The sequence below is a fragment of the Gavia stellata genome, chromosome Z (genome assembly GCF_030936135.1).
Source record: "Gavia stellata isolate bGavSte3 chromosome Z, bGavSte3.hap2, whole genome shotgun sequence".
NCBI lineage: Eukaryota > Metazoa > Chordata > Aves > Gaviiformes > Gaviidae > Gavia > Gavia stellata.
In genome coordinates, this window is record NC_082637.1 from 27,923,832 (window position 1) to 28,480,475 (window position 556,644).

The following is a 556,644-nucleotide window of genomic DNA, read 5'->3' on the forward strand; positions in this document are numbered from 1 at the left end:
AACAAAACCAGCAAATTCAGCATACAAATAAGACATTTGTTATGTTTCATCCGTTGTCCCTCCTATCCCAAATAGAGAGAAGAAAAGAAACTAGTGTTGTGCTCATACAGCAGGGAATGCTGCAATATTTGTTAATAGAACTATTGCAGGGTTACAAAAATGGGGGTTTTTTGCTGACTATTTTCAAGGGATAAAAATTGTGGGGTTTTTTTAGAGCAGTAAGTTGTTATTTAGCAAAACTGGGAGGAAATTCCCATGACACCTTCATGTTTAAGGTCCATGTTGATGGACCTTAATGATGATGATGATGATGATGATAATGCATGGTTCAAGTTCCTCACTGCTCAGTTAATGCTGGACAAAGTGCTTCTCACTGCTTAGAAGTCAAAATTTCCCAGCTGCCAGTTACCTTCCCTCACTTTTTCCTAACCGGATTTGAGTTTCACTGTTACTGAAATCGACCTTAAGCAGTCCCTTTCTTGCCTGAAAAAGCCTCTGCCCCCTGGAATGTGTCTTGAGTTTTTCTGGTTAGTTTTGTTAAAGGACTGTATCCAACCTGTCTTTTTTGAGACATGTCCTTTGACTTCACATTTGAAAGACAGGACTGTCTGCATGAATAGAGACTGACAGGATCAAATACCTGATACGTAAATTCTTCAAGCTTTTGAAGACAGTAACACTAACTCTATGAATAAGGGTTCAATAATGTCAATACAGAGTTCACGGTCTGACACAGTATCTGCTAAACATCTCACAGGCAAATAAAAACTACAGTTTCTTGATGCCGCATTTAAAACCTAAGGTCTACAATGTGACTAGGTACAGTACAATTGTGATGGGAAAGAGTGGAAAAGGGTCAGAAAGCAAGAAGCAGAACAGAAACTGCACATCCATTGTTCGGCTATAAAAAAAAAGCTGCATTTAAATATTAATCCAGCCCCAAATAAATGAATGGATAAAATAGGAGACAAACGATGAGACAGGGCTGAGCCTTGGTGGTATCAGTTCTGCCTAGTCCCATGTCAGATGGGAAGTAATGTGTCTTGGGGCAAACCAGTGAGTATGCTGAAAGGCAAGTTCTTGAGGCACAAAGTCCTGAAGACCTACATAGATTGGAGGAATGTGCCAAGAGGAACTGTATGAATCATGAATTTCAGCAAGGACGAATGCAAATTCCTGGACTTGGGAAGGAGGAACCCCTTGCAATCATAGAGTAGAGACAGGGTCTGTCTGGCTAAGGAGTAGCTGTGCAGAAAAGGCAGCTAAGATGGTGAAGAGCATCCTGTGCTGTATCAACAGGAGTGCAACCAGTAAATCAAGGGAAGTGATTATCCCTTTATTCGGTACTTGTTGGACTGCATGTAGAAAACTGTGCCCATTGTTGGGCTCCCTAGTACATGAAAGACTTAAGTCAGCTGGAGCGAGTTCAGTGGAGAGCCACCAAGATGGTCTGGCTGCTGGAACACTTGCCCTATGAAGAGAGGCTGAGGAAACTGGGCTTGTTCAGCATGGGAGAGAGAAGGCTTCAGGCAGAGCTAATAGCATTCTTGCAACACCTACAAGAGACCAGGCCAGTCACGGTGGTGCATGCTGAGAGGATGAGAGACAGCAGATGGTAAAACAAGAGAGGTTCAGATTGGATAGAAGGGGGAAAAAAAACACTATGAGGACAGTGAAATGGAACAGGTTACCCAGACAGTCTGTGCAGTCTTCATTTTTAGTTGTCATTTCTTGCACTGTGGAGCTTTCCCCAGTACTAGAAAGACATGGATTTACTGGAGCAAGTCTACTGAAAAGCCACAAAGACTATTAAGGATCTGGAGTGTCACACGTATGAGAACAGGCTGAGAGTGCAGGGATTTCTTTACTGAGAGAGTGGTGAAACACTGGAACAGGCTGCCCAGGGAGGTAGTGGAGTCACCATCACTGGAGGTGTTCAAGGAATGTGTGGACGTGGCATTGTGGGACATGGTTTAGTGGGCATGGTGGGGGTTGATGGTTGGACTTGATGATCTTACAGGTCTTTTCCAACCTTAGTGATTCTGTGATTCTGTGATTGTTTAGCCTAGAAAATAGAAGGCTTAGGGTAATCTTATCAATGTTTATAAATATCTGATGGCAGGGTTTAAAGATGGAGCAAGACTCTTCTCAGTGGTGCCCAGTGATAGAAGAAGCAATGGGCACAAACAGAAACACAAGAAATTCCACCTGAACACAAGAAAAAACTTTTTACTGTGAGGGCAATCAAGTATGGATCAATTTGCACAGAGAGGCTGTGGACTGTTATTCCCTGGAGATACTCAAAACCCAAACGGATGTGTCCCTGAGCAACCTGCTCCACCTGATCCTGCTTTGAGCTGGGGTGGGGGTTGGACTAGGCAATCTTTAGAGGTCACTTCAAACTTAAACTGGTTTGTGATTCTGTGCAATTCTGTTGGAGGTTCTGTAGTTATGACCAGACTGGATAAATCCCTTAGCATGACTCTCTGATGCTCAAATGTAGAAACCCCATGAGTTACTGCAACACTGCAAATAATTTAATGGCACAGTCATGTCTGAACTTTCTTTTAGGTCTACTACTGTCAAAAGATAACAACCACCAAATATAAAGCATTACACTTGGATCCATGAGAAGCAACTGAGACAACTACACTTATTATCACTAGACTTCACAGCAAACTTGAGTGTAATACTACCCCCGTATGAAAAGCCGTGAAAGCTGCGGTTGAGAGAAGATGGAAAGATGATAGTAACATCTAAAGAAAAGACTACAAGAAAATTATGAGAAGTATCTTTGTGTAAGTTTTTTTTATTTGGAGAAACAGTTTGTCTGCGAGCATGAAAATGAACATCAATAAAATCTTTGTCATGTATTCCAAAAGAAAAAAAAAGAAAACTGTAATTGCTGCGTACAACCTGCGTAAAAAGGTACAAGTGGGCTAAATCTTGCTCAGTTATATACACCTGGAGTCCCGATTTTATAACATATATCTGATGATGGAAAGTATCCTGTATAAGGAAGAGCAGAAATGAGACCCATCATGATTGCCTATTCAGAAAGAGAGAGACAGACAGACGTGTGGTCATCTAGTCTAGTGAATTGTTTTGAGGTAAGGAAAACAATTGAAAAATGACAAACAAGTAAAAAGTTACCATAATGAGGGGACATTGACTGACTAACAGCTTGGCACCCAAAGAGAAACTACAATAAGAGCTGCCCTTCCTGCAAAGTGGTAGTTCTATATATAATTAAACATAAGCTTACAAGAAAACAAAGTCTGCATACCCATCTGAATGTCCACCAAATTAAAAGGGCTTTGGAGAATATATTCTAAATCCTTGTTTCAACCTTGCTAGAGAAAAAAAAGTTTTGCACAAGCTACAGGGGAGAATTAGGCCCAAACACCTCTGAAAAAAAAGCCACAAAAATGGTTTGATTCCAAACGGTACATATTGAACCCATGGCAAAACCAAAACTGGTTTTAGTTGGTTTAATGTGTCTATGTTAAGCACAGCATTATCTGTGAAGGAACAATAGAAGAGAAAGCCATTACAAGAGAAGCAATTAACTGAAAGTTAGAGACTCTCAGCATCAACAAAGAGAAGGAAATGCTGTGAAAAATTGAAGACAGAAGGAAAATATTCAAAGTATTCTTCTAAAGGTCAAGGAAAATATCAGAGAAACTACTCAATGGAAATGTCATTAACTTTAAAATCCTGAGAGTAGCAGCAAATAGAAGGACTTGTACAATATGCTTGGTTGAAAACATACCCTGAGTGGCCCTTACTACAGCTACGTTTAACTGATGTATTGTATTGCAAATACGATTTGTTTAAAAAATAAAAATAAAAAAAAATTGTCTGCCACCAACATTATTTCATGTTCCAATGAAGAATAGAGAATACCTTTCAATAGCCCAATAAGCTATACATAATAAAAGCAAAAAAATAATTGTCTCAGTGATTATACATCTCTCAGAAATTAAAAGAGTTGAAACTAGAACCACAGTACATCAGGTTTATTTCAACATTTCAAGTTAAGCCAGAAAGTTCAGATCCATTTTACTGGATAAATGTCAGCTCCTCCTACTGAATATACTTTTCGTGAACATGGGCTTAGATGTCCTCTTATAATATTGCTATAGTCGCTTTTAGAACATTTCAGTTTTTCTAGAAATACTTTTGGTTTCTACAAATCCATCTTACTTTTCAAATCATGGTAATCCTCAGCAGTCATTTATCCAGATGAATTTTCAGTTTCTGAATAGAGGAAAAATAAAGGCTAAAATTTTCCCACACTTTTCTTCCCTATTGAAATATGGACTACGTCTCATTCGGTGCAGATGAACAAAATGTCAAGAAAAAAGAACAGACAAGTGAAAGAACATATTTGCCCCTCAATACATTTTTAAACGCATTAGCACTACCACTGTGCAGGAATATATTAGATAGCATAAACAGCAGCTTCTGCATGGATTGGGAAAACTACATCCAAAAAAAAAAAAGCAAGATCGTTTTATTCAATGTATTGCTGCTATAAAGCAAAAGAATTATTTCAAAAAAAAGGACTCAATAGAAAAAAATCAATTGGTTGCAATATTGTTTTCATTATTTACAAGCTATTAGTAATATGTAATAACAATTACAATACTGTAATTCTAGCAATTCGTGATTGCATGGTTTTAAAAATTTAAAGTTAAAAAGAGATCAGAAGAGCAGGAAAATCATATTATTAAGTATTCTGGGTAACACAGTCATTAGATCCAGGGATCTCATGGTCTATCCAAAACTGAAGAACACCAAGTGTTAAAACAGAACGGAATTCTGTGTTTGCTGAAAACAGCAAAACTCATTTAACTTCAGTTGGATCAATGTTTCACCTACATAAAACTCTAATATCTTCAGTGGAAACAACTCAGTGAAAAAAAAGTTAGCATAAGCATTTTTGTTTTGTGCTCACTGGCCTATCTCTGCCTCTTATGATTTCTTTACATTTAGAAAACCAGAACCATACTCTGGACCCTTTTCCATCAGAAAACAATCTGTGTCCCATTTTTAAACTGGATTACATTGTCCCAATAAAGATTGCTTCTTTACTCTACACCTGGACCCTTCTTTATAACTTTGACTGCTCTGAGAAGAGCATGTAAGTATACTAATGAAGATACAGTCTTTGCATTATTCTCTACTCTATGGCTATTGTGGGTCAAGTGCCCAGGGAGCCTAAGCTGCTCCACAGAGAGGCAAAAAGCCGGCATTTCCCATAGCAAAAGGTCAACCGGGAAAGTTTTTTGATGTTACATGCAAACATTCATTCTACAGTAGTTCTAAAACAATGTCCTGCCCTTACTTAGAGAAGACTATGAAGTTATGATCTACCCTAAAATATGAATCAGAGATTTTAACATGCAGAAGAAAAACCTTCCCCTGGAGTCAAAAACTATCAAGTGTTTGAGAATATTGGTGTTTGGACTACATTTCATTAATAAGGCCACAATAAGGAATTGTGTACATACTTGTGGGTTTCCTTATGTATAGCTTACAAGCATACAAAACTTGATTTGTTAACCATGAATGAGTACTCTGGAATATTCCAGAATTCTGCTGCTTCAGTTTGCTGACTGACTTACCTCTTCTGTTTTCTATTCCCATTACTTACTTTCTCTGAGACTTTTCCAACAAAAAAGATCCTGCTCCTCAGCAAAAGTTGTAGAATAATTTCCTTCTATCTTCCTCCCACTTCATGGCTCAAGACCATCTGCTGGCATTTCTTCTTCAAAGTACTCTGTTTTAGTAGATACAAGAGATATTAGTGAACAAGTATCATGCTAAGATAGGTGCTGGAAAGGGAAAACAAGATGGAAAATAAAGTTGTAATGATATTTGATTTGCTCCTCCTCATCTCTTCTGCATCATAAAATGACAAGAAATGCAAGACAAGAAGGGTATTACAGATTAGAAACTACATTTTGTCTTTTATGCACTCTTCTATTGATCTCCATGAAACCAAGTGAAGGAATTGTTCCAACCTAAGAGTCAAAGGTCTGCTTTCCAACATGCGTTGTACTTGATACAGTACTGCATTGGCTCCCATGTTCTATGTAAGTACTTTAATGGGTCGGAGTACTGAGTCCTTCACTAAAGGAGGAGGTGATGTGTAAACTGTTGAAGCTGCATCAAACTCGCAAAGATATATTAAAGGTATTACAGACCTGTCACTGGGAGAATAAAATGGGACACCCATCTTTCAGCCAGATCAGAACACAGTCAGATCTTTCAAAGGAACAGCTGTTTGTGACCACTTCTGCCATGTAAGTGAATCTTTGAGACATTTTTTGTTTATATCTGAAAGAGTCAACCAAGGAAGAGATTTTCAGAATTCTACAGTGTCTACCTGATAGCCAGGTCAGTAAACAAGACAGACTATTGGTAATATGCAAAGTCTGTCAATAGTTTAATAAAAATAGTCTGTAAGTGGTTTAATATATGTGTGTTTTTGTGATTTTCACTAAATTGCTTTTTTTCTCCTGTGTCACATAAGTTTCAATGGTCATTACTAGAATTACATGTGGGGTTTATTTTAGTTGCTAGACACCTTGAAGAGAGGGAAATATGCCTGTGATCTTAGGTCAAGCCTGAACTTACAGAAACTGAGATTCAGAATATGGCCTTTTTTGACGCTTATCAGAGACTGTATGTTCCTTACATGAGGGAATGAGTAACAGTAAGTCTGGGAAAGAGTACTTATTCTACAATGCTATTTCCACAGTTCCTTGAGTCATTTTTATTATAATAACAGTGTATGACTGTAGTGCTGAATTAATGACAGACAAGTTCACATCGCTACAGAATTATTATATATAATAGTAATAACAATAATGCTTGCCCTTATGAACTAACAAGAAAAATGCACCTCTGTATTAAGAATGAAAACTCTCTGGGGCTCTACTTATTTCCTGAACAAAGTATATGTCCACACTCTTCACTGAGAAGCAGTGTGATGATAGCACATCTAACACCCAACGAGCTAGTCATGGTAGAACTACAAGCTACTGGCACCGTACTGTTTTATTCCTCAAAGCTCTTTCAAAGCTTCAGTACATTGTATTATGATGTGTACTAGAAATGTATCCATGGTGTCAGACTCTCTTATACTGCCTTGTTCATATTTTAACTACTTCTTCCTTGGTCTCACTTAGAACTAGGGATTGAATATGCCTTATTCAGTGTTGCCTTATAGTTCAGTAGAGGCAAGTCAATTTAACACTAAGGTGTGTTTTCTTCTTGTAACTTCAAACACACCATTTATCCTGAAATGTTCTATCACCTAGCATGCAATCATATTGTAGGAAATAAGAAACCTCAGACAAGTAATGCCAACGCCAACAGTGTCCCAGATATCTCGCCAAGTTTTCCTGTATGGAAGGCTAAGTGTCTCAGCAGGGCTAGTGAATGAGTTTCCAACATAACAATTCTCCACTGGAAAGTGATGATTTGAAGAAATATCAGCACTTAAAATACTGTCTATTTCTTCTCAGTTAAGTTAACATTAATTTACCAAAACATATCCTTTCACAGAAATCAGATCCTTTTCTTTTGATGCGTTCATTTTGACTGTACAATAAGCAGTTGCAAACTGCTGTTAACGGTTGTAAAGCAGCAACAAATTTTCTACCCCCAAACTAATAATACCATCAACTAAAAGCAAGAAGGAATCATCACCTGCAAAAGAAAAACATGATGTATGGCCCAGAAATCTGAACAGCTACTAATAGGAGGAAAGTATTTATGATGATTCCATTCCATGATGATGACTCATAGGTGAAACTGTGACAAAAAAACAATTAAAAACTAAGTCCTATATCTCCACTTTTTAAGAAAACATAACAATGTATTTAAAAGTTGAAAATAAAACTATACAGACAACCAGTTTATTAATTAAACTAACTGAAATATTCCTTTTGCCTCTGAAGTGATCTGTATTTGTTATAGGGATATGCAGATCTCTGAGATAACAATTTTATTCTGCAGCACTAAGTCTATTAGCTGTGGCTGAGTGAAATCCTGAGTGTCAAGTTGTCAATTTAAATTGAAAACAATTAGAAATGAAATGTTATTGTGCATCATTTTGACAAGGATAGAGTCCTAATGTGTAGAGGTCTTAACCAAACTCTTAGGAGTCCAGTAAGAAAATAAGAGCTAAAATGTTTCGTTCCCAGCATAACATGTAGTACGTAAGCATTAAAGCCAAATAAATAAGCATTGGTTGATGAGGAAAAAGGCCATGCAGACTTAAAACACACCTTGTATTAGCAAGTCCTGAACATGTGGACAAATAGGAAATGGGAGTTTGTTTTTAGAAGACCCAAAGACCACCTACTCTACAAACAAAAAGCTTAAGAAAATGATTCTAACACCTTACAACAAACTTAAGACTTGTAGAAAAACTGTAAGGTTCCAGACGAAGAGTGAAGAAGCTATTTTCAATGTCCTAGATCCCATAATTGAGAAAGTTTGGAAGAAAAACATGCTTAAATACTCCTGAAAAGTGGATCAGGTTCCATATTACAATGGGGAACAAAAATAGGCTAACGGCTGTTGCTGATAAGATGAGAGTGGAAGGAATTTCTGGCTGATCCCGAGTCTGGCAGATTAACCGTGAATGTACAAGGACCACACATCAACCAGCTATCCATAGATATCCATATCCAACTAACAACACACATATATGTATGTACACACATGCACATGCACCTTTATCTGTGATCATCTTTAATATCTGAGAGGATGACAGAAAAACATCTCCCTAAACTAAATTATGCACCAAGAAGAAAAGAAAATTTTTCTTGTTATGAGTCTTGAAGTGTGAGATTAATATAAAATAAATATTATGCACACAAAGAATAAATGGTCTTCTTATAAATCTTCTTGGATATATCATTAGAGCCAATATTCTAAAATTTTAAATGTTACTTTTTGCCCTCCAAGAACTCTGATATTCTGTCATGCAATCCTTCAGTACTTTATCAAGTATAAAATAAAAAAGAGTAAAATGAAAAAAATAATTCAAAAAGTAAAGTGGAGAATATGTGTCCTTCATGGCCAGAACAGAATGGTATCTATCAATGAGAAAACAGCAGTTATGTGCCAAATTAGAAGTTATTTTTCCCTATCCCCAGGTGGAGTGTTCATTGGTTATTGACACTTCTGACAAAGGAAAATACTGGTTGAGGTAAGAGAAAGTCACAGGGAAGTGAAAGGAGAGGACTATGGGTTGCGCTAAGGGCCATGACTACACTAAGTATACGTTTCTCAAAATTAGTCTACAAATTTACCTGTATTTCAGGTCAAGGAGATATGCCTTTCCATTATGTGGAATGGTCCTGAATTCAACAGATCTGAGTTCCTTGCAAAGCTGTGATAAACTTGAGCACAACTAGCTAACTGCTTTATTCTAGCTGATTGGTTAAGTATTATCTCTGGCCGCACCTCGAATCCTGTGTTCAGTTTTGGGCCCCTCACTACAAGAAGGACATTGAGGTGCTGGAGTGTGTCCAGAGAAGGGCGATGAAGCTGGTGAGGGGTCTGGAGCATAAGTCTTATGAGGAGCGGCTGAGGGAACTGGGGTTGTTTGTCTGGAGAAGAGGAGGCTGAGGGGAAACCTTATTGCTCTCTACAACTGCCTGAAAAGGGGTTGTAGAGAGGTGCGTGTTGGTCTCTTCTCCCAAGTGACGAGGGACAGGACAAGAGGAAATGGCCTCAAGTTGCACCAGAGGAGGTTCAGGCTGGGTATTAGGAAAAATTTCTTTACTGAGAGAGTGGTGAAACACTGGAATAAGCTGCCCAGGGAAGTGGTGGAGTCGCCATCACTGGAGGTGTTCAAGGAACATGTGGACGAGGCATTGTGGGACATGGTTTAATGGGCATGGTGGTGTTGGTTGATGGTTGGACTTGATGATCTTACAGGTCTTTTCCAGCTGTGGTGATTCTGTGATTCTGTGTGATTCTGTGGTAAGCGCATGTCTTCAATGTTTGACACAATCACATATGTTTGACACAATCATATATGTTTTCCTAGAATATATTTCCTAAAATATCCCTAAACCCAATAGCAAATACTATGCCATCGCTCTTTCTGAACTGTGGATATTCAGCTTTTGTTAGTGCCTGCCTGTTCTAGCTTTGACCACATCATTAATATTCTGTTAGATGCACTTGTAGTGACAGGCAGTGCTAGGCAAAACTGCAAGGCAGTTGTAGTGATAGGCCGCGCAAGGCAGACTAGAGAATCCAGCCAACTCTCTCCTGTTATCATCTTCTTTACACCTATATAGGTTAATACACAAGATAAAACACATATTTTAAATGTTAACATCTTAAATTCAAAATATGTGAATCAAGTCTTAGAAACTGTGATGCTGGTTTCTGTTGAATCACAGTTCAGTCAAAAATCTTTCCATTTTCCTTTTATTTTGAGTAGGCGCATAATCCAGCTATTCCATTAGAAATATATGTTTACAAAACTGAAAGCTCCAGTATAACTACTGTTGTTGAGACAGAAGTTAGTTCAGGGGATTGCAATATATAAAATGTGATTAAATAAGACAAAAGTAATATCAGTCTGGATCCACAGAAATTAGCTTTTGATTACATTATTTGATTCAAAAGGCACGTTAAGAGACCAGGCAACAAAACTACTATGCTCTCTTTTTTAAGACTTATAGATGCACTAAAGGGAAGAAAGCAATACAGTATATGACCGGTCTAATGATAACATTAATAAATACTTGACTTTTGGAATGCAGTGATTTGGGAAACTATAAGTGGAGACTGCTAACTGTTATTTTGCATGATTGCACTGTAATTGCTTTTATGTCATTGATATCAAGCTGTGCATGATTACAGGCTATTTTAATTCTAATAACAAATAATGCATCGTTGTATTGCTAAGACAAAACTGTACAAAACTAAGGTACAACAGTACTGTTGTTGTGACTAACAATCATTTTAGATAATAGTAACTAAAGTTACAAGCAAGCTACTGTGATTTAACTAGTTAACACCTATCAGTTTACATTTGCAAACTGTTCATCTGGGCACTTCCAGCCAACTGAGAGCAGAAAATTACCAGGAGAGGTCATTCAAGCCAGCTTAGCTGCCAGTGGAAGACATTAAAGCTCATTGAAATTACTTTGTGTTTCTTACAGGCTCGAAGCACCCCTCAGACAACTTCTGTGAATTGCCTGATGTACTCTGATGTATTGCCTGATGTATTACCTTGAGACTCTGTCTCATGGTAACCTGCTCATTTTTCTGAGTCCATAGCTATAGTTGAATTGTATTTCTCCATCTAAAATATAGTTTATTTTTTTAATAACCAATTTTTAGTCTGTTGCAAAGAAAATCAATCCACCTAAATTTGTCCTCGCAACAGTTCTTCCCCAAAGAAAGATTTTTACTTTAAGTTTTATAGAAGTCTTAGAAGTTATAGTAATTTCAAAATGTTCCTCTCACTAGCACTTTTGTTTACACTAGCAGTACATGTAGAATGACTTGGTCTACAAAATCCATATTTAGTTTTGCTTCTTAAATTACCTGCTGTTTTTTATGACAGGAATAGAGGGATTATTTTATTTCTGCAAAGGAATAATGGGAGGATTATAAACTTACAAACAGCTAATATGAGAGAAAGGAAGAGCTGTTCTCAAAAGCACCAGTAGAGACATTTAAAGGAAGTAATGTGCACAATAGCATAAAGGGAATTCTATTTGCACATGAACTACAAATACCAATAATTTCTCCTTTTCTCCAATTGTTTTTTAAGTTGGACCCCACAGACAGGTACTGTTTATGAGCTGATACCTTTTCCTGTTCTGTAATACTTGCCAGCTTCTCTCACTCTTGTTCTACAGGTGACAGTCCTCACGGAAGCAACAATATCTGCCAATGCATTTCTCATTTGGAGAACCCTCCTCAAGTTAGTCCCAGTTTTAATCTTCTCTTAAACTGCTTCTCTTCTGTCCCAGATCTGCCTGCAACCCATGGAGCCTAAGCTGATAGGAATCTTGGAATCAGAATAATAATGCCTGACTGACTTTGACTATGTAAATAAAAAGGAAAAATATTTAAGGCATCATTCAACGGATCATTAATTTGGAGACAAATAAAGAAATAAATAGAGAGGTTGCACAATACAACCGTATGTCCATATGCACCCCGCTGGGCACAAAGACCTATCCAGTCATCACGATACAGGTTCAATCACACAGTATTTAGATAGATAGAACATCTAAACAATTTAGCCATTTACTGCACAGACAAAGGCTCCACCTGGTCTGCTGCAGGTCTAAACTGTGCTTGCTCTTCCTTACACAGCAGAAAGGTCAAGGAGTTTGATCACTCCCTTAAAGCACAGCACCAGCAATTCTGCCTTTTCAATTCCTAGCTTCCTCAGTGTTGGGCCTCACCTAGTAATCACATTACCATTGGCACCACAGCTGGCTGTCATGTTTGATTTTACTTTGGGGGAAACAGAGTGAAGGGAGAAATTATGACATGGTCTATCAATTTCATTCTCTCTAGTTTCTGGTCTGCTTCCTTTATGCCTCTTGTTTACCAGTGAATTAAAGAAAGGGTTACATGATGCAGGGCCAATATATACCCTTCCAAGACAAACCTTACGAAGTTCTAATGTATTTTTGCTTCCTTCCAATCAAGTGTATGTTAAACAACAAAACTATAGAACAGCACAAAATCAGAGAGCATCATCACAGAGAAGCTTTTGAAAAGAAAAACATTTGCTTCTACTCTTTTAAAGATTTTAGTAATATTCAGTGATGAACTTTGCACATTTTAAATAACACCAGATGAATGTTAAATTTGATAATGGGATGGCTAATAAAATCAGGGGTGCTAGAAATAGAAAAGTAACATGTGTTTGCAGAGAAGAAATGAAGAAGAATGAATAAGCCCTCAAGAATAACCTATCCAACATACCAGCTGGGAAAAAAATGAAAAAGTGGTATCTAGTATTTACATATTTTGTTACTGTATGAGAACAGAAAACAGGCATGCTTATAGACTTAGTTTTTCAATGTAAAATAACTAAAAATTAAAAAAAAATAAAAAGCTTTGGCTAAAAATATTTTAGCCAATAAACCTTAAAGGATGTAATTGTATCTATTGTAACAATAAAATGCTAAAAACAAATGCATTCAGTGATGAGAGAGCAGGCTGAAGATTAAAAAGGGTTAATTTGGATTGATCTGAAAGTCTTACAATATTTCCATGTTGAAGAGCATTTCTCTGATCTGTCCCTGTGTCATTTCACCTTTTCCCTTCCCATTTCTTTTCTGCTTTCTTTTTTCCTTTCCTTATCTCACTGATACTTTGCAGCCTCAAAGCTAAACCAGCAGTGCCAATGCAAGATTGATCTGCCAAGAGTAACAGATCCTTGCCAACCATAAAATAAGGTCAGGTGTGCACATTAGGATGGGGGTCAGTCAATGGTTGCAACTTTATGACATTTTTACTAGTCCCGACCCTCGAAGCTGCTCTAAATTCAGCCAGCTGACTGTGATGATAGAAAATCATACCCAGGTAGCAAGTAGGAGCTCCTTACTCTGTCTCTAGACACATCAGAAATTTCTATGAGCTAGGAAAATCGTTAGATACCTATGCATAGGTTTCATCCAAACCAACAGTCTATAGCTGAAGTTGAAGTGAAAGATTTAATTTGCACATATTGTCATCTTATACAGTCTATCTTAATTTTAAGGTCTGCTCATAAGTCATCTGTAGATGGATGGCTATTTATATACTCTTCTCCTTGTAAGTGTTGTCACAATATCTGATACATGTTGAATATATTTGCGCTCAGAAATACCATGTTCCTCCAACTTAACAACTTAACATGGAAGTCCTTACAGGTAATTCCATTATTTTTTTCATAAAAATATGATTCTTCTGTAGGGTTACCTTTGTGTCCTATAATACACCAGTTAGTACACACCTATACATAGAAATGCAACCAGAATCACTACAGGTTTATGAATGGGAGGGCAGCGCAGTACCACTAACCCCACTGAAGAGAAGGTAGCCAGTGTTCTGCCCTCAAAAGCAGGGCTACCCTCATCTCATGAGTACCTCCCATCTTTTCGTAGTAACCATTATCTGCTCATTATGTTGGTTTTAGGAACAGGGTTACAACTAAAAATCATGATTGGTATCTTTAAAGTGAAAATACCCGCTATTGCTAATGGGTATTTCTAACATTCCTTCAAGCATTCCGTGCAAATTTCACACAAAAAGTTCAATGAAACTGTTGTTTTTGCACAGACGCAGACACAACATATTTTTTTCATTTCTTCTGTCTCCCCACACATAGGCAAAAGAGAGAGCAAATATCAGAACAGTGGGAAAGAAGGAATGGTAAAAATTCTCTACATTTAGAAAGATGGAGATATAGATTATGTACTTTATGAAGCCAAACGCCTGTGCTCTTCCATTTGAAGTCCTTAGCTTCTTCATGATACAGTCTATTTGGAAGTTAGAATTTCTTATTCTCTACAAAGGCATTTTTCAGGCTACTGATTTTGGTGTAGAAGTGCTGCTGAGATTCTGTAGGGTTTGGGAGGACATCTGCAGAAATAAAGCCCTGTTGGAAGCTGATTATATTTGTGATTATAAGAAAAATTTCCCTTGAGATCTTGGTAGGCGGAATTAGCAACCAAAGACAGGAAGGTTTAATTATATGTACTATTCTTCAGCTCTGTACAATGTAATCTTGACAGACAGTGCAGATTATCTGTAACATTTCTCTACTTTTTTTTTTTTTATGTATTTTCAGTATATGCATATCATCTGCCAGGAACAAAAAAGCTCCAAAGCTACAGTGCTAGAGTTAAAGATGTGGGGGAAGAAGGGAGGCGATACTGAAGTGCTCCTCTTTCTTTTGTGGTTAATTATAGGAGAGCCATTGTCTGCTTGGGGTGTAAATGCTTTTAGGAATACAATTACTGCTAAAAATCATAGCTGGTTTCTCATCTCTCCTCAAGGAGAAATGGTTTATGGTGGAAGCATATAATTCACACCCGAGTTGTGATTTTGAGAAGGTATTTCCATTGTAAGCAGAAATGTAATTCCATCACTAAGCGCCCCTGCTACGGGACTATTAGAGCCAGAGGATCCCCAGAGCATCTGCTTGAGACAGAACTTAAATGGCTTCATAATGAGAATGCATAAAGATAAAAAAAAAGTTCAACCATTCTTCTCTCATTGCTTTCACAACAAAAATAAGAAAACAGGGTACAACATTTTGTCCTTCACATTCTAGTAAAGTATGAATATCAAAGGCCATGGCACAAAACATCAGCGTACAAACCAAGGACCCATTTCAAAAGTTATTAATTACTTTCTATGTAACCCCAACAGGCATATGAAGAATCAGGTGCTTTGAGCTGCAAAACAGATCACAAAGCTACTTCTAAATAACAAAAAGGAACTCTGTGACTAACTACAGGGAGAAGGCACCAGTATACATTGCTGTATACAATACCAATTGTGCATTGCCAAGGTCCTCAAAGGCATTTAGACATGTAACTCCTGTGTAAACTCTTAAATAGTACTGAATAGACCAATATACTGTCACATACAATCCAGACAATCTGTCATGAGTTCCTAGACCATGTGTGTTTAGTTCTGTATCTAGCATCTTCTCAGCACATCACTTGTCAATGATGTCTTTCAAAAAAGAACCCACAGATTTAATTATATATTCAGAAAGTTTAGAGAACAAGAGTGTTAAGCTGGAAATTAGTTTCTGTCCTTATTTCTTTCATTTCCCACATTTACTTCAAAAATAAGAAGAAAAGAAGATGACAATAACAATGTTGGAAGACTGCACACCTCACACAACATACGGCTGACTTCTATTTTAAATAGCTTACCAATGCTAATCAATTTGTGTTCCAGTAACACAATAAATAATAAATATCCTTACATAATTTGGAATAAAGGGTGACATAACAGTATCACTGAAAGATCTTGTCTCTTTTCCTGGAAGAATTTTAGGGGGGAATCAGTGAAGCAGTGGTAAGAAAAGTGTGCGTTAAAAATATCTGACACAAACTGTGCTGAAGTACTACATGAACTTCTTCACATTCTAAAAAACCACATCAAGTTTAAACTTACCTCTTATGTACACAAGAGACAGCAAAAATACACAACATTTTTTGTTGTATCTGCTTGTTAGGTACAGAATATCATCCTATTCCCACCCCTGTTCCAGAATGAAGTATTCACAGTAGGGAGTTTTACTGGCAAAACTGTATGTTTAATTATAATATTATTCTTCAAACAATACTGGGAAACTAACCAGGGCATACAAGTCTTCCTGAAGGATGTGTCTTCAGAAACAGACATGAACACAGCACTGGGGGGGCTACAAATGAGACACGAATATGAAGCAGCCATGTGCCATGGTAAGTTGCCATAACCCTGCAATGGCTCCAATACACCAGTATGGAAGCTGACAATCATTGCAGTGTTACCCACTTTGCTTTGGCCATCAAAGCTGTACTCTTTGTCATCAAAGGAAATTTCTATATTGCAGTAGTTTGCCTGTAAATGGCTAGAGCAAATTAAGGTCTGCTGCATATCAGCAACATGTTTTTTACAGGCTCTAGGCCACAGTACTAACAGACACAAAAGGAAGTTGGACATTGAGGAATGTTCTGTCATACGAAAACACCACCAAAGTCCTCAGTCTACATCTGAAAGACACACCTGAAGGAGGACCTGTGAAATTCCTGGAATTACTTTTAACAACGCTTCTAAGTCATAGCATCCACGACACAATTTGAACTTCTGATAACAACTCACTAGCTAGCCTACGTAATTATTTTAAAAGACAAGTCAAGCTATTGATGGAAACTAAAAATGTAAGCAGGAAGTTAAATACACCCATCATATTGTCAGATATATAAGGGAAAACACCACTGTTGTTTGACTTAACAAACCAGCAAACAAAATAGCCTGGCAAATGCCCTAAATATTTAAGTATTTGTAAGGTATTGCAGAGAAGCCCATCAGAGCAGACTGCGACTACTCTCTGTACTTTCTGTACCTATAAAATATTTTTGCAAGCATAAAGAAATTGTGTAGGGGAGGTGGTTTCTTCCAACATTTCTAATTGGCATGATCAGGTCTGCAATATTTTATAGTCCAGGCTTCCAGCAATGTTTTACAGCGTAGGTTTGACATATTTTTTTTTCCTTTTCAAGCCCAGGCATGTAAATTTATCCTTGTACATATGAAGACAAAGACTAACCAAAGTGAACCTGATGAGGAAACAGGCAGAATTCTCAAATGATTGATACTTTTCATGTTCGTGAAGATGAATGAAAAACCTTTGAGATACATCCTCCTAAGAAAGCTATAGTATGGAATTCAAATGGATATTAACATAAGTGGTCCTGTACTGTGGCCATGAATATTACCAAACCCTGTCTCTCAGCTTTATAATAAATCCTAGACTAGAGTATGCAACTGAAAAGGAAAGATCAGACGTTTATACAACCATGCTTTAAGCGTTCAGTTAGATACCAAATTGCAATAATAATAATCCATAAGCTGGTACCACTTTAATAGGGAAATTATAGGTAATACCTATCATATTAAATACAATGGTGAGGTCCATTTTCATCACCATTTTCACAACCAACACTGTGTCTTCCTAGAATTGCAAAGTCCACCCAAGCGACCTCTGAGACAAGAGCTGGAAAATACTCTAGAGATCAGACAAAATGTTTTGAGGCACATTCTGCAGAACTCACATGCTCTTTGCGATAAGCACTAATACCTGACTGGTCGATTCAGAAGTTTTGAATCTTCAGTCTACCTGGTTTGAAATATTTTTTACTGCCACACAACGCATACTATATCAGGGACAGATGATTAGGTACAGATGCACTTTTGCAGTATAAAGTTCTGGATCCCCTAGGAACTTTTTCACAAAACTCCACAGTTCAGTAGTGTGTTTTCTGGTATTATCTATTTCAGAAAGACCTCCTAACTTTACTCTGCGTACTGCACAAGCATGTACAGCCATTTCAAGATAACACTTTTCTCTGCCTCCTAATCAGTCGCCACACAGTCCTTAATTTATCCCCACAGGAAAAGAGCAATTTTGAAAATAATGATCTTCTGGGACAGTCTGTAGAAATCCTTTGAATTCTGGACACTCATGGATGTGTCATGACCAATACTAAAGTGTTAGGAACAACTGCCACCTTTTTTTCAAAATTTTTACAGTCCTAAATGGTGACTCCTAGGCACAATGGTAATTAAAGTAGATAAAAATTGTGTGCAAATGTCATTTACACTTTGTGGGATGACATAAAATTTCACCTTCCCTCCATCTTTTAAGATTTCATCAGCTGATTAGTGAGTAGGAGCACCTAACACCAGGAAATAGTAAGGTAGTACACTCACAACAACAGAAATGTCGAAGGAGAAGTATCCAAACTATAAGCAGCCAGAAGCAAAGAGCAGGAAAACAATTAGCAGTCTCTGACACAGACTTATTTTTATTCGCAATACCCTTCTGGTGATCAGTGAGTTGTTATAAATTCCATGGTCCACACTATGATGAAACTATTTAGTAAAGATTCCTTCTGTCAAATGTATGAACCTCCAAATGAGCCACTGGGAGAAATCTAAGCACTGGAGATTTCTCTAGGCTTTTGTAAGAGTAAAATATTTAAATATTAGCAATTTATTTCTAGCTACTGCTTACTTAACAAAATTCTATGTAGAAAGTTTGTTTGCACTGATATCAATAAAAAAAAACCAAAACAAACCCAAAAAGATTTCCAGTGATTTCCATGTCATGAACAATATTCTCAAAATATTCAGATTGCAGTCCTTAGCTGGCGCAAACTGGTGGAGTTTTACTGAAGTCTGTTTTCCGCATCCTGTTGAAATTATTGTGCTTCACGTCCCAGAGCTTACTCCTATATGTTCTGTGGACTGGACCAAACTAGTTTCATAACCAAATGAATTTACACTTTGGAAGTGCTCATCTTAGGGCTTTTAACATATTCTCCATCACCTTAAGCAGTTTTTCCTCACAATTTTCAGAGTTTACTTCCACGTTTTTTAACCTGGTGTCTTTCCTAACATTTACAGTAGGGTGCAAATCTGCCTGTGGCTTTGCAGTCATAATAATGCTCATGGAGTTAACTGGTGAACAAACTTGATTTTTAAATAGAAGGGTGTCAAATTTGCAAACATTTCACTCCTGTATCAAATTTGAAAACATTTCATTCCTGTATCACAAAAATGATCCAGAGTATAATTTCAAAGTTTAATGAATGCTATATATAATCTGTCATTGAGTGACAAAATAAATCTGATTATGATAATATCCTAACTAACATTTATTAGATGACTTGCCTTTAAAAGTCCAAGAAAATTAATAGTTAGACATTTCAAATAGCCTCCCCTCTATTTATTGAGATACTCAGAGGAGTTAAAGGCATATTTATTGCTTCAACACCAAAAGAAATTAAAGTAATCAATGTTTTCCTGAAGAGAGACAATTACATTTAAGAAAGTAAAAAGATGTTTTCCAAGCAACTATGTTCAGCCTACATACATTGCCTATTCATAACCTCTAGCAGAGTACAGGAAATGACAGGCTGCCACTACAGGACAGAGACATGCAGAATTATGCCAATTATGCCATTTCTTTCCTGTGTTACCTTCTGCAGGAGAGAGATCAATTATATCCTACATACATTGATTAGGTTAAATAACTTCAGTAAGTTTGAAATATTAGGATGTCTCAGAGTAGTCACATAATGCAGTGAGAATGCTTCCAGGAGTATAGCCACTTACCTCTAAAACATCACTACCATCTATACGTTGGACAAACATCTCTTGCATAGCTCTCTGGGTAAAAACGGGACTGAGTTCCCCCAGAGTTTCAGAGGTAGAATTAGTATTTCAGTTTGGCCCGTCAATGTTATAATTTACAAGTCATTGTCTTGATCCTGCAATTATAGCAGATGGGCAGATTGTTGTGCCAGCATGAAACACCATTAACTTCACTGAGACTCTGCATGGGTATAACCTTCAGCCTATACACAGTAAATTACAGGACTAGGGCCTATGATTATTTTTTCTAATAAATGACAGCATCACACTTTCCCAACGATCCACCCTTGGCGACTTTCTGAATACATAACAGAATCAAGGCCTAAATGAAGTCATTAAGAATTATGTCATTAACTTCTATGACAAATTCATGAGTTTCTTTATAATCTTTACATCTAAAAGAACCATGAGATTAGGGGACATTTATTTTCAAAATCAATTTGGGAAAACAAAAAAGGAAAATCTTGAAAGATTGAAATCTGATATTGCTGCAATTTTAGCAATATGGCTGGGATAATAAGAACTGATTTCTCTGTTTCAATAATGACAAAAGTACTCGAACAAGTACTCAGGCAGCATGTATCTCACCATCAGCAGCAGACAGATACTGTAAAATAGAATTTGAAATCTTGTAAAAACATTTCATTTGACTGTATTGTATTTTTCCTCTGTTTATCCAAATAGATTCCTCTTGTCATAGACCAAAAGGAATGAAGAAATGTAAAAATAGTTGGTTTATTAGTTGGCTAATTGAAGGAAAAGAAGGCACACACTATCTTCTGTATTCCGGTAAAACCACAAAACATTAAACATGACTAAATAATCAGAAAGATATAGAAATGAGAATATCAGCATTTGCTTGTCTTTAGAACATGGACTTCATTCTCCATTTTCATCCTTTTTTTCCTCCTCCGACTGCAGAAAAACCTCTTTAGAGAGTATTTTCTTTTCCTTATTACTGCATTCATGCAAGTTTGTCCAGTCAGGAAAAACTTACCCCTCTCCAACTGCAGGAACAGAGGTATTTCCCACCTTGTTTTGTGCTAAGATCTACAGACCCCATACAGAATTCAGGCTCTGTAAATACCACTATGCAAGGATTTAGAGAAAGATCTGTTTAGAGGAGCCACAGAAGCTACATTTACCACAACACAAAATACTGTTTGCCCAGAAAATCCATTTTCTTCTGAGATGACAAGAAAAGCTGCTTTCTAGGACTCCACACAACACTGATCAGGTGCTTAGGTTGTGCATCAGGAGCAGGCATCTTCTTGCACCCATGTTCCATTTCAAATAATATACTCTGGAAGCACTTTAAATCTAGTTATCATGAATGTTGGGAATAGTGTAACAAACAACTCTTCTGGGGCCAACAGACCGAACTATGAGGATTTGCGGGGGGAAGTTCAGCTATATAAGGAAGCATTACTTTATGCTGGGCTTCTGAATTAATTGCTAATACCTAATTAATTAGTTTTACCTATTTACTAGTGATGATGTATTTCTGGAACCAGCAGAATGCATCATTTACATATACAATTGTATATACTCCATGCTTCATTTATCATACTAAAAAACTAAAAATAGTCTACAGAAGGTTAATCACTAAAAGTAGATCTGAGAAATACCTGGCTGACTTGCAAGTTTTTAATCAAGTTAGTCATTATATATCATGAAAGTGAACAACTACAGTCATTTTAATAATGGTCCTTCTCACCAAAACCAGAGGGAGGTGCCTCAAAATTTTGATGGAGCCCTTGACAAGTCAAGGAAAGTGAATGGTATTAAATGAATGATGGTGTGTTTTTTCTTACAAAGAATAGGGCTAGATCCCAGGGAGGGGAGAATGTAAAGGAAAGGCAGTGGAATCAACAGTGGTTGCATGTTCAAAGGAAAAGATGCAAATAAGCTATAAAGGATGAGAGATTAGCCATTGACCACAGGGTGCAGAAGAGGAGTTAAAATGGCTAACTTATAAGATAACAGAAACCACCAGTTCGTCATGCACAAAAAATCCTTTCACAGCTACCTGAGTTTTTCTACAATTTTTGTGATTTGCTTCTACTTCATAAATTAAATAAGTAAATAAACCATTAACATCTTCCATCTACTGCAAAAGTATTTTCCTTCCTTCTCATTAGTGGCAGTGCTTCATGGTCAGCTCCTTGTTACAGTCATTAAATACATACAATACACATACGACTCAGTCACAAAGTGGGACACAGTCCATGCCCTGGAATGCCTCATCAGCATGCCTCATGTTCAACTCCTGCATCCTTTGCAAGATAAAGTCGTTGTACAGATAGTTATGGCTACCCTGAAGAAGACAAAATGATGCTCCTCAGCAGAAATACATACAGCAGAGAGAGGATGACAAATGTTGTCCTAAACGAAGGCATTTGCATTTTTTGCTGGTTAGGTTGTGATTAGGAGCAACTAAGGAAACTCTTCTGAGGGTCGGTTCAGCCAAGACATGTTAACAGTTCCATTATGATAAGCATATGGCTAGTGTGCTTGTTTTTCTGTCACCAGTAAGTTGCCAATTAAAATGTAGTAACATAATTAATTTCTTTTAAGTATCAAAATAGGTTTAAAATAAAAAACATTGTACCTGAGTTTTTATTACAGATGAATTGCATAAAATTAAATTTCGTAGATTTGCAGAAGCGTAGTGTTAACTCATAGTGAGGCAGAGATGCAACCCCAATAGAAAACACCTGGGTAACAGCTGTTGCTATGAAATGACCAGCAGAAATTTTTTTAAAGCATTTACTTAAACAGAGGAATGATTCAGAAGGTGTAAAAAGAACCTTAAAAAAAAAAGACAGAGCAAGAGGAAACAGCAGGAAATTTGTTCATTCTGTGCTCTCATTATTATTTTTTAAGTTATTACAGATTTACTGCTCCTGAGAAAGTCTTTTATTCTAATTAGAGATGAGCTAGTGGTGTGCATCAGCAGCAGCTGTTGCAGAGTCAGTCCCCTGTCCTCAGCTATTAGCCCAGGTGGTGAACTGAAGAAACAAGTAAAACAAAAGATCCCAAAAAGTGTTCTCCTTGCTTTTCTTTTCTAAGTTTCCCAACACCATTTTTGTGGGGAAAAAAAGTTTTACTGGTGTTCAACATTAAGCTCTTCTCTCCACACTGGACCTAAGAATCAAGACAAACTGAGCATTAAGTCTTTTCAGAGCATTAAGTCTCCAGATTAGAGTCAATTTCACTTGACTTGCAGGGAATCCATTTTATTGATAGGCTCCTGAAGGCTAATAGTCCCAGATGGAGCTTGGGATTTCTCCAACATATAATGCAGACTAGAAGTTCACAGGTCTGGAAGACAGATCTAAAAATCTCGTTGTCATAGGCCATTCACTCTCAAATAGCTAAGCTTCAGAAACAACATAGATAGCAGGTGGCAGCTAAAGTTATCCTGTCTTTCCTCTTCTATATTCTCCTATTTATCTTTTCTCTTCTTTTTTTTTCTTCCTACCTTGGAGGAGTTTTGAACAATGATAGAGACTTTTACACTGAAAAATGAAGAAAAAAGAGACTTTTGTACTTTTTAAAATATCAGTGTCTTACATTAGAACTGTCTTAACTATTAACAAAAGGAAGTCCCACGGACCTGCCTTCTCAGTATCAAAGTAACAGTTCTGTAGGCTGCAACGTGCATTTTTACCTCTAACAGGCATAGATAAAGATGCAGCCTCCAAAATATCTCACGCTTAGTTCATTAATGGATATGTAGATTTAAACAAGGATATTGAGTTCAGCCCAACAGCAGATGGAGAATCTAAATCTTTCAAATATTCTGTGTGAATGGATACACTTTCTCATCATGCAAGAGATGGAAATAATTGGGTCTACCATTGTGCAGCATCCTCAGGTCAAGAAAAGCAGAACTCTTTTTTGAAAGGAAAGCCTTGGGAAAAGGCACAATCTGTAATGCCCAATCTATTTTCTGGGGCTTTTCTTCTGAAGTTCGTCAGTAAACTGATCATAACCAACCCTTTCCAGGAAAAAGCTTTCAGTCCTAATAAACGAACATTTTTGAACTAGTCACAAAACTGTACTGAGAAATTCTTGAGCAGCTTCAATTCTGAACCAGATAATAATTCTGAATAGTTTTCAGAAGTATCCACTGCCATAAGACACTCAGTCCAACACAAGCCAAACACCAAGCAGGGATGGCTCTTGTAAAGTTCAGAATGGGAAGATAAGATTTGAAGTTGCTCAGTTACAGACAAAATAATCTGAGTTAACTATGTTTCTCTGACACTTTAAAAGCAAAGACAAAGCCAGCCATGTTTCAGGTGTGAACAGAATGAGTAGGTATGTATATAAGTTAATTAAACAGTGCTAGGCAATGTTCCTGGGAACTGGAATTTGACCATCTGTTCCTTTTGGTTGTTAGAATGGTGCCTGGACCTGTGACAACTAGTACTTTCACAAATAACGACAGGTTTGTGAACTAGCACAGGCTAGAGATTTTTCCTAGTAGGTGGTTTGGATGTGACTGTCCTGGTTTGGCAGGTAAGAGAATTCAATAGCATGGACACAGGCTACTCCATGCCACTTGACATCAATGTTAAAGATTAGGGACAAGTATGTTTATTTTGCTATCACAGCGTATATGGGCTGGACTTGTAGTAAATATTCGGATAGTACTTGATGATCAATAATACTGAAGGTTGCTGATAAGTCTAACATTTAGTATGGACATTTACACTACTCCGTTGTCCTAAGTGGCTCCACAATACACAGGGTTTTATGCATTTGTTAATTTTCAGTGTGCTGAATCTGGCTTACCACTGCTTTTTACCACTTTTTACCACCTTTTACAAAAAGACAGACTAGCAGCTTTAGCTTTAGTTGTTATGAAATTTGTTAATATCAACATAGTGCCTTTTTGAAGATGCAATAAACTATTGTTGATTAAGGGGTTTGAGAACTAGTTCCCCCCCCTTTGGACAGTGTTCAGCTACTGTTTGCACCATGCCTTTAGGCTCTTGCTACTATTCAGAGGTAAACACTGGTGAGCAAAAAGGCAATGGTGTGATGTCACAGAACTTGAATGTGACAAGAATTCTGTACAGTACACCAAAAAATATGCACTGCAAGAATTTGACATTTAATTATCAAATACACACATCTCACATTAGCTTGGCCAAAACTTTAATCTCACTCAGTCTCAAAAGTGATGTGCTTCAAATTAAAACAATTTGTTCCTAAAGAACAAGATACATTTTTTACACAAATAAAACACAATCATCGGAAGGTGGAAGAAGTCAATATCATTGGTCTAGTGACTGCCATCTAGTGTTCCAGGATCAGGTGCTGGGTTTTTTTCTGAAATTAGTCTTTCAAAGCTCTTCCCTCAATTCTTACAGTGATCTCAAGTAGAATGGGCAGGCCTCTGAAATCCTCCTGTTGAAGGAATCTGATGTCCCTTGCTCTCAGTCTGCTGTTGGACAATGGGTAGTAGCCCAGACAGGTCTTTAAATGATCCACTAAAGCAATACCTCTGTTCCCACAAAAGAAAGTAAGATAATTCTATGAAAAGTTGTACAGTTTACTCCATATGCTGCTTTCTTCTGATGTCATAAATAGATAAAGCCTGGAAAAGCACTGCTGGGTTTTTTTTCTCCCTAAGTTCTATGCTCGTACTTTTGGTTTGTATGATGCTCTAATGCTCAACTCATTTCCCAAACCTCTGACATTACTACAAGACACGAGGTTTGAAAGCTCACAATAGCATAGGCTGTGACTGACTTCTGAGCATCACCTGGATGTTAAATATAAAATTCTTTGCCACTGCAGTGACCCATATTGTGAAAATGCTGTCTCTCTCTTCTGTTGGCTTCCTAAAGTGTGAGAGAGATGCGCTTCCCTTGTAAAACCAAGATCTGGAAAATCCTTCCTGTAGGATTCTAGATCACATATTGTCTTCTAATGGTTGTAAGTTAAAAAGCCTACCAAGTAATAAGGGCTACTTTTGGCCATGTTATTCATTCATCACACAAGCAGATTTCACTCTTTGTCCTCCTCAGAACACTTAATCTTGTAAAGTCCCTTCCTGATAAACAGGTAATAAAAAATAATTTGGTATATTTACAAGAAATTTTAAAAAATCCTTTAAATGATTCATACCTGCTTCTAACATAATGTCACCCACTGTATTCATAGGAAAGAAAATAAATGAGTTTGTCAGTTCTTGAGTGTCGTGGTTTAGTCCCAGCTAGCAACTAAGAACCACACAGCCTCTCACTCAGTCCCCTCAGAGTGGGATGGGGGAGAGAATCGGAAGAGTAAAAGTGAGAAAACTCGTGGGTTGAGATAAACACAGTTTAATAGGTGAAGCAAAAGCTGCACAGGCAAGCAAAACAAAACAAGGAATTCATTCACCACTTCCTGTCGGCAGGCAGGTGTTCAGCCATCTCCAGGAAAGCAGGGCTCCATCACACGTAACGGTTACTTGGGAAAACAAACGCCATCACTCCGCGTGTTCCCCCCTTCCTTCTTCTTCCCCCAGCTTTATATGCTGAGCATGATGTCATATGGTATGGAATATCCCTTTGGTCAGTTGAGGTCAGCTGTCCCGGCTGTGTCCCCTCCCAGCTTTCTGTGCACCCCCAGCCTACTCGCTGGTGGGGTGGGGTGAGAAGCAGAAAAGGCCTTGACTCTGTGTAAGCACTGCTCAGCAGTAACTAAAACATTCCTGTGCTATCAAAACTGTTTCCAGCACAAATCCAAAATGCAGCCCCATACTAGCTACTATGAAGAAAATTAACTCTACCCCAGCCAAACCCAGCACATTCTCCACCCCTTATTCCATACCATTTACGTCATGTTCAGGTCTCACACTATCCAATACATTCTTATTAACCACCCCCTCCCCTTCCCATTCTTTGATACAATACACAGATACCATTCCCTTAGTCTATGGACCACCCCTGAGAAATGTCTGTAAAATGTCCATAAATGTCCACAAAATTTCCATTGAGTTCATTTAGTCCATGACTTTGGGCTCCATCTGTTATGGTGGTCACTCAGGACAGGAGAGATGTTGTATCACCTGGAGTTATTGGGCACCAAAGCCAGCTCAGGTGGGGTCACTGCTGCACTTCCATTGCTTCTTGTAAGGCTTGTCCTCCATTGTTTCAGGCAGTTCCTGCTATAGTAATTCCTATAACACGCAACTCCAATCATGGGTTACAACAATTTAAAGGTATTTCCATTACAATCTCTACCCTGGTCCCTTTGGGCCAGGTTACAGGGTTTAACATTGCAATGAACTCCTCCCCTTGCTCCTAGCCTGGCTAGCAACAAGGTCTTCTTGCTATAGTAATTCCCATAACATGCAACTCAAATCCTGGGTTACAACAACTTAAAGGTGTTTCCATTACAATCGCCACCCCTGGTCCCTTTGGACCAGACCATAGGGTTTAACATTGCAATGAACATTGCCCCTGCTCTGGCTTGGACTTATCCACAGACTGCAGTCCCTTAGGGTTGTACCTGCTCCAAGTGGAGCCTTATCTGTGCACCACAGTCTCTTCAGGGGTATACCTGCTGCAGCATAGAGTTATCCACAGCCACAGTCGCTTTGAGGTGCACCTGTTCCAGCGTGGCCTTATCCACGGGTCACAATGCCTTCAGAGATATACCTGCTCCTGCGTGGCCTTTCCCACAGCCACAGTCCCTTCAGAAGTAAACCTGCTCCAACATGGTCTTTTCCATGGCTGCAGTCTCTCCAGGTGTACCTGCTCTGTCGTGGGCTTATCCATGGCCTCACACTTTGAGGTGCTCCAGCATGACCTCATGCACAGACACTGATGCTTCCAGGTGTACCTGCTGCAGCATGGACTTATCCACAGCCACAGGTGCTTCGAGGTGCACCTTCTCCTGCGCAGGCTTATCCTTGGGCCACAATCCCTTCAGCGGTACACCTGCTGCGGCACAGACATCACCACGGCCACAGACGCTTCGAGATGTACCTGCTCTGATGTGGACTTATTCACGGCCACAGATGCTTCGGGGTGTCCTGCTCCCATGTGGACTCATCCACAGGTCACAGTCCCTTTGACTCGAGTGCACACTGGAGTTCCAGCCTGTCCAGTACAGCAGCACAGAAACAGCAGCGATGCCCTGGCCATCTGCCAGCCCAGGCGCATGGCCATTGCTCTTATCAAAATGTTCCCAGGCACAGCAGAGCAAGATGATAAGCGGTATGGCAGTACAGCACGCAGTGAAAGCAAAAAGCAGCCACTAACGAGCACTAGACTCTAATAGACAGTAAGGCAATCAAACCCCATGGCAAGCACAGGAGCCTGCCGATTAATAGCCAAACAGCAATAACAGCAATAATAAATTCGATCTAGCACATTCCAATCAAACCTGCCGTTATCTTGAACCCTTTGAGCCCCACGTTGGGCACCAAAAAGGACTGTCGTGGTTTAGTCCCAGCCGGCAACTAAGCACCACACAGCCGCTTGTTCAGTGCCCTCAGAGTGGGATGGGGGAGAGAATTGGAAGAGTAAAAGTGAGAAAACTCGTGGGTTGAGACAAAGACAGTTTAATAGGTGAAGCAAAAGCTGCACAGGCAAGCAAAGCAAAACAAGGAATTCATTCACCACTTCCCATCGGCAGGCAGGTGTTCAGCAATCTCCAGGAAAGCAGGGCTCCATCACGCATAACAGTTACTTGGGAAGACAAACGCCATCACTCCGCGTGTTCCCCCCTTCCTTCTTCTTCCCCCTAGTTTACATGCTGAGCATGACAGCATATGGGACAGAATATCCCTTTGGTCAGTTGGGGTCAGCTGTCCCAGCTGTGTCCCGGCTCTGTCCCCTCCCAACTCCTTGTGCACCCCCAGCCTACTCGCTGGTGGGGTGGGGTGAGGAGCAGAAAAGGCCTTGACTCTGTGCAAGCCCTGCTCAGCAGTAACTAAAACATCCCTGTGTATCAACACTGTTTTCAGCACAAATCTAAAACGCAGCCCCCTACTAGCTACTATGAAGAAAATTAACTCTATGCCAGACAAAACCAGCACATTGAGGAAACCGCTATCCACAAATATCCAATTCATTAGACAAAAAGGAAAGACCTAGAAAGACAATTATCATCAGACAGTAAGACAGCAACTTCATTTTAAGCTTCCGTGGAACTGATATTTGCATACCTCACTGAAGTGAAAACACAAAGCTCAGATGAACAATGGGAACATATAGAAGGACACATGGCACAGAAAGAGAAAAGACACAAAGCCAGCAATGACAGACGCAAAATTAGAATGTTAACAACAGATATGGAACCCAAACATATTGGGTAGCAGAAATGGGATTGTCAAAAGGAAAATTACTTACTGAACTGGAATATCTACATGCTCTCCTTCATAAGAACTATTTTGATCAGATACATTCATCTGAGGGAGATCAGATGCTTTTAAGAAATATCTGAAGATGCCTCTCAAAAAACTGGTTTTGACTTGGGTTTATTCTTTAATTTATGCAATATGAAAACCATGCAAATTTGTTCACCTTTATTGGCCATGATGTTTGCTTTTTCCAGAGAAACACTTTCTTGGAAAGGTAAATTAAGGTGACCATTTCCCACCCAAAGCAAGAATGTCTAAAATGCAGCAAATTTTTTTAAGCTTTTTTAACTGCTTATTAGCGTATCTTCCTCCCTTTGGCAGCACTGCCTGTCATCACCTAGTGACTTAGACTGCCATTGTCATTAGAAACAACTTGCACTCTGTGCCACAGTTGATCATGCCAAACAGTGCCCTAAAAAGTGGTAAACACTAGCTGGCATGGTAGCTTGTGGGAAATCTTTAGAAAATTGGAAGAATTTATTGCTTTTATAGAACTAATTTCTCTCTCATTTCCCTTCTCCGTCTTGTTCTGCAAAGCTTGGAACCCAGAAAAACACTGCAGAAGTAAAACTGGAAATCACGCTGTATGACTGGCTTCATCTAAGACTGAGGGACCTCACACATGCAGAGAAAGGAACAAATTATGTACTTAAAACCTCATATTTTCATAGAAAGATTACACGTAAATAATAGGCACAAATAATGTTTTAATACATCAGCTTCCCAAGTTGTTTTTTTTTTAGTATCATGGCAGCAATGCTTTAAAGAGTGAAAGGCACTCTAATAGTTTGATGGGCTACAAAAATCAACATCCTTCTTTCAGTACTAAGCAAATACTATCTTCACAAAAATCCTACTAAAATATTAAACTTTCCAAAAACTGAAAGATTTTGACTATATCGTCTTCAGTAACTGAAAAAAAACTTCAGAGATAGCCCAGTGAAAATAGTAGCAGTTACATTTTAACAAAACCAATTTTCTGAGTGAAAATTGTGTTGACCCTGTCACAGTCATGCAAACCAGCGAAGTGGTGAGATTTATTTATAAGACAGCTACAAATATTAAATCTTACAAACATTTTCCCTAGTTTGATTTCTTCTCTAATATGCACTGGGTTTGCTTCATACAGAAGTGAATGCATAATGAGGGAAGGGATGCAAGGAGGCCTGCATGCAAGGGCTGGCTGGAAGAGAATTGGACCATATACTGTCTTGTGAGCAGGGAATCAGGACTTCTGCCATTACATGGTAACACAAGACTCAGGCACGGGTCGGGATGCTGGAATGCCAGATACAGAACACAGCGTCATCTTCAAATGCACAGTACAAGAATACTTCTCTCCCAAGAATACTCCAAAAACATAAATGTTGAAGAAATCTGTCTTTTTTATCAATGTCAACTTTCCTCTAGACACTTCATGAACACATAATAACTTGAAAAACATGATGGAGGAGGTAGTGTATTTTTAATGCTTTACCTTAATTCTCCAGTATTTTTATGGGCTAAATTAAAAGCTTATTTTCTTTGATCTTCATTATTCCCATTGCATATGCACATTTCTGAACTTAAGGGGGGTGGAGTCTTGTGACCTTTGTGACAGGGTGATCCAAATTCTGTTGTGGCAGAACTGCATTTACTTCAGATAAGTCACAGGGAGGAAGAATTTGGTTTGCTGCATCCTTTCCTCCAAGGGAAGCGGCAGCCTCAGGATTTCAAAATGCAGTTTCTCGGTTTCTCAGTTTCTCTCTCCCTGAAGGCCTGGGCCTCAGACTGACTCAGGTTAACTTGGTTTTACTCTATGTACTATAAAAACACACTTAAAATCAACACAAGTAACATGACAAAGTCAAGCAAACAATACATTTGCTTGGTAGAAAGAAAAGCAAAATACAATCTGTAATACTGTTTATAAACTGGAAAAAAATCACATCTAGACGTTGTGAAGAGGGACACATCACAGACAGGAGACATATGTACTACTAACAGAACTGGAGAACCTCATAGGATTTTATATGGCACACGGGTTTTTGTGCTGGTAGACTTGCCAACAGGTTTACAGGGTTTTTTCAGCATATTTGCTAGTATTTAGCAGCTATCCCCAATTGGTAAAGACTTATGTTTTCATGGTGATCCAGAAAAATTAGATCCTAAACATACTATTTTATTATCACTGAGGTTAGAAAGGAAGAGCTAGGAAAAAAAAATGCAGCCCAACTTTTATTCTGGACTAAATATGTAATGAACAAAAAACATCAGGAGAAGAAATCTAGACCAAACAAAAAAAAAATGTGGACCTGTTAAAACTGGAATATGTCAGGCAAATCAAGTGCAATTGGTAACACAAAGCTTAATATCAACAGATGAGCTAGGCACCAGTATAAGTTATATGATGGGAAGAGCAAGTAGTACCCACCAATAAAAAATAAAGTAGGTTTCTCCTCTTCTAGAGGAATCTTCTCTCACAACTCAGTACAAGGATCAGTTAAAAATATGACAGTTACAATACTTTTTTTTTACCTTCAAGGAAGTAATATAATTTACAGCAACATTCTTTTCCCTGTTACTCTGCAAGACAGTAAGAACTTCCCAAAGGAAAAAAAAAATTGAGAAATTCAATCAGGTGAATATTTTGGTCCTTGGGAATATTTTGGCTTTCCATGGGAAGCCGTACCCATTTTGAATATTTCAAATTTTGAGACTGTGTAAACCAATTTTTATTTTAAATATATCCTGACCAATGAGCTGATCCAGCATGTCTGAAAAATGGTTCATAAAAATTTAGAAAACAGTGAAAAAGCAAAAGAAGAGCCTGGTTTTTAGAATTTGGACATGCCAAAGAATTCACAATCTAAAGATTAAAGTTTGGGCCTAATTCTACCAAAGCTACAAATGAAGTATTTCTGAAAACTAATACATACTAATGCATCCAACTAGTCTATTACCAGTGCACCTTGGCAGGAGGCACAAAGAAGAATCCTGGGAACTGGACAACTGACGTCCATAACATCAAAGAGAGACATGTTCGAACAGGTCAGAAACAGGACCAGATAGCAGCAGAGGACCGGATGACAACAGAAGTACTTTCACAAATACATATTCTTTTTCCTACTAGGCATATCATTATGTGGATATTTTTTGGCCCTGTTACTTTTTCTTTAAAGGGGGCCTCAGGGCAAAATAAGCCCTCTGAGTGCTATAGCTCAAAAAGATTAGCTGAACAGGTAACGGCATTTTCCAAATAAGACACATTTTGTATGTGTCCGTACATATACTGCATAACCTGCAACAAATGGTACAGTTAAAAATTACATAAAAGCCATTCAAAACACGTACACTATCAAAACTAAAATGACCAAATAAGATGGCAGACATAAATGCAAGGCTCATGCTAGTCATAAACAAAGTTTGGAGTTGACAAGTTCAGAAGAGGCAGTAAAATTGTCCTAGTCTACTACTTTACCTCTATGAGAGCCCTAAAAAAATATTTACTACTGCTGCCACCACTGAGAGATGAATCAGCAACTACTTCTAGGGGAAAGATGGGAAGGAAAATGATCCCTCCCAGTAGCCATAAATACCACTTTTGAGTCTTCCTTTCCCTTGAGGAATAGCAAGCTTGACTCTCCAGGACTCCCTCTTCAATCTGCAGCCCAGTTCTGACTCTCCTCTTTCATTAAATGTACCAGCAACAGTTGAATCCTAATTTGGTTTCAGTCTTCCACCATCTGGATGGCAAAACTGGAGTCCAGGTATACCACTAAAAAGTTCTGAGCCGGACATTTCTAAACACAAACTACAGTGGAAAAATATAAACCTGGCAAAACTCTTCAGCATAGAGTCAAACGTACTCATAAAAATCTCATTTTTGAGCCACTTTGCTGAATACAAATGTAATATTTAAGTTAAATTATTGCATATTTCCAATAGTCTCAATTACCTTCACTATTTGAGCTAGAGATGATTTACTAAATAAGAGGCATCTCCTGCTATCCTTCATGTTAGTTAATGGAACACATGCAGCTTTGTACTCAAAAGGATTTGAAAATCCAACACAAACCAACTAAAAATAGTTGACTAAAATAAGGTTTTCAAGCACAGATCAATGTCATGCATAAATAAAGAAGCAGGCAAAACAAATCATGTTAGCTTCAAGTCCTACTAGCAGTTCATCTCCAGAAACAAGGGATTTTTTAAATGGATAAGATGACAAAACTTAAAATACAACCCTCCTTTTCCTGTCACATCCATATTTTCAAGTTTTTAAAATGCCTTTTGAGATACACCAGAAACCAGCAAAGTGCCAAAGCTGATACTTAATTTTAAGCATGTTAATTATCATCATTATGTATGTTATAGTATATATAGTTGTAATAATATAAATTATATTATAAAATATATTCTGATAATACAGAGTTTAAAAGTAAATAAGGATTGTTTTATTGTTCATTAATAAAACAGAAGCCAGTAAGCAGCCATTAAGAACAGACATCACTGCAAGCTCACATGACATTGAAACTGCAGCCAGTAAGTACAGTGGATGAAATGCTAGCCCGATGGAAGTCCTGGGCAGATCTCTGTATCTTCAGTAAGGACAAGGTTTCACCTAGTATAGATAGGTTTGATATCAAATAAATTCTTGAAAACAACCTCCATTGTTGCCGTTACCGGAACATTGTCTATCTTCTGTATCAGAAAAGCAAGTTACCCCAGCTTTAGCACTGCCAGAAGCCTTCTGCAATGTTTGACATTGAATCACAGCTTTGCACATACACACTTCCGAGTCCAATGTCCAATGACTTTCTGCTTGTAGACATGAGTTCCCATTATTTCACTGGCCTGAATATTGCTGGCCTGAACACTGTACATTCATGGAAAAGATCATTATGGAAAAGAATTTGCTCCATCTCTCTTGAGGAAGTATTATTTCCCTCACAAACATCGACATGCTCCCAAACACAGAGAAAATAATACACATTATTTTTTCTGCTAGAGTTATAATCATAGCGGGCTACCAACGTTTTTACTATCGCATCTTAAAATACCAAGGAAAATTTTCTTTAAGAAATGTTGGAAGCGGCAAAATTTAACTTTGATCTCAACTCTAGCAATTCCAATCATATCTGCATCCCGCTTTCAATCTGGTAACTCTCCAGTTATGTCCATAGTCCTAGATTTCTAGTATCAGATGATACTAAGTTTTTTCTTTTCATTCCAAGTTTCATACCATCTTTCACAGGTCATTTCAAAATTTCCCAGTTATCACCCAACGTATTAATTAGAGAAGCACACTGTCAAGGACTTTTAACCTGGACTGCTTTGCTTTAAATACAAGTCAAAACTAAATAAACACACTGTTGAAAAAGGCAAATGTGACAAAAATCTAACGAAGACTCCAGTCAAGGAACATCTTTAAGTACATGAATAAATCTGATCCCTATCCAGCAAAGTCCTGAGTCCTTTAAGCATATGTTTAAGTTAAACTGTCCCCAGCATGACATAAGAATTTGTTCAAATTCTTTCCAAAGTTAATGATACAAATAATTTGCATTATTATCATTTTTGCAAATTTCCATTTAAAGCAGGTGATAAAAGCAAAGGCAGAGATTAACTTGATACACACAGCATGAGATAAGTTTTTGCAAATGCAGAGACTCAGCATGTTCTTCTTCAAACTTTTCTCATTCATTCATTTAACAGATGGAAGACTGGTCACAGACAGGCATACGTGACCGTGGCAGAAAATGAACAAAAACCTTCCTAAACATTCATTTTACAATTCATTTAAATGCTTCAGCCAAGAAATCATCACTTAATTGGCTTCATACACTGCAGAAGCTGACAAAGCCAATTTTGAGAAGGCAACTGATCCTGAAGAAGTAATGCTGTTTCCAACATATGTTTACAAGAAAGACATTAGACACTGGGTTATTTCAGTCATGAAAGAAACCCATAAGTAGTACACACTTATTACAGTTCAGAGATTTAAGAAATATCACTCAGATGTCTTTGTGGAAGTAGAAATGCTGACTAAGATTTCCATAAAAGGTTTGCATATGTCAGCATTGAGAAGCAAAAATGAAACCAATATACTAATATCCTGCCAGGAATTTGGATGACAATGTCCTTCAGTTACTACTGCTATTGTTCTCAAATCCTGCCAGTCACTTTTGTATTTTAACCAATCCTGTACCTATAAAGGAAGAAGCTTCTAAGTTCATTGGTACTCTTCTCCAGTATCGGTTGAAAATGTAGCCTTCCAACCCAAGTATGGAACAAGGCTTTAAATAAAAAAGCATATTGAACTTGCACACCTATGAAATGGGCATTCAGTTCTTCATTTTATGTCCATAAATGTTGATGTCTTCTGCTAACATAACATTTTTCACTGTTACATTAATTTAAGAAGCACAGGTTTAAAAGTGGTTAAAAATGTCAGCATGGCTGTAGGTTCATGGCATAATTGGCATGTCTGCAATTTTTTATACACAACCTTTTAAGATGGAATTTTTGACATTGTCACTTGATTTGGATGCTGCCACAAGTGATATAAATCTCTAAAGTCTCATTTTGATGTTCTTCTCCAGTTTTCCCCTGATAACTGATGAGCTGACTGCTGGCACTTCTATCTCAACTTCCTCATTCTGGGCTGTCAAACAGAAAACCCCATCTCATGCACCTTTTATTAAAAAAGAAAGAACGTATGCAGCTTCTTCTCTCTGGGAAGGACCAATGACTTGCTGTATTAGAATAAATCAAATTCTATGTCAAAAATATTTTTTAGGTTTACTGAAACACAAAATCAACAGAGTATTAAAAATACTTTTTGCAGGAGCAAAAAATATTGTGTATTACAACTGAGATTAGCTCACACAGAGCTGCGGAGAACACATTGATGAAGTGAATTCCAGCCCCCATTATGTTTCAAGGTGTGCGTGCGTGTGTGTGTGTATGCATGCACATACATGCATGGAAGATTAATTTCTGAACAGGAAATGGCAGGGAGAGAAAACAGCTTTTGTTCCCTGAAGCTGGCTCCTGCTGCTGCAATCAGCTCAGGCTTTCATAACACACACAAGTATATACGCACACTGCTGGGAGAAAATCTTTCAGCATTCTGGTCCCTTCTTTTGATTTCCAAGAAAAAAAAAAAGTGAGAAGCGAGGGGGGAAATAGAGAGAGAAAGAAAGAGTGGAGGCTCAAATTAACATTTTAATTGCAATTTATACCCAATCATGTTTACCTTTACAGTTCCAAGATAAGGATGGCATATTGCCAATGAAAAACAAAACTGCTGCTTCTGACACATTTTATAGATCAGACTTTGGGGATTACACCATTAGAGAACCAAAGACCATCCTGACTGCTTATGTAGCAATCCTTGCTTACTGTAAAGTTGGCATGATTTTTCTTATGGCTTTTCCTTCAATGTGGGGGAACATAAGAGGGCATTTAACAGTCTGGCTGTCAAAAGTATACAGCTAGAAAGCTCATGTCCCTCAGTACCACAGTATTTTTCAGCTGTCAACAGCAGATCCACAGTGGCTGTCGCAGCTGGACACAACTTCGAATGGCACACTACTTCCTCAGATGGACCACAAAGTAAATGGGGACTCGGGAGGCCTGAGAGTTGAACCAGAGAGAGTGAATGTCACACGAAGTCAGCTTTCACAGATGCTCAGAATACAAACAGGAAAGCTGAATACCTGGGTCAGTATTGGTAATGCAAAAGCTTAACATTTTTATATGTGTATGCTGGTATTTCTTGACAATACAGCATAGCTCAAGTATTATACACCTGCAGTATTTCCTAATCTTAAATGGCTCTATGTTTTTATTTGTATGGTTTATGTTGTTTTGTACTTACAGTAATTATCAGAGGGTTTGCAATATGACTGAGACATTTAGATAGGTACTCTTTTGAAGGCTATATTTAGGGGGTTTCTTCACCGCACAGACTTCAACCAGCAGCATCACTTTGTGCCACACCAGAAGTGAGGTACTTAACTCTGTTGTTAGTTTCATTGTGCATAGATAAAAATCAAAATTTTCTCACTAATTTCTGTTGCATGCTTCCACACGAAAACTATTAAAAAAGTAAAAGCCTCTAAACCAAAGGACCAAGAATGGAGGTCTGTGGCGCTTATGCAAACTTGATCTGAGCATTTGTATGAAAATAATCAATTACTTTCCTATTCTCCTGTTTCTTATATGGAATACCTATCCCATTCCACACCAAGTGGCTTATACTTATTTAGCAATCACCTGTTTGACTTTATCTACATTGTTCAGTGCAAGACCCTAAATCTAATTTACACCATTCCATTCCAACATTTCTCTGATGTCCAAACCAGTATTATCTGTTCATTTCTTTCAGTATAGTAATTACTCGAATATCTAAGTGCTTTGCACAAATTAGAGTCTCAATTCAGGTGCCTAAACATAGATGTCTAGTGCTATGCTATAGAAAATATTAGCTAGCTGCACAATGCACACAGGATCTACAGAAGATTCATGCCCTTCAGAACTGGCCAAGTGCAATGGTTTACAGTATCACAAATGCCTATGTTCATGCAAACAATCTAAACTCTGTAAGGCTTATTTTCATGATATCCCACCCCCTTACTACAATCCCCATCCATATTCACTGTGAAGTTTTCAATTCATGCAATAAATGAGGCAGAATCCTACAAACCCTAGGCCTCCAACTATAACATAATGTCATCGATTATCTGGAAAAAACAGAAGGTGAATCTGTAATTAAAGACTGTAGTACAGATTATCTGCAAAGTGGCAGTCTTACTGTTTTTGTTGGGGTTTTTTTGGGATCTTATCTTTGGTATCTTTGTGAGATTTTAATAAAGAAAATACATACACAAGCTAAGTTTTAATAAAAGAAAACTGAAAATCTGAAATCCCCCATACACTCTTTTAGTGACACCGTGACACCTTTGTGAGTCACACCTATACCACTTAAACAGAGTGTCCTCAGATAGGCAGTCATTATCTTAAGTGTCTCAGTGTATTTTACAAATATCTCCTGAAAGCATAGGAATTGAATTTTTCACCACCATTTCAGAAGACAGAGCCAAGTTTTCTTCAATGGATGTATATTTTTCAACCTATTCCTCTAAATTTGGACCTTTTGCATTATTCCCTTCAACAAGTCCTTGCCGCAGTCCCAGTTTGGTTCTTATTCTCTTTGTTTAACGTGTCTGGTACTCAGGGTCCTCCTCCCAGTCCAAGTCTTCTCATCCAGGCAGACTTTTTCAACTTCACCCAAGTGCCAGAGTGCAATGTCATTTCTAGTTGCTTCTTGTCCTTGCCCTCAGTCTCCATAATTAATTAAATCTAATTCTTTCCATCCTCTCTCTCTACATTGATGCAGACCCTGACCTGCAGACCAGTTTACCAGCTTGACCATCGACCTGCCTTGTCACCATGCACTTGCCTGATGATCTGCACCCTTGGTTGAAACTGGCTATCATCTCCAGGACTTCCCTGCTCACCTCACCGGGGGCACTGGGATGGGGCCTCAGCTGGCAAGGCACTGCCCTGCCATCCCTGCTATTGCTCTTGGCTCCTCAACCCTTAGGAACCTGTCAAACTGGCACTTTCCTCTATATTGTGCAGATGCAAACACCTTGGTAAGGAAGAGGTGAGGAACATCAGTTCCAATGCCCAGCCTCAACCTGTTACAGGGCAGGCAAAAGCATCACAGGGACATTGCAGCAGACATAATTACTTATTTTAAGCACTGAGAAAAGGCACTTTTTCTCTATCTTTATTCCTAAGAATGGCTGAAAAAAAATATAACACTGAAGTAAACCACCTACAAAAAGCCTTCAGACCAAACAATTGACATTTGGGGCAATTATAAGCATCATAGGAAACACTGGACAATTTTAGTAAAAGGTAACAGTACCACTCCCAAATAACATATCAAAAACCGTGAACGAATGGGAACTTTATCATAGGAGCTAGACTCTGTTTTCCATACATGGAACATTCTACTCTGTGCCTGTCATAGTCAGTTTACTTGATGCACACAAAACACCACACAGTATTACAAGCTGATACATCTGTGTAACTCAGTTGATAGAACAAAATGTTATGCTGCTATATGGCAATGTTTTAAGAAACAGGACTTAACAGTTCAAGATTTTATTGTACTACAGCTATAATATTACTACATACATACTACAGAAATAATTAATCTTAATTGAGGTGCTTTTCAGAGCTTTACCTTTCAAAATTAATACTCCTTTAATGACATTTTTCTCTCAAATTATGCATTTTTGTTATGCACTATGTCTATTAAAGCATAAAATGAAAGTATATTTTAAAAAGGAGCTTTTATCCCCAAGATGTCAGCATTATTTATCTCTAGGACAGAAACAAACAAGAGCGTAAACTTTGTATTTGTTCTGGTATTTCTGGAACTACACATGTTAGGAAGGCTCTCTTGTGATTTGACAAAGGAATGCTACTTACGTTAAATTTCAGATAGCAGCGTCTTGAATATCCAACGTATACATATGCAGTCTTCCTTCGTTTTTTCTCTAAAATTACAAACTACAAAACTAAAAATTCAATACATATATAGTTATTGAAGGCTCATATCCAAACTAAACTAAAATCAGAAGTTCATCTCAATGGAAATTACATGAGAATCAATTTTAATCTTCAGTTGCCAGTGTTTTTTTATAGTATACATATAGATATATAGTATACATATGGATGCTACATTACCAATATATTACATATATCATACATTTCCACAGACAAAATGGTTGATCCTCATAACGTGTATATTTCACAGAATTTCCTCTTTGTTCAGGACCGAACCTCATTAATTGCAAAAGAAAATAATATTAAATACTTCACATCTATAGTAGGCTAAGACTATGCTCAGATGGCTCATGATAACACTTTAAGCTGATCTTTTGGTCACTGACCATGTCCAATCCCCTATTCATTACTCTAATATACAAGTTCAGATCATCTATCTGAATCATGTTTTCTAACAGCACACCACACCTCCCTTGGCTTTCTTAAATTACCATCCCAGCACCAATAAATGAAGCCCCCAGAACATTGTACACCTGTCACTGTGTAACACACATTTTTTTCACTCTAGATCCTTCCCATTTCACCCAAATACACACCAAGTATAGTTGGTTTCAAGTTGCTATCCAATTTCCAATTAAACAAATTTGTTATACAAAAAAGGAAGAACAGGCCAGATAATTACTACATCTGTTTCACAGTCAAAACATGCTGCAAATTAAATGCCTTGAAATCAAAGTTTACATTTAAAAGGACACTGTCAAAATATTTTCATAAAATAGACTTTTCTCTTTTGCTATAAAGAACTGAATACTGAAAACTGAAATCTATTTCTTCACCAAATTTCTGTCTTTCCTCCATGCATATACACTACATGTTTGTGTATGCTTCCTCAGGAATAATAGCTTACTAGCAGGTATTAATTCTTTTTAGAAAACACCACTAAAGCATTTAGTTTGGGAAGAAAAGAATTGGTAGATACTGCAGTTTGATTGTGCTTGTTTTTATAAGAAGAAAAATACCTATAGCAACTCCCCATACATTATCTTTAGAAGCTCCTTTCCATTCTGTGATAGCCAATACTCCTCAAGAGGGACTGCAACACTAATTCCAGGGACTCCCCTGTGCCTTGAAAGGAACAGGCTACACTGCTATGAATCCCAGCAGAATAATGCAGGAAAAGGATGCTCAGGGTGCTCTCTTGACCAGCACCTTACCATTCAGCATCAGAGCTCTCACTCTCTTGAAACTTGCTGCAATTATTTTTCCACTAAGCCTTAAGTATTTTCTCTTTAAGGTTAAGACAAGAAATTAAAGCTGGTTGTAACAACACTGCATGAATTTACTGTCCAGCAGATTCTGGAAAAGGCAGCCTACACAAAAGAACAAATATCTCAAGCCACACTGTGCAAGGTCTGGAGTTGATTATAGCTTTGTTAGGCTCGAGCCTATTAACAGCAGAACACGTTGGTATTATTTCAGCAAAACAGCTAGAGATTTGAACTGTATGTGAGTAGCCCACTGAAACCAAACTAACTTGCTCATTTCAAGTCAAACATATGAATGAGCTGGGGCTAAAATGGTCATCAGATCAACATTTCTGATGAAACTTATTCTTTCAGCATTCTTCATTTGAACAGATTTATCTTACACAGCTAAATAAAAAACAAAATACCCTAGCCTCTCTGAGGGTCTCCACAGTATACTCCACTACGCTGAGAATACTGTTAACAGTAGAAAGGGCATGGAAAAACAGTAGAAATCTACTTCGTCTGCAGCTTGCTCAACTACTATGATCAGACAGGCGGTTCAGCTGACATCCATTTTTGAGACACTTCATCCCTCTACACTGAAAACACATTGAAAATGACAAAAGGCTGCAGCTTTAATCTAATATCCTTCATTACTGTATTTATTATTTAACTTAAATCTGTCAATAAGCTTATGATCTTACACCAGATTTATGATCCACCCCACTAAAATCAATGGAGTTAAAGCTGTTCAAGCCAGGTTTGATGTAGCAGAAAAATATCAGGCCTTCAATCTACAGTGACAACCTTTTAGAACATGAACTCTGTTACCTCTGAACATGAAAGGCTGGGGTTTTTTCTGGCTTCTCTTCAGGGCGTGCAGATTAAGTTGGTGATCAAGATACGTAATACAGGAATACTTCTTTAAGATACAGTTTTGTGAAAATCTACTCCTCCAGTGTGGGGTTGGTTTTGGGGGGGCTGGGGGGTGCTTTTCTTTTTTTTAATTGGGCAGGTGTTTTTTTAATTGGGCAGGTGAAACACTTTCAAATTTTGCATGGGAATTATCATCACTCTAAAGGGAAGGCAAGCATATGTTTTGCCTGGATTGGTAAATCTTCATGACAATTTTGCAAGGCTGCTTAAAGATTTTTTTCCCCTCACACACACACAATTACAGCATCACATGTAACTGGGAATAAAGACTACAGGGAACAGAGTTTAATGGACTGTGATTACTGTTCTGGAACAGATTGAACCTCTTTATAGCCTATGAGAAGACGATGTGAACTGAATTCAAACTAAGAACGGATAATGGATTTTACCGAAAGCTACACAGTTAAAAAAGACACTCATAATTCATAGCCGTGGAAGGTATCTCAAAGCAAGAAGGGATTTAAAATAAATAAGAGATGTATTACATGTAAAACAACACTTACACATTTTATCTTTATATAGTACTCTACTTCCAAGAAAGGAAAAGTGATAATACAATTTACTTTTATTTTAAATATTTCATGAATAGTGTTATGTTCTGGCTTTTTTGCACTAACACAGTAACTGTCCCTTCTTGTTGTTCACACAGTTCTGTTCATGTTTCTATCTAACATAAGTCCCTGCTGCTACCAAAGCAAATCAGATAGACTGTACTACAACAGACACTAAAAATAGAGTATATTTCATGTCAGCCATTCTGTTTTGCTCTACTTCTTACTCCAAGTCAACCATCTAGATATTTTCTTCTTCTCCCATCAGCGAGATGAGGGAAGAGGCAATTTTTCAGCTATCCATAATGATCGTTCTTGACTTGTTCACAGCATGGGGGAGGGAAGTGCCCCATCCCTGCATAAATACCTCCCTTTGTGACTACAGACATCATTTCTGATGTGCTATCCTTGGTGGCTGTTTTCTTTAATCTGATATCTCTCCAAGTAGTGGAGGAGCAGGCTGCCTATTTCCGAGCAAACACCTTTGGAATTTTAGTCAGTAGATGAGAAAATCAATTTAAAATACATTTACTGTAGTACTCTCTGCTTCAAATTCTACCTTTCATACAAAGAGGATAACCCTGTTAGTAAAGCAGAATATGCCCTATTAAATTTCTTACCAAATGAGGCTGAAGGATTAAAACAATGCATAAAAGTTGCTGTGCTGTTATCAATAGGACTGATGAGTTAACCCATAAAAATCACCAACATTACTAATAGGCCACTTTCTGATTTCTGGAACATATTTTAAATACCATTTCACTAATGTCTGTCATAAGAACAGATCCAATATCACACCGGGCCCCAAATCTACCCACAAATAGATGAATCTTCATGGTCCTTTTTCACTGTAATAAAGAGGATTAGTTCTGCATATGAACAATCATTTCCATATCTCGAATTACATTCTACAAATATTTTTAAATGGAAATATTGGCGAGTTTGCAATAAGCAAGCTCAAGCTGAAGTTTTTCCAATAGGTATTTTTCCTCTAAATTTGAATCCTCCCACCAGACGCCCACATTCTCCTAGTCTTTTTGTACTGCCTGTGTAAAAGACATCTCCACTAGAAAAGACTCAAACAATTACCTAATGGTGCAGAACTAGCATAACAGCCCTTGCTGCTGTGCACCCCATTTCAATGAGGACATGTTTTGTATGACTCAGAATGAATCAGACTGAGGAAAGAGAACTGCAGTCCCAGAAATAATAAACAGCAGCACACAATTTGGAAGAAAGATCCTATGCTGCTTAACCTTCACTGCCCCACAGCTAGTTGCATTGCACGTTATATTGCACACCTTAATAGGATACGTGTGTGGATGTATGATCATGCTTCTAATGAGCTCCACAAATATTAATCAATGCCCTTCATTGAAAATATCATGCCCTAATCAATCATAACTGGGTATTGATATAAAGCTAGATGCATTAGCAGAAGACATTAAGACACTAAGAACTCCATTCCCATATTCATGCTTCTGTTCCCGCAAAGCAGGCTGGTGCCTACCTGTGGGAGGGCAGGCACATCACTTAGGAAGCACAAAACCACTTCTTCCAAGTATCCAGCACAAAGGCCAGGCATACTAAGTTGTGGACTCAAAGTCCTTTCACACAGTCAGTCTGAAAGCTAGCAAAATGCTTGCTGCTTTTAGAAGGTCAGCAGAAATGTCCTCCCAAGTCTCCCAAAGGAACAGTGAGATTACTACTTATTTAACAAAGCCCAGGTGCCGGGTCTTCACAGCAAAGCCACACATATATTATGACTCTCTTAACAGCTTCTGCCCTTAGCCACGTGTGTGCGGTTGGGGCACAGCCCTTGCAGAGAGCTGGGGAAAGATGCTGGCAGACCCCTACAACTGCAGTGACCTTGCATGAATCTTTCCCATGGAAGTACACAACTTCAAGACAGCATTACACCAGAATTTGGACTCTAACCTGTCATCGCAGCTGCATGCGGCTCAACACCCTCCCAAGACTGGATCAGATTCATTTTCTAGAGTGGTGATGTCAAAATCCATATTAGATGTAGATGGGCTATGTCTTACCCCAGCCAAAGCTTCTACTGAGTTCTCCTGCTGATGAGTGCTGCTCTCTCACTCATCACCACATATTGCTCAGAGCCCCACTCCCACTTCTTAAGCACAGATCTGTGGCAGCTGCTTTTAATCACAGAAAACCCTACTCTATTTCTCCATAAAAACAAAAAGGAACAATCCCTTTATTAAAACACTATCAACATATATATATCAACATTTTCTACTGAAAATATTATAGTATTTCTGAGTAGAAACTCAGAAAAGTTATCTTAGATAATACAAAACAACAATAAAATTACTGCATTCTCATACCATGTTCCTTTTTTTCCTCCCTAATCCTCCATTATTTACTTTCTGGTTTGGTTTCTCTAGCTTTTTCTTGCATATATTGATGCTTCTAAAATCAATGGCTATTCAATCTGCTTCCTTCTTACATTTATGTAGAGATCTCCTTTTATTCCATTTTTTGCATAAAGCCTCTTATTTTCATATATTTTTAGAAGAATAAATAGTTTTTGTAAATTTTAACAAGCCACCATGAAGGGCAATTAACTTCTGTAAAGTCACCAAGTCGAGTTCCTTCACTTTTAGGAAAAAGTCCAATACTTAAAATGACTGCACTCAACCAAAAGTCCTTGAGATGTCCCACACTGCACCACATCTTGTGGTCAACTGCATTTGTTTAAAAGACCTCAACTTAAAAACTACTCAAAAGAGGATTACACTCCCTGAGACAGTGTGTCAGGGGTATCATAGCCGCATAGTTTTCCTAAAAAATCATTACTTATTTGTGTTTTCAGTTCATTACCTTTGGCCATGAACAAAATGCCAGTGTCTTACATCCCATGGGCTGGAATCTCAGGAAGGGCTTCCCTGAAAGAGTTCCGCTTTCTCCACAGGACAAAAGGAAGGCATGAACGCGTTTCTTTGCCAGCTTTACTACAACACTTACTTAATGTCAACAATTTAAATGTCAGCACTTTCTTACTTCCAAAGGTGGAAAAAACTGAATATAGAGGATAAACGGTCTCAGCAGTCAGCAGTTATGCCTACTTTTGTTTTATAATCTCTTCAGCAGCTTTCTGTTCCATCAGGGATGACTGACTACTGGTTTTGGTTTCCTGTCTAGCTACTATGCTGCACTTCTTTACAAGAGAAGAGAAAAGAGCTGTGGCACCTTCCGCCAGAGTGATAATGGCTCAGAGGCCCCATATGTTATACCACTAACCTCCAAGTCATTTCCTCCCTATGGAAAATGGTTAAAAGAAAGAGGATATTGGAAGGAATTGCAGTCAGTCTACAGGCATCCTAACTTCATTTGTTCTTTTTTCTGTCTTTCACCTTCCTGTCAGGCAATCTCTGGAACACCCAAGTGCCAGCTTTATTGTACTGACTTCCAGCAGGGCAGAGAGTGGCTTGTGGAGCGCAGACATGATTTGGCCTTTTCATCTGCAGACCTCGACTGAGAGCACACTACAGCCTGCACAGCATTAGCCTGCATTCAGTGAGGCTCTCAGAAGCTCACTTAGGGAGAGAAACATTGAAGGTAGTAAGGAAATGCAGACCTGGACTGGCAGTGTGTTAATCTACTGGGCTGTCTGGACACACAGATCTCACTAGGCTTTCACAACTGAACCAGTACTTGTAGTCTGCATACCCTGTAAGCACGGTCTTGAGGACAAAGCTGAAACTGCCCTGAGAAAAGAGTGGAGACACATATGCTGAAAAAAAATCCTTATTTGTATGCTTTTCAATTAAAAAGAGCCAATTAATTTAAATCTAAATAATCCCAATTATAAGGTATTAAAGTGACCAAAGGCACAAATTAACCCTAGACTTTTATGATCCATATACCCAGTCAAATCAATACTTCTGTAGGTCCAGGCCCTGAATTTCACAATAACTAATACCAAGAGAGCAAGGTCTGTATTTCCTCTGTTCTAAACAGAAAATAGGTTTCATGACCAAAGGGGACTATTATCATCAGACATTTTGCTTAAGGCAGTTCACTGAGTCTCCCCAGTGGCTTTTGAGTTGAGCCCGGAACTTGCATTTGAATCTTTTAGAAAGATATCCAAGTAACCAGGAAAAATGGAAATACTGTCTACTATGCTGAGCAGTTAAGCCATAAAAAAGAGCTGGAGAGATGTAAAACTTAGAAACTACCTTCTGGATTGAGATTTCTGATGAAATACTGAAGAGCACTCCCCGGCTCTGGACTACAAATATTGCAGATTTCTGCAAAAATGGTGTCATCCACATTCATGCTGGATCATTTGTCACCTTAATTCCATGTGTCATTATATCAGACTATATCCGCCTGTTCATATTAGAGATTTTGTTTATTTAACAGATTAAGTATAGTTTATATTGAGAAAAATACTATGTCATTAGCTACACACAACAATGGGGAAAAGATTCATTTGTACTTTTGGAAATAAACCAAGATTAAGACTGTTGAAATCAGAAGAATTAAAATAGGAAAAACATTAACTATATATTAAAGATACTGTCACTCAGTAGATTCAATTCACAGGCAAAACCGCTGTTAAGTCAGTGATTATAATGAACAGGTTTGAAAATGCACATGCTTGAAATTATGAAAAAATATAATTCAGTGAGCCACAGTACCAAAAAAGTTTTTAAAAACTATAAAATTGCGAAAAAACACAGCTTATACAAGGCAAGCGTATATCATCTTTTGTATTTAAAAGCCGTGAAGAGAAAATCTTATTTCACTGTTTGAATCAAATCTTCACACTCTCTAAAACTCCCCTTTATGCAAAAGGTTCAGTCTAAACCTATGAGCCCAGGGCTCCACTTAAGATTAAATTAAGGGATACTTAAAGTAGTATATACACTTAATGGCCATAGAATTATGAATTTCAACAACTAAGAGAATGACATGACTTGATTAATTCTGCATGCCAGGAGTAATGTCAAAGACAATGTACCGTGGTGTTCATTGAGACACTGAAGAAGAGAACTTTTCAGAGTCTATTTGGTGGATCTTCTTAGATCAGAAGTTCTTTGGAACATGACATGCTGTTTCCTTACAGAAAAAGCCTCACCATATGGGCCTGTAGGAATTGCTCCAGTTACTGTGAGAAAGCAGATATATCTCAACATACCTAAAAAAAATCCATATGCAAATATCCCGTGACTATAAGAACAAAGTAATTCTCCTAAAAACAGAATGCTCCTGTTTTTCATTAAGATGTAGTAATGGACTATTCTAAATATGCTATCAACTAAGGATAAAATGTTCTTCCAAGGTGATGAATAATTGCCAATCCCAGAACACAATAGACTTCCTTACTCCACCGTAATGGCAATTATTAAACAAAGGCTCTATAACAGGAAACCATGTAACTGTTCTATTTCCTGATTTCACTATATATTAAAGCACACTTAAAACATCCAGGGTTACACTTCCAGGAGGCTATGTCCAGGCCTATGTCCAAGACAATATTACATTGTACTTTGGTAACAGCCAGAAGCGTTGATGGAAACCGAAAGCACCACAGTACTTGGCATATTTGTATCTCCTCTTAAGCCTTCTCTCGAATTCACCGAGTAAAAAAAGCTTCAGACTCTTAATGAGTCAGATTAGAAAGACTTTCATCAAGCTAAGGAATAGGCTAGTATCTTATTGAACTTGATGGTATCATGGCTTTGAAAAACTTCTAACTCAATTTCCATTTTCAATGTACAGACCTCCAAAATTTTAGATTATATTTGAGTTGACATCAATTTCTCATCTCTTATACTTTATACCAACTGCTTGGTCAGAAGGTACTTCTTTAGCTATGCTTTGATGGATAGTGGTTACTGTCTCCTAGTCTTTTCAACTTCTCATGTTTGCAAGGTGGTTTCATTCACCAGTTTGAGAGAGAGGGGCAAATATGTATCCTGTAGGGATGGTCTTCCGCTTTTATAGCCCAATACAGCAATGCAGAAAATAAGAATTTGAGTCTTTCTCTCTGCCTCAGGTTGTTGTGGACATAGCGTACAGTCCTCCTTTACTGAAGCTGGAGCTTATTAGCATCTAAGGTGGTGAGTATGTGCAAAACTGACTGCTGAAGAAGAATTTGCTCCCATCATAACTGTCCCAGGAGCCACAGGAAGGGAGCGCTATACAAATGTCTGCAAGTCATACCTTGAAAGAACACTTAGGAGTTACATGGGTTCAACTCCAGAGTTTCATGCATCCTTTGCCTTCTATGAGTTTCCCTTAGTAAAGAACACTTAACTTGTAATCTGCGTTTAAGATTTAGGGCCAGAGAGGACTATCATTACTGTTCATTTTCACATTATACATGTACACTGGTTATAAAACTGCACTTTGTAAGGCCTGCAGCAAGCCCCACCATTTATGACACTAATTCAGGTTTTCCTGCGAAGAATCAGCCCTCATCTTAAATATCTATCTAACATTAAAGAACCTATACAGAATTCAAAATGTGCATACTGAAATATTTTCCTACTGATTTCTGGTACACTGTCACGCTCCTAGTTCCCCAAGGTGAACTGTTTGTTACCCTTTTATTTCTTGCAAATGTTGTGATTTTCAGACTCTGTTTAAGATGTCTATAGTACTGAACTAAAAAACATCCAGAAACATCCCTGAACACTAGAACATACTTGTCTGTACAATCAAATTCTTAAAATATTTCCTAAAACAATTCTGTCATGTACCTCTCCCAAATAATTCATGAGCATGATTTGGGAGGCACAGTGTTTGTGGAACTATTCCTAAAAGGCAGTTTGTGCACAACCACCCTGTTGTTGGAGGATAAGAGAGTTTACTAACATGTGCATGGCATTATCTGCCAGTTAGCCCCAGTGCCTGGGAGGGATTTTAATTTACTAGTATAGACATAGCCTTAATTTAGATAGTAAGGAGATTCTTATATTGGTAGGTAGAGGTAGCAACTGACATTGTTCATTTGCTGGCCAACATTATTTGGGCAGCTGTTAAAAACATTATTAAGGAGTCAGATCCAGTGAGATCCTGTGTGGCACATGAAGGATACTGAATATTCTAAAATCCAACTTCAAGAAAAAAAATGCTCCCTGCAGCGTCCAAAGAGGGAGGACACGCAGGATTAGGCATGAATGTGATGATAATATTCAATAAACATTCAAATGCAGTGGTAAGAGTTCATTTTAGAGCGAACGCGGTATCAATGAATATAACAAATGTCACAAAAGCACTGGCAGCAAAAAGCTAATTGCAAACAGTCAAGCTACAGAACCATGTTCAAGGGAGGAGCTGGAGAGGTTAATGGGAAAAATAAAGAAACAAGCAGAAAGGACTCATCACACTTTTATCTGTGTTCCTCCTCCTGTTTTGTATCACGTGTGCACTACTTGTAGCAATGATCAGAAGTTTGCACCTACTCATGACACTGGAGGACATACAGTATTTTAAAATTTAGCTTTTTATAGAGCTTGTATCACTGCCTTTCAAATTGGATGGATTTTACAGCACATTTTTCCCTCCTTCCAAACTTTCAAATTGCAGATGTTCCTGCTAGAAAACAAGCATGTTTTCTATCAAAAGCATCTCTTCAGCTTTTTACATAAGAAAACTGCATTTCTTTTGGAAGCCCAAAGAGCTGAAATTATTTTTCAATTTAGTGTTATAAGAAAACTATAAAATGCTCTGTTGAATTAAAATGCTCTATTGAACACAAAATATGTGACAATCATAGCACCTTTTTCCATCATTCTTTTGTTGAGGAATCAGACTGAAACAATTAAAAAGTATCCAGCAATGACAGCAATTTAGAAGGAAAAAGAATCCCAGGTCTGAGTCTTGTCACAGACAGTTGCTATAGGTTGTCACAGTCAGATGTATGTTGCTGGCTGTTCTCACAGTCACTTGCTCCACTACAGGTATTTATATCAGCAGAGATCTGGCTCACAATCGGAGAAGCTAACGGGAACGAGGAAAACGATTAGGCTGAACACCACTAAACTAGCGAACCTTACTCCTGATGAAAAGCATTGGGATCCCTAAGAATCTTACTGACCAATCTCGGGAAGTTACAGTAGACTAGCTATTTGTTAAGCTAAAGAGTGGCTATTCTACGTGAGTGAAGGAAAGGAATAGCTTGTGACTAGTACACATTTCCAAGTATCCAATAATACTAGCTGACAAGCAAGTTCATGCGTACTGTTCAGCTCCACATGTAGTGGAGCTCCACTTGCAGCTTCTACTGCTTTTGAAAGAACCTGACTGCTCAGCACATTTGAAGAAAAACAACATGAAGTCCTATCCTCAGTGGAGGACCTTTCTATCAAATTCTTTCTTGTTTGTCTTGTAGTCAGCACTTCCAAATGGGCACATGCAAAATTAACAGCTGATTTGAAAACTGTAAGATTGCAATTCCCTACATTTCAATTTCTTAGTTTCTTAAAGCCCAGCAACAGTACCTGATGAATGATATTTAGCTACTTCACCATTAAATAATATTTGAATACCAAAGCACAATTAAGACCCATCAGTTGTAGGAATACAAGGCTAGCTCAAAACTTCCTCTCAATCAGGGCTGTATTTGTTCCACTGAATCATTTTGTGTGTATGCGATCACTTCCTTTCTTCATTCACTTTTCTCCTCTATCAAAATGTGGGACAACATGTTTTCTGGAAAAGTTCTTTTTGAAATGTCACACCTCTCCCCAGTTAAAGCTGCCTTTCTCCAAAAACATTGCCAAAGTACCTAGAAATCCTAACCACAAAATTGGTCCCAAAAGCCTAAATCAGTTGGTGTGTAAGATTATGTGAAATGAATTAGTAAACAAACAAATCATTACAGAGACTATCAAACAAAAGTAAAAAATTCTAAGCATTATTGCTCTCAGAACCACATTTTCAGATGTTTACATATTAGCTGTTTCGGGAAAGGAGACAACACAAAGCAAACCACACAAACACTCAGAGGATCTGTATTTGTGTGAACATTATGAAATCCAAAGGCGACTTCACAGTGCTATCAATTTATGCAGACAGTGGAACAGCATGACATAGTGTGAAAGTGCTAGATCTGCAACACAACTGAAATACCCATGACCAAATTTGAAGAGTTCTTAATAATAAACATTGTGTAATGGGAAGATAAGTGAGATCAGATAAAAGAATAAAAATAGTTTTCACTTCATATGAATGTTAAAAATCATGTAACCTCAAGAAAAAAAATTAAAATAGAATAATTGTAATAAGCCTGACAAGTATAACCATCACATTAGTACTGTCTACTGAGGGAAGCTGTATCAGAAAATTCTGGTGATGGTCTGGCACTATAGAAGGCTTTCCTAAATGTGAAATTAATTGTGTAAGCACTGCTCTGTTAACATAAGCTACCACCAGACATTAGTAAAAAAGGAAAAATGTACCTTTTGGAAGATTTACTATAGCAATAAATCAATTACTCAGTCAAACAATTTATAACCCTGGATCCATTCTATGGCTTTAAAAATGTAGGCTTCTGTGTGTGGTTAAAAAAGAACAGAACGGTTAATGCCTCTCAAAGACACTAATCAAGAATCTGTATACCTTGTAGTTTTCCCAGCCATGAGCAGAGATAGGCATTTGCTTGGTTTCCCTAAGCTGTCCTTTCAAATTTACCATTTCTCATTCTGTTAAGCTGCTGGTCTCATTGAGTGGTGTTCATGACCTGAATGTAGAATCAGTAAATAAAAAGACAAACAGATGAAAAAGTATGTTGGATATGATTACTCGTTATGAATAATGATTATCTAACAAATAGCCATACTTAGCTGTACGTATTAGTATATTTTCTAGCAAGATTTCAAAGTGCTTCACAAACATATTGGGACATCAAGCAACAACCCAGAACTCCTCAATGCCAATTATTTTCTCTGTCAGGAGCATTAGATCCTCCTCTTTATCAAATATTAGCATGGATAGGAAGGAGTATCTCAGGAAACCCTGATTTTCTGTACACAAAAAAAGAGAATGATGCCTGCCTAGTGTTAGAAAGGGATGTAGTCATTATGACATAGAGAAAATTGAAGAGTCCGTATCACTGAAGGGCTGGCCAAAACCCCCATCTCTGATTAAATATATAATAACATATGAACACTTTTATATTTAAAATTGTCCCTTAGGTACAAGGAATAAAATGAGCTATGGAGCTGACAGCCTGATGTCCCATCTGTATTCAGTATACAGAAATCCAAGCAGGACTCTGACAGCGTCTAGACATGATATATTCTTGCCATATAATAACAGTGATTATAATACTTAACTGTTCTGCACTGATGCAATGCTACATCCGAGTGATCAGAAAAAAAGAAGAAAAAAATATTTTTTGCATAACTATGTGAGTTTTCTTAGGGGTTGCCAAGGCCACCAGCTAGTTAGAGTCTTTATGCAATCTACTTAATATCACATTTCAATTGCTCCCTTTAGAAGCAAAAAAAAAATGTTGTTTTCAAGACACACCAGTATCTTTGTAAGAACTAAAACTGAAATGATAAAACTGCAGCATGAGGCAATATGAAGAAGAAAATTAAGATGCAATCTTGCAAATAATGTCTTAATGACCAAAAATTAACTATTTAAGGATTGCATAACTGTGCTTCACAACTATGGCTAAGGCAATGACTTATTTCCTCAAAGTGTGTTAAAAGTCTAAACACAGATCAAAGTCTTGGCTTACTGTACACATAACTTGAGGGCTTTTTAACAAAGCTATTTAAGATCAAAATCTATTCACACATAGTATCTCGAATGTGTAAGTTTAAAGCTTTAAGTCAATTTAAATTGTCATAACATTTTAAAAACTAAAGCCTATGAACTTGATACAAACTCTAGAAATGGTTAGAAATACTGAATCATATCATAACTATGTCATCTAACTAAAGGAAAATTGATTCCAACTATTACTCAGTTATGTCTTTTATTTCCAAGGTTTTAATCAAGACTTTGTCTTTGAAGAATCTGTTCATCATAAAACTCTAGAATGCAGCACTTCACATAGTGTCTCACAGGAAATGTTCTTGGTGCATTATTAATTACCATCAGTAATGCTTATTCTACTTCCCTTTTTACTCAAGTTATAACGAATGAAACATGACCTTTCTTTCCTGAATAATGTTTCTTAATCAAGCTCCTGGTTTTAAGAAGGATTCTCCTCCATCCCTCAAGAACTACTGTAAGTTAACTGATAAAAAACTAAGACCCTTAACTGATATTTTCATTGAATCTATAGGCAAAATTTTTAAAGTTTCAATGGTAGGCATTTCAGATCTCACTGTAAATCAAAAACTTATTTATCACCTAGCTATTAACTTTGCTACTACTCTACAGCAGAAAACTGTCCTTCCTCTTCTGTGGTGCTGTACTCCTTAGAGCACATGCTGCTTACAGCACAGCAGCAGTAACAGCATACCAGCTTCAGAGTTCTTCTGCTAAACATGACACATTACCGCAGGGAAAACTGCTCAGTTTACACCAAAATCAGAATTGAAGCAATTTATTAACAACATGTAATTTACCAGCAATCAGTGAGCTGTATATTTAAGATTCAGCAATACAAGTAAACCACAATATTAGATGCATACAAAATGCTAATAAACCACAATATTAGATGCATATGAAATGTTTATAGAAAACACATACAAAAACAACCTCCTACAACAACCCCCCAAAAAAGCTCTAATCACACACACAAACACAGTTAGATGTGCGCATGTCTACCTCACAGGACCTGTGAGTAGTTACAAGCACGCACCCCTCATTTGGGAGCATTGGTTCCCCTCCTTACACATCTCCCACTAGAGGTGTGGGTGCTCTAGCTTTCTGTGTATCTGTGCCACTCCTTATAACCCGCTGAATCACACACCAGTGCGAAATCACCCCACAACTTCATATATGCACACCCCAAGTGTGGGTACAAATTGTTGCAGCCTATATTGACAGTTCACCAGCTGGATGCAGACACCTCACAGTGTCCAACCGGGAGGATGCTTCTTGCTTAGGCAGAGGTTTTGATGCCAGCAGAACAACTTCTCCCTGTGTCAAACCACATTCTGATTACCGCTGTTTCCAGTCCAAGATCTCTCCCTCCTCGTTACAAATTTCCATGCTGCTTTTATACTACTTTTCAGGCTGTCTCCTTCTTTCAAGAGTCAATACATGCAACTATGATTCTGTTAAGCTAAAGAAGCTATAGTGATCAATCTCCCAGTGTAACATTCTCATGAAAACAAGATCATGAATATTGTGTCTCCTGAACCCAAATCTGAGAAAGAAACTTTTCTCCCCACTCATCTTCCTCCTCCTGCACAACAGCACAGCAAGGGCACCCTTACACCAACAAAGAATGGAATACTTAGATTTAGATGTCTGCATCTGAACTAGTCACCTGAGTCCTGTAACAGGTTTTAGGTTTCTGCTTTAGGATGAAATAAATCACACATTAAACATGCATGTTTCTCTCCACTGATGGGAAAGGGAGTTTTGACTTCTAGCTCAGGTGTAAGTCCAAGTTGTATAACTAAATTTACACAAGCAGAATCTCATCCCACATGTTTACAATGTTTTCTAAATCGGCATGGAGCATCTCCTTTATTTTTTTTTCTTTTCTAAGTGAGAGGTTGGTTGCTTGCTTTTGCATTGGCTTCTGTCTTTGTTCAGACTAAGACAGTTACAATTTTTAAGGTTTTCTAGTCATCTGCTTCATCTCCTTCTCCACTTTTTCCTCCTGCCCCTAGCTACCACCCATCAAAGTCAACTTATATCCCAAAAAGAGACCAGCACTAACACATACCAATACTGTACTGGTCAGATACATTACTGAAACTAATTTATCTATTTCAACACAACTTACTTAACCCAAGAGCTCATCCATTTGAGGCATTCTTGAAAGGTCTGTTTCCTACAACAATCTTTCAGTCACTGATGACTATGCACACTTGACAAAGACACTTGATATGCTATTTTTTGCAGGTTGTCTGCTGAAAAACGCTTTTTTCAACGTAACTCTGAGTACTGATTAACTATGTAATGGAAAAGAAAGCTGGAGAACTTTAATGCCTACCTACAGATGAGTGGTATGTTTCCAAGTACTGCAAAAACAAATCCCACATGGCAGTATCACAATAGGCTTTAGTGAATATGAGCTTGATGTTAGAAAAATTTAGTAGCTTTAAAGGTGTTCTAAATTACTGTCTTCATATTAATAAATATATGTAATTGAATATAAGCAGTTCACCTTCAATGGAGTGCTAATTTCTTTATGTTACTTCTCACTTTCTGCATCATACCAGATGGAGAAGACTGTAGGGCAGGCAATGCTAACTACTTTTATGCTCACACATTCAAAAATTTTGTTAAAATGAAAATTATGTTGAAGAGGTGCCTTTTCCCTCTCAAGTCTCCCACACATTGCCATGACATCATCAAAGCAAACAGTTGTTTGTTTCTTTTTGCTTTCTTCTTCCAGGTCAAATTTATTACTGTGCTGTTCTTTCCTGCAAACAGAAGAGCCATCTGTATTCTTGTAACATGCTGGAAAGTGTATAATCTGCAATCCCTAAGAAGGGAAGCAGGAAAATGTGAGTGACTGCAGCACTTACCACAGATTTGGTATTACTGAGTAGATATGGTCTCCCATAAATGGAAAAGAAACATGCTGATAAAAATGGAAAATAGGAAGTGAATGTTCTTTGTTTTGGCACAACTACACTTACTGCTCATCTACAGCAAGTGGGAGATAGCACATTAAACAAAACCTAGAAAACAAAACCAAAAAGAGAAGCAAAATATGTTAATTTTGAGGAAGAAAACTAGAGAACAGCAGAGTTAAAGGTAACATATCCCTTCACCATTTTTTCTCCTATTTATCATCATCTTCACTGTTTTTCCTACAGGACAGACATATTTAACAACTTTCAACTTTTTCTTAAGCACGCTCCTGAAATGACAATAAGGACAACTGCAATTCACACACAGAATAAAAGGTATTCACTCTACCTTAAATGAAATCTGATACATTTCATATTTTTTTACCTGAAAAACATGTCAATATATATTACATACTTTTGTTGTAAATCTATTTTAATCAGTTAAATCCATTATTATTTAAAATCAGCAGTGTTTCTAACATAACTGTGATGCTAGGTCAGAACAAAGGCTAGTGATGCATCAAGCTTAGTATCCCGTCTCCAAAAGAGCACCCAAAGTAAAGAGAGAACAATATGGCACGTAGTGGGGCTTCTCCCAAACGATCTCCTAACCTCCAAAAATACGTAACATTGGGACCTCCTCAGTCAGAGATAATGTCTTTGTATTCAGTAGGTATTAGTGGATTTTCCTTCCATGAACTTGTCTACTCGTTTCCTGAACACGTGTAAAATTTGTAGAGCAAATTTGTGGAGCTTCTTGCAAAAGATATTAAAACATGATGAAGAACCAAGTTTCGTTTGCTTTGAATAAGGCTTCTCTTAGCTTCAACTGACGCTCCCCACCGTTTTTACTGGGAGAGTAAACAAGAAAACCTTAATGCACCACCTTCATACCACTTGTGGGGTTTGGCTCTCTACTGCATTACCATAGAATAGTCTTTTTTCTAGGCTGAAGAACTCTGGTTTGCCTAATTGTTCTTCCTATTGTAGTCATATCATACTTTTTACCTTTCTTTGAACTTTTTCCAGTTCGACTGTAGCTTTTTTAAAAGGAAGGGATAACAGTTGTTAAGTACCAAACACATGTTCTTATCTGTTGTAAACTGAAGACCTTGTTCCTGAGTGAAGATGGGCCACTCAAATCCAACATATTATGTGTAAAGTTGGGGGTGTTTCTAAATTAATCACAATAGATTTATCCACATTTGCCACCTCAACCTCCAACCACTGTCTCAAAGTCTTCTTGTAAAGATAATCAGAGGTAGTCTGTGAGTGCTAGGCAGTGTTTATTTTACCCTGCACTGCTAGTCTCCTTGAAATAAGAAAACTTTGCTAAGTGGCAGCTTATGGACTCCAAAAATTAATAATTAAAACCCAGTTATTCTTGCAGGAATTCCAGAACAGTAGCCTCTGACTTTGCTGATTAATCAATTAATTGTAAAGTATTCCCATACAAACCTACATTCCACCCTGTCACTGATTCTGTTTGGCTTCACCCCAATGTCAATGCTTTTGACATTCTGCCTAAAATGTTTTCACTTATCTACACATACTTTATCTTCCTCCCTCTCCTCCTTCTTCTTTCATTTAAGGCTGCAAAAATTTCCATAAGCACTTTTATTCCCTTAATTTCAGTTCATGTTCATGGATTGGATTAGATTTTGTCTATATCATTTATTTCATATATCCTTTATCTTCCCATTCTCTTTCATAATACTGTCTTCCATAAACGCCTCATTTGTCAGTTTACTTGTTATTTGCATTTTAAAGACTTCACAAATTTTTATTTAACCACAGGTACGTTTTGCTTCTTACATTTGTGGTACAAACCTCACAGAATAAGCCATTTAAACCTTTAACAAAGATTCTTCCCTTGCATTCCTTTTACTGTTTTTATTATGTTAACACAGTGGCCTGGAACAGAGTCAGACAGGCTCTACCAGATTCATCCCTCACCTGATGTAGTGGGAGTTGTGTCTACTTACTCCAAAAATGGATTAGAATTACTCAGATCAATATTTAATCCAGGCTTGCAGAATTTGGGTGCCAAACTGACAAATTCTGGGTTTTAATAATCAAACCCTCTGAGAGTCTGTAGTTTCATTTGAAGTACAATTAAATTCAAAAGATAGGAATCATCTGAGCAAATGTCTAAAATGTTGGTATCTGAACTAGTAGCTAGACTCTCTTTATAGTCACAACAGAGAGATAAGCACTACTGTGGTATGATTCATCTGACCTTTCAGAAATGTATGAGATCAGCTGAACCCTGGAGGCACTTCCTTCTGTGCTAGGACTATAAAAGACTAAAAAGACTTTTCAGATGAGGCTATCTCAGATGAATTATAAGGGGAAAACAGAATGAATAGCCCAAAAGAAGATGTCTACAATAAAAAGGCCTTAAGTTAGCAGGATGAATACCACACAAAACATTTCAGCCTGAATGTCACAGACATATACAGATAGGCAGCCTGTCCGAACACTTGTTTGAAAAGCATTTTAATAGCAACCTAAGTTTTTATTACAGTCTGCACTGGGGGTGCTGGTCCTTCAAACATTAGAAATCTTTCTTTATTAGCAGAGAAAACTTTTTTATTAACTAGACGACAGAAAATGTGAAAGAAAAAACTGTCATAATGCATAGTATTTTGCAACTTAAAATGAATGCCAACAACCCTCTCTAAAACTTAAAAAGGTACACTCTTACACCATCTAGACCATCTAATTAAATTACTTTCTTCCTTTCAGTTAATGGCGTTCCACCAGCCTTTGATAACATTAAGATAATATTATGTTACTATATTATTATATAATGATTATTATTAACATTATGATATTAAATTATATATAATACTATTCTACGCTATGCTATGCTATGCTATTCTATTCTACTATATTATACTAAACATTTAACAATACAAATTCCAGAAACAACCTGATTTCCAAAAAAAAGGAAGGGGTAGCAGAGCCAGGATATTGCTACTACATTCATGATTCTAGGAGTAATCAAGAACAGTTGCTTACATCAATATTGAGTCTTATCTTGTGACTGTCAAAAAGAGCAAAAGTTTCCACTAAGCCCCAAATCCTGGAAAATTCTACAGCTCTAAAAGGTATACAAAACACTTGGTCATATTCTATGTTGTGACCTAAGGGACAGGGACCAAATTGATTAAAGTGTCTTTAGTCGCTTTCTCATCCTGGCGAGCACAGTGGGACAACAGATGGTGGCTTTTAGACAGCTTTGTGTTTCTTAACCAAGCAAGTTTCTTAAGCAATGCAAGCTCAATCTCCAGCCTAATATATTTTCATCCTAGTACACTCTGAGTCCGGGGACATGTCTAGAGAGCTATCCTACAGCTGAATGTCACAACAACTCTTGCGAAACATCTCAAGCTGATCAGAGAGTTTTCAGAGCTCTTTAAAACGGCAAAGCTCCTTTAAAACTGAATAAAAGAGCCGGGGGGTCAGGGAGATAAGCAGTGGACAGAATACGCATATGTGAGGATTCAACACCTAAAGTTGATTTTTCCTTTCTGTGTTGCCTGAATTTTATAGACTGCTGCCTGTTTTAAGTGTTTGTTTCTTTAAATCCAGCTCACGAGCACAGCAGTATGGTATGTTGCCACCTGGCGTAGAGGTGATGTAAAAATCCTTGCTGACTCCTCTATAAGGAAAGGCTGCGTCACTGCAGAGTCACATCTCTGCGTGGACCATCCCGGCAATGCCGTTAGCTCCCTTGCTTGCTGACGCACGTCTTGGGAAGAAACTGCCCTTCAGCCTGCGATGATGCGGAGCGGGCAAGCACAGGGACTGCAGAACTTGCCTGAGAAAGAGGAGAGAGAGTGTGAGGGCTACAAGCAAAGGAGCTGGAAGCATTCAAACGGGAATGCAAATATACATTTTTACAGCTGTCAACAGAAAACGTGTTGATCCTGCCATAAAATGCTGGAGAGATGCTGAAACTTTATGACTGTTACACAATCACTTATGTAAATGGGCTACTTTTAGAGGGAGGACAAAAGTCTGCTTCACATTAATGATTTCAAGCTTTTCTAGCACATCATTTGCCAAACAGATCTCTGCTTTATAATGGAAACCTCATTCAAATAACCTGCCTAGTATTCCTCTGCGCAAAGAACCCCTTAAATGTGATAAGGCAAGCACAGTGTACAGATTTTTTAAAGACGGCAATAAACATCACAATTGTTACTTATAAAGATTGTGTTTTCCTTAGGAACAGATCGTTAATGTAATTAAGCTTGGAAAACCTTTCATTTATTTTCAGAGAAAACAGTTTAATTGCTACCAACTGCTTTCTATAGAATCCTACAAGAAATATGAATTTACCTTTCTTTAAAACCCTGTATGCTGCAGAGGAACAATTACAAAATCAAAACCAGTATTCTTTATTCAGATATTATTTTCAATAGCAGATTTATGGGCAGCCTTAATGCTAGTCTTGAAAGAAGCTGCTGCTGTGCATTTTATGGCCAATACCCTACTGCACAATGGTGTTCTACTGCCCCTGCAGCAGAATATGTCATCACAAGTACGTTGTACATGTGCACCCAGCCACTGAAAGATCTCTAGGGATGTTCATCTTTTGATTTCCTATCAGAAGAGATTTAACTGATCACCTGTTCTCTACAGTTTAAAAGGAGAAAAGTAGTATTACCACAGAAATATTCCAGGTGCTTTTTTGAAAAATGGTTGACAGATCTTTTTTGGACCAGTTCAAGAGTGTTTGTTATAGGAGGAACATACCCATGACCCCATGACTTATAATGCTGTTTTGGTTCATGTAGAGTATCCATGGCATAGTAAAATTTTATTAAGCTGCTTATAGGTTTCTTTCAATTCAGAAGATTGCAACAGAAATTATTCTTTTAACTATTAGAAATATAAACAATGCATCGCTATTAAGTACTTTACACAGATGATTATTTGACTGAAACAGTATATTCTAGTCACGGTAGAGCTCCCATTATTTTCCACAGAGTAAGAGCTGATTACTGAACTCATATATAGCCACGGATACAGAGTACAAGCAAGAATATTCAGCCTTCTTCCATTCCAATTCTTTTCAATATTAGGAACAGAACAATCATTGAAACACCTTCCTTTTAATCAACTGGTCTCCTGTTTCTCCCACTAAAGACTAAACACAGCAGAAGTTGCTCATATTTCTCTTGCTTGAGGAAAAAAATCTGCCAAAGGTAGATTAAATAATCTTTATTTAAGCATTCTCTTTAAATTTCACCCAAAGCCTACAGATCCAGTTTCATGTGTGGTATCACGCTGGAAAAAAGTTAGAGGCTTGAAAAACAGGTGAATGTATTGCTACTCAATCCAATGTAAGAGAAGCACTTTTTTCCATGTAATTGAAAATCTTTATCTAACATGCCAGTAAGTCACTGTGGTTGAGAAACCTTTCTTGCAATTCATGCAAAAACTGTTCATAATTTTAGTCATGATAGGTTGTTATGTTACTGATGGGGAAAACACTGACTGACTGATGTGAAAAAGCTTACTCAAGCGAAAAAATTCAGATGCCCTAGAAGAAACTTTTAAGTATATATGAATACATTCACTAGGCCTATAGCATGTATAGGGTCATCAACAAACACTGTTCTGTAAGTGCCTGTCAAGCTATAAACTGGTATGTCCATGAAAAAAAATGGGTGAACGTATTTTTCAGACATAGCAAAAACTAGACTCCAGACTGTTTTCGATCTCTCAATGCTAATCCCAACTCATATGTGTTCTCTGAAAAGAATATCTACTTGATATATGCACTGACCATTATATAACAGATTACATAGTCAGAACAGCATTTCTACAAGGGGAGAGTGGGATAAGATAGGGTAGAAGATAGAGCCTTTTAACCCTCAGGTCTTCCATATTCACAGGATATGATTGTTACTACTATCATCATTATCACACGGAATGAATGCCGGTAGCTTCCAAAATAGGTGGAACTGCACTGTCACGGTGCCTACATGCATTATCTTTAGCCACTTTTTGTCTAACATTAGGATTTCAATTGAGTACAAAATGCTGGTATTTTGAAAAATGTTTATTTATTTCAGTTGGAATAAAAAATTTAATTTGAATCTTGACATGGATGATGAGCCAATCAGCTATATTTATTATTTCAGTTCACATGATGGGAAAGGAATGGTCCTGGACCACGCAATTACGAAGGCCCTGCTGCACAAGGCAGTAGCCGTAACATGACACTCCTTTGAATGCAAAGCCCCAAAAGATGCAGCTCGGTGCCTTCTGCCTGGCTCTTCGCTCCAGACACTCCACACTTCTGTCTGAGGCATGTGGAGCCATGGAGAAGAGAGATTGCAAGATTATATTGTACAAGGCAGAGATCTACCTACAGGCCAGGGCGGCATCTAACACTGCGCGTGAGAGGAGACAGATGTTGTATTCACACAGTAAACAGCCATATAGTTAATCTGGTACAGTCAAACAGTAATCACTCCAGTATCCACACTTAAGTTATTACAAAGCACCTGCTTTTCCATCACAGTAATCATAATAGATACAATGGAAAAACAGAAAACAAAACACTGAAAAGGTATTTCAACAAGCTATAGAATTACAGACAATACTAAAAATTCATGAACATTTCATATAAACTAGACTATGTTTACCTTGCACTTTGAATCCAAAAACTGTTTCAAAGAACAAAGAGATGACCTTTGGTAGATGTGCTAATGCTATTAAATCAGTTCAACCTCCTTCCTCCTGCCTCCCTTCTCCCTATTTCCTTCAAAAAAGCACAGCACAGTAACAGTTCCAAAACTAATTCCTGGTCTGCACAGATGAGTGTACTTTTCCTGGCTCCAATCACTGCTACGGCATTTGCTTAGCTAGAGCAGCATATGAACATAAGTGGTCATAAAAGCATGGAAAAATCCCCTTCCCTCTGTGAAAATAATTGTACATTCTATTGTACTATAGAATCCAACATTAAAGATGACTAGTATTTTTTATATACAATCCAGAATGAGAAAGTTTCAACAGAAGGTTTTATCAGATATGCCATAAAATCCACAGTGTGGGAGTAGGGTAATTATTGTCATTTCATTGCTCTCTCTCTAACTATCTACAATTATCTCTTTATACTAGTAATCAGCTTTATACCATTTGATCTCCTTTGCTTTTTATCCATCTAATTAGAAAGTAGCAGTAGATGTTTGCATCACAAAGACTGGTTTGAGTACCCATTGCAATCTCCTTCAATTTTCAAATCTCTGCATTTTCCCCAAGATGTAAGACTGAAAACCAAACACATATTTAAAGGCTATGTCTTATGTGCCAATGGCAGCCATGTATTTAAAAAAATATTTTATGCAGAAAGCCTCATCATATTTTTTACACCAACAGTGTGCAACACAAATTAGCACAAACAGCATGATAGAAGCATATGTCATCTCTCTGTTTTGAATAATACTCTTACATTATTGGGTCTGAGACAAGGAACTTGTGCTCTGTTTCACTAACATGCACCGGACAAACATAAGCCTTGTTGAAATGTTAGATGTTGGCAAGTATTTCAAAACATTGCAGTAGTTCTACAGTCCCATGACGTTATTTCAAACACCAAACAAATGCGTAAATTTGGAGGCTGAGTTTTAGTAGTTAGAGGCATCAGAAAAGCTCACTTTGTTTCAATGATGTAAAATTGCTCATTGGAGGAACATTTCTCTCACTCTTAACTGTATTGCCTCTTAAATACTAGAGATATGGGTAGAGGAAATTCTGCGACCAGACGTCCTGCCACGCTTCATGACTACAAATGCCACTGTGCCTCCTGCCCTTTGACATGGAGGCCAACTCCCTCCAGTGAAAAACAGTATTTTTCCTCATGACGTTATTTTAGAGTTTAGGGATGGTCCAATCCTACAAATTCATGTTAGGGTACAGTAACAACCCTACTCCCTTTTCTCCAGGAATACTTGGTTTATTACAAAGTCCTCCCTCAGCTGCGACCTTGCAGAAAAGCCAGTTGTGGCAAGGAAAAATGGATTGTGTCTTGCTTTGGTGTAGGCATTGGTCATCAATATATGATTACAACTGGATGTTAGGTTCAGTTTAGCATTCAAAAAAAAGAAATAGTGCTGGGACAAGCTCTGAGGCCAGTGCTCTTCCTATTCATGCAGAGCTTACAAAATGCAGTTCCTCTTTACCCCAAATTTAACCCTAACTGGAACTGAAGACCATGCATACTTACAACCGAATCAATTAAAAAAAGATGTTTCTCTGAAACCATCTGCTTCTTCATGCTTACTACAATCCATCAGCAAATGCAGTCCCTCCATCCTACTTTTCCAGAAACTAACCTCAATAAGCATCATCACAGGCCTTATTGAAACCCAATGACTGCATGATAATGAGGAGTCGCACATGCTGGAGTTTTTGCTCACCAAATCATGCAGACCCTACAAGATGCTGTGGTTAAAAACAGCCCTCTGTTGCCACTTTCTCTAAATCCTAAATCCAAATACATCTCCAAACTATTCTTAAGCAAATTCCATAAAAAACACACAGAACAGTGACCAGCCAGTCATTTCTAAAGATAACAGCCTCCATGCCCTTCCTGGAGACCTCACAGTATCCTGGAATGAAACTTGTCTTCAAACCCTGCTGGGTTCAAAACTCAACCTAACCCCTTTCCCATTTTCAGTCATAACCAGAGTCTACTAAAGCACATGTGCAGAAAACCCAATCACATGCTTGTCACTTCTGCCAACAGAAGGTCATGCCGTAAGTCTCAGACAATAAATGCGGTTTATGACAATATAACTAAATGTTTGTGTTTAGGTTTTGGTGTTAACTTGGCTATGGCCAAGACTAAAAGCAGGGATGTTCTAAGGGCCAAGTTTTGTAAAAGGAATGGCCAAATGCCTGTTTATTGCTCAGTTCTGAATATGTACTTGGCTAAGATGGAAGCTAACACAGGCAAGGGTGAATATGCTATGTTTGGGTTTGGAACAAATATGGACTTACTGGTTAAGACTTAGGCAAGATTTAAGGTTGGGACTGGATTATTGTTTGGTAATCAAGAGCTGAAGGGTTTGGCTCATTGCAGGATCCTCAACAGACTATACTGCTGAACCCATAGTGGTATTAGCAGGTAGGGAATGATTTAAAATTAATTTTAGAAGTTGCTTATCTTGTTTTATTATAACCTAGGAAAGATTCTAGGTTTAGTTAGGGTTACAAATGTATAGAAAAATATGGGAAATTTGCCTTATTCCTTGAGCTCCTAGGCCTAAGGGGAAGTCTAATGTTGGTAAGTGCCAATTGCCAAAGCATTTAATATTAACAAAGTCAGGACCTCTTTAGCTAATGCTAAACTGAAATTGTGATTAAGTCTTTAGAAAAGAAAAATAGAATACGTCAAGTTAACAGATGGTTACTGTGTAGATTACTAGAATGGAAAATTGAGGCTGATAAGGGACAACGCTTTCTGCTAATTCTGATAGCTGTTGGTCACTTACTACAGATTGAAGTTATGACTGGGATTAAGGATAAGGTTTCAGAAAAGTAGGAATGAAGAATTCAGTTTACTGCATGAAAGCGTATGGCTAGGGTAAGGAAACAGCGTATGTTGATGCCTATACAGACATCAGCCACCTGGCTGTGATTAGGGCTGAGCCTGAGGTAAGATTTGGGCAAACAATTTTGCATCAAAAACACATAAACACATTATAAATACAACAGAGAACAATGTAACATATATAAAAATAGGGAAGTTATGAAAATGTAAAAAACATAACTGATATATGCTACGATGAAAGATTTATCTTGAAATCCCTGAAAAAAATCTGTTTTTAAAAAAAGAAAGAAGCACAAAGATCATATTTCTACCAGCCTCCTAATTTTACCAAATAAAATCTGGGATGACTTAATACTATTCATTGACCTAGAGGCTGTGGTCATCTTTTTTTTAGAGATTATCTAGAAAGTAGACATTTTTGCATTAATATAGCTTACACAGTTTGAAAAGTACTCTAAAAAAGAGGAACCGAAGTCTTGGGTTTGATAATGTTCTGTACGGCTCAGACCTAAGAGTGGGAAGCAGCAGAAGCAAAAGCGCTCCACAGTAGTAAAGCTTTGCATCAGGTAAAATTGGCAATTAAGTGGATGCTGCAACAGCCAACAGTTTCTGGAGGAAAAACCACAAACGTTGAAGTAGGCCTTTTACTGTGGAAAAAGGCTTACTTTAGGAGAACTTAATGCCTCTAAGAGAGGTGAAATTTTGTGATGGTTTCTTTACTTGTTTAACTGTGTTTCACAGATGCAAAAGATTCTAGAACAAGATACATATATTGCTGTGAACGTCTGTAAAAGGGCAAATTATAATTTTGTGGATGTTCGGATATTTTATGTCTATGATATCTTTCTCATGTTACCAGACAAAATGTTGGTCCAGTGTAATGTATATTCACGTATTATGGAGCTTGACCAGGACATTTGGCGCCCTGGTATACCAAATGGTACAGCTGTAGCCAGAGTTCAGTGCTGTAAATTATTTTGAAAAGATTTTTATATGTCACAGCTTGCATTACGAAAAGAAACAATTAAGATGGTATCAGGATAAATGAAGGGTAGCAAACAGAAGGACTCTCTACTCCTTGGTGCTTGACAGAAAATCTTTAAAATTTAAGTGTTGAATTTCTGTTTATTATAGTCCCGAGATAACAGCCATAAAAGCAACTTTCTCTAGGATCACACCCAGCAGCTTTGCGTCGGATGGGGCGTGCTACACACAGCTCTACCACAGGGTAGACCAAATTTAACAACTGAATTAGTGTTGTCTACCTAGAAAAGGTTTTATAGAACAGCTGGATGGGAGAGAAATGCTGGAAACCACGAGCCCAGAGCTCCTTCTGTAACATCACTGCAAAAATTACTTGAAACACTTACTGAGGAAGGTTTTCTAGCTTTGTAATTAGCGTAAGTGGAAACGTTTTAAGAATGAAGTAGTTCCACCAAAGAATCCTTTTTTTTTTTAGTCTTCATTCTCCACGGGAATGCCCTTCTGTAGCTGTTCTCCAACATGGAGAAGGCCAGGCTCCCCCACCTTGCCTAGCGCAAGGTTTTAGGCTAGCACGGTCCCCTACGCCACCCCCCGCCCCGCACTGACAGGGCCATTAGCCACGGCTTTGGCACTCAGTAAGGGGTGCAGGCCAGGTCCACGGAGCGACCGCAGCCTCCGTGGGGCCGCAAGCGCCAACTCAACACCTTTCAGTCACCGCCCGCCCGCAACGGTACCACAGGACCGCCCCGCGCGCACACCCGCGCGCAGCCCCTCACGCCCCCCCCAACGGCCGGCCGCGGCCCGCGCACCAGCCCCGGGAATGCTGCCGCCAATCAGCGCGCGGCAGCCGCTGACAGGCAAAAGCCGGCGGGAAGTGAAGCGGCCGTAGGCGAAAGAGGGACGGCGATGGGACGGACTGGCACGCCCCCCCCTCCCCCCCCCCGCCCCCCGCCCCCGGCTGAGCAACTTAATTGGCTATTTTGCCGTCAAACTGCCCAATCAGAGAATGCTTTGTAAAAGTACCCTGAGCCTATGAGAGAGGTGCTTCTTCTTCCGCTCTGGTAGTTTGAAACCGTCTCGCTCGGCGGCCGGGGGGCGGCTGGTCCCCGCAGGTGAGAAGGGGGTGGCGGGGGGCGGCCAGGGGTGCTGCGCCCCGAGGGACCGTGACTTCCACAGTACCTTCTCCGTAGCCCCAGTGTTGCTGCCCGACGGCTTACCCGGAGCGCCCCCACACCCGAACGTCCCACCCTCCGCTGAGGGGGCCTGTGGGCACCCCCTGCCCCCGCGTGGTTGGGCTGGTTGCCTTAAAGGCCCTGTTTAAAAAAAAAAAAAAAAAAAAAATTCTCCTGTTCAGATATGGAGTTGTACTCCTTCCTGCCTGTCCACCCGTGTGCCTACCCGGCTGTGCCTCTCAGTTGTCTGCAGCTTGTTCTTATTGTCACTAGTTGACAAGACAGCGGTGATCACTGTAGTGTCAGCTCTGCAGGTGTCAGGGGTAGTTGCAGAGATGCTGTAGTGAGAAGCTTAAAAACGTGGACTTGAGCGGTGTTGCTTTGCACGGGGGCACATTTAAGGGGAAACAGTATGTTCTGTGTGTACTGGGACAGGGAGTAGTTCTCTTTCCTAGGTGTTGAGTCCTCTGATTTGAATGCAGCATTGAATTATTTAGAAAGCATCACTTCTAGTCAAAAACAAACCCAAAAGCACAAAAACCTGAGCACAGCTCAAGCAATTAAAACTTAAGGATGAGAGCAGCCATGGTGAGTCACGCCAAAGATCTTTATAGTTTTGTCCTGTTTCTAAAAGTAGCTGTCTTAGCATTGTAGTCGTATGAGTACGGTTTGGAAGAAACTACTGCTGTTAACAGGAATCTTTCTTTAATGAAGTCAGATATATGTTTTTGCAGATGCTTGGGGAAGATTAGAAGAACACGGTAAGCATGAAGACGCTCCTCTCGCTTGTCTTTAACCATAGAATGATTTGCAGCTTAGCAATGGTATCTTAATAACCCTTGATTACTCTTTTGGAAACTTATCCAGTATTTTCTTGAACTTAGTGCTTGTTCACTGAGATCAAACCAGACAAGTTATTCTTAGCATGATACGGCAATGATGTCTGTAAACATCAGCTTAAAAGAAGTGTATTTATCTTAACATCATAGTAATTCAATCTTTTGTTCTGTACATAAGCAGATCTCTGGAATTTTAGGTTTACTGGGATTTTCACTGGAATGTTGCAGTAATCAAAATGCAAGATTAGACTCTAGACACAAACATTAGAGGTACAGACAGGCAAAACATAGAAATGTGGGGAAAGCTCAGACTTCAAGTAGTAACTTGTTAGTGGAATCTACAGTGGCATTCAAGTCAGTAAAGGCAGTCAGGTGGAGACTGGATGGACAAACACAGTGGATGGCTAGTCCACAGGTATAAAGAAAAGGGATGGGAAGAGGAGGCAAACACACTGAGCTTGAGGTGACAGCGAGTGACTCTTACAAGACAATGTCAAACAGGTAAGCCACAGTTATAGATTTGAAGAGAAGAGTGGCCTGAAGCGGAGAGGTGGCATGACTTGTGATGAAGGAATCTTTTGAGTTTTGGAAGACCCCAAACTTGAGAGTAGTTTCAGTGATAAGTAGAGAACTAGATGCACTAGACTGAGTGTTAAGGGCATGATCTCAGAAAACTGAAAATAGAAGTCAGAACAGTGGTCTTAAGTTACTGAACAGTTTTTTCAAAACTTTATTTGAAACTTTGAAACATTCATTGAACTTTTTGGAAGAAACCTTTCTCCTCCACTTCCTCGGACTCATCTATGTTCATGTGAAACTCCATTTGCCCTCCTGTTTCTCAGAAGAACTGATGGTCGTTTAGTTCTTTTTAAGTGGACTGAGAAGGGAAGAGAACAGTATTTGTAATTTCTGGCTGCAAATATGCCTTTAATTCCTGCAAGTGCTAAATAGTTGGTCCTTTGTGATCCTCCCTAATGCACATGCACACACACACAGGTGTTTGAATACCTCCAGGACTTTTAGAGTACTCGGGGACCCACAATTTGAGAAACTGTATGAGTGGGAAGGCATATGGAGTTGAAGCTCACTTTTTAAGATTACTGGAAAAGTATTTTTTGGCTACTAAAAGAATTTATTGACTAAAGGAAGGGGGAATACCAGTATAAAGTTATTTGATTAGGTCGAGAGGCCAAAACCAAAGGAACAGATAGGGAATAATTTGTGGGAGAGATGAAAGAAGAAAATTATCAGAGCAGGAGGCAATGAAAATGGAAAAGATGAGGAAGCTAGTATTTCTTCTCTCATCTGTCTAGTACTTCTTCTCTCATCTACACAGCGGTATACAGCAATACAAGTGTTTAGTAAACCTCCCCAAGACTTCATATTTCGTACTTAAAAAACATGGTTGGTATATTAGGGTATACAGCAATGAAAGTACTTACTAAACCCCCCCAAGACTTCGTATTTTGTACTTAAAAAACATGGTTGGTATATTAGGGCTCAGCAGGAAGCAGGGAGACAGTAATCATGTTTGGGCTATAGGAAATCTCAACATTTAAAATTGCCTTTATACCATTTTTAAATGTCCATCTTCAGCACAGAAAAGAACTTCCCATTCTGAAAGGTGTAGATACCTGTGGCAGAGAGAGATTTTGTGGTGCAGGAAGAATCGGCGTCTACAATAACTCAAAGAACAAAAAGACAATTAATTTTCATCTGTATTCCTATATAGAGAGCTGTAAAATTATTGCATTTTTTTGACATTTTGAAAAAAGATGATGCTGCTTAAGGAGGATATTCCTGCCAATTTAATGACAGTACAGCTAGCAATTTAAAAATAACATTTGTCAGAAATTGCATCTGTTAAAAAAACAACTGAGAATATAATAATTGATAGTTTTAAAGATCTCTCTAAAAATAAAATTTCCTTGCATGGTTCTTTGCTACACTGTACAAGCAGTCAGTTCTTGGGGTTATTTATGGTGGTCTTCTTCCCATGCTTGCTCTCTGTTGACCACTCCCTGCTCAACATCTCTGATGATTGTTTTTCATGTGCGTCAGCCACTATATCACTCTGCTATTCATTCATTAACAAATTCACCTTGTTTAATAGTCAGTTCTCACTCATTCTGTAATTCCTTTCATTCCTCCCCCATATCCTATCAAGTTTTATCACAAGAGCTTCAGTGCTTTCCCTGAGGGACTTATTCAAGGCTGCAGTAGATTAAAAGATACATATATCTTTCAGAAAGCCTTCAAGTTACTTGTCAGTTCTACGATATTGCCTGCTTCCCAAATGTTCGAAGAATATCTCACTATCTTGCTTAGAAATTGCTGGAATGATTGACATTACCTGAACCTAAGGCATTACCTGTCCTTCCATATCTGTTTGTCTTCCTGGGCCTATAAGGCAAGAAGAGTTGAGTAAGTGGAGGGAGACTGATGTTGACCACTATGTGAAGGGTTCAGGGTATTGAGCTGGAGTGTTCAGGGCATCATCTCAGCTTGGGCTGTGGGTGAGGTAGTTCAGGGGGGAAAAAAAATCGCAGTGTAGCTTAGTCATTCCTGTGTCATTCTGTAAGAATTTTGTACTGAAACAAGCTGATAAGCTCCAAAACAATACAGTGTGAATAAGAAGGAGGGATTGACACAGGAATGTATCTGTAAAGGAAGGCTTCTGTTATTCTTGATATATCTGTTTCTTTTTTTTCCTCCAGCAGTGTATTTTAGTTACCACTGATGTAAAATTTTATATTGTATATATCATGAAGCATTAGGTATTAAACTTATTCAATCAATGTAAAACAAGAGAAAACTTTTATATTGTTGCTTTTGGTTTTCCATTGTTTTCTTTTAAAGCCGATGGAAGTCTTTTCATGGTTTTGAGTATGGTTTGCATCCGGCAGTTTCCTGCCCTGCATTGTATAATGAGACTATATGATCAGTTTAGCCCACCAAATGGGCGTTGATGTAGTTTCTACAGCAGAATCTCTGTTTCTGGGGAAAATGTTGGTGAACATACAGTAAACATGTTGGAACTGAAAAATGAAGTTCAGCTTCTACTGTTTTATAGACTAACTTTGTGCAGAATGTCATCAGATGAGGAGAAATGCACAAGTCCAGTTTTGCCAAAAGACTCTGTTTGGGGCAGTTCTGTTTCTTCAGATCTTCAGGTAGGAAAGAGGCAACCTCATTTGGTTCACTGTCATGGCATTTTATTTGGCAAAGGATAATTACAAGGAAATCTAATTTTACGTGTACAGGAAAATAATAAAAGTGTTAGTGAAAAGAAGCAAATTAGACAAAAAAAAATCTGGGATTAAAATATCTTCACTTGGATTCCCTTTTATGCATTTCACAAGAAATTTCAATTTGTGGAAATTCGTATCTAAACTTAAGAGGCTGATCAATGACAGCTACAAGTAAAATAGTACAGTTTTCTTACCTTTTTTTTCTGGTGTTCATGTGTGTTAAGTCTTATGAAGAAGCATAAATTTGACACAGCAGGATAGAAACCCATTTTTTCTGAGGGATGAAGTGTAAGTATGTGTTAGGCTTCTTACATGATGTTGTAAGAAGTGATTTATTTTTTTTTAATGGATTTATTTCCCTTGGAGTAGGATTGTGGCCAAGTTGATCTCAGAAAGGAAATGCTATTATTTTTTTTCTGCATCAAATATGCCAAGATATGCTGGAACTGTCACAGTGGGGCATTTTCCTTTTCTGTGCTCAGCATTCTTTTGAGAGGATGCAAAGATACTGGATAAAGTCTTTGTCCTATTCTTTTGAAAGCAGCAGATTTTCATCCTTTAATAATTGGTTATTCCTATTTGAGTAGTGTGTAGGTTTTTTCCCTTTGATAGGATTCTACCCAAAACAGGCTAATGTTGATAAAAATAAGTTTTGCTAGTTGCCCTGTAGAAATTCATCTCCACTTTTGTCACCTGGTGGAATGGGCATGTACAGCAGAAGCATTGTTAAATTAAGGGTTTTTTTTCTTCATGTGGATTGACTTTATCCCTTTTAAGCTACCTGTTTATGGGTGATTCATTTCTGCAGTTCATGTGCTTCTGTATTTGTTTTCTTAATCTTGTTCAGCAACAGTACTTCATCTGTTTTTCCAATGCCTTTTGTAGTTGGAAAACAGGATGAACGCATTGTGCGACAAATTTTGAAAGACCAGAATTCTCTTTTATGATCTGGTTGATTATCAAGGAGGTTCTAAGGCCACTTTGTAGAAAATGATAAACTAAACTAATATTAATGAATGACTGACTGCTTTGCAACTGAGAGCACGTCTAGAATAGAATAGTTCCAGTTGGAAGACACCTACAGTGATCATCTAGTCCAACTGCCTGACCAATTCAGGGCTGACCAGAAGTTAAAGCATGTTATTAAAGGCATTGTCCAAATGCCTCTTAAACACTGACAGGCTTGGGGCATCCACCACCTCTCTAGGAAGCCCATTCCAGTGTTTGACCACCCTCTCAGTAAAGAAATGCTTCTTCATGTCCGGTCTAAACCTCCCCTGGCATAGCTTTGAACTATTCCCATGCATCCTGTCACTGGATCCCAGGCAGAAGAGATCAGCACTTCCCTTCCCTCTCCACTTCCCCTCCTCAGGAAGCTGTAGAGAACAATGAGGTCGCCCCTCAGCCACGTTTTCTCCAAACTAGACAAACCCAGAGTCCGCAGCCGCTCCTTATAGGAGTCGATTACTGTTGAAAAAGAACAACACTGGCGTCACAACTGAGCAATAGGAATATTGGCAGGGAAGTAGTCTACTCCTTTTAGATAATTTTGAAGGGTCGTTTTTGTTTTGTTTTGTTTGGGCCCTTTTGATTATTTGATGCTTTTAAATAGAGGCCAGATTATTATCTTTTCCTTATAAAAAGAATCCACTGTCTCTTAGAGAGTTTCCATTTACTTATGATTGAGTTCTGCAAGACTTTATTCATTCAAGTAATTCTTTTCGTGTTGTTCAGTAACCTTGACTACAATCCTAAGGACAAATTTGATGTAGCATCTGTAGATTTTTATAATGCTTTCAGAAGGAAGGAAAAAAAACCCCAAATCTCTGAATGCTCTTGTGCCCTTTGCTTATTGCAACACTCATTTATTTACTTCTACGAAACCAATGTAGTATTCATTAAATGAGCAAAACTCCACTGACCTTCAGGCCTTAGAACTATATTCTGGTAGTTTTATGCTCTAACAGAACTTTTGTAGTTCACATAACAGCTTGAAAGTTTTGTTTAAAGCAGAACAAAGATAATAAATAAAACAAAGATAGAGTCTTCATTTTATTTTATTATGTTTTTATTTGAAATTTATTGGTCAATATTGCATTCCAATTGCACCATCCTTGTTATGGAATACTTAAGATTGAGATAATACACTTAATCATGTAATGTTTCCATTTCTCTGTCTAACATATTCTTATTACAGTCTCCAGGATTTTTTTTTTTGTCTAAGTTTCTGGTTACAATTGGAATACTGTGCGTTTTTCATATTTACTTTCAACTTCATTCCAACAATGCAGTAATATTGTAATTTTTAAGCATTTCTTTCTAGATTTTTCACTGGATGCTGTATATTGACACTTTCTGTTGGTGCATAGGAGTGTGTATTCTTGCACACAGTAGATTCTTTGGGTTTTAATAAGAGTGTTAGAACTTCAAAGACTAGATAAATTTCTTCCCATAACTTGATAGGTATATTTTTTTTTTTAGTGCTCAGGATGTCTGTAGCAAGACAGACTGTGTGCTAGTGATTAAACTGGGTGACTCAAAGTGAGCCACCTATTTGCACCTGACATCTTACCTACAAGGTCCCTTGAACTGGATAAGGTACTCATGGAAGCAGCTGGACCAGCTCTGACTGAAAACTAACTTGTTGGGGGGGAAGAATTAGTTTTAAGTTGCTGTTTGGTCACATGATTTCTTTGAAGAAGACAGAGAAGTGATCTAACATTTTCTGCGCATTTAATTTAGATGAGTTAAGGTAGAGACTAATATATTGGCTTTTTTACTCTGCTGAAATTTTGCTACGGGGAATTTTGTATAGATTTAAATAGTTCCTGGCTGAATAACTCATCTGAAGATACCTGTTTTCTTCTTCTGACATCTGATAAAATCTAAACTGTATTTGTTTAGAAAGATATGTATATGGAAAAATTGATAACTTGTTGATTTGCAACTAACTATGCCTTTTACGTGGAATATGATACTTCATTTTGCTTTTCAAAAAGATACACTGTGTATTTGTTTGTAATTATATAGCTTCACATGCATTTATTTAGCGTTATAATTTTAACATGATAGGCTAGAATATGGGAAATGGAAATTCGAAAGGAAACTAGAATTCAGCTAAAATGTACAAAACCTAACTTCTTACAATGTTCTCTAATTAGTTGAAACCCACTTAAATATAAGGGTTATGCTGAAAGTTTTAAAACATTATCCTTTTCAGCTGGTAGATTCAAAAACATATTACATGTAATTGGTACCTTTAACTGATTGTTTCCACTCTAACTTTCCCCAGCTTGAAGAGGTGAATAATTTTTCAATTCACAATTGGTTTCTGAGGTTTGACCTCATTAGGATGCTAAACAGAATTAGTACAATAGTATTAAGTGAAGAAAAAATGACTGCTAGTGGCCTGGTTTAGTACTTTCCAAGTGGTGCTTTTTTCCAGATGTTTAATTAGTGGCTTTGATCGGTTTCACCATTTAACTGCTACTAGAATTTTTTAAATTAATGACTGGATTGTATGTTTAAGCGGTAATACAGATTGTTCACAGTTTCACATTGAACTCTAAATACTTGCATTCTGAAAATCTGTTTAACTAGGAGATCTCAAAAAATGATAATTGGCTTACTTTGGTATGTAGTATAATGCCACATACCAGTTAGATTGGTTTATAACTTTTTAACAGGAAAGCTTTTATTAGTTACGTATACACATTCCCTGTACGTATCTAATTTAAAGAATGCATAATATAAGGTAAGAATAATTATACCTAATCTAAAGAAAATACTAGATCATCAAATGTCTTGATGATTGGCTTTAGAACTCCCACCAAAAAAGTTGTAATGTTACAGAATGTGAAATGTGACTGTGTTCAGTAGCATCTTTATCGTGGCTATAAAAATATATATTTTTCTTTGCAGTAATAGTAGTGCTTAGAAATAGTTATCAGATGATTAATAGCTTACATGATCTGGAACTTTTATTTTTAGTTCATGTTTTTGTTTAAGGCGCCTATTATAGTATCCAAATTTGGCATCTAGCAAAGTCTTTCTGTGTAACTATTACAGTGCACCTAGTTGTAATTGGAACGAATGTGAACATGAAACAAACTGAGAGAAAGATAAATTATTATAATCATGGTAGGAAAACAGCTGTCTTTTGCAACTTCAAGGGAAATCCTCTTAGTTTTCACCATAATAATAATTATTATTAAAAAGGTCTCAAAAGTTATTGAAAACCATTTCCACTCCTTCCTACATATACCTAGTTTTAGAAATGTAATTGTAGTTTTATAATTATTCATCATCACTTTGTGACAGGATGAATATGAAGAGCTGCTTCGTTATGCTGTAGTGACTCCGAAGTTTGAACAGTGTGTCTCGAAGTGGTCAGAATCTGCTTCAGGACTGAGAGCAGGTGGCAGATTTTCAAGTGTAACAGATGATGCTATTCACCGTAAGACTCCAGGTAGTATGTGCACAGCTATGCCTTGAGCTTACAAGAACAATGATACAACTTTTTTGACATAAGTTTTCTAAAAGCTTCTGTTCGAAAAATATACATAGCTCATGTATAGTACATTTACATTTTGCACAACAAGAAATTTGGGAAGGCATATTCACTGAAGGGTTCTTTCTGACATTGCTTTCAGATGGTAGTATTGATGTGCTGACAGTTCTCTGGGTTTTGTGATGCAGATGTTTAAAGTGGTTCGTGTAATAATGTAAAAAGGGGTGCCCTTACTTACAGTTTACTTCGTCAAAATTTGACAGGTCACAACTGTTTTTGCTAATACCTCTGCTGCCGTGATAAATGAGTATTTAAAATATGATTATTTGGAAGTAAGAGTTACCTTAAAACGGCTTTGTGTAATGACTAATCATGTCACTACATGAATGTCATTCTTACTCTTTTAGTTCAATCACTCTATTCTAGTTTTACTTTATTGCTTGGTATTTAGGACTGTATAAACTTAGTGTCTTGTGATGCGTTAGTAACACTGGTATTTATGGTTATATATTGTTTGCTTTTGTCACTAGCATTTACATTGAAGAAGCTCTGTTAATTTTGCTTCAGAAGAAATAGTAAACAATCATACCTGCCTTCTTTCTTTACTAGGGAGTTTAACTTAATCAGGAAGAACTTACTTTTTAAACTAACTTTTATTCTTTATCATGCTATTTCATGATAAAAATATTTACCTACAGTTTTTTCTTCACTCCTCTTTTTTGTGACCCTTGAGGATGTGTTTATCTCTACTGTTTAGAGGAGCATGGGTTGCAAAATGTGTAGATAATTTTATTACTAGAAACTAAGCAGCCTTTAAGTGCTGTGTAAGTATGGTGCTAATCGTCATCTTGGAGTAAATGTTGTTCATGGCTAATGTATGCAAGAACTCTTGGCCATGCTGATCAGAGTTAAATAACTCTCTGCTAGCAGAAGTATTTACCAGTGTGGTTGCAAAGGGCAATGCAGACACTGAAAGTTGTTTATTTCATATTAGAAAAAGAACCATGGGTAAAAATAAATCTATCTTCCTAAATGGTATGTTGTTTTCACTGGAATATAAAGCAGTGTTAGTAAACTGTCAATTACCATTCAGTTAACTTATGTTAATACAATATAATAAAAAATTATCTAGAAACAGGTTCCTAAAATAAGGAATGTGATTAAAGTGGGGGTGGTAGTATTGGTTATGCTCTGTATCCTTCCACAATGAGTCTGTGCAGTGCAGTTTACGTACATTCAGACATCCAAGCCAATACCTCTCTTTCCAGTATGCCATAAGGAGAAATGTTTTATCATTTTTATAAACTAATGGAGAATCTTAGTCCTTAAGGACATCACATATATAACTTCTCTCCATGCAGAATAAGTGTGGTGGTTCTTTTGAATATCAGACTGACACAGGAAAGGTAGAAGGCATGTTTTTGGGTTCATTGAAAACGTGAGAATGGAGATTTGGAGAGAGAGAACACCTGTAATGGAAATAGATCTGGAATTAGAATGTGAATAGTGTTAGAAAAACTTCTGCCAACAGAAGAGTTTCAAGTGCAGCCTTTGCATTTTGATTTTTACATATTGAAGGTTATTAACTTGATCCAGTGTAGTTATGTCCTGTGTGGGAATTGTACCAAATTGCATAAGAAATCAGATTAATTGAAGCTGCTGGTATTTTGTACTATGGCAATTGTTCTTGAACAGTCAAACATTGTAGAAAAAATTCCACTATAGTAAGAGGTATTCTTGCAGCTCCTAGAGAGCAGTGGTTTGGGTTTAGAAAATTATGGTACAAAATACTTTGATTGGGAAGATAAAACATCCCCACCTGTTATATCAGGTCGAGGTACCAAAAATTGCAGTATAATAGATTCAGCTAAAAGTAACACCTAAACTGTCTGTGATTTCCACTGCCAAAGTACATTCTGTGGCTACTGTCAGGAGTCCAATTTTGTCTGACCAGATTGCTTTAGATACTGTACACAAGGAGGGTTTAGTCTTCTAATACCAGTATACTCATCTGAAGATATTTGCTGTTACATGGGATCTTGGTTTAGCAGAGTGATAGAGCAATACACTGAAATCGTGATGCAAGCACATGTCATGGTCTGTTTGGATTCTCAAATGTACAGGTCAGCATACTCTATAAATTAAACTTTATTTTCTGAGCTCAGCAGGAAAGAAAACAAAAACATCAAACAAGGGCTTAATCCCCTTTGTACAGACTAGTCTAACATGTGAATTCACTAATTTATCCCTTAATTCATGAGGTTTCTAACTCACAAGTTTTCCAATTCATAACTCGCAACTCATAGCTCACATTTCTATGAGTAAAATAGTTGCCTAACTACCGGAGAGAGTGCTTATCCTTACTTCTCCCTCCATCATGGTGCAGGCCTCCCTGTACCACACCAGGAAGCACAAAAGCCTCAGCAGTCTGGCTGCTGTTGGATACATTTCAAAAGCTTTTTCAGTAAGCTGACATGCTTCTACCTTCCAGCTTGGAAGTTTGGTCTATACTATTTCTGTAAGTTAGTGGATTCTGAAGGAACTGCCAGACAATCAACATGCAAGGATTATGGCTGCAGGAGACTGCAAGCTGCAGATGATACTGGTTGCATAATGACCTTTAGCCCTTCTGTCCATTATGTCCTGCCTACATGCTGCTTTTGCCTTGACCTAATGGCACTGCTCCCAGGATACACCAGGCCTTAGCATGAGCTGTGTATTAGCCAAAACCTGAGCAGGATGTGGTAAGCAGTCACAGCATGGCAGAGTAGTTGTAATATACTGTTAGATCACAGTACAAATGTGATTCCTGTTACCAGTCTCTATACACTATCATGACACTGGGCGTCCCCAGTTGCCGGGAAAGACTGTGGGTTAAAGCCAGCTCTAGCCTGTTGCTCTGTTGAAGGTTCGTTTTGCTGGTTGCTCAGTTTTTGTACTGTGTTGGGTTGAGCCTATGCTTCCCACATGCTCATCTGCCTAGCACAGAAATGCATTCACACTTCTTGATTAACTAAGGCCACTTACACAACCAGTTGAGCCACTCAACTGTTACAGCCATTTGTGAAAAACAGAGGCCACCCTCTGCCCCTCCCTGTGTTGAAGTAAGTTCAGTTTTCTTTACAGTAGCTGTGGTCACTCCCTGTATTCTTCCCTGAGCTTCACGAGCATAGTGTTCACGTCCTCTGAATCTTCTTCCATTGTAGCAGGCTGTTGATCAATCACACTAGCAGATTGCCAGGATTCAAATACACTTGCAAAACTCTTGAACTGTAGAGCAGTTCAGGTCAGCTGCTGGAAGTGTTTCTCAGCCTGAGAAGTTGTTCTTAAAAGGGGAGTAGAAAATTTCAAACTCAGCTATGTGGAATTATATCATGGAGCAAATCCCAGTTCAGGTCTTGTCCCCAGTGCTCTCTCTGCTTGGAGTTTTCACTCCCAGTTTGTGTGGAACATTGTTTTGTAAGGGAATATTTGTGATGTGTGATACTGCTGTGTATAAGAAAGAAGATCAGAATCAAAACACTAGACTTGTGCTTTTTTTTTTTGGTAGATGACTGTATACTCCATTTTCTGTCATCTTTGAAGAGAAGATTTTAGCCAGCACTGTCTGCTGTCTCTCTTTAACTCTGTGAGAGGGGTTATGCTCTTTTTTTTTTTTCCTGAGGCCAAACATGTGGCCTGTGAAGTCTTTGTTCTTTTTTACTGCCTAAAGGTGTGCAATAGAATTGAGAGGACAAATTTCCATTCCCTTGATTGCTTCTCTTGAAATATTTGAGTAGAGTTATCTTTTAATATGCTTGGTATTACCAACTAGAAATAGTCATTTGCAAGCTGTAGTTAATTGTTATGGGACAGGGGAAAGAAATGCTCTTATACTTGATGGTGATCAAAATTTTGCACAGCAGTTTTAAATAGTGCTCATTACAAGGATCCACGTATTCCCCTCAGTTATAGACACTCAGATCTTTATTATCTTTGCAAAGGGCAGCACCTTGCAAAATACAGTTTGTCTTGTACTTTCAAAATGAAAAAAATGGTTAAAAACAGTAAAGAAGGTGCTTTTGATCTTCTCAGAGACTGAGGCAAGAAGAATATTTACACAGCTCCATAATGCTTCTATTAACTGCACACTATAAATAAACTTCTGGTGCTTTGCTGCTTTATCAAAATAGGTTTGCTGTTAAAAATGTCACTATGTCCTGTCAGTCTACAAAAGAGATGTCTTGTATCTCCTTGAGACAGAGCTTGAAACAATCTAGTTGTAAGAAGAAGGTTATTTCAGCTTTTAAAAGAGTATCTGACCAAGATCTGACCAACTCTTCTATATAACCTCTTGTACTGATCGAGGATGATTGCATATTTGAGTGGTGTTTGCCACGGTGTTAATGGCCTCAGAATACTTTTTTTTTCCTGATACTAATAACAAGACTTCAGATGAACAGTAAGAAAACAGTTAAAATTCAATACTATACCTCTGATACTGATCAATAGGATAGATTAGCAGGTTATTTCTGAAGGACAGTTAATTTTTTTGTTTAGCTCCGTTCTTTTGGCATTGCTACATGTTCATACTAAAATCAGGCTCTTTGACATTTGTTCTTTCCCTGTCTGGCTCTAATGCTGTTGCTGTGTTTAAAATAACAAAATCATAAATTATTAGGGTAGTAGTCTATAACTTTGTAAAACAAAATGCATGTCTGTGCTGAGTATAGAGTTAATACCTAAAAGTTTGCTCTTCTGCAGAGTTTCTCAAGCATGCAATGTTTTTTCCCCTTCTCCATGTGATGTCGGTATTGAAACCAACATAGTTCCCAATGCCACATGATGCCTTCTGAAATGAAGTACTGTTTGTGGCGTATTCTTTGGTCTGGTGTTCTGACTTTCTCCTGGGGTTTTTGAAACTGAAGTGAACGTTTCCACTATGACAGTACAAGTCTTGATTACTGGTAATGTCTATTTATTGCAGTAAATTTAATGATACATAATATCTTCACTAAAAGCTTCCAGTCAAGTAAGAAAAATAATTGATTAGTGCAGCATGTTTTCTTCCAATTCAATGTCCAAATGCTTTTAAAATTTGAAATGTAAAACTCAGTTTCCTGTTCTCATTACCAGTTTAGTTGATTAAATTTGAAAATGACTAAGACTGAGCAGTAAATTATTCGTAGCAAAGATGTGTGATGATGACTCATACCCAAACAGTGGGAAAATTCCTTCTCTTCAGGCTACCAGTCCTCAGTATTGATCCATTAAACTTCTGAGAAGATTTTTAAAAAACTGTACATTTTAGCATTTTAAAAAACTGTACATTTAAAAAACTGTACAATTGCTACCCTCAGCTTGGGCCACTGATAGTAGATCATGTGTGAGAACAGTCTGTCAGATCTTATTTACTTAATAAAAGCAGAAAAAGTCAGATACTAGAGGAACCCAGAATAAAACCATAACCCTACTATTGGGATAACAGACATCTGGAAAAACAGCTAATTTCATTACCTCTGCTACAAACAAGAATATCGTCTAGAGTTTTGTTGGAGTAAATGCATGTGGGAATTATTTAATGAAGTACACTTTATTACTTTATCATATCCAAATGGTTCCATGTACTTGGTAACTTAGGGCATTGTAACTGAGTGTCATCATGTAATGCAGTAGAAGGAATAGAGGTGTCAGAAGGAGAGCATTAGGAATAAGAATGAAATTAATATGTATACCACTAGAAAATTACATCAATACTGGAAAGCCAAGATAAATTACATGAGATGATGATATAAACATGTAACAGATACACTCAGTGGATTCAGTGAAGGATACATCCTATGCTAAGTGAGAAAAATGGAAGCTGAGTTAGGATAATCTGTACATGGGGAGGATTAAGGTGAGGGGAGTGATGAATTTGTAATACTACAATCTTGGACTATGGCAGTTGTCAGTCTACCTTAATATCCTGGTTTTACTGGTTACATTTTGTTCTGTTTTTACTTTGTAAACATCTTGCAAACTGTGCTGTGTAAGTTGGATAACTTTGTAATCCAAGCAAATAATACAAGTTTAAAAATAAAAACAAACCTACATGCATTTTACAGCAATGTCACAACTTGAGGAAGAACACAGTGACGTGCAGGAATGGGAACAAGCGGTGAAGGACAGAACTGGGAATACTTGATAATAGTAACACTGCCAAATATTTTGTATTGTGAAAGGCCAGCCAGATTCTTCATCACTGAAATTAGATGTATTTCAAGTAGTCTGGGTCATCTGTTCAGCATGCCATATTTTTTTGAGATCTTTACAAGCAACAAATACTCAAATTCTGCCATTAGCTAAGCAATACTTCTCTCATTTGTAGGAGAAACAATGACCAAAAGCTAGAGCCTGATCTTAATATACTGGTATGATGGAGAATAATTTGTTTATGGTCTTCTGCTTATGTAATAGGGTAGGGAATTTAGTCTAGAGAAGTGGTGTGTTAGATGGGGCTCCGTTAGCTCAAGCTGTTTTTAATTTTATGATGTGTAGCTGTATATGACCTTGGGAGAAACACCAAAAAGCACTTGTAACTGCCTCTACATCACAGTTCTTCCTTATTTCCTTCTTGTTTTGGAGCATGAGTATAGTAGTTGCAATTCATCCTACTTGGTCAGGGGGAGTATTAGCCAGACAGGTTCTCTAGCTTCCTTTGGACAGGAGACGTAACAGTGACAGTAAGTATAAAAGAGAGTCAGCCATCAGGCTTGGCCTTGAATAAATTAGAAACATAAATTTCCAGTGTCCACTGAAAATACTGCTTTGTGAAAAACAGTTAAGCTTGTACCAAAAAATAGTACCCATCCACTATGAAACCAATTGTACAGACAATATTTGTTTTCAGAAGCGAAGACTAAATTGTTGGAGCTTTCCAACATTCTTTTGAAGATGTCCTGATTGTAATTAATACCAGGAATCTGCTAATTCCTCTTCTTTCCTAAATTTTTATTCAGCTGTCAACTCAAATAACAAGTTTTCTCTAAGGAATAACTAAATATTAAACAATATTTAATTTCCTCTGTTTACTTAAATACTAACTTCTTTATTCTTAGCCCATTTTTTTCTTCTCATCAGTTGGCACTCAAATGCATGCCCATTTGCTTCTGGGCATGGATTAATTTTTATTGCAGTGGTAGTTAGCCACAGTACCTGAAAGTGAGGCCTTGTTGGGTAAGGCATTATGTAAATTCATAGAAGATATTTTCTGTCTCAAAGAGTTTAAAATCTAATTAGAGAAGCAAATTAAAGGCTGTAAGGAAAATGGATGCAGGTACATACCAACATTGAAATATACCCACAGGTTGCATTGTGAATGCACAAAGGAAGGCCCCTGGCCTCAGGAGTTTGCAGTCTTAGTAAGGAAAATGACAAAAGTTTTTAGATATTTTGATCTGAGATGTTAATCGACAAGAAGTCTTTACTGAGGGAGGTGCTTTTTTTCTTCTGGCAATGGTATTTTTTTGGTACTTGCTGTGAGCATCCTCTTTAAATTACATTAAAATATTCTGTTCTTTAAGGGAGTGGTAGTTTTGATTTGACTAACATTACAATAGGACTGTTAGTTTAAATATACTTGTATCTTGGAAGCATACATTTGAATTGAGTTGTTTGTTTTACATGAGGAAAGGAGGTTTCTGATGGCATGAATATTTTGAGGTTCTGTTTCTTTTTTTTTAATGCCTGGCTTCTGACTTCCATCCAGAATGCAGACCAGTTAGCTTTTCCAGAGGATCAATCCTTATTCTTTGTTTCATTTTTAGTCATAATATCAGTGAAGGAGCCTTCTGAGGCCAACATGGAACAACTTTGCCCTGTTCTTTCGGAAGACACTTCTTCACAAGGGTCCACACATGGTCCAAGAGAAATCAATGAAACCGTAGTGACTGAATTAACTTTACCCGATGAAGAAGTAACTCAAATCGAAAACATACTTGATCTCTGGAGTGGAAGTCTTAAGGTATTTATTTTGCATGGAATCCTTAAAAATCATATACAGATGTCAGTGTGCTGTAGAATAAGCGAGAGTGCAGGAAAAGTTGCGGTGTAATTGCACCGGAAATGGTAGTTTTCTTTTCGATTGTTTTTATTGTTGTGTATTGCATATAAGCACTAGAATATCTTGTTTCAAGAATTTTGGAATAACTTTCTTTGTTAGGGAAGTTCAGTTATTATCATTCAAGAGTTCATTATGTCTGGTAATATTTATAGATATAAACAGCCTGTGTAATGAAGTCATCCTGTAAATACTCATGTCTCCTTAATTGCTAAGTGTTTTAAGAATAAAAGATTAGGGAGGAGGAAATAATTTTACTAATTACACTACTGTCATCCCTTTAACTTTTCAGACAAATGTTCTGACTGAATTGAGAAAATGGAAGCTTAGTTTGATTGAACATCACAAGCTTCAAATGAGACAAGAAAAAGAGAAACACACTGCACATGTGAGACAATTGAGCAATGAGATGGAAAACCTGAAGGAGTTGCTACATACTTATGAAATCTCTATTGGCAGAAAGGATGAGGTAGTAGTTCAATTTCATAATTCAACAGTTCCTCTCTTTTTAAAAATATCCACACTGAATTTTTGGATCCATCTCTTTGAACAAAATTCATCCTGCAGCAAGTAACATAGAAAAGTAAATAATATATTTAGATTGTATAGTAGAAAAAGAATCATTGTTGCTAATAAAGTTGTCCATATTAACAATGGAAACTTAACGTGTTGTATGTACGTATTTTGCATTGTTTGCTTCTTAAATCTATTGTTGTTTCTTACTTATTTCATGAAGATAGCAGTGACTTAGATGAGTCTATTAGCTCTTACATTTTAAAAGCCTTTAATTTTTCTGTTATTAGATTGGTTTTCTTGTATTTTAAATGGGCAGCAGTATCCTAAACGTTAAAGAGTCTCAGTTTTAGGATTCTCTAGGAACTGTACATTTGTACAAATTCTTAGAATTGTACATTTCGGGTCTCTGAGTTAAGCTTTTGTGCTATCAACAATATCAACAACTTCAAAATTAACTAGAATTGTGGAAATGGATATAAAACTTTGGCAGCGCTGCAATAACATAATGTAATTGAATCCTCTTATTGCTATCCTGAATTTTTAACCTTGTACTTGAGAACACTTAACGGAGTTTGCGTTTTTAATTCCTATTTAACTTTTTTTTTAAAAACATCCCTTGAAGGAGTTAAAATATGGAGGAAGATGATGTTCTGTGCCCATTGGGAAAACAGTAATCTTACAGACCAAGCAAATATAAATGTTGTAACATTACAGCAACAGGATTAGTATAATACCATTTAACTAGTACATATGTGCAGAGCCATAGTTACTTCAGTTCTAACATTCAAACATTTCTAATTCTGTTGGATGTCATTGTATGTCACTCATGTTAAATGCACCATAATTATCAATGATACTTTGAAAGCAGTATTTTCTTTTTCTGCTACCAAAGAAATTATTTCTTCAACCAATTTTATAGTTCTGTTTCTAAAAAAAAAAAAAAAAATTCAATAAAAAATTATTATTGCCACCATCTTGACGGTAGGTGGCAGTGCTTCCATGTATCACACCATATTTATCAAAACTGCTGTATTCTAACATGGGCATATCCCAAAGTCCATCAGCCTCACAAATATTATGAATACTGTAGATCCTTGATTTCACATTGTAAATCTCACAAATGCTTCTTGGTGGCAAAAATATACTGATTAACAAACATGGTTTTAAGCTAAGACTTATAGTGTGTATCAACAGGTATGCAGCATCAAAGTTTGTTTTATGTTAGTGTATGACACTTTTTCAACAAAAGTAATTAATTTATTATATTCATTTCCTTTTGCTTTCTATTTTCTTATTGATTTGTTGATAATTTATGCAGATTTACTTCTAATTTTGGATAAAGTCATTGTTACTTATATAGCTGAGACTATTCAGTTATTCTGAAACTGCAAAAAGTTAAAATTAGTCATATTTAAGCAGAGAGAAGTAGCTTAGACTAGATTTATTAACATACAGTATTACGAAGAACTCATTCTTAAAAATCGAGAGGTGTATCAGCTTTAAATTACTTTAAATGTATCAAATTGACCTTTTTTGTTTCTGACTTTGATATTTTGAACACCTTCAAGAAACCAAGCTTTTGCCTAGTAATATTTCATTAAACATTCTGAAGATTAACTGAAACAGTTTGTATGAAATTCTGTATTGAAAGAAAATAGGAGTTTTGTAACATTTGCTAGATAACTTTATTGATTTAAGTATAAATTTTATTTTAAGTGTAATTAATTTCCTTGATGTATGTTCAATAATTATTGCATGTAACATATGCAATGTAACTTATTAAGATATGTTAGCATACAACATCATAGAACATTGTTCTTCACAATCTTTATGCAGTAGTTAAAACAACTTTACATTATTCCCAAGAGTCCCAAGATTGGTCACTACTTGCCTATTGGAGTTGCTTAGATGTGACTGATGGCAGAATCTAGCTTAAGAAGTTAGGCAAAAATACAGAGAAATGCTCAGTGATTTGGTGTATCCACTTTGCATCATGCCTGGCCTAATTTTTAATCAGGGAACCTCAGCTGTTTCTGTATACTAATTAAAACATATTGAGAGATTGGTGGTAAAAGTCCCTATTTGCATTCTCTGTCCAGTAGGCCATCTTGCCTCTCAAATGTTTTGATTGCTATAGGCCTATATGATATCTTTCACAAGAACTTTTAAAGAGAATAACAATTCTTAATCAGATTTTGCTAGTTCTTGGCAATTCCTTAGCTTGTTTATTCTGTAAGCTTTCTGCAGATAAATAATTTCTTTACACTTCAGTTAATTAATGATGCACTAAACCAGATTTTTAATATAAATGTTCCTGATTTATCAAAATTGTCTTTGAAATAAGTGATTCTTCTGACCTTATGCTACAATAACATTTAATTAAAGGGAAGTTGCACAGAAGCCTGCAGATGAAATAACAATTCACTTGAACCTTTCCTACAACTACACAGTGAAAGTGTTTAAGTGCCATAGTCTGAGTGTTGAAGCCACAGGAATTTTACTTCTGATTTGAACTCTGATTATTGTTTCCTGCTTGATTAGAGTAAGGGGAAGATTCAGTAGAAAGCATCTGTTAAAAGCAAATGCTTTAAGTGAAAAATAACTGATGCATAAAGTACATTGACCTTACAGAGATCATAGCTATTGAAATAGTGTTAATAAATATTTTTGCAGGTGATTACTAACTTGAGCCAAGCATTAGAGAGGCAAAAGGAGAGAATAGAGTTGATGAGAAAGTTTACAATGTGGCGGATTCAGCATGTTAAATCCAAACAAGAGGTATGTGTACAAAATGAAAATGAAACCTCTGAACTCAATAGGGTCAGAGTTGCTGCAGTTCCTGTTACAGTTTGAAGAAATAACAGTGTTTCTATTTTGATGTGTTTGACAATGTCAACTAACAGTTTGAAAACATCGGTTCTAAAAAGAACACTGCTGTCGGAATACTCTCGGGGATGGGGAAAAAATCAAACCTATACTTGTCTTATATTGCTCCAATTACAGTGATCAGCTCACAGAAAATCACTGTAGTTTACCGTATCTGTATTTTGAAGTAGGTGCCCAGAGAATCTCTATCTAATTTCAAACACATTATGTTTGAACAGTGATATGATACAGTATTACATTTTGTGGGGAAGCCACTTTCATAATTAAAACATCAGCTGCCCTCTCTTCTCATGTTGCCAAAACTTGAAGTAGCTAAGAGCTAGCCTCACACAAAATGTTGGGCATTGCATCAATAAATAGTCTACTAAGTCTAAACAGCAAGTAGTCTACTAAGTGAAGTATGACAGAAGGATCCCATGTCAAGACTGCAAACCTTTCCCATTCCAGGCTGTTAAAAAGGAGAAGCTCTGTTTCGGACCTTTGTTCATTGGTACAGATTCCTGGCTAGACTCAAGTTCATTGATGCTATCCAAAACTCTGCTGATTTGCCTTTTCTCTTTTCCTTTTCTCCCATCTTAGAATTTACTAATAATCTGGAGTCTTGTTTTTACTCAGCTCTTTTTATTTTTTCTAATTAATTTCTGAAAAAATAATTTAATGCTGAAATACATTGTCTGGTGACTATTTTTAAATGGAGTAGAATAATAGAATTGTCTTACAGCACTTTTTAAAGCATCCTGAAGTCTAAATTTATTAAAAAGGTAGGGTTTTTTATGCTAATCATCTGCAGTCTTTGTGACTGCAGGCTTTATATGGTTCTTGCAGTGAATCAAAATGTGCCACATACCCACTAAATGGCTTCACACGTGCATGGTTACACCATATAGGTGAGGTTGTTGTTTAAGTGTCATTAAGCTAAGAGTAAAAGCACTGGTTTGTGTAAGCTAGGAGTTCGCAAATACGGTTTCTCATACTGGGGGCAGTAACGCTCCGTGGCATGTGTTTAGGAAGAAACATTCAACTGCTGATGCTACGTTTGTGCACCACTTCACTGCGGCATGTGTAACTCAGTTTAGGCATTCGTACTGTGGTCTATGTAGTAAGTTGTAAACCAATCATCCACACTCTTTTGAGTACTTAAACTTTTAGGAAACCTGAGCTTGCATATGATGTGGTTATATTTGTTTCCTAAGGAATACGCAAATAGAATAGCAGACAGACAATTCCGGACAGCTTTGATGAAGAAAGTATGGGCAGCGTGGCGCTCTCTTAGTGAAGAAAAATGGAAAGAAAAAGTAGCAAAAGCCTGTCAGTTAAGGGCAGAAGATGTCTGTGTTCAGCTCACCAATGATTATGAAGCCAAAATTGCGGAGGTAAAATAAGGTTTCTTTCTTTATTCTTTCTCTCCTTCACTCCCCCACCCCCCATCCCTCCAAAGTATCTCTTTCTCAGCAAACTTGAAAAACATGAGGACTCCCCAGCAGAACAGAGCTCCCAAGTATACAAGATCTAAGGAGATCTAAGATCTCTACTATGGTTTCTAGATATGACTTTTCTTTTTCTACTGTGTCTGATGTAAAATGTTGCAAATTTGCATGCACAGGTGAAGTAAACTGGCCTCTTCCTGAAATGAGACAAATCTTTATTTGCCCACCAATAGGGATGATACTTGTTTTCTAAGAGCACACTGTTAATATTGGCTATGTGTTTTGAGGTCTTACTGAAGAAGACAATGGAAATAGAAGACCATTGTTATTATGAATGATCATGATGACTACAATATTCTTTTTCCTATAATAGCTACTCTGTTAAAGGCTGAATTTAAGTTTGATTTTTGCCTTCAACTTGCCAATGAAGCTTGTTAAAGAATTTTCAGAGCGTAAGGTGAAGTTAAGTTATCAACGTGTGCATTGGTGCACAGTAAGTACATAAAGTTTTAAAATACATATTTTAAAAGCTTTATATTTTAACAAATTAAATATTGAATTCTAAGAACAGGCTCACCAAATGTGGCCTACCAGCAGAAAAACAGTAAGTAGGGAGTTACAAAGGTAACTTGGTCTGTCTTTTCTCAGCATTTTTAGTTTTTTACGGTAGCTAGAAAAGAGAGATTCCTAATGACAATTCACCCTGTGCTTAAATAGTTTTATGGGAACACTTATTTTTCTGTGAGCAAATCCATGTTCCTGTGGAAATCTAGGTTGTGCCAGATGCTTAACTTCTAAAAGACAAAAACTTGCAAGATAAATTTCTGCTTAGCTGTTAGGTAGGGTCTGACAATCCTTTCACAGAATCACAGAATCACTACAGTTGGAAAAGACATGTAAGATCACTAAGTCCAACCATCAACGCAACACCACCATGCCTATGTCCCACAATGCCATGTCCACACGTTCCTTGAACACCTCCAGGGAGGGTGATTCCACCACCTCCCTGGGCAGCCTGTTCCAGTGTTTCACCACTCTCTCAGTAAAGAAATTTTTCCTAATATCCACCCTAAACCCCACCTGGTGCAACTTGAGGCCATTTCCTCTTGTCGTGTCACTAGTCACTTGGGAGAAGAGGCCAACACCCACCTCTCTGCAACCTCCTTCCAGGTAATTGTAGAGAGCAATAAGGTCTCCCCTCAGCCTCCTCTTCTCCAGGCTGAACAACCCCAGCTCCCTCAGCCGCTCCTCATAAGACTTGTGCTCGAGACCCCTCACCAGCTTTTTCACCCTTCTCTGGACACACTCCAGCACCTCAATGTCCTTCTTGTAGAACACAGTATTTGAGGTGCGGCCTCACCAGCGCCGAGTACAGGGGTACGATCACCCTACTCCTGCTGGCCACACTACTTCTGATACAGTCCAGGATGCTGTTGGCCTTCTTGGCCACCTGGGCACACTGCTGGCTCATCTTCAGCCGGCTGTCAATCAACACCCCCAGGTCCTTTTCTGCAGGGCAGCTTTCCAGCCACTCGTCCCCAAACCTGTAGCATTGCATGGGGTTGTTGTGACCCAAGTGCAGGACCCAGCACTTGGCCTTGTTGAACCTCATGCAATTGGCCTGGGCCCATCGATCCAGCCTGTCCAGATCCCTCTGCAGAGCCTTCCGACCCTTGAGCAGATGAACGTTCCTGCCCAACTTGGTGTCATCTGCAAACTTGCTGAGGGAGCACTCAATCCCCTCATCCAGATCATCGGTAAAGATACTAAACAAGACCGGTCCCAAAACTGAGCCCTGGGGGACTCCGCTTGTGACCGGCCGCCAACTGGATTTGACTCCATTCACAACTCTCTGGGCTCGGCCATCCAGCCAGTTTTTTACCCAGCGAAGAGTGCACCTGTCTAAGCCACAAGTCGCCAGCTTCTCTAGGAGAATTCTGTGGGAGACAGTGTGGAAGGCTTTACTAAAGTCCGGGTAGACAACATCCACAGCCTTTCCCTCATCCACCTGGTGGGTCACCTGGTCATAGAAGGAGATCAGGTTGGTCAAGCAGGACCTGCCTTTCATGAACCTGTGCTGGCTGGGCTTGATCCCTTGGTTATCGTGTACATGCCCTGTGAGCGCCCTCAAGATGAACCTCTCCATAATCTTCCCCAGCACTGAGGACAGGCTGACAGGCCTGTAGTTCCCCGGATCCTCCTTCCGGCCCTTCTTGTAGATGGGCATCACATGGACAAGCCTCCAGTCTTCCAAGACCTCCCCTGTTGACCAGGACTGTTGATAAATGATGGAGAGCGGCTTGGCAAGTTCCTCCGCCAGCTCCCTCAGTACCCTTGGGTGGATGCCATCAGGCCCCATAGGCTTGTGAGTGTCCAGGTGGCACAGCAGGTTGTTAACTGCTTCTTCCTGGATCATGGGGAGTTTATTCTGCTCTCCATCCTTGTCTTTCAGCTCAGGGAACTGAATAGCCTGAGGATACCTAGTCTGGCTATTAAATGTACGCTTGTCCTTGGTATGCTCCTAGTACAAATTATGTGCTATAGCACAAAGAAATTACAAGTAGCTGTTCATCTCTGGTGAACCAGAGATTTCTGAAGTGAAAATGCGTGTCTTTGTAAACGTAGTAAGTGTCTTTTAAAGGTAATTGAGGAATATGTTTGTATTTTGTATTCAGAAGTACAAGACAGCTGTTTCCTTATTCTCTTTCATAGCTAACTGCTACTTTGGAACAAACAAAAGCTGAGATTCTGCGACTGCACAGTGAAAGAGAACAATATGAAGACACCATGAAGAAAGCCTTTATGCGTGGTGTATGTGCTTTAAATCTGGAAGCAATGACCATGTTTCAGGGCAAGGACGGTAGGACAGATCCTGGTTAGTATAAAAAGCAATTCTAATCAGCTGAGGAGGGGGGCTGTTGGATTGGTTTGTTGGCGGGTTTTTTGTTCCTTTGTTTTAAAGGATTCTCCCTTTTCTCTTTCTGTTTTTCTGTTAAATGCGGGCTTGTGGCAATACAGAGTTTATGAAACTCTTACTGCTTTAAAAAATCCTGTTGAATATGTTGAGAAATATTCTGATGCTGAACTTTGCACTGCTGTAGTTGAAAGGTGGAACATGTTCTCTTCATCCTGTCTTGCTGTGAGGGTGGTAACCTGCAACTGAAGGCAGAACAAGAAGCCAGGGATGGCAAACTTCTTAAAATACTGTGGGAGATTACCCAAAATTCTGTCAGCACCCAGGCTGGAGTGGGGAAGGGGGTATGTGTGAGGGGGAAATCCTGGAAAACCCCTCCTCTATTCTCTGGAACTTCAGTGTGCAATTAACCTGGTTTTCCCAGACAGCTCTCCCTTCGTTTTTAATCTTGCCTTTTAATGTGAAAGGGGCAAGTAAATCTCCCAGGTTCTGTATTTAGTTGGAGTTCTGTGCCAGAACAGGGAACACTGGTCTAATTATGTCAGCACCACACTCGTAAAATTTGTGCAGCTTCACAGGAAAGAGCTGCGCACCCTTACTGATACAATGAAATCACCCCCTCAAAGTGAGACAATCTATAGCAGTAGGAGCATAATCATGCTGGTGCAGCAGTCTACATCGAAGACAAAATAGCTGTGCCAGCAGGAGTGTCACAGCTTTACATGTGGCTTAACAACCAGCTGTACTGGCAGCAGTTGTTAATGGTCTTAGACAAGTAACTTCAGTTGCTTAACCTAACAGTCTTATATCAGAAGTTTCTGAACTACTTCAGAGAAATTCCTCCCCAAAAACGTAGATATGAAGAGGAAATAAAAACCTGAAGAAGGTGGAAGAGGATCCTTACCTGAGCAGCTGTCTGAGCCTGTTAAACATATACAGTATTTGTGCAGTTGCTTAGGAAACTAGAATATGACATTGGCTATGCACAGTAGCTGTGTGCTAGTAAAAACATAGGATCAATATTTGGGGAAGGTCAAGAATGAATGATTTCTTGAAGATACTGAGTCTGGGAATAAAGTTACAGGGCATTGCCCAAGTACTTTATTTTTCATTGTATTATATAAATTAAAGAACTACTCTCTCTTGAAGCTTTATCCTATATTTGTTTGTTTATTGCTTTCCAAAAACATGCAACAGACAGTGCATCTCCCAAATAATGATAGGTAACTACGTGGTGTGAAATAGGAAAGCATTTTTTCTGTAAACCTGTAAAGAAGAGGGTAAGTAGGAAGGAAATGAAGAAAACTGAGCTCTAGAGCTGCCATGGCCAACCCCTGGGACTCATGGACCAAACATTTTGCTTGATTTTTACTATGAAGCAGGAGCTGATACTCTACACAGGCACAATACCTAAAGATTTTGCTGTGCTGGACAGCACTGGGGTGTCTGTACCCAACTTTTTGGCTGTCCAGCATCGTGCTTTTTAATTTCCTGTGGTCACTGTAGTCCTCATCAGGCTTCATAACATCTCCTAGTCTCTGTTGTCCTTGGTCCCATGCCTGCCATATTCTTCCACTGCCTCTTGTACCACCTTCTCCCCTGCCCCCGGCACACTATCTCTTTCTTGCTACAGCCAGACAGTGCTTTTAATGAAATTACATAATTATTTAATATGGTTGTACAACCATTTATTTGCATTCTTCCTCATGTATAACCGAACACTGATCAGGATATCAGGGGACTTCAAACATCAGATTAGATGATTATTGTGATTTGTTCTAGTCTTGTAATCTGTGGACATGTCCATGTGCCAGAGTTGGTCAGTGATTATATATTTATATGAAAGCTACAGTGCCACCTACTGTTTTTGGAAATAAAAGCAGAACTTGGTCCCTTTACAGATTTATTATTATTAGGTTATTATAATGTAAATTTAATATACATACATTATGCAAGTAACCTACATTATAATGTGTATTATAGTATGTATGTTATTAATAGTGTGCAAGTATCACAACCTTAATGGGTCCATAACATTTGGAGTCAATGTTGATGGTCTAAAATCTATCTGGCTGATACTGATAGATGATTTTTTTTTTTTAATTATTAGTACATTAAGATTATTTTTAAGCTCTTCATGTATTTCAAGGAGCATTGAACCCATAAGAATTCATGACTTTTTACTTAAAAAAACCTTAACACTGCTTTTTTTCAGTGACATAGATCACATCTGATTGGTCTGTAACTATGTGTTGGTCCTGTGTATGCTTAAGGTTAATGTGTGTGTACATACATATATATGTACAAAATGCATATTCTGGCATACTTTCACTCTTGAAATCTTTGAGTATTGCACTGATTTGAACTACCTTCCTTATATTTTTCCGGCTCACTTCAAGAAAAAAAACAAAAAACCACAACTACTACATGGTGTCACTCTAGTCCCTGGAATGAGCAAAGTTCCCTTGTCCTGGAACTGCTGTGCTAGCGTCATCTGCTTCAGAAATAGGAGAGTAAATAAGAATACCTCTCTCTGCTTCTTTTGAGGAAGTTTGTATTCTAAAGGAAAAGGCTGAAACTGCTTTGAAAAGATGTTGGGCTTAGGTCTGCAGATCTGACCTCCCCAGGATGTCTTCATTGTGAGACAAAAGAATCCTGGCTGGATTTTGCGCATGTTCAGGCTTACCCAGCTGGTGGGGGGAGATGAGGGCTGCAGGGTGCCCAAAGAGCATTCAGGCACTACAGCCAGGATGTGGCCAGTGTCCAGACATTGTATGTGGAGACGAGATGATGCTGAGCATGATCTATGGCTCCTTGAAATTGCAGTACCTTCTCAAGAAATTTAAAATAACATTTTATTTTACTGATAGTGAGCCCCCTTAAGGATCTTACACCATTTTAGAAGTCCAGTATGGCCTTTCTGTGTTTTGCTGCTCTCTACCTGAACTGGATTTTGTCCCTTAGCGTAAGAGTAGCTCTTGCACACTGGATTTAGTATTGGCAAGCAGTATGGAGAACCTCCATTCTTTGCACTACGAGTATGTCACAAGTGCCACAGGGATGTTGAGACATAATGCAGAAACAAGCCCCTTGGAAAACATTATTTCCAAGCATCTGAAAAGAAGGGTCAAATACAGGAATGTTTTTTTTATATATATATATATATATATAAAAAAAAAAAATTTTATATATGTATATACACACACACAGCCCGCTACAAAGAACAGGCTGATCCTTTTAATTAGAATATACAGAAATCCCAAAGGAATAGTAAAATTTTTACTGTGACTTATTTCTTTTTTCCCCTTAGGGTTTGCTAGATTATGTGCTGATCCCATTACTTTGTGTTTCTAATAATAGATTTAGGAAGTAGGAGAAATGATACCGGTAGCATTGTTGCAGGAAGGCTCCCTCCTTCACAATATAATCCTCCCTCACCAGAACCTCCACCAGCAACTACTCTGCAGCTGGAAGACATGGTAAGTGTGTAGCTGGAACAGAACTGTATTCGCTAGTGACAAAAATTAACTTCCTCGGTTGGAGCTTTTTAAAGATAAATGCCATAGCCCATGAATTGAAGGAATTTGGATGCAGTCTAAGTATAAAAAGAAACCTATGGCTATGTTTAGACTGCACGGTGTAAATGAAGTGACTGGGGCACAGCTCTGTGACTTGCTATACTTTCATTAAGTTCCGTTTTTATTTTAGTGAAATGTGTTAAACTAATGAAGACAAGGTCACTATAATAAGCAAGATTTGCTCTCCAAGGTTCTTTCTGGAAAAAAGCTGTTAAGAGTTTTTTTTTCAAAAAACCTGAGCTTAATATAATCTGAAAAGAAGAAAAGCTGGCTTGACTTGAAGCTTGTTTTTTTTAAAGTGTAACATATATAGACACTGAGGGAACTCAGCTTATTGGCCTGTCATGTCAGCTTACCCAGATTATTATCCAGTAGCTTAGATGTTCCGGACCTGCCCTGGAGTCATGCTGAAGACGTCACCACTGTAAAACAATTTCACGCTAGAGTACAGGTTAGAACAGAGCAGATGTGCTTGCCTCTTTTCCTGATTTTTCATTCTAACAGTATCAATTGTTATTCACACTGTTTCCCCAATTTTTAGACAAGTATTTTTAAATTAGCCAGAAACCAGTAAAACTAGAGATAAAGTATCTGCAAAGAAGTTAAATTTTGAAGGGTAATTGGAATAGTCAAAAAACGGACTGTCTAAACACTAAAACTATATTTTCTAGAAAGTTTTACTCATTCTTTGTAAATTCTGGTTTCATTCACAGTTTTCTACCCACATGGGTCATGCAAGCACTTCTCAGACCAGGCTAGATTCTGATTCTCCAGTAATCGTCACTAGCACAGCTACAGGATCTGGTGTGCTGTCAAGTCAAAAACTGGTAATGTGCTAAAATGAACCTTTTTTTTTTTTAAGGCATAATTATAACAACTATTAGTTTGAGTAACGTTATTTCCGCATTTTTAAGAGCAACACAAGTATGTAGTTGAGGAAACTGCCATAGAGTTTACATAGTTGTGTGAAGACACTAGCTTGCAAATGCTTGTTAATGTTACAGAAACCTATTTATGTTAGGAGCAATTTAAAATTATTTTTGGAGGGGGGGAGGTGAAGTGTAACAAAATGAAGAATAGAAGAGTGCACGTACACTTAAGTGTAGTGCAACAGGAACAACTGGTGTTTCACATGATACCATTGTGTTCTGGAAAGAATATGCTTTGCTTTAGCATCCTGCTGTTTGAAATGTCTCTCTCACTCCCTTTTCTGTATTTGTTGCTAAACTGTCCTTTTTACTTTTTGCCATTGTCTTCTGCATTGCTGTCCTTTCTTTTTCCCATCTGATACAGTTTGCTACCAGCTGTCAAAGAAAGATGCAGCATTTTACTGCATGGAAGCTTTTTTGTATCTGCTATGTCACTGCTAGAAAGACTTTCCAGGGTGATGGAAGTGCCTGCAGCTGTCACTTGAGTATGCAGCCAGTGAGCAAAGTTAAACTATCCATGTTGCTTGATTTTTGTCACATTAGCCTTACTCCCTTCAGGATAGAAGTCACTTGCTCGAAATGCTATCTCAGAGTGGAAGAAGATGGAATATACCAGGTTGCAACTAGGTGGAGCAAATTCAGTCCCGTATAACATAACTGGATTACCTGTAACATCCCATGTTCCATTTAGGCACGTGGCTGATAAAACTAAGCAGACATATAGAGCATTGTAAATATTGTTTAGCATTGTTTACCAACTAATACTTAATTCATTTGTAGCCCCTGGCAAAAGTAATAACATCTGCTCAGCAGAAAGCAGGAAGAACAATCACTGCTCGAATCACAGGCCGAGCTGATATGGGACAAAAAGCCAGGATTTGTGGTAGTTTAGCAGTGATGGGAGTTGCTCCACCCATGAGTTCAGTCATTGTTGAAAAACATCATCCAGTCACTCAGGTAAGTCAGAATTCTGCTTGTAACAGTATTCTTATTAGAACACATCTGGTAGTAGTTTAAAGAAAAATGACCACCGTGAAGAGATACTAGACAAGGCTCAGACTTGAGTCCTGTTTAAAATAACAAGCGGTACTGTCTTTGAGCTGGGTAGTAGGCACTGGTGAGGAGATGAAGTAAATACTGCCACTTTAATCTATTATTTGTGTTGTTTCTGTAGTACTTATTTCACATGTATAGTAGTCTTGGCTGTTTCATTCTTGGCCAGCTCTTCCATGAGTCTTCCTCTTTATAGAAGTGGTCAGTTGGTACAGCAGTGTTTAGTGTCATCACCATGCAACCACAGTTTAAAGACAAGCCTCATGGTGTATAGCAGGAAGAGTGACTGAACTAGAGGTGGTAGAAAAATAGATTAGACTGATAGGCTGAGCGTAGCAAATTATTGGGGGGAAAAAAGTAAAACCCTTGTCTGGAGGCAATCAAATTCGTCAAGCCTGCTTCTTGTTGTATTTTCAGTCTTACCGCCCCCATTTATCCTGAAGAAAACACTGAAATAAGTGCATTAATAGGGTATGAAACCAACATAAAGGAAGACTGTAAACAGTGGCCTAAATGGTCTAGGCAATTGCTACACTTTTAGACCAATCTGAGCAAAAAAAGATTTTGACTGGAGGTGTATGAAACAGTTGAAGATGTTTTCTTATATTTTAACGAGTAAAATAGAATTCTCAGTTTCCTCTGTGCTACCTGAAAGTCCAGTTTCTCTTCAGTGATACTGCCAGAACAAGCAGAGCTACATCAGGTCCTTTAATTTGAGCTGGAGATACTGGTAACTGTCCATGTGAGGGATGTTCTGCTTTCACTCATTTCTGCAGTGAATCAGAGCCGTGTGGCAGGCTGCACACAGCTTTCAAGAATTTGGACTCCTAAGCAGAAATTAATAATTAAATTGAATGTCCTTATCATTAAGAACAATTTATGGATTCAGATTGTGTGACTAGTGTGACAAGTACCTGAACTACTGTACCAAATACTGACTTTTAAAAATGTAATAAATGTGACAGTCCCAGAGATATATTCCATATACTCTTTCTGCAAACAAATGCCTAAGTGGAAGTCAATCAGATTGAAATATTTCTCTTGAATTAATCTGACAGGGGAGAGTTAAAAGCATAATCGCTACTGTTTATTGCAAGTAAGGTGGCTAGTTTTTGGGGGAGAAAATTCATTTTTGTTAAACAAGTGCAAACCTTTTCCTTTCAGAGACCAGAGACCTTTCAGAGACTTCCTCATAGCAAATACTGAACTTCAAAAGGAATGTTGGCATGATTAAATTTAGCAAAGGAAAATTCTGAACAATTTGGTAAAAAAGCAAACAAACCAACCCTGAAGTAAGATTGAGGTGATAAAAGCTCAGGTGCCTAGTTAATTGTAAGTTTAGCACTTCATGTTCTAAAATGTATATTACAGATAAGGAAGGAAATTACTTATTCTGTTAAAGTAACCATTGTTTTTGAGAAGTGTATTTCAGTTTGCTGGATTGCAAATCTTTCTGTTTAAACTACAGCTCACTTAGAGCTATTTTAATGGTAACTTTTTTGTACTGTTAAGTGGTTTGATGTATCTGATTACTTTTCAGCAAACCATATCCCAAGCCACTGCTGCTAAATATCCTCGAACTGTGCTCCATTCTTCTGGTTCTACCACTGTGAGACCTGCAGGACAAGTTGGGCGAATGCTTCAGGGCCAAACTCATACCAGTGTTCAGTCAATAAAAGTTGTTGACTGAGTGAGTATCTTTCTCACCGGTGGGGGTTTTTATCAAGGTACAATTTAAACCTCTTCCCAGTCTTTTCAGAGTTGAAGTAGCAAGGCCTAAAGTATGTATCATGTTTCTACCCTTTTCTAAAAGAATTTTTTTTTAAAGTAAAAGTGCTTTTATGGTAAACACCTGGAGGGGAAAAAAAGAACTTGAAATGTTGTTCTACCTCCAAACTATTTGAGAACTTATTTTATTAAGATAAACACTTTTTATTTAAGGAATCTTTTGCACACTTTTAAATAAAGGATAGAGTGTGATTTTTGTCTGAATATCTTTGTTTAGTTCCAGTGTTACTAACAGCTACTTTCAAGTGAAAATTAAATTTATTTTTGTTACATAAGCAACTAAATGTAGTTGACATGCATATTAATTATATCCTATAACAGCATACTTAAATGAAGAATAACAGGGTGGTAGCTTTCACACCCACGGTGCAACTTGAGCCAGGTGAGGTACTGAGTCCATCAAATTGTTAAACATTCTCATTTTCCAAGCTAATGTTGCAGAACTTGATGCATCATCTGTCAGGATCTGAGAATTTGTGATCTTAGATCCCTAATTCCAAAACCTGAGGATTTACCAGTCTGTTTTCATATTCCTCTAATGCTCTGCAGCTGTGTCGAAATAGGTTGCACACAAGAGGGCATGCAGGCGTAAGACTTAAGACTAAGATACAGATCATCATCTTTTTAGCACAGACAATAAGATTTAGTACAAAATAATGCTAGCTATATATAGATAGACAAGGCAATTAAATTCCTCCATTACATGGTAAAACTATTGATATTTTCTTATAGAGAAGACTACGAAGATAGACATTTTACATTATTTTTCAGATGTGAAATATATTCAATAATGAGAAAACATTTAAATGTGTTCAGCAAGGCACTGCCAAATATTAATTCAAGACATGAACAAGAAATAGGTAAATAATTGCTAAATGTGTTAATTATTAAGTATCAAATCTTTTTTTGAGTATGTATACAAGGTTATGCCATGACAGAAAATTCTGCAGCCAGACACACATGGTTTTAGACATGACATGACATTTCTGTGTATTTTCACTACATAAGTGAAATGCTGAAGAAGAAAGACTTGTCCTAATCCTAGCACTAATTAAACAAGAGAAACGCTCTCTTTGGACAGGAATACTATAATCCTAGCAAGACTTCATAAAAACCTGAATCCCAAATGAGACCTATTTATTTCTGGAAGTGTTGATTTATACACATAATTTTTACTTACTAAATTTAGTTTCTTTCAGGTAGAAAACATCTCATTTACATTTCATGTCAAACACAAAATAGCTTACTTTGCACTTCCAATACAGAATGTTACGCCAGGTGTAGAAATTGTAGGGGGATGGTTCTTGCTTAGCAGTTTAGTCATAAATTACCAGCCAGCCATTCACTCTTAGATTCTTTAAGTCATTGTATAGCAAGCATATGAAAAAGAACTAACCAATATTTCAGGGAGTGCAAGTTCTTTTAGCTTGGAAAAAGTCATACAACTTCAAAATAGGGTTTTGTTTCCAGAAGAGATACTATTTCTATTTGAAAGTCACTTTCCACCTGCCATGTAATTCCATCATATATGCCATGTTTTATTGATGAAGTCATGAAATTGCACATTTTCTGGAGTCTGTGTCAGTGCTACTTGTGGCTCTGATCTTCTCTGTAAAGTAAGAGGAGAAAATGCTTGCTTAACACACTTTTTACAAGGTCAGACTACTCTAACTGAAGGATGGCCAACCACATTATAACCATGTCTGCAGGACAAAGGAGGGAAGCAAAGTTTGCACTTTTATATCTTCCTTTAGAAATCTCAAGTCTCACTTAAGCTCTCTTCCTCAAACAACCTCACCCCTCCAGCAAGGGCAAATTCCCGGAAAGGGAGCATCCCCCAGCTCTGCCACAGTCACAGCTTCCCAGCACTAGCAGGGACCTCAGCACTGCACTGCAGTCTCGCAGAGGACAGTGAAATGTGCTCTGTACACACCACAACACAACTTACCAGCTAAAGGCTGAAATCCTGCTTCCACCAGATCTTCATATATATGCTTGACAGGATTCTGATGAGCCAGCAATATACCATGTAACCAGATGAGCAACATTCTGTTTCCGTGTTCCTTATAACTTTTTTTCCCTATGAAATACACAAAGCATTTGTCTGTTCCATATGCTGCAAAAGGCGTATTTTGTGCCTTGCACTTTTAGAGTTCCAAGTTTTAAACCTACTCATTTACTCTTATTTCCTTTCTCACCTAGAAGCACAATGAAGACTGAGACTTACAAAGGTTAAAAAAATGCAACAAAAATTCTAGTTTTATCCTAAGGCTACTGTAAAGGGGGGGAAAAAGCTAATACATCTTAAAATTAATTTTTTCCTTTCATTTTTGCTCAATATGTGGAAATACACCCTGGAGTAGTAGTAAACAAGTACAATGTGCACTATAAAAATACTGTTTTCCCAGCACTTGAGATGCCTGAAACCAGAAACAGATGTTTCATGGCAGCTGAGAAGACAGAGTGTGAACAAGGTCTTCCTGTGTCATGAGGTTCCGCAGGTCCTCACTTGCAGCGTGACCTGCAAGACCCTTCCATGCTGCTCACTGGTCCTATTTTTGATTTCCAAATTATGAAGGTTCCTTCAGGCCAAGAGGGAGAACAGAAGTGGCCTGTACTTCTATAGCACTGCTTCCCAGGAACCAGGGACAAGGCTTGTATCCGTTCACTGCTCTTTTTTATAGTTCAAAGAAGAGCAGTGGGGCCAGTGTGTACCTGTGATACATAGTTTAGCAAGCAACTCTGCCTTGCATTTTTTTATAGCTTATATATATTGTCTAGCCATTACAATATTGTTACCTGTCCATTGTTCTTCAATAGCTTTAATTTGTTCATCTGTGAACTTCCAGAACAGGGCCAGTTTTTTCCATTCCTGGGGTTTTAACTGGTTGTATGCTAGATTCCACAGGGAGGAACGGATTTGCTTGGTCTGTGTACTATGATCTTGTTTGAAGGACAAGCCGAAGTCTGACCCATCATCACTATGAGCTAGACGTTCCTGAAAAAGAAAGCAGATGATAAATTTTGTAATGAAGCTGGGAACCTTTGCTTAGCGAGCAGTGAACACTGTGTCCTGTACAGCCATGTGTAGCTACTGACAGGTGATTTGCTCAGTGCAGGAAAAGGAACTATGTTTGGCTAATAGAGCTCCTTGAAAGATGTCTTAGCATGGATGGTGTTACTGCATTCTTAATAACAGAACAGAAACAAAGCCCTCCTGTGTCTATTGCTGTGTCTTATTAAGTTAAATACAAAATAAACTACTTCCTTTCTCTGGCACTTGATACAAAATAGCAAGTAACAGCAAGTACTGTGCCAGCACTGCTGTACTCCTTGGCTCTGTCGACTTCTTTGTATGTCATGTTTTGAACGTGGTTGGGTTTCAATCACAGTTATTACTCTTTCCTCTTGCTTCTCAAAGTGCTAACCTCTCCCTGAGAAGAGGGTAGGCACCGCTGGCATTGTGCTTGCTCAGGCTGTTCCTGCCTCTGCCCCATCAGCTCTGCTTGGCTGAAGGAGGGACTAACAGGTCATTTGATGGCAGCATGAGCCACTGGGTTTAGCATGCAGAGCCCATTCAGCAAGGTATCTAACCACCAATGAGCACATGCACATTGAACCTGGATCTAGTTTTACTGCCTGCATAAGCAAAGTCAGACAGATAACCAAAACCACAAGCATTTTACCGTCCAGATTAAACGTGATGTTGCTACTGTATGAATGGCTCACCTGAAACGGGAGCGATGGGATTGCTTCTTGTTTGGGCGCCTCTGCAAAAGTCATGTCTAGCAGTGATTTCAGCCCTAGCTGAGCGGTGCCCACGGAAAAGGCTCATTGCTAGTGTAGGTATACTCAAACGACTTTGATATTTCATTTTGTTTACATGCTAGTCCTGTTTCAAATCGGTCTCCAAAGTGAAAAGTGTCTTCAGGAAGTTGATAACAGGATTACAAAGCAGATACTAAGCAAAAAAATAAATGGCAGCATGCCAGATGAAATTCAGAAAAATACAACAGGATTATTTCCTAACCTTATGAGAGTCTTGCAAGGAAAAAAAAAATCTTAGTTCAATAACTAAGCATTGTCATGTATGTTTGATTCCATTTTTCTGGTGCAGACTTTATTTTATGCTTCCTGACACAGGCAAGGTGAGGTTTAGGACATGCTTCAGGCTCTCCCTAGTTCAGTGTTTCTCTTCTGAGGTTTAAAAACAAAAAGAAACACCAAACCACAAAAAACCCACAAGCAAAGAAACAAAAAAAACCCCCTTTTTTCATGCTCCCTTTGCAGCAGCACAGCTTCTCTTTGCTGCTAATTGTGTGTCTAGGCAATGGCAGGGTGGGACAGTAACAGCAGCCCTCAAATCCAGTCAAAAACAGCCTGAGCAATGATAGGGAAAGGTTGGGTAGAAGCAGTAAATAGAAAAAAGGGCAAATGGAGAGAACAAGATGCACTCACACACATTAGTATCATGCACTTTCTCACAGCAACATGACATTTCCTTTTGTAACTAATGCCTTGTCACAGATGATAAGTCAGCGCAATGTAACAAAAACACAGTTCTTTCTTACAATAATGGTTCAAAATGCTGTAGTTTCCTGTATGGTAACACCACCTGAACTACATCATATTCTGTAAGTGTAAGATACAAGCTGCTTCCAAAGGTTGTGCTCTTAGCTTCAGGTAATGCAATATAAACACTTATATTTCTATTTCCCAACATCTGTGGAGCTCTTGCAGAAAACCATCTGCTTAAACATCTTTTCTTCTCCTCAGGCAATTCAGTAAACAATGCCAAGAGCTTAGAAGTATTACAGGCTCACTGTTGTCAGACTTGTCACGTCTTCTCTGGCAACAGATTACTTCACTTCTAATTCGCCTTTAAGCCAAAAGAAACAATAATGTACCTGACAACTCCTGCAGAACTGACGCAGATCAAATATGCACAACACGGAGTTCATGGAGGTGTTTTTCATGATAATTAATCTAGATCTGTGATTTACCATGACAATGCCCTTCAACAGTGTGTGTCACGGATTTGGACACGCAGGGCTGGCATGGGGTGGTTAAAGACCAGCTGATTCATGTGCCTGCACTCGGGCAGGATCAGTATGGCTGTACCGCCCCGGGAGACACTTGGCTAACCTGGTAAAACAAATACGCCCTAGCAGGAAGCAGGAATGAGAATAAAGTTATAGATTTGTGTGGCAGCAGCAATGAGAGTGCAAGAGCTGACAGTCACAGAATCACAGAATGATAGAGGTTGGAAGTGACTTCTGGAGATCATCTAGTTGAACCCCACCGCCAGTTCACCTAGAGCAGGTTGCACAGAAATGCGTCCAGGCGGGTTTTGAATATCTCCAGAGAAAGAGACTCCACAACCCCTCTGGGCAGCCTGTTCCAGTGCTCCGCCACCCTCAAAGTAAAGAAGTTCGTCCTCATGGACGAACATTTAGATGGAACGTTTAGATGGAACTTTCTATGATCTTGGCCACAAGGGCACATTGCTGGCTCATGGTCATCCTGTTGTCCACCAGGACTCCCAGGCCCCTTTCCACAGAGCTGCTCTCCAGCAGGTCAGCCCCTAACCTGTACTGATGCATGGGGTTATTCTGCCCCAGGTGCAGTACCCTACACTTGCCTTTGTTGAATTTCATAAGGTTCCTCTTTGCCCAACTCTCCAGCCTGTCCAGGTCACGCGGAATGGCAGCGCAGCCTTCTGGTGTGTCAGCCACTCCTCCCTGTTTTGTATCATCAGCAAACTTGCTGAGGGCACATTCTATCCCTTCCTCCAGGTCATCAATTAATATATTGAACAGGACTGGACCCAGTACTGACCCCTGGGGAACATCACTTGTTACAGACCTCCAACTAGACTCTGTACCACTAATCACAACCCTCTGAGCTCTATCAGCCAGTTTTCAATCCACCCCACTGTCAGTTCATCTAACCCATACTTCCTAAGCTTGCCTATGAGGATGATGTGGGAGACGGTGTCAAAAGCCTTGCTGAAGTCAAGGTAGACAACATCCACTGCCCTCCCCTCATCTATCCATCCAGTCATGCCATCGTAGAAGGCTGTCAGATTGGTCAGACATGACTTCCCCTTGGTGAATCCATGTTGACTACTTCTCATAACCTTCTTTTCCTCCAGATGCTTTGAGATGATGCCCAGAATGAGCTGTTCCATCATCTTTCCAGGGATGGAGGTGAGGCTGACTGGCCTGTAGTTTCCTGGGTCTTCCTTCTTGCCCTTTTTGAAGACTGGAGTGACAATGGCTTTCCTCCAGTCCTCAGGCACCTCACCTGTTCTCCAGGACCTTTCAAAGATGGTGGAGAGTGGCCCAGCAATGACTTCTGCCAGCTCCCTCAGCACTCGTGGGTGCATCCCATCAGGACCCATGGACTTGTGGGAGTCCAGTTTACTTAACTGGTCTATAACTTGATCCTCCTCAACCAAGGGAAAGTCTTCCTTCCTCCAGACGTTCTCTGTTACCTCCAAAGTCTGGGACTCCTGAGGGTTGGCCGGAGCAGTAAAGACTGAAGCAAAGAAGGCATTCAGTAACTCCGCCTTCTCTGCATCATCTGTCACAATGGCACCTGTCTCATTCAACAGTGGGCCCACATTTTCTCTAGTTTTCCTTTTGCCTCCCATGTACTTGAAGAAACCCTTCCTGTTGACCTTGACATCCCTTGCCAGGTTTAATTCCAAGGGGGCCTTGGCTTTCCTTGTTTCATCCCTGCATACTCTGACGGCATTCTTGTCATCTTCCCAAGTGGTCAGTCGCTTCTTCCACGTACTGTAAACTTCCTTCTTCCACTTAAGCTTTTTCAGAAGCTCCCTGCTCAACCATGCAGGTCTCTTGCTTCCCTTGCCTGATTTCTTGCTCTTAGGGATACACTGATTCTGAGCTTGGAGGAAGTGGGACTTGAATTATCACCCAGCTCTCTTGAGCCCCCCTACCCTCTAGAGCCCTAACGCATGGGATTTCTCCAAGCATTTCTTGAGGAGATCAAAGTTAGCCCTCCTGAAATCCAAGGCTGCAATCCTACTTGTTGTTTTGTGCACACTGCACATGATCCTAAGCTCTATCTTCTCATGATCGCTACAGCCAAGGCTGCCCCCAACCTTAATGTCCTCCACCAGTCCCTCTTTGTCAGTACTAGGTCCAGTAGTACACCTCTCCTTGTTGGCTCCTCCACCACCTGACTCAAAAAGTTATCATCAGTACACTGGAGGAACCTCCTGGACTGTACGTGCCTGACTGTGTAGCCTTCCCAGCAGACATCAGGGTGACTGAAGTCCCCCATGAGAACCAAGGCCTGTGATTGTGAGGTGACCCTCAGCTCTCTGTAGAAGGCCTCATCAGCTTCCCCATCCTGATCAGGTGGCCTGTAATAAACACACACAACAGTGTCTCTCATACCAGCCCGCCCCTTAATCCTTACCCACAAGCTCTCAACTTGCTCTTCATCCACCCCCAGGGAGAACTCGATACATTCCAGTTGCTCTCTCACATAAAGAGCAACTCCACCACCTCACCTTGCTGGCCTATCTTTCCTGGAAAGAACATAGCCATCCATGACAGTGTTCCAGTCATGTGAGCTATCCCACCATGTCTCAGTAATTGCAATGGCCCTGCAACCGCACACAGATCTCTAATTCTTCCTGTTTATTCCCCATGCTGCGTGCATTGATGTATAAGCATTTCAGAGAGGCAGCTGAGCATGTAATTTTCACCCTTGAGGGGTGGTAGGCCTTTTCGTTCTCAAAAATACTAGCATGCTGCCCCACAAGTGCTGAGTTACTATACCCAGGTGCCTCTCTAGGAAGCCCAGTTACCTCCCTCAGTCAAGTGAATTCCTTTCAGTCCTTTTGCCCCAGTTTGCTAGCTTGGGTGCTCACAGAATCACTTGCTGTACATAAATAAATTGTGTTAACAACTTCCTTCTTGCAGGTTTTACAGTGGATGCTACAAGAGATGTCTTTTACTGCCTCACTAGGACCAGTTTGCGAACAAACAGTGTATTTGAGAGAGCTTGGGGATTTTAAACTGAATTGTGTCAAAACCCAGCAAATTCAATCAGTTCTTAGGGAGCCCACATAAACCTATGGCTCCAAACCAGAAAAACTGAGCAAGCCAATACAAGGCTGATTTGTGGAGCATTAATATGCCCTAAAATGAAGCTTCACCATCCTGTGAAATACCTCCCTTTCATCAAGTGTGTAGGTACAGCAGGTTCTTTGTGGCTCATTGCTGTAACTGTCATTGATGGAACAAATAAAGTTTCTCCAAATTCTAAATGGTCCCAGTTAAGACCCCATGACATGAGACATCCCGAATTTTCAAGACCTGTTTGGGCTAGGTCTGAGTTTCAAGGCACATCTCTGGGCCTCACCAGCAGCCCAGCTCCAAATACTCCTTCAATTTTAAGAGGTACTAAGCTTAGCTTTTCTTGTTCAGACACTTACCACGTATAGAACGTGTACAGATTCATAAGTGACGTGGGATAGTCAACACGGTCCAAAATAATTGTCATCTACACTTTAATACACCTGACCCTCAGCTCTTTAGGGAGGGCCATCACTAAGCAGCCTATGTGTAAATAACAACTAGGGAAAGAAGGTTAGAAATTCAGACAATCTGAGGTCAATATCTAAGCTGTGTCCTTCACACTTGTTGCCTGGTTCTTTCCCATTTAATTTATTGCATTTTATAATTAACACACATAAAACAGAAGAGGGAGCTCCTGGCAAGCAGCTGAGCCCTTACCAGCAAAGGAGTGAACGACACTTGCACTCCATTTTTCAACCACAGATTTTGCTGTACCAAAGGCCACAGGGATCATCGTGGATTCAGGTCATCCCAGCCCTGATGCTGATGGCACAGTTTGAATTTGGGTCAGAATCTCTCTCCACCCCTTTATCTCTGTGTGTAGAGCATGATGCAGGAAAACGTTAAGATCTGCCTGCAATTTTCCAGCTAGTCAGGAATAAAATCTGGATGGGGTAGTGACCTTTCCATTCCCAATCCTAACCTCAATTTACCAAGGCCAGTCTTGCAACCTGCCAAAAGGAACCACCTCAGGCAAAAGGCGCTTCAAGATTGGAATCTTCTTTTCCCTTATAGTTCTCCTCAGCGTAATGAAAGATGTCTCTTACCTCTTTCGTGGCGTAATACCTTTCTGCTTTAATGATCATATCTACAATGAGGGCATGATTGCTCCTTGATGCCACAGCTAGTGCAGTTTTTCCATGCTGAAAGCAGAGATAGTGAATCAGAACATTATCTCATATATATGAGGGTAAGTATATCATAGAAGAATGACAGGAGCTTTGTTTACAAAGCCCCATCACTTTTTTTCGAGAAAACATATTACTACAATTTTATGGCTTCAGGGTAGCTACAATCAAAGTTCTATGCTTTGCATGAGATGTATCCCCTCAGCCCAGAGATGGTCCATTTTTTCCCACACTGAACTCCCCCTAAAGAATTTCTGGTGAGGTACAGCTGCTTTCAGAAACCTCCTGCACTCAGACTGCTACATACGTCATACCAGCTTGCGCTCTTCAGTCACTGCTTCCAAGTTCATTCAAGCCCAGGCATCCACAGGCTGAAAACTGCTACAAATAGAGTTCCTTCCCATGTTATGGTTAAACTGGCATTTCAGATGGATACGCTGGCAAAGTTGGAAACCTCAACTTTAAGGGCAAACCTGCATCTTGTTTTGGATGTTAAGAGAAGCTGGCTCACAGAATGAGAGGAGGGTGTGGGAATGACTTTCTCATGACAGCTGAAGTGAGCACAACTGAAGTTGATGTTTCCTGGGTGGTACAGACAAAGGAATTAAAAGCCTTTGCTTTAATTCCAGCTGCAGAGGACTGCTCAGTATATCTGAACCCCTCTCCGCTATCAGCACTTTGACATAAAGGGATCTCAGTGGCTTTAGAGGGTTGTCTCTGCAATTGTGCAGTTCTCTCTGCAATTGTCTATTTTCAGCAGATTTGCACTGAGTGGAGCTGCCTCAGATTTAAATATTCAGGGTATTCTCCACATATCAAGTGCTAGGCATTCTAGAAATTTAAACCTAAAAGAAGCCAACCCCTTAATTAAATTACAAGGCATTTCAACTCTCCGGCTGTTATGAAGTTCCTCAATATATAACTTTTGAGTTCTAGCTCCTCACTCTGCTCAAGATCACTCTAATTAGCCTGTTTTCAGAAAAGCATCGCATTGGAAGCCAAGGCATTTACATTTCATAAAATCTTTATAGCGTAGACATACTTTATATGTGAAGAGTCCAGGGACCACAAGAGCTCCTTGGGTCCCAGCTCTGGAAAGGTGCTCTGCATTTCGCAGGGAGGCAGAAGCATGGAAAAATGAGGTGTTTCTGGCCTCCTGTGCTACTGCAGACACTGCTGGCATCCTGCGTGTACACGTAGCACAGCAGTCTTGCACACAGGGAGCACTCTCTGCATTACCTATCACAACCAACGACAATTATATCTGCAGATGGGAGGAAGGAAGAGCTTCCGAGAGAGCATTTCCTCAGCTGTAACAGCCTGCAACTTGTGCAGGTGCATAACGTGCTCTAGAGACTGAGGACTCTTGCTGCCAGGGGACAGAGGCCAGGAAAACACTCTGCAATCGAAGCAGGCTCCCCTTTTTCCTGCCTGCTGTTCAGTAAGGACAGGAACATTTTTGGCATCTCAGCACCAATTCAGTTCAAAGAGGGCTGTACTTGTGAATGTTCCCAGCGGTGGCATGGCCTCAGGCAAGGGAAAAGCTACTCTAAGAAATAAAACCAATGCAGAAAGGTGTCAAAACTTGTGCTGGCACAGAGCCATATTCTCATAACATGCCCTGAACTCTGTCAACACTGCTGTAATTCCGTGGCACCATCCAGCTGAAAGGCTTGCAGGTGCTTAAGGTCAAAGAAGGCACTACAAAGTAATCTTCTGTGCCTGCCCTTGGAATACAAATAGGTAGAGACAATTTTGCAGTGGCCAAGGCACTGTCTAAAGTAGACAAGATTTCACTCTAGGTTAGCCCGTATGAGAACTGCAGCTCTCCAGCTAGTGTAGGCATGACTCTGAATGGGAAGGCTTAACTGCAATGCAGCATCTTACCTCAGCCTCCCAAAATACAACTGTGTCACCTGCACTCAGAGCCCCAAGCCTCATGTCAGGCTAGGGAAAAAAGAGATGATCCTGGTCCATAAAACTTTACTCCTCATCAGGACAGTTTTAGGCATGAAAATTACTTTTTTAAATTACTAAAGAGCTAGATTTTGCTCATGATAAACATCATATCTGTCATAGTGGTAACAGTATAAAAAGGGAAGCTCAATCTTGCAGTAATTTAGTAAAATCTCTAAAAACTGGATTTGGTACTCTGTCCTTTCAAAAGCACTTCCCCAGAGGCTGTTCCAGCCATTACCATTCTTGCCACAGTTTTTCCAGGCTGAATATCAGCAACAGGGTCTAAGCACCCACCTGAATGGATCTGGGACGGCTTCTTGGGGACACGGCACTGTTATTTCCAGATGGCCCATAGTGCTAAAGGGCAAACTCACCATCGCTGCAATTAGTGCAGCTGGCAGTACCTGTGCCTCTCCTGGCAATGAACCTGGCTGTGGGTGCACAGTAACAACAGCCACAGGCTGTTTTCTACTCCATAAGCCTAGTCCTTCTTTCCATCAGAGGTCTCTGGCAGCAGGGTTTAGCCTTCAAACTACGGAACTTTGAAGTTTTACAGTTCTTCACTAAAACCATTTCAGATATCTGCAAGCTGCAGGTACAGCAATATTAAAAGGAGACTTCCTTTATAACAACTAACAGTGAGCTTTACCTAGGAAAGACGACTGGCAACAAGTGCTTCCTGCATCCTGGGAAGAAGGTTACAAAACAAAAAATAAAATCACATAATCCTTGCATGGGTGAGGAATGCAATCTACCTTATCCAAGGTCTTGAGATCGCAGCCTGCCTTCAGCAGCACTTCCACCAGCTCCACATTGCCAAGATCAGCTGCCAGATGTAGAGGGGTTTCCTGCCTCTGGAATTAATGGCACCAAATAAATACAATAAGCCAAACTCCCTCTCAGAAGCAGAGTGCTCACAGTCGGAATCTAAAGAAGATTCACAACAAGAGACAGCCTTGGCTAGAAAACACCGCACAGAATGAGATCATTTAACTTTTGAGTGATCTAACCGCCAGTTTTGTTTTAGGCAAATGAGAACATCTGGGATCTCCACAGGAAAACCAGGCAGGAGTTCCAGCTGGCTCAGGAGAAAGCTGCTGTCATGCCCCTCTAATGTACTGTAACCTAACGAGGTCTCTCTCTTCTCTCTTAAAACAAGGTGTTTTGGACAGAGTGCTTCATGCAACTGCCAACCCCCACTCACACTATCCTCTTGAGTAACCTTTTCCCTGCTGAAATTCATGCAAAGACAACTGGACATCCTTAATTTTCAACAGCACATTGTGCCACAGTCCACAACAGGGTTTGTTAGCCAGCCCTGCCCCAAAACAGTGATATGTAGCTGAAGTCTACCTGCTCCCTGATGGGTTCAGTGAACCTTAAACCACACGCACACAAAAAAAAAGGAGGGGAAAAAAAAAGCATTAAACAAAACCAAACCATTAACAAGAAGTACAGCTAAAGGGGCATTCAGCTTCAAGTCTAATCTTCGGGTCTGAAATGAGGCTTGTGTACTCTCTACACAGCTGCGTGTACCCAAATAAAAAGTATTTATTTCTTTATCCTTCCACAGAATATTAGAATAAGAAATTCCAAATGTCTGTGGGTGTAATGCAGCAGCAAGTAAGATACGTTTTCATTTGTGGGAACCCTGCATATCTGGACATGTCCCTTAGCATGTTTCATGTGACACAGCATCCTTTTAAGTGTCCACATGGGTGACTTCAAAACAGGAGACCTTCCCAGCTTCCCTTTGTGTGCTCCTTGATCAGGAGACCCTCTTTCTCTTTTGAGGGCACTGGACGGCAGCTCAGAAAGCATGAGCCAGGCCCCAACACAGCATTAGAAGTCACTGTGTTTCATCTGGGCAGGCAAGGCTCCCCTTTTTCAAATGGTGTACCAATTACCTGGGACTACCTGCCTGTTCAGGTGTGAAATCTGAAGATATTGGAGGCAGTAACAGCCCCAGGCACCTGCCCAACTCCTCCCACACACCCTGCCACCCAAGGATCCACCACCTCCGGGCACATTCCTGTCTGGCATTCCCAATTAGCTGTTCAACCTTATGAACAATAATCAAAATCAACTCATGACACACAGCAGTATGAACAGTCTGTTTACACAAGGATATTCAAGGAACTGAGAGGCCGTTACAAGAGGGTGGGAGAGACCTGTCCTGGAGGAGAAGGGGTAGGTGCCATTTGTTCCTCCCTCCACAAAGCATGTCTCTAAGGCGAAAAGGGGAAAGGTGTAATTGCTGATTCTCTCCATGAGATGGTTCTCTGAGTACCCAGATAGCAGCAGCGTAGGGCCTTGAGCCTACCAGATTAGGCTTAAGGCCAGTGCTTTTATCATGGCTCTCCCAGGCAAAGCAAAACAAAGTGTTACACAACACAGCCAAATGACCATGAAAATGGTCATTAACAATTATAGGAGGTTTTGTACAGCAAAAAAGGGATGAAGCAAGCCAGCACCAAAGTATATATGTTGGCACACATCACATGGCTTTCCACAGAGGGTATCCAGTACCTGAGGGGATTAGCGGTGGTGGAGGTGGTCTACAATGAACTAGCCTACAAGTAACCAGGTCTCCAAAGACCACTGGCACCAAGCAGAGGCCAAATAATCCTGGTAATGGTGGGGAAAAACAGATGCTGGCGTCCCCGGGTGGGCTTGAACCACCAACCTTTCGGTTAACAGCCGAATGCGCTAACCGATTGCGCCACAGAGACCTGTGACTTTCTTGCTTGGTGGGATGTTGTGTCCTGTGGAGCATCACTTTGGTCAGCTCTGGTCATCTGCTTGGTTGTGTGTGTCCCCCAGTTCCCTGTGCACCCCCAGTCTATTCACTGGAGGGGCAGAGTGTGAAACAGAGACAGCCTTGGTGCTGTGCAAACACTGTTCAGCAACAGCTAAAACACCGGTGCCTTACCACTGCTGTTTTGGTCACAAATCTAAAACACAGCACCATAGGGACTGCTATGAAAAAAAATTAACTCCATCCCAGCCAAGTGACAGTCTGCGCTGGCTTTCCCTCTGAGATCAATACCATTGAGACATTTCTGTCATTTATTATGCATTAACACTACAACAATAAATGAATCCAAATATTTTCTGAGTATATAGCATTTTGCTATCCTTATCTTGCACAACCAATACTAGCACAGCACGTACTAGTGACTAATACATATGTACACATACAAAAAGATAAGGAGGGAACTGCCTCTTCCTTCCTATTCTTTTGTACCCTGAGCTCGTAAGGAAAAAAAAAATATTTCAAGCAAAATCCACATAATCTCCTCTTTACCAGTGAAGTTATGTTAATTCCCAGTTTTTCTTACATGATTTAAGGAGTTTATATCATGATTGGCATCCAAGAGGCTTTTTACCACCGGTAGATGATTACTGATGACTGCTAAATGGAGAGGGGAATTCTTCTGCTGTGAAGGGAAAATGATAAACTATTATGCTTGGGTACATTATTAGAAGTTCATTCAAACAAGAAAGAGGTTCGTCTTAAAATCCACCCCTTGCAAAGGTGATATGGTCTAGCAGAGGTTCAAGATGGCAGAAAACACACCTTGAGGTGCAGAGTTATGCCAGAGATGGCAGCCTGCTCCTGCTCCTGCAACACCTACAGCAACAGGTAAACACAGTTGAGAAACCTGGAAATGTTGAGTGCACAGGGTGCGTATCAGCGTTACCCCTTAGGAATGCGGCAAGGCACTCTTCTTACATGTTCACACCTGGGATGTGCTGCTACCATTCACCAACAATAGAGGGGTTAGGGTAATGTTTCTGTTCCTCAGAAAATTGGGTCTGCCCTTAGTTGAATAGGCTGGAGACAAATCAATTCTATATTGGGTAAACAGATGTCAAAATCTGCTTTCCAGTAATAAACTCTTGTCACACAGTGCTGCTGGAAATACTCTTCATACTAAATTGACTTGCTGTCATATTTATAAAAAGCAAATCACAGCTAGAAAGAAATTAAGGTTTTTTTATTTGAGTGATTATTCATGAAAATAAGTGGGGCGGAGGTCCAACACCAGTCACAATCCAACCATTAGATTGGCAAGATCACTTTGCATGTTGAACATGTGACTCATCAGTTCCTTGTTAAATACAGCTAAAAAATAATTCCACAACAGTGTCATTCACCAGTGCCAGGCACCAGTTCATTAGTGTCTTTATAAACCACAGCCTTTTCTTCAGGGCAACAGAAAAATAAAGCAAGCTCTTAAGCAAGGCTGCACTGGAAATGTTGCCAAAACCTAAGTTACATTTTTATGAGTTACTTCTGTTACAGAAAGCCAATGAGACCAAGCAGCACAACAACTGCCTGATCTTTAAAATAAATCATTTCAAGACCATCATAAATTGTTCTTCCTTGATAAGATTACACAACAGGACAGTGATCACGGCAGATAAGTCACGAAGCCCAGACTCTATTTTCATCCTGCGCTGTAGAAGTGGAAAATAATTTTCTATTCAGAGAAAATCTCAGATGTAGCAAAAATTGTAGTATCTAAATTGAGACCAGATTTGAATATTAGGAATACCTCTTTCTTTTTAAACCCCAAAGAATGGTGGCATGCAGACTTTGAAGGCATATGCTTTGAGTGCAGAGGGTGAAAGCACTGAAGTGTTTGTTTACCTTTTATTTACCTTTATTCAAAATCAGTTACAAGTGTTATCTCTTTGCCCATGACAAGATGGAGTGGCACACAGGGATGTCTGCATTACTGCTGCTTAGTTCAAGGATTGTACTTTGCTCATCTTCTCATAATGCCCAGTCCTTGGCTTAGCCTGGCCACTTCTACACTGCACTGCACCAGTCTGTCCAGGCACTGACTGGGTTCAGCATATTGCTAACCAACATCCATAAACCACGTAATAACGTATATAGTTTAAAAAAAAAAAAAAAAAAAGGAACTAGTCAGTCTCATTCAGCTGTCTGTATTCCCAAGGAAGGATATAAAAGACAGTACATGCTGAACAACAGCAGAACAGTTATACCGATATAAACTCACCTCAGGTTTAGGGACCAGGTCAATATTCTTATCAAGAAGAAAAGTGACCAAGGACAGATATCTCTTCTGAATTGCAATCTGCAAAGCACTGCTATTGTTCTGAAAGAAATGGGATGGACAGCAAAAACTTACATTTTTGTTGCTGGAAAAACAACACTAAAGAGAGCTATCAATACTGGATAATCTTTCATTTAAATTTGTGTTCTTATCACCTCCCAAAAAACCCTTCCCTTTGATAAAAAGATATAAAATCAAGTGGATCAGCAGTTAGTGTGATGTGTTTTTGTGAATTCTGAAGGAACTTCCCATCTTTACTATATCACAACAAACATGCTAAAACTACCAGTATTCGATAGTCCTTTTCAATCTCTCTTACAGAAGAGATAAATCAGCATTGTCAGCTACCCTTCACCATCAACGATGACAAAGCCAACATGTCTCCCAGTCTGTTAGTTCAGTTTGACCTTTAACAAGCAAGTACAGTCACATTAACAAACTTCCAAAAATAAATCAACAGAAAAATTTCACTTAGTGATTCTCCTAAAACAATCTCTCAGCATGCTGGAATCATAAACTTCTCACAGCAGGCAAGCCAAGGCCATTCAACAGGTGTGAGCTGGACTGAAGTCCAGGAACCAGATGTGGAGAACAGGTTTGTCATCGGTTCAGTGATATATGCTACCAAAAAGGAGGATTTTCAATTACCCTAGCTGGTTACATATCCTAGTCATATGTTTTACTATTGGACATAGAGTACATAAAATTTGACAGTACTCTGTCAAACAGATCTATGCTATACTTCTTCCACATCAGTTTTATTCTGTTAGCACTCTCTACATTCCCAATTCTATTTTATGAATTAATTTATTTTTTTACCATTTCATAAAAATAAGCAGACTAAACACACTGTTAGTACACACAGAAAAGAGAATATAAGGTCCTTCCCACAGCCCAGGATGTCCCAGTACTGGTGTGCTGGAGGAATACTGTGTACATACTTGAGTTAAAACATCGATGTCACTCCCTGCTTCCAGTAAGAGTTCAGCACATTTTTCATGACCTCCTTCAACAGACAAGTAAAACGGAGTTTCTCCATTCTAGACAAATAGAGAAAACATCTGTTCCATTTTAAGCCACATGTGTGTGGCTGTGACACAAAACAGGTTAGCTCAATCAGACTCATCCATCTCAATAGAAAAGGGAAGATGGTCACAAGAGAACACAACCTGAATGCTCCTAAATTAATACCTAAAAGAAATGGCAACTCACCAACACTTAAGTGACAGATGACATTTATGTGGATAGATGTACGGTAAGGTTCACGATACAGATAACTATTTCATAAATATTAATCGTGCTCTTTTCAAAGAAGATTGCTTAGCAACAGGCACAAAAACAAAGACAGTGGGTAGCAATTGCTGCCATTCAACACCGCTAGTATGCTAGCACATACCACAAGTACCAATTTCCGTCAGTCCAACGCCATGGATTTTTGACGAATTCCCAACTCTAGTGCTAGTTATAAGGAGCACTTTGAGCAGAAATAATCCTGTTGCATATTTATTTCAAATCTTCTCACCCCAAAAAAGTCTCCATGTCTCCACAGAAAGTCTCTAAAATAAAGTTTCGTCAGCTGCACAATGATCTAATCCCTGCTTCTCAACTCCTAAAATACACAGAGGTTTACTGAAAGTTACTCTAGTATTTCAGCATTCACAGAAGCATCAATAAAACCTGATTTTTCTTTGCTTAACCTCCTGTCACCATTATTCTGGTAAACTTAATACAGTCTAGAGCTTTGCTCATGCTGGGGAAAAAGAGACCTCTTTATCCACAGACCAAAACATCTCCAGCTGGACAGGAAGGTCACACCATTAGCCATGGCAAGGCAGGGACACAAGCAGGACAAGTTTTGTGTGCAGAAGCAACATTGTTAGACAAGGCTTGGAAACACAAGGGCTTCACAATTCAAAGGGGCTCGTGTGCCTCAAAGCTTGCATAGCTGGAAATAACAGACAAGTTGGATAAGAGAGAACCTTCAATCCATAAATCTGTTGCTGATTAAGGAAGAGGAGAGCCTTTGCCTAGGAGTGGGTGTCCCTTACTCATTTCGCCCACTGGGCCAGCAGAACGGACTGTCAACCACATGGCAGGTTCCTGCAACGGGCATGCCGGCCCACAACACAGTGAATTAACTTCTCCAGTTTGTTCCAGCTGCCCCACAGAAGAAGCAGAAGACACAAGGACACTTTGCAAAGCAGGAATGCTGAGTTGAGTAGTTAGTGTGCATTCCCCTCCTCCACCCCTACTTTAAGCCTTAAAATTAAGCTCATGAGTGCATCAACTCAGGGATACAACCTTCACAGCTAATATGCAATTTATGAATACATTGGCTGAGCTCACCAACACTAATCCAGGAACGAAAAAGTGGATAGGCAGTGTCTGCAGCCAGTTCTGTGCAGTCAACTGAGATCAGATGAATAAGGTACAGCCCTGAGACCTCTTTGCTGAGGTACCTGCAATGGTATGTGCTGGGTATGCATGTTGAACTGGCACAGTGAATAGCCTGAAAAGCACCAGAGATGATAAAAAGAATGGGAACATGTGGCCAGAAATGTTGGAGGACAGGAACAAAGGTGGAGGTTAGGCCCTCCTCTGTTTCCTTCTACCAGTAGTTATGCAAGGGCATGCAAGATGGAGAGGAGGCCATTGTGTGAGGAACAGAGGACAGAGGAAGAGACACTGAAGGAGTTAATGGAGCTGAATTTATTGGAGGAGGAACAACAGAACAGGATGCAAAGGTACTAGAAAGGCAGCAGAACTAATGAAGTCTACTCAGTGCAACGCTTATTCCTTTAAAATGTTATTTTTGGGTTGATTTTTCAAATTTCTAACAACTTCTATTTCAGCAATTTCTGTGTCCTTACCTGATTGAGATCGTTTATTTCCTCCCACTGTTCAAGCAGAATTTCTACAACTTTGCTGTGACCATTTTTGGCTGCTAGATGCAATGCTGTGTTTCCCTCCTTGAAATTAAAATGTCACATAAGATGGTATTTTAATACCCAGAATAAAGTTGAAACATTAGGTAAAAACAACATGCAATTAAACACAAAGCCTTTGGTCTTTCCATCTCTCTCTTACATACAAGGAAAAGGAGGCAGATCCACACAGCGTGTTCCAAGATTCAGACTAATCCGAAAGGAACCTTTTCATATGTATGCAGACATGACCTTGGTCTAGTTGGTTGTCTCATATTCTGAAAACTGCAGTGTATTACCAGTGAAAAAGACATAAAATTCTAACTCCTAAAGAATGAATCAGAAGAAAATTTTGGGCACTCTTTCCTACGAGGATGGGGACATCAAGCCCCCAAAAGCACTGATTCAAAGATAAATGGCGAAAACCTAGGTAGGTATATATACTCCTGTAGTGGGTTTGATGCCAACGTCTAAATCTTCAACTCTCTTCACCATCAGTACAATTCCTCACTAGCTAATTAGGAAAAAAAAACCAGTACACCAACAAGCAAATAAAAACAAAAAGCAAGTTAGATGGCTATCAGGAAGAGCAGTAGCTTTTGAGCTAAAAGGCAATGCTGGCACAAGAACAAGTATAAAACTGGCTAGAAACAAACTGAAGCTGGAAATTAGGAGAAGGATCCTAACCCTCAGAGAAATGAGCAGAACAGCTTTTCACTCAGAGCACTGCAGAGGTGGAGGGGCAGAAAATCCAAAGACATTTTAGGAAAAGGTATATTTGTTTATTGATGCTTACAGTGTGATTGCTTTCAGTGACCCATGAGATAAGTTCCTGTCCTGGCTTCTTACCTACTTGCTCTTTAGGATCACAGCATTTGCCTCCCATCACTGCTGCTTTACATGTTCACCCTGCTAGATGTCTGGATCAACAGTGTTATTTAACTGCTGCTGATAAACTACTTAGCACATCAGAGCTTGAGGTTGCACTGAAGCTTTTTAAGTATCACCAGAATACAAAAAACAAAACAAAACAAAGCATAACTTCCTGGGTACTTGTTTACATAGTTCTATAAATGCAGTAGCTGACCATTTTACAATTTTTAATGTATTTATCCTTGCAGTGCTTCGGATGCAGAGAAACACTGACATGCTCATGAAGTAAGGAGTAAGAAAATTTAAGGGCAGACTTTGAAAGTTATTTAGACACCTTAAAATGCAGTGTCAAAAGGAAACTCAATCAGATTGAAGTGTTTAGGCACTTCTGAAAAATCTCCATGGGTGTTTATTTGCATTCTGAAGTATTTAAACAACTTTGAAAAATTAGTCATGCGGAACTTAGCAGTGACGCACAGACACAGCCAAGAGGAGAGGAAAACTGGGAAACACAATCTCCCAGTACAGTTGCTGGCACCTTAATCACCAGACCTTCCCACTTCTCCCAACAGACAGCATATGCTAGTTTTGCCTCACATGAATTATTAATGCATATGGAAAAGTCTCCTGGCAATAAGACCAGAAGTTCCACTGCCCTCCCTTGATTACTGAAAAATCATCATCCTTGCATATTTATTGGTCCAATATATATCACTGTCAGCATCGTTATATCTGCTCAGCTTATTCATATCGCTTGGGTATGTAGTAACTGCACTGAAACAAAGCAACCTTTCACAAGCACATTTTAGTTGTAGTTCTGTGGAAAAGAAAACTTTACCTTATCTTTTTCAGATGTAAACAGCTTCAGAGTAATCAAATTGTTTATCATGTCAACATGGCCTTTTTCAGATGCCAGAAGAAATGGCTTTTTACCTTTCTAGAAAACAATTATGGAAAGAAACACAGTGTTATTGAAAGCGAAAATACTTTGCTTCCAGTTACTAGATACATACGCATAGGCATACTATGTATGTTCTGCATAAAAATTTATATATCATATAACTGAGTAAATCAACAAAAGTAGATATCTACAAGAAGAGTAAGAATTTAAAAAAAGATAAAGTATTTACTTAGTGTAAAAAAACAGACTATGCATCTTGCATAACCTGAAAAAAAAATTTGACAACTGTTCAGAAATAGTAATGAGGTAGAAAATGTGCTCAAAATATTTAATTCTTAACTATTCTCAGTATGAAACTATTTACAGAAAGAACTGTTTCATTAAAAGTCTGAGGATGCTCAGAAACAGGCAGTAAAGAAGTTACAAGATTTATTTCCATGGCGTAACACGTTTGATCTGAATTCTGCAAACACAGGCCAGAACAACCATATCTCAGAAGTTTTATCCAGGAGGCCTGAATTTAGTACTGTACATTGTGGGGTTTTATGGATGGCGGTTAAATTACAAAAACTTTTCCAACTGTTTGCAACTCAACTGCAGAAAGTTATCTTGACATAAAACCATACCACTGGTCAGACAGTGAGGCCATCTAACCAGTTAGGTAGACAGCCTCACTACCTGATAGGGGCCTATATTAAATGTCTAAGAAAAAAAATGCAAGCAGCTAACAGATAATTATGAAATAACCTCAACATAAAGAAGATTCTTCTTCACCTTTCCTTTCCCAAGGCCTAAACCACAAAGGTTTGTTTTGTTAAATTAACTCTGTTTTGTGAGCCTTGTCATGTGTAGAAAGAATTCAGAATTTGCACCATTGGGACTTGAAAAAAAGGATAGGGGAGCTTTCTTCTTTTGGTGACAGATCCCACAGGAATAAATTTTCTCATGTAAAGATAAAATATCCTACTTAAGCTAAGTAAGCCTTCAAAGCAAGATCCCAACATTCTGGGTAGAAAAAATAAAAACACAGCAAACGTGATGAGGACAAGGCCCTGGCACTGTTAAAAAGTTGGTGCAGTGATGGCTGCACATATAGTTTTATGTTCTATGTTGGCGAAATATGCCTGTGTTGGCCATAACTGGCAGGTTTTGGTAAGGGCAGGGGGCTGCAGGGGTGAGCTGTGTGGGAAGAGGTCAGAGACTGCCCTGTGCTGGTCACAGCCATTTCCAGCTGGCTCCACAACAGACAAAACTGACCCAGTACGTGTCAGCACTCAACCCACCAGAGGAGCACATGATACCTCTGTGAAAACATATTTAAGAAAGGGTGGTCACTGCTATGGGGAGGATGCACAAGGGGAGATACAGGAGGAGGCATGAGAGGACGCAAGGGACAAGACACAGGAGGATGTACACCCGCAGGCTGACTGCAGTCCATGGAAGAACCCTTGCTGGAGCGGAGGAATAGAGTAAGAAACAAAGAGCGGAAAACAAAGGAAACCACTGTGGACTGACCCCAACTTCCTCTGCCTCCCATCGTCTCACCAGAGGGACTGAGCATCATGTGCAGCTAAAGTAAGGAGAGCAGGGGAGGAGAGGTGCCTGGAGTTCAGCTGAGACAGGCAAAGAGGGAGGAAAGGCATTTTCCCTGAGTGCTTGTCTGGCTGTTTGTCTTACTTGCTTCTCAATACCCAAATCAGTAATTAAAAGTTTATATAACTGGCAATAAATTAAAATTACTCAAGTCAAGATTGCTTGGCCCACAACAGATGCTTCATGACATCAAAGAAATAAACAGAAAGAAACATACTCTACCCCATCAGGCTTGTTCAAGTCATTCAGATGAAGATCTTGGAGAAAATAATCAACTATTCTAACGCTGTTGTTCTGAGCTGCAAAGTGCAGTACATTCATTCCTTCCTGAAAAACCATAAGCAACTCTGTAAGAACAAGTTTGATTTTTTTCCAATATAAACATGTTTAGAGTTGGTAAAAATTTGTCACCAACAAACCTCATTCTTAGCCTTTTGATCAGCGCCTGCTTTAACTAATTTACGCATTATATCCAGATTTCCAGTCCAAGCTGCAAGATGAATCACCGTCAGGCCATGCTTCAAATAAAATGATAAAGGCAGAAATTACCACCAAAATACCTCATCCCAAGTTTCTTTAAATCTTCTTGATTAATTCAGTGTATGAGTGGGTTCTGCTCTGCAGGGTCTTAGAAAATCAGTAATAACACCTGGCAGTGGGTGTGGGATTTATCTCACTTAAATTAAGCTAAATATCATGCATCAAGACCTAGCTAAATGTTCAGGCTGCCCCTCTTCTTGACGGAAGGTCTAGCATCTCCAGAGAAGGACTGATCCTTTTTTAAGATGGGGGTATTAAATAATACCTGGAAATGACTCCCTCTCTCCAGAAACAATGTAGATAGCTAGCACTGGGTGTGGTGGATGACATTTCAGGTGATGATATGTAATGACTGTATTTTCATGAGTCACCATAATTTTCCAGTTAGCCCTCTTTTTAAGGTTTTCCCAAGTTCTCTAAAAAGTTATTCTCTTATAGGAAAAAAAACCCCTGTTGTTAACTTCTTAGAGACAAAAGGAACAGAGATAAGGAACTTCCAGACAGTGTCTCCTGTCTTGGCCACAGATCTCTCTAGCTTTTCCACATCTCTTCCTCAATTTGTGTATACTGTGTCCAGGTGCAGCATCATAAATCATGGCTCATTGTGCTAAGTACTGTGTAAACACAAGACATTTATACTCCACCATAAAAGCAATTGGCCTAAGAGATGGAGTCAGAGAAACCTAAAAGAAGCAAGAGCGATCAAGGCAGTTCCTTAGCACTTACAACCCTTCCCCAGTTTCTCCTCTGTAAACGAGGAGTAAACAGCTTGACTCCCATTTCTAATGGAGAACAGGAACAGTTTTTATGCATGTTGGTGTAACACTTCAAACAGCAGGATGCTTGCTGTGACAGGGACTTCAGGATACTATTCGCAAACTATTCACTGAATAACAAAACAGTTCAGGCTGGAAGAGGCCTCTGGAAGTCACGCTTCTATGGCCTCCTGCTCAAAGCATCTCCCACTGGATCAGGTTGCTCAGGACCTTCTCCTGTCAAGTTCTGAATAGCCTAAAGATCGAGAGACCACAAACTCTCTGGAAAATCTGTTCCAGTGTTTGACCACTCTGACAGTGAATTTTTTTCTCCTTGTACCTAATTGGGACTTCCTGTGTTGCAATTTGTGTCCATTGCCTCTTGTTCTGTCACTGTGCACCTCTGAGAAGAGTCTATCTTGGTTTTCTCTGCATTTTCCTCTTACGTACCTGTAGACAGCCATAAGGTCTCCGCCTTACCATTCTCCTCCCAAGGCTGAGAAGATCCAGCTCTCTCAGCACCTCCTCATACACCATGTGCCCCAGTCCTAATCATCCTAGGGGCTCTGCACCGGACTCGCTCCAGCTTATCAAGTCCTTTCCTGTATTGGGGAGCCCCAAAGTGGGCAGAGCAAGCAGAAATTGCAGTGGAAAACAGTGAAGGGCAATATGGAACATGCATCTGGTGTGCAGGCTACAAGAATAAAGCTGGGCTTGGGCAAAATTTGTGACTGTGGCTCAAAAGTCTGCCCTGAAAAACCTTCCCAACTATGACCAAGGAGAAAAAGTAACCGATAGCCTCATACAATGAGAAGACTAGCCAGGTGGATGAGGGGAGAGAAGTGAATGTTTATCTCAACTTCCATAACAGTTTTGACACTGTCCCCCATGATATCGTTGTAGACAAACTGATGAAGTATAGGCGTAGACAAACAGATATACCAAGGTGTACTGAAAGCCAGCTGAACTGCCAGGCTCGAAGTGTTCTGATCAGCAGCACAAAGTACAGCTGGAGACAAATCACTAGGAATGCACGCTAGGCATTGATCCTGGGTCCAGTACTGTTTAACATCAACGACCTGAACAATGGGGCAGAGTGCACCCAGAGCAAATTTACAGATGATAGTAAATCGGGAGCAGTAGCTGATGGACCAGATTGGTGTGCTGCCACCCAGAGGGACCTTGATAAGCTGGAAAAATGGGCTGACATGAACCTCCTTAAATTCAACAAGGGGAATGCAAAGTACTGCACCTGGGGGCCAACTGTCTGGAAAGCAGCTTGGCAGAGAAGGACCTGGGGCTCCTGGTGGACACTAAGTTGAACATGAGCCAGCAACGTGCCCTTGCAGCACACAAGGCAAAGGGTATCCTGGGCTGCATAAGGAAGAGCACTGCCACCTGGTCAAGGCAGGCAATCCTTCCCCTCTACTCTCTGGTGAGACACACCTGGACTACTGTGTTGAGTTCTTCCCAGTATAGGAGAAACATGGACATACTGCAGAGAGTCCAACAAAGGACCACAAAGATAATTAAGGGACGTCCAACATACGAGGAGAGGTTGAGAGACCTGGGACTGTTCAGCCAAAGAAGACTGAGGTGGATCTTATCTTTGTGTATAAATACCTGATGGAAGGGAGAAGAAAAGATGCAGCCAGACTCTTCTCAGTGGTGTCCAGTGACAGGGAAAGAGGCAGTGGGCACACACTGAAGTACAGGAAGATTCACTTAAACGTAAGAAAAAACTTTTTTACTCTAAGGATGATTAAACACTGTAATCAATTGCCCAGAGAGGTTATGAGGTCTCCATCCTTGGAGATAATCAGAACCCTGGACTGGACACAGCTCTAAGCAACCGGCTTTTTGTGACCGTGGTATGAGCAGGAGGCTGGACTAGGTCATCTCCAGAGGTTCCCACTTGAGCCACTCAGTGTGATTCTACACATGGGCTGTTTGATAGGGAGTAGTCTGGGAAGAGAAAAGGAGGCACAAGGGTAGCAAAAAGGTGGGTTCAGGAAAAGAAAGAAAGAAAAAAAAGGCAAATAAGTTATAAAATCAGCTGGAGAACAAAAAAGGGGAGGATCTTGTGATTGTGGACTCCTGCTGATGGTGATGAAGGTGACCTGCAGACTCAAGCTCCCCCTGATACAGGAAGGGACCGCATTGGACTCTCCTGCTGGACTCTCCATCAGGTCCATGTCTGAAAGAGTTGGGATAGTAGGGTGGATAAGAAGGGATAAACTTGTACCTTGATATTAAGTGCAGAAAAACAACCGACAGAATTGCAGCTTAGTAGTATAAGATTTCTTTGCAGTAATGTAATGGTGTATCAATGCTAATACTGATAATAAGCCACAGAATTGTAACTCAGTCACTGCAACTTAGAGTGATATAATTGAGAATTAATACAACTACTACTAATAGTGTGTTTACTAGCCAATTAATGTATTATCAGTTTCTTAGAGATGTGCTGCTTAATCGAAGAATATCTTAACTATCTCCGTGAGTTATATCAAGTCTCCAATTGAAAGGCTGGAATACCACATATCTGCTGCTAAGAACACTATTGTGTGTTTTTAATCAGCTTACTTTTTGTACTGAGAAATGTTAAGAATGCTTAAGACCTTACGCTTATTAATACAATAAGTATGTCAGAAACTGAAATGGCGTAGGAGATAAAGTCATAGTATCAATGCTTAAGACCTTACGCTTACTAATGCAATAAGTACGTCAGAAACTGAAATGGAGTAAGAGATAAAGTCATAATATCTTCATTTTATTTCTTATCAATTGCAAAATCAAACTGATTGCCAGAGAGTACATGAATCACTGTCAAATACAATATGTAATGTCATAATATTTAAGCTCTCTAGGCTAATTATGACAGAGTGTTTCCAATGGTCTTTCAACAAAGATTATTAACAATATCTAAGAATTAAAGACAGCTAATAATTAAAAGGTAATCCTTAATTAGAATGAGATTCTGAGTGTTTAATAGAACCCCAACATGGGGGGAGGGTCTATATTTCCAACCTGGCTCCAACGCACAGTATCAGGGTAATTAAAGGACCCATAAAATGTTTTGAGACACCTCATTGCCTCAACAAATCTGGAAGAAAGCCACTGAAAAATAATTTGCGATAAAGAATAATTTACAATAGTTATAGAATAAAATTGTATTAACACTATACCCAGCGATAGTTTGTAAAAGCTCCAGGGATCCATTTCTTAACTGTTGCTATAGAGGGCACTACTACTTAAAGAAAACTGTCCACTTCTTGCAGAACTACCCTATTAACATTTATATCATAGACTATTAGACTACTTCATTCAGTCAATGTCTTTCAGCTTGCCAGACAAAAGGGAAACATTGCTTACAACATTGCAAGATTTGCTTAGGAGCTGATAGGGTCCGAAAAGACAGACGTATTTCTTCAAAGCGGTATGTGAGGTATTCACTGACAGGGCAGCTTGGGAGAATATTTTAGAGCAACTTAAGCAGCACTAACAAGGAGATGGCTACCTACACTGCAAGCACATGCCCAAGCCAGGAGCTGCTGGTAACTGGCACTGACAGGTCTCTCTCATCTTATTTTCATTCCAATGGGAAAAGAAGGCAGCTTTCTCCCTGCACACTCCACAACCTGGAATTTATCTTTCTTACAACTTAAAAAGTGCTGTGTATGATGGACAAGGAGAAAGAAGCGAACACGGGAAAAAAAGGTAAACGGTTCATCTATTTTCATTACTCAGTTCACTGGAAAACTCCTAGTTTGAATAGCCCGTTTATTAATAACATACCATATATTTGGTTTTAATATCTGAATCAAATCTTGCACTGCAGATCACCATCTGGCCCAAGCAAATCGGCCATACACTGCTAAACTCTTAATGTCTTGGAGGCTCCAGAGTAGCTGACAGTTTTGCATTAAGCTACTCACATAAAAATGGGAGGAAAGAACACAAGGAGTTACTTTCTGAGCTCCTAGTGATCCCCAGAGCTAATTTTCACTTTTAGTGATTGCTTTCATGTAAAGTGGCCAATGATTAATACACAACTACCACAGACAGCATATTTGCACAAGTGGCTTCAACCACCCTTGCACTCACTCAAGTATTCAACATAGCCAAAGCTCTGGGCAATGTGTTTTTCCTCTAATGGAAAAGGCCCTGGGAGGGCAGCAGAAAAGGACCTGGGGGTGTTGATTGACAGCTGGCTGAAGATGAGCCAGCAGTGTGCCCAGGTGGCCAAGAAGGCCAATGGCATCCTGGCTTGTATCAGAAATGGTGTGGCCAGCAGGAGTAGGGAGGTGATCGTGCCTCTGTACTCGGCGCTGGTGAGGCCACACCTCGAATACTGTGTTCAGTTTTGGGCCCCTCACTACAAGAAGGACATTGAGGTGCTGGAGCGTGTCCAGAGAAGGGCGACGAAGCTGGTGAGGGGTCTGGAGCACAAGTCTTATGAGGAGCGGCTGAGGGAGCTGGGGTTGTTCAGTCTGGAGAAGAGGAGGCTGAGGGGAGACCTCATTGCTCTCTACAACTACCTGAAAGGGGGTTGCAGAGAGGTGGGTGTTGGTCTCTTCTCCCAAGTGACGAGTGATAGGACAAGAGGAAATGGTCTCAAGTTGTGCCAGGGGAGGTTTGGACTGGATATTAGGAAAAATTTCTTTACTGAGAGAGTGGTGAAGCACTGGAACAGGCTGCCCAGGGAAGTGGTGGAGTCACCATCCCTGGAAGTATTTAGAAGACATGTGGATGAAGAGCTTAGGGACATGGTTTAGTGGTGGACTTAGCAGGGTTAGGTGTACGGTTGGACTTGGTGATCTTAAAGGTCTTTTCCAACCTAAATGATTCTATGATGCTATAACAATGTTTTTTCATATAAATGTGTGCAGTCTTAAGACAAACTGAAGCATTTTCAGCAAGCACTTTGTAAAACGGGGAGCATAAGGCAAATACCTACTTTTACTTTTCCCCTAAGGTGTGCCTGTACTGTGTGAATCAAAACATGTAAACCAGCTTACCTGATCTGCCATATCAAGTCTAGCTTTGTGATGGAGAAGAAAATCCACCACCGATATATGACTTCTCGCAACAGCAAAATGGAACGCGGTGCGCTTCAGCTGAAACAAGCAAAGCTTTGGTTGTCAGGTCCGTAATACAGTTCTTTTCCTTGTGCAGGTGATCAGGATTTCTGAATTCTCTGATTATTAATAAATGTATTTGTTAATATCTATAAATTTGCATATTTCTCCTTCAACAGCCACGTTTGGTCTTTATCTACATTTTTGTTCCCTTGGATAGAATTTAGGTATTGATCTTAATAGATTTCTTGTAGAACCAGAATGATTTAGTTACTCTATATAGCATCATCACTTCACTGAAATTCACTGTAATGTCAAAGTAATCATATACTGCCTAAAAGAGATGCATGCAGTACAAGAAGCATCCGTGTTTACTATTTTATTATATGGTTTGATTTGAAAAGCTGAGGACTAGATTTACACAATTAGATTTGCTTTTGGTATCCTCCTTGCTTTTGACTATATGTCTGCAATGCATGATGAGATTCCTCCCTCACTCAGTATTAGTCACCTTCCCAGACTGAGTCATTATCTATGTAAATGAAAGCTTCCACCTTGCAAACAATGAGTAATTTTACACAGGTGAATAGGCTCAATGCTTATTAGGAACACTGGATTAATTTTTCATTAAAGTAATTAATGGTGCAAATTTAGAAGGGATTGGTTAAATTTAATTAAACTTTAGTGGAGAGAGTTTTGCTTCCAGTTAAAGTGAACATAACTGGGTTTAACACAATTCACCGAGAGTTTCCACACAAGGATATATAACTGATGTAACCAATTAACTTTAAAAGTCAGTTTGGATTTGTTCTCTTATGCTTCGATGCAGATCAGCTGACTTATCCATGTATAAGTCTAAATTTACAGCTATATGCATTAAAAACATAAAAAGGCAGGATTTATGGCATGCATTTATGCCAGAAAAAGCCTCTTGCACAGAAATAGTTCTATCAACAAAACTCACCTTTTGGCAGCCCTGCTTACTTGGCTTGGGAGTACAGGGGCAGGCATGATGAACATGAACAAAAGAATGGTTTTGCCAGTACAAACTATGTCCCCACTAGGAGAATAAGTCAATGCACAACACCCACGTAGCTATGCTAGTAAATCTCCCATACTATAGGTCTGATTTAAGGATGACAGAGTAAAGATTCAAACTACTGGACTGGAAAAGTATTTAGTTTAATTTCCTGAATTCTGGAAAGCAATAAGGAAGGAAGAACTATTTTTTAAATGACTTTTTAGAGTACTATGTAATTGATGGGAACACTCTCATTGTTCAAGAGTAGTTTACTCAAAAGAAACCTTTGTCTCCCTCTCTTTTTCACAGACCAACCAAGGAATGCACCTGTACTATCTCCTCAATTCCCCAGTGCGGAAAAATGCATGTGCGCATGGGAAGCAAGTTTTTTCAGAACCCATGATTAAGTAACATTGGATGTTCATGGGGAGATTATTTCTACGTAGCCACTGAGGGCAAACTGTTCTCCACAAATCCGAGATGAATATCACAACAGCTCCAGTGCTGTTGAACTACCTCTTATGTGGAACAAAGCACTGTATTTTGTTACTGTGAAGTATACATTGTCAGATTTTAGGCCTAGAGTTGATATCAGCATTTTGAAATGCATTTTCATTTATCTAGGGTAAATCTGAATTCTGATCTCAGTCTGTAGCCAGAGGAAGTGGTAGAATGCTCCCGTGGTTCCAGACAAACCAAATGGTAACACTTCACACTTGAAATTTGTAATGCTAGCAGCATAAATTCATTCTCAAAGTGACTGTGATGTTAAGTCCTCCCACTCTGAATGATGGGCAACTCAAGAAATTAGTCACCCAAGAACACAGAGTAAATATTAGAGCAGAGACCACAATCCAGAAGTCTTTAGTTCCCAATGTGATGCACAGACTAGTGGCTAAATGCAAAGACCTGTGAGTTATGCTGCACAAATCCTACTGTCCATACTGGACGTGTGAAACGTTTCTTAATCAGATCCTAAAAGGGACTCCTGCAGCCTCACCACCTTGCAGTTGAGAGGGCTAGCGTGCTGGGGCTCCACCATGCAAGCTCGGGGAGTCACATTTCGGATCAGTGATCTGTCAGATGCTTCATACTCACAGAATCGACAGCATTTATATTAACATTCTTTTTAAGCAGCTTTTCCATGGTTTCCAAATTGTTCATTTTAGCAGCATATTGAAATTCTCTCTCATCTGGCAACACTGTGGAAAAACATGATGAAAAATTGTATTACTAAAAAAACAGCCATAACCAACTCAAGGGATGATGATACTGTTCTTACCTTCTGTTATTTGTCCTGATTTCATATCTTATGAGAGTCATTTGCTTCTCATCATAGAAGTGTTCCAGGATGACATTTTTCTCCTCTAGACACATCTGGATGATGTTTCTAGTTTCAACTTTTAAGTGCAAATAGAGGTAGACTTTTCACAGCATGGATTACCATTATTTGCACTGCTCACAGGAACTAGAGTTCATTTATGAAGCTCTCGCCTTCTAAATGGGTCCCAAAGCATTTTATAGGCATAGCAGTGAACAGTAAAAACTGCAGCATTTATTTCCTATTCTTGGAAAAGCTGCTCTGTTTTAAAACAGAACACACCACTAAAATACATAGGAATGTACAGCAGTAACCAAATGGTATGACCCAACTGAAAAAACCTACAAACAAACCAGAAGTTTTACGGGGGACAGGGGGGTGGGGGAGGGAAGCGTGTACTTAAACTTAAAATTTGGCCACAATGTGGAATTTACTATTAAATTGGGACCTTCCATTGATGTCTCAACCCAAAAATGAACATCTGTTTGGTCAACTAAAGTAGCTGCAGCATGCATTCAGACACCTAATACTCAGTAACTTTGGAAAATAAAATTCCAGTGTCTGATAACAGGTTTAGCTAACTTAAGAGGTCAGTATTTCTCATGTTTCTACCTTAACATTTAATTAACTGCTCAATAGAAATTAGTGTAGCAGTTAAATCAGTTGCAAGTAGGTATTTTTAATTTCCTAGCATATCACACTTAAAAAGTTAATCACTTAGATATCTTCCGTCTAGAATATTTTGGCCTGAAAGCCACCTGTCCAAAGAGGACAGCAGTCTCTGTTGAACTAGAAACTGCAGCAATTATCTGTTCCTTAGAGGCCTCGCATGCAAGTTCAACCTCCTGCATTACGTTTAAGTTCACTAACACCTAATGAGACTACAGCTTGAGGCAGTATGACTGCAGAGCATACTAAGGAAAATCAGTATGGCATTCACTTAATTGCATTTTACATGTTACCTATTATTATAATTGCAGCGGGAAAGAGAAAATTATGTTTCTTTACTGTATCTGCATTGGCAAGGACAGTTTTGTTGTAGTTCTGACAAAGAATTAACGGCTGATCTTTTCTCTCCTGTCCAGAAATCATGAATTGGTCGTATGCTATTAAAAAGAGTACCTTTTGCTCTGGGCCTGATGTTTCTTATTAATCTCTCTTTCTTAATACCTCTTAATTCAGGAGTTAAGAACAGTGGCAATCCAGGCGCACCACGGCACTGACTCGCTGCACAACCTTTTGCTGCTTCTGCAGAATTATTTCTTCATGCATAAAATTACAGGAGTATAGAGCTGTCAGACTACAGATATATGGAAGCTTTCTATCCAAGCTGGAGTCTCCAGGGTTTGGCACTCTTGCATTATTAGCAATCACTCTATTTTCAAGTAACAGCAGCAATCGATTATCTATTTGTGGCTGTCAATCTTTTTGGGGGGTTGTTTTCTTTGGCTTCATACAAAATGTCTGACTTATTGCCCTACAGGTTATATAATATAAATATAATTATACAGTTATGATAACTATAAAATAGTTATATTCAATTTTTCTTTTGAGCTAACTAAAAGTAGTAATTTTATCAGTTGATTTTGTTACAGGACATCTTGAAAAATAAGTGTTAAAAGCAAGTAAGAACGTCTTGGGAAACAAAGTAAGAACGTCTTGAGAAGAATGTAAAGAAGATACTTCATAACAACTGCACCTGGCATTTAGACATATTAGAGATAAAGACTGTCTTCACTAACTCTCTGATAACAAGCAATAACGATTAACACAAGGACAAATCTTAGAAAAACAGAATGGACTGCCAAAATAGTGCCCTAGCGTTAACTTGTCTCATTATAATGCTAAAGAACACACCTGCTAGCCAGAAAAGCCCCCAACCCAGTTAAGCCCCCTACTCTCTGAGCGTGCGTGGTGAATTAAAAGAGAACTATAACTTTAAGACGAAGTAAGAAAAAATACTAACCAATAGTTAATTAAGGGGTAAAACCAGTAGGCATAACTAACTTTGTTAATTGTTTTAAATACCTGTCATGATTTTAACCCGGTGTGCATGTTAGGAGGAGAAATCCCCCATGCACCCAGCGCTGCAATAAACCAATGTCGGCTTTCTAAACTAGCATTTGGTTTGGAGAGTTTTCTTCGTTACAATTTTCGGTAACAATCTCCTTCATAGAGAGCCCTGTCTGTGGTGTATTGAACATCCCAACATTTCTCCTCTCTTGGAAGGGCAAGGAAGTGAAAAGATGCAGAAAATTAAAGCGCTCTGCTGACCTGAACACAGAAAGTCTCCCTCAACAGAAACTTGAGCTTTGAGGTACGTTCCATTTTTCTTTCCTCATACTTCCATCTTATTTTAGTGGCCTCAATCTGTCTTTCAGTAATACCACAAATAAGGATAACTTCCAATGAAATAGAAAAGTGCAGCAGAGGTTTCAGTACTCATAGACAATGAAATCTTTCCACACACCCCCTGCCCCTGCCATTTTTAATTTCCTGTTGTGGTATCCACAAGGTTAAATCTGTCATTGTCTCAAAAAGCACATGTAAAAAAACCAGGAATTTGAACTGGCTGAAGAGTTCCAAGGAGGTAAAATACAAAAATAGTAACAATATTCAGGTTCAAATGACAACAAAAATTACTTTCACTCTGTTGTTTCTAAAAATTAAGTCATGTATGGAATGGTTTGGTAACATTATCAATGTTTTCTCTACATTACATTGTTTATTACCAGAAATAAAATGACTAGGGCAAAATAGTTATTCTGTTGAGTCATGAGAATCTTTTTCTAAAATAGTTGTTTTCCAATTCAAAGCAGTCATGGGAAAAACTACCTATTGAGTCCAACAGTGATATTCATTCCTTTTCTTTGTCTGCCCTCTTTGCCAGCCTGGAAGCAGGAAGCGTGGCCCAGGAGAACGGCTCCTGCCTGTCACGCTGCGATCACAGGACAGGGCTGCGGCAGCGTTTAACAATTACGGCTCAGTTTCCGCAAATAACCCGTTTTCGCTAATTGCAGCCCACACCAGGGCAGGCTGTTCTTTCGCAAACCGGTTTGCAGGATGAAAGCTGGAGACCCCCTCACGGGGAGTCGTGCCACCGAGTGCAAGGAGGCAAGAAAGCCCCCCGATTTCTGTGTGCCCCCCAAAACGGCGGCCCGGATCGGCTGTGAAACTGTTGGCAGGTGCTGAGCCCCAGGGACGTGGCTAGCGCCAGCAAACCCCCTCGGGCAGCTTCAGGGGTGAAGTTACAGCGGGGTGCTGGGCAGCTGGCAGGACCTGTCCCTTGACCCCAGCTCCCGATCCCACATCCGCCCGTCCTCGCTGATGTCTTTCACCACCTATCAAGCAGCTCACGCTTAACCTCCTCCTTTTTTCTCCCCACCGCTCATTTTGCTTTTTAGTCGAGGCAAAAAGGGGGTTCGGGTGGACCCCGCTGTCCCGGCAGCCCTGCCGGGGCCTGGCGCGCTGCTCCCGGGCAAGGCCGCCCGGGGCTGTGCCGCCCGCAGCGAGGGGCCCCGGGCCGGCGCTGCGCACCGGCTCGCCTCGCCTCCAACCCCCGCGCACTCACGGCCGTCGTGGCTGGCTGCCGCGGCTCCCTGAGCGGCATCCTCCCCGGCGCGGAGGAGGCGGCTCAGCCCCTTCATGGCTGCCCTCGGCTTCTCTTCCTCCTCGCCCGGGGGACGGCGCCCCAGGCCGGGGCGCTGAAGGAGGTGCCCTGCGCCGGCCCCGACAAACCGGTTCCCGGGGCTATGAGCTGACTCGAGCACGCCCAGCCGGGCCCTGGCTGGCAGCACCCTCCCAGACAGAGCACCTGCAGCAGCACGCGGGCGCTTGACCACATCACCCGAAGAGGGAGAGGTGCAGGGCCGCTTTAGGAGCTTCTTTCAGAAGAAACCAGGGACTGAATACACAGAATGCCTTGATACTAGGTAGGCACCAGTCCGGGTCATCCTTGCACCATCTCCCCCAGCTCTTCTCTAGCGGCTGGCCTCACGTGCAAATAGCAATTCGCACCTACAAATGCACACACAAGGCAAAACGCCAGTCCTGTTTGCTCCTCGCATGCTTCCCAAATCATCACACGAACAAGAGGCACTTTTGAAAAGCAATGCCACAAGTACACGCATACAGACGCACAGCGGCATCACCGCTCACGTGGGACCCCCAGAGCCAGCTGGCTCTGTCACCCGTTGCAGGGTAGTCATGGAGCTCTGACTGCAGGCTGAAGGCTGTTTCGGGGGGAAATTCCTCTTGGGAGTTATTCCCACTGCTGTCAACCAGTGTTCACTGGACTGGAGAGGGTGACTGCCCCTGCAAGCCTGACACAGCCTCGGGATGTGAAAGGCTGAGGTGCTTCTGATGTAAATTTGGTCAGAAATACGCAAGTGCAGTAGCAGTATTGATCCAATCACAAGACTCTAATTTTCAGGTAGACAATACTTTCCTTTGCTTTTGTTCAAGTCCAGTCAAAAGCAATACACACATCCCCAAAGGTTCAGTTGGTGTGAACTGACGTATTGAGATCCATCTAATCTACCTATTTCTCCACTTACCTTTAAGTCCACTCATACTTCAGACTACTTAAACCAGCATTGATATTTCATTTCACATAGACAATGATTTTCTGAAATAGGGCATAAAAACTGTTTAAAAGTGACCAGGTTAAATTTTACTTTAAAAACAGTCTTTGATATTGCCAACATTTCAAACTAAATACTGGAAAAATAGCTCCAAGAATGCAGGACTACCAGTATTCAGCCTCACACAACTGAAGACACATTCTTGTTCCTTCACTATAGTTTTTTCTTTGTCATTAAATTACAGTTGATTATTAACACCGTACACGTCCATGGTAAAACTGATCTGAAAGACTCAAAACAGTTTCTAAATTGAGCAAATTTGCATACAAAACTATTTGCTCTGATTCTGCTTATCATACATGAGAAGATTTCACAGTTCTTCTTTAAACACTTTTGATACAGTCAGGCTGTGATGGATAAGAATCTTTACACTTGATACACCTTGGTCTGATAAGACATTTTCATCAACTGTACTTCCGGTAGATTAATGTTATTCAGCTGAAAAAAACCTGTGAAAATAAACCCAGAGAAGAACAAGTAGCTGATTGAGCTGTAGCTGAGTCACGGAGGTTTCACTTTTCCTTGCTTCCTGCGAGTCAAATGTTCCAGCGAAACTTCTTAAGGAGAAGAGTTTTATTTCTGTATGGTGACCGGGCTAGTAATACAGACCCACTGTTTGCAACACTAATGCTCCTTTTCAAAATGAGAGACCACAGACAACTGTGGAATCATTAGGTTTGCCTACAAAGCTAGCACCAAAGGAGGAACAGATTTGCAGCCTCATACAGAGCACGAGGTAGAGTGTGAATCTTTAAGCCAGCATCATAATGTCACATACAGTCTGAAAACACCAGCTGTTAGTTTCCAGTTCTAATTACTATCATACAACACTATTTCACAGAGTATCCCTTGACTCTTAACTAACTTTGCCAGTACAACTGTACTTCATGTGCTCGAACTTTGCAAATAGCAAGTTTACCACATTCTCTAACCACTCTTTCACACGGCCCCAGCAACCTGCAGAAAAGACTGATGTGGAAACTAACAGAGATGCAGAATCCAGAACAAAGTGCAGAGCAAGGGAGTATGGGAACATCTTCCTCACCTGCCTTCACAAAGCTCTCTCTCTGCCAGGAACTCAGAGCATTTTTTTAATATTTAAAATAACGGTAGTAATAAATACATAAACAAGTAGAACCAATATAAAGAAAAAATGTAAGACAAAAGCATGTTGAATAGTGTATAAAGAAGAAAGATGAACAAGCAAAAATTACGTCCTGTAAAAGAAGGTGAGATTTGAAGATAAAGTCAAGGTAACAAGTATTATGTTTTTATTAAACTGTGTATTAATCTCTATTAAACTGTGGACTTCTACTGAAAGCGTGAAACTCTGCAGGATTCTGAATCCCGTGGTGCATGAACTGTTAGCGCATGCAACTGCAGCACGTTAGTTACCCTCATTCTTCCCCTCATCCATTATGGTTACAGCTACCTGTTGCCACTTGCCTTTGTGTGGGAGTAGTCATTAGAACTATGAAAAGGAGAGGCCCAGTGTCAACAGGTGCTCAGGTATACAAACGGCAGTCAGAAAAGACACAGCAGAGATCCCCAGAACACCAGCTGGACAACAAACTCGGGTACCTGCAGGCTGCTCCCTAGGTTCACTTGTAGGCAGAATGATTCTTGACAGCTCCAACCTTCTGCTTGGATCTGCATACTACATTGTGAGAGAGACAGGGATGTGAAAAACCATCCCAAAAATAATTCCAACATGGATCATGCTACAGGCAGAGCAATTCAAGCCCAAACTCTGTCCTGCTGCTGTTCCTCTCTGTTACTGACACTTCAAAGTGGAACTGCAGCAACTCTTGAGAACAAAACAGCATAAGCCAAAGTATTCATGTATCCTAACGGGAAAGTTTCTAGAAATAAAGATTTTGAGAAACCCAGCCCAGACAACTAATAAACAAAATTGGTCACTGTGATATCCAGCCACAGTAAGACATTCTGTTGGCAAGGTATTTCAAAACTCAGAAGTAAATTAAGATATTACTATAGATAGCAGTAAACAGATTCAATTGAAAATGCTGTTCTACAGCCTAAGTTTTTGAGTATTGAGGATTTACAAGACAAACTCAAGCAAGTCTTGTTCTTAGGAAGGCATCTCTATAGCTGTCCCACTTACGCCAAGCATCCCCCTTACAGATAAACGCTTTGTGGTCATACGTATGCTGTCCGCATTCCTTTCTTCAGAAGTGGTGGAGAAAAGAACATTAAGATCACAGAAATGTCATCCTTTTTCTCTATCATTCATAACTGAAAGATGAATTCAAGATAATATATATAGCGTATCTATATCTACCTTAAATAAGAGAGATACTTGCACTACACAAAAATTCTCATCTGCTGCCAACCTACAATCATTCACATGCTTCAGAACTATGGATATAGTAAGTGTGGAATGGCTCACACACAGGAAATAATTTATACATTAAGTTAAACACAGCTACAAAGAAATTTCCAGATGCTAATGAAAACACGCACACACAACACAGAGAAAAATGCAAAACAAAAACATTGCTTACACAGTCTTCTCCACAAGAACCGAGACAAAAAAATCATGTCACAGAAGTTTATGACAATACTTAATCATGTACTGAAGGACTTCTTCAGATAAAAACAGTAATAAATGTGGTATAAGAAATGATAAGGAATAGCAAAAAAAAAAGGCTTCTGTTTTGCATTGCAGTTACTTTACATGGAAAACATTAAAATAATCTCACCGAGCACTTTCTGTAAACATACAGAACCACCTTTCCAAAAGGTGTATTTTCACACACATCTCAAAAGACAGATATTTCTGGCTTTAGAATCATACCGTGAGTTTTATTTCCACATTAACTCTAACATACTCCACAACTTTAACTTCATGACACTCAGATGACTCTGTGACACTTTTTTTTTGAACAGATGGTAAAGACAACTTCCTAGGCTAAACCAAACTAACTTCGTTTGTTCAAGCACTTACAGTAGTTTACTTTTTGCTATGCAACACATATGTAAAAATACACATTTTAAAGAAATAGACACAATGACAATGTGATACTTAGATTCTACACTTTATTGAATCAGACAGATACAAACTAATAAAGGGACAGGTGTTCACTTCTTAAACAGCAGTGGTAGCTTAAGTCGTGTTCCCTCAGTTGCTTTTACGTCTTTCCTACCAAAAGTTTTCAGCTCCCACCTCTGTCAACAGAGCAGCTCATGCTGAATGCTCACTGACCTGATTTACAAAAAGTCAACTGAGTCAGCTTACATAGTCTGAACTAGTCCAGCTGATTTGGTTCAAAGCAGATAAGGGAGCACTGACATGAATTCAAATGACAGAGCTGTGGGTACAGTGGCATCTGGCAAACAAACAGATGACCAGGTAGAGATGGTGAAATCATTCCAGCAAGTTTGGAAACAAAAAAGCACATTCTGGACTTAGCCTGGGCATCTAAAACATACCAGGTATGCATTTAGTTGTTTAAAAAACAAGCAAACCCCAAAGTACTTCCTATACGGTTAAACAACAAAACAGATGCTTTTACAGTAGCCACTTCTTTTAAACATTTTTCAATTAAAAAGCAGTTTATATTTCATACAGGGTTTGACATTGTTTGTATACCTTGTAAGAAATATGCTGTCATCATAAATTATTTGCCTGATAAATATTTAATTATATAAAATGTCTACATTTAGGCAATTTGCTGTGAACAGAAAAAATCTAAACAGAGTATTTTAAATATTTGCACTTTACAACTTCCTCCTTCCACATATGCACTCATAAAATATCGTTCACTCAGAAATACAAAATAATTTTAAAGCAAAAGATAGGTAAACAATAAGAAGGTTCAGCATCTTACATATTTGCACATCATTCATATTATTATTGCACCATGAGACCTTTTATTTAGAATAAATTTAGTGTGAATGACTGGTAACAATTTCACAATTGTGCAGAAGATTTGAGTTCTCAGTGTCTTTGGAAAGGCCAAGGATCAAACAGCATTTTTCTGACTTTCCTGGAGGAATTCTTCTCTCATCAACAGGTTTATTAACATTTAAAAAATGTTAATAATGTTTTTAAATCAGTGAAATCATCCTGTATCTCATCACAATGAGTCCTTCAGGGCTGGTCCATCAACTCTTACTGAAGTAATTTTCAGTGATGCAATGAAAGCTTGACTGTGCTCTAATTTCTTACCTTTTTCCTTTGAAACTGCAAGACCAATCCATTTGTGTGTCCACTGGGAAGACAGATGTTCTTAAGCTGAAATCAAGCTCTTCTTTGTTATCACACAACTAATACCACAATTAAATTTGGTGTTGAATTGTCCAGGGAAGTGTCAGCCTGAGCTACCATGGCTACTATGGCCAATACAACCAACAGAGAACATGGCAGGTCAGGTGTGGGAAGAGGGCCTTCAGTAAGCACAGCCTGACACTCTAGCTAATGATACCTGCTTTCCAGGGAGCTTGCCCTACAGGCTCACTCAATGGCAGCTCTAATCTCCCTGTTCTGTTTGCTGAACAGCAGAGAATTCATGAGGCTGCTTGTGACTTTATCAAAGTCCCACACATTCAATATAAACAAAGTCGAAGTGCTAGCAAATTTTGATTTTCGGAAGCAACTGGGGAAAAAAAGTATTATTCTCAAAAAAAAAAAAGAAAGAAATACTTCAGTTGCACCTGTTCTACCTCAAACACCATGTTCTTTTTACACAGGCATGCAATGGCTCCCAAGTGACAGGCACCTGAATCCAGCCTACCATCAATGCTAAATTTAATTGCAATTATAAAACACTATGAAATACTTCATATAGAATATATTCCTACAGAGTCATTTAAAAAACATTTCAATTGTATGCTTGGAATTGCTTGACTTGGCCTTTTTTGATACTGACTGTGAAGTTGTTAGTCCAGACCTAAAAAAAAAAACACAAAACAATAAGAGGTTAAAATATACAATGCATACCTACATAACTTCTACAACACTGAATATTTGTCTCAACTTCACTATTTTAAAATGAGTTGTGTACTCAAGTTTCAAGAAAACCCTTACCTTTTTGTTCCTTGTGATGGATTTGTGCATTGCTGTCCTCTGCTTAAACCTCCTGAAAAGTAATTGGAAACAATCAAAATTAATTACTTCAATAAAGAAAGAATGCTTCAGAAATTACATACATGGGAGAACTTTTAAAAGAACAGTTTTGGGTAAAGCTTTTCTTTCCTTTTTCTTTTTTTAAAAACATAACTGAATTTAATCTGTCTTAAGGAGCAGATAACATTTTATTATCTGCAGTTTGAGTACTGTAGTATATATTAACATTTTTAAAAAAGAAAAACAAAAAGCCTTTAGTTTATTGAATTCTAAGGGATTAATTTGAACCTTGTTGTAGTTTTCAGAAATATTTCAGCATAATGTAGTTGATTTTCAATGTGGTGGTTGAAAATTTTATTTTTAATTTTTTTATCCTGCAGGGGGAAAAATGAATCTTTGCCAACAGTAAGTTTTTCATTTAAAACAAAGCCTGTTTTCACATGTAACAACAATACTGTTTATAAAATTTTCTGTGTAAAAGATTCACATTCTAAGTCTTAACTGTGTTCTGATAATTCTAACACACTAGGATTTTAATTTTCTCTTATAAACCTCCCAAACTAGATTAGCAACAAGGTACTTTAAGCAGATACTTAACTACTTGCACATGTCCTCTAATCTGGCCAAAGATTAACTCTTTGTCAAAAAGAGAAACTACTTGAGTACAGATGCTACTGGTTTGGTATGTTACAGGTGCAGTTACGTGAAACAGTCTTGCAAGTTCCTGCCTTTATGCTTTAGTTCACCACCTCTCTGTTTTTGCCAGCACATTACACAGTGAAACTTTTCTGTCAACTGTATCTCTGAAACAATCCAGGCTGAAGATGTTGTCATTGATTTTCACTTAAATCTCAGTGGCATTACAAACACCCTTCTGAACACGGTTGGGGGCTAGCAAACATGCAATTTACAGAAATGAGCAGTAATTCCTATGTCGCCGTTGTGGCAAATGAGAATGTACTGTGTAACTACCACCACATTCATAAATCTAGTTTGTCACGAAAACTGATTTGGTATTTTTTAAATAAAAATGTTCACTCTCACACAGGCCTTACTCAAATGAACTTGTTGCAAAAATCTAAAAGCCCTGAAAAGTTCAAAAGTTCATTATTTTAATTGTACAAGCAGATAATTTGAATAATCAAATATATCTTAATGCGCATACTCACCAACTCTATTTGAGTTTTCCATATTGTAAGTCTTAGTAGGAAAATCTTTTTTTTCTGTCAGCTCCTGGATAAGGCCTTTATTTAAGCAGACATCCACATGTCTGTTAAATGACACAAGACTGGTGGTTTTCTGTTCTGAATTACAAACTGGACAAACAAGAACATTGTCCTCTTTGGCTTCAAAGAAACAGGATGAACTAGTTTCTTCTGTATGTTCAGTCTTTTCAAAATGGTCTTCCTTGTCTTGTGAAATTCTTTTGGGGAAAAGACACTGTTTCATACACACGTTTCTAGCAATATCACTGAGATTGCTAGGCTGTCTTTCTCTGCGCAGTTTATCAGATATTACCTGAGTGAATTTTTCTGTGCTATTGCTAGTAGAGTTGTCAGATGTACTTGCAGACTGGTCTGTTTGTGCCAATTGATCTGTTTTATTTTTTTGACATTCATCAACGTTTTCATTTTTAAATTGTGGAAGAAAGTTAAGTGTATTTTCTCTTGAATTGTCATTCTTGGATATTTCCATGATACCTTTTACAACAGTCCCATTGAGGCATTCATCAATATGCCTGTTAAGCTCTTCCAAATTATTGCTGCTTTGCTTCTCAAAGCAAACAGGGCAGGTGAAGATCTTACACACATTAGAATTCTGTAAGTCTGTGACTTTCTTTGTTTCTTCCACAAGATTTGCTGATGATTTCCTGTCATGAAAGAGCTGCTTACCCACAGTTTCATTTGGAGAAAGATTCTCACTGTTTAGCTGCCTTGCAGCTCGCTTTTTATCAAAAAAACTCCCTCTGGGAGATGCTTCTGATTTTTTTGTGAAATATTCTTGGTGGGACTTCCCGGGCTGAAGCCTAAGAAAACCAATTTCTTCTCCTGATTTTAAGAAACTCGTAATGCTTTTTTGTTGGTACTTCTTCTCTTCTTCACTTAGAAATCCTGATACTCGTACACCTAATGATGAAAAACAAACTTATAATAGCAATTTTATGAAAACTTGATACCAATTCTTAATTAACACCTTTTGAGGTATACATCCACTCAATAAAAGTGCATTTTATCTCTAAACGGAGGCTATACCACCCGCAAATGCTAGCAATGGATCACAAGGTCCATACAATTTTATCAGACCTGAACATTTGCCCAACCATATTGTTAATTTCAATACCCATGAAGTTTTAACTGATTGCACCATAACATGAGGCTATGAACCTAATACAGTTATATAGAATTCAGTCTGAGTGTTTTGCATGAAGTTTCCCCACCACAGTATTTTCTTCTTCAGCGCATTCTAATATCATAGACAAGTAAGTTTTATGTAACACTGAATGTTCAAGCAGAATGTATAAGCACCTAAAACACATGGGTCTTAGAATCAAAACACAGAGTTTACTTTTGACAGAAATTTTCAAATTTCTTGCAGAACATAGCATCTTCAAATCTATAAGCACTTTTATTTAAAGCATTTGTTCCTAAAAAAGGTTATGGACAGAAACTACCTGTTGCTGTGATGCAAAGCATATTTAAAAGCTCTTTTCAGGCAGCAGAATTAAGCACTGCTATGCGTTAAGATTCTACTCTCGTGCCAATGTGTATATTGTTCTAGGGCTAACAGGTGGTAGGAAAAGTACAACCTCAATTAGTAAAACATTCCTGATTCACCAGTCAGCACTCCAGACCTATTTCACTGTGCAAAAACTACCAGGGTAATGGAGAAAAGATATATCCATCTCTACCAATTTTACTTTAAAGTACGGTCTATTACTTTGAAACATTGTAAGATCCAACCCTGAAAAGGAAGAATGAGTTTGAAATATTTTACCCATAAGTCTTATCCGTAAAGGGTGAGGAGCAACACTATCTATTTCTGTTCCTAACAAGTCTTTAGCAACAGCAAATATTTCCTCCTCAGTAGAAACAGAAGACAGCACAGTTGAAGCTCTTGTTTTTACTTCGAAGTTCACATTCTTTAGCTTCAAGGTAACAGTTTTACCCTAGTGGGAAAAAAAAGAAAAAAAAGAAATAAAAAAAAAAGAAAAAGCTTAAGCATGTCATATACAGCACAGAAACAATTACTATGTAGCATCTATAAGGTGTGCTTATCTGTGTACAGCAAGGGGCACTGCCCATAATTTGTCTGCAAGATTCTGCACTTGCTCCTAAACTGTTGCCAAGATCAAATTCTCTGAACTGGGTCATTTGACTGTGTTTCCCAGGAGACCATCTGCCCGCCAATGCATGTTCAATAGATTTCATGCTCTGGCTACAGTCAAAACTTCTACCCTGTCTACAAAAAATTACTGCCTCACTTGGAAACTTTCAGTGCCAGATATCTTAACTTCGCTGGGAGAAAGTAGTCTACTAAGTATACGTAAGTGATAGGACAAGAAGAAATGACCACAAGTTGTGTCAGGGGAAGTTTAGACTGGATTATTAGGAAAAATTTCTTCACTGAAAGGGTTGTCAGACACTGGAACAGGCTGCCCAGGGAGGTGGTGGAGTCACCATCCCTGAAGGTTTTTAAAAGACATGTGGATGAGGTGCTTAGGGACATGGTTTAGTGGTGGACTTAGCAGGGTTAGGTTTACGGTTGGACTTGATGATCTTAAAGGTCTCTTCCAACCTAAATGATGCTATGATATTCAATTTTCCCTCCTCCTGCATGGTGCTATCAGAGCCACACACAGCATCTGTGTTTGGTACAGATACTCCCCTGACAACACCTTCCAAACTATTTATGTGATTCAGTGTGTCCATCCAGATGTAAATAAATGGCACTCCTTTTGTTCTGGTACCTTTGTAAGCTCATCCCTTTGCCCTTTTTAGCTGCTGATTTCCCCTTCAACCTGTCATCTTTTGAGACAATCTTTTATGGCTGAAGAAGACTAATCACAGTTCTTTTAGGTCTTGAACATTATTCGTTGCTTTACGATAAATACCTCTATAGAAAATATGAACTGTTCTTTCCAAATAATAAACAGACATTTGGGGAGAAGGAATACAGGGACTGTTCCTACCATTCATACAACTGAATGGTATGAGTAACTTGTCAGCAAGTTTGGGACATGTGAACTTCTTAAACTACACTACTGGCTATTGACTGGATCCTGTATGAATACAGGAACACAGTGTTTTAAATCCATTAGTATTATACAATTGACCAAAGCACAGCTCATAGACAATCAGCTCTATTACTTGTTTATAAATATTGCTTTCAGCACAAAATGTTTATATGCTAAATAAATTGGTTGATTGGTTTAATTTTTTCCACGCATATTATTAGATAGCCACCTGAACAATATCAAAATGCTGCCTAAATCATTCTAAACATCTGCAAATTAAAGAATATAGACTTCTGAAGGTAGTTTGCAGGGTATAATGCTGCTGAAAGCATTCACACTAACACTGCATTTAATAAGTTTGAGTGCAAAGTGTTCTCTTTATGCAAGTAAACAGAGAATAATATAAATACCTTAAGTCCCTCTTTCTGTAGCTCCTGAGCAAGGTCTCTGCAGAGTTCTCGACACAAGCTGTACTGGTCTTCTGCTGCGTTTATTTCACTGAATGTTCTAAGATAAAGATACGATCTTTTTTTCAGTATGAATCCTAAAACTCGTTCAGTGGCTGCTATCCTAAAAGTATTTTTTGTACAGTTAAACAAAACTACATCAGAAGAGGGTTGTATAGGTTTGAGTGTTTACTTCAAGGAAAAAATAATATTAATATGAATATTAGAAAGATTTGTGCACATTTATGTGTTTCAGAATGTTTGCAAAGCCCTTCAAATAATGGAATAATTTGGCTTTCAATTTTTCATGCCCTATTTGAAAATGTGTAAGATTTAAGGTCATTAATGCTTAAATATTTGCAAGAGAGAATACTAACACCAACTGAATTCATGGAAGCAGCCAAGTTATTTATATTTAATCTCCTTTGTACAGTGCTGTGCAACATCAGAAGAAAGAAAGGATTAGAAAGTCAACATCAGAGCCAAGTATCAGAAATAAATAATGCAGATGCTAAGAAAAAGATGCCAGCTAGGATAATTATGTCTAGCCTCAGAGGAGGAAAAACTGTATTTCTGCCAAAAATGTTGCTAACTATCTTTGCTGGAGCTTCTTAGCAGGGGAATTACAGTGTTGTTTTTTTGTTGTGCATCTGCTTTTTAGTGATAACATGAGAGGAAAGGCAACCTTCAGTTAGTAGTGGTTTTAAGAGAAGCGGGAAGCAAAACTTACAGCTGCCAGATGCTTTTGGTAAGGTCTCACAGATCCATTGTTTCATGCCAGGCTTTATATTTACGAGCATGAAGTCCCTATAGTTACACTGGATTTCTAATCTCTAAGTTATAGTCAGGTTTACCTGATCGTATTGAAAAGTCATCCTCTATTATGATTCACATTCCCCTAAGAATGTTTGCATGCTGCCAAACTAACTATTTGGGATGACTGTTTTACTGTGGATCCCATGCCATTATCCAAGGAATAACTCATGTTATCCTGGCAATGCTGCATTGATTTACAGCATTGCAATGCTGCAGTAACTGGGAAGCTCTGAAAGTCCTAAGTTTGGAAGGGGCAGGATAGAGAGAATGCTATTTCAGGCCCATCTCTTCCCCCTATATAAACTAGTTTCATGATCTCAGCAGCCCATTGACGACTCTGGTCTACAACTATTTCCCTTAGGGAGAAAAGAAGGAAGAAAGAAAAGCAGAAAGGTACAATAGACTAGCCAGATTATGTCTGCCTGCAAACCAGTGCAAGAATAGAGCCATGAATTTCTCAGCTCTGGTGGTACCAAACCTTATGGGGGTTACTTAAGCTGCCTACAACTATTAAGTCTCAATAGGAGTAAGAATGGTTTTTTATCTTGTTTTCTAAGAAGAGACAACACATGAAGGTAGAGATAATTATTACAGTGCTCTACAGATTCTTCTTGCAGTAGTGCCTTTTTAAAAATTAACTTTTGGAAATGACATACACCATCTTCTTAATGAACTTCACTCTGGTAAAAACTTAAAAGTTGGGAAATGTAACCAATTTTAGTTAACCATGCAAAATTACTGTCTGCTTTGCAAGTCTACCTTATGCTATACTTGCTATGCATGTGACTGCACGCTACTAGACTGATAGTGACATTAAAATGGAACATATGAAAAAAATTCAACCCCTTATATATTTCCACCCTATATTATGGCTTAAAGACCACTTTAATGCATCAAAGGCATTAGGAAAATCAGATGATGAGAAAAAGAGAACACACAAACCAACAGAAGTACCTCCATAGTATTCTGAAGCAAAGAAAAAAAAGTAATGAAAGCTTGAATCTGATTTAGTAAGCTTGTTGTATATGCCGTTTTTGAACACATACAAATACACAATGAAATTATATGACTATGAAAAGTATACACTACTTGGTATTAAGTAGGTTTAGTGATTAATATAATTTTTTTCAGTATTAAAGAGGCATACCTTTCAGTGCTCATACTTTTTCTTTCTCCATCCCTTTAAAAAGAAAAACAATTTATTACACTCACTTTACCTAGAACTGTTATCTTTTCAATAAACTCTGAGTCAACCAATCATACTTCAATAACTAGCAGCAGTCTCTTCTACAAAATCTGGATGTTAACTTTTTCAACAAATCTTGTACATAAAGTTTAAGCAAGTGTGAAATGGAAAATGGTTTTTTTAACAAAACTTAAACTACTGTAGATGAAATACAAGACACAGATCAGCCACAGATGTCAATAAAAATGAACAGTTTGTAAAAAAAACCCAAAACAACAAACCAAAAAAACTCCCCTCTCATATCAGGAGTCTTATTTAAAAACCAAACTAACTACAAATCCTGTGCTGTTTCACCTAGCTGTAACTGTGAAGCACTGCTATTAAAATCCTGAACATACTATGTATATTTGGATTTGTTTATCTGAGGAATTAGTTTGCTTTCTGTGTCAACTATTGCCCACTTTAAAGGTAATGTGTTAAGGCTTTTTTTGTTTCTTTCTTTCTTTCTTTCCCATTTTAATTGAGCATCCTTTAACAACTCTCCTACATATAAGGAGTTCCTCAAAGCATTTTCTTTTTAGGTCCTTCTTCTGTTTATAAGTAATGGAAATAACAAATTTGGTATCCCCAGTTTTTCCTACAAGAAGGTAGTCAAAGACAATGACCATAAGATGAACCACTTACTGAGGACTCAGGTGTTGGTATACTAAAGGCTTGCTTTCTCCACACTAAAATCACTGAAATCAAGTTCATGCTAGTAAAAAATAATCCAAGAAATAAATTTCTTAGACAACACCATTAAAAAATGTGTTCCCCTTCACAATGATAATCTTGGCTTTTGAAATGCTCCTTTTCTTCCTTTTTTTTTTAATTTATTGGGAGATTTCCCAGACTGTACAACACCTGAACAGAGTGAATAAGGGGAGAGAGTACACTGATTATTAAAGGACCATTTGAGGTTGCATTATCTTAACAGAAACAAATATTTGGAAAATTGCATTTTATTTTTTATCAAGTCACCTTCAAAAAGTCAATCTTACTGCATATTTTGTTTCAAGTCAACATACCTCTGCAAGCACAATACTGGTCGACAATCTGCTAACTGTATATATTATGTTGTAGTCAAATGGAAAAAATGGAAGATCTATTACTGTCAGAGAAGTAACAGAAATAATATGGAATAGGTCTTTCAGAAGTACATAAGACACTTTAGAACTCCTAATGAAACCAAATCATTGTCAAGTCATTTTTAAATAGAATTTCAGCATTTTGGGAAGGATAGAAGGGTATTTAAGGAAGGAATATCTTAAAGAAAGGACTCAATCCTAAATTAAGACTCTTAAGACAGCAAAATGCTATGTTCCATGTTTGTACCTAGGACAGGCTTAGAAATGATGCATATTATTGAAAAGATATATTCACTAGTAAGACTGATTTCTCCCCTCCCAAACAGAAGGCTCAAGAGCCATTACATATGAACCTTAAAGGAACAGATACGAAGAGCGATATAAAAATCTTCAGTTCTATTACAGCAAATTCACAAGTTGATATTACAAATATGTACATAAACACAATAGGAAACACAGAAGCTTCACTTACTTTCATTAGAAGTACGACAATTTACCACCAGAGAAGATCAGATACCAATGTGATTTTCATCACAATCCGATAATAATAAAAACCAACGCATGTATATTGTTTTTATAGAAGAAACAGGACTGAATACCCCTGCTTAGGATAACCGATTTCTCTTTAGCTATTTTAGTAATTATGAGGTTATCTTAAATGATACTGACTTCATTTCTTGATGTACACTTGTGCACAACTTCTCTGACAGACTTTTTGGATTGCATATATTAGACATGGCTGTACAAACTTTTGCTTTTTAATATTTGGCTGTTGTGTGTATCTTAGCCATAAGTATAACAATAATAGGTATCAGAGATCTTTTAAAATATATTAAACAAGCCAAATGTTCATTGTATTTGTTTGTCAATAAAATATGTCTTTAAATGTACAGTATGTAATGTACACAAGCAAAAATTTAGAAAAATGTAAACGCAGGAGAAAAAAACCCCAAAACATACTTTTCCAAATGTGTGGAACCCAAACCAAGGGAAATATCCAAGAAATTACGCCAAGATGCTTCCGAAAAAAGAAGAGAAAGCAGTGCCCTCTGCTGGTAAAGTTCCGAGCAAGTCACAATTCCAAGGGCTTTTAGCATCTTCTCTGTTACTTTTCCTATACCTGGCACCTGAAAAAGAGTAAGTATCATTATGTTGGAAACTTTCCATTTGTAGATCTAATACCAAGAACAATTTACATCAAACACAACTGAGCAGATTACCAGAAAAGTTTATTTCTTCAGCAGAAATTTTGCTTTTAGAACATAAGGAACATACAAGATTGCAAAGTCAATGCCGTGGTATCTCTTACCTTCCTAATGGGCAAATCTTTTAGGAAGTCTAGCACTGCTTGTCTCTCAGGAGCAATTCTGCATTGCCCATTAGGTTTATTACGATCACTGCACATTTTTGCTAACATTGTATTCGGCGCTATTCCTTAAAAAAAAAAACAAACAAACCCCATATTTTTAAAAAATACAAGACAATGTTTAATTTCAACTGTCCAATATTAAAAAGCACAAGAGTAGCCTACACATTTGGCAAAGACTAAACAATAGCAAAAGAATGACAATAACTGATAATCAGGTTTGTTACAATTCTGCAAAAAAAAATTGTAGTAGATGTGTGAGAACATAAATACATGTGGTAGATTAAATGTAACGGATGCACCAGATGAAGTGTACCTACTATTTTAAGGTAGTCAAGGTAACACAACATGCACTAATCAGTCGTGAGGGGTTAAATACCAAGCGTTTAAAAATAACATCAGCTACATGACTGAATGATTTTATGGTGGTGATTATGGTAAGACAAAAGGAAATGCTTACAACAGCAGTTATAATGAACTCTTAACGAGCGGATATTTCTTCCTTGTATTTCAGCAAAAAGACGAAATTAATTTTGAGAAAATTTACCAAATTAAAGTCTTCTGTGGGCCACCACTGCTATGTAGTCATGTAGAAATATAAATATATTTCACTGACACTGGTAGAGATGAGGAAGGATTACTCTTTTCTATCAAAGTAACTGTTTTTAGAAATGAACTCTGGAATTGGTTTAGCAAGAAAAACAGAATTATTTTGCGCTACAGCCCTAGTGCTCTAAATTTTGATTTGCTCGCTGATACAATGTATTATTCAAGATAGTAGAAGTAATTCCATTTATTATTGATTATCCATATTTTTTCAATTAGCCTTCTAACTGTTTTTCGTTTTTGGGCTTAAAACCCCTGCACTTATAAAACCTATGTCTGTTTTCTAAACACTAACTTATCCTTAGGAAGACAAAATTTCAGTGGAACAAAATCATTGTTTTGCTACCGCTCATGAGACAACATACATGGGAGGGGGGTTTCATCCTCCTTCTTCCTACTAGCTGTTCCTTTACCTCTGCTCACATTCAACACTTCTCTGGCCTTCCACATCTGCTTCATACAGCTCAGCACTCCCTGATGCCTCACTGACCTGGTTCACAAAGCAGTTTGGATGGTATCCAAACTAAGTGGCTAGGGACATACACTTTCTTTAGTCACATAATCCGGATTATTATCAAAACAGTTGAGACTTACATGTAGGTTACCTGAAGTCAAAAACAAAACTTGAACGGTAAATATTAAAAAGCTAGTGAATAGTTTATTAACTTCAACACATGTTTACTTTTCTGAGAACTAACTTTCAAATGAATTTTGATATTGCCTTAAGCAAGGAACAGTGTGGAGAACTGTTAGAAATACTTAACAATATGGATCTGCTATTCAAATTAACAGCAATTTAGCAACCAGTGACAGGTTTCACTATGACCATTGGCTTAGGAAAACAATTTACATGAAGCACTAAACAACAACCACCAGTGCTAAGACTAGCTCCTGAGCTCACTGGTCATTCTTCCACTCTACTTATATTTCAAGAAGAAAGAAGCAAAAAGATGATGTAACTGCTTCTATGATGGGGAAAAAAAAAAAACCAAACCCAAAACCAGGAGTGGCTTTGATAGCCATAATATCTCTTGAAACACTTGAAAGTCACAGTCTTTGCAGACTTGCAAAGACAGCATATTTTTTTACAGCACAAGAATGCTGTGGCAATGCTAATTTCTTAATTAATGCCCTCTGAGACTACAGTAGAAGACATTATGGAAATACAAAGCATTATTATTACTCATATGTGTCTGAATACCTGCACTAGCAGTCAGTTGAGTTTTCTGCTCAATCCTAAAGCGAATTTCCTTTACAACTTCCTCTGCAGAAGTTCCAAAGACAATTGAATTTTCCACTGACTGATCTCTTTGTTCAGGCTGGCCATCTATCAGAGGTATGCTGTCTTCAAACAGTACCGGTGAAGAAGAGTATCCATCTTCATTAAATTTGGCAGACATATTTATACCATCTTTATCTACGTTAGACAGAAACACAAACAATTAATCCGTTAATGTAAAACATATACTTTATTGATTTCCTTCTGCAGAGGCTGAAGACAATTCATTAGCAGGTTTTTTTTTCCTGTCTGGAAAAAAATAATAATTATTTAGCCAAACCAATTGCATTGCTTTTTTGTTTGAAGAAAGGAGATTCGTAACTGTTTTGTTCTTAATAAGATTTGGGCTTGGCTGAGATTGGAAGAATTGGCTAGGAGACTGGACATAACTTCCAGAAAAGCAACAAGGTTTAACGGCCTGTTGCTGTAGCAGCAGAAAAACATCAAATTTTGGCATTATTTTTGTTTCATATCAGAGTGGAGGCCAGATGCTCCCTTTTTTGTGGAAATAAAAATCTTTGGCAGAAGTTTTTTCAATATTCTCCAAAGAAAATTAGGATTCTGGAATATCTGATTCTAGAACAATCAGCCTGATAAGCTTGTTGTTTTCAACTGCAGTAATGGCAGAACAAGTAATGTCAGCAGCCCTTTGTCTTTTACAAACTTTACTGTTACAGTTTCACATTCTGAGTGTTTGCATTTCAGAACAAAGATGTCAGAGAAGTATGAAGAGGCACATGACTACACACCAGTGATATTTATTTTGTAAAGACTATGCCAGTTTTTTTCTTTCTATTCTCTTCTATTAATGCTTTTCAGGAGTAAGGTATCCCTGATTATCCTCTTAATGGCTATTTAGATAATTTTCAAATACAGATAATATAAATATTCCAGTTTGTGCCTCAATCAATAATTTGTATGACTCCTCCTTTTTTATTATTACCAATTGGGTATACAGTTGTGGATGTGGTTCCAACTCCACCTTCTAAGGCCAAGTGAAATCCAGTCATATCTTAAGCATGACTGTAACTCCTGCAGTGCTCATTACTTTATATATTTTTAGTCCTGTAAAATAATCATGTAATTCGAGCTTACACACACAATCTTTGCAGACAATTTCTCATGCTTCCGATGTACAGGACTCACTATAGTATTTTAGGAAACATCTTTGCAAAATACAAATAACCTTTAGAACAGTATGTTTGTTTATTCTACATTGCCTGAAGTCATAAGATTATTACTACTTATTTGCAAAATTATCATGTTGAATTGCAAAGAAAAAATACACACCTAGAACACACAATTGGGTTTAATAAACCTAGTACCACTTTTCACACATTTTACTCAAGCTAAAAAAAAAAAATCCTCCAATTCCAAATCATCAGCAGCATACCTTTTATGCACGGGTGAGTAGTAGAGGAAGTTAACCTGTAAACTAACAAATCAGAGGTAGAAAGTATATGGCAGGATAACTTATGAAAGGACTTAAGTATCTACACTTTCAATGGGTGCAGCTTATCTGAAGCTTATGTTCTATGCATGTGTGACTGGTAACCCCTGCTCCTGACCCCTGGTAATGTGGTTAGCATAACTAACGCCATTTTATAAGGCAAGCAGCCATTCCCCGGGACCAAGTGCATCACGTATTCATTCCCTTTCGCCTCATTATCAGGCGCTGAAGGTCCTGTGCACCAAGCAGATGAACCAAACAGATTTCTTCCCCTCCCTACTGGCCTCAAGGTTCCTGGGCACCAGACTGATACCCCTCCCTTCCTTGCCAGGTCCCAGGCACCTGGCCAGCCCGGTGGTGTTGATGACCCTGCCACAGAACAGGGAAGTGTAACAGCACCCAGAGCACTGCCTGTAAAACCAAGCAGATACAAGTCCTAAGGGGGAACTTGGACCAGAACTGCTGCTGGACAGGGAGACTGGGACTCCCTGGTGACCAGGGACTCCTCCGCCATCGTCTGCTTCCTCCAAGGACTGAGGGAGTGACTCGTATTCTCTTACATGATTTTTGAGTCTAGATTATGATTTGTCACATTGATACAGCAAACCACGTATTAAGATTTGACCTGATCTGCAGAGGGTCCATGTGATAAGAAATCATAAGTTAAGTTGTACTATGAATTCTGTATTATGCTACTTATAGAATGTACTACATTGATTCTGCTTGCAGAAATCCTGTGCTATTCTAATCCTAAATTCTGTGCTATACTAATCCTAATTTCCTGTTAAAAAAATAAAGCTTAAATTTTAACTACAATTTAGTGCCATCAATGTTCTGCCAAGGCTCCCTAGAAGAACCTGCCTGTCCCCTCAGGGTCAGGTGACTGCATGAAAAGAGAGTAATTTGTTTACCTTTTTGTGTAGTGCTTTCTGTGTTAAAAAAGAATCTTCTCTTATCTTCAGGCCAGTTCAGTCTTTCCTCCAAGTGCTCTGTTATGTTCAGGTAGGCTTCATCTAGGCCCATAGGCATAAAATTGGAATCATATTCGGTCAGTATTTCTCTAACCTTGATAAATACATAGTGAAAGTTTAAAGCCTTGTTGCTGTAAGATCTTGACACACAATTATGAGGTGAACAAATGTACTCTGAAAGGTCAAGATGACAAATCAATATTAAAGATATTTATAGAACAAATTATTTATTTATATTGGAAAACCTTAGTACTGCTTCTCACAAGTAGCAAGATATCAATAATAAGTGAGAAATAAACAGATTTTGAACACTGTATTTTACTGCAGAGGTCATTAAGATCAGCGTATATGGACTCCACATGCACTAGGTTCACAGACACTGCAGTAACCACCTGAATAAAACTCTGGGGACCTGGGAACTCAGCAGAGCACATGAGCTGATGCACCCTTCTGTGCACTGTGTGTCAGACATCACATATGCAAACATTAAAAAAAAAAACCAAAACACCCTAAGTTTTAAGTTACATTCAAACTAAAGTTATAGGCAACGTTTTAGAGCGCTAGTTAATGCCACAGGCAAAACTTGTTAGAAAAATCTTTAGTGATAAGTGCATCTTCCCAAAAGGCAATATAATAAGTTAAATGGTCAAAATAAACCCTCTACCTTTTCTCCTCTTTCTTCCCCCTCTTTTTTTTTTTAAACAAGTAGGAAAATTTGACTGCATCATATTTTCTCTAACAGTTTTGGTCAAATTCTGAGGTATCACAAGATTTGTTCACATGCACTTCATCTTTCTGAAACTGATTAAAGATAAGATTCACTGCTCAACTTTTAATGACAAAATGAAATAAATTTAAATATTTTCAATCCAAATACCAAGAGAAAAACCGTAATTAAAAAATCAAATCTACCTGAACCTTTAATACTTTACCCCATCAAACAACAAATTAAATACATATCATGAAATCCAAGATCCTTAACGAGTTCAAACCCATTCTGAAATACTCATATTTATATATGCTTTTTTACAACAGAAGTGAGAAAAATCAAGTAAGATCAAAATTAGTAATTAGCTTTATTTATCTGAAGAGATTGAGGCTTCATAAAAACAAAAAAAATAAATCTTGGCATAATTTTGTGGAAGTCAGGAGGCTTGTGCCATGCACTAGTTTGACTTAAGACCTACAAAAGATCTTTTACTTTACTTTCTCTCTTTTTTTTAAAAACAGGATTTTGGGTATCCTAAGTATTTCTCCTGGTAAAATTACTTCGTTAAAGCAAAATGTGATTTCTTTACTCCCTAATTTTTTGCTATTTCAGGTCCCTTCTTTTAAAACAAATGAATCTGCATTTAGAACTCACTAATGCTCTTTGCTTCTCTCTGCAGTAATTAGCATTTGAAATTATGATTATGCATTGTATGAAATTATTTTCTCCATGTTTCCTATGTACTTGCAGCTTCCTAGTAATTAGATTATGCTCCATGGTTTTGAAGTTTTAAGAATAAGGCTCCCCACACAGTTTTGAAAATCTCTGTCAGCATCACTACTGACTTCATTAAAATGGCAAGATGGGTGAATGCAATGCTTTTTCATCTCCTTGCCCAAAAGCATGAATGTTTTGTTCAACTTATGTTCAAAGCCACATCACTGAAGAGTTTAATATTTAAACCACCACTTTCCACGTTATCTAGAACTGATGTATTGATAGAGTCTAAAACGAAGTACACCGACTTTTTGTTAGAGAGCACCTTCAGACTTACCTCTTTACTCACTTTGCTGTATTTCTCAAAGTTTAATGGTACTATAGTTAGATGTGGACATAGCTTTTTCGCAATAAATCCAGGCATGGCTGCACGTACACCAAATCTCCTAGCGTGGTAATTTGAAGTGGACTTAGGAGACATTAAATAAATTTAGTGTTCAGTAATCAAGTTTTTCTTGAAGTTTAGTGTTAAATAATCAAGTTCTAATCACATATTTCCACCAAGACTGACAAGGCCGAGAGTTTATACGCATTCCCCCCTGCCCCGCTTTTCAATCTGTTTACATCCTTTAAACTTTCATCAGTACACGTTTTACTGAAAAATAAAATTCAGCTTACACGGTCTAGTCTAAGAACAGATGTTTCCTCTATTATTTTTGTTATTTTTTCACAATTATAAAAATTCTTTATATAACAGTGTCATTATATTATTATTGTATGGTTTATTAGGCTAGATTCATGTAATTGATTTCTATATTAGCTTGACATTCGGCCTTACCAACATACTCATTGATCCCACTGCTATAGGCTTTTCCTTCAGCTCTGGATTGTCTCTCATTTCCACAGCTGCATAGAAGGCATCCATGTCAATGTGTACAATCGTACTGCTAAGGTTACGGCTCTGTTCCAGTTCTATCACAAGTTTGTCCACCTGAACAGAATAAACCAATAATTGAAAAACTATTAACCTGGCAGAAGTGCAACAGTACAGATGATCCTAAAAACTCAAGATGCATCTGGCATATTGTTAAAAAACCCAACAAACCTAAACCCCACCAAACCTACACCAACAAAAAAACCCCAACCAGGTTTCTGATGTCAATTCCTCTCAGAGAGGACACTGCTGCAGCAAATGATAAAAAAGACAACAAAAAAACCCAAAAAAACCTATGAAAAAACCCCCAACCCAACAAACAACAAAACCCCATCTATGTGAAAAAAAAAAGATATACCATCTGATTCAGACAGAAGCTTTGCAAGACCACTGACTATGCAGCTTTGGCTACTGTGATACAGGTTATTTAAAAAACTTGAAAATATGCTATACTCCTAAATTAAGCTACCACACTTAAGAAAATTGGCCTAGACAGTTGAAGAGAAGACCAATACCTCACAGGGCAGATCCATTTATCTTGTCTTGTCAGAAACAAGGTCTCAAACAAACAGGTTAATTTACTGCTAAGTAAGCTACTGTTAATCCCTTCATAAAATTCCTCAACATTTGCTACAGGAATCCGTATCATATAAGGCTGGATTGCTAGCAAAACTGCAAGGTGACTTTTAAAGAAAAGCCCATACATAGAAAGTGCATTTCGCTCCAAGAGCTAAAGATGTATCTAGTCCACTAGTAGACTGTGAGCAGTACTCCTGCTTCATCAGCTCCATGGTACTGTGAGGCAGAGGCCAAGCACACAGACCTCTTCATCAAATACTTTAATTGTTCTTAATTTGCTTGCATTCTTTTACCAAAAGACTTGCAGATCATGTGCTTGTTTCTGAAATATTTCCAACTATGAATAAGCGTCACCAGAAAGCATGAGCGCCTTATCTGACAGGCAATTTTTAAGGTCTACTGATTTAAATGACTGTGTTGGCAGTACCACACATCATTCTAGAAGCAAAAGAGAAAATACGTATTAAAAAAAAAAAAGAAAAGAAAAGAAATGCTATCAAACTGATTATCTAACCACACTAATGACTATGCTAACCTCTATTTATACAACCAAAGGTTGCTACTGCTAGAAAAAAAAACAACAAATAGGCGTCATAGAACTCCAGAAACGCAAGTAGTGAAAGGCACCGAAGTTTCACTTTGCTTGCAAGCACAAGGACACACAAACATATTCATGCATCAAGGTACCATTACGGAAGTGTTTCTGGCTTGATCGCAATGGATTTATGCTCCTGGAGAGGAATGTTTACCTGCAATTTGCAAGGTTATTTGAAGACAGTTTCTCTTTTTTTCCTCTCGACAGAGCTGCTTAATAAAAAACATAAAAACCTTATCCAAAACCCCATCTTTGGAGCTGAATACACTTGAACCAAGGCAAGCGGCTATGAATAACTAAATAGCTGAGTAATAATTTACAAAGCCTTTTCTCTGTTTTGCTCCAAGTTGATTTGAAGGATGAAAGGCTAGAACGGGGCCTCAAACTAGGCTATTCCATACAGAAGAGCACAGTATGCTCCCTGAGGCTGAGAAAGCTGGTTTAGACGAATTAAAAGCAAAAGGGGAAAGCCCTTCAAAACAACAATGAAAAAGTGGGGAATTTACATTATTTTCATCACACTACTAATTCAGCAAGGGTTCAAGTCACACTATAATCATGAAAAGCATCCTTATTTTAAAATATACTTTACAGATAATTTTCAGGTTACTCTCAAATTCAAATTGCTTAATTCATTAATACTGTCAATTCCTCCTCAACTTCTGTATTTCAATTTATCACATTTACAACAAACTTCTTTTTGCTTTTTCTCCCCAAATGCATTTCTAACATGATACTTACTGATCAGCTAACATACACATCTAAAGAATGAAGTAAAATTACATTAAACTAATCAGAAATACAAGAAGATAACTCTTCAGCAAAAGCAACTGATACAAGCAATATGCCAAAACAAAACACACCCAGAGATACTCAGAGAATTCTGGATGCCTATAGATGTTTCATTAGTAAGATCAGGAAAGTTATGGAATAGAACCTTAGAGGCAAGCCAGGTTCACAAGTTTTTAAAAGCTGCTTTCAATTTTCCTTTGAAGATAAAAGAGAGATACTAAGTTTTTTTTATTTCTAAGCTATATGAAAAACCCCTAAAAAGTACAAATTGTAATTAGAAGTTTAATTTTGCTTATAGTGACTTCTAGACAATTTAAACAGTAACCTCTCATTCTTTCTTATCCCATGATGCAAAATAGCAGTTTTCCATCTTAAATTGCTTTGTCAAAATAAGACAGAAAAGATTATTCAAAACCTCTTTTATATTTGTAAAAGCATCTGACAAGGCAAAGAGATAACAAACAGTGATACCATTTTAAGACAACAGTAACTATTTACAGAATAAACATCTGGGATAAAACCCACATAGATAAAAATAGCAACCATCAGTACAGCAGTTTGAAAATCTGGTAGCAACTGCATACTTTTTAAAATATTGTTAACTACTGCTGAATTTCAAGCAATTCCACTCTAGGTTGTTAGGATAATCTAACTCTGTTACAGAAAAGTTTTCAAAAAATTAATGATTACATGATACTGTACAGTATATAATTTCCCTTAAAAAGGAAAATTATTAGGAAAACTTCAAACTACCTTTCACATGTCAAATTATTTGGAAAAAAACCAAACAAAAAAAGCCAACCAACCAAAGAAATATTTGTACATGGAAACGGCAGTTTTAAGAAGATTTACAAGTACTTTCTAACCTCCAATAGTTGCAAAATCAATGGTGGTAAGTGCCCTTCTGCAAAGAAAGCCTTCTAAGAAAAACTGTAAAAATGTAAGAAATACCCTCACAAATTCCTTGGCATACAATACATGCTAGTGGTGAGAAAGACAGCATTACATTGCAGTTTCTACTTTTTATTTATATTATTGTTTCCACCATGTAACCAGGATTTCATCCAACAAATCCAGTAAGCGGGGATTTTTTTGTTTGTTTGTTTTCACATTACAGCACTTACATCAACTGCCAGCTAAGGAAGCTGTATCTGAGCCTCTAACCATCCTACAAACCAGACTTGATCTGCAGATGAGAACTTGCAGCATTCCTAGAAGTAAATATATGTATACCTTTGTAATACTGGAGTACCTCCCACTTACAAATTTTAGGAGAACAAATTCTCTCCTGGCATATCAGAAGGTAGTACTAAAAAGAAGAGTTGAAGAACACGATAGACAACAACAACAAAGAAGACATGAAAATGAGAGCTGTCTATATCTGTATCTGAAGACTTAGAGAAGCTGATTAAACAATACACAGCACATACTAAGAAAACCAAACAGGACAAACAAGACTTGAAAAGTTAAAGGTGGAGATAATGGCCTCGGGAAGAGTAGCTGGCAAGGAAGTGACAGAAGTGGGAGGCATTTAGGGTATCAGACATAGACAGATAAAGACTGGCTAGGCCAGGAGACCGGGGGCTTCAATGGGGACTCTGGGGGCATAGACAAGGACTGCTTTGGAAAGAGGACTGATGGTAATCTGGGGATGTGGGACAAGAAAAGGAAAATTCACAATAGGATAAATTAAAAGAAAGGAAAGGAGACAGCAAAAGGGTCAGAACTTGTGATGAAGAAACGAGGGCAACAACAGTCATGAACCAGAGCTTATCTGCATACAGACAATGGAACCAAAACCCAAGCAGCAAACATCTAAAATGAGCCAGCAATAAACTGTGCATGTTATCCCCCTCTAATGACAGTTCTCATGCAGTATGGCAGCTGACTTAACACTTACTCCATTGGAAATAAAGACTGCTATTTGAGCAAGAGGCATAAAGATTTCAAACATGGGGTCTGAAACTCAGTTCCCAGTAAGACTCCCATGAAAGAATTTCTCTTTTTTTAAGCTTCTTTTTTCTTCTATAGAAAGCAATTTTCATACAAAACATTAAAAGAAAATAACTTTATGTTGCAAGATCAAAGAATCAAGTTCAAAAAAAGACAGCATAAGGGTAGTCAAAGCAATTCAAATTTATTGGCTTTCCCTATATGCAGTATATATTCTTTAATTACATAACCATACAGTAATTTTATAGGATCTGTGTCGTTCACGTCATTCATTTTATAAGACTGTTCTCTGTAAAATGTAAAGTTCTGTAGTGAAGGAAGAATGGAAATGGAAGTATTTTTTCATAGTTAAATGACTTAAAAGCTACCCCAGAAAATGATGGGAAAAAAAAGAAAAGAATGGACAGGAAAAGACATAACTGATCCATGTTAAAGATTAACTAAAAACAGTTGAGACATACAGGCTTATAACAAACTTCGTAGAGGTACTCAGTAATCACAAGTATTTCTGGGCACAAATTTGAGACAGTGGCATCTAATTTACGGAAGCGATTTGCAAATCTGCAATGAACAAAAAAAGATTGTACACCAAAGGTTGGGACCTATAATCCTCACAATGGCATTCAAAATTAATGGATGTGTTTAATCTTCATGTGCTTCAGCTCCTCATCTACAAAACAAAAATATCACTCTACTTTGCTGGAGTATTGCAAGAATAATTTAAAGAATTCACACTATGTGGTGTACAACACAGAAGAGCCTATAAGGAGGTCAGTAATTCTGCATTCAAAGCTGGATTAGACTAGTGTACAACAAATAAAGCTTGGGGCCACGCACTGAACAATGAGGACAACAGTAAATATTGAGTAATTGCCCACTCAGTGAACACTGTCTGCACTGTGCACTGAATGAAGCAGGAATCCTGTTAGGGAAAAATAGCAAGAAACCATGTAATTAAAGACTGAATCACAGTACAAATTAAAATGGAAAAGAATTAAGCTTCTACAAGCAACTTTAATTCTGTTGTGCCTAAGAATGTTTAGTATGCAACCTTGGTCTGTTTTCTTTTAACAACCTTTCATACACAGTAATACTTATTATCTATCATTAGCATTTGAGAAGAGAAATAGCCTCTTCGTCTTTCTAGTTCAGGACACTTGTATTTCTTGTGACTGCTTGCCATGATGATTTTTTCATTAATTAGCATAAATAAGTAATAAATTAGATCCGGAAGAGTTGACAACTGTAATCTTCCCTCATCCCACTGCAGGCCATTGAACACAAATATACATATATTATAAAAATAGAAAGTAAACTCAAGACTGATATGATACTTATTAACAAGGTATTTAACAAAACTTTTACAGAAACCATAATGACATCCCTTTAAACTGATCAGACTTAGAAGAACAGGAATTACTTTGCTTCATTTTACTCACTTAGAAAACATTTCAGAGTAATTTTACAATCTATTCTTCTAGCAAGTTTTTATTAAGATTACCTCATCAAAACATTGTGCACTTCTACTTGCATGACTAACATCGAAACAGTAGTTAACATTGTGCTTATCACCAGAATTTAATGCAATAAACTAGAACACACCAAAATGTTTATCATTCGCCATTTACTCCAAAAAGTCTTTACAAGATTAGTACCTGCAGCTGTGCTTTCAAGAGCTGTTGTGTTGTAATTTTCTCTTTTAGCTGCATCATTTTTTCAATTCGTTGGTTAACTTGTTGATCTTTTTTAAGTTCATTTTCATAAAATCTAGAACCCTGGAAGAAAATTGCAAAAACACTAAGGTTTTTATTTGTCTTTTCCTATAAACAACCACATTTGATCTTTAAAGACAGAAAATGTATACAGTAAAGGTTTCTAATGAATATTCTGGATTTTCATATAAATGATACACAAAAGAGACCAGCGGTGCTTTACATCTCTCTCCTTAAATGACACAAATATAGTTCTCCTTCTCAGATCCCCTATACTCAGATGAGTATAAGGGACTATTTAGAGAACTTATGATGTTTACTGCTTGCTTGTTCTAACACTCGACAACAAAAATTCCAAAAGAGCAGATAAAAGTCAAACTATTCTTTGCAATACCTCCAAGATAAGGAGCATAAAACTCCAAAGAAAATGGATTTAAGCATTTAACCTACATGGAAGTAAATAATCACATTGTAAAAGTCAAATCCACTTATAACGTTGAGTATTTCATTGACCATTTAATCTTGAAGGACATTGCAGTATTAGAAGCTATCTGGAAGAGGATGATGAAAAGCAAATGGGTATAAAAAAGCCCTCTTGCTCTCAAGTATGCAATTGCTCGTTCGAGAAAAGCAATGAATAAAAGGAGATGTAATGAAAACATAAAAAGACAACTATTGTGTAAAGAACATACAATGCGACTTCCCTTCCTGACTCATAACAAAAGAAAAGAGGGCATACAAGGAAATAGAAAAGAGGAAAATTCAAAACCAGGAAATAAAATATTTTTCTTGCAATGTCTGCTTAGCTTACAAAAGAAATAACATTTGCAGAAAGAGGTAATGGCTTTTATTGAACCACCTGATAAAATCTCCAAAAGCGGACAAATTTTTACCTCAAAGCCTCTGACTACCAAACTGTCACTGGTGCCAAGAATTCAGTCATAGTCAAATAAGAATCAGGCATTTATGTAAAAAGCAAAAATATGCACTTTTATAATAATGATAAAAAGGATGAATGGCAAGACTGTAATGTGCCATGTCTCATTGCTTAGGAGAAATCTCCAATGAGAAGAAATTAGGGTGTGTCTTCTTTCAATATCAGACATGCATTTCCTCTTTTCTCCCCTCTGCAATCAAACACGACTTGTTGAGACTCACTGAAAGAAGTAAGTACCAAAATATTGGTGTGGAAAGCAACCCAATACTTAAGATTGTTATTAAGCTGTGGGGTTTTTTTACATCTCTTGCAGTATTTCGCAGTTGAAATGCTATAAAATCTTGTTGTAATACAATTGTGGGTAGTGTTTGTAGGTGTAATTTTGAAGATGAAAGAAAAGCTTAAGAAAAAGAATCAACACTTCTTTTCCGATTTCTCGAGCTGTATCTGGTATGCTTTTTTGGACAGAAATATATCTAATACATTGATGCCTGTATATCGGTTTTGAAAGCCTATTTTACAGTTCATTGTATTTCATACCAGGAAATCAAACAGTAAATGTTTCTGACGAAATAATTTATCCAAATATCGTTACTAGGAATATGTCCTTCAAAGCACTAAGTTTTCAAGGAAGAGTGAACAGCATAAGCAGAAGAAACAGCTAATCAATAAGAGGCTTGATAGCATATAAAGTATCATCAAAGTGAAAATGTAAGCAAAAAAATGTTTGCCAAATAAGAGAGAGCTGTTTGTAGTAGGTTTTCTGCTTTCCCCTCCCCGTCCCTGCAGCTTACCACAGAGCAATAGTAGTCAACACAGAACTCATGAGCAAAATATCAAGCACATAACCTAGGGCCATAGTGACACCAAATGAAATACACATTTTTGCAAGGAAAAGTAAGAAAACCCAGAGTTGTTAAAATAAATTGTTATCCCCATATAGTTCTATGTGAAGACTCTCCAATAACAACTAAAAAAACTAGTATTTCAATGCTTTGTAGATTTGTGGGGTCCTCTGTGGATCTTTGGTACAAAGTTGCACACTACTGGCCACCTCTCTCAAATACTGAGAAGACAGTCAAGAAGATAGGCAGCAAGCACAAAGAAATTCTTCTGAAAGTACTAGAAAAACCTGATTACATCATATTCATCAGTTACAGGAAGGTGACCAATAGAGGTAGATCTGCTTGGCTGATTAATGATGGGGAGAGCAAAAGGAATGGATAAGGGGAAAACAAGATGCCTAAGGAAGCTGAAACCTTCACAATTACCTCTGGACAATGCTGTGATATTTATGTACTGCTTCGGGCAAAAAGGGAGCACCTAAGGACGTACTCGGTTGTGTTCCTTCACGTCCCTGTGGATGAATCCAACAGTACCCTATGGTACCCTAAGCTACAGACCCTCCCCTTCCTCCCCACACGTGCATTTCTTCTTAGAAGCTGTCCTCCATTTACAGGCAAGGGATAAAATTTAGGGAAGGGAAGAAGAGGGCCTTCCAATACTGGACAACAGCTAAAGCACCAGGAAAAGGGTAATCCAACCAACCTTGGTAGCTTTCATGATGATTTTATTGATTTTCTCTTTATCCAGACCTTGCATTCCAGCTTTGTTATCATTGAGGCCCATTCTAAGTAGAAGTCCATCACTGCAAGAGCCGTTACCAACTTTTTTCATGTCATCCATAGTACTTCTTGAAAACCAGCACCTCTTTTAAGACTTAATGCCTGAAAAAAAGAATTTAAATCATATATTTGTTTCTAAGTTCCAGCTGAACAATACAAAACAAATATTTCATGGAATTCATTTGCTGTATTTATTGAATAAGCATTTTATTCAGAAAACAACATACTTATCACAGATATGAAGACTTTATTCCTGTGAAGTGGCTGACCTGCCATACCCACCACATAAAGCCCCTGTAACTCTAGCAGTGTTTGGAGACAGTAAGATTTTACTTTTTTATTAACTTAAAAACATACTCTTTCAAAAGCTCTCTTACAAAAATAATTGAGCACCGCCAACTTCAGGTAAAGGCTAGTATCTTACACATGCACATGAGATTTATGCCTGTATGTTATCCTGTCAGACGGATCAATACTGCCTCAAACAGAAAATACTGCTCACTAGATTATTACATTAAAATAAAAGAAATGGAATGATTTTTAAATTGCAGAAGACCTTTAGTCTTCATTCCTGCTTGAGACAAGCCATAGAATCTTTCCCAGTAATTTCTAGCTCAAATTCAAAACTTTTGTTTGTGTTAAAGCTCATCTTTTAGAAACAGATGGCTTCAATTAAAAGTTCTGAATAAAACCCTATTGTTTAATTCAGGGTAAAATTAATGCATTCTTTTTTTTCCATTAATTTGTGGAGCCATGGTATCCAACTAATAGAACTTACCAAGCCTTTACTACTCAATTACTGCCATCAGTAATTTCTTATACATGCAGGTACTTCTGATATGCGAACTTCTGACATCTTCCCTTGTTGCTTATGACAGTAATTAGCTGAATACTTCCACAGGCTCTAATTATACGGTAAATTTTCTAGTTATTAAAATTATCTTAAACAAAACAAAGAAAGCAAACTATACCCTCTGTAGCACGAACCTGTGGTCTTATTTTTGCCAGATAAGAAGAAGCAGAATCCAAGTGTGATACTGGCATAAATTACTTAACATGTATTTATTACTGGAAAAGCATACAGACACAATTTCTTCCTACCCCAAGCTGCTGACTCATAAACCACTTCAGCTTTACTCTCATGCAGGAAGCACATTCACTCCTAAACTTCCCCTTCAAGCCGCTCCCTGTGACAGGAGCCCTTCCTGCCTGGAGGAGCCACACCCTTCCAGGCACATACAGCAGCTCTATTAAACAACCACAAATTACACAAAACTTAGAGTGTTACATTTTTTCTTTAAATGCCACCTTCCCACTCCAGGACTTAAGTGGGCCTCATTAGCAACCAAACTGAAGAAGGTCATTATGTATTATTGCGTTTAGAGATGAATTTTTGCTATTAAAGAATCACATGGGTGACTTTTTAAAATTGATGGTTGCAATGTTCATATTTTCCTGAAGATCTTCTTCTGAAACATACTAGCCAACTGAAGTCAAGATATTAAAGAAAGCCATCTTTAAAAAACATTCTGACAAAAATATCCCAATTTTCATCATATTCTATTAATTCAGTTTATTATTTGTGATGTTTTCCAAAGATGCAAGATCAGGTAAGTAATGCTGCGTTTATCTCCAGCTTGTTGATTTCAAAGAACAGAAGGTGATGTATAGGCCAGAACTCTTCTCTTGACCCTTTAGGTGCATTTGAGCTACTATAATGGCAACTAGAAACGGGAGTGGCTAGACCACGATGACGAACACTTTCATAAATTTTTCACTTACAGTAGGACAATCTTTTACAGTCAACATGCACATTTACCAGAACAGGTCTGCTAGACTTCAATCAAAGGTAAAAGCACTGCATCCCACACAGCATTCCAAGTTTCGTCTCAAGCTCATAAGCACCTGCATTAGCTCCACAATAATTTCATTGTTACTGGAAATCTGTGTTAAGTAACGGGCACAATTCCCAATAAATACTTTCCTCGAGTTAAATGGCCCTCCACTATTCCCCCTGGTTCTTTTATCACTCTTTCCCTTCAAGAAGCTGGAATGAACACAAGATCGCTTCCATTTCCTATTTCAGTCTTTGCAACATTTTTTTGCTGTTCCTTATTCCTGAAAGCATCTTTATCCCTAGCATATATAAATCTTTCCCCCCTCCTCATTCAGATCACTTTTAAAGTGATCAGTTTTATAGCAGAGGCTTTAAACACTAATTCATGTCAGTCAAAAGACTTCTCTATCACACTGTTAGCTATCTAGCGAGAAAAAATTTACCACAACGATACTAGTGGTGGAAAAAACACTTCTCTTTAAAAAGTCTCATAAATGGTGGTCTCCTGTTGTGTTTTATCTCTTCAGCTTCTTGTGTGGAAAAAAATACATTGCTAGTACCAGATGATAAAGTGTATAAACATCAATACCTTAGCTGGAATTAAGAAAAAAGCATTTATTTGAGGACATGACATTAGTTCTCCACCAAAGCTTAAAGTTGTACAGAAGGGAAAACATTAACAACAACTGACACAATTTTCAGCCATTTAACATGAACAGAACCTGAATATTATCTTGGTTTCAGATTAACAGGTCTGAAAAAAAACACGTAAAGACAACAGATATAGCACTGTCAGATATAACCAGTGGATCATCTGCCATAGACAAAATGAAAATAGAAATATTTAAAGCAAACGCAGGAGAAGCACAGTTTGAAATGCTATGCAAAATGTAAACAAAATGTCAATGTAGAAACTCGTAAGGACAAGTAGTAACTGTTTCAATGGAAAATTGACCTAGAGAAAACATTTAGCTCGTGGTGACACAATCTTACAAAATTTTTGCTAAAACTACTTGGAAAAAGTGGGTAAAGGTTTGGAGTGTAATGAATCACTAACTCCAAACAGTCTAGGCAAAGAGTGACATATTTTTGGCATGCTGTCACCTCAAGAAGCTGCTGCAAGACTGAGCTGTCTCATCTAACAGAAAACATTAAATCTCTCTCAGCATCATACTGAGTAAGTAGGGTGTGAAATCAGAGAAGCCTGTGAAGGCAGTCTACAATTAAATACTATCCTATTATTCCTGTGATTTGGGATGGGGAGAAGAGAGCAGAAGAATCATCTACAAGTGGACGAGGTAACTTTCCAACTGCTACTGGAAGGACTTCTAATAGTAAAGAGGAAGACTTTGGCAGTGGATGCCAACAGTTAATGCAAAACAAAAAAGTGGAGAGGAACCACAGAATAGCATTGCTGTGTAGGAAGCTTTGGTAGTAACCTGGGATGGTTCTAAGTGGAAAAAGACCACTAATAAAACCCCAGTCAAGCTCTTCTAGGAGGAGGCACAGAAACTCAACTGAACCAGTCAGACAGGATTATATAGTATATGAAAGTATCAAGAGACTGAAACAGCAGCAAAATCAGAGCAACAATTTAATTTCAAGTACCTCTACCTTTATTCAAATTTAGCACATTTTTGGACAGATGACTAAACTAGACTGAAGGAAATGGCTTGTATTTGATACTGTGCCACTCCTCCAGCCTGTCTTCAGTAAAAATCCTCCAATTCCAGCAACAGAAACCCTGTGTGTTGTGTGAAAACCTAAATGCCTTCATATTATTATTTTTATGTAATAAAATAATACATAAGAGAGATAAAAAATATTTCTAAGAATATTCTGTTCAGTGGACTCAGTGTTATTATGCAGGTTATTAACACTTGCAAAGCATGTTAACAGTTTGCCTTTTATTGGTAGCTTTAACAATTTGTTGCGAAGAAATATTGGGACCGGAAAATGATACCAGTATGGAAAAGCTTGAAAAAGAATTTATGTACATACTGAATTATGATTTGATGCATGTAAATTATGTGCCAGTCCTCATAAATAAAATAAAATTCTGACATCTTTGCTATCACACATGTTTATGAGATGCAAAGAAGTTACTAAGATACACAACTGCCTACTTCCCCCAGAGCTCAAAAGCTAAATGTAGGAATCAAGACATATATTACAGATGTGAAGGACCATCTTTTACATCCCAATTGCCCTGAGTAATTCTACACAGTGTGTAAAAAAAATACTGATGTTGCAAATAGCAACACAATTATTAAAGACTCCTTTCCATATGTTTTTTTTAATTATTATTTTTAGGATGGCTAAAACAAGGATCTAAATTAAACAGTTTCTTTAATTCCTATAAAACTCATAAAAGCCTCCAATAACATTTCATCAAAATCTGACACCTCATTTATTGTACTATGAGCCCAAAATAAACTTTATATTTTCCCTTGATTAAAATGTTTTAGAGATTCCTTTATTTAAACTCTTCTATTCCTACTTTAGCAAGACCAAAACAAAATTGTAACAGTTAACTTCATGTGCAAATGTAGAGAATGGATGAAGGCATAGCTTCAGGAATCCTGTCATTACATAGGCTTCATCAGAAGAAAAATCAGTATTACCCTTAATTTCAATTACAAGGTCAAGATGTTAATAGGAGTTCTGCAAAAGCACTGAAAGCACAATAAAAAATTAACAAAGTTAGGACTTACTTCATCCAGTTTTGACCACAAAGAATCACTTCTCAGGCTTTGGCTAAAATCAAGCATGGTTTATTACGGATCACTCTATGTTCAAAAGATAAATGCCTCTGCAGTTAGTACTATACCAAAAACATCAAAGAGAAGAAAAAGAGAGAAAAAACTTCTTTTCAAATATCAATATATATACACATGACATCCCTGGTCTTTTATTTTTTTTATGAAAACTTTACAAATGACCCATTACCAAATACTACTGAAGTTCAGAGCACTCCGTGCAAGTGTGGGATGGAAAAATTTCTTCCATAAAACAATTATTAAAATAATCACATCCATGTAGAAGATGGTTGTGAATAATATCTAACTCCTAGAACACTCTAAGTGTTTATAAGACCCTCAAATTCAAATATGAAATATCCAGCTTTAACACATCTTCAGTAAAAGGGCAATTCAGTAGTTTAAGACTCTAAAAAAGGCAATTTCAGTTACTTAAAAAAAATACACTTGTCATAAAACTTTGCTGGGCCATCACCTCACTATACTACACACTTAAGCCAACCAAAAACCTTGTAAGCCAAGACAAGCAACACGAATGAAAACAAGCAAGCTGAATAAGTGTGTTTCCCTAGTGAGAATGCTACAAAATAGTCACTGATAACCATTCTTTGCAGTCACTTTCTTTTGTATTGAGATGGAATTCAGCTTAGTGCTATAAGCAGCTTCCTCTACCAAAACCTATAAACTAACGAGCAGTTACTGTTATAGATTTCAGACAGGACAACTCATATTCACCTATTTGCAAAAACTTCTAGTTTATATAAATGCGAAATATAAAATATACCCCCAAGAAGTCATGTAGAAAGTTATACACATACTGAATCAAAGGACAAGAAATCAAGTCCTTTAAAAAAAAAACAAAACACCAAAACAAACTAACAAAAAACCCACCCTAATGAAAATTATTTTGACAAGAGATGTGGAAAGCTGTTAAACCTCACTGTAAGTGAATGGGGATACTCCTGGGCAGAAATGAAAATCACTTGTACCAAAGACTATACTCCATGAGTAAGCATGAAATACTTTATCTACTTCATTACTTTTTGCCGAGCATTGAAGAATACTTGAAGAATAAAGAATTGAAGAGTGAATGCAGAAAAAACAAGCCAAGCAGACTGAGTCAATAGCAACTCTCAACCCCAACCTTTCAAGTGTCTCCCTTGCACTGGAAATTATTACAGCCGGAAACCACATCATAGGCCAGCCTCTGGGTACTACTGAAACAATACTGTAAGTAATAAATAAAAGAGGCTATACAAGACCTTCCCAGTAAGACCACAACTCATCGAAATCAACATTTTTAATGGTCTTTTTTTTACTCCAATTGCTAATCAGGATTGAACTGGTGGCCACGTAGCTACACCTCTTATTCCACTCACTGCACAGAAGCACCTTCATCTAGGCAACTGATTGAGTCACCATCGTTAAAGAACTAAAACCCAGCTAACCCACCTTGGCATAGAAATTCATGTACCAATAGTCAGGCCATTTGAACAATGGGTTTCCCACAAATGCATTGCTTTATTTCTTGAATTTCTAAGACAAGAACAAACACACATTCAACAAACTAGGAAAATTCAACCCCACTAGAATATTTTTAACACTTCTGATATTTAAAAGGTTACACTACAAACTCCAGTAGTGCATTTGATTTCATACTACTCGATTTATCCATTACTTGGATAAGGATTTCATCCCAAAACAGTAACATTACATTACATACTTTCTGACAAGAAGGACACCTGTCTTTTCTGAGTACTCATTTGGCAAGGAAACATTCTGGCTGACGGGATCAAATTTAACGAACTCCTTAACTCTCATTTCCTTGTAAAAACATGTTCCTCTGATAATGATTTCAGTATCAGCTGCTCTGAAGTCTCTCCTTCTCAGCAGGATAAACCACCAACAAACAAAGACACGTGCAAGCAAGCACATCAGACTGTCCTTCTGAACTACCTGCTCAATTCTTTTCAGCCACAGGGGTTTTGATATTTATTAGAGCCCTGGTTTCCGAATAGCCCCAAGAAGAGGGCTTCTGTCAGTTTTAATCCTGTAGTGATTTACAAGAAAAGAACTGGCAGGAGGAAGCGCACAACAGTGTTGTTAGCATTTAATATACACAGTGTTAACCACCTAAGTTCCCTAGTAGTGCATTCAAAACTGCTACTGTTTCACTATTCTCTCTCTCTCAATATGTAACAAAGTCCAGTTCCCTAGAAAACAGAATCTTCTAAGGAAGATGTAAGTCTTTTTACAAGTGTAATAAGCCAAGGTACATCATAAATTAATACTGAACAGAAAACCGGGCCACGACTTGCGGAAGTGAAAATTCCAAGTGCCCAAGCTGACACAGCTGAATGGGACTATTTTTCAAGTAGCAGCTGACTCAGCATTTTGCAAAAACAGATCCCATACAAGCTCCTAGAACTAGCCTTCAAAAAACAAAGCCCTAGAATTAGATCTTTTCTGAACTCACTGGCTTTAAGATACAACAAATTACAGACAATTCAATCCTTTTAAAAAGTAAATAATTCACACTGCAAAGTAAACAGATAATAGAGACTGCTTCTGACAATGCCCAAAATTAAATGTCAAAATATTTTTTTACGCCATTCATCAAACTGTTTGAATAATTCTTCGCTTTTGTGAAGAGCGACGCAAGTGAAACAAGTGGTATACTCATCCCCCATTGATTTTCTGCAGGCAAGGTGCAGTACAATTCTGTTGCAAATCCTGCTTTCACTTTCTCTGTCTAAAAAAACTCCTATCTTTAAAACATCAAAGTTTATTCAAAGGGCAAAGAACTGTGGTATCTTCTTCTGTCTCTATTCAGCATTTTACAAGACCTTTCAAACGGAAAGATTTATCTCAAGTTTCTCACCAAGTTTTGCTAGTACTTCTAGATTTCTGAAAACAAATGTTTTAGCAGGTTAATCCATAAAGAAAATAACGAAACTATATAAAGAAAATAACTGAACTATTATTAACAACATTCATCAGTAAAACTACACCAGAAGTGGAGTAGTTATCTGCAACCTCATTACTTCAGATATGTTTATTGCCAATATATTCACAAATAGAAGTACTCTTCTGTTTATTTTTTTTACTTAGAAGAAGAACTGTAACAGAGTGATTTACAGAGATCAAATTTGTTTTAGAAAAAATGGTCTGAATCATTTATATCTCAGAGCCTATACTGTTAGGCAATATGCTGTGGCATAAACAAAGCTCCTTCAAGGATCCTCTTCGGAAAAGTAGTCTTAAATTTAAGAACAAACATAACCATGAGGATGAACATACTAGAAAATGTTTATAAACTAGTGATGAATGTGTTTTAGTAACATACAATGAACACACTAAAAGAGCAGGTACAAGAGTGGAAATAAGAGATATAAAAAGGGAGAAAAAAAACCCAGATATTTATAGTTACCCACTTCATGATGTTTATGACTGATGTCTTTAGAAGTAAAATAAAAAAAAAAAGTAGTGTATCAGTAATACAGAACAACAGTATCTGTTCCACTATTCTAACAAAGGTGATGATTATTTCCAGTTAAAACAATAATTTGTAAACTTCTGGCAATCTCTAAGAGACCAGAAGAGGTACAGATTGAGTATACGGGCTTGCGATGAAAGAACAACCTGAACTCCTTCTATGACCAGGTGACCTGCCTAGTGGATGAGGGAAAGGCTGTCGACGTTGTCTACCCGGACTTCAGTAAAGCCTTCGACACTGTCTCCCACAGTATTCTCCTGGAGAAGCTGGCAACTCGTGGCTTAGACAGGTACACTCTCAGCTGGATAAAAAAACTGGCTGGATGGCCGAGCCCAGAGAGTCGTGGTGAATGGAGTCAAATCCAGTTGGTGGTCGGTCACAAGTGGAGTCCCCCAGGGCTCAGTTTTGGGACCGGTCTTGTTTAATATCTTTATCAATGATCTGGATGAGGGGATTGAGTGCTCCCTCAGCAAGTTTGCAGATGACACCAAGTTGGGAGGGAGTGTTGATCTGCTTGAGGGTAGGAAGGCTCTGCAGAGGGATCTGGACAGGCCACATCGATGGGCCCAGGCCAACTGTATGAGGTTCAACAAGGCCAAGTGCCGGGTCCTGCACTTTGGTCTTAACAACACCATGCAACACTACAGGCTTGGGGACAAGTGGCTGGAAAGCTCCCCTGCAGAAAAGGACCTGGGGGTGTTGATTGACAGCCGGCTGAAGATGAGCCAGCAGTGTGCCCAGGTGGCCAAAGAAGGCCAACAGCATCCTGGCCTGTATCAGAAATAGTGTGGCCAGCAGGAGCAGGGAGGTGATCGTGCCCCTGTACTCGGCGCTGGTGAGGCCGCACCTCGAATCCTGTGTTCAGTTTTGGGCCCCTCACTACAAGAAGGACATGGAGGTGCTGGAGCGTGTCCAGAGAAGGGCGACGAAGCTGGTGAGGGGTCTGGAGCACAAGTCTGATGAGGAGCGGCTGAGGGAACTGGGGTTGTTCAGTCTGCAGAAGAGGAGGCTGAGGGGAGACCTCATCGCTCTCTACAATTACCTGAAAGGAGGTTGCAGAGGTGGGTGTTGGCCTCTTCTCCCAAGTGACAAGTGATAGGACAAGAGGAAATGGCCTCAAGTTGCATCAGGGGAGGTTTAGGCTGGATATTAGGAAAAATTTCTTTACTGAGAGAGTGGTGAGACACTGGAATAAACTGCCCAGGGAAGTGGTGGAGTCACCATCCCTGGAGGTGTTCAAGGAACGTGTGGACGAGGCATTGTGGGACATGGTTTAATGGGCATGGTGGTGTTTGTTGGTTGATAGTTGGACTTGATGATCTTACAGGTCTTTTCCAACCTTAGTGATTCGGTAACAAACACAGCACTGAAGTGCAAAATAAAGGCCCAGTAGAAAAGGCATAGAAGGAGGTAGAGAGGCGTATAGAAGGAGGTAGAGAGGCGTGAGTGGTCTACATCAGCATATCAGTTTGATGGTCTCCATTTCCCACACTTCGGTTTGCATCCCAGATTGGTCTTGGAGCAGGCAAACCGGATTCCTTTCAAACTAAACTAATCTGGAAGACTCTGCTTTCAGAGCACACCTGACACATTACAATTGCTAATGTAGGTGCCCTTCATGGGACCAGACCAGTGCTAGTCCAAAGAAACCCCTCTTAAAGCATATATAAGATGAACTTAAGTTCCTCAGCACCAAATCTTTTCTTTACAAATCGACTCCCGCTGCACCACATTCTTGCTAACGTAGATCTAGCCTGATCTCATTAAGAGTAATAGACAGCAAGTTATATATGAAAAAGATGGTCAGAACGTCAGAAAGAGTTAATTTACATAAGGTATTCACAATCCTAATACACCTTTTGGAAGAACATAAGCTGGTGACACTGTGCAAAAAAAAAGACATATTAGGAGGATGTGGCAAATGTAAAAAAATCTTTTCGTTAGCACAGACAAAGCATTATATGAAAAGTTGAAAAGGCAAACCTTTTAGCATTCAGTATTTATTCATTTAAAGTTTGGTTATAAAATATTAGCTAGAATTAATAATTAAACAAATATTCCCTCTAACAGGGATGAATATATTTGTTAAACAACCTGAAAGAATATCTACGCATGGCATTTTTATTTTTTAACACCTGTTTGAGTTAATCTATATTCTGGAGACAAAAAAAAAAAAAAAAGAGCTACTTCTGGAACTAAGTGAGTAGTCCTAGACTGAAAGCACAACAGCGCATGGCTATGTAGTACACATCACTGCCAAAAGGATTTGCTCAGACATGTCTCTTCAGCTCCTGCTCTCGATCAGGATAGAGAAAGAAGTTCATTCAGAGTTTAACAGGGAAAACACGACTGGCTTTACAGGTGATACCACTTAACTTCATCAACATACTGCAGATAATAACTATAAATTATTCTCATACGTATCGATATATACAAAACTCAGCCACTCTGCTTGCTTAACAGATGCAGTACATTGCAACAGACAGTAAGAAAAAGTATCTTGCTTGGTTGCTTTCCAAACAGCCAGTGAATCAAAGAACATAGTTTCTCATCATTTTATATACTAGAAAATTGTCTAAAATAGCACCCATAGTAGACTCATGTAAAAATTTTTCTGTGCATTCCAGAGATTACACAAATATTAAGACGCCTGTACCTGTTCTTTATTTCTAATTGTTTAGGGCAATGATGCTACTTTACTAATCACTCTCAGTGCTGCATTCATTGTAAATATCTTTATACCAGAGATTTTGAGCTGGTACTAATATTATTTAGCTTTTAGCTGCTACTTATATAGAGAATGCATATAAATAGCTGTGTCAATGCTAAGAGTTCTTTAAAAAAAATAATAATCCCTCAACAGAAACTTTCAAGCCGCATAACATGGAATAATTACACGATTTGTCATAAGGGGGAAGTCTGAGAAAATACAATTGAACAGCATTGCTCTTGTGATATAACCAAAAGTGTGTATTCCAAAACTGAAGTTCCTCAACCAACACTATTTAACACACGTTTTCAAGAAATTACGACAAAGCAGATGAGCCAGCACAAATCTTAAGTCCTTCCCAACCCACTACACCTGTTCATAAATTGTGAAGTGACACGTTCAACTGCCTTTTTTTTCCTTTCTGCAAATATTTCTCCACCCATAAATATCGGCAAGTACACATACCTCAGACGTAAGTCTGAAGAAAAAAGATTATCGTTTCGTTCCCTAACCTGCGAAAATATTAGGCAAATAAAAGAGGACACCGCTACCTCGCAGCTGAGGCAGACCGCTGACCGCCACTTCCCGCTCTGCTCATCACACGCCTTTGGGCACGGCCGCTGAAGCAGAACGAAAGCAGGCGGCACAGAGGCGCCCCGTCGGCCGGGAAGGGGCGGGCTGCTGAGCCCACCCACGGCCGCACAGCGCGGCTACTTGGCACGCCGCGCCTAACCGCGATCGCCGCCGCCAGCGGAGCGAGGGCCTACGCGGCCTCTTCGCCCCGCGGCCCCGGGGAGCGGCGCAGGTGGCCGCCAGCCCCGCGCGAGCGGCAGACACCCCTTACCTGAGGCAGGACGACCCGCCCTCCCCTCGCGACTCAGCCGGGAGCCGGCAGCACCTCCCGCCCCTTCCTGCGGCCTCTGCGGCCACCATTTTTATCAAGGGAAAGGTTTGGCCCTCACCCCCTGAGTCCCGCCAGTTTGAGGCAGGGAAGACGAGGCCACATCTCTCACATTAGAAAGCAGGGCCGGAGAGACGCTTCATCACTAAAGAAAGAGCCCTCCCTCACCCCACAAAAAATAAAGCCAACATCGCCCCAAGCAGCACCGCTGCCCTCGCCCGGCGGCGGCGGGAGCGGAGTTCCCCACCTCATTGGGGGCACAGAGCCGAAATCCGCCGGTTACGCCAGAGAAACGACGAACTAAGATGGCGGCCACCTGCCGACGGGAGGGAGACTGCCGCCACGGCGGACTACACCTCCCAGCACGCCGTGCTGCACCAGCGAGCACCAGAAACTACTTTTCCCGAGAGGCAACGGTGGCCGGGCTTACCGCTGTCTTACCCGCTTACCGCGGGGCAAGACTACAACTCCCGTCAGGACCCGCACGGCCCGGCCGGCGCTGCTGGGAGGGAGGGCGGGGGGCGGAGCTGGTAAATAGTGGCACACAGCACCCGCCTCGCGTAAGATGGCGGCGGCAGGAGCGGCTGAACTCTGAGTCGAGTGCGCGGCAGGCGGACGCGCGCTCGCCCCTCCTCCCCTCGCCACCTCTATGTTGTGGCTCTTGCTGCGGGTGGGGGCCGCGGAGCTACGGTGAGGGGAAACCCCGAGCCTGCGTGCCTCGGCGTCGGCCGGTCGCTGGCAGGGGCGGGCGGCGCTGGTGGCACCCGCGGGCGCGGAGCGGTGCCGCTCAGGTAGAGCCCGCCGCTACCGTCCCTTCGGCAGGAGGAGGCTGAGGCTGCTGTGGGCGGGGGCCGCTTCGGCTCTTCCCTGCTCGGTGGTGGCTGTGGCTCGGGTCTCCATGTCGGACAACCAGAGCTGGAATTCCTCCGGCTCCGAGGGGGACCCCGAGACCGAGCTCGGGCTGCCTGTTGAGCTCTGCGGGGTGCTCAGCAAGGTAAGCCGCCTCTCTCCCGCCCCGTGGCCTCTCCCTTCCACTCTCCGCGCTCTGCCCGCCCCCCCGCCTTCGCCGCTGGCTGAGGGCTGTCAGCCCTGTCCGCCTGTCTCCTGCCCGCTTTGGAGGCTCAGGCCGAGACGCCCGGCGCCGGTGGAGGGGCCTGGTGGGGGGACCGGGAGGCTCCGCGGGAGGCGCTTGGCACGGCCAGGGCAGCCGCCACCTGACGGTGGGGAGCCTGCCAGGCAGCCGCTGCGGCGCCCGGCGCCAGCCGCCCGCGGGCACCGGCACATCCCCGCCGCCGGGCCGCCCGCCCCTCCCCACCCCGGGAGGAAGCCCTTTCCCCGGGGGAGAGCCGCGGGCGCGGCTCCAGCCCGGCCGGGCGGCTGGGGGAGGCGTCGTTGCCGCCCGGCCCGGTGGTCCCTGCCGCCCCCTGCCCCCGCCGCCAGCCCGGCGTGAGGTTCCGGGGAGCCGGGCCCGGGAGGAGGTGGCCGGGTGTGCCGGGGGAGGGCGTCTCCCTCGCGTCTCCGGCTCCTGGCCGGAGCCGCCGGCGGGCCCGGGTGCGGGCTGCGTGCCGCGGCACCCCGCTCGCCTCCCCGGGAGCTCCCGAAGGCAGGCGCAGCCCGTGATCGCTCCCCAGGAGTATCAAAACAGGGCAATAAGATACTCCTGCAGCAGGAGATACGGGAGGTTGGGGGGGAGCGGAGGAAAAATGGCCCTGAAGCTTGTTTCCCCTTTTAAAAATAAACATAGGGTTTTTTGTCTTTTATCACTGAAAATATGATGACTTGCAAGTATGTGTCGCGTGATACTGGGAAATTTTATTTTTAGGAGTACTTTGAAGTTGGATATTGAATTACTAAGTTTGAACGCAGATTTTTTTTTATTACAGAAAGTACCTTCAGAGTAATGTTAAAATATCCTTAGAATTAAACAACTATGTTTTTAATTTTTTTCCTGCCCTGCATGATAAGGCTGGACACAAGCCAGCGTAGGAGGCACAGGTCACAGGATACAGAGATCATAAACCGGCCCCGGATGCTGAGAAAACAGCCGTAACGGGGCCAGCGTACTGCTTTTTGTGAGGGACTCAGTGAACTCCTTCCAGCCTGAAAATGTTTCTAACTCCAGAGATGAGAGAAACCGTTATGAGAAAAGAAGGGTCTTGGCTTTCATTTGTAAGATCTTGTCATCTAATAGTGAATGGGGGAGGGACAAGATGAGAAGATGTGAGATGTTACAGCAGTTAAAATGTGAGGTTTTGGTTTAGGGTAGTTTTATTGCGTATTTTTCCACTGCAAAGTTTTCCTTTGATTTGATAACTTCTATCATTAGAAACTGTAATATTTGTGGGATGTAATTGATTTTTATGTTGGCAAATTAAATACTTTATTAAGTCCAGGTGTTGTTTCTTACTGGTGTAGCAGGTGAAGCTGTGGCTTTTGACATTCTGTAGCTTCGGTATGTGCAAACTTTTTATTTTTCTGGATTATTATGTTGAGTGTAGCTGATGCTGCCTTTCCTGTGAGAACACAGGATGTAATCCAAATAGTCAACCTGTTGCAGTGAATATGCTTGAGGGATAAGTTTACCTTTTGTTTAGTTGATGCCTCGGTAATACTTGAGACAAACTAATTAAAATTAAATGGTAGCATACTAAACTTTCTACTAAGGAAATACCTATTTTTAATAACTTACTGTGTATAATTAAATTCTAAAGCAATGAAGTAGGCTGCAGTTCTCTGTGTGCTTAGTAGAGTTTCATTGTTCTGCCCTTTGGTAAAGAGAGAAGCTTTGAAGGAAATGGAGTAATTTGGTAAGAGAAGCTTATTAGAAGTACATCCTGCTGGTGTCTCTCAATGTTTCAGAACTCTAGGCTTTTTTCTATTTTATTTCCTGCTAACAGTTTTAAGGTGGATACGAAGAAAGAACTTAAATGTGGAAGAGTCTTTCCTGAAGCTCAAGAATCTAGATGCTTGAAAAACCACTGGTCTCTTCTTTGCCAAAACCTTGTGCCTACCCAGTATACTTTAAGGAGTCTCTTAATTCGTGGCACATTTTGATTGCAACAACAAGCGTTGATTGCAACAGCAAATGCAGGACTGAATGCTATATTTGCTTCACTTAACTGTCAAAGAAGGAAAGTTGCTTTCCTCCCTGTCCCTTTTTCTTTTGCCCAAGGTAACTTTGAACTCTGCTTTTCACATCTGAGAGGAGTTGGGAACATGAGACAGGAAAAGAGGAATGCAGGAAATTATGCCTCCATGACTGCTTGTGCTACCAGTTCATGTACTGAGCACAGCTGAGACTTTCTTTAAGAAATAGTGAACTTAGCAATTTGGTGTATTAAGAAATCAAAACGGGCTTTAACTTTGGAGAGCAAATCAAGGTTAGGAATTTTTCAGCTATAGAGTTTGTTTTCCTTAGATCTTCTCTTTTTATTACTAGAGTTAACATGTAGTTATGGGACATGTATTAACTAATATGTGTAGTATAATGTGGAAATGAGCTGTTAGTTGCCTTTCCTCCCCCCCATTTTTATATTACAAAATGGTGAATAATGGTTAGACTTAAATGCTAGAAAGAGCTTATTTCTCAGAGCTTTTTGTCAAAGAACAGTTGTCATGATCAAAGAAATGCTTGCATGATAAAATTATTTTCAATGCTTTTGTTTTCATTTTTATCTAATTTGTAATTTTTGCACTGTGATTGAAGACCAAGCACTAGTGTATAGTCAGAGTTACAGAACAGTCCTGATGCTCTGTCAGTGTTCCATGATTCTACAAAGTGCAGCTGGGAAGATGTTGCAAATACAAGATAAATAACCAGAACTTCTAGGCACTTCTTACTAGATCTCTATACGATGAACCCAGGACTTGTTCCTGGAATATCAGTTTCATTCCATGTATGAATGTGGAGTCCTTAGAAAAATCTGAAAAACAAAAGGAACACTGGATGTCTGCTGATAAGCAAGTTATCATCTTAATGAAAAAGTGGTTAGGAATTAAAACCTCAAGCAGTACCTATGAGCAATATTAACTTGATAAAGAACTGATTACTCTAGTCACTACAATAGTTATATACTGTACTGTGGGGTAATGGCATTTTTGTTTTTATATGAAGAGAACTAGATACTTTAGTTAAATCATTTTTCTAGAAATTAACTTTTATATAAAATAACTTATTTCATGTTCCACTTGAGTTAGACCAAAAACCAAACTTCAGATTTTAAATCAGGTGGCCAAAGTCACCTTAGTGATTAATGTTTGATTTTCCCCCTTCCCCCTTTTCCTCAATTTGTGTCATCAGTATGTTTATTACCTTTATTTTAACTGGCCTTGGCAATGCAGTTGCAGTAAAGACATCTGTTACCTTATTGTTCATTTGAAACAACTGGCTTTTAGTACCTTTAGGAGTTTATAAAATTATTCTAGGAGCTCTGAGCAGAATAAAGTTCTCAGTTGGGAAGAATTTTTAAAAATAAGTTGCTTTTTTCTCCTGGTGCTTGAAAGCCTGAGAAATATGAGCCACACTGTCTTTTATTGTTATTTTTCTATTAGCTGATCTTTGGAATTTTTTTTACAGTGGACCAACTACATTCATGGGTGGCAGGATCGATGGGTAGTTCTGAAAAGCAACACGCTCAGTTATTACAAGTCTGAAGATGAAACGGAGTATGGCTGCAGAGGGTCTATCTGTCTGAGCAAGGCTGTAATTACGGTAAGTGCTATTTCATTATTGCCACCTTCTCATGTTTTGGAGAGTTACATATTTGTAGGCTAATGTCTGGTGAAAGTAAACATGGTGTCGTGGTTTAAACCCAGCCGGACTAATCACCACACAGCTGCTCACTCACTCCCCTTCCTCAGCTGGACAGGAGAGAGAAAATATAAGGAAAAGGCTCGTAGGTCGAGATAAGGACATAGGGAGATCACTCACCAATTACCATCATGGGCAAAATAGACTTGACTTGGGGAAATTAGTTTAATTTATTACCAATCAAAATCAGAGAGGGTAATGAGAAGTAAAAACAAATCTTAAAAAAACCCAACACCTTCCCCCCACCCCTCCCTTCTTCCCGGGCTCAACTTCACTCCTGAACCTCTTCCCACCCCAAGTGGCGCAGGGGGATGGGGAATGGGGGTTGCCGTCAGTTCATCACACGTTGTTTCTGCCACTCCTTCCTCCTCACACTCTTCCCCTGCTCCAGCGTGGGGTCCCTCCCACAGGAGACAGTTCTCCATGAACTTCTCCAACGTGGGTCCTTCCCACAGGCTGCAGTTCTTCACGACCTGCTCCAGCATGGGTCCGTTCCACGGGGTGCAGTCCTTCAGGAACAGACTGCTCCAGCGTGGGTCCCCCGCGGGATCGCAAGTCCTGCCAGCAAACCTGCTCCAGTGTGGGCTCCTCTGTCCACGGGGCCACAGGTACTGCCAGGAGCCTGCTCCAGCATGGGCTTCCCACAGGGTCACAGCCTCCTTCGGGCATCCACCTGCTCCAGCGTGGGGTCCTCCACGGGCTGCAGGTGGATATCTGCTCCACCGTGGACCTCCATGGGCTGCAGGAGGACAACCTGCTTCACCATGGTCTTCACCATGGGCTGCAGGGGAATCTCTGCTCCAGCGCTTGGGGCCTCTCCTCCCCCTCCTTCTTCACTGACCTTGGTGTCTGCAGAGTTGTGTCTCTCACATATTCTCACTCCTCTCTTCTCCGGCTGCCTCCTCCCGGTTTTTCCCCCCTTCTTAAATACGTTATCACAGAGGCGCTACCGCTGTTGCTGATTAGCTCAGCCTTAGCCAGTGGCAGATCCGTCTTGAAGTCGGCTGGCGTTGGCTCTATTAGACATAGGAGAAGCTTCTAGCAGCTTCTCACAGAAGCCACCCCTGTAGCCCCCCCTGCTACCAAAGCGCTGCCACGCAAACCCAGTACACATGGATATGGCAAATTCTATTAGGTCATCCATTATGAAAGTTAGTGGTATCAGTGGAACACTGTGGAGTAGGGCAAGGAATTCCTAATAAGAAGACAAGCTGTTCTCATTTGCAGCTGCAATAAGCAGCTTTTCATCTCTTACGTTAGGGGTTTCTGTGGGTAGGGATACAGTTTACTTCTGGAGGCTGCAAAGTTTTTCCAGGGGTTGGCCTAAGACCCCGGAGCAGCTTCCCAAAGGAAGTACCATCTGTCGCAGTCTTTACACTTGGCACTAGAGAGAGAGGGTAGTAGTTCTGTGACTGTACTTTCTGAACATGACTCTGTAGAACATCTCCAAAAGCAAATGCTGTACCACATGCTTCCTCCTCTGAACAAGTTAGTGTGTTGCTGGTTTTGTCTAATGCTAAAAGATCTGGTATTAAATCGGTAAGAATAAGGAGCCTACATATAAATGAAATCTCATAAAGGTGAATTGGCCTTAGAAGTAAAGAAAAATCTGCTTTTTGTGGCTTTCAGAATTATGATTATGTATTAATTATGACTAATGCTTATCAAAAAACAAGCTGTAGTTTTTCTGTGTTACTGTTAAATAGTCAGTCCAGTTATGTGACTTAGGGAAAAAATAGCTGGACTTCTGTGTAGCACACAAGTTTCTACAGTAGTAGTGTTAAATTTACTGGTTATGTTCTTATTTCACCTAACGTGTTTTTTTCAAACTGAATTAAGGATGACAAATGAGAAGTTTTCTTTCTTACTAATATTAAGCTCACAAATAGAATGTCATTAAACACATTTTGTTTTGAAAAAAAAGACTGGATTGATTACATCAACTGTATGCATTTTGAAAAAAACTTGTGAAGAAAAAGCAGATTTGTACACTTAAATGTCTGACAGGTATTGCAGTCATCTAAAAATTAAAACAGATCACCTATTTAATTTTAAAACTCTTTTCTAAACTGCTTAAACTTTTAAAACTTGCTCAGGATTTGACTTACCCAGGAATGTATGGTGCACAACAACAGTCTCTAGGAATTATGACTTAACTGTACTTGTGGCAGTCTGTAGTAGTACCAACCTCTGATCAGGACTTCCAAAAAGGTCTCAAGTTCGCTAGCAAGAGGCTTAACATGCCAGCCAGGCAGAGACAGGAAGGTGGTGGCAAGGAGGTAGGCCAAGGGACATCTGAAAGTATGCTGTAGAGCACATTTCAGCAGCCTGAATTCCAGTTGTGGTGGTGGACTGAGAGATTACAGTGATGCTGCTGTTGCTGCTGGAATGTTTTGGTACGCTGCACTTTGTGAAGGGAAGTTGGTGAGCTTATCTTCTGACTAGGAAGTGTGTAACACTGGAACTTCTTACAGATAGCTTTTGTCCTTCCTCTTCTATCCGGCACTTGTTACATTTGGTAACTTGGAGTTGAATCATGGCATTTTTTTCAGTTCTTGAGCTTCTTGAGTACATTGAGAAAGAAACTACAGAGTTGGAGGAAGAATAAAAAGTGAGCACAGTTCTAAAAATTAATCTGATATTTTAGTTCCATTTTCATTCAGGGTCCTGCTTTGGGTGGCATTCGACAGTTTAGTTGTTTGATTGTTGTTTGAGATGGCATCTCTGAAACCTAGTAAACTCCTGTTAATTATTTCTAGCTGCAGTTGATGTGATTGTTATGTAAGTATTAGAGGTTCGGGAATACTACTGGATCATTTCATGTCTCTAGGATATAGAAATTTACTTTTGAAACTGTCATGTGATTATTTTATATCTTGTATTTCAGAAGTTATCTAAGCTAGAGTTTTAGCATGAATGCTTCTGGTTTGATAGTTGTTTGGTAGCAAATTGAATAATTTTTTTAAACCTATGTTTTCAATAGAAAATTAATTATGCTCAAAGATAAATGTTTAAAATATTCTTCCTGGGGTACATAGTTGATCTTCACTTTAATGTCCCTGTAACATCTTACTAACTATAAGCTTACTAGCACATATTTAAATGCATAGGAGAACACCAATAGCTTATGAAATAAATGTTGAGGTGATGATGTGTGAAAACTGCTTTTGCTGTCAGTGGAACTTACTCTTTATGTCTTGTGAGTACTTTGGTAGAGAGGGGAAGTCAGGTTTCTTACTGGCTTAATGTTCAGTAGTACTGATTTGATGTAGTTAGGATCTTAATCTTGAATATTTTTCAACAGTCTTTCACTGTACTGTAAGTTTAGTTAGCCTTGATCTTGCTGATCCAGAGTTGGGCATAGTAACTATCTATCTCCTAACCTGGTGTATTTCAGTAAGTTTTCCTTTATCACAAAGCAGAATGTGAGGGATATGAGATGGTGTTCATGGCTCTAATGTTTCCTTGTAGGAAAGGGTGATTGGATTTTCATGAAACTTACTTTTAGGCACTCAGATTAGGTATTCACGTTTGGATTCAACAGGGAATGTAATGATTTTCTGCGTGTAATTGATGCTACTAGTGGTATAGAATGTCCATGTTTTGTTGATGTATAAGCATAAATTTGGAAAGCTGCTGTCTCTGAGTAGTCTTACTATACTTCCATCAATGAAGATCAGCCTAATAAGTCATAGTATTAATTGAGACATGAATAATGTATTTAGAAAGCTGCAGTCACTTCTGCTCTTCTTTCGTCATTCCTATCACATTGGGCAGAGATTGATAAACAGATAATTCTACAGGGATATATTCTAGGACACTTCTCTTCCCTCTTTATTTAATGAGAGGAAGACTTGTTAAAATAGCTTCTTCCGGTATTTCAAGTGCAGAAAGGTAATGTCATCCCTCCAAAACAGGTAGGTTCCTGTGACAATAGTCTTTAATTGAATGAAAAAGATGGCGTCTGGTTGGACTACTTTCTATATTAACCACTGGGACTGAAAAGAGCTGATTTTTCTGGAATAGAGGACTAAAGGATAAATATTTATTGTATACTTACTGGATTACATCAAGTAAGGAACTGTTAAGAACTAGCCATGTGAATTAAGTTATGGGGGAGGGCAAGGAAAGTCAATACACGATGCTAACTGAGTTGCTTTTAGCCAGAGGAGGAGAAACACCTTGAAGGTGTTTAACTGGTTTATAACAGGGTAGAGGCTTGAACTCAAGTTAAAAGTTCTGCTATGTGGTCAAGGGATGAGATGAAATTATGGTGGTTATAAAAAGTTCATATAGGCACAGATTTAAGCTTTGTTATATTAATTTAGCATGGACATTCTAAATTACTGCTGTAGTTGTTTGTCAAAGACAGATGGTGTTTATTAAAGATACCCTTCATTACTGTAAAGCTTTGTAGTTCTTTCATTCCTAAAGTCAAACTTTAAATGGGGACTTCATGTACACAATTAGGAATGGATGTTGGTGGCAGTCCTGTAGTGGTGGGTCCGTGGGATTCAGCTTTGGAGTTGGAAGGTCTAGGGTCTGTCATTAAAAGAACAAAGAGAAGTGCTCTGTAGAGCTGGAAGTCCCCCTTCCAGGCAGACTGACCTTTCAGCTTGTACTGTCTTTGCCTTGATTACTGTGTCTGTTCTGATAGTGCCATCACTGCTTTTGTACTGAGTGACTTGCACTGACTCATGCAGTCACGGCATGATACATCAAGAATAACATGGTATGCATAGAATAACTTAAGCTGGAAGGGAACTCTCGAGGTCATCAGCTGTGCCCCCCCACTTCAGGCAGTCTCATAGAAAGGCCAGCACTAATTTAATCCTGGTGGTAATTTATATTAATAGATTTTCAAACCTGTTTACAAATTCTTAACAACAAACTGTTTATCTCATGAGTTCTAGGGTTTTTCCAGAAAGGATTTGGCTGGTCAGGATAGCTTTTCTGCATGGATCCATATGGAGGATCTTGAAAAATGCTTAGAGAAATGTCATGCTTGATAAATTTTAAGAATGTTTAAACTCAGCCATGTGTGAACTTTGTATTTTTTTGTCACTAGAGATGACTACCTGTACAGGAAGACTTCCAAAAGCTTATGTTCCAACTTAACCTTCAACTTTTTCTTCAGATAGGATTCATACTTGCCATGTGGTTGATCTTCATTTTTCTTTTGTATGTATTACTGATGTAGAAAAACTTCTTGATTTCTAATTTGGTAGCTTAAACAAGATGCAATAACTGTGATGCAATTATTTCCTTGGTTTTGGTTATACTGTGATGATGCATATTCATGTCAAAATCTTAATGGAAACATGCTATTGGTTATTAGTCTTTTTTTAGAAGACTTTGTTGTTACTGCATTGTAAAGAGACATTTAGAAAGTTCTGTGGAAATGCCTGGACCAGGGCTGAGCAATAAATTCAGTTTGCATAATAGATATCTTTTCAGTAAACTAGTGTTTTTTCCAGAAACAGTAATTAGAAAGCACCATTGATTAATGAAGGCAGTAATGATGTTTTATGTTAATATACAAGCTGCAAGCTATTCTGCTTCAGAATGGAATTCTAAAAGGGTGGATCTCTTGAGTATCTATTGTGAATACCTGGAGCTCAGGACAGGCAAGAAGGTAGCAAACTGAAGTCTGCCTGAGAGAAGCTTAGTGAATTGTCTTAGCTTTTTTTCCTAAATAACAGTAAACTGCTATTGTGAAGAACTTAATAAATATTCTTGTTATAAATTAGGGCTGGTATAAACATATGGTAGTTCCAGTATATGAAAAGAACAAGAGCACTATATATGAAAGAGCTAAACTGGCAGTTTCCAATTTTAAGCTTCTCATTTCCATGTGCATAGTCTGAAGAAAGAGTGAGATGGTTCTTTCCAGTAATCAGCCACTAATAGTAAAAAACTTACCCCACTTCTTAAAGATACGGTTAGTTGAACAGCCCCCCTTCCTCACTCTAGCAGTATTTGTGGTTTAATTATAGTATGGCCCTGGCCACCATTAATAACTGGGCACTTGTGAGAGGAAGTACAAATTGACATTTTTAAAAATAGATTGACAAGTTAACAGAGGATGCTTCATGCCAATTTAGACAGATACAGGAGCTTCCTATAAGAGCTTTTTTCACAGAAACTTTAAACTCTACAAATATTTAAGTTTTAGAATAAAGGTGTGTGTTTTTAATTGAAGGAGATGTCAGTGCTAGACAAATAGTATTGTTTAAAACACTTTTAGCGTAAAGAATTACGTCTTGCAAAATAGACTTTCAAAAATTTACCTGGACATTAACCGTTCATTGATGTGTTTCTTTTAAATTTTATAAAATGTGGAATATAACTGTTTTGGATGCAGTTGGAGTGGTAGTGTATAGAAGTGGACCCACTTGGAGGACTAATGTGGGTAAACTTTGGATTTGATTTTTTCTAGCTACTCCTCTGAACTTTGATCTTGCTAAACAGACCTGCTTATGATAAAAGAATGATGTAATTGCAGCTTTTATCTACTGATAGGTTTGATTCAATCTGTTGCTGGTTAAGTTGAGTGAGAACCAATAGCTTTTAGTTGGTGAAAGCTTTTATTAAAAAAGCTAAGCTATAAATCCATGCCCTGGGCAGAAATACCGTAGCAGTAAATTCGTAATAATTGCTAATTGCATGAGAAAATACTGTTTCCAACTGCCTGAGGTTGGAAGACAATCTGTTTTAGTATGAAGTGGTGAGCAATTAATTAAATAATTAATTTTCTGTAATTTGATAAAGTGCTTCCTCAGCCTTAAGTGCTACTAAAAAGATGACCTGAGTAAGCTAAGACATAGAATACAAACCCTAACTAGATAGGGGTTTATTTAGGACACATGGCAATTAGTACTTTTAGGCTTTGGTGTGTGCCTTAAATAATCAAGTAGCTAAATCCATACTGGTGGAAAATATTGGCTAAATGGGAGAGAAATCTGAATGGATATTCTAGACAGAGACAAGTGTGGTCAGGAATGCTTACTCATATGTGAAAGGCAAGGCCCAAGGTGATTGTATTCTGGAGAGGAAAATGCCAAACAACAACAGGACAGTGAGAAAGGCAGTTGCTGCCTAGGAGATAATGACACTGGGCTGGTGCTGGAGCAGCCGGCAGAAGTTGCTTGGAACGTGGGATTCTCCTGGACAATTATTTTTAGCATTCACGTCCTCTGTACAAATTTGTATATGTTTTGTGTTATCTGAACCAGCAATGGATGGGTTGATGTTCAAAGTGAAAATATCAGAATGTTGCCCTGTATTTATCAAAGTGCTATAGAGCGCTAATATCCTTGGCACGCAAAAAGCAATTATTTGGCGGGGTGGAGAAATGGAAGATTTCTTCTGCAGTATGTATTGGGGAAATTAAGTCAGAAGTGGAAAAATACGCATCCAGATCAGCTCAGGTGAGACTCTTCTTCATATTATGATGAAGAATTCCATAGTAACTAAGATGTGAAAAAAATCAGTAATGTGTATTAACCAAATATTTTAGGATTACTTAATACTGCTGAAGAGTTCAGCTTTAGTACTTGAATATAATCATGTGTTACCACACACTTGAAATTAGCGGAATAATCCAACAGTACTTCTGTCAACTTTTTATTATCAATTAGAATATCATTCCCCCACTTGACTTTTTTATTAAGAGAATTAAGTTCTAACAGTCTTTATGATTTGACATCCACTTCAGGATCATAATTCCTACCCATGGTTTATACTGGAGCATTTTAATGCTGTGGAATATTTCTCATGGATGCTATACCAAGCCTTAAATAATTCCAGTGTTTGCATTTGGTGTTAAAGCTATGATTTTATACCTCAGCAAATTATTCTGTGGTATATGCAATCCTTATTCTTGCTCAATCTGAATTTCTATACATCTTTTTAAGATTGATTTATAGTTGATTTATAGTTCATGGATACAGTTGGTTCGTATGTCATCCCCCTCCAGGGCTGTAGTGTTGCTCAACAGTCCTGCTAGGCAACCTGCTGTTGATTGTCTGATCTGTCTTGTGATAGCCATTAATGACGTTTTTAACATCGCTATTGAGGATTTGTACAATACCAGACCTTACTTTCTGACAGGCGTTCCTAGAATGCTAAGTTAAAAGGTTGAATACTTTTTTACCTACTAATACGCAGCTGCACCAGGCTATCACCTGCTTTGCTGCCTCCTAAAGTTGCTAACTTACCAATGTTAGTTCCTGTTCATACACTCAGAATAGTTCTTCACAGATGACTACTTGAGTGTTGTTTCTGCTTCTCAGTTCATCTTTTTGCCTCCTCATTTAGGCATACATGTCAGTTGCTGCTTTTGCTATATTCCTCATGAATTCTAATCAATGTGGATGAAATCAAATATTCTGTCTGACATCAGCCACTTCTTAGTCTGTTTGGTGTATCTTTCCACTCAGTTAAGAGAAACAGTTGTAATAGAATTTGCTGCCCTGTGTCTCCAGGCGCTTGACCCAGATTGTATTGTGACTAGTGTCTAATATATTCTTAAAGCTTTTTAAGTTGCTCACTTTTAAGGAGAAGAGTTGCTCTTTTTCTTAGGCTCTCTTTTTAAGTTCTTTCACAACTAAATATGTGTGCATAGATAGATACATATGTACACAAATATAATTTTATATATAAAGGAATTAGAGAGAGCTGTGATGTTTAGACTGGCAAATCAGGTCAATTTTAAACTTTAGAGTGAAAGCTTTTAGGCTGACATTAGCAACATGACTTGTGCTTATAATTAGTTCTTACACGTTGTTAATTATCACTGTATGTTAGTTCTTACAGACTAACCATTATCATTATGTGTTCAAAGCAGTCAGTCTTGTACCTGACATATCCTAAATTAGCTGTAAGTATGCAGCACCTTGTAGTGAGTACCATGTAACTAGCCTGGTATCTTTGTTCTTGATGGTCCTAGTAGCTGAGGTCAAGGTGACCTGTCTGAAGAGCTCTTCGGTAAGGGGTGGGGGGAGGTGGATGACAGAACAGGGACAGAATTGAAGTAGGCATCTTCTGCCAACCCCCCCCCCCCCCCCCCCCCCCATTTTAGGATCTTTTATAAAATGATTGACACTCCTGGGCTACATGTGGTGTGATGCTGGGGAGGTGTCACTTTCCCAGGCTGCAGCAGGTGCCTTGCCCTGCTGCTCAGTTGTTTGGGTTTCTTCCCTTGTGTAGTTGCTGCTACTTAGAGCAAGAACAGCCTCTCCAGCTCTGGAGGTTGCACTTTTTCACTGACCAGTAACAGACCATTATCGAGTTGCTTATCGTTCTGGGGCCTCTGTGTTTAGTCTGTGTCCATATTTTCAAGACCTTTGTTATCTCATGCTTAAATTGTACGTCATAACAAGAGACACCTAGTACCAAGGTCTAGTTCACAGAGACAGTTTTCATAACAAGTTGATAAGGAGCCTTACAGATCAGCAGTGGGGCCTTGCATAGTTAGCATAAGGCCTGTTGCTAGTAATGTTGGTACTGCATTTATAGAAATGCTTATACAGTTGCACTGTATTAAGTTGCTTGTGTTTGAATTCAAACCAAGCTAATCTTAAGCCTTAGTGTGCTGCTTTCACAGGTACAGCAGGCCTCTGCTTTAGCTGCAGCTCCACTGCTTTCGTAGGATGGGAACTCTCCCCATCACTGTGAGTCTTAAGTCCAGGGTGCTTTACTCTCTTTGCTGGCTCAATGTAGTGTGCTGCAAAGCATGCCTTTTCTCTTAGGGTAGAGTATCTTTTCTGGGTGTTGCCTCATGTTTTTCTTGTGAAATCCATATTGTACTGTTGCTGCTGGTGTATGTACAGCTTTTGGGTCTTCCATGGCACGCTGCAGTACATAGTATGAGATACAACAAAGTTAGGGGTGCAGCAGTGCATGTGTGATTCCTGCTCCTATATTTGACTGTTCTATAAAAATAAACTTTTTTAGAAGTGGCACACAGGGTTTCTGCATTCTCTGAAGTGGTTATGAAGTCGCCTTACTTCCTGCCAGATTAATAGCTCTAGCTTCTTGCTGTGTGTGATGGGATTCCTAGTAAGTTTAACTTCATGATTTCAAATCAATTCTAAGCTGAGGTTTTTCCAGGTGATATAATTCTGATATTTTTTTCCATGGCTCATGCATGATGTCGGTGGATAATACAAATATTTGGCTCCTAATGGATACCTTAGAAGCATAGTGTGCATTTTTCTGCAGGCGACTCAGTTCTCTGGTTTGGTTCCCACCAAAGCGACAACATGCACACTTCCATTTCCAGTATCTCGTATCCTGGAGACATTAGCTGATAGCTCTAAAGGCAAGTTGTTGTAACTTCGATGAAGTTTAGGATTCTTCAGACTCTGTGCAAACAGAACAGGCTCATTAGTTATATCCTGATTCCTCATGGTGCGTATTTAAATCTGTTAATACCCCATCACTAATCCGTGGAGCTCTTACATGGGGTATCCACAGTCACTAGTAGATCACTTTAGGCAATGGCTGTATGCACATGCTGGTTTACAACTATTGCAGTCTCACCCTCATTTCTTCTAATAACATAGTGCCATTCCGTGTCTTTGGCCAAAGTTTAGCTGACATTTCAAGTGCAGATTTGTTATACTCTAGATCCTGCTATTACAAGTCATTGTTTTTTCAGTAGGCAATTAGGAATAGCATGTGTCAGAGGTGTGTTTACATATAAACAAATACAGAATGACTTGATACTACATAGTAATTCCACATTAGTAACAGGGAAATAATTGGATAAAATATTAATTAACAAATTGGGTACTGTTAGACTATAGGATAGTTGATTCCCCACAAAAAATCTAAAATTATTTTTATATGACCACTCCTGTATCTGAACCTCTCTGCCAAGTGTGCAGAAAACCAGATTGACCAGGTTTGCTCTTGAGAACTACAGGTTTCAAATTCTAAATGTCATTTCACTGCTAAAGTAACACATAGAATATATGCTTGTTCCAGACTTCTTTGAGAGCTTCTTTGCAATGGATTAAACCAAGCTAATTTTAAAGTTTGCATAGCATGCTAACAAGCTAATACTAAATTCTACTTAGCATGCTTCTGCTTTCATGGGTGCAGTGGGCCCTCTACTTTAGCTAGGTTTTTAGAAAGATAAGATTATTATTTAAAAGAAAAAGCAGTGTTGAAAGGCATTTTGAAAGGCAAATATCCTAACCTAAGACCTGAAGTGAAATATTTGGGGTAGTAGCAAGGAATGTAAAAATATTTAATAGGCTTTTGTATTTTTAAGCCTATTTTCTTGATAAGAATTTCTACATGTGTAAACGTGCCATTATGAGAAAGGTTTTTCTTTTAATGTAGTAATGAGCGAATGATTAGATGCCCCGTGTTTTGCTACCCAAAGGGATCATCACTGTTTCAGTAGGCATAAAGCTGTCTTGTGTACTTGCTTGTTTGTAGTAAGGTTTTCCTACATCCTGTTAAAAAAAAAAATTACAGACAGCTGATATAACTAGAAAGTGGGCTCTTACTGCTTAAGAATAACAGCAAGGAAAGGCAAGACATCCTAGTCCAATGCGTCTGTTAGGTTTTGCCTGGATTTTGGAATTCAGAAAGGGAAGACAGAATTTTGTGTTGTGAATTTTGGCTGACCCTAATTCCCCAGGTTTGTGGGTCTGCTTGGATTTTGTTTCAGGGCCGGGAGGGGTGGGTAAGTATTACAAAGAAAGTGGATTAGAACTTGCAACATCTCTTGGGCTTTCAGGATGTTTTTAATAAAATGTTTTATAAACAGTGAAGTGTAACGCTTTCTCTAAGTTGCTCCACCCTGAGAGTTAGATCTAGGATGGTTAATGATATTAAAAAAAAAAAAAATTGCAAAATTAAAGTAGTGACTTTAGTTAGTAACTTTGATGTTTGTACTTTAAAACCCAAGTGTCTCCAAAAATAACTTGTAGCGACAAAAGGATCTTGATGGGCTTTTATAATTGCACTGGGTGTGCATGGCAAAGGTGGGGGCTGCCGGGCGGCCTCTGGGAGGAGAGGTCGGTGGGCTCCCCCCCATTGGACATGGCCAGTTCCAGCCGCCTCCAGCGGACTCCCCGCAGGGCACAGCTGAGCCCCCTTGGCCACCGTGGTGACACCTCGAGGTGAACATAGTGAAAGGGCAAAAATGCTGCTCAGCAGTGTGTGAGAAAGAAAAGAGTGAGGAAAAAGTGTGAGAAACAGCCCTGCAAGCACCGAGGTGAGAGCGGGAGGAGGGGGAGGAGGTGCTCCAGGCACTGAGCAGAGATCTCTGCAGCCTGTGGAGGGGACCACACTGGACCAGATGTCCACACTGCGGCTTGTGGATGACCCTGCCGTAGTAACTGGATATGCTCTGAAGGAGGCTGCAGACTGTGGAAAGCCCATGCTGGAGCAGGTTTATCCTGAAGGACTGCAGCTGTGGAAATCTATGCAGGGGAAGGGTGTGAGGAAGGAGTGGCAGAGTTAAAGCGTTATGAACTGACTGCAGCCCTCATTCCCCATTGCCCTGTGCCTGTGGGTTTAGTTTTGTCTTTGTTTCTCACCATCCAACTCTAATTGGCAGTAAAGTAAATTAATTTTCACCAAGTCAAGTCTGTTTTGCCCATGATGGCAGTAGGTGAGTGATCTCCCTGTCTTTATCTTGACCCATGAGCTTTTCATTTTATTTTCTCCCACTGTACAGCTGAGGAGGGGGAGTGAGAGAGCGGCTGGGTGGGGGTCTGGCAGCCAGCCAGGATGAAGCCACCAAAGTAATCTAGAAAGTTATTATAGACATAGCTTGTGATTAACGTACTACTTTGAAACAATAAGGGACAAGGATTGTTCCTAAGCAGAGGGAGGATTTTGGTACATGTGCTCAAGCTTTGGGAAAGGAATAAATCTCTAAAGGAAAATACAGTGATGATGCTCATTCAGAGGAAATAATGTCAAGGAAGTATACAAAGAGGAGTAGACCATTTGCAATAGCAGTGTTCAGGCTGTATTCTGAAAAATGAGCAGTGACTCCAGAAAGAAATATGCTAACTTGACTAAATACTTCTCTTTAGTATTTAATAGCATGCAAAAGACCATGGTTTTAGGCCTATCTTGTCTGGTAAAATTCTTACAGAGCATAGTATTCAATGGTAAAATACGTATTTTGATTCAGCTGATTGAGAGGATTTTTCCATTGATTTTAAGTACTATCCACCATACAAAATACAACTTCAAAATCACCTCTGTGGTACTTCATTTCACTATCTTTTCTGTTCACTGTTTTTCATAAGTTAGCATGTTTTCAACCATTTTAAATTTTGTAGGGAGAGGACATTATTCGTCTACAGTTTGGATCTGTCATGAATTAAATGCTTTAGAAGAATTATTTAAAGATGTGCACTTTTTGAAACTTGGCTGAGGTTTTAATTTGCTTTTTTTCCTAGCTGAATAATTGCAGCCTTTGCCAATTCCAAACTGGTTTTACATGGGACCTGAAATGCAATTTTCATGTGTACTTTTAAAATTAATTCCTTCAATCATACAGCACAAATCTTAAAGTAAACTTTTTATCTTTGGGTTTTTGTTAGCACCTCAACATAAGTACATATAGAAAGTGTTAATAAAACTTCTCCTTCCTGGCATCAGATAGGTTCTTTTTTTATTTGCTCCTACAATTAAAATACACACTTTGGTGTTAGCCTCACTTCTCAATAACTGCAATGTTTTTCTTTGGTACATGCTGCTTACTGAAAATGGTGAAGAGGTTTTTCTTTTAATTTGATCTTGTTACCTCTTACTTTATGTTGCTGTCACTGGCTTCCCCTTTTTTTGTTGCATCAGATAAGCTGCACTTTAAGGTCCTCAGCATCATATTTCTATAGCTCAGCATGTAAGATGTTATGCCTTCTCTTTGTTCAACATGTGATAGTGTTTTTGTCCATTGCTTCCTAAATTATCAAATACGCATATTGCCCTTTGTCCAGTTTGCTGCCTTCTGTTGTGAGGAGGTTCCCTTGCTTACGCATGAACACAGTCCTCTTTTGAACTTCTGTCTGTTTCAAAAGTAATACTGTGTTACAGATGCAATTTAGTGTATTCTGATAAGTGTTTGTTCTCCTCTATCCTTTCTTGTCCTATACATACTGTCGTGGATTTCCTATTGGAAACTAGAGTGGATAGAGGATTTTTTGGCATTTGAGTGAATACATCCAGCTCTAGAACCTATTGAATGACCTGTGAGAACATATAGGCAGATCTGTAGATCTTGTTACATGGTAACTACTCTGAACTCCTTTTCTGTAGAGGAGGTAGTAGTTTGTTCAGGTACTGTGTAACTGGAGGATTTCAGGAAGTTGCAGAATGGTACAGAAGGGACACTTTGTCCTGAATTCCATAGGGATAGTGGAAAAACTAATCCACAAACCAGTGGATGAATTGTACCTTGCATTGTAGGAAAGTGACACCGTTTATGTGGGAAAAGATTGCGTACTCGGCTCTGTTGAGCTGGCAAATATTGGTTACGATAGCCTGGCTTGCATCTCATTTTCCAGGGTACAACTTTTCACATCCACTTTTATAAGAAGTATTTAAGTTGCAATTGCTGGAGACTGCTTTCTTTAAAAGATTTTTCAGGCTTGTGAATGTAGAGATGCTTGCAGATAGACATCAGAGTTGCAAAGTGGTATTCCGGTACCGTCCTATCAGATGAAGCAAAAGAGAAAATGCACCAACTCAGAATATGAGTGGAGGAGAAGTGATCTTGGGGTGGTTTGTCCCTATACACATTCTACTTAGAAAAACCCAAAAACCTAAACCTGTAATCATGGGTTACAGCATTTGCATAAATGGAATATATGCAAAACACTTTACACTTATGTAGAAAGAATAATCTTACGTTAAGTTAATTTTACTTACATAAGGCATTTTTTCTTTTTTAAAAGCTGAGAATTAGCATTTTTAATAGCTTTAGATATTCTGATATAAGGCATATAAGTTTAGGCCATTTTTTAAGAACAACCTTTCCGTTTACAAAAATGTTAATTTTCTTAATCTTCAGTTAAGCACCTTTTGACTGACACCATCCTCGGGCCTACCTGGAAAAAAGAATGAGAAGTTCTGTTAACTTGCTTTGAGCTGCCCTAAGAGAAAGGCGGGGAACATCATGTTTCGTGTTTTAGCTTAAATATACTACTGAAGTCTTTGCTAGTGATTGAAAGCTAACTGATCATCACAGGAATTCGGATCATTCAAGCTTTTTCCCTCAAGAGAATTTTGTGAAACCTAATTAAGTAAACCAAAATGCATCGCTTTATAAAATGCCTTTTCTAAAGCAATGATTCCTTGCAATTTTGCAATAGTTTTATTAGAGGGAGTGAAACAGGTAGTACTTAATATTTGCCTTCATTGTAAAATTACCTTTTTATGAATATAGTTCTCTTACAAGATTTTATGGCTGTGATAACTCAGTCCACAGAGAAGTAAATGTGGTGTTCTAGCAGGATGAATGAGAATTAGCATTGGAGTTTTTTGGGGTCTGGCTTAAATATGATGGGAATTTAGAAATTCAAGAATTGTATTCAGCAGCTGAACACAATTTAGCCATGGGCAAAATCAATGTGCAGCTATACTAATTTTTTCTTAATCTTGCATGAAAAAAAATTACTTATTGGCATCACAAAAAAACCCAAAAAACTGCGATGTCAAAGCTTCGGGGATAAATAGCTTTGTACTGCTGAATTAGGTAAGTACAATGCTTGTCTTCACTCAGTTAATATATGTTGTTATAGTGTATAACAGTGTATTTGTAAAATGCAGTTATCTTTGTAGCAGTATATAGTATTGTTTTGTTAATAACTGTGAAATGGTGGAGCTAGGCTAGATAACAGCCTCTGGCACATTTATGGTAGTGACATTTCTGTCTGAGAGAGAGCTAAAGAATGGTGGTTCTCATTTTCTGTCGGCCTCTATTGTTTGTCTTATGTCCTAGTGCCCTGCTCGGTATTTTCTTAATATGAAAAACCTTCAAAATCACTTTAAAATAAGTTAACCGTAGATAAGCTTTAATTCTGCAATGGGAATAGTAGCACAAGCACACTTGAATAGTTGTGATGTGCAGGCTTGAGTTGGACCTACTATGAAACACCCCAGCTTTTCTCTGTGGGGAAAAGAAGAAACACCATTTAGAGTAGTGAGAGAGCAAGCAAAAGTTTCTTCATTTAAGTTCTTTCTTTTTTTTCCCCATGCAGTACTCTTGAAGGTTATGAAGTATACAAAAACACTTAAGCGTCCGTGTGTGACTTGCCTTAAGCACTTGAACTGGTAATTTTCAAGCAGATACCGCTCTGAAGCTTGTTTTGTGAATACCTCAGGCTTGAGAGCTGTATAGTAGGAAGGATTTTGTGGCAACGCAGTCAGCTATGACTCATGAGACTTGAGTTGGTTACGGACTTCCTCAGTAACTGTAGCCAAGTAAATGTTTCTTCATGTAAATTGTTCTTGCTTGTTTAGAATTTAAGAGCTAGTATCGGTTGGTTTTATACAGAAAGATTCAGGACACTTGAATCTTGCAATTGCCTTTATTTCAGCAGGATTCTCTGCGGGTGCCTCGGAAGAAAGCTTAGGAGGCATACAGAAAGGGTTTTTGGGGATGCTGGAGGCCTATTTCTTACAGCATATTCTTGCATGCAATTATGATTTAGCTGTTTGGGTTTTTTAAATGCTGACTCTGGAAGGAGCCCTTGGCATGCACACAGGCTGCCTCTGCCATGGACTCTTAAAGTCTGCCCAACTCACCTTTGTAAAAATGCTATGAAGGTTTTCAGGTGCTCTCATTCACAGTGTCATGTCAGCCTGGATTTTGTTCCCCAGTGCCCTTTCAGTTTATATATGTATGCTGCTTGAGGCTGCTGCAGCATGGGAGTGTTAGGAAAAAGCACCTGAAGTTCTCCAACCTGCTTTAGGTCCTGAGGGTAGATAGTGAACCCTGACTTACTTCCTGCTTCCCTCTATGACTAAAACATTCCTCTTTCTCCCCTTATCTTGGTTGTGAAAGGGCAGTAGGGCATAACCTGGGCTCAGCACAGGTCCTTAACTTATTACAGACAAAAATCCTTATTTTTCCTCCACCGTCTTGTCAGGCGGCTGGCTAAGAACTGTGCTGTTTTACAATCGCTTCTGAGCATAAGGAGGAAAGTGAACACTAGGCTATAAACAGTGAACCTCAGAAAAAAGGAGATCCAAATGAAATGAGTAGAGACCTACAGGAAGAAAGTGAAGGGCAGAGAAATGGCAAAACTTCCAGCAAGTGTAAGGAGAACCTCAAATTAGTCTGAGGAGGATGTGAGAAGAATAAAGGACAAACCTGAGAAGTGGTGAATAAAGTTTTGTGCTCTCTGCTAGATGCAGCTACAGAAAGCAATAAAAGCATTTATAGCAAGAGGGAAACCAAGGAAGTTTGTCCATAGCTCAGTGGCAAGGAGAATGTAACAGATGATACCAAAAAGTTACATACTGAAGTCTTCCATGTTATCAATGAAGATGAAATGTGAACTCATTCCTAGTTGAGAATAGGGTTAATCGACAACAACTTGATTTGTTCTGTGTTAATAAAAGAACAGGTCACATATGATTCAGGTGTCTTATTTGCTCTTGGTAAAATGCATATTAGAGAGCTTGCCTTTCATGTTCTTAATTCAGAGTTCTTCTGGTGGAGCCTGTCTTTTAAAAAAAATAGCAGAGGAATATGGGGGGAAATAATGGGTCTGATTTCAGTTGCCAAAAATATGGAAAATAGTCAATTAATAAGTACTATAAGATGGTAGATAGGTAACAAGCATCTGTCAAGAGCAAATTATGTATCACCTGCCTAACTTTCTTTTGAAGCAGTATTTAGCCTTGTTAGTGGATATTTCTTTAAGCAACTTGTCTAACAGGACCACCTGATCAGCTGGCTTTTTTGTAATGTGGAACTTTACAGCAAGCTGAGTGTAACCCTAGACCTGATTTTTAGATGGCCTAGTCTCTCAACTATAGGTAATGCAGAAGTGTGCATGCAGTGTATGGCCCAGAAAAGTGTTTGAAGGTTTTAGCTAGACCTCAATGAAAACATTTTGCTTCCCTGGCATAGCAAGGAGGTGTAGATTTTTCAAATATATTAGAAGTTGCTATACAAAGGAAGGGCATACATAAACCTGCCTTTGAAAAGGGCCAAGAGGTGATGGTCTTAAATCACATTAGAAGATCTGTGTATCATGTAATTGCTTTTAACTTCTCCCAAAGGGCTTCAGAGAGATCTAGCAGAGGAATGCTATCACAGCAGAAAAATCTTTGATAGCTAATTTTTGTACACTTGGTTTTGTACACTTCACACACAGGTGGTTTTTGGGAGAATGTTCCATTGTTGTAGATGATGTTCCCCACCACATGGCTAAAGGAGAGCCTGGCACACGTGTGGCTGGGAACAGGTATATAAGCTGGACATGTTGATGTGGCAGCTTTGCTACCATAAAGCAGATAAACATCTTTCTCACGTATAGCAAGAATAATGCAGCAAATGCAGTCTGAAGAAGAGGTGCCTGGACTGGAAGACTTGATGTCCTGTATTGGATTTCTGTGGCAAGGTTTTGGTAGTGGGGGGGCTACAGGGCTGGCTTCTGTGAGAAGATACCAGAAGCTGCTCCCATATCCAACAGAGCCAGTTCTGTCTGGCTCCAGGACAGACCCACAGGTGGCCAAAGCTGAGCTAACAAGCGATGATGGTAGGGCCTCTGTGATAACATATTTAAGTAAGGGGAAAAAACTGAGTCACAAGAGCAACTGGGAGAGAGGAGTGAGAGTATGTTAAAGAAACAACTCTGCAGACACCAAGGTCGGTGAAGAAGGGGGGACAGGAGGTGCTCCAGGTGCTGAAGGGACAGATTCCTGTGCAGCTCATGCTGAAGACCGTGGTGAAGCAGGTTGTCCTCCTGCAACCCATGGAGGTCCATGGTGGGGGGTAGATATCCACTGTGGAGGACCCCACGCCAGAGCAGGTGGATGTGCCTGAAGAAGGCTGTGGCCCTGTGGAGAGCTCATGCTGGAGCAAGCTCCTGGCAGTACCTGTGGCCCCGTGGACAGAGGAGCCCACGCTGGAGCAGGTTTGCTGGCAGGGCTTGTGGCCCCAAGGGGGACCCACACTGGAGCAGTCCGTTCCTGAAGGACTGCACCCTGTGAGAGGGACTGCATGCTGGAGCAGTTCATGAAGAACTGCAGCCCGTGGGAAGGACCCATGTTGGAGAAGTTCATGGAGAAGTGTCTCCTGTGGGAGGGACCCTACACTGGAGCAGGGGAAGAGTGTGAGGAGGAAGGAGTGGCAGAGACGATGCATGATGGGCTGACTGCAACTCCCATTCCACATCCCCCCGTGCTGCTTGGGTGGAGGAGGTAGATAAATCAGGAGTGAAGTTAGCCTGGGAAGGAGGGAGAGGTGGGGGGATGGTGCCTCTTGTTTCATTCTTATTTCTTATTATCCTACTCTGATTTGATTGGTAATAGATTAATTTCCCTAAGATGAGTCTGTTTTACCTGTGATGGTAATTGGTGAGTCATCTCCCTGTCCTTATCTTGACCCATGAACCTTTCATTGTATTTTCTCTCCCCTATCCAGTTGAGGAGGGGCAGTGATTGAGTGGCTTAGTGGGCACCTGGCAGCCAGACAGAGTCAACCTACCACATGTCCCTTTTTACATCCCTATGTTCTGTGGTTCAGTGAAGGCAAAGCAGTGTATAGAACCTGTTTTGAAAGTTGTGTGAATTGAGTAAGTTGAGATGGTCAGGTACTAAGTAATTAGTATCTGCAGCTGACTGACTTGATTGTCAGTTGCTCAGTTTTTTTCTGTGGGAAGGGTTAAAATTTCTTTAAATTGAACTTAGGTTCTGATGCTTGACCAAATATGTGAAGCTTTAAAAAAAGTGAAGCTTCATGTGCTTTTATTAAACTCTTCCTATCTCATTTTTTATTTGGTAGTTTGGCTTCTGTTGTGTTTTTCTTCCTCTTTAGTATATTTAAAAAAGAAAAATTGTGTGTTATATATAAGTAGCTTGTGATTTCCAGATCCTTTGAAAATAATTCTCACTGACACTGGGCTGTTGTGCATGACAACAAATGAGACTTTCTTCTAGGTTTTCTTTTGTGGAGTGTTTCACGAGTGATGCACAGTGCTCTAGTCTGCAAGGTGAACGTATTTGCAGAGTGGAATATTGTAAAGGATGTTACTAACGTGTAGACTTGTCTTTAAAATCTGGAATCAGTATTTGTGATCGTGTCACTATGTTCCAGTACTTAAAGGGTGGCTACAAAAAAGATGGAGACTCCCTTTTTACAAGGAGTCACATGGAAAAGATGAGGGGTAATGGGTACAAGTTACTCCTGGGGAGATTCTGATTGGACACAAGAGGAAAAATTTTCTTTATGAGAACAATCAGCCATTGGATTCATCTCCCCATGGAAGTGGTGGATTCCCCAGTGTTGGACACTTCTAGGATTTGGCTGGACAGAGTGCTGGGCCATCTTGTCTAGACCATGCTTTTGCCAAGAAAGGCTGGACCAGATGATCCTTGAGGTCCCTTCCCACCTGGTATTCTATGATTCAGATCATGTCGTTTGCCTTAACCTTAGAGCCTGTTAGCTTCCTACAGTTATTTGCATGTGTAACTTTTCTTTGTATTCGAATTCAAAAAGGTATTCACCTATACCTTTGTTATGTTTCTTTAAGAACAGTTTTCAAGGTGGGGGGAGAATGTTGTGCTTAGCTGGATGTTTGCTAAGCAGTAGCTTTGAACTGACAGTGTTAGGGCACAGGGCAGATTGGATCGTTGTTTTGTTTCCTGGTACTTTCCTTACCAACTTCATTGTAATGTGAGTAAAAGTTTTTTGGTATTTGAGGCATGGAAAGTGAAAGTTAGATGCATTTGAATGGTGGTATTGGAAAGGATTGCATGTTGCTCCCAATTATCTGACAATCCTGTCTTACATGGTGAAAATAGTAGAGGCAGAGGCTGTCACAGCTTCCTTTAGTTCCTTCTCTTCCTTCTCATTTTGTTATAGTCTGCTTTTATAGTTCTATCCTGGTGCTTTTTGCTATGATGTATGTACTCCTTCCATCTAAAATCAATACTGATAGCAATAACCTTAATTATTTTTTTCCTGCTTTCAAATTTAAAAAATGTGTGTATTTTTCTGGTTGTGTCCAGTAGTGGTTTTGCTAAAGGATCTGTTTTGAAGTATGAAGTTTTGGTCAGTGTTTGTGTGGAACTTTTTTGTGGCAATTTTATTTAATAAGACCATATTAAACAGACTTTTCCATTTCAGAAGACTGGCATTTTTCATTATGAGAGTGTATGTTCATTGTTTGAGACAGCTATATAAACTGGAATTTAGAATCTAGGATGAATTCAAGATGATATAGACCAGGTTTTCTAATTACAGTGTTTTAGAGTATCAAAATATTCTGTGAGGTATTGTTGATCATGTTGCTAATTTTAGCTACTCTTACACTCTTTTTGTCACAGCCCCATGACTTTGACGAATGCAGATTTGATATTAGCGTAAACGATAGTGTGTGGTACCTCCGAGCTCAGGACCCAGACCACAGACAACAATGGGTAGATGCGATAGAACAACACAAGGTATGTTTTTTTTTTCTGATTTCCTTTCTCACTCCCTCATTAGATCTGGTGGTGTTTGTGGAGTGTTGTAAGCTTCCCTGTACAGTCATTAAAGCACTCAAGGTATTTGTGACAGGTAAAAGCTGCGAGATTGAAGCTGTGTTAAATATGTTTCAAAGGAATTGATTCGCTTATTCTTCTTAGATAAGACTTCAGAGAACTGGGAGCTAGCAACTGGGAACCTTTCTTGAGCTCTCTAACTTGAAAAAGCTTGCATTATGTTTGAGCAACTTTGTTATTGTTTTGTCCATCCTCCCACTGATTATTGAATTGTTTCTTATCTGACTTAGATGTTAAACTTGTTAGTCTTAGAGCCAATTCTCCTAGGTTATCAGTCTGGTTTTAGGCTCCTCTCTTTCATCTTTTGCCTGCTTTTACTGTACCTGATTACTGGCTTTTGTCTACTTGTCTTTTAAGGCCCTACTTTTCTTCAGCATTTTGGTTCAGCTTTCCTGATCTATTCCTTATTATTCCTTATTCCAATTCCTTATTCCTTATTCCAATTAACTCAGTTATTTTCATTTTACCTAAAGGGTTTGAAGGTCAGGTATTTTTGAAGTATGTAGCACACAAAGCATCCATTATGTTTTCATGTACAAGATAGTCACTGCCCCAAGGTGTTGAGTTTAATTACAATACCTAGCACAATGCAACTTATGCATCTGGCTTATACAGGTGTTACAGGAATGCAAATTAAAGCAGATATCTAAGCAGGTATGTATTTTTACCTTGAGCTTCTTGAAGTATCGCTTATGTAAGTACTATGTTCAATTAGGAAGTTTCACCTTTTATTGGGCAATCCTTACAATAAGCAGTACATGCTCTTAAATTTAAAGTGCTGCCCTTTGATAATGGTTCTCTAAAAAAAATCATCATTATTAGAGTATTAGTCCATTTATAGCTTGGCATTTTACCTTCACTCTTATACAGAAGTAACAGTAAAACATACGAAATTAAGTTGCAAAACCAGGATTCTTTTCTGTACTCTAGTGAAAAAATACAAAGTTAACCAGGGAGTATTCTTGAGAAAAAAAATACTGCGATTTGTTACTATTGCAATACCTGAGAGAAACATCTCAAGAGGATACTCTGAACAAGTTACTGGAATACATATCCATAGAGCTGGTATTTTGAAACTTTTACAGGCATGGGGGTCTTCATGTATGGGGTTGTGGTGACATGGAACTTGATAACCCTGGGCTAAAATTCAGACTAGGCTTGGTGAATGATTTAGCAGGTGAAGTGCAGAACTTAACCTGAAGTTCGCATAAGCAGAAATGCGGGCTGGGTCATTGCATGCTACGATGCAGGAATGAATGAGGAAAAAACCTCAGTTTAAACTCTGCTCTGCACAACTGCAAAGGGAAGTCTTTTTCATGTTGTTCTTTCCCCTCCTCTAAGGCTGTCCTTAACTGTTGCTAGGTTGGAGCTGACAGTTTCATGGAACCACGTATTTATAATATGGAAATACTGAGTGGTCATAGTTTAGAGGTCATCATTGTATGTGTAAATTTGGAATGGTTTTTCTATGTCACAAAAAAAATCTTTTATTTATCAACACTGAATTTTCTTCTCCTGCTTTACTGCCCAGCCCCTATCGTGAGGTATTTTATCTCTTTGCTTTTCGTTTTCTGTCTGGTATTACTGGTAAACTTAAGTCATCTTATTCAGCCTCCTTTTCAGATTGTTAATGAGTGTTGAGGAGCATTAGTTCTAGCATTCCAGAAGTGACATCCCTTTGTGAAGAAGCCTGATTAATGATGCAGTTTTTCCATTTAAAAAAAAAAAAAAAAAGCCCGCTTCTTTTAATACTGATTTCAATTTGGACAGTTTAAACGTTCATGCTTTGCAAGAATTTGGTGGTTCTTTAAAAAAAAAGGTAATAAATTGTACCAGATCTCTGTCTTCACATGTAAAGGAGTGGAATGAGAGGTTTCTTGGATAATTCCACTGCCTGATTTTTTTCAGTATTTACTTAGAGTTAGTATTGGGATAGGAGTAATGAGTGCTTTTTTCAATTATTTTATTAGTTATCTTTCTACTCATTGCTAAAAGAGATTGAGTCATGTGTTCTGGAATCTTACATAAACTGAAGAAAAGTATGTCCTCAAGCAGGAAATGGAAATAAAATTTTTTTCTGTATATGCTGAACTGACAAATAGGTCAGTTTGCATCTTGCTGTCCTAATGTAGTAACAGTGGACTTGACTGTTCTGAATCTGATGGCTTTTTCAGTATGTGTACCTTGCAGTTCCATGGCTATTTGACATTTTTCAGTTTCTTGCATACTTCTTTTTACCCTGTAGTGTTTACAGCATTCAAGACAAATAGCAGTTGTTTTCACTCTTAAATGGAGAGGGAAATATTATGACACTTCTAAATAAACCATCAAACAGTTTAATATATTAAAGCAGTACATTATTTAAAAGCATTCTCTTTGTAGTATGCAAATAAATACCATGATCAAGACAAGTCAAGGAAAACAGTAAAAGGTAATGCAGTCTTGTAACAACAGCTTGGACTCAAGTTAAAAGTATATAATTAAGCCTCAGAAAATTATTAATTACTACCACTTCTTTCCAGTGCAATATTCTGTTGTCTTCATAATACAGTAGCAGCTTCGTGTGATGAATGTTGTAGGTGTGGCAGTGCATCTGTTCTTGCTTACTGTTCCTGCTAAATACATAGGAATCTTTTCAAGGCTTCTGGTGATATGTGCTGTATGCACATAAACAGGTGTTTGATGTAATTAAACAAAAACCAGAAATGTCCAAATCCAGTTTTCAGTCCGTTTATCGTTAATGTTTCTTAAAGAATGTGTCTCCAAATGTCTTGTTTCTGTATTTTCCAAATTGAGTGTTTAGTGCTATATTCTATAATTTGTATAAAACTTTGTAGGAAAAAATATACTGCTTAACATTGATGTGATCTGAAAAATAGATTTTCTCGGAGTCTGGAAGTTAATCCCATTTTTCATTTGAATTTGTATGAACAACGCTTCAGTGATTCTTCGTTCTAAGTAACTTTTCGCCCATCCTTTAATTTTCTTCAGCTCTTGTGGAAGTTTTATATCTAAACACTTGATTGAGAGTAGGAGAAAATGGGCTTTTATGAGGGAAAACACCCCATTTTACTGAAAAGTTCAGATTTTTGTCTGCTTACTCTGAAATTTTCTGAAGGAACTTCCATGGTCAGGTTGCCAAAACTCAAGCGAAAGCTCCTTGCCAAGCTGTTGTTACTAGATTAAAATTGTTTTTGTTTTGAGAACTAGGTTCCTGAACTGACACATAATAATTTGAATAAAACTGAGAGAGGAAATTATTTGCTTCACTAAGCAGTCATTTTCATTAACTTGAGTCTACTGCTATATAAGGTACTTTTTTTGTTTGTTCTTGAAGCTCTTTGTTGCTTATTGAGTGGGTAGGTAGTTCTGGTAGGCTGCTTAATCTGTTTGCTAACAAAAGTACGTTTGTGAGACTTCCTGTAGCATGTCACAAGGTTATTTAGAGAATGAAAGATGGACTGAAACTTTGTGACTGTGTTTCATTGTGCTCCAAACAGAGAACACTGATTTAAAATGAATTTTATGTTAAATTTGAGTATGAGCAGACTTAGAAAAACTTTCTTCTTAGCAACACCAATGAGTAGCTGGTAGCTGAGAAATGTAAAACATCTAATATTCAAGCATAAAACTGTTAGAATTTACTGCTTTTTTCCATTATTGCATTAGCCTTTTCTTGTATTGAGGTTCCTGAATGCTTACTATATTAAATGTTTCAAGTAGAGCTTCTAAAATACTTATTAATCTCCCTGAACTGGAGGAGGGAAAAGTCTAAAATAGTGGTAAGACCATCAGTGAGGCAAGTGAGGAAATAGTTCATGTGTAACCAGGAGTCCTTTCTTCTACTTAAATGTTTCATTAAATGTACTGAGCAGATATTTATCTGTAAAATATCTGGTTGTAAGGGTGTGTATCATTAGGAAGCTTCTCTGTTCTCCTGCCCTAAGAGATAGTCAGGTCTAGGATGGCTGACCTTTTCTTAGATGGATCTAATGGCAGTGTCTATTGCTGAATAACTCAGGACCAGACAAGGTTTCCACATTTCTGCGGTGTAAAAATGTTGATGATGCATGAGCACCAACGTATTGATGCTTCTGAAAAGTTGCTCTCTTCTTAAGTAATAAATTGAAGGACTGACTCCAGGTCTCTACTATGCTTTGAAAATGGAGTGTGGAATTTCTAACTAAAGATTAAAGAAACTGGCTTAAACAACGTTGTTAGTTCTGTGTTGTGGGGAAAAAGTCTGGGTTTACGTGTAGAGAACATGGACTCCTGCAGCATGTAACTCTAACAAATAAAATGAAGGGATGCTATGTAGTATGAATAAACAAGATTTATTTTTTCACTGAAGTGGAAAGTGTTTCTTTACATATATTAAACTTACCCAGAGTTTTCATTCTTTACCCTCTACTCTGGTAGAGCTGGTATGTTAAGTTACTAACTTGCATTACTTCCCAAAGGTATAGATGAGGGGAGTGAAAGACATCAAGTGGCTACCTTGAAGGAGTGACTACTTCATTGTTTTTACTGCTGATTAGACACTGGGATAGGAGTCAGCTACTTAGAATAGAGTTATACAGAAACATCAGGAAGAGTAAAACTTAGGAAATGCCTCTTTTCTAGAAATTTTTTCCCCCAAATAGCTTGGTGGGCTGGGGTGTGGCAGCCTCAGGGGGTCAAAGATAGTTTAACTTGTAAGTAATTCTAATTTTGTGAAATTTTTATTATACTACAACTTGTTTTTTAAATTATCAGTCGTCAAACTCAGTAAGATGCTTCACATCCCAGTTTTTTGCATTAAGTACAGATGTTGTTAAGATGGTAAAAAACCAAAAAGCTGGATTTGGCAGGCTAGTAATTTAGGCATAAGTATTAAAACAGTTGACTCACTTCCTTTATTAAACACTGATACATTTCCAAACAAATAAACTAGAATTGGGACATTTAGTTTTGAGGCTATTATTTTCTGAATGTGGATCCTGGTTAATAGATTTAGAAAACTGCAGAGCAAACTTTGAACAGCATTAATTTTGATTGCAGTTAATAAGGGCACTTAGGAATACAGTTGTGGAACACTCTCCCCCACCCGCCCCTTCCCCCCCCCCCCCCAAAAAAAAAAAGAAAAATTTTCAGCTTCAAATTTTCACAAAATGCTTATTTACCACATAAAATGTAGTTCTTTTTTTCCACATAACCTAAAAAAGTTAAGTTACCTTACATGCCTTCTCTTGTCAATCTACTGTTCGAATGGAATTACTGAATGTGCTGTTAGACATTGAAAAATATTGCTACTAACAGTAATGGTGATGTTGAAGCAGAAAAGGCAGCCAAACGGGTGTCTGAGGAGGACAAGGGGTAGAGGTGGGCTTTTGCTAGTCTAACATGAGTGCAACACCATACAAAAGCAAAACTCCTAGTGGCTAAAAGCAGAGCAGCATAGTGTTGTGCATTTGAGAAGCATCTTAAATATAACAAAATGACGCACAGATTACTCTTAACGGAGCCCCCTCAAACCGTTCTAGCTGTTCCAGTTCTAAGAGGTTGAGTTAATGTCAGATTGCTTAAATCTGTTGGTAATACAAATCAGCTTCTGGATAAATAGTATGAGGGACATCAGGTAAAATATTGAAGTACAATGTTAAAGTATTTCTTAAAATTAAGCTTGGCCTTCTGTCTTTGTTATTTCTCTTATGAACTCAAGTACAAGAGGTTATGCACAAGTAACTTTTTTCAAACACAGAGGAAACCTTAAATTTCACTTCCAACTTGATAAACATCCAGAGTATCTCAATTCCCCGTATTTTCTTCTGTAATTGGAATGCTTCACCTTCAGACTGAGACACAAGTGCATCTACCCATTCTTTCAACCTAATGGCTGCCTTAAAGTATAGTTAATGTGAAATTTCTTAAGTCAAGCTTTTGTTTGAACATTGTGTGTAAATATTGATCTATGAGTTTATATTTAGTTGGCTGTACTAAGAAAATACTGAAAAATGCTACTGGAGGTAACTTTCTTATACTACTATTTTTTTAGCAGTGGATGCCAAAGCATAAAAATTCTGACCAAGTAATCTGGTCAGAAACCAATATCAGAGTTTCATTTGGGAAAAATAGAGCTCAGGTTATCAACAGGAAAAGTGGAGTACACAAGGGTACTAATGTTTAACTTGTCCACAGGCTTTCAGCAATGGTGAGGAGAGCTATAACATTCTGTGAAGACAAGGTAGTTTTCTCCTTTTCTACACCTCTTGAATCCCAAAATTGAACTAATTTACTGACAATTCAATAAAGACATGCAAATAAATCACTCCAAATCTGTTGCGTGTCTGGACTGAAACTAATATTAGTAAGGTAATTCTGAATATATGCAAAGTAGGAATGCTATAGAAACATTTTAATTCAGCATACTGATGTAACAAACTTTTTAAATAGAAATTAAATGAGAAGTATAAATTTCTGCCATCAGTATAGTTTTGTACATTAAGCTTAATTTTCCTATTCTCTGGCAGATCTTTGTGGAGCCACTGAAATAAGTAGTTTGGATGTTTGTGTAGGCTATATTTAAGTGCATCATGAAACACTGTGCAAATGGTCTTCAGAAGTCTACACTGATGTTATGACCTTTATAAATAAATCTAATTTTTTTGGTACTAGTTTGCTATATTGCTGACAACTAGGCACTGTCAAGTAATTTCTAGCAAATGGTATCTGTTCTAATATTGATGAGTGAATGCTAGTTATACATACAGCCTTGTTGATTATTTTAAAATTAATACTTTCCAGTAGTGTCATTTCAAATGTCATACAGGAGGGAGCAATAGGAATAGTGTCTGTTGCCATTTCTCCAGCTACTCCCTCTCCTAGAGTTTAACTGTTTCAGTAATGTGTGATTTTTAAATTATTTGCTTCCTCAGCACTGGTTGCTGAGATCTGAAAAGGAAAAAATGTTGCTCCCTAATCTGTTCTTTTTTTTTGGCTTTTCATCTGAACACCAGTTCCTCTGTCCCTACTTCCCCTCTGTACCCATTCATAAATAAGACTGGCTTAAGAAGCAACACTGCAGATGAAGGAAAGCATAGGAGGTGTGGGAATAGGTAAATATTGTTGAACTTTGGTTTTATTTCTCAGGTTCATAGTGAGGATTGTAGGAGAGTGAGGCCTCCTTTTTCCTGTGTTGGTATCGGTGGCCTAAGTGTTGGAACAAGTTTCTTCAGTAGTCGTGGTGTCAGCTATTGTTCCCTATCAAATTGACTTGGGTTGCCTTGTTCTGTTGTCTGATGCTCTGCAGCACATCAACAAAGTCTAAATTTTTCTGTTTGATGCTGACACTTTGTATTGTGTAGAATACCCTATTAGTTCCTGTGATACTGTATGTGCTCTGGATGCTAGTGCCCCACTCTCACTGTGGCATTGCAAGGCACTGACTTAAAGCAGCAGTGCAGCTTGCCTGAGAGGATGCTGGAGAGCAGCATTCGGGTATCTGTGTTAAGCTGTAAAAAAGTTGTTAGCTGTTTAACAGCCTTAATTGTGTAGGCAAGTTGCTCATGAGTGGTAGAGACATATGCTTAAAGGTGTTGCAAAAACATTGTGTACCAGTTGGGAACTAGAAAACCATCAACTGTTGCTCAAGCTTACGCAGGAACTTAGATCTGCTTTTGTTGCTGTTTTGTTACTGTTGTATGTTAACATAAAATATGTAACTTAAGTTCTTGTGTATTCACATTTGATATCTCCCTTCAAAGCCGAATTTGAAGTGTTTACACAAATACTCCCTGATAACTAAACAAAAAATAAGTCCAAGCATAGTCTTCTGCACTCTGCAGTAGTAAGTTTATTTTGGATTTTGGCCTGAATCTCAGACTAAAGTGGGAAATACACAGGAGAAGGATGTAGCTGTCTCAAGTCCAAGCACCTTGTCTAGCTTTTCCAGTTCATTGGTCCTTTAACTGTGAATACTGGCTTTTCCTTTTTGTTCTTCAGTGACATCTGACTAGTATAGGTATCAGAGGAGAAGTAAACTGAAGGGTCCTTCTGAAGGAAGAGTCATAAAGTCCATCCTAATTCTTCACCTAATATAAACTAAAGTTATCCTTATTAGATGCCATGTTTCACTGTAAGTTGGACTGGTAAGTGTTACAACGGTGGGGGGTCGTGGAACCATTTTAGCCTGTTTCTGCTGTTAAAGGTATTTCTTCTTGCCATCCTGATCTAATATGACTTTTCCTTTATAGCGTAGTCTTACTCACAGTCAATCTGGAGAGGAGATTCTTCCCTTCATCTTTGCAACACTTAAGATTTCTTGTCTTTTTATGTTGGTCTGAACAGCTCCCCATTCCTCAATTGTAGTTCATGTGGACATCTTTTACAACCTCTGATACCTTGTATGGGTCTCTTCCAAAATCAGTCCTCATCTTTCGTTGAGGTACAGCACCAAAATTAGACTCAGTATTCCTACTGAGTCTTACAGATGTTGTATAGAACGTAGGATTATTTTCTGGGTCTTGTCAACTACCCTGTTTTGCAACACCATGATTTTTTTTACTTACTCAGCTTGAGAACCGCTAAATCTGATTCATCTCTAGAACTATCTACAGATTGTTACCTGTCTTGTTATTTCCTATAACCAAGTAAACCTTTAACTTCATTTTTTCCAGTGTATGCAAGTGTTGAGTTTTTGCTGCTCTTCTGTCAGTTTCAGTCTTTCCAACTCTGCTGTCTGGGGTTTTTGTTTCTTTCCAGAAATAATTCTTTGTGCTGCTTGGGTTTGGTTCAGTTTCTTAAGTGATTGTGCTTGTGCTAGTACTTTCTAAAGTATGGAGACTGGCTGGGTGAGGAAAGGCTAGATCGTTTAGTGGTATCTTGGTTGATAGCTGAGCTTGCTTGTTACTTTGTTGGGAGCTGCTTATCTTGAGTCTGAAGCTGTATACGTATGGTATGTGCACTTAAGATAATCTTAAATCTTTGTATCCATGAAAGCTGTGATCACTGTCTACCATATGTTCCTAATGAAAAAGTTTCTCCTCCATGTAGTCAGAGCATTAACAGGTAGTCTTCATAATCTTAGCAGAGGCCTTGAACTCTCCTTCTCTCAACCCCCTACCCCCAAAAGGTAGTGAACTTAGTTGAGATAGTTTACTCCTATCTTTCTCTTAAATGAGCTAAACATATCAATTGACTGAAGATTCAAATGCACTTAAAGGTTAAAATAACTTTTTGATCACTGTATAGCCAGCCTGGTGAACCAGAGTGTTCAGAAATGTCTAATGCCTGAAAATTACAGGCCAAATTGCAAATTAGCAGACCGTTGCCTTGTGGGTGCAATACGATGTGAAAGGAAACACTTTGAAAAGTGCTAACTTGGTATCAGATAGCATGAAAGGCTTGTGATGCTACTGCTAAGCTGGTAAGAGTGTATCAGTCAATATTTTTGTAATGCTATTTAACGAAGAGTGATGTACACGGCTAAAGTAAATTTGGTGCTGAGTCTTGAGGTGACTGGAACTAAGCTACCAGACTTAACATGCATCTGGCTCTGCAGTAAATAACCAGTCTCATTTCTATAAACAAGTGGGATTCTAGTAGTAAACTCAAAGGTGTTATTAACTCACCTTATGAAAACAACTGTGGCAGATCGTTTTGATAGTGTATACTTTCATTTAATAGAAATAAGGGGAATGTCAATGTTTCTAACTGACAGAATGACATAAAGTAGTTCTAGGAGTTGAGCTCTCTGCGGCAGAGTGGCAGTACATTTTTGCATGGTCTCCCTGAAAACAATATTGTTTGTTGAGAGAGACCCGTGTCAAGCTTGACTTCAGTGGTATATGCCGTTTCAAATCAGGGTAAGCTCTTGGTATCAAGAACAGAAAGTACAGAGCTGCAATGTGGAAGCAGTGAGTGGTTAAACAGTTAAAAGTTGACACTTGCCAAATAGATCTGCATGCTGTTTACTCAGAATTATTACTCATCAGCTCAAACAGTACTGTGCATTAACAGCTTAATAGAAAAATCTTGGGTACTTTCTATGCCTCATCTACCAAATGCAGTCTTTCTTCTTTCTAAAAAGACTCTGTAAGGGGTGGGTTTTCTTCAGTGAGCTTTCATTACAGTGAAACTCATTGAGTTGATACTAACAGACCAGAGTTCCACCCTAGCCATAGGGAGTAGATGCTGCTCAGCCACATGGGTGGGGTGCACAAGTAGCAATGATACCTATTCAGTAACATTCAGAGTTAACTTTCTGGTTCTTTTGAGAGGGACAGACACAGAACCACACACACCCCCCATCACCACCCCCATGTCCCTCCTGGAAAAGAAAACAGCTGCAGACTTGGTGCGTCTCCTGCTTTTTTAATTCGATGTCCACTTGCTGTTATTGGAAGTTCTTAAGGTAATTCTTCGAATATAATTTCCACTGTAGTACAACAAAAAGATCCTTTTCGCTCTCTGAAAACAGGTAATGCTTGAAAATATGCATTTGCTATCACTTTAGTGTCATCGAAGTGAATGAATGGAGTTACTGCAGAGGAATCAAAATTCTGGTGTCTTGAGCATACATATTTTAAATGGGAGGGGAGGAAGAAAGGTTTAATATTTAACTGCTAGTATTTAAATGTCATATATTGATTGGTGTAAACACAGGCATCAGAAAATGTTGGGGGGGGGAGGAGTGAAGTAGAGAGATGTCCATCTTTCTTCCACCCCAGTAATCTGAAATAACTTGTGGGGATTTGTGTATTACCTTAAAATTGCTGGTTTAAGCAAGCAAATACAGCTGAGGCTGCTCAGCTCATAAGAACTACTTGCCCTGATGTATGTTATGATGCTGGTAGTGAAACTTACAGATGTTGTAGAGAAGCTGTGCTTTCAGGGGAATATTAGATGGATTGCTCAAGTTATTAGTTCTTTGCTGGAAATAACAAAAGTTTCTTTCTTTAAAGTTGAATCAAATATGCTCTTTGAGGGAGGAAAACTAAGCTTGGGTATGTCTTACACATTCCATTATTTTAGCACTGTTTTCAACAGGAACTCTTTAATAAATACGGTATTGCTTGCCATTAAATGTTACTAAATTTGCTAAGTGCACTTGTTGCTGGAAACTGTGTATTTCCTGAAAGAAGACTTCAGGGGAAAGCCAGTGAATCAGCAGTTTCAGTTGTCTACACAAGCACATGCTGCAACAAACCTAAGTGCTGTCACTTCCAAACTGTTGAAATTTCCCTTTCAGGAAAGAAAAAAATAGTTCTTTGTCTGTCACGGCACCCTTCTGCCGCTCTTGGGCCCATGTTCGAACAGCAACTGTAAGCTGCAGCTTTATTAATAAGTAGTTACAGTTGAGACTGTTTAAAGCTGGACTAAACCTTTCACTCCATTCCAGCCCAACACACTTGATTAATTATAAACAATGCAGATTGTTTCACTTGGAGCAGCCCAATCTTTCTTTGCCTGTGTGTTCCAGTTATGTTTCATAACAATCATTTTGGCTTTGAAAATAGATACTATAATTCTCTGAAGAATGCATTCTTATGGGGTGGAGGCCTGGGTACCTTATTGGATATGCTCTGAGCAGGAGGTGGTACTAGAGATACTTTGCAACCTAGTCATTCTGATTCTGTGATAAAACCACATTTGTTACAGCAGTTCAATTCTTCCTTGCTCATGTTATAATATTTTCTGCTTCACAGCAAAAGGGTTCCTCATTCCTCTCTCGAAATGATCCTTTTCTAACAAAGTGAAATTTTATCGCCTGAATTTGCTAGTTTTCAGACTTCATAAATAAAAGATCTGGTTAAACTTTGTCTCCTGAAGTTTTGCTTTATTCTTGCACTGTTCAAAGGTGCAGCTTCTGCTTATTTCCATTCTTGTTTCTACCTGCCCCCAAATATGCTAAATGAGGTTAAGCAGAAAATGAAGTACCTATTTCATGTGTTTAGTGGTATTAGTAGGTTTGAGGAAATCTGTTAGGTAAACCTGCCATTTTGAAATGTTAAAAGAAAGTGCAAAGATAAGCAACAACAGCTATTTGGTCTACACTTCCCATAACCTAATCAAATGACACATAGGATTTAAGGTTTGTGCAAGTGTATCTAATTGGTCTTCAGAGACTTACTGGGCTGGTTGGTGTTTTAATTCTTGAAAAGAGGCCGTCATGGCTGCTAGATATGTCTTTAATAGATCAAGAGTGTTCAGCTGGCAGTACCAGTCATACATAGCCTCTTTTCTTGGAGTATCCATGTGAGTAGACAGGTGATGCACCTGGAGTAAAACCATGCTCAGTTATGTGTTTGGGCTTCATCATATGAAAAGGAAGTCTGCAATATGTGACCTGAGGCTGCAATTAGAAGCAAAACTTGTGTGTCACCTGGATGGAAAGGTTTTCTGACAGCCTCATTGATTTGTAGTGCCTTGACATAAAATGCTTCAAGAAAAGTCTTTATCTTTTTAGAGCCCTGTGATACACAGGCAATCTGCAAAGTTTTCCGTTACTACCCTAGACTGTGGGGCAGCTTGGAGTCTGGAGTGCTTTTGGATGAAGATATCATAGCTTTACTTCACTGCCATTTTCATGGCTGCTACTTTGTCATGCCTAAACTGGACTATATGCAGATCTGTCACAATATGAAGATCTGGTGGCAGAATATGCATTTTGTCAGTGCAGTGCAGAATGGGCAGGGAACACCTTGCCTCGCCTACCATCAGGTGGGAGTCTTCGTCCCCTCACTTAGCAATGGATTGAAGTCAGCTCTTAATGTGTTGCAATTAAAAGCAAATAACAGCAAGAATATGGCCATTCTCCTTAAGTCTTAAGCCACTCCCTCATACACATGCTCTGGTGTCTGCAGGCAATAACATCAGTGTTTTGAGCAGTTTGTGAGCTCTTAAAATGTGTCACTTTCTCATAATGAATTCTTCAGGGATATACTGTTGTAAGGGAACCAGCAATGGGATTGGACTTCAGCAGTATGTAGAAAATATATGGGTCTAAAAAGTAATTTATTCTGAGGACATACATACTGAATGTGTTTCTGCAGTTACCTGGACTTTTCATAGTGCAGTATGCAGTTAAGGCACAAGTTCTTGCAGAAGGTGCTCCTACAGCTTGTACAAAACACAGTGGTGCTGTAGTGAAATGAGGCAGCTCAGTTACTAGAAGACTGAGTTAGAATAGGTTACTAAACTGCTTGTTTTACTAGTAGTACACTGTTCTCTAGCTAATTCTTATTGCAGGGAGGTTTTTGTGTTGGTACCCAGCACTGCACTGGCATCCTTTGTCTTGTTTATACTTTATTACCCTTCTGGAAATCAGTAAGAACAAAAAAGGTGACCCACAGCTTAATGCACAACCTAACGATGGCCAACAGTATTACAATCCTATATAAAACTGGTGATAATGCTTATTTTCACAGTCCTGAGCATTTTAGAGCCTAGATCCTTTGGTTTGCTTTCTTCTGGGGCACTAGAAGCAGCCTTATGTGAGCTGTTTTTCCACCAGTTCCCAGGTTTTCCTTCAAGGGCAGGATAGGTCAGTTTATTGTAGAGACCTGTGCTGTGCTTGAATTTTTTTTTTTTCCTATTGTCTTGCATAGAGGGTGTTGCCTTTCAGCAAATAAAAGCAGTCCTGTTTCTTTTCGGGTGAATTAGTAATGATAGTGTGGGGGGTGGTTTTGCATTGGCAGATTAAGTTGAATTTAATATTTTTACTGACACTGTGTGTAATGTCAGATAACATTTTAATTATCAGAGATTAGCTTTCTGAAGGTTACATTGCATGAAACAGTTCTACAAACTCCTAATAAGCCAGCTTAAACTTAAGCGTTATGAATAGAGTAGATCACTCACTTCATATGAAATGTCTCTGTATCACTACTGCATGACTTTTCACGGGAACTTTGTTTCTTCTTATGCTTCTCAAAGTGCATATGCATACGGGGAAAACTAGTTTGGTGAGAACCTACTTAATGCATACTCTGTACGTGAACAAACCCTATGCCCGTTCATCTGACTGGTATATAAAACTCCTTTTCACAATGAGCTGTATGTTTGACAGCTGCAGACTAATGTCAGAGCAGTTGAGAATGTGAAGAAAAGTCTTCTGCCCTGACATGGTACTTGGGACCGAGGTGCCCAGTTTTCTGTACGTCACATATTAAGCGTCCTTTTTTAAAGCTAAATTATATTGAGCCTAACTACTTGATGTTAGATGAAGTTTTAAGAAATCTGTGCCTAAACATTTGTCAGAGTGTTTAATTCGGTGCTAATGACTTTGGGCAATCTTAACTGGAAATTAAGGTGGTGTTAGTTGGTTCACTGTTTTGAACTGGCTGAGAGGTGTGAATTCAGAATAATTTCATTCATCCCTGTTAAAACTTCTGATTCACTGTCGTTCTTTCAGCAATAGATGTCATTGTTACTTCTTGCACACTGTGTGGAAAACTTCATCCTCACTTAGCTATGTGTCTCAAATGTAATTATAAAGGCTAAAGGTAACACTGCTCTGTTTTTAATTGTCTGCCAAGGAAAGGAGCTTTATATGCCCAGGGACTTGAGGCAGAAACAGGATAAGGGTTACTGTTGGGCTTTGACCAATAGTAACCTTTAGACGTGTCTGTTTCCTTCTTGCTATTTCCCTCTAGTGGTCACACAGGATATTGACTTGGGGAGATTAAATGAACTGGTATCTTTCCAAATGCTTGTACCTAAATAAACTAATGCAGAAGTAATATGGGGTGTATGGAGACTTAAGCTACCCAGTCCTGACCTGTTAGAACACAGTATATCTTGATATCTTGTGATGGGAGGACATACTGTCATGCTTCAGGTTGGTGATTCAGGAAGCTTTTGGAAATGATCGGAGTTTTTATCCTTTTGGATATCCAAATGTGCCCTTTAATTTAAACTCAAATCATAAAGAGCTCTTAGTATAATCTAAATTCACTTCTAAAGTTTTTTGAGGTGGGAACTGCACTATGTGCATATCTTTGCCTTTCTGCATCTGGGACTAGGTCTTGCATCTAAACAGTTGAAGTGTTAAGATAACTTATCACTTCAGCGTTTTATCAACAAAAGCTTGTTCTTGACCCACAGACTAACATGAACATTATAGAATCAGGTAGTGCTAGCCTTTGTAAACCAGTTTATGTTTTCATTTAACTTTTTAAAAATGTTGGTACATCCAATGTGTACCAGGTGTTTGACTTAAGATCTTGCAAATGTTTCTTACCGTGTAAACTCTTTTCTGCTTGTCATGCAGAACTGTTCTTTTTTTGTTTTATATAGTTACCCTTTCAGAACTTTATAATTGATGCTTTCTATTTAGTGTGTTAGTCTTTTGTAAAAAACAAATTACCTTTGGACAGAATTACTGCCTAGTTAGTTTGAGCTTCAGATATGGAATCTTTATGTTGCCAAACTGATGGATGGTTGGAAACAGGCGTAAAGTGTCTACTGATGGCAGGATTCTGTGTGCATAAAGACCTTTTAAACCAGACTGGGTTTTATTTCTAAGCAAACATAATTTTGACACAAATAAAAGGACTGTTTTTATGAGACTTCAACCCTGGACAACTTCAGGAATCTGAAGCTGTATCAGGAACATGACAAAAAGATGAATGTCCTGGGGAGCCCCTTATTTCATATAACCTTTTTTGTTCAACTGTGTAATGGGTGCAGTGAGCCTCCCTTGGTTTTGAGGGAAGTGGGTGCTGAGACCTGATAAAAACAAGGGCTACAGCAAGAAGGAAGTAAGAAGAATAGGGAATAGGTTTTGAAAGTCAAGAAAAATGTGTTGGTGTTGGTAGGGTGTGAGATGCAAAACAAACACTGTGTTGAAAGTAAACTTCTCTTTTTCCCCGCCTTTATCCAAATTACTGTTGTAACATTGCAGTTTAAACTGGATGTGTTCTCATAGTTTTCCTTTGGGTGTAAGATCAATTTTTCTTAAATCCTCTGTCAAACATAATATGGACTTTTCCATCTTTCTTCTTTTCCAGCTTTCTTCATCCTCCAGTACTTGCTACATCTTGCATACACTGGGGTATGCTGAGCATTTAGTAGAGATTTCTATTCTGGTGGCTAGGTGAATGTCTGAGGATTGAGTGGAGGGAACAAGTCTGTTCCTGTGTGTAGCAGTGACAGGGTAACGGATCACTGCGTGAACAAGAGATTTAACGATCTTTGTGGTTTTTTGCAGAAGCGTTTCCTTTGATAGCTTTTCTTATTGATAAGCCTGCTGGTGGATTTGTTCTGTGCTGCTGTAAAGCTTTTTGTAGTCCATTTCTTCCTGTGCAAGTAAGAACCTTGCCTGCACCTGTACCTTGGATTCTAGGGTTTCCTGATAGAAAAATGCTGCTTCTGAATAAGCACAGTGTATGCTTCTCAACTCCAGGGCCAAAACTGGCTCAGGCTTGCAACAAGTAACCTTCTGCAAAAGTGAAAAAAAACCCTGCTGTTCAACAATGGTCTCTCTGTCGAAATCCAATTATGATCTTTAGCCCAAGGTTCTTCAGCGTAACACTGATCGTGGGTGTGTTCCTCCGCTCCTACACAGAGGTGATGTGAATATAATACTTCACTGTCTGAAATAGGTTAAAAAACCCCCACCAAGTGAAGTAAGAGGCAGCCATTCCTCCCCTGCCCCTTTGAAGGAGACAGGTAAGATGTTACCTCAAGGTCTGCTACCTGCGAGCGTGGCGCCTGCTGCCCTGCTGCGGCTGTCGGTGCGTGCTGGCTCCTCCCTGCCCGCTCCGCCCCTGCGGGGGGAGCGCTCAGGGGCCGGGGCTCGGCCTCCTGCAGCAGGTTTCGCTGCCGCCTGCGGGCTCCTCTGCCTGCTGGAACTTGTGCATCGTCCCTGGCAACACTCCCTTTTGGATCTCATACATAATGATGATGTAATAATACTTAATATAACTATTAAATGCAATTTAACCTTTATGTAATTTCGTGTAACTATTAAAAAGAATGATATGTCAAGTGCTTTCATTCAGGATCAGAACTGTTCTTATTTTTAACGGCACAGTTGCGCAAGGACTGTCCTTAAACCAAGATCAAGCAGTATGTATTTGAATGAACTCATGCTTTGAAATCTATGACTATTCCCTCTAGCTTTCACAGCATTAAAGCAAATAAGAACACTTACTTCAGTGCATTGGGAGCTGAGGCCAGAACATCAGTGCTTTTCCTGACAGTGTCTAATAGCAGAATGGAGATTTCTAGTTCTTGTATAGCTCTACAGACCTTACTTGTCCCTCTCCTGACAGCCCAGATTCATAGGAGGGACAAATGTAGCCCCCTTCCAGTCTTGCTGTAGCCTTGTGGCCCAGCAGTACAAGCTGCTTAGTTTTATTATTAAGTCAGTATACAGAGAGATGCAGTTATTGTCAGCTTAGGTTTTGGTACTTTTGCTCAGGGGAGAGTTTTATTCTGTAAAATCGCACTTTAACACAGTGGTTCCCAAGATGGAGGAGGAGGAGGACAGTAAAGGCATTCTGTTGCTTACCTTCTCTGTGACCTCCTGCCTGGCATCCTGGCTGTTCTTCATTCTGCTTTTGGAGCACCTGCGTCTCCCTATTCAGCTTTTGTGGAATCTTAGCATTTAAAGATGTAGAATAATATTTGGTGAATAGTTTTCCTGTGTACATTAACAGTTAAGAGAATTCATGGAAAAACAGTACACATCCATGTAATTAAACACGGATGTGAACTACGTGGATAAAGATTATCAAAGGCCAGTCATTTACCTTTGGTTGCCTCTTAGTCAACCTGCATTCTCTTCTCTCTGCAATGATTTGTGTTGATACTGCTTCTCTGCCCTTTCCCTTTCTTTAGAAGGCAATATGTGATTCCAGGGCTTATCAGCCTGGGTACTACTGTAGCTCATGCAGCTGTTAAAGGGGCTTATTGTCTGCAGGCAATACATAGTGACTTAAGAAAAGTATATGGAGTTTGAGAAGTAAAGACCCAAAAGGTAATTGTTACCTTGGGCCAGTGAGTATAGCAGTTACAGTAATCTTAGGACTATATTGCTATGGTTTCTGTTTTTTCAGTTGTTTTAACTATACGTATTTTTAAACTCAGAATTCCTGGTTTATTCCTCCTGTGCACATAGTATGCTTATTTACTATGGAATAGCAACATTTATCACTGTTGGAGGAGAAATATGTCTACATTTCTCTACCTGTTTTTGCAGTTGCAAAGAAAGGTCATGTTAGAAGCTCTTTCGCTTTCTAAGTAGTCTCTTGCACTGTGCTTGGGAGGGCTGTAGGCAGGGGAAGCATAATCCAGCTGCTGTGACCTGGATTGTGAAATTGCCACCTCTGCGTTCCTGCTAATAACTACCTCATTTTTGAAACTTTAAATTTCCATTGTCAGCAGCTATGGAACAATTGAAAAATCAGACTTACAGACACATATTAATTATATCTTTAATTTCACTACGCAGAAATGCATCCTGGATTGCCCTACCTGTAGTGTCTGTGATGTTCTTACTGTCTGCAGCCATCCCTAGGTAGCCCTTCCTTGGCTTATCCTAGCAGTAACCCTTCTTTCTTCAAGTATCTGTTGAAACATTTGCAGCAAGTCTAAAAATTGCCCTTGAAACATGGGTGTTTTACAGACCTTGTCTGCTTAGTCTCCACCAAGTCTTTCATAGTACCTTCCAGCTCTTTCATTTTGTCTTTTCACTTTTTTCTACATTCTTGTTTTTCATAAGATATTGTGGCTTGATCTCTTGGATGTTTTAGTAGGATTTTTCACAAATACTGCAGAGAACATGATTAGAGTCACTGTATCCTAATGTCTGTTTCATCACCTCCTAGGGTGAGCCATATGCCTTAAAGGGAGGAGCTGCCTGCTGCTTGTGTTATGTAAAATAATAAATAATTTATAATGCTAACTGAAAATACCTTCCTTGGTCGACAAACATACATTGAAGTGCTTGACAGGCACTAGATTGAGACATAATCAAAATAATTCCTTGAAGACGTGGGAGAATAATTTGCTTTATTTTTTCCTTAAGTGGGGGAGCTTTCCTGTGAGTCTGTGCTTTACTCGAGAGTATTATTGACCTGCTTTAGGAAATCCTTAACTGGCGGATCAGTGTGAGCCGTAATGGAGGTCTGCAATGTGATTCTGCAAATACTTAGCTATTTTACTGAAAGCAACTTTTCTGACTTACTGCGTTGTTGCTGATACCAGCAACTGCTCCAGTAAAGAATCACATGAAGCTTTGGATCATGTGGCTCTTCCCTCTCGTCTATCATAACGAAAAAGCATTTCAAAGGGATTAATGGATTTTGTGCACTGCCGTAGAAAGCTGAAGGTGTTGCAATGTACTAACAAATGCCCGTTTCAGTGTAGCTTTGAAGCTGTGATGTATGCATGGAATTTCGAAGAACTGCATCTATATACTGAGCATGGTAATTTAGCATTAGTGCTTGATGGTATGAATTGATACAACTTCTGCAAGTTATTTTGTTTTCAAGCGGAGACTGTTAGCTTCTATCATATGGACTCTACCTGCTTTTCCAATTTTTATCTTGGGAAATTAAAAAATGTGTGAACAGAAGAAGCTTATGTCAACATTCCTCATCTCAATGTAATTGAGTATTTCTGCAGTGAATAGTTAATGATGAACTGCTTTGCAAGACATAAATGCGGCAGTGACCTGCTCTCATTTAGATGTTGCGGTAGTAGAATGGTGGGGCTTTGCATGATGCATGCTTTCATTGTTTGTTTAAGCTGTTTGCATGTGTCTGCTGTGAGCTGGATGGCTTGTCTCTGCATCAGTTACAAAGGAATACTTATTTTCTGTTTCTTCTGACAAATAAGTATTATTGATGTAATTTTAATTTTTTTCCCCTTGGCTATTAAAACATAATTGTCTGAAACAGTTTTGTGAACGTGATCTGTAAATGCATATGCTTTGGATTCATGTTGTGTGCTGTTCCATCTGCTGAATTTGCTCCTTGATTGCAAATAGTTAAAACTGCATAAATGCTTTTTATGTAGCACCTTTTTATTGGTAAGGTTAGCAAGCTGATAGCTGTATACAGCTGATAGCTGTATATGCTGTGTCGTATGCAAAGCTGAAGCATGGATAAACTGATAAATTAATCACAAGCATAAATGACAGTCAAATAAATATACTGCTGAAAAGGTACCTTAAAAAAAATCAAGCTTACATATAGATATGGAAAGAAGTTGTTTTTCTTTCACGCTTAGCTTTTATTTTGTGAACTAAATTAACTGAGCATTGACTGTATGGGTAATATTGGAAGAGAAGGATTTAATTCAAATGTAGAATATAAGTCATCAGATTTTCTACTTCTAAGATTACATCTATTCTTGTAAGTTCTAGAGAAGTACTATTAAGATGTGAGTTTGATTAAATCTTCAAATACAGAAATTCAGAAATTTCACTTCCTAAGCTTAAATCCAGGCTTTGCATAGGTGTGTCTTTCTCACTTAAAGGAGAAGGCACTCAGAAGACATTTGCTGTCCTTAAAATGCTCTGACCTCAATGCAATGGATGCTTTGGCCAAATTTTAAATTTGATCTGTTCATTAAGTCATATCCTATTGAAATCAATTTTACCTTCTTTCTAGTGTGTACAACTTACAGAGAAAATAGAATGAGTGCCCACTGTCAAACTGACTGTAGTAAAAGCACATTGAGCCATCTTAATATTTGTAGCATCTTAATATCTTAAATATCTTAATATTTGATTAAATAAACACTGAAGTTACCAGTAAAACAGTGACACTTTTTTAGGATTTCCTCTAAATGCAAATCTAGAAGAAATGTTTCATGCTTCAAAGTGTTGTGTGACTCTTAAAAAATGCCCTTTTGAGGTTTGTGCTCATTAAACACTTCTGAAACAAAATAGTTGTATGCCCAAAACTCTTACTTGTCCCTTAAAAAAAATCCTTTTATTCCCTTACCTACTTCGTTTTTACTTGTCAAGCCTTTGGAGGACTTAAAGCCCATAAAAAGAGCCAAAAAGCCCTTACTTGAGCATTTGCAAAAAAACTAATCAAAGCTTCATTATTTGATTTCTGTTATACTTAAAATTACAACCAGTGAATTAAGGTATAATCTTTGCACTGAATTGCATTGCAATTCAAAATGTGGTCCAATATCCCAAATACATTACCAAAGCCAGGTGTACTGCTTAACACTTGAAGTGATATTCTAAAAAAGCCCCATGTATCCAATGTGAATGTTTTTAATAAAAAGCTTATTCCAATAGATATTTTAAAGCCAAGCTTTAAAACAAATAGTAGGACTAATTCTTGAAAAATTGAGCTTTTAGCACTTTGGTTGCTACACTTATGTAGCTATTTTTTGTAGGACTCTTGCTCAGTATAAAATAGCTTTAAATGCATTATTTATAGCAGAAATTAAAAAGCGGTTAATTCATCCGTATAGTATGACTTAACAAGGATACTCTTGTGTTCTATCATTTCATTCTATGCTGTCATTAAACATAAACTTCTATTTCTGCTAGTTCAGATAAGTTGCAGTATTTCTAATTTTTTGCTAAATTAAGCAATGAACTGAAGATGTGCCTTGTAAATTCAAAAGATTTAATAAGTGCCCCTTTTTTTATTTTAAGTTGATGATCACTTAGCCTTCTTCCACCAAGACTTTTGGAGTACCTTTTTCTAACTACGTTTGCATTTCTTGGTAATATTCATTTTTCAACTCCATTTCAACTTTTGATACTCATCCTGTTTCTCTTATGCTTCCTCAATGCATTCCGGTCTTCCACCTCATTCCCAGTTAAATGGGCCAGATAGAAATTGACTCTTGGTTCCTTCTTGCTTGGTTGTGCTGTATAATCTCATTCAGGAATGACGTTGACAACTCTGGGACTCTCATTTCTTTTTGCAGTCATACCTTCATTTCTCTAAAACTGCGTTTCTCTGCCACTGCTCATTTGTAACCCAAACATACTGCAGTGTGCGGGACAAAGCATGTATTATCTAAATCCTCCTGTTTTAACCAACACTTCAAACAACTTTTTGTCCCTCCTCCTTGCTTTTAATACTCCTTAAGTTCATTTGCATCTTAATTTATCAGCACTCTCCTGCCTTCCCAAAGCCTATGCAGTTTCTAAGTTTTCTATAAAAAGTCCAGCAGCTACAATTACATTGTTGCTTCTTGTTTGTTCTATATCATTTATTTGGTCTCCCATTCTCCCTGCCCCATCTGAATTTCTGTGCTACTGCAGAATTTCTTATTTCTGTCAAAAGTCCTTCACAATGTTGTCACTGCTTGATCAAACTCATCTATTAAAAGTATTTCAAATATACCCTGAACCATCTGTTTTTCTTACATTCTCTTTCAGAGTTTTTCTTCTCTTTTGCCATGCATAGGCCGTTTATGTTAACCTTTAGGGAAATATTCTTCTTCCAGTTCCTCAGTGTCTGCTTCTGTTTCATTTGTGAGAAAATGTGTCAAACTTTATATTTTTATGTCTTTATAATGTTGTTTTAATCAAGAGATGGGTTTTTATTATTTAATTAGTTACTATTATTGTCTTTTCTTTCTTGCTTTTACTATCTTACCTTGTTTTATGTAGACTTCTGTTCTTTGTAAAAAATAATTTCAGTCTAGTATAAAGAATTTTGCTAAAGAAGCCTGGAACAAGCTAAAAAAAACTTGCTAGCAGTAATTGTCTGTTTTTCTATGATCTCCATTTTGTTGCTTTTAAAAATGGCACTGTTTGAATGATTAGAAGGATTGACTGAGGCTGATTGTCTTCAGACTGAACCATGTTAATCCCCTGATTAGTTGTGGAGTACTGTAGGGTTTTGAATGCTATTTGAAAATTGCTTGGTAGGGATGACATAAACCAAAATAATGGAATATTGTCCCTTTTTTGAACCCTTAAATATATGTTGCCTTATTCTTTCGGGAGTACATAATAGTTTGTAGATAAGTAATTTTTTACAGATCATTATGATAACAAAAAGTAGATTCATAGTAGCTTTACATATGCTGCATCAACATCTTAAATATGCAGGCACAATTTGAGTTATTAAGCCCCTGCTGCTTCCTGACAAGAAACAAATGGACTGGTTTCAGAGCAAGTGACATTAATCTTGCTTGCATTATTTCTTTTTTATTAAAAGCCTCAGCATTCTAGTTTTGTGTGTGGTTTGTTTTTCAGACTGAATCTGGCTATGGATCAGAGTCAAGTTTACGACGCCATGGCTCCATGGTGTCTCTTGTTTCTGGAGCCAGTGGATACTCTGCAACATCCACCTCTTCATTCAAGGTTAGTGAATAAAGTTTTCTTGGTATTGGTGCGTAAATAACACATGCAACTGGAGGAGAAATACTTATGTGAAGACACATTCACACAATTATAGGAATAAATACAAAATACTTGGTTTACTGTAAATGTTAGTAATTCATCATATGATGCTGAACAGATCATACAGGAAGCTCTCTCATGCCTCTGTGGAGTTGCCCCTTTTAAACTGTGGCGTCATCTTCCAATGGCAAGAAAATCAAACCTGTGGGAGCATTTACTAACCTTTCCTAGTTTACTACTCAGAATATCAGGGCCTCTAAATGAAAAGGAATGCTGATTCTGTGACTTGATTAATATGGCTTTCCTTGTCTCATGCATATAAACATTTAACATGAATTTGGGTGGACTGTACTTCTGGGAGAGCAGAAGAGGAGCAACACAAGAAAGGGGAGTAAAGATTGGAACAAAGATCTTAAACTATAGCTGACGGTTTTCAAGCAAATAGGTATAAAGTTGGTAGCATGCAAGATCACATTCTTAATAAGCTTTTGTTGAATGCTCTAAAGTAACAGATGCAGTCAAGAGGAAAAATTGACACCAGTAGACAAAAGGAGTAAGGAACACTTATTATTTTTAATTTATTATTTAATTATTATTAGTTTCTTACATTCATCTGACATTATCAGCAGCTATGAAATACTGTTACCTAAAATGTCCTTAGCGTACTTGAATTTGTTATTCATAGCTGCAGAAATCCAATTTTTTTAAATATATTTATGCATTGAGCTATTGCTGAGTATGTAGAAGCACTTCAGGCTTTTTTCTCTTGTATTTTCAGAAGGGTCATAGCTTACGCGAGAAGCTTGCGGAAATGGAAACCTTTAGAGACATCTTGTGTAGACAAGTTGATACTTTACAGAAATACTTTGATGCCTGTGCAGATGCAGTTTCCAAAGATGAACTCCAGAGGGATAAAGGTAAAACTGTAACTGAAAACTCTTATGTCCACAGAATTTAGCTTTTTAAACAGTAATAGCCCTTGAAAGTTACTAGAGCATTTGATAGCATATAAATAAAATATGTATCTTTAAATTTACTCTTTAGTGTAGGGATCAATCATAGATATTTCTGTATAAACAGTATTAACTATTTTCACTTCAGGAGCCTGCGACCCGTAAAACTCTGCTTAACTTAATATTAACCTGTAGCTGTCAACTGTACAAAAGAAATGCTCTTTTAAGAATTTGATGTTATAGAACAATAATTGTTTACCCTCATAAGATGAAATCAAGTTAGTTTATCACTGTCTCTTAACTTTTATTTTGAAAAACCAATAGGATATCAGATTTGATAGAAACAATACATTCCTTAAAAAAGGCAAAGGTGCTGCCATAATCACTGAATCATTAAGGTTGGAAAAGACCTGTAAGATATCAAGTCCAACCATCAACCCAACACCACTATGCCCACTAAACCATGTCCCACAGTGCCACGTCTACATGTTCCTTGAACACCTCCAGTGATGGTGACTCCACCACTTCCCTGGGCGGCCTGCTCCAATGCTTCACCACTCTCTCAGTAAAAAAATTTTTCCTAATATCCAGCCTAACCTCCCCTGGTGCAACTTGAGGCCATTTCCTCTTGTCCTATCACTTGTCACTTGGGAGAAGAGACCAACACCCACCTCTCTGCAACCCCCTTTCAGGCAATTGTAGAGAGCAATGAGGTCTCCCCTCAGCCTCCTCTTCTCCAGACTGAACAACCCCAGTTCCTGCAGCCGCTCCTCATAAGACTTCTGCTCCAGACCGCTCACCAGCTTCGTCGCCCTTCTCTGGACACACTCCAGCACCTCCATGTCCTTCTTGTAGTGAGGGGCCCAAAACTGAACACAGTGTTTGAGGTGCAGCCTCACCAGCGCCGAGTACAGGGGCACGATCACCTCCCTACTCCTGCTGGCCACACTATTTCTGATACAGTCCAGGATGCCATTGGACTTCTTTGGCCACCTGGGCACACTGCTGGCTCATCTTCAGCCGGCTGTCAATCAACACCCCCAGGTCCTTTTCTGCGGGACAGCTTTCCGGCCACTCATCCCCAAGCCTGTAGCATTGCCTGGGGTTGTTGTGACCCAAGTGCAGGACCCAGCACTTGGCCTTGTTGAACCGCATACAGTTGGCCTTGGCCTATCAATCCAGCTTGTCCAGATCCCTCTGCAGAGCCTTCCGACCCTTGAGCAGATGAATGTTCCTGCCCAACTTGGTGTCATCTGCAAACTTGCTGAGGGAGCACTCAATCCCCTCATCCAGATCATCGGTAAAGATATTAAACAAGACCAGTCCCAAAACTGAGCCCTGGGGGACTCCGCTTGTGACCGGACGCCAGCTGGATTTCACTGCATTCACCATGACTCTCTGGGCTCGGCCATCCAGCCAGTTTTTTACCCAGCGAAGAGTGCACCTGTCTAAGCCACGAGTCGCCAGCTTCTCTAGGAGAATTCTGTGGGAGACAGTGTGGAAGGCTTTACTAAAGTCCGGGTAGACAACATCCACAGCCTTTCCCTCATCCACCTGGTGGGTCACCTGGTCATAGAAGGAGATCAGGTTGGTCAAGCAGGACCTGCCTTTCATGAACCTGTGCTGGCTGGGCCTGATCCCTTGGTTATCCTGTATGTGCCCTGTGAGTGCCCTCAAGATGAACCTCTCCATAATCTTCCCTGGCACCGAGGTCAGGCTGACAGGCCTGTAGTTCCCCGGATCCTCCTTCCGGCCCTTCTTGTAGATGGGCATCACATGGACAAGCCTCCAGTCTTCCAAGACCTCCCCTGTTAACCAGGACTGTTGATAAATGATGGAGAGTGGCTTGGCAAGCTCCTCCGCCAGCTCCCTCAGTACCCTTGGGTGGATGCCATCAGGCCCCATAGACTTATGAGTGTCCAGGTGGCACAGCAGGTCCTTAACTACTTCCTCCTGGATCATGGGGAGTTTATTTTGCTCTCCATCCTTGTCTTCTAGCTCAGGGAGCTGGATACCCTGAGGATACCTGGTGTGGCTATTAAAGACTGAGGTGAAGAAGGCATTAAGTACCTCAGCCTTTTCCTTATCCTTGGTGACAATGTTTCCCGCTGCATCCAGTAAAGGATGGAGATTCTCCTTGGCTCTCTTTTTTACAAATACATTAACAACAAAACGTTTTCTGTTATCCCTTACGACCGTGGCCAGATTGAGCTCTAGCTGGGCTTTTGCCTTTCTAATTCCCTCTCCGCATGACCTAACGAGGTCCTTGTGCTCTTCTGCAGCTGCCTGCCCCTGAATGCTCCTGAGATGTATTGGCTGGAACTACAGCACTGAGTGCATGCTTGAGGCCCTAGTAGACTCAGGTGTGGATGTCTACATCTCTCTGACTTGCTCTTCTCAGAGCACAGCATGTTGTCATATTCATGCACTGTCCTGAGGCATTTATATTCACCCCTGGGTTTGTTCTGGCAGACTGAAACTTTTGGTTGTAAGAAAAGAGTAGATAAGTACAGGTCCACTTCTTTGCGAACTTTCTAGTGTAGAAGAGTGGATAGTTGCTGAATCATGGCTCTCTGCTTATCCAGTTGTAACACCAAAATAATGTTGCTCTTACCATAGAATCGAGTGCTAAACTTCAACACTGAGCGAATGTTAGTCTTCTGATGGTTTCTGACAGTCATGCTGATAGTCATCTCAGGTCAAAAAAAAAAAGGGGTTCATGACTGTTGTTATAGGAAAAAATTTTAAATGCTGCTTAGCCATGAAGATGCTCTTAATTTTTTCTTGCACACTAAAGAATTGGAAAAGCTTTCTTACTCTCATAACACACTCTCTCTCAAATTTAGTGGTAGAAGACGATGAAGATGATTTCCCTACAATGCGTTCTGATGGGGATTTTTTGCATAACAATAACAGCAGTAAGGAAAAATGTAAGTGTGTCCCAACTTTTTCACTGAAAATTCATATGAATGGTACGATGATACACCTGATACAAGATGGGTATTTATGGTCTTTTCTAAGCAGAAAATGGCAAGAACAGTTATTTAAATATATGTGACAGGAAGTTCGTATTCATGTTATCATACATTAGCTGCTTTTCATGGTTCTCTTGAGTTATTCTTAATTCACACAAATATTAATGCAAGCTTGTTAAGCTGGAATTTCCTGTTCTGTGTCCAAAACCGTGTTCACTACAAAATTCTGTTGAAACAGCTGCATCATTCAGATATTGGAAACTGAGATTTGTAACAGGTAATTGCAGTTTTTCTTGCAAGTAGTACCTGCTTTAGGAGTGTGGTGGAGCACGGTGCTTTTCCAGTTAGGTATGTCCCAGTGTGGTTTTTCCAGGTGCTATGGGTATGTCATGGTTAAGGCAACACTGTTGTTGATTCTCACTCATCATAATGTCAGCACTTTTCCATTGTTACGATGAACAGAATTCTGATTTTTGTTCTTACTGTAATTTATCTAGTTATTTTACTCACTGCCTCTGTGTAGTAAATGTGAAGAAGTCATGCAAGTCTTGCTGTTCTAGAAATCTGATACTTCTGGCCTCGCAGAATTTGTATATGCATTTAAAATCTATTTGCTTTCTTCTTAGACTTTCTCTTGTTTCCAGACTGAAATATTTCAGTGTTTACATTCTCTAGATGTTGACAATTCGATTAGTCCTAAGGTATTTCTTAGACTTTGTTTCACAAAACTTTCGATTTCACTACCTCAGTTTCAAATCTGATGGAATCTCCCAATGAAATACTCACCAAAGTGTTTTTAAAAATGTAAATACTTTAATAAAGAACCTGGAAAATATATGGGCGAAATAGGCCTTTTCTGTATCTTCTGTTTTCTTTTTAATTGGCTATTGTCCCCATGTGTTACATCTTCCCTTGCTGTATTTAAGTGCTCTTTCTAGAGCATAGCCAAAACTGTTAGGAGGAAAGAGGAAAGGAAATAGAAGGAGCTTTCAGCAGATTTCCAGATCATCATATAAGTAGGTTTTTTTCAATTATATGAAGTGCTTGCTTTGCTGAGGATAAATCGTAATGCTGATTTCAGAGGTTAAGTAGCATATAACTGCAGTTTTGAATAAATCTTTCTTGCCTCTTACCACCAAAGATAAGCAAGCTTGCAACGCTCATCTGTGAGAAAGTGCACAGTTCCACTAACCCTATTGTGTATATAAAAGTACATTTTTTTGAGGACTGTTACATCAGAACAAATTTCAGAAAACTGAAAAAGCCCACTTTAAAAAATGTTAAGTGAAAATTTAATTTTACTGCATGATTCATTTTGAGAGATGTCTTTTTCAAACTTAATTTTTGTAGGATCACGTAGGAGTTTCAGGTTAATTTAACTTTAGAATATTTATTCATATCTACATTCTTCTGGTGTATCTGCTATATATATGCATACGATACGGGAAATGTCATTAGAAAAGTCTATAATTTTAGTACATCTGGGCATCTTAGAACATTTAAATGCCAAGTCAGTGACTTTATTTTTTTCATCGCCTGTTTAACAGGAATTTGAAGTGATATCCATATACCTCCTGTAAAAAGTTCTGTATCAAGTCTTTGGGAACTTCTGTGCTAAGAAATTGCTATATGTTATGGGTACCTGTATATAAACTCACTTACTATAGCTCACTACAGAAAATAATTTCTGCAACCCCTTACTTTTTGCAGAACTTCCAGTTCCAGTTGTTATGATTCCTGATTCCACTAAATTTACTTTCTGTCAATTATTTCTATGAAAAGCTTTATCTCCATTATAGTTTTTCTATGCCTCGATTTGATTTCTAAGGTCTAAATCCGTTAAATATTTAGTAGCTGAGTGCTGCAAAGCTTGATTAGAAATGAAAAATTAGTCTCTGCCCTAAAGTGAAATCATAAGTCATAAGTGATGTAGTGGGGGAAGTACATGTCTCAGGTTGAGACAGCCATGCCCGTGTATTGGGCAGAAGACTACTCAGACTAACTGATAATGAAAGATTTATCTTCAACTTCACCCTTTTCTGAAGATTAGCCTGTTAAGATTCTTTGGTTTCTCAAATTTCAGGTTCCGTTCCTGAAGTCTCTATCCAGTCCTGGAAGGACTGGAACAATCTTTTTAACTGTAGCTGAGAAGTGGTTGCCTGTTTATTCTGGGGCTGTTCTGCAGTCAGTGCTCCAGGAAGTGAGAAGCATGGGTTCAACCTCTTTAGCCTACTGTGATAAGGAGTGTTTGAGCCTACTGTTCAAGCCACTAGTGCACCAATCTAATGCTGAAATCATTAGATTTAAGACTGACTTAAGGGACCATATTCACATCATCTTTTGAAATTTGTTCCCTTCCGCACCTTTCCTGCGTGGGAGGAGAAAGTTAACATGACTGTAGAGATTTGTGTACTACTCTGAAGAAGACGTTTTGGATAGGGAAGCTTTTTATTTTCTGTGTTCCCTAGGATCTTTGAGTGAAGAGCTAGGAAGAGTACTATGAAGGTATTTTAAATTTATTGGTCACTTTCCAATTAAAAAAATCTGGTAACTGAAACAGTGATCATTTGTATAAAACACCAAGGGAGAATATGGCTGATGCATATTTACCCATTGGGATCTTACATTCTAAAAATGTAGAATCTTGATCAACAAGTGTTCCAATCCATCCACTCAGGAAAATGAGCGTATTTGGATTTAAATTAATGTAAGAATAGGAAGAGCAACTAAAACCTACTTAAGGAACCTCTTTGAAGACAAAAGTGTTTTTGTACTGGAACTATAAAGATGGAAAATGGTATAGAGGCTGAAGGAGAGACATTTGACATAAACCACAGTGGGACTTAGGCTGGATTTTTGTGCTTTGAATGGAGGAAGAATCTTCAGCGATGTGTTGCTGAAATAATGGGGTTGTTCTTAAAGGAAAACTAATCATACTGATCCTACTGCTATCCATAGAAGATCAACAACAGTAGGTATCAATAAATGGGTCATGCAACCAAATGTTTCTATTTCACTTAGAATTAATTTAGTGACATAAGATGTTAAGGTAGCATAAAATGAAAATTATAAAGGAACTGCTTTCTACTTACAGTTTTTAAAATAATTGTTCCACTGGGAAACAGATTTGATCAAACACATGATGTTTGGGACATCTGGGAAAGTGTTACAAACAGAACCTTAGGTCAGTTTTCCCTTGTTCCTATCCTAACAGACGTAGAGGTGTGGGAGAGAAGGGCTAAAGAGCTATTGAAGGCTAGAGCAGGATATGAAGAATCCTTTATATGAAAGGCAAGAGAAAACAAATCAGAAATAAAGAAAAATGCTTAAAAGACAGGATAATTAAAAAGGAACCACTTGGAAGACATTGAAATTGAAGTTAAGGTAGGAGAAAAATCATCCTGCTGCTTTTTTCAGTTGGCTGCATGCAGTTTGATCACCAAGCTAGAAGAGCAGTTACAGTGTTAACACTTTCCTACTAGCCTTTACCTTGAACCATATAGAGCTGATGCCTGATTTCATTTTGAAACACTCAAGTCTTCTAGCTGACATGAAAAAAAGCGTAAAAAAGGAATAGGAAAGATGTTCGGGCTCTCCAAATAGAAAATCTCCTGACAAATACTTCTAATGTGCTGAAGCTCAGCTGTTACTGAGATGGGGCTTGAGGTCATCTTCTGACATGTTCTGGGAAGACAAATGTCTCCTGTGATTAGGAATGAATCAAAATACTCCCATCCATTGTAAGTAACCTCTTGAGTGACCATATCTTCAAAGAAACAGGTTTTACGTCTTTCTGCAACAAGTTCATTTTTGCCCAGAATGGTAATGGCTGAAAGGAGCTATGGACACTGACTTTAAAACTGCAAGCTCTGCATGTGTCACTGCTGCTTTGAGACTAGCCATTAAAGAATGACTTAGAATATATGATGACTGAAACTGTGTGGAAGTATTAATGAGCTGTAGCTGAGACCTAAAGATATCCAGGAACAAAAGCTGGCTTTTTTCCAGGCAGTGGGGCTGTGTTGCTGCATCTCCCTTACAATCTACCATTAGAGATTTCTGAAATGATTTTACAGTGTTGCCATCGGTATTTTCTTTAGCATGTCTAGCATGTTGCATAATTAAGAGAGAAAAGTTACACCTATAAGCATTATAGCTGTGCTGGTAAGCCTGCGTATGAATACAGTGTATACCAACAGGACAAATTATTAGTATAAACTATTTTTCAGTCGTGAAGTGTTACGGGTGAAGCTCTTGTGTAATTTTCATTAATCTCAGTGAGTCCGCTGCACCACCTCCTTGCCAGCTTATACCACTTTCAGTCTCGGCCTCCTCCATGTTCCCTCTGCAGCTGTTAGGGGGAGGGAGAGCTGTTCTGCTCATTATTGTTTCTGAAACAGATTTTTCTTTCTTGCTTCTCTTTTTTCCTCCAGCCCCCATCATCTTTACCTTTTAGGGAGCATTGTTGGTGAACATAAAAAAAAAAATAAGCTGTATTCTACCATAGTATGTGTGTTTATTGAGGTATTTGAAGTAGTGTGTAGTCTGTAATCATCTCTTTGAAAAATAGTTTGATTCCTTCTGAAAGGAGGGCATATAAAACCTCTAGAGACTAAAACCATTGCTTTAAGACCACGTGACAATTGCTTTCTGTTGCCAAATTGTAGATATTGTGCTCTACCATTTGAGAACAGCAGTTGCATTTCTTTTCCTTACAAGAACTGAACTGCTTGAAAGCTCTGCTTTGCCCTTGCAGACAGATATTGGATAAACTTACACAAATATTTAGTTGTACTTTTTAAACTGTAACAGTGGCATGTTGACAGACAGACAGGGGGGAAGAAAGCAATATCCAGGTAGGTGATAAGTCATTAGCTTGCCCCATGGCATAGCAGGTGTTACTTTAACTTGCTGGGCTCAGTCAGCTTCAACATGGGTGTTACTTCTGCCTTCTTATATTTTCTGACATTAATGTGTAGTGTTTGATTTGTTATTATGTCAACCTACATACGAATTTGACATATAATAGGTACTTTTTTGTCGCACATTTTAAGTGACTTGTTTAAATAGCCTTAGCAACAGATGGCTTGGTTGACAGCATGAAGTAGTTGTTGGAACTGCAAAACCTACAGTACTTAGATAATTCAACACATTTGATACTTTTATCTTATATCATACCTTTTTACTTCGAGATTTTAAAATCTATAATTACCTGCTTAAAGCAACCTTGAATGTTACGTTTTGGGTTTGATTGCATTTTGAAATTGTTCCTTTCTTAGTGCTGTATCAGATGTGTTTTAAGGTTGCTCTGTGTTAATTAGGCCCCACTTCAAGCTGTCAAACTGCTATTGTTGCAAAGTATTACCACTCCCTCCACCCACATGATTTGCAGAGTGCAGAGTAATACAGCATTACAAGCAGTCTTGAAATACAGTATAGCAAGATGAAGCTGAAGGGATGTGCTCCTCCTTTTGAATCTCTTTCCTTATCCTGTGGATAGCTGAAAATTACTAGTACTTTTGATTTTTATTTTTAAATTAACTTTCTAGTCAGTCTGTTTTCTTCAAACAGTTGTAATATAAGAATACATGTAAAATGCTTGTTTGAGTTAAAGGCAACTATCAGTGAATGATTCGTGCTTGTTCATAGTGTTTCCACATGTGACACCCAAAGGAATTAATGGCATAGACTTTAAAGGAGAAGCTATAACTTTCAAGGCAACTACTGCTGGAATCCTTGCTACGCTCTCTCATTGTATTGAACTCATGGTGAAACGTGAAGAAAGCTGGCAAAAAAGGCTAGATAAGGTAACATCATTTTACTTTTACTTTTGTTGAAAAAATGTTTCTTTAGCTTGAAATTGAAGTTTCAAATGAGCTGTTGTTAACTTCTTTATTCCAGGTATTGCTTTTATGTACACCATTTATTATTTTTAGGTGCTTTCATTATTACTTCTATGAAATGTTAAAGCCTCATCCTGACTGGTGATACAGTAACATTATTCATCGTAGTCCTTCTTTTCCCAGCCCTTGTTCAGATAGTATACCTATATTTTTTGTATCTATAGAGAACCTGACAGTATTCCACTGTAATAAGTGTATTGCTTGCAGCCTTCTCGCAAAATGGTGAGCATATCTCTGAAATGTTTTAATTGTGATAAGACATGGTGACAACACTGAGGAAAACAACCAGTTCTAACTTTAAATGTCTCTTTAAGATACAATTATTTCACTTTCCTTTAGGAGATTGAAGATATTAAGTCATGTTTTATACTAATGGGTTAAATTTTTTAGCTGTGTGGTGTTAGAATATCTGTTGTTCTAATGGCAGTGATAGTTCATGCTAAGCCTACTTAACCACTATACCAACCTGAAAGGAACAGTGTCTTTTCCCATGAGATGTGCTGGAGGCATGGCTAGGTTGTACTTCGGGCTTTGATATCTAGAATCCTGCCATCCCTGGCTGGTGTCCGGTGCAGTCCTCTAGCTGTTGTGGTCTCTTGTTTTTCATTTAATGTGTTTCCATGTGGTGTATATCACACTTCAAATCTTTATCCATGTGTTTTAGTGGTATACATTTCAAAGAATGAATGCATTCAGACAAAACACATCCATGTTTAAATCCTTGCCCCTGTCTCTTGGGTCACCTTTGTCCATATGTCAAAGGCCTGGCCCTGTCTAACTGTATTGTGACTAATTTGTTACTGCTTCATCTAAGTAGTTGGAGGAATTACAGTAGATCCAAGACCTAAGCTTATTCATAGAATCATAGGGTAATTCAGGTTGGACTAGAGACCTCAAGAGGTCTCTCTTTCTCCAACCTCCTGCTTAAAGGAAGGACAGTTTGAGATCAGATCCAGTTGCTCAGGGCTTTATGAAGTCTCATTTCAAGTCGTCTAGCATGGAGACTGCACAGTTTTTCTGGGCAGCCTGTTCTGCTGCTCAGCTGTTGTTATAGTGAAAAGGTTTTTCCTTATATCCAGTTGGAGTAACTCTTATTCCAGTATCTGCCTACTGTTTTTTCATTCTTCTACTATAGACTGCTGTGAAGTGTCTGGCTCAGTTTCTTTATTATTTTTGTGGAGGTATTGGAAGGCTACTATTAGATCCCCCCACAGAAGCCTTCTCTTCTCCAGGCTAAGCAAAGACAGTTCACTCCTGTTGATCAGACTTTGCTTAGAGCATGAATGAAGTGAATTTTTCCTGACCGTAGACTGGTATATGTTAATATAGAATAATATGTTAATATAGAGTTTGAATTTGTTCAGATTAGTTATTTGTCACTTTTCTTCTGTGGACTAACTTTAAAGCACTTGGGTTTAGCTGCAAGTGGTTAACAAATTCAAACCTAAATTTCACTTTGGGTCTCATGTGACTGATACCTCATACAGCATGAGTAAATACATTTTAAAGGAGGTCACAAGCTTATTTGGACTCGTTTTCCCAGAAATTAAAATAGTAAAAGCTTCCAAAAACTCGGAGGTTTTAAGTTGCTCTGCTTTGGTAGACTTGCAACTTTTTTAAAGTCACATTTGTCAGTGAAATTTTCTGGGGTTCACAGCACACTCATAGTAAAGTACTTCAATTCTAATATAAAATAATTACTTTTTTATTTGTATTCCTCTAACTGCTAGCCTTTTGGAATAAGAGATTTTTATTGAAATAACATAGAATTGTGGTGGGCTAGCCTTGGCTAACAGCCAAATGCCCACCCAGCTGCTCACCACCCATCCAGCAGGACTAGGAGAAAAATACAGGATAAGAAAGCTCATGGGTCAAGAGAAAGACAGGGAGATTGCTTACTGGTTCTTGTCATGGCAGAACGTTCTTGACTTAAGGAAAATCAATTTGTTGCTGACTTAAAATAGATCCAGTTAATGGGAAACAAAAAGACAAACACTAAACCAGCTTTCTTCCCCCATTTCCCAAGCTCAGCTTCACTCCTCCACTACAGGCCCCACTACCAGCTGCTAGCTAGCCCCAAGCAGTGCGGGGTGAGGAATGGGTGGTTGCAGTCAGTCCAAAACACTTAATCTCTGCCACTCCTTCCTCGCACTTTTTCCTGGCTCCAGTGTAGGTCCTCTCCATGGGCGGCAGTCCTCTGGGAAAAATCTGCTGCAGTGTGGGTTCTCCATGGGACACAATTCCTTCAGGAAATGTCCCTCTGCTCTGCTGCTCTGGCATGGAGTCCTCCATGGGCTGCAGTGTGGATATGTTCTCTGGCCTGGAGCTGCACCTCCTCCTCTTCTGGCCTTGGCGTCTCCTCTATTGTTTCTCAGTTTTTGTTCCCCCTTCCTCTCTTCCTGGGCTTTTTTTGCTCTTAAATACGTTTTAAGAGAGGTGCCACACATGTGGTGGATGGGTTCAGCTGTGTCCTGCAGTGGGTCTGTTTCAGAGCTGGCTAGAACCACCTCTGTCTGACACTGGGCAGCCCCTGGACTCCTCCCACAGAGGCTGCCCCTGCAGTCCCCCATGACCAACACCTTGACACCTACACCCTTAAAGAGAGCAGTTGACTGTATTCAGACCTCTGCTAACACTATTCCACTTCAGTTGTAGAGCTGCTCTTGTTTTTCTGTCATCTTGTTTTAGTGGTTAAACATGGCTTCATAAGAGTATCTTCTATGACTGTGGGTCTGAGGGGGAAAAAAAAAATAAAAAATTGCTCTGTCATCTGATAAACAGATGTGGGAGGAGAATGGTGTTGATCTTTGTACATTTGGTTTTCTTGGATAGGTGTGTAAACTGCTCTGAAAAGGAGGTAAATATTGTGAGATGATAAAGCTCAGAATACCTTCTCTAAGAGATTGGAGGAGAAAATTACATTAAATTAGGCAGCTCTTTGTGTTTATGTTCTAGCTGGGAGGGTTTTAGAGCTCTTATAAGTCTGTCCAGTGCCTTTAAAAAACCATCTAGCAAAGTTGAAAGGGGCAGCATCGAGTTTGTCCTTTGTGTGTCAGCAGATTCATGCTACTGGCTCTGTGCTGTGCAGGTTTGTCACAGGAAGAATAAGATCTCTGTCGGTGGCTAAAATCAATGAGGGTTTTTTACAAGTAGTGTAACTGCCACTGTAATCCAGCTCACTCCTCTCCTCTCCAGCCTCCTTGCTCCACTAGCTTCAGAACTGCCTTTTACTTAACAGCAACACACAAAGGTGGTTAGTAAGAGTCCCACTACCTCACAAAATTATACAGTCTCCATCTTGTAGAGGGCTAGCTTAGCCTGAAGATGCAAGATGGATTTATGTCGTCTGAACTTGAAGCAAATATGTTTCAATTATAGCTGTCCTAAAAATTCTCTCATATTAAAAAAGCAAGTTGAGTAGAATTTATTGAATCTGGAAGTGACTACAGTTTGACTAGAGATGAGTATAGTGTTATGAAGTGAGTATGTTTCTCTGTAACACCCCTTTTTTTTTAAATAAAAGAAAGGGATTTTAGTTACATTCTGAAGGTTGGAAACTACTTCTAACCCTTTGAAAACAAGAAATTATTATAAAAACATCTTTTAACTTTTAAGGAGACTGCTAAAATAATGCACTTAACGATTGTTATTTTACAATTCTATATTTAGGTTTCTTTCTGTTACCAAAACAGTCAGATGGCCAGAATAAAATTAATACAAAAGCATGTAATGTTATCTAAAGGTAGTTGTAGATACAGCTTTGCTTTCAACTTTTTCCTCTTAGCTGTTAAGATCTTGAACTTGACTTTTCATTTTTCTAGTGTAGTATATTTTTCAGTATGAGCCTCCTGAATGTATTTTAGAATAGACTTTTCTTTAAATCCTTTCCTTGTTTATCCATTTTATCTTTAGTCCATTGTTTTATTTGCAGCAAAATCCTTGTGATGATACTTGTTGTCTTGACTACAGCAACATTTTTCTATTCTTGTTTCCTTTGGTCTTACTAATTGTTATTTAATGAGCAAACTTATTTTCTGAACATTAAGTTTTGCCTTAAGATTAACATGTTTAGCTTATTTTGTTCATCTTTGACAACTGCAACTTAAACATCTCATTACATTTTACAGAGTTTTAGTACACCACTATTTTTTCTACTCTGCAGTCAAACAGTTTCCCAATTTCTGCCTTATTTAATGTTGTTGCCAAGAGAAGCTGGCAGATTTGGAGAGTTGTCTTTTGACATATGTGAATTATCAATAATTTGCAGATTGAAGTATAGAAAGTGTGGGGATTTGGGGTGAGTGGGAGGAAGAGCAGTGTTTTGGTTGTGTTTGTTTTTCATTCCAAGTGTTCTGGTAAAACTTCTATGCTTTCTCTCAAGTCATGCTTTATGCATCTTCAGGACTCTCCAGTTGCTTTCAAAAAAGATAAACGCGCAAAATTTTGTGAAATTTTGCCTCTGTGATAGTTTCAGAAAGGAAAAGCCTATGTTCACAGATAAAGACAATACTGTCTTCATCTAAGTGCTGCTTCTTTTTTCTAAGAACTTTTCTGTAGAGAACTATACTACTTTGTTTTACTGCAAAACTGTTGCTTTACTTTTCAAACTTTTCTTTAGAAACTGGAAAACATGTTCCAGGGTGAATGTTACCACCAAATTCTCAGTTGGTAAACTTAGTGTCTCAGTATTGCTTAGGGGCTTTCCACTGAATCTTTAAAGTTCAAATTGGGTTGCTGCATAATTATATTTATATCTGCAAGAAGTAGAGTTTGGTGTCCGGTTGTCACCAGTAACACTTCACTTTCTTCCACCTGAAGTGATTCTGAAAGGGGACAGAGAAACATACTGTATATTAAAGCTGCATTCTGCAAGAATTTTTAGAAGTGTTCAAGGCTGTTTCACTGAGAATATCTGGCAGTATGTAGAATTTGCAGAGGAAATATTAGACTTAATCGGATTCTGGAATTACTACTTTTTTGTTCAAAACATACAATGATATAGACATCATCAGTGACTCTAGTACAGTCACACACCTATTACGGGAGAATGATGTTGAGTTTTTAGTCTCTGCATTGAGTTCACAAAATGATTCACGTTGATCCTATGCCAGCTAATTATAGATACAAACTTAAGTGCTGTGACTCATTAGTACCTCACCACATTCAACAAGTTAGCTTTTTACCAATCTTACTTTTCACCCTTTGTTATCACTACCCAAGCACCTGTGTCAAAGAGGTTTATATAAACTGTCAGTCAGATACGAAGTCTGACCTCAGTGAACCATGAATAGCTATGCTTAAACTAGATATCAGCTTCTGCTTGCTGATCTAGTTTCTACCACATGACTTAAAGAAAGTATCCTCAAGGTAGCTAGCTCCCCAAGCTATGTATTATATATGGGTGTATATGGGTACATGTAATGAATGCATGCAAATAAATTCAGAAAATCATTAGCTTTGCAATTGTTACTTGGGAAAAAAAATGCACTGGCCATTCTATTTATTGTCATGTTGACTATGATCAGTCAATTCATTCTCACTGCTTCAAATGATCATATAATTTTACAGGAGATAGAGAAAAGGAGAAGAACTGAAGAAGCATACAAAAATGCTGTGACAGAACTGAAGAAAAAGTCCCACTTTGGAGGGCCGGACTACGAGGTACAAATTCTGCATTTGAAATTTTTAAAAGCACTGTGACTTTTAAAGATTGGTTTGTTTCTCAAAGGGGGAAAGGGATGAGTAAATCAAGGTGTTTGGCTTGTGCCAAGTGTGTTCATGCCACTTTTATTTTTCCACCTTGGAAACTGAAGCTGAATGAAGAATATCAGTCCTTAATTTTTTGAGAATGGAAGTCTGTCTTCACCTCAGGCTTCCATGTTCTGCTTTTGTCTAAAGCATTTTATTTTTCTTTTACATTTGATACTGCTTATATGCAATAGTGTTGTATTTTCCCTTTTTAATGGTTCAGATGCATAGATATGTAGAGCAAATACGAAAACCCTGACTGCAGAGGCAGTCCATGAATCTGAAGTTTAACTTGAATTGATTTTCAACTTGTCACTGCCACTTGAAATTTCTTGTTGACAAATTCAGTGATTTTAGGTTTCTTTCATCTGTTAAATTGCGTATTTCAGCAGCTTCCTCCTTAGTGAGATATTTAGTCAAATTCTAAGACACTTAAACCACCTTCTGAAAAATAATGTAAACTAATGCACCTATAATGCAGTTTGCATAATTTTTAAGAACTTGACCCTTTCATGTACATTAATCAAACAAGTTTCTACTTACAAATCTTAGCCTGAGAAACAGTACTAATATGTAGAGATATCTAAAAGATACTTGAGCTTAGGTTCTCCGTTGTGACTAAGATATACACTGTAGAAGAGAGATGGATAGGAAGTTGGACTTTGTCTACCTGGTTATGAACCCAGCTGCTTCTCCCAGATATCCCTGTTGCAAAGTAGTTTTTTGAAATTTGCTGGACCAGCTTGTTTTACAATACAGTAAAAGCAGTAAAACTAATTTTCTGAAATTACCATTTTACTTAGCAGACTTGAGTTTTTAATAGTTGACTCAGCTCTACCTCCTGTTTAGTGTTAAACTGTTCTTTCCAAGAATTTTGTCTACTCTTGTTACGTTTTGGGCACATACCTATAATCTACCCTAAGGCACTGGAATACTTGGAGGGAGACTAACTACACGATTATGTTAATATGTGTACTTCACTGACACACTGTAAACATTTTTAATAAAAGATATATGTTAATTAAAACCTAAATCTGATGGCAAAGCGTATTGACTCTGTGAGTCAGTTTCCTGTTTTTTTCCTTCTTTATACGACTATCCCTAAATTGTAGTTAGAGGTAGTAACTTCCTTTAACAAGTAGGGTTTTCAGAGGAATTGTAATCTAAGAATATTGGTGAAAATAAATATTTTCTGTAGAAGAAATAGAAGAAAGATAGAAGAAATATTTCTATGGAAGAAATTTGCTTCCATCAGACATATGCATAATATATAAATACATATTTCTCATACTAAAGTGGAATTCTCATGTCTCCAAAACTTTGAACTAGTTTTGTTTCTTATGCTCTAGGAGGGTCCTAATAGTCTGATTAATGAAGAAGAATTCTTTGATGCTGTTGAAGCTGCTCTCGATAGACAGGATAAAATGGAAGAACAGGTATTGATACTTGGAAAATGCGGGAATGATGGGCACTTCATGGGAGACTTCTGTGACTTAAACTCAGTCCTGGGGTTCATCTCCTGAAGCTCTAGATACTTTATTCTGACATTGATAAGGGGAATTCACTTAGTATTTTTACAGTTAAATATTGTTGCTTAGCACTAACTAGCTGTGATTTCACAGCTTTCACAGAAAAGGATGGTATACGTGTTAAGCTAATTGAATGTCTCTAGCTTCTAATTCCTAAATAAGTGTCCTGTATAAAATTTATCTTTGTATGTAACTGACGCCCTGTGCAAATAAGAATATCAAACACTGCAGCTATTTCTCGAAACCTAACTATTGCGCTGAAGTTTCTTTTGACTCTACCGGTATGTGAAATAGGAAAGGCATAGTTCTCTTGGTGTTTGGTTTTATTTAAAAATTCTGTAGGCTCTGGATACTTCTCTAACTCATTTCTTGAATACACTTCAGTGACAAGGATCAAAAAGGCATAAGACACATGTGAGGAAGTATATAGAATATGAGAACGTATAGCAGTATATAAAATGAGAGAGAATAACAAAGTGGTGCATCCTTTGTCTTAAAAATGTTTTGGCTTATGAATACAGTGAATACAATGACTTGGTTAAGAATTAAAAGGCTTTCTAGTGGACATATAGTACCCAACAGAGTTTACCTATATTGGGATCTCTTAGCGGAGAGTAAAAGTTTTGAGTGACTTTTGTACTACTACATAAATCCTTAATGCTGCCGACCTGTTTTCCTTAACCCAGAAATGCAATTTGAAATATAGATAAATTCAGTCTTCAGGCCTATTCACTTGCTGAGAATTCCAGCAGGATGGCAGCTTCATGCCTGTCATGGATAGCATTAGTAGGTGTAGCCACTATGTAGATTGAGGATGACTCACTCTGTTTCATAGTCCACCCAGTAGCAGCTGACTACTAATAATTAAACCTATTTTGTTGCAGTCCCAAAGTGAAAAGGTCAGATTACACTGGCCAACATCCTTACCTTCTGGAGATGCATATTCTGCTGTGGGGACTCATCGATTTGTCCAAAAGGTAAGATATTTCTCATGATCTCCTCTGAATAATGGGCTGACCTATGATACTTCCAAATAATATTTTGTAGGGGTAGGTGAGGGGTTTTTTTAGGTGTTTCTAGTAACTTTCAATGGCTTACTCATTTTCAAATTAAGTGGCTGGAATTGGAGAAGGACTGTCTTCTGTCTTGGCTCAAAAAATACTGATTTGAGTATCTATTTAGAATACTCTTGATTTCTATCAAGCTTGTCAGTTAGATGATAAGGGAAATGTCCCAACTTGCTAACCTCAGTGTTTTTAAGATACCTTCACCAAAATTCACTGAATTGATTTCATAAAAAAAAAATCCAGTATTTGTATCAGGATCAGTTGACTTTTTTTAGTATTACTGGAAACACTATGCTTCTCTCAGGGCTACACTGGGAGCATAATACATAATAGGTGCATGAAATCAGCATTCACTGCTGTGCTTTGCTGCTTATGGTGCTTTTGTTTTCCTTTTCTTCATTATCTTGTGCTTGCAAGTTGGTACTGAATGCTCTGTTGTGCCTTTGTTCTGATTACTTGGTTTTTTCTTTGTCTGTCTCTGGTAGCCCTATAGTCGCTCTTCCTCCATGTCTTCCATTGATCTAGTCAGTGCCTCTGATGATGTTCACAGATTCAGCGCCCAGGTACTGTATTAATGTGTAGAGTGGGGGTTGCATATCTTTGCTGTATTTCATCCTCTTCTCTAGAACCTGGGTTTTTTGTTACATAAATCACTGCTTGCTTTAAACTAGTACATTGAGACAAACAAAGGAGTTCTCTATTCCTGTACTAAATGGTTGTCTTTTTACATTCTGCTTGCATGCATATCACTTGTGCAGAGGCCCAATCTTGTGAAACTGTTGGCTTTAATTCAGTACCTTTAATAAAAATGACTACAATTTGAAAATTTTGCATTTCTGATTATAATAAAAGTAGAATAACACCTGTTTTCTGTGGGCTGGAGATGGTCTTTCCTTCAAATTGAATAGGGTTTTTTTATTTTAAATCAGAGGTTTGATTTTTGTCTTTAACTTTTTTTTGCAATGACATTTAGTAGCTTAATGTTAAGGTTCATTACTACCATTTTTTACCTCTACAACTAGTTTTATTACGGAAAGGTCATAAAGTATGTTGCTGACAAACAAGATTGGGGGTATGAGAATTTTTCCTGAGGAGTTTCAATATATTAACTTACCCTTCAGAAAACAAGTCTGACATCCTGAATATGTCAATGTAGTCATAGTGACATATTCCAGTAACATACAAAATTACTCTAGGTGCTTGTTCTGAAGATCGTAGTTTAAAGTAGAATTAGATAGGTGAGTTCATGCATTAATCTCAAAAAAAAGTTGTTCAGACATGGCATTCATGCCATTAGTTTCCTTCTGCTTTGGCCTGTGTGTGATTATGAATATGGAGCTTCCTTCTGGGATCTGTTATTTTGGAGTTTTTTTGAAATTGTTAACTAATGCTGCAAACAACCTGCTTTTTCAAATAGAAGGAGTGGATTTTCTTTTGATTAACAGAGCCTGGAATTGTACCACCTGCAGACCTTGCTACCAGCTTTATGAGCAAGACCCTAACACTTAAGGACTTGCTTATTGGACTGAAATCCCAACATTTGCTTTGACCTTTTGCAGTCAGTTAATTTCTGAAATTTGAACTTACCGCAAGGGAAAGAGTATGCAGGTCATATTGCAGAACACTGATAGGCTCATCTACTGGTACTCGAGTAGTCAAGTTTTTCAAGTTTGTTTTTCTTTGGGAGAAGGGGGGAAACCAAGTAATAGAAAGCAAGTTTGATTCCAAAGGCACACTCTGGTTGTCTGTCAGGCTATGGCTACATGGGCAGTTCAATATAAGGGAAACTCATAGCTGCTAAAATATGCGGGCCTCCTCATTTTCACCTCTTTTATGCTTGTGACAATATTTGTGCATTCATATGATAGACTGGCGTATCAGAGCACTAGTGTGGCTGAAAAACTAACCATTTAAAAACAAACCTGATGTTGACCAGGTCCTTCTCACAGTAACGCAAATTGAGGTTAAGGATCAGGATCAAATGGACTGGAGTCAACTTGTTGCTCTTTTTAGCTGCTGTATGGATTAAACTACATAGAAGTTACTACTGAGAGCCTTCGAATGCAGTTTCAAGTTAATGGGCTCACTGAGAAAGGATGATCATCTTAACTTACAGGAAACTACTTTCCACACACACACACCCATGCCCCCCAAATATTTTCCCTAGGACAAATTTTTGCCAGATCTGCAAGTCAATCCACTTGCTCTGGAGCTTCATTGCTACTGAACAAGTAGGTGAAAGACAACTGAGAGCACGAAGAGAAAAGCAGCACCCTTTCTTTTGGTGGCAACCTGCTCTGGGCCTTATTAATATGAAATTGGCCTCTGTCCCTAGGCTGAGGATTTGACTTTTGGAAAGGCAAACTAATATCTTGATTCTGAATAAATGTGACTTGTTTCTAGACTTCATTCATACAAAGGGAATTTTTGTATCACTAAAAGGTCAACTAGAAACTTGCAGCCTGGTTTTTAAGTTTGGGAAGTATAAACATGTATTCTGATAGGAGCTGGTTCTTCAGTGTGCCTCTAGAAAGGCATTAATTTGTCTCTGCCAGCTGAGTGGGAAGCTGTGGGCTTAAAACACTGTATATGTTTTGCAGATTACTTTCTTTTAAAGGACTGTCAGATTTTAAAATAGATTGAGCTGTTCTGAGGGCCTTTAAAGTGAAGAACTTCCCACTTAATGTTCAGGCCAAGGCTACATGGCATACAGGTTACAGGTATTCTTGCAGACCATTCCTATAGCCTGCCAGGAACCCAGGGGTAATAGTGTGGCCCCCCCGGCAGGAAAGAAGTCGTGAATCTTGACTCTGTGCCTCTGAAATGGGTGCAGGTTGACAGACAGTGATCAGCGCACAGATTACGTGCAGTTTGGACAGGCAGCATGCACAAGGCAATTGTAGGTACTGCAATTCTTTGGTGAAGCAGAAGTAAGAAACTTCAGACTGTGCTCCTATGGATGCCTCCCTCTCTTCTTTCCTTGCTATTCCCCTCATCCTTCTGGATTTAGCATAAAGCAAAAAGCAGCAAAAACCAAAGAAAACCTATAAAAGCTAACTTTGTCTTTAATAGATTAGGAGCTAGGGGAGAAGAGACGTAGGGACCTGAAGGTGTTGCAGGTAAATGTTGGGACCATGGTGAGGAGTCCTTTTTGAGCTAGTAAATTGAATATTTAAATACACCACATTCTTACATGGTTAGGATTGTACTGTCATTGTTTCACTGGAAGAAGAATAAACAGAAGAATCTCTTGCAGGAAACCTGCTAGTTAGTAACAGGCAGGAAAAGATGGCCAGTCTAAAAGCAGAAACACAGATCTTGTGTGTGTTTGTAGTTCATTATAACTCAAAAACTAAGCAAAAAAAAAAAAAAAAACAAAACCCCAAACCCCCAAAACTGGACTGATAACTTCTGCTTCTGTAGTGAAGTCTATAGTTAAAATAAGAGAAACTAGAATTTCTATTCAATGGATTTTATTTTGATGTTGTACTTTGAGGATTTTGACTTGATTCAATTACCTTTTTTTCTTCCTGGTCTTAAGGGTATTGCCCATGGAATACATAGTACAAACAAAATTACTGCTTTAAATTAAAAGTAAATAACATCTTTCAATTATATAACGTATCAGAAAGAGATCATTAAATATTCTTTAATTTTGCTTTCTACTTGTTGTACTACTTGCCCAAATATATATTTTATGTTATTTTTATATGCACACTAGGCTTCATATTTTTGTAAGTTGTGCAAAACCACTTCACGGGTTCAGGCTATTAATCTTGTGATTGTGCACTTAGACTAATCTTTGTGTTGGTCAATTAACTAACCTTTGCTTGTAGTACTTTTCCTTTTGAAAAAAAAAAAGTTATTTCTAATTATTCAGGAAAATAGTGTCAATTACATGGACTTATTTGCTGTGACAAGTTTTAGTAGTCACCTATCTTTGGGTGGAAAAAAGTAATTAAAGCGTTTCCAGTACTTGTAAACATTACGCAGCAATGGTTACCTCATATTTTTGCTTCTACTTTTATTTGGGGGAGAGTGGGATTTAGAAAGGGGTGGGGAACCAAAGAAACAGGATAAGACTGCAGATTTAAAATAAAAATCCATTTCCTGTCCCAGCACCTATTTTCATGTGCATTATATGGAATAAAAAAAATGAGGTATTCACGTAACTTGGTAAAAATGCATCAAATATCTGGCCTTTAAGAAAAAGCACACAACTGTCTAGCTAAATAAATTCTTAAATTACTACTTTATAACAGTAGAGTCTCTCTATTTTCATAATTTTTTGAATGTAAGCATTTCTTTTCTTTTTTTCTAGCTGGCAACTGTGCAAAGATGCCAATGAAACAGAATAGGCATGCTTTGCTCATGGCTGTTTCCTTCACTGCTCTTCCAATATGACTTTTGATATGCATTCACTTTTTTGGAGTTTGTCTGTCTTCCTCCCCATCCCCCCACCTTTGTTCAGTGTCTTAAATGCTCTTCAGGGAATATCTAACAGTGCGTTGTAATTCTATTTAGAGATTCCTGGTGTAAGTCCCTGTATGTTGAAATAAAACTGTCTTAGGTAGAAACAGTGAGTTTTGACAGTTTAGAGGTGCAAAGGAAGGATAAGAAGTACCCACAAAGAATGAAGTTGGAAGTTGAATCAAGGTTTTGGCTTTTGATTCTGAAGGCCAGAAGTATCTGCTTGTTCTAAACCTGTAATAGAAAGCCCTGTTGTTCAAATTCAGCGCCTGCACAGGATTTTCAATATTGACTTCTGGCTTCCAATACTGTACAGTCTCTGTCGAAGAAGATGGAAGGAATGAGTTAAAAATGTGTATTTTTTTCCTTTAAAGGTGGAAGAGATGGTACAAAACCACATGACATACTCCTTGCAAGATGTAGGAGGAGATGCCAATTGGCAGCTAGTGGTAGAAGAAGGAGAAATGAAGGTAAATGTTTGGATTTTTGTTTAATTCATATAAGATGATACGCTGTGAAGACAGATATTTTCAGTCTGGTGGACTTGGCAATGTTAAGTTTACAGTTGGACTCAATGATCTTAAGAGTCTTTTCCAACCTAAATGATTCTATGATCCTCTGGGAATACTATCACTCAGTAAGTTATGCTGTTAGAACTTCTCTCTGAGAATAGTGTTGTTTAAGTTCAGACTGGAGCCCCCGAGAGCTGCAGCTTCTAATATATTTATTCATATAAAATCCTGTGTAACTCTTGCATTAGCTTTATCTTTGCAGATTCCTTTCTCATTCTTTCTTAAAACTTGGTATCAAAACGATGTGTAAATTCGATGTATGAAAATGTTAGAGTAGTGAGTTACTGTGTTGGCTGCTCTGCTGTGCTCGTATGGATCCTTGTGCACAGTGATAAATAAGGTAGCTTAATCATTTTTGGAGTAGAGATTCTTAAAATACTGGTATTTTAATGTGAATTGCCATGTAAGAATGTCTGCATTGGTAGTTACCAGAGACCACTGACATGACAAATTATTCATGTGTTAATCTTTCAAAACCTGTTGAAATTTTAAACAATTAAAGCATGAACAGTTTTGACAATTTCTGTTCTACATTTCTTTGTATTTGGCTATAGGTATACAGAAGAGAGGTGGAAGAGAATGGAATAGTTTTAGATCCTTTGAAAGCAACCCATGCTGTTAAAGGTGTAACAGGGCATGAAGTTTGCCACTACTTCTGGAATGTCGATGTTCGTAATGACTGGGAAAGTAAGGAATTGGTTCTTAAGCTTTGCATGTTTATCAGCAAGGATATTATTTATAACATTGACCTAATATCTGTGCTTGTTTACTGATGGATTTTTTTTTTCCCCCCGCCTCTTTTAGCAACAATTGAAAATTTCCATGTTGTGGAAAATTTAGCTGATAATGCAATCATCATTTACCAGACACATAAGGTAATAACACTTCAGCCATATGCATACCTTACTGAGACAGTCTGGGGCATATATGTTCTAATCTTATTTTGAAATACTTCAACAGCTTAACAACTTAAACTACTGCTCAGAACAACATTTCAGAACAAGTTCTCCATTAAACTGCAACTTTATTTTTCAAACTTGTCTTGATAGCGTAATTGCTTGTGCATGTGTCTGATAGAGCTTGTAATAACAAATGAGGACTGATTTTAATATCTAAATATATTACTGCCAGCAAGCAAGAGTCATTTAAAGCAAACGGAAGCAATAAACCAACACCGGCTACAAGGAAGAAACCCATGCCACTGCATCGTATGTTTTGTTGCAATAATGCAAGCTATTGTTGACCACAATTAGTTGACATACACATTTGCATTATGAGGCGGTATAATTGCTGGTACAACATTTGTTCTTGTAAACTTCATTATGTTTTTCCCCCGCAACCAGTTCTGGTGTAGCTTTACTAAAATGTTCGTTTGAATTATAACCCAACAACTGAAACCTGAAGGTTCAAAAAAATGGGAATGAAGTCTACAGATTCATCTTTAATCTTCCAAGTATTAGTATGCTCAAATATTAAACCAAATATTTTTCTTTGACAACTTTACCAGTAATGCCGGTTACCTTAAAACTTCTGTAACAGAGGACTTGCAGTTTTGAGTAAGACAGTAGTGTAAACTGTATAGCATTGTGGTAAAGGCTAGACTTTTTTCCCTGTGTTGAGTGTCAAGAAAATGGCTTTTGTATATTTTCTTATCAGACATTTTGCTTCTGAACCTTTCTCTTAAATAATATCAGTTTACCATATATGTCTTACTGAAGTAGTAGCTTTTTGAAGTAATATATTGTTTTGAATATTTCTCTCCCATGCTTACTTTCTTTTTGGAGACAAAAGTAACTGCAGATGCATCTAATTATACTTAACCACTAGTTTAGTTAATACTCATAAGCTACAAACTGAAATGTAAACCTGAGGTTGAGAGAACAGGAGGGGAGATGCCTCTTCCTTTTTGCCTGCTGAAAAAGTCCTTGCAGCTTGGCTTCCTGCATTTCAAAGGCATTAAACTTTTGCCTAAATTTCTGTAAAATGAAGTGTAGCCATATAACCTGATATGCATCTGTACAACAGCTATGTTTTGTTTCAGTTTTGAAAAAGAATTTACTAACTTGAAGAAACTTCTACTTAAATAACATGACTGACCTCTTTTGCCTTCCTTGTTTTTTTCCTTTATCTAAGGATAGTAAGTAATTAGTTTGCAAAACTGGAAAAGCTTATATTCAGGTGTTTCTCTGCAGAGGGTGTGGCCAGCTTCTCAAAGGGATGTGCTGTATTTGTCTGCCATCAGAAAGATACCAGCATTCAGTGAAAATGATCCGGAAACATGGATTGTGTGCAATTTCTCTGTGGAACATGACAGTGCTCCTGTAAGTATTATTTTCATTTTATCAAGTTCTGCTTTTAAGATAATGTTTTTCTATTACATGGTAATGCATGCATAACACTAGTGTGAGGGAGGTGGGGGTGTCATGCAAAAATACAGTTTATTTAAACCAGGTGATACAGTGACCTGATGAAGGCATTCTGAGCCAAAAGCTTTCTTGCCTTATCTCGACAGTTGGCAGACCTAAGGTGTTGCAGCAGAATTGAAGCAAAATTTCTGGAGATGTGAAAACATCTTAAAGAGTTGATGTTATTTTGTATGGAATCAAATCAGTAACTCTTCAGTATTGTCAGATATAGGAGTAGGCTTGTATAACTGTAGGTGTGGAATCTGTTAAACCTCCATCTTACACAGTTCTGCCTTGGTTCTGTCAGATAGTAGCAATGATTGTTTTCTTTGGAGTATTTCTGTGCTGATTGCTATGCCATAGCTGGCTTACAAGGGAAAAGTTACTCACTGATATTTGTAAACCCTGATACATTATTTTTCAAATGTTTCCATACTCATTTGTCAAAATAATTGAAGTAATTCACTTGTAATATGTATTAAGTAAGCAGAAACCTGAGATTTGGGCATTTCAGTTTAACCCTTTCCCTGTTCACCATGTACCTTTCGTTTCACTCGCGTTCATGTTACATCCATGTAGTGCTAGAATGCAAACTCTCAGAAACACAGCTTCTGGAGTGTCTTAAGACTTCATAGTAAATTAAAATGTTAGCAGTCAAGTATGCTGAATCAAATTTAGTTTAAGGCTTACAAACGCTTCATTTTTTTGGCAGCTGAACAATCGCTGTGTCCGTGCCAAAATAAATATTGCTATGATTTGTCAGACGTTAGTAAGCCCACCAGAGGGGAACAAGGAAATAAGCAGGGACAACATTCTATGCAAGATTACATATGTAGCTAATGGTAAGTCTAAAATTTTTCAATATGATGTTGATGATATATGCTAATTCTGGGGAGGAATAGTGGCAAAAAAACTTGATGCAGTTTTCTGTTAAATTTATATATAGCATCATACTTGTGGTCTTCATGTTTAAAAAGACTCAAATTAATGTGCTACATGAATCAGTGAATGGGATCATTCATGGTGCAGCATTCTGGGAGGAATAAATGGAAGTGGTAGCTCAGTCCTAAGTACAGTACCTTGGGGTGCAGGAGGGTGGGCAGAAAAAATGTCTGCAACTGGGATGACTTGGCATAGCTTTTAGTTTTGTTTTTTCATGTATCGCTGTAATTTTTTTCCCCTCATTCATCTTGTTAGGCTGAAAAGCTGCTGATTAGTAAAGATACAGTTCTTACCTTCAGTGTTAAGAAGGAACAAATACATTTTCTATGAGGATGTTTGCAAGCTGTATAATCTAGTCTACATATTTTTTATTTTTTTAACTGATAGAATCCTTGGTATTGACTGAATAGTTATCAAAGCCAAACTGTTGTTGCTGTACCCAGTATTTAGCAGTGTATTGTAGTATTGGAGCTACGTACTTACTGGCTCCTCTCCTGCAGCTACAAAACACTTCAAGAGTAGCTCATCTGCTTATTACTTTTAACCACCTATTACATGGCTTAGTAAAGAGTCAGAGTCTGAAAAATTGGTTCAGTAAATCTTTCCCATATAGGAGTGATGTAATTGGTATTAAATCCTGTACAAATAGTATTATATGGTGTTAAACTCTGGGGTAAGCTGCTTTGCTTCCTTTTTAGAAGTTTCCCAGTTACTTAAAAAATACATTTTCATTGATCAATTCTGAACTGTGATTATATGGGAAGTGCCAGCTTTTTCAGCAAAATATTTGCCCTGTGAATTGAAGCGTATTTTAGAATCAGTTTAAAGTGCTTTAAAAATAATTTTTAAGACATTGGCTATGTAGCAATTCTGCAAACAAATGCAGCAGTTATTGAAAAGTTAAGACTGACTTCTGTTTTCTTTGAAATAAGTAGTAACGCAAGTCTCTTTTTCTGTTGTTTCTTGAAAGTCCTTAGAATATCACCTTCCATTTGGGCATTCCCCAAAGACTCAACACATTGTGTTTAACCCTTTCTAAATAGTGGCATCATAGAACTGGACTGAGCTTGTGTATTAAGAGTAGAAAGTGCTACAATACAAGCTGTAAGGGCATCAAAAAATCCACTGATCATTATTCTTTCCTGTTACTTCAGAAGGAGTTGCAGGAATAACAAACTTAGATTTTCTTTCTAGCCTTTAGCAGATTTGCTGTATTTCAGTGTCTTTTTTCCTGTCTGCTTCTAGTGAACCCAGGAGGATGGGCGCCAGCATCAGTGTTACGGGCAGTGGCAAAACGAGAATATCCAAAATTCTTGAAGCGTTTTACATCATATGTGCAAGAGAAAACAGCAGGAAAGCCTATCTTATTCTAGTATTAGCAGGTATACATTCATTTTTTTCATTCTTGATTTACTATTGTAAATTTAAGGCCAAACGGAAGTAAGCAATCTAGAAATGTCTTATCATGATTAGCATGGATTCAGTGCTTAGTTTTAATATATGTATGCAATACACTTTTTAAAACATTAACGTAATGTATGTATTATTAGCATGAAAAATAAGGGCTGCACAAGTTACCAATTATTAGTTTTTGTAGACTTCTACTAGTTTATCATCAAAGTTTTTGCATACATGTCTGATTTATGTAGAAGTATAAAAGGATGAAGTACCGTGTTTTCTCAGCTATCACAGGCATTTTACACTTGGTGAAAAGAATACATACTGAAGTTTCTCTAGAGCTTCATGAGGTTTTGATATCTTAAATTCTACTTATAATTGCATATTTGATAGAATATTCTAAAGGTCAGAGTATCCTTTTGTATTGACAGAATAGTTTTGATCTAGGATTTTTATTAATGGAATTTTTCTGACAGACCATTGTCAACTACTGGACTATTTAAAAGGCTGTGACTTAAATTTTTAGCCTTTCTGATGAGCCTCAGAAAGAAAAGGGGTTTACAGATGCTTTCTGAAGTCTGTGGATGTATTTTAATGGTATAGATTGTTGGGTTAGTCTAAAATGCTTTTAACATTTAAACGATTATATGATATTAGAAGAGGATTTCTTGATCACTTTTGAGGCTGTCTGAATCTGTCAGACATAAGCGTTGGTGCTAAGTAAGGCTTTGCTTAATTTTTGTTAGTGTAAACTCTTGCTATATACTTCATTATGTATAACTGTAGTGTCAAACCATCGAATTTCATTTGGTAGTTCTAGTATTGCAGCATGATCTGAAAATAAGTTTTATCAATTTTCTGTGCATGACATAGGCTACTTCTATTTTTGGGTTCTATTTATTATGTCAGAGTCCAAAAGTCTTAGTCATTTGATCCTTCTGTAATAGGTCGCCCAGTAATGATTCACATTTTTAATTGTATATTGTTAGACGACTAGTGTAGGTGAACCATTAAAATCGTGGCTGTCATGAGCCAACAGTTCAAACGTGATCATAGCAGCGCTGATACTATTGAAGGTGTTTAACAAGTTCTTGTTTTCCTACAAGTGTTCAAACTTTTCAGTGCTGTATTTTTGTCTTTGCTTACCTGCAGTGATCAGAACAAGACTGGGTGAGCATTCCACGTTGGAGAAGTGACCATGCGCAGAACACTCCATGCTGGAACGAAGGATCTACAGTCTTTTTATGGCCCAAATTCTAGTGAAGAAGTGTGCAACACCATGAGGCTGAATATTTAACACTAGCTCTCTCCTGCTAACTTTTCTTGCTGAATCAGTGTGCAATTATGAATACATGTATTGATAACATGTATATGGCTCTATTTTTATTTGCTTGCTTTAGAATAGGAAGAACATGTACAACTTTGAATCACCAACATGGGTTACTGATTTAATTTTAAACAACTTCCAGAATTTTCACCGTCAACCTTCCTAAGATACTCGCACAGTTTTTGTGCATGTCTAAAAAGCACAAAAGACAAATGCACATATAGCATACTGTGTGTGCTTTATATGCGCAAAAATCTATGTGGTATTGGGGGGGGGAGGGAGGAACTTCAGTAAAGCCTAGGTGACTTACTGGCAGGTTTTGTTTTGCTTTGTATAATCATAGTTCATTGCTGCTGGTTTCTATAATGAATCATCTTGTTACATAAAATGTCAGTTAATAACTGAGGGCTGTCAATATCCTTATGACTTTGCCTTTTCTATTGTCTTACTCTTATGAAGATCTTTGGTTCTGAAGGAGTAAGAGTGTGAAAAGCTTTATTTTTTTTCCAGATATCTTTATATTTCTATTGTATTTTTTAGTTATGTAATATGTGCTACAGAATTTTTGTTATTAAACATGATCCCGAAATATCTAGGGAGATTCTGTATGAGAGGGCAAGAGGCTGCCTGAAAGTTAGAAGTCATCTGTCCATGATACATGTGGACTGTTTTCTTGCATGATATCCAGGGCTTTCCCGAAGCTGTGAGAAGGTACACTATGCTATTTATTGAAGTAATTTGGACTACATAAGACAACATTCCCAGTCTAGAATGAGGATGAGTACATTATGTTCAGATGCTGCATGTGTTTTCCTTATCATGATAAAGCCATGCTATGAGGTTCGTGTAGAAAATTATTTGCCTCTTGATCAAAAACCCATCAGAGCTATAAGGTTGTGTAGCTCTTACTGGAAAGTTCCCTTTAGATGCTGTGAGAATTTAAATGTCAGGTATTTGCCTGCCTTTGATTCTGGAGATGCTCATTAGGAGAGGACTGTGGCAGACTGGTACTGACTTCGAGATCTTTTATCTGTGTCCTGAAGTTGGAAACTCTTCAGGGGCTGCTCGGTGTTTCACTAATCTGTGTATCTCGAGAAAAAAGTTTCGGATATATTTTTTTCAAAAGCTGAAAGTCTTATTTCATATAGTATGGTAGGTGCCTGAAAATAAATATAATATAGTAACTTAATAAAGGTTTGGTAAATGATTAAATGTGATCTGCGCAGTGTTGAAAAACTGTCTGTTCATCTTCTCTGTAGAGATTAAATCGTACATAACACATGACTACACATGCATGCAGATTTCACGCTCCATAACTCTTCCCTTTTTATTTGCCTTTCTCTAATGGTGTGCATGGAATATGCCTTATTACAGAGTTATTCTGTTAATTTGAATATGTAGAAAAGTGCCTATATGGTAATGCTAGTAAGGCAAATAAGATGAAAATTTGTACATGTTTACTATATCACCAGTGAGCATTTTATATAGCGATGTTAAAAAAAAAAATCTTATACCTCAAATGTGCTTCGTCTTTTTACAATCAACCAAGCAATGGTTCATTCCACCATAGCTACTGATGGGAACTTTAAAAAAAAATCCAAAATATAAAGAGTTTAACTCCTTATTTGCTGTTTCTGGTAATTGTTGGAACATTAAGCAAGTTTATTAATTTAGTTGGATAAGTTTATTTTACAAAGGTATGGAAAGTTTACAAAGCAGTATATAAACTTATATCATTAGTTTCATGTGCACTAAATGTGATGTACTTTTGCAATTTACTCTGTAAATAAAATTACACTACAGATACTATTTGTAAAGAATACATTTTACTTTTAGATAAAGGCACTGGTACTTCACTACAGCTAGCCCTGCCCAATCAGAGTTGTAAGAGGCTTCTTAAAGAATATGGAACGAATTACAAGATTGAGGAATCGGTATTAATTGACCTCTTTAAAAACAGATTTTAAAAGGCAGTTCTCTATAGGCCTCTCAGATTGTCTGTGTGCAAGTAGCCATTAGATCCTTTCTTCTGGAAGGGGTCTTGCTTTTATAGTTTTATAAAATTTGCCCTGTCTCTTGAGCCCATCCCTCTTTACTGCCATGTATTAGTGCACTCCAAGTTTACTTCTTCCTGTTAATGGATTGGTAGTATTTATACAGCTGCAGTGGTCTTTGCAGAAGCAGCTCCTCACTCCAAAATGGATGTTTTTACAAGCTGAACCAATTTGAAGGGCTGAGAACACAGCAATCTTCTCCATCAGATATCGTTCTTTGAATATCTGTGTCCATTTGGGGAACTTGAATGTTGCCAGACTAGATCTGAAGGAAATTGCTTGGTAGAACTTGGCTTGGGAATGAGAATGAGATGGTCATCGTTACCCGGTCTGAAAACTTATTTTGAAGTCTTAGAATCTTATTTTGACGAACTTATCTGTGAAAAATGTGACGCGCTTTGAAAGAAAAAAAATTACCTTTTACTTAATTGGGCTGAGCTGGCTTGTCTGAAGTTGTGCAGATTTTCTTTAAACTAATCAGATTGTCCACCTGTATTTTTGTCAAGTTGTACAGATAATGCTGTATTTGAATTGCCACTGTTCATCTACAGACTTAAAAAACATGAATCATATTTTTGAGTACCTTGAGTGTGTAGAGTGTAACTGTTTGTTCTATAATAGCTTTATGATCCTAATGATAAGTTTTAAAAATGAAAAGAAGTTGGCTCTTCCATGTTACAATCACAAATCTAAAACCAGTATTTAAAAATGAAAAGTATTAAAAATTATGAAGAAAAATCCTGGTTTGTAGTTATTTTTAACTTCCAGTGCTTTGGAGAAACTTACTTAAAACATTTTACCTCTTAACCAACTTTTAGATCATGTATAAAGCTATATACAATATTATAATGGATGGAAAACATTTAACAGGAAAGCAGTTTGCTTGTGTTACTGAGATGACTTGAGTCCCCCATTAGTTTATGTATCAAAAAGGTCATTTTGTGCTAGCATATCAGAGGCAAGTTAAAAGATGTTCCTGTACAGTATAGTCTTAATATAGAGCACTTCCAAGGTATTTCAGCTCTTGTCTCTGTTTGTACAAAATTAACATCATCGTGGAAGTTTCTATTGGAAGAATAGAGATCCAGGACTGAGGAGTGCCAGAGGATAAACTTGTGGTGGCTTCTGAAGTATGAAGAATTTCTAAGAACTGAGATGAGCTTCTGTAGAGCAAGCTTTCTTAATAGCAGAAATAGCTGATGCCTAATGGATCAGTAACAATCCTACCTTTATTTGTTATGCAGGGATTTCTACTTTTTATATAGTAACCAGTAAAGCTGTAGAAACCTCACATATATGCAAGACGGGAGGAACAGTTTGAAATAATAGAAGGCATTACTTGCACAAAGAGAAAACTTACCTTAAGCTCAGCTGCATCAGGCCTCGGGTAATACATTGCAACAAATACAGAGTTCTGAGGTAAGCCCTGCCCTTGAAGAAGGCAGCTATCTTAGCTAGCAAAAAGAAATGCCCCAAAATAAAATAAAAATAATAGTCACATTCTTGGTCCCATATGTTATGTGCATAATTTAAAAAATATGTACTTTCCAGTAAAGTGAGGTTGAGCATTTCTGTAGCCATCTGTATAACTACAATATAATTTGACCCTAGATAAATGAATGATAATTAGTTGGGGCTATGCCATGCGATTTACCAGTGTGTGTTACAAATAGTATTGCTATTATCTTTAGTCTTCAGCTATAAAAGCTAAGTTTCATAGGAGGGCAAAAGTGTATTTCATTAGACAAAAGAAAGGGATAGGTGCCTGGAAGTGTCCATTTTTCTTCAGCTGCAACCATTGATGCAGTAAGCTTTTTTTCTCTGCACACCTGCCTCTTCTATGCATGTACTGCAGCTAGAATAAGGAAGGCTGGTAATGTAGATTGCTGCAATTTTTAAGGTTTAAACTAATTCTCCTTAAAAAGAACTATTTTAAATTATTATTTATATTTTTGAGAACTTAGACCCAGCAAGAGTCAGACTTAATTGTCATCTAAAGTGTAAAAACTTCAATTAGGAACTTTCCATTCAGTCTCCTTTTCCTTGAGCTGGTCTGCCTGAAATTCCATGTGGGGTTTTCCTATCACCATTACATTAACATCAACCTTCTGTGGTTTATTTGCCCCTCCACTTAAAAAGGTGCTTGGAAGGTAAATTACCGAGTAAGCTCCTTTCAGAGGCAATGGGAAGGATCTGCATACTGACTGTCTTCTATGTGTCTTCACACTTAAAACTATGTGCCCTTTGAAAAGCTGGCATACAGTGTTCAACTTTTTTCATCCATTGGGCTTCTTTCTAAAATTTCGTGTCCCAGGAGGCAAGCCATGGATCATGGAAGTCTGTGGCAAGCGATTCCTAACCAGTATTACAGGTAGGATATGACAACAACCCTGAGGATTCCTGCCTGCCAGGGTGGGACCGCAACTGACTCGCTGAGCAACCCACTAAGTTCAGCTCCTGGATACAGGGAGGGCTCTGGGACGCACCCCTCACACCCCGGGAAGTTATGCCCTGTAACAGTATCCTAAAGAATTCCAGATGTGGCAGCCCAGGACAGCATGCTGTCTCATGAGAGTGAGTCACGCCTGAGTATGAACAAAGGAATTGTAGGTGTGTCTGTACCCTCCAGAAAATACTTCAAGTCTAGGTAATGGGCGTTAAGCACTTGGTTGTCCCCACGCCCCTTATGTAGAGCCTGCATCAGTGGAGCAGTTGAGACACAGTACTTGGTGAGCACTAATCCAGTTGTCACAGCTTACTTTGTCCAAACTCGCGTTGAAAATGGAGCTAACTTAAAAGGCTTTTTTTGAAGCTTTTTGGGGGAGTGGTCTTTGTCTTTAGTTGTTACAGAGAGTTGTGTGGTACTAAAGGGTGGCAATGTCTCTGACAGAGGTTGATGCATTTTAGTAATGGGTAAAATGGTTGCCTTCTGTAAAGAAGTTGAGAAATTTAAATAAGCCTCTTTATCTTGGTTGGTTTTCCCAACTTTTGTTTTTGTTTGAACTGTATTTGAAAACACTCTAACCTAATTCAAGTATCACTGAAACATACGGAGGGTAACTAACCATACTACTATCAAGAGACGTGCTCAACAACATCATGACTAGTTCAAATAGCAGCAGTACGATGCTCTTGTTTAATGTGTCAATGTTCAATATTGCTGTTGGTGTGGTAAGTCTAACAATAAAAAAACCCATGTAATTTACTGTTTTCTCATTAACTAACACTGCCACACCCAACTTCAGTGAAAAAGATGGAACAGCATCCAAAGACTTGAAAACCTCTTGCAGTTGTAATACTGCGAAACTGTTTTCAAATCCTAACTTTGGTTATATCAGAAACAGTTTCACTAAAGTATCCTGTTTCCTAGCTGTTCCTGTTACACATACTATTACTTCACTATTCTATTGTAAATAGGTGTACACTTGGTTTTTTATACTGTGTAGTTCCTGGGTTTATGCTTGTGTTAAACAATACCTCCTGCATTAAAAGATATTAACTTTATGTATTACTTAAAAGAAAAAAGGATGACTGGGTAGGATACACAAATGGTGCATTAAAAGAAAAAGGCAAGCAAGGCACACCGGAATGTGGGTACACAGAATGATGAATTCCAGTAAGTCTGACGTTTTTGGATTGTTAGGCAATATGCTTTCTAGCAGGTATCTCCCCAACAGCAAAAGGAAAACTACCAACATTAGGATTTATTGATGGTTTGAATGGCATTAATTTAAAGAAGCGCCCACTTTTGTTCACATTCACAAGTGAAGGAAAAACCGCCCAGCAATTGCAGTTGACAAAACACTGATAAGTAGTCCTTTACTCCCCTCTGCCTGTGTCGATTTGCCCTCAAAAGGCATTTTAGAAAAACACCCTGTTCAGGAACACTAACAAAACCAATGCCTTAACTCCCCAGCTTTTCAATCACATTAGCCTTTTGGGGTCAATTTTTTCCAGGTGCACCAGAGGCTTCAGTTGCTCAGCAAAGTTCCTCATGTCATCAGAAACGACGTCCTGTCCTGCCGGGGCTACCACATTGAGCTCCACCAGGTAGGACAGGGAGAGCGGCTCAATGCTCTCCGTGTTTCCCGGCATTAGGATGCGGAAGATCTTGTACACCACGATCTTCATGATGCCCTTGCGGAACACGTGGCCTTTGGCCACAAACTCGTGGTCCATGCGGAAGCCCATCTCCACCAGAAAGTCCGTCAGGTTGTCCGAAGTAGCGATGTCTACGCAGTTGCGCACCAGCGCGTGGCGGTTCTTGTCGCCTATCTCCGGCTGGCCCAGGTAGCGCAAATGCCAGGGCATCCCGCTCTTGTCCATGGACCGCCGCGCCCGCAGCACGAAGGGGCTGGCCTGCTGCCCCTTCAGCAGGAACACCATCTCGTGGTCCAGAAAGGTCTCGGGCTCCATGTTGTCGCACAGGCCGCGCAGGCGGTGCAGCAGGCTCTCCAGGCTCTGGTCCAAAACGCTTCCTGCGGCGGGCAGAGACAGCGCCTCGGTTACCCTACCCCCTCCCCTCCCCTCCCCTCCCCTCCCCTCCCCTCCCGGCTGAGCAGGGCTCCCTCCGCAGCGTGGGCGATCGCAGCCCCCCTCAGCCCGCCTGCGGCCGCTCCCTTCCCTCGCCCTCAGCCCCCCTCAGCCCCAGCTGCCCGGGGCCTGCCCCTCGGCCGAGGCGGCCGCCGCCTTGCCGGGCGCTCTCCTCGGCGGCGGGAGGGAGCTGCCTGCCGGCCCGCCCGCCGCTTACCTTGGAGCAGGTACTCCATCATGTTGATGGTGCCGCCCGTGACGGGCATCATGGTAACGGGGGGCGCCTCCATGGTGCGGGCCGCGCCGCGCGGACCGGGCCGCAGGGCTGAGGGCAGGCGGCGGAGCGAGCGCCACGAACGCGGCGGGGGCGGCAGCGCCACCTCGCGGCCTGGCGGTGCCGCTCGGGCGCTGCCCGCCCAAGCGTGCGGAGGCGCGGAGGGTCACGGCCGCCCCTCCCGCCGGGCGCCGCCCCGGGTGGGCGGGGTGGGCCGCGCGGAGCCCCGGGCCGCCCTGCGCGGCGCTTGGGGAGGCCTGGTCTCGGCACGGGCGGCCTCGGCGGCGGGGCGGCAGGCAGCGGGAGGCCGGCGGGCGGGACCGGCCGTGTGGGGTCACCGCTGCTCCGGCCGCGCTGCGGGCAGGGCCGGTCCGGTCCGGTCCGCCGGGAGCAGCCCGCGCTTTAGTTGCGTCCACAGCGCGGTGCCCCCCCCTCTGCTTTCTTACGCGGTGAAAGGTGTACGCGTGAAGTTTTGTGTAAAACCGTCCTCAGGAACATCCCGGGTTGCCCCTTGCTGCCTGCCAGTCGGTGTGTCTCAGGCCGCGGACACGGGAGGGCGGTGCCGCGCACGGAGGTCGGGCGCCGGGGAGGTGCCGGCGGCTGTTCGGGCACCCGCGGCAGCTCGGGTGGCACTGCGTTACCGGGGGAAACGGGAGCGGTACGTGGGTTCGGGAAGGCGGAAATCCCGCCGGCGGGTTTCTCATCCGGACGCTGCAGCTTTTGCACCGTTGTTTACAGAGGGAAAACCCTCTGTTACCCAAAATCGTAACGAAGAAAACTCTCCAAATCAAATGCTAGTTCAGAAAGCCGACATTGGTTTATTGCAGCGCTGGGTGCATGGGGGATTTCTCCTCCTAACATGCACACCGGGTTAAAATCATGACAGGTATTTAAAACAGTTAACAAAGTTACTTACGCCTACTGGTCCCACCCCTTAACTACCTATTGGTTAGTATCTTTGTTACTTCATCTTAAAGACACAATTCTCTTTTAATTCACTATGCATGCCCAGAGAGTAGGGGGCTTATTTGGGTTGGGGGCTTTTCCAGCTAAGAGGTGTGGTTTTTAACATTACAATGAGGTAGGTCAGCCTTAGGACACCCATCTGGGGCATTTCACTGACTTTGCTCTTTGCGTGTAACAATGCCAAGTCTCAAGTTTGTATATCAGTCATTATCAGGAGACCCAGAGGCTCCTCCAAGGTGCTGTATCTCAGAATACTGTTTATCTCCAGGTAAACCACATCAACATAACCCAATACAGCCAGCCACCACAGCCAGCCTGTTTCCAGGAAAACTAATGCGTATTTCACTTTATGTGATGCAGTATCTTCTTAACTTATCTGTACAAAGTTTGAACAAAGGGGTCTGTTCTTTGTATGCTAACTAAATTGTTTAAGTCTTTGGTATCACCTCCACTTTCAAAAAGTAGCAGAAACGCCCAGCATGTATCAGTTAAATTCGGTCCTGCGGATTCCAAACCTAGAGTTATAAATTTTATTTTTTCTTACCTGTTTTTATAACAAGCCTTCATGACATACAGAAAGTAAACAGTATGTCTGTCTTTCCTTTATCAGTATCTCCACATAGTGGTGGTGTCCCCCACCTCTCCCAAAAAAATTATACAAATATTAGCACAAGCCAAACACCTGCAAATGAGAAATGGTATAAGGACGCTCTCCCAGAGCAGTAATAATTTGTTTCAGCCCTGATACATCGGAGCTGGTTTGGAGTACAGCCATGCAGTTGAACTGGGGTGACTTCAGGGGCACGGTGCAATCCCTGGAACCACACCCCAGGTAGCTACTACAGTGCGTATGCATTGTATGTACTTCCCTGATTGCAAGTAAGAGGCCTGTGTTGAAATAAAGGAAGAAAATAGTAAACAAAAGGTTTGGGTAATGGTTTAAAAGCTCCCTTATGCTTCTAAGAGAAAAAAAATAGGTTTTCTCTTTTATACAGATCAGCTTTAGTTAATGCGCTCATAATACAGTTGGAATGAAAGAATATATATTGAGAAAGATAGCTAGGAAAAGTAAAAATTAGTCCAAAATGCACTTCAGTGTTTCGCAAGGGATAGCTTCTGAGGTTCACTTCTTTCTGTGATGATACAGATTATCTCTTCTGCCTAGCTGAGGTGCATAGTAATATTACTACAAATGCCTAAAAAAACCCTAAAAGAAGAGGATGTCTACTTTTCCAGTCTGAAATGAATTTTTTTTAAAATTCCTCAGTTGCAGCTACCTGACGTAGTTCTGCCCCTTAGTCTGAGGAGCTATTCAATAGTGCAATGCAGAAAGCAAATGTTACCCCAAACCAGGCAACCCTCCCATAGGACTGGACAAAATAGGTGAGCAGAAGTGGCTTCCCAACACATAGAGAACATCTCTAAATCCCCTCACCAGTCATGTGAAAGACAGGGAAGACACAGTCCTGCAGCTGCTGAGCTGCTTGTCACCTTGGGCTTGAAGGCTCTATAGTGCACCTCCATACCCTAAAGGTATCTTAAAAAGAATCTTTTTCTGCACTTGTTGGAGGTAAGACGCAGCAGACTCAAAAGACAGTTGGTCAGACAGATGGAGGAGGTGGCGAGAAACAGAGATAGAAATGGAGGGTAAACACGTTATTCCCAGCCACCTACCTAAATTCTGTTCAACTCCCTTCAAAACCCTTCTTACACACCTGGCTGTATCAGGGGAACGGGATGCCCGTGCGGGGCCAGGCCTTTGTCTCAGCTCTATATCACAACGTTTCAAGTGCACAAAGCAGCGCCCTCCCCGCAGAACTCCTGCAGGCAAATGTGTGGTGAAATGTGCGATCCAGACGCGTTCACACATTGAATAAGCACGAGCAATAGGGAGGGTCAGTTAGATATAACTGGATGTAACGTTTTTTTTCTTCCTTGTTGGTAAAACTTGGGGGCTTTTTTGCCTCCTATCTCATAGACTTTGGGTCTGAATCCCCATTTTGTCACCATTATTGGTCAAAATTGCTTTCAGACTAAGTATACAGCACTCCGTATTCACTGGTGGTGAATTAATAGCAAAAAGCCTTCCACCCCACAAATCTGTGTGCGAGCTTGCTGAAATTAATTACTGCATTCAGTTATGTAATAGGCAATTTATATAATGAGTTCATTGCATAATTTACATTTTTAAAAGTTGTTGACAGAATTTCAAGGCTAGGATTACTCATTAAGTGATTTTCTATCTTAACAGGTAACTCAAGGACGTTGGGTTGTTCTTAGCCATTTCACCACAAGCATGGTGTGTCAATAGCTGAGGGACTATCTCAAATAAAGGGACTACATGAGCTTACAGCACAAAGACAGAGAGTGAAGACAACAAACATCAGATAACTGATGACTTATTATCAATCAATCAGCCTCAGTATAATACACATTATGATTTATTCCTCTCTACCTTGCACAGCAGGAAAATTTTTCAAGTGAGGGAGTTCAGTGAGCTGGTGGCTCAGACTTGGCCCTGTTCCTAGACTCACATTACCAAAGCAAAAACTAAAAAGTTGCATGTGGTTTTCTGTGCTATGTAACTGTGTCCCCTGGATTTTAAATGACCAATTGAGGGTGCTTTGTTAAATATTAAAAGAAGCTGCTGTAAGAACATTTCTTTAGTGAGGAGCGTCCAACTCTTTAGACTTACCCAGAAACAATTTCCACATGGGAAAGCCAAGACTATTCCTGAAAAAGTGCAATTCTGTTTAGCCAGAAACTCTGGTGTCTCTCCGTGTGCCTGATAGAGCTGCCCTTTTTTTTTTTTTCACTAATGGAACACTCTTTTAGAGCCAATATTCCCAAAAGTTAAGCAAATTTTAACTGGTTTAGTGTTGTGAAACTGAGCCAGCTCACACAGGGCTATGCCAGGTCTCACATATAAAAAAGACGAATGAGCTGGACTGCTGTACATACTTCTACACTAATATGCGGCTTGTTTCCAAGTACCTTTTTAAAAAGTTTCATTCTTGGCATCATAGTTATACCTGTACACAGTGTATAAAGCAGGCTTGACTGATTGGCTGTGGGCTATGGGCAAAACACTGATTGGGCACTCAGTGCTGGGCAAAAGAGGGTAGCAACATTGCCCACTTGTTTTAAGGGTGAAGTCAGGTTTCCAGGGCAGCTTTACGTTGCTCTCTGTCAGCAGGGTGGCTGCCTCCTTGGAAGCCACTTTTCTGAGATTGTGGATTGATGATGACGCAGCCTGTGGCATACATGTACTGTAGGATTGCCTTCCATTTGTTCTCGGAGACCAGTGTTTCATTCAGGGAAGTGGGAAGCAATTTGGCAAACTGTGTTGTGGTACCAGGTGGAGAGCTAGAAGATACAGACCTATGTGACTAGTCTTGCTCTGGGCTTTATAGACTTGCTTAAGTCTGGTCTTTCACCCAGTGGTCCTAGGAGAGACTGGTCATTGGCATAATTTTTATGACACAGTTATTTCATCCTGGTGTTTAAGCTTATGAAAATGGACAGACCATGTACATTTCTCCTCCAGAAGAATAAAGCAGGTAAGGAAGAAATTCTTTACCATAAGGGTGCTGAGGCACTGGAACAAGTTTCCCAGAGAAGTTGTGGATGCCCCATGATTGGAAGCATTCAACATCAGGTGGATGGGGCTTTGAGCTACCTGACCTAGTGAAAAGTGTCCCTGCCCACAGCAGGGGTTTGGACTAGATGATTGTTAAAGGTCCCTTCCGACCTAAATCATTCTGTGATTCAAAGAGCTGGTCTTTATTTGGCTGTTGTGGATCTCGGCAGATACTGGTGCCAAGATGTAGATTTTCTTTCTTGTACAGGCTCTGATGGGGACTGAATTTATTTTCTTCACAGCAGCCTGTATGGGGCTGTCTTTTGGATTTGTGACTAACCAGTGTTGATAACACACAAGTGTTTTGGCTATTGCTGAGCAGGGTTTGCCTTGATAGGTTTTCTTTTTGTGTTTCTTTCAGCCCTGCTTGTCCTGTCAGGAAGATTAGGTAAGGCACACTTCACTGATAACATCTTATGCTGGCTGAGAGAAGTCAAAGGGGGCAGCTGTAGCTGCAGAGCTTCCAAGCCTCACAGCTCCGAAACTTCCATCTCAGACAGCCAGAAGAGGACTAGTGTGTAGCAGGGGTAAAGTAGACTCAGGACACAGAAAAGGAAGGAGGTAATCTAGGTAAAGAGAGAGGCAAACTAGTGACCAGAGTAAAATACACTGTTTTTACTGTTTTTATTTTTTCTAGGGTTTTAAAATATTTGGAAAACTGTATCAGTTGTAGTAGTATAGCATTTAAGTAGCAGCTTTAGAAACTTCATTACAGACAGCTGGTGTGGTTTTGCCAAGGACTCAAGACCAACAGTACATGACTGTTTCTTGTACTGAAGTGATCTTGCCACACAACATTTTTAGCGTGTATCCAGGGAAACAAGAGCTCTTCAATTCCCTAAACATTCTAACACATATGAAATGCTAACCTCTGCTTCTGGTATAAAACCTGTAGTTCAGAGGAGACTGAAAAAGAACACAGACTGCATTGTACATCCGATTATAGACTGATGGACATTACCAAGACCAAACATGAGAGCTGGACTACAGGTGTATGGGATGACCCAGCTAAACCGGTTTCTGATACAAAGGTGAGATGCATGGAGTTGTGATTCGACTCAGCTTTGTGTCACCTTGACAGATCCTTATCTAGGCAGAGATGACTTGGGGGGAGCTGTGGAAATGGCTCAGCCTGGGGTTGCCTGAACACTAAATTATGAAAAGAACTGAAACCCTCATGGAGCTATGAATAATCCCTTAACAAACAAAATGCCCTGAGTACCATTCCACCACTATTCAGTAACTTTGTGTGCTAGACATCACTAAATTAGCCATACAGACTAAGGAGCCATCAAGACACCAGAGAAACATTCACACATAATCCTGCCCCCACCCATCAAACCAGGGAATAAAAACCCGTAAGGTTTGGCCAGAAAAGCAGGGAGTCTTTTTCCAACGACGCAGCTGGACTGTAGGAGATTCTCCCTGCCTTGTCCAGGACGCTGCACAAAGTAACTTCCCAGGGATTAAGAGGCCTTAACTGAGAGAAAGGGTAAGTGATTAAGAAACATACATACGGTATCGCTAATGCTGCAGTGAATTAGTTCTCCCACCTGGGCAAACTGCATAATTCAGCTTTGAGGAGAATAAATGAGTACAGGCTTCCGCAAACAAGGTTGAGAACCTCTGGTGTCATAGCCCCATGTGTTTAATACTGTACGCCAGTCGTACTTTCTTTAACCCCCTTATTTTATGTTGTCTACTAAGGTATGTCACTAAGTCATGAAGTAAGCTTAAAATATCACAATTAAGCCAGCACGTTTTCCATTGTTTTACTGAAACTGAAAAAGTAGTTCTGTACCAAAATGTACACAATTTAGTAATAATACAAAATGTTAATTCTGCAAGACAGAACGTCAGTTAAATCCACTAAAATGAACACTGAACCACCATTTACTGCCAGAACAGTGTTACTTTAAATAAGATCACTGAATGAACATAGAAACAAAGTAGTTCCAACTTTCCTTAAATAAAATGGTAGCTATTAGCAACAACACTGCAGAAAGATAAACATTAATGATATTTACATGCTATCATTAACGTATCTAGCATGTAGTATGTCTTCATGCTTGCACATTAGCTTTATGAGCTCATTACAATGATACTAATGTGTTGATGTACTACACAACAACCCATCATGATTTATATGAAATTTGCACATTAGAAGAGCATCTCTGCTAGTCAACCTTTAGGAATGCTGCTGCATTCCTGCAAGAAACCCAGTCCAATCCACTGATTCCGCCTCCCAAAAAAATAAACAAAAAACCCAAACCATACAAAAAACCCCACCCATCACCAAGCATATTAACAATTTTCCTCCTGTGATTAACTAGGCAGGGTGATGCCTTTAGCAATATTCCCAAAGCGGAATCAAACCAGAGTACACCTGGGTTTTCTGTATTACATTAAGAACACCTGAGACTGCTTCACTGGTCCAAGTATGGTATTTTAATACAGAAACTGCTCATTGCATTAACATGTCGTTTCACTGAATTCCCTTAATTAGTACTTTTCATTGAAAAAAGGATAAGATTTCTTCCTAAAATAAATACTCCCCCCTCAAAAAGAAAGTTTAAAAGGAGTTAAAACATAAAAAAACCCTAGCGTTAAAGAACAGTGTGATCTTCTGGCTTCATTTTATCTCAGCTTATGCAGTGGATACACATCTATTCCTGGGGAATAAGTGTCCAACGCTTAAAAAAATAAAATCATAATTAGGAATATACAAACACACTGTACCTTGAGAGACATCTCTTAAAAGAAGTGTAAACATCTGTTCTTGAATCCTGTTGTTTGAATGCACTCCTATCAAAAAAAGTTTGAGAAACTGCATTTGCTTAAATTACTAACCTAACACGTAACTGGTTTTGGAGTTAGCAGTTTCAAAATCTATTCTTTCTACCTGAACAAAATAACGAAATAGTCGAAGACACTGTTTTTCCCTACTTCAGTACAGATTATAGTTAACAGTTCAGAACTTTATAGGTCACAAGTCTTCTGTAAAGGAATAACCTAAATTGTGGAGTTAAAACATTGAACGCTGCTTAGCTGAAGCAGCAGGCAAATTAAGCATTATATATAGACAGAGGTTTCTATAAAACTAGTATGATTCAATAAAATTGTCTTATAGCCTAAGTTTTACTTGTGGACAAAATTAAAACTGGGAGTTCACAGGAAGTGATTAGGCTTGCCATCACTTTAAAAAAACATGCTTGTCTAACCAGAAAATAAAGGTGGCAAGGACCAGTGCATTCAAGCCAAGTTCAGACCAACTTTTTTTTTTTTTTTAAATGTACAAAGTACATTACATCACTTTTCAGCTTGGTAGTTACCAGGAGCTTACTAGTCAAAATAACCTCAACCTGTAAAAACATAAGACTGACCCATTAGAAAATGTTGTGTAAGAGTAAGAATTCCAAAGCCACGTTCAAGACATCTGACAGGACTTCCTTCATGAAGTCATCTCTAACCACTGAAGGTCAAATGCGTAAGTAGTCTCACACAAGTCCATTGATCTCTCAGTTTATCTTACACAGACATCATTGAGTTGAAGGTGATTTTCATTCTAAACTTCACAGATTATTTTTTTTTCCGCTGTGCACCTGGTCAGTTGCTAGAACAATTCTTCATTTTAAAGCTGGTTTAGTATTCAAGCTGCCTTCTTAGTGCAGGTTCCTTGAAGATGTTGTAGATTTATTTTTGACCTAATAAAACCAGAACTACATTAGCTAGTTAAAATGTTACACTGCTATTATATGTTGCAATTATTCATGCAATTATTATAGAATCTTGTGTACTTGGAAAAAGGGCAAAACAGCATAGAAAGACAAGAATTTTTCCATTTCTTACCTGTTGTGGATCATGTGGCTTTTGACTAGATGCCCAGCTGCAAGAGCTGCCATTAGTGATAATTCTCCTGCCATCACTGTAGCACAAACAATTTTAGCAAGCTGACGGGCATTTTCACCAGGGTTATCTTGGCTTGCACCTTGAACCCCTAACATCTGGAGAGAAAAATATGCAGTATTATGCTACAAAATCTAAGTAAATTTATTGTAAATTTAGTATTAAAGTGTCTTTCCAAATTATATCCAATCAAGTAGCTTTAAGGCTCTTTAATATTAAACAACTTAAGCTTTAGAAACTAGATAACGTGTCAAATCCACCAAGTTTCAGGAGGCCCCATTCCCACAACATTACTTGGACACAATGTACACAACATGAAAGCGAGCTTTGATTTAAGAAGCTTAAGTTGCTTTATATATATATAAAAAACTTTCTGATTTATACCTGCAAACAGGCCTGCTGTGGGAGCAAGTTGGTGCCTCCGCCAACAGTTCCAATTTCTATAGAAGGCATTGTGCAGCTGATGTACAGGTCTTCGTTGGTGGAACCAGTTCGCTCCATCAAAGTGATGCAATTAGAGCTGCCCACGTTCTGCGCAGCATCCTTCAGATCAAGAAGGGGAAACAAAATAAAACCAAAACACTCAACTAAGCATTTCATTAAGAATTACTGAACTAAAGAAAACCTGAACTGGTGTAAAACAAACCTACCTGACCACAGGCAATGTAGATAGCTGTCACAATGTTTGCCGCATGTGCGTTGTAGCCACCTATGCTACCAGCCATCGCAGAACCCACCAAATTTTTGTTTATGTTCACTTCAACTATATCTTCTGTAGTTGTCTTCAATACCTAGACAAAGTGATACACTTTACACCATTCCTTTGGTAGGAGTAGAAATACTCTATTTATGGTTCATAAGCCCTCGCCCCTTGTTTGCTTCCATATGGAATTTGACTCAACCATTGTCCTAGATATCTACGTTTTTGTTAGAAAGGAGCCCTTTCAAATGCAGGCTGTATTGTCCAAGTAACAATGGAAAAGTCAGTGCCACGGGTTGGGACTTGCACAGGCTTTTAAAAAAAGCTCACCAGCTACCTTCTCTGTTTCAAATTCTCATTTCTCTTCAGAATGAAACAAACAAAATTAACTTGGCAGATATTTCCCATTAATTCACCTTGATGTGATAGCAACATTCCTCCCAAGTTGCTCCAGACACTAAACCCTCCCCAATTTTGCTCTGCATAAGAATGTGGAGCTAAATTGAAGAGTTCAAACACAAACCACTGTGCTACATTGGTAAATAATTTGATATTACTGTGCACAATGCTTAAGTGGCACATTTATACTATACTGACTGTATTTTGAAACCTTCAGATAAGAGATTTACACTGAATTTAGTATAAAAATTATCAAAGAGAATGAAAAAAGACAGTGTTGTGAGCGAAACTTAAGATATTCAGTGTAGCAGTAATAGTAAGAGATCTGCACAAAGTCTACAACACTGACAAGAATACGAAGTTTATGTATTGGAGTTCAGTGTAAGTATATGTAGTGATGTACGTGGGGTTATAATATATATTGCCACTGAATCAGCTGTAAAAATGCAAGCAATTTGAAAATTAGGAAACTACTAGGAAGCAAACCCAAAAGACATAAATTGTGTCAATGTGTAAAACCAGCCTGCACACACACTTCGAATACTGTGTCCAACTCTGCACCCAGCATTTTAGAAATTTTAGAACTGAAAAAGATCTAGAGAGAAGGGTGTTCATAGACATGCTAGAATAGTCTTTCTACTTATTCTTCATAGTGAAACTAGTGCTTTTCAGTCTGAAAATGAGAGCAGCTGGGAAGGTGGAAGGGCTGTGTTAGAGATATAAAATCTTGAGCAGCAGAGTGAAGATAAAAGTCTTTAGGGCATCACCAAATAGAACTAACAACAAGAAGGAGGTAGTTCTCATGCAAGGTGCAGCTGCACTGTGGATTCTGCCTGGAATACTAGTGCTAGAAGTTTACATAGTTTCACAAAAGGGACTGGACAAATTACTGGGGGAAAAACAAACAAACAAACAAAATCCATCAAATATGAAAGCACAATTCAGAAAATCTCGAACAAGTTGATGGAAGACTATGCTGAGTACGGTGTAGTAAACCCATCCTTAAACAGTGTCTCTCGTGGCCAGTGCTGGCAACCACGTAGCAGGCAAAGGATTTGGTCTGACACACATAGCCAGTCTTCTGGGCGCAGGTGGAAGAGAATCTAAGATAGCTCTTAAGACATAGGACAAGTTTGCTGGAGCTAGGACTGGCACTGGTTATAAGGGTTACCCTTCGTCATGCAAGATGCTAAGGCAGCTTTGGAATTAAGTGAAGCACCTGATTATGTGTTTTCATTGTAGGAGGCATACAAACTTTGAAGAGAACACCGGGTTTCTGTGAGAGACAACAAATGAGTGAAATGACCAAAATGACTGGGTTTAATGACAGGCAAAACCCCATATGTAAAAATCTATCAAGCTGTGGCATAATTTTTCAAAGGTAAAAAGTGAAACTAGATATGCATCATTAAATATATGCACATTATGTCAGAAGAGACAATGAAAGGAAAAAACATCTACTGTCTCAGGAAAAATGGCTTATCCTACAGCAGTATCTGAAAATACATGTAGGAATTACGCTCACCTGGAAAACAACTTACAGTTAATATCTATGGTGTAAGATAATGTATGATATATGTATACATACTGATGTATGATCAGTTCTGTAAAATGTATGCATTTTTACAAACAATTAAAAGAAAGCAGAAACTTACTTCTCTAACAACCTTGGCTGGAATGACTGCTTCGCAGACAACAGACTTCCCTCTTCCTTCTATCCAGTTTATAGCAGCAGGTTTTTTGTCTGTACAATAGTTACCACTAATAGCTATAACCTGGAGATCACGAAACTCTTCATTCAACCTTGCCAGTGCTTTTTCAGTACCCTGTGAGAAGAGAAACAGATAAAAGGCAATTACATCATTATGGCTGCAAAAGAAGCTACTCAAGGACAGTGGAACAGCAAGATTTGATTAAGTCTAATAAGATCATCAGTTACAGCTGAAGAAAATAACACAATTTCAGGAAGGAACCTGAACCAGGAAAAAACCTAAAACATTATCCCTATCTTTTTTCTAACCACTCTGGAAATTATATGGGCAGCAATTGGTTCTTCCCAGTACATATGGACTCTCTGGATACATTCTAGGTGAATGGGCATATGCTTACCATACTGAAGATACAACATGAACCAAGTTAAATGCTACAGGCATGAAATGAGTTCATTTTGGATGTAGTGGAAAGAGCTTCTCTACACTAGGAAATCAGACAAAAGGTCTGCTATATTCAGTACCCGTCTATGATCAGACCCATTTATGTAACGGTTCTTATAGACTTAAGTTTTACATAGAATAGGCAATCAGTATTAATTTCAAATAGCACAAGGCATCCCCCCAATCTATGGGTCATATCTCAGGTTCTTCCACATGTTTGCATACAAACAAAACCAACCAACCAAAACTAGAGAACACCTCTCTGCTGCCATTCACCAGATTCCTAATCCTTTATTTACAAGGAAGTGATAAACACAGTAACATTAATTACTGCTGGATAAAATCTTTGGCCCAAGGCAACAGAGCAACCAGCTTAACTTCCATATTATCAAGACTACTTTCTTTAATTAATAATAATAAAAAAATTAAAATACAAAGTTACTTTTTTCTTTCATAATTCTCATCCTATTCTTGTTTACATTTGACAAGGTCAAACACTTTTATTATTTTATAGGACTGCAAACAATGCTAATGTCTTATCTTTCTGTCTTCACATGCCACGTAGCCACAGATTGGTAGGCTGTAATTTATTTATTTTTAAAAGAAATACACATTTATTAAAAAGACTTAAGGCGACTGGTCCTTACTTTTGAAATCATATTCATTCCCATTGCATCCCCTGTTCCAGACTGAAAACGGATGTAAAGGTTACGACCAGCCAAACTGATGAGAAGCTTTTGTAGGCGGGCAAACCTGCAAGAAAGTTTAACTATTACTTACAATCCTCAAGGAAGAAGATTAAATTAGTTTTAAGTGGCAAAATGACAGTAAATCATTGCAGATAGCGCTGTTAACCACACTGTGTTCCTCTTCCCTCAGCACAGGAAAAAAAACCTTCAGCTACACAGTTCTCTCGAATAAATACTGTAAAAGTGCTCACTGCCTTTTTATGTTTTCTATCGCTGGACTTCATGAAATAAAATATCCTGGGGACCTAACATAAATTTAGTTCATTTGTATTCCTTAAAACATCTGACTACCAGGTATAAACTAAAAATGAGGCCTTTGGAAAGTCTTATGTCAGTTTTACAGCAAGGCAAAACCCATGCTATCTTCAACAACAGTGCAAGCTCCGCAAGTCGAACAAAAACCAGGAAAAATACTGCATTTAAACGGCAGCATGAGTTGGATTGTGGCCGAAATGTCCTTGGCTGACACTTGTAAGATTGGTAAGAAACAAAACCGATAAGGAAATCTCTCTCTGAATTTTCCTAAAGAAAGCAGATATTTGTAAGTCTTAGAAAAAAACTCCAGGGCTTGTAATAGACTTATTCTTAATACTGTTTTACATTTTTTAGCATTTCAGTTCTAGCATTAGTTTACCCCGTATTCTCTGGAACCTCGCAAATTAATTATTAACATTAGTAATATCATCTGAAAGGGTAGATTCCAAACTTCAAATTACTTTTTGCTTAGTACCTACTAAAAATCCAAATAAGCTTTTATGTTTATTTTTAAATGCTTAGACAACATAAATAATGTATTAAGTATTACACAATGCCAATGCATTTGTTGCCAAGATTCAGTTGTTTACCACTGATCACTGGAAAATGTTTATTACTAGCCTTGGTACATTGCGAGAGTGACTTTTGTTCTCTTAGATTCACACTACATGGGATAGCCAAAATGAAGCTGTAATATCCTGTATTGCAGTACACAAAAAAACCAAATTAGAAGCTTTCTACCATCCATAGAAGTCTTATGTCAGGAAATAAGGCTGGAATAGCCATTGTACTAACCTACTTGTGCTGTCAAAAGCTTCCTTCATTATTTTAAAGCCTTCAGGGCTTTCAAGCCAAACTTTCACTTCTGCAGCCTGGCAAGCAGTGGGCAGCCTTACAACAGGTCCTCGAGTCATCCCATCTGCCAGAATGCGGCTACTTGCTCCTCCACCAAGCTAAAAATCAAAGTGGAAGGGAAACAAAGCAAGATTACTTGTGTATCACCCCAAATATGTTTTATAACACAGGAAGTTTTTCAAGCTAGTCAAACAATACTTACACATATTGCTCTACATCCTCTGTTAGTGCTTGCTACAAGACATCCTTCTGTTGTTGCCATTGGCACCTGAAACTCTTTATTATCCAAAAATAGTGGTCCTGCTACGCCAACAGGAATAGGCATATATCCAATCACGTTTTCACAGCAAGCTCCCATAACCTTACAAAAATATAAGGGTACATTACAGTGGTATGGTGTACAGCACATTATATACTGTGCCTGTGACTACAAGGTATCTCAGCAAAAAACCCACAACCCTACCTATAAAGCAAACCAATTCCCACCTCAAAAAGTTAACAGCTACAGCTATCGTCAGCTAATACTGTTCCAGTCTATAATTTGGCAGATGTATTGAATCTTATTAAGTCTTAAACACCGTTAAAAAACCCCTAATACTGTTAAATGAACTTTAAATAAACTTCCATTTTAACTTGAACTCAAGGTAATATTGTCATTCAGATGAACTCAGGGTCAGTATTAGTAGAATTCTGCATTTCTAAGATAAGGCAGCTGCATACTTTGGTAGGAAATATTTTTTGGGTAAGCTACAGAACTTACCCACCTCCCTAGGTTTAAAAACATCAAGAGCGATAAAAGGTAGTGCCCTATGTTTGCCTTTTTTTTTCCCCCCCTTCTACATCAGTTTTGACCAAGCTCATTGTTAATTCATATATATCACTTTAGGCATGTATTTCATCTATTTGGAAAATGGTTTTACAGTGCTTTTTGCTTGTCTGCCTTTTACTTACCAAAGAATAATTGTAATTCCTATAAGGAAGATATTGCAAAGATGAAGGTTCAGGGAGTTTCTTAGATAACATCTGTCTGCGAATGGATACACCTCGCTCCTGAGTTTCCATCAGGGTTTCCAGTTTGTATGCAGGAATATGCTTAGCATTAACTAAGCTGATAACCTCAGCATCAGTAAGGAATTTTGCTCCCTTCTGGAAATGTAAAGGGTGGGGAGAGAAAGTACAGATTCTCTTGGTGAAAATCGTTTTAAATATTTCCAAATTAAAAAGGAAAATTACTTTGACATTATCAGAGTACATCTAAAGGAACCAACTGCCAATGTCAGGTTTTATAGTAGGCCAGGATAGGATCAAAAACTTTCTTTTTACTCAGGCACCCACTTAGACATGTACATGATGAAGCTTCAATGACTTGGTATGTGATGAATGATGAAGCTGCTTCCCCCTCCCCCCCTGCGCGACTGACTGGAGGAGAACTGACTTATGAAAGGGTTTTGGTTTAGTTGTGACCCCCCCACAAGTTATTAAAGCCATGTAATTTTCTGAAGAATGACATTACAATCAATAGGATCATTTAAAAGCTGGAAAATGAACTGTAAGGATTCTTAGATCAGATGTTGCAGTAGGGGTTAAAAAAAGCAAGTTATTATTCCATACCTCTGCATTTCCAAGTATACGAACACATTCCTCAATAGAACGTGGTTCTTTAGGTAACTCAATTTCTTCCTCTTTTCCATTAAGAAATGAAGAAGTTTCCACAGGGTTACAACTGCCAACTACAAATGTAGCCTTGGTTGATGACTCTGCTAATGCAGGTTTTATGACTTCAGCTGCATAAAGAGAATTAAAATGAACTTTGGTTTACAAAATTCTTAAGTCTTGATTCCAAATACAACACGCTAACACAGATTCTGCTATTTGTTCCAAATATTCAGGAATAGGTTCAGACTTCAAAATGCTAAAAATTACCATTTCCATCTTTGGGAACTAAAGCTTCTTCTACTGTGTTAGACTTCTGATTGTTTTTCAGAAGCCCAGATTGCTTCCTGCAACAATTCTCAGGGACCTTCTTCTGGACCATCACTGGAGATGTTATGGGATTCTTCAACGAGAGTGTGGATTCAGTCTCCGCTTGCTCAAAGAAAATGTATTTGACAGCAAGGAGAAGGGCTAATCCAAGAGTGATTACTTGTTCAATATCCATACTGGCCATTCTAAAACAGACAAATCAAAAAAGTAAATATGTGGTATATACAATTTGTTGTTTATAACAGCATTCTGACATCCCTTTGCTTTAGGAAAGGTAACAGTTTAATCATAATTTATACAGTTACAGAAATTCCAGTCATTTTCTACTAGGACATTCACATATGCTAGGTTAGGGTAGAGAAATCATTCTTTGTATTATTAACAAAGTAAGAATTTTCAGATGTCATTAAATAGTTACTAAATCTTAGCTAAAAAGCAGTCCCAGTAAAAGAAATGACTGTAAAATATTCACTATCTAACAACTACATCAAGTTGATTTAACACCTATCTCCCAATGACAAAGCAGAAAGCTTCAATTATCATCCTCCACCAATAATGACTACTATGATGCAAGCTGAACTGCCAAGGGGCGGGGGGGGGAAACCCTAAAATAGACAGTTCTGAGTTTTCAGAAGTAATATGGAATCACAGGTGCTGCTAACTTCAGTTGAGCTGAAGGAAAAGCAATGGCTTTTGCACTTCTTGCACTTGTGTATGAATGGTCAGAAGCTCTGCATAAATCATTTCTCTAGTGCAGTCAGAAGATTTATTTTCCAGTATGCTCTGAAAGGTGTCAGTGCTAGTGGGAAAAGACAGTGTTTTGATGCATACAGGACAGCTGTCTCCTGGTCATGTTCTTGTTTACTTCAAGGAGATTGGACAAAACAACGTAATATTGAAATATTTCTTATAAAATGTCACCTCCGGTTCCAAGAAATCCTACAGTGGTCAGATCTGAAAGTTTACAAGTGTTGTACACTAGGAGCATAGCTTAGCAGCACTGGAGAATACACCGGTGAATACACCCTAATCAAGGAAACACACTTCTGTTCTGTGAAGTCACCTACCGAGAAAGGTAGAACTGCCATAATGAAACATTAGGTTCAATTCTCTTCGGTGCACTCTCATCCAATACCACTGAATTTTCTACAGTACTGTTTTGAGCAGCTGGTTCCGCTATCCAACGACTGTGGGCGTGAACAAGAACCAAACCCAGCGACTGTATTAAAAACACAAAACAAGTATTAATTTTTCAACTGTAACTAGGTATCTAACCTACTAAGATTAAACATTTTCTTTTTTTGTTTGTTTGGGTTAGTTTTTTTTCCCCCCGTGCCTTTTTTTCCCCCGTGTGAGGGTATCAGCACACACGAAAAAGCCCTCAGTGCTTGGCACAGAAATGGCATACGCAGGAAGACTTTAGGTGTAGATACAGGGAATGTTATTAAAAATTACCACGGTAAACTAGACTAATGGGATGCAGAATACAAGTCTACAGAAAGCAAAAGCTTCATGCATTGCACCAGGACACCTTACTGATTGCACAACCACAGGTGAGAAAGAGCCACAAACCATAATCATTTTGACCCTCTGTGTTACAGGATTTGGTTTATTTTCTTCTTCTTCTAGAACACGAGCAAAATGGCTAAGCTGCCATATAGGACGCCCCTCACGACTCTCTCGAGAAAGCTGTAAAAATAACAAAATTTAAAAATAGGTCCTATTTAGTCCATATTAGAAGAACCAACAAGTTAGCTTCAACTTTGTATTTTTATTTGATCATTAAGAAATTACCAACAGAAGAATTAGCCTACAATCTACTGTTTAGCCTACGTTAGATTTTAAATAGGGGAAAACCCTGGACAGACAAGAATTTACAGTATAATTTGTTTACTCTGCTTTAGATCAGAACTCATACTGTTGAGTGTGACTCATTTACAGTGGCATTAACAAATTACTGTTATCAGCTGAGCCACGTAACTGGTTTTGTGCATTATCCCCGTTCACTTTTAAAGGAAGACAAACATGACAGCATATAAATCCGTGAAGCACAGGGTCTGAATACTAAGCTTGACGTTGTCTTGAAGTTGGTCTTACCTCTAATACCAAGGACACACAAGCTGGAAAGAAGGTCATGAAGACAAAGTAGTTGGCAAGAACAGACATACAGCCAAAGCAGCACATAATTTCAAGTTGTCGTACACCTACATAAAAAAAAAAAAAAAGACATTTTTTATATTTGAATATGCAATGGGTTTTCTATATACTTGAAGAAGTTTTGCAGAAGTAAGAAAGAAACCATTGAACTGACACAACGGATTATATAGGGAACTGCCTAGATTAATGGAAAACAAGCATGTTAAGCCCTAGTCATTGTGTATTAGCTTATTCTAAGCACAATATGAATTTACAGTATCTATAGAAAACTTTTAAAGTGTAATTCTAAATAAATACAAATAATTACAGTTCACCAAGATTTTAAAGCTTCACACTGAAAGCTTGAAACTCCTCACTTACGTAATCAAAGAACAATTAGTCGACATTATGTACTGAAATCCCTTCTGAAAGATGGCCAATTAAGTGTTCAGGCAATGAGAAACAGTATATACACCACCTACTCTTTCACAAACCTGCTATCCAGATAAAGTTGATTAGCCATGTCACACGTGTATTACGGAACTGCTTTAGTAAAGATGAAAGAGCTAACAGTATAAATACTAAAAGAAAAAAAAATCAACTATATGCTAAACCAAAATGAGGGGTTTTTTCCTAGATGTAAAAAGAAAACAGCTTATTAATACACAATACCCTGAAAAGGTCCAAAATAATTTGAAAAGCAAGTGCTTTGAGGTATGCAAGGTCGTTTAAAAAAAAACCCCACAAAAAACCCAACAGCTAATTCTCTTCAACAGGTACATATTATTCATATCTGCAGGAAAATAGTAATATAGGCTAATTAGACAGGTAAATAAATAGCTAAATAAATATATTAAGTCACTCCACTCTCATGGGTAACACCTACTATTTGAAACTCTCAATATCCCAGCATCTTTCAAATAGTCTTTTTTAACTGGAAAGATTTAGACCCTTAGACTGTATCACTCACCTGACATAGTACCAACACCAATCACAAGACACTCCACAAGTGCATCCAGCGTAAACGTAGGGCCTAAAATTGCCATTCCACGTGAAATATTTTCTCTTACTTCATCCTAAAAAGAAAAATGTCTGTACATTAACATAAAGACAAAAATCAAATTAAGGGAGTACACATAACATGATTAGTAAATTGAGTAGTATTATGGTGACACGACCTTATAAGAGATAATACATTCTTTAATTGCTTTATTTGCCATAAGTTATTATACTTTGACAGTCTTTATTTACACATGTTTATTTAATTTTGATTAATTCCTCTACCTTTGGCTCATCAGTATTTTAAGCTCCTACAACACTGATAGGCACAGACTTTAATTACACTACATTCAGAAAAACAGGACTGCTACACTTTATCATGTAAAATAGAAGCCACTTATGTCATGGCATTTCAAAAGTTCTTGCAGCCATCTATCTGTACCCTAACTTTTATTATTTAACTCAGCTGACATAAAAGACCCTAAAACTCTCCCCTGGGGAGGAAGGGATTTCCAACAGAAGCCAGGCATGGCAAACTCTAGAGGGTCTGCTGCTGGGTTTTTGGTGGTGGTGGTTTTGGGGTGAGGGGGAGAGAAGCTGTAGGGAAAACCTATTTGTGAAATACTTTCTTGAAAATGAATAAAAAAACCTGTACTTGCTATTATTATAATATACAACACACTATAACAATATTGCGTATATAGAGAATGGGCAATAAACTCTAATACACAATATACTAAAATATAATATACAATATTTTTGTCACAATTAGTATGCTCAATTACCATGTACAGTATTTTTTAGGTACAAATTAATTTCACTAAATACACTTCTATCTCAGAACTTAGAATATTAGGAGAAAACCATTGCAATGTATGACAAGCAAGATGTCCTGTCAATCCTTCCTGTTGCGTTGTGTTAATTGCATAAGAGGATGAATGTTTCTGTCTACACATATGCTACGTTTGTTCTGCTAAGATCCTGTCCAGAAATATGCTTTTTCTAGTATCAGCATTGTAACATTAGATGTTCCTGAGCCCTAGAAATTAACTTTTTTCTATCAGTGACTGTTCTAGGGAAGACTTTGGTCTAGGAACTCTAGCCGCCTTAACAGAGCTGTAAGTATTGCTGGTTTGAAGTTCTGAACCTATGAAGTACTCATACATACAGTTAACTTAGCTCACATGACTATGCTCACTAATTTTACGGTGTTATTATTCACTTGAACACTGATCTGAATTGAAGATGAAAACACAGAATCTGGATAAAATCCAATCATTTTTATGTATCACCAATACAGTATTCACCTGTAGGTCTCTCCACCTGGATCATTCATAAAATCATAGAATGGTTTGGTTTGGAAAGGACCTTAAAGATCATCTAGTTCAAACCACCCTGCCAAGGGATAATGTTCATCTTTGAACATTAAATTCAAAAGCTCCATTGCAAAAACAAAGAAAACCCCCGAAGAAACAAAAAACCCCAAACCCCCTGACCTGTGAGTTGGAACTGAGTGCAAACTTGGCTAATGCACTTGCTCTTGACAGATCAATCAGAAGCAGGAAGAACGGTAAAGCTTCACTGAAAAAAGAGGCATATGTTAAAACTCAAGGTTTATTGTACAGGGGAAAAAATTCAAGCAAGAAATCCAGAATAACAATTCATTACTTACTTTAAACCTGTCAGTTCTTTATCCAAGAAGTGAATTACCACTGTACTAAAAACAAAACTTGAGAAGATTGTGAAGAGGCCAGCAATACCTTTAAAAAAAAAAAAAAAGAGAGAATTGGCAATTTTTGTTTTATATATAGTGGGAGGAAAAAAAAGGAAAAAAGAAAAACAATACCTTTAGATCAATCCTGACACAAACAAATGACAATTCTCATCTCTCAGACTGCATTAACAGCGGTTGAGGTACAAACTGAAATACATGCTATTTTTATACAGATATTTAAATCTGAAATTTGTACTGCATTCCAAGTAAGACTCCAAGAAATAAAAGCCATAAATCTTTTTATTTTTGCTGATAATGAATGAGAACTGGCTTAAACAGCTCTATATTTTTAAATGTTTCACACAATAAACAATTATTTCAAGAATTAAATTTTCAGTGTTTAGATAATCGCACATAATCTCTCTTAAGAAAAACTGCACTTTCATCTATGCAGAACATGTATTCTAGCTACCTAGCAAGTAATTAGAATAACCCTGTTCTGTACATAGGTATTAAAATTCTAGTATTTATTACGAATTTACATAAAAAAACTGATTAAAATGCATACAGCAAATACAAAAATCAGATACAGTACCTAATATGTATTTTGACCCAAGTTGCCTTAGGTTCTGAAACTGGAAATATATATAAAGGATTGCTATACAGCGCGTGATTGTCAGGATGATGATGTCACTGCTCAGAACATCCTGTTTGAAATAAAAAGTGATTTATTTAGCTTTTATATTAAGTAGGAACTTGTTGTTAAGTTTCAGTAATAAAAAAAAACATTGTGAAGCTGCACTAAACATGAAGTTTCAGAATAAAATATCACTGCTAGTCTGCCTTAAAAAATTAAAATATTGCAAACAATATTAATATAAAATCCTTATTCACTAGATGCTGTGCAACTGAAAGTTCGATTTAATGAAAACCTGCTGTAGCGCATCACTGCTTGCGTACAGCTTTAATATCCACAATGGGAAAAGAAGGCAATAAAGAAGTTTCTGTGTAGCTACTTTCCTCCTAAAACATCACAAACTGATCTTATTCTACGGAAAACCCTGGACCTACTGATTAACAGTAAGTACTATAACATGAATTTAAATCCTTACCTCCTCAAGTTTAGGGCACTCATAATTCCAGCCACAAATCTTATCATTCCCAGTGAACATCTTCATGGACATCATACAGATGGTGAGAGTCACTGTTCCCACAATGACTTCCCATGGATGAGAGGCTACAAAAAGGCCATGCATTCGAAAGAGTCTGGACAACATTTTCAAGACTGTTTTTCTATACTTAGCGAACCTGCAACAAAAGAGTATTTCACATAAGCAAGTTCAGGGAAAAATGACAGAGCTCTATAAATTTCTGCAAGTCATCCCTCAGAAAAAAAAAAACCACCAAACCAGTTAAGTAACAGATAAGTAAGGAAACTAATCTTCACCTTTCAGTTTTCCATGTAAAACACATATTTCTCATCTTCTGAAATACAATATGATCTGCTCCTGCCATCTCAATTTTTTTTTATTTTTTTTAAACACAACTCCCTTGTTTCTTCAAGGTCTTACTAATAAGTCTCCACAACTCTCACACCATCTCTTAGTATCTTTCTGTCACACAATGTTGATACCACTTTGACTCCAACTTCTTATTTTTACCACCTATGGAAGCACTCACTAAATTAACTTACTTCTTTCTACTCACTCTTCCTATCAAAAACATAGATTAACTTCATTTTAACTATATAAATTACCAACTAACCATTGTTGGTAATGCTCAACTTCCACAGCTGGAATGGCAATGTTACCTTCCTCTGACTGTGTCTTCTCTACCTTCTGCTTAATATTCTTCAGTGGTTTGAGTTAATCACATTCAAAACAGTTCCTTCTTCATCTCAAGCACGAGTCCTTCTCACATACAGTATTCTGTGACAGTTCTGTTGTACCCATAACTAATTCCCAGGTTACTGATGCATTTCATCATCCCCTTTGCTTTTGACAGATAACAAACATTGGACAGGAACTCTCACACCTCTCTTTCACATAACTGAGAACGTGGATGTTCTGTACATCCTTCAGTTACAAAAACCGCATCCTAGTCTATTTGCTCTTTTAGATGAACTTTAGACAAGTTCATCAAGGATGCTGACTTATGTTTTATAGCATAGAAACAAAATACCACAAAATTCTCTCTTAAATACATTAGTAGTGGGACTTTGCTTTTCTCATTGCACAAAATCAACAGCTTATAAAACTCTGTGATGAATGTGAACTATATAACTGTACCACAAAGTTCAAAAGATGCTTAAATAGTAGCCTGGCTAACAGAAACAATCTGTAATTCAGTATTTACACGTAGAAATCTAGCACTGTAAAGATTTCCATAGAGGGCAGAAATGGCTCTACACAGTCACTTCAAAGTGGATAAAAAAATCCCTTCATGTTGCCTTAAAAGTAGCAATCCATCCATCAGGCTTCTGGGAAGACAGTCTTTCTAGTATTACTTCTTTTGCTTGGACACCAAAAATGAAGCTGACATTCAACGGAGAAAATAACAGACAGCGCAAATCTATCTGCTTAGTGTTCCTGAAGATACCAGAATCATCTTGATTTCCTACCAATGCCAGTCTTGATCATAAAAGCACCAACAGCATCAATCTATTTTTATTTGTCCTTCCACGGTGAAGGTGTGGCAGGACTTTCGTGGCTTTGGTTCCGTAGAACCAAATGGGGAAAATCATTGAGAGGACTGCCTTCCTCATGAAGAAACTATTCAATTTCCTGCCAGAAAGCTTTTTTTTAAAAAAACAAAAACAAAAAAACACAACAAACCCACTCCTTTTAAAGTCAACATTACCCTTTGTTTTTCCCTGTGTAATATAATGTACATACTGTTTTGTAAATTTATGTTCTTGCAGAATTGTTCCAAAGTGGTATTATAGTTTTTCCCCAGCAGAATGGAAGGTATCTTTTAAATAGGAAAACTAAAATAATACATAGCCAGAGGAATATCTTAGTGCCAAAGATTTTGAAACAATGCAAAAAATAGAAAAAGCATAGCCATGTCCTATGAAAATACAAATATTTTTGAACACCACACTGTTTCAGGAAAAACAGAATTAGTACTTACTACATGACTATAGAGTCCTACCAGTCCTAAAACTACTAATACAACTCCTAAATTCTGACTGTTGGAATAACCTAGGCAATTAGCAAATTGTTGGTATTCTTCAGATACTATTTTTGACACTTGTAAGCAAAACTAGTAAGTGTAAAATGGCTTCACATAAATCAATTAATGAAAAAAGCATTAATTGGATTACAAAAATAATTATCAATAGTATCTTTTATTAGACAATGTTTTATCATTAACTGCTGCTATGAAATACAGGATGCCTCACTGCTGACCTTGGGGTCAACTAAGTGGCAGTAACTCCTAACCTAAAAGGATTCTTGAAAGCCTTAATGTTTATTTAACCTGCCTGAAGCGCATGGAGTTTTCTGCCATGCAGTTGACACTTCTAGAAAATATTGATGAAGATTTTGTACACTGATTCTGCATTACTGAGTGCTGTAAAAAAAAATTTCAATGCATATCATCAGCTCATATTTATAATTCTGTTTAAAATATTTGTATAGCTACACTGACTCATAGCTTGAAATTAGCAAGACATGATGTTAAATATAAAGCTGAAGTTTATCATTAATATAATTTTGTTAAATCTCAAAATGGGGGTTCAAAAGAGATGCTTTATAAATCCTGTCCATTTCCTGCTTGCCTTTGTTTTCAATCAAAAATTTGCAGGAGACTATGAAGTAAAGCAATCCGTTCTGGTAATCAAAACAAAACGCAAACACAAAACAACTGCAACCCCTTCAAAAATTTAACCAGAGCGTAAAAAGCAAACTGAACTGGTTGTATGCAATGGTTTAGAGCATTAATCTGCCATGTAACTATTCGCTTAAATACCTAAGGTTTCTCACACAGCTTTCACTAACCTCAGAGCAGTCATCCGCAACACCATCTATCAGATCAGCACAAATTTCCCATCTCTTGCTGGCTGATTCAGCGATAGCTACGGTATTACAAAGGAATTGAGTGGCAAACATAGCTGAGCAAAAACCCTGTACAGAGCTCACCTGAAAAGCATAGGACACCACTCAGACCCTGTCAAACTGCCAGGTAGCGTTCTGTGTTTTCAAAAAGGGAAACCACCCTCTCGCAGGGCCCTCACTGTAGCCCCTCAAACCCCGGGCGAAAGGCGGGGGGCACAGTCCTCCAGTGTGACCTAGGCTGGGCCGCCCCGCAGCCCGCTGGAAGCCGGCACGGGGAAGGCCGAGTTTCTCCCTGCAGCAGCAGAGGCCCCGCGCGTTGCCGGGCGGAGCTGGCGAACCCCGCGCAACGGCAGCGCGCCCGGGGGCGCAGCGCGCTGCGGACGGCCGGTGCGGCGGACGGCCTTCCGCAGCCCCCCCCGCGGGGCCGCGTCCTCCAACGTCAAGAAGGCACCGGGACAGCGGCTCTGACCTCCCCCGCCCGCCAACCAGGGTGTGGGTAAGGCGGGCCGGGACGCGGGGAGGCTGCCGCTCCCTAGGGGCAGTGATGGCGACGGTGCCCTCCCCCGTGCCGCCGCTATCCGGCCGATCTCCGAGGAGCCGCTCGCGGCCCGGAGCCGCAGCCCGTCCTCCGCCCACGGAGGACCCGCGTCGCAACGGCGGGCTGCCCGCACCGCGCCTGACCGGAACGCGGCCCTCCTGCCCTCCTCCGCCCCGCCAGCCCTCGCTCACCGTCCCGGCACCGTCGCTGCACCACCGCAGACAGGCGACACCCTCCTCCTTCCCGCCGCGCTGCAGACTGAGCCGGCCGCTCCTCTCCGAGCAAGGACACCCGGGGCACGACACGCCAACCGCCGCCATCGCCCGATCGCGCAGCCAATGGCGAGGGCCCGGCGCGCCCAGGCCGCGGCGCGTCACTCACTGTGTCGCCGGGGCAACCGTCCGGCGAACGCTGTACAGCTCGAGACTCGATCAGGAGCGGGGAACACGCCATCTCGCCATGGGCTGCCCGCCAATGGGCCATCGCGCTCCCCTCCCCATATTTCCTGATTGGGCGGCAGGATGCGGCTCATTTACATATGCTGATCGAGCGACAGGCCCGCCGCGCCCGCAGCGGTGCCGGCCGCCCTGAGCCGCGCAGCCGGAGCGGGCACGTCCCCCCGCACCCCCCCGCTGCCCACGGGCACCCTGGCCGCCTTCCCTCCGCGCTGTCTCCCCTCCCGTCGGCAGGCTGTGCCGGGTCCTTCGGGGCAAGGCGAGCGGGCAGGGCGCCCCTGGTAAGCTCTTACAGTCGCGGTGCCTCTGCGGCTCACGCCGATGCTGACCCACTGCCTGGATGCGCTTTACCAAGGCGTTAAGAAATAGCATAATAATTCACAGCTCTCCCGCTTGTGGAAAGCAGCGCTGCCCCCGACGTTCAGAGAAAAATGCAGTACGTTTGTGGCTTTCGGCCAAAGAGGAAATACTGTTTTTGGCTCATGAAGCACAGGAGGCTCCCTGCTCTTCAGGCACCGAGTCAGGTGCGACACACTCTTTGTGGTTGCGATACCTCGCTCCGGTTTTGCATGGCCATTTTGTGTTTCTGGGCCTGAGCAATTGCAGGCTAACATGTTTAAATACAAACAAAATGTCATCTGCGAGGATTTTGCTGCAGATTATCTACAGTCCAGCTTTGCCAAAACTGCTTCTTACATATGCCGTTCCATTTAGAAAAACTTCTCGTAGCTCCACGTGCTACTGTGCTGTGAAGCATTAATGTGATTCTCAAAAAAGGATACGCTGATGAAAAGGTTTCCTAAGAAATCCACCCAAAGTCGTTGTCATTGGCGAAATCATTCATGCTATCTCAGTCTTTTAACATGTAAATTCATTTTTCATTCTCATCTTCAATGTGATGCTTATAAATCCTAAGAACTTACTACTGTGTTTCCACCTTCCCTGCCAGCCTCTTTCTTAACAGTCACGTTTTCTTGAGTATCTCACCTTTATTACCTGAAAAGAGTAAAGTATTATCAGTGAGATTTCTGGAGTCATTTGATAATACGCACGGCAATTGCTGTAATTGCATACGGATATGACTAAGTCAAAACAAAATAGAAATTTGTACACAGTTGCAACACTTATGTGTAATTGATACATAATTTAAGATGACCTTTAGTATCTTGCTCTGTTTTCCACACTTCTTCCATAGTAGTGGGTGATGAATATTTTTTGGCAAGTAATAAGAATGCTAATTTTATCAAGTTCACTGGAAGCAGCAGTCACTACAATGATTTGGAATTTGCAGTCTGTGAAAGTACATGGCATCCCACTTGCTGCCATCAAGTTTTTGTGCCTGTAGCTGTCGTGGTGGCCTGCCCGTAGCCCAGCTTCACGCTGACAGAGGCCACGGGAGCAGCGCTGTCCCCACTGCTGCAGAGATGGAAGGCAAAGCTGAGGCAGAATGGGCCTGCCTGAGGAAAACCTTGCTGTGATTAACAGATGATTGCTGGGTTATGTTCAAGAGTGCTACTGCAAATACTGTGAGAATACTGTCAACCAATTATTTGGTTATCTCAAACACGTTCCTACTCTTGAACACACGAACCATTCCTTGTACTCAGGAGAGCAGAGGCAATTAGCTGCTTAAATGTGGTCATGGAAGTATACAAATTCGGAAAAGGGAGCAATTTTAGATGACACGCAGGTTGGTGTACGTTAAGCGCTTTGTGGCTCTGCTGAATGATGTGCGTGACAAGGCCAGAACCGGGAGCCCAACAGTAGGAAGGAGGCACAAACCCCTGTCAACGGTGTGGGGATGCCACCACTGTCCCAAAGCAGGCCGAGGCCGGTCATGCTCAGGCAGACTCATCCCAATGGCACTGAAGGGAGAGCTGCCTTTAACTTCCACCGCCAGCCACTCCAATCTACCTGTGCTCGAAGGGCTGCGCTTCCTGAGGTCGGTCTCTCTCCTCCCGCCCTGCCTCTCCCTAACCCCCACCACGGCTGGCCGGTGCCAGCCAAAGAGGAAGGAGGCGCCGCTGGCCTCACGCCTCCCCAACATGGCGGCCACCGCCTCCGCTGAGAGGAGCCGCGCGGCACGCTGGGGGGAGGGGTGGCCGCCGGCGACGCCCGAGGGAGCGGAGCGGAGCGGTGGCGCCATGGGGGAGCGGGGCGGCGGCGGGGACAGCGATAGCGGCGAGACCGTCGTGGAGGGCTCTGTGACGGAGAGTGATGTGGAGGAAGAGGAGCTCCGCAACAGGAGGTGGTAACGCGGTGCTGCTCTGAGCTGCGCCTTCCTGTGCGAGCGCGGCGGCAGCTGTGGCGCAGGGAGACGCGAGGGGCCCGCGGCGGCGGGCTGAGGGGGCTGCTCCCGGGCCGCCCGGTGGAGAGGCGGGCGGCTGTCCCCGGCCTGCCCGGCTCTGGGTGTGAGCTCGGGGAAACACCCGCCGCCCACAGGAACCATCCCCTCCTGCATCTGGCATTGCGGAGCGGCAGTGCAGAGCAGTTCTCGATTATTTCATTATTTATGTGTATTTTTAGGGCTTTTTTCTTTTTTTTTATCCTTTTTTTTTTTCCCCTACGTTCAGACCGGTTTTGTATGCCCTTAGACTCCATAGTTCTCAGCTCTGCAAATGGCCCCATTGGTGCTACACACACCTTGTGGGCCTCCCAGTTTGTGCCTCCGGAGCCCTCTCCTGAATAACATTTTAGTCAGTGGAAGTGAAATGTGCCAGAACCCAACTCCGAGAAAATAAAGAAAACTGTATTAAATATGATTGCTGCTGAAGTTACTTCTTCACAACTTTAACTAGATATCCATTTTCATGACATCATCTGTTGTATGTTTTAAGACATGGCAAAGAGTTGAAACAACCAAGCTGCTGCACTTCTTTGCACTGGCTTTGTGGCCCAGTATTGCTTGGAAGTATGTAAAGCGGTGGTGTACATCCCTACCTAAGGTTTTCTCTGCAGAGTGTCAGGTACATCCTCACAGTTTGGGGGTCCTTTACTGTTGGTGTTAGCATTAGAGGTGTGCTCGCCCAGTGTGCGGTTAGCCGTGTCCCAACAGCAAAAGCTAAGACGGGTGCCCTCACCTGCCTTCAGCTGCCCTTTGAGTTTATAGGACTGAAAAGCAGAGCATACAACTGTTTAATGGCCTTCTATTTTTTTTTTTTTTATTTTGCAAAGGTTGTGTTTTCTTAATAAGGACATGGCTTTAACAACTGAAGTAAGAATTAGTGAAGGTAGGACAGAATCTTTTTAGTCTGTGTTGGTTATTTGTATGAACTGTTGCTGTGGTTGTTGCCTGAGTCCGTGTTATTTAAACTTAAGTGTTGCATGAAGTTCATTCTTATGAACTGTATGTGTTCTCTGAACTATATCCATAGTTCTAGGTCATATTTTAGAAAAATATTCAACACATTTTTAATATTCGAAAAATAGGTTTGGTCTTGATTTCTCCATTCTTCCTGTGTTCTATAACTGAGAATGCCTGGCTTGGGAAGGGTTTGAACTATATATTGGGATATTCTTTTTATTTAAATACGTGCATTGTGTTTGAGCAGAATAAAATAAATGGAATCTAAACACACAATATTCATATAAATGGAATCTATACATATAATATTCATATGTAACATAGCTGCATATAATATTAAAAAAACCTTTAATATTGTTAATATATCCATTCTCTTTAAATTTAACATACAAAATTTGGGTAGGGATATTTAAGTGCATTATTTTAAATGTATTATTAAATTACTTTAAACATAAATGCATGCACGCTCATTTAAAGCCTTAAAATCTTCTCTAATAACTCCCTTAGAGCATGTTGTGTGAGCAGGCACGTTGTAGTTACACAATAGTTTTACTGGTACGTCCTTGGCATTTGGCTTGCATCCTGTACGTTTTAGTCCAGCAATACAGAGACTGCCTATTCTTTAGTGACACAAGGTGTTCTTAGTGTTCTGGCAGATTTTTTTTTGTCTTTTTGCCAGTTTCAAGACTTGAGTGGACTATTGGTTCTTATCAGCCTATTCTGAGTTAATGTAAATCTTATCTACAGCCCATTGAAATCTGCAGAAAATTTTCCTATGGCTGGCATTTCCTGATGCTGAAGCTTTCATAGTTGCTCAATAGTTTTGTCTGAGGAAAGAAGCATCATCCCTTTTTGAACTTACCAGTGGTTATCCACTGGAATTAAAACCTGGCAACATTCAACATACATGGTTTAAGTCATGGTTATTTGACTCATTGTTCAGTTTGTGGGGTGGGGATTTGTCTGAGGGTTGGGTGAGGTTTTTTGTCTCTGTAAATGTAATAGATTATGAAATTTTTAACATTCTGCCTGCAGCATTTTATATTCAGTAAGTTGGAATTAGTATTTAGTTATTAATGTATTTGTGCATACTTGTATAGTAGCAATTTGGTGGTGAGATACATAACGTAAAGATGAATTTGATGGGTATTTTATTAATGTCACTTACCGCATTTTAGTTTTGAAACCTAAGGGTCCAACCTTAAGGGTTTCTCTCTTTTTTTTTCCAGAGAAAAATTCTTCCTTTGCATAGTCATTAAAGAAAGTATTCCGTATAGGAGTACAAATATTTTTAGTCAAGTGGACCAGACAGCTTACCAAAACTGCAGTTGTTAGTTTAAAAAGTAAGAAGGAAGAGTTAATCTCCAATACGAACTCAGGGAGGGTTCCAGAACACTAAGTGCAATAAATTTCCCCCTCAGCTGGTTTTATTAATTTCTGACCACTCCTGTATTGTAGTTTCAAAATCTAATTAGATAGACTGTTTAACCACTTAAGTCTGTTGTCTATCAGAAGCTTTGAGACATATAGCTCAATTGCTGAGTTATGCAGAAATTTATGGAGTTATATAAAGTTATGTAGAAATTAAGGCAATCAAAACTTCCTTTAATTGCTGTATTTCTCTTCTGTTGTGTTTTTTTTCCTAGGAGCTCCCTCTCCAGAAATCTGTTTTATACAGAAATGTTATGATCACACATATAGTCAGAAGGAAAAACAGATAAATCCAGTAGGTATAGAAATGATACGTCTCCTGGTACACATATCTAACTATTAATTATTAATAAACTCACTCGGCCTCCCATTCTTTATGTGCAAAAGAGCCTGGTGGCTTGCAGCTGAAATGAATTTTATGGCAAGACAGTTGTCGCATGTGTAACATGTTCTCTCCAGAAATGTGTCAAAGTATCATGGTATTTCATGAGGGTATAACCCTTCAAATTTGAGGAATAAGCCCATGACAAAGATGAAGAAGTTGTGGAGCACAGACTTTTTAGTACATTCCGTTCAGGAGCTGAAGGGAGCCTCTGAACCCAGAGCCCATCTGGGTTAATCATGCCAGGATACACCCTCGGTTACTCATTATGAGATTAGCTGTGATCCAGCGATTGGACAATTGTTTCTTTAAAAAAGAAAGAGATAATAATCCGAAACGCAGAATAGTGTGTCTGCTTGCATGATGATGGAGTAATTATTTTACTCTATGGATAATTCTGCATTCCTTGATCTACTAATTAGTCTACCTTTTAATATATTTGCCACAGTTGGTAGCAAGCCTATAAACTTCTGTTCAGCTGAGCAATCAGCTTTCCACCTGTATATGACACAGTCATGAAACAATTGGAAACAAACAGGTTTCTACTCTTTAACTGAGATATTTTTAAAACCTGTGACTGTTACACTGTCTTTAGTGCTGTGGATTCACCAGTCCAAAGACCACTGTGTATGTATCCTTATTCCAGTGTAAGAGGCTTTTTTAAAAGAACTAAACTGCTTCCTAGATGACAAAAACTACAATGAAAAAAGACACTTCTTCTACGGAAGTGAATGTTTTTACAGAGCATTACAGAATTGCAAATAAATTTGTCTCAACTGACAGTGCAGGAAACAGTGAAAAAAAATCAAAAAGGTACTGTTATTTCAAAGGCTTTTCTCCATAAGTTTATTTTGCTGCTTGCATGTCCCAGCGTTGTCTTGACTGAAGTTTATCACAGTTTTCTAAGGACAGAGGGAATGAGGGAAATGCCCATTTACTCTCTCCCTTTCCTCTGGGAGCTGATCTGACTATCTGCTGCCTAACCTAAGTCTTTGGCTTCATGGCTCTCACCAGAGTAGCCAGTTTGCAATCCCAGTAAGGCATTCTTCCAAGTCTAAGGAAAAATCCCCTGTCCACAAAAGGAAAAGTCAGAAAAGCAAAGAAACCCAGTACTTGTCACCAAATAGTTTGGGTAACTCTCACTATTATTTTTGTGTGAGACCTATACAGCATGCCACTGGCAGCTTGGTTATGCATAGCAAGGGGACAGTATAAAGTTTTGATCTTTATTGAATGCTGTAAGGAACGGTATTGGCCTGTCATCCTTGATACTTTTATGTGTAGATTGCACCAGTGTGGCTCTTCAACCACTCTGAGAGCCAACATGAAACATGCTTACATCGAAGCTTTCCTTCTACTTTGTCCTCAGAAATGATCTTACTTGAATACTATGAGGGTTGTGCAGCCCAGAGTCACCGTGATTATTTTCAGGAAGTGGAACATCTGTTTCACTTGTTCCAAAGAGTCTTGGCTTTCTTTGTACTTCAGGGGGGGCTGGGGAAGGCTGGGGATATGCAGTCCTATATTTGATTTTACCAAGTAAGAGATTGTAAGTAAGACTTTTCTTCCACCAGAGATGCAGTAGATAGATAGACAGATTTTGTAGGATTCAGGTTTTTCCAACTGACAAGTCAAGTTGTTTCCATTATCTATTAACACCTTATTCCATGGCTTGTTCAGGCAGGCCTCTCGATTGTAAGTTTGTGCTTTCACCTTTTTCAGGCTTTTTTTTCTTGCCCCGTTTGGTGAAGTGCAGCTGAGGTGGTTAGGTGGCATTTGCTTTTAAGCATTAGTCTTTTTTTGGAACACATCCAGAGTCCGCTCAGAGAGTTGCGTGTATAAATAAGTGCCAAATGAGAAAAATTAGTTGAGTTTTGCAGGAATTGCCTTACCAAAAGCAAGAGAACAGGACAAAAGGCTGTTCCCAGTACTTGCAGTCAGTGGCCACAAATGCTATTTGTGTAGCTTTTATGATTTAGAAGACCTGTCAACCAATCAGCAATACACTGATTTTGCTAAGAACCTAATTCTTTAGCAGACAAAGTAGCTTTTCCTTCTTCTGAGATACAACGGTAGTTCACTGAGTTTTATGCATCTATCTGAGCAATGTTAGCCAGTCAAAGAGGTTTAGTAGTTGTTCTGCTATCTTCCTGACCTCCCTTGGTCTCTGGATAATGTTCCGTGTAAATACGCAGGCTGATTCGTACAAAAGGTGTATTTAGCAAAGTCAGGAACTTTCTGCTAACTATTCCATGGCCGCATTTTGGAACTACATCAGTCAATAATTGTTGCACAAACTGTTTCTAAAGAATCTGTTCTGTTCCAGCGAGCCTTTTAGCAGTCCTTTCTACTGGGTGATCTCCACCTGTTGCTTTTCAGGTCATTGCTAAAATGGTTGTTCTTACTGTGTTACTAATACCTTGTACAAGCCAAATAAGTCATCACTTGGTGTGCACACCAAGATGTTCTTTCCCAGAGTTTTCCTAGTGCTGTGAATGTTCTCCACTGTATGTCAATGATTTGTTTAAAATTGCAGCCAGTATGCTGGTAGTCCACTAGTAGAACCCAGTCTTCAGCTCATCCGGAAGAGAACTGTTCTGCAGTTCACTTGCCCTTCTTAATCATTCCTAGGTTGCCTCTAGACTTTACATAAAGGCTCCTTTTTCCATACTAGAGGAGACCTCTCCCTTAAGTACAGTCAGAGGCACAAAAAGCGTATCCAAGCTCCTTTTACTAAAGAGTTTGGATTTGGCTCCTGCTCTGGCATTAGCTCTCTCCTTACCCATGTGCCCTTCCCTGTGTCTGCATGTGGCAGCCCTGCCACTTAGAGCTTGCTGATAGGCTGTTCTTATCAGCTAAGCTCCTTAAGTCTGCCTTTTCCAGGGATATTGAGAGTTGTATACTAAACTCCACAGTCTCTGGAGCAGCACCCTGTCTTATTTAATTAAAGGAGGGAATTGTTACAAAAAAAGATTAAAACTGGGAGTTGAAATAAAAATACTTTGTGTTTTGGTCTTTTGATGTATAAAACACCTGAAGTTTAAAGCAATCATATCTTACTTGCATAGGTATGTTTTCCTTCTGGGTGAATGTTGTCTTTCATAGTCTTGATTTATTTTTCAACATTTTTCTCAAATAGCACAAATAAAAAAAAAGATTTAAGTGGAAAGGCTTTTGTATTTTATTAGTAATGTATGTAAAGATTGGATCTAAAAATTCTGTTTCCCAACTCAATTACGGAAGGAAGAAGATAAGCTTGTAGTAAAGCTGAGAAAATAAATAATGAAGTACTTTGTTTACTAACTTGTTAATTATTTTTTTTCCGTTCAGATACCTGAAGAGGCATATGAATCTGACCAGTCTCAGTCTCTACTGCAGTGAGTATAATACATCACACAGGAACTGCAGTCAGGCATACTGACAATGCTGTTATACCCCCATTTGTATGTTATTTTATTTTCAGTGTTCTATTGTGAAGCAGTTTTCTTGTTTGCTTAGTGAAGGATCTGTATTTATGTCAGAGGTAATTCTGTGTCCAATATGGATCAAAATGTACCTGTATTTGTTTTTATTGATGATACTACATTTAACAGTATAAGGGCATAAGCAACAGGAATGACAGTAAACTATGCAGGGAAAGCCATTAGGCAAATAAACAAGAATGTGTAATAAATAATATTAGACCTTTTGTTCTTAGAAGCTAGGGAAGAATTTCAATAGAATATGGATTTATAATAGAAATACAGAAAGGAATAATAAAAAATAGGAAGGGACATTTTTTTCACTTAGAGAATGAATGTACAAACATAGCTAGCTCCACTTAGGAAATCTGGGAGTTTTAGTTACTGCATGTCCTTGTAAAGAGAAGTACGCCTCTAAAATAACTGTGGTTGTTTCCACAAATAATTGTAAGTACAAAACTGCACAAATAAACTAAAAGTACTGTAGAAATTTTCTTAAGCTGAGCAGATTACAATTCTTTCTGAATAAGAACTTTTTACTGTATTATTTAATTCTAGGGGTTGGATAAACTGGCCATCATTTACTGAAAATATTTCTAAGCCTGTTTTTTCACTAAATGCTGCAGTAGAGGGACAGCAAAATAATTCTGTAGGTATGTTATATTTTGTATAAAACTGAAAGTTGCTCTAGCTGTGGCAAAATCATTTGAGACGCTGAAGATTAATATCCAAGTAGGTTTATTTAGAATCTGACTATACGTGGCCTTTAAAACAATTGTTTAGTTTTCATAGTTGTCTTGGACTATAAGTTATGTTTTCGTAAGTATTCTGTTAGGATTCTTTGAAGAAATAACTGTTTTCCCAAGCCGGTGGTATATTTCCAGCTTAAAATTATTTCATTGCTGTGGAATTTTCTGACAAAAGTTACAGGCCACATAGCACTTAGGTGCCATATGGCTGTGTAAGGTAAGCATGGATGTAACAGTCACTGAGGGTTTGTACATGCTTCCTGCGAACATGTCCAAGAATCAAAGACATCTGTAAGAAAGGAGAAACAAAAGTGCTACTGGTCATTCCCCAGATCTGCCTGTCACCTGCTGCTGCTTCAGTTGTACTTCCGTTCCTCTGTGCTCCCAGCAGTGCAGGACTGCCCCATCTGTTTTGCTGTCTCCCTGTTTGAGCTAATTTTTGCTAAACCAATAGAAAACCATTCACTTTATTTCTGATTAGGAAATTCCCAGGGAGTCACATGAATGTTGAAACACGGTGGTGGGAGCAGGGAGGGTGGGACCAGCCTTTTTCAGAGGTAGTAAATTATTGGATTGTTTTAGCTGTATTGTCTAATGGCATTGTAATTACAGAGGGCAGGGGATAGGTCTCATCCTGTGGAATGGGTGGCAATTTCATCTTTGGAAATACAGGCCTCTAAACCACAGTGAAAAGATGTGACAAAATAGCCCTAACAGAGTCTAACTAGAAACCTTATGGTCAGTTCCACTTGGGGAACATGACTATAGTAATTTTTAAGAATGTTTGAAACTTTAGCCTTAATCAGGAAGTGAGGCCATTTTATTATATTATGAGAACTGTCAGAAGTGAAATTCAGTGATAGTACAATTTAAATACTTTTTTACTTTCTTGAATTTAGATATCAAATTGAGTGGATTTCAGAAAGATTCAGAAGAAAAGGTTAGTGTATTTTTACAACTGAATGTATATAAATATAATTAAATTTAATTAACATTAGAGAATATTTTACTGAAAAATGCCTGTTTTTCTCATTTTAAAAAGCAGGCACATAGCTGTTGAAACTGACACTGAGTGCATTAGGTGAAAACAATTTAAGAGCTAACCTTTATTTTCTGCTTTTTGGGTAGGAACTGCAGTTATTAAGCTTGCAGGGTACAGGGGTAGAAGCATAGCAGTAACAGTGAAGTAGGAAAGACATCACCATGAAACAGAATCTAGAAGGGCTGTTACTTAAGCTAAAGTAATGAAGACTTTTAGTAGCTTAAAACATGTTTCCCACCAATGAAAATTATGGGAGGAGCATTAGGAAGGTCTTTGAGGTGGAACAGAGTATCTGTAACTGTCCTTCTTTTCGGGACTAAAATAGGTAGTACCAGTGAAAAATAGGTAGTACCAGTCTCTTTGATACATCTCTTTGGTAATCCTAAAGCTGCTCATGAGTGACAGGTTTCACTGCTGATGAGGTAAAAGTGAGGGAATAGCTTTGGAGGTACCTTTCCCCTGATCTGTCAGCTCCTTTCTCAGTGATACTGAATCGGGGATGATTTCACTCCAGCATGAGCCTATCTCCTTGGGTGTTGCAAGGTACTGCCCATTTTCTTTGCCATGCATTTCTGCTGCTTCCTTTGGGCCAACACCAGTGCTTGTTTGACCCCCAGCATGAAGCAAGTTTTGGTGAACAACTGTCAGATGCTGTTCAGTATTTTTTAGTTGGCTTAGTTTTCAGCCAGGTTATTTTTTCGATCCAGCTCCCCTGAAGATTAGGTAAGTGCCAGTGCGGCACAAGAGAGGAAGTGGGAATGCACAGCTGAAGGCAAGCGGAAGGACAGGGACTGTACCAACACTAATGTAGATAAGCTGAATGCAATCTGAAAGTTAGAAGTGTAGCTCACAAATATACTGATTATTTTAGTAATTATCTGCTTGCAAGCACTGCTTTTGCACGTAAAAGAAAGAAAATCTTGGAGGGAAGAAGGAATTCCCTGACAACTTTCAGAAAACACAGTAGCCAAAATTCAACAATATATCCATGTGAACCATCCAGCCCAGAAATATCTTGAGCAAGAGTTGAAGCTTCTGCAACCACTGGCATAAACATCCAGTGGTCAAATGTTCCCTTGATTCCTCTCCACTTCCCCTCTCCCCTTTTTCCTTCCAGCACTCCCTCCATTCTTGGTTTGCAGTCAGTGTAAGTCCAAGCAGCAGTGAAGGACTTGAGCGGATTTCTCTCCAGTTAGCAGAGAAAGTGCTGGCAGCATTTCATGAAGGGGTTCTTGGCCTTTGCCTCTGTATCTATGCTATCGTCTGCAGCCACCATGTTACTTGTGTCTGCTCTGCTACCTCTACATTGTTATCTCCATCTGTTGCCCCTCTGAGGCACAATGCCCTCTGTGCTTTTTGATTTCTAGTTTCAGTTCATCCCTGACCAGTTCATTGCTTTCAGGTCTATGTATGCTGGACAAAGAAACTGTCATTGAAAGTTGCTCTGTTGCTGTTTCTGCAGCAAAAAGTAACTGCTATTACCAACTCCTATTGCAATGTCATGGACAGTTTTAAGGATTTCTGCAGCACTAGTGACATCAACTGCATGGGTCCTAGAGAAATGAGAGGATCTTACTGGGTACGTGTAATGCTTGCTGCCATCTGCAGCTTCTTAGGAAACCTCCCATTAAGTTACAGAGATACCAATTACAGTATTTCTTCTCTGACATTCCAGGGTGGAGCAGTTTACAGCAATATGCAGTGTAATTATCTGCTGAAATAACCTGCTTCATGCAGAGGCCAGCATTATGACTGTTCCATCTAGTGCCATAGATTTGTACCTATAAGTAAAAAGTTAGAATTCTATACAAATCGATTTTACTTTCTTTTTTTCAGGGAGCCTGATTAAGGTTGGGGAAAAAACAGTACTTGCTAAAATTCACTAAAGACAAATTTGAGACCAGTATGGCAAATTGTTCATGTCTTGTAGCAAATATGATTGGTTACATGGTCAAGTATCCCTGGTCTCAGAACAAAGGAAAAAAATGAAATCCCCTAGGCTATTCTTTTTTGAAAAATATACAACTACCAATAAGCAACTATAATACCAAGTTTATTAAATGAAACATTCTCATTGTACAGAATTAGTTAAATAGAAAAAAAATCAAAATGCCTTGAAACAAAGATTACTATGATTAATAGCCTCTGGAGAATAGGCAGGTTGAGTGCATTGACAATATCTCCAGAGAGGCTATTTTAGGAGCCTGGCGTAAGAAGGTTGGAAACAGTCACTGCAGTGGATTATATTTTTTGCATATTGGCTGATGTTGGCACGAGCAAGATCTGAGCGCTACAGGAAGACCTCTTGTGAGAGGAACCAGTGGCCATCACAGGCTTCTGTGGACTGATCTCAAGAAAAGGCAGAACAGACACCTTGGCAACCAGCAGTGAGTCACTGGGCATGTTAGGTTTGTGTATCTATTCCAGAAAATACAAGAGAAATTCATTAATTAATACAGTCTGTGCATAGAAGTCCTGACACCATAAAATGAGACTTGCTGGGTTTTCTTGATTTTGATGATGTAGCAGCTCTGATTTCTGTTGTGCTTAGTCTGTCAATAGTGGGGCCAATACTGTTCAACAGCATCATTAATGGCATGGAAAATGGAACAGAATGCACCCTCAGCAAGTCCAGAGATGGTCCTGGGTGGAGTGACTGATACACCAGATAGTTGTGTTGCCATTCAGAGAGACCTGGACAGGTTGGAGAATGGGGCAGAGAGGAATCTCATGAAGTTCAACAAGGGGAAATGCGAAGTCCTGCATCTGGGGAGGAATAACCTCAGGCACCAGTTCGTGCTGGGGACCACCAGCTGGCTGGAAAGTAGCTCTGCAGAGAAGGACCTGGGATCCTGGTGGACAATAAGCTGGCCACAAGCCAGCAACACACCCTTGTGGTGAATAAGGCAAACAATATCGTGGGCTGCATTAGGAAGAGTGTTGCCAGCAAGTCGAGGGATGTGATCCTCTACTCAGAACTGGTAGGGCCATCTTCAGAATACTGCATCCAGTTCTGGGTCCTTAGTGCAAGAAAGATACGGACACACTGGAGCAAGTCCAACAGAGGGCCACAAAGATGATTAAAGGACTGGTGCATCTGGTTCTGTAAGGCTTTTGACACGGTCCCCCACAACATCCTTCTCTCTAAATTGGAGAGATATGGTTTTGACGGGTGGACTGTTCAGTGGATGAGAAATTGGTTGGATGGTCGCATCCAGAGAGTAGTGATCAACGGCTCAATGTCCAGATGGAGATCAGTGATGAGTGGGGTCCCTCAGGGGTCTGTATTGGGACCAGAACTGCTTATTATCTTCATCAGTGACATAGACAGTGGGATCGAGTGCAGCCTGAGCAAGTTTGCAGAAGACACCAAGCTGAGTGATACGGTTGACATGCCTGAGGGATGGGATGCGATCCAGAGGGAGCTGGACAGGCTCGAGAAGTGAGCCCATATGATCCTTATGAGGTTCAACAAGGGTAAGTGCAAGGTCGTGGACCTGGGTTGGAGCAACCCCTGGTGTTGATAGAGGCTGGGAGATGAAGGATTGAGAGCAGCCCTGCGGAGAAGGACTTGGGGTCACTGGTGGATGAAAAACTGGACATGAGCCGACAATGTGCGCTCACAGCCCAGAAAGCTAACCATATCCTGGGCTGCATCAAAAGAAGCGTGGCCAGCAGGTGGAGGGAGGCGATTCTGCCCCTGTACTCCGCTCTGGTGAGACCCCACTTGGAGTCCTGCGTCCAGCTTTGGAGTCCTCAGCACAGGAAAGACATAGACCTGTTGGAGCAGGTCCAGAGGAAGGCCACAAAAATGATCAGAGGGCTGGAGCACCGCTCCTATGAGGACAGGCTGGGAGAGTTGGGGTTGTTTAGCTTGAAGAAGAGAAGGCTCTGGGGAGACCTTACAGTGGCCTTTCAGTACATAAAGGGAGCTTATAAGAAAGATGGGGACAAACTTTTTAGCAGGGCCCGTTGCGATAGGACAAGGGGTAATGGGTTGAAACTAAAAGAGGGTAGATTCAGACTCACTATAAGGAAGGAGTTTTTTAGCATGAGGGTGGTGAGACACTGGAGCAGGTTTCCCAAAGAGGTGGTAGATGCCTCATCCCTGGAAACATTCAAAGTCAGGTTGGACGGGGCTCTGAGTGACCTGATCTAGTGGAAGATGTCCCTGCTCGTTTCAGGGGGGTTGGACTAGATGACCGTTAAAGCTCCTTTCCAACCCAAACTATTCTGTGATTCTATGCTCTTTTGTATGAGGACAGGCCGGGAGAGCTAGGACTGTTCAACCTGGAGAAGAGAAGGCTCGGGGGGGGATCTTACCAATGTGTATGAACACTTGATAGGAAGGAATGAAGGTGAGGGAGCCAGACTTCTCAGTAGTGCCCCCTGGTAGGACAAGAGGCAATGGACAAATTAAAAAGAAAGAAATCCCATCTGAACACAAACCCCCACTTTTTAAGTGGTTTAACACTGGAACAGGTTGCCTGGATAGGTTGTGCATTCTCCACTTGTGGAGATACTCAGAACCTGACTGGACATGGTCTTGGGCAACCTGCTGCAGCTGACACTGCTTTAGCAGCAAGGTTGGACTATATGGTATCAAGAGGTCCCTTCCAACCTCAACTGTTTCATGATTCTCTGTGTATCCTTCATCTCCCAGTATATAGTGGTAATCTTCAACTCAGCATTCTCACAAAAGCTGGTAATGTTGATCCCTCCAAAGCCTTAACTCTTTTATAGTGATTCTCTTACATGTATGTATTGAAAGACTGAACTTCTCTGCTGTTGTTTGGCTCAGAGCTAGCAGATGTAGGAGTCTACTTAACATTTCCACTCCACCCTTATTATTTATGCTTCAGTATTAGTCCAGTTTTATCTTGTAACGTTTGCAAGCGACAGTCTGTGACACCAAATAGCCACCAATTTCTCGATAGCTTTTTAATTGTTCTCAAACACGTGGAAAAACAATCCTTGCATGTCGAGATTCACCAAGGTGATGTGAATGCACTGCCATCTGCTGGAACTGACAGGCCAGATTTAAGCTTGCTCATGTAGTGCACAGGGAGAGATAGACGTCTAAGGCTTGGCTAAGTCTGGCTTGCTCACTGGCCTTCGGTGCAATGAGTTTATTAACACAGTTTTTATAGCCATGATCAAGTAAGTTGTTTTTTTAGATGAGACATCTGCTTGACTTCCCTGTCCACCTGCTTACTCTGGTGTGAGGTTCTGAATCAGCTGAGGCTGGAGTTGACTGTGGCCATGCTCAGCTGTTACTCAGCATGTGCTTACTGGGTAAGATGGGAAGACAAGAGATTCTGGGCTGATGCTAGAAGGTCAGCAGGATTTGTGCCTGGGTTAAGGAGCACCTTGATTTGGATTTGTACTGGAAATAATTAAGACATGAGGATAGTGGGATTTAAATCAAGGCTTTCGAAGTAGTGAGCTTATGCTTGGTGGAGGAGATTCACAGATGTCATGAGATGGTTGGCATTCAAACCCTACAAAGAATTAATAGCCTTATGCCAAAGAGATACCTTTTTATCTTTGGTGTTCTTACATAGGAACCCCTTTGTTAAATGAGTTGCTTGAAGCATAGCTCTTCTGGTGGAGGATGGACCTGAACCTGCATTTACCACAATGTTGGTATTTTACTGCTGAGCTACCAACTGAGGGAGAATCCTGCTCCTCCTTTGAGTGAAAACTATGTTTATTCAGACTGCATTTACCAGACTGGGATCCACAAGAGAGAGAACTCCCTGTTTTGGTTCAGTTCCCAGCTGTCTCAGCCTTGCTCCTTCAGCAGCTCCTCTGTTTCTTTTCAGCAGACAATTGAAGGTACAGGGACCTTAGGCACTGGAGCTTTAAGTGTCTTTATGGAAAAGTGGCAGCTGAGGATGGGTCTTAGGGAGGGAAAGTTGTAAATTTTATTATGTTCTGCAGATTTTAATTACTTGTAGAGCAAGTCCCACAGGATTGTGCCAACAGAAATGAGTGCTAAAGAAATTTAGGCACCTGAAGTTGAATGAGGGTTTTGTGAACACTAGTCACATTTAAATGTTAGATTTCATTTGGCATTTGGGTTTTTAGGATCTTGCAAAATTAGTCATTTTATGCCTGCCTGATCCTTCTCCATTAATATAAATGTAAGTTTCATCTGCCCTTCAACAAATGCACTAAACCTTTTTCTTAGGAGATTTGTAATATACGTACACACTCTTTATACCACAGTTCTTCAAGTACAGAAAGTTATGCCAGTGGGGTTTTTTTTCCCGATTGTTTAAAGTCTGCACAAATTAGAGAAGTGGTCTGAAAAGAAACTGTAATTCAATACAGCAAAGTAAAAAGTAGTCAGTACTTACAAAGGAACAATTAGCTGCACAGGTACAAGATAGGAAACAGCAGGCCAGGGAATAATTTTTCAACAAAGAATCAGGGATTTATAATGGCTTACAAACTGAACATGAGCCAATGCTGTCAGATTTCTGCCCTTTCTGTTTTTTTGTGTGTGAGCTTTATCAAAATTATGTTACCAGTGGTTAAAAGATTCTTGCATTGCCCAGTATTGCCACTTGCTGGCAGCAAGAGTCTAAAAATGTATTGAAAGAGATTCTCTTAAGATCCAGTATTACTAAGTGACAGCACTATTATATACAAATGTTATACGGAAAAAAATATGGTTTAGGTCTGCTGAGACCTCTGATTTTCTCCTGCAGAAGCATTTGAAACATGGATAGGAAAAAAAAAAATGAAAAAGCTGTTAATTGGTATAACAATGGGTGCATCTGTTGAAAGCAGCTCAAAGTGATTAGAAAAACAGTAGCAGTATTACTTTTCCAAGAACAGTTATGGTTTTGTGGTTCTGTACTCAGTGCAGAAACTCAAATGTGCAGCCTCCAAACATACTCCTAAGGTTTTGAACTGAAGCTTGTGAGGTACAAATGCTCCATACCTCTGTGGGATCCACATAAACACATAATCAAAACTCATATATTGTGTTTTATTAACTATGGTTTTTATATTACTGTGAATACATTAACTTTCATTATTTCTGGGTGACCGAAGTTTTTAACACCTTTCTTTTAAAGCCCTTGAACACCCTCAGGTCATTGGCAATGGCACAGTATCTTTGACTTTTTAACAGATTTAGTCTCTCTTACTCTGGGTTTTCACTGCTAGGGAAGTCAACAGCTGAAGTGCTCTACTTTTGAAACTGAGACCTCACTCTAACCCTTGTTAAGAAGTTGTATGAGATCTTAAGGAAGGCTCTGAGTTTTGTAGTTTATGCAAAAATTGGAAATAAAATATATGTGTATATATATGGATGACTTCTAAAGTGAATGTTAATCACATGCTTTTTAGAAAGACTTGTTGCATTCCTTTTTGTAAACAATTTTTTTTTTTTAATGTTTAGATTTCACAGAAATTAAGTAATGAAGATCTCTCTCCAGAAATAAGCCTCTGTCTAGATGCCCATCTGGAGGATATAATAACGGTTCCAAAGGAACAGACAACACAAGATATATTTCCGTCTGCTTTAGAAGATTGCCAGAGAACCTGCCTGACCATTATTGACACAGACAACAAAGAACATTCCCCTAATAATGACACTGATCTTTCACCGACATCCCCAGGGAAGATTTTCATGGAAGCATTCACTGAACAGAGTATAGAGACTGGTGAATTTGAAATCAGTGATTTGCTGAGATCCCTCAGTGATTCTGAGAATCTTAAAATCATAAACCCATTGCCTGACAAGTTAGAATGTCAGGGTCATGCCTTTCCCATTGATCCATCAGCAGATGAGAGCAGTGATGTCCGGCCAGTACAGCTTGTGACAGCTCTGAATGCCTTGTCAGGGTCTGTAGTACAACCTGTCACTCCTGTGGTACCAAATGAGAGACAGTTTAACACCGAGGGAGAGCAGTTAAATTCAGAACCCAGTATTCCCCAGTTAGATGATGACTGTACACAAATAACAAACATGGTTGAGCCTCAACTTGCTACAGTTCAGGGAGAAGAAATAAAAGCCTTAACAGGATCTAACTTGCAGAAGACAACAAAAGAGCAAGTATATATGTAGTTTAATTAATATTGGAAAATTTACATTTATCATAAGATATTTTATAGAATAGCCAAATTACTTGGAGATGTCAGTCTTAGTAAAGGATAGACTGACATCAGTAATTTACATGTTTAATACATTTCAATTGTTTTTGTTTTAAAAGTCCAGTAGTGTTTATCTGTTTTGATATATCCATGTTATGAAAATGGCTGAGCTTGCTGGGATGGGAAATCCTAGTAAAATTAATTCAGTGACTGACATGGAAATCTAGAATCAGCATGGGAGTTTCAAAACTCCTGGTCCCCTTGTACATCTTCTATGTGTCGTGTTCTGTCCAAGGAAAGTTCCAAAACATTATTCTGTTAATTCATTGTAGCACACTGGCATATTCCAGCCAATTTCAACTCTAGGTTCCTACCCTATCCAGTTCTGTTTTTTCTCCAGACTATAGTATGCTCTTTTCTGTTATCATAGTTCTCACCACTGTTGCATCCAAATGCTTTGCAAATATTACAAAAGAAATTACAGCTATTTCTTTCCTGTAGACTAGAAAGATGACTTACAGGGATTTTTTACACATATATGTAGAAGTGCATTTATTTTGTTTAGTTCCGTCTATGTGAGACTTTCTGAAAAAATTGAGGCATGGTTTTATGTTCATGTTCTTCCGTGAAGAAGCCAGTATGTATGGATACAACATGTGATTCTCCTTTTTGTTTTCTTCTCTTACCATGTGCTGTTCTTGCCACAGTGTTGTGTCCTGTCCTGTAAAGTGGAGTAGGTCATTGGGATTCAACAACATGAATGCAAAAATCTGGAGGGGAACAAGAAGGGAAGGCAATGTTATAGTCTCTTCCTGTTCAGGTTATAATAAGGGAAAGAGAAGGACACATAGGAGACGTGTTTATGCTATAGAGTGTAGTAGACATCCCTTGTAAACCTGGAATCAGATTCTCTGCTCTGTGTTTTTGAATAATATGGAGCTGCAAATCAATGATCAGCCACATATAACTAGCTATTTAAGGTGGTTTTACAGCCACTTTGCTTCCCCACAATGACATAAAGCATCCAAAGACTATGAGTTAATTCCATCTTTTGCTGGTAGGATTAACTGAATGTAACAGTATGTAATAAAATGTGCCACAAAGGTAGCCAGTTTCAAGGTGCCGAAAGGTCAGTAGGCTAATTGTCTCAGAACCACAGCAACTTACAAAGCTCTTTCAGTGAAGTGTTGATTTCTGAAATTTGTAGCACAGCTGTGTGAAGCTTAATGTATAGATTTACTCAATATTTCAGTTAAGATTGTGAAGAAGGGTCCTGTGGGGAATGGGGATCTAAAACCTTCGTCGATTAGTAATTGATTTTAGCTTTTTTGTGCCTCTGTCTGCTGTTCTTGAAGGCAGAAAGTAGGGAGGCAATCTAATAAGGAAAAAATCCCAGTTAATTTTTTAGTAACTGTTGCGTTCTAACAGTATATTGTTCACTTTGGTCTTTTCTCATCCTTGTTTCTTCAGAGTATCCTTGTTGTGGTGAAACCCAAAAGAGGAGAGTCTGTACTGTCCTGTAGATGCAATCAGGATGCTGGATAGCCCATTTATTTCAATATATGGTTCCTTATAAAGCAGGTGGCTTTTTTTTTCTCCTTGAAATGCTTTCTTCTTCTTCTCTAACCCTCCTTCTATAGCAGATGTGATGCCATGGAAAGTACTGCATTGATAGTTTTGTGAATGGAAATATTTGGTTTTTCCCAACTGCCATGTTAACATGCATCATCTCTTGACCTGGAGGGACCACTTCTAGTAATGCAGTTCACCTCCTCAGTAGCCTCTCTGACAACATGTCAAAAATTAATCAGTGAATCCTCCATTTCCATCTGTGTCCCAACAAAGGACTAACAAGTTCTCCCACATCACTGTGAAAGAATTTATGTGCATGTGTGCTCAGGGTGTGTCCTGAGAGCTTTCAGCGTTACTCGAGTGTGTAATAAGCTAACAGGTACCCAGTTTTCAGCAACTTGAGTGATACTCAGCAGCACGTCACTCTCACTTCACTAAAACAGTGAATAAACTCAAGCAACTCACATTAACTGCCATGTGATGACATATCTTCAGGGTGGGATTTCTTTCCCTTACTGTTAGAGAAAAGCCTCTGGTATACACCAGTCATTTAGGTTCCCCTTTGCACAGCTTAGGATGAGGTGAATCACTATCATCTCTGAAAGTAGCTTGTCCTCTTCACCGACAGTAGGGGTAATGTCTAGTGTCATGTAGATGCCTGGCTTTTAGAAGGCTGAAGGTAAGTGAATCTCATCTGTGGTGGCTGTAGCTCAGCAATGGTATGTCTTTAGAAGTAACTTCTCAGCTGGGAGTTACTGAACCTCAGGTGAAACACAGTTCTTGATGTTATGCACATTTCTAGGCTTGTGCAAGGGTGAGATAAGATAGGCTAGCTTAAGACATCTTAAACATCACTTTATTTTTTAGGACAAGAGCTCATGTCCATAGGAAACTGAAATGAATCTGTTGAGTCATTTCATATGTCCAACCAAAGGACTTTCCGATAGTAACAACTTTTGTTTGCTGAAGCCAGCCTGTATTTATTATTTAAGTTGTGATTGTGAGTATCCTAATTCCCTTGGCTAATTCTGCCAGGGGCACATGGTGTAGCATACTACTTTAGGAATGCCTCTCCTATGGCAGCCTCTGTCTCATATCTGTAGAATTCCAGTTATTCACTTAAGCAACCCCTCCATTGCCTGTGAGCACGCATATAATTTACAAGACAATGTTCTTGGAGCTCTCATATATACAGCCCTTGTTTTAACTGCATGCTTACCAGTTGCTTGTGATATTTCTTTTTTGTCACAGCCTGTGGGTGATGAACAGAGAGAGAAAGAAGTAATTTCGGATTACTGGGGTGCCACCTCTAGTGAAAAGCAAACTGGGGAGGGAAGTTCACATTCAGTGGAGGCTGCAGCATGTGCAGAAGCAGCCCAAACAACATTAAGGAAAGTGATGCAGTTAAGAGAGACCTCCTCAAGAAAGTGCAGAGATCATGTTTCCAGTCATTGCCAAATACTAGAAGAGATTCAGCAGAGGATGTCTCACAGTGGCAGTACAACAAGAAACAAAGCTAGGTATTTTGAGTATGACAAAATCATGCATAATATTCTTAAATTCTTTTTTTAAATTAATGTAGTAAATACAATGCATACAGACTACTCATTCCTCATGTGAATGACTTTAAATGATCAAAAGGTAAAGGTTTTATGTTTTATTTAAAGATCTCAGAGTTAGTTTTTCTCCTGATTTACTCTTTATTCAGTACTACCTAACTACCCTATACACTTGCATGCTATTACAGACTCCCTTTTAAAATCGAATGTATTCACATTCTTAGCTTTACTATAAACATTGATCTATACAGAGAAGAGAGTATTTTTGTTGATGCTAAGCAAATCTTTTGTCAGTAAAATTCAGGAGTCTACTTCTAAAGACAAGCAGGACCTAGAAACCAACATATGCCAAGAAATAACTCTGAATGAGGATAGAAAAGCTGATCAGAGAAGAAGGAGCAAGAGAATCGAAAACAAACTGAGTAAGATATTGTCTGATGTTTATTATACAGATTTTTTTTTATTTGAACATCTATACTGAATCAAATATAATTTATAACCTTTCCAATATATTGTGGCATGGACGTCTTTTAAAAAGATGTTACGAATATACATTTTAATAATTAGAATTATTGATAATTTCCCTCACTTGTTTAAACCTACATATTAGCAACCTGATAGTTGATTTGTTTGCATAAACTCCTTAAGAATCATGAGAATTTTTTCAGGATGCAATTTTTATCACAGTGTTATGTATGAAAAAATTATGGTGTATTCTGAAAAGCGGAAGAAAAATGTTTTCATACAAAATGAAAATGTACATCCTGATATACATCTATATATCCTTCTGTAATCTAGTATTCTATGTGCAGCATCGTTCTGAGGGCAGTGCCATCCCCAAGAATTAACCTATACAGAACAGTTTATTCTATTTTGAATGCTGGCTGTTAACTCGTCTGTTTTAAATATAGAGTTATAGGGCCTTCACTACCACAGTCACGGAGCACTCTTTGAAGTATTTTTCCTTGCAATGTGCTTTGTCAGAGAGAAAGATTGCCATTTTTCATCCCTTGAAGATGCATGCAGAGAAATTCTTTGCCTCGCAGAGGAAGTGTATAGGGGAATACAGAATTTCGTCACTTAAGTGCTCTTTCCAGCACCTTTAAGATTATGGTCTTAAAAGGTTTTTGGTTTTTGTTTTTTTTTTTAAGCCCACTCAGTGTGGGTTTATCTGTGCACCTACAATAATTTAAACAGCTTACAGAGTTTGGAAGTGTTTGAACTATAACAGCTACATTTTAGACCTTACAAAATGTGAAGAATTCTACCTCCAATTAACGACCCTTCTCTTTTGCAGGGTTTTAATTATTACCAGTGGAAGCAGCGTTTTTATGAGATTTCAATTTGTATGACTGACTGCTGTTTCAAATTTACTTACTAGTTTCCACTCAGAAAACAAGCTGTTGGTTTTTTAGCATGATTTCTGCAGAAAGAGTTGCACTGCCTATAGAGGTAGCTTCGTGTTAATCCAATCTAGCCAGTTTACCTCCCTTTTGCATTAGACCTGGCAATCAAGAGTCTGTGAGTCATCGTAGTTTGGTAATTCACTGGACAAAGAGCCCTACAAAAAGTTTGGGTTTGTATCAGCAAGCATCAGTTGTTTTGCACAAGGTCAGACACAAGGAAGGCACTAGGGACGGCAAGGTAGAAGTGACGGGAAATAGGTCCTCTTGAATTAACAAGTTAAATTGGGTTAAGTGTAACACAAAACTGCGCCTTGTTCTGTGTATGTCTGCGCGGTTTACTCCTTCCTGAACCGCTTGGCTAGTTTAGACCATCTTTGACTAGGGACTGCAGTATCTTAAATAAAAAGACACTTGCCTGTCTTGCAAGGCAAGGTAGAGGAGAGGGACTGTCTATGTGCTCAGCTGAGGGAAGGTCCTGGATAAACCCATGTCTATTGGATTCTAAAAATCTGCACAGAGTGAAGAACTTAAGTAGGTTGGGAATTAGTGTGAGCTCACGGTATATCATCATGCACAAAGCAGCAGAGACAGCAGGCTTTGTGAGTTACAGCTCTAGGAGAGCTATGTGTTTTAAAGGCATACTTAAAATGTCTATTCCTACACCCAGGTGGAGTTTTAGGGCCGGTGAACCCCATCTGCTACAGCTTGTGGAGAGGAGCAGTGTATGTAGCCTGCTGTCCCAAGATTTTCATTAGTAGATTGACTAGTGGCCGAGGCCACCTATTGTGCTTTCCTGTAGGTGATCCTCCTGTCCTTTCTTTCCTCCTTTCTTTCTTCCCTCCCTGTTTTTCAGAGGAGGCAGTAGCCAGGGTGCTCTTCTCCACGATATGAAGGGATACTGTGATGGCACTGCTGGTGAAGTACAGAACAGCTCGTCGATGTAGTGGAAACAATTTCACCCAAACTGAAAACTGTAATGAGTGCATAAGGAGCGATAGCATTTATTTTATAAAATAATAAACTATAAATTAGAAATAGTATCTTCTACATTTTATTTTTTACATTTTGGCCTCATATTCCCAAGCAACTCTTCATCCTTTGCTCATTGCAGAAATGGCTCAGCTGGTTGTGAAGTAATGGGGAAAAGTAATCTGAGGGAGCTAATCTTAATCACTATCCTAGTGTAAATACTCCTTTCTCACGAAGTGGAGATTTTAAAACATAAATGAATACAAAAGAACTGATAAATTTGACTTTTAAGAAAGGAGAAATTATTGAGTAACTGACTAGCTATTGAAATGCTCATCTTGGAATGAATTGTGACCTAGAATAGCAGTTTTATCATCTAGTGGGAAACAATAAACTTTGCAAAAATTTCATTAAAAAGGAAAAAGTGTAAGCACACTTTTACAAAGTAATTTTCCTGTGTGTTGAATTTCAGTTGGAGTTGTGTTATGTAATTCGCTATGGCCTCTTTTATTGAATGGAATGTTATTTAATTGGTAATGTGTTTTTGAGATACTCGTTTCTACTAGATTGAATGAGCATTTTTTCTCCAGAAAGCTGGTTTACTAACTGTACTGCAAAGTAAAGCCAAAATAAGAGAGGAAAGATATTTTTCTGTTCAACAGATCTTTTACATTATTTTTCAGGACAAGAAACCTTTGGTAGGAATTTTGTAAATCCTCTTTGCCCCATTTCACTTTCAAGAATCAATAGGAGGAATATTTATGGTGAGACCTTACTGCATAGAGCTGTTGCTCATCAAGATATAGACCTTGTATGTAACATAATAAAAGCTGGTGGAAATGTAAATGTTCAGGATTATGCTGGTAAGTTGCAATTGTATTAAAATACTATTTTCAAAACAAGTATCTACCTATAACTAATAAAAGTGTATATTACGACTTTGCGCCGTGGACAAGACTGTACGTTTGTGACTAGTCAGTAGATTATTGAATTTTTATTGGTTTAACTTGGTAATTGTTCATGAGAAAATATACAGACCTATGTATAAAATCATATTAAAAAACAAAATTTTGCGGAAAAAGTAAGCACTTGAAAAATTACAAAGTGATGCAATTAATTCAACAATCCTGTGCATGATTATCAGAAAACAGTCCCTTAATTAAATAATCAATGTAATGTTTTTTAAAGTTGTTTTTTTTTTGGTCCATTTCAGTGGCCAACTTGAGATTTAGATTTTCCAGTTTAATTTTGCAGGGCTCTGAATTTACCCCTTGCATTTTAAAGGAAGTTGTAGCTTCATAATTTAGCACTGCTTTGATTTTGTAAAGTTGTGAATACTTGGTATTTTGCATTTTTACTTCATCTTGGCCACCAAAAAAAAAGAATGACCAATAGTGAATGGCCAGCTGTGAACATACTGACTGAAGCAATTCACCTTATCCAGCTTCATGTGTGATACTCTGTGTCAAAGACATTGCCACACCCTAAAGTATCAATTGGTTGTTTAAAATGTGAGACTGACTTATTTTGCAGTTCCCTGTCTCATCCATTAGGCTCTGATAAACTTCCATAACAAAAGAGAAAATGGTTTCACAGACAGCTGGCTCATTTGGTAGAAAACTTGATTAATTCTTAAGAGTGTTTCCATCCTGTGCTGTGGCTAGGATTTCACAACTGTTCTGTGGGAACAAAAACCAAATGTTCTGCAGTTAAAAGGCTTTTGCATAATGCAGGCATATGACTGACCAAAATTAAGGTAGAAATTCTCTGTCTTCTGGAATGTACTAAGACATAGATTGGGTCAGCAGCAAGTTTCAGACTTTTACAGGATAGGACTCTGGCATTTGTGCTAATGGAGTGATTCGTAATGTGTGTTGACTTGTGCTAGAGGTAGATAAGAAAATATTTCATTGGTTGGTTTCAAAGCCACGTGCTGACAACAGAGAAATGTTGATAGTGTGGGTTCAGCTGCACCCTCTGTGGGCAAGTGTACTAAAGTGCAGTGGTTCCAGTTTTTGGCCTCACAGCTGCTTCCTTTTTCTGACTTTGCATGTTTTGCCAGGCCACTCTTTCTTCATGCCCCAGAATCTCTGGCTGCTATTTTTTGGTGCGAAAAGAGCACAACTGTGTATCAGATAGAGGATACTTTTTACTGAGGGTCAAATAGGTACTTTCGCCTTAGTGAACCTTTTTTAACCTCCCCTTAACAGATTTCAAGTTTTTGCTCCAGAATATGGAGTTACTAGAGTTTTTTGATGAAATAGGCTCTATAAATTGCAAGTAAAATGTGTTGCAGATCATACTGTTAAAAACCATTCATCCTGAAGCACTGTCAACATTAGGCAATGTAATTAAAACTTAGTTGTGTTTCAAGCATTCAGGAACAAAGCCTAATAGCACAAAATTTTTGGACAACCTGATGCAACATTCTGTGCCCACAATAAACCCAATTCTATACAAATATACAGTATTCTGGATTGGGTAGTGTGTAAGAGAGCCGCAAGAGTTTCTCTTTCCAATGAAATTAAGACAATTTTGCTTAATGGAAGCAGAACAGTCTTAATAAGCCTAATTCGCATATTAATTCACATATTTAGTATGTGAACTAGGCCCAGACAACCTTCTGATAACAGGAGATGGTTGAAGAGTAAAGCTGTCCATCAAAATGGTCCTCTGGAGGGAACGCTGGTTTGAGGGCTGGAAGATAGGAAGTGGAAGATCCTCTGTCTTTTTCCTTTACTTTTCTCAAATAATGAATGTTTAAGGAGCTGATGCAAGGCTGTGCTAAATCCAGTTCAAAGATTTACATTCCATCTTTTATTTTTCCTCAACACCTCCTTCATGGAGTAGAATTGTTCTGCAGGTCATGAAGCTCGTATCTTGCTTTATTCCATGTAGCTGGGAATGGATATGGAATTTCAGAATGGATTTTTCATTGCTTTCTCTGGAAACTCAAACCATACTTGGGTAGTCTTAAAAAACATTTTTGTTTGGCAATAAAGAGTCCAGGTCTTTTTTTTGTGTCTTCTTTCTTACCCTCTTCAGCATGGCGTAGCTATGTAAATAAAAGAGTGCCATGAAAAATTACCTTGTTCTTAAAATAGCATATACATTTTATTCGGGGAGAAATTACTAAGGATGTGGGTGGAATAATTTTTATTCTTTCTTTCATAACAGAAGTATCAAATCTAAAACTAATATTGTTATAGCAGCACCTGGTTCTTCAGTAAGGGCAAATTTTAACAAAAGAATGAGATCTCTTAACCCTTGTGACTTTTTCATAAACATTTCTTCATACAACTTACTGTAAAATGCATCAGTTTTTACCTTTTCAGTATGCTTTCTGAAATATTTATCAAATAAACAACCTAAGACTGACATAAATTTTTATAAATTCTTTTACCCAAATGTGAAATACAGTTTTTTCTTTTTCATAGGCTGGTCTGCACTACACACAGCAAGTGTGGAAGGCTTTTATGGGATAGCAAATGAGCTTTTGAAAGCAGGAGCTGATGTTAATGCTAGAGGAGATGAACAAATAACACCATTGCAAGATGCAGTTAAAGAAGGCCATTATGAGGTACATTCCAAATTGAACACAAATTATGGTTTAGGAATAGAAATGATTGTTGTTGGTTCCAGAAGGCCACATAATCTATTTACATGTGGCTGTGCTTTTCAGATTATGGTTAAATTCAGGAGCTTGCAAGTCCTTTCTGCCCAATTTCTGTTCAAACCATTCTATGCTTTACAAGATTTGTCCAAAAGCAGAAATTAATTGTTGTTCTAATTGTTTGGGACAATAGCCAAAGTACCGAGGAATAGATTGCTACTGTTTAATACTACTTGTTTCACTTCCTTTATAATCATCTTGCAGAATAACTTATGATCTGAGCAGTCTTCTGGAGTTTTAATGACATTTTTCATTATTTAGTAAACAAGCATGTATGATGTGTAGCCACAGCCATGCACAGATATTTTTTCGTGTATTAACACATAGCATGGAGAGTTATGAAGTCATGGCTTTATATTTTGTATGGTCTTAAACAGAAAGTCAACTGAATAGTCAATGTGAATTAATTATAAGTTTTGTTGCCAAATGTTGTGGTTTCATAAGCCTGTGTCTGAATTGTGGATCCTCTTTCGGTCTGGCAGTTCTTGCCTCTGCCTGTCTGTTTGTGCATGTTCCTAGGGTGGCCCAGATTTATGCATGTCCCTTTTACCTGCTTGCTGTTTCTTTCTCTAGAAGTGCACATATGCTGCCTAACATTTATTGATTTCCAAGATTTAAAAAAAATTTTTTGTGGGGTGAGTAAGTTTTGTCCCTAAACATTTACTCTCTTTCTGTTCCACAACTGAGGTAAGACTTAATCTGTTTCTCCCCAAGTCTCCCTGGAGCAAAGAGGAAGGGTGGACTTTTGGTTAATAATTTTCTCTGAGACTTGAGAACCCCAAGCTTGGTTTTCAGCTTGTGGATCACAGACTCTTGCGGGTTCATGAAATATTTCTGAGTTCTGTGAAGGTACCTAAGACACCATGTCCATGGTTATGCCTAAAGGACTCTGCATCTCTGCAAGTAATATTTAGGGGTCAGCAACTTGAATGATGCTGGAAGAACACTGATCTCAGCTAGGTCACTTGGAGCAAACCAATATAATTCAGCACAGAGCTGTGTTAAGAGTTATGTGAGCTGGTATATCCACAGGGAATGGTACTACACAGTGGCGCTGTATTTACTCAGGAGCAGTATAGTTGTATCACTGCAGTGGTCTGTCAGACTTAATTTTTGTTGCTTCTGACTAGCAACAATATAGTGATAGTGATTCAGTAATTGGTATTTGGAGCTGTTTCTTTCAAAGCTACCTCTCTGCATGAGGTTATTATTGTAGATTGGAAACACACCTTTTGACTGCCTTATTCCTTTCTGCACCTGCAATATGGCAAAATTAATTTCTTATTTGGCAAAATTAATAATCTTATTTCAGAAAAATGGTAAGTATATGAAAGACTTTCTAATAGTACAGTTAAGGGGGAGAGCATACAAGTGTGACATGTAGCTGAAGATCTCGTTAAAGAAGAGTTCTCAACATTACTTTTTGAAAAAATCCATAGATTTGGGATAACTAGTGAAGCCCAAGAGAGTTTTTGCTGTGGATTGAACCCTTTTTTATTTGCTCTGTTGTTAGGAGAATGTTTGAATTGAGAAAACTTCACTAGCAATTTTGTCAGTAGCAATCTGGTTAGAAGTAATAAGGGTCTTTAAACACATGGGTGAAGAATGTGAGTCAAGCTTAGTCTGAAACAATAACATGTGCTGAGGAGAGAAATGCAGAGGTGCAAGTAAAACCACACTAGTGCTGGAATAAGATCACAGGGTTACTTACCCACAGAAAGGAGATAATCAGATTGTAAATTTCCCATATCTTAAAAAAGTATTCTGCAAAGGTAGATGGAACATTTTGCTAAAGTGATAATTTCTTTAATAACAATAGAATCAGGCTTTACATTTGTACAGAAATCATATTGTTGGTAAGACCATCTGAGTGGGTTTCATTTGACCAGATGTATGTTGTACTTCTGAAATAGTTGTCAAAGCTTCCCTTTGCAGTCACAGGAGTCACAATAGACACACCTAGAGCACAATTTATTTTCTCCTAAGTAGATATCCTAAATAGATAAGCTGACTCATAGCCTAAAATCACCTGTTACTTTCAACCAATTAAGAGCTATGGGAGGATGGATCAAACCCTGTATTTTGTGAGACCTTGGCTTCAAGGCATCAGGTTAATAACTGGAATGAATTTATAGAAATGAAAATAATAAGACTATAGGATAATGATGCATCTAGGGGAATTCTTGAGGTATATTAACTAGAACAGAGGAGGATTATTTGTCGTAGGCCTTAGATTTGGTTTCAGTTGCTCATGTTGTCAAGTACAAGATGCCTGTATAAGGAAGGAGTATGGAAAATACTGTCAGAAAAGAAACAATCTGAAAAACTTATTTTTTTAGATGGCAGAGTTATTACTTTGGTATGGAGCTGATCCCTTACTAAAAAGTGAGAAGGGAAGGTGTGCATTAGAAGAAGCTTCTGACCCGTCTGTGAGGAAACTGCTTAAAAGCTATGTAGCAAAATCCAGAAGAGATTCAGTATCAGGTAGGAGAGAATTATTCTGATGTATCGTCACCACTAAATGGAGAAATTCAGAACATCTGTTGCATTATATTTCCTTAATTAATACTAGTAATTCCACGGACTTCACTGTCTGATGCCTGAGTAGCAGTGAGCACTCCTTACCCAGCACAGTTGCTGTATGTTGGCAAAGTATGAAAGATGTCCAGCTTCTTGGGCTGGATCTACCTTTAAATTTGAAATGAAGATGTGAAGCACGGAAGTTGTTGCCTATCTAAATGTAAGATGGGTCATGGCTGGACGTGCTGGTGGTTGAGGTATGGCTTAGAGCTACGGATAAAATTTGGTTCTAAACCGGCATAGAGGCTGAATTTTGAAGGATCCCTAAGATAAAAAATGGGGAATCTAGGATTAGATCTAGATCTTAAGGGGTTGCCAAGCCTTAACTGCTTGTCCTTAACTGGTAGTGCTGGGGCTGGGACTAAGGTAATATTACTGTAGCTAATAGCTAGAGAGTTTGCAAGGGGTTGGTAGGTGAAGAATTTGGCTAAGGCGAGAGTTGGATCTTACATAATCTTAGGAAGTAAGTTGAGAAGAAGGTTCAGAAGAGGCTGATTGGTCAGGGGCAGGTACAAAGAAGTGCCACAAGATAAGCCTTCATTAGAGTTAGAATTAGGACTATTGGACACCAATGGGTCAGTGTGGGCTGTGGCATATTTAAGTCTGGAAGGAGTCGCCAGCCCTCGGACTATTATGCATTGTTGCTCTTCCATGTGGGTGGTGATGAAGCCACAATGCGTAGTCCAAGGCCAATCAAAAGAGACTTCAGGGCTTTGGAACAGTTGGTAAGGGAATCTGGTGCACAGGTAATTTTTTCCTCTATCCTTCCAGTTGCGGGCAGTGACATTGGAAGAAACAGAGAGACCCAGTCTATTAATATATGGCTCCATGGCTGGTGTCACTGCCACAGTTTCGGGTTTTTTGATAATGGGATGACCTACACGGCACCAGGCTTGCTGGCATTGAATGTGATTCACCTTTCTCAAACGGGGAAGAGGGTCTTTGCTCACAAGCTAGAAGGGCTCATTGACAGAGCTTTGAACTAGACTTGAAGGGGGAGGGCAATAATAGCAGGCTTGTCCATGATAAGCTGTGGGACAACACGCCACGATTAGAGGGATTGGGTGCTAACGAGGGCCCTCAACCTCTTGCTTTGAGACGTGTTGGGTACACTGGAGCACACTTGAAGTCTTACGGAGATGAGCCAGGGGCTTCTGAGGTGATAGGAGCCAACAGGGAAACATCGGGGAAATACCTCAAAGGAATTAAGGTGTGTTCCTCTAAAAAGGTGACATGGCCAACAGCCCAGCTGAAGTGCCTCTACACCAATGCACGCAGCATGGGCAACAAACAGGAGGAGTTGGAAGCCACTGTGCTGCTAGAAAGCTACAACCCAGTTGCCATTACAAACCTTCGCTGGAGTGTGGCTATCGACGGCTACAGGTTGTTCAGAAGGGGCAAGCAAGGAAGGAGGGGTGGAAGGGTTGCCCTCTATGTCAAGAGGCAGATAGATTGTGAAGAACTGTCTGAAGAATAGCCACAAGCAGGTTGAAGGCTTATGGGTAAGAATTAGAGACGGAGGCCACAAAGGGAACCTTGTGGTTGATGTTTACTACAGGCCGCCTGATCAAGGGGAGCCTATTGATGAAGCCTTCTTACCCCAGCTACAGGAGGCATCACGCTCACAGGCTCTTATCCTGCTGGGGGACTTCAACCACCCCGACATCTGCTGGAAAAGTAGCGTGGTAAGCTGTAGGCAATCCAGGAGACTCCCAGAGTGCATTGAGGATAACTTCTTAAGCCAGATAATAGACAGTCCCACCAGAGGGGATGCGATACTGGACCTGATGGTCACCAAAGCAAGTGAGCTAATACGTGACGTCAAGATTGCAGGCAGCCTGGGCTGCAGCGATCATGCACTGGTGGAGTCTCCAGTCCTGAGGGATATGGGTCAGGTGAAGAGTAAAGTCAGGACCCTGAATTTTAGGAAAGCAAAATTCCAGCTGTTCAAGGAGTTAGTCCATAGGGCCCCCTGAGAAACTGCCCTCAGGGACAAGGGGGCAGAACAGAGCTGGCAGATCTTTAAGGACACTTTCCATAGAGCATAAGAGCTCTAAATCTGCAGGTGTAAGAAATCAGGGAAGGACGGCAAGAGACCAGCATGGCTGAGTCGAGACGTGCTTGTCAAACTAAAGGGCAAGAAGGAAATGCACATGCAGTGGAAGCAGGGACAGATATCCTGGCAAGAGTATAGGGATGCTGCCTCGTTGTTTAAGGATGGGGTCAGGAAGGCCAAAGCGCAGCTGGAGCTGAACTTGGCAAGGGACACAAAGAATATGAAGAAGGGCTTCTACAGGTATGTCAGCCAGAAAAGGAAGGTCAAAGAAAGTGCACCCCCCCCAGTGAACATGACTGGCAAACTGCTAACAACAGACAAGGAGAAGGCTGAGGTGCTCAAGAACATTTTTGCCTCAGTCTTCACTGGCAACCTCACTTCCCTCACCACTTGAGTTGATGGCCTGCAAGGCAGGGACTGGGGGAGCAAAGTCCCTCACACTGTAAGAGAAGATCAGGTTTGTGACCACTTGAAGAACCTGAACATACGTAGGTCTATGGGACGTGACGAGATGCATCCCAGAGTCTTGAGGAAATGGGCTGATGTAGTTGCCAAGCCACTCTCCATGATATTTGAGAAATCATGGCAGTCAGGTGAAGTCCCCAGTGACTGGAAAAAGGGAAACACTGCACCCATTTTTAAAAAGAGTAGAAAGGAGGACCCTGGGAACTACTGACCTGTCGGCATCACCTCTGTGCCTGAGGAGATCATGGAAAAGTTCCTCATAGAAGCTGTGCTAAGGCACATGGAGGACAGGGAGGTGATTTGAGACAGCCAGTATGGCTTCACCAAGGTTAAGTCTTGCCTGACCAACCTAGTGGACTTCTATGATGGAGTGACTACATCAGTGGACAAGGGAAGAGCTACAGATGTAATCTGTCTGCACTTCAGTAAGGGATTTGACACAGTCCCCCACAACATCCTTCTAAATTGGAAAGATACAGATTTGATGGGTGGACTGTTTGGTGGATGAGAAATTGGTTGGATGGTCGCATCCAGAGAGTAGTGATCAACGGCTCAATGTCCAGATGGAGATCAGTGATGAGTGGGGTCCCTCAGGGGTCTGTATTGGGACCAGAACTGCTTATTATCTTCATCAGTGACATAGACAGTGGGATCGAGTGCAGCCTGAGCAAGTTTGCAGAAGACACCAAGCTGAGTGATACGGTTGACATGCCTGAGGGATGGGATGCGATCCAGAGGGAGCTGGACAGGCTCGAGAAGTGAGCCCATATGATCCTTATGAGGTTCAACAAGGGTAAGTGCAAGGTCGTGGACCTGGGTTGGAGCAACCCCTGGTGTTGATAGAGGCTGGGGGATGAAGGATTGAGAGCAGCCCTGCGGAGAAGGACTTGGGGTCACTGGTGGATGAAAAACTGGACATGAGCCGACAATGTGCGCTCACAGCCCAGAAAGCCAACCATATCCTGGGCTGCATCAAAAGAAGCATGGCCAGCAGGTGGAGGGAGGCGATTCTGCCCCTGTACTCCGCTCTGGTGAGACCCCACTTGGAGTCCTGCGTCCAGCTTTGGAGTCCTCAGCACAGGAAAGACATAGACCTGTTGGAGCAGGTCCAGAGGAAGGCCACAAAAATGATCAGAGGGCTGGAGCACCGCTCCTATGAGGACAGGCTGGGAGAGTTGGGGTTGTTTAGCTTGAAGAAGAGAAGGCTCTGGGGAGACCTTACAGTGGCCTTTCAGTACATAAAGGGAGCTTATAAGAAAGATGGGGACAAACTTTTTAGCAGGGCCCGTTGCGATAGGACAAGGGGTAATGGGTTGAAACTAAAAGAGGGTAGATTCAGACTCGATATAAGGAAGGAGTTTTTTAGCATGAGGGTGGTGAGACACTGGAGCAGGTTTCCCAAAGAGGTGGTAGATGCCTCATCCCTGAAAACATTCAAAGTCAGGTTGGACGGGGCTCTGAGTGACCTGATCTAGTGGAAGATGTCCCTGCTCGTTTCAGGGGGGTTGACCTTTAAAGCTCCCTTCCAACTCAAATTATTCTATGATTTTGTAAGTTTAGAGTGAGGGCAGTAGGAGTAGGCAGAAGTTCCTAGCTTCAAATGTGAGTGAAACCAAGGTTAATGCTAATGTAAGTTGCCTGGCAGCAACTGTTGTATTTGAGAGGTCCCATGATTAGAGGTTAGGGCTGCAGCCACCATAGGTCATCTAGATAATCTGAGCCTTACAAAGATTGATAGGCTAAAAATACATTCAGAATTACAGTTTTGATTAGGATTTGGCTTAATCTGTGCTCAATAGCTCAGCCATTGGTCTTAATTTAGTCCTAAGACTGGCAGGATCCAGTGGACTAACAGTGATCCTAGGGCTAGGATTAACATGCCAGATTCCCTGAAGTGGTGGAGAAAGAGTTGCCATGCTGTTAAATGCCTCTTAAATTCAACGCTGGTTCCCATGTGGGTTGTTGGGTGAATCTTAGGGCTGGGGTTGGGGTTCATGTTGCACTACAAAATAACAAAGGGTGATGAGCTAGATTTTTTTCAATATGGTGTGGCTAGTCTAGATTTAAGAACATACTGGCCAGAAGTAAATGCGTAGAGTTGCATGCATTAAGTAAGTATATTAATACCTAATACTAAGGTCTTGGTAGCTGCTATACTCTTTTTATGCCATTTTGTCAGCACGGAGGGTAGCTGGAAAGCTAAAGTGATAAACCAGCCAGGCACTGAATTGGTGCTGGGAATATCCCTGCCTATTTTTACACCAATGGCTTAGCTTTAGCTACTCCATCCCTTTCCCTGCCCAAATATGCTATACAGGGAAAGATGTAAGCTAGGCTATCATCGCACCATCACTGGCTTCACAAAAGTCTCTTGGGGATCAGGGAAGCCTGTTAAAAATTAGGGAAATGTAGTAGCTCCTCTAACTTTCAAAAAGAGTTGTTCAGGTCACTAATCTTCAAAAACATTTGGAAGCATAATGCCATACTTCATTCTCTCCTGTCCTGGTTTGTACAAGATGCCATCTGCAACAAAGGTCAGACTCCAAGATTTTAATATATATTTTGTATATTGATGTGGTTTAGGTTCTAATAAAACCCATATGACCTGGTAATTTTTCTGGATAGCTAAATGTTGTAAGTACTGTTACACACAAGATCGTGGACACAAAGTAAAGAATTGTGGTCTCTTCAATTCTGGTTTCTTTCTGTCCTTCATTTTCATTTCAGGTGGAGGTGATTCAAAGAATATGTTAAATACTCCAAGTGTAGAGGATACAAACCTGCATGAGGTACATCTTTACAAAGAATCCTGATGTTAATTTGATGCTGAAGGGCTTGTTAACAGTCTTCAGTAAACTAAAGCAAACAACTGTTTCTGAAATGTGTTTCCAAACCAGCACATAATGTACTAGATGCTTCGTACACAGCAGGGACTGAAACAGAGTGGTGTTCAATGTTGTGCCAATTCTTCGGCAAGCAGTTGGTGATCCTTACTGGTACTTGGGATAAGCTGTAGCCTCATGAAGATGCAAGACAGAGGCAATCAACTGCCTCTCACGGACAGTGGTTCTTCCTGAGTTTTTGCAAGTGCTGCAGAGGTAATTTTCAGCAAGCATGGTACATCAGTGCCTCTTTGTACTTGCAGAAACCTGACTGAAACTGCAAGATGTTGCCTGGCTTGTAGCAGTAGGATAGCTGCTTCTTGCCTCTGTGTAGTAGGTTGTGTTGGCTTTCGATAGAAAAGGGTTAGGAAGCCACTGTCTTGCACAGGAGTTGCATAGTTATGTCATGAGACCTCAGTATGATGTGGGAGGTAGTGCCTCACGTGAAGACAAGTCACCATGATCAGTCACTTGGGTCATTGTTTGCATATAGCACAATAGCATTTGGCATCAAAAGCTGTACTCTCCCCCTCTCCTTTTCACCCCTTTGAACAATGATGGCTGGTAATATCTGAAACATGTAATGCAGTGTGCACAGACACTTTATTCTTGCTTCCTGAAGTTTTATGTGGTTATGATAACTCCTTGTTACTCACAGTAGTGCAGTCGATGGTGTCCTTAGAAATGTTATGCTGTAACAGCAGACGTGGTGTATAATCTTAATCTTAAATTACGCTTTAAAACATAAGTTGATTGATGAAGAAGAAGGTGTTGTAAACATTTAATTGGGAAAACCTATTGCTGTGGCTGTGTAACTGATGATTTCAGTAGTTGTGTGAGTTGTTGCAGTGTTTGTGTTTTGATTTTGTCTCCAGATACAAAGTAGTCAACAGGATAATTCTAGTTTGTCATTGGCCTTTGAGGCAGTTCTTTTGTGAGGTTGCTATGAGTTAATTCTGCGAGGTTTTGCTGTGTTATTTCCCTTTCTTTATAATTTCCTAGAATCATTGCAAACAGGTTTGCCAGAAATGTGAAAATGTAGCTCTGGTATGTGACCACAGGAGCAATGTAACTTTAATTCTTTAAAGGCAGAGCATTAATTCAAAACTAGTTCAATTTTCAGAAAGAAATAAAAGTGTGTATAATAAAGCAATTTATCAGAAAATGAAATGAAGTATATGGCCTGTTTTGTAGAGAGAATTAAATGCAGATGGCACAGTTCAACATGATAATACTAAAGCATCAAAGGAAGTTTTGCTAAAAATGAACAAAGTAGAAAAATAAATTTGATGAATTTTACAAAAAATGAAGTTCTTCAGGATTCTGAAGGCTGAAAACTAAATGAAAAAAATACAAGTTAAAAAAAGACAACTAGATCTGCTATTCTTATAGCAGAGGCTACAGCCAAGAGTAAAACTATTCAGAAATAATGTCTCATGTTAGATGGGCCTCATGTTTAGGTCCACTTACAAACCAAGGAATAGTTAAATTACAGAAAATTTATTTCCCTGATGCTGGACCTAATGAAATGGGCCACACTGTTGCTGTTTCTAATCATAATTGTTGCATCCCCGTTAATGTTGTAGGAAAACTGAGCTAAGTCAGGCAGAATTGCAACAGGAACATGAATTCAACAATTGTAACAGTGACAATCCATTTACAGAAGAAAAGGGCAGAACTGGTGGAAGCTCTGCAACTTCTGTTGTAGCAGGGGGGGAGATCACCAGTTTGCATGGCCCCACTTCAGTGGTTTCTGGAGAAACACTTTCTGTGTGTCTGCACAGCATTCTCAGACTACTGATTTAACAGAACTTGATTCTCAGTTAATACTTACTTGCTCTGACTTCCTCTCACAGTGTATCTGTTTTAAAGTTACAACAAGAATCAACAGCACAATGATCAACATAGTCTCAAGCAAAGTAACAGTAGCAGTTTGAGTGACAGGAATCTAAATACCGATATGAGAGTACCTTCAGAATGAGTTATTCTTTTGCAAAACTTGGCAAATCAAGTTAAATGTAATGTTGATGGAAACAAAATTAATGGAGACATTCTAAGTTTAAAACTCTCTTTGCCTTTGTTTGAACAGATTTCCTTACAGACAGATGAGTCAGAACCAGCACGTGCAAATCTTAGGGATTCAGACAGCATGGACATATTGCAACAGACTATTGTAAATGAGGTGCAAAACATTTATACTAATATATCTGAAGATGGAACCAGCTGCACTGAACAGACACTTCAAACAAATGCAGAAACACTGTTAGCACATGAGCTTTCAGCAGCTACTGATGGAGAAAGTGTTTCTGGAAGTCTTTATAATTTTACCAGTGGTGTACTAAACATCGTGGAACAAAAGGCTCCACAATCAGAGATAGGAGGGACAATCCTGCTTAATACAGAAGAAAGTGTTGAAGAATGTCACATTGAAACTGAAAATGCTAGTAGTTTAGAGATCAAGCCTATAGCTGTACAACTCCATGAAAAGGACACACTTCAAATTAGACGAAAGAGAAAGGATCTTCAGGAGACCAACTCAAAAGCAGATTTGCATTTTGGTGTTAATAGAGACAGCATGTCTCCTTATTCGTTTGAGATTGTGGAAAATACACAGAAAGAAACCTTCCAGAAAACAGGTGCCACATTTTGTTTGAAAATAATTATTTTATGAGTTTATTGTAAACGTTCTGTGTATTTTATTAAAATATCCCAGCTGTGTATCTCCAGAGAATGTATTTTGCCATAAATAAATAGCAGACACATGGAATGTGTTACAGTATAGTCCACTGTGCCCGATTAACTATTTAGTCATTTTTTCTTTGTATTTTGGAGGGCTGTTTTATATCCAAGCCCCCATTGTATTTACCAAAATGTGACTGCAGTGGTCATTACAATAATTAGAATGAAATACATAAGTACCTTATTTTTTTTAATACCGAAGAATCAATAAAGTTCATACTTTCACAAAAGAATCTTTTAATTGTTTTGGATTCAATGTCAGTACATTAACATACAGTGAATAGTGGATGAAGGATTTATTATGTCAAAGTATTGTCAAAAATTAAGTGAGTTACTGCAGGCATTTTTTAACCTAGACTAGGTGGTCATTTTGACATTCATTTTAATATCAGTTATAATTTCTGGAATTACTGAGTATTAGGCCATAAATACTCTAAGTTCTTTTGTTAAACTAACAGATGAAGAAGTGTTTGCTGGAGTAAGTGAAACAGAAGGCACTGAAAAAAATGGAGAAGGAAATGCAAAGACCAGCATGCTTTCACAGTTTACTGAAGCGGAAGTCCAAACTAAAAGAGTAAGATTAGACCCTCAGGAAACAAGCCAAAAGGCAGCTTTGTATTCCTGTACCAGCAAAAACAAGCTTTCATCTAAACAATCACAATTCAGTCAAGCATCAGAACAGCAAACATCCAAGAAATCAGGTGAAATGTTAATAATATTTTATAAGAACGGTGGGGTTTTTTCCAGACGTATTTGAAGAAGGCTTTTTGTAATACATGAGGAAAAGTTTGGAAAAATACATATAGCATGCTGAACAAATACTCTAGTGAGTTCCAAATACTTGAAATAGTTCCAGAACTTCTGTATTCAGTTTTACAGAATGCACATACTTACTCTGCTTTGTTTATGTTACATTCATCAGTCTTTCAGCGTTGCGGTTAAGAGAATGCAGGATCGTAACTGAGAGTTTAAAATAACATTAAATTGATCCTTAGTTAACTGTGTTACATAACTGATAGTTTAAAATAACACTAAATTGGTCCTCAGTTCTAACTATTTTACGTATCACAGATCAAAGAAGAAAACCTGGCTCTCCGTATATTTGGCACACATATATCCACTTATATTTTATAGACTAGATCCTCATCAGGCACAAATCAGCATAAGCTTTGATTGTACTGGTACATATGGTTTTATCTGTAGTATAGAAACAAACCTACTTGTATGAGGGTAAGGGTCTAGTGTCCTCTGGTAGTTATATTCTCTTCTGCCTGCATGTACAGCTTTCTGTTCAGCAGTTTCATCCCGTGTCTAAGACTTGCATTTATCTTGTAGCCTTACCATCACTGATAACTCATCCAATCTAATCCAACTGATAAGTCATTATAACCCCCAAATATTTTTCACTTACTGCTTTTTTGGTAAAGCTGGCAGTTCTTTCTGGAACCAGAGAAGCATAGCACTCAAGACTTACTAAACCCAAAACCTGTAGTTCAGATGGGATCCCTCCTCTCTTAAAACTTTTAAATGTAATGTATCTGGACTGCTGATTCAAAAATGTTTATCCTCATATCATTTGACATTCTTCTTAACTTGTGTTGAAATGGAAAGAACTGTGTCATTAGATGATAGAAATTTCTTGTGTAGCTTTGCCTTGACAGGAATAGAGTATTTGTCTTTTCTGATTATCTTGGACAATTCTGTCATTTCTCTTTAGTAATTAAGAGTTTGGGAATTTTTTCTGGTTTTGATAGATTTTAAAATACTATCTTGTTAGGACCTTAGCTGTCTGTGACTATCTCCTTGTATTCTTTTGTCTTCCACAGCAGTTTTCTACAACTCATCTATACTTGCTACCATTCACTTCCCATTTTTTCATTTCTCATTTACGATTGCTCTCTAATGTCCTTGCTAAGCCAGGTTGGTTTTTGAATTGGTGCAGCTTTTTACCTTGAGCGTGGAATATGTTGTGAAATACTTCCTAGCTATTTTGCATATTTTTCTGCTGACACTTTTTTCTTCAGACTGTTTTTTATTTATAATTGTGTCCAGCTCTGTGAAACTTTCCCTTTCAAATAACTACTGCCTCAGTGTAAATGCGTGCTTTGCATATACATACATAGGAAAAGGTGGGCTTTATATGTATAGTTTATAGAAGTATGTGTGAATGCATGTGTATTTGCATTGTATTTGCATGATATAACATTTGATTTATTTTTTCCAAGTGTGTGCAGCAAAAAATTTTAGTTTCTTCCTTGGACTGCAGTTATGTGCTGCTGGGGTCTATTGGTCAAACTTTGGTTGTCTTTGAGTGGGATGTAAATGAATGTTAGCATTAAGTAGATCATATATATTTTTGAAAATCGATGGGATTCATGCTCCTACATCCATTAAATGCTTTACAAACCAGTGTATGTAACAGCATGTATGCTTAAAATAATATGTATAACAAATATAAAGGCCCACACATATACACACACATGCAATATGGACAAATACATCTGCACACATACTATCAATGTACTAATTTGTTTACATCTTTTTCTTGTTTTCTTAGTATCCTCCTTCTCTTTGGAGACTTTTTCTGGATGCTCACTAGTCTTATAAGTTGAATTAAGGAGTCATCAGCCAATCTCTGCAATGTCCTGTAACACATGACAAAAAACATCCAGGAAACTATGTGAAGTTCTTGCTGACCCTTTTATCCTTGACAGTCACAGTCGTCTTGTCCTCTTCTGCCTTCAGCTGTACAGAGTACTGTTTCCTCTTCCTGTCTCAGGTGATTGCTGAGATTCAACCCATTTTAAGTTCCTGCTCTCTTGAGTTTCTGGACTGCAAGCTCGTGTTTTCTCCTGGAAGTTGAAGGCACAAGGGAAGGAGTAGGTGCTTCTTGTTACTACTGCTCTCTAGTATTTGGCAGTGTCAGTACTTAGCTTTCCTATCTCCAAGTTGGTTCTACCTGTTTCTTCATTCTGGAAAGAAGTCCATGGCATATCTCATACATATCATTATCTACTGCTAATTATTGGAAGAATAAACATTGAACATACAAATTACTCCTTTCCCTACAGATGTCCTTTTTTATAGCTCCTATATTCCTGCTCATAATAAGGTCTATGTGCATTAATACATTTTTTGATTTTTTTCCTTTCTATTTTTTGCCTCCTATATATACAACTATGATTTTAAAAAAAACTTTATTCCAAGCATGTGTCTTACATTTTGGTCTCCTCTGGAAGAGCATTTCACAGATTACTTTTTCCCCCAAAAGAGATTCTTCAGGTAATATTTTATTTGGCTAAAATTTAATTATTTCCTTCATCCCAGGAGAATGTTGCTGTTTGAGAGGTGATGCGAGAAAGTATAGCTCTTCGTACAGTTGAAGGCATTAATAGCTTTGGAGACCGGTACAATGGCATTCAAATTGCAGCAGAAAAAAAAAAAAGTGCAAGATGAGATAATGTTTTCCAACTTGTGGGTTTTTCAGATTTTTTGCTGTCTTGTGCCTTGTCTTCATTAACTGGCTTTTGTATCTCATCTGATTGTTCCTGTGTCCCAGTGGTCTTCCTTATATTATTCTATTCTTGAATAAAAACCTTTTCTTCCTAAATGACGCAGTATCACTTTCATCTACAGTCAGTCACTTACTAGGCTCTCAACATTCCTATTCTGCATATAGAGAAGGAAAGTACAAACAGCTTGCTTCTTTTCTTGTAGTTCAATCTGTGGAAAGAATTACTCATAGACCAATGTTGAAGTATTCAAATGTCTTTTTGAAGAAGGATATCTTTGAAGTTGTTGAGGTACGGCAGACTAATATTGTCTGTTTGCTGGGTACTGTAATCTCTTCATCTTTGTATGTGGGCTTACTGGATTTTGTATTTGCCAAGTTCCTGATCTTTCCTGCTCATGACCCACCTGGCAATGCATTCCATGGACAACCAGTATTTTGTGATTCACATACCAATGTCTCATTATGCTTTTGCAAATGTTTCCTAACAACCATGAAGAAAACTGTTGTGCATGACAACTTAACTGGAAAACTGCAATTATTTCTGTTCACTTGCAGCTGATATTGCTAAGGGTCATGAGCCTAATGGGCTGTTGTGCGCCTGTTTTTTCTCCCACATTTCTAAAGAGTCCCTAGGACATTCTCCCATGAATCAAAGGGGAAGAAAAGGAAGAACTAGAAAGCGTGTGATTGCTTTCGGAGTTCAGACCCCGAAGCTTTTAGACAAAACACAATACATTATCTCACAGAAAAGTAGGTCTCAGATTGGAGGAGTATTTCAATAATGTGAGCCCTCTGTGTGCTCTAGAATCTCAGTTTTCATTTGAAAAATAACCTCTCTAGCTTTTCTGGTTGCCAATATGGTGTGGGCCAGGCACCCCCCATGCAAAGAGAGCCACCTGAATGTTTAGAATACAATAACAGGTTAGAATAGCCTACAGTGAGCTCCATGCTGCCATGGTCTGGCTGCAGCAGTGCCTGAACAAGCTAGTTTAAAATTAGTGTGGATATATCCTCACTATATGTCTGTCTTTAATATAGTTGCAGTATGTCTTTCATGTTCTTCCACACAGTCTTGGGTGACAAGCTCAGTAGTTTACCTTAAAGGAAACCTTGGAAAAGCAGATTTTCCGAAAGGCGGGACAAGCCTGAAGAAAGGCAGCTGTCAAATCATGGAAGATCTTTGATAGCAATGGATACTGATAACTGAAAATATTAGAGAAGACAGCTTGTCTGATGAGAAGAGGAAATGCTTGGGTGTCAGCAACTAATTGTTCATAGGAATAATAAAAAAATCATGGATAAGAGTTGCAAAATGCTTATTTAAAACCTTACACTTTCCTTCTTTTGGACAAATGACAGATTTTCAGGAAATCAGAGAAATATCACAGTGAACTTTTAAAAAAATGTGATAGCACAGTACCGTAACAGCAGGAACAGGAGTTAAAAAAAAGCTGACATGCATGGTAGAGCTTTTTGGTAGCAGTTTGGGGGAGGGTGTTGTCCTTACTCTATATGCAGAATCAATACTTTTTTAATCTGTTTTTTTCTTTGTATCTCTTACAATTTGAAGTCTGTTACCTGAAGCCTCAGAATTAGGACCTGTTGATGATCTCATGATAAAATTTAAAGTGGATGTTTGGTTTGTGAACCAGTAGGAGAAGAATGAAGTTTATTTACAATCATAGATCCAATCCTGCACAGGTTTAATTCAAAGGCAGTTCACCTGTGTCACTAGATACTAATCAAAGATTTGTAATCCGTCTACAGGACTTTTTCACATGACAGCTGTAAAAATACCTTATGTAGAAACCTATCTTTTCTCTGATGCAGAATCAGGAATGGAAGAGAGGTGGTGGTCAAGTCTTCACTTTTATATAGATTCTTAAACACCTTTATGTGTGTACTTTATACATTTAGCAGGCATGCCTGGTAACTTGAAAGCAGTCCATGAAGAAACATAAGATACTCCCTAGCTCTATCTAGTGTAGAACTTCAACCTTGTTACCTTTCTTGTTGATCCCTAATCCATTGTACCCTTGTGAAGTCATCTAGATTTGAACTGTAGATTCTTTTGCATAGGGTCTATTTATCTGAGCTGTTATGCCATACCTTCTAACCTTCTGGTGTAGTCAGTTAATATTATTGAATAATTGAGGAACAGTATTGCATACATTTACACTAATTCAAATGAGTTATGAAGCTTAATTCTTTGTTTATAATTAAACATTTTTTGTGGTTCCTAATGAACACCCAACATATGTTTAGAATCCTCCGTATCTACCAGAAAAGAAGCTGTAATTTTACATGGTACCTGTAATACAAGAGCTGGGAGAAAGACGAAAAAGAAGAGAAATGCAAAAGGGGAAACTCAGCTGCATATTGCTGCTAGGAGAGGAGATTTGCCTTTGGTGAAAACTCTAATATCATCTGGAATTGGTGTCAATGAACAGGACTATGCAGGTTTGAATATTACTCTCTTATGGGCTTACAATTTTGTATAATTTATAGTATATATGGTTTTATAGAATTTGTATAATTGTAATATGATTGTGGATTCTTGATTTGTGACATAATTGTGAGGAGGAAAGGAAGTAATTCAACAAGTGCAAGCACAATCAGGGAATCCCTGGATTTTGTGTCTCAGCATGGAGCTAATGCAGCCTTTTTCTCAGCAGGGGCATTAATTGGGTCTTGCTCCTCTGCTGAAGAGCACATTTTCAGAGATATGTACGGAAAGTGGACTTGAAAGTTCAGCAGCAGAACTAGTGCTTATGCACATGAACATATACACGTGTGAAGCACTTTCACACAAGTCTTATTTCCTTAGCAAATGAGGAAATCAGATGACAAGATTATTTTTTTGTTTTTTCTACCTAAATGTATAACTCATTTCTGGTTTTATAGTCTCAGAATGGATGGTATTCTATTCTGGATGGCTGGCAGAATTGATATTATAAAATGCTACTGGAATTAGAAATCAGACTATTAATATTATGCTTCTGAGTTATTAGAGTCTTTCTACTCTATCGTTTTGTTTCTTCTGTTATTTTTACTAGTGTAGTAGAAAAGTAAACAATATTTTTCTGGTTAATATTGGATACATTTTTCTCTAAAGTAAAATGAGTTACACAGGAAATAATTTACCTTGGCATTTCAAGATGATTGTTTGTATAAGATTTATTTTAAAAAGAGTAGTCCGTTGCTTATAGTACAGGAAATGCAGCAAAATGTATAATTGCTAATTTGTGATCTGTATAGATGTTTCCAAATCAGATGCATGCTGTATGTGTTGTCTTGCTTTTATTAGGTTGGACAGCAATTCATGAAGCTTCCAGTGGGGGATTTACTGAAGTGATCTTAGAATTACTGAAAGCTGGTGCTAATGTTAACAGCAGAAGTCTGGATGGTATTTTGCCAATACATGATGCTGTTTCTGGCAATTATTTGGAGGTACATTTTTCCTTTACATTAGATTTCCTGAGCCTGATTTCCAGCAGAGGATCAGCAAAGCAAAATCCTGGTTTAAATAAGGAAAGCCAAAGTTACTAATACAATTTTAGTGTAGATTTGCATTTAAGAAATAAACCAATATTCTTTAAAGTGATCAAAATTAGAGAAAGAATTATTTCTTAATAGTGACAGTTGACATTGTACAGTTAGTTGACTTTTCCAGTCCAGCAGACAAATCAGAAAAATTCAGAAGCTCCCCATGCTTCTCCCCCATGTATTGGACTTTTTAAAAATACTACTGAAATTGAGCATTCTCAATTTGATCATCTAGTCCAACCCCACTACCATGGGCATGGACATCTTTCACTAGATCAGCTTGCCCAAAGCCCCGTCCGACCTGACTTTAAACACTTCCAATGACGAGGCATCCACAACTTCTCTGGGCAACCTGTTCCAGTGTCTCTCCACACTCATAGTAAAAAATTTCTTTTTTGTAAAGAAAAAAACCTAGGCCTGCTGTTTAGAAATCAATCATTTTTTTCATTAACTGGTCCCTTCCAACCCAAACCATTCTATGGTTCTATGATTCTACAGTGTGTAAAATCAGGAGTAGCTGCACTGAAGTGAAAGAAGTATCACAATAACCAAAGAAAATATCAGATCTAAAATTTTAAAAACACGTTCAGTTATAATCTTTTTCCTTTTGTAAATTTTTTTGAACCATAAATGTGTTTCTTCAATCCTGTTTAAAAATATTTCAATGTAATGTAAAGGAAATCCATCTCAACTTAAATGTTATTCTGTGAGTGTGGGGGAGATTGTGAAGTCTTTTCAACAGTCAAAGGAAGGAATAAATTTCTAAGAGCACTTAAGATTGCATACATCAAACAACAGTCACCTGCTAGTGGCCTCTCACAGGATTGTGAGTGGTTGTTTTTAAAGAGCCAACCGTCAAAAAATATTTCTGGGAACAGTTGCCATAAAAAGGTGACCCTGCATGGGTTAGTCTTACTGATGGTGTCTTGCAGCTCTATGTAGTTTGGGTTGTCTTCCTCCTTCATTTCAGTGAGAACATGACAAAATGATATTACCACAAGAATGAGAGAAAATCACTGCTATAAATAAACACTACGTCTGATACATTTTTCCTACGTTAAAAGCTGGGGTACTTCAATGGGCACTCAGAAAGCTCACTGAATTAAAAGTCCAGCATCTATGCAAGAGAGATCAGTCAGAAAACAAGCAAGGAGGTGGGATCAGAAAGGCATGACTGCCAGCAGAGCAGCTCATGGATGATTTGATGTCTTCAAGGAAATCTCATAGTTCACTGTAGTGTATCTCGGTCATGGTACCTATACTGAGCAGTTGACCTAGATAATTTCTTGACTTATACCAATATATTTCCTTTGGAAGAGTCACTTCATGCTCAGTCTCAGTCTGAAAGCATTCAGAGGTACAAAGCAGTAGAATTCGTAAGTTTGCACAGCTATATTGTGTAGAGAAACCAGAGACAATATATTAAAACATTGCTATAAATAACAATGGGGTGATCCCTTATATGCCTAGTCTACACTGCAAGGCTAGTGCCTGTAGGTAGGCTTGAGAGGAAAATAAAGCTGAGGTTAGCATGCTTTCTGTCTCTACTCTTGAATGATGGCCAGTTTAAATCAGCCCTAAATAATCTGTACTCTGCTGAGAAAAAAATAGCTAATTCAGAATGTGATGATTAGCTGGACTGTTAAGTTTTTTGTAAATCTGTGCCCAGTCCATCCAGACCCCAAAATAAGGTCATGAGTCTTGCATGTAGGCAGCTAGGCTGTGGCTCCGTTACACTTTAAGGCCACCTATCCCAGATGCAGCAGTCCTACCTTAGTCCCATGCCTGGACATGTGAGCTTACCTCTTCCCTTGCATTGTCATGAGCTCTTCAGTGATCACAGGTAAAACTAGTTCAGGGAGCTGAACAGATGGAAAACTAATCCTACAAAAGCAAGGCTCTGTTTAGAACATGTAAGAACTGTGCTAGCGTAAGGGAAGGAATGGGCCTGGGTGGCCCATTGTGGATGGTGTAGGATTAAGGCCACCCCAGCACAGATGGGCATAGGTAGCTGTGGAACTGTGACCTACGTCCCCAGATGCAGAGTGGGTCTTCCTCTAAACATGGGCTTGGGATTTCTAATAAGCGTGGTGAGAAAACTTTAGTCATGGAAGCAGCTCTGAGTCCACGTTTAACTGATAAAATAAATGCGCTGCTCAAGCTCAGCCAAACGTCTGCCTTTTACTTGAACGAACAAATAAATAAACTGTTGTTTTCACACAGAGAGTTCAGGGAACTGAGTGTAAAAAGGTGATGCCAGATTGGCTCAAACATACCACTTCTATTCCTGTCAGAGCTGATATTTCATTGCGTTTATCTTTTCTGTGAGCAAAGATAAAATGACGAGGATGATTTCACAGGCCTGGTGCCAAACTGTCACTAGGGTTCTTGAAAACATGTGAGCTATTATTCAGTATTGTGGGGGAAAACCAATGGAGAACATTCTGAACTTCTATAGAGTATTCTCTTTCTGATACTTCCTGATGCTTAAGAGCACTCTGTAAGAAAGAAGAAGAAATGCTAGAGATGAAAAAACATACGTATGAAAACTCTTTACCATCCAAGCTTGGACCTCATCAATACTTTCATATGATCTGAATTTTAGGGGGTAGATGATTCCACTGATGCCACTAATCTCATTTCCACATTTTACAATTAAGCAGACTTGCAAGTGATTTAGAATTAGGAAAAAATCATCAGGGCACGTCACCAAAAAACAAAACCACTATTAAATACCTAAAGAAAAAAAAATTACTTCTTTCTGCATTTTGGTCTTAATACAATTGACTACTTCCTTTTAATTTAGATATATGAAGTTTTGTAATTGCTCTCTATAACAATACTATAAAGATGGTAGGTTTAATGACAACTTGTGAATTATTTGTGTATTTTAATGGAAAAATTAGAAGTGTAAGATACAAGTCTATGTTGATAATAGTCAATTAAACTTGTTTGTTTAACTGGGATTGCAAGTGTAACAGGTTTTAGAGTATCTTAATTGTACCTTTTATATTTGTGACTTATGATAGGTACAACACATATAGTTGTATTATAAGTCCACAACAAGAATAATCACAATACAAATAATGATAATATGTAATAGGCAGTCAGGATTCTACTACAGCATGGAGCAAATCCCTGTGAGAGGGATGGTTCAGGGAAAAGTGCTTTGGATGAAGCTTGTGATGATGAAATGAAAGAACTGCTGAAGTCTTACTGTGCTGTGGACTCTGTACTTCCTGTTGAGACTATTGAAGTTACAGGTATGTTGGTTTTGTGATGTAAATCATAGGATTACCCTATAGTCTTAAGGAAAAACTGTACATTAGAATGCTGCTGATTTGCAGAGCTGCATATTGCCTGGCACTAATATTTTTAACTCTTATTAAGTACTGAATATTTATTTGTTTATTTTATTTCAGAAAACAGGATACATGAGTTTTCTTTTTTCCTGAGAGAATCAGTTATAAGGATATATTTGGCTGTTCAGATTTTTGTTTTTATACATCTTTCCCTTCACAGGAACCTTGTGTTTTTGAACGTGGTAGCTGAATTTGATCTCATTTGCATATACAAGATATTTTTTTTATTATGTGATCTGTCATTGCGTCTTTGTAACCTATATTAGCTAATGTAACCTATTATGCTCCTGCAAATTAGTTTTAAATTCTATTTATTTTTTCTTAACTGCGGAGAGAGGAAATATCCTTCTAGGTCAAGAAGATTGAAACGTCATTGTTACAACTGCTGTAAAAATGATGATGCAGCTTTGGAGTCACAGCATGAGAAATACAGTGTGGTGAGTATAGATAATAGAGTTTTGTTAAACTGTTTCATAGTGTAGTACTGCATAGTGTCATTTACTGACTGAATAATACAAAAATATCATTTAAATAATTAACCCTTTAGAATGTATGTAAAAACCAGCATCATGCAGAGGCTTACAGTATATAAACTGTGGCTTACAGTATATAAGTGTGTATATTATCACTTCTCTCTGTTCATGATTCCTGTGCACTTACACTTACTGTCCAAATAATCAATACTTAGATACATTTCTTGTTGCCTATATGAATAGAAAAATGGTCAGGAATCCTGAGGCTTTTCATCACATTTATTTGAAAGAGTAATGATTTTTCTTCATGATAATGAAGGTATTTAGAAATTGTTTAATCTTAATTTAAAACACCCAGGAAGATTTTTGCACAAGTTGTGTGTTAGGAGAGCACTTGCTTATATCTGTAGGCTATGTCTACATTGTCTAGGTGATGCTGTCATGGTGAAATTCACTGTCTAATCCCTGCAGTGCGCACAGAGGTGGGACTCTAAGCATGGACTAGTTTGAACGCCTGGGCAAAACCAGGCTGTGACAGCCCCTTGCAGGGCATGCCCTTGGCACTATGTATGTCTATTCTACCAGTGCCCTCATTGCCTTTACACAGTCATTCCCTGCCTGGAATTACTTGAGTCCACCAATACCTATCCTGCAGGCCATGCATCATGGCCTATGTTTTATAAAGTGCACTTGGTTCTACTTCTTACTGTCATTTCTGTGTTTGTTAACAGGAGTCTGTTGCTGCCATACAAGATGCAGAAGAGAAGCAAAAAGAACTGTTGCTACTTGAATTGAGAACTTCCAAAGATGCAGGTAGATGTAAATTCAAGTTGTTTCACTTTCTTTTTTTTGTAAATATCTTTGGTAATATAATTGTTTTAAAAATAGTAATGCATGTAATACAGTTGAATATCTCCTCTGGAAAATACAGCTTCAGAGAGTATGCTGCTTGGAGGCATGTGTTTCAAGTCAAGCTAATCATATAAAAAGGGATCATTAGATAAGAGTGCACACTGTTGGCAACAATATTCAGTTACAAGTACATGAGATTCTTTTGGAGCCCCTCCTTGATCAAGAACAGCTATGTCTGTATGTAAAGTAACAGATGTAGCATTTTCATTCTAGTGCAGATGGACTTTCAGGAGCCTGAAAGAATTTATGAGGGAAAAAGGAGGAATCTTTAAGGCAGACACTGTGGATGATGGGCAGTTTTAGAAGTGCTGGTGCCCGGTGGTGTAATTTGTCATAGGCTATCAAATCTCAGTTTAGATTAATCTCAAGAGCCTACTAAGTGACACTGACTCCGAGGAGATCACGATGCTGGTGCTGTGTAGCAATTTAAGTCTATTGTGTCTCTGCCATGACTGTTCAAATGGCAAACCTTGCTGCAGGAACGCCTTTGACTGAAGTTTCTCTCCCCAGCTGCCCTTGCAGTCTATGCAGGGCATTTTACTTTGGAGCAGCTCACACCAGTGGAAGAGTTTTGCTTCCTGACCGAAAGGAAGGGGTTTTCTTAAATTTATTTTCCTGAATATAGGGTGGAGCTTTCAAATTATATTTAAAATAGTCCATTTATCCCTTTAAACATAAATGTGAAATATGGAATTATACAGATTTATAGCTTCCAACTCAAATTTATGGTATATGAATGGTTAATTAAAATCAATATGTTTTCTTGAAAAATGTTTGGCAAATAAGTAGATGATACAAAAGGCAGAAGCCTATAGATGGAGATTGGTGCAATTTCATAAATGAGCAAAATAAAACTATCAGGCTTTTCCTGTTTAGGGGTATGAGAGAAATGAACATGGTGATCTGTTACTACTACTGACAAAAGCGTTAATAATCTAGCACCTTTTAAACTAAATCATAGTTATTACTCGTGAAGAGGCACAAGACTGAACAAGAACATAGAAGTATATTGACAAACTTACAATGTAGAATAAAATCCTCAAGGTATTTGCATGCAATACAACCTACTGTAAATAATAGATTCAAATTCCCTATTAAGCTGCTTTAATAAGAGCAATATTTTAATGCTTTTCTATTTTAGTAAGTTAGTAAATACTGGTAGATACTATGAAACACATTTGGGGAAACACTTTACAAATGCCATTTTTAATCCTGTAATATCCCGTTTTCCATGATTATGGAAAGCTTGTATTTCCTGTTTTACAGTTTCAGGAATTGGATTACATGTTTAGCATATTATCCCAGTTGTATCTGCTGGTCATGACTTCTGAGCTCTTCCTTATGTTATATGGATAAGAAATAGGGCATATAAAGAAGAATTTGTAATTGCTCTTCTTCTTTTACAAAAATATAGCTAACAAAAAGGGACAACTTATAATTAATTTTATTTTATAATATGGATTTGAAACTATGTAAAACTAGGATACATATGTTTTTACCATTATATGTAACTTGGAACAGTCAAGCTCATTAAACTGTTTTCTAATACTTCAAACAAACGTTTTAGCCACCTTCTTAAGATTGTGTAACTTCTGCAGGTAGCCTCATACATAATTGTTACGTTATGCAGCTCCTTGCAACACAAAGAACTTCAAAAGTTTCAGTGGTTATCATCCATGGGACAGTTCTTTAATCTATCCTGTTCTTTTAGTAATTTCCTAGACAAGAGAGTTGCACTTCAAAATTTTCCAATTTCTTGGGCTATTTTCTTTTAAATTAAACTTGTATTTAGTTCTTTCTACGAAGAATTACTCTACTTGTACTCTACTTGTAAAGAGCTATCAGTATGCATGACAGTATAAGGTGGTGTAACAATATTTTCATACTCTGGTTGTGTATTTGCTACATTAAAAATGTTATAATTATTTTCTACTGCTTATTGCCATCATGATTTTGATTATATCAAAATATTGGACAGATGTGTATATCCAAAGGCTGTCTCAGATGCAAGATACTTTGAATGAAATACTTGCAAAACAGAAGACAGAAAGGGATAGTCTTGCTAAAAAATACAGGTAAGTAGCATACAAGGATCATATTTACAGGAAGCTATTCTTTATAGCAGTAGTGATAGATGTTGTTAGAACGTTAGCATACAGTAGCATGAAAGCAAAACTGTGTGGTTTTCATTGAGATTTTTTCATTGAGACTGTAAGTTACTTTTCATTGAGATTTTGGTGAAGCATGATCCACATTGGCTTCAATTCCCTCCAGTAAGAGTTTACATCACGGAAGAACTTCAGGGTTTAGCTAACACATACTGATCAGTTACTGTGCACACAGTGAGCATTGAAATTAAGTAATGAACATACAAAAGGTGTGGAAAAATGTCTAAGTGGAAATTAGGAGATGGAGGTACTGAGCAATTAGATTACTTTTGCATCATCGTGGAGGAAAGCAGTAGCAACTCAGATGCTACTTGTAGTGTCCCTGCCTCCAGGTTCGTTTCTTTAGCACCCCTAGATTGGGAGCGTTCAACCAACAGCCCACAAGAGTCATTTAGAGCAATGGCTTGAAGCATGCTTGCAGACATTCTTTTTTGTGAGGACACCTCAAATGTGAGCTGGGAGTACTCACCTCAGTGTGAGCATGGACAATGTGAATTGTCAGCTTCCTGCTGCTAGCTCTCACGAGGCCTCTTTTTACTTCCTTCTAAGAGGTGCTACCTGAATGCTGGTCATGTGGTGGGTGCTCAGCTAACAGTGTAGCATTGTGTTCAATGGATGCTTCTACGCCACCTGATGAGGATGTTTACATATTGTTTGTGTGAGCAGTATTTGTTTGGTCATGCAAAAGCAACAGTGTACAGCTTTCAGGTAGTTCCACAGCAAATCATATAGGCTGGTTGAGCAAAAACGAGTGAAAAATTTCTGTCACAGATCATTTTGCCAGCTATAAAATATAAGTTATATAGATTACACAGATAATTAAAAAAAAAAAAACCCCGAGGGTTTTATGTGAAGAGAAGTTAGGGTTCCAGATGATCCTTGTGCACAAACTAGTGACTGAATTAAGAAACAAGAATAGTAAAATCAGTATCTACACAAATTTATCTGCCTTCTAATATTAAGAGTGAAACTCTTCCAGAGCGAAGTGATAAATATTTCTGGGTTTTGCAGATACCCTGCAGCTAATGTAACAGCTATCTGTCAACAGCAATGAGCTACATGCCAAATTACATTAAATTTCCTTTTTATTATTTATATGGTGAACATTTTATTTTTCACTAATTAGCATATAAGCTTTTGTCACACGATACATAAACGTAGAGAAGATCAGGAGGCATCATCACATTTTCCATCTTTCTCTTGTTCAGTTAGTTGGCCCAGGGAGAGAGACTACTAATACTTTTTCCATTTCTATCTGTTTCTTGGAAGATACTTAGATGTATCTCTCACCTAAGAAAAGCGAGCAAAAAAAAGCATTGTATTTGTTAGTGACTGTAAGTTACTTTGCCTTTGTCATTTTAGTCACGCTATCTTTGCCTTTTCAGTTGCAGCTTCTTCTGTACCTGTATAGCAGTAAAGCAACAAAACTTCCCTGAAGAAACACTGCTAGAAAAGTGTGTGGACCCTCACTGGCCAGTGCAGGAGTCCACACTGGTCAAGGCTTACTCATATCACTAATTGACTATATGCTGATATGCTGATCGTATCATGGATTCTAAACACATGTGATAGGAAGCAATATCACAGTACAGACACCAATATTGTCACACTGTGGTTTGGCTGTCCTTGTTCTGCACCAACTAGTCTTGCTGTACCTCAGTCCTGATACCCTCAACAGTCTCTCTCTTCTGAGACTGGGATGGTGTTACTTGCATGGCATCTCTTCTGTGGGTGGAGTTACAAGCAAACCATGCTGCTATTCCTTTTCCCACACCTTGTGGTACTCCCCTGTCTTCCCAGCATGGTGCCAGAGCAGTAGTGCAATCACTTGCTCCATGAGAGGGAATTAGGAGAAAAGAGTATTATGCTGGCCTGGTGGTTCATGTGCCAAAGCAGAAGCCGAAAATAAGGAATTCCCTTCCAGGAGGAAGGAGGTAAAGTCCCCCAGGGAAGGGGTCTCACAGGGAGACCAGCTCAGCTAGGGAGCAGGGTCTGATGAAGGGAGAGGCATTCCCAAACTAACATACAACATCCTAAACTGCTGTGTCCTCTTTTCTTAATGGTCATATGGTATTATTACAATTGTGGCTTCACAAAATGTTCTGTTGTGTACACCGTAAAAAATTTCTGGTGGTATCATCCTTCCGTAGCTCATCCTGAGCTCATTTTAAAAGGCTCCAAATTAGAGCTGCAAAGGCATTGAATTCGATGAACCATTGTGATTTGTGGTGATAAAAGAGCAGCCAGTGATAATACAGACCCAGTTTCAATTCTATGAATTGAGGATGGTATAGGAGGACAAAGCTATTACTGACGTTTCGATGCTTTGCATCCTACTTCTAGATGGGGTTCTGCAATTGTGCATAAGCCTGGGATTTGAACTATAAACTTTATACCTGATAAAAAGATTATTCAAATTTTAGGTGTTGGCAGAGTTCTATGAAACATATTCCTGTTCTTAGTGGGTTACGTCTATTAAACTGTTTTTATTTTGTGTTTACAGTAACTCTGGTATCCTTATTATTACTTTTTTTCATTTTGTATAGGGCTTCAGTGGAATCTTTTAAAAAAGGAGTACTGAGGAAACAGTTAGTTAACCTTGCTTCTAGGCAAAAGAGTCTGTTGACTGTTGCCCAAACCCAGGAAGAATTAGTCCAGAAAATACAAAATTACAGAAAAACAAAGCAAGTGTTCAGTGCATCGTGTTCAGAGAAGCAAATCTCAAACTTAGTTATTTCCTGTGGAAATGATAAAAGACAAAGTTTAACTGCTGATGAAATCATATGTCCTGATGGAGTTACATTTAGTATGGGGCTTGGTGCCAGCATGCCTAATGGAAACAGAGTAGAAGCACATCTCTCTTTAGAAAATAGATTTTCAGCTCAGGAATGCAGCCAACATCCACATATCTGCTTGGATGAGACAGGAGCAAATAAAGAAGCAATTAGAGGCCAAGAGGCTTCTGATCATGCTTTGGCATCCAAAAACAGGGTAAGAGAATATCCCTTCGACAACATGGCAAAGCTGACAACTGCTGTAGAAGTGGTGACATTGCCTTCAGAACCTACTGTTTCCACTGCTAAAGCAAAGTGCTTACAGCAAAAAGGCATTGATTGTGTAGCAATTGCAGAGCAAGGAAACAAGTCTTTAAATCCCACTTCAGTGACCAATGCATTAAATATTGTAGAAGCCCGAAGCACCATTGTCAATAACAATGTCTGTCAGCCGGGCAGTGACTGCCAGCAGGTTCTTACAGATGATGATCTACGCAGATATGTAAATAAGAAAGAAGCTTTCAAGCAGCAGCAGCAGCAAGTAATTTTGTCAACATCTACAGAGAACTTCCCTAATACTCTGCAGCAAACGATCTTTCGGAGTACTGAGAATTCATTTAATGCCAATTCGGTGCTTACAAATCTCATCTCAAATACAGATTATCCCGTAAACCTCAGTGAGAAATCTTCCCAGGGCTATAGTAATCAGGAATGTGAACAAAAACAAGTGCAGCATGGAAGAAAAAATAGGAAAAAGCTTCAATTGATAGATCTACTTGAATTGGGAAGGATTAAGCCAGGAGAAAATGTTTTAGAATTCAAACTGCAGGTAATTGTTGAGATATAATAATGTTAATATTAGTTTATAATGAAAAAAAAACGCTAAAATTGGGAAACAGCACTTCTCATGGTTTAGTCTGCATCTTCAGCACTTAGTATTGAAAATTTTTATTCATTGGTTACAGATGATCTTTTATGAGTTTTAAAGGAAAGTGCTATGGATGATGTCTTCTGTCAGCCCGTAATTTTAACACCCAGAATATTGCATATGTAAAATTTGTGTTTAACTTTACATTATCAGTTTGCGAACATTTCCTATTGCTAGAATCAGAGTGGAATTGTTTGTTGGTCTACATTGTGTAATACCTAATTTTCATATTGGAAGGATGGGGAACATTAAGGTTTTTATGACTTAATGTGATTCTTGGAAGCAACTATCAAGTCCCTTAAATAAAGAAATGTGACATTGAGGATTTCATAGTGCTGTGATAGACATGAATACATACAAAATTACTATAGTTTAGAGTCTGGTACGAACCATATTTGCAAAAAAAAAAAAGAAAAATAAACCTCTTTTTTAATATAAAAACATGCCCCTGTGCCTCCAAATACAGAACAGATTTGCAAGGCAGCTGCCAGGGGACTGGCTTGGTATTGAGAAAATGATGGAATTATTGACTGAATTCCCAGCTGTGAGCTAGTTAATTTCCAGGGCAACATATTGATTAAAACATGAAATGTTCTTTTCAGCCAACTCACCATGTGTAGTTAATGTAGAAAAGACTCATTTTTCTGCACTTATAATCTGCTTGGGAATGCTTTTCTGCTGAGACTGGCCATTTTGTGTGGTCTCGTGTTTTGTAACATAAGGCAATGTGAGTCAGTCAGAAGCCTCTATGTTGGGCCATGTCATAGGTATATACACATGCTTCTTTTCTTGAAAGGACATGTAATATTCCTTTGAACCTCAACATGACTAAATAGAAGGATGAAGAATTCAGTATGCTTACTGTCATTTATCAAGTCTGTAATCTGTGATACAGGCTTCTTGCATGTGGACCTTAAGGAATTATAACCCTGTATTGAACTGTTGATGTTTGGAGTGTAGAGAAGTCAGTGATTTTTACTAGGATGAAAATAGCACTCATTTATGTCTTGGAAGGCAGTGCTATAAAAATTGAAGTTCAGAAGCCAGTGTCTATTGCATTGCAAAGAGGAGATGATCAGTAAAGTTTCCTTCTTTATCATTATAGAGATGTACTTGGTAACAACATACAGCTAGTACATAGTCCTTAGTTAATGTTAGCTTTGGGCAGGCAGAATGCAGTTTTTGAATGCTGTAGACCTAAGCTATGAAACTGAGCTGGATTGAGTGTTCAGCAAAATATTTGGGTTAAACATCTGAATTGAGATTCTTACAGACACCCCAAGCCAGTGGATATGGTAGGAGGAGGTTCAATATTTGCTGGTGGATCATTCTCTTATTTTGATTGTTTAACCTCACGCATGCTAAGCACCTTACCGAGTTCTAATATAGTTTACCAACAGCTAATTTTTGCATCATTTAGCTGTGTTAGCCTAACTGAGAACAGTATAACAAAACCATGATTTACTGAACTGGAAACAACTATAAGCCATGCTTCTGGAGGTGCATATATATTTGCAGAACTAAGCTGTATTAGCATTATTAAAAAGGCAGTAACAATAAATTATTTTATACTTAATTTTGCATAAGATAAGGCTGCCAGGTTCCTTCTAAAACATGTAAGTGATGTCCCTTGATACAAGAGAAGTTTTTATGCAGATATATTTCATCTCTGAATCATTGCTGGAATTTCACTGACATGCATTTGTTCCACACGTGTAAGACGGATTGTGTTTGAGTAACAGTTTCTTGGTACAGAGACTTAGCCCTTGTGAGCTCCTGAGTTCACTGTTGCAAATTAATTTATTCACAGCTTTGTTACGTCTAAGGGGGACTAAGATACAAATACAGTTCTTATAAACACACATAGGGAGATTTGTCCTCTGACAGTGGTCTCTGTGTGGCCAAAACATCTTATTCTAGTGGAATAATTCCTCTTATTATACATACCACAGTTTATGATAGTGGCATTAAATTCTTCAACTTTTTTCAGAGAAAAACAGAATTAGCTACAAATTTTCAGCTATATTGTTCTTCAGCATTTTTTCATGTTTTAAGGATGTTAATTCAGATTTGTTAATTTATGACTTGAAAATAATTTCTTAATTTATATTTTTTAGGAATTTAGTCATAAAGCCACGCTCTTAAACAATGGCAAGATCAGAACCAGTAAGAGACAAATACTTCAGAATCCAGTTCAGTGGGTTAAAGACCTACTAGGAAGTGACATTTCTGTGACATGGAAGTATGTGTGGAATAAGGTGGGCCTGATTTTACTCCCAAAAATAGCAATAATAAATGGCAATAACAAATTTCATGAATCTGGATCTCTTCACTGTTCTTAAAGCAAAAGAGGGTACAAGCCTAAATTTTAAAAAGTCTTCTTACTCTTAATGAATAAGCACCAAAGAAAGAGCTACATAGCTGTAGCTATAGAGTGATGAACTAGTCACGAGTGTTGAGAGAATGTGGAATGCCCACTCTGTAAGATATCGGTGTTTTTGAAAGAGTAGTTTTAAAGATGATTAAGAGACTGACAGAAAAAGCTGAAAGGTAGTTAGAATAAAAAGGAGCAAGCTTATTGAAATGTCAGGGTGTCAAGGACAAATGTTCCAAAAGTACTCACAGAGTTTAGAGAGCTTTGCAGACGGGTTCTGTTATGCTTTTTTTCATTTAGAATTCAAATTAGCAGAATTTCTACTTGATCTTGACAGACACAGATTAGACTGTTAAGTGCACAAACTCAGTTTTGTAAGAAAAGTGACATTTTTACACCTATGAGAAAAAACACTAATTAAAATGACCAGTTACCCATTTAGATTTGTTTGTACAGGTTACATATCTTGGGACACAGTTATCAAAATTTCTTGTTGAAGAAGTGTCAGTTTCTAGTGACCTGGAATTACCATCACAGGAAAGAGAGCCTTTGGGTATGTACCTCTTAAAATCTAATACTCACCATGACTGAAAGCAGCAGGAAGTGATTTCTAAAGAGCTTAAATTCCAAAATTCCTCTATTGCTTTCTGATTTTTTTCTGGGCTACATGCTTATCACAGATCTTGGCCTTGAAAAATAGTGCCGGAACTTACCCATGATCTCTAAAGAAGTGCATTTCTTTTCTTCCCTAAATTGGTTGTTTGAAGAGAATAATTACTAATGACTTGATTGCGATGTAAAAATATTTATGTAATATTTTACATTTAAAATATGTAATGTATAAAGTGTTTAATAAGCTTAATTTAATACTTTTTTATTCTGTTGGAAACTCAGATACACTAGCATAAGTTTTAATGGCATGTACATCTTAAAATCACATTAAATAATCTGTGTTGATGGAAATCCCAGTATGCCCAAGCAACAGTAATAACTTGGGGGATATTTTATTCTCTAAAAATAAACAGTCATAAGAGACAGTGCATTGATATGACAAAATGACATTGAACAATTTTTTCAGGACTGCCTGGCAGACTTAAGAACTTCAGCCTAATTTTGATAAGTAATGTGTTCCCAGGGAAACCCAGGTCCCTTTGACAGCCAGTTGCACTTGGAGTCTGAAAAGCTTTTGGGCTTTTGTGATAGGTTCTGTTAGTTTCATGAGACACTGCACCTCACGTGAACTCGGATACCAGGCTTGGTCTGTTCTTAACATACTAAAAGTAAATTAAAAAATAATAATTTAAAATAACTAATTTGATATTCAGACTACCATGTTCTACTGGTAATTGCTTCAGGCTAAGAGCATCCAGATGATGAGTATACATTGCCCTGCTTCAGTAACCTGAGTTTATACCAGGTGTAAGTGACTTAAAAATGGATTTAGTCTCCTAACTTTTAAATAGGCTTTTGAATATTTTACTAGTTCTTGTAAATTATTCCTCTCATAGAAAATTTATGATAAACATTGTAACTTCTAAAACAAAGAAATACATTTATTCAAAAAATACTCTTGACAAACAGAAATCAGTCTGAAGATCGGTAAGTGGCATTTTTTCCCCTATTTTTCACAAATAGCCAAGGGTAATCTGGCAAAGAGTATTTAAAGAAGCTTTTTTTGTCTCATGTAATTTAAGATCACGGTAATGCCTGGCCATTAGCCCTAGGTGAGAAATTGAGGGAGGGAAAGCCAAAGTGTTCTCAGTTTCAGTTCTGTTTCAGATATTATATGGCCAGATACATAGTAAGAAATTAAACAGGGCCTTAAATCATTCCAGAAGAGGATTAACCCACACTGTTGTATTGTGAGAATAGTCGTAGGCATTGGGCAGCTCCTGAATGGTTTCCAGGCCCGATTCAGGAGTTAGCTTATTCCAACAGCTGTTCCCAAGGGGCATTTTGCCTGCAGCCAGGCTGCTTGAAAGCACAGGAAAGTTTGCTGTTGTGGATATGAGCTATACTGTGCCGCTTGCCTGGGAATGTTCCCAGGCACTGTCTTATCTTTCTAATACACTTACAGCCTGTGTGTATTTTATAGTAGAAGTTTATCCTGCTTTTGTAAAGAATCAATCTTCTTTTTTTCCTTCTGTATTAATGAATTGAATTTTGTTCTATGCGTTCCAGAGCATCATTAAAAAAGAAGGCTGGGTCCTAATGATTTGAGCATTTTGGGGGAGGAATGCTATTATTTTAAATACCCCTCCCCCACACTCCTTCCAGCTTCCTGTATCTTAGTTCAGTGTTCATTGAGCTACTGTATGAAGAGGATGGGGAAGTGGGAAGAAAATTATACTGGCAGTGGCTGTATCTAGCCGTCTTTTAACAGAAAGAAGCAGCTACCCCTGAACTTTGTACAGAGCCCGTTTTAGGAAGCATGTCCTAGGAACTTCTAGCAAATCAAGGTCCCTGGGCAGGACAGGTGAAGGAGTTACTGTTCTGTGGCTGCCAGCATAAGAAATGTCCCAGTTTTCAGCTTGGTTGAGATTAAAGTGCTTCCAGGTTTATACAGCAGCAGAATTTTAGGTACCTGAGGAATGTTAATGCAAAAAACTTGAAGAGCCTGTGAAGTAAAGCAGTTCCAGACCAATGCGGGTATTTAACAGAAGCTTTAAAGATTGCAATTTTGGAATTAGTCATCTAAATCCTAACTAAATTTCACTTTATGTCCCTTATTTGAGTCTGAGCCTTTACTCTCTTCTAGGATCACGCTAGCAGAAAGCAGGAATGACTGTATCAAATCTGAGTGAGAACTAAACATTAAGAAAATAAACAGTACTTTTAGACTATCTGTATGTAGGAAAGCAGAAGAAAAAGTGATTATATGGCTTGGAACTTATTCCTCTGTGCTTTCTGATACATGTAATGAGATGACATAATGTTTACTAAAAATGACCAAGAATAACACGGATTCAGAAGCAGATGTCAGCTGAAGAGCAGATGTCAGTTGCAGAGCAGATGTTTGTGTTAAATATTTCACATTGAAATTCCAGCAAAGTGGCTTAAAATAAAAGCATATCCAGTTGTAACAGTAAGTGTGATATGTACTTTCATTTTGCAGATTGCTATTTCAGGAAGATGGTATTTGGAAAATGGCACGACTAGTACAATTCTTGTGCTCTGGCAATCCCTTACTGCCTTTAATAACCATTAGCCACCTGTAAAGATTAGAACAACTCTTGCTCACCTTTAGTTATGAAAGACCCCAAAGTTGTGGAATAAAGAGTGTTTTCAAGGGAATCCAGATGATTTCTTAGCCACTGAACCATGGGAGCTGTTTCAGAAGGTTTATGGTTTATGTTAGTGTTACTTCAGGTATCTAGCATAAAATGAGAAACTGAGCTCAATAAGGTTGCGTGAAAGCAAATGAGAATAGTTTTGCTGTGATCGTATGTGATATTGTATGTTTCTGTTTTCCTTGAGACAGGCAGTGAAACACACATATATTCAGTAGGCTACTTTTCAAGTCAAATTTGTGTTGCATCTAATGAAATTTTGCCAAGGAAGACATATATTTTAAAAAAACAGAATGCCTCAGTCATCTCACAGCAGCTACAGCTGGGCTGGTAAAGGTAAAACACATGCCCTTACATGTGTTAGGTGGCATACAGCTAAGTGAAAATTTCCGCATTTACCTTTAAGAAAAATAAAAAGCGTAACTGCTCTGTGCGTTAAGCCACCACTGTTAAATGATACTGTTTCTTCTTAGAACAAAGTTGTCTTCATCTTTTTATGCTCTCAGGAAAGAATTTTATCACAAGGGACCCCAGCAACCACAATCAGCACCATCAGAGTCCTGGTACTGTCTCCGTTGCTCAGCCTCTTGGGAGCTTTGGCCTGAGCAATATGCAGCCAAAAACCCCATCCTTGCCACAAACGGAAGTTGTGAAAACATTGCTATGCACTGAAAGAGGAGCAGCTGTTACCAGGGAATTTAAGAGTAAGATTTTTTTTAACTGCCTAAAAAACCTAATGGTGGGTGCAAGGGCTATACAACAGGTACAAAAGGAAGAAGAAAGTAGGTGACATAGAATTGATTTCTGTGGGGGAGGGAAAGAGTGCTGGGGAAAAATGATGACTCTGCTGATGGGTTGGATTGATCTAAATGACCCAATAATGAAGTTTTTCAGAGCTCAGTGTGTTTGACTCTCATGTGTCCAAATTAGAAATATTTTGTTATTTTGATGTAGTTAACAGAATAACTCCACATATTATTTGAAGTACTCAGTTAAATGTTTCCACAAAATAATAGCACAGACAAATGTCTTCTGGATTTAGATGGAGAAATATGATACAAAAGCATTGCTGAATAATCTCATGTAATCTAATTTAAAGGGAAAAGCGTAAATGTTCCTGAAGATGTTCTGATCTTTGTGGAGTTGACTGAGCTTGTAACTCTGTGTTCTCAGTATTACATTTTTGTGTTGATTGCACATTAAACCCTATCCATAATATTCATACAATTTGAACAGTGCTTACTGCACTTTGACTTAGTATTTTTGCCTCTACCACCTTTGATTACACTGCAGAGGGATGACCCTGATTGACCACAGTAAGAAGCGAATCAGAGGTGAAGTGCGTAATCAGTGTCAGCCATTGTAAACTGAAAGTATATCCACACTATAAAGCAATTCTTTTTGCTTCTGCAAGTCTATACATAGGCCCTGCAGCTACAGTGCAAAGGATTAAGTAAACCCTGGCGCTGAGAATCCTCTGCAGAAAATACTTTGTTGTCCCACTTTTCTTTTTGGTTTTTTTTTTTAATCAAAGCAAATAGACTTAGTATCTTAAATGCCAGAGCAGAATATTTGGAGGGAGGTGTTCTTTAAAGTTATGAAAAATAGATTGTGTAGTAGATTGTATTCACATTTATGTATCAAAAACCCCAGGTTGAACTGCCCTTTGATATGATTTTGAAAAGTTACACAGATTATGGCTCGCAGGAGTTATGTTTCTCTGCTGAACTAATGAACAGCCATGTTCATGTTTTCTCAGATATAGTTACTAGTGGTAGTTCTGCTTACCAAGATAATGGTCATGTAGCATGTATGGTCCTTGCCACCCCATTATCTGAGTGCTCAATCCTGTCTGGAAACTGTTATAGCAAGAGTGTAGAGTCATTTTGTAGCCAAAGGTAACTGCTAACAGGCATGTGGGGATTATGCAAAATTAAACATTCATAATACAATAAAAATTACTCAATTGGAAATGTACAGAAATGTTGTTCCATATATACATTTTTGTTTATATCTACTACAATTACACTGTTAATTGAAGGAAGAAACTGCTTAATATGCAGTATAACCTTTAAAAAATTTAACCACCAGCTCAGTTTCCACACCTCTGCCTTACAGAACCCAAACCTTTTGCATCCAGTTCTGAGGACAAGCTTTTCAGGTTTCATAGTCTGACTAAAAATATTTTGAAAAGCAAACTATGAAAATCAAACTCCTACTTAAGAAGGAAATTCCTTTAAAAACAAGTGTCTCAGAGTGAGTATTTCATTGAGTCTTTTAAATGAAGCTTTGGAAGTCCCATGAGAAGCCCCGTAGCCCATAGATGAATTTACTGTATTTGTTTGCCCTCTACATTTGTTTCCAAAGAACCGGTCAGATACACAATACCATTGCTGCTTTGCTTCATGATAAATAAATTCTGAATGTAAAACTCAGCTGCATAAATTGGCTTTTAACTAGTTTACTTTCTGGGCTTTGCTAGTCCTGGAAAATTATAGAAGAGTAATTAATTTCAGTTTTCTTGCTAATCAATCTTATATTCTTGTCTTGTGCACGAGTACAAAGTTATGAGGCTGAAACTGCTGACTTGGCAGGAGAATATTTAAATCCAAATTAATTGTTCCAGTAGAATGAAACCAAGCTACTAAGTATTTCAATACCTCCTAGATAGGTGTAAAATTGGGCTACTAGTAAACATTGCATGTGCGTATTTGCAAGAATCTTCCATTAGTCTTTAAATTGTAAATTCCTCAGAAGAGGGATCTCATATGCGTCTTTGAACTTGTTGAAGATACTGCTTTGGTACTGGTCCAAACAACAAGTCTAGCCCACTGTAGTATATTTTTCCTGCAATATGTTTAAAGCCCCATGTAATTCTAGTGCAAAGAAATGTTACCCATTCTTGAAAGCTTGCAATATATTTTGTGCTGCATAGTGCTCCAGTTCAGAGCCCCACATTCTGCTTAGGCTCAGACAATTATGTCAGAAACTACTGGAAAACATTACTATTCTTATCTTAATGTTTTTGGAGGAAAGGTGGAAAAGATGATGAATGTCTTTTAGTGATTCAAAAGTCAAGATGTGAACTGAGAACCCCAAGTTTAATTTTATTTATTTTTTTTTTTTAAATGGCATGACTTAAAGGAGCTTGATTCTGTATACCTGAAATTTTTGGATTGGGTATTATTGGCTCATCATCACCATCAATAATGACAATAATAATATGGAAGAAGAGAAGTACTTGGAAGTGCTTAAAAAAAACCCCAAAACCCAAACCACAAAAAAATCCCCAAAACAAAAACCCCACAAACCCAAAACCTTAGCATCTAATATATGTGTTTTCCTTGTTACCTATAGCAGAATATTCATCAGCTACACAATGTCGCCATTTATGTGACTGTAAAAGACAGGGAGATGAACTATATATTCTTTGTATTTTCTACTTTGGAAGCAAAGTGAAATTGTAGACAAATACTTCCATCCATAATTCTTTTCCATCTCAGAGGTATCTCAGGGTGCAGCTATTATACTGTTTTCTCTTCTTTATGGCTTGCAGACAAAATATTTCAAAGTATTTTCCAGTATTTTAAAGTTCCAGGCATTTGCTTTAGGTAATTACACACTTTACAAAGAAGCACATAGTTCTGTCAGCAGGATTTACAAAGCTGTATTTTCCAGTAACTTTGCATACCATAACTGAAGTATAGGCTTCCTCCATCTGCACACTCTTCCTTTCAAAAATCCTCTACCTGCTCTTATTTGACTATCAGCAAGGGAGAAGGTAGAAGGTCGTGTGACTGACTCAGAGCTGAGCTATGTGGCCAGCAAGAGCCAAACAAAATTCACTTTTCAGGAGGCCAAAAAGGAAAAAAAAAAAGCAGCAGCTCTCAAGGACTACATGGCATGGAAGCCAATTCTAAGAATTTAATGCCTGTATTTCTTATCTGACAGTCAGGTTTTTCTGAAACTGGCAAATCACTTCAAAAGTAACTAGGTGACAGTGTGATTGCACAGAACCATAGACTAATATAAGTTAGGTGGGGCCTCTGGAGGTCTCTAGTCCAACCTCCTGTTTGAAGTAGGGCTAGTTTCCAAGTTAGATAAGGTTGCTCAGTGCCTTGTCAAATTCTGGATATCTTCAAGGACAGACATTCCACAACATCTCTGTACAACATATTCGTGTGCTTAATGGTGAAATTTTTTTCCCATATATCTACTTGGAATCTTGCTTATTAAAACTTGTGACCTTTGCCTCTTTTTTGCTGTGTGCAGAAACCTGCTTTCCTTAAGAAGCCTGGCTAGAAGTTCAGTAAACTGACTCCCAGTCAAGAGCTTTGAACACTGGCTTTCTGGCCTTTTTACTTTGTGAAACAAGTTGTAAAAGAAATCCTTTAATAACTGGCCCATCTTCTTAATTCATCAGCTGCACGATAACATTTTCATCTGCTTTGCTGGTCCCATGGAGACTGAGAGAAGACTAAGACACACAGAACTGTTACAGATAATCTTCCCAGAACACATATATCTTTTCCTATCTTACTTATGAAAGCAATAAATGAAAGGCAATGTGATAAACAGCAAGCTTCAAGAGGCAGTGGCTTCAGCTACTGCGTTGCTTGAAACAGAGAGAAGACAGACTTTTTTGACACCACACTCTGATGATGTCAAATGAAAGCATTTAGGAGACTACCTGATGATCTTACCTTGGTGAGTGTTCAGATTATATCATGCTTCTAGCTTTTTTTTTTTTGGGAGTGACTTTTAACAAAGTTGGGACAAAGCTTCTAAACAAAACAATTCAGTCTTTAAATCACCGCATGATAATAGTCTAGGACAAGGCTCTAGAAGTTGTTCTGAGGCTGTGCATAAAACCCACTGAATGAGTCACAGCTCCTGTAGATTTTGCCAGTGCATGAAAAACAGGAGCTATTGGTTTTTCTATCAAATAGCTGTTCTGACCTGAGCTGAAACTTGATTTATACTTTGTCTTCTGTTTCTTCCAATCTGCATCTCAGTGTGCTATAAACTGCAAGAATTTTAAAGTGTTCTGGTTTTAATTATCCAAGGTCGGCCCTGAAATGGCTTCTTATCCACTATCTTGGCACATTAAATTCAGGTCTTCTAAAATGGTTGGAAGTAAATTTAGAGAGCCATGTATTTTCCTTCCAAATGAGTATACAAGTGGATCATTATATAATAAAGTGTACAACAATAACTCAAAATACTAAGTTTTAAAAGAAAGAAATGTATGGTGGGAACCTGCACCCGGCTAGTCATACCAAGAAGTAGTCCTCTATGAATTGTTCTAAATCAGTCTTAGTGCCTTTTAATAAAGGCTACTAGTGAATGCATTTGTTGTTGTTGAACTCGGTAATTTGGTATTTAAATAGAGTGATTGACTTAATCCAGAAACTGAAAGGCCATCTGGACAGCTGTATAAAAATATATCTGTAAGCCATTATGTTTTATTTTAAAAGTACTTATTTTATTGCATTGTATTTCTCTATAAATTCAGTGTTGAATATAGATTATTTTATGGGAGGCTGTATACATTTCCTGATTGGTATTTGCATGTATGTCAATCATACCTCTCATCTTACGAGGAAAAAATAATGTTACAGCTATACTAAGGAAGGTAAGAGCCACAGAGGCTTAAATTGTTCTCCTGTTTCCCTGATAGGTTATTGTAACATTGATGGATTTCTGTAATAGATTGGAGGTTTTGAGTTCCCCGCATTGCTAAATAAAAAACTTACAATATCTTAATGCACCAATCCAAGGACCCTGAAGAATAATAATTCAGAATGTATCATATCACATAAAGTATTTGTTACTAGCTAACAGGCATAAACCCAATGTATCTAGGAGAAGACAAAAAAGTTACTCTACAAGATTATGATGCAGGCAAAAGTTTTAATGGAGAATAATATATTGTATTTATATCACTTGTCTAGGCAATGCTTGCAAGAAAGCTGTAAAGTATTATTAATATTGTACATTTTTCAAACATTTAGAAACAAATATTTACTATTAACTGTATCTCTTGAGAAAGCACAACATCTTCAGGTCCGTGTTGTGGGAACAATACTTCCTGCCACATGAAACGTAAAACAATTAAAGATATTTCAGCATAAACCTTGAAACTGATGCTTTAGGATAAAAGGCATGAATTTGTGATCTTTAATCACACCTGCAAGTCCTTTTACCATGCAGATACAGAGTGTAACAAGAAAGGCCACTGTTATGAAATACTTTCAAAGAAGAATGATGCTAGATACTTAATCTCTTTTTCTGCTTTATGACATTGCTTTTGCCAGTCTCACTGGAGGACAAAAAGAAATAAACTTCTGAGGAATACTATTATATATTGAGTAGAGGAAGAAATGTAACTTCCTCAAATCTAGCATTTTCTCTAGAAGCAACAGAATAGAATAATTATTTGTGAAAGTATGTTAGTTATTGCTAAACAATTTCTAGTTATAGGGAAATGATGAACTGAACCTACAGATGGTGAGTCGTGTCTGATACGTGAAGGAAAGAACTGTAGGCTAAGGGACTATTAGAAGGTGCTCTAAGTCCTTCTGGCACTGTTATAGCTGTGCTATGAAGTATCTGGTCATTATAGTCCATTAAGTAGCTTCCAAACGGAAATGATTTATTTATTTTGTAAGATGTTATGAATAACCTTTGATTTTTTTCAAAAGGGTTGTAACTACCAATGCAAAAAATGTGGCATATGTAATTTAGGATCACTTGATAAATCAGTTCTTGGGGAAAAAGTACTTTCAAAATCGGGGTGGGGGTGGACACAGAGGATCACAAAGCAAAATCCCTGCTGGGCTGTGTCTTTTAAGGGATGGACACCTTAACTGCAGATGGCTCAGTGGCACAGTATGTCTGATTGTTGGAAAAAGATCACTCCTTACTGACCAGTTTGTAAAGGCAGAGACCTTGGACTTCAGCATCCACAGGAGGAAAAAAGAATTAAGATCTGTGTCATGTTAAATGAATCAGGAACTGTGGAGACACCTGTAGCAAAGCAAAGGCATTTTGTGGAGGGGGCGGGGTGGTGGTGGTGCAGAGATTACCAGGGAAGCATTGTGTTTTGTCAGAGAAAGATCTAGTCTTACAATGACAATCTATCCACAGACATCTCTTTTTCCAAGATACCAGGTCTTGACCAGCTGAAAGAAAAGTTATTTTCAAAATTGCCACTAGCGTGGGCAGAATTCATATGCCTTAATTTAGTAGCAGCCTTTTAAAGACTCAGAGGATCCAAAAATGTTGTTTATGCAAGGCGCTGGCTGTCATTTCTAAGACCTTACTTGGTCTGAATGGACAATGTCTTTTGGGACTCCTGGATTGTGACTGGTCTCTGTTTCTAAGTTCTTGAGAAAAGCATGGATAAGGCCCAAGAAACTTGAAACCTCTTAAGACTGATTTTTGTTCTGAATACTCCCTTGTGGCACTCTAGATCAAATTCTGTCACCTTTAAGTGTGTTGTTCGTAGATCTTCTCTTTGCTTACACGTCTGTAGCCCACGTCTAGACTAGCTGCACTGAAGCAGATCAATTTGAGTCAGAAGAATAACATCTCCTGTGACTTTGCCACAGATACTGCAGGTACTACAGATAGTTTGGCTTTCACTCAGGTGTGATAATAATCTTCACAGAATCACAGAATCATTAAAGTTGGAAAAGACCTTTAAGATCTTTACCTGTTTTACAGAAGTATTGAAACTGGATTTACTGATACCTGTAAATTGACTCTAATATGTTGCTTAAACTGCAAGAGCATTTAAATTCCTTTTACAGATAATTTACACAAGTAAAATTGTTATAAAATGCTTAGCCATATCTCTGGATAGTTCCAGTGCTTTTTTGCTTGGAAAAAATAAGGAGGATGCTGGTGGGATAGCCATTTTTAAAAACTGATCTTTCAGGGGCTATTGTAGTGATCAGAGAATAGTGACTGCACAGAAGTGGCCATCTTTGGTGACTAACCTTTATGCAATGGAAGATTCTGGTCTGACATTTATACAGCTGCACCACTAACGGGAATTCTCCTTAAATACAATTTTCAGGTTCTTAGCTGCCACAGAGGCAAGGTCTTGTAAAGCTGTAACAAAATGGAAACACAAGTTGAAACACATTTAGAATGGTTTCAAAACTCTAAGACTAAAATAGATGCCAGCAAAGACAGAAAAGCTATTGGCAAGCAGGATGGAAAAACTACCAAGAGACAACATGTGTTTTCCCCAGATTTATGGGAAAAAAGTTCATTCTGATATTGACACTGATTGATCTTATAGTTCATGAAGGTGGCAGAAAACTGAGAGCACCTAACAGGACAGTGAGGGTAGGAAAGCAGAGAAAGACCCTGCCTATGTGCATCCTACCTTACTAAGCTTTCTTCTGTACCCATGGCACTGAGATGAGTTTTGGATAGCAGTATGGGAGCCTTTCTCTGCTGCTTACAGCCTGTAAGCTGCTGGTCTTTTGTAAGGGGATGAGAGTTAACAGATGGCAAAAGGAAGAAAGGAAACATCAAAGTGGGTATTAAAAGATTAAAAATAATAGTAAGCAAAGATAGAGAGAAAAGGGAAAAAGAATTGAGAAAGAAAAATGGAAATGGGGAGGACATTAGTCAGCTGTGTCAGAATATGGACGAAGAAACACGGGGACTAAATGTTCAAATACTGATCCATTCCTACTGGGGGAAAAAATGAGTGTCTATGATATAGAAATTTTGGTATCAAACACTGATGTCAGAACTGAGGGGGACAGCTTTGGGATGTATAAATTACTGTGCTTTTGCTAACAAATGTTATCTAAAATTGCTGAAAAGTAGAGATTAGAGAGAGTAGAGATTTTAATTACGCACATAGGTAAAGTTGTATTTGTGGTAGAATGCTGCTACTTAATCTACAAAATCTTAATCCAATAGGTAAAACATGAATTTCACCTAAAGGAATCAACACAGAAAGCTGTCAACTTCTGAAAAAAATTTATTTCAATAGATTTATGTGGTCATATCTTTATTACACTTTCAAATTTAAGTTGAGAATTTTTAGTAAATAAGTTAGAATATTGCAGTGAGAATGCTAAGAGGAGCATTTCCAAAGTAAGAAAGCAATGTCTTTTCTCCAATTACAATCTCTCAAAACAGGATGTTAAATGAACTTCAGACTTTGCCAAGAAACTTTCCTGTACTTAGATACAAAATATGGACATTTCAGGATGAAAAAGCTTTCTTCAACAAATCAAAACAGGTTGAAGTGATGCCTGTTGTCATAACCTGACTATTCTGAGGGGTTATGCATTGGTTAAGGTTCAGGCTGCTGCAGAGGCATATCCAGGTGTTCGTCTATAACCACAGTCACATACCCAGACTCCTCCTCAGCTGCCTTACTTCTGCCCAACTCACTAAAAGAGGTGTATGTGCAATACCAAACCAATGTCCACAGAATGATGCTTGTGAATAAGAGATAAAAGAAAAGCATCCGCTGGGCCCCTAGAGGAAGAGAAACCAATCAAACACTGAGATTGCTAACTTACATGTGATTTATTCCACTTGTATATATTCACGAATAGAAATTATATAAGATGTAACTCTGTCCAAATACTCATTGATAAAGATATACAAATACCTTACCGAAATTAAAATGATAGCAATATAAATCAAACTTACAATTGCAATTACGGCGACTGGCAGTGTCATACGGTCAAGTGTCCTTGGCCGGGAGAATATCACCGTACTAGTGAGATCCCCAACTAACTCTATCCAAAGCTCAGCTTTTATATGAAAGCTTGCTTTACCTACGTGCAATTACTTGCAGCTGTGATCTGAAATCAAACCACAAAAACCACAGGCTGACTGCCTTTTCTGCCGACTGCCTTTTCTGCCGGTCGGGCACCTTCTGTACTGCGTACTTACGGGTAATTGTGGTTCGTACCTGCAATGTTTGCATGTTTCTGTGAAGAGGAAAGGGGGAGGGGGCCATTGGTAGGGGGTTGTTGATCATCTACTACACCTGTCATGTCACTATAGGCTCAGTATTAATGACAATGTTTTAGCTCAGTTTCTGACAGTTTATTTCATAAAAACATTCCCAGACTTACTTTTAAGATCATTTTTACCTGAAGGTGTCCTTAAAACCACTGTGTGACTTCCCATCCAAGCATTCCTGTTTATGCCCTTTGAAACATCACTTCTAGATGAGCGTGTAAGTTGACTTCCTCCAGTGTGACTGACTGCCACTTCGTAAGTGATGAAGACTCTGTGTGGAGTGTTGTGATGTAACTTCTCAGGTGGCACTTGTATTCAGCCTGCCCACCTTTGTTACAGTACAAGATACTTAAATATACCCTAGACATCGGATCATGCTTTTTGTTCCAATGTGTACTGTGTTATGGCACGAGCACACTGCAGATGCACGGAGGGTGTAAGATACCGAATGCAATCCTGTTCTCAGGGGAGTCAGAAGTTTTGCTGTGGATGTCATGGGTGTGGAACAACATATATCCTCGCACACAATGCTCTCGATTTGTGTTTCTGAACATAGACCTCTCGCTTCTAATAGCAACTTGCCACTTTACTGCTTTGGGTGGTGAGCTCTTGGAAATCAGGAAATGGCAGGGAAATCCTCACCAATACATGGCGTTAAAAGGTCTAATACCTACAAGATAACACTGATTGTTTTAGCATTGGGACCTACCAATGGTGTCAGTTCAGTGAATATATTTTACATTTTGGAATTGGTGTAGGTGACACAACTGGAAAACTGTGGTAACAGAAAGACAAACTCTTGGGATGGCACATGGTAGCCCAAAAATAAATGCAAGCTAAATGACCCACTGGTGTCACTTCAAACATGTTTTCTCTGCATTTTGACAAGGATTTACCTTGACTGATCTAATCGTCCTGAAATACCTATCCTGTTTTGCGTCTTGAGCCACTTGAATGGTGTCTGAACATGGTTGCATGTTTTTTGTTTTGGTTTTTTTTCAAAAACAGAGGCCATCCCTACTTTAATGACAGCCCTCCATCTCTTGGTAACATCTGCTACATGTGACAGTTCTGCCCTCACTGGCAGTTTCTGTGTTGGGCTGGTTGTGGCAGCTCAGCAGCTCTGATATTTTGTGCAAGGGTGCCGAAGGGAGAAAGTGTGGACGAAAGATGAACAAAAGCAAGTAACTCTGAAGTTCCAAGTGCCTGTTGGAATCTGTGCTGTTAGGGAGAAAATGTCTTGTAACACTTCTTGCTGCTGGATCTTTACAGTATTACTTTGTTACTGATTTTAACAGTGAAAACTAAAAGTTCAGCTTCTCCTGCACTAATGCAAGTGCCTTAAGTTTATGGATTGCAATAGTTGCATCAGTCCAGCAGATAAATATTGCAAATACCCATTGTTCAGTCCTGCAATTTCTTGGATACAGGTGTACGTCTTCCTTTTTATATAGTCCTGTCAGGACTGTACGAAGGGTATTCCCTGTGAGAGAGATTCCGTGGTTTTGGGGAAGTACACTAAACTTAACCCTCTGTGGACATAATATGTGAAATTCAAGCAATGCTGAAAAACAACCGCATTTTCCTGTTATACAACTGGAAACGGCCGGGATGGTTGATTTCTCACCCTGAGCACCACTAAGTGTAGTATTGCCTTTGTCACACTGAAGTCTGGGTGCAAGTGAGAGATACCAGCAGGATGGCCAGGGTCTTACACTGCAAGATTCCTCGGACACATTGCAGGTTCCTAGAGATCTCTAACGCTTATGTGGTTCTAATGAGCTGTTAACACCTCTAGATAATAGCGCCAGTGATTGCTTTCCATTACTCTAATATACACTCTGTAATCATTTGCATTCATTTTCAACAGGCTCTTCTGTCCAGTTCAAGCCAGTTGGAAGTCTGACACATACTCTTCAATTCAGTGAGATACTAATGGTATGTAAAGAGGAGTTTCTACCATGCCCTGTAATGGAAAAGCACTGGAGTTTCTACAAAGGATGTGAAGGTTTTGGATTCTAAAGAATTCTTGAGTGCTAACATTTTTTTCTTCATTGTTACTTAAAAGTAAACGTTTGAGCTTTTAGAACTAAGTGCTTTGTTACTGTCATTTTGATAAATCATTTGCCCAGCACTTGGAATGGACTGAAAGATTGTTTGGGTAAACGGAACTGGGGAGTACTTTGTAGCAGGTGAGGATAACTGTCAATATTGAATTTTGCACTGTAAGATTAAGAAATGGGGAAGCAGACGAGGACTGTTACACACTGGTGCTCATTGTGGATTATATTCCAGGTTGATAACTTTGTATGAAATTCCACTGATCTCAGTGGCTGCCCATGCTTGATGGGGCTGCACAGAACCAGACAGGTATCAACGCTGACATCACTTCATACACCTCAACCTGGAAGTACTCTGCCTGAGCACGTGCTATCAGAAATGATTGCACGTGTTTGTGTAGTAACATATGCTGTTAGGTTAGGCGAAAAATCAAGATAGGCAGCTTTGAAAATCACCAGCAGCTTTGCTTTACCTGGTGTGGATATATACAAACATTTGAGAAGGGGGCGGGTGCTGGGGGAGGTTGAAAGAGGAATCTTAGCCATTGGAAGTGCTCAGGGAAATTCCATTCATGTTCCAGCCAAGACTTTCTGATACGCAGAAAATGTGCTGGCATATGGCAAGAAATGCAGTTAGCCTGTTCGTGGAACATGAATTTTTCAATCTAACAGCATCTTATATATTCTCTCTGATCTCTGGAGGATTTCTATTTGTTTTAATTTTACCATGTGTGAATCTGCCTCAGTAGCATATTTATAACACATTTGACGGGCACGAGAGCTATCTGGATTCAAACGGCTTTCCTGCTCTTTCGTTCTCTGGATTATAAGAAGAGATGAAATAATAACACCTGCTACTCCTCACTCCAGTGAATGGGATGAGAAATATCTCCTGTCAATATGTAACAACCTCAGCTAGCTATTTATTTGGAGTGCAAAGAGCTGTTCTGCAGAGATGTGATTAGTGTCTTAAACAGAAGGTGGTTTAGGGAAGGGAGAGGGTCTGATGTGCAGAGAGCTAATACTCTGCGCTGGGATGCATGAACAATCATAGCCTGATGGGCTGTAAGGGTAAAGAAATGCAAACTGCCTGGAAGTCTAGAAAGTTAAAGGCTACTGAGTGACAGGTGTTTAGTAAAGGTCAGTTTCCACACTGAAAGAAAATGGAGTGGTCTCACAGCTGCTCCAGCAAAACAAACCTGGGGGCATATTGCTTTAAAGGAAATGTTCATTCAAATACTACACTTTTGCTGAGAAGTGAAAGACTTTTGACTGTTAAAATGGCTACTGAATTACTTACACGTTTGTTTGACATTTTTTCATTGTTACAAGATGTCTAATAAAATGAATGTATAAAAACGGGGAGGACTTGACAGTAATACTTTTAGTCCATTATATTAACACGGTAACATGACCTAAGAGAATCCTAAGATACAGTGACAAAAAATCTGATTAATTCAAGCTGGGCAAAGAGGTAAAAATTTAAAGTGCTACATGAAAAACACTGTCTTTTACTGATGCTATATGCAAAAGTAAGCTACCAGGGTTTTTTTCAATATTGGTATTGTATATAAGCATCTTGAGAAAGGTGTTAGCTTGACAACATATGTTTTAATATGACTGACAAATGTAGGATTCTGCTTCCCAAATCTTCTTAGAACTGTGAATTTTCCTTCTTCTCCCTACTGGAATATTTTTCTTAGTGCAAAGATCCATGAAGAGATGGCAAAAAGTCATACCGTTGTGCATAGGGTGTTTTATTTTCTCTGTTTAAATTCATGCTTTCTAAGGGTACTGTTGCGTAAAAATATAAGCTGTTATCACAGGTCAAAGATAGGCAGCTATTAGCGATCCTGGCTACAGCAGAGTAATAAAGCTTCTGCTCACAGGTCGCAGACAGCAGCAGCTAGTCCTCCCGGCCCCTCCTGCTCCTTTCATGATTCAGTTCTTTTATTTAGTAAACCCCTTCTCCACTCCTAGGCTGTGAGTTAGCACGTATTTTGTGTGGTGCAGGCTGAAGTGAAAAGGACATAAAATGCAAAGAATACAAACCCCCTGGCGTTCTGCCTGCTGTTAATATTCAGATGGGGAATAAGAGGAGAAAGAGATGATGCAGTGAACAAAAGCACAAATTCAGATTCGTATTTCCATGGATTTATTTATTTATTTATTGCCGAGATGGAGTTAAAAAAATCAGTGGGAAGATTAATACCGGTGAGGAAGAACGCGAGGCACAAAACAAAAGAATGAGAGTGAGAAGGAAGATAAGCAGCCTGGGAGGCAGACAATACAACTCAAGATTCATAGATTTTAAGGCCACCAGGGACCAACGTGATAAGCTGACCTCCTGAATCACGCAGGCCAGAGGTTATGAAACAGTATAAGCAAGGGAGACATGGGGAAAAGAGAAAAGAAATACGGATGTGGATAGAGCTAAATTCACTCTAGGCAGAGGATCAGCACAAAGCTTTGCACCTTCTTTCCAGGCAACGCTGAGCCATAACCAGGAAGAGCAGTTAAGGTAAGAAACGGAACGAAGGCCAGCTTTGGAAAGGTATTTAAAGTACTGTGGGATGCAGATATACCTTGGGTTTTTGATGGTGGAAATACAGCTAAGGAGGGGGGGAGGCAAAAGCGATACCAGAATAATGTTACCGTAGGAATTTGAATAAATTCTTGGAGCAGTTGCAGTTGGCGAGTGTTTTGTCATTATGACACAGAGGCAAAGACTTTCTTTTCTGGTTTTCAAACCTTAACTGGAGAAAACCACCCTGTTTAAATGATTGAGAGAATGAACAACTGCATATAGGAGACTCAGGCCCTTTTTCTGGTCACCAGTGGTCAAGTAACCATCCAGGTAGGAAATCATATAGATGATCTGGAATTTGAATAATTTAAGTTTCTGGCCATATAAAGAAAAGAAGCTTAAACATGACACAGGGAGTAAAACATTTCAAAGATGGAACAGGATTCAAAGAACTCTTGAGTTTTTCATATATATATATGTTTTTTGGGGGGATTGGGGGGTGGGGGGCATTGTTGTTGCTTGGGCTTTGGTTTTGACTCTGGGAGAAAGTTTTACTGCAGAGACCAATAGTAGTATAGCAGAATAACCCGCAGGTGTTGTCCAGCAGCTGTGTCCTTTGGATTTCACTTACGTTTCTGTGGAAGGAGGTCAGGCATACAGTTACATATAACTCGGTTCCAGTGGCTTAAGCAATTAGCGGCCTTCAGCTGAGCTGTCACCGCCGTGCCCAGCTGCAAGGTCTGCGCTGCGGGCGCAGGCAGATGCTCTCCGCTCTGGGGGTGTCTTCCAGGTTTCCCACCGGACCCGCACACCCGGCGTGCAGGCGCTCGGAGAGCGGAGCCTGGCAGCTCAGCCTGACCTGAAAACACCGGCCTTTGCCTGGAAGTCGTTGGGGAACTGCAATATTCCAGCGCAGGGGCGGGTTATTTCACTGTTAGCAGAGGTTTAAAGCCAGACCGCAGCTTATTAGTTTAAAAGAGCAGCGCCACCGCCGCCCCCCCCGCCCCCCCCCCCCCCCCGCCGCTCGCCCGGGGCCGCTGCGGGCCGGCCCTTCGCACGTCTGCGCTTTCCCGGGGCAGCCGAGCAGAGGCCGCCACCGCCCCGAGGGGAAGGGCGAGGACCCCGGGCCGCGGGCGGGGCGGCCACCACGGGGGCCCGTCCCCGGAGGCGGGTGCGGCTCGGCGGGGGGCACCGGGGCCCTGCCCAGCCCCGTCTTGCCGCTCCCCCGAGCGGGCTCCCTCCCGGCCGCCGCGTATACTTGCGCTTCCCCCTTCGGCCGCCCCGCCTCCTCAGGGGCAGGAGCGGGGCCGCTCCGCGCCGAGTTTGCAGGAGGGGCAGCGGGGAGGCGACGGGCTGCGGGCTCCTCCCGAGCCCAGCTGCCGGCTCGGGGGAAGGGGCAGCCGCGCCCGCTCCGCTGCCGGGGACCTCGCCGCCGCTCCCGCCTCCTCCTGCCCGCCAGGTTGCGGGGCGGGCGGCGGCCCCTCCTTTTTCCTCCACGTCATGGGGTGCCGTGTCGCACACATGTCTGTGCACACACATCACATTCACACACACGCACGTCTCCGAGCAGAGGAGCGCGCCCCGTCCGCAGCGGCCGGCTCGGGACGGCCGCGCTCCGCTCCGCTCCGCCGCGGTGAGTGCGCTGCTGGCGGGCACGTCCCGGCCGGGCCCGGCCCTAACTTTCCGCGCGGAGCGGCGCGCTGGAGCCGCAGCAGCTCCCGCCTCCTCCCGGCGGTTCCGCCGTAGGCGCAAACTTGGAGGCTCGGCCGCGGCGGCGTAGTTTGGGGAGGAGGAGGAAGACGAAGAGGCGGCAGCTGCGTGGCTCCGCGGGCGCGCAGCGGGGCGGTGCTGCGCGGGGGCGGGAGGGGAGGGCCGGGCCGGGCGCGGCGCGGTGCTGGCGGCGGCGGCAGCGGAGGAGGAGGGGGGTCGGTGCCGGTGCCGGCGCGGGCGGGTGCTGCCGAGGAGCGCTGGTAAGGAGGCGCCGTGCGTCTTAAAAGTTAATTACGGGGGTTTGACGCCTGGGCACAGAAAGAGGCAGCGGTGAAGAGGCTGCCGGCGCTGGAAGTCCGGGCGCACACCTGCCTGCAGCCCGGCTCGCAGGAGGGGTGCCCGCCTGTCGCAGCCGCCTAAGCTTTTCTTGAGGCGCAACAGTTATACCAACTTCGCGTGTGGTTTGGTAACAGGAACCGGGCTGGTTGTGATGTTGGGTGAAGTCTCTCGTGGTTTTTTTTGTCTCTCAGTAAATTGCTGAAAACGTACGTGTTAGTCAGTAGCTGTGTTTAATTTGCCAAGTGCACTTACTCATTTCTTTAGTACGGAAAGAGGCTCTTTTTCCTTCTGAGGAAACAAAAAGTAACAGAACAGCAAGGACCTGTCAGAAATACATGTTTTTTCCCTCGAGGAGAGACAGTAGCAGCTTCTCTCTCGTTATGGGGTGGACAGAGTAAGGCTTGTGGAAGGAGACCTTAAGAGCAACTTCTCTCGAGGTTAACTTGTCCGCTGTGTTCCACCTGAGGATCTGCTCCACTGAACATCCTCTGACTTGTTCCAAAGATCTAGTCAATAATCCAGCCTGCTTCGTTTTGAGTTAGGCAAACTTCCTTAATAGTAACCTTTTAAAATAAATAAACTTTCCTTATTATAATCTTTTTGCATTTGATAGCCTGGGAGAGAAACAGCTGAGGGGTAGATACGGTAGATAAACTTGCGACGGGGGTGGAGGCGGTGAACAGGAAAGAGCTGCTTGCTGTCTTTCAGACCGAGAACTACAACAGTCAAGTGATGCTGGACTGCAAAAGATTGAAAACAAGTTAAGAGAAAGTGGGTTTTTACACAATACTCAGGTCAGCTGTAGAATGTTTTGTGTCTCCCCCCCCACACCCCACCCTACCCCGCCCAGTCTACTGGATGTCAGAAAACTTATGTGGGTTCAAAAGCATCTGGATGGAAGAAATTGAAATTTCATGATAAGCAGAAAGTTGTAACTCCTGGCTTTGGAAACCGCTGAGCTGTAAGGGAACGGAAACCAAAAGAACATGTGGCGAAGATATTGGTGATTACTTGTTCTCCTTCTGCTCTTTCTGGTTTTGGGTGCTCTGAGACAACATCCTGGGCTGGACAGGCGCTATGGATGTGGTGTGATGTGATGTGATGTGCCTGTTCTTCCACGCCCGTAACTTTTCTGAGACAGTCATAGAAAGGGAACTGAGATGCTACTACATTTGTACACCTGTGGTTTTTCGTCTTACATATCTGATACTGATGGGTTTTGGTCCAGTTCTTGTGTATTTTTCTGTATGCTGCCCAGCTGTAAAGGCATTTAAAGATCACAAACAACTCTGACTAATGCTTTTTGACACACGATTCATATAAATGAGGAATTCTTAAGGACTACAAATTTTGAAAAGCAGTAATGGTGATAAGGGGGGATACTCAGCTAATGGTGAGAAGAGATACATTCAGGTTCGAATTGCTTGTGTTGGCATAACCCCTGTGCTGGGATTACACTGGGGATGCAGGAAAGTGGACCAGACACTGAAAATGGCTTGTGTACTGGGTTCTGTAGATTTTGTGGATTATAACCTATACTGTGCATGCTATTTTCTGGCCTAATATGTGCAAATTATTCTAGTCAGTCAGCAGACTGCCTGTCATCATCTCAAAAATGCCTTGTTAGCTCAGACTAGATCTCTGAACTTATTTAGAAGGGGTCCAGGTGAGCTGGGAAGAATTAACCAAAGGTAAAATTGAAAAAGCACAGAGGGTCAAAGCCATGTGCTGTCGTTAGGTATAAAGAAACCGGTGAGTGCTAATGTATAGGATTCAGGGCAGCCCAGAAAATGTTGAAACGTTGATTGAGAACATAGAGGTAAGTCCAGAGATTGTTGATCATGCAGATCTTGTCAGCCTGGTAGCTGTTTAGCCTGGCCAGATACGGCTGAGGGCCTCAGCAGATGTCCGCAGCATACAGTATGATTTCAAGAAGCTTTCTGTCCACTAACAGAATGGAAACAGAGCATTTTCAGACTTCAGCAGAAAGAGTTCAGCAAAGGGCGATGCAGGGATTTTGGAAACGTGTTAGCTATTGGTTGGAGCTAGGAGTGGAGCACCAGAGAGATGCTGACATACCTGCTCGGCCGTTAGTCTTGGTGGTTACTGTGTACCTACGCGACAAAGTGACTTCAGGAGGAAGTAGGTAAGGAGTGTGGGCTGTCCTGATGCACGCTGATGAAGCATGTTTGGTCTCACTAACAGATGATGCTTAAGAGGGCTCTAGCAGGAGCTTACGGCATTTGCGTAGCTGTTACAGCTACAGAAAGGCATCGGGAGTCACGCGGTGACTCCGGCTTTTGAGGTCTCCCGGGAAATGTTGATAAAGGAACTAAGGGACGTAGCGGGTGAGTCACAAAAAGCTCATTTCTGCAACATAAACTGCAGGGTGCTGAATCCGGCAAGAGAGATAAGTTTTGTGTAACTCTGTCAACAAGTCAAGCCTCATCAGACCTCTCGCTGAAAAACTTAAAAATGAAGAAGGCTTCACCAGGATTTGCAACGAGACCAAGTGCGACACACAGGTCCCTCTGCTTTGAGTACAAGAAGGACAACTGTGAAGAAAGAGAGTTCTCTAATCACATCACACCCAGACACATCATTAAGCAGATGACAGTGTACATACCAGCCCATCAGGGACCCACACATCCTCATGCTCTGTTGTGTTGTCAAACTGCAATGTGGCTTGCATGGTGTGTCAGAAAGCTAGCTGCTGGCCCAGGCAGCATTCCCTGGTGCTAATCAAAGACCTTTTCCTTTTGGATTGACGTTGTGAAGTGCAGTTGGCCTGTGTGCGTTTTTGTGGTGCATCGTTGTTTGATGGGGGGGTCTGTCTGCAGGCTTGATTTTCAAGCAAGGACAAGCCGGCACCCTAAATCTTACGCTGTCTGCAGACCTTTTCCAATTTTGCATGTGCTGGGAGCTTTTGTCTCACAGGAAGTTCCCATAATCTGTATATTGCTATGTTCTTAATTTTTTTATCAATTAATAACATTTGATACCATTGGCCACTGTACCCCCCCATCACACTGAAAAGGGGTAAAGTTGACCCAGCTACTGTCATGCCACGGCACATCTTATGCATAGAAGGAGTGCCAAATATTAAGCAGGGAATTTGGAAACTGGTCTCACTGTATGAATTTGCTGTGCTGGACCCATCGAGCTAAGGCAGGACTGTGGGATCCTGTGGATCTGTGGCACCCAGGCCTCTTTTTGGAGCTTATGAGATTCAGGCTGCTCCTGCCACACTGGAGAACGGAGCACAAATAATAAGCTCCATAGTACAGAGATGTGCGGTTTATAAATCTGTATGAGATGGAAGGCTGCTGATGAAGAGGAGGCTGCTGCGCACAATACTTTGGTTGAAACATGAATAGAGAGGAGAATGCTACATATGCCCTAGGAGTAACGCTACTGTGCTTTCCTCGAGCGAAAGTGCTGTGGTATTTGTTTGTGGTACATGCGAATAGTACAATGTTTAGTTCCTCAAATTTCTTTGTAACCTTTACAGAGGCAAACCTTAGGTATAATGGCACAAAAATGTATTACTCGCCATGTAAGAGACATCGTCTACCATATGAGGTACTTAATATAGGTGAACTCGCAATGCAGATCGAAGTGTCTGAACAGAGTTTCAGAAAGTATCACCAGGACTCTGGGGGTGATACCAGTAGCCCAAACTTCTGGCCTTGGCTTGGTGGAGGAGCTATTTTACCTGTAGAGTGAACAAGGCCTCTGAGACCTGAAGCCTCAGTATCTGAAGTACCATGCAAATCTTGAACTTGGTGAGGCTTTTGACAGAGAGACTCGTTATATCTTGGTGCTTTCCTGGCTCTCCCCAAGTCCTCTTCACCCTGACATAGAAGGAAATTAGGTTGCTTTGATGTGATCTGTTCTTTTTATGGTGTTTTTTTCCCCCATCTTCTTAGTGCTTAGAAATGCTATGCGAGTAAACAAAAGTATATTCTTCTTATACAGATAATGGCTTCCACAGCTTATCACACAAAGCCTTCTTTCTCGCTGTTTTTCAGCTAACATTTTACACTTTTCTTTCTTAATCTTTGCAAGCAACAATGTTGTCCCTGCTACCTCTGTACATCCGACTTCATACGCGCTTGAAACACCGATAAATCTGAAGGCTGTGGGCGCTGAAGGAATCCGAAGGATGGAGCAGTCACCAGGACTTTGTTCAACCACTGAGCTGGCCGTGCCCGTGTCGAACTTCTGGGACAGAGCATCCTGAAGAGCTCCGCAAGGGGAAGAGACCACAGCATAGTCCAGGAGGTAGGTCTGCAGCTCTCCTTGAAATGATCTTGTTGATGTGACAAGCTGTGACTTTGGCGGTGAAGACTTTGACGTGGGTGGAATTGACTCGACGGGGGTGATTAACAGTGGGGGCTCGCAGACGAGAGTCTGCAGACAGCTTGGTGGAGAGGTGAAGGAAATGGAGAAGTATTTTGAGCTGTTAATGGGAGCTTTTCTGCAGCGTGGTGCAGTTTCTCCTGCCTCCCTGTCTAATGGAAACTTCCACCCTCTTTTACGGTGCTACTCCTTGCCAATGTACACAAGTTCTGGCCCTTTGGGCCCAATTTTTATGTTATGCAGTAGTTTGGGGGTAAAGGTTAACCCTCTCTCCACCATAGTAGTAGTAGTATTTTAAATTCTCATATGAGTTGGAGAGAAGCTGTTAAACTCTAGATTGCCCCAAATTAGTAGTGAGTAAACTCTATTTACCGGGGTTTGTGTTTTTTAAAAATAATTACTTTTTTTGTTTGTTTTGATTTTGACTCCTGCCTTTATGGTGCATTTGGCAAACATGGATACTCCCATCTCTTAAAGTCAGAGAATTTAAATACTCAAAGTATAAGCAATCAGGCTTGAGAATTTCCATGGACGACCATCCCTGGGCTTTCTAAACTCTTCCTTGCTTTAACAGGGCTGCAAATCATCTGACTGGCAGGACAGAATAGTTTGGAATGTACCAAGGGATTTACCAAGAGATTTTTCTTTTCAGGCCTCCACCAGAACAGCTTCCATCAAAAGTTATTGTAAAGCAGTTCAGATTAGCTGGGGATGCAGAGCAGGCAGGTTCACTTCTTTCTTGTGCTGCTGTCTTCTTGCACGACCCTGCAGAAGTTGCTTGCCTGTTTTCCTGGCCAGAGAGCAGAGACACTGACTTTCTTTACCACAACATACCCCTGGGACATGGACATGCCGGTATTAATGTTAGATATTTTACTGCAATTATGGATCACCGATGTACTGGAGGCAACTAGAAAAGAGCATCCAGCCTTTTCTAAAGAACATATAGAGGGTTGGGACTGAGTGGCAGACAGACAAGCAAAACAACTTACTGTCAGCACAGCAGGTTCTGTTAGGAAACACAGATCTATGTGTCCTGTGCAATGAAGAGTCCTCAGGTTTATCACTGGGACAAAGTCATATGTGATACCTGTAATTGCCAAATCTTTGCTGAACCTGTGTTTCCCATGTATGTGGTGCAAAGCTCTTTCCTCTTCTGGAAGCACAAAACAGGCTGTGGTAAACTGTAGACTTTTGTTGTTGTTTTTCCTTGGGGCACTGTGTTGTTTTAAGTCTTCAGGGTCTTAAAATTGGCAGGCTTATCCTTTAATTAGGCTTGGGTCTAAAAGTAACAGTGTATTTTGCCACTTCTCGCAATTAGAGGGCCATAAGGCAGCTTGTAAGTAATTGTAGTTACTTAGCTCTTTAGGTGTCCATCATTTAAAGGAAATCTAAGTATTACATCAGGCAGGTCGAAACAAGGGGGTGAGCTATGAAGAACGAGGCTGATGGTGGGCGCCGCTATGTTACAGGGGCACAGGCTGAGGCTCCAGTACAGGGAAAGTGGGTGGAAAACCAGACAAACTTGATAGAATCAATTGATCTAGATTTAATGCCAATAAAAAGTATTCCTACAGAAGCACCCCGAACCCTATCAATAGATAATTTTGTGATGGAAATAACCAGCTAGCAGCAGTAAATACTAGCACATGAATAAATTAAGTTTCCCACTTAGCAACATTGAATAATCAAGTAGAGTTAAAAGTTTAATTCAGACAGTTTACTAAAAAAAGAAAAATTAAAATTGCTTAGCAAAGCACATCATTACTTTCCTCCTTCCCCAGCTTCCCAGGAACGTTGTCCCCTCTACCTTCCCAAGAGACCCATCAAGTGACTTGATCTGTATAGAGTAGAGGGAAACCTGAAGGAACTAACTGCGTCTTTCTGCAGAGTTGATCATGCAAACAGCTCGATCAAGTTTGCATTGCTGTGTGAGCTGGTATGTATTAAGCAAACAGAGATATTTTATCAGGGAGAACTTTTCCAAAAGTGTTTTTGCCTGGAGGAGAGGGCATTGTTCCCATAGTTCCTGCTATTTTATGGTAATGGTGTTGGTTGCTGAAATACTCTGTGACCTGGTTTCCAAGGAAAGGTGTAGGCACTGGTTTTGCCTCGGATGCCTCTGAGGGATGGGGGACTAGCAAGTCGGAGAAAGCACCTGTTTTGCTGCTCTGTTTGATTTTTTTGTTGTTAATGCTACCTACATGAGAGCACATACCCTCATTGATCCCTTTCACCATTCTCCTCTTGCATCATTTCCCAACCTCTGTTCTGCTGCTCCTTCTCAGCACCCATTCGCTTTTAATTTTTTTAACCTGTGATAAGCAAGGAGCCTGGTTTGTGCTGTGGGTTGACAGAAAGGCTTCTGCATGGGAGAGAGAATAAGATGCTGGGGTAGGAGCACACCTGCTCCCCTGCATCTGCTCTCTCCATTTCCTTTCCTTCCACAGACTTGGATTCAGACTTGACCTTTTCACTTATCTCTTGCTCTGTGGCAAGCACAAAAGCAGGCTGCCCCATGACAGCATTTGTAGCAAGTACTATGTGTTTCAGATCTGCTGAGCCTGAATTTTCCCAGAATCCCTGTTCTGGTAGCAGCCAACGTATCTTGCCACTCCAAGCTCTAGGTTAACCACTCCCAAGCTGATGTGACAACAGATAAAGAGATGGTTCCCACCAGCTGGCCATCTGGCATGACACCAAAAATCGTTTGTGCCATCTCTAGCCAACTGTAGAGAGTCACAGACCTCTCTGACGGGTAATGCTAAAGTAGAAGAGAAGTACTATAAATTCGATAGGGCTACATGTTAAGGGAGATCATGGCTTTTGTTTTTCTATAGCTCAAGGTAGTTGGTGGTTGAGCTTGGACTTTTGCTCACCTACTGAACAGGTCCTTCAGGAAGGACTGGCAGAGGGCAGAGCGGGGGCCCAGTGGACAGTGGCTGATCCGTACCTTGTGTTCCTCAGGAAAGCTGCGATGTGTTGGTTGCTGCAGGCAGACAGGTTACAAGCTGCCTCGGGTAGCCCTGCCTGCCTGTGCTAGTGCTGACCCTGTTGCTTTCAGTGCTGTCGGAAGCACCTTTCCCTCTCCACAGGGCCAGCCTGCTCTGAGCAGAGATCCCTCCAGCCTCCCTGGACAAAACCCAACCTCCAAAGCAGGATTTTTATCCTTCTGCCTGCAGGGAGGCTTCTGATGCATCTTGGCCCCACCAGGCCCTGGGTTTCCTGTGATGGACCCAGGCGGTTCATGACAGCTCCACCCTACAGGCAGCATCCAGGGAGCTTGTGGGCTCCGTGGATCCACTGGCAGCTTTCTGCCTTTAATCACTGAAGCAGTTGTGTTTAGTGGAGCACAAGCTATATCAGAAAAGACGCAATGAAGAAAGGGAATGAAATGCTGGGGAGTTGCAAAATTCCTTATAGTCTCAAACAAAGTGGTCGACGAGCTGTTAATTAATCAGTGCGATCTGAATACAGACAAACTGGGAGCACCTCTGCAGTGCCTAGGAGAGGCTGGAAGAACACCACAGATTTGGATGAGGCCAATGACACATTTGCCCTTTTTGGATGGCTTAAAGCAAACTCTTAATTGGGTACTTTTTAGTTACAAATGATCTCTATCAAAGTAGCTTGGCTGAACCTGCACTGTTTTTCATGGCTGAGTTTGCCCCCTGGGAGTTTTTGCTAGGTGGGGAGAAGGAGGAAGGAGTAGATGTTATAAAAGGTAAATACCCCCAGGTCTTTGACTTTTGACTTAAAGAAAAATTATCTTGAATAATGCCACTGTTACTTTAAAGGAACAGCTTTGTGATAACTGCTTTATTCTCAAGAAGGCTGTTTCCAGTAGCCATAGATGAGTCATTTGCAAAATAGGAACAGAGGCTTCTGGTGGGGCTGGGGCTGCTTCTTCAGTGTCAGGGGGGTCTACTATTTTTTTTTGCTGCAAGGCAGTCAGTTTTCATGTTTTCTGATTTCTACTGCCGATAGAGGGAAGCAAGAGGTGGTTGACTGTGTGGACTGCAGGTGAGACTTGCCGTGCAGAGCAAGAGGAACGTGAGATACGGTAACTTGTTCCTGCTCAGGGTGAAGAGAGCTGCAGACCCCTCCTGTGCAAGAACGACATTGGCATTGCTGAGTTGCACAGACTGGGAGTTCCTGTTACTCTGTGTACGTGGGGTTTATGGAAACAGCGGAGATAATAGTTTGAGGAGCAGCATGACGATTTATTTGCCTGCATAGCACCAAGAAGATGCAACGGTTTTTAAAGGCCTAGTTTTGCAGTGATTTGGTTAATACAGTGAAACTTCAGGCAAGCACGCTCAAAGCTAATTTAAATATAGCTTACACTGATTGGTGGTGTTTCTGTAGCATCTTAGATGTTTGATGTTACAGAACTATAAATAATACAGATTAAATAATACAGGATAGTTACAAGCTTCACTTGCAATGACCTTGCTACCTCTGTGATAGCACATAGTGGTCTTAGCCAGTGTGCTTAGATCAGAATGTGACAAAAATTACACAGTATTCAGGTGAAACTACAGAAGAGCTTTTTAGGCAGGCAGATCATGACTCTTAGGCTCTGCCTCAGAGGCCAGGATTGCCACTGCTACTCTTTATAAATTCTTACAGAAGAGAATGATGCAACATCTTTTTTATTATGAAAAATGCAAATGAAGAAGCAAAGGTTGCTCTAATCCAGCTTAATTTTGATGAAACAAAAAAGCTAAATTGCAAATTAAGCCAAAACGTGGATTGTTGCCATCTCTGATATTTTGTTCCCGTTCAAAATTGGATTTCTTTTAGAACTTTTTTCAGTTCAGTTTAAATAAAAAATGCTGAAATAGCACATGTTTCTTTTGAGTATGAAAGAAATATATTGACTTGAGGCAACGCAGTTGTTTTTCAGGAGTGCCAGTGAAATGCAAAAGCACCTGCTTGTTCACATGGCTTACAGAGCGAGCTGTTCGGGGTTTTCTGACCAGGTTGCATCTGGTCTTAGCAGTACCCTTGCTTAACCCTTCCCAGGGATTGCTTTTTTAAATTTCAGTATCAGAGAGAGCATGCTAGAGCTTTGCTGTCAGTCAGAAGAGTTGTAGTTAATGCCTGCGGTTCATGAATGGAAGCTTTTAGCTGGACTGCTGCCCAGCCACCGTGCTGTCTTCCCACCTGAAGCCTGAGCGCCTGGGAGAGGATTTCCTCCCCCTCCCAATGACTTCACCTGATTTTGTTTCGTGATTGAATCCTGAACAGTGTGCATGGCTTTATTAATAAAGAAACCTTCAACACAGCAATCTTCGCAGCTGAGGGCATGCTCTTTGAGAGGCTAAGAGCTGCCATCGGTGCTTGGGGGATGGACTTTCCAGATTTTTTAAAATCTTCTTGTGTGTCATGCATTATGGTGCTAGCCACGAGGGAAACACAGATTTCTCCAGTGGAAAACTTCAGATGAATTGCCATAGATTAAAGTTTGATGTAACAAACTGATAATGAGTCTGTTAATAAGACTGATACAAATGCTGATGTTTGTTCTCAGCCAACGTGGAGAGGGTAAAATCTGGGAGGTTTAGCAAAAGAGTGGTGTGGAGAGAGGAGGATTTCCCTGGGAGCCAGGGGTTGTGAAAGGGCTGCATAACTCAGGGAGGATCTGGAGAGAAGACCTATGCCTGCTGAAGGCCCAAGGCTCCTGCCTTTCTCGAGTGCCTGGCCATGCAAAATCGCCCCCATTCCTGTTCACGGGAGCCGGGGTGACTCCTGGAGGAATGGGATGGTGAAGGGCAGCCATGGGGGAAAGTCACTGGCCGGTGGCTCCGCGCTGGTGCCGAATCCCATCCCGTCCCCCTCTCAGCACCCACCCCAGCGCAGAGTCTGGGAGCCCGGGCTGCACTGGCGTCGGTGGGGGAAGGAGAGGGGGAGGAGTGGGGTGCTGCGCTGCGGGTGTTGCTTCCTTCCGATAGAGAGGCGCCCGGTCAGATCCAGGCATGATGTGCTGCAGTCTTTGCTCACTACAGATCTGGACTAGCCACGCCCCAAAGGCACGCTTAGGGAAGTCCACAGGGTCAGTGCCTGGTGGTGTGTAGAAATGTTATGAGTCAGCGGAGCTAGAATTAGAATTGGTTTAATACTTCTTTTTTCTCTCCCAGAAGAATCCTAAAAGCAGGCTTTAATTTACCTTTAATTAGCCTTTCCTTTGGTTTCACCTTGCAAGCAGTTAACATTTCAAGCAATTACGGTCTCTCAGTAGAAATTCAACATTTCTGTGTTGTTATAGTAATCTGTATTGTAAAAGACAAGAGAAATAGCCACTGGTTCAGTTTGCTTCTCTGGCCTTATAGGTGCACTTTACTTTTACCACTGTGACAGTGTGCCAGTATGAGCTTGGGTATCTAGCGTGCTGTGTGATTTACCCAAGCAAATTGCCTATGGGTGGTGTATGGGTGCAAACACTGCTTGTCACATATGTGATGTGCCCACTGTAAGGGTTTGCACACTCTTGGGTAATCTGCAGCTTCGCAAGCTGTTAATTTATGTTCACACATTGCTGGAATAAGATTGCAAGCAGGAGCAACAATTTTTTGCAGGAAGGTAAACTTCTGCACATCTGGCTGATAGCAGCTGGAAGTGACTATTGAGGCAGCAGGTCTTCCACAGATACTCTCCTGTGATCAGGCCATACTTCACTTCCCCAAACCTTTGCTGTGCTACCCAAAATATATATATGTATGTCTATAGATACATATGTGTTATCTCCTCAGTTCTTATTTCCACGTTCTCCCTCTTTTGCCCTGTTGGTGCAAGTCAGTAGAAACCAAGGTTTAATTCTAGCGTGTGTCCTATATGCATTTTCTAGCATGCTTTTGCCTTCAGCTTGGCCTGCCTTCCCAGCGATTCCTTTAGCTAGCCATAGCTCGGTTCATAACTTTCAATGGTTTCAGCACACAGGGGAAAATGCCTATCCTCTGGTGTTATGTGTTTTATCGGGTTTTATGAGTGTTGCGTGAGCCACAGGAAAGCTGCAGAATTCTTCTGCAGCCTCCAAAAAACCAAGGTGTGTGCACTGGATTGAAGCACATGGGAGGGAGTGGAGCTCCACTGCTTGCTTGAAGAGTGCTGTGTATTTTCTGGTCCTTCTACAAGGTCAGCATCGTTGCCTTAGGCCGACACAGGCAGCTGAGCCTAGCTGGAAGGCGCCTTGGAGGGGAGGACTGAGAGTTTCAATTTAAGAGCGGCAAGGCTCAGCCTTTGCTTGGTCCCTTCAGGAGGGTTTATTCTGGTGACTAAGGCCAACACAGTGTTCGGTGGGTGGAAGGACTTGATTGGTGGCTGAACTTTGTCAGAGGGGTGTGAAATACTCCCACCACCCTCCTTGTTCCTCCTTTTTTGTCAATGCGCAGCTTGCGCAGTTGCAGAAAGCAAATGATTTGAAGTGTTTGAGGGTGTAAAGCTGCCCAAAACAGCTACTTGCAGGGAGGAAAATACAAAAAAAAATGCAGCGAAAGGCACCAGGGGAAAACCTGGCTGTTCTCTGTGTGGATTACAAATATTGCCGTCACGGGTCTAACTAGCAATCCCTTTTCTGGTCCAGCAGTAGATAAAAGGAGATTCAGAGAATAGAGTGGTGGTCACAAGAAACGTTTTTATTGGTAAAAACCTCCAGTCAGAAGTCTTGGCAGCTGGTAATTGCCTGATGTCCTGGTTCCAGGGAATTTAGCTTTCTGTCCGTATTTATGTATTGGCGAAGGTAACTCTGGAAACTCTCAATGGCCAGCTGATTGCCTAATTCCTTCTTGAATCCCGCTGAGCTCATGGTCTTTAAGGTACCTTATGACAGGCAATAATTATGTGTTGTGTCAGAACATGTGTTTTTTGTTACACAACATGAATGTGTTTCCCTTGTATTTGTTGCCTGTTTGTTTTCTTTGACCATCTCTTGTTCTTGCATTACAGATGCAAAGGAAAAATAAAACCAGCCATTTATCTTCTCTGAATCATTCAGTACTTTGCATCCCAGCTAGTAAATGCCCTGACCAGATTAGATGCTGTATATGTGTGTATATAGACCAGCTGTGTGATTGATATGTGTTGGTCACAAGATGAGATCAGTCTCCATTAATTTCCTTAGGAGTCTTCTCACATGTAGAAGAGAAAGTACAAACATTTTACAAAGCAAGGCAAGGTGGCAATGCCAAGCTCCCTTCCTGGTACAAAATCTTTGTGCAAAAGAGGGAACATTGTTCCTGTGTATAGTAAGGAAGAACCTGAGAAAAAAATACTGTGAGGAAGATAACTGGAGATAGCATCTGGTCAGTGCTACCCCAGGTAGGTGCTTCAGGGAGCTGTAGGTGCCTGTTCCCATCTGCTGTGTGTCATTCATTCCTTCCTCCTCCAGCGAGGACTGCATGTACAGCACACTACTATGTCTGAGTGGGACTTTGAGTGGTGCATGTGGTGAGAAACAGGCGTTTTGCACTTGAATCAAAACCTGATGAGATTTGTTGTGGCCCTTCTGTCCCAAGGGATTTCATTCCCTGATCTTGCAGTGTTCCTCAAGAAATCTTGGTCTTTTGCAGAAACTAACTGCATCCTGGTTAGAGAAAAATGATTTGTTCCTAAAGAGCAGAGCTGTTGCCCTTATACTGATATACTGAGCTTGGCTGTGGAATGCCTCAGAGGTAGCAACAAAAGAGTATGAATTTAATGTGATAAGGATGGAGCAGGAGGTACAGAGGGATATTGGTGGTGGTGAACTGCACTGCTGGAGAGATGTTAGAGGGTTTAAGAGTGGTTGGGGTCACACATGGCCTGATTCTGTCTGGACTACTGTGGTGATGTAGTGTGTGTTGTAAAAAAAAAACAACAACCACCTCCCAAAACAAAACAAAACAAAAAACCCAAGAAGAAAACACACCCCCCACAAAACAACAAGCAAATAGATGGGGCTGTGGATGCTCTCATCTGACCAGATGCTGGCCAGGATCAGGAGAAGATCCTCCATAAACAAGGGATTCAGTGGAGGAGCTGAGATTTCTCACCAGTGCTCCTTAATGCCTTCCTCCACAGGGAATTTGAGCCATGTCACCACAGTCTTCTGGATTTCTATGACCTCTTTATATGGCACAATAGTGTCTTGTGGTTGGCAGTGCCAAAAACCATAGGCATATTCAGGGACCTGAGTGTGGATCCTTTGCTCATCAGCTGCAAAGAGGGAGACCTCAGTGCTGTCCAGGTGATTTCTTGCACATCCTAGTGTAACTCCGGACCGCACCCGGCTCCAGTGGTCTAGATTGGTAGTTTCAGGAAGGTAAGTGTGGTGTGATGGCTTTTTTGTTGGTTTGCCTAGAAACAGAATGTTTGGCACTGTATGGAAGCTGGCCAGGGCTACCATAGATAGAGGGGTTTTGGAGCAGTGGAGGATATTCCCTCCCACCCTTTTTCTTTGTCCAGGCTCTCTTTTGCCTTTTTGAAGGTGGTAGAGAGGAAGGGAAGATCTGGTCCCTGGACGAGGCGATCACTGTTCAGCCAGGAGTAGTAGGGGTTGCCCTTGATAGCCAGGGAGACCACCGGGCAGAGAGGCACAGAGTGGGCTTCACAGGGAGATCGCACCACACAGGTCTTCTCCCTCCAAAGAAAAAAAGGGGGGCAGGTTAGCTGTGTTCCCCTCTGCAGAGCTTCCGCCACCTGGCTGGAAACCTGGCTTTGGTTAGGAGCAGCTTTTGAGAGCAACTTTTCTTCAGGAACATAGGTATGGGAAGGAATTAGGTAAAGGGGAGACCTGCATTAGACATTGAGCTAGGATTAGTTTGGAGAAGACGTGAAGGAAAGCACTTGCTGGCTAAGGGGGAAGGTGGGATTTTTGGCTTTGTGTGGAGATAGATCTGTTTTTTCTCTTTGTTAGCATACCTGGAGGCTGTTTGTAAAACCTGCAGAGACCTGCTGAGGTCTGGCTTCTACAAAATAGGTACGTGTTGACTTACCCTGCTCCCTTCCCTGGTCTATACCTGGCACCCCCAGGTGAAAAAAGAAGGTGGCATTTCCTCTGTGTTGCCCCCAGAAGAGAAATACCGAGGAGAGAGATGCACAGGGAAAGGGAAAGTCAGGGGCAACAGACTAATGAAGCAGCCCTGCCTTGACAGGCTGCATTTTAACTGAAGCTACAGCTTGCAAGACCTGACATTGGTGCGTATGCTAAAGATGCCTAAGATAGTCTTGCAGTTAGTGTTGCACACACACCTCAATACTTGATTTTACATGCATACGTGGGATCTGCACATCTGAGCCACTTCTGGTGGCCCCACCATTGTATTCACTCTGAAGTATTCTGGAACGTCTTATTCTCAAAAGAAAATATTGGGAGCTGTTAAATTTAGAGACAAAGTAGAGCTTAGTTTAAGCGAAGTAGAGCCAAGTGTAATGCTGCACCTGAATGTGGACCCTGGTCTAATTTTAATTCAGAGATAACAACAATGCTGCTTGCACTCAGCTGGTAAAGTGAAGCTATATGGAAAGAGGATCATTGTATTTAGCTTTTATTGTGGTAATACCTCAGTTGTTAAGTTGCTGCACAGGAATGCCCTGCTGCATAAAAAGGGACCATGTGTGTTTTTGCAGTCACATCTGAGGTTGTGTCACATGGCAGAGAACAGGATAGATGCGCTATTGCTCACTGCTACCCTTCCTGCCTTCAAAAGGTTACATTATATACTCATTCCAGTGGATGGAAGTGCTGTCTTCATCTGTCTCTTTCTTCAGGGGAGGTTAGCAGTATTTTCCAGAAGAAATCTGGACACAAGGAGGACTTCGGGCTTGTCAGACCCTGTTGGGAAAGGACAGGAAGAAAATTAATTTCCCCTTGGACATTTTCATGGGCCAGCCCCAGTGTTAGAGACGACGAGAACGCTCTGACTGAATTCTAAAGCTTTCAGTTTAATGTGGGGGGTTTTTTTAGATACTAATATCTACCATTAAGCACACATTCTTTGCAGATTCACAAGAGATCCCCTTGGTGGTCCCATTGAATCCCCTGGAGTTACTCGGGAAAATAAACAATCTTTCCTACTCACTTAGAGGACAGTCATGTTTCTGCCAATGCAGGGGTTGCTGTACTTCAGTTTGTGACTCATAAGAAATTAAAAAAAGGTTTGGAAAATAAACAGTGGGAGTCTTGTTCCAACTGTTCCAAGTCTTATTTAGCTGAAAATCACCTGAAATCTGAGTTGGTTTATTGCCTTCAGTCAGCTAATGCAGGGTAATGAAGTCTTTGCCTATTATTGTGGTAAAATCTGTCTCTGAATTAACATGATGACTAAGAAGAAACTGCAGATTTCCAGTGCCCTGTCCTACTAAGGTAGACAGACCAGTGTGCACATGTCTTTGAAGCTGGAATTGTCTCTGATGCGTTGTTCCTGATTTAAAATACCATCATGGCTTTGTTTTCTTGCAGAATGAAGAGACGCAAGTATCCCTACAAATGTCCCGCACGAAGGAAGATCCTGATCCTGTGTGTTACGGGGTGGCTGATTGCACTGCTGAAGCTCCTCCATGTCGAAAGACACTTTTTTCCCTCTAAGGGCATTTATTTGGTTGAGCACTTCTTAAGCACTTCTTCTTATGTTAGAAACAGGTATTCCTACCTTAGAAATGAGTTCCAGTATGAAATCAATTGTTCATCTATATATGAACAAGATCCCCATGAAATTGGCAAGAGTTTAGAGATAAGAAGAAAAGAGATAATTGATTTAGCTGACGAAGATGTCATAGCAATGACGAGTGATTGCCACCTGTATCGTTCACTTAGGAAATACCACCTAAAGCCTGTTTCTCCAGAGGAGGAGAGTTTTCCAATCGCCTATTCTTTGGTTGTTCACAAAGATGCAGTAATGGTAGAAAGGCTCATACATTCACTGTACAGTCATCAAAATATTTACTGCATCCATTATGACCAAAAAGCAGCAAAAAGTTTCAAATCTGCTATGAACAATCTAGCTAAATGTTTCCCCAATATTTTCATTGCATCAAAATTGGAGACAGTGGACTATGCACATATTTCACGTCTGCAAGCAGATTTCAATTGTTTATCTGATTTGATGGACTCTGCAGTTCCCTGGAAGTATGTTATTAATTTGTGTGGCCAAGATTTCCCTTTGAGGTCAAATTTTGAGTTGGTTGCTGAACTCAAGAAACTTGGTGGAGGAAACATGCTGGAAACTATAAAGCCAAGCAGTAGCAAGAGAGAACGGTTTACTTATCACTATGAACTTATGAAAGTGCCTTATGAATATATGCAGATGCCTGTAAAAACCAACATTTCCAAGAATCCGCCACCTCATAATATTGAGGTGTTTGTAGGCAGTGCCTATTTTGTTTTAAGCCGAGCATTTATTCAGTATACCCTTGAGAGCTCTCTTGCAAAAGATTTTTTTGAGTGGTCAAGGGATACATACTCTCCGGATGAACATTTCTGGGCGACTCTTGTACGTGTTCCTGGGGTACCTGGGGAAGTTCCAAGGTCGGCCCAGGACATAACAGACCTACAAAGCAAAACTCGTCTGGTGAAATGGAATTATCTTGAAGACCATTTGTATCCTCCCTGCACTGGTACCCACCTTCGCAGTGTCTGCATCTACGGGGCCGCAGAATTAAGATGGCTTCTGAATTACGGGCATTGGTTCGCCAACAAGTTTGACTCCAAAGTAGACCCTGTCCTGGTAAAATGCTTGGCAGAAAAACTGGCAGAACAACAGAAGGAGTGGGTATATTTGTCCTCTGATAAATACTTTCTGCACATAAATTCTATTAATGCCTTGCTATAGCAGCACTGTCTTCCTTGCTGTCAGTACTGTGTATTTCCTCTTCCTTTACCTGCTGCGGGGAGTTAGCAAGTGAGACGCCCGCTCTGCATGAATTTCAGGGCCCTGCAGAGCCAGGTGCCTGGCCATTTATTTATGAAAAGTCATGCCTCTCTGATTAACTGTTTTGTAACTTGCCACAATAATCCTCTAACTGTTCTTCAGGGTGATTCTGAGAGGGTGAGGTTTGCTTTTGGAGGCTCTGGCGCTGTCTGTCCCAATGGAGTGTTTCAGAAATGTGTTTTACATCAAGCGTGTTTGCATCTTTCCTAAGAAACTCCAACACATCTGTCTGCCTGTCCCCTTTTCCTTCACTTTTTTTTCTTTTAAAGGTATGAAACAAAGACCTCTCTATCTGCTACCTCAGGAAAACTGGAAGTGCCCAGCTCACGGACAAAACCAGGAGATCAGCGTGACACCAAATGAGCCCTGTGGCCTCACCTGAAGTCCCAAACTTCCCACCTGTGGGAGCTAACAAAGATCTTTGCAATGTGAATATGTCTGGATGATACAAGGGAAAGAAGATCCTCAGATACTGCATTGTCCGTAGCATTGTTCTCTTCTCCCAGCTCATCTGTGCGTTGCTTTTCCTTCTGTGAAGCCTGTACTTGGGTGCTGTGCCCCGCCTTTGAGATCGGGTGTGGTTGATTGAAACAGAATGATGTGCTGTTAACTCTTCAAAGGCAGTATACGAGTGTGCCCTAAGGGTAGTCCCTGCAGCCCCTTAGAGTAGATACCCATGCCAAAAGAGGTTAATCTTCATTCCTATCTCTGCCTGTAGAAATACCCTCCTGTGAAATCCCAGTCCTCTTGAGACAGTATGTCTACACACAGTGGATAACAAGTGCTATTTCTAATTAGTGTTCAGCAATGTGGTGCTATGTTGAAATGCAAAATGTGCAAGTCGAGCAGTACTCATACGTGGGTTGGTTGCACAGTACTAATTGCTTATCAAACTGTTTATGGAGTCTGTGGACGCACAGGTCAAGTATTTATGAGATGTACTGTTTCTGAAATAAACGAGGACTATTTTTAAAGTGTGTGTTGCTTACTTCAGTGACTTGCCATGTCTGCCCAGGGCTGTCCTGACTTGATGTGTTTTATAGACACTTTGTAGAAAATGAAATATTGACAGTATTTACATATTCATACATCAGTACTTGTATACAAAGTAGAGAGTTCCCACATGGAAAAAAGTTAATAAAAGAGGATGTTAGGATCCTGGAGGGCCAAACCACAGCCTTCCTTACACATACATTGATGTTTAATGATACATTTAAAATTTTTTATTTAGTTAAACTGGCTTTATGTATGTATATACACCATCCCCATTTGTGTTTTATTTGAGTGGTTTGGTCTACCATAGGTTTATATAAATAATCTACCAGCACATCAAACTTAACTGAAGTAAATAATTTTATTCAATGTGCAACTTTGTGCTACTTTTGGGTTGAATAATACCTGTAATTTAACTAATTTGAAATAAGGCAGCTCATGCTTCCTAGGTAGTGAAGAAGTGGATGTGGAGACGGCACAGTGTGAGGCAGCATCACCCATTAGAGTGATACGTTTGCTAGCTGGGGAAGTACAAGTTGTACAGGCATAGATGCAACTTTATGAAGTGCTGATTTGCTAGTGAATTATAGATATTTCTGGATTTTGAAGGTAACTTTAAAGGCTGTTTAAGCTTGTAGAAAGGCAGTTTGCAAAAATCATGGGATCACTCAGGCTGGAAGATTGTATAGCCCAGCCTCCTACTCACGACAGGATTGACACTAAATTTGGTCTGGGTTTGTTGGACTTTGTCCCAGGGAGTCTTGCAGATCTCTAAAGAAGATTCTGCAGCCTTCTGGGGCAGTATTTTCCAATTTTTTCCAGGAAAAAGAACAGTCAAAATACATGGTCCTTAACTTTTGAATAATTTTCTCTCTTTTTTGACTTTGCATTCAGCAATGTAGATGCCATACCGATGCCTGTATCACAGTTAAGTGATTAGACTATGGCGGTGGGTAACAATTTCATTATTTACCTGTGACTTCGTCATCTTTGTTCTTTACACAGGTAGTTCTTTCTTTGCTGAACATGGAGCTGAGGCATGATCCACAAACACCTTTCTCTGAGAAAAGTGGCTGAACCTAGTTTATGGCAAAGCAAATGTGAAGTTTTATTTGAGCTGGAACTTAGATTAAAGGCAGTTATCTGCCCTTCTGCTCTCACAGAGATTTTTTTTTGCCTTAATAAAGCTCAGACATCCGTTTCATCATCTTCTTTTCCCCTTCCTCACTTCTCCTGGAAAAGATTCCTCTTGTAAGTTATTTCACAAATTTGAAATGCACGTACATTTGCACATATTCGATGGTTCCCTCCGTCTTTGTTCTGCTGAAGAAGTCCCTTGCTGGCTTTCTTTCACCCACCCTGCCCCATGCTGGCTGCATGGAGCATCTGGACTATCAGTTAACCTGATTTTCCCATTCAGGAAGGATGCATGGGCAGGGCACTAGTGCTGCTCCTGGCTGTCAGCACTGGTGTATGTATGGGTCCAGCCCAACATTTTTTTAGTGGCTGAAAACAGCAAAAATGCTGAATGCATTCTAACATGGAAAAGTGAGGAAGAGAAGGAAATAATGAGCTTCAATGAAAGAAATGCAGACACAGCATTTGTACAACTTGTCTTGCTAATAAATTTATTAAGCTGGACATGGAGTCAGGAGGATAGTATGTACAAACATAAATGCCTCACTGTGGATTTTCTTTGGCATTGGAATAAAAGGATGTGAAAGGGAAGACTGGAAATTAGACACCTAATCTGTAATTGTAATTAAAACAGACTTGGCCTGTTGAGCATTTCTATCACTGCTATGTTATTACTGTGGCATTTGAATCAGAATGTATAAACTTGAGAAAAACAGTATTTGAGCAGCAAATATTTAGTATATGTGGCACACTAGTGTGTGTTTAGCGTGACCTTGATTTTTAGTTCTGGTATAATATCTGTTTCTATTTGGTGCTTTTACAGAACTTGTGTTGTTCTTGATGGTGGTAATTTCCACTCACATAGAAATGATACTTCAGAACAATGTGATCTGTTTTAGTGAGATGCGGTAAATCTGTACTGAAACTACCTCAGCGCTGTTCTGTGTTTCAAGCTGATAGTTGACCAGTCTAGCCTGGTCCTGTTTTTTCAGAACTACCAGGCTCTTTGATTTTTCTATGGCTAAAGTATACTAATCTCTATAGTACCAACACTTCTTAGAAAAAGGAGAAAGCAAAAGCCGTGAAACTTTGGACGAGACATTTTCTCAAGTGAGACAGGAAGGAGACAGAAGATATATTGTAGAGGGAGACAGGGACAATGTGTTTTCTTGCTACAGAGCTGCTATGTGTGTGTCTTCGCAGAGATTTGCTTAAGTGGAAATCCTTGCATATAGCAGGGTTGCTGCTGCCATCTCTGATCTAGGTAAGCTAGACTGAAGTTAGTATATTTTGAAAAGGAAGATCGTTTAGGAAAAAATGCCTGGAGTCTGTATCATTTTCTCTTTTTGTAAAAAATAGGTGCTCTGAAAAATCTTGAAAATGTACTGCAGCTTGACTAGGGAGTTACAAAAAGACTCAGGAGACTGTGGTAGCTGCAGCAGAGAGGGCAGAAGAAGAAGCCTCTGGTTTTTTTGCTCAAGGCAGGTCAATGGTTTTTAATGGTGCTTTCTTTCTGTGTTATTTGTAGAGAGCAATTTAAAGATGTGCTAATTTATAAAACTAGTGACTGACTTCCACCTCGCATCTCAAGTGTTTGCTATAAAACATATGAGTTTATTTAAAAGACTCTTCCCTGGGCTACAATTAGAGACTTCATTATGATTTAATTAAAGGCAGCAGCTTTTCTATTGCTCAGCCTCTTTTCTCTACCTGAGTTTGTTCTCTGAGACAGAAAGGATGGCAAGTCTAAGTTTTACCTGGGGCAATGAGAAGAATGGAGAGTATACAGAGATGCTGCAAGTGGCATTATTACCACCACAGCATAACAGCTGCTGTTAGAATAACTGCATCTTATACTGCAGAGGTTCAAGTCACCGTTTATTCAAAAACGTAATAGGAATTGGAAATCGTACAACTGGAAATAACTACATGCAAATATTTTAGCACTAAATTGCTAGGGGCCACAGGAAGTAGGATGAAAATACAGGTGGTATGTGCATTTTTATCTGACGCATGGAAGAATTAGCTGTAGATGAATTGCAAGACCTTTCAGTTAGCAGAGAAGTAGAAGTCCTTCTCCTACAGAGGTTCAAAATGGCAGAATTGAAGGCCTCAGCTGATTTTCTCCAAGAAATGTTATGCTTGCTTTTGTTTCCTAGGGTTGTTTCTTACCTTTTAATACAGCAGTCCCAGCTCCTTTATGGCCTTAAGATACCCATATCAATTAAATTTTATCACTTACCTCTCATTTACTCTAAGCTGATTTGGGGTCCTGAACTTGCTTTCTGTCCTGTAGCAGGACTAAGGGCTCGTAATGCAATCAGTATGCAGCATGGCTGAATTTCCATTTAACTGGCTTTAGCGGGAGATGTGTGTGTGCTCAGCTACCCTGGGCCTGAACTGGTAGAACAGTTATCAGCTTCCATCACTACAAGATTACCCATATTTTACTCCACTTGTACTTCAAGAAAAAATTATCAAAGGTATCCTTTGTTCCTATGCTAAACTTAACTTCTTCCTCTTGTCTTGAATTCTGCTTGGTACAGGCTATATATAAAAAAGCAGTGTCAAGAGGATATACCCAAAGGAGTGAAATTATGTACATCACCAAAAAAGGGGAAAAAAAAGAAGTTGGTTTGGAAAAGTCATTTCAAGTAATTGAAAAAACAGATGATGCTGGGACTGAACAGGGATGAAATATATGCTGCTGTTACTGAACCCAGTTGGAGAGTCACTTCTCTGACTTTTGTGTTGCTAATAATGTTCTTAAAGATGCACTCTTATTTCCAAGCATTTGCTCAACTGGGATGTGAAAGCCTGCTATTGGTAAAGCTTCATCCCTCTTCTTTGCAGAACAGAATTGTACCCTGTGAGAACATGAGCAGGTTTAGATGGTTTATTTCTTTGCCAGGCCGCAGATTCCAGACTTCTATAAGGTAGAGCAGAACCAGAAAAGCATCTAGCTGTCGGTATGCAAATGATCGGCCAACACAGCCTCCAGAGGATGGAGCTGCCTCCAGAAACCGAGCTGGCACGGAGTCAGCCTCAGCCTGCAGAGCAAACACTGCCTCTGTTTCATTTCATTAGAGCACATCAGCATTGTAATTTTCAAGACCAGCCAGCTAATTTTATTATCTGTGTTGTTTTCATTGTCTGAAGAATCTTGGAATTCTCTCTTAAGGCTTTCATAAATGAAGTTTTATTTAAAATCTCTGTACATATATTTTGGGAACAGACACAGTACGTCTTCTTGTACTGCATGCCTTGTCCTCATTTGAAACCGAGGCAGCCAAATCAGGTCCTGAAGTCATAAAGCCATAAAGAGCCAAAGACATGAAGAACTGAGTCATCCTAAAACGAAGTAGCCGTAGCGTTTTGCTTCTGTATGGTCATTAAGTGGATAATTTTATATTCAGTTTCAGAAACGTGAGGCATTTCATAAATCAGAATAGCAAGAAGTGGAGATGTTAAAAAAGAATTTACCCAGAGCACTTACCGGAAGTTTTTGTTTCAGTCTCCGTGAAGTGAAGCCGCTTTCATTTCTGTTGCTGGATAGACGCGCACACCACAGAGCCGCTGCTGGCACTGTGTCACTATTGCCACCTTCCCCAGTGCCTCAGAGGCTGCGCTCTCCCCCCGGTGAGGCACTGCTCACTGCAGTCACCAGGCGAGGGGACAGAAGAGGTGGCCTCTCTCACATGCTCTAGAAATAACCCTTTGGGCAGTGATCCTACCTAGCAGCGTTTAAAGGCTGTTGGAGTAGATAAACATGACAGACTATGAGCTTCAATATTGCAGCCTTAGGGAAGAGTGGAGACAAGGGCTGGGCTGCAGTGGATCACGACAAGAAAAAACACTCAAGACTCACATGTGCAGAGATGTTCCCGTCAGATGACCAGATGCAGAAAGTGGAGGTTTTGGTTGGTTACAGAAATGCGTTACACTCCGCGAGCTAATTTAACCTGCAGCAGCAGCTCACTTGCTTAGTCCAAGAGTATTTGGCTACCATTTCATCAAAACAGACTTTTCTGTGCTGTCGTAATTCTACTATTTTTGTTTGGTTGGGTTTTTTTGACAAAATTTTTTTCAAATCTACTTCAAATTTCGTAACTGAACTGCTGAGTTCTGCATGGTGTTCAAGTCCAGCTGAGGGGTAGAGTGACATGAACTTGATTTGACAGGGGTTTCATCTGCCTTAGAGGCTTTCCACAATTGCCAGCTTAGCTGATGGTAGAGTGGTTTGGATGTTGCTCACAGACAGTTTAAAGTTAAACTGAAATGTTTCCTGTTAAACAAGTGGCACTTTGCATAGTGTCTGAGAGAGATGGCTCTGAATATCCGTTCTCCTGGTGGCTGGTGCCTTCCCTTCCGATGGAGGCATGATAAGGCAGTGAACCTCTGCACTCCAGGAAGAGCAGTGACTGCTGCGCTATAAGGGGAGAGGATCCATGTCCTCTTTTGGGTGCTGTTAATTGTGCTGAGTGTCCAAGGCTGGGTTAGCTGGCAAGACTGGTGAGAAGATTGCATTTGTCCACCTAGTCAAGGCATAGGGATGAAGGAAGTGACGGCTCAGACAGTTCAGTTCAGATTTGGCTGGTTTTGCACGGAGTCAGAAAGTGATGCAGTCCTGGAGTGCCATCAGTCGAAGGGTAGGGCACCCAGCAGCTTCTCTTGTCTCCAAGGCTGGGATGGGGGTGTGTTTGAAGACTGGAATGCCAAACCTGGGGGATTTGTGTAGCTGATGAATCCACCCCTGGGTGATTACATTGCTTCAAAACAAACTGGTCCTGAAGTCTTTCTAAGAGTGGATACATTCTCCCTTCCTCTGGCTGCTGGGTAAACACTCCTGCAAAATCCTTCTATTTCTGTTTTCTGTCGAGTCTGTTGTTGTGATCAACCATTTGATCATGTTCTTCATTTTTGTGATGTGTACAGGAAAACAAATCCACAGGTGTCTCCTTGCTGAGGAGTCCTGGAAGGCACAACCAGGCCATCGTTCATCGCTGCAGTTGACCCCGCTGATGTGAATGAACCATGTGCTGAATGTTTAATGGAAACTGAGTTATGGATGAGTGACTTGACCAGATAAAAGTAAAATAACACCCAGAGGGAAGGGAAAGCAGCCAAAAGGAAGTTATGTCAGTGCTTCTGATAAATGGAGATACCTGCCTTTTTTTACCCCCAAGCAAAAAAGCAACTTGATCTTGGGCCATAAATGCAGAAAATGAACAAATCGGCTACTATGGTATTGCTTAATCTAGCAGACAGAAATATAACGGAGGTCTAATGGCTGGAACATGATGCCAGATATTAGCAATAAAATTCAAGTTATAACTCTTTTTCAGCAAAGGAATTTGCCTTTGGAACAAATTGCCGAGGAAGATCTTTGATCCTGTGTCATTTGAAGATATTGGTAGTTTAGCTGTATTTTCAAGGCTTGATGTGGTAATTACTCTGATTATTCATGGTCTGTACTATGCAGAAGGCAGGCTGCATTTGATGAAGGCTGCAGATAAAATCATAGAATCAACTTAGGAAACAATACAGCTAAATTCAAGTGGGAGTGGGAGTTTCTCATATTGACCATTACAAACATAAAGGGCATTAATTAGCACCAGTAATGGTGGTCTGTATAATGATCATCTGTACAGCACATATACAAGCAGCTACAGCAGTAACAACTCATAAGCCTAATCAAAGATATTATACCAGTAGAGACACTTTGATGTAAAGGTGTGAAGACCTGAGATCAGGGAACCAGGTGTGGACTCAGCCATCCAAAATGGTAACTGTGGGCCCTGGGACTTGAAGTATCGGGGCTCAGGTGTCAGCCACAGCTAACGATGCTCCCAGCTTGGGTATGTGGGAAAAGTCTGCAGCTGTCACTTTGGTTGCTTGTCCTGCAGCAATAGCACACTGTACGTGAGCTTTCATGCTACAGCCTTCTGTACCAGTACACCTACTCAGTCTTGGTTTACAAGCTAAAGGAAAATTAACAGCCAGTGATGCAAACCCAGCCTAAAAGCCAAGCTGAAGTTCTTGGTGGGTCATACGCTACGGAAAAGCAACGTCTGCAACTGAAGTTAATGAACAGGTGCTGCTGCTGCACAGTCACACCGTGAATGCTCCTTGGTGTAAGGTAACCGCTTTCTCTCCCAGAAGAATCCCACTTCAGGCTTCAAAGTGTTTCTCCTTGCTGTTCGTTGCCTCCGCAGGAATCCTGTTCCTGCCACCAGGTTGCTTTAAAAATTATAGATGGGGCTTACTCAAAGGCTTTCTGAGAAGCCTAATTCTTGACAGCTGCAAAGCAACTTTTCCTGTTCCAGAAACTTTTTTTCCATTTCCTGAAAGAGAGTTTTAAAGTCCACTTTGCCAGGCTCTGTGGGGGACCCCTCAGAGAAAGATAAAAGTTTAGTTAAATATTAGGAGGAAAGAGAAATGGCTGAAGCCTGAATGAGCTACAAAAGTAAAATGTAATTTTTGCTAGTAATTCTGGCTGTCGTCTCAGGAGCATGCGCCTGTGGTCTCAGCGTCGAGGGGCTGATCCCTTCCTCCTGTGGCTGCAGCGACTCGGCTTGTGTTTTTGCTTGTTTTCCAGTGTCAGGAATGGCCTCTATGGCAAATCACTTTTACACTTCTGCTGGCAAATATCTTAAATATTTAATGACTGTGAAATGGGCTTTGATGTGTTAGGGCAACAGGAGTGTTAGGAAGTGGACGGTGGTCCTGCAGCCTCATCGGACCGGTCAACTGGTTTGTCCCCATGGGCGAACCGCATTGCCCTACATTTATGAAATGTTTGTTTCATAATTAAATTGCCTAAAAAAATTTCTGTTTGTAGATAATGCTCTGGGAGCAGGGCTGCTTCATGAAGACACGGGTGTCTTCTGGGGCCGGTGACAGAGCTGGAGCACCTGCTGCTGCAGGGGTTGGCGGGAGGGAGGCAGGGAGGGATGCTCCCCTCTGCACAGCCCTGCCAGACCCGAGTGGAGGGAGCGGGGAGGGGGGCAGGTCTGCAGCCCTCCCTTGCTGCTGGGAGGGGAGGGAGGTCTGTGAGGCCAGCTGGGGAGGCTGGGGGTTGCAAGGGATGTCCGGGATCACTGATGCCGTGGGGGAAAAGCGAGGGCTGGGGAGAGGCAGAGAAGGCAGTGTCTGCGTAAAGGCACTGGGGAGCTCCTTGCAGAGTATATATAAGATCTGGATGGTTTGAAGGCTTTTTAAATTTTTTTTTCAGTATGCATTTTGTTGTTTTACTTTTTGTCAGTATTTTTCCACTATTGTTTTTATTGCCTTGAAAAATGCAGGTTATCTAAGATGACCTCCAACTTAAGATGTGGGCCAATGCCTTAATCACATGCCTGGGGCCTTACCTTCTTCCTGGGTCTGTATGTAAAGACACAGCCATTTCTGAGGGCCTGAATATAGCCAAAATAGTGCCAGTGCGTCTATGCTGGCTTTACTGTGCTCACGTGAGACGTTGTTTAAGTGGTATTGTTTTTGTCTCTGTTCCCTCCCATGTCTGTACAAAGGTGTAAATTCAGGCAGCCCCTGAATTTGGTGGTTTTGATATTGCAAGTAACCAGGTGGAAGAGCAACACATGAGTGATACTATGAGGAAGAAGATACGAGACATCTCAGGTGCAGAATATCTCTTGGAAAAAAAAGTTTAAAATTACGAAGAAATTAGTATTGCTTGTGTTCTGCTACGACAAAGCCATTTAATTAATGTCAGTTGGGTGCTAATTATATTTTGATTTGAAGCAAAGCTCAGCTTGATATTGAGTCACTATGAGGCTTTGAGGAAGTTATCAGTAAACTTGTCAGAAAATACCTGCTGAAACTGCGGTTCTATAGAATAGCAGACTTTTGATTATTTCTTCTGCGACCATATTGACTTTCCTTTGGAAAAAGTTAAGTTTTAAAGATTCTCCTTGGTTTTGCTGTCACTTGAATATGACAAACTCAGGTTTTCAGGTGAAACATTTTCCCAGTTTCTCAGTGAAAATACATCTAGTCGCTGTGAGGTTGTAATAGGTCACATGCTATGGGAAGTGAATAGTTTCTGTTTGCAGAACTGCTAATGAAAGTTATGCAAACAAATCTCAAGGAGGTTTTGACCAAATGTTAATAACTTGATGGCATGTATATACTCTTCAAATCCTCTCCAAAATATATTTATCCTTCTGCTGGCTCCCTTTCTCATCTTCCCCTTCTGGCTTGTCCTGTGTGGCACTCCTTTCTGCATTTGTGCCTGGGTAAATTCTGCTTTGCAGCCTGTCTGTGATACCACTTGTCCGGATAAACTGAAGAAGAATGAATTACCAAGGTGTATACTGCCTTTCACAGGGGGAAAGGAAAACCTCCTTGTGGAATTCTTCAAACCTGTGGTCTAAAATAAGCAAGAGAGCAATATGAACAGGAGCTTGGCCACCCAACCAGCACACACAGAACTGGAATGTTCAGAATACATGCTGAAATTCTGAGACTTGATGTCATCTTTAGTATTAAAAGTGTAAATGATTCTTGTATAACAGTAAATAATAAACAAGCATGGTACCTCTATTAGGTAAGAAGTAAGCCTCCTGCAAACACCTTTGTGGCTCTGTGTATGCGTACATATGTCCTTGTTACCTCTTTGCCATGAATAAACATTTGACTCACTGCTTGGCATGTAGATTTTTTCAATCAGCCCATGCTTGGTGAATAATGCAACAGTTACCAACGTGATATTTATTTCTAGATGCTGAAAGTTGGTTTTGGTTCAATAATTTATGAAAATTAATCATGCTGTCTCCATCAGCTGTGGGAATGTCTGCAGCATACATCAGCCCAGGTCACTCTGAGGATTCTTTTCTGATTGCTTTATACTGGTTTCCTCCCACAGTATTAAAGAAAAAAACCTCTGCTCAGTATATTCTGCCAGTTAATATAGACGGGTATAAATAGATGGATGTGTGTGAGTATGTGTGTGTGTTCTCACAGTGATCTCATAGATACTGATTAGGGGCTTCATGTCCTTATTTGCCCTGTCTATTGTTTATTTTGTGCTTCTTTCCTTTCTAGCCTACATAATTGTCTTGCATTGACGAAGAAACCTGCAGACCAGTTCTTGTGCTGTTTGTGAGGACAGAACAGCTGATCAGGGGACTTTAATGAGGCTGAGCTTGGCTAGCATAAACATGATTCTATGCTTCAGAATCTGGGGCCAGCAGAACTAGGGAGGATGAGGTCTGTCGGGAAATGCAAGTAAGAGAGCAAATGCGTTAAATCCTGCTACTGCTGCGCTATACAGGCAGATCCTAGAGATGGTCTTTAGAGAACTAACAAAGTTATGGCCAAAGCAATTTCCTAATGGCGATTTGCTCATTATCTTTCTATATTAGCTTACTTTCAGCTTACTCACATGCAGTTCTTATAAAAATTATCCATGGTTTTATAGGCTAGAAGGTACATCTCTTTCTCTCCCCAAAGACGCGCTCATTGACTGAGAAACCCATTCTGCTCCCCTACAGACGTGCGTTGCAGTGACAGGGGGCTGTCACCCTTCAGCCTTGTACTTCCTTCCCTTGGGGGCCAGTAGTAAGAATGAAACGTATGTATTACAAAAAGGAAGAGGGAGGAGACCTGTGAAATTCCTGCATTTGTCCAACACACTTGGAGGAGCAGGAACACAATTATGTTTCCTAAAGGTTATAATGGACAGTGGTTGTAACTGGAACACATTCTTTTTCCAGAGTAGAGGAGGAGGGATGCTTTATAGTCCATTGGAACAATGAGGAGAAATTTAGGATAGATAATAGAGAAATAACAAGGCTGTGGTTTAGAATTTATTGAAAAAAGGAGTGCCTGAAGAAACGCAATGCTGGTATCGTAGCACCAAAACCTTAATGAGCTTTTCACAGAGCAAGGGATTCTGAGCTGTCCTGATTTGCAATGCCAAAGCAATCCCCTTGGAACAAAGCTATCTCTTCCTTTCCATACAGGTTATGTGTCTTTGCTAACAGCGTCAGAACTCCCCATTTTGGGAATACCATGACCACGGGGCTCCGGAGTAAGGGCTATCATTTAATCCCAGCCCTTTTATGAGGCCTAGACACAGTAGTTACGATAAGACAGTATAGAGATTAATACATGCTAACCATTAGAGGTAGAACAGCAGAGTAGTTTAGCACGTATGAATAAACCTTACAGGGAGCCTAGATCAATTTAATGTCAGGCTAACAAATGACAACCAGAAAATGTCAGAGGTGGACGACAGACCTGAGCCTGGGCTTTCCACAAGTGGTAGGAAGCAGCAGCCTGAGTACCAGGTTCCCAGCAAACATAAGTTTTATTTTACTGAGATGATGTGATCATATACAGTTACCTGATATAAAGCAATATACACCATTAATTAAGATAATAAATAATTGGTCTGGCACCATCATTGTATTCCTCTGTCTTTGAATGTAAAAGTTTGTACCTGCACATAACCAAACCCTTGTTGAAGCTTAGATAAATTTAGTAAAATTTCCACCCTAAAAGGGGATTTCCCTAGTGTTCATGATAATCTTTTCATTTTAAAGATCTGTTTTCCTTCTTTTTACATTTGTTGGTATTGTCATTTTGTTTCGACATAGCCATCATTTGCATATGTTTCCTACCCCTATAGCAGATTGATTTCTCATGTTATACCCATATTGGTGTAGGTTTCTTGAGCTCCTGTGATTTCCCAGCTAACGTCTGTGGGCAGTACTGCTTTTTATCATGTAAGAAAAAACGTACCTAGAAATCTTGAACAGGAATATAGTGCTGTCTTTCAAGTTAATATAACACGTATCTTATCGAAGGGATTTTTTACTGTTTAATAAAATGTGTGGTTTGTGTTTGCTGATAACAAGCGGTCTGTCACGCTGCAAAGTTACCTGCTGCAAAGTGTGCAGCCATGTAGTTCAGGCAGTGGCACTGGTCGCTGGGCCAGGAAGCAGTGCAACTGGGCTGCAAACGAATCTTGGAAAAATCACTGTGCCAAATGCAGGCAAAGTGATACACATAAACGGTAAGGAGAAGTGAAAAATACCAGAAAGTTTTAATTCCTGAAAAATGCTGGCTTGACTTTTGTCCATAATGCTCCTGCGAATATCACATGAGAGGGCAGCTGTGACACACAGCATTGAGGGCAGTTTGCATAACCTCAAGCTGCAAACAGTAGAATTTGCAGTAAGGAAAAAAAAATTACATAATTCAGTTAGTTTGCTGGCTTCTGTAGCAGCAGTAGGACAAATGCATCATGGAGCAGTTTTCTGACTTACCAAACCTAATGCTCCACCTCACTTTTCATCTTAGACAGCCCTGATATGAAAAGCTATTAGGAAAACTCCCTGAAAAACAATGTGTCATATTTTGTACAGAACCACTTAAGGAAAAGGTACTTACCACGCCTTCCCGAAGCGCATGGTAATGACCTGAAAGAGCTGCTGAAAGATTGTTTTAGGCTCAGCCTTATTGGAAAGAAGACAAATAGGGAAGGTCACTTAAGTACGCTGTATTGTAGGGATGATTTTATTCTTTGTTGATGCTTCGTGAGAGCTCTGGGAGGAGCTTTGATACCTAAATCTCATGTAGTCATCTCTTCAGACAGTGACCTTCAAAACAGTGAGTCAGCCAGTGATGGAAGCAATGCAGAAACACAGCCTTCCTTTTAACAAAATCACTGCCTTTGCTTTTGTGAGTGCAGTGCTTCATAAAGGATGAAAAACCGTGGGGTCGGACACCCGAGGCACCACTTCTGAGCAGTGAGCGTGCGACTTGCACAAAGTACCCGCATGGTTTTCACAGTGATTCATGACAAAGGATTGTAACTGCAAAGTTTGTGGCAAAGGGGAAAAAAGTTCTTGTTGCAGCAACTTCCCTGCAAGATGGCGAGGGGGTGTGTGTGGAGGTGACCATGTCATTCACCTTGGTGATTTATACAGGGCTGACCTTTTGGTGTTTTTTCTTTTAAAGCAAAAGAGAAATTCTGCCATTTGGGCTGTGGTTTCCGTGTGCAGTACATGACCTAGCTGCTCAGATCGGTCATCAGGGCTGCTTCGAGGAAAACTTTATGGCTCACCTGAAGTATCAATGTATATATCCACCATTCGTCCAGCTACTCAGAGCTGTGGTTACGGCTGTTGTCAAATGGAGAAAAAGGGTGGCTGTTCTTGGCCAGGCTGCTCAAATTTGGGGAGAGTTGTTGTGCCAGGTCTTGTGCCGTGCTGCCATGGGTCTGGCTTGCTGCTGGTTTGCCCTGTCCGGGCCAGGCCCTGGGAGAGCTCAGTCTGCTGCCCTGGCAGATCTCCTCACAGCTGGTGAAAAGCCTGTTCCCTCCTCCCCCTCCATGGACTTCAGCCTTTGCACTTTTGCCACCTACAGAAGTTCAGAGTAACCCACTCACCCCACAGCAGATTTCCTCAACCACAAGAATAATGTGCAGTCCCCTAAGCAAAGCATAAAATTGTAACCACAGGAACAAAACTATAATTCGTATAAAGTTTGTTTTCTCCTTTTCCACCACAGTTAGTGCACTGTGCCCAACCTCTCTTAATTTTCTAGTCTCTGGGGTTTACATTAGGGCTTACCACGCACTCCCATGTGAAAAAGATACGGGTTCCTTAATCAGCACAAGTGCTAATGTCTTTGATTTTCTCACCTGAGCAGCTCTGCTGCATCTTCTTTAGTAGGAGAGATGTCCAACATCTCATGGGAAAGAGGTGCGACCTACTGAGGTCCCAGCCACTATTGTTGTGATATTTGGTTATTCCTAGGCGACATCTGGTTCAAATAGTGATACAGTAAGAGACTCACAGTCCAGGGTGCAATGGTTTCAGGAGACTGAGACTTGTGCAGTCTGCCTCAGTCAGTAGGAAAATCACTGTGATAGTGGATATTTTGCGTAGGCAAGCCCTGGAGCAAGCTGGGAGCAAGATGCGATCCCATTTGCATTAGCCATTGCACAAAGAAACATTAAGCTTCTGTGGGTTGACCCTGGCTGGATGCCAGGTGCCCACCAAAATGCTCTATCACTCCCCTTCCTCAGCTGGACAGGGGAGAGAAAATACAACAAAAGGCTCATGGGTTGAGATAAGGACAGGGAGATCCCTCACCAATTACCATCATAGGCAAAACAGACTTGACTTGGGGAAGTTAGTTTAATTTATTACCAATCAAAATCAGAGTAGGATAATGAGAAATAAAACCAAATCTTAAAAACACGTTCCCCCAGCTCTCCCTTCTTCCTGGGTTCAACTTCACTCCCAATTTTCTCTATCTCCTCCCCCTGAGCGGTGCAGGGGAACGGGGAATGGGGGTTGCGGTCCGTTCATCACACATTGTTTTTGCCATTCCTTCCTCCTCACACTCTTCCCCTGCTCCAGCGTGGGGTCCCTCCCATGGGAGACAGTTCTCCATGAACTTCTCCAACGTGGATTCTTCCCACAGACTACAGTTCTTCATTAACTGCTCCAGTCTGGGTCCTTTCCATGGAGTGCAGTCCTTCAGGAACAGACTGCTCCAGTGTGGGTCCCCTGTGGGGTAACAGGTCCTGACAGAAGACCTGCTCCGGCGTGGGCTCCTCTCTCCACGGGTCCACAGCTCCTGCCAGGAGCTTACTCCAGCATGGGCTTCCCATGGGGTCACAGCCTCCTTCAGGCATCCACCTGCTCCGGCATATGGTCCTCCACGGGCTGCAGGTGGATATCTGCTCCACTGTGGACCTCCATGGACTGCAGGAGGACAGCCTGCCTCACCGTGGTCTTCACCACGGGCTGCAGGGGAATCTCAGCTCCAGCGCCTGCAGCACCTCCTCCCCCTCCTTCTTCACTGGCCTTGGGGTCTGCAGAGTCGTTCCTCTCACATATTCTCGCTCCTCTCTTCTCCGGCTGCTGTTGCGCAGTTGTTGTTCCCCTTTCTTAAATATGTTATCACAGAGGCGCTACCACCATTGCTGATGGGCTCGGCCTTGGCCAGTGGTGGGTCCGTCTTGGAGCCGGCTGGTATTGGCTTTATTGGACATGGGGGAAGCTTCTAGCAGCTTCTCACAGAAGCCACCCCTGTAGCCCACCCCATCCACCCCCCCCAAAATGTTACCACCCAAACCCAATACAAGCTCCAGCTTTTAGTATCCATTTGTTTCACACAATAGCTGTTAAGATATTGCAAAGAGTGTTTTCAGGACACTTTTACTTGCAGACATAACTAGTGACCTAGGAAAATCTTCCCTTTCTGCGTAATCCAACCCACGATAATTAGGACTTGTAACAAATGAACCAGAAAGATATGATTAATTTCATGAAAAATTACGTTAAAATTAGAACAGGGTGCTGTAATATGGGCCAGCTAGTCATACACATTTATAATCACTAAGAAGATTTATGTCAAACGACGTGAGAATTTAATTCTGTACATTTGCAACAACTTCTCTCCTCTTTCCCAACACAGAAACCCGTCCACTGGTCGAGGTTGAATGATACTTCATGTTTTTCACAGAGATAGCTCTTAAAAGCAATCTGGTGTCCCATTGCCAGTGATTGTCTGGCAGTGACAGTAAGTGACATGCTGTGTGATCCACCAGATAGAAAGTGTGGTCACTGGTGACAGTCAAAACGCCAGGAAGGTGATGCCCGGATCAGCTAACCATGACCCAGTCACACTGGCCTGTTAAAAGCAACTCAAATATGATGGGAAATAAGGCTGTGCTTAACTGGATAACCAGGGGAATATGAAGAATAATTTATAGCTGGGAGAGATGAGTGAGATTTACACAAGCCACTATCAACAAGAAAACAACTGGAAGCTCAGAACAGAGCTGTTCTGGGAAGAACCAGGACAGTCATAAGTAGCAAAGTAATAGAAAAACTGGTAACAGAAATGGGTAGGGGTACGATAAAGCTGAAGAAAAGGGCAATGCTATCTGGGTTGCATGCACAGGAGGAACTTGTCAGAGAATGATTGATGCCTCTGCAGAAATTGAGGAAGCTGAATTTTCCACTATACAGTTGAGTTAATCTGGAATTTCATAACAAATCAGTGTCCAGCAGCCTGTGGTTTTGTCTCTTGTAAGCCTTAGAAAAGAGTCATGTTTGCTGCTACGCAGAAACGTGGTTTGCTGGCAAGGGTTTCCTCCCTTGTACTGAGGACCATTGTGTTTACTTCTGGGAGGTGGAACAGAAGATCATGTTTCAATGGGCACTCATTCACTGCTCCCTGGCAAAAGTGGCTCAGGCGCTGCAAGGTGCCTGAGAACATCATGAGACCAGAACTTCTATGGGTAACTCCATACAGAAAAATCCTTGAGGGTTTAGCAGGAAGCAGTCTTTCTGATGGGTGGCTGAAAAAAATCCTATAGAATAAATAAGCAGACTATCCTACTGTAAAACTTAAAGGCAATTTTTTTCTAATATTCACAGAAATGTTACCATTGTCTGGGACAGAGCATTGGCTCTGGCAAAAAAAAGCTCAATGTGTTTGTTTTGTCAGTGATCAAAGCACTTCTTTTGTGTGTGTGTGTGTTTTACACCTCCTTCATCTGTCAAATTTGGCTCTAGATAGAGATAATGTTCTGCAGGAGCCACAGCAAGGAAGACAGGCAGGCTGATGTTAGTGTTAAGGATGCTGTCCTCTGGAGGGATGTATCCGCTTCTAGCAGTGGATCCTCGAGCAAGTGCCCTTGTGGTGCTGTTCCTCTGAGGAGGACAGGAGAAATGCCTTAGACACTGCAAACCTGCAGAGTGAAGGGGATGCTTCTGTCTATTCCCCATGAGACTTCAGGTTGCTCAGCTCCTTTAATGTGTTGCTGATTACTCACAGCTTCAAATACTGCCCTCTTGATTTTCTAAATAGATGAAGGTGTACGTCAGCAGTAGCTGCAGCATTGTGGGATGCAGTCTGCTGTGCTCAGCTAGTGTTTGTCCTTCCAGATGAGTGTGGTTTTTGCTTGGAGCCCACAGCAGCACTGGACAAGGGACTTGACTGTGTTTTACAGGATGAAGAGTGCTCTTTTAGACAGCAGGAAAAATAGAAAAGCGGGAGGAAAAGGGCTTTGATTTGAACTTGGTGAGTTAATTTTATTGCAGACATGTAAGTGTTACGCACATGAGAATGTGATAAAAAACCTTAGAAGCTGGGCAGCAAAACCACAGAAAATCCTGAGCCTGTGTTGCTAGGAGTGCTCTCTCCTCTCAGCTGTGTGCATAGCACCGAAGAGACTTAAGGATGCTGAAGAGACACCGTCTTGACAGGCAGAAATGTTTTGTTTTGAAGCCACATTCAGGTGGATGCACATGATTGAAAACTATCCTTTGGGCTGTGAATGCAGCGGAGTTGCTCCTGAGCTGTGAGTGACAGGGTCACAGGCTGCACACTGAGAAGTGGAAGGCTGGTTGAGCCCCTGGACGAGCCCCAGGGATGCCACGAGCTCAAAGGCTAAAATCTGAGGAAAGAGATAAGGATGGAAGTTTGCAATGCAGCCTGAGGAAGAATTATTGTAAACGTCATGTACATTTTCAAAGAAATCCCCCAATGGAAAACCCCCTTGCACTTTCAGAATTAACAGCCTCCAGGGAAAAAAAGGAAGTTTGGAAAGGCTGGCTTTTTTGCAGGGTCTCCCTCAAACGGCGGGGCAGGTCTGATACACTCTGGAGACAATGAGGGAGGCTGCAAGGACTGCCCTCTGTGACCAGCTGCCTCACCTATTTCCTTCTAGTGATTTTTTTTTTTCATAGTATTGCTTCTGTATTACTGAGAATGGTCTCTGAGGAAGCCTCCTAGGAAGGAAGCTCTAACAGTTTTGGGGAAAACAGGAAACTTTCTTTCAGTGCGCAAGCTTTTTTGCACAGCAGAAAGTTCTGCTGCTCTCCTTGTCTTGGTGGGCTCTGCTGTCCCCGCTGCGCAGTGAGCAGGGCATCAGAGGCTCTTCCATGCCAACTGCTGTAAGGAGGTCTTCAGGTTTCTGCTCCAGCCAACACTGGGTTCAAAGCAACTTAGTTTCTGCAGCAGGACTTTTTGCATCCGGTCACTCACTGGAAGTGGAATTTAGTGGAGCTGCCTCGGGCTGCTTGCTGTGCCAGAGACAGCAAACGTAGCATCCCTGTGCAAGCATGTGTACGTGCATAAATACTTTTATCTATTTCTGCGTGTATTTATGTAAAATACATATTCTAAATAAAATACATATAATACATATTCTAAATAAAATACATAAAATACATATTCTAAATAAAAATGTTAGTATTTGCTTTCCTGATTCAAAGGTAATTGTGCTGTTATACATTTCAAAAAGAAAATACTGCAAACAGCATGCACAATTTGTGTCTTTCTCTTTGGCTTCTGCTTAAGGCCTGTCTTGTTGCTCTCTGTACTTAGGTATATGCTTTCAAGTGTACAAAGTGCATATTAATGACTTCATCTGGCCAATTTCTTCCCATTTTATTGGTGTGGCCACTAGAGCATTCTATGGTAGTTTGCTCAGATATGAATGAACTCACCCTTTCCACTTTTCCCTTACTCCTACTGGTTTTATTAGGACATTGCTTAGATTTGATACTTTAGATCCCCCTTTGATGCTTCCCAGGTCTTTCCCTTGGAATTTTGAAGGCATGTGTTAAAACGAGAAAAATGAGTGGTAGGAATTCAGTCACATTACCCTGACTGTAACAGCATTATTTGGCCCAGTCACTAGGCAGAGCATATAACTTCATGTCCTTCTGGGTTGTTCCAGTCCAGCACAGACTGGCCCAGCAGGGAGAGCTCAGGACTTTTGCTGCTCTCCCATCCATCCTTTCAGGATTCAAAAATATCCCCATGCCAGGACTAGGACATGGAAATAACACAGGCTGCATAAAATGTGGGGAGGCTTTCTGGCAGCTGGGAGATCAGCAATCAAAATTCGCACCTTTGTGCTTTTGCTGGTCCTGCACGACCCATATCCGCAGTGCTTTGCCTCTGCTCCTTTTTGCTTTGCTCTGCTCTAGTGTGTCAAAAACACTCAATTATTTCTTCCCTTTCTTTCTTCACATCTGCTTTCACTGTGTCCCAGATAGTAGAGACCTCCTTCCTCGTGTCTTTAAGATAAAACATTTTTTCCATGAAGTCCTGATCATTTCCTCAGACGATAAAAGTAGATCTCCCAGAACCTTCAAAAGGTTGACATTACTTGGCACAACATCTATAAGCTCTTGTTGCTGACTATATCCTCTTTTCCTAGCAAATGCTTTCCTGCCACAGTGTTTGTTCCTGCCACTCAGCCAGTAATAGTATAATGTAAAGTCTTGTGGGTCTTGTGGATGTGAGCAGGCTTTATGTGTGAATCAGCTGAAGAGAAACTGGTGATTTAGATTGTATTTTACAGTAAAGAAATCTACGTCAGCTCTTTTCACTCTATTGGATCTGCTGTTTTCGTAGTGCTGGTTGATAAGAACCTGGCCAAAAGAAGTTAATTCTTCAGAAAGGGATCAGAGGAGCACAAAATGCCGCCATCGGATTTTAAGTTCATTGGTGCATAAATACCTGCAAAATACCTTGGAAAATTCATCATCTCCCTATGGGTACCAGAAGGTAAAAGATCACAAAACATTCTTTTCAGTGCTTTCAACAGTTTTGTTTTTTGGAGTGCGTGTGTGTGTGTATGGACAGTAGTAATACTGGGAACTAAGCAGAATCAAGAAGAAACTATCTGATTATAATGCTACTACATATGAGAAAATGTAGAAGGGGAAAATCAATAGATTAGATTATCACTGAGGCATCTGTAGCTCGTGTCCTATTAAAAGACCAGGCTGGCTATTTGACAGAACATGAAACTTAAACCCCTGTATGAGTGAGCAGTTCTGTCCGGGGGGGGTGTAACTACAGGTTGCAATCAATCCACTGTGAGTAGAGCAGACAAATTGTTTTCCAGGCAAATGTTTCACAGACCTGTCTGTGAATGCTGCATAGGAAACGTTTTTTCCATAGTCCTTTTGGATCTCTACAGAAAAAAATCACCAGCTATATGAAGGGTTTGGAGCACCAGTCTTGGTGCATTGTTTGATATTAGAGTTTATGCCAGCTGTTTGCAAGACCCAAGAGAGTACTAGAACAAGGCACGGAAACAGAAAATTATGATATATAGATTTTCAGCCTCCAGAACTTGCATATCTGTCTGATTGCATAGTCATAAACTTCTAAAATACATTTTGATTCTTTATCGGGAACAAAGTTCATTATCATACTCACTCTCAGGCAATTGTCAATGGGGAAAATACTAATTACTTGCAATACTTGAATACACTGAGTTTTTTATTAAGGGCTGCAGTTGCAGCTCAGTGGAGTTCCCCATTTAGTTGCCTTCCTGAGGTCCTGTTTGACTTCTGCTGAAAGGTGTCATACTAACTTTAATGGGTGAAAGGAACAAGTACAACAAAATCTGTCTCGCTCAATGACTGGATTCAGTGGGAGGCCATTAAAGTGGGCAGACTGCTTCTGCTGGATGTGACCCTTTGTGGGCAAACTTCTCCGTTTAGTATCACCCTGATTCATGTTTACCACGGTTTTGTAGGAGGCACACAGCAGGTGGAAACCAGACAGAAAGGGGAGAGAGGATTTTCCACGCTTCAGCTTGCAGCTCAGGACACACGCAATGACAAAATCAGTCAGATGAAGAAACACTGCAACACTGGAACATCATACTGTAGAGCACCGCCTGCATCGCTGATCTGGGCATATGAGAAAACAAGGGTAGCTGTGGTCAACTAAAGAAATGGCTGAGGGCAGCAAAATGGCAATGGCCCCATTTTAGCCTGTGCCACGTAGTTGGGAAAGTGGGCTGGGGGTGCTGCTTCTGCCAAGATATGGGTTGAGGTGCGCAGACTTTGGTCCTCCCGGTGGCAGCACACCTCTTTCCAAAATCTCTCACAGCTGATGGTAAAGGATCACAAGATTAACTCTCCACAGTCCCTTTTTCACTACTTTTTCCCTTCCTGGGTGCACTGCAGCACGACCTTGGTTCAGCCCTGGCCCTCGTTGCTGATGTGGCCAGACAAGCCTTGAGGCAGCTCTGAGGAAAAAATGTGCAGCTGAACGTACAGCACTGGTTCTCCCAGCATGGGCTGGGGTAAGTTTGTGTTCTCTGAAGAAAAAAAAGAAAAGTGAAATCTAGCTCTGTTGTGCTTGGGAACAACATGGAGTAATTCTGAGACTCTTCTCTCTATCCGTGCAACTGTTGGTCAGAGGCAGCTAGAGAAATCTTCACAGTTCCTGAGCCATTGAGTTATTCAGGAAGGCTGAATCTGCCTAGTATTATGAATATTTTGTATTGCTGAAGTGTCCAAAGCACTTGGCAATGACTTCTGCAATCCAACGCCACTGGCATTAGCACAGTAGGCTCAAAGCAAGTCCATAGCCAAGAAGATGGCTGCATCCAGGAAAGCAGGGCCATGTTTGCTTTCAAACTGTTTAGAGATATCCTATATTACACTGCAGTGCAGAACAGAGCAATCAGCTCTACCACTGCCAACAAATAAAACCCACCCACTACATCGGGACCTGTTTGGCTCATTGGCCAAATAAGCCAAATCAAAACACTTGGGATTACTGGATCCTGTTTAGACAGCTAGTCTCAGGCAGCCTAGTCTGTCCCTGCATCTTGCTGCCCTCTCTGTAGGGAAAATAGGCATTTACTTTAGGAAGACAGATTTCCTACGTGCCTAGAATTAAGGTATAACTTAAATGTTTCAGTCAAGCAGAGTAAGGGCTACCCTGAGATCCAACAGAAAGTTGGTCTCTTCTGGCCAGTGGCCAGATTAAACCAAACTGTGTTTGACGGAGCTTCTGTACTGGCTTGTTGTAGAGAAGACAGTGCTTGCTAACAACCAGGAACAAAAGGGAATGAGGAGAAACAAGAGTCTAGAATGGTTTGTTTTTTATTTACAGAAATCTTCTGGATGCAAATTAGGTTCCTCCTCAGATCATTTACAAGTAACCTTATTTTACCTGCCCTTAGGTGAGAATTGCAAGCTCTGCAATGCACTCTGGACTGATATCATCATAACTTGCTTTGTGATCTACAAATACCTGTGGTCCCTTCTCATCAGATTATGCACCAGTTTTGTTATGTCTAACACTAATACTCAGTAGGTCTCCAGAGGATTTCCCCACCTCTAATGCTTTGCCCTTCTTTTTCATTGCTGCTTTTCTTAGTGGTAGTGCAAAACACAGACACTTCCATCTCGGCCCGATTCTTGGTATTTTCTGCACTGATTCCAACAAACCGATACCATTATATGGTGGTCTCCAGTATGCAGGGCAGCATCTCCTGTTATGAGTGTTATCACATAGATTCTGGTGAGAAGAATTACATTAGAGTGATATTTCATTGCTGTTTGGTTTTTTTTAATTTCCTGCTCACCGCTGATTGAAGTGATAGCATATCATGTAACCAAGGTGCAGGCAAATTGGTTCAGAAGAGGTGGGGACAGAAAGCAGTTAGAATACGTGCAGGGCAGAAATTGCAGGTGTTTTTTCTTGGTAATTAGGGAAGTAGATTTCTCTAACTCTAGCTACAAAAGCCACAAAGGTAGATTACATTAAAAGGTTTTCACACCATATAAAACACTGAATTACTTCTGGAAGGACCTCCTTGGACTAACTGGAGAGCTTAATCCTCCTTGCTTAGGTAGTGGTGTTTGTTGCCAAAAATTGAACGGTGTGGCTCTTCTGCTGGCTTCTACCTCAGCCAGATGGGAACCAGTCATACGTGCTTTGTGAGGCATGGTGCTGTGGAGCAGATGAGCAAGTGCAGCCGTGCCAGCTCCTTACAAGCCATGTGATTCTGCTGCTTCCACCACTTCTTGCAATCCTTTCTGTGGTCCTCCTGCAAAAGGAGATTCTAATTTCTTCACAGATGCATTGGCAAAACCAGAAGACAGCAGATTTCCTAACTGGATCCAGAAGCTCAGACTCCTCAGCGTACAGATATTAGTATCTGTCTGATAAACCAGTCTCCAGTGGACCCTGATTAACTGTAACAAAGAGCAGAGATGTAATAAATATAAGTATAGGGCATAGTTTACCTGGGCCTTCGTGACCACCCTTGAAAATGACGGGGCGATTGAAGATTTGAGCCCTCAAGACCCCAGTGTAAGATGCTACAGAGGCTAACAAGAAAAGATGGACTGAAAAAGCACATGGTGACAGAACCTGCAAAGAAAATGAATCAAAGCCTGCTTTGAGCCACCTCGTGGCTGCAGTGCTGAGTCAAACTGGCCTTAAGGGCCAATTGCTAGTCCCAGTTGCGTGAAAGGACCCTGAGGAGCGGTATGGCAGCTCCTGCTTCGTTGCTGCCGTGCTACCTGCTTCATTGTGTGCCCTTCACGTTTGGACAGTGAAGAGTGGAGTGTGAGGAGATGCAGCAGGGTTCCTCTAAACTCCTCCTCCAAGCACCATCTCCTGGAGGTGTCTCAGTTTTTCCAGGCATCAGGACAACCATATGGTCACCTGCCGGGGGAAAGCATAAAGATGCCCTACAGCTTTCCTACCTTACTGCTGAGGCTGTGGGCAAATGTGAGCATTAGACAACATGTAACTTGATTAGGGAATATGATTCACCAAGCAAGTTTCATGTTTCTGCAGCAACGCAGACAAAACCAAACCAAAGCAAACCACCCCCCACCTTCACACTCAGTTTTTGCTTTCTGAAGAAAGCCAGGTGTGTATCTCTCCCTGAGGGCAGCAATGTAAAAAGGAAGGAATCTTCATCATTCATCATATTTCCTTTCCTCAGAAGTCGATTGTTCAGGTCTCTGCTTCCCCCAGGTCTTTCCCAGCCCTGGGGGAGAGGCTGCCCTATAAGCTTGTGTGTGTACTTTGGGATTGACTAACAAAGCTCATTAACCCTGCTGTAATCTATAAATGCCAGGCAGCTCAGCAGAAGGGAATAAAGCTCCGGAGTCCCCTGGACAGGTGCCTTTGGCAGATGAGCAGGGCAGCCGACACCAAGCCTGTTTGGGGTTTTTGTCTGTAACCGTCTTGGTCTGCCAGGTCCGACAATTTGATCAGAGAATCATTTTCATTAACTATTGCTAAAAGAAAAAACAGGAGTCAAGCTTAATATGGCAAGCAGCTATATAAAGTTTGTTAAGAAGCAGCTGATTTGGTACATGAAAGCTTTTCCAGCAGTACTTTTTTCCTAAGTGGGGAAATACTCAAAGATGTTCACACTTGATTGATCTTCACTTTTTCTAAAAAGACAGCAGGGCTTTACTCATGTTTTATCAGCTCTCGTCTTTTTCTCTCCAGTGTCTGTGTCCCTCATCACCAGGAGATGGTTGCAGAATTTTCCCTGTGCTGAGTATCTCTGCAAATCCTGCTTTTCATCTCATATAGTCTAACTATCTCTATGGCTAAATGAAATGAAAAAAATAGTTCTCATAAAGTACAGCTCCCCACCTGTATTTCTAAATAACTTTTTACCTATGGTAAAGCACATCAGCTGTGGTAAAAGATCAGCTTGAAAAGGTAGACATTTATCACTTGAACTAAAGAGGGGATCCATTAGCTGTGAGTAGCAGGGTGCTATAGCTGCTAAGATCAGGCAAGACAGGGACACAAGATCAAATACAAAGCCAGTATACAGCACTTTGCAATGAGAAATTTGGTGGTGGTTGTGAGGGTTGTGAAGTGGACCTGTTGAGTTTAGTGATGAGGGTTTCACTGAACTTGATGAAAGCAAGATCTAGACAGCAAGGGCAAGAAGCAATCAAGAGTACGAAAGTGGTTAAAATCAGCTTTAAAATATACATGAAATTGATGAAATCAGAAGTGGTGTGAGAAAGATGTCGTGTTCACCTTCCTCTGAAATACTTGCTCCTTGACGCTGCCTGACAGGACTGTGAGATTTTGGGGCCCCACCACGGCAGAGAAGAGCAGCTGTGTGCCCTGCAGCACCAGCCAGCAGTCCCACCCCTGCACAGGCAGTGCCCACGGGTGCCTTGCCCCGACATGCAGTCAGCGCGGGCAGCCCCGGACTGGCATTGCAAGGTGCACCACAGCCAAGGCTTGCAAGGCACTCCAGGTAGCAAAGACTGGCAGAAACTTCCATAATACTTTCCTATTAACATCTTCCTGTGAATCAAAGGATTTTTTTTTTTTTTTCTGAGTACGTTCTCTAAATCCCTCTTGCCTTTTTTGAAGCTAGTTTTAACAATTGCCTTCTCTAGCCTTTGGTCCCTTAAACACCACAGCTTTTCAAACATGATAGAGAATGGTCCCAAAATAACATCAAGCCAGCTTCGCAGCACCTTCAGATGTATCCTATCCAGTCCAATGGACTTGCATATGTACAGCTGACATAATTAGTACCTAATCTCATCCTTCTGTACCACGGGTAGTACCTGTCTCTGCCAGTCTTTGCTACTACCTGGCTGCAAAGCTCCTCCATCCCTTCCGTCATTTCAGGGATCAATATTTACAAAGAGCAGACAAGGACAGAAGTGCATCTGTGGGAGAATTCCCTCTGCGTGCGGACATTTAGAGACTCTTCCCTCAGCTCTTCACTGTGTGAGTTTGGGAAGGGGACGGTGCTGACGCCAGGCAAGCCAGGGCTTGAGGCAGAAGGACAGGCTAAGGCTGTTTCTCTTGTAGGGTGCGGCGCAGAGTACAGGTGGACGTAGCCATAGATATTTATTGTTTTTTGTATGAAGAGTCACCTCTGAGTCCTAGTGAAGAAATGATCCTTTGATTTCAACAGGGTATTGTCAATGATGCCTTTACAAAGCAATGTTTATGTTGGACTGGGACTTTGTCAAAGCACGCTTTAACCTCCAGTGGAAACTTCTGCTTTGCTAAGTTGCCGTCAATATGAACAAGTTATTTTAGTATTAGAGCTTAAATGTACCTCTCTTTGAAAGGCATATTTATATTCAGGTGCTGCAGCTCATCGCAATTGGTTAGAAGATTCTCTCTAGTCTAGATGAAACACCTTTCTACTTTCGCAGTTCATCTGATATTCACCTGGCATTTCTCAGAGCTCCAGGCTGGGAATTTTTCATTTTACATTCCAAATATGAAACCTCAAATGCACATCTGAGGAGGTCAAAGTCAACTGGCTTTTTTTTCAAAGCTGAGCCATCAGAAACAAGAGGGGATAAGTTACCATTTAGTTTTCTTGGTGGAACACTAGTGTCTGGATAACCCTCTGTGAGAGATTGGGTAAAGAGAAAGGTGAAGCCAGTGTCTGGAAGGCAGTATTAATTTTAGGAGGTGGCTAGCAAAGGAAACTAGAGAAAGGTTGGTACAAAGTTGTAATGGGAGATACAGATAAAGCTTTTTGGTCTACATGTAATGCCTTTTGCTTTTATCTTAGAAACATGGATGGGAGATGTCAGGATGCCTGCTTTTTAGTTTAAACAGAAGTAGACAAAAATAGTGCTTGTGATTTTTGAACTGTGAATTGCCTCACTTTCTAATTGTGGGCATTTTTAAATAACTCTAATTCTGCAGTGTGCTGTGCTTCTTATTACCGGACTTCTTTATTATTACTTTAGCTATATCTTTTTTGGCCTGGGACCCACCATTTTTCCATTTGTTGGAATGCTGTTTTTCTTTATGCACAAACTCTGTGTTTTCTTTACTCACATATTCTGTGTTCCACTGAAACGAAGAAAAACTTAACATGCTTGAAAACTATTCCTGCCAGTTGTAATGAAGCATGCCCATACAGACTAAGCACACAGTTGTGGCACTGCTTTCTGCTCTGTGTCCCTTACATTATACGGGTCTGCTCCCTGTCCCAAAGCACGCAAGCAACGTTTTTCTGTGTTATTGAAACCTGCTGCGTTCTACCCCGGAGGCGACTGCTTGTGACTGCCATTTTCCCTCTACGGGGAAGATTCTGTGAGGTTATTCAGCTGGATTTTTTTTCCTCTCATTTCTGTCTCCTGTGTCATGTGCCTGACACGACTAGAAGCAGACGGGTGGAATTACTTTACAATTATATAGCAAGTTGTGAAAGAAATGTATATGGTCTTCTCAAGGGGTTTGCGCTCTTATATAAAACTGTGCTGCTATGTACTGTAAATACACAGATGCTTTTGACCTTATTAGTAGCTTACCTTTGTTTTCAGCCAAATCAAATCCTCCTTAAGCATCTGCAGAAGCAATGCATAAATCGTTAAATATTTGAGTTTCCAAGCATCTTTCCAAATGTACTGAATACTTCGGCTGTCTTGTCATGTTATTGCTATTTGCCTTTCATTGGGCTCAGCAGAATGTATCTGATCCAGATTTACAGCAGCTTAATATTAAAGCATCTCTGTGCCAACACTGTGATTTGCTGACTTTATAAATTATTAAAGCATCTGGGTGCAAGAATATACTTCAGAGAAAGCTTTGCAGGCCTGTGGCATTACCAATACTATGACAAGATAATCCGGGAGCTTTGGTACCTTGAGGGACACAGCTTGCTTGGGGAACCCAAATGTGTCCATTATCTGAACTGCAGTGAGCAGAAGCCCTGAAGGATATACAGGAATGGGGTATGGAAACAACACGAAATTTCCAGATTCGTGTGCTAATATTTGCAGCGTGCTGATGGAGAGGAGTCTGTGAAACCTTTAGGGGAGAGAGTTGCTACTTCCAGCCCTGATGGTGACCGGCTCACCAGAGCCTGCTGCCATGCCCAGCTGCCTCCGGGCTGCATGGTCACCGTCTGTAGAGCTGGCAGGGCTAAGGGGAGCTGAGAGCCTCCAGACCCTGATGAGATGAGAGGGTGCTCCCGAAGTGCAGAGATGTCTGAGGTGAGAAAGGAGACACAGCAGCATCCAGGGAAGGGGACACAAAAGACAGCTCCCTAGCCGGGAGCCACTGTGCTTCTAGCACTTCTTGGGGTAAGGTCTTCTGTTATTTAGCCTGCTATTTGCAGCAGACGTCTGTAGAACGAGTCATTGCCAAGCAAAGAGTAAGGCCCCTCAACAAAGCGCAGCTGTTATGGGGACATCTGGATTTAAATCAGCGTGGAGCAGCTCGTGCCAGGCGGCAACCTGCTGCTGGCCTGGCAGCGGGTTTGCTTTTTCAGTGTCTCCCTAGCCAGTTTTCAGCCAGTGGGGTCCTGTGCCGGGTGTTGTAAGTGCCAAAAGAGACACAGCAGTAGATCTTCAGCTGGGCTGTGGCCAAGCCTGCCTGTAATTTAAAACTGTTTTGTCTGGTAAGGTGTATGAAGGGAATTATAGACACCTAAGCAGAAACTGATACAGATCCTAAGAGTCAGACTCTGGGGTGGAAAATATTGAACGTTCTATTTTCTGTTTCATATTTTGAAACATGATCCCATTAGTATACTGATTAAATGCCGTATTAGATATTTAATTTCAATATTAAAATTTTAATTTAATCTAGATTAACTATGGAAGCTATTTAATTTCTATATTTAGTATCTCTTCTCTGCCACATAACCCAGAAGGGGTTGTAGATGTGATGTGCAAGTTGAATTTCCATCTTGCTCTCTTAAAATTGGACTACATTTTTGAATGATGCATGTAGTCAAGAAATAAATTAGTGCAATGGAAAGGGAATAGATTTTTCCCTTTTATATTTAAAAAATAATGAAGTTTGATGAGATTTTAATAGAAGAGGCTGAATACCAGGAGGCCTGGAAAAGAGATACGAGGGGGAGAGTGTGTCTGTTCACTGCAGGGCTATGAAAAAGAGGAGGGAATGCAAGTGAGAGATAATGTGCAATCAGACCAAAAAAGCCCAGAAAGCCAGCCAACTGCAGGGAGGATGTTTTTGTACTTTGGAGAGAAACATCTCAGTTTAAGTACTATCCAGAGAGCTAGAACAATGTACTGCAGCAGGCTTGCCATCCTGTGCCTTTTCATAGTAAGCCTATTTTAGTATATCCTTTTTGTTGCTCGTTTCCTCAAAAGTGATACTGGAAGGCACTTCACTACTTGGCTGTTCAAACAATGAGCTTTACTTGTCCTGTGTCAAGAAGGCAATTACTGGCTCCGTGTAGACCATCACAACAACGTTAAGAGGTGCATTTGGTGGCTAACACTAAAAGGCAATGTTCCTGGGTCTATTCTCAACTTCTTTGTGATTTCAACTAAAACCTGTTGAATTAACTGAGGGCCTGTGACGTCACTAGGAATAGAAACTACAGGCCGGTCAGCCTCCCCTTGATTCCTGGGAAGGTGATGGAACAAGTAGTCCTGGAAACCATTTCCAGGCGCATGAAGGACAAGAAAGTCATCAGGAGTAGTCAGCATGGATTTCACCAAAAGAGTATTCACAAATTGAAACACAGGAGCTTCTGTCTGAACGTTAGAAAACACATTTTTACTGTGAGGGTGACTGAGCACTGACACAGGTTGCCCAGAGAGGTTGTGGAGTCTCCATCCTTGGAGATACTCAAAAGCCATCTGGATGTGGTCCTGGGCAACTGGCTCTAGGTGGCCCTGCTTGAGAAGGGGAATTGGACAAGATGACCTCCAGACGTCCTTTCCAATCCCAACCATGCTGTGATTCTGTGAATTATGGTATGATCCATCATAGGCAAATGACAGCATGTCAGTGTCTCAACATATTTATTTTCAAAATAAACATATTACCCACTTTGCTGAAGTACTATATTGGTGCACCGGTAAGGTGTTGTGAGACTAGGAGTACAAAGTTGCTGATAATCATTTGTGTGCAGCTTTATTAGCATTAAACCAAGATCTCAGTGTGAGATTAAACCCTGCTGACTTTCACACTCCTGTGTTTCTGTTCCTTGTGGGTCATCTTTGAGGAGTGCTAGGCAGTGTTTGGGACTTTCTGGGAATAAGTATAGTGGATGTCTGCTAGGTGTAGTTCTTCTGAACGAATTGCCTCATAAATTTGCCCAAGCTTGTGGGGGACTGTCTTGATGGCCCTGACAGTATCCTCCTGTCTTATGTTCTCCTGTGGTCTCCCTGAGGAGAGAGGAAACTGCGTGCTGGGAGATCTGGAGCATCTGGAGGATTTATGATCATAACATAAGGTCTTCTGGAATTCAGTAGGGCTTGTGTCCCTAAATCTTTCAGCTGGCTTTTAAACTCACTCCTGTAAACTGTAAATGGCCAGGGTAAAAGGAATTAGCTTCTTGGCAGTTGTGTTAGAAGGTCAGCAACCATGCCACTGAGAGGGAGAATCTACATCTACAATGTGTCAATGCACATTGTGAGTAGGGCTCAGAGTGGCTATTGTATGTCCTGTTAGATGGAGAAATACAACTTCTTGGCTTAGAATTTATCTCCTGGCAATCTCAGACGACTGATTGCAGGCAAGATAATCACACACAACTGCTGGCAACGTTGAGGAGCTTGTGTCAGAACAGCTGACCCAAAATTATTGTGTCTGATGTAGCAAAGACAAAAGTTGCCTGGCCGAAACCATCTGCCACCAGTTTAAAGCTGCATGGAGCTTTTGTTTGATTTGGTGCTACATTTTCCTCTCTGTTTTCTAAATTATTTTCATTCATTCAATTTCTCTTCATCAAAAGTACGTCCAGAAGCTGTTCTTGAACACAGACAGTAACTAGCTGTGCTTCCTAAGCCTGGATAAATCCAGTGCGATCACAATGACCTTTTGACCACTATTCAGTTGAATAAGCTTCATAATGAGGTAAGTCATAATAAAACTTCAGGTCCGTTTGAAATAGAGATAATACTAAATTACTGCAAAATACTTAACAGAGACCTTCCTTTCTTAGTCCTTAGAAATGAACAGTTTTTACTATTTCACAAGAACTATTATTTAGACACTGGGACAGGCTGACCTCTGTTGAGTAATGACTCATATTTTGAGGACATTAAACAATTAATTTTAAAACTGCAGAGAGGAAGAAGATGAGTTACAGGTCTTTAAAGATCCCATGCCATGTTTCTAGGGAAATGAGATCTCTGGTCATAAGAAGGATTCTGCACGTTGTTTAGTAAAAAATGCAGTAAAGCCCTGTAATACAAGTCATGTGACAAAATATATTGGCATAATTAAATTCATCTAACAATTAGATCAGGGCAAGGGTTTAACAGCCAACTCATAACAGGGGCTAAAAGTGGGGGCCAAAGAAATTCTAGGTGTGGGAGGAGAAGGGAGGGCTGCCAGCTTGCTCTTATCAGTAAGAACAATTAACTATTTGAACAACTCAATGTAATCCTTTTCTCTCCTGGAGGAATTTTTTATCCCCATTTGTGGGCCTCACACTGAGATAGGAAATATTTTGAGAAAATATGCTGTAACTGAGTGAAGAATTTTTTATTTGCTAGCCACTTCAGGAATCTTGTATTGTAAAAGAGATGATATAATAGTAATTTTTGAATCTGAATTTGATCAAAGAGTTTAAAAATGAGAGATTAAAAGCAGTCTCCTTTTTCTTGGGTCTTGCACAAAATTTGCTCTGGTATGGTCACCTGTCATAAGTTTTGCCATGAAGGTAAAAGACAAAGATGAGTTTATTTAAAGAATTGGTCTGTAGGGAGTTTGGATGGCTTGCAGGCATTAGATGAGAAGGCAGGAAATTTTGAAATAAATTTTGGAAGCAGATGCAGAAGAAAATATAGGAAAAGTTAGGAATGCATGAACCATTGTGATAGGGCTGACTGTATCTCATAGATTGTGCCGTAGTGCATGGGAGAGATTTTCTGTCTGTATTTCCTTTTGTGTAAGTCAAATCAAAGCCTAAAGGAAAGCATATCTGGGCTTTACACTTTCTTTAATGCTAAAATCTCTTGAGGTATTCCACTTAATAATTTAAGTATTTTTCTAACACTTTACATACTTTTCTAGTATCATTGATACTATATTTCCTATAAAGAAATAGTTGATAAATGAAATAGGTAACCCCAATGTTAACTTGAAAAAAGTTGAGATTTCACATTAGCTCAAAATAGGATGAAGTTTATTTGTACAATCATTATATTTAGGATTGGGGCTTTTAGCACAACAAAGGTCATTCTCCTCATTGATTCTTTAAGACCAAGGCTTAATGGTTGACTCACAGCATACCCAGTAAAGTCTTAAGCACCATAACAAAAGAATAATGTTTCCTTGCTCAAATTAGATGGGTTGCTAGGAACTTTTTAGAGCCTCTCAAGTATAGATCATGATGTTTACAGCTGAAGGTAAATTAATTCTGAGCAATTCAAAATTCAGTAGTGTCCAGATACCGAAAGATAGTCAAGCATTAGAGATTTCCTCTGAGCTCTGTCTTCTAGGCATTTTCTTCTTGTCCTAGAGGAAAAGGTCCTCTAGGAGCATAAATAACTGAAAAAACATGAAGAATGCTGGCACTGTCCCAACATGGTCATCATTGTCTTAATTTGGCAGGGTAGTCTAGGATAGCCTGAGGTCTCCTGTTCTATAGGACAAGCACAGCCAGGATTTCCTCATGCCCCTGATCCCCTTTTCATCCCACTGCCTCCATTCATTCCTCCTCCCCCATATACAACCCTTGCCTCCCAATACCTCAGTGCATATACAATCCCCTCACTTCCTTTAGATGTCTCTGGTACCCTTCTTGTATCCTCCTCCCATGTATATATAGCGTTTCCAGTTGCTGACTCTGTCTTTAGGGTTAGATGATGTGGAACAAGAGAAGAACTTGTTGTGTTGGCGCTTGTAGCCTGCACATCTGAATTGCCGTTGTCTCTTCCAAATACAGTGAAACAGAGTTGCCTACTCTTCTCAGAGCTAGGGAGTCTTCTTCCTGTGCTTATTTTCTGGAGTGCCAGGATGCTCATTTCAGATCTCTTCTCATGGCATCTGATATTGCTGCACATTGTAGAAGCTGTATAGAAATACAGGGAGGACATGCAAAAAGTACAAAAGCAAGAAATAACATTCACTTCCATCAATCTGCATCTATGTGGCATAAACAATGGTAAATTCTATGGTCTTTGGAGATATGAAATAAAATAACTTTAAAATGATGCAGGCATTATTTTTGTACAGTTGAATTTAATGTGTTTGTATCTCCAGGTGTCCAAATCTCTCTGGGAATCCTGGAAAGTTAGTTAATCTCTCCAAGGATGGCCTAAGAACATTTCAAATAGTTGTACTTTATAAAGTGATTTCATGAGCAGAGGAATTAGAGAGGACCAGTTTCCTCCAGATTTCTGTCCCTTTCCCTCTCCAGCTCTCTTCACGTCCCTGGGACCCTACCCCCAGAGCAGTATTAGGTCCTTCCCATGCTCCTCGACCTTCTCACCACCCCCAGCATCTTCAGTTCCTCCCAAAGCAGCTTCAGCTTCTTCCCCTCTTCCCACTGCACCTCGTTATAACTCTTTCATTTTCTCCTTGTGTCCCTTTCTGATTTGCCTATGGCTAGTTTGAAAACTGCTGCACAAATAGGTAGTACCTACATACATGACTGATTGGCCAATGCTTTTTTCAGTTCTGTTAATTTTGGAGAAATGTGTAAGAACTTCATAGAACTATGATGCTTTTAAACCTTGGATGAAATTGACATACAGGTTTAAAATAGAGTTAGAAGAGGACATTCAGGAGACACTGAGGCAAACAGGCTATATGAAGTGGAGGTTTTCAAAAGCACAAGGGAACTTAGGAACATTCTTTGTTTGTGGGGAACTATACATGAAAAGTCCAGACTGTTACCAGATTGAAATGTTGGCTAGGAGGATTATTTTCCTTTATATTTAGACATGTTTATTCCAGTGAAAGCAAGTTGCATGGATGCTGTTGGGGCAATACAAGTCTTGCCAGTACAATTTCTTTTATTCAGAAACAATACTGACCCAGGCAATCTTTTATATTTTGCCATATAAATTTTCTACAGTAGGAGAGTCTACCAGTATCTCTACACTAGCAAACCTTACCTGGTGTATGGCCATGCTCCTAAAAGTTTCCAGTATTTCTAGACCATTCCCTGCCCTTGTTTTTAGTATCACCTTGGGCCTCTGTGAAAGCATCGAAGATCAATTGCTGTGGCATCTAAGTTTCATTTTCAAGATCAAACATTTCACTGAGATAAGCCTTGTATCACATGTAATGATAAGTTTTCAGCAGCAGTAGCTCTCAGATGGGTGTGGGAGATTTACAGAGAACAAATTGCTGGGGAGCTGCTGAGGCTGGAGCAAGGGAGGTGGCCAGGAAAATATCCGAGTCGTGTTTCTTGCACCTGCCAATTCCCTGCCTTCAAAAACGTCCTCAGTAACACAGTGTCGTATGGGGATTCCAGGAGAGATTCCCTGCTCATTAGCATCTGTGTCGTAAGCTTAAGCTCATACCATACAACAACGTTTATAAGAAAAAGTAATCTTTTTTTTAACATATTCCATGTAAAATTTAAGTTTTCATTTAGATTACATATCAGCATGCACTCTGCACAAAAAGGCACCTCAGGATTTTCAAAGAATTTTTGCCATGTCATTAATTTACAGTCAAACTGATGGCACAAGTGAGCATTTGGTGCTGTCCTTAAAGCCCCAGATGCGGCAGCTGTGTGGAACCTCCTCGCTTGTGGGGGAGGACTTGAAACACCAAAGTCTGAAGGCCCTCAGACCAGACAGCAGGCAAAAATATTCCTTTTTGTTGCTGATTTATATCACATTTTTTTTTAAGCCATTCTTCTTGTGACTAGGAGGGCCCAGATAGGCTTTTACTCTGGAACCCATTGGTGGGCAATAGCGCTTTGTGCTTATTCACTCTGCCTTGCTGATGTGTTTGAATGCTGCCCAGTGGGTGTCTGCCACGGTGCCGTTCATCGAGAGCCCCCCAGTCAGACCAAGCAGTTAAGCTTCCTTGATACAAGAGAAACTGTCCAGACCAGACCATCCCTGTTCCTTCGTTTTGCACAGTACCTCTTCCCTGGGAACTAAATGAATGGCTAGCAAGTCTAATGGGAAACCGTAAAAGCTATTAGGTTGCAAGCCAATATCTGATAACAGGAGCAGCAATAGATTATTTATCATCTGTTGGTTTCCGACAATGTTTGCGGTAGTGTCTTGGCATTGATCTTAGTATGCAGTTGCAAAATGCATTAGCAAAGGTCCCATTGTTTAAACATCCATTACAGAGCAATGAAACATTTCACCAATTAATGCAAACCTTGGTCAAAGCATGTCTTTGGAAAGAGCCTTGAACAGCCCCAGATCAATTCCCTCCTGGAGGAAGGGATTTGTGCAGCAAAGGGCAGACAGGTTTGTGTTAGCTGGAGAATGAGAGCTTGGAGCGTAACACCACCCTCCGACAGCACTTGCGTTGCATCTCTTTGAGCTGCATTTGTCAACATGTGTGGCCTTTTTAGGTTTTCTGCTCTGATGGAGAAAAATACATCTCAATTCTGAACACAGAATCAGCTGAATTAGCTAGAAGTTTTTATCAGGAAATTATTACCATCTGTGTATTCCACTAACAACGACGTGAGACTTAATTGAACAGTTTAGAAGAATGATTCTTCTACAAGCCCTTTTGTCCACAAACATCTTCAGGCTATTCTGTTTAAAGCTACTCAAAATTTTCAGTCTCTCTGAATAATGTTAATGTATTTTGAGCAAATCAAACCCTAGCTCCCATGTCCAGGGATTTACATATCACGGTAATTTGTCTTTGTCTGTTGAGGTGGTATGGAAGGAAGGATTTTGCCTCTGATAAAATTAAGCACAGGACTGCAAGTTATTTTTGTAAAGATTTGTAATGTTCATTATTGCATTCTTATTACAGTATCTTAAACAATTCTTAGTTATGCCACCCAACTAACTAAATCTGATGGGCTGCTCCCTAGTGAAAACTGAGACACATCTTAGTCCAGGCAGATTTCATAATATATTTGGGTTTGACATCTATTAGCTGTGTTATAGCTGAGTATTATTTATTATGTGTCATAATAGTAGGATTTCTGCTGTCCCCTAGTGGCTAGATAATTTTGTGAGTTCAGTACATCCATTACTGTTTCTGTCATCCCATCAGACATTATAAACTGGCTTGCAGTTTGATTTACACCAGAGAACACACAGAAACTTAAAAAACTCAGTTAAAATATTCTTCAGCATAAAAGGTGACCACCTGATAAAAACCTTACTAAATAACCAGCAATTGTATCTGTGTAGCTTTAACTTTCCAGGAATATGCCAGAGACTATGTGGTGCCCTTTCACACAAGCTTATGGTGAAAGATAAAAGCAATGAAGCCTGGAAACAGCTAGAGAAAGCAGATTTAGTTTTTATTGAAGCAATTAGTGATGTTTTGACACTGTGCTGAATTTGCTTAATTTGTTGATGGAGAAAGATACACCAGGCAACAATGTTTTGAAAGGTCAGGAGTGGCACAGAGTGACTCCCTTTCCTCTGCATCCTCATGTCAAACCGAGCTTGTGCACCCAGACCCCATCACCTGCTGGTTTAAAACCATTCTTACACCAGCAGAGCTGAACAGATGGCAGCATTGCCTGATGTGCGGCATGAAGACTGCAATAACTTTGTGAGATGAGATTGAAAGGAGCTTTATGAGCGAGCCTCGTGTCACGTTACTGGTCCCAATCCGTACGACTGGTCTGCCTGCCGCCACAGTGAGAGCAAGTCTCTGCTCGGCTTCAGCAAACTAACGATGGGAATAATGCGTGAAGTCTGTAAAGTGGCTGCAGAACACAAATGGTTGTGGAAATGTAGTTCATGCATTAAAGCTCATTTCAAACCACTCATGTAGAATGACCAAGTCTTTCTGTAAGACTCTATAGAGCACATCCAACAGGAGCATAGGGTGGCCCTCCTGTCTCAGCATGTTTTGTCTCCATCACATAATTATAAAAATAAAGAATACTCCACTGCTTAAAAACTTTTTTGTTCGTTCTACCCTGCATAAGCATGCTTTGAGGGTCCTCAAACATGCAGCAGCGGTTCCAGCCTCCAGAGAGAGTCCATAATGCTCTGCTACACTTCCTCCAGTTAGGGAATAGTTTACACAACTTGAAATGTGCTGTGTTGGAGCTTCAGCTGATGGGAGGGCTGTCTGTTAGGGCACTTTTTGTATTAAGGTTATGGAGCAGAACTTGGAGCCAGCAGTACGGGTCTCTCATGACCTCTGCTCTGAGAAGCTTCAGGTACAGTTAGTGTTGCCAGACCTCAGCATTTCAATGCAAGCCTGACAATATTTGGTGTTTTTCATGAAGCCTTCGCCTCCTGGCATCACATTGCATCCAACTGCTGGCCAGCACAGCAGAGTGCTGCTGTCCGTGCCTACGGAGCAGGGGGATTAGGGGCAGGGGTGGCTCCGCCTTGGTGAAGACTGACCTGTGCCGAGGAAGACTGACTGGACTTTGAGTCCGTTGGGAGTGTACCTCCTTCCAGGCTGTGAAGGGACCTGTTAGCTCAGACTCAGCGCTGGACTCACACTGGTCCCACACATCGGCATGGTGGCTCTACATTGGTCATGTTAGCCTGTGTCCAAAATTTGGAACAAGAGGAGGAGGGTGTCCTTGTTTTTCTCCTTAACTGCTTTGATTAGAGTAAGCTGTGCTTCGGGGAATGAGAGTGTGTAGGTGGAAAGGCAGAAAGGTATGCGAAGGCGTGTGAAGAATCTGGCTGGCAGCACAGCAGAGAGAGCAAACAGAGCAAAGATGGAAGATGGAAACAGTTCTGCAGTTTTCACCTATTTGCTTGGGACTGGAGCACGTGGCATATGAGGAGGGGGTGAGACATTTATATCTGTTCAGCCTGAAGAAGAGCAGGCAAAAAGGACACCTTTTTCTTCTTTTCATCTACCCAATAGGACACTTATGGAGAAGACAGAGACAGAATTTTCTTGGAGGTGCGCAGTGACAGGACAAGAGGCAATGGACTCAAGTTAGGTATGGGAAATTCTTATTAGGTGTAATGGAAAAATTTTCACTGCGAGGGTGATCAAGTGCAGTAACAGGTTGCCAAAACAGGTTTTAGTCTCCTTCCTTGGAGCTATTAAAAACTTAACGAGGCGTTGCACACAGCATGGTCTTCTTGGACATGCTTTCAGCAGGGGCTGGACTAGATGACTCTTAGTGGTCCCTTCCAACCAAAATTTTTCTGTTTCTACTAAATTTTGCTGTTATTTAGCTAGTCAGTATTTCTGGGTCTGGCTTTAAGTCTTTATGTGCCAACCCTGACAAAAGGACCTAACAAGCAGGATGCTGTCAGGAAACGATAATGATTAACCATTAAAAATACAGATATTTTGAAAGCGCTGGGTTGGTCCTGGTTTCATTCAGATGCACAAGTATTCAGATTACAGTAGGGTTAGGGGAGTAGTGCTGATAGTATAGTTGGATTTCTTGAATGGAGCTTTTTTGTATAGCTTGCAAATAGGTGTGTCATACACATGTTATATTTTCCTGTATGCAAATCTCAGCTCATCAAACTATTTCCACTATTAGTGGAAAAGTCTCAGCTGGAATTTTCAAACGAACTTAATTATATTCAAGTTCAATGGAAGTTGCATCTGAATCTCTACGAAGTTTCACTTAAAACAGGGCCAGTTTTGCAAAGAGGTTCTAACCTGAAGGATAGTACCTGGCATAAGACAGGACATGTCTCAAGATCTCCCCCATCAGTGGAAGTCCTTTTTATTTTAATGGATGTCCTATTTACTTATTACACCAATATGTAAATTGGTCTAAATTGGCATAAAATGCCCAGTCAGGAGGGGAGAGGTGGGGGCCATAATTTGGGCAGGCAGTGTGTCTTTCCAGTACCTCCACACTGTCTGGGTGCAGAGGGTCCCGAGAAGTTTGTGCCGGTACAGCTGTTCCCTTTAGTATTGTGCACTGCAATACTGGAGCTGTCGTGTTTGCATATGAATGTTACACATAATATTTAACAGATGTCTGCTGCAAATGTTTTTTTCATACAATTCCCATTTTTGCAGTAGGTTCTTTGATGGAGACACTAGTTAATATTTTTTGTTACTTCTTAGTACCAAAAATTAATTTCGCGCAGGGTAGCTGTAATGTTTTCCATCTGCTAGCCACATCAATAATAAACAACAAATTCATTTGTTCTTTAATTTCTCCATAACAGCACAGACAAAAACTCAAAAGCTTTGCTTATTTATCCACTGCTCTGTTGTTCATACAGAACCAAATGCAGTCCTTATTTTTAAGTCAATGGGGCAACTACATGGATGAATTTAAGCATATTGAACAAATTACACAAAACAATCTCTTATTTTGTTTGTACATCCGCACATGGTATAAAGAGCAACAGAACAGAATAACAGATGCTTCTGTATTCTTTTTTTCGGTAAGTCTTCAACCAAGCAGTGAAACTATTTTTTTACAACACTAAAAGCCAAAGCAACTAATATATTCATAATGGATTTTTATGATCCACTCTTGTATCCCCAATGGCTCATTTGCAGAGCTTAATGCAATTTTCCAAAAGCTGAAAAATGTAATTCAGAGCAGCTTCCTGATCTAAAATCACATTGATTCACTAATTCACTGTTTATAGCTTCTTGTTGCAGACAAGGCAGTTTTTTGCAGACAAGACCTTTCTTGGTAAGTAAAATATAAACCAGCTAAAGACCCCAATTCTTTAGCTAAAATCATCAGGGAAGTGTTTAACCACAACTGCAACAGGCCTCAAGTACATTTTAAAACTGAAGCGTATGCTTAAATATTCTCTCAGAGTAAAGAGGCTTTTCTGAACTAAAAAACAGTCAAGAAGGACTTGTCTACCAAGAAACCAAAGAAGACAAATTACAATGCACCTGAATTAAAATATGTTTAACTCTTGTGTGCATTTTTTTAATTAGGAGAACAGAAGACAGGAATCTCTGTTACACATACAAAACAAGCAGCAGCAAAAAATGTAATTAATACAACAAAGAAGTGACCAGGAGAAGACCAGACCATCCATTTGTTTATCTCCTCCAAAAATGTTCAGCCATGAGGCACTAAACATCCATGAACTACATGTGCATATTGCAGAAGTTTGTTCTGACACCTGGGCCTGGTGAAATCTCCTTGGCCAAAAACGATGATTTAACCTGTTTTAAAGGCAATAGTGTATTACAATTTTCAGACTTTTTATAGAAAAAAGCTGTTGGTGTTTGATAGTTGTGGAGTTAAAAATGGTAGTTTTCTTCAAACAAAACTAATGCTTGTGACTTTTCATCTTCAGGTGAAACTATACACAGTCCATCCTTCAGAGCCTTAATACTGCAGGCAAAAGAAAGTCCTGGGGCTCTGCTCCCCACCAAACCCAGAATTTGGATCCGATCCTGCCACCTCATTTACTTGAGCAGTCCAGTGACTTTGGTAGGTATGGTACGTTATTCAAGCATGTCTTGCAACACCCTAAGATAAACATTTTCCTTTTTACAGCTGAAAGACCAGGTCTCAGAGAGGTCAGAAGGCTTAGGCAGTACCATCCAAAGTCTAGCCCCCTTGTCTGCCGTCTGAGCCTGCTAGTACCTGAGATTCTGATATTCAAGTTCCTCTGATGCCTAAAGGACTTGTCCCAGGCACATCGAGAGGCTCTTGGTTCCTGCTGCTGCATGGATCAGCTTGCACCTCAAGCCTAAGCCCATCAGGATTCACAAACCTGCTGTTTCCTCACCCAGCCTCTTTAATCATCATTTCTCATGGGTGCCCAGAGACACCCGCCGCACTGGCTTTCACGTAAAATGCAGGTTCTTCCTGCTGGAGCAACGGGTGAGGCAACACCTTTGTCTTCTTCATGGGTTGAGGCGGGAGGTTTAGTTCAGTTCCCACGTGTGCCTGGCAGCTTTGCTCTAACCACCAAGCCACAGATTCTTTGGCTTGAAGCACAAGTTGGGGAAAATGACCTAGCTCTCCACGTGAAGCCATGCTGCTGGTGTTACCGAAAATTGTAACGAAGAAAACTCTCCAAACCAAATGATAGTTTAGAAAGCCGACATTGGTTTATTGCAGCGCTGGGTGCAAGGGGGATTTCTCCTCCTAACATGCACACCCAGTTGAAATCATGACAGGTATTTAAAACAGTTAACAAAGTTAGTTACGCCTACCGGTTCTACCCCTTAATTATCTATTGGTTAGTATTTTTCTTACTTCATCTTAAAGTTATAGTTCTCTTTTAATTCACCACGCACGCTCAGAGAGTAGGGGGCTTAACAGGGTTGGGGGCTTTTCTAGCTAGGAGGTGTGTTCTTTAGCATTATAATGAGATTATAATGAGAGAAGTTAACTCTAGGGCACTATTTTGGCAGCCCATTCTATTTTTCTAAGAATCATCCTTGTGTTAATCGTTATTGCTTGTTATCAGAGAGTTAGTGAAGACAGTCTTTATCTCTAATATGTCTAAATGCCAGGTGCAGTTGTTATGAAGTATCTTCTTTACATTCTTCTCAAGACGTTCTTACTTTGTTTCCCAAGACGTTCTTACTTGCTTTTAACACTTATTTTTCAAGATGTCCTGTAACACTGGCAATAAATAAATAAGATGGAGAGTGATGTAGGCTGAAAGCAGGACCAGGACTACAGTCAGGTCATTTGGGATCTTCTCTGGGAATGAGCATCCATGCCCCAAAGCCTACTTGTGCAATTTTAATAACCAAGTCTCTAATTTCCAGCTGATTTTTCTAACCTTTAGTTTTAGCTTTTGTCACAACTGTTGCTTGATTTGAAATGGAATACAAAAACAGTTTATCTCCTGAAAAACCGCCCGTAGTAGGTGTCTAGGACATTTTTTGGTGAGATGTGTAATTCAGTATCCTCAGGCAAAAGTGAGAACAGGAGCTGAGTCTTCTGCAGGCTGTAACACATCTGAGCAGTAGCCATTTGGCATTGAAAGGAAGGGCATCCCAGCCCCAGGAGCTGTGTTGGAGGCACAGGAGTGACCCATAGCACAGTGTAGGTGGTGAAGGCTCAGTGTGGGCAAGGTTTTGAGATGCACTGTTTTGGACAGCATCACCTTTTCAGGCTATTTTCAGCAGCTCCCTGACAAGCATGCTGCCTGTTGCGCTTTCCAATTGGAAGCTGTCAATTCCCATAGGCATTTATTTGGGAACTGAACTGGGAACTATGCATTTCTCTGCAGAAGTGAGTGGTTATAGCTTTGGTGCTGTGAGGCTGACTGTCCCACTCCCATTATGGATCTGGGCTTAAATTTCTTGCTTAGAATAAGGCACGAGGGTTTGATTCCGGAGAAGAAAAGCAAAGAACAAAACCCCTGAGGCTCATTCCCTTAAGTCTCTCTTCCTGGTGGAGACTCAGAAGTGATTCCCTCCGTATGGGTGCGGGAGGTCTCCTCCACCCCGAGCAGGCACCTCTGCAGGCTGATGGCACAGGGGAGTTCGGCAGTGCTGGTCCTTCAACATGCAGTCTTGCAGTTCAGGAACCCAATCAAACTGGTGGTTATGTTAATTATAAATGATGCAAACCTGGAACGTAACGGGGAAAGGCAGGCAGTCCTCTGAGCCTGTTCCCTGAGAAGCTGCAAAAGGCTTGAGAATAGCACCATCTCCTGGAAATGCTTCATATAGCTTTGCTTTTCTAAGTTGGCTGAATGCACTTTTTTTCCTAAAACTACTGTCATTCAAACCGATAGGTTGGTTAACGTATGCCCTACTGCTACCAAACAGTAGTTTGGCTAAGGTATTCCCATGCTTCGGTAATAACTGAACACTACCCATGCATGTTTTTTCCAGTGTACTCCATGTCAACAGTGAACCAAATGTGACACATGCATAGGGCAGTTTTGTCAGTGTAAAAGTTGAGGACACACCGTATTTGCCACAGGGGCATGCCAGCGTGCCTCAGCAGGCTACCTGAAACCCTTTGGGATAGTAACCTGCAATCCAAGCTAAACTAACCTTTACATTTTCTCTAAAGCCTTTATCTGAAAGCTTATTTTACTCAAAGTAACAAGAAGAGAAGAGAAGAGAAGAGAAGAGAAGAGAAGAGAAGAGAAGAGAAGAGAAGAGAAGAGAAGAGAAGAGAAGAGAAGAGAAGAGAAGAGAAGAGAAGAGAAGAGAAGAGAAGAGAAGAGAAGAGAAGAGAAGAGAAGAGAAGAGAAGAGAAGAGAAAGAAGAGAGAAAAGAAAAGAAAAGAAAAGAAAAGAAAAGAAAAGAAAAGAAAAGAAAAGAAAAGAAAAGAAAAGAAAAGAAAAGAAAAGAAAAGAAAAGAAAAGGAAAAGAAAAGAAAAGAAAAGAAAAGAAAAGAAAAGAAAAGAAAAGAAAAGAAAATGAAAAGAAAAGAAAAGAAAAGAAAAGAAAAAGAAAAGAAAAAAGAAAAGAAAAAAGAAAAGAAAAGAAAAGAAAAGAAAAGAAAAGAAAAGAAAAGAAAAGAAAAGAAAAGAAAAGAAAAGAAAAGAAAAGAAAAGAAAAGAAAAGAAAAGAAAAGAAAAGAAAAGAAAAGAAAAGAAAAGAAAAGAAAAATCAAAGTGTATTGGGTTTGCATGGCAAGGTTTTGGTAGCAGGGGGACTGCAGGGCTGGCTTTGTGAGAAGATGCCAGAAGCTTCCCCTATGTCCGACAGAGCCAGTGCCAGCCGGCTCCAAGATGGACCCGCCAGTGGTCACAGCTGAGCCCATCAGCGATGGTGGTAGTGCCTCTGGGATAACACATTTAAGAAGGGGAAAAAAACTGCTGCGCAACAGCAGCTGGAGAAGAGAGGAGTGAGAAGATGTGAGAGAAACAACATTGCAGACACCAAGGTCAGTGAAGAAGGAGGGGGAGGAGGTGCTCCAGGCACTGGAGCAGAGATTCCCCTGCAGCCTGTGGTGAAGACCACGGTGAGGCAGGCTGTCCTCCTGCAGTCCATGGAGGTCCACGGTGGAGCAGATATCCACCTGCAGCCCGTGGAGGACCCCATGCTGGAGCAGGTGGATGTGCCCCAAGGAAGCCGTGACACCGTGAAGACCCTGTGCTGGAGCAGGCTCCTGGCAGGAGCTGTGGTCCCATGGAGAGGAGCCCACGCCGGAGCAGGTCTTCTGTCAGGACCTGTTGCCCCACAGGGGACCCACACTGGAGCAGTCTGTTCCTAAAGGATTGGATCCCATGGGAAAGGACCCATGCTGGAGCAGCTCATGACGAACTGCACTTCATAGGTGGGACCCATGTTGGAGAAGTTCATGGAGGACTGTCTCCTGTGGGTGGGACCCCACACTGGAGCAGGGAAAGAGTGTGAGGAGGAAGGAATGGCAGAGAATGCATGATGGACTGACTGCAACCCCCACTCCCCATCCCCCTGTGCTGCTTGCAGGGAGGAGGTAGAGAAATTGGGAGTGAAGTTGAGCCTGGGAAGAAGGGAGGGGTGGGGGGAAGGTGTTTTTAAGATTTGGTTTTATTTCTCATTATCCTTCTCTGTTTTTGATTGGTAATATATTAAACTAATTTCCCCAAGTCGAGTCTGTTTTGCCTATCACGGTAACTGGTGAGTTACCGTCTGGTAACTGGTGAGGATCTGGTGAGGATCTCCCTGTCCTTATCTCCACCCATGAGCCTTTCATTGTATTTTCTCCCCCTGTCCAGTTGAGGAGGGGGAGTGATAGAGTGGCTTGGTGGGCAGCTGGTGGCTAGCCAAGGTCAAACCACCATATTAACTGTTGATGTCACCCCACAGAGATCTCTCAGGATTGTCCCAGTATAGGAGAATACTTATCATTTCCTTATTGCTTCCTTTTATGTGCTGCTCATGTCGCAGCCTAGCACAATCCCACAGTCAATGCATTGCACTGCTGAACCACCCAACATCCAGTGGCACATTTCTTCTCTTAGCAGCTTTCTATTACATCTACAACAGGTCCAAACTAAGCTAAAACTTTGAAGTACTGACCACATCAAATATCAAAATTACCTAACAATATACAAGAGACTGTAACTTTATGTAGTTTGGAGTTTTAGTTGAAGGTAAGCTGGAAACTATATGTTTCCTGTTAGGAACAGATTGAGGATGTTAACAAAGTATTTCTTGCCATAAATACAGCCATAATATGTGTTTTCTCCAGCTACTCAAACTGCTGCATGAACATGTCCATCTTGTATCACAATAAGAGTTTTTTCTTAATGAACATCAGTATTATCTCACTCAAACAGATATGAAAGTAGATAGCATCTAGACAGCCACATATTTTAGCTTATACCTATAACTTTCAAGTCTGTACTTTGCTACTACATCTTCTCTCTGTTTCTCGTTCTTGTGAGTCTGTGAATCTCAGCCTGACCCTTCCCAGAGGACTTATACCCGCATTTTGTTCTCTCACACCTCTTCCACAAAACATTATATTACTGAGGACAAACAAGGGACTTTCAACCAAAATTGCTTTTGTTTTCTTTCAGGAACAGGGGAAGCAGTTTTATTTAACACTCCAGTCAGTGTCATCCTTCTGTTTTTTTCCCCAAGTCAAGCTCAAACTATCTGCCTTCGTTAAATCCAGTTAAAACTAAACCCAGGGTCAACCCAATTTCAAGTAATGCTTTAACTGCTGACAGTCATATGCGCTATGCTTGCTTCTGCTAATAAGCCATGGCTAACAGAATGAAGAATAGATTGATGAATAAAATAGCGCCCTTCATATTCCACTGGTGATGGGAAATAATTTGCCACACTTCACAATATACAGATGCATAGTGGGTTGAACATGGAGTTCAGACAGCTGTCAGTACAGGGTAAGAGAATGGAACTCAGTTTCGCTGTAGGTGAAACAAAAATATTTTAAAGCAAATGTACCCAGTTGCTACACCCAAAGTCTTCCTAGAAATGACTGCCCTTTCTTGAGGAGGCTAAATGTATAGTTGCTAAGTAAATAACACATCTATTAAAAAGAAGAGAGAAATTGCAGTGGCTCCCTGGCTGTAGAGCAGTTGTTAAATAGCAGAAAGTGACCTCTGTGGTCTTCTGTGCCCTAGCACCCAGATGACAAAATGGTGCCTCTGACTGTGTTGGCTCTGTGTGTCTTCCCATGTGGCATTTGTCATTCTCCTGCCCAAGCATCCTGATGGCAGTGCATCCAGGTCAGGCTTAGAGAAACCTGAAATGGGCACACTAGTCACATCAATGTACAGCAAGATATTCAGGGAGCTAAAGAGTGCTATCATGTGTTGCCTGTTATTGGTAACCTCTTCTATAATTTTTCATTAGCAACCCCTGAGACTGTCTCTTCTCAGTTAGAGACCCAGTTAGGGACCTTGAGTGATTGTGCATGGGGAGAAGTACATTAGAGATTCCTAGAGGATGAGCAAGCAGAGGGGTGTGATGAGTGATGGTGGCCATTAAGGTCTCCAAATGCTCTTGGCTTCATGAATTCTATTGCAGGTTATGTATGGCTGGCTTGCTTTGAGATGGGGGAGGCAGGGGGAAAAGCAGAATGAAGCGTGAAGCTACAGTCTTCTTGTATGCACTGAGCAAAAGTAGTTTATCTAAGGGAACTGAGCACTTACACAGGCAAGACTTCTCCCTGGAGCTCCCTCCTGTCTTCAGGCAACGAAGTGGGATGGAAGGTGACTGCTCTCCAGACCAGTGCAAAAAAAGATCATCTCAGTGACAAATGGCAAACAACCTGGCTTGTTGTCTCTTGCATATTGAAAGGCAGTCCCAGAGGAAGGTACTATGTAACATATGTCTAAGTACACTGGTAAAGCTGGTGGTATAAATGGAGAACAGTGCTTTCTGCTTGATGGCTGACCCGCAGACTGTGAAACCACAAGGCTGCCAAGTGAGAAACATGAGCTGAACAGGCCTGTACCCACAGCACCTGCTGGGCATGGGAAGGAGCAATCAGCAGGAGAAATGTGAAAAAGTAATTCCCTCTTTTCTGTGGCACTTTTAATTTCTCTCTCCCTCCCTAAATCACCACTTATGTACAGTGTAAACTGACCTATATAATCCTGGAGGTATTCACTATTCACTGTGTATTTATTTTGGTTTTGGTGCAGAAGGCCATAATGGACCACTGTTACCTTTTCAACACTTTGATTGACAATTTCAGTTGTCAAACTTGTCAGATTTACATCGCAGGATCCTTCCTCTCCACCAGCTAAACTGGTTTAGGGGCAATAGGAGGAGAGGTGCAGGAGTCAGCTGGGACTGTCAGAGAGCAGGGTCTGGCTGGAGGGCACAGTGTGAGCTCCCGCGTAAAGGGGAAGAAACTTGGATAGATTTGGTATTTCTTGTTTAGAAGAGAGGAACCAGCGAGCTCTGTCTCAGGAAATTCCCCTGCTTTCATGTAAGGTTATCACACTACAGGCATTGCTGTATCCTGAAGCTCTGGCAGTTTCTTGGGAGCTCGACTGAAGTCGGGAATGATCAGCAAAGTACTGAAATCAACGAAAACTATATGCAGGCATTATGTCAGATTAACTCATAAATATTTGAAAGTCTTGGTTTAGATCTCAGTTTGTAATGTTAAAGACAACTATTACGTTTGATCCATAAATATCGATTAAGATAATATTGACCTACTTTAAAAGATCATGTTTGGACATGGAGTTAAGCAAGACTAATATTTTGTATTAATACTTACTTTTCATTTTTTTAATTTGAGGATTAATTTTGGTCAACATTGAACTTGCCAAGTTAAATTTAAGCATATCGCAGAGCTTATAAATTATCAGGTTGTAGAGAACTGTTTTGTAACACACTTTATTTTAGTTAAGAAAATGATGATTATCTCCTTGAGTCAGTCTCTTTAGACAGCCCGTGTGACTTTCAGATGAGCTCTAGATGCAGAATTAAATGGTAAACTAAAATTTTTAACTACTGTGTTTTACACCTGCATTCATTTTAAAATCTGTGCAGTACCTCAGAAACCTAAAATGTCCTTGGAAAAATCTAAAATCTACAAGAAGAAGCAAAGTTCAACATTTTTTTTGTAATCTTTACAAAAACTTTTTAGATGTCTCCACATCTTCCCTGGGAAAAAAATGGCTGTTTTTTTCTTACTGGTCCACTTTGATACCAGTTTGGACGGCTGAATTCTGCCTATCTGAATTCTGCCCATCTAAATTCTGCCCTACAATTCCAGCCAGAGAGAATGTTAGACACTTCTTGTCCTAAACTGCTGCTTGTGCTCTTGGTGGCCTGATCCTCCAGGTCCAGCAGCAGCAGGAGGATATTGGGCATCCCACTGTGTATTAGTCCCCACTAAACAGAAATACAGTATCAGAGCAGTTGCTCCTCATTTATTATAGTACACAAGGGGTGTTGTAAGAGGAGAAATTTTCACTGGGACTAATGAGCAGAGTCTTAATTGCAGTGGAACTAGGACAACAACATTTCAATTGCAGCATAACTGATTGAGGTAAAATGAGGATATTCTCCTCAGGTCATCCTGGGCCTTTTGAAATGATCAGATATGAGGATGCCAGTACTTCATAACTGTACCGTGGGGTTGTTTGCACAGTTCAATCTATGGCAATTCTTTTTGATTTCAAGTGTAGCCTAACAAGCATATACAAATGCAAAATTTCTAGTAATTTGTTTACCCTTTCTGGAATTGCCAGAGCCTCTCAGAGACAGAAGTGATGAGGAATTATTTTTCCCCATTAAAAATTCCATATTTGGGATTCTTATTCTTCTGAATTGGAATGGGAAGCCAAACTCTCTCCCAGTCAAAGCAGGTTGAGACTGTGGTAAGCTTTTATTACTATAAACAAATTAAAAACTCTTTGGTTGTAATGAGATGAAAACAATGTTCATACAATGGCAAAACCTTGTAATGGAGAGGACACATCTGGTAGTCCAACAGAGGTGGAGCCATCACAGCCCCACACTCCCAGGTCCAACCAGGAGCGAGGCTGAGTATGTAGTCCCAGTAGGCACACACACAGACACACGTGTACAATATACATACAATATACACATAGCTAGCCACGCTAATGAACATGGACAGAAAACGCACCACTCACAAAAACACAAGCTGCACCAGTGGCCTCATTCTGTTCCCTTCTCTGGCTCATCAGGATGAAGGTCAGTTGGTGGAAGATGTATCTACACGTATAAACAAAATATGGATTGCCCCAGTAACTGTCTGAGACCCTCACTAACTGGTCCTGGATCCTCAGCTTCCACAGTTGCTAGCACCTGTGCACACAAGCCCCCAGTGCCTGCAGCCTCACTCACAGCATAAACACACTATGGATCCCCCAGTAAATGTCACCTGGATCCTCTTGTCTCCAGTTGCCTCACACAGACACATGCACATACAGATAGATACAAACGGGGCTCTCAGTCGACCCCAGACCCCATGGTCTGGCCTGGACCCCCGATCCCTCCAGTAGCCAGCTCCTTCTCTGGGCCCTCTCAGAGACTCACGCACCCCCAGATCCCACAGCACCCCTGCCTGCCGCCTAGTCCAGCGTGATCTTTGCTAGTGCTCACATACTTGCTCGCACACCTGTACTCGTGGCAGTTGCTGGCACCATGGATGGACGGGCCCCTGTGATGCATGGTCCCTGCTCCAGCTGCTGGCACTCAGACACCCATGACCACGCACACCTGCAGATTAGAGAGTCCCTCACCCAGGGAATCACTTAGAAACTGATTTTAGTGAGAAGACAGGACAGACTGTGGTGACCAGGCACAGGGCATGGCCAGACAAGCGTGCTGAGCAGCAACATGTTTGCATGTCACCACCCCTTTTATCCCCTTATCCATTTCCCACACTTGTTCCTTCCCAAACCACCTTGATCCCTTGCTTTCCCCACCCATTTCTCCCCCAAAACATCCTTCAATAGCTCTTAAACAAACCCCAACTGCTCTTCCCAGTATCCCTGTTGTGGGTTAACCCCAGCAGGCAGCTGAGCCCCACACAGCTGCTCACTCACTCTGCCCCGGTGGGATGGGCAGAGAATCGGAAGGGTAAAAATGAGAAAACTCGTGGGTTGAGGTAAAGACAGTTTAATAGGTAAAACAAAAGCTTCACGCACAAGCAAAGGAAATTAAGGAATTCATTCACTCCTTCCCATCCGCAGGCAGGTGCTCAGCCGTCTCCAGGAAAGCAGGGCTCCATCATGCATAATGATGATTTAGGAAAACAAACGCGATAACTCCGAACGTCCCTCCCTTCCTTCTTCTCCCCCCAGCTTTTATTGCTGACCACAATGTCATATGGTCTGGAATATCCCTCTGGTCAGTTGGGGTCAGCTGTCCTGGCTGTGTCCCCTCCCAACTCCTTGTGCACCCCCAGCCTACTCGCTGGAGGGGCGGTGTGAGAAGCGAAAAGGCCTTGACTCTCTGTAAGGACTGCTCAGCAGTAACTAAAACATCCCTGCTTTATCAACACTGTTTTCATCACAAATCCAAAACATAGCCCCATACCAGCTACTATGAAGAAATTCAGCAGCATCTCCTTCTTGCTTTGGATCCTGTTTGGAATTTATCTGGGTAATATCTTTCACTGAAGTATTTTGCCTATTTTGTCATTGACAGTATGAATTAAAGTCAAACTGAGAAATATCCAAAAATTAACATATCTCAGCAAAAATAAAATCTTGCTGAAGAACCATTACTTTTCTATCTGGATAATATAATCGTTATTTGTACAAAGAGTATAACATAAAGAATTAAAACAAATATAGCTCCTGGTCCTGCAGGAACGTACACAAGTACTTACTTAATATTCACTCTGAACAAGTAGAATGCTAAACACAGGTAGTAAACCTCTACTTGCTCCTAGTAATCAAGAAACGAGTTGATTTTTTTTGGCTTGCCATGAATATTGACTACAGAACATGTGTCCCTAAAGATTATCCTTGTTTTAAGGAAAAAAACTTTAATTCCTTTGTCCGTATACAAATTGAGGTTTAGGGTTCTTGAACAAAAATGCCGCAAAGCAGAGGAATTTCTTGCAGATCACTGCTCTCAGAAAGCTGAAAAATTCTTCTTGGCAGGTGGTGAGATCTGCCTTTTCCCAGGTGAGGAGGTTCTATTCAAAGCTTCCTTAAGAGTTTGTCCTTAAAAAATGAAGACCTGAATTAAAGTTACAGGTGTTATAGCACAGATATCATAGCATTTTAAGGTAAGGCATGTTCATAGTCACTTACCCAGCAGTTTCATTTCATTCTGTATTTACATTTGCTCATCCTCTTGAATGTTTGATTTTGCAGGGTAAAAATCTCAGACTGGTATTTGGAAATGTCAAAGGATGTGTGTAATCTGAAGAGAATGGAACATGAAGATCAATTTGAGACTGGAATTCAAGCTGTCACCTTCAACACGGGATCACTGAGCCCACTGCCCCTACTTACCTGTGAAGATATTACTGCTTCTCGAGAAATTCCACAGGGCATCCCAGGCTGAAGTATCCCTCCATCATTGTGCTTCAGACCCTTCCAGACCTGCTAGGCTGACTTAGCAAAGGGCTTGCAAGTAACATGGCTTGCACGTCACAAGTAACGTGGTGCCAAAAGCAGTTGCTCTGCAGTATGGGAGAACGCTCAAAAACTGTTGAGTGATTCTTGCAAGGAGAAGATGTAGTAGCAACAGAATGATCAGTGGACCTCAGAAAAAGCAAACATCAGCAACCTTAGGAAATGGCAGAGAGGAGATCTTTGGAAGCGATGGTAAGAGGAACAGACACTGCATATGGAGATGAGAAATCAAATGCACACCTTAACACAGGGACTAATAGGGCAGGTAGCAGGTAGTCCTTAGAAAAGGACCTGAGTATTATAGTACACTGCAGACTGAATATGGGTCAGCAATGGTACATTACTGACAGGGAAACAATTCTTTTCACAGGACCATAACGTAATTCAGGTTGGACCTCAGGAGGTCTCTAGTCCACCTTTCTGCTTGAAGCAAGGTCACCTAGGAGGTCAGACCAGGTTGCTCTGGGCCTTACCCAGTCTCACTGTGAAAACCTCCATGCATGGAGACTGCACAGCCTCTCTGGTCAACCTGTTCCAAAGCTTGACCGTCTTCATCATTAAAAAAATCTTTCCTTATATCCTCTCAGAATCTCTCATTTCAATTTTCCAGGATGCATTAACAGAAGTAATGATGACTGTGGTAATTATTTTGGTCTACTTGCACTGGTGGAGTCTCAGTTTTACAGTTTGTAGTTTTTATATTTTTTTTTCAGGTTTGGTGTACTGCACTTAAAAGTATACTGACAAGTTGCAGTGTTGAGAGAAGAACAGTTAAGGGTGAAAAGAGGATCAGAAACATGATCCTTGAGGCAAGCATGAAAGGATGGGGTGGTTAGTGAAGAAAAGAAAAAACAATGTGCAGTACAGCACATAAAAAGTTCTCTTGGGCTGTAAGGGGACTGTGATCAATCCTGCTCATGGACACAATGACAAGGGACAAAAAATAATTGACTTACATTGATGCGAAGTTTGGTTAGACATCAAAGAAAGTTTTTTTAAAACTACAAGGCTGATTTTGTGGATTCTTCTTCACTAGAGGTTAAAGAGCAAGTTTAGACAAGTATCTGCCAGAGTTGTGCCTAGGCTCAGTCCTCTCTCAGTACAAAGGGATGGATTGGGGGTCCTTCTAGTACCATGTTTCTGAGAGAGGGCTTGCTGCTATTAGATGGAGAGGAGAAAAAAGATGTAGACAATAACACTAGGTTGTCAGGCAGCCTCTTTGTCCCTCTTACACCCCCACAAAGGTCTTAAATCTTATCTCTGTGACCTTACCACTCCCTGTCCATTTTTAGAGCTGTGGTGGGTTTCTTCATGCCCATTGGTGATTTTCTGGTCCTTATTGGGACTTTTCGTTCTGCAAAACAGCCTTCCCTACCTGTTGTCATCTTAGTGCTTCCTCTTCAGCATCCTGCTGAGGGAGATTCCCCAGGTTTCCACACACAACTTTATAAGTTCTTCCTACCATCTCCCCAACAAGTCCTCCCTCTTCTTCCTCACACAGAATGCTATTTGATAGTGACTGCAAGAAATGAAGAATTGAAATTTGTATTCATTCACTTCAGAAACACACTGCAGCAGCTGCTCTCCTCACATGGACACTTCCTCTGGCGTGGGAGAGCATAGGCACGGTCACACAGCAGTGAGTGCCAATGCCACCACTGTCCTGTGCATCAGGATGTACAGACACACCCTCCCCAGCCACATGGGAATCAGCATATAGAAACAAGCAGTACATAGGGAGAGCTGCAAGTGAATTTTAAAAGCAATTTTTGCTGTGAATTTTGGGAGTAGAAAAGCAGAAAATAATTTCTTTCTGAAAATGTGACTGTCCAGTAGATGAGGTCACCGCTTTTCAAGTGAAAAAACACCTGAACCAACAAAGTGCTAAGAACTAATCAGAACAATTACCAAATTCATGTTTTGCAGTAATAAACACACACAGACATCTGAGAATGAAAGAAAGAGTTTGCTGGTTTTTAATTCTGACATTAAAAATGTGTTCAGGTAGAGCAATTGTTTTCGCTCTTTCCCACATTGCAGAGCACTGCTTTGCAATGTTCACTTCTATATAGTAAAATTAATTCTAAGAACAGCATTCTTGGTCTTTTTTTAGTTATCCCACAGAAATCCTTTAAAAGTTGTCACAAGCCCACAGGGATACATATCCATGTTAAAAGTCACTGTATTAGACAAGTGAAAAGATAAGGCTGTGAGACATTTTTATCTGCAAAAGCATAGTATAGGCAACATTCCTGTCACATGCACAACAACCTATGGTTCTTTTGGATGTGTTGGAGCTACGGGATGAAACCCTGGCTTCAGGATTACCATTTGTCTGTGGTAATCTGTGTGCAGTATTTGAGGACAAAAGCTGTCCTTCCATTTTCTCCTCTGCCATAAAATGTTAATCCTGCCATAGGTGGGGAATTGTCTTATCTATGACTGGAAGACGGTTCCTGTTCAGACAATTGACAGTCTCATGATAAGAAAGGAAACATGAGGGTTTATGGGCTGACAGAAGAGGCATGAAGTAACAGGGACACAATAGTGACCAGCCTGACAAGGAGTGGTTCAAGCCCATCAGCGGTCTGCATCTACCCATCTGCTATCAAGTGTTTGCAGCTATCAATCACAGACGAAAAACGTATTAAGAAAGGATTTGAAGGGAGCCATGGAGAGCTGCTTTGGTATTTATTGAAAAAATCTCTAAAGTGCAAGGGAAGTGAGTGTATTCCTGCCAGAAGTTAGGGTAAAAGCACAGTAGAAATTTGTTTTGTTTTAAGAAAATGAAAGGGGTAACCCCCTTGTAATTACCTTATACTCATCTTTGGGTAAAGGTATTCTCATGGGTAGTTACTATAGATTAGTTAAATCCACACCAAGAATTGCTTCACACTAACTTGTTCTTGTCACTACACATTGAGATGAGATAAACTGAGCTTGCTTGCCTTAACTCTTTCTGGTCTTCGCCATTTAAATACTATCCTGTAAATTTGATTTTTCAGTGCAATTTAACTGCAAACTCTTCCATCTGTGTCTTTTCCCTCTTTCTTCCCTGGTATGCCCTGCACAGGGCCTCTCTAACTCCTGAAGACTGCGACTAGTGAATGCCTGGTTGGCTTTTTGCTGCAGAGAGCAGATGGGACTGCTGCGGTATTTCATTTCACACTAGGAAAGCTGCGAGGGGCCATAAGCCTTGGAGCCAGGAGCAGTAAGTCATGGGGCCAGCAAGAGGACAGGGGCCACAAGGCCAGGTTTCAAATCAACTGCATAATAAGAGCATTGTACAGGGAGATGGGGGGGTAGGGGATATGTATCCTGCAGAGGCCAGACTACTGACCACAGGCAGTCCTAATAGTGGAAGATGTGGTGGTGGGTGAAACAATAAAGAATCTACATGTTTGAGCAAGCAAATTTGGGCAGTCTTAGAATGGTAAAGCTGTTTTTCAGCCTTTGTGAAGTGTCTTCTCTTGGGTTGCTCTGTGATGGTAGAGGCCGCCTAGAGAACTTTCTACATCTACAATTCCACATGGCATCTTCTTCGAACACACTTACAGGTCTTTGCATTACTAATGCCCTTTTGCTATGAATAGCAGAGCTGACATGGTGAAAGCACTGCACTCTGTATGCACACTAATATGTCTGCCTGTGTAGCAATTACACATCTGACTGCAACAGCAACATGGTGCAAGAGGAGGTCTATATTGGTGGTTTACAACGCAGTCCCACTTGCGTGAGGTCGAAGATCCCCATATATATGATACGACTCCTCAAAACAATGTAAGGAGGAATTATCCAGATTTTATTCTCACCTTCCCTTTTTTTTACAAGAGGAAGCTTTCTATGTGGCTCATTTACAGCACTTTTGGTTTATTTATTAATGCCCATTCTGTACTTGGGGAGTAAGAAGATTTTGTCAAGAAATGGAAGATGCACATGAAAGAAGCTTGTGAAATAATCCCAAAATGCTCCAAAAATCTTCACCTCCTGGTAAAACTTACTACAACCACACAAAAATGTTTTCATATCAGAAGACAGAACACGGAGTCTTTGAGAGAGTTGGAACCAGGCAAAATAAGTTCACAGTGGGGAAGCAAAACTCATATTGTAGTTGGAGGGAAAAGGGAGATTTCAGACTATGAAATTGGAAACTGAAAAGGAGGTGTTAACTTAGGAACTGTTATTTCTGTTACATGCTGTTGGATAATGAAACTTCTGATGACACAGAAAAATCCTTTCACATGTGGAATAAGTTGACCAGAAGGGGAGATGTTTCTAGCTTTATTACAGGAATATAAGAAGAGAGAAACAAACTTTGTTATGTGATTGTGGATGTGTTTGGTTTGCATGGCAAAGTTTTGGTAGCAGGGGAGCTGCAGGGGTGGCTTCTGTGAGAAGATGCCAGAAGCTTCCCCCATGTCTAACAGAGCCAGTTCTAGCTGGCTCCAAGACAGACCTACCAATGATCTAAACAACGATGGTGGTAGCATCTCTGTGATAACATATTTAAGAAAGGGTAAAAACTGCTGCGCAACAGCAGCTGGGAGAGAGGAGTGAGAAAATGTGAGAGACTATGCAGACACCAAGGTGAGTGAAGAAGGAGGGGAAGGAGATGCTTCAGGTGCCAGAGCAGAGATACCCCTGCAGCCTGCGCTGAAGACATGAAGGTTGTCCCCCTGCAGTCCATGGAAGTCCATGGTAGAGCAGGTATCCACTCTGCAGCCCATGGAGGTCTACGGTGGAGCACATATCCACCCTGCAGCCCACAGAGAACCCTACACCGGAGCATGCTGGAACAGTTCGTGAAGAACTGCAGCCCGTGGGAAGGACTCACGTTGGAGAAGTTTGTGGAGGACTGTCTCCTGTGGGTGGGACCCCACGCTGGAGCAGGGGAAGAGTGTGAGGAGGAATGAGTGGCAGAGACAATGCATGACAGACTGACTGCAACCACCCATTCCCCGTTCCCCTGCACCACTGAGGGGGAGCAGGTAAAGAAGTCAGGAGTGAAGTTGAGCCTGGGAAGAAGGGAGGGGTGGGGGGAAGGTGTTTTAAGATTTGTTCTTATTTCTCATTATCCTACTGCAATTTGATTGACACTAAATTAAATCAGCTTCCCTGAGTCGGGTTTGTTTTCCTGTGACTATAATTGGTGAATGACTCCCTGTCCTTATCTTGACCCACAAGCCTTTCGTCATATTTTCTCTCCCCTGTCCAGTTGAGGAGGGGGAGTGACAGAACGGCTTGGTGGACATGTGGCAGCAGCCAAGGTCACCCCACCACAGTGAAACACACAGACTTTTGCTAATAAGTCACATGGATGGACCAAATATCTCATCAATAGAGATGACAAGATAACATCACTTTTACTGGAGCGAACATGGCTCTGCAAAGGATGCCAAGGCTGTATTTGTCTATGCTGTGGAGAGTGGTGGGAGAGGTTGAAGAAAGCTGGAGGATAGATGTACCTGACATAGCTGCTTGATGTGCTCTAAAAGAACCTGTCAGTAAAAGGAACTGCAAGATGCATGTTTCTTTCTTTACACCTTTCTTTCTTTACACCTAATTTAGTAGCACCCCTAAGATTGCCCTTTTCTAGGAGTGGAAGGAAAGAAATACAGTGAGATGGTCAGTGGCTGTCATTTTGCATGTTTTATATGCTTGGTTTGTTATGCTTTGGTCTGTTACGTAAATCTTGCAAACAGCAGGTTGTCCCTTTTTGTAGCTGGGTTAGGCACTCCTGAGTCATTAGCGATAAACGACTAATTCTTTCTTGGCTGCCAGATCTTGCTGGCCCTACCTGTGCACTTCAACAGGTGTGTAGCCACCAGAGCTCCCCCAGCAATGTCTGCCACCAGTTCTTTACTTGTCAAACCCATGTCTCCCACTGGTAAACCCCAGTATTTTGCCTGTTAAATTCTTGATTTTCTCTAGTGGTAAGTCCCAAGATCACTAGCTGTAACATCTGCTAACAAGTGTATTTCAGTGAAATTTTTTACACTGGGGGTGGTGAGACACTGGAACAGGTTGCCCAGAAAAGTTGTGGATGCCCCATCTTCGGAAGTGTTCAAGGTCAAGTTGGACGGGGCTTTGAGCAACCTGATCTACTGAGAGATGTCCTTGCTCCTGGCAGGGGGCTTGAACTAGACGATCTTTAAAGGTCTCTTCCAACCCAAACCGTTCTATGATTCTGTTTCTAAGTACATCATATGTCACTGAAACGTATGTTTGGAGTACAATTCACAGGTGTGCCGAACGCATGGTCAGATGTGTATCTTGTAGATACACAGCATGCTTGACATTTAGCATACAATCTTCATGATCATGACACCATGAGAACTTGCTACCTTTCCTTTTACTCCTTTATTGGAAAAACCTCTAATCTAGAAGTCCACTAGGCAAGCTGTGGGCATCTCCCTCACTGGAGATTTAAGAAAAATCAGCTTAGACAAACATGTCCCAGTCTTGGTCTTGCCTCACTGCAAGATGGGCTAGACAATTTGTTGGGGTTCCTTCCAATCTGACGTTTCTTCAAAGTATCAATTGCTCTAAGATACCAGGGACCGAAGATGTGAGAATACAGGGTAAGACGCTAGACTTTCCACTTCTACATTCTCTCTTTAATGCAAAGGTTTTACAAACTTATTTAGTTGTGGGAGCATCTCCTTTTCCTGCACACTACCATGGCTGTGATGGGGTATGGTCTTTACTGTAAAAATGGTCATGGCAATCCAAAATGCCGAAGAAGAGCTAAAGACCCCTTGTGGCAGGTGTGTGTGTATAATCTATTGCATATATTCAGGGGATCATCCCAGTTCTATGTAATGTAATCTGTAAGATCCCCCACTGCATATATTTAATATTATTGGTCTGCGTAGTCATATTAGTAAGGTTGAACATACTTTTAAAAATTTGCCATGTAAGCATGATCTAGGAGAGAAGGAATGGAAACACAAACTCACAGTGATTTTAATATGATTACCAGAAAAAGCACTAGTTATGACCAAGCATCGTTTGTCAAGATTTCTGTAAGCCTCACAACCTAAGTTAAAGAGAAACAAGAAGGTGCTTCCACACATAGAAGATGGCATGAAAAAAGTAATAATGGTAAAAAAAAAGGAAATGCAAATCTATTTCTAAACAATACTGGAGGTGACCTGTGAAGGCAATAATTTATTGGAGGATTTCTGTCTGAATTTATTTTTCTGCCTTGAGATCATATCTGTCTTCATATTTCTTCTCCTAAAAGACTTGTGACCAGGATTTTAATAGCACATCCATATCCTAAGCAACTAAGAAGGGACATATTTTTACTAAATTACATCGTGTCTGTTAAAGTCTCCTTATCTCCTTTAAATATCTAGTAAATAACCATGACAAAAAATGGATGAAAAAATTTTCACCAAAAAAGGCCCAAAGGTACTTGGTCCTTCCATGAAACCGTCAGCAAAAATGAAGGTAGAAACCCACAACCAATCTCTAGGTTCTATCCTTCATTTGTCTTGAAAGCAAAAAATACAGGAAGCAGAGTTACTAATTTTAAGAATTTCCTGACGGGGTTAAGTTCTAATCTTACTCCACTGTCTTGTTTTCTACCACTATATATTGCAGAAAAATTTTCACTATATAACACTGCTTAAAAAATATTTTCTGTCCTTCTTTGAAATGCAAGTGCAAAATATAATCAGTATTACTTTAATTAGGAGAAAAAAATTAAGATAGCATAAACCTTGGTCCTACTACATAGAGCTGTATGAGTTTATCTTTGAGCTCACAAGGCTTCTTGATGGAGTAAGTGTGGTTTAGTATGACCTAAAGGATATTCCCAGACTAATCCCTTTCTCTGTAGCCAACGGACCTTTGTCAGAGCTTGGTCATAAATGGATTTTTAAGGTAATCACTGAGTTAAAAGTTCTGTTCAAGCTGCCTCCCAAAACCCCTCTTGTAATCCAACAGTTTCAGCAAAGTTACATTATTTTGGACACGCACATAATCATTATTAATGTATGGAACCCCTGCCCCTTTGGCCCCTGGAGCAAGAGACCTATCTTTGGCAGATAGCACTGAGAAGTCCATGGAATGACCGCTGTCCCACACATTGGGCAGTGGCCCCATTTTGTGCCCAGCCTCCTCTGTCCGACCAATGTCCCACAGCTGCGCACCTAGTACTCCCCCAGCTCAGAGCAAAGGATCATACGCTATGAAGCAAGGGTACATTGCATAGCCTGAGTCAAGGCTGAATGCCATCCTCTCGCAAGAACCCGTTTGATTTTGTTGTTCTTCAGCTCCCCGGCACGAAGGTCTTCTCAGGGGTTGACCCTTGGGCGCTGTGGCCAGTGGTGGTCAGTGCTGGGGAACAGGGCTGGCCATTTTCCTTTGGAAAACATGCTCCCACCAGTAATTCAGTCCAGTTGCCCCCCCAGTTTGGTGAACAGGAGCAGCAGTGAGGCCTCGTGCTGGCCCACGGTGTGGGTGTCTGTCGGAGGTGGGGAGGCAGCCCGTACTGGCCGGGGCCGCTGGGCCACCTTTCTTGCAGAGGGGATATTTCGCCCCTAGCCTGACGGTGAGCTGCGCAACGCTCCGAGACTACACGCGGCCTTGTTCCCTTCTTCCTGCGGGTGCCATCCACCTCCATCCAAGGCAGCCCCCGGCTCCCTCTGCGTGCCACGGCCCCAGGGCAGGTACCACCACCCCCGCTGCGGTGAGCGACGGCGCGGGTACCAGCACAACCACCGAGGATGACCACAGAACAGGTACCAGGGCTGCCGCCATGGTGAGCGACGGCACAGGTACCATGTCGGGGGGCGATGGCGCGGACGCCCCGGCAGCCGCCATGGCGGGCGGCGCGGGGCGAGCGGCGGCGGCTCGAGGCGTAGCAGCGGGAGTGCGTCAGCGGCGAGGGGCGTGGAGTCCGCCGGGGCAGATGATATCAGGCGCCGGGCAGCAGGACCGGGCGAAGCTGGAGGTGAGCTGGAGAGCGCCGTGAATGCTGCCAGGGAGCCCGGCCGCCTCCTCCACCCCCATCCCCTCCTCCTCTTCATTCACGGCGCCGTCGCCGCCTGCGTCCTGGCCCGCCGCCGCGGTAGGCTGCCGGCCGGCTGAGGTGAGGCGAGGCGCGGCGCGGCGCGGTGCGGTGTGAGGGTTAACCTGCTGCGGCGTCCCTCTTCGTCGCGCAGCTGAGCCGGGCCTGGCCGGGCGGGTGGGGAGGACTCGGCGGCCGCCTGCAGAGGCCGGGGGAAGGGAGGCAGGCCCGGCCCGCCGCGCCGGTGGGCGCGGTACGTGCTGCCCGGGGGGAGGCAGGTGGGCGGACCGGAGCGGCCGCTGCCCTGCGGCCCGTCGCCCGCGGCAGGCCCCGGCACCAGGTGTCCGCCGGCATCCCGGCCGCCACCCGCCGCGGGCACCGCGCTCCCTCCCTGGGGCAGCACCCGGCCCCTTCTGCAGCCATCGCAGCGCCGGGCAGGCCGCCTTGGCCGCGCCGAGCCCGCCGCGCTGCGGGCCGCCGGGGCCGCGGGAAGGGGGGCGGAGGCGGCTCTGTCAGGCGGCGGGGCTGGCCAGGCTCTCCCGCGGCGGGGGGCGGCCCGGCCCGGTCCGGCCTCCCTTCGGCCGGGCTCGTCGCCCGTCGCCTCGCCTGGCCTCCGCGGGGTGCGGGCTGGGGCTTGCGCGATGGCAAGTTTAGTGTCAGTTTCGGCCCAGGCCACTCCGTGTTGGCTAGGGCCAGCCATCTTTTGTGGGGGCACCTATTGTAGCTTTGAGATTTACGTACTATAGCCACAGGCATATACAAGATCTGTTGTACGCACATATATATACACCTTTACACATATTTATGAAAATAATAATTGCAATGCTACAATAGATGCCTCCCACAAAAGATGGCTCTGTGTGTATGTGCAAACACATGCGGACACAGTCAGTCACACGCACACATACTCTTCTGTTTTCCTATATGTGATGTGTGAGGTTTTTTGAATTTTGTTTTGAGGTAGTGTTGATTCTTCTCTCTTGAAACAAGGGGAAGCATCTTGCCTAAGATATCCATTGACGTAGCATTGCTATCCTGCTTACGGAGTGTTAAATCCAGCTTGAGAAAGTGGGTTACTCTGGGAGCTAGAGCAGAAGGTTTTACTAGCATTAATGGAAAACAAAATTCACTGATTTTATATACATATTAATGTCCGATGTGGAGGAAACCATTAAAGAGTAATCTTTAAGCTCTTCTGGGCTGTGGAGTTTTCAGTATTAATAATGAGAAATTTGGAAAATTAGCCTGTGATGTGGAGACACCATCCAGCTGATACTTGATTTTCTGTGTATGTGCGTGCAGGAGACAGGAGGGAACTTCTTTCTGCTTAAGTGCAGATACGTGGTTTGTGTGTTGGGCTGCACCATTGGTCATAGTCTGGTATATAACCCACTGGTTTTTAAGGGGAATAAGTATTGTGGCAGAGTCATCAGTATGATAAAATCAGTGCTGCCTCACTGGAGGACCTGTAAAAGATTGCTGTAGATCAGAGTGATCGTGATCTCACTTCTCTTTCAAACTCTTCCTATAGGAACTGAGTGCATCTTTACTGAGGGCATCTTTACTGTGTTTCCTTAACCACACCAGCACCTTTTTTGTTTAATTGATGTCTGCTTCATTTAGATACTGAAGAACCTCTCGCTTCTTGTCTTAATGGTGGCTAGTGAGAAAACGTTTTAGCACCTGTTTTCATAGAGGGACAACATCAGGGCAGAGAGTCATTTATACTACAAACGTTTGAATTCAGGTCTTGTTAACATCAATGATCATCTCAATTTCAACACTTTTATGAATTAAAAGCTGCTGAGGACTCTGATACAGCAGAGGGGTGTTTAAGTTGCTTCCCCATTCCCCTTGTCCCAGCCTGATCTTACTTAGCATCTGCTCTGTATGAAGCAAATGTTTAACAGTGCCTTTCTTCACTGTTGTGGAAGATGAGTAATTAAAATGGGATTCTGCTGTACTTTTCCAATATACTCTCTCCAGCAATTCATGATCAATACACACAGTACCAAGTCTTTTTGGAGTGTTTCATAGCTAGCTCCTCTACAAAGAGGCATTACTCCAAGAAATTACTTGGAAAGTACTCTTAATTTCTTCTGTATGCATATTAAGGTAGATAATGTCTCTTCACTTTAATAATGAAAACCAATTTTTTTTGTGGGGGTGTTTTTTTCTTTTACACCTGTTAGTATTGTAAAGATAAGACAACTCAGAATGAACTTAAAACTCTCCTTACTATCTGTGCAGGTTGGTTTAAATAGTTGTAATTGCATACCTATTACAGTGCAGAATCTTTGCCAGTGAAAAATGGAGGAAGTTCGCTTGACTGTTAAGGCTGACACTTATTAATGCTTATGTTTTCATTTTTAAATGTGAAAAATGGAAATGTTTTACATGAAATCACTAAAAGAAGAACATGGAATTTGGTGGTATTAGAGAAACTCATCAGGGTAGAAAAGCCCTTTACTTGCTTATGTTCTTAGGTATAATAAGGATTGGTACCAATCTCTATCTCGTACCAATCAATGAATATCAAGTAGTAGTAATCATTTAAAGGTGTTACCAATTATATTTCTAAACTTCAAATACAAGTAGTAATATTAGAGCTGAAGTAATGTGTACTTATGCTTATTTTCACATTGCTATTTCTTAAATATTTCTCTATTCAAGTTACCAGCTTCTCATTTCCTCACAGATAAATACCTTCCTCCAGACTCATGAGGTTATAACCTAGTCATCAAATTGTATCAGCTATACATTCCAGAAAGCCATAGTCTTCCTTTGATCTGTGAAATGTAAAGTTTGGGGCAGCTGTGGTGGAGGTGCACGCTTTTCTTTGGAACTGCTTTCATCAATTAATGTCTCTTGGGTAATTATTTCATAAACTGTTTAAAAACAAAAACCCTTTTTCATACAACAGAAATGGGTTTAAAAAAAATCAAGCAAGCAGAATTCAACACTCCTCTCAAACTTTTGCTTCGAGCTGTTACAGCATGGATTAAACAATCCTGAGTGGAAAAGCCTACTTTAATGCGTTTCCTCTACATTGTTTTAAATATGACTGAAATGGCATATGCAGTGTCTTGATAGCTTTTCTCTGACATTCTTGCTATTTTGTCTGCTATTGCTGACTTTTTTTTTTTTTGAACAATGGGATGTGGCAGCATATATTTATTTAATCTTTATAAATGTAGTTGATGTTCTCCAGTGAGCCTGAGATTTCCAAGAAGCTTTTAAATATCTCCCTAAAATATGTAAAATAATCCTGTCCCAGAAGAGTGACAAGCCTTCCAATCTTCCCTAAAATCTCACTAAAATTAGTGAGAATTGTCAGGACTAACACATCTCTTTCTTTGTTTTCAAAGTTAACTGGAAAACCTGCAAGAGTTTTAAATGATACATCTGTATGTACTAAATGATTCCTTGAATTGAAAATCTAGGAAGATGCATTTGTCTGAATTGTGTACTGAACTGTGTGTTGTACAGCTATTCAAAATAGCATTTTAGATTTCTGGTTTGTTTTCAAATCTGTTATTCCTCTCTTGGTCCTTTACTTTGTCCTAACATCTTACGATTTTATTACTACTGTAGAACAGGGGACCGGTGTATTCACAGTGCCAGTGTCTCTCCCTTATGGTTAGAAATTGTTTATGGGCCAAGATGAATTGAATTTACTGTTACTCTTTCTTATAGGCTTCATCAAAACATGTAAAGTAAGGGTGGTTAAATAGGTTTCTTTAATTCTGTGGATCACTGAAGAGGAAGAATAGTTGGTAAAGGTGTGGTCTCTGTCAAATCAGTAGCCCCTGAGGCAGTGCTAGAAGAATACGCCCTGTTCAGAAGTTTTAGCATGGCAGACGTTGTGAGCCTGCTGCTGCATGGGCCTTTCCCAAGCACTAAGTATTGATGCACTTTGAATGGTATGGAATACTGCATTAAGCCTAACTCACTTTGTACTTCTAATAGACCAGGTGTAAAAATGTGAAATGTGCTTAGGTTAGCAAATATGTTGCTAGAAGACCAATCTTCTACCAAGCTCTTTTGCAGGTAGCAAAACCTGCAAATAGGAAGGCTTTCTAGCTTGAATAGCATTTCTCCCAGCTGTTGTAGAATTAGCCAGCAATAATCATAACTTTGGGGAATTTGAATGATTTGTGAGCTGATAATGATAAAATAGTTGGGGATGTTAACAATAACAATGTAAATCTTATTACAGTGCAGCACAGACAAAAGGATTTTAAAATTTTGGAGTATTTTATTTCTTTCAATACTGCAGCATTGAGAGTTTATGTTGTCAACCTTTACTCTGAAGCTGCAGAAAGCAGTTTCTGAAGAAATAGGAGGTAACAACGTGATTCGTGCAACTGAGACTTAAGGCTGAACACTAATTTAGAGTTAATATCATGACTTAGCCATGCTAATACTGTTCCAGTTAAAAAAAATGTATAAAAATACAGTACAGTATGGTGGTATGTTCAGAGGTATGATTGACTTGCTTATCTTTGTTCTAAACCCACCCCTAACAAGCAAGTAATGTCTGTATTTCTAGAGAATATTGAGACTTTTAAGGCATTTTTTCAAAAATTCAAGTACATACATAACAGGATAGCCTAGGTACTAGGAGGTGTAGCTTAGAAGTTCGAATCTTACAAGTGTGTATTACAGGGAGAAGCAGGGGAAATGTGGTATGTTCACAAAGCGTGTAAGTTCTTGGAGGATGTCAGGATGGTTGATGATGGAGATGAGGACAGGATGACACCAGGGAGGAGGTTGTGTGTGAATTCCATTCCGCTATTAGAGACATTCTTGCTAACATTCTCAGATACAGAACTTCAGTCCTGTGGTAACATGTTTACTGATAGCTAGTGAATGCGTGTTAATGAATGTTTTTATAATGCAGCTGTGATAGGTTGAACTAAACCAGCAGTGGCTATACCCAGGCAATTGTAGGAAACAAAAATGAACCTTCTGCAAGTACGAGACTGCTGAAAGCAAACACAAACACAGAGCTGCTCAGGAATGTGCGCTGTCTGCTAAGAAGTTTGCTAAGTACTGGTTCTGATGGCAGTAGGTGTGGACAGTGGGGAGAAAGGATTCATTTTGGGGAAGGTGGTGTGCCCTGAGCTGCTGCTGATTCGTGTGGTCCCATTGGAAAGCTTAGAGAAGAAGGATGTAAGTCAGTTAATGTCTGAACAGATTCTTGAGGGCTCTGAGCAATGAATTAATCTTTTGATGTTTTATTCTTCCTTTGTTTTGGGAACAGGACTTCTACGTAAACAAGAAATACCAGATCTTGCTACTTATTTTTTTCTTCTTGCTGGAACAGTCTACAAGATGCCTGACTCTTTCCTAGCTTCTTAGACATATTGATGCTAGGTTTGAATTTGTGTTTCTTGAATGCTTATTTTTCAGAGGACAGAGTTTACTTCTAGTTTTATAATTTTAGTTCATATGTGCCTTTTTTCTATCCTTCTGAATATGGGATGAGGAAGACAAACATATTCACTGCTGAGTCCAGCTGTAAACTAGATTGGGATAATCTGTCTGTGTGGCCTTTGTAAAGGTGAGGAAGTACTGGTGCTGTTTTGCATGGGCATATGGAAATGGTTACACCTACCACTGTATCTGTAAGAATGGTGCCTGTCAGCTGGGATGGTAGCTTTAAATATCTCTTTGCAAAATGACTGGGCTCAGACTGACACTCAGTAATGACTTCCTAATCATGTCTGTAGTTCAGGCATGGTGTCTGAAAGCCCTAACTACTTTCTTTGAACATTGTTCTTGATGCCTGTGGTATTCTTGTCATCTAACTTTCACCCTTGAGAAAGGCAAGGTAAAGTTCTTTCTAGTTATCTGTGTCCCTAGCTCTTCTGTTATTCTTTGATCCCACCCTGTTTTAAGTCCACAAACTGCATTGCCAGTGAAGTTCATCATTTTGTTGCACATTGTCAAGCCTTCAGCTCTCTGCAGCTGAAAGAATTTCCTACTGTAGAACGCTGCACACAAACAGCATGTAAAATTCAGAATTCACTTTTATTAAATACCATTTGTCATCTTCTGAAGGTAATTGTAATAACAGTTGGAGATAGCTGCCTATTCCCTTCCTGGAAGAAATGCAATTCTGTATTTACAGTAAGGCTTAAATTCTTACTGCTCCAAATATGTTATGCTTACTGTAGTGCTGATGTCTGGATTCTGATCCTCAAGCTATTGTAAATGGGCTGTAGGGCCATATAGTCAGACTTTGAAACTTCTCAATTCTGTGTGCATGCTGGTCAGCAAGACAGTTTTAGGGTTGACTGACAGGGATCTGTTGCTGCAGTCTTGTTCAGTTGCTTTCCCTTCTTCAGTTCTGTGACTTACTCCTACTCCTGGGAAGATCCCATGTTAATTTCTACCCCTCTTTCTGCATTTTCATTTGAATCACCCAGAAAACCAAGGCAATTGCTGCTTTCTTAGTTATAGCTCTCCCACTGCAAATGACTTTAAAAACAAAACAAGAACAACAAAACCACCTACAGATAATTTTTAAAAGGGCAAAAAGAGCTTGAATACTACTTAACCCTTGAATTTCCTACAGTTCCTCTGCTGAAAGCCATGACATCCACAGACTTCATGTGGCATAGTTGTAGCTCAGGCAACTGTTTTAGTAACTCCTTGGGTATGGAGGGTATGATTGCAAAGCTTAATGAGCTGCTGCTCACTGTTAGTAACCATGGTCACCATCACATTTGAATTTGTGTGTGGAACATTCTCGAAGCAGCCATAAAGAGAGTTGCTCTTGTTGGCTGATGAGCAGTAACTCATTAAACTGTGCTAACATGTGTCTGCAATTGGCTGACCTAATCTGTCCACCCCAGTTGTGGGGATAGGGGAGAGGACAGCACAACCAAGCTTTTTAAAAATAGATGCAAATGCATGCGTAGGGTTACTGCAGCACTGGTCTCACTGCGGTGTTAGGTTAATTATGTTAGGCTTGATAGTCCACTAGCTGTCTAACCCGATTCAGTGGTTTTTTTGTAAGTAAGGTCAAGAGAAGAGCTTTCTTTATTGTTCTTATCTCTGAAATCACTAGATGAGTTTGAGGTGGCCCTTCCAAATGAGAGGGATAATGTTAGAGGAAGGTATGAAGGTTTGAAAACTGAGCAAGTTGCCAAGAAACATAGGTGCCAAGTGGGAGTTGGAGATGGTCTTCTGATAGGAACTGGCAAATAAAGCTGGAGAAAATCAGAGAGGAGTCATACTGCCTTGTTGAAGAGGTGCCTGGAGAAGCAGGAGGTGAACCTAGGGATGCAGAGTTGTGGAAGATGAGCAGGGGCAAGAGCAGCATAGCTGAGTGTGTCCCAGGTGACTGGCCAGCCACCTGTGGAGGGAGGCTGAGTGTGGTCTACAAGTGCTGAGATACAGGAAGGCCTTTAAGAGCAGATGCTATAGGGTATAAAGTGCAGGAGCAAAATTGGAGGGAGCTGAGGATGGAGCTGGAGAACTGCAACAGCTGCTCTAAACGGCTGAGCCATGGAAGGGAGAAAGGTGGGTCATTAGGGGTATCTGTGTGGGGTTTGGTGTTATTTTTTTAATACCCTAAGCATGTTTGTCTTGTGTAGTGAAGGGGAGATAGAGGAAGGTGGGAGATCAGAAAGAAGAGTAAGTGCTGAGTGCAGGAGACATCAAATATATGTCAAAGAGAGGTGGGTCCAGGAAATAGTAATCCCACTTAGTCCTATCTTTCTGTCTTTTAGATGTGAATTATTTTCAAACACAACTGGAGTGGATTTCGTTTTTTGTATGGATATATTCACCTTGAATCTGAGAAGACGAAAGGGAAGGCATGAAAGGCTTCTTTAAGAAAAACTGATTTCTCAGATTTATTAATAGTGGTTATTTTGAGTAGTCTCAAACACAGAATTTTAATTTAGTAGATCTCTGGCACGCTTTCCTCGTAGGAAACACTTGTGTATATTAATTTCCCAAAACTCTCTACTGAAGAAAGTGGTCTTCAAGAAACCAGATTATAATCTCATTAGAATGTGAGACTGTAGAAAAATGTAAATAACAGGTTAGTTGTTTGTAAATAGACTACCTAATCAAATACCTAATTTTAATCACTTGAGCAAAATGCCAGTAGTGTTACACAGGTGCTTAATCAGGCTTAAGAACCTTACCTACCTAAGGTGGGTTTGAGAGTGAAGTTGCATAATATATTCTCCTAAAATTACTCTGTCACCTTAGTTTTGATAACTGGTAAGTTTTCTGTCCTGTTTTTGTTAAAGCCATATAATTTTGTAGTTGTTAACAGAGTTCATGTTTTCTGCAAATCTAACCACCAGTTGATTAAAAGCACTCTTTAATGTTGTTGCTTGTACTTTCATTAATAGTATCTAGTTTTGTGTTAGTACATGTTGATTGCAGTTTAGTCTTTTAGAACTACCAAATGTTAATTTTTTTATTACATGTTAGAATATCCTGGACATATTTAATCATAGAATAAACTTTTAGATACTTTTTTTTAAGACTGTATTTTGTTTTAAAGAAATTAATATAATTTTTTCAAACTTTATTTTTTTTAATTGAAAAGAAATCACATGCAAATACTTTTCCTTTTTTAATGTGGAGGACTCTTTCTTTTTCCTTCCTTGTTCGTGTTCGATTTGACAAGGGACTGTTTGAACCCAGTCACATAGACCTTTTGACCATAATTCTTGCTGATCTCCACTGCAGTTGTGTTTCATACTAGGACTGGGGAGCTGGATCCTTTATGTAGATTTCATAATTCTGTTGTACAAGTAAATTAAAGTTAAATTGTGGGGGCTAATTAATGAACAGAAAGGACTGATTATTTTTGTTTATTTATATTCAAATCAACAGCTTTGATTTGTGTCTCTGATAGAAAACCAGAGCTGCATAAGCTGCTTCAAGCAGATTATGGATAATGTGGTTGGCATATTAATCCAGAGCTCTTGGTGGATGTTGACAACAATTTCTAGACCACTGCCCTGTGTTTCCTTAAGAATATTTTATTTGGGATTTTATAGGGTATGAGTAGATGTTATTTGGGTTTTTTGTTCTTTTTTTAAGAAAAAAAAAACTTCCTCCTTTTAGGGGAAAAAAAAAACCTAAACCAGAGCAAATTTATTTCAGTTGGCAAGAACTTGTATTTAAGATTGACGTGTCTGTATTCTCTAAAAATGTGAACAAAAGCCACACTGCAGGGAAATAATATTTATATGCCTTAATGCTATGGTGCAGATAATGGTTTGAAGTCCACTTAGGAATATACAAAGCCAAGCATTTTGAATTAAAACCCAAGGAAACCTACCTTTAAGTATGTAGTTATTTGAGCGTGGAGGGTTTGAGTGGTCTATTCAACGTGGCAGATCAAATAGTGTATTATTGTTGCTTCCTCAAGCCTGTATCGTTTTCAAGAAATCCTAATATATACTCTATTGCTTAAAAAAACAACTTCCCTTTCCTAAAATGTCTTCCTGTTCCTGCAGTTGACATACATTACATTACAAATTAAATTAATAGAGTTTTAAAAGAGATGAGGATATTTATAAAACATAAAAGCTTTGTTACAATAGTGGTCTAAATTGTTAATTACGGGACAGGTTTTCTCTATGTATTTCAAACTACAAGACCCATAATAAACCAGATAGGTACCCTCTATACGTATTTAAATGATTAATTATCTTAGCATAGGTTTAAAATTTACTTATGTATTAGAAAAGGATGAACAGCCTTTTTATTTATTCAAATGTTTCAGACTGTATTTGGGTAGACACAAGAAAAAACAACATTTAAGAACAACCCCTCCCAATTTAAAGTATTTGATGTTGAATAAAGAAGAAACAAAAGCAATGAAAATGTTTTGTGTATGTGACAGCTGGTAGTCTAATCAAAGAAACATTTATGTAATTTGTCTGTTAACAGAATTAGTGTTAGTGGAACGTAACAATTTTGGAAGTGGCAGATGTGATGCTTTTTTTTTTTGTGGTTGAAGCTAGAAGACTGAAAATACTACTTTTTAAAAATTTCTATTTTTCTTCCAACTTCTGTGTAGTTTCACAGCTTTCACCAAACCAGCAACTGGACATTGCAAGGTAGGAAACTAACATAGCAAAACAGAAGTTATGTTCCTGCTGCTTTGATTGAGAACATGATTGCTGTTTTGGTGCATGATTTGGTGCTGGTTCTGGAGCGTGGCTCGGGACTTCTGCAGTCCTCGCTTGGTTTTCTCTGGAACATCAGCAGCTAGTGTATATATGGACGTACATATTTAGTTTGTTATTTATGTCTGTTGTTATGATGCTACCCCAGGTGTAGCTTATAGCTAGTCTGTGAAATCATGGTAGGATTATATTTTTAAGATAGAACTTGGTTCAAGGTGCATGATGATTCATAAGAAATGCATGGCAGTCCTTGAGGAGTTCTGTTATCCAATAATTCAGCACTTGTTTAAATAGATTAAAGCTTAGGTCAGACACTACTGTGGTTTTCCTTTTTTTGTCCAAGTAGGCCAATACTTTATCACAGGACTGGGCTTGATGTATGTCCTGCGGACTGGGGCTGGATTAGTTGTCCTGGTTTAGCAGAAAAGTTCTGTAGCTCATTCCTTGAGCACCCTGGGGTCTGTTCTCTAAACTTCAAATTTTAATGACCGCCCCCCCCCCCCCCCTTAAGTTATAATTATTTATTGTTAAATATAAATTTAAATCTGAAGATTGTTCACCTGCTATGTAGTTGTTGATTTAGTTTTGCACGTACTTGTTACACCAGGAATGTTCACCTGCTATGTAGCTGTTGATTTAGTTTTGCACATACTTGTTATACCAGGAATGTTTATCTGTCCTGGTTATTCTATGTTGAAAAGTCCTTGGTTTGCGATTTTTTTTTTTTAAGGAAAATGAGCTGTGCAGTTAAGTTGTGCTGTGTATATAATTGTCTACTTCCCGTACTTGTCAAGTTTTGATACAATTTGTGTTCAAGTACATCATGATCTCGGTAGAGTATTTCTCATACTGGTCTCTCTGAGGTAATGATTATTCGCAGTTTGTAGATGAGGAGTTCAGGCAGATCAAGTAATGTGTCTGTGCTCACATGAAGTCTGTGCTAGAGATGGAAATTCATACTGATTCCTCTAAATCCTTGTCTGGCAGCCTAACCACTTAGACTTCAGTTCCCCTAAGATAAAGGCACCCAAAACCAGTTTTAAGCTGTATTTAAGCAGTCTAACGCTGTAAGAAACAATTTAGCTTTCAGCTTCTTATCTTTCTGCTATTTTGTGGCACTCAGTATTGAGCATCGCAAGGTGGTGAACAGATCTCTTGATTCCTGCTGAAATCCATGTGGGATTCCTGCTGAAATCCATGGAAGCTGTGTGTACTGTGCATCTCTCCTTCATGTACTTCTAAGATGAAATAGGGGTTGCAGCTATAGCTTATAACTAAATCAATTTGCAACATTGCCCACTTATTCTACATTTATTTTTTTTTAAACTTAATGTTTATAGTAATAAAGATTTTGTGAATAAGGAACTGCCTCAGTTGCACAGGAATGTGTTCAATCAGCCTGTTAAATGTGTTTTTTGTTGGTGTTCCTTGAATTGATCTCTGTTACCCTCTGGTGCTGCAGCTGTTCCTAGAAAAGGACGTGCCATTTCTCGCGTAGTAGCTTGTATAATGTTGACAAGGGGGAAAGTCATACGATTCCACATTAAAGCAAATGTTGGTCATGTGAGTTTATTACATACAATCTTTAATACTATTATGTGAAATTATATGGTTATGAAGACTGTAAGATTTATTTTCTCGAAAAATGAAAAGCATTATTTGTCTCATTTAAAAAATAAAATAAACTTTATTCCCCCCCTCCAAACATACACTTCTAATATGCCTTTTGTACAAACAGTCGTGACGAGTTCAGTTGCTTAAGGCTACATAGCATGTGCTCGGTCAACCTGACTGTTTGCTAACCAATTGGAGTGGTACCCCATGACCAAAGCACGGTCCCGCAATGTGTGACAAGGATTTGACCTGACAGTTTTACAGTTGTGCAACACATGGAGGCTTAGAGCAACAAAAAGGGGCATGAGGCACTGTGTGGCAGAGACCTGTGCTGTTCCTCCTGCCTCTGCAGAGAAAAATGTGTAATGCTCTTGTCAAGGAAAACTGAGAAGCTATTTACTCCTTCCCTTTTTCTCTCTCCTGCATTATCTGAGACTGGCTAGATGTTGAGCCACCTGTATTTTTACTTTGTTAAAGGCACTGACAAACCAATTGTGTTTTTGTGAGGAAAATGTATTAATTTATTATTATTGGAAGCCATTTGGTTTGTCTTTGGAAGGTTATTTTGCCTTTCAAAATGAAGATGCTTGCATTTTGGACTGTTGAACTACTTATGCTCTGCTGTAGATTGGTATGGGACATTCTCCTTTCATCACCTGTTTAATTCTTTTAATGTAATTTGATAACTTTCTGTGTATAGTTACTGATTTCTTCAGGGATCTAGTGAACTTACATGTTGTGAAATATTTCTGATCTCATCAACAATGAGACAAATTACATCACACAAGTGTTTGAGAGCCTGTCACTTTACACGTCTAATCTGCTGCATGGTACAAATGATAGATGGTTATTTAGCCGGGATGCTGAGTAGGTTTTCTTTGGTTCAATCCTGAAGATTGCTCTGTATCTTTTTTTTTTCTGCATGACCCATTCTCTGTAAATCATATAAGATGAAAAGTCAAAAGGGACTAATGTAAGTGAGTTGGGAATGGATAAAATGAAAGTATGCTATATGAAAGTGTTAAGTAACCCAAACAGCTAAACAGAAAGGAGGTCTTTGAATGATTTTGAGAGTAATTAAATGAATTTATTAATTAGCAGAAAAGACGTTGTTGTCTTTTTTGCTTAAAAGCAAAGATATGGTTGTTGCTTTTATTTTCATAGTGGTGTAGTGGTTGGAACTCAGATAACCTACTGAATTTCTTATTGCATGTTTTTTTGTGTTGGTCCTGCATTACTTTATTCTAAAAAAATGTCAGGAATTATTACCTAGAGGCTTCCAGTTATAGCTTGTGGCTTTCTTGTCTGTTTGTCATGTAATAACAAAAGCTTAACTCAATTTATCTGTTACTTTCAGAGTTATCCAAGCACTTAGGTATTTCTTTAATAGTGGAGGGGGGTTTCCCCTTTCTGCCAGCATACAGAAAATTAAATTTTGTTTTTCATATGTCTTTATTCCCTTAAAGCAGAATTTACGTGGCCTGTTGGAGCTAACTGGGTGCTAAAGCCTTGTCCTTTTGTAGAAGCAGTGACATGGAATCTCACATTTCACCTCTCTTCCTGTTCCTCCTGCAACATACTTGTATCAGGCTAGTCCGTTTAGGTGTACTACAGTATTGCTGGTGTATTTCAGAACTGTAATGTGGATGGGTAAACCATATCTGCTAGAGGTGAGGATACCAGCGGTGTATGAATTTCTCGCCTGGCAGCAGCTCTTCTGGCTGCTGTGCATTGCTGCTGCATTCGAAGGCATGCACACACCTTTGGCTGTTGAAGCCCCATTGCTTGCAAACAGTAGGAGCAAATGGAGTTGGCTGGTGTCAGGTGTCTCTTGCGTGCTTCTGCCCCGTTAATAAGGGCAGCACCTGGAAGGTGGGAGGGAACAGGTGGAGAATTAAGACATGCAGCTAAGCATCTGAAAGGGGCAGTGAGCAATAGCAGGAGGAATGTGAGAGGCTGGAAGAGAAAGCAAGAGAAAATCCAGATAATGGATAAGGGGAAGGAGTGAGCTGAAATTAAAAGGAAATTACTGTGGGGAATGTGTGTGTATGTCTAAACAATAACATTAATGGAAAACATTAGTGTTTTCATTAGCAAAAGCATTAAAGCTAACAGTTGGACATGACTTCATTGGCATTTACAAGTTTATTTTTCAATTTTAACAGAAAAAAATTCTCTTTTGTAGAAGGAGCAGCCTCATCTATTCAAGCAACTTAATAGTAGTATATTATTGCTATTAAAAAGTTTTTAAAATGCAGACTTTCTTATTGCTACTGGGTGAGTCAAAATAAAAAGTTCTTTTGCATTTGATTTACCTGTGTCAGTAGAACACTGAATGGTGGATGAAAGGGAGGGGACTGGAGATAAAAGAAAAAAATAATCATTGGAGACTAGGATTTAAAATAAAATTTAAAAAAAAGACTCCATATTGGAGACTAGGAATTGTAAATCCCCTATGAAAAACTTTGTGGTTTTGAGAGTTGGGTGATGAGTTTCTGGGAGCTGAGCAATACAGATCAAGAGATCCCTGTGTTCTACCAGAGCAGGTTCTCATGAACTTGCGGTAGCTCACGCTTGTGAGAGTTTGGGCCGTAGCTTGTAAGGAGCTGAGGGGTCTGTTTCTGTGTATAGTTTTATAGACCTGGAAGAGCCTTAGCTGAAGAACACACAGTGGATTCCAGAAGGTCTTTTTCATCTTGATTTGATGCTACTTTGACAAGGAAAATTGGAATCTAAGAGCTTTCAAGGAGCTATTGCCACTATGGTTGGTCTTCAATGCCGTAGTTTTTGTCTTGTCACCTTAAGACACCTTAAAGTGTCTCTTCAGTCTGTTGTGGGCTCTTCTTCTTTCAACGAGCTTGTAATATCTCCTGTTCACAGTTGAAATGCTTTTGGAAACAACCAGCTGGTAGGCACACTAACTGGCCAGTTGTTGAGAGACTTCTGAACAATGCTTTGGTTTCTTCAGAGATGGCTTTAAATGCAAATTCTCCAAAATAAATGAACTCCTCTTTCTTGTTATCTTTCAGGCTGTTTACTTTTTATTTGACTGGCAACTTATTGCTTAGTCTGTGGCCTCAAAAACATCAGCTGGAAGGGAGATAACTGAACATGCCACCTCAAGGCATCACGTGGTCTATGTACAAGTGCTGCAAATGGGGCGTGGGGGGCTTGTATATTGGAAATCTACCATGTTTGGGTCTAGGAGGGTCTGTGGGCTAAACCCATCCTTTTCTGCTTATAAACACAGGTTGGGTTCATGTATTGTTTTACTGACTGGTTGTTAATAGGCACCATCCTAATTAAATGCCCGGAGCATTTCTCCTTTCTGGCTTGGATCCAGAGGGCTCTAGAGAGCAGCAGAGGGGGGTGTTCAACAGTCTTGGTTACATGTTTAGTAGAAATATGTGATAAACTGTGTATTGTACGTTTCAAACTACCTACAGTAATAATGTTGCTTATTTCTCAAGAGGATGTCATTCCCTGTGGATATCTTGAACAGCTATAGTCATCAGGACTTGGAGAGCTCAGCAGAGGACTACTTGTCTGAACTTCGGTGTGGGAATCCAAACCATCCTGAATTCTTGTCTCTGCCAGACCACGGCAAAGTAAGAACCAGCAGATACCTTAGTCCTAGTTTTCTTGATATACTTGTAGATTTAAAATATTCCAACAATAAGTATTGAATTACATAATTATTTTAGCAAAGCTTTCATATTTTCCAAATTCCTGTTTGTGTATTAAGCTCTACTTTTTTAATTCTGTAATTGGGGTTATATGTGGGGATCAGTGACTATTTGCTGCTTCTAGGTGATAGATCTGTATGCATTAAGTAATTTTTAAAAAACCTTAAAATTTCAACTGATGAGTCAAACTCTTTCCTAAAAAGCACTAACTCATGCAGTCACACAAATCATTGTAACTAAGGGGTTCATGATTTACTGAAGCTTACTGGCTCTTTTTGTATCTCAGTCCTTCAGTGTTCTTCATGGTTGGGTTCAATTCTTGATCAGCAACTTTCACTGATTTCAGAAGTGATTCCTTTCTTTTTGTCTGAAATATTCCCTGCTGTTGTTGGGAGTTCTAATAGAGGCTGGCTGTGACATTGTTTTAAACACTTATCCGTTGCATGATAGGTTGCTCAATGTTGGTTCTGTCTAAATGAACATTTCTATTAGGACTAGTACCAATAAAAGCAATGGTATATAGCTTTAATGAAAAGTAAGTGAGCTGAGAGGATTCTCTGTGGGAACAAAAGGTCCATGCTACAGATTCCTTGGCAGAAGCAAAGGGTCTTGAGTACTTTCCTGCATTTCTGCAGGTGCAGTATGCCTAAATACTTGTTTTTATTAACATCCTTGTTTGCAGCATAGTATGTTATAATCTTCTTAAATTGGGTAAGCAAGTACCACACCATTAATGTCTGTCTAGTTTTTATGAATTGGTTAAATATCGAAAACATGAATTTAATATCAATGCATTTCCACAAAGGTACTCAACTGAAAGGTCGGTTGATTTGACCGTTCCCATGTTGTTCCTGATGGGAAATCAAGCAGACAACTTTGGAATTTCTAGAATGTGTGCAATTTAAGGGCAGAAAACCCTTCTGAATCCAGCCTTCCTACCTTAGCATATTAGGGCTCATGTTAACAAACAGCAATTTTGCTGTGCCAGTTTGTTTCTGTTTGACTACCTCGTTCTTCTGTTGGCTTTGACAGCTTGCATAGCTGGGACAGTTGAAGTGAACATACTGCTGGCTCTTTGCACAACTTACTTCAGCTGTGCACATAAATGCAAACTGCTGAGAGCACAGAGCCATAACAGTATAAATTACTGTAGCTAAATCTGCCAGAGCTTGAGAATCAGAGCATTTTATAATGTAGTCTGTCTTTAGGAAGAAATGTCTGAAGTAAGGGCTGGGCCCTGATGCTTATCCTTTACAGTTAATTGTTAAGCATTTGGTTTTCAACATTAATTTTGCTTACCCTGCTAAACATTGTCTGTGTATTTTACTAATGTTGTTTTAGCAAGAGTCTATTGAAGTATTGTACACTCTTGTTTCAGATTCCTATTACCTTGTCAACTGTGGGCTTTGTTCCTCTTTATGGTGAAGAGCAGACACACAAAGTTCTTGCTTTGTTTGCACCAGGGGACTCACTCACAGGTTCATTTTAAGATTTTAATCTCTGCATTGCTGTTTCTTTTTCTGTGACAAATATATGTAACCAGGCCCTTGCTCATTCCATGCTAGTGTAGCTCATAACTTTGCCACTTCTGTGTTTGTTGTTCCCTGCGTTCTTGTTCCCATACTATTATTTTTGTTGTGGATTCATATACACAAGTGATAGAATTTTGCACACTAATCAGAGTAGAACTGAATCCATTGAATTCAGAAGATGTGTAGTAAAATAACATGGTGCTTATCTGAATCCAAGTGCTTGCATCTCTTCATCTCTTTGTGTACACCTCACCTCTGCAGAAGGAATTTATTGAGCATTCATCAGAACCTATTGAATTGCCCATGAATTTAGGTTCTTTTTATTAACAGTGATTGATCAGCATCAAGTGTAAATTTGTCTTTAGCTTTAGGTCCTATTGTAGTTCTGGGTAAGATGACATCTCACTGGTTTTTAGGGTTTTTTCTCCCTTTCTCCCTTCCCTTCCAGTCCTCCATGTTTCCTTCTCTTTCCATTTAATGCTATGTATATGGTTGCCACGTTTGCCACAAATGCCCATAGATCAAACTTTTCCTCGTTGCTAATCACATGGCCATCAGTCTTTTTACATTCATCTGACTCCCTAAAACTTGGACAGTTTCAATATCAATATCCATTAGCAACCCCAAACTAAAATACATGTATAAATGAGACTCCTTTTGGCAGGCCCAGTTTTTAGTGGAAGGAGGTGCTAGAGCACAGTGATGAAGGATAGTGCTTATGTCTGAAAAACAGCTCCTGTATGTTATACTGCACAAAAATATGCATTTGGTTTTATTGTTCTCAGTTTTAAAACAAGATTCAGACTAGGGAGCGTTGCATATTGGGGGGGGGTGTATAGCACCACATTTGTTGTGCTAGGGTAGTAAGAGCTGCGTTAATGTAGTGCCAACTAGAAGATACTTAACTTGGTTACTACAGTGTTATTCCTAATTGTTTAGTAGCTTTAATGAATATGTTTCTTTTGGAATGGTAAGAATCACTAACATTTTGTTTCCCCTTGTTTCTTTCAAGCTGTAGCCCTGTATCTTGCTGACCAGTGGTGGTCAATTGATGGCATTGTGAGAACATCTGTCCCTGCTAGACAGGGGCTTCATCAGGTAAAGCGCTGCAACATTCACCTAGCAATTATCATTATCCTTCAGGGTAATGGCAAATAGCTAGTGTGTGAGATGTTACATGTTTTCATTTCATTCAGAAATGAGTTGGCTGTCTCAAGGCAAAAGCAAGGTCAATGGGAATAGAGGAATAGGTACTAGGGGGAAGGGAACTTCGTTGTGAAGATAGTGTCTAGAGCAAGAGTGACTCTCATACAGTATCTGCATATGTAAGCTATTTAGATGTAAACTATGTTAAGAGTTTTTTTTCTTTACTCTTTAGAACATCGTATGTCTGGTTGTATTGAAATGTCTTAGTAGAGTGGTGCATTGTACCATAGCAGTACCTATTGGTCTTATCAGGAGACTAGCAAGCTAAAAATATTGTCGGGAACCTGTTTGATAGAGGTGAGTTGGAGCTGGTGGCTTGCAGTGGCAATACATGAGGTCTGGGAAAGTAAGTTGCCTGGTATCTGCTTTATTGCTCATCATTGACCTTTGTGACCATTACTGACACCTGTGTAGCATGGAGTTTTGTTTTTTCCAAAACTGGAAATCCATATTTTTCCATGAGCGTAACTTATATCTGCTCATGGAATCTGGGCACTCATCTTTAAATTTAAAAATTCAAAAATCACTCTAGAGAATTTAGCATATAGCCTTGTTTTCCATGTGCTGCTTAATGGTAGGATTGTGATTGAATCAGGAAAGCTGCGTCTTTTACAGGTAGGGTAGCTGAGACTTTAGGCATTGGGAAGAGAGCATTGTTCCTCCATTCTTCCTTCTCAGTGAGTAGGATGGTGGTGAACTTAAATTTCATATGTAAAAGGAACCCTGCAGGACAGAGAAAAGGATATTGAGTTCATTGTTTCATGCCACAGAAACTGTTGTAACTAGTTCTTCCACTGCATCACATCCTGTTGTCTGCCACTCTGTCAGCAGTGATTGAGTGTGCCAAGTCCTGCTACCCTGTGAGGCTCATTTCTCCTTTGTAGGACTCCAGTTACCTGCTAGCCTGAGAAGTGAGGCTGGTGTACTGCTATGGTGTTTGGTGAATGTTTCTTAAATCCAAAAATAGTTTTGAGTTAAAATCAAAACATTCCTGCCACTGCTATACTCCCAGCACTTCTTTCTGCTTTTACCCATTGGATTAGGAGTGACATTGAAGTTGTGAAATATCCTCTGTCTATGGTAATGCTTTATACTTAACGTATTGCTATGGCTTCTGAGCATCTCCGTGCCCTCAAACAAACCCCAGAGCTTCATCCTGCTTTAGCACTTACAGCTTATCTTGACTCCATCTGCAGCTGTGTTAACTGGCAAATTTGAAAAATAAGGTCCCTGATGTGTGAGTATTAACTAATCTGACCACTCTCCTAAAATGTTCTCTGTGTTTCCTTAGGTGAAGTCTGTTGGAGAGAGGGTTGTTCTCTATGTTCTGAATCGCATTATCTATCGGACACAAGAAATGGAAAGAAATGAGATCCCATTTCTCTGTCATGGTAGTAATGACTATGCTAAGATCATGTGGAAAAAAGGAGAGGCTATTGGGTTCTATTCTGTTAAACCTACAGGTAAACCACTTGAGTATTATGGGATTTGGGGGGGTAGAGGAGGGGAGATAGGGAGCTTGTTTGAAGAATATTGTATTTAGTAGACTTTACAAGCCTTGCAGCCTAATGAGTTGGTGTTTTCCTGAAATCATAAGAGGTCAGATTGCTGTTAAAATTTCTAGCTTAAATGCCTATGTGCTTTAGCATTCAAGAAAGTTCTTAGATTTCTTCATATGCTACAAAATATATTTCAAACTGTAGAAATGAGGTATACCTAAAAGCTTTTTTCTTTTTTCTGTAGAACAATTTTTTACGGTTGGATTGGGCTGTGCTTGGTTTTTTGGTTTTTGTTTTGGTTTTGGGGTTTTTTTTGACCTAGCTCCAGATTGCAGAGATCCTGTTTATCTGAAATGATTGTAGAATCAGATGTCTTTATCAGTTAAACATTTTATAGCATGACAACGTAGAAAGTTTGCTCACAGGCATAAGATTCAGCTACACCTGGTCATAACAAAAAGAGATTCCCTTTCCTTCCATACATGCATTCCCTCAGATTACAATTGAGCTGGCAGGTTTATGTTATTAATGTTACAGACTTCCGTTGTTTTTCTCTTTTTCTAAAATATTATAATTTCCCTTTAGTTATTTTGGAATTTATTGTGTTTTTCATTTTTTGCTGAATAAAATTTAGTATTTGGGTAGATGGTTTAGCACGTTGATAGCACTTTGTAGAATATCAATATTTGGATCAAGAAGAAACCATCTGGCTTTTTTTTTTTTAATCTCTAGAAGGGGTTAACTAATTTAGGATTAATGATGGTACTGGAGGCTCGCTGGAGACTTCCACCATCTAACATACATCTATGCCTTTGCAAACTGTTAAAAATAAAATAGTAAACCCTTTGGGTCACTGACCTATTCTGGTCTGGCAATCAAGCCAGGAAAGCAACCAGCTAATTTTGTTCTGATTGTCTTTGTTATCTTCTTGTGTTTTTTCCTGTTTTAAAAGAAATCAGGCATTGCATAATTTGTGTAAGTCTCAGTATTATTTTTAAGGTCAAAATTGCTGTAGTGTGGTGGTCACAAAGTAGTATTTACATTGCAATGGTTTTAGTTGTGGCGTTATAAAGCTGGGAATTAGAGTAGTGATTGTATTTTTAGTCTAGGGTAGGGACACTTCTTTACATAAAAACTTCAGAGCCACATATTCTTGCTCACTTGTTATATTTCTCATGATGCCCTCTCATTTACTTGTCCTCAGTTAGCAAACACTGAAGGCTAATCTTTCTAGGCATTATCAATATTTCACCCATGTTTGATTGTGTGTGGTATTCTCCAAATGAGTAGTCTATGTGGAGAAAGACAGCTCTGGAAACAGATGGTTAGGGAAGAGTGGTGGATCTTGGCTGGTATCCCAAAGGGTAGTCAGTAATGTAACCTCCCTGCCCATGTTTTCCTGGCTTGAAAAATGAAGATAAGTACGTTCATTGGTCTCAAAAGTGCAAGGTTGCAAAGACTAACTATGTTGTATAGAAAACTGTATGCTGCTCTTTGTCCTTTTTAGAGGAAAGGGCAACTTTTTGGCACAGTTCACACTGACGCACAAAATGAGGGCCTGAAAATGGTTTGGGTCGTTGATGGACTATCTTAATGCCATTATATGGCATCCCTTTGTCACCACTGAGTCCATAACTACCCTTTGACTCCTCTGATACTGAAGGACCTATGTGTCTGACAGTCTGTTTCATCTTTGTTTAATTATGGGTGATGTGTTGTTTATGGGAGAATTCCAATGTAAAATGTCCTAGGATTTTTTGTGTTTTCATTTAAAAAAATCGGAATTATTGTTTCAGTCTTTAAACAAGAGCTGAATTACAGTCTTCATGTTTGTCCTGAGGAGTGGTATAATCTACATAAAAGTGCAATTCAAGAATTTTACTGTCTCCTTTTCCCTCCTCCCTCTTTTAGCTTCATTTTTAGTATAGTTTTCCTATAGAAGTGTATAGTGAGATTTCAAAGTGAGACTTTCCTCTCTATCTCTGCTGTTCTTTTCTGGTACTACAGACTTTCTCAAACATATTAATCTATTGATGTATCTTGGCAACATTATGAAGCTTGCCCAAAGAAACAATGAATGTCTGATAGCACTTATTTTTAATGAACATCATAAATTACTTTTATTATTTTAAATATAATTTTATATGACTTACAATTATATAGTTTGGTATAGATGCCAGGTGCCCACCAAAGCCACTCTATCACTCCCCTTCCACAGCTGGACAGGGGAGAGAAAATACAACAAAAGGCTCATGGGTTGAGATAAGGACAGGGAGATCACTCACCATTACTGTCACGGGCAAAACAGATTTGACTTGGGGAAATTAGTTTAATTTATTACCAATCAAAATCAGAGTAGGATAATGAGAAATAAAACCAAATCTTAAAAACACCTTTCCCCCAGCTCTCCCTTCTTCCCGGGCTCAACTTCACTCCCAATTTTCTCTACCTCCTGCCCCTGAGCGGCGCAGGGGAAAGGGGAATGGGGGTTGTGGTCAGTTCATCACACATTGTTTTTGCCATTCCTTCCTCCTCACACTCTTCCCCTGCTCCAGCGTGGGGTCCCTCCCATGGGAGACAGTCCTCCACAAACTTCTCCATCGTGGGTCCTTCCCATGGGCTACAGTTTTTCATTAACTGCTCCAGCATGGGTCCTTTCCATGGGGTGCAGTCCTTCAGGAACAGACTGCTCCAGTGTGGGTCCCCCATGGGGTCACAAGTCCTGCCAGCAAACCTGTCCAGCCTGGGCTTGTCTCTTCACAGCTCCACAGGTCCTGCCAGGATCCTGCTCCAGCACGGGCTTCCTACAGGGTCACAGCCTGCTTCAGGCATCCACTTGCTCCAGCATGGGGCCCTCCATAGAGTGCAGGTGGATATCTGCTCCACCATGGACCTCCATGGGCTGCAGCAGGACAGCCTGCCTCACCGTGGTCTTCATCATGGGCTGCGGGGGAATCTCCGCTCCAGCGCCTGCAGCACCTCCTCCCCCTCCTTCTGCACTGACCTTGGTGTCTGCAGAGTTGTTTCCCATCTTCTCATTCCTTCCTTCTCCGGCTGCTGTTGCGCAGTTGTTATTCCCTTTTCTTAAATATATTCTCACAGAGGTGCTATGACTGTCACTGATGGGCTTGGCCTTGGCCGGTGATGGGTCTCTCTTGGAGCCGGCTGGCATTGGCTCTATTGGACATAGGGGAAACTTCTAGCAGCTTCTCACAGAAGCCAACCCTGTAGCCCCCCCGCTACCAAAACCTTGCCATGTAAACTGAATACAATTATAAATGTCTTTATTTAAATATGCTAAAATCCATGCTGCAGCATGTCAATTCTGAAGTACTGATGGATATTTTTTCCCCTCCTATTATTTCAGGAAGTGTTTGTAGCTCTTACCATGGTCAGAGTTATAAGCTGCCAGTGCTAGACACAATGTTTGTAAGAAAGAAACATCGTGGGAAAGACTATGGGCTAATAATGTTGGAAGACTTTGTGGATTCCTTTGCTGAAGACTCTCTCGGCCTACGATACCCGCTGTCATCCTTCATGTACACAGGCAAGCTCTTTAATTTGTTCTTCTGATCTTCTTTGTGGTTTCTTTACACGTCCAAATGAGTGCTGTCATCCAAGCTCCATGTTTGTGGCAGCATCCTCAATTTCTGTATGAAATGTTCAGTTCTTCAGTGAAGGTTAAAAATCCTGACTTGTTTAAGATGGTGAAGTAGTTCCTGATTAGATTTTTAATCCTCTTTGTGAGATTAGATTATTGGATCTCTGGTGGCTTTCTGCTACTGTGAAGTTTACCACTCTGTCCCCCCCACAAGCCTCCAGAATGGGCTGTGATGTTTCTCTGTGTGATCTAATGTATTTCTTCTTTGTAGCACCTTGTTCTTGCTCACACCTCAGCCTCACAAGGTCATTTAATTCACACTTTCTCAGAACTCCTAGTCAAATGGACATACTAGGCTATGTTTTAACTTGGGTATAAGAAGGCATAGTTCTAATGTAGAAGGAAAACACTTATGGCTCTTCTGTTAGCAAGCCAAGAGGGTTATGTCATCTAGAAAATGACAGGCATTCTGGAAACGATGTTGCTTGGGACTGTGTTCGGGCTTTTCCCTGTTTCTCAAGGCTTGTCCTACTCTTAGGCCATCTGCCAGGATCCCTTCTATGCACATTTTCATCTGGCCTTCTTAGCCACTGGAAATTTTCTCCTTTTCCAAGTACTACTGTCTGTTGGATCTGACTAGACCTGGTTTGTTAGGCTTCAACCAGCAAACTGTCTTGAGCAGAATTTAATGACTAATCCATTTCCTTGGTCAAGGAGTGATACAGCAGGGATCTTGTCCACTGGGATTATGCATCAATAGTGAATCAGGTGAAAAACAGTAGTTTTTGTGGTAGCTACTACAGAATAATGTTAAAGCTTGCCTCTCCACATGGATGTTTAGTATGTGTTTTTGGAGAAAAGAGGTGGAGGGACAGCAGAGAAGAAAATATTCTAGAAGTGAACAGTGAGTGAGTGATAAACCGTGCTATTGTAATGTGTTCGCCTTCCCAAAGAGTGCTTTTCATGAGTGCCTATAATAATATGAGGTGACAAAAATCACTTGACTATATCCTCTGCCTAAGAGTCCTTCCATACTGGGTTGGGTCTTGTGATTGGCAGGGACAGTGACCAGTGAAGTTGTAGACTCTCAAGTGGGTGCTTAGAGACGAAGAAGAAAATCCCATCCATCTGTGTTTGCAGTTTAAAAGAATAATGGAAAGTGTTTAAACCCAAAGAGAGGATTTATTGAGAAGGATGAGTAGGGTAAAGCAATATTATGTTTATTTTAGACTCAACTGTTTTGTTGAACAGCTCGTTCTGTGGTGGTTTATGCGTATGATGGAAGATTGCAAATTAATTTGATTTCAGATAAACTTTAAAACCTGCAGTACAGATGAGTATATAGTCTATATAATACAGTGTTTTTTCTTATGTTTGTTCAGCTTGTAAGCAATATCTTGAGAAGTACCCTGCAGATCATAATCTTTTGTGGGAAGTGGAGGGAGCAGGACATTGGTTCCAGAAAACATCTATTATGTCTATATTGCAAAGGGAAAAACTCAAAACTGCAGGTATGGATGCTTTGTTTCATTGTTTTTGACACTTTGTAAAAGTGGAACAATCACTTTTACATGAGCGCATCAGTGCACAGAAGTACATCAGTGACTTCTGTGAACACTGCCCATGAAAACTATCAGAAAGATTTTTATCTGTGAGATCATATTTGGAATGGTTAATTGTTATATAAAGGTACTATAATTTGCCATTTCCCTGTTTCCTCTTTCAAATCTTAACAGCAGAGGCCTCACAGAAAGAAAATAAGAGCTTCCAAGCAGAGGATCATTTGCGCCACTCTGCAGCAGTATCTGAAGCAAGTGGACAGAAGACTGAGCTAGAAACACAGCTAAGTGTAGGTACACAGACTGTTACCTCTTTTTTTTTTTGATTGCTTTGTTTCTAAAAAAGTCTGAGAAATGTTTTTGTCCATCTCATTATAATTGAATTGGCTCAAGTCTGCACTATATATGAGACAAATGCTTTTGTTACTTTTTGGGTGGTTGTTATGCTTCCCACTGATGTAAAACTGATGACTAAGCTGGGGTTAAAAAATACTTTTTTTTGGGGGGGGTGGGGTGTCCCCATGAATGTAGAGGGTCTGTGCCACAGCTGTCAAGGTCTGTAACTTGGGCTGTTTACTTGCAGATTAGAGAAGGGAGAGTATTTCAGCTGGCTCTGAGATTAAGCTGTGTAGAAAGGCTGTTGAACAGTAGAGTCATCATAAGAGTGGAGAGAACGAGGAACAGTGTTTATAGAAGTGCACATTCACATCGTAGTTCAATACAATGGAAAGTGTTTAGTTTGCGTTCAGTTATACATAGTCCATACAGGATTGCAGCTTTCTTTGTATGTATTTGAAATACCAACCAGATTTCGGCTACATAGGCATATGTGGTCTTTAATATATTTGTGTCTCAGACAAATCACTTCATAATATTCAATCTCATTTGTGTTCTGGGACCACACAGAACGTGCTTGAGAATAACTTGTAGCTCCAAATACAGCGAGCATGGATTTGTGTGCTTCAGGACTGTCTGTAGTATTGACATGACCATGCTCTCATAGAAGTCAATGTTTTTAATTAAAAATAGGACATAATGGCTGAATTGATACTCTCAGCTATTAATATCTAAACTTTAGATTTGAAATGTAAGTCAAATGACCCTTTTTCAGGTTGAGAAAATTAGCATTTCCCAAAGCAAAACTGACAGCAAAGTAGTTATGTTTTTAGTCTCTAAATGATCAGAAGCAAAACCTCATTCATGTCTTTCATTTGTAACAAACAGTGCCTTGAGCATCATCACTGAGTTCTAGATTCATATTCCAGTAATGATCATATCAGCAAAATTATCTAAAAATGCATGTTTTCATTGTAGAGCTATATGGATACACTTGGAGAAAATAGCAGAGAGATAGTAGTTCTTACGATTTTTGTTGCTGTGAGTTAAGAACTCAAGCCCTGTCTCTTTCTTTCTTCTAGAAGAGGAAGACAGTAGATACCGAAGTGCCCCAACTCCTCATAGCTTGGTAGAATTGCTGGCAGCTCTCTTCATGGCACGTGCACTGTCTATAAGCAATTCTGCAATGCTTTGAAAACTGTTGGGCCACTAAACAGAATAAAATACCCCACCTTCCCCCAAACCAGGAAAAAACATTCCCCAACTTTGTTTTCGCCTTTCACTTACTGCTCCCTATTTCATGTGTTTGATGCTAGAATAATTTGTCATTAGTCTACAAATTCTTATGTGTTTAAAACTCGGTTGAAACTATTTCAAGCAGCAGAAAGTAAATATGGCTACTTTTTGCTGGCCTTCTTGGGTAGTACTGGAAGTGAGGCTGGAAAGGCAGCAGAACACCTGGATGCTGGTTATTGCCCATTGTAGATTGCTCTTTCCTAGCTGGAAGTAATGTGCCTAACTTCTTATTTTAATATGTTCAGCTTGTACCCACTTTGGAGCATCAAGTGCTTGACCACTGAGTCCTCAGCTAACTTGCAGAAAAAAATGGAAGTATTGGCATGGTGGGGAAGAACAAGAGGCAAAAGAGCTTTAGGGAGAGGGAGCTCTGACATAGGCAGCCTCTTATGCTGACTATGCATGTAAACTGCATTACTGCTGAATCACTAAGTTCTGTTTTTTCTTGTCTGATCTTTTTTTTTTACATGGGCTGCCATATTCTGTTGCATGCCACAATAAATATAAGACTACAAAATAGAAAACAAATATAGAAATAAAACTTCCCTGTTGAATTTTGTCAGCTGCTGTAGTGTAGTCCCTTGGGTTTATACAGAAAGGGGAAACAAAAAAGAAAAGACTTCTAGCATTTAATTATGTGGACACATGTTATAAATGGAATGGTTAGAAAAAAAACTTGTGGTGTTGTTTATAATGACAGGTTACTTTCAAGTCTTACCTTCTATGTTGAGGCCAGAATTAAAATGCAGAAAAAAAATTCATCCTTGTAATAAAGATAACTTAAAAAAAAAGTGTTGAGAGATAAGATATGTACATGCAAGTGTCTTAATTTAAGAATGGTTGTAGCTGCTCTTCTGTAGGATTATTACTATGAAATAGTGCTTTAGAAAGATGCAACTTCAGATAGGGAGATGAAGGCATTTCAATCAATTCAGAAGTTTTTGGAATAACATTAGCTTTGCTTTTGCTTCACAGGCTGACTGTCAAAAAGGTAAAGAATCAATAGATATCCATGCAAGCACATCTGAAGGTAAAAATAACCTTGATTATCAGTACTGTGATTACTGTGGATTAATAGGTTAGCAGGCTCTTTTACCACTTTCAATCTTAGTGTTTTCATCTGCAAAATGTATAACAGAATCACAGAATCATTAAGGTTGGAAAAGACCTGTAAGATCATCAAGTCCAGCCATCAACCCAACACCACCATGCCCACTAAACCATGTCCCGCAATGCCATGTCTACATGTTTTTTGAACACATGTATAAAAACATGCCTTCCTCTAAGGTGCTGAGGCTCAACTCAGAAACCTTTTAGAGGACTTCGGATAAAATTGTTATGAGTCTTGGTAAAGATATTTATGCATGTGTATTCAAAAAAAAAAAAGTACCACAATGAAATGCTGTTTCACTTGCACTCAGTTTCTTTAATGAAATATTAGGGGGGAAAATTATATGCAGATCTTAGACTGCACTTGTTCACTTGCATTTATTTTGTTGTTTTGGTTTTTTTTCCTAAGACACCAACATAGCTCCCGTTTCCATTCGGACACGAAGCAGTTATTTAAAACGTCCAAGGGTAGGAAAAAATAGCAAGGAAACTGAACCTGAAACTTCCCAAGGAGAGGAGGAAAATGCTCTTCATATGTCAGAAAGCAGGTAGAGGTATTTTACTGATTTCTTATTTTGTTGTTTGGGCAGTCACAAACTACGTCAGTGTCTCACAGTGTGCTACTTGTTATTTCATCTCCTTTCTTCCTACTTTACTTGCTTGATTTTGAAATTACTAAAAGTAAAGCCTGATGTGAGAGAGAAAATTGAGACATCAGCTGAAGAGTGATTGCACCAAAATGTAGTGTCCCTGAAAGCTCGGCAGATGCTGGAAATAATAGTAAGAAAACAGTGAGGGCTGAGGATATTCTGTTATAACTGAGTCTGCATGAAGGTAAAATCATCTGTATACATACAGCATAGTTTCTTGCAATAATATAACTGGATGTGTATCCACAATGCTATGTGTGATGTTTGGAGAGGTTTCTTTTCCTGACCTCTTGTCATGGTGGCATATTGCAGTAAAATAAAGTCTGACTGTTTAGTTTGGGAGCTGATTACTGCTTGTTACTTAATAACAGAAGAGTTATAGGGGGCCACCCATCTTCGAAGTAAAGCCCTTTTTTTGGACAAATTCTGATTTAAAACAATCATATCCGAACTTACATCCTGAAAAAAAGGTTGTTTCCAGTTTAAAGGATGTTATCCTGTGTAATAATTGTCAAATGGTGATGTGAGGAATTGTACCACTTGCATGCCATAAGAATTCATACAAGACAAGGCCTGAAGTACTAATTTGCACTGACTTCCATCCAGAAAGCAGAATTGTGGCTATTTTAAATAAATAAATTAATTGCTCCTTCCTGTGTGTGAGTATATGTACACTTACAGACACACACTGCCTGTCCCCCCACCCTGTGTCTCTCTCCCCTGCCTCTCACTCTCTTCCAAAAAAACCCACTGCAACCCCAAAAACATCTTTCAAAGAACTGAAGATAGCCTGATTATTTTCTAGGAAATCCCTCAGACTTATTCCATTAGGTTTCTTTAAACAAAATTAGTTGTTGGGTTTTTTCATGTGAAGCTGAGGTCTTCAGCTAGATACAGCTAATTCTTGTGTTTAAATTGCTCTGTGGAACTACAGAGATACAGCACTTCTGTCCTGCACCATCAGTGTGCTGCCCTTAGCTGTTTCAGACAGGCCAAAAGGCATAGTTTGACACTGCCACAGGTTGAGAATTTCTTTGTCCTGTTACTACTAATAATTGGCCAGTTGGTATGTAAGACAACTAGCCTGTTACTGAATGTCAGTATTGTGAGCCTTGTAAAAAGATGCCAATGAGGTGCCACTACTTCTTTGAACAAGATGTGTAAACTGGTGTTTGTGACCAGAGCTAAAGAGAACCCTGATGGCAACTGGGCAGGATACCAGCTTGGTTCTCTCCTTCCATGCACATTAGCAAATGCAGCAGGGTCTTCTGTCAGGGACTTTCTCCTATTGGAGTGCCTTCATCTCAAGACTGGCACCTGGAATAAAACCCTGCAATACTGCCTTTCCTATGAGATCATGAAGCAGCCTTCTGCAAATCTATTGCATGTACTTTTTTCTTTGCGTGTATGTAGTACTTCCAGTTCGCCTAAGTTATATCATCCCACAAATGAGGACTGATTGTTTGAGATAGTGTTACTACCCATCAGGTGCATCCCGAGCTTCATCTTTAGCTATTTGCTAATTTAATCTCTAGCTGATTGAATCTTCTTCAGCTATGATGTGTTTATTGCCCTGAATTCTTTTCCAGTCATGGTCTTTGTAACATATGTATATTCAACGATTATACAAATATACTTGCTTTAATAATGCCATAAATTTAAACTGTTTCTACAGTGGGGGTGGAAGAAGTTGCTTCCTTTCTCACCCGTTTGTGGCTTCTGTATATGTAATGGATTACTGCTTTCTACATTTAAAATAACAAACGTCAACAAATTTCTGACTTTTCTTCATTTAAGATGGAAGTGAGATAGATGTCTTCATTTTATAATTGCCACAGCGATTTTTCCTAGTTGATGTTTTTTTTTTTTTCCTAATGAGGCGTTAGCCATTTTAAGATGTATTTAGTTTTCTGGATTCTTATTTCTTATGGCAAGCATGTGATACAGCACTTTGTAATTGGTCATGAAAGAATTTCCCTGCTGAGATCACCAAAATTATGTATTAATCAAAGATTATGAAGGATATATCTTAATACCTGCTGCAGGCTGGAACTTCCTTCCCACCCATCTGAAAGCCCAGAAGACTTAGTAGAAGTACCTGAGGACAATACTGTTGAGAAGGATGAGGAAATGATTGTTGAAAATGAGGGCCAGTCTGTATCAGAAGTGGAGCTACCTGTATCACTGCCTGAGAAACGGAGTGAGAGGGAGGTGAGCTGGATGTGATAGCGATACCAGATAAGTTTGGAATACAGCTACAGTTTCTGTTAAATATGGTCCTTGCTGCCTTGATCCATGTGACTATCAGCTTTCATTTTTGTACCAATGCTTTGTTGAGAAGTATATCTGAGAAGCTAAGGCTAGTATAGAATTAGTTTCAGGGAATATTCCATTATACTTATTTTGAACAATAGAGTTCGTAGGATCTTCAGTAAGGTGAATTTCTAGCTTGTCTACCAACCTAATTTTCTTAATTGATTTCTTCTACTCAGGTATTTCAGAGAACTGGAGTAAGGTCAACATCTGATCCAAATCTCTCATTTTAAAAAAAAAAAAAAATATATTTTTTTTTTTTGAAGAAGCCAATAGCTGGTATGCTTCAATGACTACTGTTGGCTCTTTTTACTTCTCTACTTAAAGCTTGTCTGCTTTGATGTTTAAATCCAACTTTTATCTACAGCTTGTTAACAGCTTAAATTTAAATCTGTGAGTACCCTTTGTGCCTAGTGATTCCTCCAGGGTTTTATGTTCTCACTGTTCCGTGAGAAAGTGGATCTAAAACTGTGTTGGGTTCAAGGAATGACTGCAGTGTGTATACTTGAGATGCATAAAAACTGCTTGGCTTGTCCTCTAGCAGTGTAAGATGCGATCAGAAATTTAGTGCAGGTGACACCACCAAGCTAATAACGCTGGTTAAGTCAGCTATTCTGCACTAAGCTTTGCCTTCTTAGTATGCATTTCTATGTACCCAGGTTATCTGCTTCTCATGGTAAGCTGCAAATGTAGATCACAGATACACCCACTAGTGCTGGGGTACAATGGCTGGGCATAATCTTGACTTAGAAATGTGATCATTTCTTTTTTAGGAAACTCCATCAGAACCTCTTAATGGTGAGGTAACAGAAGAAACTGGTAAGACCTCACTTATGGCTGAAGAGGAAACAGCAAATGAAGTTCTAAGTGGTGAATCAAAATTGCAGTCTGAGAGTCAGGGAGAAGAACCCTTAACGCTGTTTGTTCCGTTAATCCTTGAGTCTCCATCAAAACCTTCAGAAGACACTGTGTCAGAGAAGGTGAGAGAATTGAAACAAAATGTGGAGTTATCTTTCCTTCAGAGTGTACATATCTTGCTGTTTTTACTTTTGTTAAGTAACAGATAGAAAGTAGCCCCTACCATCATATGAAAATCTTGGGAGAAGCAATTGTTAGGCCAGATGACATATATCCATAAACAGAATGTACTGACGTTTCTGTTTTAATATGCAGAAGTGGGACATATATGTATGTCATATATACAGACAGATACGTTGCCCCAGTTTGCCTTGGCAGTAATGAAACAGCTCTTTCTCACTAAATTATTAGTTGGATATGAATGAAAAGACACATTTTGTCTAGTAATTCTGCCCTGATGAAGTGTACAAGCAATTAATTACTGATAAAATACCCTTCTAGAACACAGATTTTACTGGTTTTTGTTTTTAGTGCAAAAGCAGATTTTCTTATGTGCCAGCAAAATGATAATTTTATATATCTGAAATGAAAAACATTTTTTTCCCCTGGGATTAATTTCAGAATGTTTTCACTGTACCTGAATAATCCTTTGAATAAGTTGAATTTGAAAATAAGAGAGCGACTCTGGATATGAAATGCACTTCACAAAATAGTCTCCTGCAAAAAGGAGGGAAGACCTGGTTTGACTGTACATGTAGTATTAAAAGCTGCTGAATGCCAAAATATCCTCCGAGGTTGCTAGCTAGGGGCAGTAGTTGTTCAGCCTCTTGTAGCTTCAATTAATTGTCCCTTTTGGTTGTTTTGGCACCCTTTGCCTCCCCCTGCAGGTTTTAAATGCAAATGATTCAGAAGTGCTGACTGAAGAAAGTACATCAGTAGAGAAGGAGGGCACTGAAGAACAGCAAGAATCTGAAAAGAGCACCACTGATGCAGCTGCTTTGGCATCGAAGGAAGAGCCTTCTGACAATGGCCTGCCCAATTCTGTGGTAACTGAAGCAGCAGAAGAATCTGTTTCTGAAAACGTATCGCTCAAAACAGCTTCCTCGTTGGAAGATCAAAATGAGGAAGCAGGGCACAACTCACAGGAGGTCCCTGTTGCCTTGAGTCAGAGCTCTTTGATAGTGGTTGAACTCGAGGGTGTTTCTTTTCAGCAGCCTTCTGGACAGGAAGGACAGAAGAACCAATTGGAAGAGCACTCAGAAGAGTCCGCTGAGCAGATGGATCACTATGTGCAGACAGCAGCAGAGCGGGCAGCTGACAGCAGCTCTGAGGAAGCAGAAATTGAGGTACCCATTGTAGATCGGAGAAACTTGCGAAGAAAGGCCAAAGGCTACAAAGGTCCACCCAAGAAAAAAGGAAAGCCAGCTTAAAAATGAAATATTGGTGGTTAATTCATCTATTTATACGAAAGTTACTATTTTGTGTAAAATACTAGGGTGTAACTAAACCACATGGGATACAGGACACACGTGTTTAAAATTGTGGGTTGGACTTCCTCTTGGGATTCATCACCTTTCCTCAAGTTCTCTTGAATTTTTAACCACTAGACATTGACCTGCATCAGAGTATGAAAGTAAAGAGCCAGTCTCCTCCTTTTATAAAGGGTACGTGCTGAATAAATACAGTTGTGCTAGCAAAGGGAACAGTTTGCTTATTTGAGGTGGCAGTCACGGAAGAAAAATGCAGTGTGAAATCCTGGCTCATCAAGGTCCCTTAAATGCCCATAGACATCCCTCTAGCATTTTTTTAATAACTTTGTGTTCTTTACTGTGGAGAGAAGCAGAATAAGAAAAATCCTTCCTTGCTTGTTCCCTCCCCATAGATTTTCTCAAATGAGATTAAAAGAATGTAAGATTCTGTAATTCTGGGTCTGAAAATACACAAGAAGGTATAACTTAGTAGATCAAAACAACATAAGCAGCATCTGTCTTTCATGAGAATCACTTGAAACAGCTGAGTCAGTAGAAGCATGGTCAGCGCAGTATCTGCCATAGTGCACTCTGATAATGAAGTTCTTTGTGTGAAGATTAACAGATGCCTGCACAGTAACCTATTTGTAGCTTACCAAGATGCTCACTTTGGAACCGTAAGTTTTTCCAGAGTGTATGGAGTGTAGACACCAGTACATATAAGGAATAATTTGAACTGCCTTCTTAACTACTTGCATGTGTTGAGTGGATACTTAATTACTTGTAACATTACAGGAAAAGGATATCACAACTTTTGATCTCATTTTGGTCAAATGGAAGTAGTGCTTTGTGTTTTCCAAATACTTGGCTGGTGCTGTGGGGTAACTATTAAAACTGTTGTGTCTGCCAGATGTGTGACTGCTGTGAGTGTTGCCATTTCAGGTGGTTGTGACATTCGTTAGTGGGTGTTTCAGCAAATGCTTGTTTGCAGAAATTTCTATGCCTTTAGGAGTTAGCAGGTGATTGCTTGCAAATACTTCTGATTTCCACTTTCTTTTTCTAACTTGAGTGTAATCCCTGGGATGATAGCTTCTCACTTCACAGCTTTTCTTAAAAGCAGCAACCAAATTTTGCTTTACACAAACAAATAAAAACAGGCTTTTCATACTTGTTTCCTTTCAGAGGTTCTCCTGGCAAACCATATATTTAACTTAAATTTGTCACACATACAATAAGTTGCTCCTTAGTTTGCTATGTGTTTCTTTCAATAAATGAAGCTCCTCTGGTCAGGAATAAGAAAAAAAATTGCTGTTCAGGACTTCTGAGTACAAGGTTCACTTGAATGGTTGCAGTGCTGTCTTCACTTTTATCCCTTTGTGAAGCTAATGTAAGAATCTGGTTTTGGATTTTATGCTTATACAGTTTGACTTTATTTAGAAGATATTTTAACTGTATGAGGTAACATTCATACTATTTCTTTCAGCTGATGAAGTACCATGCTCCTTTTTACTCTGTTAAAAAAAAAAAACCCACACCATTTTTAAATGTGTGTTACCTAAACTTTAGATTCAGGGTGCATGGGATTACTGAGTTAAATCTGGGTTCCTTAACTATTGCACGTAGCTGTAACTTCCTATCAATGTACATACAGGTACTCCTTATGAACCCCATGGCTGATAAATGTTCCAACATCTTTCATGATAGTTTGTAAACATTCAAGTGAACCTTAAGCATTTCTAAAACTAGTCAAGCATTTTCTATAAAGCACATGAGACAAAACTTCTGTTATCTTCTGTATGGCTTCTCTTTCATTGCTAAGATTTATTGTGGTTAAAAAAAAAAGTGGCTAAAACCACATTTATTGCATTGCTAAGAACTGAGGATTTGTGAGGACTGGTGGCTTAAAGGGTGGTTGTATACAATATATTGTGACTCATCTTCCATTTTTAGACCAAACTTTACTAAAGATTAGTCTGCCAAATATTTCAATTGATACACATGTATTCGCTTTCAAAAAGTTAAGGATTCTTTTGCTTATGGAAAGTAAGCCCAGTTATTTCAATTACTTCTAGGTGGATTTTTGATATGTATGTTAATTGCTTGCATTCCCTGTGAGGTCAGAAAACAGTGTTTGTGAGAAGGTAATGTCACTCATCTGGCTTTTAATTTTCACGGCTAAGTTGCAACTGACTTCAATTAATATCTTTCTTTTAAGATATTTGCATATTGAATACATAAATATTGCAACAAGATAAGATTAGGTCAGTCTTGGTTTCTACTGAGAACAATCAAATTTCTGATCTCATTTCAGTGAGTCAGTTTTAAATACTGAACTTAAATTTACATCTTTAAGTATACTCTTGAGTAGGTACCTCTGTACATCTGGGGTACCTGAGATAGTAGCTGATGGCCAGACTGTTACGTACAGAATGTGGGCAGTTGGGGTGCAATTAGCAATTCTGATAACCAGTACAGTCTTGAAAACTGGACATTGTTCTAATTGTGATCGCAGCAGTACTTTGAACTAAAGGGCGCAGTTTATTTCTGTAACAATTTCTTTGGCATCAATCATCTTGCAGTAAATACGGAGTAGCAAAATCAAAATACTGACTTTAAATAATAGGGGTTTTTGCTGTACTGATTGTCCCATTGGAACAGTAGTTTAAGAGTCTATACCTTCTGTTACATTAATGCAAGGGAATATATCTGACACCTGTATTGACTGAAGTGTTTTACCTTGGGAAAACCAGTGTTTTTTAGGCTTGGACTATTTTTTTGGGTCTGTTAACTGTCTGTCTTATTACCATCAAACTCTTAAAGAATTTTTAAGATCTTACTGCACCAGCAACCAATGATTAAAACATCAACTTTACACAAATTTGTACCAAATGCTACTACAACATGCTGTGGAACTACGTGTGTACAGTGAAAGCAAGCAGTATTATTTCTGAGCTTTATTTAGTCTAGGAACAGAGTTTAAAGAATATTAATTTGTGACTTCAGCCTTGCACTTAAATGGTAAATGGTTTTGTATTTGAATCCAAAATCTGTTCTAATGTCTCTCTTGTACTGCTTGTTAATTTTTAACAGGATTTGCATTGCTTCTCCCACGTTCTCTTTTGGTCTGTTTTCATTTCATGCAGAATTCTTGTTTGCTGTTCTCATGTTTCATAGCCCTTTACAAGAAAATGTATACATGTCGTATTTCAAAAGTGCTTTTAACTTATTTGAAATTATGTCTGACGATGGTTTGTTGCTTTTTTATAACATTTCATTTGTAGATGTCAGTAATCAAATTTGATCATTTACAATGTCATCCACACTACTAAGTTAAACATAGCAAATAGGCCTAAATTTCAGTTTCTCTGCTTTAATTGACCGTTCTAAAATTTTATTTCCGAGAGGATACACTTCTAAATTTAACAAATGTGGTGTTAGATGTTTTCTAAACTAGTGATACCCTGTTTATACATCTTAGGAAAGATGTGTTGCTATTCTAGAGTATTGTACTGAAGTCTTGTTACAGTGTTAGTTTTTCCTTTTTTAGTAGTCTTGGCTGCTTTTGAAATGTTTTGAAGTAGTAATTAAACTTATATTTTGTGATTATTTTTTTTCTTGGTTTTTAGTATTTGAGTCCTTTCTGCTATACAGGAGGCATGTTTTAAAGTGGTTCAGTTCACTAGAACTAGCATCATTTTACAATCTGTCTGCTACCAAGGAGCTTTAAAAGCTCAAAGATTATGAATTGAAAAACCTTTTATTGATTAAAACAATTTCCTGTACTTAATTAGCTTATGTATCAGACTTTTATTAAAAAAAGCTGTAGAATAGACTGTTCCGAATGTTACAGTATGTGTTCTGCTGTTTCTAACAACTCTGCAAGCTGATGTAAACCTAGCAAACCAAGTTAGTAACTGCTACAGGCATGCCAGCTAGAAATGCTGTAATGCATTCCCTACAGTATGGTACATTAAAATGCCTTAAGTGCAACAGTTGTGTTATTCAGCCAACAAGTCATGTGTTTATAGCACAAAACATAGTAATGGTCTTGAGACAGCTGTAGAAAATTAAAGTATTCTGTTCATATCATTTGTTAATGTGCAGTAAAGGGTAAAGCAACAAGAACTTTAATGGAGGCTTATCTGTTTGACAAAATGCCTTCTCTCCAAGCAAATGACTTACTGGCTTGCAACCCTCTTAGTTTCAAATCACTTGTCACTACACAAGAAGTAAAAATCGTAGTAGGTTATTAAGTCTAGTCTAGGGCAATGCGTTAAACTAACAAAATAACCTGTAAGAGGAGAAGACTTTGGTATAGTTAAAGTACTGCCTCTATCAGATAGTGTAAGGGAAGTTAGAAAGCTGGTACAAAAGCAGCTAGCTTCACTTCCTGGCCAGAGTTCCAGATCTGAAACATGATCTAGTCATGAAGATGATCAGTGAATTGGAGCATGTCATACAGGAGACTAAGAGCTACAATTGTTCAGCCTGGAGAAGAGAAAGCTCGGGGGAGGATCTTACCTTGTGTACAAATACCTAGGTGGGGGTGGGGTATAAAGAAGACAGAGCAAGCCTCTTTTCAAGTAGTGCCCAGTGACAGGACAAGAGGTAGTGGACACAAACTGGAATATAGGAAATTTTATTTAAACATAAAACATCTGAAACTGTAAGAATGGTTGAACGTTGGATCAGGTTGCCTAGAGAGGTGGTAGAGTCTCATCCCTGTAAACAGTTCAAAACCTCACTGGACGTGGCCCTTGGACACCTGCTGTAGTTGACTCTGCTTTTAAGGTGCTTGTACTACACAACCTCAAGAGGTCCCTTCCAACCTTAACTACTCTGTGATTCTGTAACCTGCTACTTGACCTGCTTATTGCATGTGTGACTACCTCTAGCCTTAAACTTTTAATGCAAAAAACCCCAACACAAACCTATTCACATTCTGGCTGCTGAAAGATCTTAGGGTTTTGTGTGAAAGTTTCCTTCTTACAATATTGATGGCTAAGAGTGCCCCCATAAACTGGAGAAACCTTATAAGGATTTGACTTGGCATTTGTGTTTAAAAATGCTCCTTGGCTTGAAGTGAAGTACTGTTTAAGAGTAGGAATACAAAATGGTATGTTATTTGTAGTGATAGATTGTGCTAAGTTTGCTTACCACCAAATTCTTGCTGGAAGATAACTGATGCAGTTATACACAGCATCGCTGAAAGCTTCCAGTTTAGAAGCAGCTTTTGTTTCTTGTCTTTTGAGGATACCAGCTAAATATGTATGGATCAGTTGATGCTTATGACCTTTAGTTTTTCTTGAATGTTTCTTAGAGCCACCAAAATAGCTACAAGTAGTTGTAGTATCAGGGTTGTCATGCTGTTCTCAAATTTCACATCTTAAAACCTAAACAGCTTCATAAATTTAAACTTCTGAAACTGTCCTCTTCTTGCCTGGAACTACAGCGCTACACTCTCCAGCCCTTATTCTTTCCATTAATGCAGTCATGGAGGCAAAGGGGAGAAAGACATGAGGTAAGGGGGAGGGGCGGCAGTGGTAGGGAGGGAAATGGCTGCTCTCCTACTTACCTTCCCGCTCCCCCTGCACCCCCATGTTGCTAATGTGTTCTCAAGCCCATGCTTCTGTAGGCACAAGTATCAAACAGAGTGTTTAATTTCTGATGTCAGTCTACAGTAAGATTCCAGCTGCATTCTTACAGCTCTTCTGCTTTCCCAGAAGCAGAATACAAGTTAGTATGTTCTTCTGTACCTTTAGCTCTTACAGTAGGCTATCATGGGAGACAGTGGCTGTATTTCCCATCACTAGGAATGTGAGGTGAATTAAGTATTTATACAATATATCTAAGCCAGGAAACTGCTACTGTAAAAAAAAAAAGAAAGTTTAGATAAAATCCATACCACACTAGCAAAACATGAAAATTGAATCATTTTATTTGGACAGTGTTCAGCTGAGCAAACATAATAAATACAAAAACCCAAGGAGTTGTTTCTGGCACATTTAAGTTCCTCACCAGCTTGTGGGGTCAATGTTCTTGAATGGTTGAAGGTCCCAGAGATCTTGCAAACTTGCTGAAACCGCACTGATTTTGTAGGAGCCCATGTCCAACGCTTAGCATCAAACACAATTTAAACAAGTAGAACTGCATTAATACAGCCATCATTTTCTGGATTGTTTGTTACTTGTGCATATTTCCCTAAAGAGAAAAGGGAATTAATGTCTACAAAAGATTGAAGTGGTTCATATAATAAATTATATTTTTCTATGTTTGCAAGTTCAATCCACAAGTCTCTTTGAAGTGTAGGAAATTCCCGTTCCAGAACTGAAATGCACTTTGAAATCTAAATTTACTTTCCGCTGAGCTGCAAACTTAGGTTCTCAAAATATTTTATTCAGGCTGTTTTTTTATAAATGGGTCATTTAGAGTTCTGGGTAGGTTTAAAAAAAAATAAATTCATAGGTTCTGCTATTGTTCGAGTCAACTTCCCTTTTAAAAGAAGTCAGCCTGATCCTATGAAGATACTTCTACACAGAACTTCCACTGAAAACATAATACAATTGTTCATAGTTCACAGCCTTAGATCTTTATAGGCTTCCAGCATTGCTTAACATGAGACACAGGCAAGCGAGTTGGGTCTTTGTTCTGAACTTTACCTAACTTGATTTTGAAAGTGTGAATGGAAAGACTAAGATAAAAACTTAAAGCTTGCATTTTTACAGTTGCCTAGCAGATGCTTCTGCTACAGTCCAAACCTAACATTTAACAGTGGATCAATTATGACTATAGGATGTGGTCTTAACATCAGGCAATGAAGACTTAAAACTTTTAAAAGTAGTTCTGCAGCATAGCTAGTTTAACTACTTACCCCAGATGACTTTGCCCCCTTGTGTCACAAGGCCAAGCTCGCTCACGTTCACCTCAATGACGGTACCCTTGGTAATTACACCCAGTGTTGTGTACAAAGGAGAAGAAGGATTCTTTTTTACACCAAGGATAGGTAGGCAAAAAGTAGCTTTAAGTTCAGGATGTGTCACATGTGCCTTCTTGAAACGTAAGCCCTGTTGCATAAGGAGTGTTAGAATGAATTAATATTTGCTTTAAGCCCTCATGACTCCATCTAGTCTAAAACTGTCAGCATTATGTCCTCAGCTTTATATGTTTTGAGAGACTGGGAAGAAATTAAACAACTCAGAATACAGAATGCTATCTGCCTACTATAGAATGCAGATTTGTTTAAAAACCTGATTAATGACAAGTTAAAAAATTTCCATGTGTATTTTCAGGATGTCAGTTTTTAATAGTAGTACAAGAATAATACTTGCTACCTCAGATAGCTTCCCATGCAGAAATGAGGTGTTTATGGTAATGCATTTAACAGTGCTGTTGGTTTTAAGACTAGAAATGTTTCCTTTTCTTGTAAAACTGAAAAACCCTTTACGTATTGTAAAATACTAAATACCCATCTCTTAGCGCTTTCTACCTAGTGACCTGTGCTTCGTAAAGGGTACTTTACCATTAAGTACCATAAAATTCTCTGTGTCAATAAAAATCTATCCAAGGCTTCTGGGTAAGATGACCATCAAAATAGTAACGACATACGATCCAACAGGCAGCCTGTGTAGTGATTCTGTTGATTCCTGTGAGGAAACCGGAACAGTGTAGTTTTTCTGTAAATACCTGTCTTGGTGATTCTAATTTTACCTCCTGTGTACTGCCAGGCTGCTAGAGCCCAGGCACTGTTCCTGCAGCTGTGTAAGAAAAGGTCAGGCTGGAGGCACAGCATTTCCCTTGCATAAGGTCACAACTGTGCTTCAGTCTTACTTAACAAGCCAGAAGGAGGGAGTTGTGGAGTCCTAGAACAGAGTCGGCTTCTGCACCTGACAGAATCATAGCCACTTGAAAAAAGAAGCCTCCAACTTTAAAAGCTATTCAAAGTGCCTTTGCTAAAGACCTTCCCACACTAATTTGACAGCTCGTAACTTTAACTGACTGGCATCATCTGAGTACAGGAGAAAAAGCAGAGAGATTTCAACACAGACTCTGACTGCAGGGACATCTCCCCACGCTCAGGCTATTCAAAGTTTACATTTCTGCAAAGAAACTAATAGGAATGTTCTACATCAGTAGTAACCAAGTGCATTATCACATAAGAAAGTTTCCTTGCCACAGGAACTCAAAGCAGTAAGTCAAAAGAATTATTACTTAAATACTCTTCAAGGCTCAGGAACATTACCATTGGTCGAATGAATCGCTCGTATTTAGGAGGCTTCCTAGTAAAACCATCTCCAACAAAACAAACTTTTGTAACCATTCTCTTCCAGGCCTTCTTCTTTCTCTTTCCTGTACGAATCACTTTTAAAACTTCTGTTTCTCCTTGTGCACGGACTTTTGGCACAGGAACCTCCCATTTCCCCTGGAAGGAGCAGGGAGAAAAAAAAGTCAGTAGTCTTACATGCCACATTGCTAAATGAAAGGGGACAACCAAAGCATAAAATAAAGTTTCCCTAAAGTGTAGTGGTAGACCATACCTTTTATACAACTCATAGCTACTTACTTTAATTAGCATTTAAAGTTATGAAAATCAAGATATTGCTTACTTTGCCCTAGATTGCTCAATTACTCAAGGTTTCAGGTTTTATTTAGACTTTGCTTGTAGGCTGTAAGTCACCTAAACATCAGCAACACAAAGTGGTCACTGTCATAAGTAACTATAAGTATCTGAATTTTAATAGCTACTTACAGCTTTTTCTTTTCTTTTCTGCTTGATCATGTTAGAAAGAACCTTAGCCCGGGACTGGCCCTCTCTGTCCAGCAGGTAGGCTGGTACAGCTCCTTTAGGAGTTTTTTCATCATTCTTTTTCTTTGTATTTCTCTTTTCATGCATTTTAATGCTGCAAGGAAAGAAAACCAGTATTAAGTGTAGAAAAAAAGAAGGCTCAGTTTTAGATATATCCTTTTAACTTAGCTTGTGCCTGCTCAAAATTTTCTTTCAGGAGGTATTTGTAAACAAGTACATACTTATATTTAAGCAATAATCCTAAATAATTTTCAAGGTAAACTAGTAATTTGACTTAATGTAACAACTCACAGACTGCCCAGTGTATAAAAGCTTGTCCATTCCCATCAAGATAGAAACACAAGACAGGTATCTTATTAAGGAATTTCTGAATGACTTAAGCAGCCAAGCACTTTGAGAGATAGCAGCCTTCCTCTCTGACAAAAAAATAACATACTACTGCTCTTCTTAGATTTAATGGCAATACCGACAAATCTGAGGAATATGTGGGTGTAAAAGGGGGTTGTGTTTTGTTGATTTTGAGGCCATTTAGGGGAAAAAAGACCCACAAACTAGTTAACAAACCCAATACCTAAACAAGTAGCAAAGGAAAATAACTGTCTACACTTGGAAAACAACAAAAACAACATGGTGGATAGATATTAAGTTAATTAGCAATAAAAAATATTGTTAACAGCTTTGATTTCAATTTCTGAACAGCAGAGAAAATTTTCAGAAAAATGCTTTTATTTATCTACGCTTGATAGTGTAATTTATCCTGGAAGACAAGCCTCATGTTCTGCTCAACCACTATATATGTTACTGTACTTTTTCTATTAACACTGTTTTAAAAAATGCCTGCTGCCTCTTGCTACACTAATACAGCAGTTGATGTAAAAGCCCTAAGTAAATGCATTCATATTTTTGTCATAATAATGTTAGTCACTGCTACTGCTAGTTAACGCTTAGCTTAAGGAATGCTTTTAGGAACAGAACTGTTAACATCCATTGAAAAGAAGGGAAATGTCTTCACCGTGGCAAACCCCACTTTCTCCTACTACCTGAGTGCTATTTAAAAGTATTATGTATGACCCGAGTAATAAGCAGTTCTTTGTAACGATATTAACGTCACATCCCAGCCCTCCACTGTCAGGATGACTAGACGGCCTCAGAGAAACGGCGGGTACTTACGTCTTCTTCATCTGTATCTTCTCAGCATGCCGCTGCTTGTGGTAGAGCTTGGCCTTCAGCCCGATCATCTTCTTGGCCTTCCGGGACCGCTCGTGAGCCTCGCGGCCCTCCTTCTTCCTCCTTCTCTCGTGGTAGTCCAGGCGGTACCCATAGCGCTTGCGGTGCAGCTCGATGTACTCATTCTGCGGCTGTGGGCACAAAGCAGCGCGGTGAGCGGGCACCGGCGGCCGGGGCCGGCTCCGCACCCTCACCGAGGCCCGGCGCCGCTGGGACACGCGGCGGCGGCCCGGGCAGGCCGCGGCCCGACGGCGGCACCCTCAGCGCTGGGCGGCGGCGGCGCCTGCTCGGTCGCCTTCACCCCTGTCCTGTCACGTCCCGTCCCGTCCCGTGCCCCGTCGCCCCCATCCCGCCCCGCCGCCCCGGCTCTCACCATGGCGGCAGCCCCCCGGCGCCTCCCCGCGCTCCGCCGAACCCTCCGCCCAGCGCCTGCTCCGCAGCAAAAAGACTCGGCCGGCCGAGAAGCGGCCCCGGCTGGAAACGCTCCCCCGCGGCGCTTTGGTTCCGCCTGGCGGAGAGACGGCGGGCCGCGTCCCCCGAGGGCTACGAGCCCGGCTTGTCGGGGCCAGAAAGAGGGGAAAAACGGAGGGGCAGAGGCCGGAGAGGCGCTTTTTGCCGCCTGCGTCTGTCAGGTGGCGGTGTGAGGGCGGAACCGCAGGAGGACGGTTAGGTGGCGGGGCTGGGGGGGAAAGGAAGAAGCAGCGCGCCTTCCGGCGGTATGGCGGCTGTCCCGGCCGGGGCCGGGCCGGCGGCGCAAGCCGAGGCTTGGGCTTGTTAGCGCTCTTCATCCAGAGGCAGACGATAACGCGGGGGCCGGCAGAGTAACGTCCCGGCGGTTCGGGACGGGGCAGGCGGGCAGGGCAGTGTCGGTTTGCGGAGCACCAGCGGGGAGCGGCCGGCTGGGCCGCCGGCAGGGCTCGGCTCGGCGGGCTCGTAACGGGCGGTGTGAGGGCACCGCTGCCGTCCTGCTCTCCCGGTCAGCAAAGCGCAGCGGCGGCTGTAGAAGGCGGGTGTTTGGGTCGCAAGATGAGGGGGTGGAAGTGAACCTGTATGCAAACGTCTTTCCCTTCACTATAACACCGCCGCGAAGCATAAAATCCCTGGAGCTGGGTATTAGTGTCTCCTTAAATAAGCAGCAGCCAGCCGGGAATGCTTTCGAAGCTTCTGCACTTGGGCCTTGTGTCGCAGTGGTTTTGGCGATGCTTGAAAGCTTGAAGTATTTAATGTTTTCTCTTACTTCTGTCCCAAATATGTACTTTTCCCTGTCCCCCTTCCTCTTTCAAGATCAGAAGAGCTATTTACGCTTCACTGATCGGTAATCAGTACTGTAGAGTTTATCTGTGAGTGTAAACTCCGATGTTAATTTTTCAGCTTCGCTGTTTGCAAATTGCTTTGAGAATATGTGTAGTGTTTGAGGGCGTGCATTTATGCTGCATTTTTAAGGCTTCATAACATTATTTTTACAGCTCTGATACCGATTTAATCTGCAAAGCAGTAATCTGAAAAACAGTAATCTGATCTAACTTGAAAAACAATTAAGTTTCATGATTGATTTACATGGAGGTAGTATACTTACCTGTTCCTTGTCATAAACATTTTGTGGAATGTTTACTTATATTGGCAGGGAACGGCTTTAGATACAAGAGCCAGAATGTTGAGAATTATGAGGAAGTTTTCAGTGAACGCGTTGAAGTCATCAAGTTTGTGCAATGAGGTAAACTTTTTCCCAAATTTTGCTATTTCCTCTGTGAGCAAAAGAAATACTTGGCTTACTCTGAGTAAACTTTTTTGGGATTTTTGGTCTTTCCTTTAAAAATTGGTATCCAAATAAAATGCGTAATTTCATGTTGGAATTGGACTTCACATAAGTCAGAATGTGGAAGTTGAATTTGTAATTTTTCTGTAAACTTTTTTACTTATCTGTGATTTTGATTACCTAACGTTTGTCATTGTTAATTTATATTGTTTATGCAAATAATTAGATGTATTTAAAATATTGTGGCTACTGGCAACATGTTTTGATGCTATTGATGATTTTTACTGGAATTCCCAAATAATATTGGGGTTGGACTTGGTTTAAGTCCTCAATGCTTCTGCTTCCAAACAGCTGATATCTTGAGCTTATATAAATATCTAACAACAGTATCAGTTCCTGTAGATACTTTTTTGAGTTTAGATTTTTAAGACTGGCAAAAATGTACCTACAAAGTAATTATTTATAATGATAAATATTCTAGATGATTTTTTTTTTTCCTTTTAAGCATGTGTATTTCAGGAATACAAAAATGAGAGTCGTAAGTGTGACACAGCAAAACTGCAGTCTAAGAAACTACAGTTCTCCACCAGGTATAAGTCTAAATTATCTTCTTAATAGTAGGGATTACTCTAAAAATGAGTAAGAATACTTTCTAAATTGTGTTTTATTGTATTATTTTGGTCATTATTTATAGAATTTGGTGTATGAAGCACAAACAGAGTGGTTAAAAGGTTCAAGGACTGAAAAGAAGTGTTTTGTATTGCTGCATTTTTCTCAGTAGATGTACGATATAAAGTCTTTAGAAAATAAGAAAAAGAAAAGATACAGATGTATAAGAAGTCAGGTCAGTTGTGAAACGTACTGGAACCCCTGTCCAGTTTCCTGAAGTATTCATTGGTTGTCAAGTAACTGGTGATAGCCAGCATATTAGACAAGGGGAGAAAGACAGGAATCTGATTAAATGGAAGTTTGACGTTATCATTAGTGTATTTTCTTTGCAGACTCAGGGTAAGAGAGAGAAAAAATAAGATACTTGGAAAACAAAACTTCAATTAAACAGAATTTTTGCTGTTTTTTGAGTTTTTGGTTTGCTGCACTGAGACTGAATGGAAATCAATTGATATAAGGTAGTGTTGGGAGTCAGGGCCGCTTTTTCTACATCAAGATGGAGACGGGAAGAAAATATTGGTAACTGGTGGGTAACCAACTTCTTCAAAAAAGTATGTTAATGGATTCAGCACTGTGTATCTTAGCAAAAGTCTTTAACCTACAGTCATGTACCTGAGAAGAAGACTTACTCTTCTCAGTTGCTAATGTCAGCACAGTCTCTGTTGCTACATATCACTGTTTCTATGTAGTTGTCTATGCAATGTCCTTGCTGGCTACGGTATTTATCCCCAGTTTTGCTGTGCTGAATACCTCAGTGTGTCACATGGAAGCAGAGCTTCATTCCAGACGCAAGAAGATACAGTGACTTAGACAAGCAAGAAATCTCAGACATACTAATGTGTTATTTTGTGGGTTATTTTAGAAGCCGGAGGGAGAAAGGCAGTGTTAGTTGGAGTTTTTATTTGGGGATGGTGGTGGTGGGTGGTGGTGAATTTCCAGTTTGCTACTTTGCTTCTCCTAAGATCAGTCTTTCTCCTCGTTGAGGTGTTAACCTACAAGATGCCTCTTTAATGTCCCTCTGTTAAAGAGGGATGATCTGTAGATGGTGAAGGAGTGTTAGTTTAAACATAGTTGAATTCTGTTTGGCCTATCAAAGATAAACCAAGGTACTAGGGAAGTGAGTTCCTGAGACACAACTTAAATGGCTTGAGCAGCTAAATTATGGATTAGTTTCATAAAAATTTAGCTTGGCAGCTTATTCTCCAACTACATAGGGTGTGAGAGAGGAAATATCTTTCAAGAAAATACAAATTTAAAACTCCTCAGTCCTATGTTTTCTTAACCTAGGTCAGTTTACATTTTCTCCGTGAGAATTATGCTGTCTAGCTTCAGTGTTTAAAGGAGAAATGACTTGAAATTTGTTATCTAACAGCGTGTTCAGATGAATGTCAGCATTACAGTTGTCTTGAACTGTGGCATGTTTCGTTGTTGCGTCTGCAGAGTAAGATTTTCCTGTGCTGATGGTAATTTTCTGTGTTGGCTTTTTCCTGTGCTGATGGTAATTTTCTGTGTTGGCTTTTTCCTGTTGTTTCTAAATTACAAGTGTTTTGAAGAGTTTTTCTTTTTTTTTTGAGAGAGAGATTTATTGAAAATTAAGTACATGTCTTTAGAAATCTGAGGTGGTAGAGATTATAGATTGTCATGAGTTGTGGCTCTGACTTCTTTTTTTAATAAGCTTTTTAGGAATTTTTGTAAGTATATTTAGTTTTGTTAAAATCTATCATTTCTACATTGGGGTCAGTCTTACAAATTGTTGTCTTGTTTTGTTTTGTTTGCCTCCAGGAGATGTTAAGCCTCTGCGTTCTGTCATTAATCCTCATATATCCAGGTGCGTTGTGCTAGCTTATTTTTTGGATGTAACGAACAGTTAGAGCAATTGATGTGATAAAAAGTCATGGGTTGTTGCTATGCCCATCACATGCATAGTTCATGTGAAGGTTCTAAATTAAAGTTACTATTTCCTTACTCTTACCCGTCTGACTTTTCAATATAGAACAGTTGTTGGTGTCAAGAGTGATCTTGGACTGTCTCTTGTTTGCATCATCAGAACCAAAACTGGTCTCTTAGGGAAGCTCCAAATCCATGGTGATTGCTGGAAGCTGAACGAGGGAAAGGGATGTCTTGGCAGCTATATACTTTGTGTTCATGGGAGCGCCCAGCCATGTTAGATGAGGGCCTTAGTGATGAGGACAAGGTAATTAGGGGCTGAGCTGCCGAGGGAATGGCTTGGGGGTGGAGTTCCCTTGGAATACTACTTCTGTCCCAAGGGAGAATTCAGCTAGCATTAATGGTGAATATGGGGGCTGATCACAAGCCTGTGATGCGCAGATCTAGCGAAGCAGTTTTGGAAGCTACTGGCACGGTACTTCGGAAAGGAAGACTTGGCTGAACAGAGTCAAGAACAACTTCACGGGAACTTGAATGCTAGATTTGGTGCATAAACGGTATATATGCAATCGATTGTTTGAGGCACCAGGGGTTGGGGATTGGGATGGATGAGAGGGTGGAGAGGCGGCTTCTGCCTGTGGGGAGCGCAGGTGGGTGAGGATAAGGCCAAGAGGTGGCCATCCCCTTGAAGTGAAGCGTGGAAACCTGTTCCAAAACTCTTGAGTACTACTGATCTGAAGAAAATCCACCATTTCAATACTACCGTACTTCAGTATCAGAATGTACACTGTGTCAGATATGCAACAGAGGAAAAATGTTACTCATCTGGTATGCTATTCTCAGTGAATATTAATTGCTTATGCAAATAACAGTATCACTGAATAAAAAAATTACCACAGTAAAAGCAATGTTTTCGCTTTATGCAGAATCCGAAACATAGGCATTATGGCCCACATTGATGCAGGGAAAACTACGACAACAGAGAGGATGCTGTATTATTCTGGATACATAAGAACACTTGGAGGTTAGAAATACTTTTTGTATTTCAGTAGCTTTGAGAGATTTAATAGTAGACAATAACGCGCAATGTAGTTAGAGGTTGCTGGTGGAATACTCAGCGTAGAAGCCAGTTGTTCCTAAGTTGTGCTGCAATATAACGAAATTTTAATGCACATTCCATTATGTTCTAAGGCAGTTTGAGAGATCATAGGTTCATATTTTTCTTTTACATTTAGTGCATTATGTTTTGTTTAACATTTAATTAGAGGTTCTTCTTGTTTTACTTGTTGCTCATTGGCCGTTTTGGTAAAGCTGTTTCTTTAGTTCTCTTTTGACTTGTAAAGAAACCAGATTAACAAAAAGTAGCCATTTCTTCTGAAGCCATAGCACAGGAAGAATTCCTTGCTTCAACTACTCTTCAAGCTTGAAAGGGTCACAGCAGCCTCCATTTGTGCTACTTTTTCACCTCTTAAATTTACTTCTCTTGCTTGTTTGTTTTGGTTTTTGTTAGTTTTTTTTTTTTACTTTAGTTTTAACTTGATTATCTTTTAATTACTGAATTTCAAAATGTCAGTCACATTCCATACAATAAGTACAGCCAGATTTTTTAAAACTGTAGTTTGTTCATGATTTTGGACTTTGCTTTTAAGTTTCTCATGGTATTACTAGGATTAAGAACAACAAAAACGTTGTTGGAATTCCTTGTCTTTGAGTTACAGACCATTTGTTCCCTTGAAAGGGAGCCTGGGTAAATTAGCTGACATTATAATTTTCTGAAAAAGGCTAGTTTTTATAGCTTATACGTATATAGAAGGGACAGCTTTTCCAAATCTCTCTTGGCATCTGTATTCCAAGACAATTTCAGCTTTTGAATTATTTACTTATCCAACTGTAATCCTGCTTCCTGTTCACAGATGTTGATGATGGGGACACGGTGACAGATTTTATGGTACAAGAGCGAGAACGTGGTATTACAATTCAGTCTGCTGCTGTTACGTTTGACTGGAAGGACTACAGAATCAATCTGATTGACACCCCAGGTACTACACTTCAGCAGTACTCACATTATTAGGGGAGAATAGATGAGGTGGGGTGTTGTAGAACCCTAGTCGTAGTTTTAAATATGGTGCAATGTTTAAATGGTTTAATTGCATTAGTAAAAAGGCCTGTACTGAGCTCTGTTCAGCTTTGGCTGATTGTTGTTTGTTTGTTTAAAGTGAGCTCAGACATTTCCACACTAAATTGCTTTCAGTTCTGGTATTGCAATGTAACAGTGTTTGAAGGACTGGTGGGTGTATTCCTCTGCAAGTGAAGACAGGGTTGTTTTGACATGATTTAAAAAAAAAAAATTGTAAAAAAATTGTAATGACCTGTTGATGTTGCCTGTTTAAATTATGATGGTGTAAAAGGAGGATTGTTTTTTAGGTCATGTGGATTTTACAGTAGAGGTTGAGCGTTGCTTGAGAGTTCTGGATGGAGCGGTAGCGGTGTTTGATGCTTCAGCTGGTGTTGAGGTAAAAATAACTGGTAGATTTTTTCTTTTTGTCTAATGACTTAAATCAGACTGAAATAGTGATAATAATACAGAGATGTTGCTCTGTGTTATCTCTTGATGCTTTGATCAAAATTCAGCTTCAGGAAGCTTCGCATTTAATTTCAGGTCCTGTAGTATATGGGAATTTCCATGATAATAAGGGGCAAACAAGTGGTATTCCCATTAAAGTTTGCGGCTTTTTCTTGTTTTGTTGCTGTCCTTTACAAATGCTGATTGAGGTGAATGCTTTCGGCTAGCTCCACCAGTGGAAAGAAATTACAGCTGTTCATTTCTCATTTTCAGATTTCATGTAGAAAATTAGTACTTTTCAGCCAGAATTTCTCCCTCCTCAATGGCCTCTTTAGCATGCCCTTTTGGGCATAGTGCAGAAGAGGTGGAGGCAGGCTGGAATTTGACTTTATAGCATGAGATGTTTGAGTAGTTTGATCATGTAGAAAAGTTACATTTGAAATCCCTGTGTTCCATGGGACATACCTTTTTCCTAGATGAGGGATGAGATTTCCTTTTCCTTTTTCCTTTCCTTTTTCCTAGATGAGAGAACTTTTAATCAGTGCAAGTCATATTATGTAACTTGCTATTGGAAAGCATTTACGTGCCATTATACATGAACCTGAACTGAGTAACAGCCCCCACCCCCAACAACAAAACAGTTAGATCTGCTTATGTTTTTCCTAAAACTATGTAGGAAATTCTTCATTATTCCATGTATTGGTAAGAGACTATTTCTGAATATGAACTGATTTTCATATATACCTGTTTCAACTTTCAAATAAAAATGGGTGTCATAAATGGCTCAGCAGTACACAAATTACTAGCAAAACCACAGTATTTTTTAGTGTTGGATGTGTAGCCAAAGAAATGCTTGCCTGTGTGTGCTTAAATAACTTGGCAATAAAATCTTAAGTCTCTACATTACTGAGCTTTCTCCGTATATATCCCCTGTAATGCCTAGTTTCTCTCCATGTTCCCTTGCCCATATGCCTGTGTGCCCTTAGTCAAGGAAGGGGAATGACAACAGCTGAGAGACGAGATGAGACAAAGCTGCTTGTGGTGTGCTGCTAGATATGGGATTGTCACAACACATTCAGCACAGTTCCCTTCAGTTCTCTGAACTCTGTCCCTCAGTGGTGTTGGGGAATGTATCATTCAGCTATCAGCACTGATGTTTTCAATTTTTCTTTTGCTTTAGGCCCAAACTCTGACTGTGTGGCGACAAGCGGACAGACATCAGATACCACGAATTTGCTTTTTGAACAAGATGGACAAAAACAGGGCAAGGTATTTAGACAGTTATTTTAGTAATTACTAAAAACCTTGTAAGAGAATGTGTCTAATTGAGTTGAATATTTTCTCTTAAGCATAGAGCAAGCCAATTATGTTAATACTAGGTTCTACAAGGTCAAGTACCAGGTTCTGCACTTTGGCCACAACAACCCCAGGCAATGCTACAGGCTTGGGGACGAGTGGCTGGAAAGCTGCCCCGCAGAAAAGGACCTGGGGGTGTTGATTGACAGCCGGCTGAAGATGAGCCAGCAGTGTGCCCAGGTGGCCAAGAAGGCCAACGGCATCCTGGCCTGTATCAGAAATAGTGTGGCCAGCAGGAGTAGGGAAGTGATCGTACCCCTGTACTTGGCACTGGTGAGGCCACATCTTGAATCCTGTGTTCAGTTTTGGGCCCTTCACTACAAGAAAGACATTGAGGTGCTGGAGCATGTCCAGAGAAGGGCGATGAAGCTGGTGAGGGGTCTGGAGCACAAGTCTTATGAGGAGCGGCTGAGGGAACTGTGGTTGTTCAGTCTGCAGAAGAGGAGGCTGAGGGGAGACCTTATCGCTCTCTACAATTCCCTGAAAGGAGGTTGCAGAGAGGTGGGTGTTGGTCTCTTCTCCCCAGTGACAAGTGACAGGACAAGAGGAAATGGCCTCAAGTTGCGCCAGGGGAGATACAGACTGGATATTAGGAAAAATTTCTTTACTGAGAGAGTGGTAACACAGTGGAATAGACTGCCCAGGGAGGTAGTGGAGTCACCCTCCCTGGAGGTATTCAAGGAGTGTGTGGACGTGGCATTGTGGGACGTGGCTTGATGGGCATGGTGCTGTGTGGTGTGGCTGGTTTTTTGTGTGGTGGTTTTTGTGTGTGGGTGTGTGGTGTTGGTTGTTTTGTTTTGTTTTGTGGTGTTGTTTTTTTGGTGGTTTTTTTTTTTTTGTAATGGTTGGACTTGATGATCTTACAGGTCTTTTCCAACCTTAGTGATTCTGTGATTCTGTAATACTTAATATATACATCTTTGATTATGCAGATGCATATTTTTTGCATTTTAGGAGTAATTTTTTGCAGTAAATAAGGAATGGTAAACCTATTTTACTATGTCATTAAGTTTTGTGCAACTTAGTATCTGTTTTTTTAATATAGTTTTACATATGCTGTTGAGAGTATCAAACAGAAGTTGAAGACGAAACCTTTGCTTTTACAGGTAAGCTTAGAAATTTAAATATTTATTTGCTTTCTTTCAAATGGAACTCTTTTCTTAGTTTTTTCCAGCTGTCTAAAATCTCCACTCTATTTGCAGTTGCCCATTGGGGAGGCCAAGACCTTCAGAGGACTGGTTGATGTTGTGACTAGGGAACAAATAATTTGGAAACCTACTTCTGATTTGGATGATGGAAAAAATTTTGAGCAAAAGCTGCTGCTGGAGCCTGATGATCCCAACCTGTTCCAAGAAGTCCAGGATGCCAGAAATACCTTAATAGAACAAGTAAAGTTCTAAAGTAAATACATAATATATTTAAAACTGTTATTTAGAACAGTAGAAAAAATAGGCTGAAAGGGAACTCTGGAGGTGTCTTATGCAGTGACCTGCTCAAAGCACGACTAACTTCAGCATTATATCAGGCTGCTCAGGCCTTGTTCAGTTGAGTTTTCAAGTTTCTAAGGATGGAGATTACAGTCTGTCTAGGCAGCCTGTCCCAGTGCTTGACCATCCTTGTAGCAAAACATTATTTCTTTTTGTCCAACGGGAATTTACCATGTTGCAACCTGCGACAGTGCCACTCTCCTTTCCTTGTGTACCTCTTAGAAGAATCTGGCTCTCTTTTCCCTGAATCAGGCCCACCACCACCATTTGAAGTAGTAAGAGATAGCATTTGAATCCTCCCTTAGCCTCTCCAGGTTAGACAAACCCATCTCTCTGGGCCTCCAGCTGCACCCCAGCCACCTTGGTGGTTTTCCACTGGACTTCCCGTGGTTTGTCAGTCTGTTTTGTGCTGGGGAACCTAAAAGCAGACAGTATTTTAGATGCAGCTTCGCAAGTGCAGGGTAGAGGGTACTAACCACTTGCCCTGATCCCCCTGCTGTGATCTTGCTGATGCAGCCTGGTATGCAGTTAGCCTTTGTCACTGCTGACTCACGCTGACTTGTCCAGCAGGACCCTCTGTTTGACTTCTGCAGAGCTGTTTCCTAGCTAGTTGATCCCCACTCTGTATCAGCCTATGGATTTGTTCTGTCCCAGGTGCAAGATTCTGCATTTGTCCTTACTGAACTAATTTCAAGTTTCCTTCACTTCCTTTCCACCTGTCAAAGATGCTTGATGCACATTGGAAACGTTAACACATGATGGCAAAACATGCTGAACATAGACAGTTAGACTCCCTGGCTGTACAATATGTATGTAAAATGGAAAATACTCCCTGCTCTATAAATAGGGAACTGAAGAAAGCAGGCACCAGGTTTAGCATTCAATTGGCTAACATGGCATCTTGGATGCCGTTCACAGGAGGCCTGGTGGATATGACCCAGAACCTACAGGTTATCCATACCCTTCTGGAGTGACAGTGAGAGGCTGGATGGGATATTGCAGGCTGGTCAGAATGGCACTAAATACTGTGATAGAGGCAGCTGAAGCCCACCATAAATCTTGTTTCACATCCATCCAAAAAGTCCATGGGAGGCATGAGAAAAGACCAGTATAAATATTTCTTTAACATAAATTGTCATACTGTGAAGCTAAGAAAGATAATAGAAACTTGATCTACTTGATACCAGGTTTTGAACAGTTCACAGTTTAGAAGGGGTGAAGAATGGAAGAATTAATGGAAGCAAAAGAATAATTTGCCTGTTGAGCAGTGCAGAACATTTGAAATAGTTTGTCCAGAGTGTTTTTATTCTTCCTTTAGCTGGCATTTTAAGGTCCCATGTTATTTTGTGTAATTTGTATAATTATATTGGAAGAGTTGGTTGTACTGGGAGAGAAGACTTGCTTGGAGTCTCTCAAGTAAAAAGTTGGGGATTTTACATTCAATTTGGTTTTATAAAACTTAAAGGTGTATTACATTAGAATGCATACTTTTGTAAGCAAAAATACGGGAGGTTAACAACTATGTTTATCTCAGATATCGATCCATTTTGCTGGAAGGGCTGCCCTCCATACAACTTTGAAATGCATAAACAGATGATGCTAGGCTTTCAGTTTCCTTTGAAACATCAGAATTGGAAACGTCCATTTATGTTGCTCTGAGTTCAGTAAAACACATAGGCAATCTTTCAAAATTTCCAGGTTTTAAATGGAGATATTGTTACTCAGGCCCTTATCTTAAGAAATGTATTGTCAGATAGAAAGCTTTGTAAGAACAGTGTTGGGGTTTTTTCCTTTGGTTTCTGGGCCCTTCCTGAAGCAGGAAGGGGCGGACCAGTAGTGTGATAATTGAGATAATCTTGTGTTCGTAAAATATTTCTATCCTATTAATACTCCTTATCAGAAACACTGTCAAATTTACTAGTTCGAATACCAGCCATCTTGTGCACTTTGCTTTCACTTAATTACATGAACGCTTTCCTTTATGTCTCATGTTTCAACTATTAGCTTGCTTAGACTTCTAATTGCTTATCAGTGATTAATTTCAGTATTTGGTCAATTGCTGTGGTAGCTACTACAGGGGGCAAAGTGCCTTTCTGCACTTAGGGTGTCCCGAATCTGTGACAGTGCAAGGGTGTATGTGAGACGAGGTTTAAAGAGCAGTTAATTTATTTGTCAAGCTAAGTGGTAGAGTTTGAAAACACAGGTGAGCTCTTGGACCTAGAAGCCTTTACCATGAAGAAGGTCACAATGCCCTGAAGGCTTGTCTTTTTTCCAGCTATATATCTGTTGGCCCGCAAAGTTACTTGCTGCTTACTTCAGACTTCACCTTGTTTGCAGATCTGAAATACATTGTTATACCCTTTATGGCCGTCACTGTACGGCTGCAGGCTCTTTCGGTTTCAGGGAGAAGTACAAGCATTCTCTCTCCCACTGATGTTTTGCCTGACAGCAGTTTTATAACTTGATTTCCGCTCCCCTCCCCCGCCCCTTTCCTGTCCTTTCTTGAAACCTTCATTTCTGTAATTTTCTGTGGCTTGAGTTTATGATCTCTGATGTCTTTAAAGGCTTTGTTCCTACTCTGTTCAGCTATATTTCCTAAATAACTAAGATTTGTGACTTATCTGTGAAACTGCTGTATGCCAAATAATAAAGAACTATTCTGTTGAAGGTTGCAGATCTGGATGATGAATTTGCTGAACTTGTTCTAGGAGAATATAGTGAAAATTTTGACTTAATACCAGCTGACAAGGTAATTTTTACATTTCATTAATTATAAACAAGTTTTTGCTAGCTGTTATTTTGAAGGGCTGGGTTTTTCTTCCTTTGGCACATGCAGATCATGATTTTGCAGACATGCATTTTTTTATCAACAAAAGAAATCACACTAGCTTTTGTAGTGAATTTACAGTACTGTGAATTTAGGACAAAGTATATTCAAGCTTAGTATGAATTTTATATGATAATGCACTAACTATGATTCTCAGACATGCCAGGCACAACTTTAAAAGTAGGGTACCTTTGTTCAGGAAGGGTTTTTGTGGGTTGTTTGTTTTTTTTTTTTTAAAGTCAGGCTGCTGCGAAAGCATTTAGGGAAAGGTGAATGAAATTTCCAGGTAGAGTCAGTGCAGTTTGTGTACGACCTGCTGATTCTTACAAACAAAAGTAGCATTTCAACCACTGTGAATTGCTTGGATCTTCAGCCACTGCATGTTGAAAGTGGTGAGGTACAACATCCTGAATTAAAAGGACTGTTAGAAGAAGAACAAGAACAGCTGCAGATCTGCATGAAATATTTAGAAATCTTAAAAGCGGCGTCTTCTGTTTTAGCATCTAAACATTTAGGTTTATGGTTTGGAGCTCATTGAAAGCACTGAAAGGAGTTTGGATGAGTGATGTTATATTTGCAAACATACTTAACTTTTGGGGATTTGTTAGCAATATCTGGTAGCTGGAATGCAATTTAAGGCTAAATTGTAGTTCACATGTTAACAGAAAATAATTCCTTTTTGCAGTTACAGTCTGCTATCCGCAGAGTCACGCTAGCTCAGAAAGCGGTACCTGTACTCTGTGGCAGTGCACTGAAGAACAAAGGAGTGCAGCCATTACTGGATGCTATTACTATGTACTTACCTGCACCTAATGAGCGTTCATATGAGTTTCTGTAAGTACAAGGAGAAAAGGAGGTCAGGAAAAAGGAAAAATAAGTAGGAAAGCATGAAAGGAGAAAATGAAAAATATCAACAAAACATTCATATCTTTAAAAATGTTTACTGTTCTTAGGTGTTGAATATCAGTAAAGATGTGCAGATATAAAAATACATTTGAGTACTGAACTTGTTTTGGTCAGTGCAATGGGAATTGTATGCATTTATCTCCAGCTGTCAAACTTGCACTTTAGAGATCTAAAGTCTATTTTTAATCTGAGGATATTGACATTTTACAAAATTGGGGTCTAGGGATCATCTTTAGTATTGGCTCAGTCACATGACATCTTACCTATCCTACTGGAGCTGGAACTGCTTAGGTTAATATTTTTTGGTATAAGTTACGATTTTAAAAAATCTCTATTACAATAAGAAACATTGCTGCTTAAATGAGTGGAAATGTAGGTAAGTGTGAGTGGATTAATCCTACAAGTATGCTTTTAATTGTGGTTTTTACTTTATTTTGCAGACAGTGGTACAAGGATGACCTGTGTGCCCTAGCGTTTAAAGTTCTCCATGATAAATGTCGTGGACCACTAGTTTTTGTTCGCGTTTACTCAGGTTCACTGAAACCTCAATCAGCTGTATATAATATAAACAAAAGTTGCACGTGAGTAAGATAGAGGTGTGGTTTAGTGTAGCATTGCAATGTCTGTTAAAGTCCTAAGTAATTAAAGAATTTCATTTTCAGGGAGAGAATGAGCCGGCTGCTCCTGCCTTTTGCTGATCAGCAAATTGAAATACCATCACTAATGCCTGGCAACATTGCCCTTACTGTCGGGTTAAAACAGGTAATGGAAAATACTGATTCTGTAAGGGAGCTTGTTTCACTGGTGTGCTTTCTACTTTTGTGTTACTGTATCTCAGACGTGTTTGTGACTGTTGTGACATATGTAAACTTGATTTATTTGAAGTACACGTACATGTACTTCCTCCTAAAATGAAATATTACAACGTACGGATGTCAGTAATTGACCTGGGAGATGTAGTGCTGATTACATGGAAAGGACTGAAAAGTGAAGGTGTATTTTAGTAGGGTTCTGAGCTTGTATTTATATTGTAACTCTTAAAATACAATGTAATGCCATGGAGAGACCTCTTATGGGGAAGGAGAGTGATGTTCCAAGTAAGTTACCCAGAAGCACCAGTTTAACTTCCACATTTCCCCCCCACCCCATGTCTTGTGGGTCACTGGGTGTTGATCTGTAGAGTGCCACTGGAGATACCATAGTGTCATCAAAGGCTTCAGCAGTAGCTGCAGCACGCCGAGCTGGAAGGGATGCTGGAGGAGAGAAGAGGTCTACCAGTGATGTAGAGAGCCTTCTGCTGGCAGGTGTTGAGATCCCTGACCCAGTCTTCTTCTGTACAATAGAACCTCCTTCCATGGCCAAACAACAAGGTACAACGTAGCTACCTAAGAATATGATAAGACATTCTACAAATGAGATATTCAAGCATAACCGTATTCTTCTGTGTAAGGAACAATGCTGTCCCTAATGCATGCACACCTGGTTGACATAAGTAAGTTGCACAAATTCATCAGTCAGTGATCTAACAAGGCCCTTTTTGGTGTTTTGCACAGATGATATATTTTAGATTGTGGTTGTCAGTATCCTTCGCTATTACTATGTCAAACAGTATTAGTAGTTCTACTTTTCTAGTTTTTGTGTCTACAAATGCAGCAGTTCTTAATTTTGAAAGAAGAGATGGAAGCACTTTCATTTCCTGCTGTCATGTTTAGTTTTGCTGCAGTCTGGTGTGCTGGTGATAGTGTCCTGAGTACAAATAACCTTGAAATGTGGGTGGTTTGGTTTTGGGTTTTTTTTTTCAGTCAGCACTTGCAGTTTTACTCTATGGTGCAAAGTTTTAACTTACCAAGACTTCTGTGTGTCTAGTTAGGGTTCACCTATTCAGTGTGACCTGTAATCTTACTGCCCTTCTGAAGAATCTGCACCAGAGAACTTGGTTCCGTTTGACTCTTTTGGGGAATACATACTTTAAATTCTGTATCTTCATTCCAACAAAGCTGAGCTTGGTTGGGGGTGACAGGGACAAAGGACAAGTACCAGTGTAGTATGATGGAATGGAGCAAGGTAGAATGCAGATTTGGAGCAATACGTCTGCAGGCTGAGCTGCTGGGTTGTAAGGTGTTCCTGGTTTTTGGAGGATTGGATTTTTTTTGTGGGGATTTTTTTGGTGTTGTTTGTTTTTTCAAAGACTGTAAGGTAGATAAATGCAGTCTCAGCTGTGAGTTTATCATTCTGTAGCTGCTTTCCTCGGCAGTTCAGATAACAGGGAATCAGAAAAAAATAATTTGCATTTGAACATTTTCATGTTGGACTCATCTTGAAATATTTAGGCAAATGATATGAGAGTTAGTTGACAATTTTTCTTATCTGTAAAAAGGGAACAGTACTTTTTACTGACTTGATGAAGCACTTACAGATTCCATTCCGTCTTCATACAAAATATCACTCTGAAAATAGCGGTTTTAATAAGTAAATTAAATCACTCTGTAGCATGCAGTTAGTTTGTTGGAGAGAATCAGAAGTTGCAAGTTGCTTGTAATTTAACTTTGTTTGCCAAAATCTATGCTTCTCTAGTGTCCTTTGGATTCCTTCTGAGCATAAGATTTGACCTTACGAGGAAAGTGATGTTTACACATTCGTTGTGATTCTCAAGTTACTGAAGTCTCTTTAGATATAATTTTTGATATTTATGTACAGACTTGGATAACGCATTGAGCTGCCTTCAGCGTGAAGATCCAAGTTTAAAAGTGAAGCTAGATCCTGACACAGGACAAGTAAGATGAATCTTCTATTGCTCACCTTATAACCAAATTTTATTTTAGAACTGTATTGGGTATTTTCTTGAAAAAAAAGGACTCTCTAAATGTTCATATTATATACGTACAAAGTTCTGTGCATCAAACTAAAATGGAACCTCGTGCACTTGTGCTTTAGAGAGCGGAGGAAGTCATCCTGTGCTCTGCATGTTTTTGACAGCTCTGTATTTTAAAAAGTTTGAATTACATAGTCTTTATAAAAATGGTCATCTTACATTATCTTAATGGTCACAGTAGTGGCAATTGCTCTCTCACTTATATGGTGTTTTGTGTCAGATGACCTAAAGCAGTCCTGTTTTCTCTCTAGGCTCCTTAGAATTTGAAATATTTCTAAGCGGCTATTAAGAGCATGCAGGTCCTTGCTTAAACAGTTTGTATAAAAACCTGAGTTTTGCATGTTTTTCCTCTTCACTTTCTTCTTACTAGACTATTCTTTGTGGCATGGGAGAACTACACATAGAGATTATTCATGACCGAATCAAACGTGAATATGGAATTGAGACTTATTTGGGACCTCTTCAAATAGCATACCGAGAAACCATCCTAAATGCTGCCCAAGCTACAGGTAAAATGAGTGAACAGAAGGAACATTTTGTTTCCGGTTTTGTAGCTGGATTTGCTTTAAATGATCTTATGAGTAACTTTCAGATTGATTTTATGTATTAGTTTTTTTCTAAATTGTTGTTTTGGGTTTTTTTCCCCTGCAGATACACTGGACAAAACAGTAGGAGATAAACGACACTTTGTAACTGCAGAGTTAGAGGTGAGGCCCAGGTTAGGGGAGAGAGCAACAACAAAACCTGTCATCGCGTATGCTGCGAGTGTCACTGAAGTGCTACCCAAAGAACTCCAAGGAGCTATAGAAAATGGAATAATGAATTCATGCATTCAAGGTAAAGGAAGTGCTATGACAGCTACACTGTTCTAACATTTCTGTAAGAAGCAATTTAATATGTTTCTAGGAGGAAAAACTCATTAGCAGCTTGAAAACTAAAAGTATGTATTAACGTTAGATGCAAAGGAACATTCTTAACTACAGAAATTGCCAAACGCTTCTTTCCGTATGCCAGGAGTGGAAGTTAGCATGCCTTTGGTTTTAAGGCTGATTTCTTCCCAGTCATTCAACAGTGAGCTTGGGGTTCTTTCAGCTTGCTTTTTAATCCAGTACAAGAGACAAGGTGTTACAAGAGATAAGGCATTTACTTGATGATATCACGTAAACCACAGTGATGTGACAGAAGAGGTTTCGGAGGCCAGCATGTACATACCACACTTCTATTAGAGTTACTGATGGGGTTTCTTTGGTTTTTCAAAAACGTTAAATCCATGAAAGTATACAATAAGAAATCTTACCTAATTGCGAAGTATAGGCTTTCTAAAGGACGAAAAGCATTCTTTGTTTGATTAAAAATAGGAAGTATTTCATAACTTGTGGTCAAAGAACTCTCCCTTACTGTAAAATGAACAGGCAGTGGATTGATAAATGAGAGTGACTCTAGACGTGGCAGCGTTGAGGTGTTCTTTCCATGTTGCTTTGTTGAGTTGGAAAGCATCTCTCATCTCTGGCTATGGAATGAGTCTTGACTGTGTGCTTTCTTCATGCTCGTTGAAGATGCTTCAGAACTGTGCTATTTCCAGCCTAAAATTCATGCCATTAAGTGCTTTAAAAAAAGATATTAAAAAAATAGATCTGACCAAGTTCTCTGTAGGAAAAAAGCTATGTGTTTTTTCTCAGATGTGGTTCAGGCCTCCCATCCAGTCTAATACAGTTTTTGGGCTGTTTCAGAGTCCTGGGTTGGAGGGAGATAAGCTACCTAGGACACCAGACATAGTTCATCCCTCATGGAACTGAGTTAACCCTACAGTTTTGGTAGTGGGGTAGTACCAGGCTTTGCTGTCATCACACTGTGTAGAAAAGGAAAATACAGGAGATATTCTGGTTAATCAAAAGGTTTCACTACTTTTTCAAATGAGGTCTTGTTTTAATTTATAAGTTTTAGATATTACAATGTATTAAAAAATAACTTCTATTTTGGGAACAGTTGTATGCATGAGCACACTCGGGAATTTCTGGTTCTGAAAATTATCTGTGCTTTGGTAAAGAGAGTAAGAAAATATGAGTCTGCATTCCTTTGTCTTTTTTGGCAAAGCTAGGTAATGACAAAATCACAAAATGAGGAACGAGACCAGTAGTCATGCTCTTTGGGGGAGGAAGGGGAAGGAGAGGGGAAAGAGGAAAGTGAGAAGCTCCAAATTAATGCTGAAACATTTTTGCATGTGTCTTAATATTCTGAAAAACAAATGTGCTTTTTTCTTTTTCTGTTTTTTTTTTATTTTTTAACTAGGACCTTTGCTTGGATTCCCAGTTCAGGATATAGATGTGACAGTGCAATCACTGACGGTGCATCCTGACACCTCCCACACGATGGTATCAGCCTGTGTCTCCCGTTGCATGCAAAAGGTACAGTGATACTGTAAGCTGCCATAGACACAGTAGCATGATACACTACTAGGGAGATATATGTGTATCAATATCTGGCAATTGTTCTTCTCTGACAGTATAATGCTCTTGCTGGGGACTTTATATCATTGCTTTTGGAAGTAGAGAATTTGAGAGGCAGTGTTAGCTTGAGTTATGACATATTATGTCAATTTGAAAAAAAAAAAAAGAGTCGACATAACTCTCCCTTTCATCTAGGCTTTGAAAAAAGCTGGTATACAAATACTGGAGCCCCTGATGAACCTAGAAATCACAGTAGGTGAAGATCATCTCAGTGCAGCACTCGCTGACCTTGCACAGCGGAGAGGTAGCATTCAGGAAATCCAGAGTCGTCAAGATAACAGAGTTGTAGTTGCTGCTGTTCCACTAGCAGAAACAATGGTATGTGATTATATCTTATTAATGGTAGAATGCAAATCTGATCTTTTTTTATATGCTTAAAAATAATTAGGCTTCACTTTTCCTTTTGTTATGGATGAGTAAGTTTGGAATGGATGTCTTTTATTGAATTTTAATTACCGAAGGTCTGAAGCAAATGCCCACAAATCTAGTAGTGCTTTTGTGCCTGATTCAGATTGCTAAACCAGCATGTTTTCAGCTGTCAGAGAAGTATTAAATACTACTAAAACAGGTTTTACAGAGAATATTTTTTTACAGTGTATTATTAGGTTGACTCATGAACGTGTTGCACTTTTAATACAATAATTTTAAAAAATTAACTTCCTAGTATGTTGCAGTATACTTCTGACTCTGTCTCTCTCTCTGTGACCTAAGCAGCTTTCTGTGCTAACTTGTCCCCCCTTTATCCTAAATTGAGTGACATGTGTTCTCCATTTTGTCCAGGGCTACTCAACAGTTTTGCGTTCTCTAACATCAGGCTCAGCAACCTTCACTTTGGAGCTTGCCAGTTATCAAGCCCTGAACAGTCAAGAGCAAAGTGCACTTCTTCAGAGGAGGATGGGGTTGGTGTGATTGCTTTACTCTGTAGAACAATAAAGGTATTTTCTGTGCTCCCTGTTAAATATTTTCAGGAGCCTGTTTATGTACACCAGTCTGTTCTTCTGGGACCAGCTGGTTGTGGTAAATGACAAATTAGCAGCTGTATGAGCAGACTGTGCTTTTAACTGTCCAAGGGAAGGTTCAAGAGACTCTGTTCTTCTGGCACAGCCTTGTAATTTCAAAGCAGCTGAACTAGAGATGCAACCACAATTTGCTGCTTTGCAAATTGTTATCATCTTACAGATACCTGCAATGAGAAGTGATGTAAATCCTTTTCATAGAAATGAGCACTAAGTGCACCTTAATGTGCCATTAGGCCTGTTTCTTACTTTAGTAAGTAAAGTTGGTGAAGTTTATGTCTAGAAATGAAATAACTTTACAGTTTTGGCAGTCTGTATCTTGATTATTTTTTTTCAGCTAAATAAAAGAATATGGTTAATAAACATATTAAACTGTAAGTATTACTTCCTGTATTGTTAGAAACCAGTTTGAACCAGAGTTCAGGACTGGTTGTAACTTCTACCTGAGTTTGCTTTAGCAAATAAGTGGAACGGATGCTTCTGCAAATTAAGATCTGTGCAAAAAATACAAGAAAGGCAGAGTTATCCCAGGACTGTGAGGCCTGCCTACCACCTTGGAGTATGTTGAGGGAAGAATATTTATTTTTTTAACTTTTAGGAATGAGTGATTTAAGCTGTAATGGTTCTGATTTGCAATTATCTGGTTACATATAAAAGTGGCAAATGATAAGATACTTTGAAAGCAAAAGATACTTTGCTTTTTATTTAAATAGTGTCTTAACTTTATTTTCCCTCAATTTCAGAATGTAAGGAAACTGAAATTGGTAACTGTGGTATCAAGCTTCAGGATGTCAGTGAAGAATCCCTATTTCTAATGAAAGCTAAACCCCATCATTTTTACTCCCAACAAGAATGTCAAATAACTTTATTTTAGAAGTGAAAATTTTAAGTCTTGGTTCAAATACCAAACTGCATGTACATATATCCATACCCCCAGAGGCACTTCAGGTTGTTGACTAGAAGTCTTCGCAGCAGTTACTGACCTCTTCCTTCATGGGCACAGTATCCAACAAAGACAGGTTCAGCCGCTATGCCACGGCTGTTAAAATAAAGTGGAATGTGTATGATTATAATCAAACAACTGGCTGGTTGTGTAGGCAGGAGGAGAGATACTGGCGCTCTATTTTAATCTTTGTGTAAACAAAACTACTTCCAAGAAATAACAGATGGCCTATGTAGGGAGTGAAAAAGGGCCCTATTCTACCATTGATTGTATTTCAGTTAAGTACAGTTCTCTGTTTCAAGCAGATGTACCAGGACATTGGAAAGTAGGCTGAAAAGGTTAAATCCAGGGGCTAGTTGTCTCAATGTTCTGCAAAATCTATTGCTTTTATTATGATGAAGAGAAGTCGTAAGAATGTGAAAAAGTCAGTTGACATTTGCGCATTCCCCTGTCCCCAACCCCCATGTTTCCTTCATATGTAGCTCTAATTATGGCACTTCCATTCATTTTTTGGGGGAGCCAGTGTTAGTAAATAGGATTTTTTCCAGCTACACTATCGTAAGTTATCATGTTCTCATGTGGCTTTAAAAACAAACCAACCCCCCTGTAGCTTATGATGGTACAGTAAGATAGTATAAAAAGATGTTTCAGAGTTAAAGTAGTAGTAGTCAAAATTCTGCTTCTTGGATATTTAAGAGCTAGATAGTACTGCTACAGTGATTTGTAGGGTAATATATACTGGTGTAAATTGCACTTAAGAGCTGCAGTGGAAGAAACTGAATAATGAAATAGCTCAGCTGAGCTATTGCTTGCCCCTAAGCAAGAACTGCTCTTAGTAAAAGACAGGGTTGTTGTCTAGGTGTCTGGAATATACACCCACCTTTTTGTTTCCCCTCTCCTATCACTATTTCTTTGCAATTTGGGCTGCTGTATCCTACAGGAAGCCAAGTTTAGATCTGAGTAGCAACTACTGCTTTCTTGGTACTATTTCAACAGTAGGCTAAGGAAGCCCTGTATACATGAAAGGCAACAGAACTGCAGCTTCAAGGAATGTTAATTTCATCAGTGGAAAGGGAATTGTTTTTCTGGTTTAAAGCCTATATAAAAGGAATAATTTTCAGGAGGACATGCCTATTTATTAAGGTAGTCTGTTTATAACAGGAGTCGTTCCCTGTAAGTTTATATACCAGCAAAGCAGTTTTAGCAGCAGAAAGTAGTTTAAGGAAGTGTGCAACAAGTACAGGGAGTAGTCCTAATCTGCCTCTGCATCTCTCATGCTAGCACTATCAGAGCAGCTGGGTCAGCTCCCTATACAGCAATACACGTGCTAGCGTGAAGGAAGAAGATGGAGATGCAGCAATAGTTAACCAGGTCAGGGAATAGTATGGCTTAATTCACTGTAAAACCCTAATCCTAGAGGTACAGCCACTATACACTGCATTGTTCAGTTGTATCAGTGTTTTCTCTGAGCCCCATCAAGAGGTACACCATCCTGTTAAGTGAGAGGACATCAGTTTTTAAAGCCCTTTAATCTTGTTTTTAACATGTGTTTGTTAACTGTCTTTCAATGTATCTATTTTTCTCATGACTGAGAGACATAACACAATTTATGTATAGCTATTTTCCTATAGCATTATTTTAAGCCAGCTTGAAATAAACCCAACAAGTCAAAACTTTGAGTCTTTCAGTCATTCTTAAACTTGATTAAAGAGCTAGTTTATACTGTGAAAGTCAGCATGATTATCAGTCAGAATCACTAAGCATCTACAGGAAGAGGAGCAGAATGCTTGAGTTTTAAGTGCTGACTGTAACTGCCATTGTATTTTGTTCTCCAAAAAGCTGATTTGTATCTACCTTGAAATACTTCTTCACAGTGTTGTGATTTTCAATGACTTGTCATAAACTTTTGTAGAGAAATTAAATGGCATGTTGCATTCTTGCTGCAGTCCAATTTTGCAGCAGCATTTGGGAAAACCTAAAAGGCTCTCTGACTCTGTGTATATATATAATATATATTATATATATTAAATGTATCATATATAAGTGGAGTCAAACTTGGTCTTAAGACCTAGAAATAATTCATTTCTACAACTGCAAATACACAAAGACAGCACTAGCAATAATTAACCAGTAATTTGTCTCGGTACTTTTTTGGAAAGAACTGCAGAGAAGAATGTTATGAACTGACTGTGTTTAGAGTAGTCATAAATGAATTAAAATTTATCAGAGACTTCTTATCCACCCCTTTCAGTCCCTACACTAAGGCAATACCTGAAAGAATAGCTCACTCAAGCTCACCTCTCATGCAAACAGCTCCACCTGATTGCCTGCTGCAGGTCTTAATAATTAATTAGTGACAACTTTTTAAAAACTCTACTTTTTCTCCTGTCTGTGTACTCCTCCCAGATGCCCTTTAATATCCTTTTGATCTGAAATAAGTCAGTCATGGTGTTGGATTTTCCTTTAGAGGCAAGAGAGACATAGATGAGTTCTAGCATTTCACTGAAGAAAGTTAATGGGTTCTGAAAATAGTTGCAAAACTGTCTAGAACTCCTGTCTTAGTGTCTGTTCTTCCTCTTCTGTGAATACAAAAACACATGGGATGACTTTTACATAGTCAGATTAGACAGCTAGCTCTCCTCCCTTTATTTCCAGGCCAGCAGTTTAGGCCTGTACTCGAACTCCATTGGTTATAAGGCATGAGAACCAAGCTTTACTACAGCTATTAGTCTTACCGGAGCATGCGGCATCGATGATTAGTCAGCCTTTTATAGGCATCCTGCAAGTTGGTCACGTTCCTGCTGCTCCAGAGTCTCTCCCCTACAGCACTTGCTCGAGGCCTGTGAAGATACACCAAGTTTTAGAGCAGGTATGGTCTATAACCAGGAATAGAGTAAAGCTTTTAATAACAGGTCTTGCATATCCAGAAGCATCGATTATTATAGCTGCTCAGGTTCAGCACAGAGCAGTGGTACCACTAACATACAGGCCTGTTGGATTAATTAATGCTCCTTGTAGCTGGCTTTCTAAGATCTAACGATAAAGCAGTTCATACCATAATCTTGGTGTGAGGTTAGTTGCATCCACAAATTCTCCCCACAGGCAGGCTTCTCCACCTATTAGAAGTTTTTTCTGTTTTTCAGATCCTGAATTCAAAACAGAAAGTTAGAATTTTTATTTGCCCAGAAGATTGGCATATATCAACAATTTCATTTTCTAGTACTGAGAGGATTGATGTTCAGTTGTTTGTTTTATCATATAAAATACCTATCCTGAGCACTAACTTAACGTTTTGGTAGTCTTGTTACTGAATGTGAGAACCAGCAGGCCATTTGCCGAGAGAACCCATTTCCCTTCTCTGTCAGAAAAGATTTTACCTTTTATCCTCTGAAGACATTCCTCAGCCTTCTGACATGCTTCAGAGATTTCAGTCCTGATTGAAACTGTTCATTCTATCACACATGAAATATTCTTTGAAAAAGCTATGAAGTCAGGGGTTCTCCCTAACCAGCTCTGAGAGCTACCTTGCACAAAATGAAAGCCCTGGGGAAAGCGTAAGATGTTTATATCAGCTTTAGCCAGAGGGAGAGAACATGTCTTTTTCTAGAACAGTCTAACGCTCTAGAAACTTGCTAACATTATTAGCTGTCTACCAACAGCCATTTTGCACAGCTCTGCCCCTAATGCATGATGCATCTGTCCACCTAGTCCAGCATCCTGTCTCACACAAGTGCCAGAAGCTTGAGGAAGGTAACACTTCTCCCTATGAGAAGTGGAAGGTTGCTTTTTTTTATCTGAGAGTTTTCCAGGGTTCTAGCTGACATTGAAGTCCTTTGACTACAGTGTATCTGATCATAGTGACTGCACGACCACTCTAAATAGCCTTATTCTTTCAATTTATACCTTACTATGAACCAAAGGCTTTCATGCACAGAACATGCATATAAAAAAAGGTAACAAACCAGGGAAGTTAAGCGGTTCAACGCTGTAGTATTTCTTCCAGTCTTGCCCATAACTAATGTAGTCTAAGTACCAGGGGGCTGCCAGGATAGCAGTGAACCCAGCTCCAGTGACACTGCTCAGTTCATGAGCATAGTTGTTTTCCATCCACACTTGAACTACAGTGTCTGGTTTCAGCTAAAAGGGAGAAAAACAAAACAAAACAAATAATCCCAAAACATTAAAGACAATGCTAATTGCTCTTATCAGGAAAAAGGATGATGGATTTCAAAACTGGGTATTTTGTTTTGAAGAGAACATTTTGGAAGCTACCTTTTGTAATTTATTCCCCACCCCACCCCCAGGTCTAAACCTGATGAGCTTTTTGCTGGTTTTAAACAAAGTTCACACTAGAGTGAAGCCTAGGTTATACTATAGACAGTATTGTCCTAAGAGGGTCTCTACATGCACCTGTTGTCTGACCAGCTCTGAAAAGCTGAGTACCTGTTGTTACTAAAGCAGATGTACAGTTATGTGAGAAGAAAAAAAATACATGGAAACTCACAGAAACTTCCCTACCCTTTACTCTGATGCTAAAGCATATTGTATTATCTGTGTTCACCTTTAGGAAGCACTTCAATGCCAGTGTTCCTGTTCCACCTATTTTACATGTTCAATAAATGATAATTTCAAGGCAGGCCCCATACCTGGGGAGACTTGCTAAAGTCAGCAGACTTGCTTTAACTCTTAAGAGACACAACAATATCTACTTAATAGTCTACTTTGGAAACCTCCCACAATATTGTGCTGTTATGCAAGAGTATCTGATTTATTTTCCCATTTTACCTGTGCTTTGTTATCAAACACTTCTTGCCAGACCATGTATCCTTTGTTATAGGAGGAAACAATGTCCAAAATCCTAAAATTTAGAAATAAGATCGTGTTTGTGAACTTCAACAAGATCAGTACAGGCACACAACACAGCAATGTTTTCTACCCTGAAGCACATCAGGCCTTTCCCAGCACTGCACAGGGGACCAAGAAAAAACATTTTTTTCCGTTTTTGTCCTTCAGAGCTCTGCCTCGAAGACAATGTTCTCCCATGTACAAGGATATGCACGTGCAGTAAAACAAACTGATGTTCAGAACTACCAGCAATGCCTACAGGTGTCTAAATCCATGTTATTTAAGAACAAGAGAAATAAATGGCTGCAAAACCCTTAGGACTTTTCCTCCCCACGCTGTGTGCTGACATTACAGCAGATACATAGTTTAAAATACCCAGTACATTCAGAGTGTGCATAGAACTAGCCTACATGTCCTTGCTGTGTCCCACATTTTGAAGGTGTGAACTTTGCATTCAGTGTATTAAAATAAAAGAGTGTGTAGTCCCCAATACGTGTCAATTTTTGAAAACAGTATAGGCTAACCTAAATCAGCTTCAGTATCTGTACCTCAACACTAACCTCACATAGTGGCTGTGAAAAGCTGAGCAAGAATTAAAGAAACAACATACTTCTGAATGTAGTAAGATTCCAGTTTAGCATAGTCAATGCCAAATCCTTGCTTCTTCATGAATGCTTTCACTTCAGGGTTAGATTTCCTTAAATAACAACAACAAAACAAGTTTAAAAAAAAAAAAAAAGAATAATTTTGTTTTGTTTCAAACCAGACTTCCCAACCATTTCCACCTATGCACAGCACACTAGCTGATACCTTAGGCACGCCATAGCCTGGAATGCACAACAGAGCAGAAACAGCAGGCTAACATGACTTAGGTATTTTGAAAGTTTGATCCTGATTTGAAATAAAGCCAATAGTCCTACTTCCCTAGTAGAACTACTGGAGTCTCTGTTCTGAAGCAGTCTCTGGCAGGCTGCCTCAAGCTCTGAAGAGCTCTAGGGTTCCTGGCTTCTCTGCAACTTTGTGGGAAGGTTGTCAGCAGGTCTGGAAACTGAGCAGCCATAGTACCAGAGGATCTGCAGGAGTGACGTCAAGAATTTGGGAAAATACCCCAAAAGTAAACCAACACTTTTGTGATAAAACATTTGTCAGAAATTTTCTTTCTTTTTAAAAATTAAAGCAAGTCATAAGTGTTCAGATTTGGTGTTTCAAGAGAATGCACAAATACTAACTAAATCAATTTGAATACTCGTCCAATTAGATCTGCTCCAAATTCTGTATTATTAGTTACTCCAGCAGAGAGACTCAAAAATATTCAAAATCCACAACCAGTTGAAAAACTCTGTTAATACATGCCATACTTTTAATACAAGCACACAAGAGTCAGTACTGTAATACTTAATGTTAGCAGATTTCTGGAAGGCAGAACCCAATGGAAAGAACTGCTTTTCCTTTAAACACAAAGTATTTAAATGTTAATTACCATATATAGTACTTTTCTACCACACTAGTTCTCCTTCCTGCCAGGTTAATTTTCATAAAGAAATCGTTTAGAGTACCTGAACATCTGTAAAGGTTACTAGTCAAAACAAAATTCTGCACAATATCATTTGCTTGTTGAGGATCACAAATGCTCTGCTTGTAGATAGTTACAAAAGTAGGAGTGGAGATCTTTGGGTTAAGCAGTGGAAACTGTCTCACGCAACTGACTTCCGTAACTGATGGAATGATTTAGGCAAGTTTAAGAGGCACCAGGTACTTATTCTTTGAACTGTCACCGTACCAACAATCGAAGTTCACTTCATCTCCTCCCAAATGAATGTACGGATCTGGAAATACACTGCTGATCTCTTTGAAGAATTTAGTCATGAAGTCATAAGTTGTATTCAAAATGGGATTTATAGGTCCAAAGGACCCAGTTGGCTGTTCTCCACTGTAACAAGGGGTGAGAAGATCTTTTTGACCTAATAGAAACAATTAATAGAGGATATTCAGTTCCATGTTGGTATGCTAACTTTGCTAGCAGAAGAGGCAGTTACCCATATTAAAATTATTATTCATGACTTAAGTACTCATCTGTTTAAGTATAATCAGATAGAGGCAGGATGAAATAAAACAACTTGGCCAAAGTTGAAGAACCCTCTAACTGGAAATCAGGACTCTGACTTTTAGATTTGTGATTTAACACACACTAATTTATGGAACATGTCACTATACCTGCAAAACAGCTTCTGGATGACTACTTGAATAAAAAAGCTTTCATGGATTTAGGAAGGAAGCCAAATATAATGAGTGTGCTCCAGAGGCCTCTCTTCTCTTTTTATTACTCTGCTTTGTTAACACCTAAATAGGTGGGAGGTATATGGCTCAAGGTAGATGTCCTACCTCAGTTTGCTAGGTATTTATCAAGAAATATATATATTTCTCTATATATATTCTTCTTATACAAGAAAGGAAGGCTAGACAGACATCAAAACTAAGCACTGGTTCTTGAGTCAAGATATCCAAAGCAACATAAGCCAGGAAAACAAAACAGGAAAAAGTTATTACATGTAGGTTGGAGATTCCTAAGTCCAGTTTATTTGGTAAACTGTGGTTGCAGCAGCATCATCTTCCTGGCTGCGTGTTTCCTACTCCAGGCACATTTCTCCGAGACAGGGCCCTACTGGTAGCTTGCTTCAACTATCCTCCTTGCATGCCTTAAGACTTTTCTCCCGTATCTTGCATTTGAATGCAAACAAAACATAGCTACCCAGGTTCACAGGCAAAGCCAGGACTGGCTCCTGTGCCTCACATTAAAAAAGCTATTATACAAGAAGCTATCAGGAACAATTGATTTTAGGCAAGGGAGCTGCACCTTGCTCTTAATATGAATGTAGACCACCTCACATATCACCAGGCAAGCCACTGGCTTTTATGAGTGCTCTGTAACAGCAAAGATCACATGAGATGAAGTATTAAGAAAGACTGTTAAGCAAATCTAGTTTTTGCCTCATTCCTTTCCTCCTCATTTCAAATTAGTGAGAAAGAGCCTGAGGCATCTTCCAACATTATGGCAACATCCCCACAAGATGAGCACAAGACTTGACCCACGGATAAAGATAAAGCTATGAAGTGCTAGAAAAATCTTTACTATTTCCAGTTTGGCCAAAACCATCTTATGTGAATTGCAATGAAATTGCAGTTAGTGCACCTTGAATTAAGGCACAAGGTTCCCTGGCCCTTGAGTACATGTAAACATCACCACTCTCGTGATTCAAGCACTCTCTATCAAGAGAGGTATTACTCTGAAACCCGGAAGATAGAGAGTGAAGAAGCAGCCAACTTTGCTGTGTTTTGTACACTGGCAGATTACCACTTTACTAGTAAAAAGAAACATCAACCACTTTGAAAGAATCTTTCCAAAGAAGAAATCTCTACTCTAGAGACAGCAACTCACTATTTCTAGCCACTGCCTTATTACTCTAAACTCAAGAGTACTGGATGGGGGGGGATAACAACAATGTGAAGTCTAAGGCACATACAATGTATCTGTGCCTTTGCACACATCCAGCACAGGAAGTGTCAGCTTTCTCCGTTCACTTTAGTTCCTCTAACAAGTAAAGGTCATGACCGTCACTGAGCCTGCCCCTTGCTTACCTCTTATCAAGGGCCTTTCAAAGCACACTTTAAAGGCTGCTTTTTAACAAGTTCGTTTGCTTGCTACACCGTACTCACCACAATCTTTTAACCACTCATACTTTCTTGGACATACCTTTTCCCCATGACTGTGTGTGTCCTGGGGTATCAAACTCTGGGATAACTCTAATGCCTCTTAACCGGGCGTATTCAATCACCAGACGGACATCAGTAGGAGCATAGATGTGGTTATAGGAGTACGCTCCCTGTAAAGTATTCACATTTAGAGACAGTCTACAAAACTTTATACCAGCAGCTCACAACATTTGGATTAAAGTGTTAATTAGACTGGAGAGCAGTTTTACAAGTCGGCCTTTTCTGGATTATCACATGTGCAACTGCACTGACAGAACTTTTTGACTGACTGGGAAAGGGGGGGTGTGGGGTTAGACACCACAAAAAATAACTCCTTTTTCCACACTAAGACAAATCTCCTGAGGACACCATCCTTTCCTCCTTAGCTCACAGTTACTGAAGAAAACAGAAAAACTAGTTTCTATTCCATCAGATTTTTGAAAGATACATTTTTCAATTCTTCCGTACAGAGGCAAGTTAGTTTTCCCCTCCACCTCTGCATCACTAGTTCCGAAACACAGGGCCCTTGTTACGTGACATGCAAAACTAATGGAAAAGTTCTGCCAAGTCAGAAAGAATGGTGTCGTCTTCTAACACCTCTGCTTGTCAATTTTAACAGAATGCCCAATTTAGCATCAGGGCATGTTTGTTTTGTAACGGTGAATTTGAGCGTCATTCCACTCCCACACAGCCAACAAATACGACAAATAACCCAGACTGCTACAGTTAGATGAAACAGATACTTGCCAAAGAGCCAAACTACCTAAGAAAAGCATCGTGACTCCTCATGATTAACACACCTTAAGCTTCTATTTATCTGGAAACTGTTTCCACAGCTGAGTTACTCAAAAAAGATGATGGCAAATAAGAAGCCTTTCAAAAAGAAGGCTACTGAGACAAATGCCATCTCCCTCTGTCCAGCTGTCAGTGGGGAATAGGACAGAACTCCACAGCCATTACTAGGAAAAATAATCTGACTGCACCATCCAACAGCTACAATTTTTGAACTACAAATTTCTTCACGGCATCTGCTCAAGCACTGCCTACATAATTTTCATGAGGGTCAGATTCTAGCAAGCATTTTAAAACAGAGTCACAAATCTTGTGCTTATGCTCAGTCTATTTTATTATTCATACTTGTTTTAGCTACTACCGTATGTTGACTGAGCAAGAACCTCACGATGGCTTTCATTAATTAGCAAAATCTGCTGTGAATCAGGAATAAAGAGATACATTGCACTGCATTTGTTATAGAAAACAACCTCCCACTTTTGGACCTCTTATAGACATGTTGTGTTTTGTAGAGTTAACTAGATCACCGAAAGGGCAAAAGTACTACTACACTGGTTCCAAACCTAGAGCTGACAGGAAACTCTCTTACATTTGTTTGAGTGGTAGGAATACCAGTTAAACAAACAAACCAACAGAAATCCAAGCAGTGTTCACCACAACAGGTTATTTGCACACCATTACTGCTTGAAGGCCTGCAAACTCTTGAGGATCACTCTCACCAACAAATTCGCACAGAAGAGTTAGGAAGGTCATTTACCATCCACCAAGGAAGACTTGAACATGGTCCACACAGACACTCAGGTAGGATCCTAAATGTGGACTTGCTGGTTACTGGTCCTCTGGTACTATTTCACAATCAGCCAAGGCAGATGTATTCAACCACTGGTAGGCTCTGCATTTTATTTTCACAAAATATGCGCCAGATTTCTGCCCTCCCACCCTGCTCCAATGATGTTTACTCACCTTGTCACTTAACTCAGGGAAATAAATACTCTGGTAAGGGAATGACTGATCATCTACTATATGCCAGTGGAGAACATTGAACTTGTTAAAAGCCATGGCATCCTGTAACAAATAAAGCAATACAGTCTAATTAAGCACTTCACTCTAACAGAACACCTATGCAAAAAAGGTGGTCTTGTCCCAGTATATCCTGCATGCCTAAAGCAACAACTAAAAAAAAAACCCAAGGAAAAAGCATACCATGTTTCACTGAATCCTAGAAACATACACCAAAACACTCCAGCCTATTTATACTACTGCTTCATTCCTCCGTCATTTATTCGCAGCCCTCCTGTCAACAAGCTCTCGATCTGATCATGCTACACTGTCTAGTAGAAGGGTAACTGCTATAAATGCTTATGAATTTCTTCTACTTCAGAACATACCTGGGCAATGCTCTATGCACCGTCAGCTATTTCAGCTTACAGAAAAGCTTATACTTTTCTACCCAAATAATTTGAACTCAAAAATTAAACACCATAAGAGAGTTTCCTACTATTTAGTACATCCCTACTTGCCAGTGACTTCTGCAGAATCCATTTCAAATGCAAGCAAAATAAACCATGCATTTGCCCTGCAGAAGACAGCGTTCCCCTTATGTTTTCAGCCATCACAGCATCAGTACTTCCCTTTTTTGAACTTGAAGACAATCAAGATAAATGTTAACACACTTATTTTAGAATTATGACTCCAGATGGACAGTCACACACATACCCCGATTTATGCAAGTTTGTTAGTCACTAGCAGTGTTGTGTGCTGCGAGCAGACAATATTAAGTGTTCTCTACGTGGTTCAGGACTGACTAATTGCAACACAGTTGCTTCCAATCCCTTGCCACAATACAATTATTTCCATCCCTCCCCCTTTCTTTTTTCACCAAGCTGTGCTTAAAGAAGGGGCAAAATCTCTTCAGGAGCTCCCACCAAATCCAAAGGAAGATTTATACCTTGTCCATTCCCCAAAGTTATCTCATCTGTTTTATTAGACAGCAGAAGTTTTAATTACTGCATGTCTTCATGAATTTCCATCAAATACCATCTTTCCACACAGGAAATTGTATCCCCTGACCTTCACCTCAGCCACTCCTTCCTCAAGCACAATGCCCATCCTGGAAATACAGTACAGCAGCTGAACACAAACAAGAAACGTACTTGAATTGCTGCCTTCAACATCTAATTACCACATCAGTGAACTGCTGCTTTTTATTAGGTTAGCCTGGATTCAAGCAGGCACAGAGGTGGGAGGAAAAGCACACTTGTTCTTAAACCAGCAAAATGTCATCAAATGTAGCTCTGGGAAAATATTAGAGCCACAGACATAATTTAAGGAAAGAAAACAGAATAGCAACAGTTACAGAAACAAAAAATTGGTTATAAATGCAATTCTCAAAAGTCAAGTTATTCTTTGGACGTTATTGTCTCTTTTAGAAGAGACAACAAATACTGACATAAGTAACTACTTGAATCTTTGAAGAACCCTCAGCTGTAAATGTAATAGTACACAAACACTACTTGCTGAACAGGGACTGATCTTAAAGGTAAATACAAGTGGTAAATACCCATGGAGGGGCAAGTTCTGAGCACAGTCCAAGGATGACCTCAGAAATGAAGACTGGTTTTACTTGCACTCTATTCCTGCCCATCTTAAGCCTACCCTGCAAAGTTCTGCAACATGGAAGGGAAATTTCTAACACTATTTCATCTTGGAAAAGCAAGACAGAGACAAGACAGGAAACTGCATGTTCCTCCACTCAGAGGCTCTGCCATTTCAACCCACCAAATAAGCCCTGCTACAAGCACTTCAACAGCAGAAAAGGGGAGTACAAAACAGAAAAACTCACAGATTTGTCTGCTATGATTACACAAATTCATCACCTTCTCATCAAGGTGGGAGTATACCATTCTTAGTGTGCTTACTTAAGCTTTTTGGAGAAAGTTTTGTTTGTTTGTTATTATGATTTTTTTTTTCTTTTTGAAGGGATGCAGTGAAAGAAATCAGTAACTTTCAATGAACATTTCCAATTTCCCCCCTTGCTCTGTACTGCTTAATTACTGGCTTGCTCTTAGCAGCCTAAGAAAGGACTGCTACAGCCCAGTTACTGAAAAGACTGGAATTTTCCTGCAACCGTTGGCACTGAGGCCAGGACTTGCAAAGTCTCCCCTGTGCTGCTTGGTGACAGTCAGATGTCTCAAAACATGCTTCCAAGAAATACATGAGCTGGTTTAGGCAACAGAAAATACAGAAAACCCAAGGTACCACAAATCCAAGCCTCCTTTACAGATTCACTAATCATTGTGTCTGCCTGCTCAATTCCTCTCCGGTGTATGTTCTGACCTTCACTCAGCAAAGTTCACTCTGTCATTTTAGAAGTCAGACAGCGGATATGGGTTCTCCTTTCATACCAGCTCCAGTTGCAGCCTACTTCAGGGGGCAAAACACAACAACAAAAAGCCTTCTCATTAATGATACAAAACTGTCCACTTACCAGGTTTGTAAGAATAGATTTCAATGGTAAGTAATGTCTTGAAGTGTCTAGTAAGATTCCTCTATGAGCAAATCTTGGGAAGTCATCGATTTCAGATTCATTGACAAGAAACTATGAGAATGAGATTTAAAAATTAGAATTCCCATTCTATATTCATCATCTCACACAGGAAATACTTACTTTTCAGTTTCTTAACAGCTTTCCAAGGGTCATTTTCTGAAAAAATACTTAATGAAAGTTGCAGATCTGCTGTTTCTAGAAGAGCACCTAATAAAGAACATGGTTCTGTTACCAGGACTGTGGTTGTAGTTAATAGCTATACTTACGCTTCCATAATCATCTTCATGAACCAACTGGCTGAAGGTTTCCAAACCTGGAAAAAAATTCAAGAAAGGGATCTGGAGTACAACCCAGTCCTTAAGATTTTAGTTAAAAACAGGACCATAACTATTTACAGGCGTTCACATAACTAGAAAGAATGCTTTGTAGCTGAGTTTCTTTCTCTATAGCACAGTTTCCTTAATTGTTCAAGCACCACAGTTAATGAAGTTCTGAAGAGAGAACCATTCAAGCCCCCCCTTATACACAAGTATTGAATATTAGCACTACAGCTTAGCTGTACCAAATTAATCCTTGAATAGCATGGAAGTTACTGAGAGTAAGGTAAGAATTTCTGGTGTGGTCATGCATCTATTCCTGTCATTTCTGGAACTGGTGAAGTTTCTAATTCAGCATGAAAAATCTGCTACTTAGACTAACATTCCAGTAAGAACAGCAGGCTGAAACTTCAGCATTATGGTCATCTTGGTGATGTGTCCAGCGTGTTCAGTTATTAGGTACAGTCAGAGAATAATTTGTTCATGCTGTAGATCAGAGAGCTTTTTAGCACCAAGGATTTGGTTGGCTTGGCTGATTTCAGGCAGAGCAAGAGTGCACTTATGGTGTGCCACTGGATCAGAGATGCTGAGCATCTGGACTGAGGGTCTGACTAACACACATCTGGGTATCCTTCTGGCCTCTACACCCAAGCTTACTTCCCATGAAGGACTGAGTGACGGCAATGCTCAGTGGTCAACTGGTTCTTAGTCTGGCACAGAGTTTATATAAGCCCAGAACCAATAGCTCTATAGGAAAAGTATCAGCTTACCTCTTAAAGCACCCCATACCTCATCTGCTTTCAGTATAGCCACAGGCTCAGTTACAGTTAAATGATCTAAAGAAAAGAGGAAAAAAACCCTGTTATTCCTCAAGGAAGCACGGATTGACAGGACAACACTAACAGGCATTAAAGAGATTCTTCAAGTGCCTCACCTCCCTTTGTTTTTTAAATTCTAACCAATGCTGTTTTTGACGGTGATACCATGCAGCTATTTTTCATTTATGTGCTCCTGAAATAATGCAAGTTACTAATCAGACAGTCAACAGTTAAACAGTAAGATGATAAACCAAATATAGTGCTTGACATGTTTGCATTTTAGACATAGGTGATAAGGGTTGGGTAACTAAGCCAGACCTGACTGCAGAAGTTTACTTCTTCTTTTACCTTCCTTTTATATAGATTATGCTTACAGACATTTTTAGAGATCTAGCTTGTCAAGTAACATTGTTAGGTGCTTACTCTGAAGGTCTAATTACAAAGAAAAAAGAAAAAAAATCAGACCCCACCATCTAATGAGCACGTGTACAGGGACAGTGAGATGAAGTAAGGTAAGTAAAATCAGGAATGGTATCTGAAGGTATCCATAACAATCCTCCCTTAAGTTTGAATACTGAAGTACAGTGTAAAGCACTAGGGGGGGGGGGGGCTAAAATAGTTTTGTGTTTCTATTTAAGGTGATTCAATAAATTCTAGTGAAGAAACAAATATATTTAAAAAAATTAACATATTTTAAATAACATAGATAATATATGTTTAAAAATACACTATAAATCTATAGATTTATATTATTATTTAAACATCAAAGCAATAATAAACTGACCAGAATCACATATTTGAAGCAGTAGAGAAAAAAAATCAGAGAGGTAAATTGCTGTGTAATGATTTATTGGATCTGCCTCAGCATGAAGGAACAGTTGGTTATAAGTTATACAGTTCAAACATTTGCCTAAACTACCAGAGAAAAGCCATTCAGGGACATGAAGAAAGTACCTCAAGCTTCCATTTTAAACTAAACACAGATTGTATATACTGAAAGTTCTAGGTAAGAAACAGAACTTAGAAGACTACTGCAATCTCCATGGGTCTTTCTGTGGTAAATTGCAGTTCAGTCAGGGATTTACTTCTGAGACAGCAGGCTTTTTTGTGAACATGTATCATACCCTAAATGAACACAGAACAACAAGATTTATATGGCTATTTGGAACCTTTTACACAAGCAGGCAAGAAGCCAGCAGGGAGAAGGGCAGATAACCTGTACTTTGAGTACATATCCAATACTCTTGCCATAGGATAGTCACTGACTGATCCATACTATCTCTATTAAGAGAAGGTGCCAAACTGCTCAATCCAGCAAATGACTAACAACTGCATATTTCAGCATTTGTTCTCAGAACAAGCCATTCCATTAAAAGTAGAAAATTAAAACCTTGCTGAAGTCTGCAGAGCTCAGCTTACTACATGAGGAAAACTCCGTGTTATTTGTAACAGGAATCTCCTTTCCTACAGCAGAGGGAAAAACTGACTGTTCTGAAGAGAACTAAAAATCACATGATCTGACAGATCCCCTGACAGAAGAGAAGAACCAGCTTTGGTTAAAATCTGAAGTTCACAAACCAGTTCGAAGTTCAACTAGTAGTAAAGCAGTATAATAACCTGACTGTGGCAGAAAAATTCTAAAGCATTAGCAATTTTGCTGCTATACCTCATTTGCATTGAAATGTACGATAAACTCGCACACAAAAGTTGCGCTACTTGGCTAAGTCACAGAATCACAGAATCATTAAGGTTGGAAGAGACCTATGAGATCATGAAGTCCAAGTATCCTCCCAACACCACCATGCCCACTAGGTATAAAAGATTGAGTAAACTTAAAATCAGTACATTCTATCACAGGTCAGGTAGAATTAATCCTGCTGCAGATGTATGACTTAAGATTAAAAGGATCTTTTTCTAGGGATCTGTATCCTGGATACCAAACAACTGCCTTGCCTATTATAGAAGATTATCTCAAGACAGAACTAGATGAATTGAATATGTTGAATTCTGTGCTAACCTGCCCACACAAAAAAGCAATACTATCAACTCGTTCTTATTTCTGTTAAGAAACTTCTCTGGTGATTATTAGGACTTAATTTTAGAGTACTTCTCCACTCTGGACTTCAGTCATTGAAGTAAATCCATGGAATAAATCCAAGATAACCATCACGTTTTTTAAATCCTTTCTTGTATCTACTAATAGAAAGAGAGTGGATTTATAATACTACAAGATGAATAACAAGAAGTTCAATGAACAGTTTCCAGTTTTCCAGGACAAGCAGAAATGCCAAGTACATATGTCAGTGTAGGTAGCTTCAGTTCAAATGTAGTTATTTCTAAGGAGAGCAGATGAATAAGCAAAGCCAGCCATCACTCAACACCCTTTACTGAGAGAAAGGATCGTGTCACCACACATAATTGGGTAGAGCACAGCAAAATACCTCCGATTCTTAACGACAGTCACGAGAAAGGATAGCCGCAGGTAAATGAGTTGAATGCCAGCTAAACTGCAGAAATCATAGGTTACACTTCTAACCAGCTCCATGATTCACCGTGGGCTCAGATTTCCCACAGCGTTAAAAGCAAGAATTATCTTCTGGTTGCCACTGTTGTGAAATGTTCTCGAGTGCCTCAGTGAGTCTATGATCCTTAAAAAAAACCTGCTGACTTTTACGCTGCACACACGATTGGAAAACAAGCCCTAGCGATGCCGTGGAAGCCCCGGAAGGAGAGAGGAAGGAACGCGGTGACCGGCTGCGCACGGTACTCACAGGCCTCGCTGGAGGCGAGGTGCGGGTAGCTGTGACAGCCGGGGTCCCGGGACTCGATCACCACCTGCAGCTGCGACAGCTCGGGCTCCGCTCGGGCGCCCAGCGGCCTGCGGCCCCGCTTCCGCCGGCGGGACTGTCCGAACAAGTACTCGTAGTACCTGCCGGGGAAAGCACAGACGCCGGCGGGGCCCTGAGGTAACCGCTCCCGCCACCGGGCCGCCGCCTGCAGCCCCGCCGCGCCGCCGGCCCCGCCGCCCCTCACCTGCGGAAGGCGTCTTGCAGCAGACCGCAGGCCGGCCCCGCCGAGGAGCCGGCGCCGTGCACCAGCTGGAAGCGGGCGGGGGCCAGCTGCAGCTGGCGGCGGGACGTGCGGAACCACTGCGGCAGGGGCCACAGCGAGTCCTCGGGGACGTCGCCCGAGGCCAGCTCCCACTCGGCCGGCTCTGGCGTGGGCTCGGTCCGCGGGGCGCCAGCGCGCAGGCTGGTGCTCACCAGCACGGCGGGGACGAGGAAGAGCCCTACCAGCAGCCCGGCCAGCCCCATGGCTCTGCTCATGCTGCGGCGGCTCCCTCAGCTCGCGGCGACCCGCTCGAAAGGCAGCTCAGCCCCGCCTCCGCCATCACGGGACCGGCGGGCGCTGGCTTCGCGAGCGCGCCTCCCCGCCCGCGGCACCGCCTCCCCGCCCGCGGCACCGCCTCCCCGCCCGCGGCACCGCCTCCCCGCCCGCGGCACCGCCTCCCCGCCCGCGGCACCGCCTCCCCGCCCGCGGCACCGCCTCCCCGCCCGCGGCACCGCCTCCCCGCCCGCGGCACCGCCTCCCCAGCGGCCCCTATTGGCCGCTCAACGGCCCCTCAACGGCCGCCGCGGGTGCGCGGCCAGGGAGGGGGGTGAGGGAAGCGGCCCCCCCAGAGCGGGCGGGCGCTCCTCGCTCCTCTGGAGCGGTTTCCTCCTTCAGCTGTCATCGTGGGGTCCTTCCTGCTCCTGAAACGCCTCGAAGAAATAACGAGGGAGCCTTGCTGGGTCGGAAATTTTGAGCGGTTTAATTTCTGTACGGAAAGGTCTTGATTTGGCTTACATTTTTCTAAAGCGAAAAGTAATGCATCTTGTGTACTGCTCCAAAACAATTTCAGTCTCAGCAGAAATCACTTTTTAACAGGCTTTCTGCAGATTGTGTTATGAACTACATTGTGAACAAGCAGAAGTCTGAGTTGCAGCAAAGTATTTCAAGCTTTAACCAAGCAAACTAGGTGTTTCCCAGTATAAATTTTGGGAAGTTGTTGTGAAGTGTTCAGAAGGCAAATCAAGTGTTTGAAAGCTGGAAGTCACAGTGGGGAGGAATTCAGGTTTTAAGCCACCTCTAACTGCATGTTGAATGCAAACACTGACGTGTCATCGCTGTTGCTTTGCCTGATGCACCGGTTAAACCCAGAGCGACGAGGGAGCTGACACCTGCATGCTGTTATTGCAGTGTGACTGAGGAGCTGGTCACCCATTGCTCCCTTGGCGATCTTCCTTGTGTGGAGGGTTAACTCTGTAGTCACGTGCTCCGGCTTATGAAATAGACTCTTAAGTATGAAAAAAAAACAAAAAAGAAGAGCGTCTCCTTGAGGAAGGTTACATCTGTTTGCAAAGAAGACAGACATCTTGACGTAGGATTACTAAGAAGCAAAACCCCTCTTCTTCGGTAGGGTTTGTCCTCCTCTTCGGGCCTACGTCGCTTTGCAAATTTGGAGGAGCTTTTCCTACTGTCAGCAATGCTGGTGTCTCACCCACTTAGTGAAATCATTGCAGGGCTGGGCCCCACAGCAGTTTACGAGGAGGAGAGTCCTGGCTGCCAGGTGTCCCCAGTGCTGATCCCAGTCATGCAATCACATTTATGTGATTGCACACTCAGCAGGTCTGGGGAGCTGATCTAATCTCGCCCCCCTCCAAAAAAAGTGATGGCACACTGGAAAGACGGGGAATAAACGGCAGGATGAAGTGAAGGTTGGGACTATGCCAGGCCTGTTTAGACTGTGAACTGCACCTGAAGGGAATGAATCACAAAACATCCTGGTTTTGTCATCCCCTGTGCCCATCCATGCAGCTGGAGTGTGAAGGCTTGATGGAAGCCGTTTGATGCAGGCTGTCCATAGCAAAATGTTATTTAATCTTGTCATGCTATAAGTAAAAAGCAATTCTTTATTATGTGATACCGAACAGGCACACAGCACATAACGCCTGCACATGTCCCCTGCTGCCCCCCAGGATGTCATGACATATGTGGAAATGGCAGTGCAGTCTTTTCTGGCCCTCCCAGAGGCAATTGTTACACTTTGCTGTTCAAGTTGGGGCAGAGGTTTTGGGTTGCATAAACCCTTCCCTTGCCTGGTGTGACTGTCTCCTCAACTGTGCTGACTCAACTGTTCATGTTGCCTACCTCTGTTCATTTTTATGGCATATTTAGAAAATCTGGATTATTCCATAGCTTTCTTTGGAACAACTGAGAGATCAGTAAACTCTGTTGGGGAAGTAGGGGGCAAGGATGAGTAGTTGAAATTGCTGGGATGCTAAACTAAGTCTGCTGTTTACAGGTAAGTGTTAACCAGCCTGGCCATCCCAAAGGTCTGTTGGCTATAGATGCACTGAGCAGGTTTGCTTTCAGTTCTGTTTTCAGTGGTTGTAGCTTCTGTAGAGCAAGGTTGTTCTATACCAATTAAGTATGCCTAGTTATTAGTCACCTAATAAATACCTATCTATTTATCACTGGCACTCTTTAAAGAAGCTATTCTGTGCACAGAAAACTAATTAAATAAATTTTGCATTTTTTTTTTCTTCTCTGGGTAGGTTTTCTGGTGATCAATAAAGAGAGAAGGTAGTCTTTCCTTGTATAAGTCCATGAAGATTATTTCTGTCTTTTACTCATTTGTATATTGGACAAACTTGCAGGAACTTAGTATCTCTGAGACGTCTACCTCTCTGCCAATTTTGCTTGAAATTGGCCACCAGGATTTAAAAGTTACTGGGTGGAAGGGCAGAGTAGACAGACATGAACATGCTATCCCCATTTTCTGAGGAAACCTGACTGTACTGTCTTTAATAACCACAAGCAATCTGAGTTTGCATTGGTATTCTTAGACACTATTATGTTTGAAGTGCTGTAATGTAAACCAGTTTTACATTGCATCTGGAGACTGGTTCTAAATTCTCAGGGAAGAAGTGGAGGATAAGCAGGGAGCCATAAAATTGAAGCATATTTGACTGCAGGCTGCAGTCCTCCAGGATGTCAGCATCTTCAGAGACTTACTAATTTCAGTGGGGTTTCCACTGAGCATAGCAGAGTGATGAAACTGCAGAGCTGGGACTGCAATTGTTTCCAGCATATGCACAGGGAGAGAAGACATCAGTGTGATTCATGCTCTTTAAAAAAAACCAGCCAGCTTTAGTCAATTCAAGGAGCATAGCAAGGAGAAATTTAAAAACAATAAAGAGACTGGGCTAGTACTGCAGAGATGTGGAATGGAGTTTGTGGTTAGACAGCAACAGGCTGATGAGTGTCTGGGATTTTCCTCTGCACTTCCTCGGTAGGGAAAGAACACAACAGCTGGAAGATTGAATGGATCCCAAGCACACACAGTTAATGTTTTCAGGTCCTCAAAGACAGCTAATAAGGAAGAAATAAAATATTATGTGGATGGCATAAATCAGGTGTAAATATGAAGCAACTTCCCTTAGATTAATTAATCGCCCAAACAAAATCTTTATTCAGAAGGCTACAGGGCAAATAGCCACACTTAAATTACTATTAAAGCCAAGGAAATGACAGGCTCCCTGGCCAGACAGTATGTTTTAGTTACCTTATCTCTTATGAACCTCATAACCACACCCCATGACTACCCAAAGAGCTTCTTTCCATTTCCCCCTCCCCCAGCAAAGACGGTACGCCCCCTCTGCTATGTGAATGACAAACCCTGGTGTCAGTGATAGAAACACATCCGCACGCACAGGCAGAACAAATGGTTCCTTATGTTCTCAGGGGATGGTAGGACACCAATAGAAGGTATTTTGTATGGTGTGTTATTCCCTGTTAGTCTGTGGGGAGGGGTCTGGGAGATAAGGGCTTTCTTAGTGGAATTTGTTAGTAGAACATGTAAGTGCCAAGATGTGGCATGGTCACTTCCTTCACCTGAGGAGTATGCACTGTAGGCTTTAATTCTTTTAGTAACTTTAGTTACTTTAGTAACTTTTCTTTCTTTTACAGAATTACTGGTTGTCTATAACTTGCCTTTTTTAGAGACTCAGATATGAATGTTGTCAGTGGAGGAGAGAGTCAAGATGAGACATAGTAAATGGAATAAACGCGTATGAAGCAGGAGTCTGGGAAGGAAGGAATCTTTTACAGCTATCTTTAGAAATAAGGAAATGGGGCCATAGCAGTTGTGAACAGTGATGGAAAAAACATCTCAGCTGAGACATTTTAACCTCATTTGTGTAAGGAGGCTTTGACAATATAAGTAGATTTCAGGTAAGAGGTACACCTTGTTTTAGGTACTCATTACAGTAGGTTAAAGAAGTGTCACAACTCGGGGGAGAATCGTTCTATTTTGTTTGTTTTTCTTTTTGAAATTTGTAGGTAGGCTGATGTGTCAAGTGATAGCTAAGACGTTAATGATAACAGATACGGTTATGCTTCCAGATTGTACTATGATTAGCAAAGGCTGTTTTAAAGTATCTGTGGATTGTTCATCACTTTGTACCTCCAATTCATAGGACAACCTGGGAAAGCAATGAGAGTATTTCTCAAAGATCACTGTGCTCCAGTATCAACTCAAAGTCTTGGATGTGGAAATCTATCATGTCTTACCCTTAGCCTATTCTGTAAGTTTGACGTTGTACTCCTGAGAGGAATGGATTTTGATCCTCTTTTACTGTAGACTTTTTGCTTAGATTGTAAACTGTATAGAACGGGAATGTACTCTTATCTATGCCTGTAAAGACTTACAGAACTTTATAGTTTATACATACCTAGTGAATGAGCACTAGAAGTGCTATTTTGCATTTTTGTGGAAATTTTTAAAAACTCAGAAGTGCAAACATGAATCATTATTCAGATGAGGAACCTGCATCCCCTGGGTCTATCAGAGATGGCTTTTCTATTCGTTAACATAAAAGTTAAGTGTCAGTTATAGTCTAACCCTTTGTTCTGGGAGGTCCAAAGAAGGGGAGAAAAATTGCTACAGTGAAAAATAAAACAGTATATGAATATAGCTGAGCTTGACTTCTACAACAGAATTGTACAGATTCCTTCACACACACACCCCAATGTTAAATAGGAGAAAAAAACAAAAGCAGTTTTGGACATTAAGGAATCTCAGAGGTTCATCTTGCTATCCAAAATGGTGGAATGGGGCTGGACAGGAGTATATTTTGTAGGAGGAAGTGGTAAAGGTGGCTCTCAGTTCTTCCAATTCCACTGTGGCTACAGCAGTCACTTCAAAGTGACTGGAGATCTCTCAGCAGTGTTTCCAAGCATGCAAAGAAATTTACCATATAGTCTCTGCAGTTGACTCCCCTTCTTTCTTGAGAAATAACAAAGCAGCAGAGAGGAAATAGTGACTTATTATCACCGAGTAGTATTCTGTGGCCACTGTAGTCTGGTCAACATATGAGGATGTTACTGCCCAGTAAACTAGGGTGTGAATTGACACCAGGCTGAGAAATCCACATTGGTGTCTCTTGAAGACATTTTTAGAGTATGTTAAAGGCCTGTCCATTAATTTTTGGAAGAAATTTTTCGCAGCAAGAACTGTGACTTTTGCATTATTTGGAAACCAGGTGGTATTTTACTTCCTGCATTTCCATGCTAAGCTAAATTCCTGAGTTAACTGAAACTGACTTAAATTACAAGTAAATGTTTACACTGTAGTTGTAAGCAGTTCAGCTGTTCCACTATGTGAGTAGCTGAACATATCCTTTAAGTATGAGTAGTACATATCCTTTGCAGATGAGCCTGAATCATTACATGCAGTAGTTTACTCTCTAGGTAAATTGCATAGTGTACCTCAGCTGAAGGGCTTGAACAAGGAGGTGATGTGACTGAGTAAGGTAGGATGATAATTTCATGCTACAAGTAGTTGCTTACATTAATTTACTGTAGAGAAAGGTTGTGAAGATTCTGCAGTTTGGAAATGGAATAAACTTCTAGCAGGGAGTCACTTGCTGCACTGTAAATTCCTAACCTAGATTATACACAGTCTTCTGTATGGGGATTGTATGTCCAGATTTTGCCAGACGTATCTTCTTTTTTATCCTGGCCACTTTGTACAGATGCAGTTTTAAGGACATCCTTTATATAGCAGGGCTCCTATTAGATGTAGACGGCTGGAACCCCCCGACAGCCTAGAAGTCCCATGTGTGACAACAGAGTGCTTGAATTATGGGCTTAGGACCAGCTGACTTCAAGTATGTTTGTTGGCAAAGGAGAATTTCAAAATGGAAGATTATACAGGAGCTGTGTGTGAGCTACACACTGAGAATGCTGGTACTGATGTTGACGTACATAAGTAATTAGGGATGGGAACTAACCAAAACAGGATGTTTAACTGATGTAACTTGAAGAGAACTCACAGGCCAAAACTGCTTCAAACAATAGCAAGGACAGTTTGTGAATGGATGCACATGCCAGACACATGATTAGTTTAAGTATGTGAACCAGCTACAAAGCAAACTGTGGACACAGCATATATCATGTATGCATATTGTTTTGTAAAGGGAATTGTGCTTTAGGCTGCCAGCCTCACTGTGTGTTACTGTCTGATTAGTGTTTCAGTGTTTGCTATGTTGTTTGAATACAAGAAAATCTGAATGATTCTGGTACTGAGTCAAGTCTGTGGCTTCAGTATTTAAGCCCTTAGAAGGTGTGAAAAACATGTTGGGAAAAAGCACCAGCATACGCCAGACACAGAAACGTTCTGGTCTACTGGCTGGCTATAAAACACCTCATGGTCTTTTGTTGATTTGTCTTTTTGCTTCATAGCTGTCTGGGAATTCTGAGGTCTGGAGCAGTGCTGACTCTGGATTTGGGGACTTCAGACTGATGGAGTCTCCTGTTTTGGTGGAGAACTGCTGCTCCCAAATAGATTGCTCTGAGGTCTTTAGTTTCATCAGCCCTGTTTCTTTGATCTGCAGTGATTGCAGTGAGGTATCAGAGGGGTGAAAAGGCTGAAGCAAGTAAAGGCTCTTGTACAGTCTTTTGAGTAATGATTTGTGCCTGATCATTACTTGCTGGTTTCTCAGACCCCTGTCCATCACTGCACACACAGTTTGGCAGGGTAGGACATGGTAGAGCTGTCCTGGATTAGAAGCAAGGTAGTCAGCAAATGAGTCACTATTTTGAGCACAGAGGAATAAGGACTGTTCAGTCAGAAGGAGAATTTCTTAGACTTCTAGGACCACTCCTCTGAAGATCTCCAGATCTTTTACCACTACAGCCCAAACATTTAAGTAGTTCTGGCCTTCTGCTAATTAAAGTTGTTCTTAAAAATAGCTCCAGTTGTTCTTGACTTTCTTCTGGGCAGGCTTCCTCACTATTATCTACTATAGTCTCCAGCCCCTTATCTGTCTGACTTCCTGCAACTGCATTCCCATAGTCATGGAACTATGCGCTATTAAAAGGTCTTTTAGTGCAAAATTTCTAATCATGTTAGAGCTTCTTTGTACAGATACAGAGAGGGTGCAGCTCAGATGGGGAGAGGGGACTCAGACAGGACACTAGTTTGTCTGTGCGAGATAGCTATGATAGCAGTACAAGACAGTAATTTCCTTAGAAGTTTTCTGAATTTAAGCATTGAGGGTATCTTGCCTCTTTGCTGCATCCTGGGGGAAATAAAATCCAGGATTCCAGCACAGTTCCAGCTGATAACATGACAAGGCAGCATAGCACATAGACCAGGTACTGAGTTTGCTAGTTAGATGCTCTGTCTCCCGGAAGCGAACCAAGCTCAGCTGCACAGAAGCATTTTTTCAGAGACGTGACATCAGGCTTCTAAGATCTCAAGAGAGCAGAGCACACCCCCATGAGCAGGCTGGTGAATCAGGAAGAGGTGCGGTACAGGAAGGCACCTGCTAATGTATTATGAACTGAAGGCAGACCCACACAAACATAACTACTGTACATTTGTTTGAGGTTAAATTACTGTCAGAGCATCTTAGTCATTCATCCGTTGCATCATTATAATAAATTACACATTGAAGACACAGATCCTTCTACATCCCTTGCTTTATACTAGACTAAACTGCCTATGTGTACAAGCTCTAAAATGGGTGTTTTCTAGAGAAGCTTCTTGTCAGCACTGAACATGAACGTGATTAATAGAATAATTGAAATGGCCCAGAAACACCTAGTAGGATTCTCTATACAACGTCTGAGGTGCAGAACCCGTGCAAGTTTTGTAAGTTAGAGACTTCTTTAACGAAGACAATGAGGTCTATACAGAGAGATAATTTTCATTTTCATTTTATTTTATTTTCCTTCCTTCCTTCCTTTTAATTTTTATTTTTTAATTAAACCTAGCAATATTACGGGGAAAGATGGCAAAAACTTTTCCTCCCTTCTGAAGCCTTGTCTTCGGCAGCAGGTGGTGCTATGCTCTCACTCAATCCGCGTTTGGCTGTCATTCCAGGGGACCTCACCCTGCAAGTGGAACTACAGGCGTAATGGAAACAGCAATTAGTCTCGTCTGCACCTTTTGTTAGCTGATTAGAAACCGCCCCGTGATTCCACGCGCACAGTTTTTTGCTGAGTTTCTCCATGCTGTGCATATATGGCAAAATAAATGTTATTGCATTTTGTCACTGAAGAAATCCGTGCAAACCAGACGCCTACTTCATGATTACTTGTATTCTGAGTAGTTAACATTCAAATTTACTGATTACAGGTTGCAGGATAATAGTTAATTTTGTAATTGTTGCAGCTTCTGAGACAGGGCAAAATTCAGTGCACAGGGGTAAGCCCATGCTGTTTAAGGACACTAAAAGAATTTTCCAGTAGCAAAAAAGCTAAACCTGCCATGTTCAGAGAAGCAAGAAACAAAATTATTATTTCTCAGGACCTGAGTGGATCTTGTTTTGTTCCTGCCTCCCTCCATGCTGTCACTCAAAATGTTAAACTTAGGATGAATTCAATTGCTGGGGCCTTAGAAAAGTTTTGATCTCTTTCTCCTAATGATTTTACTCTCTACTAAGTCCCCACTAAACAAATACACACAGTGGTTTCAAGGGGAGTCCCAGTTCTCTAGGGAGGGTATGCTGGGTCTGTTGTAATGAGATGTCCAATCTGTGGACAGTACAATTTAGTAGGAGAGGATGACAGTCCTACATGTAGAACTTCAGTTCAGAGAGACTTTGAGAAATTTAAGGATTGGACTAACAGAAAACTAATGAACTTCAATGATGAGAAGTGTGCGGGGGTAGAATAGCCCTGTGCATCAGTACATGCTGGTAACTTCTTGGGTGCAGCACTGGAACAAGCTGTCTGGAGAGGCCATAGTGTTTCATCCATAGGGGCTTTTGAGCTTGGCCAGGTAAAGCTGTGACTGACCTCATCTGGTGTTGGTGTTAGTCTACTCTGCACAGAAGTCCTCTCCTGCCAATATAGTTTGATCAGTGCTGCTGTGGCTTAGTGCCAGCTGCAGTAGGTCTATGTACTATGCACTACAGTTAAATTAAGTACATGCACTGATTAATGAGGTAAATATGTGTGACATTGAAGTTATTAGGCACAGTACCTTAATGATATTGTCTTCTGTCCTCCTTGGATTCCCTTAACTAGGTTCAGCTGCTCTATGCCACCTGGCCATGCTGTGCCTCTCCCTGCTGCAGCTGGAGAGAGAGAGACCCTGCCGCTGCATTGTGACTGTGCCTTGGTGTGCTGGGGTAGGTAGGGCACAGGAAAAGCTGACCTGGACATGGACGAGAGCTATTGCTGTGTTTATGTAGTCCTGGAAGGGGAGTAAGTCTTGTAGGGAGAGCAGAAGAGAAGAAAAAGGGTGTGCGTGTCACTCAGTGCTCCAGGTTTTCCATTAAGGTTAAGTCCCATAAGTCAAGTTCTGGCTCAGGAGCAGTCAGATCACTGAGCAAGAAAGGGGTTAGCAAAAGGTGAAAGGCAGAAATGCTCTGAAAATATTTGGGATGCTTGTGTTACAATATCTATTTGGTATTTGTATGTCCAAAAGCTCAGATATTAGTGGTGGGCAACACTAAGGTGTTCTAGCGTGTTTCGAAACTAAATCTGGTGCATTGTTCACTGCTGGCAAATTGTTCCTGATTTTTCCATTATTTTAAAACAGGACTGTGGTCCAAAAAGCAGCAAGCTGCATGCAGTGTAGTCTGTTAAGAAGAAAATAATCTAAACTCTTTTTTTGCAATATCAAATACAGACTCCTTAATGCAGGATGGAGTGGATGGGGGATACAGAGGAAGGAGGTATGAATTAGCCTCCTTAGGCTCATTTCATTTTTATCACAAACTTTGATTACAGAAAAGGCATGCTTTATGGAGCAGTAAAGAAGCCAGTGGATACAAAGTCTTCCACTGGTCCTTATAAAATGAAACAAGAACATGTGTTAGGATTACAGCATGTATGCAAACAGGACTCAGAGTACATACAAGACAGACATATTTTCTAGTCCAGAAAGTCAAAGATAGATGGATATCCTTTTTTCCTTGGATTTCATGAGAACTGCAAAAGGGATACTCGATGTTTTAGACAATAATATAGGTAACAGTATATTGAAAAATCCCCACAGGGGCAAACTTTGAGGATACTGTTTTGTTTTTAACAACGCTTGTCTTTCTCTTGGACAATAGAGTGTTGCGGTGAGAGCTTGCAGATGCTTTCAATAAAAATTGATAGTGGGACACAGGTGCATGCATTACTCTAAAGACAGGATGAGGCCAGTTCTACCTGCCATATAATTTGCAGCTGTTCTGATGTAGCTTGGGATTGTTCCATCTCTGTGACTTGGTTAGCATGTTTTTGGCTAGCATGTTATATTTGGAGAGCTGTGTCTCCTTTGCAAAGTATTTGGAGACCTCCTAACATAAACACTACTATTAGTATTTATAGTCCTTATGTTTGTAGCTTTAGGAAAAAAATCCATTTTGAGCATAAAGGTGTAAGTCTTGTGATGTTTGTAACAAGTTGCTTGTTTTGAATTCTCTTACTATTTCGTGTTGATGCTGCTGTAGTCAGTCTCTGTTAGATACACTACAGAGGTATTCTAAGTGAAATATTTGATCCCTAGAGGTGTCAGGATATTTAGCAGTGCAGAGAAGCTGAGTTGTTTTTACTTTCAATAGCAGGAGTCATCCAAGTCTCAAGATTAATTTAACCAGTGCTTCTTTGTGGGGTCCAAAAAGGAACAATTCACTTACGTTTCCAACACAGAAACATTGCAGAGAATGTACAGGGTATTTTTCTTCCAGCACTGCAGAACTGCATTGTCTCTCTCTCCTTGGTGGTGTTTGTACACAGGATATTTCTGTGTACTCTGTCCTCTTTGAGCAATCCATTGTACAAGCAGAATCAGATGTGCTCTCTGTCCAGATTGCTTTCCATTTACTATAAGAGAACAAAGAGTTTGAAAGAGAAAGGGGAAGGAATGCATTAGTGATTAGGCTGATACATACAGTGAGAAATATTAATTACCTCCTTAGTCTTATCACAGCTATCTCACTCATTATATACAAACCTCTTGAGAGGGGACGTGAGAACCCTCCTGGCTTTAGCCACAGACCACACTGAGAAGCCATTCAGCTGGCTATTCATTTCCACCAAGGGGTCTTGTGTTTACCAAGGATAATCTCCTGTGCTGTGCTACTCAGTCTGTAATTCTAGATGTCCTGGTCTTGTAGTTGGCAGTACACTAAACCACAAGTTTTCTGACTGGTTTAAGGGGCCTGCTGAAATGCTAATCAATGAGGCCGTCACTGGAGCTGCCTTTAGAGAAGAGGGCTAATGACTGCAGCCATTAGCTAATGGCCTTAACCTGAGAACTAAGGTATGTTATTGATCATCCTAACTTGATTTCTGGGTAACTATCAGTGATGGCGGAGTAACCATCGTATTTTTCATGGACAGGATGATGAATATTTTCCCATTTTTTGAGTCCTGTCTAAGCCTTGGGTCATCTTTATAGTCTATGTTGGGTTTCAGGTAAATACAAATTATGGGTCATGGTATTTACAGGACTGAAATTAATTTTAGCCTCCCAGCCATTATGTATCACAATTAATTTGGAAATTTTTTCTAGATTTTTAATGGATATAATGTAAACCTCTTTTGAATGTTGATGATTAGTAAATCTGAAGAGAAGTAGTCAAATTAATCATTTAACTGGGAAGCCAACCTTAGAATCATAGACTGTAGTCTCCAGGTTTCTCTGAGACACTATTAGGACTACCTCCTTTTACCTGATCATTGGGATGTTTGAGGTTTTTTTAAATAGCTGTGCTCCTGCTTGGGATTTACTAAAAAAGAAGGTATGGTATGAGAAGTAGTATGTAATTTGAAACTGGACCCACAATGAATTGAGGAGAGGAACTTCAATTTTTCAGTGCCAGTATAGAAAATGTTACAGGTCAGAAAAGAGTCTGGGGTTAATGTCAATTCTTAGAAACAGCAGTTATGAGATCATGTTATGATGCCATTTTGAATGGGATTGTGAAGTAAATTTACTATAGTCATTCTAAGTTTTTTCAGGGATAAAACCAGAAATGTCACACTGATACACCAAATATTCTAAAAATCAGTCTGTTTTCATTTGGTAATTTTCACATCTCTGTATAGCTTGTACTTCACTAAACCAAATCCTGCGTTTAATGAAACGTACTTTCATTACAAGGAAAACTAGTGGCTATGGTCCAGTCCTTACATTAGTGCCTACTTGCTAGTGGCATTCTTAAATCTGCTCCATTTCTACCTTGCTGTGCTCAAACTAAACCTAGCCCTGTCTCTTCTGACATCTTGGTGAAACACCATTTTTATGACATAGTGTCTGCTGCTTTTCCTTTCTTTTATGTGCTCACCTACATGCCTTTTCATCCCCTCCTCTACCTCATACTTTTACTATTGCATTAGAAACCTTGCATTTGTGGGGGACCCAAACAAGCTTTTCAGATGTCATATGGCTCCAGGAGAACTGTTGCTTTCATTTCAAATAATATTTGAAAATACATTTCTGTTCCTTACAGAGAAAAAAACCCAAGAAAAATCCTGCAGCCCAATTCCAAATTGGAGGAATTAAAGGATATTAGTTTTCAATGTCTTCAGAATTTTTAGCTAACTGCTTGATATGTTTTTGGATATGGTTATAGTTACCAGCAACTCTTGTACTAATGGTTTCCATTTCATTTCCATTAGTTGCTTGCTCTGTTTTTTGTAAATATTACCTGCAATTATGTGCCATTTACTGCTGGAAGAATAAGTAAGTGCATATTTAAAATGCAGTCAACTGAAATTTTAGTCTGAAATTGAATTTTTAAGTGCATTTCTTTAAACATGATAGCACTGATGATTCAGTCACATGACTTGCCATTAACTATATCACAAACATTTCCTGTAGCTTAACTTGCTATCCCTGTCCCTTGCCCTCTTGAAATAAATGGACTTCCAGCAACAGTTTTGACAATACTCTTGTCTACAAGTAATAAACCATCTGGAAATTAGGCTAGATGGATAAAACAGTTCCATGTAATGATACGTACCTGGCATTCATACAACCTCTGTATAATGCATGTTTTTTATGGACCAGATGTTGTATTTATGTGTTATGAGGAACAGAGGCATGTTCAGTCATGCTTTTTATTGCATTTAAATGCAAGGTATATTTTAATAACTCTCAAAGGGAATTGTCTCCTATTGATTAGAAACTGTCAGTGTGTTAGACATAAACCTGAAAAAGCAAATGAATCTGTCAGAAAACTGTAGATGTAATTTAAGTTGACATTAAGCTGTATACTTATTGAGAGCTGGCTTCAAAAAAAAAAGAAAAAGGCAACTAATAAATTTCTACTTATTCCTCCAGTGAAGGTGATCTATGAATCCTTTGATCTAACAGTTGTTTATTTCTTCTCTAGGACTGTGTTCTGTTACATTTACAGGTCTATGAAATAATTATTCTTTTATGTTTATTCTCCAGCCTTTCACATTTTCTCATTAAGACAACAGCTTTGCATAAAAGCCAGCTGCACAGTCTCCATTTTTACAGTCTTGCACGGCATTTTCAATTAAGGTGAATTGAACATCTATTGGGTGGAAAAGGGATTCCACTGAACCCTGTCCACATTGCTTTTGTCATTGTTACTTTCTGAACAGCCCTGAAAAGCATGTAACTGAGCTGTTCTCTCCTCTACACCTTTTCTTTGTCTAAGGTTTTTACTGTTTTCAGTTGGAATCATCACTGCTTTTTCAAGAATGGCACCTATGACTTTCTTTCATTTACCATTCCCATTTCTGTTGAGCCCATTGAGCTCTGTCTAAATGAGATGATCCTACAATATTCTGCTATAATCCTTCCGTTCCATGTCGTTTTCTATGATTATTACCTGTAGAAGAGCTGTCAATGTCAAATCTCTCTTACAGCTTCTTTAGTTATTTTTTTTTTACTCTGCAATATCTCCTCAAACAAATAACTCCTCTACATGTTTATTTCCAAATATATGTTACAGGCTGTTTTAAAGCAAATGCACTGAGGCCAGCCTTGACAGGTGTTAGTAGCGGAATACCACTGTAGTTCTTCTAGTGCATCCCTCCTTCCCTTAACTTTTATTGAAAGGGAGGAAAAGCCTGCAGGGACGACGGCTTGGCAGCTATGAAAACTTTTTTTTTTTAAACTTTGTAAGGTTACTCCAACTAATGCAATAATTTGTTTAATTATCTTCTGTGGTAGTGAAGGCCAGAAATCTTGAAGCCATCCTTGAGCCTGAACCAATTTTTAAGCCTGCTACCCTCCTTACAGTTCGCTTGTGTGTCACTGACCTCTCACCATCTCTACAGCATTGCCGGGCTTCTTCCTTGCTTCAGCTCTGGCTCTGCTGAAATTCTTGTTCATTCTTGAATCATTTCCTGTCTCATCAATTTCAGCTCTTTCTTCTATAGTTAATCTAAAACCCTATACTCTTAAGCTTCAGGAGACCCAGAATACTGTGCTTAGATTACTTTTTCATGCATATTCTCCATCCATCCCTCCAGCCAGGCATCTCTGAATTCAGTTCAACATCAAGCTTCTGCTTTTCAGAACTCTTACTGGATCTGTATCTCCTTTTCTGATTTTGAGTCTGTAGTGAGCAGAATGGGTATACATGCTTTGTGCAGTAACAAGATTGAGGAAGGCAAAAGGAAAACATGGCTTAGAGAAAAAGGCCTGACATTCAAGTCCAAGATTCAGTCAAACCCTTGATTGTAGTAATAAGTAAACTGTCACATATGGATTTACTTATAATCTATAGCTCTGACAGAGAGGGACTAAGGTGCTAGTATGTCTCAGCCTTAATGCGTAATTTAGGGATGAGGGACAATATGAAGTGGTTCCATTAGGGAAGAAAAAGTAATTGTAAGCCAAAACATTAAAGTGCTCTCAAAGTCCAAATTGGAACCATTTTTTTGAAATTTGTCCCCTCCTGTTTTCAAGTAGACTCAACCTGCTTGTGCCTGACATCTCTATTGGCTGGTGAGGTTATCCCAATATGCAAGACATACAGCAGTCACCTTAGGAAACCAGCATGGTCAAACAGAGACCATCTGACTGACCTCAAACACAAGAAGGAAGTGTATGGGAAGTGAAAGACAGGATATACTACCACGGAAGGGCGTAGAAGCATCACTTGGGCATGCAGGGATGGAATTAGCAAGACCAAATGTTGGCTGGTACTGAAGCAGATAAGGCGTGTGAAGTATAAGAAGGGCTTCTGCAGGTATGCTGGCAGCAAAAGGAAGACCAAGGCAAATGTGGATCTGCTGCTGAATCAGGCAGGTGATCTACTAATGAAGGGCATGGAAGAGGCTGAGGTACCCAATGCTTTATTTATTTCAGTCTTACTGTCAGAATCTCCTGCCAAGCCTTCCAGGTTCTGACAGTTCTGTTCCATCTTTTTATCAGTGATCTGGATGCAGGCGTTGAATGCACCATTAGTAAGTTTGCTGATGATACTAAACTGGGGGATACTGTCGACCCTCTTGTGAGACAAGAGGCCTTGCAGAGGGATCTAGATAGACTGGTGCACTGGGCAATCATCAACGGCATGAAATTTCACAAGAACAAATGTGGGAATCTGCAGCTGGGACAGGGTAGTGCCGGACACAAGTATAAATTGTGAGAGGAGTGGCTGGAGAGCAGCCCTGCAGAAAGGGATCTGTGGGTGCTGGTTGACAGCAGCCTCAGTATGAGTCAGCAGTGTGCCCTGGCAGCCAAGAAGGCAAATGAATACTGGGGTGCATCAAACACAGTATAACCAGCCGGTCAAAAGAGGTGATCATCCTGCTGTATTCAGCGTTGGTGAGGCCTCACCTTGAGTACTGTGTGCAGTTGTGGGCCCCACCATTTAAGAAGGATGTTAAGGTCCGTGAATGTGTGCAGAGGAGGGCAACAAAGCTGGTGAAAGGGCTGGGAGGAATGTCCTATGAGGAGCATCTGAGGACTCTGTGTTTGTCTAGTTTGGAGAAGAGGAGGCTGAGGGGTGACATCATTGCTCTCTACAGCTTCCTGAGGAGGAGAAGTGGAGAGGGAGGTGCTGATCTCTTCTCCCTGGGATCCAGTGATAATGACGCATGGGAATGGTTCAAAGCATCGCCAGGGGAGGTTCAGACATGACATTAGGACACATTTCTTTACTGAGAGGGTGGTCAAACACTAGAATAGGCTTACTAGAGAGGTGGTGGATGCCCAAGCCTGTCAGTGTTTAAGAGGCATTTGGACAATGCCCTTAATAATATGCTTTAACTTCTGGTCAGCCCTGAAGTGGTCAGGCAGTTGGACTAGATGATCATAGTAGGTCCCTTCCAACTGAACTATTCTATTCTGTTCTGTTCTTTTCTATTCTAATAAGGTTTCTCTGACTACTAGCAAAGTTTGGAGGAGAGAGATACTACCCACAGCAGAGGAGGATCAAATTAGGAAATAATACTTAAATAATCTGGACATATACAAACCCATGGAACCTTGCAACCATGGAACAAGCAGAAACAAGTTCAACAACAACAAGTGTGAAGTCCTGCACTTGAGGCAGAAAACCCCTATGCATTGGTACAAGCTGGGCACTGACTGGTGAGAGACCAGCTTTGCAGAAAAGAACTGGGTCACTTGGTGGACAGCAAGTTGAACCTTGCAGTGTGACCTTGCAGTGATAAAGGTAAACAGCATCCTGAGTGGTATAAGCAAGATCATTACCAGTGGGTTGAGGGAAGTTAATATCCTCCATTCTCATGCCTTGGTTCTCATGGGGAACTTCAATCGCCCTTTATACCTGCTAGAAAGGCTTCACAGTCAGGCATGTACAGTCCAGGAGGTTCCTCCAATGTATTGATGATAACTTTTTGATTCAGGTGGTGGAGGAACCAACAAGGAGAGGTGTACTACTGGACCTAGTACTGACAAACAAAGAGGGACTGGTGGAGGACATTAAGGTTGGGAGCAGCCTTGGCTGTAGCAATGATGAGAAGATAGAGCTTAGGGTCATGTGCAGTATGCACAACACGACAAGTAGGATTGCAACCTTGGACTTTAGGAGGGCTAACTTTGATCTCCTCAAGAAACTGCTTGGAGAAATCCCATGCGTTAGGGCTCTAGAGGGTAGGGGGGCTCAAGAGAGCTGATTGATATTCAAGTCCCACTTCCTCCAAGCTCAGGATCAGTGTATCCCTAAGAGCAAGAAATCAGGCAAGGGAAGCAAGAGACCTGCATGGTTGAGCAGGGAGCTTCTGAAAAAGCTTAAGTGGAAGAAGGAAGTTTACAGTACGTGGAAGAAGCGACTGACCACTTGGGAAGATGACAAGAATGCCGTCAGAGTATGCAGGGATGAAACAAGGAAAGCCAAGGCCTCCTTGGAATTAAACCTGGCCAGGGATGTCAAGGTCAACAGGAAGGGTTTCTTCAAGTACATGGGAGGCAAAAGGAAAACTAGAGAAAATGTGGGCCCACTGTTGAATGAGACAGGTGCCATTGTGACAGATGATGCAGAGAAGGCAGAGTTACTGAATGCCTTCTTTGCTCAGTCTTTACTGCTCCGGCCAACCGTCAGGAGTCCCAGACTTTGGAGGTAACAGAGAAAGTCTGGAGGAAGGAAGATTTTCCCTTGGTTGAGGAGGATCAAGTTACAGACTAGTTAAGTAAACTGGACATCCACAAGTCCATGGGTCCTGATGGGATGCACCCACGAGTGCTGAGGGAGCTGGCAGAATTCATTGCTGGGCCACTCTCCATCATCTTTGAAAGGTCCTGGAGAACAGGTGAGCTGCCTGAGGACTGGAGGAAAGCCATTGTCACTCCAGTCTTCAAAAAGGGCAAGAAGGAAGACCCAGGAAACTACAGGCCAGTCAGCCTCACCTCCATCCCTGGAAAGATGATGGAACAGCTCATTCTGGGTGTCATCTCAAAGCATCTGGAGGAAAAGAAGGTTATGAGAAGTAGTCAACATGGATTCACCAAGGGGAAGTCATGTCTGACCAATCTGACAGCCTTCTACGATGGCATGACTGGATGGATATAGATGAGGGGAGGGCAGTGGATGTTGTCTACGTTGACTTCAGCAAGGCTTTCGACACCGTCTCCCACATCATCCTCATAGGCAAGCTTAGGAAGTGTGGGTTAGATGAACGGACAGTGGGGTGGATTGAAAACTGGCTGATAGAGCTCAGAGGGTTGTGATTAGTGGTACAGAGTCTAGTTGGAGGTCTGTAACAAGTGATGTTCCCCAGGGGTCAGTACTGGGTCCAGTCCTGTTCAATATATTCGTCGATGACCTGGATGAAGGGATAGAGTGTGCCCTCAGCAAGTTTGCTGATGATACAAAACGGGGAGGAGTGGCTGACACACCGGAAGGCTGCGCTGCCATTCAGCGTGACCTGGACAGGCTGGAGAGTTGGGCAAAGAGGAACCTTATGAAATTCAACAAAGGCAAGTGTAGGGTACTGCACCTGGGGCAGAATAACCCTGTCATCAGTACAGGTTAGGGGCTGACCTGCTGGAGAGTAGCTCTGTGGAAAGGGACCTGGGAGTCCTGGTGGACAACAGGATGACCATGAGCCAGCAATGTGCCCTTGTGGCCAAGAAGGCCAATGGCATCCTGGGGTGCATCAAGAAGAGTGTGGCAAGCAGGTTGAGGGAGGTTATCCTCCTCCTCTACTCTGCCCTGGAGAGGATGCATCTGGAGTGCTGTGTCCAGTTCTGGGCTCCCTGCTTCAAGAAGGACAGGGAACTGCTGGAGAGGGTACAGCAAAGGGCTACAAAGATGATTAGGGGACTGGAACACCTTTCTTATGAGGAAAGGCTGAGGGACTTGGGTCTTTTTGGTCTGGACAAGAGGAGACTGAGGGGGGATCTTATCAATGCTTAAAAATACTTCAGGGGTGGGTACCAGGAGGATGGGACCAGTCTTTTTTTAGTGGTGTCCAGTGACAGGACAAGAGGTAATGGGCACAAATTTGATCATAGAAAGTTCCATCTAAACATGAGGAGGAACTTCTTTACTTTGAGGATGGCAGAGCACTGGAACAGGCTGCCCAGGGAGGTCGTGGAGTCTCCTTCTCTGGAGATATTAAAAACTCACCTGGACGCATTCCTGTGCAACCTGCTGTAGGTGAACCTGCTCTGGCAGGGGGGTTGGACTAGATGATCTCCAGAGGTCCCTTCCAACCCCTATAATTCTGTGATTCTGTGGTTCTTGGAGATTTTTCAGAATTTGCCTGGAGAGTTTCAAAAAGGCCATGAGCAACCTGATTTAACTGCAAAAGTAACCTTCCTTTGAGCAAGAGGTTGGACTAGAGAACTCCAAAGACCCTTTCCAGAAACAATATTCTATGATTTTAACACAATAAAGAAGATAATCTGATATACTTTAGTCAGTTAAGAAATCTCAGCTCTCAAAATTAATTTAATCACACAACGGGGAAATGCAGAGTAAATCCTATGGAATTTATGGAGTTTATGTTTAAAAGTGCTGTGTATATAAGGAAGACTTTAGATTTGAAATATTTTTAACTTTCTGTGTATTCATAAAATGAATGAATGATCAATCCTTTAATACATAATCAATGTAGTTATTGACACACACACATCCCCAAGCCCCTAATCTTTACTCTGAATGTTTAACTTATTGTGATAATATAATTTAGAAGTACAGTGTGGAGCCTGAGAATAGTGATCTGAAAGCTATGACTATGGAGAGTCTCAAAGAAAGATATGACTAAATACTGATTCATGATCCAAAAAGCTACCACAAAAAAACTAAAATGCATTTGTAAGCAGTATTGCTCAGTATACTGAGTAAGACCTGTTGAAAAGAATTTCAAGATTTATTGTGAAATATTTTGGAGAAAAGCTTTTTTTAAACAATAAAGAAAACCTCACAAAATATCAAGTTTCAAAAAAAAATACAATACATTCAAAGTGAACTGTGGATTTTAAGAGCTGCAGAATGGTTTTGATTGCAGTTAAACAGTAATATTTTCTTTGTATAGACCCCAGTAACAGATGTTGCTTTCTTTTTTGGCAGTCTCTGAGTAATCTCTTTTGTTCAGTGAGCTCTAAGGCTTGTGTATTGTATTTGCAGTTTAATTTGTCAGAAGAAGTGGTCAGATCATGTTATTTAGCTCCTACTTCTTGTGGTCATTATTTACTTGTATTACCTGGGATGCTTTGTGTAAATGTTCTTCATAGTACTGCTATGAATAAATGGTATCAGAAATAGACTATACTAATCTATAACACCTTTTATTATTATCATTTTCAACACTATGTTTGGTCAGCTGAAGCATGCTTAGAAAGTTGGCTTTGTTCAAGTCAATTGTGTGGATAGGGGGAATGTGCAGTCAAATGGCATCCTGTGCTTAGAACTGCCTCTACCGATGCTGATAGTGCAAAATGGCTTTAAAGCAAACCACTGGATGGAGGAGATTTGTGCTACTCACATTCTGTGTTCCTGAAGTAGCACACATGTACTGCCGTTCTTCTGCTTTCCCTCCCCGAGGGCTATTGAATGTAAACACTGTGAAAAGAAGCTTGGAGGTGGCTTTTTGCCTTGGCTGTAGCTGGAACTGGAGAAAGGGAAACAAAGAAAGGAAGACAGTTTAAAGCCATATCTGTCTACTGCTTTTGGTTCTGCCAAGAGCTGCTGTGCCAAGGTGCCAATATTTTAAGACGATTGCCTAATATCATTAGCCATATGTTTTTTCATATGTAGATTTAATATTTTAAAAAAATAATCAGCTAAAAAGACACCTCAGTCAAAAATAGGCAAAGAGTCTGAAGTAAGAACTACACATTTTTATAAAGCTCAAGTTGATTTTCTGATGAAAAATGAGATTTTGATTTTTTTATTATCTTACGTTTTCTTGACACTTCATATTAGTTGTGCAGAATGATAAGACATAGAATCTACCAATGTCTAATTTACAGGCTTTACTATTCAGAAGGAAATCAGAAAATACTTAGGTCCTGAAAGAGGGGGGAAAAAAGTCAGAAAATAGGCTTGCAGACAAGAGTTTGATACGACATATACGGGATAGTATAATGTTTTAGTTTATCAGTTCAGAAGTCAGAATGGTTTGAAGTCAGAACGGTTTGAAGTCGTTTAGAGTTTCTTCGAACAAAAGAAACATGTAGAGAATTTGGTGGTTTGCTGAAGGCGCCTGATTTTGTTGCCGGCAAAGGCAAAGGGAAACTTGTCTCTACTTCACTGAAAGCACGATTGGATGCCTAAAAAAATTACTGTGTAATACAGCATGATTGGCAGTTCCTGCTTAGGAAGCCAAGGAATAAAACAGCAGAGGCGTTGACATTCACTGGCAAAACTCCCACTGACTTCACAGGAGCTGGGTTTTAGTCTTAAATGAATAATGTTGAGAAAATGTGCTTCAGAAACTTTTGAGTTAATCTGTTGGTTCAGATCAGGGTAGAGTGGACAACTATGCCTGCAGGCATTAACTGGTCAGACCTAGCTTTTCATGGTTGTGGGATTTACTGAAATAAGTGGATCAGATAGGGGGTGTGGTACCAAAACCTATCGGGGTGGAATCTGTGCAATCCTTCCAAAATCAGTCCATTACCAGGGTGTGACTGAGTATATTTTGGCTGTGCAATTGGCAGGCTCCCCTCCCCGCAGCTCCTTTTACCTTTGTGGACAAATACTGCCAAGCTAGGAGGGCAGCTAAGAGAAATGTATGCTGTTAACAGTTAGGACACAGCCTAAGTGACCTATGCCAAGATGGAGCAAGAGAGGAATGTGCTAAGACAAATACATATATGCAGAAAACAAGAAAAGAAAAAATACCATTGTCATGAGTTCCTTAAGAATGTGTTTATCTATAAAGAATAAATAATTGTACCATAAGTAATAATAAAAGAGGAAGGAGGGATATATTTAAAAAGGGAAGGGTGGAGTTAGTTTTACGTTTGTGAGCCTAGGCAATATAAATGCATGTCTGTTTCACTAAACATAATTGCCTAGCTCTCTAATAATTAGTGAGACAAAACCATGTCTCCAATCATCTGTCTACTGTCTTCAACAAAGCCACGATTCACCCAATCCCTTTTCAGATCTCTGATGTTTGTTCATGATAAGGGATTACCTAAACAATGAGTTTAACATCATTTCTCACGAGCTTTGGGCAGTTTCTTGCTTTGCCTCGTGCCATGTTCTTGTCTCCTAGCTGAAGACAGGGTGTTCGTGTCCCGCCCTGCCTGCAGAGATGGCTGTAGAACTCGGCCCAGACTTGACGACTGTCATGGTTTAAAAAGAGGTGTTTAAAGCATTATACCTAGCAAGTAAATGGTTGAATGTGGTGGTAGTTCCTCAGTAGTAGTTCTGGTGCTGCGACTATAACACTAGAAGAAGAATAAAGGTCTGAAGAGACTTCCTCTTCTTACAAATCTTGTTGCAGTAATAAATTATTAAAGGATCTTTTTCCTTTGGTCCCTTAAAACAATGGACTGGATTTTTTTGAGATTATTTCTCATACAGGAGTATATCGGGGTATGCTGAAATAGTCAGAAAATTTAGAGTAAAAATTTGACAAGTTAAGGAGTCTAAAGATTAGTCCTTGTTTACATTTACGCTGAAGATCATGGACAAAATTTTATGCTTTATATTTGGATGCGCTGGGAGCCCTGTGTTTTAAAAGCATTTTCATTTCTATAGTATGTTTATTGAGATGCATTAGCATGAAAAAGCTAAACCACATTGCATTACTTAATACATGTTTTAGAAGTTCACACATTAATGTTATTTGGTAGGAAATAAGATGTAGGAACTCCAGAAAATTTAAAACTTTTGCTTTCAGACAACAGAGCTCTCTTGCAGAAACGTATCTTCACTAGACATGCTCAGAGAAGCAACATAAAATAATTTTATTTATTGATTTTATAAAAAATATACCGAATCTGCTATGTCAATTGTACAGGAGAATTCTGTGTTGTTTCTTGATTTTTTCAAATTTTTTTTTCTTTCGATCTGACTGTGATCTGGGAAAATCAATGGCATCTGATGAAACCACTTATTATTTTTGTCAGATATTTTGTACCTCAAAGATCTCACCCCATTTAACATACTGGAATCTCAAAGACCCCCAGCAGAAGGAAAGCTTCTTGAAATGTACTTGAACAGAAGAGAACAGAAGGTCTTTCCAGAGTATCTTAGTTATAGGAGCTCAGGTAATCCTCTAGGAAGACTTTAGCATTCTGTTTGCATATGCACCCAGCTTTCATTTGCATGAAAATCTGGCAGTTGTATTAACACTTACTGAGGTTTTTAGGTATTTTCAATCTTCACATGAACAATGAACACATAAAATTTGCTTGAGAAATTTTTGAATACAGATTTCCAAATCTGACTGATTTTCATATAATTGGTCATCCACAAATGTCATTTTTGTGTTTCTAGCTGAGAAAATGAGACTACACATGTACAAACACAAGTTCTGGCTAGGCTTGTGCATACCGTAGGCTGGGCTCTGTGTGTGTGTGCGCGTGCCATAAGTGTACTGGCATTTCACGCAGGCTGTTGAGCACTTAAGAGATATCTGCTTAGATATTTTGGTGAGCTATTACTTTTGAACTACAAAATCCATTTGTGTGTGCTTAACAACTGCTATGTGAGGACCACTGTCTTAAGGCTGCCAGCCCCTGCCCCCATCTGTTTATTGTGATATGACAAAGCTTGCAAGTATTTTTCTATCCAGAATACTTGTGATATGTGCAGTTTATCACAATAAGCAATGAATTTCAAAGATGTCTAGAGAATGTACTGATGGGAATCTTCTGATCTTCTAGCCAGCACAGGATATGATTGCTTCTACAGCTGAATGTGCATTACTCCTGTAAGGAAAACCCAATGTTTCTTCCAATCAGTCATTTGGATGTTGTGAGTCATGAGGCTTTGTTATTCTATCTGAGCAAAATTCTAAGTTTACACACAGATGAAAGTAGATTCTGAAAAGGAAATTGCCTGTTAACTAAAACCTTAAATACATTTCTTTAAGAAAGCCCAAGTGATCAGTTAGCTGTCTTCCAACTATGCACTTCAAATTCTTTCTGATTTAATGTATTACCTCTTTTACATCTTAACACATGACCTCTTACAAAAGACAGAAGCTGTCTTTTGTATTTCCAAACAACTGTCTTTTCTGTAAGCCAAAATATACATCTGTTGACATGCTAAGTGGCTCCTTCTTCAGGTAGGAAAGTAAAAACATGTTCAGACATGTCCTGGAGGTTGGGAAAATCGCCAGAAATTGTTTAGCTCAAATAAAGCGTCAACAGTTTCATTTTTACTACTTTCAGCAGCAATCAGATCTCTAATCAAACTCCATTAGCCTAAAATAAAGCAGAGCTTTGAAGATGCGAATGAATAACCAGAGTAAATGCCGCATTGATTGTATTAAGAAAGTTTTGAAGCTTTGCCTGCACTACACATTCTTCCAAGTTTAAGCCCTTCTACTTAACTTGGGCTTAACTAAATCTCCAAATTAACATTTAGAGCAGAGAGCTAACAGGCCTTTTTGGAATATAGTTCACCTAAGAAATCTAGTTTCCTCTCGCTGTTGAACGTGAAAGTTGCAAGGTTTTGCCTATTATGATGTGACATTTCTTCACTCATAGACTGTTTTTTTTTTTTTAAAAAAAGGTTTTGCTGCAGATCTAAATGCACCAGCACTGCACCAACAGTGAATTAATCTTCTACAAAGGCTTGCTTATAAAAAAGATTTTAAAAATTCAACCCAAAACCATGAAGGATTTAAACCTTTGTATAATACAGGGGCTCTGTGGCAGGATCCAATTCACTGGTTTCCTTTGTACACAAGAACAATAAAGTCTCAAATAAAGGCTTTGAGAGAGTACATAAACAAGTCTTTTAAAACAAGCAAATGTGTCCTTTTAAGTTCTTCTCATTAAACAGACATAGGCTGATGAGGATACTGAGGCTACTTGTGCATATAAGAATGCCTGGGAAACAACTCCTGCTGTAGGCAACATGTTCAAAAGTTAGATCTAAACCACAGAAATACCAACTCCATAGGACACATTTCATTCTGTTAAAATGTCTGGAATCAGATTACTTAGTCTTCACAATCATCAAGCTTCACAGAATAAGACTAGGTAACTGAGACTCTCTTTTAACCTTCTCATGTTCTGCCAAGAGCCTTCAAAAGTGTTCCTTTCTTAAGTGTTCTTCAGTATCTGTAAAAATGCTATTTAAGAACATCCAGAATTAATGTGGCCTCAAAACTACTAATAATGCTGTTTCAGATGTTTGTGGTGAATTGTTCAGCAGGAAAATTAATAAAGTCATACTTACACAAACAAGCTTTCTTTAAAATACTTGTCTGGATCTGTCCTAAACCCATAAAAATCAGGAAATCCTGTACTCTCTGTCTCTTTAAAGCAGTGGTCTCCAACAAATCATGTTAAGCTTCCAAATTTCTCATGCATTCTTATTATCAAACTTTTTGAACTGGAAACAATACAAACTTCACAGTGTACTTTGGTTCTGTGGATGCTTCCCATGACCTCACGGCCTGTAGTTTGGAAACTACTTCTCTAAGATGTGTGTATATGATGATGGAAAGCATGACTACAAGACATCTGTTGGCTGTCACTTTAATTTGGTACAGTGGATGATAGTAGCATTGAGACGTAGACTTTTGGCAGGTGAGTAACCTGGACTTGCAACCTGGACTTACACCCAAGGTCCTGATCTACCTATATATCCATAGGGACAGATTAGCTCAATGTCCTCTGGGCACTGAAAAACAGAAGGAACAAAAAAAGTTTTTCTCTCATCTTTGCTCTTATCCACCTGAAGAAGTCCAAAGCTCTCTCCCAAGTATGTGACACAGTCAGGGCATTTCGGCTCCTATGCATTGCCTTCTTTCTTCTGGCATGTCAGTGCATGGCTTGACTCTTCAGCAGGCCTGAAAAGGTGAAGAGCTAGTTCCCTTCTGACTTGAGGGCAAAATAGTATCTAAGTGAGGGGAACACCTTAAATAGCCCTTAAGTATTAGAAGTCCTTAAATACCTTGTATTTAAATGTGTAGTGATACTCATGAATATAAGAATAGCTACTTAGATGTGTATTCCTGTCCTTACAAAGCCAGAGCTGTTCGTTTGCATGAATACATTTTTGTCTTTCTGCTTTCAATGCTAACATAAAAGATGAAGACAAGCAAAAAATCTCCATCATTTAGGGGTCTCCCTAGATGACACACTGTCCTTTGTTTAAATTACCTAGTCCCTTCTTAAAGACTAAACATTTAATGAATAATATAAGGTACATCCCTATTCTCAGAGGCTCATCGGTGTTGGTGGGTTCCAAGCTTAGGTCTGTAGGGGTCTGAAGGGGTCAGGAGGAACTGGCCCATGGTCGCTGAAGAACTGGAAGATGTGGGGAACTCACAGTCCTTAGGCCAAGTTTCTGTTACAGCGTGGAGGCTTTTCATTATGGAGTGGGAAAACTTGAAATGAGAAGCCAGCTTAGCTGTCACCACTGGGTGCCACTGCTACTTAGCAAGAGAGAAGCAATGGGAAGTTGCTGCAAGGCCTGGAGTCTGCACTGACTGGAGATTGCTCCTGGAGAGAAGCAAGGAAGTGTCCCTGTGTGGAGTCACTGTCCAGAGATGGGAATAGCCAGCAAAGATATGCACAGGGAATTGAAATCTCCTGACAATGAATATATGAATGAGATGCTAAGATTTTTGCTGAATGTCACCATGAGTGATGGCAGAAGTGGCACCAAACACTCTTTGCAGTGGTACTCCCAGTCCAGTGCTGGTCCACATCCGTGGGAGGTGGCTTGCATGCCAGTAATAATTGGGACCCCTTGCTAATCAAACCTGGTGGGTCATCATCACTGTTGTCTTTGTGGACCAGGAATGACTTTTCTTGATTAGAGGGAGAACAGTCAATATGGAACAGGCAAAAAATAAAGTCAGGTAGCAGAGACTTTCTGGGGAGTAATTAGAGAGCAAGACAAACTGGAAAATGATAAGATGGACAGAGGAATTATCTACAAAAGAGAAGTGGATAGCTGCTTCTTGTAGTCTGAGATGAATTTTTTTCTCAATACTACTTTTCTGTATAAGCGCATACTGCTGGAATAATGCAGAATTGTGAATTCTGGACTAGATGCAATAGTCAGGCTTTTCCAAGGGTTACCCCTAAGGATTAAAAAACCTCAGGTGAAAATCTTTGTCACTCCAGACATTATCCACATCTATAACATTATTTTACAGCCAAATTGACCTTCTGAAAATCTTTTGTACAAAACATATTCAGCCTTAAACAGAAACCAAGGCCTGAATTTTCCTATCTTTTGCACATAAGATGATGGCATAACTCACTGACTTCAAGTGGGCCAGTGTTCATATACTTCACAAGTGACAAGGGACTTACACCTCATAATCATTTGTCACACTGATGCAGTATAAATGTTTTGGAGAGGAGCAGTTACCTGTCACATACACCAACATTTGCCCCTTAGTGCTGCTAGTTTTTAGACAGCAGCAGGTATTTTCTTTTTGGTCTGAGCTGCCATGCCATGCAGGAGTTACATGTGAAGGGCCAGCCTGACCGAGCATAATCCTTTTGAAAAATAAACATACATAGAGGTGAGAAAAGGAGAGCAGGGCAAAGAGGGATTTCTCCCCCTCAGAACCAGTGGGCAAGCTCATGTAATCGTTGCTAAAAATTGTTGAACGTTGACCTCCCACGAAACACTTTAAATCTGTCTCTGGCACTAAATGAACATTGTACCACATTGGGCTGTATCAACCCAAACTTCTGTTCACAGGCCAGGCAGGAGAAGCCCATCAAGGGCAAATGATAGGAAAAGCAGGTGTGGGTCACTGAGGGGTGTTCCTGGCCCCATCCTCCTGGGAGATCTCTGGCACTGACATTGCTATTGTACAGTGTTAATTAGATTATTCTAATTAATTCATTCGAAGTGTAAATTAGGAAGGAATGAAGATAAATTACACTAATACATTTAACCCTGTGCTGTTTATTTAGCAGTTGAACAAAATAATGTGGTTAAAAAGAGTCTAACAAGGCAAAAGCCCAGCTGTTTAATAGCATTAAAAATGAGATCTCAGCCTGTGCTGCGGGCACATACTGCTTGTTTGCATTTAAAAGGGTTTGCCAAGATAGCTGTACTGGGAAACCCTGCTACTGTAGACGCAGATGATACTTACAAAACAAAACAAAAAATGTATTTCCTTCTCCTGAATGAAATAACCTGCACTGGTAAATGGATTATATTGCTGGTACAGCTCTGCCATCATTAGAACTCTTGCTGGTATTGTGAGAGTAGTCTGGAAGATGTTTTAGCTACATAGGTATGCTTGCAAAACATTTACGTGTCAATAAAGCCATATTATAAAGTTTGCTATACATTCAAGGATCCAAGAACTTGTCTCAACACAGAAGCCAAACCAATTTAAATAAAGTGCGAGGTGAAACTCATTTAGTTAAAACAGCAGTCCTTCTCTGCATAGCATGCTTGATTTGAGTTGAACAAAGAAGTTTTTGCTACCCCAATTGTTCTGGAGTCAAATGTGGCACTTACAATTCCGGAGATGAAAACTGAAAATATTTGGGGTTTTACATGCTGTCTGTTTTTGAAGGCCACACTTCCATTTCACAGCCATTTTTTCAGACTTCTTATTAAAAGAAATAAACAACAAAACCAACCCTAAGAGATTATCAATTTCACATGACTCTAGAAGCTGGGGCTTTGAGAAAAGGGCCAATTATCTTGTGATTTGTGATAAAATCATGATATTTAGCAACACTTCAAAGATCCAATCTATCCTGGCATACGAATACTGGGAGAAACATGTTTAAACTAGTTCAGTGGGCATGTTAAACTATGTCCTGGGATAGGCTAGGCCAGCTTTGTTTTCAGCAGTGTCAAAATACAGATTGGCCCATCCACAAAACTGGCTTAACCGGAACTGTGTTTAAATGTGACCTGACTTAGTTCTTAGACCAACATAAACCAGGCCAAAGATTCTGTTTGGACCAGGTTAATTTCTTGAGTGTTTCTTTCATGCTAGCCACGCAAGCATTCTTATTCTGAATGTTTTAAGCTGTATTCAGCCAGAGCTACCTAGTTTTAACTCCTGTGCCGAAAGGAACAGAGGCATTTAGGATGCTCTTTATCACCTGAGCATAAATAGGAGCTCCTATGAGTACATTTAAGAGAACCGCTCTGGTGGTTTGTAAGTGTTCCAGGTGTGGAATTACAGGCAGAGGACTATGGAGTTACTTTTTCCTCTCCTCTCTCTGCTCCCACCAGTAGCACTGCTTTACACAGTGCATATGCGCTGAGTTACATGCACCCAGAAGGGGCTGTCTGGCTGTGTAGTTGTTTCCCCAACAGATGATGTATAACTTCATCCCATCATTCTGCCCTGATTAACTTCAACAGGTTCCTTGTTTTATGGAGGTCAAGGAAGATCAGTACTTCATCTGGTCACTCTCTTACAGGATTATTGCCTCATTCTGTTCATGCAGAGTATTGCCCACACCTGTGTGCTTGCGGGTAACCGTGTAAGCCTCATATGTTGTCCTCTCTACAGATTTCATTTTTCACTAACCAGTCCTCATAGCCATGCTCAAAATCAGTTTTACAGTTCAAATGGTGCTAAGTGATAGATTAGGTAACATTATTCTACCACTTCTGTTTTTCACTCATGGTGATAATTCTGCCTGTTTGAAGGTTGTCCTGACGCTGTATGAAGTGCTGCATCCCTATGTTTTTAGTCGCATAGGATGATATAATCTGACTTTGTGACATCAGACTACGGAAAATTCACCACAATGGAAGTAGCTCTAAGGGGACAGGATTTGGGTGGAATCTCTGCAGGTTTTGTTGGGGGAAAATGGGAGAAAACAGGATCAAGGCATTTTATGGGAAATGTTATGATGAAAGGAAAAACCCGGACTCATAACATGAACAATGCAATATGCAACAAAGGTTGAACCTTCACAGCCTAATCCAAAATCCTCTAGAGCTACATGACTCAAGTGAGCATTGGATTAGACCCATGGTGTCCGTGAATACCCCTTGCGTAAGGTCGTTTATAATTTCCAACAGCTTCTCACACCTAAACAGCTTTGAAACGCACTTTATTACATACAGATGTGC

The 556,644-nt window shown here is 39.8% G+C and overlaps 12 protein-coding genes and 1 non-coding gene across 20 annotated transcripts; 6 read left to right on the plus strand and 7 right to left on the minus strand.

Moving 5' to 3' along the window:
* The first annotated feature begins 71,972 nt into the window (after window positions 1-71,972).
* POC5 (POC5 centriolar protein) lies at window positions 71,973-99,717 on the plus strand. The gene is made up of 11 exons (XM_059834076.1): window positions 71,973-72,056; window positions 76,455-76,602; window positions 84,432-84,628; window positions 85,017-85,193; window positions 87,914-88,018; window positions 89,320-89,499; window positions 92,266-92,428; window positions 95,828-95,946; window positions 96,759-96,872; window positions 97,755-97,931; window positions 99,568-99,717. The coding sequence occupies exons 1-11, from the start codon at window positions 71,973-71,975 to the stop codon at window positions 99,715-99,717; spliced, it is 1,614 nt and encodes a 537-aa protein (XP_059690059.1).
* Window positions 99,718-101,359: 1,642 nt separating this feature from the next.
* ANKDD1B (ankyrin repeat and death domain containing 1B) lies at window positions 101,360-134,764 on the minus strand. Its single transcript, XM_059833928.1, has 15 exons — window positions 134,689-134,764; window positions 130,895-130,998; window positions 128,716-128,814; window positions 122,819-122,917; window positions 122,622-122,726; window positions 120,744-120,842; window positions 118,979-119,077; window positions 117,050-117,148; window positions 116,052-116,150; window positions 114,360-114,458; window positions 111,774-111,872; window positions 108,979-109,074; window positions 102,615-102,813; window positions 101,764-101,895; window positions 101,360-101,424 (listed from the first exon to the last, which is right to left on the minus strand). The coding sequence occupies exons 1-15, from the start codon at window positions 134,762-134,764 to the stop codon at window positions 101,366-101,368; spliced, it is 1,563 nt and encodes a 520-aa protein (XP_059689911.1). The 3' UTR covers window positions 101,360-101,365.
* On the minus strand, window positions 113,677-113,750 carry TRNAN-GUU (transfer RNA asparagine (anticodon GUU)). Its single transcript has one exon. It is a non-coding gene; the product is annotated as a tRNA-Asn (tRNA).
* Window positions 134,765-140,413: 5,649 nt separating the features above from the next.
* On the minus strand, window positions 140,414-162,384 carry POLK (DNA polymerase kappa). Its single transcript, XM_009809094.2, has 13 exons — window positions 162,265-162,384; window positions 156,595-156,747; window positions 156,094-156,225; window positions 154,271-154,424; window positions 151,832-152,047; window positions 149,968-150,092; window positions 149,619-149,785; window positions 147,493-147,525; window positions 145,494-145,590; window positions 143,844-144,015; window positions 142,019-142,975; window positions 140,811-140,862; window positions 140,414-140,673 (listed from the first exon to the last, which is right to left on the minus strand). The coding sequence occupies exons 1-13, from the start codon at window positions 162,319-162,321 to the stop codon at window positions 140,589-140,591; spliced, it is 2,400 nt and encodes a 799-aa protein (XP_009807396.2). The 5' UTR covers window positions 162,322-162,384; the 3' UTR covers window positions 140,414-140,588.
* A 15,070-nt stretch (window positions 162,385-177,454) lies between these two features.
* On the plus strand, window positions 177,455-258,532 carry CERT1 (ceramide transporter 1). Of its 2 annotated transcripts, XM_059833256.1 has the most exons (18): window positions 177,455-177,580; window positions 181,163-181,297; window positions 202,937-203,053; window positions 226,323-226,430; window positions 227,248-227,386; window positions 230,269-230,352; window positions 236,047-236,204; window positions 241,869-241,961; window positions 243,398-243,484; window positions 244,462-244,554; window positions 245,130-245,207; window positions 249,489-249,584; window positions 250,241-250,373; window positions 250,491-250,561; window positions 251,879-252,007; window positions 252,804-252,933; window positions 254,279-254,415; window positions 255,584-258,532. In XM_059833256.1, the coding sequence occupies exons 1-17, from the start codon at window positions 177,485-177,487 to the stop codon at window positions 254,404-254,406; spliced, it is 1,875 nt and encodes a 624-aa protein (XP_059689239.1). In that variant the 5' UTR covers window positions 177,455-177,484; the 3' UTR covers window positions 254,407-254,415; window positions 255,584-258,532. The 2 variants fall into 2 exon arrangements, with proteins under 2 accessions (XP_059689239.1, XP_059689240.1); XM_059833257.1 differs by lacking the exon at window positions 245,130-245,207.
* A 2,601-nt stretch (window positions 258,533-261,133) lies between these two features.
* MED18 (mediator complex subunit 18) lies at window positions 261,134-262,649 on the minus strand. Its single transcript, XM_059834129.1, has 2 exons — window positions 262,563-262,649; window positions 261,134-262,290 (listed from the first exon to the last, which is right to left on the minus strand). Exons 1-2 carry the CDS (start codon window positions 262,633-262,635, stop codon window positions 261,737-261,739), a joined length of 627 nt encoding a protein of 208 aa, XP_059690112.1. The 5' UTR covers window positions 262,636-262,649; the 3' UTR covers window positions 261,134-261,736.
* Window positions 262,650-268,982: 6,333 nt separating this feature from the next.
* HMGCR (3-hydroxy-3-methylglutaryl-CoA reductase) lies at window positions 268,983-287,894 on the minus strand. Of its 2 annotated transcripts, XM_059833365.1 has the most exons (20): window positions 287,862-287,894; window positions 284,187-284,382; window positions 283,670-283,781; window positions 283,033-283,120; window positions 282,857-282,941; window positions 281,332-281,437; window positions 280,323-280,429; window positions 279,798-279,914; window positions 279,293-279,444; window positions 278,166-278,410; window positions 277,854-278,026; window positions 277,194-277,388; window positions 276,445-276,603; window positions 276,183-276,340; window positions 275,031-275,136; window positions 273,886-274,056; window positions 271,782-271,922; window positions 271,516-271,674; window positions 271,075-271,229; window positions 268,983-270,929 (listed from the first exon to the last, which is right to left on the minus strand). In XM_059833365.1, exons 2-20 carry the CDS (start codon window positions 284,349-284,351, stop codon window positions 270,875-270,877), a joined length of 2,649 nt encoding a protein of 882 aa, XP_059689348.1. In that variant the 5' UTR covers window positions 284,352-284,382; window positions 287,862-287,894; the 3' UTR covers window positions 268,983-270,874. The 2 variants fall into 2 exon arrangements, with proteins under 2 accessions (XP_059689348.1, XP_009810232.1); XM_009811930.2 differs by lacking the exons at window positions 276,445-276,603; window positions 287,862-287,894 and having other exon boundaries at window positions 284,187-284,372.
* A 2,375-nt stretch (window positions 287,895-290,269) lies between these two features.
* On the plus strand, window positions 290,270-361,875 carry ANKRD31 (ankyrin repeat domain 31). Its single transcript, XM_059833497.1, is given in 27 exon segments — window positions 290,270-290,376; window positions 291,134-291,290; window positions 291,292-291,355; window positions 293,076-293,155; window positions 296,573-296,619; window positions 297,262-297,356; window positions 298,352-298,392; window positions 305,918-306,565; window positions 309,427-309,704; window positions 310,029-310,156; window positions 312,793-312,972; window positions 315,547-315,689; window positions 318,122-318,266; window positions 323,611-323,672; window positions 325,855-326,401; window positions 326,963-327,205; window positions 332,284-332,478; window positions 333,326-333,468; window positions 336,668-336,827; window positions 337,260-337,363; window positions 338,134-338,212; window positions 340,290-340,386; window positions 343,026-344,082; window positions 346,299-346,439; window positions 347,012-347,108; window positions 350,352-350,549; window positions 361,724-361,875. Coding segments are annotated over 27 exon segments (5,388 nt in total).
* A 4,163-nt stretch (window positions 361,876-366,038) lies between these two features.
* Window positions 366,039-384,512, plus strand: GCNT4 (glucosaminyl (N-acetyl) transferase 4). 4 transcript variants are annotated; one of them, XM_059833929.1, is made up of 4 exons: window positions 366,039-366,073; window positions 370,558-370,773; window positions 382,292-383,596; window positions 384,029-384,512. In XM_059833929.1, exons 3-4 carry the CDS (start codon window positions 382,293-382,295, stop codon window positions 384,120-384,122), a joined length of 1,398 nt encoding a protein of 465 aa, XP_059689912.1. In that variant the 5' UTR covers window positions 366,039-366,073; window positions 370,558-370,773; window position 382,292; the 3' UTR covers window positions 384,123-384,512. The 4 variants fall into 4 exon arrangements, with proteins under 4 accessions (XP_059689912.1, XP_059689915.1, XP_059689913.1 ...); XM_059833932.1 differs by lacking the exon at window positions 384,029-384,512 and having other exon boundaries at window positions 382,292-383,660; XM_059833930.1 differs by lacking the exons at window positions 366,039-366,073; window positions 370,558-370,773 and adding an exon at window positions 380,791-380,809.
* A 75,940-nt stretch (window positions 384,513-460,452) lies between these two features.
* Window positions 460,453-478,055, plus strand: FAM169A (family with sequence similarity 169 member A). The gene is made up of 12 exons (XM_059834228.1): window positions 460,453-460,587; window positions 462,044-462,143; window positions 463,210-463,295; window positions 464,695-464,866; window positions 468,270-468,449; window positions 469,886-470,014; window positions 470,240-470,352; window positions 472,670-472,724; window positions 473,214-473,352; window positions 475,500-475,665; window positions 476,541-476,747; window positions 477,513-478,055. The coding sequence occupies exons 1-12, from the start codon at window positions 460,453-460,455 to the stop codon at window positions 478,053-478,055; spliced, it is 2,025 nt and encodes a 674-aa protein (XP_059690211.1).
* A 5,955-nt stretch (window positions 478,056-484,010) lies between these two features.
* On the minus strand, window positions 484,011-488,530 carry NSA2 (NSA2 ribosome biogenesis factor). Its single transcript, XM_059833904.1, has 6 exons — window positions 488,498-488,530; window positions 488,068-488,255; window positions 486,841-486,991; window positions 486,334-486,513; window positions 484,966-485,158; window positions 484,011-484,295 (listed from the first exon to the last, which is right to left on the minus strand). Exons 1-6 carry the CDS (start codon window positions 488,498-488,500, stop codon window positions 484,228-484,230), a joined length of 783 nt encoding a protein of 260 aa, XP_059689887.1. The 5' UTR covers window positions 488,501-488,530; the 3' UTR covers window positions 484,011-484,227.
* Window positions 488,531-489,041: 511 nt separating this feature from the next.
* Window positions 489,042-507,864, plus strand: GFM2 (GTP dependent ribosome recycling factor mitochondrial 2). 3 transcript variants are annotated; one of them, XM_059834174.1, is made up of 21 exons: window positions 489,042-489,100; window positions 489,749-489,838; window positions 490,386-490,470; window positions 492,332-492,377; window positions 493,363-493,460; window positions 494,350-494,475; window positions 494,861-494,949; window positions 496,180-496,268; window positions 497,401-497,461; window positions 497,558-497,743; window positions 500,511-500,591; window positions 501,355-501,503; window positions 502,016-502,156; window positions 502,238-502,337; window positions 502,756-502,945; window positions 504,273-504,349; window positions 504,818-504,956; window positions 505,099-505,284; window positions 506,737-506,852; window positions 507,090-507,272; window positions 507,735-507,864. In XM_059834174.1, the coding sequence occupies exons 2-21, from the start codon at window positions 489,776-489,778 to the stop codon at window positions 507,861-507,863; spliced, it is 2,334 nt and encodes a 777-aa protein (XP_059690157.1). In that variant the 5' UTR covers window positions 489,042-489,100; window positions 489,749-489,775; the 3' UTR covers window position 507,864. The 3 variants fall into 3 exon arrangements, with proteins under 3 accessions (XP_059690157.1, XP_059690156.1, XP_059690155.1); XM_059834173.1 differs by lacking the exon at window positions 489,042-489,100 and adding an exon at window positions 489,165-489,340; XM_059834172.1 differs by lacking the exon at window positions 489,042-489,100 and having other exon boundaries at window positions 489,165-489,838.
* Window positions 506,198-526,308, minus strand: HEXB (hexosaminidase subunit beta). Its single transcript, XM_059834175.1, has 15 exons — window positions 526,016-526,308; window positions 525,754-525,911; window positions 522,935-523,000; window positions 522,114-522,160; window positions 521,788-521,898; window positions 519,264-519,365; window positions 517,510-517,639; window positions 515,539-515,719; window positions 514,369-514,455; window positions 513,699-513,771; window positions 512,876-513,050; window positions 511,969-512,059; window positions 511,649-511,753; window positions 508,902-509,009; window positions 506,198-506,296 (listed from the first exon to the last, which is right to left on the minus strand). Exons 1-14 carry the CDS (start codon window positions 526,306-526,308, stop codon window positions 508,946-508,948), a joined length of 1,683 nt encoding a protein of 560 aa, XP_059690158.1. The 3' UTR covers window positions 506,198-506,296; window positions 508,902-508,945.
* Between the last annotated feature and the right edge of the window lie 30,336 nt (window positions 526,309-556,644).

Coding starts and splice junctions, on each gene's coding strand:
- GCNT4 (XM_059833929.1), top strand. CDS start 382,293: ATGAAGAGACGCAAGTATCCCTACAAATGTCCCGCACGAAGGAAGATC. Junction 383,597..384,028: donor CTGGCAGAACAACAGAAGGA/GTGGGTATATTT, acceptor TTTCTTTTAAAG/GTATGAAACAAAGACCTCTC.
- HEXB (XM_059834175.1), bottom strand. CDS start 526,308: ATGAGCAGAGCCATGGGGCTGGCCGGGCTGCTGGTAGGGCTCTTCCTC. Junction 525,912..526,015: donor CTGCAAGACGCCTTCCGCAG/GTGAGGGGCGGC, acceptor TTTCCCCGGCAG/GTACTACGAGTACTTGTTCG. Junction 519,366..521,787: donor AATCTATTCTTACAAACCTG/GTAAGTGGACAG, acceptor TATTTGTTACAG/GATGCCATGGCTTTTAACAA.
- ANKDD1B (XM_059833928.1), bottom strand. CDS start 134,764: ATGAAGGGGCTGAGCCGCCTCCTCCGCGCCGGGGAGGATGCCGCTCAG. Junction 117,149..118,978: donor AAATAAACGATCTCAATCAG/GTAAGGACACAG, acceptor CTATTTGTCTAG/AATGGAGAAACTCCGTTTTA. Junction 111,873..114,359: donor ATATAAACTCCTTAAATCAT/GTAAGAAAAACT, acceptor CATTAATTCCAG/AGGCAGGAAACCCCTCTACA.
- POLK (XM_009809094.2), bottom strand. CDS start 162,321: ATGATGCAGCTAAAAGAGAAAATTACAACACAACAGCTCTTGAAAGCA. Junction 156,748..162,264: donor TCTTGAAAGCACAGCTGCAG/GTACTAATCTTG, acceptor TATTCTGTTCAG/GTGGACAAACTTGTGATAGA. Junction 140,863..142,018: donor GGAAAACTCAAATAGAGTTG/GTGAGTATGCGC, acceptor ATTACTTTTCAG/GAGGTTTAAGCAGAGGACAG.
- FAM169A (XM_059834228.1), top strand. CDS start 460,453: ATGTCATTCCCTGTGGATATCTTGAACAGCTATAGTCATCAGGACTTG. Junction 462,144..463,209: donor ACCAGGGGACTCACTCACAG/GTTCATTTTAAG, acceptor GTTTCTTTCAAG/CTGTAGCCCTGTATCTTGCT. Junction 476,748..477,512: donor AAGACACTGTGTCAGAGAAG/GTGAGAGAATTG, acceptor CTCCCCCTGCAG/GTTTTAAATGCAAATGATTC.
- GFM2 (XM_059834174.1), top strand. CDS start 489,776: ATGTTGAGAATTATGAGGAAGTTTTCAGTGAACGCGTTGAAGTCATCA. Junction 497,744..500,510: donor GAAATACCTTAATAGAACAA/GTAAAGTTCTAA, acceptor ATTCTGTTGAAG/GTTGCAGATCTGGATGATGA. Junction 502,946..504,272: donor TTCCATGGCCAAACAACAAG/GTACAACGTAGC, acceptor ATTTATGTACAG/ACTTGGATAACGCATTGAGC.
- NSA2 (XM_059833904.1), bottom strand. Junction 486,992..488,067: donor AAGATACAGATGAAGAAGAC/GTAAGTACCCGC, acceptor CTTTCCTTGCAG/CATTAAAATGCATGAAAAGA. Junction 485,159..486,333: donor AGCGATTCATTCGACCAATG/GTAATGTTCCTG, acceptor CTTATGCAACAG/GGCTTACGTTTCAAGAAGGC.
- CERT1 (XM_059833256.1), top strand. CDS start 177,485: ATGTCGGACAACCAGAGCTGGAATTCCTCCGGCTCCGAGGGGGACCCC. Junction 226,431..227,247: donor CATCCACCTCTTCATTCAAG/GTTAGTGAATAA, acceptor TTGTATTTTCAG/AAGGGTCATAGCTTACGCGA. Junction 249,585..250,240: donor TAGAAGAAGGAGAAATGAAG/GTAAATGTTTGG, acceptor ATTTGGCTATAG/GTATACAGAAGAGAGGTGGA.
- POC5 (XM_059834076.1), top strand. CDS start 71,973: ATGTCATCAGATGAGGAGAAATGCACAAGTCCAGTTTTGCCAAAAGAC. Junction 84,629..85,016: donor TCTGGAGTGGAAGTCTTAAG/GTATTTATTTTG, acceptor TTAACTTTTCAG/ACAAATGTTCTGACTGAATT. Junction 96,873..97,754: donor TGCTGTCAAGTCAAAAACTG/GTAATGTGCTAA, acceptor ATTCATTTGTAG/CCCCTGGCAAAAGTAATAAC.
- MED18 (XM_059834129.1), bottom strand. CDS start 262,635: ATGGAGGCGCCCCCCGTTACCATGATGCCCGTCACGGGCGGCACCATC. Junction 262,291..262,562: donor GATGGAGTACCTGCTCCAAG/GTAAGCGGCGGG, acceptor TGCCCGCCGCAG/GAAGCGTTTTGGACCAGAGC.
- HMGCR (XM_059833365.1), bottom strand. CDS start 284,351: ATGTTGTCCAGACTCTTTCGAATGCATGGCCTTTTTGTAGCCTCTCAT. Junction 276,341..276,444: donor GAGGATGTAGAGCAATATGT/GTAAGTATTGTT, acceptor TTTGATTTTTAG/CTTGGTGGAGGAGCAAGTAG. Junction 275,137..276,182: donor GCTTTTGACAGCACAAGTAG/GTTAGTACAATG, acceptor ACTTTCTTGCAG/GTTTGCCCGCCTACAAAAGC.